This window comes from Metarhizium acridum, assembly GCF_019434415.1.
Source record: "Metarhizium acridum strain ARSEF 324 chromosome Unknown scaffold_13, whole genome shotgun sequence".
In the NCBI taxonomy this organism is placed as follows: Eukaryota; Fungi; Ascomycota; class Sordariomycetes; order Hypocreales; family Clavicipitaceae; genus Metarhizium; species Metarhizium acridum.
The window spans coordinates 573,008-1,108,936 of record NW_027094016.1 but is presented as its reverse complement, the minus strand read 5'-3'; the positions used below and the strand labels follow the sequence as shown (position 1 = coordinate 1,108,936).

At 48.1% G+C, this 535,929-nt stretch overlaps 151 protein-coding genes across 167 annotated transcripts in view; 77 read left to right on the top strand and 74 right to left on the bottom strand.

Moving 5' to 3' along the window:
- The window catches only part of J3458_002931 (uncharacterized protein), a gene marked incomplete at both ends in the record, with an annotated part of 630 nt that extends 495 nt beyond the window's left edge, over positions 1-135 (top strand). Inside the window, one exon of the mRNA XM_007816953.2 lies at positions 1-135. This exon is cut by the window's left edge and continues 495 nt beyond it. Within this exon, the coding sequence (XP_007815144.2) occupies positions 1-135 (135 nt within the window).
- Positions 136-426: 291 nt separating this feature from the next.
- J3458_002930 (uncharacterized protein) lies at positions 427-1,029 on the top strand (the record flags this gene model as incomplete). Its single annotated transcript, XM_066117485.1, has 1 exon — positions 427-1,029. The coding sequence occupies one exon, from the start codon at positions 427-429 to the stop codon at positions 1,027-1,029; it is 603 nt and encodes a 200-aa protein (XP_065977271.1).
- Positions 1,030-1,727: 698 nt separating this feature from the next.
- NdufS2_1 (ndufs2, NADH ubiquinone oxidoreductase 49 kd subunit) lies at positions 1,728-5,293 on the top strand. The gene is made up of 3 exons (XM_007816954.2): positions 1,728-2,531; positions 2,604-3,345; positions 3,411-5,293. The coding sequence occupies exons 1-3, from the start codon at positions 1,878-1,880 to the stop codon at positions 3,425-3,427; spliced, it is 1,413 nt and encodes a 470-aa protein (XP_007815145.1). The 5' UTR covers positions 1,728-1,877; the 3' UTR covers positions 3,428-5,293.
- On the bottom strand, positions 3,177-5,294 carry COQ6_1 (putative ubiquinone biosynthesis monooxygenase). Its single transcript, XM_066117484.1, has 2 exons — positions 5,043-5,294; positions 3,177-4,980 (listed from the first exon to the last, which is right to left on the bottom strand). The coding sequence occupies exons 1-2, from the start codon at positions 5,224-5,226 to the stop codon at positions 3,686-3,688; spliced, it is 1,479 nt and encodes a 492-aa protein (XP_065977270.1). The 5' UTR covers positions 5,227-5,294; the 3' UTR covers positions 3,177-3,685.
- Positions 5,295-5,913: 619 nt separating this feature from the next.
- On the top strand, positions 5,914-8,139 carry SRC1_1 (inner nuclear membrane protein enriched at telomere/subtelomere region; the record flags this gene model as incomplete). Its single annotated transcript, XM_066117483.1, has 3 exons — positions 5,914-6,811; positions 6,903-7,407; positions 7,551-8,139. The coding sequence occupies 3 exons, from the start codon at positions 5,914-5,916 to the stop codon at positions 8,137-8,139; spliced, it is 1,992 nt and encodes a 663-aa protein (XP_065977269.1).
- Positions 8,140-8,576: 437 nt separating this feature from the next.
- ATP4_1 (atp4 subunit B of the stator stalk of mitochondrial F1F0 ATP synthase) lies at positions 8,577-9,770 on the bottom strand. Its single transcript, XM_007816957.2, has 4 exons — positions 9,690-9,770; positions 9,136-9,584; positions 8,795-9,017; positions 8,577-8,723 (listed from the first exon to the last, which is right to left on the bottom strand). The coding sequence occupies exons 1-4, from the start codon at positions 9,718-9,720 to the stop codon at positions 8,698-8,700; spliced, it is 729 nt and encodes a 242-aa protein (XP_007815148.2). The 5' UTR covers positions 9,721-9,770; the 3' UTR covers positions 8,577-8,697.
- A 161-nt stretch (positions 9,771-9,931) lies between these two features.
- On the top strand, positions 9,932-12,228 carry NOC4_1 (Maturation and nuclear export of 40S ribosomal subunits interacting protein). The gene is made up of 3 exons (XM_066117482.1): positions 9,932-10,762; positions 10,822-11,707; positions 11,770-12,228. Exons 1-3 carry the CDS (start codon positions 10,161-10,163, stop codon positions 11,938-11,940), a joined length of 1,659 nt encoding a protein of 552 aa, XP_065977268.1. The 5' UTR covers positions 9,932-10,160; the 3' UTR covers positions 11,941-12,228.
- A 513-nt stretch (positions 12,229-12,741) lies between these two features.
- Positions 12,742-15,503, top strand: J3458_002924 (uncharacterized protein; the record flags this gene model as incomplete). Its single annotated transcript, XM_066117481.1, has 3 exons — positions 12,742-13,198; positions 13,273-15,168; positions 15,227-15,503. Exons 1-3 carry the CDS (start codon positions 12,900-12,902, stop codon positions 15,501-15,503), a joined length of 2,472 nt encoding a protein of 823 aa, XP_065977267.1. The 5' UTR covers positions 12,742-12,899.
- Positions 15,504-16,178: 675 nt separating this feature from the next.
- J3458_002923 (uncharacterized protein) lies at positions 16,179-17,611 on the bottom strand (the record flags this gene model as incomplete). Its single annotated transcript, XM_007816960.2, has 4 exons — positions 17,278-17,611; positions 17,087-17,212; positions 16,886-16,995; positions 16,179-16,820 (listed from the first exon to the last, which is right to left on the bottom strand). Exons 1-4 carry the CDS (start codon positions 17,327-17,329, stop codon positions 16,179-16,181), a joined length of 930 nt encoding a protein of 309 aa, XP_007815151.1. The 5' UTR covers positions 17,330-17,611.
- A 364-nt stretch (positions 17,612-17,975) lies between these two features.
- On the top strand, positions 17,976-20,877 carry ERV46 (ER-derived vesicles protein erv46). Its single transcript, XM_066117480.1, has 3 exons — positions 17,976-18,470; positions 18,576-19,498; positions 19,552-20,877. The coding sequence occupies exons 1-3, from the start codon at positions 18,278-18,280 to the stop codon at positions 19,723-19,725; spliced, it is 1,290 nt and encodes a 429-aa protein (XP_065977266.1). The 5' UTR covers positions 17,976-18,277; the 3' UTR covers positions 19,726-20,877.
- An 856-nt stretch (positions 20,878-21,733) lies between these two features.
- On the top strand, positions 21,734-25,581 carry J3458_002921 (uncharacterized protein). Its single transcript, XM_007816962.2, has 3 exons — positions 21,734-24,531; positions 24,592-24,730; positions 24,798-25,581. The coding sequence occupies exons 1-3, from the start codon at positions 22,563-22,565 to the stop codon at positions 24,904-24,906; spliced, it is 2,217 nt and encodes a 738-aa protein (XP_007815153.2). The 5' UTR covers positions 21,734-22,562; the 3' UTR covers positions 24,907-25,581.
- Positions 25,582-25,613: 32 nt separating this feature from the next.
- On the bottom strand, positions 25,614-26,934 carry PUP1 (proteasome core particle subunit beta 2). Its single transcript, XM_007816963.2, has 2 exons — positions 26,573-26,934; positions 25,614-26,471 (listed from the first exon to the last, which is right to left on the bottom strand). Exons 1-2 carry the CDS (start codon positions 26,696-26,698, stop codon positions 25,782-25,784), a joined length of 816 nt encoding a protein of 271 aa, XP_007815154.2. The 5' UTR covers positions 26,699-26,934; the 3' UTR covers positions 25,614-25,781.
- A 568-nt stretch (positions 26,935-27,502) lies between these two features.
- J3458_002919 (uncharacterized protein) lies at positions 27,503-28,268 on the top strand (the record flags this gene model as incomplete). Its single annotated transcript, XM_066117479.1, has 2 exons — positions 27,503-27,607; positions 27,693-28,268. 2 exons carry the CDS (start codon positions 27,503-27,505, stop codon positions 28,266-28,268), a joined length of 681 nt encoding a protein of 226 aa, XP_065977265.1.
- Positions 28,269-28,284: 16 nt separating this feature from the next.
- J3458_002918 (uncharacterized protein) lies at positions 28,285-32,161 on the top strand (the record flags this gene model as incomplete). The annotated part of the gene is made up of 2 exons (XM_066117478.1): positions 28,285-28,348; positions 28,410-32,161. 2 exons carry the CDS (start codon positions 28,285-28,287, stop codon positions 32,159-32,161), a joined length of 3,816 nt encoding a protein of 1,271 aa, XP_065977264.1.
- A 445-nt stretch (positions 32,162-32,606) lies between these two features.
- J3458_002917 (uncharacterized protein) lies at positions 32,607-33,874 on the top strand (the record flags this gene model as incomplete). The annotated part of the gene is made up of 2 exons (XM_007816964.2): positions 32,607-32,672; positions 32,795-33,874. 2 exons carry the CDS (start codon positions 32,607-32,609, stop codon positions 33,872-33,874), a joined length of 1,146 nt encoding a protein of 381 aa, XP_007815155.2.
- A 194-nt stretch (positions 33,875-34,068) lies between these two features.
- On the bottom strand, positions 34,069-35,919 carry uba3 (NEDD8 activating enzyme). The gene is made up of 4 exons (XM_066117477.1): positions 35,748-35,919; positions 35,583-35,681; positions 35,383-35,523; positions 34,069-35,310 (listed from the first exon to the last, which is right to left on the bottom strand). Exons 3-4 carry the CDS (start codon positions 35,417-35,419, stop codon positions 34,238-34,240), a joined length of 1,110 nt encoding a protein of 369 aa, XP_065977263.1. The 5' UTR covers positions 35,420-35,523; positions 35,583-35,681; positions 35,748-35,919; the 3' UTR covers positions 34,069-34,237.
- Positions 35,920-36,199: 280 nt separating this feature from the next.
- Positions 36,200-39,250, top strand: TEL2 (telomere binding protein; the record flags this gene model as incomplete). The annotated part of the gene is made up of 3 exons (XM_066117476.1): positions 36,200-37,031; positions 37,086-37,514; positions 37,566-39,250. The coding sequence occupies 3 exons, from the start codon at positions 36,200-36,202 to the stop codon at positions 39,248-39,250; spliced, it is 2,946 nt and encodes a 981-aa protein (XP_065977262.1).
- A 288-nt stretch (positions 39,251-39,538) lies between these two features.
- On the bottom strand, positions 39,539-39,865 carry PAK4_2 (Serine/threonine-protein kinase PAK4; the record flags this gene model as incomplete). Its single annotated transcript, XM_066117475.1, has 1 exon — positions 39,539-39,865. One exon carries the CDS (start codon positions 39,863-39,865, stop codon positions 39,539-39,541), a length of 327 nt encoding a protein of 108 aa, XP_065977261.1.
- Positions 39,866-40,064: 199 nt separating this feature from the next.
- Positions 40,065-42,008, bottom strand: PAK4_1 (Serine/threonine-protein kinase PAK4; the record flags this gene model as incomplete). The annotated part of the gene is made up of 1 exon (XM_007816967.2): positions 40,065-42,008. One exon carries the CDS (start codon positions 42,006-42,008, stop codon positions 40,065-40,067), a length of 1,944 nt encoding a protein of 647 aa, XP_007815158.2.
- A 410-nt stretch (positions 42,009-42,418) lies between these two features.
- J3458_002912 (uncharacterized protein) lies at positions 42,419-43,743 on the bottom strand. Its single transcript, XM_066117474.1, has 2 exons — positions 43,383-43,743; positions 42,419-43,278 (listed from the first exon to the last, which is right to left on the bottom strand). The coding sequence occupies exons 1-2, from the start codon at positions 43,387-43,389 to the stop codon at positions 42,764-42,766; spliced, it is 522 nt and encodes a 173-aa protein (XP_065977260.1). The 5' UTR covers positions 43,390-43,743; the 3' UTR covers positions 42,419-42,763.
- Positions 43,744-44,013: 270 nt separating this feature from the next.
- On the top strand, positions 44,014-46,705 carry pso2 (repair protein PSO2 SNM1). The gene is made up of 2 exons (XM_066117473.1): positions 44,014-44,634; positions 44,681-46,705. Exon 2 carries the CDS (start codon positions 44,764-44,766, stop codon positions 46,630-46,632), a length of 1,869 nt encoding a protein of 622 aa, XP_065977259.1. The 5' UTR covers positions 44,014-44,634; positions 44,681-44,763; the 3' UTR covers positions 46,633-46,705.
- On the bottom strand, positions 46,300-47,684 carry LSM2 (U6 snRNA-associated Sm-like protein LSm2). Its single transcript, XM_066117472.1, has 5 exons — positions 47,476-47,684; positions 47,186-47,333; positions 46,959-47,061; positions 46,698-46,898; positions 46,300-46,622 (listed from the first exon to the last, which is right to left on the bottom strand). The coding sequence occupies exons 1-4, from the start codon at positions 47,487-47,489 to the stop codon at positions 46,867-46,869; spliced, it is 297 nt and encodes a 98-aa protein (XP_065977258.1). The 5' UTR covers positions 47,490-47,684; the 3' UTR covers positions 46,300-46,622; positions 46,698-46,866.
- A 135-nt stretch (positions 47,685-47,819) lies between these two features.
- Positions 47,820-50,894, bottom strand: DIP2 (beta transducin). Its single transcript, XM_007816970.2, has 2 exons — positions 50,848-50,894; positions 47,820-50,785 (listed from the first exon to the last, which is right to left on the bottom strand). The coding sequence occupies exons 1-2, from the start codon at positions 50,862-50,864 to the stop codon at positions 47,914-47,916; spliced, it is 2,889 nt and encodes a 962-aa protein (XP_007815161.2). The 5' UTR covers positions 50,865-50,894; the 3' UTR covers positions 47,820-47,913.
- A 242-nt stretch (positions 50,895-51,136) lies between these two features.
- On the top strand, positions 51,137-52,320 carry ARC35 (Arp complex subunit; the record flags this gene model as incomplete). Its single annotated transcript, XM_066117471.1, has 5 exons — positions 51,137-51,198; positions 51,255-51,496; positions 51,563-51,985; positions 52,036-52,185; positions 52,238-52,320. 5 exons carry the CDS (start codon positions 51,137-51,139, stop codon positions 52,318-52,320), a joined length of 960 nt encoding a protein of 319 aa, XP_065977257.1.
- A 475-nt stretch (positions 52,321-52,795) lies between these two features.
- Positions 52,796-53,653, top strand: LCL3 (putative endonuclease lcl3; the record flags this gene model as incomplete). Its single annotated transcript, XM_007816972.1, has 2 exons — positions 52,796-53,182; positions 53,243-53,653. The coding sequence occupies 2 exons, from the start codon at positions 52,796-52,798 to the stop codon at positions 53,651-53,653; spliced, it is 798 nt and encodes a 265-aa protein (XP_007815163.1).
- Positions 53,654-56,270: 2,617 nt separating this feature from the next.
- Positions 56,271-59,984, top strand: J3458_002906 (uncharacterized protein; the record flags this gene model as incomplete). The annotated part of the gene is made up of 2 exons (XM_066117470.1): positions 56,271-58,533; positions 58,588-59,984. The coding sequence occupies 2 exons, from the start codon at positions 56,271-56,273 to the stop codon at positions 59,982-59,984; spliced, it is 3,660 nt and encodes a 1,219-aa protein (XP_065977256.1).
- A 108-nt stretch (positions 59,985-60,092) lies between these two features.
- On the top strand, positions 60,093-60,497 carry J3458_002905 (uncharacterized protein; the record flags this gene model as incomplete). The annotated part of the gene is made up of 1 exon (XM_066117469.1): positions 60,093-60,497. The coding sequence occupies one exon, from the start codon at positions 60,093-60,095 to the stop codon at positions 60,495-60,497; it is 405 nt and encodes a 134-aa protein (XP_065977255.1).
- A 7,271-nt stretch (positions 60,498-67,768) lies between these two features.
- Positions 67,769-70,339, bottom strand: J3458_002904 (uncharacterized protein). 2 transcript variants are annotated; one of them, XM_066117467.1, is made up of 4 exons: positions 69,702-70,339; positions 69,393-69,600; positions 68,861-69,312; positions 67,769-68,789 (listed from the first exon to the last, which is right to left on the bottom strand). In XM_066117467.1, exons 1-4 carry the CDS (start codon positions 69,982-69,984, stop codon positions 68,662-68,664), a joined length of 1,071 nt encoding a protein of 356 aa, XP_065977253.1. In that variant the 5' UTR covers positions 69,985-70,339; the 3' UTR covers positions 67,769-68,661. The 2 variants fall into 2 exon arrangements, with proteins under 2 accessions (XP_065977253.1, XP_065977254.1); XM_066117468.1 differs by having other exon boundaries at positions 69,393-70,339.
- Positions 70,340-80,055: 9,716 nt separating this feature from the next.
- prp10 (U2 snRNP component prp10) lies at positions 80,056-85,536 on the bottom strand. The gene is made up of 2 exons (XM_066117466.1): positions 81,471-85,536; positions 80,056-81,420 (listed from the first exon to the last, which is right to left on the bottom strand). Exon 1 carries the CDS (start codon positions 85,427-85,429, stop codon positions 81,791-81,793), a length of 3,639 nt encoding a protein of 1,212 aa, XP_065977252.1. The 5' UTR covers positions 85,430-85,536; the 3' UTR covers positions 80,056-81,420; positions 81,471-81,790.
- Positions 85,537-85,708: 172 nt separating this feature from the next.
- On the bottom strand, positions 85,709-87,328 carry OGG1 (8-oxoguanine glycosylase ogg1). Its single transcript, XM_066117465.1, has 3 exons — positions 87,057-87,328; positions 86,661-87,003; positions 85,709-86,608 (listed from the first exon to the last, which is right to left on the bottom strand). The coding sequence occupies exons 1-3, from the start codon at positions 87,173-87,175 to the stop codon at positions 85,838-85,840; spliced, it is 1,233 nt and encodes a 410-aa protein (XP_065977251.1). The 5' UTR covers positions 87,176-87,328; the 3' UTR covers positions 85,709-85,837.
- Positions 87,329-87,553: 225 nt separating this feature from the next.
- On the top strand, positions 87,554-90,247 carry J3458_002901 (uncharacterized protein). Its single transcript, XM_066117464.1, has 6 exons — positions 87,554-87,669; positions 87,741-87,769; positions 87,817-88,977; positions 89,034-89,298; positions 89,352-89,563; positions 89,618-90,247. The coding sequence occupies exons 1-6, from the start codon at positions 87,639-87,641 to the stop codon at positions 89,642-89,644; spliced, it is 1,725 nt and encodes a 574-aa protein (XP_065977250.1). The 5' UTR covers positions 87,554-87,638; the 3' UTR covers positions 89,645-90,247.
- RPS13 (ribosomal 40S subunit protein S13) lies at positions 90,226-91,434 on the top strand (the record flags this gene model as incomplete). Its single annotated transcript, XM_066117463.1, has 4 exons — positions 90,226-90,727; positions 90,784-90,816; positions 90,936-90,982; positions 91,063-91,434. The coding sequence occupies 4 exons, from the start codon at positions 90,226-90,228 to the stop codon at positions 91,234-91,236; spliced, it is 756 nt and encodes a 251-aa protein (XP_065977249.1). The 3' UTR covers positions 91,237-91,434.
- SDC1 (COMPASS (complex proteins associated with Set1p) component) lies at positions 91,428-92,268 on the bottom strand. The gene is made up of 3 exons (XM_066117462.1): positions 91,969-92,268; positions 91,681-91,889; positions 91,428-91,615 (listed from the first exon to the last, which is right to left on the bottom strand). The coding sequence occupies exons 1-3, from the start codon at positions 92,146-92,148 to the stop codon at positions 91,540-91,542; spliced, it is 465 nt and encodes a 154-aa protein (XP_065977248.1). The 5' UTR covers positions 92,149-92,268; the 3' UTR covers positions 91,428-91,539.
- Positions 92,269-92,313: 45 nt separating this feature from the next.
- Positions 92,314-96,308, top strand: J3458_002898 (uncharacterized protein). Its single transcript, XM_066117461.1, has 2 exons — positions 92,314-92,905; positions 92,957-96,308. The coding sequence occupies exons 1-2, from the start codon at positions 92,391-92,393 to the stop codon at positions 95,016-95,018; spliced, it is 2,577 nt and encodes an 858-aa protein (XP_065977247.1). The 5' UTR covers positions 92,314-92,390; the 3' UTR covers positions 95,019-96,308.
- Positions 96,309-99,283: 2,975 nt separating this feature from the next.
- On the bottom strand, positions 99,284-99,961 carry J3458_002897 (uncharacterized protein; the record flags this gene model as incomplete). Its single annotated transcript, XM_007816291.1, has 1 exon — positions 99,284-99,961. The coding sequence occupies one exon, from the start codon at positions 99,959-99,961 to the stop codon at positions 99,284-99,286; it is 678 nt and encodes a 225-aa protein (XP_007814482.1).
- Positions 99,962-101,563: 1,602 nt separating this feature from the next.
- Positions 101,564-101,875, bottom strand: J3458_002896 (uncharacterized protein; the record flags this gene model as incomplete). Its single annotated transcript, XM_066117460.1, has 1 exon — positions 101,564-101,875. The coding sequence occupies one exon, from the start codon at positions 101,873-101,875 to the stop codon at positions 101,564-101,566; it is 312 nt and encodes a 103-aa protein (XP_065977246.1).
- An 818-nt stretch (positions 101,876-102,693) lies between these two features.
- Positions 102,694-103,098, bottom strand: J3458_002895 (uncharacterized protein; the record flags this gene model as incomplete). The annotated part of the gene is made up of 1 exon (XM_066117459.1): positions 102,694-103,098. One exon carries the CDS (start codon positions 103,096-103,098, stop codon positions 102,694-102,696), a length of 405 nt encoding a protein of 134 aa, XP_065977245.1.
- Positions 103,099-108,373: 5,275 nt separating this feature from the next.
- Positions 108,374-111,299, bottom strand: J3458_002894 (uncharacterized protein). Its single transcript, XM_066117458.1, has one exon. It carries the CDS (start codon positions 110,284-110,286, stop codon positions 109,774-109,776), a length of 513 nt encoding a protein of 170 aa, XP_065977244.1. The 5' UTR covers positions 110,287-111,299; the 3' UTR covers positions 108,374-109,773.
- On the bottom strand, positions 111,300-113,909 carry J3458_002892 (uncharacterized protein). Its single transcript, XM_066117457.1, has one exon. The coding sequence runs from the start codon at positions 113,802-113,804 to the stop codon at positions 113,478-113,480; it is 327 nt and encodes a 108-aa protein (XP_065977243.1). The 5' UTR covers positions 113,805-113,909; the 3' UTR covers positions 111,300-113,477.
- Positions 111,721-112,482, top strand: HAP2 (Transcriptional activator; the record flags this gene model as incomplete). The annotated part of the gene is made up of 1 exon (XM_007816290.1): positions 111,721-112,482. One exon carries the CDS (start codon positions 111,721-111,723, stop codon positions 112,480-112,482), a length of 762 nt encoding a protein of 253 aa, XP_007814481.1.
- Positions 113,910-114,025: 116 nt separating the features above from the next.
- J3458_002891 (uncharacterized protein) lies at positions 114,026-115,924 on the top strand. Of its 3 annotated transcripts, XM_066117455.1 has the most exons (3): positions 114,026-114,434; positions 114,503-115,119; positions 115,194-115,924. In XM_066117455.1, exons 1-3 carry the CDS (start codon positions 114,336-114,338, stop codon positions 115,576-115,578), a joined length of 1,101 nt encoding a protein of 366 aa, XP_065977241.1. In that variant the 5' UTR covers positions 114,026-114,335; the 3' UTR covers positions 115,579-115,924. The 3 variants fall into 3 exon arrangements, with proteins under 3 accessions (XP_065977241.1, XP_065977242.1, XP_065977240.1); XM_066117456.1 differs by having other exon boundaries at positions 114,503-115,924; XM_066117454.1 differs by having other exon boundaries at positions 114,249-115,119; positions 115,194-115,853.
- Positions 115,925-116,252: 328 nt separating this feature from the next.
- On the top strand, positions 116,253-118,930 carry J3458_002890 (uncharacterized protein). Its single transcript, XM_066117453.1, has 5 exons — positions 116,253-116,679; positions 116,806-117,457; positions 117,525-117,842; positions 117,900-117,963; positions 118,015-118,930. Exons 1-5 carry the CDS (start codon positions 116,370-116,372, stop codon positions 118,846-118,848), a joined length of 2,178 nt encoding a protein of 725 aa, XP_065977239.1. The 5' UTR covers positions 116,253-116,369; the 3' UTR covers positions 118,849-118,930.
- A 530-nt stretch (positions 118,931-119,460) lies between these two features.
- Positions 119,461-120,627, top strand: MTQ2 (S-adenosylmethionine-dependent methyltransferase). Its single transcript, XM_066117452.1, has one exon. The coding sequence runs from the start codon at positions 119,681-119,683 to the stop codon at positions 120,419-120,421; it is 741 nt and encodes a 246-aa protein (XP_065977238.1). The 5' UTR covers positions 119,461-119,680; the 3' UTR covers positions 120,422-120,627.
- A 352-nt stretch (positions 120,628-120,979) lies between these two features.
- On the bottom strand, positions 120,980-121,560 carry smd1 (Sm snRNP core protein Smd1; the record flags this gene model as incomplete). Its single annotated transcript, XM_007816288.1, has 3 exons — positions 120,980-121,281; positions 121,398-121,447; positions 121,547-121,560. 3 exons carry the CDS (start codon positions 121,558-121,560, stop codon positions 120,980-120,982), a joined length of 366 nt encoding a protein of 121 aa, XP_007814479.1.
- A 606-nt stretch (positions 121,561-122,166) lies between these two features.
- On the top strand, positions 122,167-125,055 carry J3458_002887 (uncharacterized protein; the record flags this gene model as incomplete). Its single annotated transcript, XM_066117451.1, has 3 exons — positions 122,167-122,235; positions 122,536-124,808; positions 124,878-125,055. The coding sequence occupies 3 exons, from the start codon at positions 122,167-122,169 to the stop codon at positions 125,053-125,055; spliced, it is 2,520 nt and encodes an 839-aa protein (XP_065977237.1).
- A 672-nt stretch (positions 125,056-125,727) lies between these two features.
- Positions 125,728-126,680, top strand: J3458_002886 (uncharacterized protein; the record flags this gene model as incomplete). The annotated part of the gene is made up of 3 exons (XM_007816286.2): positions 125,728-125,819; positions 125,917-126,128; positions 126,253-126,680. The coding sequence occupies 3 exons, from the start codon at positions 125,728-125,730 to the stop codon at positions 126,678-126,680; spliced, it is 732 nt and encodes a 243-aa protein (XP_007814477.2).
- A 275-nt stretch (positions 126,681-126,955) lies between these two features.
- Positions 126,956-127,955, bottom strand: BNA1 (3-hydroxyanthranilic acid dioxygenase; the record flags this gene model as incomplete). Its single annotated transcript, XM_007816285.2, has 3 exons — positions 127,654-127,955; positions 127,474-127,549; positions 126,956-127,399 (listed from the first exon to the last, which is right to left on the bottom strand). Exons 1-3 carry the CDS (start codon positions 127,683-127,685, stop codon positions 126,956-126,958), a joined length of 552 nt encoding a protein of 183 aa, XP_007814476.1. The 5' UTR covers positions 127,686-127,955.
- Positions 127,956-128,192: 237 nt separating this feature from the next.
- On the top strand, positions 128,193-129,416 carry CTR2 (copper transpport protein). 2 transcript variants are annotated; one of them, XM_066117449.1, is made up of 4 exons: positions 128,193-128,617; positions 128,665-128,848; positions 129,043-129,130; positions 129,200-129,416. In XM_066117449.1, exons 1-4 carry the CDS (start codon positions 128,540-128,542, stop codon positions 129,315-129,317), a joined length of 468 nt encoding a protein of 155 aa, XP_065977235.1. In that variant the 5' UTR covers positions 128,193-128,539; the 3' UTR covers positions 129,318-129,416. The 2 variants fall into 2 exon arrangements, with proteins under 2 accessions (XP_065977235.1, XP_065977236.1); XM_066117450.1 differs by having other exon boundaries at positions 128,665-129,130.
- Positions 129,417-131,091, bottom strand: PCD1_1 (8-oxo-dGTP diphosphatase; the record flags this gene model as incomplete). The annotated part of the gene is made up of 3 exons (XM_066117448.1): positions 129,417-130,220; positions 130,360-130,576; positions 130,627-131,091. 3 exons carry the CDS (start codon positions 131,089-131,091, stop codon positions 129,553-129,555), a joined length of 1,350 nt encoding a protein of 449 aa, XP_065977234.1. The 3' UTR covers positions 129,417-129,552.
- A 151-nt stretch (positions 131,092-131,242) lies between these two features.
- J3458_002882 (uncharacterized protein) lies at positions 131,243-134,423 on the bottom strand. Its single transcript, XM_007816282.2, has one exon. The coding sequence runs from the start codon at positions 133,662-133,664 to the stop codon at positions 132,201-132,203; it is 1,464 nt and encodes a 487-aa protein (XP_007814473.2). The 5' UTR covers positions 133,665-134,423; the 3' UTR covers positions 131,243-132,200.
- Positions 134,424-136,499: 2,076 nt separating this feature from the next.
- On the top strand, positions 136,500-137,103 carry J3458_002881 (uncharacterized protein). Its single transcript, XM_066117447.1, has one exon. The coding sequence runs from the start codon at positions 136,595-136,597 to the stop codon at positions 136,988-136,990; it is 396 nt and encodes a 131-aa protein (XP_065977233.1). The 5' UTR covers positions 136,500-136,594; the 3' UTR covers positions 136,991-137,103.
- Positions 137,104-138,752: 1,649 nt separating this feature from the next.
- Positions 138,753-139,718, bottom strand: ERD1_1 (protein-ER retention protein; the record flags this gene model as incomplete). The annotated part of the gene is made up of 1 exon (XM_066117446.1): positions 138,753-139,718. One exon carries the CDS (start codon positions 139,716-139,718, stop codon positions 138,753-138,755), a length of 966 nt encoding a protein of 321 aa, XP_065977232.1.
- Positions 139,719-141,001: 1,283 nt separating this feature from the next.
- On the top strand, positions 141,002-143,604 carry PEX10_1 (peroxisome biogenesis factor 10). The gene has a single exon (XM_007816280.2). The coding sequence runs from the start codon at positions 141,217-141,219 to the stop codon at positions 142,330-142,332; it is 1,116 nt and encodes a 371-aa protein (XP_007814471.2). The 5' UTR covers positions 141,002-141,216; the 3' UTR covers positions 142,333-143,604.
- Positions 143,605-143,624: 20 nt separating this feature from the next.
- On the bottom strand, positions 143,625-145,557 carry J3458_002878 (uncharacterized protein; the record flags this gene model as incomplete). Its single annotated transcript, XM_066117445.1, has 3 exons — positions 143,625-144,752; positions 144,842-144,964; positions 145,537-145,557. The coding sequence occupies 3 exons, from the start codon at positions 145,555-145,557 to the stop codon at positions 143,625-143,627; spliced, it is 1,272 nt and encodes a 423-aa protein (XP_065977231.1).
- A 15,899-nt stretch (positions 145,558-161,456) lies between these two features.
- On the bottom strand, positions 161,457-167,452 carry J3458_002875 (uncharacterized protein). Its single transcript, XM_007814291.2, has 3 exons — positions 166,641-167,452; positions 164,789-166,581; positions 161,457-164,721 (listed from the first exon to the last, which is right to left on the bottom strand). The coding sequence occupies exons 1-3, from the start codon at positions 167,102-167,104 to the stop codon at positions 163,667-163,669; spliced, it is 3,312 nt and encodes a 1,103-aa protein (XP_007812482.2). The 5' UTR covers positions 167,105-167,452; the 3' UTR covers positions 161,457-163,666.
- On the top strand, positions 161,758-162,814 carry bem46_1 (bem46 protein, variant; the record flags this gene model as incomplete). The annotated part of the gene is made up of 2 exons (XM_007814290.1): positions 161,758-162,374; positions 162,640-162,814. The coding sequence occupies 2 exons, from the start codon at positions 161,758-161,760 to the stop codon at positions 162,812-162,814; spliced, it is 792 nt and encodes a 263-aa protein (XP_007812481.1).
- A 5,319-nt stretch (positions 167,453-172,771) lies between the features above and the next one.
- J3458_002874 (uncharacterized protein) lies at positions 172,772-175,928 on the top strand (the record flags this gene model as incomplete). Its single annotated transcript, XM_066117444.1, has 3 exons — positions 172,772-172,914; positions 173,021-173,162; positions 173,285-175,928. Coding segments are annotated over 3 exons (2,929 nt in total), but the record flags the coding sequence as incomplete, so codon positions are not given.
- A 1,700-nt stretch (positions 175,929-177,628) lies between these two features.
- On the top strand, positions 177,629-178,393 carry MPC1_1 (pyruvate transporter mpc1; the record flags this gene model as incomplete). Its single annotated transcript, XM_066117443.1, has 3 exons — positions 177,629-177,701; positions 177,979-178,051; positions 178,132-178,393. The coding sequence occupies 3 exons, from the start codon at positions 177,629-177,631 to the stop codon at positions 178,391-178,393; spliced, it is 408 nt and encodes a 135-aa protein (XP_065977229.1).
- Positions 178,394-181,058: 2,665 nt separating this feature from the next.
- PYC1_1 (pyruvate carboxylase) lies at positions 181,059-187,162 on the top strand. The gene is made up of 11 exons (XM_066117442.1): positions 181,059-182,599; positions 182,746-182,766; positions 182,848-182,855; positions 182,936-182,947; positions 183,029-183,066; positions 183,146-183,177; positions 183,258-183,377; positions 183,433-183,494; positions 183,591-185,339; positions 185,465-186,760; positions 186,835-187,162. Exons 1-11 carry the CDS (start codon positions 182,467-182,469, stop codon positions 186,940-186,942), a joined length of 3,579 nt encoding a protein of 1,192 aa, XP_065977228.1. The 5' UTR covers positions 181,059-182,466; the 3' UTR covers positions 186,943-187,162.
- Positions 187,163-189,741: 2,579 nt separating this feature from the next.
- J3458_002871 (uncharacterized protein) lies at positions 189,742-190,402 on the top strand (the record flags this gene model as incomplete). Its single annotated transcript, XM_007814295.1, has 3 exons — positions 189,742-189,798; positions 189,857-190,111; positions 190,196-190,402. The coding sequence occupies 3 exons, from the start codon at positions 189,742-189,744 to the stop codon at positions 190,400-190,402; spliced, it is 519 nt and encodes a 172-aa protein (XP_007812486.1).
- Positions 190,403-191,556: 1,154 nt separating this feature from the next.
- J3458_002870 (uncharacterized protein) lies at positions 191,557-195,213 on the top strand. Its single transcript, XM_007814296.2, has 2 exons — positions 191,557-192,252; positions 192,305-195,213. The coding sequence occupies exons 1-2, from the start codon at positions 191,815-191,817 to the stop codon at positions 193,388-193,390; spliced, it is 1,524 nt and encodes a 507-aa protein (XP_007812487.2). The 5' UTR covers positions 191,557-191,814; the 3' UTR covers positions 193,391-195,213.
- Positions 194,808-195,213, bottom strand: J3458_022442 (uncharacterized protein). Its single transcript, XM_066123024.1, has one exon. The coding sequence runs from the start codon at positions 195,181-195,183 to the stop codon at positions 194,878-194,880; it is 306 nt and encodes a 101-aa protein (XP_065977227.1). The 5' UTR covers positions 195,184-195,213; the 3' UTR covers positions 194,808-194,877.
- Positions 195,214-196,375: 1,162 nt separating this feature from the next.
- Positions 196,376-198,731, top strand: J3458_002869 (uncharacterized protein). Its single transcript, XM_007814297.2, has 3 exons — positions 196,376-197,082; positions 197,164-197,715; positions 197,789-198,731. Exons 1-2 carry the CDS (start codon positions 196,898-196,900, stop codon positions 197,678-197,680), a joined length of 702 nt encoding a protein of 233 aa, XP_007812488.2. The 5' UTR covers positions 196,376-196,897; the 3' UTR covers positions 197,681-197,715; positions 197,789-198,731.
- Positions 198,732-199,114: 383 nt separating this feature from the next.
- Positions 199,115-202,813, top strand: J3458_002868 (uncharacterized protein). The gene is made up of 3 exons (XM_066117441.1): positions 199,115-199,163; positions 199,255-199,423; positions 199,477-202,813. The coding sequence occupies exons 2-3, from the start codon at positions 199,392-199,394 to the stop codon at positions 200,177-200,179; spliced, it is 735 nt and encodes a 244-aa protein (XP_065977226.1). The 5' UTR covers positions 199,115-199,163; positions 199,255-199,391; the 3' UTR covers positions 200,180-202,813.
- Positions 202,814-205,327: 2,514 nt separating this feature from the next.
- Positions 205,328-206,698, top strand: J3458_002867 (uncharacterized protein; the record flags this gene model as incomplete). The annotated part of the gene is made up of 2 exons (XM_007814299.2): positions 205,328-205,521; positions 205,600-206,698. The coding sequence occupies 2 exons, from the start codon at positions 205,328-205,330 to the stop codon at positions 206,696-206,698; spliced, it is 1,293 nt and encodes a 430-aa protein (XP_007812490.2).
- Positions 206,699-206,816: 118 nt separating this feature from the next.
- On the top strand, positions 206,817-207,260 carry J3458_002866 (uncharacterized protein; the record flags this gene model as incomplete). Its single annotated transcript, XM_066117440.1, has 1 exon — positions 206,817-207,260. The coding sequence occupies one exon, from the start codon at positions 206,817-206,819 to the stop codon at positions 207,258-207,260; it is 444 nt and encodes a 147-aa protein (XP_065977225.1).
- A 685-nt stretch (positions 207,261-207,945) lies between these two features.
- J3458_002865 (uncharacterized protein) lies at positions 207,946-209,176 on the bottom strand (the record flags this gene model as incomplete). Its single annotated transcript, XM_007814300.2, has 2 exons — positions 207,946-208,587; positions 208,679-209,176. 2 exons carry the CDS (start codon positions 209,174-209,176, stop codon positions 207,946-207,948), a joined length of 1,140 nt encoding a protein of 379 aa, XP_007812491.1.
- Positions 209,177-210,230: 1,054 nt separating this feature from the next.
- On the top strand, positions 210,231-211,945 carry J3458_002864 (mitochondrial 37S ribosomal protein mS42). The gene is made up of 2 exons (XM_007814301.2): positions 210,231-210,719; positions 210,830-211,945. Exons 1-2 carry the CDS (start codon positions 210,506-210,508, stop codon positions 211,459-211,461), a joined length of 846 nt encoding a protein of 281 aa, XP_007812492.2. The 5' UTR covers positions 210,231-210,505; the 3' UTR covers positions 211,462-211,945.
- Positions 210,231-215,949, bottom strand: J3458_002863 (uncharacterized protein). 2 transcript variants are annotated; one of them, XM_066117439.1, is made up of 3 exons: positions 215,098-215,731; positions 214,818-215,027; positions 210,231-214,749 (listed from the first exon to the last, which is right to left on the bottom strand). In XM_066117439.1, exons 1-3 carry the CDS (start codon positions 215,098-215,100, stop codon positions 212,479-212,481), a joined length of 2,484 nt encoding a protein of 827 aa, XP_065977224.1. In that variant the 5' UTR covers positions 215,101-215,731; the 3' UTR covers positions 210,231-212,478. The 2 variants fall into 2 exon arrangements, with proteins under 2 accessions (XP_065977224.1, XP_065977223.1); XM_066117438.1 differs by having other exon boundaries at positions 212,060-215,027; positions 215,098-215,949.
- A 667-nt stretch (positions 215,950-216,616) lies between these two features.
- J3458_002862 (uncharacterized protein) lies at positions 216,617-219,719 on the top strand. The gene is made up of 2 exons (XM_066117437.1): positions 216,617-218,353; positions 218,435-219,719. Exon 1 carries the CDS (start codon positions 217,373-217,375, stop codon positions 217,673-217,675), a length of 303 nt encoding a protein of 100 aa, XP_065977221.1. The 5' UTR covers positions 216,617-217,372; the 3' UTR covers positions 217,676-218,353; positions 218,435-219,719.
- Positions 219,253-219,609, bottom strand: J3458_002861 (uncharacterized protein; the record flags this gene model as incomplete). Its single annotated transcript, XM_066117436.1, has 1 exon — positions 219,253-219,609. The coding sequence occupies one exon, from the start codon at positions 219,607-219,609 to the stop codon at positions 219,253-219,255; it is 357 nt and encodes a 118-aa protein (XP_065977222.1).
- A 3,682-nt stretch (positions 219,720-223,401) lies between the features above and the next one.
- Positions 223,402-227,360, top strand: UME6 (DNA-binding transcriptional regulator ume6). The gene is made up of 2 exons (XM_066117435.1): positions 223,402-224,411; positions 224,633-227,360. Exons 1-2 carry the CDS (start codon positions 224,249-224,251, stop codon positions 226,486-226,488), a joined length of 2,019 nt encoding a protein of 672 aa, XP_065977220.1. The 5' UTR covers positions 223,402-224,248; the 3' UTR covers positions 226,489-227,360.
- A 1,268-nt stretch (positions 227,361-228,628) lies between these two features.
- J3458_002859 (uncharacterized protein) lies at positions 228,629-229,096 on the top strand (the record flags this gene model as incomplete). Its single annotated transcript, XM_066117434.1, has 1 exon — positions 228,629-229,096. One exon carries the CDS (start codon positions 228,629-228,631, stop codon positions 229,094-229,096), a length of 468 nt encoding a protein of 155 aa, XP_065977219.1.
- A 1,248-nt stretch (positions 229,097-230,344) lies between these two features.
- On the top strand, positions 230,345-233,125 carry J3458_002858 (uncharacterized protein). Its single transcript, XM_066117433.1, has 2 exons — positions 230,345-230,565; positions 230,652-233,125. The coding sequence occupies exon 2, from the start codon at positions 231,255-231,257 to the stop codon at positions 232,473-232,475; it is 1,221 nt and encodes a 406-aa protein (XP_065977218.1). The 5' UTR covers positions 230,345-230,565; positions 230,652-231,254; the 3' UTR covers positions 232,476-233,125.
- A 232-nt stretch (positions 233,126-233,357) lies between these two features.
- Positions 233,358-239,405, bottom strand: J3458_002857 (uncharacterized protein). Its single transcript, XM_066117432.1, has 2 exons — positions 237,376-239,405; positions 233,358-237,301 (listed from the first exon to the last, which is right to left on the bottom strand). The coding sequence occupies exons 1-2, from the start codon at positions 237,486-237,488 to the stop codon at positions 233,815-233,817; spliced, it is 3,600 nt and encodes a 1,199-aa protein (XP_065977217.1). The 5' UTR covers positions 237,489-239,405; the 3' UTR covers positions 233,358-233,814.
- Positions 239,406-240,248: 843 nt separating this feature from the next.
- Positions 240,249-241,235, bottom strand: J3458_002856 (uncharacterized protein; the record flags this gene model as incomplete). The annotated part of the gene is made up of 1 exon (XM_007814306.2): positions 240,249-241,235. One exon carries the CDS (start codon positions 241,233-241,235, stop codon positions 240,249-240,251), a length of 987 nt encoding a protein of 328 aa, XP_007812497.2.
- Positions 241,236-243,630: 2,395 nt separating this feature from the next.
- J3458_002855 (uncharacterized protein) lies at positions 243,631-243,939 on the bottom strand (the record flags this gene model as incomplete). The annotated part of the gene is made up of 1 exon (XM_066117431.1): positions 243,631-243,939. The coding sequence occupies one exon, from the start codon at positions 243,937-243,939 to the stop codon at positions 243,631-243,633; it is 309 nt and encodes a 102-aa protein (XP_065977216.1).
- A 390-nt stretch (positions 243,940-244,329) lies between these two features.
- J3458_002854 (uncharacterized protein) lies at positions 244,330-245,475 on the bottom strand (the record flags this gene model as incomplete). The annotated part of the gene is made up of 1 exon (XM_066117430.1): positions 244,330-245,475. Exon 1 carries the CDS (start codon positions 245,008-245,010, stop codon positions 244,330-244,332), a length of 681 nt encoding a protein of 226 aa, XP_065977215.1. The 5' UTR covers positions 245,011-245,475.
- A 24,519-nt stretch (positions 245,476-269,994) lies between these two features.
- Positions 269,995-271,275, top strand: J3458_002853 (uncharacterized protein). Its single transcript, XM_066117429.1, has 2 exons — positions 269,995-270,789; positions 271,015-271,275. Exons 1-2 carry the CDS (start codon positions 270,337-270,339, stop codon positions 271,015-271,017), a joined length of 456 nt encoding a protein of 151 aa, XP_065977214.1. The 5' UTR covers positions 269,995-270,336; the 3' UTR covers positions 271,018-271,275.
- Positions 271,276-271,465: 190 nt separating this feature from the next.
- J3458_002852 (uncharacterized protein) lies at positions 271,466-274,669 on the bottom strand (the record flags this gene model as incomplete). Its single annotated transcript, XM_007814308.2, has 2 exons — positions 271,466-274,098; positions 274,157-274,669. 2 exons carry the CDS (start codon positions 274,667-274,669, stop codon positions 271,870-271,872), a joined length of 2,742 nt encoding a protein of 913 aa, XP_007812499.2. The 3' UTR covers positions 271,466-271,869.
- A 3,233-nt stretch (positions 274,670-277,902) lies between these two features.
- Positions 277,903-278,301, top strand: J3458_002851 (uncharacterized protein; the record flags this gene model as incomplete). The annotated part of the gene is made up of 1 exon (XM_007814309.2): positions 277,903-278,301. The coding sequence occupies one exon, from the start codon at positions 277,903-277,905 to the stop codon at positions 278,299-278,301; it is 399 nt and encodes a 132-aa protein (XP_007812500.2).
- Positions 278,302-278,610: 309 nt separating this feature from the next.
- On the bottom strand, positions 278,611-280,709 carry MON1_1 (Vacuolar fusion protein mon1). Its single transcript, XM_007814310.2, has one exon. The coding sequence runs from the start codon at positions 280,460-280,462 to the stop codon at positions 278,663-278,665; it is 1,800 nt and encodes a 599-aa protein (XP_007812501.2). The 5' UTR covers positions 280,463-280,709; the 3' UTR covers positions 278,611-278,662.
- A 270-nt stretch (positions 280,710-280,979) lies between these two features.
- Positions 280,980-286,998, top strand: J3458_002849 (uncharacterized protein). Its single transcript, XM_066117428.1, has 6 exons — positions 280,980-281,166; positions 281,224-281,351; positions 281,420-283,767; positions 283,826-284,067; positions 284,120-285,585; positions 285,652-286,998. The coding sequence occupies exons 1-6, from the start codon at positions 281,067-281,069 to the stop codon at positions 286,957-286,959; spliced, it is 5,592 nt and encodes a 1,863-aa protein (XP_065977213.1). The 5' UTR covers positions 280,980-281,066; the 3' UTR covers positions 286,960-286,998.
- J3458_002848 (uncharacterized protein) lies at positions 286,993-289,577 on the bottom strand. 2 transcript variants are annotated; one of them, XM_007814312.2, is made up of 2 exons: positions 287,935-289,577; positions 286,993-287,854 (listed from the first exon to the last, which is right to left on the bottom strand). In XM_007814312.2, exons 1-2 carry the CDS (start codon positions 288,753-288,755, stop codon positions 287,383-287,385), a joined length of 1,293 nt encoding a protein of 430 aa, XP_007812503.2. In that variant the 5' UTR covers positions 288,756-289,577; the 3' UTR covers positions 286,993-287,382. The 2 variants fall into 2 exon arrangements, with proteins under 2 accessions (XP_007812503.2, XP_065977212.1); XM_066117427.1 differs by having other exon boundaries at positions 287,008-289,577.
- On the bottom strand, positions 289,578-292,089 carry RRN3_1 (DNA independent RNA polymerase I transcription factor). Its single transcript, XM_007814313.2, has one exon. It carries the CDS (start codon positions 291,834-291,836, stop codon positions 289,980-289,982), a length of 1,857 nt encoding a protein of 618 aa, XP_007812504.2. The 5' UTR covers positions 291,837-292,089; the 3' UTR covers positions 289,578-289,979.
- Positions 292,090-292,283: 194 nt separating this feature from the next.
- HAP3_1 (transcriptional activator hap3) lies at positions 292,284-295,475 on the bottom strand. 3 transcript variants are annotated; one of them, XM_066117426.1, is made up of 4 exons: positions 294,338-295,381; positions 294,033-294,227; positions 293,823-293,950; positions 292,801-293,756 (listed from the first exon to the last, which is right to left on the bottom strand). In XM_066117426.1, exons 1-4 carry the CDS (start codon positions 294,501-294,503, stop codon positions 293,550-293,552), a joined length of 696 nt encoding a protein of 231 aa, XP_065977211.1. In that variant the 5' UTR covers positions 294,504-295,381; the 3' UTR covers positions 292,801-293,549. The 3 variants fall into 3 exon arrangements, with proteins under 3 accessions (XP_007812505.2, XP_065977211.1, XP_065977210.1); XM_066117425.1 differs by having other exon boundaries at positions 293,037-293,950; positions 294,033-294,143; positions 294,338-294,665; positions 295,367-295,475; XM_007814314.2 differs by lacking the exon at positions 294,338-295,381 and having other exon boundaries at positions 292,284-293,756; positions 294,033-294,333.
- Positions 295,476-298,530: 3,055 nt separating this feature from the next.
- GIM4_1 (Cochaperone prefoldin complex subunit) lies at positions 298,531-299,218 on the bottom strand (the record flags this gene model as incomplete). The annotated part of the gene is made up of 4 exons (XM_066117424.1): positions 298,531-298,563; positions 298,632-298,824; positions 299,018-299,108; positions 299,173-299,218. The coding sequence occupies 4 exons, from the start codon at positions 299,216-299,218 to the stop codon at positions 298,531-298,533; spliced, it is 363 nt and encodes a 120-aa protein (XP_065977209.1).
- Positions 299,219-299,519: 301 nt separating this feature from the next.
- On the top strand, positions 299,520-299,819 carry J3458_002844 (uncharacterized protein; the record flags this gene model as incomplete). The annotated part of the gene is made up of 2 exons (XM_066117423.1): positions 299,520-299,553; positions 299,617-299,819. 2 exons carry the CDS (start codon positions 299,520-299,522, stop codon positions 299,817-299,819), a joined length of 237 nt encoding a protein of 78 aa, XP_065977208.1.
- Positions 299,820-300,065: 246 nt separating this feature from the next.
- Positions 300,066-300,386, bottom strand: J3458_002843 (uncharacterized protein; the record flags this gene model as incomplete). Its single annotated transcript, XM_007814316.2, has 2 exons — positions 300,066-300,259; positions 300,323-300,386. The coding sequence occupies 2 exons, from the start codon at positions 300,384-300,386 to the stop codon at positions 300,066-300,068; spliced, it is 258 nt and encodes an 85-aa protein (XP_007812507.2).
- A 258-nt stretch (positions 300,387-300,644) lies between these two features.
- Positions 300,645-301,682, top strand: DAD1_1 (Dolichyl-diphosphooligosaccharide-protein glycosyltransferase subunit dad1). Its single transcript, XM_066117422.1, has 4 exons — positions 300,645-301,143; positions 301,209-301,266; positions 301,325-301,388; positions 301,448-301,682. The coding sequence occupies exons 1-4, from the start codon at positions 300,868-300,870 to the stop codon at positions 301,512-301,514; spliced, it is 465 nt and encodes a 154-aa protein (XP_065977207.1). The 5' UTR covers positions 300,645-300,867; the 3' UTR covers positions 301,515-301,682.
- A 9-nt stretch (positions 301,683-301,691) lies between these two features.
- J3458_002841 (uncharacterized protein) lies at positions 301,692-302,842 on the bottom strand (the record flags this gene model as incomplete). The annotated part of the gene is made up of 3 exons (XM_007814318.2): positions 301,692-302,456; positions 302,523-302,606; positions 302,678-302,842. The coding sequence occupies 3 exons, from the start codon at positions 302,840-302,842 to the stop codon at positions 301,692-301,694; spliced, it is 1,014 nt and encodes a 337-aa protein (XP_007812509.2).
- Positions 302,843-303,229: 387 nt separating this feature from the next.
- tgs1 (RNA methylase protein) lies at positions 303,230-304,134 on the top strand (the record flags this gene model as incomplete). The annotated part of the gene is made up of 2 exons (XM_007814319.2): positions 303,230-303,510; positions 303,579-304,134. 2 exons carry the CDS (start codon positions 303,230-303,232, stop codon positions 304,132-304,134), a joined length of 837 nt encoding a protein of 278 aa, XP_007812510.2.
- A 413-nt stretch (positions 304,135-304,547) lies between these two features.
- On the bottom strand, positions 304,548-306,197 carry J3458_002839 (uncharacterized protein; the record flags this gene model as incomplete). Its single annotated transcript, XM_007814320.2, has 1 exon — positions 304,548-306,197. One exon carries the CDS (start codon positions 306,195-306,197, stop codon positions 304,548-304,550), a length of 1,650 nt encoding a protein of 549 aa, XP_007812511.2.
- A 643-nt stretch (positions 306,198-306,840) lies between these two features.
- On the top strand, positions 306,841-307,140 carry J3458_002838 (uncharacterized protein; the record flags this gene model as incomplete). Its single annotated transcript, XM_066117421.1, has 1 exon — positions 306,841-307,140. One exon carries the CDS (start codon positions 306,841-306,843, stop codon positions 307,138-307,140), a length of 300 nt encoding a protein of 99 aa, XP_065977206.1.
- Positions 307,141-307,902: 762 nt separating this feature from the next.
- KEL3_1 (Kelch repeat-containing protein 3) lies at positions 307,903-310,237 on the top strand (the record flags this gene model as incomplete). The annotated part of the gene is made up of 4 exons (XM_066117420.1): positions 307,903-307,950; positions 308,097-309,602; positions 309,657-309,881; positions 309,962-310,237. 4 exons carry the CDS (start codon positions 307,903-307,905, stop codon positions 310,235-310,237), a joined length of 2,055 nt encoding a protein of 684 aa, XP_065977205.1.
- A 1,190-nt stretch (positions 310,238-311,427) lies between these two features.
- J3458_002836 (uncharacterized protein) lies at positions 311,428-312,891 on the bottom strand. The gene is made up of 3 exons (XM_007814322.2): positions 312,493-312,891; positions 311,958-312,407; positions 311,428-311,867 (listed from the first exon to the last, which is right to left on the bottom strand). The coding sequence occupies exons 1-3, from the start codon at positions 312,547-312,549 to the stop codon at positions 311,637-311,639; spliced, it is 738 nt and encodes a 245-aa protein (XP_007812513.1). The 5' UTR covers positions 312,550-312,891; the 3' UTR covers positions 311,428-311,636.
- Positions 312,892-313,402: 511 nt separating this feature from the next.
- Positions 313,403-314,287, top strand: GPP1_1 (DL-glycerol-3-phosphatase; the record flags this gene model as incomplete). The annotated part of the gene is made up of 3 exons (XM_007814323.2): positions 313,403-313,521; positions 313,618-313,727; positions 313,800-314,287. 3 exons carry the CDS (start codon positions 313,403-313,405, stop codon positions 314,285-314,287), a joined length of 717 nt encoding a protein of 238 aa, XP_007812514.1.
- Positions 314,288-316,170: 1,883 nt separating this feature from the next.
- Positions 316,171-316,548, bottom strand: J3458_002834 (uncharacterized protein; the record flags this gene model as incomplete). Its single annotated transcript, XM_066117419.1, has 1 exon — positions 316,171-316,548. The coding sequence occupies one exon, from the start codon at positions 316,546-316,548 to the stop codon at positions 316,171-316,173; it is 378 nt and encodes a 125-aa protein (XP_065977204.1).
- Positions 316,549-319,699: 3,151 nt separating this feature from the next.
- On the top strand, positions 319,700-320,032 carry J3458_002833 (uncharacterized protein; the record flags this gene model as incomplete). The annotated part of the gene is made up of 1 exon (XM_066117418.1): positions 319,700-320,032. One exon carries the CDS (start codon positions 319,700-319,702, stop codon positions 320,030-320,032), a length of 333 nt encoding a protein of 110 aa, XP_065977203.1.
- A 4,651-nt stretch (positions 320,033-324,683) lies between these two features.
- On the top strand, positions 324,684-327,880 carry J3458_002832 (uncharacterized protein). Its single transcript, XM_066117417.1, has 2 exons — positions 324,684-325,750; positions 325,822-327,880. The coding sequence occupies exons 1-2, from the start codon at positions 325,445-325,447 to the stop codon at positions 327,133-327,135; spliced, it is 1,620 nt and encodes a 539-aa protein (XP_065977202.1). The 5' UTR covers positions 324,684-325,444; the 3' UTR covers positions 327,136-327,880.
- Positions 327,881-330,949: 3,069 nt separating this feature from the next.
- J3458_002831 (uncharacterized protein) lies at positions 330,950-331,273 on the bottom strand (the record flags this gene model as incomplete). The annotated part of the gene is made up of 1 exon (XM_066117416.1): positions 330,950-331,273. One exon carries the CDS (start codon positions 331,271-331,273, stop codon positions 330,950-330,952), a length of 324 nt encoding a protein of 107 aa, XP_065977201.1.
- An 830-nt stretch (positions 331,274-332,103) lies between these two features.
- On the top strand, positions 332,104-332,492 carry J3458_002830 (uncharacterized protein; the record flags this gene model as incomplete). Its single annotated transcript, XM_007814325.2, has 1 exon — positions 332,104-332,492. One exon carries the CDS (start codon positions 332,104-332,106, stop codon positions 332,407-332,409), a length of 306 nt encoding a protein of 101 aa, XP_007812516.2. The 3' UTR covers positions 332,410-332,492.
- A 2,524-nt stretch (positions 332,493-335,016) lies between these two features.
- On the top strand, positions 335,017-335,313 carry J3458_002829 (uncharacterized protein; the record flags this gene model as incomplete). The annotated part of the gene is made up of 1 exon (XM_007814326.2): positions 335,017-335,313. The coding sequence occupies one exon, from the start codon at positions 335,017-335,019 to the stop codon at positions 335,311-335,313; it is 297 nt and encodes a 98-aa protein (XP_007812517.2).
- Positions 335,314-335,628: 315 nt separating this feature from the next.
- Positions 335,629-335,994, top strand: J3458_002828 (uncharacterized protein; the record flags this gene model as incomplete). Its single annotated transcript, XM_066117415.1, has 1 exon — positions 335,629-335,994. One exon carries the CDS (start codon positions 335,629-335,631, stop codon positions 335,992-335,994), a length of 366 nt encoding a protein of 121 aa, XP_065977200.1.
- Positions 335,995-337,406: 1,412 nt separating this feature from the next.
- On the top strand, positions 337,407-340,694 carry J3458_002827 (uncharacterized protein). The gene is made up of 5 exons (XM_007814327.2): positions 337,407-337,699; positions 337,764-338,468; positions 338,520-339,244; positions 339,296-339,834; positions 339,893-340,694. Exons 1-5 carry the CDS (start codon positions 337,523-337,525, stop codon positions 340,462-340,464), a joined length of 2,718 nt encoding a protein of 905 aa, XP_007812518.2. The 5' UTR covers positions 337,407-337,522; the 3' UTR covers positions 340,465-340,694.
- Positions 340,608-342,709, bottom strand: J3458_002826 (uncharacterized protein). 2 transcript variants are annotated; one of them, XM_066117414.1, is made up of 3 exons: positions 342,374-342,709; positions 342,257-342,318; positions 340,608-342,195 (listed from the first exon to the last, which is right to left on the bottom strand). In XM_066117414.1, the coding sequence occupies exons 2-3, from the start codon at positions 342,279-342,281 to the stop codon at positions 340,721-340,723; spliced, it is 1,500 nt and encodes a 499-aa protein (XP_065977199.1). In that variant the 5' UTR covers positions 342,282-342,318; positions 342,374-342,709; the 3' UTR covers positions 340,608-340,720. The 2 variants fall into 2 exon arrangements, with proteins under 2 accessions (XP_065977199.1, XP_007812519.2); XM_007814328.2 differs by having other exon boundaries at positions 340,608-342,318.
- A 144-nt stretch (positions 342,710-342,853) lies between these two features.
- Positions 342,854-345,607, top strand: PRP40_1 (U1 snRNP protein; the record flags this gene model as incomplete). Its single annotated transcript, XM_066117413.1, has 5 exons — positions 342,854-343,107; positions 343,165-344,343; positions 344,407-344,523; positions 344,587-345,411; positions 345,479-345,607. Exons 1-5 carry the CDS (start codon positions 342,973-342,975, stop codon positions 345,605-345,607), a joined length of 2,385 nt encoding a protein of 794 aa, XP_065977198.1. The 5' UTR covers positions 342,854-342,972.
- A 760-nt stretch (positions 345,608-346,367) lies between these two features.
- RLI1_1 (Fe-S cluster-binding ribosome biosynthesis protein) lies at positions 346,368-348,464 on the bottom strand (the record flags this gene model as incomplete). Its single annotated transcript, XM_066117412.1, has 5 exons — positions 346,368-346,403; positions 346,467-347,797; positions 347,849-348,263; positions 348,346-348,370; positions 348,445-348,464. 5 exons carry the CDS (start codon positions 348,462-348,464, stop codon positions 346,368-346,370), a joined length of 1,827 nt encoding a protein of 608 aa, XP_065977197.1.
- Positions 348,465-349,536: 1,072 nt separating this feature from the next.
- Positions 349,537-350,115, bottom strand: J3458_002823 (uncharacterized protein; the record flags this gene model as incomplete). The annotated part of the gene is made up of 1 exon (XM_066117411.1): positions 349,537-350,115. The coding sequence occupies one exon, from the start codon at positions 350,113-350,115 to the stop codon at positions 349,537-349,539; it is 579 nt and encodes a 192-aa protein (XP_065977196.1).
- Positions 350,116-350,563: 448 nt separating this feature from the next.
- J3458_002822 (uncharacterized protein) lies at positions 350,564-350,920 on the bottom strand (the record flags this gene model as incomplete). The annotated part of the gene is made up of 1 exon (XM_066117410.1): positions 350,564-350,920. The coding sequence occupies one exon, from the start codon at positions 350,918-350,920 to the stop codon at positions 350,564-350,566; it is 357 nt and encodes a 118-aa protein (XP_065977195.1).
- A 1,008-nt stretch (positions 350,921-351,928) lies between these two features.
- On the top strand, positions 351,929-352,604 carry J3458_002821 (uncharacterized protein; the record flags this gene model as incomplete). Its single annotated transcript, XM_007814332.2, has 2 exons — positions 351,929-352,321; positions 352,365-352,604. The coding sequence occupies 2 exons, from the start codon at positions 351,929-351,931 to the stop codon at positions 352,602-352,604; spliced, it is 633 nt and encodes a 210-aa protein (XP_007812523.2).
- Positions 352,605-354,189: 1,585 nt separating this feature from the next.
- On the bottom strand, positions 354,190-354,660 carry J3458_002820 (uncharacterized protein; the record flags this gene model as incomplete). The annotated part of the gene is made up of 2 exons (XM_066117409.1): positions 354,190-354,571; positions 354,629-354,660. The coding sequence occupies 2 exons, from the start codon at positions 354,658-354,660 to the stop codon at positions 354,190-354,192; spliced, it is 414 nt and encodes a 137-aa protein (XP_065977194.1).
- A 1,449-nt stretch (positions 354,661-356,109) lies between these two features.
- J3458_002819 (uncharacterized protein) lies at positions 356,110-356,803 on the bottom strand (the record flags this gene model as incomplete). The annotated part of the gene is made up of 2 exons (XM_066117408.1): positions 356,110-356,584; positions 356,667-356,803. 2 exons carry the CDS (start codon positions 356,801-356,803, stop codon positions 356,110-356,112), a joined length of 612 nt encoding a protein of 203 aa, XP_065977193.1.
- A 2,280-nt stretch (positions 356,804-359,083) lies between these two features.
- Positions 359,084-361,239, bottom strand: J3458_002818 (uncharacterized protein; the record flags this gene model as incomplete). Its single annotated transcript, XM_066117407.1, has 6 exons — positions 359,084-359,592; positions 359,656-360,058; positions 360,118-360,362; positions 360,430-360,587; positions 360,639-360,848; positions 360,908-361,239. 6 exons carry the CDS (start codon positions 361,237-361,239, stop codon positions 359,153-359,155), a joined length of 1,788 nt encoding a protein of 595 aa, XP_065977192.1. The 3' UTR covers positions 359,084-359,152.
- Positions 361,240-364,261: 3,022 nt separating this feature from the next.
- Positions 364,262-365,071, bottom strand: J3458_002817 (uncharacterized protein). Its single transcript, XM_007814336.2, has 2 exons — positions 364,549-365,071; positions 364,262-364,484 (listed from the first exon to the last, which is right to left on the bottom strand). The coding sequence occupies exons 1-2, from the start codon at positions 365,038-365,040 to the stop codon at positions 364,407-364,409; spliced, it is 570 nt and encodes a 189-aa protein (XP_007812527.2). The 5' UTR covers positions 365,041-365,071; the 3' UTR covers positions 364,262-364,406.
- A 1,542-nt stretch (positions 365,072-366,613) lies between these two features.
- On the top strand, positions 366,614-367,216 carry J3458_002816 (uncharacterized protein; the record flags this gene model as incomplete). Its single annotated transcript, XM_066117406.1, has 1 exon — positions 366,614-367,216. One exon carries the CDS (start codon positions 366,614-366,616, stop codon positions 367,214-367,216), a length of 603 nt encoding a protein of 200 aa, XP_065977191.1.
- A 2,596-nt stretch (positions 367,217-369,812) lies between these two features.
- On the bottom strand, positions 369,813-370,262 carry J3458_002815 (uncharacterized protein; the record flags this gene model as incomplete). Its single annotated transcript, XM_007814338.1, has 1 exon — positions 369,813-370,262. The coding sequence occupies one exon, from the start codon at positions 370,260-370,262 to the stop codon at positions 369,813-369,815; it is 450 nt and encodes a 149-aa protein (XP_007812529.1).
- A 3,900-nt stretch (positions 370,263-374,162) lies between these two features.
- On the top strand, positions 374,163-377,371 carry NTH1_1 (alpha,alpha-trehalase nth1). Of its 2 annotated transcripts, none has more exons than XM_066117405.1 (4): positions 374,163-374,680; positions 374,739-374,797; positions 374,861-376,730; positions 376,790-377,371. In XM_066117405.1, exons 1-4 carry the CDS (start codon positions 374,586-374,588, stop codon positions 376,935-376,937), a joined length of 2,172 nt encoding a protein of 723 aa, XP_065977190.1. In that variant the 5' UTR covers positions 374,163-374,585; the 3' UTR covers positions 376,938-377,371. The 2 variants fall into 2 exon arrangements, with proteins under 2 accessions (XP_065977190.1, XP_065977189.1); XM_066117404.1 differs by having other exon boundaries at positions 374,734-374,797.
- A 340-nt stretch (positions 377,372-377,711) lies between these two features.
- Positions 377,712-380,783, top strand: ICL1_1 (isocitrate lyase 1). Of its 2 annotated transcripts, XM_066117402.1 has the most exons (4): positions 377,712-378,774; positions 378,836-378,991; positions 379,049-379,391; positions 379,625-380,783. In XM_066117402.1, the coding sequence occupies exons 1-4, from the start codon at positions 378,544-378,546 to the stop codon at positions 380,533-380,535; spliced, it is 1,641 nt and encodes a 546-aa protein (XP_065977187.1). In that variant the 5' UTR covers positions 377,712-378,543; the 3' UTR covers positions 380,536-380,783. The 2 variants fall into 2 exon arrangements, with proteins under 2 accessions (XP_065977187.1, XP_065977188.1); XM_066117403.1 differs by having other exon boundaries at positions 377,898-378,774; positions 378,836-379,391.
- Positions 380,762-383,768, bottom strand: SNF1_1 (Protein kinase). 2 transcript variants are annotated; one of them, XM_007814340.2, is made up of 4 exons: positions 383,125-383,768; positions 382,205-383,040; positions 381,492-382,142; positions 380,762-381,395 (listed from the first exon to the last, which is right to left on the bottom strand). In XM_007814340.2, exons 1-4 carry the CDS (start codon positions 383,541-383,543, stop codon positions 381,103-381,105), a joined length of 2,199 nt encoding a protein of 732 aa, XP_007812531.2. In that variant the 5' UTR covers positions 383,544-383,768; the 3' UTR covers positions 380,762-381,102. The 2 variants fall into 2 exon arrangements, with proteins under 2 accessions (XP_007812531.2, XP_065977186.1); XM_066117401.1 differs by having other exon boundaries at positions 380,762-382,142.
- Positions 383,769-384,615: 847 nt separating this feature from the next.
- Positions 384,616-386,817, bottom strand: J3458_002811 (uncharacterized protein; the record flags this gene model as incomplete). Its single annotated transcript, XM_066117400.1, has 5 exons — positions 384,616-385,191; positions 385,315-385,589; positions 385,672-385,961; positions 386,015-386,275; positions 386,376-386,817. 5 exons carry the CDS (start codon positions 386,815-386,817, stop codon positions 384,786-384,788), a joined length of 1,674 nt encoding a protein of 557 aa, XP_065977185.1. The 3' UTR covers positions 384,616-384,785.
- A 6,354-nt stretch (positions 386,818-393,171) lies between these two features.
- Positions 393,172-394,237, top strand: J3458_002810 (uncharacterized protein). Of its 4 annotated transcripts, XM_066117397.1 has the most exons (4): positions 393,238-393,573; positions 393,633-393,640; positions 393,705-393,951; positions 394,008-394,228. In XM_066117397.1, the coding sequence occupies exons 1-4, from the start codon at positions 393,515-393,517 to the stop codon at positions 394,198-394,200; spliced, it is 507 nt and encodes a 168-aa protein (XP_065977182.1). In that variant the 5' UTR covers positions 393,238-393,514; the 3' UTR covers positions 394,201-394,228. The 4 variants fall into 4 exon arrangements, with proteins under 4 accessions (XP_065977184.1, XP_065977181.1, XP_065977183.1 ...); XM_066117399.1 differs by having other exon boundaries at positions 393,172-393,573; positions 393,633-393,951; positions 394,008-394,237; XM_066117396.1 differs by having other exon boundaries at positions 393,172-393,640; positions 394,008-394,237.
- A 5,968-nt stretch (positions 394,238-400,205) lies between these two features.
- J3458_002809 (uncharacterized protein) lies at positions 400,206-401,564 on the top strand. Its single transcript, XM_066117395.1, has one exon. The coding sequence runs from the start codon at positions 400,216-400,218 to the stop codon at positions 400,996-400,998; it is 783 nt and encodes a 260-aa protein (XP_065977180.1). The 5' UTR covers positions 400,206-400,215; the 3' UTR covers positions 400,999-401,564.
- A 2,951-nt stretch (positions 401,565-404,515) lies between these two features.
- Positions 404,516-406,026, bottom strand: J3458_022441 (uncharacterized protein). The gene has a single exon (XM_066123023.1). It carries the CDS (start codon positions 405,909-405,911, stop codon positions 404,568-404,570), a length of 1,344 nt encoding a protein of 447 aa, XP_065977179.1. The 5' UTR covers positions 405,912-406,026; the 3' UTR covers positions 404,516-404,567.
- A 2,807-nt stretch (positions 406,027-408,833) lies between these two features.
- Positions 408,834-410,125, top strand: J3458_002808 (uncharacterized protein). The gene has a single exon (XM_066117394.1). It carries the CDS (start codon positions 408,963-408,965, stop codon positions 409,950-409,952), a length of 990 nt encoding a protein of 329 aa, XP_065977178.1. The 5' UTR covers positions 408,834-408,962; the 3' UTR covers positions 409,953-410,125.
- Positions 410,126-419,840: 9,715 nt separating this feature from the next.
- J3458_002807 (uncharacterized protein) lies at positions 419,841-420,516 on the bottom strand (the record flags this gene model as incomplete). Its single annotated transcript, XM_066117393.1, has 2 exons — positions 419,841-420,204; positions 420,368-420,516. 2 exons carry the CDS (start codon positions 420,514-420,516, stop codon positions 419,841-419,843), a joined length of 513 nt encoding a protein of 170 aa, XP_065977177.1.
- A 1,338-nt stretch (positions 420,517-421,854) lies between these two features.
- On the bottom strand, positions 421,855-422,400 carry J3458_002806 (uncharacterized protein; the record flags this gene model as incomplete). The annotated part of the gene is made up of 1 exon (XM_007815903.2): positions 421,855-422,400. The coding sequence occupies one exon, from the start codon at positions 422,398-422,400 to the stop codon at positions 421,855-421,857; it is 546 nt and encodes a 181-aa protein (XP_007814094.2).
- Positions 422,401-423,572: 1,172 nt separating this feature from the next.
- On the bottom strand, positions 423,573-423,923 carry J3458_002805 (uncharacterized protein; the record flags this gene model as incomplete). The annotated part of the gene is made up of 1 exon (XM_066117392.1): positions 423,573-423,923. One exon carries the CDS (start codon positions 423,921-423,923, stop codon positions 423,573-423,575), a length of 351 nt encoding a protein of 116 aa, XP_065977176.1.
- Positions 423,924-428,948: 5,025 nt separating this feature from the next.
- Positions 428,949-430,110, bottom strand: J3458_002804 (uncharacterized protein; the record flags this gene model as incomplete). Its single annotated transcript, XM_007815901.2, has 1 exon — positions 428,949-430,110. The coding sequence occupies one exon, from the start codon at positions 430,108-430,110 to the stop codon at positions 429,130-429,132; it is 981 nt and encodes a 326-aa protein (XP_007814092.2). The 3' UTR covers positions 428,949-429,129.
- Positions 430,111-437,604: 7,494 nt separating this feature from the next.
- Positions 437,605-439,968, top strand: J3458_002803 (uncharacterized protein). The gene is made up of 3 exons (XM_007810469.2): positions 437,605-437,685; positions 437,784-439,064; positions 439,124-439,968. The coding sequence occupies exons 2-3, from the start codon at positions 438,310-438,312 to the stop codon at positions 439,623-439,625; spliced, it is 1,257 nt and encodes a 418-aa protein (XP_007808660.2). The 5' UTR covers positions 437,605-437,685; positions 437,784-438,309; the 3' UTR covers positions 439,626-439,968.
- On the bottom strand, positions 439,969-441,103 carry J3458_002802 (uncharacterized protein). Its single transcript, XM_007810468.2, has 2 exons — positions 440,817-441,103; positions 439,969-440,760 (listed from the first exon to the last, which is right to left on the bottom strand). Exons 1-2 carry the CDS (start codon positions 440,898-440,900, stop codon positions 440,221-440,223), a joined length of 624 nt encoding a protein of 207 aa, XP_007808659.1. The 5' UTR covers positions 440,901-441,103; the 3' UTR covers positions 439,969-440,220.
- DPB2_1 (DNA-directed DNA polymerase epsilon, subunit B) lies at positions 440,951-443,650 on the top strand. The gene is made up of 2 exons (XM_066117391.1): positions 440,951-441,958; positions 442,015-443,650. Exons 1-2 carry the CDS (start codon positions 441,258-441,260, stop codon positions 443,624-443,626), a joined length of 2,313 nt encoding a protein of 770 aa, XP_065977175.1. The 5' UTR covers positions 440,951-441,257; the 3' UTR covers positions 443,627-443,650.
- A 15-nt stretch (positions 443,651-443,665) lies between these two features.
- Positions 443,666-447,300, bottom strand: J3458_002800 (uncharacterized protein). Its single transcript, XM_066117390.1, has 3 exons — positions 446,999-447,300; positions 444,344-446,897; positions 443,666-444,283 (listed from the first exon to the last, which is right to left on the bottom strand). Exons 1-3 carry the CDS (start codon positions 447,059-447,061, stop codon positions 443,739-443,741), a joined length of 3,162 nt encoding a protein of 1,053 aa, XP_065977174.1. The 5' UTR covers positions 447,062-447,300; the 3' UTR covers positions 443,666-443,738.
- A 447-nt stretch (positions 447,301-447,747) lies between these two features.
- Positions 447,748-448,853, bottom strand: J3458_002799 (uncharacterized protein; the record flags this gene model as incomplete). The annotated part of the gene is made up of 2 exons (XM_066117389.1): positions 447,748-448,481; positions 448,835-448,853. The coding sequence occupies 2 exons, from the start codon at positions 448,851-448,853 to the stop codon at positions 447,748-447,750; spliced, it is 753 nt and encodes a 250-aa protein (XP_065977173.1).
- Positions 448,854-449,275: 422 nt separating this feature from the next.
- J3458_002798 (uncharacterized protein) lies at positions 449,276-450,107 on the top strand (the record flags this gene model as incomplete). Its single annotated transcript, XM_007810464.2, has 2 exons — positions 449,276-449,382; positions 449,468-450,107. The coding sequence occupies 2 exons, from the start codon at positions 449,276-449,278 to the stop codon at positions 450,105-450,107; spliced, it is 747 nt and encodes a 248-aa protein (XP_007808655.2).
- A 76-nt stretch (positions 450,108-450,183) lies between these two features.
- Positions 450,184-450,504, bottom strand: J3458_002797 (uncharacterized protein; the record flags this gene model as incomplete). The annotated part of the gene is made up of 1 exon (XM_066117388.1): positions 450,184-450,504. One exon carries the CDS (start codon positions 450,502-450,504, stop codon positions 450,184-450,186), a length of 321 nt encoding a protein of 106 aa, XP_065977172.1.
- A 174-nt stretch (positions 450,505-450,678) lies between these two features.
- On the bottom strand, positions 450,679-452,389 carry STE7_1 (MAP kinase kinase (MEK); the record flags this gene model as incomplete). The annotated part of the gene is made up of 4 exons (XM_007810463.1): positions 450,679-451,230; positions 451,291-451,822; positions 451,897-452,054; positions 452,111-452,389. The coding sequence occupies 4 exons, from the start codon at positions 452,387-452,389 to the stop codon at positions 450,679-450,681; spliced, it is 1,521 nt and encodes a 506-aa protein (XP_007808654.1).
- Positions 452,390-453,898: 1,509 nt separating this feature from the next.
- On the bottom strand, positions 453,899-454,222 carry J3458_002795 (uncharacterized protein; the record flags this gene model as incomplete). Its single annotated transcript, XM_066117387.1, has 1 exon — positions 453,899-454,222. The coding sequence occupies one exon, from the start codon at positions 454,220-454,222 to the stop codon at positions 453,899-453,901; it is 324 nt and encodes a 107-aa protein (XP_065977171.1).
- Positions 454,223-454,820: 598 nt separating this feature from the next.
- On the bottom strand, positions 454,821-455,147 carry J3458_002794 (uncharacterized protein; the record flags this gene model as incomplete). Its single annotated transcript, XM_007810462.2, has 1 exon — positions 454,821-455,147. One exon carries the CDS (start codon positions 455,145-455,147, stop codon positions 454,821-454,823), a length of 327 nt encoding a protein of 108 aa, XP_007808653.2.
- Positions 455,148-456,306: 1,159 nt separating this feature from the next.
- Positions 456,307-462,330, top strand: SPT6_1 (Transcription elongation factor spt6). Of its 2 annotated transcripts, XM_066117385.1 has the most exons (4): positions 456,307-456,672; positions 456,729-456,914; positions 456,982-460,603; positions 460,686-462,330. In XM_066117385.1, exons 1-4 carry the CDS (start codon positions 456,499-456,501, stop codon positions 460,937-460,939), a joined length of 4,236 nt encoding a protein of 1,411 aa, XP_065977169.1. In that variant the 5' UTR covers positions 456,307-456,498; the 3' UTR covers positions 460,940-462,330. The 2 variants fall into 2 exon arrangements, with proteins under 2 accessions (XP_065977169.1, XP_065977170.1); XM_066117386.1 differs by having other exon boundaries at positions 456,982-462,330.
- A 2,148-nt stretch (positions 462,331-464,478) lies between these two features.
- On the top strand, positions 464,479-465,721 carry J3458_002792 (uncharacterized protein; the record flags this gene model as incomplete). The annotated part of the gene is made up of 3 exons (XM_007810460.2): positions 464,479-464,590; positions 465,274-465,430; positions 465,499-465,721. 3 exons carry the CDS (start codon positions 464,479-464,481, stop codon positions 465,719-465,721), a joined length of 492 nt encoding a protein of 163 aa, XP_007808651.2.
- A 1,446-nt stretch (positions 465,722-467,167) lies between these two features.
- J3458_002791 (uncharacterized protein) lies at positions 467,168-468,687 on the top strand (the record flags this gene model as incomplete). The annotated part of the gene is made up of 2 exons (XM_066117384.1): positions 467,168-467,201; positions 467,259-468,687. The coding sequence occupies 2 exons, from the start codon at positions 467,168-467,170 to the stop codon at positions 467,825-467,827; spliced, it is 603 nt and encodes a 200-aa protein (XP_065977168.1). The 3' UTR covers positions 467,828-468,687.
- Positions 468,688-469,011: 324 nt separating this feature from the next.
- Positions 469,012-470,231, bottom strand: PKAR1 (protein kinase A regulatory subunit; the record flags this gene model as incomplete). The annotated part of the gene is made up of 2 exons (XM_007810459.1): positions 469,012-469,713; positions 469,767-470,231. 2 exons carry the CDS (start codon positions 470,229-470,231, stop codon positions 469,012-469,014), a joined length of 1,167 nt encoding a protein of 388 aa, XP_007808650.1.
- A 2,431-nt stretch (positions 470,232-472,662) lies between these two features.
- On the bottom strand, positions 472,663-475,296 carry J3458_002789 (uncharacterized protein). Its single transcript, XM_007810458.2, has 4 exons — positions 474,859-475,296; positions 474,510-474,799; positions 474,347-474,452; positions 472,663-474,291 (listed from the first exon to the last, which is right to left on the bottom strand). Exons 1-4 carry the CDS (start codon positions 475,088-475,090, stop codon positions 473,585-473,587), a joined length of 1,335 nt encoding a protein of 444 aa, XP_007808649.2. The 5' UTR covers positions 475,091-475,296; the 3' UTR covers positions 472,663-473,584.
- A 365-nt stretch (positions 475,297-475,661) lies between these two features.
- Positions 475,662-479,061, top strand: SPC98 (Microtubule-nucleating Tub4p (gamma-tubulin) complex component). Its single transcript, XM_007810457.2, has 2 exons — positions 475,662-475,857; positions 475,914-479,061. Exons 1-2 carry the CDS (start codon positions 475,721-475,723, stop codon positions 478,372-478,374), a joined length of 2,598 nt encoding a protein of 865 aa, XP_007808648.2. The 5' UTR covers positions 475,662-475,720; the 3' UTR covers positions 478,375-479,061.
- A 444-nt stretch (positions 479,062-479,505) lies between these two features.
- J3458_002787 (uncharacterized protein) lies at positions 479,506-480,510 on the bottom strand. Its single transcript, XM_066117383.1, has 2 exons — positions 480,399-480,510; positions 479,506-480,320 (listed from the first exon to the last, which is right to left on the bottom strand). Exon 2 carries the CDS (start codon positions 480,156-480,158, stop codon positions 479,691-479,693), a length of 468 nt encoding a protein of 155 aa, XP_065977167.1. The 5' UTR covers positions 480,159-480,320; positions 480,399-480,510; the 3' UTR covers positions 479,506-479,690.
- Positions 480,511-482,558: 2,048 nt separating this feature from the next.
- On the bottom strand, positions 482,559-482,879 carry J3458_002786 (uncharacterized protein; the record flags this gene model as incomplete). The annotated part of the gene is made up of 1 exon (XM_066117382.1): positions 482,559-482,879. One exon carries the CDS (start codon positions 482,877-482,879, stop codon positions 482,559-482,561), a length of 321 nt encoding a protein of 106 aa, XP_065977166.1.
- Positions 482,880-483,318: 439 nt separating this feature from the next.
- J3458_002785 (uncharacterized protein) lies at positions 483,319-483,549 on the top strand (the record flags this gene model as incomplete). The annotated part of the gene is made up of 1 exon (XM_007810456.1): positions 483,319-483,549. One exon carries the CDS (start codon positions 483,319-483,321, stop codon positions 483,547-483,549), a length of 231 nt encoding a protein of 76 aa, XP_007808647.1.
- Positions 483,550-496,935: 13,386 nt separating this feature from the next.
- On the bottom strand, positions 496,936-499,531 carry J3458_002784 (uncharacterized protein). Its single transcript, XM_007810455.2, has 2 exons — positions 497,144-499,531; positions 496,936-497,073 (listed from the first exon to the last, which is right to left on the bottom strand). The coding sequence occupies exon 1, from the start codon at positions 499,280-499,282 to the stop codon at positions 497,567-497,569; it is 1,716 nt and encodes a 571-aa protein (XP_007808646.1). The 5' UTR covers positions 499,283-499,531; the 3' UTR covers positions 496,936-497,073; positions 497,144-497,566.
- Positions 499,532-499,581: 50 nt separating this feature from the next.
- J3458_002783 (uncharacterized protein) lies at positions 499,582-500,421 on the top strand (the record flags this gene model as incomplete). Its single annotated transcript, XM_066117381.1, has 1 exon — positions 499,582-500,421. One exon carries the CDS (start codon positions 499,582-499,584, stop codon positions 500,419-500,421), a length of 840 nt encoding a protein of 279 aa, XP_065977165.1.
- Positions 500,422-503,671: 3,250 nt separating this feature from the next.
- J3458_002782 (uncharacterized protein) lies at positions 503,672-504,435 on the top strand (the record flags this gene model as incomplete). Its single annotated transcript, XM_066117380.1, has 2 exons — positions 503,672-504,247; positions 504,280-504,435. 2 exons carry the CDS (start codon positions 503,672-503,674, stop codon positions 504,433-504,435), a joined length of 732 nt encoding a protein of 243 aa, XP_065977164.1.
- Positions 504,436-535,929: the final 31,494 nt, after the last annotated feature.

Below are 535,929 nucleotides of genomic sequence, written 5' to 3'. Positions count from 1 at the left end.
TTAGTCCTCGGAAGTGTACCGTTTGACTTTGGCGATGGGGCTTTGGAGAAGGCGAATGTTGATCCCGCAAGGACGGAAGGGCGGGATGAGAATCGTGGCTGTTGCAGAACGTCTGAAACTGACGAGATTCAGTAAGCTGTTAGGTTGCTGCAGTTTCGGGGTTGACTTTAGTTTGGACCGGTGTTGGCCTGTTGCGTATACCGACCAAGAAGTACAGTTTGCAATGACTTGACTTCAGAGGCAAAATAGCTATTGCCCGTATTTGTGAGCATTACCCATAGAGTTGAGAGTTGGTGTTGATGGAAATTCCGTGAGCAGAGATTCTCAACACTAGTGAGTTGACTCACCTCATTCAAACCAGTCACTCCACCACGACATATTTAAAACAACGCCTCAACACCCACAACCATTATCATAACTCAAAACATGCTTCAAAAAGCAAGGATAAACATCTCCCGCAAAACTCGACTGAAATGGCACCGCCAAACAGAATCCTCACTGTCAGACGCTCCGGCGCTCGCATCCGTGGGGGACTATGCTGAAGTTGCCGCCACCCTCAGCGACAGATTCCCATCACCCTACACCGTCGAAGCCGCCTCCGAGTTTATAGCAACCGGCGGCGACGGCGCGGATCCGCACTATCCCACACACGGGGCCATCATGCTCAAGCCCAGCACGCCGGATAACCTGACGACTGAGCCGGTCATGATTGGTGGCTTTGAATTTCGCCCGCAACAGGATGTCTCTTGTAGGACGTGGGCAGTGGGTTGTTTCCTGACCCCGTCGGCCTGGGGCAGGGGATATGGTACCGAGGCGATTGCCGCGGCGGTGCGGTGGGTGTTTGAGACGTGGCCTGGTTTGCTAAGGGTTGATGGGCGGGCGTACTCGTCGAATCTGGCGAGTGTGAGGGTTTTGGAAAAGAGCGGGTTTGTGAGGGAGGGCGTTAGGAGGAGGGCAGTTGAGAAGGGCGGCCTTGTTTTGGATATTGTTGCTTTGGGGGCTGTGAGGAGTGATTTAGGGTTAGGGTAGATTGGATGTGGGATTTTTTTCTCGTGTGGATTATTGAGAACCAAGCTTTATGACGAGTGATATAAGATTGTGAGGAATGATGGAAGATTGAGGAAATAATTCTATGCCATCTAGACGAGAAGCGAGAGGACCATCTAGACAGTGTGTCTGCCATGTTTGACTCCTTTATGACATTGGAATTTTCGACGTTACTTACATGCAGGCGGTTGACGTATCTGGATCAAATCATCCAAGCAAGACTGGCTATCCACAATTCACTGCGTTATCATTGTAATTTCTGGATGCATTGCTCTCGGGATGATTACTACCATAACAATGACACTCCTTTCCACCAACGGTCTCCTGAAAATAAAGTGAAGTTTCATCCTAGAGAAAAAGGCAAATGAAAATAATAATAATAATAAGAATAATAAGAATAATAATAAACGGTACGACTCTCGGTCGATAGCCGGATACTCTTGTGTTGAAGACAGGATTGTCTGCAAGGCGGAGGTCTGGTGTCATCTCAGATCTGGAACCTTGAAACTCCAAATTGCATGTGGAGTCGAGCAGTCAAGCTGGCCGTGCTCTTACAGTGGATCGTTGGCAAGCTTCCTCTCTCCCGCAGTGAGAGTAATAGCTGCAACCCAATTGGCCTACTAGCACGCATAAATAAAAAGCCGAGCCCACCCCGGAACCCACCATCGCCAAAGCCGCCCCGAATATTGACGGGCAACATTCGGCACAACGGGCCATAACCACCAAGGCGATTTCTCCTCAGCCCACAGGTCATTGACTGCGAGCAAGAGGCTCTCCAGGAGGATCTACAGTCTATCCTCTTGCTTCCGGCTCCTCTAATCTCGTTACCAATGGCTTCTTCACTACAGAGGCTCGCTGGCCACGGCGCCAAGCGTCTCTGCCTCCGTCCTGCCACACACCTTGCAACTCGGCCCTTCTCGACGACATGTCTTCGAAAATATGCTGCTCCCGAGCCCATGGGCACCAGGCTCATCCCCGTCGATGACGACTTTGCCCATCCCAGCGATCCCTACGGCGCAACGCGGCGTGTCCCCGGCGCCGTCCAAAAGTCGCGCGAGAATTCGGTCGAGGACCGCAAGGTCAGGCACTATACTGTCAACTTCGGCCCACAGCATCCCGCTGCCCACGGTGTGCTTCGACTCATTCTCGAGCTCAATGGCGAAGAAATCATCCGTGCCGACCCTCACGTCGGTCTTCTCCACCGGGGTACCGAGAAGTTGATCGAATACAAGTCTTATCTCCAGGCTCTGCCCTACTTCGACCGACTGGACTACGTTTCTATGATGACCAACGAGCAATGCTTTGCCCTCGCTGTTGAGAAGCTGCTCAACATTGAGATTCCCGACCGTGCCAAGTATATCCGTACCATGTTTGGAGAGATTACCCGAATTCTGAATCATCTCATGTCCGTCCTGTCTCACGCAATGGATGTTGGTGCTTTAACGCCTTTCCTGTGGGGTTTCGAGGAGCGAGAGAAACTCATGGTATGTATATTTGCCTCATGAAACCCACGTCTTCCTTTGGAGACCTTTTATGACGCTAACTTTTGGCCACAGGAGTTCTACGAACGTGTTTCTGGCGCACGTCTTCACGCCGCATATGTTCGCCCTGGCGGTGTCCACCAGGACATCCCCGTTGGTCTGCTGGATGACATCTATCAATGGGCCACCCAGTTTGGTGACCGCATCGACGAGACGGAAGAAATGCTTACTGACAACCGCATCTGGATTGAACGATTGAGAGGTGTTGGTGTCGTTTCCGCCGCCGATGCCCTGAACCTGTCCTTCACCGGTGTCATGCTTCGAGGCTCTGGTGTCCCTTGGGATATCCGAAAGAGCCAACCGTACGACGCCTACGACAAGGTCGAGTTCGACGTTCCCGTTGGCAAGAATGGCGACTGCTACGACCGCTACCTTTGCCGAATGGAGGAGTTCCGCCAGTCCCTGCGCATCATCCACCAGTGCCTGAACCAGATGCCTGCTGGCCCTGTCCGTGTTGAGGATTACAAGATCTCCCCTCCTCCCCGTACTGCCATGAAGGAGAACATGGAGGCTCTCATTCACCACTTCCTTCTGTACACCAAGGGTTACGCCGTCCCCCCTGGCGAGACCTATTCCGTCATCGAGGCCCCCAAGGGTGAAATGGGTGTTTATGTTGTCAGCGACGGTAGCGAGCGTCCCTATAGGTGCCACATTCGTGCTCCTGGGTTTGCTCATCTGGGTGGTTTCGACCACGTCTCCAAGGGTCATTTGTTGGCCGATGCCGTCGCTGTAATTGGTACCATGGATTTGGTGTTTGGTAAGTTTTGATGGACCCCTCCCTTCTTTTCCCCTTTCCTTAACACGTACTAACATTTCACTCAGGCGAGGTCGATCGGTAAATGTTGAGAAGAAGGGAGGAAAATGCCATCAATATTTTTTATTTGTCTGTAGTCATAGCTGGCTGGGAGAACCTGTAAATACTCCATAGAAGTCTTCATTTTTTTTTTTACACCACCCGCGCAGTCTCGCTCAAGTGATGTATATCTTGTATACATATATATGGGACGTTACGAAGATGTGCATGTGTTTTTATCGTTACAATTACTTTCTATACTACTTTACACACTTCACTGACACCGCTAGGTGAGTCCCGTTGTCTATACGACTTTGACGCCTGTACCGGACGCCTGTGCCATGAAGAAATTCTTTAGCGGTGATAGCATGTTGACAGCCTGCAGGCCGATAGATCGCAGACCAACCAGTGGTCCGCTTTCAACCGAGTAAATCTTGTGGAGCTTGTCGCACACGCCCATCAGGACGTGGTTAGCAGCGTAACGCTCGCTATTGTAACTCTCAAGTGACAATTGTGTCCCCAGATCTTGTCCGTGTGAAACGGCATATTCTATGGCCTTGACGAGGCTCTGCACGTCGCCTTGTCCAATGTTGAGGCCCTGTCCAGCCAGCGGGTGAACGGTGTGCGCGGCATCGCCGACGAGTGCAATTCGTTCGCCGATATATGTATCTGCGTGGCGAAGCTTCAGGGGGAATGAAGCAATCGACCCCTCTTGCACGCCAACAGCTGTCTGCGGGATGGCCTCGGCATCCACGGGCGTGTGTTGTATCCTCCAGTCGTACTCGTCTTCTTGGCCCTCGGTTTGTGTGTGCATGTACCCCAGGTCGACGGGACTGAGGCGGAACGCAGCGTTTACCAAGGCAACAAAGTCCTTGGGAGACAGCTTCTTCAAAAGCGCGGCGTTCTCTGGCGTCGTTGACCACACCAAGGTTGAATAGTTCCCCGGCAGAGGGAGCATGGCCACAGGGCCGGTGGGCAAGAACCTCTGGTAGGCAATCTTGCTGAACTGTCCGCCCCAACCGTCTCCTTCCAGCCGCAGCGTAGCGACGAGCCCGTGTCTGCCGTAATCCCACCCACGGCTCTCGATGCCTGCAAAAGACCGTACGGGACTGTTGGCCCCGTCGGCTCCAACGAGAAGCCGTGCAACTAGTGATTGACCGCCTGACAGGTGTACGACGGGCCAGTCGCGGAGGTCCACATCTTCGGTCTCTTCGCCCAGGTCGATTTTCTCTACTCGCGAGTTGTCAAAAATATCGACGCTTCCTAGTTCTTTGAGGCGCTTCAGAAGACCTGAGGTCAGGTTCAGGTTTTCCGTCATGTACGCAATCGTTTTGCTGGGGCCGGAGCTGGCGGGGGGGTCGAATTCGATCCGGGCACCTGTGACGCCATCCCAGACCTGCATCTCGTGGAAGTCTTGGATGCGGTCGCGCTTCATGTGTGTCCATGCTCCAATGGTGTTGAGATACTGGGCCGACGACGGGGTTAATGAGCTGCAGCGATTTGAGAACTGGGTTGGCGGGAGAGAGAAGGCGGCGGTCTTGGCTAGGTCTTGGGCTTCGATGAGGGCAACCCGGAGCCCGGACGTGATGGGGCTTGCGCCTAGGATGCTTGTTAGAGACTAGGATCAATATATCATTCGACGGAGATGGTGAGGTGCGTACGAAGCGCTGTGAGAAGACTCAGGCCAGCCGGGCCACCTCCAACGCAAACTACATCAAATATATCGTCTTTGGTAGTTGAATATGAGCGTCGCCATTGGCTGCGCGCAGGTCGAGAGCAGCTTCTGCAAACAAACTTCGAGGTTTTTACAAGACCCCGCGCCCCCGCCATTGTAGCCTGTGGCATTTTTGCGTGTAGTAAATCACCACACAAAGCCAATTGGTAGTTGAAGGAGGATGAATCTAAGCTCTTGAGGTGGGACGATATCATGCAATGCAAGCTTCGACCCCAATTCAGTACGGAGTAAGTTAGTTATACTTGTATGCGGAGTACGTATGACAGGGCTGAGGGTGGCGCATTTGCGCCACATGTGGCAAGGCCACACCAGCCTCTCACTCTCGACTTGGCGAGCCGAGGATGCGCCGATTATTGTATCATCATAGTTGCCACAGACAACGGGAGCCATGCTTCCGTCAGTGGAGCTCGGCCTCGATCAACAACAATCAAATCATCTTCGCTGACGATTTTGTAAATCTGTCATCCTTGCAATACTGCTTTGCAGGCTATAGTGCGGGCAACACCCTCATCATTTTCGAATTTCGGTTTCAAGGCTGTCCTTTACGGCAACCTAGTGGACGCCTTCCTCTCTCTGCAGGTCCGATAACCTGCGACCTTGGCTGCGACCGCTCCTCCTCGGCGGTCCTCCTCGGCGGTCCTCCTCTGTTGACCTTGTCTCACCACCTCGTGTCGTTGCATTCCTCTGCGAAGCTGAGCCGCGACGGTTCCGTGGGACTTGTCATTGCGCATCCACATCTTGGCTTGCCAGAGATTTGTATCTTCATCAACCGCTGTGCGCTAACGCCGTCCGTCATCATGGCTGAAGTCGATGATTACCTCCAAGAGGGCTTCGATCCGCGCAGCGTCACAGTGCCGCGCTTGCGGTCCATCCTCGTCACGCACAATGTGGATTATCCATCGACAGCGAAGAAGGGACAACTGGTAGACTTGGTCAATGATCACGTTTTATCACAGGCTGCGAAGCTGCGGGCACAGAGGGCTCAGGCGAAACGATCCAGCTTAGGGTTCGTCAATGCAGGCAGTGCAGAAGATTCCAACATTTGGGATGAACACGATACGCGCTCACGCCATTCGTCTATGCGCAGGTCGATGTCGCCACGGAAGAGCTCGAGCAGAATTAAGACCGAGCCCGAGGAACCAGAACCCAATATTCTGCGCAGTCCGCGCAAGCGCAGCTCAAGATCTGCCAGCCGGCAGCTTTCGCATTTTGACGAAGATGACGGCACCGTATCCGTTGCGTCTAAGATGACGCGTCGGAGCAGTAGAAGGACCGTCACTCCTCAAATAAAAGATGAGTCGGAAGAGGAGGAGTATCCCACTCATGCTGATCGCTCGAATGAATATCTTCAGCCGGCAAAGGTAGAAGGGGACGGTGGACATGACGAGTCTGTTTTCACCGACGACAACCCTTTTCAAAGCGGAAGCTCCCCGCCACCGGTAAAAACTCCAAGCAACCGTCGACGCACTTTGGGCGAGGACATCTCTAAGAGCGTGCGATCTGCCAGGAGAAGAACCGATGGTTTTACCGATGGAAGCAAAAAGTCCAGAGTATCAGAAATATCAGCGCCCAGGTTACGGCCAAGAACCCCTGAATTCTCTTTGGAGCCTGGCGAGGAGTTTACTGCTGAAGAGCAGCTCGAATTGGAAGAAGCTCAAAGCACGGGTGAAGTCGCTCCAATTTTGCGCAAGAGCCGTAAACCAGCACGCCAAACAAGCGTACTGACACCCCTTCTTTGTTCTTCTTATGGCTCTTTTTGGCGCTTACGGAGCTTGGTATCGACAAGAGAAACTTGCTGTCGGATACTGCGGCCTTGGTAGACAGGTGAAGCCACTCCTGCCACCAGAGATTGTAGTTCCTGATGCGATACTGCCTTTTGTTGAACCCCAATGCGAACCATGTCCTGCAAATGCCTACTGCTACGAGGGCTTCAATGTGAGATGTATCCAAGGATTCATTCAGAAACCTCACCCGTTGTCATTCGGCGGACTGGTCCCTCTCCCACCAACATGTGAGCCCGATAGCGAGCAGGAACGCCGAGTTCAGGCCGTGGCTGACAAGGCGGTTGAGGAGCTTAGAGAGCGCCGAGCCAAGTACGAATGCGGTGACCTGGTCGACGAAGCGGGTCAACAGGAAGATTCGCCTGCAATCGCAGAGGAAGATTTAAAAGACGTTGTCAGCAAAAAACGAAACAAGAGACTTAGTGACGAGGAATTTGACGACCTGTGGGAGAAGGCTATCGGCAAAGTCACTACGAGAGAAGAAGTTGAGGTTCAGGTTGAGACAACCCAGTGAGTACAAACCAGTTATTTCCTTTTTTCTTTTCTTTTTGCAATGATATACAATCTCAGCTGTGGCTGCGGTGCTATCTCACATCTGGTCAACAAATCTTTCTTCTGACACAGACTAATCAGATCCGTGATTAATCCCACAGACCACCCGGTGCCTCCAATCTTCCAGTCAGAAAGCTATCGTCAACCTCTCTCGCTCGCCTTCCGCTCACCTGCGCCATCAAGCGGTCAATCCGGCTCGGATTGGCAAGATATCGACTCGCAATTGGATTTATAACCTTGTTGATCCTCGGAAGCTTGAACGCACGTTCACGGTACCGTCGCCACGTTGCAACATCTGCACAGGTTCCAGCCCTCGTAGACTTGGTCTTACAGCGACTCGCGGACCAGAGGGAACTTGGAGAAGAGGACCTTGACGATCCCTGGCTCTTCCTGCCAAACCTAAGAGATGATGTCCTGCGGTCTATTCACGCTCTCTCCGAGCGGGAGAGAATATGGCAGAGGGTAAGGGCTGTCGTCGAGCAGAACAGTAATGTCCGCATAAGCCAAAGGGAAGGCCGAAGCGGGGAAGTAGGTCGTGCTTGGGAGTGGATTGGCCCTACCAAGGGTGAGGGGGCGAGGAGACGGCGTAGTGGGAGGGTTTCGTTGGTATCGGAGTTGAAGGAGGAGACGCCTGATTCTAAAGATAGAGTCGAGGCTAGGAAATGGGATGAGCCAAGGCCGATTTATTAGGTGTGGCTTGGATGCTGGCCACACTGCATTGTTATGAATTGTATTCGAGTGTATAATTGCTCGCTGTGCTACCACTCGGTGGATGAATTAATGTTTAGCCAAGGACACCAGTTATTTCCGATTTATGGTGTACTAAATACATCTCTAGGAATTTTAATTTGTTGAAATTTGATGAGTCTCTGTTTTGCTACAGCCGCCCTTGGGGCGAAGTAAGAATGGAGACACTCTTGGGTTACTTGGCATGTCAAGTTTGCCTTAGGCTTTGGTTGGTTGATGTTTCCAGTGTTACAAGTGGGTTGCCCTCGTTCAGCGTCGTGTGATTTCTGTTTGTTAAATGGCCAACAACGCGTCAGGATACGCATTCGCCATGGAATCGCTGAAATATTTAATGTCGACAGAACAGAGTCACGGGAGGTGAAGAAACATAGAATAGAGTTAAAATAGTTAAGACTAGTGTCTCGATTTAATTGGCTATTGCACAGGTGTGGTTATATGCACAGAGTGTTGTAACAAAAGAAACGGCGGTACAGTTTAATCTAAGACTCTAGAAATTGGCGTTTATTGGGCCTTGGAAGAGACAATCTCTGCGTGGTCCGTGTTAGCATATTCATTGGTCATGTCATCTTTTTGCGCAAACTTGCCAAGTTCAACATACTCTCAACGTCAGCGACGCTCTGCTGCAGGATCTGCTGCAGGACTTTGGGGTTCTCCAGCTCCTTCTGGACCTTGGCGATAATGGAAGCAGCGAGTTCCTTCTGCTGGCGCTGCTTGACCTGGCTCTCGTAACGGACCCAGGAGTCAAGGACAGCCTTGGCCTCGGCAGCCAGGGCGGTCTGTTGCTCGAGCTCATAGGCCTTAGCCTCAAGCTTGGCGGTTTCCTGCAAGCCCTGCGTCAGTAATTGGGTACTATCATCTTTCGTATGGAATCCCCCTCCAAAAAAAGAAAGAAAGAAAGAAAGAAAGAAAAAAACGGGAATCCCTTTAGAGTTCTCTCACCTTGGACACCTCGAACATGGCCTTGGTGATGTCCACAACACCAGTCATCTGCTTGACATCCTCAATGCGGCCCTTGACAGCCTCGGTGTGGTCGGCACGCGCGCTGTTGAGTATGTTCTTGATCTTCTCGTTCTGGCTTTCGGCCCACGCCTTGTATCCGGGACCACCGTACTTGATGAGACCACCCCAGACGGCCAGCAAGCAGATGGCCACGATGGTCTCCTCGTTCATGACGTAGTACTCATTGCTGATGGCGTAGATGCTGAGACCAGCAGCGCTGCTGAGGAACGCCGTCTTGCTGAGGAGGCTGCTTCCGGGGAGGGAGTCGATGATGCTCTGGGCCTTCTTCTTGGGATCCTCGGCGGGAACGTTGCTGGCGTGGCGGACAGCAGCGGCGGACACGGCAGGGATGGCTCGGCGGGCGAGGGTAGGTCGGAGAAGGGGAGCGCCTGTTCGTTACAACAGATTTCATTATGCGTCAGCAAACTTTCCGATTCCAATTGAGTCTCCAAATTTCAATTCTCGTCGCGCCGTCCGATAGGGGAGCGACGTACTGACAGCGCTTCGCGCCAAGCGAGAGGCCATTGTGATATAGAGCTGCGATTGGGGGGGTGTCGGGCTTGACGGTGCTCTGGGAGCTGGAAATGAGGTTTGAGGTTTTATCACGCTAGTTCGGCAACATGATAAACTCACGTGACACCGGAAAGCAGAGGAACGGGCTAGCCACCGTGGGCGTTTGTTGAGGAGCAACATGGTTTACCCGACCTTCTCCCTGCCTCGAGGAGTAGATGAAAAGCAACCTTATCGATAAGATGCGACTGATTGGATAATTTTTGGAAACCCAGTACTCGATTATTGAGGCTCTCGATATTTCGAACAATATTTGTCTACCATTTCAACAGACATACAGTGGCACTTCTTTTTCTGACCTTTTTCGGGGGTCATTGTATGTAAATTGGAGAGTTAAAGACTTCAATTTTTTTATTCCCGAATTCCCAACGACATACAGGGCAAACTATTTCATCATGGCGAAAGGCGCTGTAGCTGAAGGCTCGAAGCGCAAGCGTGCCTCTGCTAGTGAGAAGCCAGCCAAAAGGCGGAGGTCTTTAAGCGAAGAGAGCGGGGATCCAAATGCAAAGATTCTCCTTATGGAACAAGGAATTCTGGAATCAGAAAAGAATTACAACGACATCACTGTCCTGTTGAGCACGGCAAGGGAAAATGAAAATGGCGAACCAGAATCGATGTTGGCAGCAGTAGCCCTCTGCAGAGTCTTTGTTCGGTTGCTTGCCCAAGGGTCTCTTACCTCCAAGAAGTCTCTGTCAGAAAAGGATAGTGTGGTCGTTGGGTGGCTCAAGGATCAGTTTTCTCAGTACAAGATATTGCTGATGAGTCTGTTGAGCCAAGAAGAGCTCGCTGTCACTGCCCTCACGTTAAGCATGAGATTGCTGAAAGCTGAAGGAGAGTTCTTGAATGATAATGAGGACTACTCGTTCCCCACGGCGTTTATCGAGAACATCGTCAAAGCTGTGTTGCTCTCAGGCAACGAAGATGTCAGGCAAGCATATATTGAAGATTTTGCGGAACAGTATGACGACATTCGCTATTTCACGTTCAAATCTGTCACGTATGTATTTCGTTTTTTAATCAAATTATGTTGTTGCGCTATGCTAATAGCTTCAAAAGGAACCTTGTGGAAAGCCTGTCGGAGGATGTCGAGCCTAATGAACTGTTTGACAGAGGTTTCTCCCTGATTTCTGCTCTAGACGGTGTGCCAGAGTCAGCAGATGACCTGGATGACTTCTATATCCCCAGGCCCAAGAGGAAAACACATCCTCTTCGATCAGTTAACCAACACAAAAAGCAGGGTCAAGAGGCGTGGCTTGCATTGATGGGCGTCGTCGACACCAAGGACGAGCGTAAGCGTTTGTTGGATATAACTTCAACCATTATTGCCCCTTGGTTCACAAGACCAGAACTGTTGGCAGACTTCCTTACCAATTGCTACAACGCAGGAGGATCGATGTCTTTGCTGGCACTGTCTGGAGTCTTTTACCTGATTCAAGAGCGCAATTTGGACTACCCATCGTTCTATCCCAAGTTGTATTCGCTACTTGACCGAGATATCCTGCACTCAAAACACCGGTCCCGATTCTTCCGACTGTTGGATACTTTCTTGGCGTCAACCCATCTTCCTGCTTCTCTGGTGGCTAGCTTCCTGAAGCGATTATCCCGGCTAGCGTTGAATGCGCCTCCCAGCGCCATTGCTTTTGTGATTCCTTGGATTTACAACTTGCTGAAGCGTCACCCTACATGCACATTCATGTTACACCGGGTCATAAAGAACCCGGAGGAGAAGCAGAATATCAAGGACCGCGGGTTTGAAGATCCCTTCCTAGCGGAGGAGACTGAGCCTACGAAGACGCGCGCAATCGACAGCTGTCTTTGGGAGCTTGTGCAGCTGCAATCGCACTACCACCCCAACATTGCGACTATTGCAAAGGTCATGTCTGAGCAGTTCACCAAGCAATCGTATAACATGGAAGACTTCTTGGATCATTCATACGCAAGCGTAAGTTTTGTTTGACCTCTTTGGGGCATGTACGGCGCGGGATTTACTGACATTGTCTGTAGCTTTTAGATGCCGAGTTGGGAAAGGACGTCAAGAAGGCGCCGGTTATTGAATTCCAGATTCCTAAGAGGATATTTCTCCCCCAGGATGACCCAGCGGCAAACCCGGACAGCCTATTAGTAATGGCTCTGGGATTTTGGGGCAAAGGCCTAGTTGCTGGGATAGGCTGTTGACGGAAATGGCGTGGACATACTTTGTCATATGATACATAGACATAGCGAGCGAACCCCCTGAAATAATATTGGTTTTGTTTCCCGACAATCCTGTCGTGCCAAAGTGGACAGGAGGTTTTGCGGATAATGAGAGCACAGATAGCGAAACGTCTGTCCATCATGAGGGTTTTTCGAGAAAGACAAAAGAATCCGACATAAGTTCTCGGGCCGGCTGTAAGCAGTGAAGCCGCATACAATGTCCGGGCATTGTTGCACAATAGATGTCTGGTTCAAGCTACATGGAGTTTTTAACACCAATGCGGGTTGCTGAAGAGCCTCGTGCGCCAAAGCTCCGGGGCTGGTTGGAAGGATCGACGCTGTTCTAAAAGCGGCTAGCACCACGTAGCTGCATATGGCCCCTGTAGGTACCTAGGTATGTAGAATCAATCAGTGCGAGTGCGCCGTAGTCCAAGTGCTGCTGGCTTCCGGCACTTGGGGGGTGTCCAAGTTGTGTGACTTTGGCTGGTCGGAGCCTTTTGGCTACAGGCTTTGACTACAGCTTTGAACAAGGGGGGACTACAAGAGACTGACCCCCTTGCAAGCCACTGAATCATCCATCATTGATCCATGGATTGCTCTAGTCTACGGAGTACACGCTGATGGTGTAGCTAGCTGAACATGCGCCGGACCAGACACCTTAGCGCGCAATTGGAACTGCGCCATGTGCCCCATCCCAGCAGTAACGCCCCAGCGCCTTTTGAACAAACCTTGGCAACGTGCGAACTCAACCGACAATACTCTGTGACATTTTCTTTTTTTTTTCCGTCTTCCATGGTAACCCTGCTGTCAAAGGTCACCTTGTCTGATACCTCGCCTCTACAACAACCCAGATCATCGAGTGACGGCGATGGTGACATAGATGCGGGCCTGAGCATGACCGAGTGTTGACGCGGCCAACCTGAGAGCTGGTCGACGTCGCTATGGCAAGCAATCGCCTCCAGTCGCTGAGCGCCGTCTCCAACTACAGAACAGAAATTGCCTCGCAGAGCTCCCCGTCACTATCCACAGGGAAAGACACCCCGGACAGCCAGAAGCATCCGCGCAAGAGAAAGGGACATCGAGGCGGCAAAAAGAAGCGATCCCGACGAAAGAGTTTTGCCGCACTTACCGAGGACAGCCATGATGAAGCTGGTCCTTCGGGCCCCGGGTCGCTGTATCAAGTGCCAAAGGCCAACCTAAGTAGTACCAGCATCGACAGCGAGGCTTTGCTTGACCATCGGTAAGTTTGCAGTAGAAGCAGTAATTTATTCAGCATGCCTCCCCGTGTACATGAGCTAATAGTTGCGTCAAAAGAGAGCAGAGGCCTATGCGAATCCGCCGTTCATCCACCATAGCAGCGTCTAGTCCCTTCCATAATCCCTTTGCCTCGACTCCGGGTGGTAGCCGACTGCGATCCATGCACACCCCCAATAGCCCCAATGAGAATGGCGAGCATGATCCGTGGGACGAGACCGCTCCTCTGTTGTCGGCATCCACCAAGAAAGCAACTCCAACGGGTCCCTCGAGCTATGGAGCAAGTGAGTCCAAGACCGGTCGCAACAGAAGCCGAAGATCCAGCAGGTCGTCGAGAACCAAGCTGGCCCCTTCGCAAATGGATGGCTACGATGTGAACCATCCGCCGTCCGTCCCAGGTTCCCCAGCGCTCGGTGCTACGACCCGCCCGGATATGGTGTTTGGAGACGTCATGATTCGAGATGACTTATCTCTCCCGAGCGGTAGCGGTCGGCGCTCAGACAACGAGGAGGCTGTGTCGGACACAGAAAGTCCACTTCATGACCATAGGCCGGAGATAAACCGACGATCAACAGTAGACGCTTCTGGGGATGTATGCTTCCCCGCCCCTGGCATGTCAGAGCTTGGCGAAGAAGATGATGCTCAGTCTCGAGATCCTCAAATCCACCAGCGGCGTGCACGTCGACGACGGGGCCAATGGCCGGACCTGTCAGTGTTGGAGGAATGGAGGCAGTATGAAAAGGAGGATCGAAGCGAAGAACGACGAGTGAAACGAATAACGGAGCCGCAGTTGATCAACGGGCGGCTACGTCCTGTACGAAAGGGGTGGTTTCAAACTGACGAAGAGATTCCATATCGATTCACTTATTTCAACGAAGAATTTCAAAGCACCATCCACAGTCAGACGATATCGGAGCTCGTCCAGCCTGGAAGCGACTTTCGAGAGCTTTTTATCCCAGATCCTCGCATTCTGTCAGACGACGAGAGCAGCGACAACGATGGTGAGACCATTTCGTTAGCGACGAGGCGCCAGCGGTCTTTTAACGGCTTAGATGTCGACTCCAAATTTCCGACACGCCAACCTTCTATTGCGGAGTCACGAAAGGGAGGGGGAGGCACCATGTCGCCAAACTTGAATCCCATGAACCATTCTAGGCGCGTCAGCCCGAGTGGCGCTAAATCACCCGGAGGCAGTGTTCAACCCGCTGCTGCAGACACAGCTGAGAAGCCTGTTAGATATGGCGACAGGCCTGTCTGGTGGCTCGACATTCTCTCCCCTACAGAGGCGGAAATGAAGGTCATTGCGAAGGCATTCGGAATCCATCCCCTCACCGCCGAAGACATCATGCTCCAAGAAGCCCGAGAGAAAGTAGAACTATTCCGTCACTACTATTTTGTCAACTACCGCACATTTGACCAGGACATCAACAGCGCGAACTACCTCGAACCTGTCAACATGTACGTCGTTGTTTTCCGCGAAGGCGTGCTCAGTTTCCACTTTTCCATGACACCGCACCCTGCGAACGTACGCAGACGCATCCGGCAGCTTAGAGACTATCTCATTCTATCATCTGACTGGATATCATACGCCATCATCGATGACATCACCGATGTCTTCCAACCTCTTATCCAAATTATCGAAGACGAAGTTGACGAGATTGACGAGAACATATTACGGATGCATACACCCGAAAGGGACGAGAAAACAGCCCACCTCCGAGACGACAGCTCCTCCTTCTTCGACTCGGGCGACATGCTCAGAAGGGTGGGTGACTGCCGCAAACGAGTCATGAGTCTGTATCGCCTTCTAGGCAACAAAGCAGATGTCATCAAAGGTTTCGCCAAGCGATGCAACGAAAGCTGGGAAGTTGCGCCCAGGTCCGAAATAGGACTTTATCTCGGAGATATCCAAGATCATATTGTGACTATGACATCCAGTTTGGGTCACTATGAAAAGTTGGTCTCACCCCCCGCCACGCTCTCCAGTAGACAAGAATGGCTAACAGAGTTGTAGGATATTGGCCCGCTCCCACGGCAACTATCTCGCCCAAATTAACATCCGCATGAACGAGAGACAAGAGCAAACTGCCGATGTCCTCGGAAAGCTCACCGTCCTGGGCACCATTGTGCTCCCCATGAACATCATCACCGGCTTGTGGGGCATGAATGTCTGGGTTCCCGGGCAGGAGTACGAGGGTGATTTGGCATGGTTCGCGTGGATAACGGCTGGCCTGTTGCTCTTCGGCATAGCGTGTTACATGATTGCGAAGAGGGTGTATAATATTGTCTAGATCATTCTTTTTTTTTTTGGGGGGGGGGGGGAGGAAGCCAGGCGCCATGCAGCAGTTTCGCAAAGCTATTCAAAAGTTTCGGGGGTGTCAGTTTTTAGCATGTTAACCCGGTATACACACGGTGTTGGAGCCACGTTGGAACCACGGTACGACTTATTGGTCATTTTATTTGTTCTTGGGTAGGAGTACAAAGGGATTGGTTTTTCCTGTTTTTGGTCGGAGCATGCATACCTAGGTAGTTTGGCTTGTATCTGGTACTGCATCGGCTAGTTTGTTAAAAGTTATACCGTCATCGCCTTTTAGCATCGAGGGTATGCTCAAGCGTGACGTTTTATCACGAAACGTGTGTTTTTCGAAGTGTCTTATATTATACTGAGACGTAGCATTTTGCGTCAACTATCCTTTTCATTCGTTTTGCGACATTGCCGCCGTCTTTGGGCATACGTACTTTTTTCAACCAACATAAATGTACATAGAAACCGTTATTGCGCCGGCTCAACCTGACTCTATCCAGAATGACCTCTCAATAATACTGCAGCAGCAAATTGGTATTTCAGTACGAAACCCCGGCCGTGAAGATTCCGCTTTCCTACGCACTTCACTGGGCCGGGCCAAAACCCTCGTCATAACCGTATTTGTTTTCGTATATTTGTGGCATGCCGCGCATGTCTCATCTTACCTCCGCTGACCGGCAAATGTGGCTCTCAGGGCCATGATCTGCTGTTTATCAGCTTCCGGAAGCATGTCAATTTGGGCCTGTGTCAGATCCATGACTGCTCTCATCAGAGCGTCGGGGTCCTGGGCTGTCGCAGGTGCTGGTGGTGGTGCCGCGGGGGCGCCATAACTCGGCTGGGCTGTCGTTGTTACTGCTGCTGCTGTAGGGGGCGCATATGGCATACCGGCTACCGGTGGTGTGTTGTTATTCGCAGTTGGGTAGCCGGACACGGCTGCAGAGCCGGGATACGCCGTCGCTGGCTGCTGCGGCGCCGGCAGAGGTGCCGTAGGATCGGCGACAGACTGGATGGCTTCGGGGGATACCAGACCCATGAGAAGGAGTGCCTGGAATACGGCATACGAAAGTTGCGGCGCCTGCTGGAGGAGTTCTGTTGCTCTCTGGGGTTCAGAGGTAGCCAGCGTCTTCATCTGGCCGAGGATATCGAGCAGTTGGGACGGGGGGAGGGTGTTGAGGGTTCGTGAGATGGCGTCGGTGCAGGTCAGTCCTGGGGGAATTTCTTTGCCGGCAGGGAGAGGAGGTAGCGAGATCGCTTGTGCGCCGTATGCGTTGGTAGGCGTGCCATTCGTCGGGTTCGACATGGACTTTGATGCATTTGTTAGCGAATAGAGGTTTGTGACACCCGGGAAAGGTGTGGTTTTGCCCATACTTGGCTATTGTCATCGTCACCACTCTTTTGTTCATTAGAAAAGTCGACGCGGAGCTTGCGACCCATAACCTCAAAGTCGTTCAAATTTCGTACCGCAGACGAAGCACTGTCTGTTGCAGAAAATGATGTCAGTATGGTTTCAAGCGAGGATGGAGGAGATGGCTGTATGCCCAGTGGCGGTGGATGGGTTGCTCGACGAACCGGTGTCTGGATAGTCTGCAAATCCAAAACCCTTTGGACGACCCGTTTCGGAATCATATACTAGTCGGAATCGTTCGACCTTGCCGGCGCGGCTGAAGATTTCCGTAATTTGTTCTTCTGAGAGACCTATGGTCGAGTTAGAAAGATCAAGAACTATTGAGAGTCAAGGGCTTTTTTTTCTCGGACCGTACCGTAAGGGATGTTTCCCACAAATACCACGCGAGAGGGCGGTCTTGTTGACATTGTGAAGTGCTGGGAGGGCAAAACCTATCGTGAGAATCGTCCGTCGTGATGTCGCGAAGGAAACCGTCAGGCTGACAAAAAGAGCGACGGGTCGCCAATTACTGCCACTGAGCGCTTCGTGTCGCCTGTGACCCCAACGGCCTTCAGGGACAGCTGAAGAAGATGGTTCAATGCAGATAGCCTCAGCGTGTTGGAGGCAGGTGGGAGATGGGACCTCGAACACGCATGTGCAACCTACAAATTTAGGCACGACAGCCTTCCCATCATGGCTCCAGTTGCAGCCACAACGCTCTGCGGTTGGGACTGCAGACTGATGGGCGCAAGTGTTAGAGGCGTGGAACAGTCCAAGTACTCCGTATCTATCCGGTGATTTGCCGGGGCGTCCCAGGGCAGTCCTCAAACCACTGAAGCACCCAGCCACAGCCAGTCTTAACGCGTGTGGGGGGGTCAGAAGCACCAGACTCAAGTCTGGTGCCATCAATTGGCAGCGCGGCAGCTCGCGCGCTACACACGTACGAGACAGGCAGGCTGTCCAAATTGGGCTCCCTTGACAATCGAACCCCTGCCACTCGCTGTCCCCACATGCATTCGAAGGTTTATTGCTAAGTTAACTGTGGCTCCTTTCAGCCTCGCCCGAGTTGGACCAGTACTTGCGACTGTGGCCTCAACCACGTCCAAGATTCTTTGATCTTGCGACCTTCAATTGTGTATTACCTACCACTTCCCGGAGCAACTTAGCCACCCAGTTCCCACAAGTCTATCATCTGTTGGTACAACTAACCACTCTGCTTTACCCAGGGTTTCGTTCTTCCCATTTCCGTTCTTGCCCTCTTGTGGTCGTCGAACTTGTCCATCTTCCAAGTCCAGTTGCCTTGAAGGCGACCTCTTGGTGGGGAGCTTGTCACCAGCTGTCTCCATCGAGTACTTTGACGACGAACCACGTCAGCAATGCCGCCCAAGTCAAGATTCACGAGGCTAGATGCCTTCACAAAAACGGTTGATGAGGCCCGAATCCGCACTACGAGCGGTGGTGTCGTGACAATTATATCACTTCTTGTCGTGCTCTTCTTGTCTTGGGGAGAATGGGCTGAGTATCGACGAGTCGTCGTACGTCCAGAATTGGTGGTAGACAAAAGCAGAGGTATGGAGAAACAACCCGGCTTCTGGCTTCTGGCTTTTGGGTGGTCGCTACGCGCTACCCTTCTTGCAACTCGAAAGTTTGCTAATACTAACTGAGCCTGTGCAGGAGAGCGAATGCAGATCCATCTCAACATGACTTTTCCCAGAATGCCTTGCGAGCTGCTCACCCTCGATGTCATGGATGTCTCTGGGGAGCAGCAGCACGGGGTCTCACACGGTGTTAAAAATGTCCGCCTCCGACCTGAATCCCAAGGGGGTGGTGTCATTGATATCAAATCCATGAAAGTCCACGACGATCCTGCTGAGCATCTGGATCCATCCTATTGTGGTGAATGTTACGGTGCTACGGCTCCCCCTAACGCACGAAAGGCTGGGTGCTGCAATACCTGCGATGAAGTCCGAGAGGCATACGCAAGCCAGGGCTGGGCGTTTGGCAGGGGCGAAAACGTCGAGCAGTGTACACGTGAGCACTATGCTGAAAGGTTGGATGAGCAGCGTGAGGAGGGTTGTCGCGTTGAGGGCCATCTCGAAGTCAACAAGGTCGTAGGAAACTTTCATCTCGCCCCTGGTCGCAGCTTCAGCAACGGGAATATGCATGTTCACGACCTCAAGAACTATTGGGAGACCCCCAATGGCAAGCAGCACGACTTCACGCACACGATTCACCAGCTTCGTTTCGGTCCTCAGCTTCCTGCTGCGGTTTCCGACCGATTAGGCAAGGGCTCCATGCCTTGGACGAACCATCATATTAACCCCCTTGATGGAACCAGGCAGGAGACTGGCGACCCGGCCTTCAACTACATGTATTTTGTCAAGATCGTGCCCACTTCGTATCTACCCCTCGGTTGGGAGAAGAGATTCAAGAACGCGGCCGGGTCGACGTATGGCAATGCCGATGGCAGCCTTGAGACACACCAGTACTCGGTCACTAGCCATAAGCGAAGTCTTGAGGGAGGTAACGACGCCGCTGAGGGCCATGCAGAACGTCAGCATTCACAAGGCGGTATTCCCGGCGTCTTCTTCTCATATGTGAGTGTACTCAAATCCTCCCTCAGCCTTGTGGACATACTAATTCATTGCAGGACATTTCTCCCATGAAGGTGATCAACAGAGAGGAGCCTGCTAAGACCTTCACTGGCTTCCTTGCAGGTCTCTGCGCAATTGTCGGCGGTACGCTCACTGTCGCCGCCGCTGTGGACCGTGGCCTGTTCGAGGGTGCTGCGAGACTGAAGAAGATGCGGTCAAAGGACTTGTAAAATTGTACTTTCGTGTGTTTTTATGGCTTTTGTTTTCGGAGCATGGGCTAAGGCGTTGTTCTTTTTCTTTTTTTTGTATGACTACGTTTGAACAGGGGATGGTGACGGTGTTGATGTGGACAGCATCGCATAACTTGGGGACGCGATCAAGAAAATTAGAAGGGGAGCAGTGGGTGTGAAATATTTGCAATTGGTGGCTGTGATTTGATGCGCATGAAATTTACGTTTCACATACATTTTAAAGTTGTACGGGGTTCTATGTGACTCCATACACCCAGCTGGGGTTGCACCCTCCCTTGACGGGCTTGCTCATGTGTCACGGGTTGACGGGGTATCGAGGAATCGATACCTGCTGCGGAAGACTCCGTAGCCCAGATGCATTGGCAAGAGTGGATGTAGGAACGTCCGTCTCTTTGCAGTGGTGATGTGATGTCTTGGGCTTTTTTTTTTGGCCGAGTATCTACGACCAGGGCGAAGCTCTCCGGTTAGTGGCCGACCGGGAAAGCAAAACATCCTGCCACGGGGTAGCGTCCAGTCCGGGTGATGGCATGTTGTCGTCACTCGATAATGTGTGCAATGTCGTTCGAACAATGTGCAGTTGGCCACCAGGGCAACTGTTGAGCATTCCAAGCTCGCATCCTCCTCCAAGATGGATACGGCACCATGCGCGGTCGCCATGGAGTCCTGGGACGCAAAGCATGTATTATAAGGTCGGCAGGAGATATTGGCCAACCACGAAACGCGGAGTTCGACATGCCAAGAGCACGAAAACAAGACGGACAAAAAAAAGGGAGAAAACCCACGACGAAGATCTTCTGTGACAGCTGGCGAAACAGGAATGGCCAAGGAACCAAGCACCAGGGAAGTTGAGTTTGACAAGGTGGCCGGTTGTTACAGGGTAGCAGCACATGGCGGACAATCGTGACGGGAGTGTTGGATCAGGACTTGGTACGCACAGAGTACGCCACCTGGACATCAACATGCAATCGACCATGTCATTGGAGGTGAGCAAGGAGAGAGGCAGAACAGACGAGCTAAAGAATATCCCACTGTTGGTACGATAAGGAAGTTGTGGAAGATGTTGGCCTGCGTTGGACTGGGGAGGACGGTGGATGGCAGAAGATAAAAATAAATACAAAAGAGGATCCCCCGAGTATATTTGGGTTTGGGCCTTGTCGTCACGCGACTGGCTTTATTGCCTGCCTGCTGCGTGGTCAGTACGACGTGACAAGCAATTCAGATCCGCCCCCTGCTGGTGCTGTGGCCAACGCCAGATCCGATGAGGAGTCAGACGCGCCGTATTCCAACATTGATGAGCTTCTATCGCGGAGAACAGCTGAGCTGGAAGTGGGAGACCAGAGACGTGAAATTGAACGACAAGAAGTTTTTGGTACTTTGTAACGCAGCCCCCGGTGCGACCAGTTAACATCTAAGGAGGTGAAGGCAGTGGTTAATAAATGCACCCCAGACCGGAGCTGTCTCCATGTGTCTCCATTGCCAATAATAATATGCTGCAGGTCCCTGACAAACTTGAAGTGAGTGGCTAGCGTGGATGGGGCCTGGGAACTCAAGCCATGCGCTGCCAAAAAAGGGGGGGTGGCGTAGGGGGACGGCTGGTGGGGATGAAAGCAGTTGATATTATCAGGCCCTGGATACCCGGCGGGACAGGGGCCTGAGGAATGAGGTGCGAGCATTCGCGGTACGACATGGAAGCCAAGTATTACGGGTCAACCGTTGGGTGCCTCCTGTCACGGCCTCAGACAGCCAGCACTTGAGAGTTTAGTGGCTGTGGCGCCAGCAGGGCCGTTAGTTCCAGCGACGCATGGCTTGTCGTGCCTCCAGATGTCGTATTGAACTCGCCCCAGTTGACTTTAGGACGTTGAACTGGCTCCCGGCCGCAGGTACCAGACTTGCTATTAGCAGCCAGCAGGGTTCAATGTTCATTTCGTCTCCTATTGTATGCCATCCCAAGCCCTCGTCAGGCGCAACGTCGTGCTTTTGCTCCATGTCGCCTCCTTCTCGCCTCCTCTCCCTTTTGCATCACCCGTATTTTTGCAGCCCGCGAGCCTGGCAGACGGGACGCCAATGCCCGTGAATAAGGGACATCTGGGACTGGCCGGTTAAACAGTAAATCAACGTTTGATGCTCCCCTCACCCTGTGAATCGTTTCCCGCCGACGACCACACCGATCGGGGACCCTTCTGTACCTCTGGACTTCTGAGCCTTGTCGACGCTCGACGCTCGACGCTTCATCTGATTTGATTATACCTTTGCTGCGCCACGATATAACACCTGCGAGACGTCGCCATTCACCGTGTTCCGGCTATCTGTCCTACCTGTTCTTATTCTGTCGACGTTGACAGCGACATTGCCCCTTCTTACGAGTTTCTTGCCTCGCCACCTAGTCCGCCAAGTCAGACATCGTCGACGGTGCTGTTGTTTGTCGCACGGCCGTCGTTACCAAAGCCGCGCCTCGTGCCCCCAATACGCCCACCGACGACGCAATACTAAATATATCTCATTCCTCGAATGCGTGTGCGATCCAATTAGACAGTCACCGATCTGGATCGCGCTTCTCTGTCCATCGTCTGCACTACACATTTTTTTTTTCGAGAACTGGATCCTATCAGAACAGCTCTACGGTGATGAAATAAAGCAAACCGAGTTGGCGACGGACATAGCCCCTATCCAACATCGACCGCAAACCCCGACTTTTCTCGAGTAGACCTCGTTTTCATTCTCTTTTCAACCATCTCCAGTTATCGCAAGCCGATCACCTTATCAACCCCTTGTATGCGAACAAATTGCGCCGTTTGACGGTGCACGACAAGTCCAACATGCCGAAACGCCCGGACTTTCTTGACCTGCGGGCGGATTCGCACTCTTCTGCCATGTCGTCGAGCTCCAGGCCTTTGCGATCCCCGCGCATGCACGTCGCTGGTGAAGCGCCGCCAGAGCTGTCTCCCCTCGATGCATTTGCCCTTCAGAGTCGCCTGCTGGCCAAGCAGCTGCAGGAAAGCAACAGGGATGGAAACAGGATGAGCAGATTACCCCCCCTTACTGTTGAATCGCCTTTGATTGTCCAAGGCCGATCAGAGTACTTCCGTTCAATGTCAGCAGAATCTGTATCGGATCCTGAATCTCCGGAACCCTCCTCTGGCTTTGGCCTCAAAACCGAAATCGAGGATGCATTTGCAAACGAGGAACGGCCCAAGTCGATGCACCCACGCATGAGCCAGATACCGCCTACCCCCGACGTTGACGTACCGGCCTTGCCTGGATCATTTCCATATATTCTACGGGGACGACAAATGTACCCCGTCCAGGAACGTGGACATGTCTTTGGTGCTCGCCAAGAGCGTTCACCATCACCGATCCAGAGTGATAGCCAGTCCCAACATGAAAAGCACTCTGAGCCATCACCCGCTTGCAAGGACAATAGCTCACAATCCACTTCTTCACGGAACGCACCTGTTTCTACAGGGTCTCCAGAGAGAATGAAGCAAGGCCGCTTTGATGAACTGGGTCTTGTGCCACCGCCCTCCCTCTTCCCCAGACGCTCATCAAGCATCCTCTCCTCCCCTGTCCTTGAAGACGACGAGAACTCGAGCAATATGGGCAGTTCGTTCCATTCCTTGCCACGTAAACTCTCCTCCGGCAGTGCTGCTCTGGCGAGTTCTGTGCATTCCCCTGCCTTGAGCTCATCCTTTAAGAGGTCGCCGTCCGCTGCATCTGATTCATCCCCCCTTCCACGGCCGTCTTTCAACTTCTCGCGACCGCTTAGTAGAGCTGGCACACCTGGGTTCGACGCACCGACCCGTCAGGCTTCATCAGACAGCCAGCCATCATTCATTCTGGCTGATGATACTGCGCACACTCCTGTTAGCATGCATAGCGAGGCTTTTATGGATCAGCAGACGGATGACGGTAAAGGTGCTGCTCCATCGTACATTTATTCCAAATTTTCTCTTCCAAGAGGCAAAGCGCTTCAAAGACAAGAGCCAAATGAGATCACTTCGGAACAGCCCATGGAATCATCCAGCAATGCCCAACGTTATCCCAATGGCGCACCTCCATCGCCTCCTACTCGGCCTTCTAGTTCATCCGCTAGAACGGTTCCTGACGATGCGATTAGCACGGTGAGTGGTATAACTAGGCCGTCCATGGATGTTGGTAAAGTAAGCATGGAGAGCTCGAGACTCGCAGCTACTGGTGCATCGTCATTTCCTCCACGGCTATCAGTTGACGCGCTTCGGAAGCCTGAGGATGGTTCAAGAGGACGAGCCCTCACATCAGCGCTGCATGAGCAATCCCGGGGCAGGACACCAGCCTCTACAAACACAAGCGATTCTGCCAGCACAATTCGGCCGCCACCTACGTCTAGATCCTTGGCTCCAACGGCCTCCGAAATGTCGGCAGAAGAACATTTGGCCAAGGGCATTGAGTGTCATGAGAAGGGCTCCTTGAATGAGTCGACATACCATCTCAGACTAGCTGCAAGACAGAATTTGCCAACTGCCATGTTGCTATATGCCCTTGCATGCCGACATGGTTGGGGTATGCGAGCTAATCAACGAGAAGGTGTCGAATGGTTGAGAAAGGCAGCTGAGCATGCCAGCATCGAAATCGCGGATGACGAAGATCAAGTGAAAGAGGGCCGTGCTGCCCCAGCTGCTGTGGCCGAGAGGCGGGCGCGCAAAGCCCAGTTTGCTTTGAGCATTTACGAGCTGGGTGTCTCTCATATGAATGGATGGGGCATCGAACAAGACAAATCTCTTGCCCTGCGATGCTTTGAGATTGCTGGAAGTAAGTTTCTATAATAGCCGATGTTCTTCACCAGAAGTATTAATTAACACAACTTTGTAGCTTGGGGTGATGTCGACGCCCTTGCAGAAGCAGGATTCTGCTATGCTCAAGGCATTGGATGCAAGAAGAACCTGAAGAAGAGCGCCAAGTTTTACCGCATGGCTGAAGCAAAAGGAATGAGCATGGTGGGAAATAGCTGGTAAGTTTGCCCAACTCATGTAAGTCGGCATCGCTCGCGTTCTACTCGATGCTAATACATCTTATAGGATCCACAAAGCCAAATACAACGACGACGACGAGCCGTCACCAAGCAGGAACAGGAATAAGACGCGCAGCAAATCCCGTACACGCACCATGTTTGGCCTCAAGTCTTGATAGGCAATCTGACACATCATCGAACTCTACATCGGCAAAGTCTAGTCGTGCAATCTCTAATGACCATGACGTCTTCCCCACATTCATCATATATCCATCTACTTCGGAGTTCATTTTTCTTCCATATTTATCTATCTTTCCGGGTCGGCAGCTCTGTCTAGCATGACTTACGGGGTATCTCTCCTTGTTTCTACAGTCAGCATTTAAGCAGGCGGATTGTTTTTTTCTTCTTTCTCTCCCCATTTTACTTCTTCTTTGCCTCCTTTCACTTTCTACCCGAGGGGTTCTCATGTTCCTGAATGAACTGCGAAAGTACGTCAGATAATTCAATTTTCCACCTGTGGAAATAATTTCAAGAGTTGCATGATTTCTCACCGTCTTTCCGGGATCCTTTTCGGAACTCACACAAATAAAACTTCCTTTGTCATTGCATCGTCGTTCTGGGAATCGGGTAGTAGGGACCAACGTTTTGTGGAAACATTCCCTTCGTATTTCGTGTACGACAAGCACCGTTGCTGTCGCTTTGGTGATGTTGTTCCTGGGGAACGGATTTTTATCATATTCTGTCTTTTTGACTCGTTCTTGGACCAAGGATCCGGTTGGAGGAGCCAGGCATTTGTTTATATACCCTGTGGCGGAATGCCCAGTATTGAAAGATGAATCGAGAATATTACATATTACTTATTTTCCAAGACTTAGTTGCTGTGTCTCTAGATCCTCCCGATTTTAAAGGCTAGTGGCACCGGGAGTGTAGTCCTCAGGATTTGCTACGATGGGATTTAAGAAGGAAATGAAGGGGTTTATTCGTATTGTTACATGTGTCTACCTCACTTCGCTACCGCTTCTAGTTTCTAGCCCACCATCAAACTCAATCCTCAGGTGTCCACGTCCATCTTCTCCCCCTCAAGCGGCACTTCTGTGACGGTAACGTATCGCCCAATCTCATTCTTCTTGATAATCTTCTCATTGAGCACAGCCGTCGTGCCCTTGGGGTATGCGTAGCTCTGCAACTTGGCACTCTTCTCATTAGGCTTAATGTAGTTCCTCTTGAGTGTCGTCTTGTCCTTGGTGATGATGGCAACATCCACGTTGGAACCGGAGCCCAAGTCGTTAAAGATACCAGCCAAAATGGCCTCGCTCGCTAGCTTGACGGCATCCTCTTGCGTCAAGTGCGGCTTCCACTGTGTCTCGAAAATACTCATGGCGGCCAAGCTACCGCTGCCCATGGTGACGTAGGGCAACTTGTCGGTGCTGCCGTGGGCGTGGACGGTGAACAGGTGGGTGCCCGTCGGGTCGCAGCCCGCGACGACCAGGTACGCACCAATGTAGCCTTGGTAGCGGAAGAGGTGCTGCTTCAGGAGCGTCATGCAGGTGACGACTCGGGGTTTACGGCCCGTAGAGAGCGAGTGCAGCTCCAGCTGCGACGAGATGAGGGCCGTGGTGAATTCGGTGTCGGCGGCGGTGCCGGCTCCTGCGCACCAGATCTGGGGCGAGATATAGTGCAGCTTTTCGCAGTTTTTGTCGGCGACAATGGGACCTGATGTGGCTCGGGTATCGGCAGCGATCTGGGGGAAAAGTGTAACCTGTTAGTATCGGGGGTGATTTTGGGGTTACGGCGTATGAAGCTGGGTCATGAATGATGGGGTGGTTTCGGGTCAATACGTACGACAACACCACCGTCGAATATACAGCCCACGATGGTTGTGCCCGTGCTGGTGGCCTTGGGAAGAGGCACGCCTCTAGCATGTAGTGCCGCATTGCGGTTGTAGTTGGAGAAATCGAAGCCCGGCATTGTGGATGGTTGTCGTCCTGTTCGGTCTGCAGTGTTTCCGCTGCTACACCGATTGACGGATCGTTTCGTATCTCTGAAGCTACTTTCGAGCGGACCGACTTAGGGAATCCGAAATTGGCGGGAATGAAGAAGAATGGGATTGCGGAATCGCTCTTGCTGATTTCGTTTGATGGAGGCTCGGAGTCGTGGGTGTGGTTGGCGTAGAGGAAGGTTGAGAAGGCAGAGACCTGGATGACGAGGCTAAAAGCTGCCTTCGACTCGTAGGCAGGAGAGCTTCCGCCCAGCAGCCTATTAGTGGGCGCGCGCAAGTGCTTGAGCGTGTGGCGTCCAGTCAGCAGCGTGGCTGACTGGTCTCAGCTTCCTACCATGCTTGGAGCGGCTCAGTCACGTGGCTGGTGCCTACCATCCAACTCTCAACTAGGAGCTATCAAAAAAGTTGGCTCTGAAGGTCATCGCGACAGACTGTGCCGCTGGTGCACTGGCTTCTCTTTGCTTTTCATCCGTTGCTTTACTATCGGCCATCTTTGCACGTACGCCAATTATACGATTCGTTTTCTTTTGGTGGCTGTAGACACCAGGTCAACTTTTGATAGCAAGTTGTCGCGTCTACTGTCGGCGCTTTGCATCTGGCCGTGGCACTGCTGTCCTTTTGCAGCCCACTTTGATGCTCTGGAGAACGAATACATTTCCGTTTATGACAGATTCTTCGATACGCATTTGGTATTTCAAGGGTTTTGCCCATGTAAATGCTGGATTGATGAAATTCGAACACTTTTAAACAGGGCTGGTATCTGTGCCGCAAATATGTCTTTTGGCTTTGGAAACACTGCAAACACCCTTGGTGATGGCGGTGCAGCTGGAGCAGGAGAAGCTTCCGTTGGACCTGATTTGGAAACGATACAGACTGAGGTAAGCGTTCATGTTTTATATTATAAGACATGCCGGTTTTTGTGCAATGAACACAAGGATGGCTAATTGCGGCTTGCGACTACAGGGTCTTGGATTCCTGCCCCTTGCTGGCGAGGCAAAGGTTCGCCTTACTTCACCATGGCTTTCTTTACCGGCCCAGACATCAAGTCTACTTAGCATCGCCTCCCGAAGGGCCCTTGTGGCTGCCGCCGGCCCCGATCAAGTGACCATTGCTACGACCGAGTCCGTTCGAAAAGCTTTCAGCTCCCCAAAGGATGGCGAGTCAGAAGTTCGCTCCTTTGAGCCCCAACTCAAAATCCCTATGCCTATGCGCATTTCGCATCTTGCTTTCACTGCAGATGAAAATCATTTAATTTTGTCGGCAGAGTCGGGTGGTGGCCTTGCAGTCTATGAGGTGCAGAGCCTCCTCCAGGGGTCGTCGAATCCTGCTTTTGAGCTATCCACAAATGGTGAATCTTTGCTGTACCTGGCGCCCAATCCTGTGGCGGGGAAATCTGAGCTCTGCGCTGTCGTGACCAGTAATGGAAACTTATACATGGCAAACTTTAAGGAACGGAGCTTGAGTAGCCCTTTGAAAACTCAAGTGAGATTGCCTCAGTTGGAGTGCCAAGGGCAAGCAGCTTTGCGCTGGTATGGCTGATGGGACTATCTCTCAAATGACTCCCGAGGGCGAAAGCAAGGGAAATATCCCCAAGCCTCCGAATTCAGGAGACTGTCATGGTATGGGCATGGCCCTAACTCTCTTCTTTCTATGCCATACGTACTAACATCGAATCCTCAGTGTCTTCACTCATTTGGTTGGAAAACAATTTATTCCTTACCATCCATAGCACCACACACGAGTCACCGCCCAGCTCGGTATATCACATTATCAGCCGGCAATCACCATCATCATTCACCTTCCAAAAATTAACGGATCCCGTCGAGCCTTTTGGGGCAGAGAAACCTCCTCACCACTCCATTTTGCGGTTAAGGGACTTTTTAGACCTGCAAGATCTTCTCATCGTATCCTCCACTGCCTCAACGGATGTTGGTATTTTCACAAGGTCAAAGACGCCGCTGGCTCATGACAAGCCGGCCGACTCCATCACCAATGTGTTCACTACTACTGAATTCTTGGGAGATACGAGACAAGCAACGTTGCCTATGACGGAGAGCATGGATGACTCAGTGACTATTGGCGTAGCTTTGGATCTTTCCAGCAAAGATCGGGTATACAAGCCCATTCCATCAGACGATGAACTAGACCAGTCCCCGGGACCTCTACCCGGATTCTGGGCTCTGACCCATGAGGGCGTTCTTTGCTCATGGTGGTTCGTATACAACGAAGCAGTCAAAAAGGGCCAAAATTATTCTGGTCTAGCCATGATGGATAGTACAGTCCAGTCAGCACCAACCTCAACACCCACAGCAGCAGCAACTTCTGCCTCTCCATTTGCCGCTGCTTCCTCAACTCCCTTTGGCTCCTCTACAACACCAACCGCAGCGCCGGCTTTTGGAAGTTCCTCGCAGCTGGGACAGAAATCTTCGCCATGGGGGGCGTCAACTACAACACCAGCAACTTCCACAGGGGGCGCTACATTTGGCTCCAGCACTTTTGGCAGCTCGCCATCTGGCACAGGCTCAGCATTTGGCAAAACCAGCTCCTTGGGCTTTGGCCAATCCTCGCAGTTGGGTATGAGAACGTCCCCGTGGGCATCGGGCGCTGGTTCGAAGCCTGCGTTTGGGCAGTCAGGTTTCTCTAGCTTTGCTAGTGGAGGCAACAATCAAAGCCCATTTGGTTCTGCCACTGCCACTTCCAACACAAGTAATGCAGCAGCACCTGCAGCACCTGCAGCACCATCAACAGGAAGCGGCTTTTCCGCATTTTCTTCTCAGGGCGGATTTTCAGCATTAGGTGGCAACAATAGTAGTTCAGGCGGATTCGGAAAGGGCAGTACGTTTGGCGCGAGCACTTTTGGCACCCCCGCGAAATCCAATACCTCAGCAGACACTGCTTTCGCTGCTAAACAAGACAAGCCACTTGCAAACCCATTCGCGTCATCAATACCGTTTAAGCTAGAATCGTCCTTCAAGCCGGACCCATTCCAAAAGGATTCGAACGAGAAGGCTTCCGCTACTTTCGGCGGCTCGATGTTTGGAAGCGCATTCGGATCGGCTTTGGGGGATGTCGCCGCCAGCAAACCCAGTGAAGCCACATCTTTGGCCAAGGATGAGGACATGGATACAACTGAAACCACTGAAGAGACTCCTCAGAGCAAGTCACCATCAATTTTCCCACCCCAGCAACCCCAAGAATCCACTACTCCAACAACAACTCCTGGACCCTCAAGGTTTAGCTTCGCAACATCATCAACTCCCGGAACCTCACTTTTTGGACCAGCGACCAAAACAGAAACACCTTCTGGTGGCTTATTTGGCACTCCCAAAGAGACTCCGAAACCTGGCGGATTTTCTCTGTTTGGATCATCCAAAGCTACCGATTCAACTGCCGGGGAACCGAAGGTCAAAGTTGAAGCGCAAGAAACTCCCTTGCCACCTGACACAACGAGCAAAGCTGCTTATCCTGTGGGTGGTTCTTCATCTTCCTCGGCAGCATCTAATGGTAGCCAATTGTTTGGATCAACTACTACGCCTCTGAAGCCTGATTCTACGCTTTCATCATCCGATTCTGCAACCCCAAAACCCTCCTTGACCCAAACCGATGCTTCTCTGCCGTCCGTCAGTCCAAAAACGGTCAAACAAGCGCAACCTAGCTCTAAACCTGACGTCGTCAAGGTTGCCGAACTGGTCGAAAACCCTCTTGTTGTCGAGGATGCTCCGCTGCCACCCGACTTCACCAAGAAGCCCTCTATTCAGACTTCGCTACCTGCTGATTCCACCAAGGCCCCGACCACAGCCAAGGGCAATGATGCGCCAGCGGCGGCAGGCTTTGTTTTGCCAAGGGTCCCTTCAAATGAGCCGTCGAGTATACCCTCCCTCCCAGAAACAACGGAAGACGATGAAAGTGACCTGGGTGAGGATGAAGTCTCAGAAGGAAGCGGAGTGGATGTCGCAAAGGACCTAAGTCCAGTAACGAGTGGCCTGAACGTCACGCCTGGTTTCACTCCTCAAAGTTCGTTCGGCGGCATTGCAGGGGCGACCCCGGCCTCTGTCCGACCCGAAGATAGGGCTCGTCCACTGTTTGGAGAAATCAGCCGCGGAGCACCCACCCTCTTTCCCAAGCCAAGTCAGGCTAGCCCACGTTCGCCTAGTCCTGTACGGGGTGCTGTCCCCCAGAGAGTGATTAGATCCGATGCTACACGGTCGGTTAGTGCTCCAGGTATGGCATCGCAGATTCTTGGACCGAAGCAGTCTCAGATGCACCCCAGCAGCTCCATCATCAGCAGCAGGGAGAAACAGCCGCGAGGCGAGGACCCGTTTATGCTTCAGCATAGACGCATGAGGGAGCGACAAGAGGCGGAAGAGACTCAGCCTCTGGTTGACGAGGAGGATGAAGAAATGCAGAAGGTGCTTTCTTCCGAAGTTGAAGGCACCTTGCAACTTGATGAATTTATTGCGCATTCAAATGTTGCCCCACCTGCGAAAGAAAGCGTTCCTTCTCAAGTGGAAGCTGTGTATCGTGATATTAACTCTATGATTGATACACTGGGACTCAACGCGCGGGCGGTCAAGGCATTCACAAAAGGTCACACTGAGAATGCCGCGGAAGGTGGCCGAAGCAAACAAGATCTTGAGATTCCGGATGATTGGGTTCTATGCGAGATTAATGAATTGGGCGAAGTCCTCGATAACGAGCTGCACGCAGATCTCGAGAACGGCCGCGTGCAGAACTTGGATGACAAGTTGGACGCCTGTCAAGACCTGTCACGAGATATGCAACGACTACGAGCTAAACAAGAAGACCTTAAAAGAGTCATCATGACTCGGATGGACCCAGAACAGGCTGAACAAGCCCGAACGCTACCCCTCAGTGCTGAACAAGCTGCTCAACAAAATGAGTTACGCAGGGGATTTACCAACTTTACAAAGGTTCTGACAGAGGCAGAGGAGGCATTGACTCTTCTCAAGACCAGAATCGCAGCTACATCAAGCTCATCAGGCAGGGGAAGTGCCAATGTACCCACAGTCGAAGCGATCATGCGCACCATTTCGAAGATGACCTCAATGGCTGAAAAGCGAAGCGGAGACATTGACGTGTTGGAGACGCAGTTGCGTAAGATGAAACTCGGGTCAGCAAGCCGTGAGGCATCTCCAATAATGACACCACAAGCGAGAAAGAGCATCATGATGTCTCCAGACGTGACTCCGTCCCGTAACTTCCGCCAAAGCCTGACGATGTCATCTGGTGTAATGTCCCTGGACGCGGCAATGAAGGGCACGCCACCAAGGAAGAAGCTTAGTGGGTTTAGCAAGGATGAGAAAAGTGATTTGATGGAAAAAAGGGCTAGGCGTCAGGCCGTACTGTCAAAGTTAAAGGACAGTGTAGGCAAACGAGGCGTTAATGTATGGAATTTGGAAGATATTGATTAGGCGGCCACCGCGATTGTTGGTGGAGCTATTTCAAGAAGCATGGAACATAACAAATGTATTTTAGGGGTATGAAGATAATGTATTAAATACTAAGACTAGTTGTATTATTTGCATAGACTGTGGAGCTGTCTTGTTAGAGCTTGAGTGAAAAATATTGATACGTTGTAACTACTCCGTATACATCTGTAATAGATTGATGACTACGAAGTTGAAGTTCAAGCTTGTGGGCCCGCGGCGCTAATATGCCAACCAGGCCTAGTTTGGCTTCAGGTGGGTCCAGCAGCTTTGACTGCACTTGGTGCTACCGGCCTTTTTTTTTGTTGGAGATTTGTCCGTCGCCTGCGACCTTGGGCTTGAGTCGGAGGGGCATACAAAAAATTTCCAAGCTCACGGCTCACAACCGAAAAATACTCAACAACTTGCCATTGACACGTTGTATACAGTCATGGCACCAGAAAAGATGGCCAACTGGCGAAGCACGCCTAGCGCAGAAGTGCAAGAGCAACGCAATGTACGTTTCCTCTCCCTCAATGTGTATTTTCTTGGCGGTACCTGGCAGCTTGTTGAAGCGCAGCATGGGGTGTGCTGCGTCGCCTCAAAACTCGAAGCTAACCAAGCCGCTCTTTGCGATAGACTGTGGGTATTAACCTCGAGACTGTCACTGATGTAACGTCTGTCGACTACCCGGGCCACTTCCCCGGCGAGGATCACGCCTATTCTCTCGATCGCTTTCGAGCCGGCTTCTCCGTCAACTTCCACCAGAACGACGCCAACTCTTCCTCCTTCTCCTTGATGGGCCTCGATGCCTCGCTGGCCAATGCCTTTCGCCGCATTCTCATCGCCGAGATCCCCACTCTAGCCATTGAAAACGTGTACATCGAGAACAACACGTCGGTGATCCAGGACGAGGTGCTCGCCCACCGGCTGGGCCTGATCCCCTTCAACGGCGGCCGCGATGGCCTCAAGAACTTTCTGAAGTGGCACAAGAAGCCGGAGGCGGGGGAGGACCCCTACGCCGGCTGTTTCGACTGGAACACCGTGCGCCTGGAACTCAACGTCACCTGTACCGTGAACCCGGACGCCGCGCCAGACGAGCGCGACCCCCTCAAGGCCTTCAATAACGCGCACGTCTACGCCAAGGATATTGTGTTTGTCCCCACGGGCAGGCAGGTCGAGTTCTTCAGCGGCGAGGACGCCATCGCCCCCGTCAACCCGGACATTCTCATCGCCAAGCTGCGGCCCCGACAGACGATCAACTTGTCGATGCACATGCACAAGGGTATCGGCGCTGACCATGCCAAGTTCTCGCCTGTTGCCACCGCTTCATACCGCCTCATGCCGACGATTAAGATCTTGAAGCCTATTCTTGGTGCCGACGCCGAGAAGTTTGCCAGGTGCTTCCCGCAGGGCGTCATTGGCCTGGAAAAGGTTACGCCCGCAGAAGCTAAGAAGGCTGGGAGTGGATACGAGGGCCACGCTGGTGAGAAGAAGGCTGTGGTTAAGGACCCTATGAAGGACACCGTGAGCAGAGAGTGTCTTCGACATGCTGAGTTTGAGGGCAAGGTGAAGCTCGGAAGGAGGAGGGACCACTTCATCTTCTCGATTGAGAGCACGGGTCAGTGGGATAGTGATGAGCTGTTCATGGAGGCGGTAAAGCATATGAAATTGAAGTGTAAGAAGCTGGAGCAGCAGGTTGTCAATATGGCGAGGTAAGCCTCGATTTTGTATTGGGGCAAGGCAAAAAGTGGGCATTATAAATGGAGTTTGTGTATATTACGGCTATTTTCCTTTTCGTGTTTGCGAACTGCGTTGCAGTTTTGGTCCTTTTCTATGGGTAGATAAAACGGTATGATACCATGACGTCATATTTCTCGATAATTTCATCTACACTCATTCGCATCTGAAGCCTTGGTGATGTTTGATGGTAAGTGTATGTATCTACATGGATGAGTTAGTCATTATGTGATCAATGCCTGAAGTTTGCGCAGCTTTGGCATATTCGACGGATATATATCCCAAATTACTCGACCCCGACCCAGGACCAAAGCAATGGGAGTATAAACAATTCGAGCTGTTCTATGCTTCCTTGAATTTGAAGAAAAAGTTAAACTCCAGGGGAAAAGCCGGATCTGTGACAACAACTTGCTGTCCATCTATCAGCCCCAACTCAATAATCGTCTTGTTCAGATTCGGTCGCGTCTGCTCCTCCAGCCCCGGTGGGAACTGCATATACAACGTCCTCCCTTCAGCCCGGATAGAGGGCTTCTTTAGCTGTGCCTCTGGCCTCACAGAAAACGAGTCCACAAGCTCTTGTAGAGTAATTTTGGGGTCAACCTCTAGTGGACGGGCCTTCCTCCCGCAAACAGGACAATCATCCTTCTTCTCGTGCTTGAATGTATATGTGTAGATGCTGTCGTTGCCAGAGTACATCATGTAGTTGTTCTCGAAGCCCAGGCACGGGGCGGAGTTGGTAGCGATTTTGAACGCTTCATTGCAGCAGGATGCCGCGATGATGGCATTTGTCGATGCTATTGCGGGGATGATGTTTTTGATGGTGCCTTGCGTGAGGGAGTATGTCACGCCCGATATGCCGAATTCCTGGGCGCGAGCGAGCGCCTTCTGGTAGAGCCAGGTGACGTGCTCCGGTTCGTCTTTGTCCAGGCTGGGGAATGGCTTCTCCTCCTCCCATGCAATGACGTGCGCCCACTCGATGCAGTGTTCCGGCTGGCGCGGGATGGTGGCGATGGTACAGAGGGGCACGGCTGCCCGGGGCGCGTGCATATCAAGTTGGCATTCGATGCAGGATGTTATGGAAGGTAAAATCACGCGGGATTGACCCTTGAACCCTTCTGTACCGCCGTCGATAAGGGGCTTGATTGAATCTGGGTCGGCTTCGTATTCCTCGGCGATAGAGACAAGCATAGCGTTGATCCATCGGCGTGCTTCGATGGAGTCGAGGCCGCAGATGACGAGCTGGAACTGTTTGTAGAAAGTTTCATCAAAGTCCTGGATCCTCTTGTTGTGTGCGGTGATGGTGACGCCCTTCACGCGGTTTTGGACGAATCTGGCCGCCACTTCGGCTTTGAATTTACCTACGTCTGAGCTGCGAAAGAGGAATTGTCTGTTCAGGTTGGAGATGTCGATAGTGTCTAGAGGAGCAAGGTCAGTGAGAGGGGGATTGAGACTGTTAGAGGGCGAAGGAATGGGGAGCCGTAGAGTACCCATGTCAATTACGTGAATGTTTTTGAACTTGGACATGGCGAGGTTTTTGAGGATTTCGCATCCCAAACCTCCTGCGCCGCTGGGATGGTGTTGGTGAGTGAGATGGCATGTGTTCGTGGGCGAGTGAAACGTACATGACGCTGGCGTGAAATGTTAGCTGTGACTTCAGGCTGTGTCAATGTATCATGACGAAACTCACAGGACTTTAATTTTTTCGAATTGTGCTAAAAATTCTTCAGAAGTGGCTTCTGGATCGGTAAACGGCCCAGGGGTTCGTCGTATATGATCGAGATACTTCCTATTTCAGGTCGTCAGGAACAAGTCGTCCGTTTACTCGGCCACTTAGTGCTTGAGATGTACGCACCATCTTGCCTCCTCATTTATGGTCCCAGCGTCTGGCGTGGACCGAGTAGATATGCTCATTTTATCATCCATTTGCCGTACAGTCCCCTAGAGAGATTTGTTTCTACGGGGGAGGAGAGAGGATGGAGAGATGGAGAGACGGAGACGGAGACAGAGGCAGAAAAGAGGGAGTGTGGGTGGGTGGTGGTTGTATATTGACCAACCTTGGAACGTACCTAGTTAGTAGCTGGTTGTTGGTTGTTGGTGGAGGGTGGGGCACGCAACACTGAACCCAAAAGTACCTACCCTACCTAGGAACCTAGTAGGTAGGTCCTGAGTCTGCACTTACTCTAGGCCACCGAGTGCCCATGAACTCTGAAAGCCACCGTCAACCCGGCCCATGACGATACAATCTTTACAATATCTCATGTTCTCAAGCCTATGACTCTGGACGGCCAGAGTTGGTCAGCCAGCATGGATGAACTACTCACCCCGGTGAGCACGACGTACTTGCGGAAGAGGAAAGATTGGGAGCCGGTGCTGGCTACGAAAACTACGGAGCCTTCAAACCTTGCCGAGGTTCTCTCTGCAGATGATGCATTGTCGGTCCTGAAGAGCCAGCCAGACTATGACTCGCTGATTAGAGCCCTTCGGTTCCTCACTGAGAAAGAGGCGTCTTCCGACTTTAATATTCATGTGCCTAGTCCCAAGAGCGCTGCCATCATTCATGTTCTTGTGTCAGAAATCGTACCGAATTATTGGACTTCACTACAGCAAGAATCTTCGATAAAAGAGCCTGCATCCTTTGCTTCGGTATCTGCTGATGCCGTGGACCTGGTTTCGAATTTGCAGAGTGTCGCTGGCATCAACGCAGTAGTGGGACATATAAAGGCACTTGTTCAGGAATCAAAATTCGCTACGAGGGATGTTAAGAGGCCTGATATTAGCCTACACCTCGGTATTTTCCTGGACCTCTTGTCCGTGCTCTTGGATGGAGATGACTCGATTCGAGGAATTTGGCAATCTTCAACGGCTGGTTTAGCGGATGCGGTTTCGAGAAAAGTCCAGTCTCAAACGCTGATCTCCTTGGTAACTAGCGGCCGCATCATATCCATTTCTGCCGAGGCTTCAGAGATTATTGCCAAGGAAGGAAATCCAACCCCTGGTCGATGGCTTGTGGATGGTGTTGAGTATAGCAAGTGGATAGGACGAAACATCGCAACATGGGCTAAGGTTCAATTGGAGGGTGCTGAGCTTCAGACTTGTTTTGATATCTTTCAACGATCCTTGTCCTTGGGATATTCGGGTAAGAAGCTGTTCAATTACCAAGATAATGATTTCACTAGCTAATGCCGCATAGAGACTTTGCTTACTCTCGTCATTGACCAGCTGCTACTGTCTCGAGGTGCATCTCCTGGATTATTCTCCAAAGTTTGTCTCCACCAACCACAGACATACAAGAAAGTGATATACACACTCCTGGAATACCTATCACAGAAGTTCTTGAATCATCTGGAGCTGGAAGATGAGAAACCCGTCGAGGAGGTCTCTGCCGTTGCTGGCTTAATTGATGGTGTAATACAGAATGACGTGGGCCGCAAAACCCATCTCTTGAATTGGTGCTGCAGTCCGTCTGGGGCTGGGCTAGGTGACGGGATCGGTATTCGACGAGCTGTGGTGACTGTTCTGGCAAAGGACAAAGAGACAATTACGTCGCTTTTGGAGAAGAGCTTGAACCAGTTCGGAGACCAGCTTTATATCAAGCATACTGCAATTCTACAGCAAGAGGGTGGGGATAACCAGAATCATACTCAGTTCAATGCGCTGACCATTTCTGCAGCCCACGCCCAAGTATTGCTGCTCAGTGCGGCATATGTAGCAAAGCTCTCTCCCATAAAACTAACCATGCTTCTTCGCTCTGGAAGCTACTTATCAACAATATCTAATCGGATTGCCTCCACCAATGCCAGAGCCCGCTTCTTAGGCATGTGTGTTGGAGAAGGCCTATCCGCAATGTTCGACAACAACACTAAGAAGCTCGATTTTCACATGGATGAAATGGAAACAGAAGAAGCACAATGGCTTAAAGCTCTGACTAAGGTCTCGGATCCTATTGGGCCGGTTGAGTCGCTTCTTTCCAATCTTCCACCGTCACAGCCAACGAAACCGCCCCCACCTCGGGCTCAAAAACCGCAACCGAAGAGGAAACAGCAACATAAACCCGTTGTTAGCGAGCCAGCCCCAAAAGCCATCATTGAAGAAATTGACTCGTCCGATGACGAAGATGAGCATCTTCCCACTGCAGCAAAGTCTACGGATGACGAAGATTCGGATGACGATCCAACCCTGGTTCAACGAAACAAGCTTAAACCCCCAGTTTATGTTCGCGACCTCATCGCGTTCCTACGAGACTCAGAGTCATACGACAAGCAGAAACTTGGAGTCCAAACAGCTCCCGCACTCATTCGCCGAAAAGCCAATTATGGCACCGAAGTCAGTTCACACGCCGAAGAGCTCGCACGACTCCTGGTCGGCCTCCAGGACAAATTCGAAATTGAAAACTTTGAAGATTTGCGCCTTCAAGGCATGGTCGCCCTGGTAATTTCCCAGCCCAAAGCCATGGCACCATGGTTCGCCCGTACTTTCTTCGAAGGCGACTACTCCCTCTCACAGCGAACGTCAGTTCTCGTCACCCTGGGATTATCAGCCCGCGAACTAGCTGGCCTTGAAATCTCAGAATACCAATCTTCATCGTCATTCCCCTCGAAACGACTCCCCGAAAACATTGAACAGCTCTACCTTGAGTCCAGAACCTCCGCAAGCCAACTCCCCTCATCCAACCTCAAACCCCTGCCTCCCAATGCCATCAACGACATTGCCCAGTCCCTGACATCGACGTTCCTCGGGCCCCTCGCCGCCGAAGCCGCCGACGCAAACACCGGACCCGACGCGCTAAAGCTCCAAACTTTTTCCGCGCGGTACAAGTCCAAGTCCCGAAACAAACCGCGCATGCGTGTGATACCAAATACTACTGCTGCCATTCTAGGCACGTATTTCTTCTCCCCGCTCACGGCACACTTCCAATTTGCACTGCGCTCCTCCAGACCCGTCGTTCTGAACCCCTCCATGCTAGCTCTCTATCTTCAAACACTGGGTGTTGTCGTAAATGCTGCCGGTCAGTCGACGCTCTCCCTGCCACAACTCACTTCTGAGTTATGGGATTTGCTATTACGGGTGAGAGTCTATGTATTAGGGGACTTGGGCGCCCTCAAGGGCTGGCTGGTAGCCATGTCGGTGCTGCTAGAGGTAAATGAAGACAATATGCGACGAATATGCGAAGAGCAAGGCAGGGAGGTCATAGAATCGCGTGAGTGGGTATCAAGTGTATTTGAGCGGACGCGTGGGGATGACGGCGGCGAGGAGAATGATGTCAAGATGTTGGCGGCAGGAGTCTTGATCAAGTTGGGCGAAGCTATTGAGGAGTATCAGGCTTTATTAATGGGGGACCTGCTTGGATCTAATTAGACAAGTCTGAATTTCACACTGCGATGGTATGACAGGCAAATGAGATGGAAAAATTATTTGTATCAAGAAATGTCCCGAGAGCTACAATAGTCACGATGAAAAACGCCTCTCTACACCCGGCTACAATCCTTCCTAAAAAAACATCCGACTCCCGTGCTTATGACCCTAAAAGTCATGCAAATAGCAAGGCGCTTTTCTTTCCCTCAACAATATCATACGTCATAGTACATTGTCCATCTTGTCCCAACATCATATGCCCTTAAAACATGGGAAAGAGAATTACTTTACTTAGCTTCCATCACTGACAGACTCCATTCGAGTCACACTGCCCCGTCCAACAGGCAAGCTGTTCAAATAGGCATTTGCGTGGCTCAAGTGATCCCCCAGGCTCATTGCTAGTCGACGTAGCTCATTCTTGACATCTTCTGCTGATGCCTGTCCCTGCATGACGTGTGGTGACGGAGCAACAGGCAAAGGTGGCAGGACGATATCCTGATATGATTCGCGGGGTTGGCTGAAGACTGGCTGTGGGGGAGGAGGATCTTGATAGGTAGAGGGAAAGGTGGAAACGCTGGGCCCGACTGTTTGCTGAGGGGTGATGTCTTCGGGGTCCATGTCTGCGAACTCGCTTAGAGAATACGGCCTTGAAGGGGGATGCTTTTGCTGCGAGCTTTGATCATCCTGATGGGGCTGCTCGTTGTCAGACGAGGGGTCGGGGTAGTCGGCGACGGCGTTGGAAAACTCCGAGTCGTCTGACACGTAGATGGAGGGTTCTCGAACCGTCGCTGGTAGCACATAGAGTGATGCGTGTTTTTCAAGCTCGAAGGGATTTGCAGCCCCCAATTTCCGAGCCGCTCATGGAAGCTACATCTGAGTGAGACGTTGATGGCCGAGTATAGTCTGTTCCGGAGTCTGCGAAGCTCATGTCGAGGTCGATTAAGCTCCCAACAGAGGCACGGTTGTCCATTGTACTTGAGCTGGAGGGGGCGAGCTCGCTCAACGCCGTGGATGTTTGATACGGCTCTGTGGGGTGATGCACCAACGTCGGTCTTGCCGAGTTAGGGGCCGAAGCATCACTGGTAAGAGGGAATCGAAACATTTCTGGGTTCGCGGACGCAGGCGGCGGCATGGTGGGAAATTTCCAGTCCTGGGTACGTCGGTTGTTGTTCAAGTCGGCAGGGTCACTCAACGGTGGCCTTGGGTAGGGCGTGTCTCCGAGGTCGTAGTCTATTGAGGCATGAGAGTCGCCAGCTCTAATGGTCCCCAGATCGACAAACTGAGATATATCGCCCCCATGCAACGATGCGTCGAGGTCGATCAGGGACTCGCGAACGTCCGCCGGTGCAGAAGATTCATCTCGGAGTGGCAGATCTGAAGCTGAAGCTGAAGCTGAAGTGGGAGCTGGAGCCGGGAACGGACGTCCGTAGTATGCTCTTGAATTGTCTTCGTAGTTTGATATGGTATTTGGGTCAAATACCTTTTCCAGGGGTGCCTTGACAGACGGTAATTGTGGAGGTGGTCGTCGCCTGGACTTGCCCTTCTGAGGTTTTGATGTCTCCTCAAAAGCTTGCTGGCTGAAGTCAACCTCGGTGCCATAGACGTCGTAAACATCCTGGGCATCTCCATTGTCAAACACTTGCTGGTCAAAAGCAGCCGTGGTGCTAAAGTTCCACTCATCATTGCCCACTGCAGTAGAGGCAAGGTCCGACAAGCCTTGTGCACCGCCTATTGAAAACAGAGAGCGTCGATCTCCTCCTTGTGCCTCCCACAACTTGAATGCTCGTACCAGGTGAGCTAGCGATGACGAAGGATAGACATCCTCCGTCTTGAAAATGTATTTGTGGCGCTGGATTTGCTCGATTGTTGGGCGTTTTGCAGGGTCATGTTGCATACAATAGGCGGCGAGATCCTTTAAGCCGGTAGAGTATCTGTCTCCCTCAAGACGCGGCGTGTGCTGCTTCAGATGGGTGCCCAGTCTGGAAAAGTCGATGCCATCTGTTACATTAGGCGGCAGTCCGGAGGCAATCTCATACACCAACGAGCCATATGCCCAGATGTCGACTTCGGTGCCATATGAAGTTGACTGATCAAAGAGTTCAGGGGCCATCCAGTGCGGGGTGCCGATAAAAGTACTTCGCTTGTCAAACTTGGTTTCAATGACGCCAGCAACGCCAAAGTCGCAGAGTTGAACGTCGCCAACCTCGGTGATCAGGACGTTGGCGCACTTGATATCGCGATGGATGATACCCTGGCCGTGAACCCACCACAGAGCCTCTGCAACTTCGCGCAGAATAGGAATGATCCATTTCTCCTGTAGCCCGCCTGGGGCGGTAGGCGTCATTAGAGTCGAGACGCTGCCGCCAGCGCAATACTCGGTAATCATCCACATGGACTGGCCAACGGGCAGTGCCTCGATGACATGATTGATATTTTTCGCGCCGCTGTCGCTTAGCAGCTTCAGGGCATTGATTTCTTTGAGGAGGTCACTGTATGTGTCGGCCAGCTTGGGGTTGACAGTGTCGCTCTCCTCGATGTCGATGATCTTGACGGCAACGAGCTTACCAGTAGTTTGAGAGGTTGCCTTGTAGACGCGGCCAAAGCTTCCCTTGCCAATCAGCTCCGAGAGCTGATATCTTGGGATATCCTTTCCTGACTTTGTGCACGTCTCGACGACGGCTTTCTGCATCTTCTTGGCATCTTCAAAGGCCTTTTGTCTGGTGGCTGACATCTCAGTTAGACGCGGTTGAAGGGACGCCATTTTGGCGAGGCGGACATGGACGGAAGGTGGCTAGATATCAAAGGGCCTGGGCCCAGGCATGCTGCGACTATGGAGAAAGATGAAGTGTGCACTCGGCACCGACAGCCATGGCCGTGAAAGTCGCCAATCTGTCAAGTGCGTTCTGATCCGCCATGTGGTTCGAGAAGTGGCCAGGAGAAGCAGTGGAGACCTGGGGCTCGGAACGAGAAGCATGAGTGTGTCAGGTTGGGTGGCAGCCCGACGCTGGTGTGACTGCAGGGCAACCCCCAACATGAAGTCAAGGTGCAAAGCGCCCGCCCTGTTGCCTCTTGAGGGCACTCGGCAGTCCGTACCTGGGTGCCTTGGTGTTGGTGGCGTTAGGGCGATGCGTACCTGTCGATGTTCGCCTTCTAGTAGGCTCGGATAGCGGGCTGTGCCGGGCACCCTCCACTAAGCAACGTCTGGAATGCCAGCTGAAGTCAATACTCGCCCCGAGTCTCTCAAGCCTCGGGGAGCAACGTCAACATTCATATGACGACTCTTACTCCTATCCATTGCTCGGTCAGAAATGCGCACATCTTGTTGGTCATGGATATGTGATACAATACGATAGGACATGTGCTTCTAACTCTCTATCGCTGCTCGTGTCCAACCCTAATTAGTTACTGTCTAGATACCTTGTATCCTCAATTCGATGCGTTTCAACCACACGGTACAAAGGACTCTCTGCTCTTGTCCCAGACGAAATTCCCCCCCTCCGGTCCAATGCCCGTCATTCATGATTCTTTTCGCATTTCTGCCACCATCTTCTCGTGAATGCTCCGCCAAGTACCCTCGCATGTGTTCCTGATGACGCTGACCAGGAGCCTGGAGCATTTTATCACCACGTCCTCAATCAACTCGTAGCCGCCGCCACCCTCTTTTTCTTGAACAGTCCAGACTGTCTCCAGAATGGTATTCAGTGGGCTTCGTATTCTTATAAATACACCCTTCTCAAGGTTGATAAACTCATACGTGCTTACCACATCAGAGTCCCATAGTCCTGCTGGAAGAGCATGGACCTTGTCTGTGACTTGATAGCACTTGGGCGCCGCGACGCCATGGAGGCCACGATCCGTTGGAAGCTGTGGCTCCGGGTCCGTTGGCTTGTCGATTGCTTCATACTTGATCATATGCGGGTTAAACTGAATGAAGAACACGTGGCCCTGGAGCATTTCTACGCCTTTGGCTGCACTGACGTCCCTCGGAAGAGGCGTTGTATGCTTGAGAGAGTCTGTAGTATTGAACAAGGCTACGCATAAAACATGGTTACTTAAAGCGTCCAGATTGCATTCGTACGAATATGGGTAAAGCATAGCAGGGGAAAAGAGAAAAGGGGGGAGGGCGACATCTTACAAGACATATTGCTAAACACTTTGTATAGGAAATGTGAGAGCAGCCCGGAGAGATAAACAGAAAAACATCAAGAAGCAGAATTTATACAAACGACGGGGTACTCTGCTTGCGTCGCATATGCGCACATGCATGTTTGAGGGCGGAGGAGGGGGTTTGACACGGCTGCTACATACAGTAGCGTCGAGGCTAAATGTTGTTCGTTGTCTGGCCCTGGACCATCAGACAACAAGCGACTCGGGTGGCCGTTGCGGTCGTCCGGGCGAATGGCGACTTCTATGGTTGGAAAATATTGTGTCCATCGATGCTATTATTTCCTTATAATTATTGTATTATTTGACAAAAATTTGAACACGATGCCCTTTGCTTTGCTGGTTGGGAACTCAAATAGTATCGACCTTTTGCGGCGCCAGTGGCAGCTCACACCGCCTCCTATTGGTGATCCATCCGCTTGACGGCATGTGACCTCGCGACTGTCCATGTAACCACTACCGCGCGACTGGCGTGTCGTCGTGATGGGTCGGTCAGTCAAGTCCTCGTACCCACCTCCGCAAAGGACATCGTGAATTTCTAAATTGTTCTCCAATTCACGCCGCCTCCGAGCCGAAATTTCAATCTAGTCACTTCCTGAAGACAACTCTTGAAGCATTGATGGACTACCCCTACTGCGTATAATGCACGTCACCCCGTACTCCGTACTTGGTCACTAGTTGTCACGATGGTCGCCACAGCGAGATCGAGCCGATCCTTTACCCCTAGAAAGACTGCGACGGCGACACTTCCATCAAAGAAACCTGCAAAACAGAATGCAAGCATCCTTAGCTTTTTCCAGAAGACCCAACGACCAGAAGACTCTCTCTTTATTGAGGCCACATCCGATGCTGCTACCCAGGACGAGGACATATACGGTCGTGATGACGAATATCGGTTCAATGAGTCGATATCCAACAAAAAGAGAAGAATGAGCAATGATGCTCCTGCATTTCGAAAAATTGACAATGCTGTCCTCGCAGAGGTCCATGCTGATGAAACCTTGGACAATTGTAAAGCGGACAGCAGTGCCAAATCTCGACTCAATCTTCCGTTCATCGTGGACTCTGATAGTGACGAGGGGCATGAGAGCAGCGATGAGGACGATAGTGGTAATCAAGATGGAGTACCTACTCCTATTTCTCCGCAGCCAGAGACATCGTCTGTGCAAGGTACCCGTAAACATACAAGCCCAGGTCGGCCAAAGTCCAAAGATGGCCCAAATGTACGATGCCAAAGTCCCGAGAAGATGCTGGATTCTAACGAACAAGACCAAAAATACCAACTGTTTGCAGACCCCGAGAACTTTGGCGACATAGATGATTTGAACTTTACAGAGTTTGAAGGCGAGGAAATGCGGGAGATGAGATACATGCGGGAACAAGCTCGACTGGAAGCTCAGGAAGCAGGAACAGCCATACCTGAAGATTTCGGTCAAGATTCTTTTCAAGATGATTCTGCGGCTCAGACATGTCCAATCTGCAATGGGAGTCTTCAAGGCGTCTCAATGGACGAAGCGACCAAACACGTCAACTCATGTCTCGACGGCAATCCGATACCCTTACCGGAACACGAGCCCCCAACAGCTGCATCGCCACCGCCTGAGATTGAAGCTACGGTAATAAGCAAACGATTTGCACGGGCCGCAATCCCACGACCCGGACAGGCAGACCCTTTTGAGTCAGAAAATGACGGAAAGGGGGCAAAGTCTGCTTTTTCAAAGCTCATGTCAAATAAAGCCGAAGATTCCGCCTGGGTGGCGGCAGCGGCAGCCGAGAACGCTTCAAGGGGTCGTCCAGCCTACGAGAGAACATGTCCATTTTATAAAATCATACCCGGGTTTAACATTTGCGTTGATGCTTTCCGATATGGGGCTGTAAAGGGATGTGAGGCGTACTTCCTCAGTCACTTTCATAGCGACCACTATATCGGCCTGACAGCAAACTGGATGCATGGGCCAATATATTGCAGCAAGGTGACCGGAAGCTTAGTGAAGCAGCAACTTGGAACTGCTGCAAAATGGGTAGTAGAATTAGACTTTGAGAAATCCTACGATGTTCCAGGAACAGGCGGCGCCACGGTCACCATGATACCGGCCAACCATTGCCCCGGCAGCTCACTATTTCTCTTTCAGAAGCCTGCCGACAACAACACCAATAGTCGAGGCAAGCGGATTCTTCACTGTGGCGACTTCCGAGCTTGCCCAGCTCACGTAACCCATCCACTTATCAAACCAGACATTCAAGATGCAATCACAGGCAAGCTGAGCCAGCAAACCATTGACATATGCTATTTGGATACCACGTACCTTAACCCGAGATATTCATTCCCACCACAGGCTGACGTCATCAAAGCCTGTGCCGATTTGTGCGCATCACTATCTCCAGATCCTACCTGTAAAGATGACTTTTGGGAGAAGGGTGCCAAGGAAAAAGGGACGCAAGCAGTCAGCAAGTATTTTCAAAGTACCACGAAAAGTAACGACGCCGTCGAGGCCAAGACATCATCCAAGTTGGGCCAACGACTTCTCGTAATCTGCGGCACCTATTCCATTGGAAAGGAGCGAATATGCGTCGCAATTGCCAAGGCATTGAAGAGCAAGATATTCGCCATTCCCCGTAAAAGAAAAATCTGCAAACAGCTCGACGACCCAGAATTAGCCGGACTCCTCACGTCCAATCCTGTGGAAGCCCAAGTTCACATGCAGTCACTCATGGAAATTCGCGCAGAGACTCTGCAAGAATATCTGAATGGCTACAAGGGGCACTTTAGTCGTATCGTGGGGTTTCGCCCCAGTGGCTGGAACTACCGACCTCCAAATAGCAAGCAAATGTCAGCTGATGCCTCGCCAACTAGCATACAAACACAACAGATCCTCCATGGCAAGGGTTGGAGATCGAGGTTTGGTTATAAAGATTTTGTCGCGCAGAGGGGCAGCACCAAGGAAGCCATGTGTTTTGGAGTTCCTTACTCGGAACATAGTAGTTTTCGAGAGCTCGCCATGTTTATAATGAGCTTGAGGATAGAAAAAGTCATCCCTACGGTGAATGTAGGCAGTGAGCAGTCGAGAAAGAGAATGAAGGGATGGCTGGACCGGTGGGCATCTGAGAGACGGCGGGGTGGTCTTCTTCAGCCCTTAATAGAAGGAAAGGATGATCCTGAAGACGAGAAGATGTGCTTGTGGGGAGATAAGTCTGGGAAAGGAGGAGGGGCCTGGTGGTAAATTATTCCATGCATGAGTAGCGATCGCAGGAGAGTATGATGATGGTTGGATACATACACACATACGTTTGAATGGGTAGAATAAGTGTCATTAGTCCATTATCAATTTTAGACTCAACGCCGTTGCCTTGGTTGTCACAAGCCCATTCACATCCCCTGCCCGTGTCCAAGCCGCGAGGCCCAAACAAATACTTGCATCCCCATGCTTTCAAGAACCACTCAAAAGGAACCCAGTTCACCTAGCCTTGGCCTGCTGAGCAGCAGCTTCTGCAGCACGGTCAGCAAAATATGGACCGCTACATCGCAAAAACAAAAGAACAAGCTTACCTCTCCGCGTTGCATCCTCCAACAGCTGCGTATCTACCGACCCAGCCGGCAAATGAACATACCGCACAACCGAGCCTCGAATGAAGACGTTCTTGACCGAGCTCTAACTACCCGTCAGTCCAGTGCCACACAGGTGCCCCCCCCCTTTCCATTAAGCTAGCATTGGCAGACAGGGCAGGGCTGCACACATAAGCCGGGCGCGGGTGCCGCCGGCAGAAAGTACGCACCAGATGAGGGTATTTTAGCTCCTCCACGACAGAAATGTCGTCCAGCTTAATGTTGAGGTACTGGTCTACGCTCTTGAGCGTCCCTTTGAGCTGGATGTCGTTTTTGAGCTCCACCGTGACTTCATGGTCAATGAGGGTTTTGAAGAAACTGCCTTTCAGGTTAGGACCGTCCTTGCGCTCAAATAAGATGTATCCAAGGTCAAAAAATAAAAGAGATCCAATGAAAGTAGAGGTCAACTTGCGGCGTGGCAGAGATACACCCGGGAAGGGGGGCGAAAGGGTGGGATTACCTGAAGAATAGCATGGTTTGGGGTTCACTGGGATGGAGGTGTTGAGAATGGAAGTAAGTCTCGTGTGTTCTGCAGCGTCGAGGAAGCTCTAGGTCCTCGGATTTAATATTTTTGCCGAGATTTGAAGGAGAGTCCTTGGCGCGCCCTGGGTACAACTCTCTGGAACTTGGGCGATATTTGTCGTTCTTTTCTTCTTCTTTCTTTTGGCGAGGTGGTTGATATTCTTGTTCTGGGACTACGGTGTATCGCGCCTTGCGAGCTGCTGAGATCCATCCACATCACGTGATGATTGCCTTTGACTTGCTCTGGATTCTGATTCCACCTTTTGGGGGTTAAAAAATTGATGGTGATCAAATTTATTTATTTATTTTATTGGTAATGGAATAAATTTACCCTATTCAAGCAAATCATACACTACTACCCATATGCCTTTCTGTTTTATGCTACATGTACAAAGGCCCGCTTCTTCGCACTCCTCTCCGGGTTCTCATCCTCCCACTTCTCATCAACATAGTCCTTGATACTCTTATCGCGGAGTTGCATGCCCACAACCTTGAGTGCGGCAATATTAACTCCCATTTCATCCTTTTGTCTCTTCAGCGCTGCTCGCAGGTTTGTGCGTATCCCGTCCATCATAGACTTCATTGTGCGACTTGCTACAATTTGCTTGTGGTGAGTCTTGATCATGAAGAAGAGGATGCGGCACGTCAGGGGGATGTTCATGGACCGCATGGCAAAGATGTTGAGAAATGTGAAAAGTATCGGGACGGTGGCGAATGGCAGAACGAGCAATGCGTCTTGCAAGGCAGATGCCTTGATGCGTTGCAGGACTGACATGACGTGGACTTCGGCGGTGATGTTGCCAAGAGCGAGGAAGACGGGGTTGCGCTGTGGCGGGGGGGCGTGAGGGTTCGTGATTTTTGCTTCCTCGTATTCTTTCATAAGGTTCAGGTCGGCCATGCCCATTTCTAGGGCTTCTTGTATTCTTTCACCAGCCATCAACGTCTCTGTTGTCTGTTTTGTTGCCGCAGCTACTTCGCCATTCTCGTCCTCGGCGTCGGGGTCCTTTTCGAGGGAGGTTGTTAATGTGCTTTCGTAAAGCTCCTCCATTTCCTTCTCTCGCTCCTCTTCGAGAAAGATTTGCTCGTCGGTTTCCTCCCAAACCCGGATGCTCTTGTCGTGACCAGCACTCACGAGGAAGTTTCCGGTGTGGCTGATAGCAATCGTCCAGATTTCACCGTGGTGGCCGTCCAGTCTCTGAATCTGCTCAAACTTGTCTCCGTCCCAGTATCGAATGGTCCTGTCTTTGCTGCTGCTGAAGAAGTGGTGGCCATTGCCGTCGGAATTGTGTGGGACAAAGGCGACTTGCAGGATACTGTCCTGGTGACCAAACAATGCTTTGTGGCAATCACCGAAATCCAGCCCCCATATTCTTATATTCTTATCTGCTGAACTCGTAACAATAAGCTTGCTGTCGTAAGAGATGTCCATGCTCAGGACGGGAAGCTTGTGACCGTAGAGGTTGAGGTATAGCTTTAGCGAGTCTACAAAGAAGACTTTGACCGTGTTGTCTAGCAGGGCCACCGCAAGCAACTTCGCATCGGGAGAAAATTTGAGACTCAGAATGTCATCAGACACTTTGAGAGTGCGTGACTGAACAAGTTTCAGCTTGGGCGTTGTCCTCTTCGTGCCAAGAATCTCCTCTTGGACAATCTTGAACTCCCAAAACTTTGCCGTCTTATCGGCACTGCCAGAAACAACGGATCGTCCATCAGGATGGACGCTAAGGCTCCAAATGGCACCCTCGTGTGCCTGCACAGCATCGAGCAGTGATGCTGATGCAACATCGAATAATTGCAGTTCACCACTCTTCGTGCCGACGACAACCACTTTGTCACCCGGCAAGAACGCGCAGCAAAGAGCGTAGCCACACTCAAATGTACGAATACACGCTTGAGTCTTGATGTTCCAAATCTTCATCGAACCGTTGGCTGCCGAGGCAAGCATTTTATCATCCGAGCTCAGGGACAATGCTCTGATGTCAGCTCGATGTCCCGGCAGTTCTACAGCTAAGCCGCGAGTATAGTCAGGGATGTCATCCTTTTTCTTGCGCTCAATCTTCTCCTTGTGAGGGATACTATAGTACTCCAGTTGGTTGTTTGTTGTGCTCACCAACAATTGCAAGTCCTTCTGATTGCTGGATATTGCCCAATCAACTGAGCGGACCTTGCCCCCGGTTCTGAGAATAACATACTGAACAAAGACATCGCCGACGTCCGCTTTCGAAACATCCTCATTGGCTCCATCGCCATTTTCGGCAATACGGTCTTCGGCCTCGCTGTCCTTCCGCTTTAGTCTGCGTCGCTGTCGCTTTCGTGCTAGACTCTTTCTAATTTCCGCTTCGGATTTGATCCTCCACACATCAACACTTTTCTCGGAGCCATGGACGGCAAAGTAATCTCGCTGTGGGTGAAAAATAATCTCGATTGCTCGATCTTTGCTTTGCCTGTGGAGGATTCCACGGTCATGAAGGTAATGGGCGGCCGCAGAAATATCGACCTGCCGGGTGCTGGCGGCTAAACCTTCAGTATCAAGGGACCAGACTTTCATCTCGCCGTCATTTCCTGCGGTGATGCATCCGCTTACATCGGGAGAAACACCCAAGGCCCAGCATTCGCCATTTGTTTGAGAAATGTGTGTTTCGATGCAGTGTCTTGATGAGAGGTCCCAAAGTTTAAGCAAAGAATCCTTGCCGGTCGTGAGTAGGAAGCCATCCGACGAGTTTTCATTATTCAAGAGCATTGCGGGTGATCCGTCATCATTCTCAACTTGAAACTTGGGCTCGATGAATTGGAGGCCAGTGATCTGATCCTTGTGTCCGCGGAGTTTAAATTGGCCGACTTCAGCGACCAGATCCCAAATGATGACATCGGTATCCTTGGAGCCACTGGCAAGTCGTACGCCAGAATTGTCGAATGCCAGCTTCGTAACAGCGGACTTATGACCGTTGAAATTAACAATAACCGTCGAAATTTTACTGTCCCAGAGTCGAATACTACCATCCTCGTATCCGACGGCGTAGACGTCTTTGTCTGCCTTGCTCTGCGCGATTGCAGTCACAGAAACTGTACACCGTTCGTCCCTCCATCTACTGATAAGCTCTCCCCTTTTTATATCCCAGCAGAGAACTTCTTCGTTCGCGGCGACGACGGCTTGTCCAGCGCCACTACTGGTCCGGTCTTTGGCGGCCCAGAGAATGTTTGAGGTGTTGGTCGTAATCACCCCAAACGACTTGGCGTGCTCGTACTTTCTAATAATAAAGGGTCAAATTTCTATTTTCAGATGGAGTTAGGCGTATAATTAAGCACTTACAGGTACGATTTCACCATTGTCGCAAAATCGCAAGGTCAATTGGTGCTATCACTGTCCAACAATTCTGGGATGCCATCCTCACCGTGACCAGTCCTTTGGAGTGGGATATTTTTTTGCTTATCGATAGCGCTGTGGACCGCCTCTTGCAACTATCTCATCACGTGGCCGCTCACCTCTCGCGGCAGCTTGATGGCCATCCCGCACTTGCTCAGCCCCACCATGTGTCGTCAACAGCTCAGACGCCGGGAGGAGCAGGCAGATCTCGCGAACTGCAAACACATTCGCAACGATGCTTCTCCTTGATTACCAGAACGTATTAATCCAATCGGTTCTTACCGAAAGGTTCTCCGGGTTCGTCAGGACTTGCGCTAGCTAATTTTCCATAAATAACTAACCATATTCACCAGAGCCCCTCCTGCTTCCATCGACCAGACCGTCTCCGACTTCGATGGCGTTACCTTCCATATCTCGACTCCCGAAACAAAGACTAAAATTCTCCTTTCTATTCAAATAAGATGTTTCCAGGATCTAGTTCAATATGGAGCGGAGCAGGTTCTTCAGAGAGAATATGGTCAATATGTCGCACCAGTGGAGCCTGGTTACGACTTCTCCGTGCTCATTGACCTCGAGAATCTACCTGAGGAGAGAGGTGCGAATCGCAACTATTCCCGAAGGAATTTAGCTATTCGATAAAGTTCTAACAATACGCGCTTAGAGGAGCGCGACGCGCTTGCAATGAAATTTGCTCTTCTAAAGCGAAATGCGATGGCAGCTCCTTTTGAGCAAGCTTACCAGGAGCATTATGAGCTGAAAGAACAGGCATCAAAATTCACTTCCGAAGAGGCCCCTCAAGGTGTCCGGGAAGGTGGACAGGTCAAGGCGATCCGCTACCGAGAAGAAGAAGCGATCTACGTGAAGGCTAGCCACGACAGAGTGACCGTCATTTTCAGCACGGTCTTCCGAGAGGAAACAGACAGGGTGTTTGGCAAGGTGTTCATTCAGGAATTTGTCGATGCTCGGAGGAGAGCTATTCAGAATGCTCCGCAAGTCTTGTTCCGAAACGATCCGCCTCTGGAACTGCAGGGAGTTCCTGGTGTACAGAACACTGGCACCGGAGAGATTGGCTATGTCACATTTGGTACGTGGACACTGTCTCCTTTGCTCACAATACGACGCTGACAGGCACAGTACTTTTCCCAAGACACTTGACCCCCCAAAGGATGCCAATTGTTATTTCGCATATCCAGACTTTCCGAGATTATTTCCACTACCACATCAAAGCATCCAAGGCCTATATTCACTCACGTATGAGGAAGCGAACGGCAGACTTCCTTCAAGGTTCGGATTCCCAAATTGCACTAGCTGCAACCAATGCTTACTTTTCTCATAGTGCTGCGCCGTGCACGCCCCGACAACGAGGAAAAAGAGAGGAAGACTGCAAGCGGACGATCATTCAGGGTCCAAGGAAGCTAAGGAGAGAGGCTTGTGGAAGCAAGCATATTACGCGTATCGATGGCTGGCGCAGTAGAGACAGCATCTGTCAAGTGTAGAGAACAGCAGCTGTAAACGAAGTTCAATAAAAACGAGCCACCCAAAGATTGCCTCTTCGTACTTGGTAATAAATAGCATGCGAGTATCATCTAGTTACCTACCTACTGGGTAGGTATTTACTTGCTGTTGTTACTGGGTGGCAAACTCCTGTTATAAGCCAGCTTGTAACCCTGAGTATCTTGGCGTCTGGTGCCAGTGCACCGAATACAGTTACGAGGTCACTAATGCTGTAGTGGGTGGAGTGGGGTGATCGTCCCTGTAACATAGCCTCAGGCAGCCGGACAGCTAGCTGCCACTCATACACCGTTGACGGCTCTGATCCACGTCTGGACGCTTTCTACCTGCTAAGAACCGTGGACAAGCACATGGCCAGTCGGCCTCCGGGTCGAAATTCAGGATGGTGTGGCCGTTTGGATCGCGAATATCGACATCAGAAGACCCCAAGGACGAAGTTGAATCGACAAAACGCCCAGTGCCATGGTCTGAATCTCTAGGACGAGCCGAGGCCGATCCCTTGGATGCGGCCAAAGAATGGGCGCCAGTAGTAGGGTTCTCTCTTGTCGGACTAGGCGCCCTGCAACTCTACGCAAATTACCTTCGTCGGATTCCAGGTGCAGCCTTTATTCGCCCATCATTTTTCCGCACCCGAAGCCTCTTTGGCAGGGTCACGGGAGTTGGTGATGGTGATGGTTTCCATCTCTTTCATACACCAGGTGGTAAAGCCGTGGGCTGGGGGTGGCTGAGAAAGGTTCCTGAAACCAGGAAGGAACTCAAGGACCGAACAGTAGGTCTCTTTGTGGAATAGAGGCAATCATCCCAAAGGTCTGAACTAACTTGCGTGCAGATATCGGTCCGTATTGCTGGCGTCGATGCCCCGGAAGGAGCACATTTTGGACGGCCAGCGCAGCCATTTGCCGCCGAAGCACAGAAGTGGTTATCTGACTATATTCTACACCGGAATGTGCGGGCATATATCTACAGGCGTGACCAGTACAATCGTATTGTTGCGACGGTCTACGTTCGTCGGTTTCTTATACGCAGAAATGTTGGCTTAGAATTGGTTAAACGTGGTCTAGCTACAACTTACGAGGCAAAATCGGGTGCGGAATACGGCGGGCTGAAGGCTGTATATGAAAGGGCCGAAGCCAAGGCGAAGAGGAAGCGGAAGGGCATGTGGTCTGGAAAAGCGGGCGAGTTTGAAAGCCCTAGGGAGTACAAGTCTCGGTATCAGGAGCAGCAAAACCCGAATGAGTGAATCGACAGCGGACTACAACACTCAAACGCCTAGTTAAATGCGTGGTTTTTTTGAAAGCAATCAAGAAGTGATGCTACTACAGAAGCGACTCTAGAGGAAAGGGTACCGCGCCGCCACACTTGGGTTCTACTACTTGGCCATTTATATAAGACGATCGCTGCATATCCTGGAGAATGGGTTGCCTTGATGGTTATTAAAACGGCAATTCTTCTGTCTGATGTTTGAGCCAACGTCGCAGATTCCGGCGGTGTGACACCACCTTGCGAGCCCGTTCTCTGGACGTACGTCCTCAGATCGCCCCTGAAATACGGCCATCGAACAGTCCTGGTATGTAGGGGGTAGACAAGGAACAAAGTCTGGGGTGTTGTGGCGTCTGGTATGGACCAAGCAAGGCGTGGCTGTCACGAAGTCGTTCGGAAAGCTAGTTCGAGGCTGTCACGATACAGAACTCATTTTAGTATGTCAAACGTGGCACGATAATGTTGTGCAGTCATATGGACAAATGTACAGCACTAGAGATGGTATGATGTTTGCAAGTGGACGAGGATCAGAGACAAGTTGTATGACCGCCAAGGTATATGGCCGTGTATACTTGCTTGGGGTAAAAGTAGTCACAAACTCACCCACGCACAAGTTGCAAAGGCACTTGTAGTTACGGAGTCCTTCCTCCTCAAGTAATACATACTACCTAGCAGGTACCTGCAAAGTAAGAAGTACGTTGACGTGGCGTGAGGGGCGCAAGGATGCCAAAACAAAAACGGTCACTATTCATAGGACCCCTTTCCATCCGCAAGTTTGTATCTGGCCAGCGGTCATTGTATGTACACGTTAGAAGATTCGTCGTCACTTTGACACCTCTGACCTCATAAGACCGTTTTAGGCGGCTCTACAGAGGTAGAATGTGGGAGGGTGCACGCCTCCGCTCTCCACGGTGAGCGTCAGAAGAACGCACTTTCGCGCAGCTCGAGCGAATGGATTCACGACCACATGTCTCGGGGTCCAATGCAGCAGTATTTACTCCGTACTCGGTAGTTCGTTACGAGTTTACAGGTCAATTTCCTCTCACTCAACTGGCGAAAGGGTACAGAGCCCTCCGCATGTTGTAGCAGTCCTCGGCGTGATGGTCAGGCACGAGGTTCCAAGGCTGTTGAACGTTGGTTGCCCCTGGCCCCACATGGCAATTGCTCCCGTGTTTCCGCAAGGAATTGACAAAAAGGTACTCGTGCAGCTAAAAGATTTATACTTCACTCTGTGTGAATATTTTTGTCTGGCAGTGTAGTGGGTCACATCTGCGACACTCCCCTGATAGGTCCAACTAGTGCGAGTTTGCGAGGTACCACGAATACTCAGGCACTACAACTTAGCCAGAACTCAACACCGACTTGCACAGACAGGAGCATCCAGCCTGCACGCATGCGTCAGCTGTTCTATTGCATGTTGACGAGCCACGAGAGAGCGCGAAATGGATAAGAAGCAACGACTGCGACCCGAGGAGAACGCAGGGTCTATTTAGACCATGAGCGTTGGAGCAGCTTCTCTCCCTCCTCATAGACTCGTCAATGCGCTGCTTACTAAGTACCAAGGTACTCTTTGTCGCCGCAAGTTGTACGGCGCACAGAGTAACTACAAGGCGCTGAACCTTGAAGATGGCTGGCAAAGCCAAGCAAGCATCTTCAGCCACCAGTTTTCAACTCAAAGTGCTCCAGCGGTTGTCACAGAATATCCTTTGGGCCATTGGGCGGCCGTGCTGTACTACACTCCATTTTCTACCCCTAGTCGTTTGTGCTGTGCACTATGGTAGTAGTTATATGTACATCTGGAAGCCTCTGTCACGGACCCTGCTCGTCGGCTTCTAATTGATATCACATCGGCGGAGGTAGAGCACCATGCAACACTTTTGGTATGTACATTTCTCCGTCAACTGTCCATCCAGCGACGTGTTCCACACAGACCACAGAACCTGACTCTGTGCTCGGTGGTGCATTGAAGCCTTGACATCTGGACCTTGTTGTGCGACCCTGTCGTTCTGCACTGCCCTGACCCATTGCTGACGTTCTGTTCTGGACTAGTGACCCCTGCAATTCTGGCGGTCACAACAACCTCTGCAATTTCCCACATTCTTTGTGCCCACCTTGGCAGTCAACCCAGCCGCATCAGCCCAGCCATCCTTTGTTCCATCGAGCACAATTCCAACTCCCAAACTCATCCAAGGCGAGGGGGAAACCACCAGCGACAGGCGACAGATTGCTTCTGCCGCTGCCGTCTTGCGCTACCGACCTCATTTCCTTCGCTATTCTCACCGATACTCTCGTTAATTTTCGTTATCTCGATTCTCTTCGTCCCTCTTGTTTGTGTCGCGCTTGGTGTGATTGACTTCTTCTGGCACCCAAGTCGCGTTCCGACCACTGCGTTGAACGTTTTCCAAATTTAGGAGTTACCTCGAGAAAATTGCCATGCCCGATTCTGCATCACAACCATCGACTCAACCATCCTGTCCCTCACGACTCTAACTTTTTCTCGCACTCATTTTGTCCCCGAATCTCGACCCCGAACGACTTTCCATTCCTTCTCGTCGACACCATCCCGTTCCCGACCGCGCAGGCGGGTCATCATCGCCATGCGGTTGCCCTTCCGCCAGCACCGCCCAAGGCGTCCGCCTGCCTCCACGATCTACTCAATCTTTCTCACTCTGGCGGCGTTTGGTCCAATCTTTTCAGAAGCCATTCATTTTAATCCGGCGCCACCCGCGAATCTCGACTTTTCTAATCTGGGCAGAATAGCAATTGCTGGCGACTTCAATGGCATCTCCCTATACGAGTACGAGGGCCAAATTTCAAAACCCCTCCCCACAAATGGCAGCGAAGCCCTCCTCGCCCGACTTCCAAATGGCGCCTTGGCACCCATTGTGTCTACTGATGCGTCTATTCGAGCAATGTGCCTATTGAATAACGACAACGGCAAGTTGAAGGGAGTGGTTATCGGCGGCAACTTCACGAGTATTGACGGGACGCGATCAACAGCAATCGCTCTCTTTAACCCCAATACAACCGAGATTACGCCTCTGAAGGGTCTGGAGGGTGAAGTTAATGCTTTATATTGCGACGACAGTCGGAAAACTGTCTATGTTGGTGGCAATTTCAAGGCTTCAAACTCCACCAATGCAATCGCCTGGACGGACGCAGACGGCTGGTCAAATCTGCCATTTGCAGGCTTCAACGGTCAGGTCAATGCTATTTCCAAGACCTCGAATGGTCACATTGTCTTTGGGGGTAGCTTTACCGGTCTAGGAAACACTTCCACCCCGAAACAACCTGATAGCCAAATTATCAATCTATCTGGCGGCAAGGTTACCGCCACGAATGGTGCGACCACCAATGGATTCAGCGATCCCACAAACATTGTATGCTCGGCAGGCACGGACGGACCTGGCAGCACTTGGCTCGCAGCTGACAATCTTCCCGCCACCTGGGAGGCCGATTTCGGATTCACATTCCAACCTACCAAGCTGCGGCTGTACAACACTCACCAGGAAGGTCGCGGCACCAAGACGTTTAGATTTCTTGCATTTCCATTGAACGGCATAATGAACTTCACCTACGTCGACCCGTCAACGGGGAACAATGCTTCCTGCACAAGCGAATGCCCTCTCAGTCATGATCCTAATGTTAAATTCCAGGATTTTCGCTTTGTCAACCGGGTCGGCATGCATAGCTTCCAGGTCGCCATATCAGACTGGTACGGATCTGGTGCAGGGCTCTCTGGCATTGAACTTTTCCAGGATGACATGTTCGCATACGCCATCAACAATTTCAACGAACCCAATTGCAAGGGCATCCGTTTCCCATCGACTGCGACAGCTACCGGACCCTGGACAGAGAGTCCATCAGTCCAGAGCAGTTCAGATTACCTCGTGGCAAATTTCAGCGGCGGCAACGTCAACGACAAGTCTGCTTCGGTCGTATTTACCCCCAACATCGTAGAATCTGGTAACTACTCCGTCAACATGTACACTCCAGGGTGCATGCCGGATGGAAGTTGCTCCGCACGAGGCCAGGTTAATGTCACGGGCGTCATGTCGACCGGCACGATCAATGCCGGTTTCAGCACGACGCTCTATCAAACAAACTATTACGACAAGTTCGATCAAATATACTTCGGTTACATTGAGAAGAGCTCTGATAGTTTCAAACCTACCGTCACCCTTACACCTCTGGCTGGTCAAAACCTTCAGTCCCTCACAGTCGTCGCTCAAAGAGTAGGATTCACTCTCACCAAGTCAACTGGAGGCCTCAACAGTCTGTTCGATTTCGACCCAGAGCAAAAGGCTGTAGATGTATCCAGCCTGGAAAAGTCGCCAATCAACAAACTGGGCTCTGCATTCGGCCGAAGTTCAGCTGTCAAATCTCTGGTCACGTCCGGTGACACACTATTTATTGGCGGAAACTTCACTTCCAAGGATTTTGTTAATGCTGTCGCCATTAGCGGCGACAAGGAGGACACGACCAGCCCACTTGATGGTGGCCTCAATGGTCAAGTTCTCGATATGCACCTTGAAGGAACACAACTGTATGCCGGTGGCAGTTTTAACAGCACCCTCAACCGCGATAAAGAACTGAGCCATGCCGCCGTGTATGATATCAAGTCGAATTCGTGGAGTGCTCTGGGCGGCGGTGTCGATGGCGCTGTGGAACACGTCGTCCCCATGCGAATCAATATTACATTCGACAACACGGAAACCGTCATCGGCTTGAGCGGGACGTTCTCACAGTGCAATGCTTTCAAGAATAATAGTGTTTCTCCTGCAGACGGCTTCGCCATTTGGGTTCCGTCTTTGCAAAACTGGCTGCAAAATATCGACCGGCCTTTGCCCACATACAATGGTGTGCTTACTGCTAGCCTCGAGAATGTTTCGGATGTTGGTGACCTCTTAGCAGGTTCGTTGACATCAGCACAGCTTCGTGCAAATGGAGCTGCCACTCTCAGTACACAAGGCCTTGGGCCTTTCCCGTTCAAGGTCGAAGCTGCGACCAAGTCCGCGTCAGAACTGCACCGCCGTGAGAGTATTTCCAACGATACTCTTCGAGGTGTCATCACCGGTGCTTTTTACAGCACTGACAGCTCTAACATTACCGTGCTCGCCGGACACTTTACAGCTAAATCAGCTAATGGGACGACCGTCAACAACTTGATGATTCTTGATGGCAAGGACAACGAGTCCATCACCGGACTGGGCTCAGGCATATCCGCAGATTCTACATTCATCACTGTTGCTCTTCAAGGAGGCGTCTTGTATGCCGGAGGAATGGTCTCTGGTACGATCGCAGGCAATCAGATCCACGGCCTTTTGGCATATGATCTTTCGTCAAAGTCATTCAGCAGCCAACCTGCGCCAATCTCAGGGAGGAATAGTACCGTTGCTGCCATCGCTGTTCGCCCCGATACCTCTGAGGTGTATGTTGGTGGCTCGTTCGACAAAGCTGGTGCTCTGGGCTGCGAGGGCCTCTGTATTTACAATTCTAACTCGGGGCAGTGGTTTCAGCCCGGTAATGGCCTGTCAGGTGAAGTCCTGGGACTCATGTGGTCTAGCAAGTCAACCCTCGTTGTAGCAGGCGACCTCAAAGCCAATAGTACGGAGAAGCGATACTTGGCTACCTATGACGCGAAGCAGCAGACATGGTCAGCCTTCCCGGGAGCTGAGAGTATACCCGGACCAGTCCAGGTCATGACGGCTGGATCAAGAGACGGAAACCAGGTGTGGGTTGCGGGCAAGTCAGCCAAGGACGGATCGGTCTTCCTCATGAAGTACGATGGTAGTCAGTGGCTGACTGTTAATGGAACACTCCCCGCAAGTACGATTCTTCGAAGCTTGCAAGTTTTCTCGCTCACCAAGAACCACGCCAGCACACAATTATTGGGCGAAAACCAGGCACTGATGATGACTGGCTCGATCGTTATACCAAACGTTGGCATCGCCTCGGCAGCAATTTTCAACGGCACTCATTACCTGCCCTATGCTCTGACAACGAACTCTGGCAACGTGCCTGGAACCATTGCCAGAATCTTTACTCAAAAGGACGATTTCTTTTCAACGGGAGGTGGCAGCATGCCCCTAGGTTTTGTTGTCCTCATTGGGCTTGCCATTGCACTTGGCCTAATCCTTCTCATGGTCTTGGCTGGCATGATTTTGGACCGGCTTAGGAAGAAGCGAGAGGGTTATACGCCGGCTCCAACCTCGATGTATGACAGAGGCAGTGGCATCCAAAGAATCCCCCCTCACGAACTACTAGAATCACTGGGCAGAAGTCGACCCGGAGCAGCACCTCATGTTTGAAATTCGACCTAGTTGTTTTTTTTCGCAGCCTTCCTTTTCCACGGCTTACCTTGTTTTTGCCTGGCGTTGATTTGACGTGTGGAGTCGATCTTTTTTTCTTTCTAAACCATGACTGAAGATGGTCGAGCGTTTAAAAGGAGGCCCATCTCAATCCTCACTCTAAACGAGCAGAGGACGGTAATCCTAACACTGCAAATATTTTCCATTGTGCATATCAGAGGCAGCAAACCAGCTTCTTGTCTCTTCTCTACACTTTCTCTGCATTTGCCCGTCATTTCACGAGACTACGACTACTGGCTAATGTATTGCCATTTTTCTCACCAATCACACAGTGAATTTTGTTGGTTGGGTGTTGTCTTTGACCTTGATATGTCTCCTTGTTTTCGTTTCTTCTTTTCACACTATCGTATCCACGTCCTATTTCTTGGCCTTCTTTCTCCTTTTCCCAAGTTTTTTTTTTCTTATCTGCCGTTCACCAGTGTATATTACCTTCAGCGCAGTCTCCGCCACTAAGACTGCCGACATATTTATTTACTTATTGTCCCTGTATAGGCGTGAGGGACGGGGAGGTGATGAGATGGGGGCACGGAATGGTCAGGCACTTTAAGAACAGGAAGGAATTATGCCATTCTAGCGTTGACGACGGCGGCAAAGGATATTGGTTGATTCCCAAGTGTAGAACCATGGCAAATTAATCTGAATGCGGAATTTCAAAACGAATACTCCTCAAACATGGGTGACGCTGACGAGACTTTAAAGTGAGGCAAACAGGTTGATGCACATAGTTGCCAGGCAAACCGTTGTAATCCACGACACGATTTGTCCCATTATCCACGGTTCCATATGCATGTCCATCCCAATCAGCAGCCACATGCAGTGTTGAATCTCACAGAACACCAACGTGGAATTCATTAGTCTCATACTGAAGGCCACGGATATAGCCATCAGGGTCTTTTCCCAGTCAGGAGACACGTGGCCCTGTGTGTTCACCCCTATGATTGATGGGATCTAAAAACTCCTTATCATTATCAATGAAGGCATTGCAAGATGGTCTGGTCTGATGACTAGGACATGGCCTCACCAGCGAGCAGGGAGTAACTTGACTAACACCACACCCTAAGCGCTCGCCGCTGAGTAGTTTGCCATAGGTTATTCGATTTTTCATCCTTCGGAACGGCCCTTGATGCTATTTAAGGGACACGCACTAGTATATGCGAAACATGCGGCTTTTGCCACAGTCCTTGACAGGTTGCAACCCTCAAAAACCCAGACCAGCGCGGCCTTCTTACCAGCAAGCCTCGCTTTAACCAATCCTCATGGTAGTCACGCCACGTCGCATATCGGATTTCCTTGGCCCTCCCACACACGAAAAATAGCGATTGCGCGGCTTTTATAGCATGGATTTGGGGAAAGGGCCCCCTCCCCTAGCCCATTCGGCATAAACGCCACAACGAGCGTAAAACACGCCCTAGTAGATGCTGAAACGGCGGTCCTATGAGGAAGGTAGATGTTGTTCTGATTTGTACAATCCCATCGGCCAGAATGAGCTGATTCTCTGTTCTTTATAAGCGTGTTGGTTATATTTGTAATGTGAGATACTTTTAAACACAGCCATGGGAAATATTTCCTCCATGGGTGTTCCTGGATGTGTCGACCCCTTTCCCCGCCTCCCCTTGGTGTCCTCTATATCAGAGAGAAGTCAGAGAAAAGAAAGTTTGGTGCCCGAGAATAGCCCTTGTCAGGGATGAAAAAAACAAGGCCGGCACTGTGGTCGCAGTCTCGGGCATGAGGACAGTTGTGTCGGATATCAACGCCAAGATCATAATCCGGCCTGCCTGTATTGGAAGCTGCGGCGTAGATGTTTGTCTTTTGCTTCGGCATGACTGTAGACGCAAAGAGGTTTTCCTATATTGGCTCGTGTTATTACCACGCGGGCAGGGTTCCCCAGTGTGCCCCGGCGCGGGACGATTTATCGACGAAGGGGAGTTCTACTGCCTGCCTTTTTTTGTTTCCGCATGAGAGTTGGTTACTTTCGCTACATTGCTATCGAGCTGCCGTTGACGAAGATGACGTTGGCACTTGCGAGATGCGATGTCATGTGTTGTGTCTTTGACGGCGCGAGTCGCCGAATATGGAAACACGGATCCTTGATCTCGGCCCCATTTTGATCGGGAAGTTGTATGCAGATTTTGATGATCGTCCGATCTGATCGACGTGGAAGACGGCTTCTCTGCAGCTGTCGTCGTCGTAGGTAGGCTGTCTCTGGCTGGTTTAACCAGCCCTTCTGCGATTGATAGACCCAGTGCGCCGGACATTATCAGCAGTGTGTCTTCTGGTACGAATTAATCCATGTGTCACGAGGTGGGATCAGATCACGACTGTACTGGGAAGGTCAGGGGTTTGGAGTTTTCTCCCGCAGATCAGCAAGGCTAATCAGTGGGATGGTGGACGTGGATATATCATGAAGTTTTTGTGGGAACCAGACAGCGAATACATGTTCGAGTGAGGAAAACGGGATATTGAAGGAGTCAAGATAGAGTAGGTCATGGGATGCCCGTGCGCAATCAGCGAAGGAGTTGAGGCCGTCGCTCGATGTCAGAGGGGTGTCCTTGCAGTTTATCACATGGCAACATGTTTCTGCCATTCAGTTACAGCTCACTTGATACCAGGCTTTTACTGACTCAACATTGAATTGAAGCGAATCCTCTCAACTATTCAAAAGCTAATGATGCTAGGCTATACCCGAGGATCTCCTCTGTCTCACGAATATACAAGCGTTGGTACTCAGGATCACGTGTTGTGCCTGTCGACATCAGAGGCAGGTGTTATTTCCCACCTTGCTAGCAGCTTCGTCCTGCATCACACCTTGTCGCTGGCTCTTTGCAATGCTGGTGCTTGTTTATTGTATTCGATCTCTTTTGTGACTGTTGGATCGCCCTTATTTGCTCTGCCGCAATCTATTACAAGGAGTCCTCGTGGGTAATAGCTCCATCTTCGTATGCACCAAAAAGTTACCATGTATACTTCATCAAAGCTCCGTCCTCCTGGACATTCGATCTTCAGTACAGATCCAACAAATCTAGTTAAGTTACATTTCAAGTCTGCACATTAACAGAGGTGAGGAGGTCAAACTTCTCGCTAGGGAATGGCATAATGATTTGTCTTTCTACCGCGTATCCTCCGCTACTTCTTTACCGTTGACGATATGCTCAACCGAGTCTGCTGTATCGATTTCCGCACGTATAAGATTACCACTGACTCAATGTAAGCTAGGTTTGTACCCCAAACGCCATTACAAGTCCACGTCTTGTGATTGAAACAATTCCAGTTTCAGCCATCCTAGGCTGCGTTCACAGTCGACACAACCGACCCCCGGCATTGAACAATCGTCCCATATACACACAACCAAGGAGCAAAACATGTATATCCATATTTGTGCTGTCTTCGGAAATATACAGCTCCAGGCACGCATAGTAACGAGATCCCGGAACTGCCTTGGTCCTTGTTATCTGGGGACTCTGCATAAACCTCCTCCGCCACTGAGTGTATGCAACTTGGTTGATCAACAAGGCTGAAGAACAAAAATAGCACAGGAGCAATCTATTTTACAGTCACCTCCCGAGGTTCGCAATGTCGGAGAGGAAAATCAAAAACAACCCCCCAGGAATTCCTACAGGAAAACAAAATCAACGCTGCCTCCCCATACAGGATGTATCGAAGGGCATTCCGAATTTCACTACCAACCATGCTGGTGGTGAAACGACAACGGTTGATTTTCTACCATGCCAGTATGCCAGGCCATGGCCCGCCTGTAGCGTAAGCTCAAGGCTTTCCCATCGTACGTACACATGGCAAACCCACCCGGCTGGAAGATGCTTGCCACAACAGGGACAATCTAACATCTTTACCACCACCCCCCTCCCTCCCCTTTTTCTCAATTTCTGCCCCCTCCACCAGCTTCTAGTCTCCACCCCCCTGGACGAGCTGCGTAAGACCAACCAAGATGCCGCAAAATGACGTTACGGAGACCGAAAAACGGGACTTAGCGGAGCCGCTGACGTCAAAGCTAGCGACTAATTCAACGACGACTGGAGCTACTTTGCTGTTGTGACAAAGGAGTGTGTGTAGAAACCATCATTGGATAACGACAGAAATGCCACCAACATCAGCACACCAATTAGGCTGAACAGCGGTTTTGCATGACTTTATTCTGCCACCTTCTTCTCGTGCAAGGCGGAATTGTGGTCAGGAGTCTGACATCATAGGACTTAGTTTTCTCGTGCTCGTCTGGGCTTACAGCTTGCAGGTCGACCCCGGACACCGACCCTGAATATCAAGAACGTACTCCGTACGGAGCACCAATTCGACATCTGATTCTTTGCCACGACGTCCCGACGTCATACCTACCAGGCGGAGGTGGCCTGGCAACCCGGTATCATGGTCAGCACCTTCGTTCTTCGCAATCCAGGCGAATCATTACGGTGATCCTTCCGCAACAGGAATACTCAAAAGTGCACTCATGTCCTATTCTCATGCAACTCTGGGAGAGGGTTTTCAGATAGTATTTTGACACAACCTCGTCATGCTTACACGCACACCCCTTTTTGAAAGTAGGCTTTCGCTTTTTTTTTTTTTTTTTTTTTTTTTTTTTTTTGCATTCTGCTACATCCCCACTAAAGTCACCCAGTCGCTCGGTTCCTGGTCTTACTTTCCGGCTGTCCAGCGCGTAAAAGCGGCGCAACGCATTGCAAGCTTACGAATACTTGGACAGAACCTTTTCTTCAAGTGGAGTTAGCGGGCGACAAAATAAGAAGAGGTTTACGAGCGGAGCGCCGATATCAAAACTTTGTGATACATCGTCCCATGTGCTGCCGAGCTAAGACGATCCATACCTCGGCGAGCACGTTGCACAATACGCAACGGCCGGGGGAAAAGCTTAGCTTTGTCTCCTTCTTTTGTGTGAGGGTGTAACTAATAAGCCGTGGCTGGGAAATTTTGTAGTGAGTGCCAGCAGACCAGCAAACGCCCAAGTCAAGCTTTTTAAGACCGCCACGACCCCTACCGGGAACAAGATGGGCTCGTCTTGTCGCTTGAATCTAATCTGAGTGATCGGCCACGGCCCCGAACACCACACCTGCCAAATACATCTGTGGATAGTCAGAAAGGGGACTGAATTCGGATAGAGGCTTAAACCTCTGCACAGTCTATGTTTGTCCCCCGAGAAGTATACACTAACATACTGTAGCATGCGAGGTATCTCATCCGGTTAAATACTTTTTGGCCCCTCCCTCCCCTTCCCCACTGTATGTTTTCTACCGCAACGCTGGATCTTGTGGTCTTTAGCGGGGCTGCCGCCTTCGGGGAAGATGGGCAAGTCTAGTAGTTGTCGGAGCCGACCCCTTCTGAAGTATTGTACATACACCACCAAGCTCTCCCTCTCTCTCCCCCCCCTCTCTATTATTGGCTACACGGTGTGGACGATACAATGGCACATGAGTCTCCGCACCATTGCAACAGACCGGAAAACTACATGTACGAAGCCGTCATTATATGAGTGTTGCGAATCGTCTCTGATCAGCGCCTCTGAGAGGGATCCTGGGCCAGGGCCGGGCACCTGGGAGCGAGGTTATTGTGGCTGCGCGGCATATCGTCCGCAATGCCTGATACCACGGCGACAGCTCCGGAGCCAACCAGGCATGGACCCTGGCCCTGGGTCCTGGTAGCCAGGACCAGCCGATTAGGGCAAGCCGGCAAAACTCAGACATCTGGGTATGGCACAAGAAGAAATCACAGACCATGGATGGGGACGGGAGTGGCCCTGAACAGGTAAGCTACCCGAGGCGAACATGGCACCGCAAAACAACGAACAACGAAGAACAAAGCTGAAAAAGCACGTGCTGAGGATATCTGGCGTCATCTGTGATGCCCATGGATGGTTGAGCTCTCCACACGGCCATGCACCGAAGCATTTCAATCAATGTTCAGCCACGGTGGTTATAGAGCCAAAAGTCAAAGTCGCAAAGTACACTGTGTCGCAGATTCGAAGCCTCACTGTACGGATACCAAACACCCCCCACCCTTTGCGCTGACCCATGTCCACAGTGCGGCCGTCTGCTGCCCACACCGACCCCACACACGACGTCTCAACTCCCTCGACCACATTTCCGGTTGTTTTCTTTTCCCCCCTGTCGCTCTCCCCGACCCCACAAAAGCTTGTCCAGTCTTGACAACACCGCCATCTGGGTCACTTGTGCTCCTTTGAGTATTGATGTTCGTCTCTGAAACGCCCGTGCCATACCCGCTCCAGTATGTGTCTACCAGGGTTGCTCAAGTTACTACTCCATGTCTTTCTCCCCCTTCACCCCTTCAGCCTTCTAACCTCCAAGCGTTGTCTTTGTTGTACATGCAACGCATAATTTCAAGACATGCAGCCATTCTCCTTGTTTTCATCTGGAAGATGGGCCATGTTCCAGTCAGAAAGTGACATACGCAATACAATGTTCACCAGGGAAAACAGAAAGACACGCGTGTACTCCGTATCTCTCCGGCAAGGCACAAACCTGCTGCCAGTGGAAGGAACAGCTTGCGCGGCTTGATGACACAAGTCAAGCCGAGGAGGAATGTCGCTCCCGCATCTTGAAGCTTTTGACATTCAACGGGTCCACGAATCTGCTAGTTCTATCGTCAAAGTTATTTGGGCAAAAAAAACTCAGCCTCCCCGTTTCCCAATCACCAGCCCCTGCGCCGGCAATCTGCTGCCACCCCGTCTCGTCCCATCTTTTTACTTCGTCCTTCACCCTCCCGCAATCATGACTCTTCGTCTTCTCTTTGGCAAAGCCGTGTGGTTCACCCGGCGCCACCTCATCGCAAAAAAGGGGACGCAGCAAGCCCCCTAGGTAATATCGCGGAAGAGGCGCTGGAGCGGGCGGCCACGTCCCACCCCCCCTTGAAGAGTCAGTCAGTCAGTCGCCTGCCTCTGGGCAACTTTGCCTGACATTGGAGGCTAAATATGGCCAAGGGACGACAGTACCGAGTACGGAGGGAGCATCGTCTCATGACAGGTCGCCGAATGCCCCGTTGCAATCAATTCCTGGTGCCAGACAATGTGCATCTTTGTGCGATAATGCATGCCAAGAGCCATTCATTCGGTATAAGCCACCATGAGCCTTGGCCTATCGGCCCATATGAAGTCTTAACATCTCATGCCCATGAACCGCAGCAAAAAATAAAAAAAATAAAAAAAATTAAATAAAAGGAGTCGGCCTCAGTGGTAACACAGGCCCACCACGCAATGCACGATAGCCGTTTCACTCGGCAACGTCATTCCATTCTTACCGAGTTACAGACTAGCAAATCTCCCAAGGCAAACTTGAGAGATCAGGAAGGTCGCCTGTATGCTTCTTCGAAACGCCGGCTGGCCTTCTATATTGAGTAACACTCGTTTGAAAATTGTGGAGAAGGCAGTGCAATGCAGCAGCGTCACAAGGAGGAGGAATAAATAGAAACAGGTGGTTTCGCCACCATTACTGGGTCGTGACCTGGCAACTGTGTGTGGCCTTGCCCTACAGCCTGGGGCCACGGCTGCTGCTGTCCATTCGGACCTGCGGCATGAGACGGAGCAGTCGGCGCAGCGCGAATGGGTGAGTGACAATGGATCAGTTTGAACATTGCAGATTTGGAAGGCCATAGACTCCAAGGCCTGACGAGGAACAAGCATCCGATCTGCGAGCCGTGACAGCGATGTGGGTAATACGCGCATGATACTTTGTGTAGCACTAACTCATGGAAGATATCGAACTTCTCTCAACTTCGTGTGTATCTGCGAATCGGGTATATATCACTGTTCACATAGAAACTATTCGTACAATTGATCGTCTGACCAGTGTCAGCCTGACCAAGAGAGGTAGGTCTACCACCCATCTTAGTGGCCTTTCGTCAGCTTCCTTTCCAAAACCCCGTTCCCTTTCGTCCCGTGTTTCGTCGATCGTTCTTGATAGCCCCATCTGAATTGATGCCGGGGCCCTCGTCTTTTGCCCGCCTTGAACATTCGGAAAAGATGTGTTGCGCACGACATGAACGCTGCCATATGAACAAAAAACGTAGCAATCCATGGCCTTTTCCCCGTGGCAATCTAGCTCGACGGAGCAACTTGGGGAAGCAAAAAAAAAAGAAAAGAGAAAAATATATATCCAAAACGCCAAAAACGCCAGGTGCAGGTCCCACCTCATAGAAAGCGAGTCAAAACCGCGATTCGACTGCTCTCGTGACCCTTCAAGTATCCAATGTCGCCTTGTCGCAGAAAATGTATATCATGTACAGTGAAAGGATGTGGCAGACCGCCTCTTCAAAAGAAGATGCTGAAAGTCCTGACACAGACGCAAATGCACCGACCCCCGCTTGAAATCAAGGAATTCAAAGCAACCCTATTATCGTGTACATGGTCGCATCCATGTGCAATTTCTGTCCGCCTGGATGTCGGGAGCCAAAGAAACCTATTAATTTTGGCCGCCTGCTCTATTTTCTCATCATCACAGTTGTGTATCTCCGGTGGGTATGAAACATGACGGGAATATTCGTTAATGTTCGATTGTCGTCGCAATCCAAGCCTTACAGAGCCTCTATGCCCTGGTTCGTCGTGGCGCTAGGAACCGACACTCATGGTGCGGAATAGTCAAATCTAGTCCGATTGATGGTCTTCCGACCCAGCTTCCGAGCGAGCATCCCCTCGATGGACTTTTCGATGTCGGCGTAGATTGGAAACGACAGAAAAATGTCGCCCACACCCTTCAACCTCGCAAGCGAAAGCTGATTTCCGGGGTTAGTATTACGATGATATTTTCTACGTTGAGTAGGAGATCAAAAAAAGGGGGACATACGCTTCTCGCCGGTATGACTGTACATATGTGTCTGCAGTGAGCTTGGTCGAGTGAACCTCTTGTCGCAAACCTTGCACTTGTGCTTCTTCTGTGTGCTTGAAGAGACTTTTGAGCTGAACTGGCCCATCATTGACTGAGGCGCAGGGGGGATTTGCGAGCCAATGAGGCCTTGGGGACGAGGCAGCGTTCGCGAGTTGGCGGATTCAATATCGGAGCCAGCAGCTGAGGAGTAATCTGATACCGAGTCACCGTAGTATGAGCTGAAGTTGCCACTGGAGGAAATTGAGGAGCTTGTAGAATGCGTAGAAGGAAACCCATAAGAGTCCACAGAAGTGCGGTCATTTCGGGCACCGTAGATATTACGGGGAGTTTCTTGGCTCATGGCAAGCATGCCATGGCTTGCGTCCAGAGCATCAGCAAAGCTCCTTCGCTCATCGGCTTGAGAAGGCATCCTGAATAGCAAGATCAGTTAGTACATTGGCATGTCGAGTCAAAAGCCCCTCACGGATATTGAGGCTTAGTAGGAACTAACGGCTGAGGAAATGCTCTTCTCGCTGAGTCGGCCTCATGGTTGATACCAAAAGCAGATTGTCGTATAGGAGCCGGAGCATAGCCAATAGCATCATAAGGAGCAGTAGACCCAGGCACAAAGTGGCCGTTAACAGGAGAAGCAGAAGTCGCATAGGTAGTATCACCATAGGCAGCAGATGTAGTCTGCATACGGTTCAAAGTCAACAGGTCTAGACATTGCGTTAGAAATCCCAAACGATGAAACTAATCCCCCTTGTATATATGTATGTATACATATATACATGTGTACGCGCATAAGTGGTAGCCATACCTGCTCCCGTGGTGGCGACGGGTAATGACGCATACGATGCCATTGACGATGCACTGCTGGTGCTGGCTCTCCCTGCGGGCCCCTTGCCGGCAATCATATTCATTCCGGGTTGATGCTGGCTGCCAACAAACAAAGGATTCCCAGGGGCTGGTGCTGACTGTGAAGGAGATGTTGATGATGACCACGGATTCGAAAATGTTGGTGGTGGCCCATGGTGAGGGTAGTCGAAGTTCAACGGAGGCGCAAAGCGCTGCTGTTGAGAGGCGTCTAGGGTCATGGTCATGTTGATACCCAAGGCTAATACAATTGCCAATGACGCTATGGTATTGCTCTTGGTGTCGATGCTATGTAGAAGAAGAAACGAAGTGTTATAGCAGTTCCCCAGAGATTTATGACGGTGTATATATATGACGGCGGTGCGAGACCCAACGCTCAATAGAAAGCAGCACTTGCGAACAACAACAGATGGTGACTGTAGACAGAAAGAAGGTTTGTTGATCAAATGCGGGATTCTGACTAGAAAGAAAGCCAAGTCTGTAACACAGATCAGAGACAAGAAGATCCCGCCTGGAGATGGAGCGTGTTGGTCGGAAGCCAAGGTGGGATCAGCGAAGTCTTAAGTGCCCACGGCTCTTAAGTTGACGTGCGTCGGTTCAGGCCTCAGAGCAATGGCCAGTGGGAGGGCCAGTAGACTACTTCGTGTGCTTAGCAGCAGCAGGGTGTGCGACAACTCTGGTCTAATTGATCAGCAGCACCATGTCCCTTTCCAAATGGCCGAGGCGACAGGGTTGGGACGATGAGGTAGGGTAGCAGCCAGAACCGACCAGGGGGGAGGGGGGTGTGCCCTTTGGACGTTGGCGCCAGGCTAAGCGTGGGTTGGGGGGGCAAAGGGGGGGAAGACAGTGTGAAGGCGGATTGCTGGACGCTGGACGTTGGACGGCACTGGATCATGATGGAGTTCGAGGAGAGGCCAGTCCCACCGAACCAGGATTGGCCCTCACGGCACTGTGTGTACTCGCCCAATCCTGGGCCAACGGTGAAAAGATCAGCAAGTTGTGCGTGCGTGGTGCCAAGATGCGTGCCGTGCTGTCAACCAGGGCGATAGGTTCGCTGGAGCTACTAGTGTGGCAAGCGATGCTGTGATGGCATGGGATGCATATGGAGTGCGTTAGACTAGTCGAAAAAAGTTGACTTGTCCGTCCTTATTCGGCGTGAATTGTAGTAGTTAGTGTCCCAAGTATGGATTAGACAGTCTGACAGGTCAAGAGCGTAACAACAAGAGTGCTGTGCGGAGTCATGTCTCAACCATGACCACGAGCAGGTGCAGACTTGAAGCTTGTCTTGTCTCCTCACTTCGCACAGCATCGAGGCATGCATAACGACTGGCAAATGGTCGACGCGTGGTGCACTGGATCGTCAAGCCTACTACGAAAGCTCAAGTAGACAACAATGAGCCACGGTTAGCCTTATCGGGCGGCAAAATGATGCAAATGGCAACACATGTGCACAACATGTGGCAAGAAGAAGAGCCAGAAACAATGCCGAGAGAAGAAGAAAAGAAAAAGAAAAGAAGCACCCTCTGGCCAGACAAAACCCCGGCGTGCGAATCCAGTGGGTGTTGAAGATTACCGATATGGCGTCAAAAGGCGGAATAGGACCAACATCCGGCTTGGACATGGCTGGTATTGTACGAATGAAAAGCAACAAATAATACCAAAGAAGGGACTTGAAAGTTGAACCCGGCAGAGGGGCAAGGTCGATGCGAGTGGATACCGACGCACAGGATGGGTCAAGTTTGTGCCAATTGAAGGTGGGGGGATGTCGTCGGAGCCGGAGCTGCAGCCTGTTAGCGCAGCACAGTATGTCCAGGCGAGTACGGACTCAACGGAGTCAGTAGCTCTTGGGCCTTTGCACGGAAGTGGTCCGAGTGCAAATGAGGCCACAAGCAGTAGCCCGTCTTCAGCAAAATCCAAATGGCTGCCAGGCATGAAGCCAGCCTTGTCGAGTGGTAAATGGCCGTGTTTCTCATCAAAGACGAAGTCCACGGCACTTTTGGGCGGCTTACCCCGGCCAGTTAGCCAGTTGGCCAGTTAGCCCTCTCAGCCCAGGGGCATGGACCAACATGGGAAGGCTTGAGAGAACGGAGACTGGAGAAAGGACCACGAGACACCATCAAGCCGATGTGGAGGGAATGAACGCCAAGTGGTCCCTCCAAACATGTGGCCCTTGAGGAAGGCACTCTAGAGGCCCGTGACTTGAGCTAGGGATGGGATACCTGTGAATAATACCCAAGTTCAGTCAAGTAATCCAAGGGCGCGGTAACAAGTCGGTCCATCCTCAAGTCGACCACCTGTTGTCAGTGGGTCTGCTTCAATACTGGGAGACACATGTGTTCTTGCGCACGCCTGCAGGTGAGGCTGCAAGAAGCGCATGATTAGAGGAGCTCACCTTTTGCCAAACACTCGAAAAGAACTCTTTGAGGCGATGGAGTTGGAGACGGACACGGTCGTGTGAGTGGGCGATGGTGGTGCTGGTGGTGCTGGTGCTGCTGCTGAGCGGGATCATGCAGGGTCTAGGAATTACCGTCGGAAACGTCGCGGGCACAACAACCCAAAGCAAGCAGTCAAGCAGCCAACTTGCCAATTGATCCATCTTGGATATCGACAGGGCCGTTTGGTCAATTGATTGCCATCGCCCATCATCTAGGCTTTGATGGGGATGACGGCGGTGACAGGGGTGACGGGGGCGACGGGGTGACAGCATACAGAGACTGGCACGACGAGAGCGGAACTGAGAAAAGTGGGTCTTGGCACCTTGTCAAACCCGGCAGAAAATGCGAGTGCAAGTGTGTGTGCATGTGTGGCATGCTAGCCCTCGCCTTTGATTGCTTGCCTGCCTGATGATTCTTGGATGCCAGGCATACTGATGATGGTGCGGTGTTTCGTTCCTTCCTTGCCCTGAACAGCCTTCGATTCTGCCGTTGCTTCCCGCCTTCCCGCCTTCCAGCCTGCCAGAGTACTGCCCGTTCTTGGCTTCCCTTTGTCAATGCTTGTCTACAGCAGACGAGGGTAGCTGCTGCTTGTGAAATCCGAAACGAAACCGGTTCTCATTCCAGACTTATCTTGTATTGACACCGCAGATTCGCAGCATAGGAGCAGACTCAGAAATTCAAGGGCCGCCTTCCAATGCAACACAAACAATAGGTACCTAGCGCTTGCCAGACAGCTGGTTTTGCAACGGCTCTATGAAATACCCTGTTAACTCAACCACACACCTGCAGCCATTGGAACAACGTCCTTGTGAAGGCGACTAAAGGGACCAGTCGACCATATGCAGAGATTAACCAAACGCCACAAAGAGCCAAGAGAGCTATGTAGCTAATGGATATAGCGGCGACGCAACAGACTTTACCGAAGACCTGGCAGTGGGATAGCCCATGCATACCTAGTACTTCACACCGGTTCGCCAGGTGCAGCAAACGAGACCGAGTACAAGTGAGGTCTGCTCACGGGTTGGTCTTCCAGGACACTTTGGGTTTGCAAATGGCCGTTGCTTTTTGCTTGTACTCCGCACCCGTCTGGCTCTCTGGTCCATTTTGCTAATGGCCTGGCGTAATAGATTTTGTCGAAGTCCTAATCAAGTATCCACGGATTTCCACATGCAGCATCCACCAGCGTGTCTTAGGGGCGTGCCGGGCGGTGATGCAAGGCTAAGAAAGCCAAATGCTCCATATGGCACCTTAGGTAATAACTCCAGCATAAACTGTAGAAGCACAGCGCTCTCACACCATAAGCATGCGGCGAGTTTTTGAGCCGCGGTCCAACGGGGCGTTGTCGTAGGCTCGTAGCGGACCGTTGAGCTGGGGACGAGGGGAACGAGGTCCACGGAATGGGACGGCCAGAGACAAGCACCACTGTGGGCTGGCAGGCATTGTTGATGTAGCAGCAGACGCAGAACTCAGCCAAACATTCAAAAGCAAAAAGGCAGGCTTCATGCCATGGAAAACATGACCGTCGTGCGCGGTTGATTGGTACGGGGGCGGGGGTGGCGACCGAGTGTTACCCGTGGGTGCTGACCTGGATGGCGATATCGACCTTGTTGCTTCAACTAATATTACTCCGTATTTCACTCCGTATTTCACTCCGCAATTGGGACAGATGCGACCTCAAACCCCAGAGGGTTTTCAATCTGGGCAGAGAGGAAACCAAGGAGCCGGTACGGGCGGAGTAGGAGGAGAGTTTACGGGTGCGGGTGCCCGTTCAAGTTTACTGGTCGACAAGTTGTTCGTCCAGATAAAACGCCCACAACCTTGAGCCTTGGTGGCATCAAACCTGACATCACCGAGGGGCGCCAATTCCCATGGTACCACCGGTACGTCTCTGGGTTGCACCTACGTCACACCACACTGCCCCTTATAGTGGCAGGCGAAGCGTGTGCCCAGTTATCACCCTCTGTCCTCCGTATATACTGCGGTATATTAGTGTATACTTGTTGGTGGGCAAATACACTCTGCCACAGACTGTTTGTCCTGTATTGTAGCGGAATCTCTCCACATCCAAAAAGTAGGCCTATCAAACACGACCACAGCAGTCTAGCCTCTTTTTTTTTGTTTGAGGGCCGATAAGAATCTCCCGTTTCGATATGGATGCCACGCAAAGTACCTAGGTTCAACAACATATTAAGCGGTCACCTACTCCATGCTCCAACTGAGACAGTCGTCGGGTCAAATGTCGTGAGGATTCGCGATGAATCCATCCGGGGCCGCACGTACTGGCCATGACACCAGAGTCAAACTCAAAAGTCGAACTCGGAACCTACAACGGTGGTGGTGATTTGTGCAACTCGGATGTGGAACTCCTATGCATCTCATAATTGGGAGGCCGCCTCACCATCCGCGTCAACGGTTCTCCGGTACGGAGTATTTATAACAATCACGGGTAATGCGCTACAAGTCGAATTTCACCAGTGGTACTGATATACATTGCAAGGACCTGATGATGCCAGTCCTCGGACATTTAGCATGCCATTTAGCATAGCACCTTTGACCTTGCCAATAACTTTGATATTGAACTGCTGCAGGTGACAAGAAACAAAGGCCTAGAGGGTTGGAATAGATTCGTTCGCAGCCAGACTGTCTGTCTGTCTGTCTGTCATACCGGCACGGAAGCTCGGCTGACTGTGAGGTGAAGTCAAGAGAGGTTAACATGGAAAGGGCAACTGCCGCGGACAATGCCGAAGCGGTGTTCTCACGGCGGGCGAAAATACCCACCACACAGACATATATAGATCACCTGGGCACAGACGTAGTTTTGGTAACGATTGGGCATGCGTATTTACCATGCTAAACATTGCTGCTTAAACGTCAACTGGTTCGATGCTCGCCGACCTCCATAACGAAGCCAAGCACGCTAGCTCCACAGCGCGCCAACCGTAGCGCAATGCTTGGCTCTACTTTATCACAACTGTTGGCCACTAAACATCCTTGATCCAGACGGCCGCCTTGTTCGTTTTGCTGGTCTGGCAGCCAAGTGCCGCCTTGGCTGCGAGGGAACGCTGCAACGAGTGAGGCAAATTCGTCATCTCGCCACAGCCAGCTGCGCAGTCGGCTAGGAGATACGGTCAAGTGCCTTGCATCCAGCCTTGTGTCTTGGACACCAAATTCGACAAATTTCAGCTCGTCGAAGGTGTCAACATTTAAACTTTCGGGGTTCAGAAGCGTCAGACTCACATGGAAATCAACCGGCTGCAAAGGTACCAAGCAATCAAACCGCTGCCGACTTGGCCACAGATGAGGGTGGGTGTTTGAGTCGGGACATCAAGGGAGTTTGTGGCCCTGGTGGCCGGTATCAAACTAACACTTTCAGAGCTAGGCACCTAAGCTAAGTACCTAAAACAGGCTCCCAGGCACTCCGCAGTTATGTAACCAGACCCCACAGGTCCACAGTGCAAGTCATTCAGTCTCCATCAATCCCTTATTGTGCTCCGTACTCCGTAACGCGCATCCCATTTACTCTGTACCCTTATCCAGCTTTTCATGGGTTTTAGCCGAATTAACGCCTGCTCAAATTGCGTCCTCATTCAATTCCCCGGCGGCTTCAAAATTCCACTGTTAAAGTGTTATTTGGTTCGAGAGCAAACTCGTGATAGAGCGGCAACATGCTCGCGGATGGCATGCGCCCAAAGACCTTGGTACGCCAAACTGTTCCGTGGCTCAGATTCAATTCATCCCAGCGTACTCCGCAGCTCGGTTACAAAAGACGTGAGGGCATAATCCATCATCTTGGTCCCTCTGTCTGCATTGACAATACTATCTCCGAATATACTCTACCGATAGTGGCATGCCAATAAACATATATAAAAATATATCCTCCGTGGTCCGTATATGCGTTTTATATTATTATCCAACCTCCACTGCCCAGGTGGGCTCCTCGGAGACCCGTCTTTACCGAAAAGGCAAGCAAGAAATACCGTTGGTTCCTGAAACGCATGCATCATGCCGAACATGACTCTCCTTTCGGCCAGACACACAATCTTGGGTCGTCTTGCTCTGACAAGTCTCGGAGAAATCAAAAGCCTGTTGATTAAACTGAGAAATGACGACTTTCTATGTACACATCTCAGTCTCAATCGAGCCAGGACGCTAAACCGAAGTTGACATCATGGTGCGGCTCTAGTCCTGGTTGGGACTTCTGAAACGCACTAATCCGGGGTTTCGTGGTCCCATTTCGCTACATGGGATCGATCGACACACTCCTTGGCACACTAAATACACATCCCGAGCATGCGGTGCCGAAGCCGGTAGTAGCATTAGCGCGTGGGTGTACATACCTACTATGGTAGGACACCTAGGAAGGCGACACCAAGAGCATGTAACCGTCAAACCCGCTGTCCTGCGAAACCCAATGCATGTTGGGTGGGAAAGTGCGAGAGGCCACGCCTTCTTAACCTACAATGCACAATGCGGCATGCGCTCTTTCCCGGCCGCTGTCAAGTGGATACATAGAATATTGAGCATTGTCAGATCTTGCTAGATCTTTGGCACTGTTCGTGATGCAGACCTATGGTATGGCCCGACAAAATGCATCACCACCAGGGCCATTGCTCAAATCTGACAGACGACACTACAACCAGCGCGGTCTTTTGCTTGATACCATCGCCGTCGCACCGTTTTCCATTGCACTTGATCAAAATTCGGGCCAGAAGTCGGTCTTAGAAGTCGGCCGAAGCCAAAATCCTTGGTCAGCCACGACTCCACGTCCGCGATCATACGTACATATCGGAGTATGTGTTGCACAGGCAATTATATGACCAAACGAGGCTTGCTTGGTTCCAATTACCCGTTAGATGCGGTATGGCATTTTGTCCAACCCGGAAATGGTATCGCTAATAACTCATGTCTGTCAAGTCCGCCATCTTTTGATCACGTTTCCCCGTCTCGGGGAAAAGTGTCAGTCAACAGGCGGCAACACACGGCAGTTGGTGGAAATAACCCTGTCGCAGGTGGGAATTATGGCACCAATCATGATTCACTCCCAGTCCTCGGGTCTTCATTTCTTCTGTTTCTCGTCTTTGTAGGTTCTCGCGTGGCTTTTGACTAGCTGGGTTTGTTCAATCAGCTTGTGGCTTCTCATCACAAATCGGTATGCACTTATATACACGCCGAACATGCGCGTTAAATTACGACGAGAAAATGCCGTTCGGCATGGGTCACCTTGATGCAGAGAGCAACACCTTGCTTAGGCAACTTGGTGTGGTGAACGTCTCACTGCGCACGGCCCTGCCAGCCGCCTCATGCTCTTCTACGATATTTATCAAGTGTGACGGGTATTGTTGTCTCCGGACAAGCCACCATCGGCTTGCTGGTACGTATCATCAAAAGGTCGCCGTACTGCATGCCAGACAACCCACAGACCCGCTACCCTCGGACGCAATGTTGACAAAGAGCAGGTGTGGCTATGCGGCTGCAGGCCATGGCCGCTGCCGTCAAGTGGATTCTCGAAGCCGAATGGTAGCTTATGCAATCGCCTCGACTTGGTTCGATGCCGTGCTGTGCTCAATCAATTGCACACGAGGCATTGTGCGCAACTGAGTTGCCACGCCAATAGTTTGAGTAGGCATTTCTTGAGACTACGGATACACGGATACTACGGTGGCTCGCTACACGGCCTGAATATATGTACTGTTGCCGAGTGCCTACTCCGTAAACCCCCATAGGCCATAGGGGGAATCCGATGTCGCGTTTGTGAAAAGGGCCAATCTTGATACGCCCTGCCCAACGGGGCGAAACCTGACAGAATCATTTGTTACTACAACTGACTTCGCCAAATAGTAAATAACACAAAGCTGCCTTTGAGTCATTTTTCTATGAATTCTCATGCAATCGACAGACGACATATCAAGCCCAACTACGTGCATTTCGGAAAGGAGTCGCTGTGCCGGCGATGTTGAATGCACGTGTCAATGGAGATCAACAAGATCTTCGGGATCTCTGGCTCTTCGAAGTTTCTTGAGGAAACTAGCGATCGAAGCTTGAATGTGGTATCTTTCTGTGACAGGAAATGCAGCAGAGTATTTCCATCGACACTATATGCAACTTGTCATGGCAGTCGCCGAGGACGGACTGGAAATCACTCCCACACATATAGTACAGGGTAGCAGAGACCGCAAGGGAGGCGGCGAAACGACCAGCTTATCGACGGACGTCGCGAGAAGCTCACATCTTGCAGCTGGATACGGAAACTGCGTTAACTGCGTAAAGAAGCGGCTGCTGCTAACTTGTCTCCTGGCGCCTTAGCCGAGCTGTTTCTCACGTCGGCCCGTAAGGGGAGAAGCCTACTGTCTTATTATGGTCATGCTTGCCATTTCATTGCCTGAGCTTGGTGGCCGGGCCTAAAACAACTGGATCTCCCGGCCGGGGGGCGAAAGCCAAGTTTTGTTGCTTCTTTCACTGGGTGGACCCCTCGTGTCTCACAGAAATTTTACGTTACCAATTTCACAGCTCCTTCTCATTCCCATTCACTGCTGTACTCTGTACTTCGCACCCAATATGACTTGCCCGTTGAAGGGTTACTAGTGACATACCATTGTCGCTATCACCCAGCACTGCCCAATATCGTGTTGCTCAGTGTCACCCGCGGTTTGGTCCTCTCTGCTGTGTGTTTCTCACAGTGCTCTGCCTAGTGGCAACAACAACCGGCGAGTTCAAGATATATGAACAAACACCGACAATGACTCCTATTTTCCTCGAAGATGGCCAGGGGCCAGGCAAAAAGTGGTCTATTGCAGTCCGCATCGGAAGCATGAATCGTGCACGCTGTCTAGTGTACGTATGAACACTCTTCACATATTATGCGTACATGCTTGGACACTGCGTCCATTCTTCCTCACTCTGTTGCGTCGTCAACTAAGTCCAACATGTACAATGCCCTACGAATTACCGCGTACGAAGGACGAGCAAGCCCTTTCTTTTGTTGCCTGACTCTGAAAATGAAAGACGTGGGTGACTCTACCGTAGAATGGCCGAGACATGGCGGCGGCGCGACTCACGCGGAAGAATATGTATGTACTGTTTGTCGGCGATGCCCTAATTAGTACGCCCTGGTGTTGCCTTGAGCGTAAGTTTTTTCACAGCGATTGCTCATTTGCTATGACAAAAATTCCCTCTCTTGCCTCTCATGCGAGCTGTGCGCCGTGTAATGAGACCATCGGATATGGATGGAGGAGGACATTTTCCATGTTGCCTGGGCTATCACTTATCATCTGCCATACGGAGTAGCTTTTGCAATTCAATATATGAAACCCCGCAAGACCTGATTCCGATACACCAACGTCCAAGACTTGTCTCTCGCCCAGGTTGAGCTGGTATTGACAGGCAAGCCACGTTGAGCTGACACATATCTGATCTTGACAGAACTGAATAGCAAGAGTAAGACAACATCAAGGCGATTCCTAAAATGCTTTCCCCCCCTGACGCACATTACAACTGGCTAGACGCGCGACAAGGAGGCTGCCGACTTTTGATGGCTGCAATGGGCAACGGTTGAACCATTGTCGTGTACCAATGTACGCTTCACTGCGTCCATGTAGCCTGCTTGAGACAAAAGACACGATCTTGCTTACATGCCCTGCATTTGAGTCTTCAGAAACGCCTCACACACTCACACAATCTGAATAAACTACGCGTTTGGTACGAAGTAGAATGTCTGTGTACGGCCAGCAACAAATACTACTCACAATCGCCGGGGCAACAGGCCTGGTTATTGTCTGGCATTGCCACAAGGACAGCATGCCTGCTGGAAGGTCCGTTTAAGCTTCCATCTAAATTCTTGTCGACGCTATAGCATCTAACACGCGGCCAAGGCTTCCTTTGCTGATGAAGTATTAACACCCAGTGCCTGTTCAGCTTCAACACGGAGTAATAGGCAGGGAAAAGGTGTAGCAGCATCACTTACGGAATAAATTCAAGGCATCAGGTTTATATCGCATTCTCCATTCTTGAAACCGCGTACCAGTCAGTCATTTCAGTCTCTACATGTATGCAACTCGGTCGTAAAACAGAATAGGCCACTAGCCCGAGTCACATCTCAGCAATCCGGCGTATGCTCCGGGTATCTTCTATTGCATCGTCTATTCTCCGATCCAGCCGGGTCTACCGACACGCGTCTGACCCTGCGTGACCGTCCTAGAATTGCCAAGCTCCGACTGTTCCGTGTGAAACGTGGTTCCTCGCCCGTTTGTTACCTTGTCATGAGCCAGGAACGAGATGCACGGGCACGTCTTTCCAGTGCGTAGGTAGCCTGCAAAAGCGCGGACGAGTCCGAGCCGAGTCCCTTCATCAGGCAGGTTACCAATTCTTTTCTAAAAGACCACGGCCATGTACATGTGAGCGAATAAAAGAGAGGGGGCGTGTGAGACACCGTCCCAGCAGAAAACGAGAAACCCAGGATTTACCTCACTATGCCAGTTGACTTGCCTGATGACGGTAAGACAGAATGTGGATGGGAAAACTAATTGAACCACTGCCGGCATGACCACGAGTATGGGCTCGCTTGTATGACCAGGGTGCCCGAAAGGAATCAAAGAGTGAAAGAGAAAAGCCATTCATCCGGTGGACGTGGCGCTTGCGGCTTTGTTGACTCGTGGCAAGGACCATTCCATGTCTTGTGTAATTTGGAAGTGTAGAGGCACGCTAGGATGCGTTATTTTGGGTGAACAACTGGCGTATACCAGAAGGAAAGGCAGTGGATTGTGATTTTTTAGGTGTGGTGGCCATACGTAGTTGACGTTCGGGGACTCCGTGACGTGATGAAGATTATATTCTTGGTCAATGTACGTTTGATTGGCCCGCCGAGAACAAGTCAAATTGCAAGGCTGGGCAAAAAGATGCCTGGAGTAAGTATATCTCTTTCGCAACGCCGAGTCTTGGCAGATGCAACTCACGCGTGTGTACGCCCTCCTTCTCATACCGAAAATCGCGAGGCGTCGACGACCAAACCCAGAGGCCAACTGATTGGGACTACTTTTCCTGTTTCCTTCATCCAGGCCGGAGCAGAATGATGCCTTGATGAGCCTCATGTTGCATGGACACATGCCTGACGCTGAGCAACCGACACCGCCGTAGAAAACACAAATTGTTGATTCGCCCGTCTCTCTCATCTCTGGGGGCCATGGCCGAGTTGAGTTCCCGCCTACAAGAGACAACAGATAGAGGTACCCGAAGCTGACGATCTCGTTAGCAGAAGCTACCCATGGGTTAAGAATGCAACATACTCTCTGCCCTTCCCAAGACGTGCCACATTACACGGCCGGCAACACAGATGGACACGGGCAGAATTCGAAAATAATACAGTTCTGGCTATATAGCAAAAAGAGGAAGAAAAACGCCTGTTGTGCATTAAAATGCTTCCGCAATCCGTTTTTCTCCACGATTACAAAAATGCCCCAGCGTAGTTACCCCAGACCAAAAAACAAAAACACTTTGCAAAGGACCAATTATACACTCCAGCCGTCTTTTTTTCAATTCGTCCAGCCCAACGCGCTGGCTGTTGATAGAAACATACATTCAACCAAGGATATCCCCTCCTCTCCCCTCACAATACAATCGCCAATTCAGGCCGGTCAATCTTCTCCTCATCTAGGTTTGGATAGTACGGGACCATGGCATCAGCACACTGGACATAGGCATCATTGTAGAGGCGCCAGTATGGGGTGCGGACTTTGCGGGCCGGGTGGAAAAGACCTGCCCAGACGTAGTTAAGCACGATACCCGGCCCGACCGCCATCCTGATAGCTTCGATGGCTTCGACAATGCGGTCGATGACGTGAGGGCTGGTCTCAAACAAGTTGGGGAAGAGGAGGTTCAGCAGATGTACCATGGCGTCTTCGCAGCCGAGCCCAATGACGCCGAGGGCGATGTGCTTGACGACAGATGCGGCTGTTTGGCGGTGGACCTGGTCCCGGTCAATGAGAGCGTCTTCTAGGAGGGGCGTTACGGCGTAGACGTAGTCCTTGGCCATTTCGCCAATGTATTCGAATAAGAAGGAGAGGGATTTGAGCACGCCGTTTTGCACATTGAGCTCGGGGACCCTGTACTCGTTCATCAGGGCTGGGAGGACGGTGAAGGGTGCGCATGTTTCTGCGACGATGCCAATGGCGACGGCGGTGTTGACTCGGGACTGACGCTCCTGGACACGGAGGTTGTTCAAGAGCGTGGCGAGGACGTCCTGCGGACCGATGGCCTTGGCGATGAAACCAAACGTATTGTTGGCGGCTCGTCGGATACCTTTCTTGTGAGCCTTGAGCATGTCCAGCAGCTCGAAGCAGATGCGCATCCATTCACGGGCGTTGACGCTCTCGGGCCCACGGTCCGCAATACGTCCCACAAGATCGATGGTGTTTTCCTGGACCTTCTCGTGACGATTGCGAAGGATGGGCGTTAGGCGAGGAAGCAAGTCCTTGATAGGAGGCTGCATCTGGCTGATACCTACGACCGTGACAATGGATCGCAGGGCGCCCAGGATGGATCCAAGAACTTCGGGGTACTCTTCGCCGAGGTACTCGTACAAGATGATGCCAAGCTCGCCCATGAGGGCGTCTTCGCCGCACTGCTGCATGACCATGGCGATTCGCGAAATGAGATCGGCGGCCTGCTGTCGTACGGTGGCAGACTTGTTGTTCAGCCTCCAGCGAATCGTGCCGACAATCTGGGGCAGATACGGCTTGCATCGTGTGCCCAGGGCGTTGACTACAGAGCCGAAGCCGTTGAGCATAACGACGTCTTCGACGCTCTGTTCCTGGAACGCATGCAGAATGCCGTCCACCAGTCTCTCCTCCAAGCGCTCGCCGATATCTGCAGCTCCAAGACTAGCCACGAGCTTCTCAGTGGTTTCCACCGTCATTTTGCGGTACGCCTCGCTCTCATCTTTTAGGTTGCTGACGATTCTCTCCAGGATCTCGCTGACACCCACCTTTTGTCCAATATCAAACGTCGTCTCCACAACTTGCTTATAGTTCCGCTTGTCAAGGGCCATTCTCCTCACCCAGAAACTCTTGAAAAACTCATCGAGCACGTGTTCCTTGAGATAGCCCGCCGTAACACCTTCCGTGCCTGCGCACTGGGAGACAACCTTGAGCACAACCTTCTTCATCTCCTCATCCGGGGAAGAAAATTCTCGCAAGAGAATCTCCATGATTTGACTGGTGTAGTAATTGGCATACTCTTCGTCCATGAGAGGAATGATGTATCCAACAGCCTTGAGAAAGCCAGCAAGCCCCTTGCCACGCTGTTTTCGCGCACCGGTCCACAGAGGGTTCAAAATATCGTCGAAGCTCTCAATACCGTATGGGTTGGATGCCTCTGCCAAAGCTGCAATGGCCAAACTGGTCACGGTCCTAACCTTTGTCTGCTCATCGTTCAAGTTGGGAGCAATGCACTCAACAAGACCTTTGAGATGGGGCAGGACAGCACAGCCCATCAGAATGGCAATCTGCTGAACAATCTTCACACCGGTATGTCTGGCGTGCCATGATTTCTTGCTTCGGCAGACGGCTCGCAAAAAGGGCAGCAACGCTGGGATGGTGAGAGCAGATGCAACAACCGCGAAAGCTCTGGCGGTTGTGTTACGCACGTATTCGTCAGGATGGTCGATATCTGGCCGCATTACGCTAATCATAGTCGCCAGACCAGCCGCTTTTGCCACGTTGGAGATAATCTCACGACCTTCGACTCGGGCATAGTAGTCTTGGTCAATGAGCAACGGCTCAATAACGACAAGGATTCTGTGAACATAGGGCCGCACCAAATCATCCAGTTTGTATAGAATTCGATCAATGACCTTGACCAAAAGATGGCGTTCTTGGTCCTCCAGAGACTTCTCCATGAGAAGGGGTAGGATTTGAGCAAATAGTGGTCCGGCCCCGAAGTTCCTCGCATTGTCTGTAATTTGCCGAAGGGCCGTCTTTCGCATAGGTGGGGTTCCATTCTTGATTTTAAGCAGGAGCCGCATGATTTTGCGCTCCTTCAGCTCCTCCACAGACAGGGCGTTCTCGTCTGCTCCGTCGTTGAGCTTGCCAAAGTACGCCATATCCTCTGGCTTGAGAAACTGCAAATCACCTACGCCAGAGAGCTCAGCCGGCATCGGTCTGCCCCCTAGTCTCACTTGATCCGGATCCTGCATCATGAAGCCTGTCGCTGGAGCCGGCGTTGCCATTAGCTTATGCGCGGGGGCGCGAACAGGTTCATACCCAGGAGGTGGCTCCAAAATCTTATATCCTTCATTTTCACCCGGCAGTAGCATATCTAGCTCTTCATCGCTGAGGGGCAGATTGCGGGCAGAGATATCGTTTCCAAAGGCCGGCGGTAAGGCACCGGGAGCTTGCGTCGGGTGCATCGGGGTAGCGAGTCCTTGGTTACCCATGGGTGTCGCTGAAGGAGCTTGGTCCCATCGGGAACGCTTTTTGGTAGTCTCTCCGACGCCGATGGATGGTGCTTGGTCCCATCTTGAACGCTTTGGTTTCACCTCTTCGGCCTTATCCTGAGGCTGTTCCTCAGCTGGTGTAGATGATACATCCCATCTCTTCTTTCGTTTCCGTCCTGCCGTAACAGCCTCAGTCGATCCGGCCTCGGCGTTCTCCTTGTCCACGTCTCGCAACGTCGGCTGAGCGTCGGCTTCGTTGCCTTCGCCATTGAGCTTGTCCTGAATAGCCTTTCGAACACGTTCCTCCTCTTTATCCAGTTCACGGGCTTCCATGATTTCTCTGTAGGTTGCCCCATTCTCAGCGGCTCCGGCCTGTCGGTTCTCCGCAAAAGGATCGACTCTAGTAGGCGTCAAAACTCGATTAAAGCGACGTTTCTGGTAGTCGGTTTCGCGGTCGGTAATGCGGCCGCTCTTCTCGCCTTTTCCCGCAAGAATATCATCTTCTTCAACTCCATTCCCTCTGGCAAACTCGTCGATCATGTCTCGCGATGCAGTATATTGGCCCACGAGCCGCCGGGTATTGTCTTCATCCATATCATCATCCTCATCCCCCATCGGCAGCGACGTGTGGTATCCTGCAAATTTGTCACCACCTCCATCACGCTCATATAGTTCATTATCAGCGCTATCCGTGAGCTTCTGCCTCCTGTCGTCGTTGCGCTGAGTTGACGCATCCAGCGCGCGCGAACTTTTCTTCGCAGCGTTTCGCTCGCGCTGGAGCTTCGCGATCGTGTCGAAATCTGCGTCGGACATCTTGACTCAGAAAATTCTTCTTCTTTTATTCACCTCATCCCGGTTCCAGATCGCAAGACGAAGTTCCAGTGTTCCCGTTGCACATGGATAAGCAGCCTCGATGGGGGTTGGGGGTTGAACGTAAACGAGACTTTCCAAGCTAGCCTAAGCTGAGGCGGCGAAAAGTCTCAAGAGAGCTGTAGTGGCAAGCCCCTGCCGATGTTTATCCGACCGCCCAGAACACTTGGCACATGTGCACCCATGGAAGCCGTACAATCTTGTCCACGTCAGAAATGGTATACTTGGGCTCTTGGTGTCTTGGAAATAATTCAAATAACCATTCAAAATGATTGGCCATTTTCACGTGTCGATCTTGTGATATCAGAGCTACCCGTATTTGCCTGGACGTACAGTTTTCCTCCCCGTCTTCTAGGAGCTCCCCCGAGTCTTTCTGCGCTTCTGTGAGGAGATCGCCTCGATAATTTTGCGCTCTCCTACATTTTCTACCACTGCATTGCTTCTCGTTATATCATCAACAGCTGATTGCCTCTTTCTTGGTCCACTCAGTACTACTTCTTCCTGGATCTCGGATTTCATCTGGACCGGTTCGACTCCTTCGACCCCTTCCACCATTTGAGTCTTGCCTGTGCGATTTGAAAACTCTCTGAGATCAGCCGTAAACAATACCGAATGCGCCCATCCTGCATAGTCACCCCAAATGGTCCGAAAATGGTCCCCGACTGCATCATACATTGCTTTGTTGAACGTCTTTGCTTTTGACTTGCCAAATTTGTAATCTCTCTGGGCTATCTGCCACACATGTGTATCGACTGGAACGGATTCACCCCAACCGAGACCCATAAGACATACGCAGTCAGCGACCTTTGGTCCGACACCAGTTAATGACAGCAGTGCTTCGTGGGCTCCCTTGTATGTTGGATTGCTACTGCCCGCACTTGACGACAGTCTAGGCCCAGAGTGTCGAGGATTACGGAGCGATTCAAGCCATGAGGCTGGTTTCTGAAGGGCAACTACGCGAGCCGTATCCGCAATATATTTCGCACGATAGCCGAAACCTAGCTCTCGCAGATGGGATTCGACATTTTTGCCAGTAAGAGATTCGGGAGTGGGAAAGTCGTGCATGGGTTCCCCATCAATGTAGCCGATAAGGGGGCCGTAATAATTGCATAGTTTATGGACCTGTAGAGGTTAGGAAACGCAAACATACTCGGGTTAACTTGACACTAATTACCATTTGAGAAATTCGACTGATGTTATTGTTACTGCTGCATATGAAGCATATCAGCGCTTCCCAGGCATCCTGGCTAAGAATCCGCACACCCTTAAACTCAGGGGCTTTCTTCTGAAAATTTGGGTCCGATTTTGACCACTGGTCGTATAGTGAACCAAGATCAAGGTTCAAGCTAAAGTATCGACGAACAAGCTCCTCCGTATCGTCTTGATTGAGTCCATCTGTGACTCTACGAGATGGCGGCGTCGGGAGAGCATCCTGATACTCCGGCCAGGTAACCCTGTAATGGAGATGGGAAGCGTCCTGCTTCAGAGACAGTATCCGGCCTTGGAGAGTACATGTCCTTTGACCAACAGTCAGCATCCACGCTGTTTGAATGGTCACTGTGATACTAACCACTCATCACTCAGTTTCCGCCATCTAAATGACTGACCACACCTCAGTGTGGTGTCGATGCAGAGCTCGGATAGGCTCATAGGCAACTTCCGCCACTCCGTTGCTCGCTTTATAGACATTACTGCGTAAACATAGAAATCGCAATCACGTAACTGCCTGAGGAGCGACAAAGAAAAGAAGGGACAGACTGAATGGATAAAATGGCAACTCACCACCCAGTCCTGAGGTTCGATTTACCTGCAATGCCTGAAGATCATTGAATAGATTTACCCTGCAGTCTGAAGATACATTAGGTACGTACTACCGTACGGAGTAACTAACTACTAGCACCCTGGCATTGCACCCGTGGATCAACCGCTGCATGGGCTCTGCCGGCACCACAATCACACATCGAGCAGCTGAGCTAGGCCCAAAATAGGCTAGCGCCTCGCAGCGAAAAAGCTCCAGCCTCGCCCGCGTCGAACAGTTGACACTGGAACACCAAGCCATAACGAGATCTTCGACGCTGCCCACTACATACCCAAATCATCAAATTCGTGCGGCCTATTGATCGCCCGAGGTTGGGACTTGTTGTCGTGAAAAATGAACGGGGACAGTTACTCGTCACGCGGCGGTTCGTACACCGAAAATCATTTGATCAACTTTAATACTTGGGAGCGTTGCTAACCTCGTGCCATGTCAAAGCAGAGGGCCGAAGCGGTCGGGACTATCCTGTAAGTTTCTCAAGCCACCGCAGTAACTTCATTTAACAATCGTACAGACTTCTAGGGGAGATCGAGAAGACCGCCGCGACCGCCATAGAGACCGGGATCGTGACCGCGACCGTGAGAGAGACCGCGATCGGGGGGACCGTCACCGTGATCGCAGACGATCAAGGTCACCAGACCATCGTGGTGGGCATCGTCGTGGAGATGGTGGTGATGTAGATGCCTATTCCTCCAGCCGCAATCATCGCGACAGAGAACGAGAGGACAGATATTCTGGACGCGATCGAAGGGGAGAGCGCGATTGGGATCGAGATCGAGGTTCCTCGCGCAGAGATGCCCGGCGTGATGAAGACGATAGACCCAACAGGCGAGACAGAGAAGGCTTCGATGACCGTCGCCGTGGTGGTCGGGGCGGAGATCGACGAGATGATGGTGGTTTTGCGCGACAAGAAAGTCGCAGAAGCCCATCTCCTGCAAAGCCACGAGAACCTACCCCGGACTTGACAGACATTATTCCGGTTCTGGAAAGGAAGAGGAGGATGACTCAATGGGATATCAAACCACCGGGGTACGAATTGGTAACGGCGGAACAGGCAAAGCTGTCGGGCATGTTCCCATTGCCCGGAGCCCCACGACAGCAGCCGATGGACCCTACAAAGCTCCAAGCTTTTATGAAAGAGCCAAATGGTGGCGTCTCGAGTGCTGGTCTGAAAGCGAGCAACTCTCGTCAAGCAAAACGTCTCATTGTATCCAATATTCCCCAAGGAAACAGCGAGGAGAGCCTTATATCCTTCTTCAACCTCCAGCTCAATGGCCTGAATGTTATTGAGAGCTCAGATCCATGCAACCTCTGCCAGTTCTCGACCGATCGGTCTTTTGCAGTCTTGGAATTTAGGAATGCCGGTGATGCTACGGTGGCTCTTGCCTTGGACGGCATAAATATGGAGGCAGACGATACCATGAATGGAGACGGTGGTGAGAAACAGGGTTTATCAATTCGACGCCCCAAGGACTACGTTATGCCAGCTATTCCCGAGGAAATGGCTTACGACCCCAGTGTCGTATCAAATGTCGTACCTGACACGGTGCACAAGTTGTCTATCACGAACATTCCGACGTTCCTTACCGAGGATCAGATAATTGAACTCCTCGCTGCATTTGGAAAGCCGAAGGCCTTTGTTCTCGTGAAAGACCGCAGTACTGAAGAATCGAGGGTAGTGTTTTCTTAAGTGACATCCAAGCATCAACACTGTATACTGACATGTGATAGGGTATTGCTTTTGCGGAATATCTCGAGCCCGGTTCTGCCAATGAGCCCGCGCTGAACGCCTTAAATGGCATGGACGTCGGGGGAAAGAAGCTGAAAGTCGCAAAGGCTAGCATTGGTCCTACTCAGGTTGCCAATTTCGATGTTGGCATCACAGCCATCAGCGGTCTCGCCTCTCAGACTTCTACCGATGCCGAGAAGGGACGGGTGCTTCAACTCCTCAATATGGTGACCCCAGAAGAGCTAATGGACACAGAAGAATACGAAGGTACGTTTTTGTTTTCTACAATGTTGCTTTGGTCATACTGATTATGTTACTAGAAATCTGCGAGGATGTCCGCGAGGAATGCTCCAAGTTTGGAAATATCCTGGAACTTAAGATTCCCCGCCCAGTGGGTGGCAGCCGACAGTCTGCCGGAGTCGGCAAGATATTCGTGAAGTTTGACACGCCAGACTCTTGCCATAAGGCATTGACAGCATTGGCAGGCAGAAAGTTTGCCGACCGAACAGTCGTTACCACGTACTTCCCTGAAGTAAGCCTTCTCCGCCTCGTTACACAGTGTATGCGTAGCTAATGTCATACATAGGAAAATTTCGACGTGGGTGCCTGGTGAGAGTATCTAGGTACTCATGGCTCATGGTGCATCGAGCAACCTAGGGCAGACACATAAGTTGGCTAGCTAGATGTGGGAAATGAGAATCTTTTAAAAAAAAAATCTGTATTCTTTTATTTTTGTAAAACAGTAAGGCTTGTAGGGTGATGAGGATGATGCCTGACTAAAAATGCGACGTGTAACAGATCTGGGCGGAACTGGAGTCGTGGGAGTATGAAATGGGGTTAAAAACAACAGCACAACTACGGCAAAAATCGACACGCGTTTTCTAGACTAATAGCGGCTAATAAGCTCTGCAGAATCTTCGTCCTTGTTAGTCAATGCTATTCTGACGTGGAAATTGATGAAACAAGTAAGAAGTATAGTGTTGGCGAGAGATCAGAAGTCCAGTTCATTCATTGAGTCCGAAGACTCTAACATAAGAGGTACCAGAAATAATGAAACAAATGTGTTCTTATCATCATGTAGGTACGCGTTGGGATACGTGTAGGCACAATAAAAATGCGTCGACTTACAATTTAGCATTAAGCGCTGATAGACAGCTGATTGACAATTGATTTGGTATGCAATACGGCGCAGCCATGCAGACGAAGAGGAAACAGGAAGAAAAGAAGTGCCATGCAGCCAAAATTATGGGAGTTAGTCTGCCGTCCAGCTCCCCACATGACGATACAAGGATACCTGGACCGGTCCCACGTGATAATGCATGTGACTGCATGACTCCTGCTGCCCTGCTGTGGCTGTCCCTGCGACTGCCCACACATTCTGCCCTAACTAAGCGAAAATTTGCTGCTCCACACAAGACATCGAGACTCGCGACCTTACCAACTGAACTCCCCGACCACTCCTTCATTGTCGACCAGCAAGACAACACAGACAAGATGGGTAGACTTCACAGCAAGGGAAAGGGCATTTCTGCCTCCGCGATCCCATACTCTCGCGCCGCGCCTGCATGGTTGAAGACCACCCCCGAGCAGGTCGTTGAGCAGATCTGCAAGCTTGCCAGAAAGGGTGCTACCCCTTCGCAGATTGGTGTCATTCTCCGTGACTCCCACGGTGTTGCCCAGGTCAAGATCGTCACCGGTACGTCTTGAAAAGCGAACGAGGAATGTCTCTCGTTACTAACTGAGTATCGCTAGGTAACCGAATTCTGCGAATCCTGAAGTCGAACGGTATGGTACCCTCGGGGCTTTTTATTCGGATGTGGTGAAGGAAATATACATCTGCCAAGAGAAACATATCTCTATTTTTGCCTCTGTGCGGTCAAGACTGACAGAGAGAACTTTGACAGGCCTTGCCCCCGAGCTTCCTGAGGACCTGTACATGCTGATCAAGAAGGTATGTCGAGCATGTGCTCCTATTCTGGTTTCGTCAGGTCCCTGGTCCTATTTGAAATGCGCTAACATGCTACCCTCTAGGCTGTTTCCGTCCGCAAGCACCTCGAGCGCAACCGCAAGGACAAGGACTCCAAGTTCCGTCTTATTCTCATCGAGTCCCGAATCCACCGTCTGGCTCGTTACTACAAGACCGTCGGCGTTCTGCCTCCTACCTGGAAGTACGAGTCTGCTACTGCCTCCACCATTGTCGCATAGAGCGGGGAAGTAGGATGATATAGTTGCAGCGCGTGGAAAGCGGATTCCCTTAATCCCGGAGTTAGGGAGGAAAATTATGGAACAACCTGCATTTAGAAGCCCTGATGCTTGGTCCTTGGTCTGGATGACCGTGACGAATGGTCAATTAAGCTTAAAAAATGAAAGCAATTTGACTGCCTAAATTTTGAATCGTTCGATTGGAAACTGGTATCGTTTTGATTGTGTCCTAAACAATTGCTCCCTAAACGCCTACTTATGCGTGGTTTTGTCCAATAATGGCCCCCCCCCCCGAGTCCGCACTACTCAGCTATTATTACCCTCTAATTCCTTTGACCTCTGAATAAGGTATTCGCCCAGAAATCGCAGAGGGTCCGTTGGCCTAACTGAGTCAGTAAAAAAAAACGGGCGTGTCTTGCTCTCTTTTTTTTTTTTGAAGTTGCTTACTGGTTCTTGGCCAACTGCTTCATACCCTCGAGTAGTACACCAGTTACCTTCGTATTCAAGTATCTTCTTGTGGAATCACCATGTGCAGGTGCTTCTGAAGGCATGGTAAAGCCAGGGTCGGGGTGTACAGATGGCGCTCGAGAACCTAGAGCTGGAGTGCCTGTTCGTGCTGGAGCTGGACTAGGAGCTAGGTTGGCAGGAGCCGGTGACTACGTGTCGTCGTGTTAGCGGAATACGACGTTCCAGCTGCGATAGCTCAACAGAGCGCTTTGCACTCCAATAACGCACCGCTGCCTGGTCGGTTGGAGCATCGGACATGACAACATCTTTTTGAGGCGTATCGATCGAAGGCGGCTGGTGCCCCGCCGTCGCGGTGACCGCGATGTTGCTGGTCGGAGCCTTGTCAACCGTAGGGGATGCGCGAGAAGCCTCTGGCGTCGCTTCTGACCTGGGTATGTCGTCTGCCATGCTGCCAGTGATTTCTCACATAGAAATATTCCGGTAAGGCTCGAGCTACTGGGTTTGTGGATGGTTGACCGCGATCGCGCCCGTTGATTGCCCGTGGTGGCTGAGGTGGCTCAGGCAAAGCGTCTTTCGGTACGCGGTCAGCTGACTTCGTGTTCGCACTTCACACTTTTGTCGCGTCTCCCAGATCGACAGCGGTCCATGTCGCAGGAAACGCTGTCGCGTCCCGCATTGTGCTGATACCGATGGATGCGTTTGTGACACATTTCCGCAGGACTGACACAAGCGATGAAAGCCGCCGGTCTGCGTCTCACTATGATAGTGCCGGTGAGCGGGCGCCAAAGCGCGTGAAGCAAGATGAAATCAAGAATCCAGGCCCAGACTCCCCAGACTCTTCAGAGTCTGACCGTGGATATGAGTCGCAAAAGAAGACTAAGCGGGGGCCATACCACAGTGAAGATGCGGATACTTCATACCTGCATGAAGCCACTGCATTTGAGAACGTCCTGCCACCAACACAGACAGATGCCGATGCAATTGAGGAGTATGAACAGACGAGGTCTTCCCAAAAAGAGACCGACGATGATGGGGCTACCGCAAATACCAAGTCTTTGTGGATTAGAGGACGCAGCTCAATATATGTGGATGCCTTTAATCTCGCCCTCGATACAGTGTTGGAAGAAGAATCGGAGTTGTTTGATGAGAAAGAGATGGAAGTTTTCAGGAGGTGGAAAGAATTGTCATACGAAGCACAGTATCTGTAAGTTCTATTGCTATGCACCACTGTGCATGGAGTCTAACTTTGTGGGAGATATGTCCGCCTTTTTCTCAGAAAAACCGCAGCATGGCATCGGTCCAGCCGCTTAGGATACTATTCCGATATTTCAGAGCCAGAAGAGGCCATTGCAGCCTTGCAAGCCATCCAGAAACTGCCAACGAAAAACAGCCAAGACACCGAGGAGCTGGTTCCGGGATTTGACCTTGAGAGGTTCAACTTGGGAGCAAGCTTCACATTTGCTGATGCCTCCAAAGACTACATTAACAGTGTTGAAGAAGCAGCATCGCTTTTGCTCTTGGATGAACTCAAAGCATTGGCCAAGGATGCTAAGATCCAGGGAAAGAATAAGGCAGAACTCGTGAAAGGTCTATGTCGAACGAGTCAACAACAGGTTGGGCTGATGGCGCTTGGATTGAGCCGGCAGAACAGTCGCGATTCTGATGCTTCTATCTCTGACCAGGAGTCTGCTGGATCTTGCAAGAATGGACACCTGAAGCGGCAAAATTCAAATCGAAACGAGCAATTTTTGAGCAAGGTGTTGGCCATTTTGGGACCATGTATTCGCTTGTCTCCGCTTACCTACAAGCTTTTTGAACGCGTACACTTGGTGTTTTATCGATCTACTGAGTGGACGGAGAAATCACTTACGACAATAATCCTGGCCAAGATTGCGAGACGGAATTTCCCAGAGTACATTGTATGCAGGACCTCTACCATATTTGCCTCACGTTTACATCTTTTGGAATTTGAAGCGGGTATTCGCTTGGAGGCAGATGTGGATAACATACTTGAGTCTAACGGAGTTCCTAGCGAAGAGGACTTGCAACGAATTATGGATATCTTTGCAATGGTTTACCCTCGATGGAAGCAATATGTCAATGAGGAGGGAGAGAAGGAGCGGATGGTGTACGAAATGGGTGAGGGTGCCTACCTTAGGAGATTTAATCCTGCGCATTCGTATACTAGGATTATCGTAAAGGCCATGTGGGTAATGGGGAGACGGAAAGAATATGCTCGTGAGTATGAACTCCTTGAGGAATTGTTAGACCAGAACCTGTTTCACTTGTCTCGACGAGGCTCATGGTATCAACGCAAGGCATTGCTGGAGGAGCACTACATGCCCACTGTGCGTGATGATGGGGGGTCTGGGGATCTGGAGCAGCGAAAGAAGCAGTGGAAAAGAATAGCTGTTGCAACCTGTGAATCGGCGCTACAAGACCCGGATTGCCATCTGATTCATCATTATGATCTTCAAAAACGACTCATCAAGCTCGAAAGGAAGTTGCGAATTCCACGTCGATTACAGCATGACTTTGGACACGTCCGGCTGGCAGAACCCCTCGAAATCAATGTCGAAGGAATACAGTTGAAAAGGCCCCCGAGTTCCAAACCTGGCGCCCAACAGGCTTCAACCAAGACCGTTTGGCTGGACGAACTGGATACTGGAGGCGAGTGCAGCGTGGAAGAGATGTGCCTGAGCCACTTCCGTTCCCAAGGCTGGAAGGGATATCACGCAGAAGGGGGAGCTATCCGCACCATCTTTGCATATCTTTTCTACGATATACTATTTCTCTACATACCCAACGTGTTCCAGACGGAATACCAGACCTGCCCTTTGGACCTGCACACAGATGCTTTCTTCGCCGCCAGAGCATCGGAAATCAACCACCGCCTCGTCGAAATAGCCAACGGACAGGGCGAATGGCTCCTCCGACAAGTCTGGGACAGAGAACACGAGCGCAGGACCAGTGTCGTCGGTTTAAACTGGGACTTTGACGTGGACGACATGGCGGAGCTGATACGGTGCTTCAAAGGCAGTGCGCTAGCAGCCATATGCAAAGTCATGGCCCAGGAATACAAGCACCGGGGGGGAGGGGTGCCAGATTTAATCCTCTGGCGGGCAAATGACCAGTCAGCTGAAGGAGCCCCAAGCAGACCGGAAGCACCGAGAGGCGAAGTCATGTTTGCAGAAGTCAAGAGCGCAAACGACCGGCTGAGCGATACGCAGCGGTTGTGGATCCATGTCCTTACTGGCGCTGGTGTTACGGTGGCTTTGTGTAATGCCATTGCCAGGGAGGTGAGAGAAGTGGATTGATTACGGAGTAACTATACACGACGGCAATGAGCACAAACCTTGTGAAGCTGACTGACAATGTCTTGTACGACCTATACTTGCTTGTGCTTGATGTATAGCGCATGCATAATGACGACTCGAGAGTACATTCTGCTTTGCCAGATTCTCCATCGGAGGCTATGCACAAACTGTAATTGTACAGTCGAGCCAGACACATTGGCACAGTTCCATGATGGAAGTGGAGATAATTGCCGCCAATCCGCTGAGAGACGGAATGGTAGCCAAGAACAAGCCTTGCAGAGACCAACCGTTCTTTTGTATCAGACGCTCTGACCTATTGTGTGGGTTAAGCAATTCGCAAACCTTGTTTCTTCTTTCTCTTAAGCACCCTAGCAACATTAACAATACCCAGACAGATACTCGTGAGATGGAAGCGGAGTTGCAGACGCAGCAAACCCATGTTATGAAAAAAACCGTCGCCTTGAACCAATGACAACCAGGGCCAGCAAAACTCCACAGCGAACCATACCACCAGAACCTGTTTCATCACCATGTTCGCTTCATTTCGTTCATGAGCATGCAATGCATAATACTGGCACCAAAAAAAAAAAGCAAAACTATCTGACGTCCCTAAATTTCGAGGAACGCATGTCAAAATATTCCATGATGTTTCTAGCTGTTACATGTACCATTTTTAGAACATTTGTCTAGATGGCCGTTTCAGAGGCCTGCTCTGGGGATTCTCCTTAGCCGCCTGGGTTTTAGGATACTGGACGAATCTAGGACTTGAGGCAAGGAACCCCTGCCACATCACCCCGCTAAGGAATCAGCCCGGGGGTGACCTCGTCCTTCGACTTAGCGTGGGATAAGGAACCCGGAGTTGATGTACATAAGGACCAGACAATATATGTTGGTGAGCTGGCGGAGAAGAGGGTTGGCCCCGCGGGGACGGGGTATTGGAAGATTTGCCGGCATCGTTGGCGTGTTGACGTGGTGCGTTGTGATGTGAAATTAATTTGGGTGAGTGGGTTAAGTTGTGCGTTACTTGTTTGATACAGACGGGGAACTTGGCCACGGCATAGACTGGGACATGCATCGAGATAGGCATGGCGGTTGCTTAGAGACATTCTTGTGAAGACATGATGGGTCTGCATCACGGAAGAGAATGGACGACTGGATATCGTGAATCTCATACGTATAGTGTGAGGAAAAGGAAGGAAACTGCTATATTCAAAAATGTTAAACAGCTGGCCAAATACTAATCGCCACGAGATGTGGAAAAGCGCACAGACTACCAATATCAGAATCACGACGCCAAGTGCAAACTCCTCGCCATGCCTCTGACACACATGACAGGACGGAACCATTCCCTCGGATCGCGGGGCGTTTTCTACCCCGCTCAAGGTCTCATTGCCTCACAAAGCCACCGACTTGCTACACTCGAGCCGAGGGAAAAAAAATTCATTCATAACCTTTACTCCGTACAGAGCGACAAGTTAGCCCGTCGCAACCCCCTCCAACGATCGTCCTCGCATGAACACGGCATTTCACAGAGAGCAGCCCCCCCCCCGCGGCCCAAAAAAAAAAAAGGCCTCAATCACACCTCTCGTCTCTTTTCGGCACTTGAAGAAAAGGCCACGGAGTACACTAGCTAATGTCGTCCCCAGATCGAAGCAACCTCAACGTCTCCATCTTGATAGACGAAAGGAGAGGGAAAAGCATCGTGCTACAATTTTTGCCCCAAATAAAACCTCATCCCATCAAGAAATATCCACACCTCACAACAGAGCATATTTCATATAATTATGCATCTTCCTATCAAAGCCATATATGCATGAACCCCCTTCCCCAAACTTCATCGGCCAACTTCTCCCAGCACAAAAAAAAACACCTAATCCCAGGCTTTTTAACCCATTTCCATTCTCGCGGCATGCATGGGTGCAGTGCTCCCACCCACATCACGGCGCTTAGACCCCGGCCAATCACAGCGCCCGACACCATCGGGTGGGTGACAGGCACCAGGGCGACAGCCAATCAACGGACCAGTCCATTCTCTCTCCGGGCGCTTAGAATGCTGAGGCCCCACATGTCTTCATGGCCTTTCCTTTTTCTTTGTTTCTCAATTCTCCTTCACACACGTATTTATTTCCAGCCCAGCGGAAACCACTTGACGCTTGGGTCTAGTTTTAAGCAGCCGCAGAGCCGGACTGAGGGAAACCCGGACCCTCCCCAATCACAGAGAGTCCCCCTCAACTTTCTCCGGGGGGTGTGCTGGCGCTCGACTGCCCCAGCCTTCCAACCTGGTGACAAGAGGTGCTCGAAAACTCCAAAAGGCAACTACGACCGGGAGGGGCAGAAGGCAGAGAGCAAACCGGAAGAAGGAAGGGGGGGTGAGTCGAGAACTGCAGTGGTGTGGGAGCAGTGATGCTGGCGTCATGTCCACGATAGAAACCTACTTGCACTTGCACTTACTCGATGGGAAGGGGGGGGGAAAAAAGACTTTGGAGAAGGCAGAAAAACGGAGTGAAGCGCCAGCGGGAGAGAAAACACGAGGGGGAGTCGCGGGCCATTATCAGAAAGTCTTTTTCGCCGTCAACGCGCACAACTGAACCCCGTTGTAATGCAAAGGACAACCGCAGCCTAATGCAGAGGCGGCCATCTGATACGTCGCCGCTAAAGGTCAGGAAAAAAACACAACCGGCCAAAAAGCCCATACTTGTTGTCCCTTCTTTTTCCCCCCTCTGATTCCAAGGTCATCCCATCGGTCAGCCGGGACGGACTGAACCGCCGCAGGCAGCGAGCTCGCATGGCTGCTGCCGCTGTCCACTATGGCGACCCAATATGCGACCCTTTGACGACGCAGGTAGGCCGACTACCACTGGCGCCATTGTCGACCCAGTTCGACCGTCGAGACAGAACCGGGAGGGGGGGAAAAAAGAGCGCGAATCGCCGCATTATTCAAAATAATAAGATAACCCAGCAAAGTCCGTATAATGAAACCTGCATGGGTGTTTTGCAAGGCCTCGACATGAACCCCCCCCCTTCTTTTAACCCGCAGAGCGGCAAGAAAACAGCACCGTGGCCGGTACGTACTTCTCCGTGTACGTTTGGAGTTCCCTGTTGCTCTTTTTATCCTCGACCGGGATGGGACATCTGGGCAGAAACAGGACCATCATTGAACTGCAAAATAGGCTGCACGACTATCGGTGCTGGGCAAGTAGGTAAAGCAATGTCAACCGCCACGTCGTTTCTATTAGTCGTGTCTTAGTCCCTACACCCGGCTCGGCCTCGACTATGCGGCCTTCCCGCAATGACCCAGGTTACACAGACCTGTTTTGGCGGCCTAGTACTCCGTACATACACAGACTACGTAAAACGTGTAATAAATAAACAATGTCCATGGCCGGTTCTGATATTCCCTCGGCTGCATGTCGTGAATGCTGGTTACCGCTACCATCTCCACCCCTGGTGGGAAAGGAACTGCTTCGTCCATGACCCGACATGCAGGTGACGCCTTGTTATCTTCACTTATCACAGCTCATGGTTTGAGCGTGACTATGCACATTGACTGCGAAGGGACATTACAATCATTTTAGCGGTATATTGCCCTATATCATCTTTGCGCCACTCTATGCGCCTGCTTGCCTTGCCCCCTCCCCATTGCCCTTCGTCTGGCCCACTTACTACCATCCTTTCCACGCTGTGGTATCGAACGTATTCCGATGTTACCTGTGCAAGGTCAACAAAGATCCTAAGCCAACACTCAACTTTGTAGAAACGCCACAAACTCCTCCCAATCAAAAGCAAGCCTCCCGCATATGCCAAAATATCCCAGAAACGTCCTTTATTGGCCCTCCTCCCGTCCAGCATAAAAAAAGTGAAAAATAAAATAAAATAAATAATAGTCAGAATTGGTGAGAGCCCCTTTGCAATCTGAGCCCATGTGCTGCCCAGGGTATGAATAAGAATAGTAATCCTTCAGCCGTGGATTCAGCTTGCTTAGAGTATTAGTGTCGTACCTACGCGCACAGACATCCAAGATTGTTTTCTTTTTCGCGTAAGTGTCAAATAAGGCAGCCGTTTCCTTGGTCCATGGAAAATAATATAGAAGGAATGGCGACTAGAAAAGGGGGTTCATCATGCGTCCCAAGGGGCCGCCAGCGCCCGATTCGATTGCGTCGTCATTTGATTCCCGGAACCATATGCCAGGTTGTCGTCATAGTTGTCGTCGTAAATCGGATTTCCCGTTGTTATCGTAGTAATTGCCTTGGCTATCTGCAGGCTTTTCATTCCACCTTCCGTCTCTTGCCTCTAGGGGCAGGATCCATGCGTGGTGTGTAAGTGACAGTTCTAGTAACAACTTCCCGTATATGTCGAACGCTTGTGCGTGAAGACGTTTGCTTCTTGTCCGAGAACCGAGCCTTCAATGCAGCATCCCAGTCGAAGACGGAATGAACAGACCTCGCGCTGAAAGGTGAACGGAGGGTGCTTGCGCTCAATGGTGAGTCGATATTGGATATGGCGGGGCTTGGCGGCAGTTTCAAGCTTGGAAATGAAGCTGGACCAGTCGGCGGAGCAGACATTGGGGCTGAGGTTGTGAATGGACTGGGAGGCACGACGGGTGCTGTTGTGGGAGGAGACGGTTTGCTGCTAACAGTAGAGGTAGGTGAGGATCGTTCGGTTTTCGAACGATTTGCTCTTTCTGTCTCTGGATTGCTCTTTGTAGAGTCGGGGCTAGAGTCTCCGGGCGTGAGGGACGGTGAGTTCAAAGCCATTGCTTTCGACAAGAAGTCTGTGTAAGCGGATGGTGGACTAATGGGCGTCTTAATAAAATCCGGCTCTGGCTTAGACATAAAGTTCAAAGCAGAAAGAGGAGTAGCCGTGGTTGCAGATGTAATTTCTGAGGGAAATGTCGCCGTTACAGGCGTGGAGAGCTTCTCCAGCTTGGGCTTTGTGGTAGGCATAGTGAAGGAGAATAAGTATACACGTCGTCGGGTGACACCTCCAGGCTGAATAAAACCCCAGGTTTGGTAGGCTTGCCACGAAGTCGGCGACGAGAAAAAGAGGCCAACGAGAGCAGCCTAAGAGGCGAAGAGATGTTGATGACCTGGGAGAGTCTTGAGGTGGGCGGTAGTCCCGAGGAGCGTTTGATTATAAGGTGAGAGAACTGTAGTCAACAGCGTGAGGCAGTGAGAGGACGACAAGACTGGGAGCGGGAGGGGTGTGAAATGGATCGGAGCAGGCGTGCGTCTTGGTGTTCGGGCCTGTTGGCGGCAAAGACAGCGCCGTGTTTTGGATATTATGCGCCGACGGACTGGCTATTGGTGTCAGATGGGCCCTCCTCCTAGCTTGGACGAGGGTCGCGAGAAGACGACAAGGGCGTCGCGGGCAAGGACACAATTTACGGAGGAGATGTTGTGGGGATCAAACACGACCAGTAGCGCAAGTGTCCTTCTTAACCAAGCGCCGTGTTGCGGCTTTGATTTCCAGGGCTTGGAACTGAGGTGATGAGTGATGAGCGCACCAAGGGAGAGAGTACTGGGGGGCAGCACACAATGTACACTTTCGATGGTCGACAGGGGTGAGGAGGGGGTGTACCGTGACGGGAAGGGGTGGAGATGGAAGGGGTGGTGGTGGGATCTGCCAGACGTATCCTTGTATGGGCTTCTGTAAGCTTCAGACACCGCTTGCTCGGGTGCTTGAGCAGGTGATGGGAGATGCAAGTCTTTGGTTCTCTTCGTCACGCTGACCTGACAGGCGCAAGGACCGCCAAAAAGCCTCGTGGTGCCGGGGCGGCTTTGCTTGCAGCTGGTCGCTGGTCGCTGGTACTGGTCGCTGGAACCGTGCTGCTGCCGAGAGATCTACTGCGTAGCGCTCTTCCGGCCCCTCGAGTCGCACGCGACAAGTGTGATTCGACAAGGAGGCGTGATGGTTGTGAAAGTCCTTAACCTGACCTTGACGTCTTATTGGATATCGATACTTGGGCTAGCACAAGATTCTTCACAAGCTAGTAAGCCGGCAAGGAAGCGTCGATGGTATTTGCCGATGACGATGCTCACAGGAAACAAGCGAGGCCCCAAACTCTGGTTGGCTGGACCGGTTTCCCAATAGGTTGAGACAGATAGCTTTATTCGCTGAGTATTAAGCTTTCTCTTGAACCATTCGTAAGCCCCTGGCGGATAGAATACGAGGAGCCGAGAGCCGATTGGATTGTACCGAGGAGTATAGATGGTCTGATGGAGATGGAAAAGATGGGTAGTCTCCGATGTAAATCTGACAGAGTAACCTTGGCGAGATATCGTCTTCGAAGTTTATTGGAGAGATGTTGTTGACGGGTTATAAACTAGAGGCGGAGCGGATGTTGTTGATTGTTCCAGAGTATGTATAGAAGAGAGGTTGATGAAGCGATGCGGGCGAGACGGGACAATATTTTGGTGATAGGAGCTCGAGTGCTGAAGAGGAGACTCTATTTACTCGTAGTGGCGTAGGCCTGCTGTTCGATAGTTTCTTAGTTGGGAAAGAGAAACAAAAGAATGAAAGGATGGGCCATTATGATAAGTTCTTGGTTATACAGCAGAAACTTGGACGACATCAGAGTTGTTGATGCGGGAGCTCTTGGCTTTTTTATCCTTCTCCATCCTGCGTGTCGGCGTCCTAAGTGCACTGTAGCCGATGGGCTTCTTTCCCTTTCTAAAAGTCAAGTCGTCAAGAACAACCGTGGCACCTTCCAAGGTAACAACAGCCAGCCAGACGTTGCCCGCTCGTCTTGCACCAGTTGACGCCTTTCGTGTCCCCCGTCGTTCCCCTGCAGCCAGTCGATACAGATGAACCTTGGCATTTCTCGACTTGGAATCTAACCTCTGCTCTCCGCCAAACATGTGCAATCAACCATGCGGTTCTCATGGACGGTGCCGCTGGCCTTTCTGATGACCGCATCCACTACGGTAAGCCTTCGAAATAATGACCGTCGTTTTCTTTCGTATGCTTTACATTTTGCATGCGGGCGTGGCTGACCGGACCCTAGGTTTCAATGCATCCGTTCGTTGACATTGGCCAATCTTTAAGGCGGTTAAGGCTGGTCCGCATGGCCATTGTTGTGGCTCACGATTACCCACGATCTGACCAAGGCCCCGTTCAGCGAGCCCGCCACCATCACCGAGCGGTTCGTGAAGCGTCATCTTGGTCCAAATTACCCCAAGTCTCTGATTCTCAAACCAAGGACTGCATGTCACACTCCTAGCTAACGAGCGCGCGGTAGTGTGAGACCATCGATTTGGCCCGTCCATTGCCTCTTTTCGTCCAGAATTCGGCCGTCCCGTTTCACACCTCTCGCAGGATATTTTCAATGTACCTTATCTGTGTCCCGTACAAAGCGCATTTGCACAAACGCAGTACATGACAATGGTGTTCGTTCTGGTCTTCCTGGTGGAAGGTGCCTTTGCAGGACAAATGGCCTCGACCTACCCTTCCAATCCCTGTCTAAGTGCCGCATATATTCTACTAATTGAAACTCTTGACGCCTGTGAACTAACAAGTGATTGAAGGTCATCAGCACCGCTGAGACCGAGAATGTCATCATCACAGGGTCGTGACCCAAATCCCGAATACAAATTCATATTACACCCATGAAAGGTGCTCGCCGAGCAGCAGCGTGCAACCGACGGCTCCTTTACTTATGTTGGGGGCGAGTGTCCCATTAGATGGTTGTTGTTGTTGCATGGGCGTCCGAGAGCCATCGAAGGAGCTCGCCACTGGACAGACAAGTCATGGACAGTCGTGGATGCAAACCAAGCCGACAGACCAACCAACACTGAGCAAAGAAAGACTTGTGCCTTAGTGGTCCATGGTTTGCTACTCTACGTGTTGTGAGGGACAAAGAAGCAAGAAATCGAGCCGCATATCGAGCGGTAAACTTGCCTTCCCATCTCGGAGCGAATAGTGGTGGATAATACTGAGGCTCTCGGGAATCATCTTTTTGTGTCGATGTGGACGGGCTTGGGTTGTCCATCTGCATCGAAGCACTTACAAACAAATATTGGGAAGCGTCTTCACGCCCATTTGCACTCGGTTGATGCCCAAGACACCACCATCCAGTCCCCATACGTCCAGACCCTCCCCCTCATTGCTGTCATCCTGTCATGACAAGCCACGATTCCTGAGGGATCCCCATTGCGGTAGGTTTCCCACGTCTAGTCGTTCGCGGGATTACCTGGTGCATTGACATCGCTCTCCATGGATCAAACATCGCGCGTCAATGGCAGATCAGATCTATTTTCCATCATCGTGCTCTACGGGCATAACGTCAATCTGACTACGTCGCATGTTGGTGGTGGCTGTAAGTCATATCAACTGGGCTCCCCTGACTAAGCCCACAACAAGTCTGATAGTTCGATATCAGGCAGGGTAGGACTGAGATGAAATAATAGGTAGCAGAAGATAAGCAAAGCAGCATCCGACAAAGTTTGCGTTTTCATTTCCGTTGATGAAGATCATGATCATCGTGTTGTGGTAGTTGCCGTGGCTGCCGCGGCTGCCGCGGCGGCGGCGGCGGCGAATGCTTCTTGGAGAATTGCAATCCGACTGACAAGGCTGATGTATTGTCATCTATTTGGGAGGAGCTAATTATTTGTCAGTTGCCTTTACTTTGGCCCACAAGTTCCTGCTGAAGGAGTGACGTATACTCCAACACGCCCGACAGACGAGGCCCACGGCTGGATGTGTTGCGCATGTGGGATATATTTCGTGAGAAACTCAGTATTATCAGCTTTACCACCCACTTTGTTCCGATAAGAGGTATTTCTATCCGCGAACGATTTGAATGTTGACATGTAGGAGGACTATTGATATTTTGCATAGGTAGGAGTCCAAGATACATCTCGAGATAACCTACGCAACCTGAGCGAAGGTCCTGATTGGCAGGGTTCGGATTCTTCGCGTACTTCAAGTTACAAGACTTCTAGATGAGAAAGGTCACAATGAACAACCGTCGATGATTTTGCATCACTGCACCTAAGTTTTGGACTCAAGTTTCCATTTGTGTTAGCGTTGGCTGGTGAGAGGAAGCCTAGTGGAACTCGGTGAGGATAAAATATCGGATTATCACACTAACTTATAGGCACAAAGCCTTTTTTGCCTTGCATGTGAGTTCTCACTTTGGATTGGCGATACTGATACTCGGCAGCGTCCTTGTCTTCGAAAAGGGATGGATTCACGGCGCCATTATGCCGTGAGCCTCGGCCAGACCGAAGTTGTGTTTGCCTTCGGCTGAAATATCGGTATAAAACTCATTAACCAAGACTTATTAGAAGCATGAAAAAACAAGACTTCTGATGTTCAAGGTAGCGGTCGCATCGAGAAGACTGCTTGCGTCGAGTTGGCGATACCCTCGGCGCATTCCTTCGAAAACCGATTTTATGTTCGATATGCACCAAGTTTTAATAAGTAACAAAGCCGTGCCAAAACGTACTTAACAGAGGGGCATATATATCCGAAGGCAAGCAATCTGACAATTTAATTTCGAAATATGTGTCATCAGAGAAATACCTCACTTAGCCCGTGTTAACAGATATAATGTCAAAGCGGGCCTGTTCCCATGATACAACTGGTAAGTCAATAATGAAGCACTCTAAACAACTCTGAGATCTGTTTCAAACAATCTGGGCTAATTATGCTTAAATAAACATCAAACAGATCATGATTTGGATTGAATCAAGGCGGCTGGTAAAGAACCTTGACATCTAGCTGTTTTTGGCGGCGAATCAGACTACACAAACTACCGCCCATGTCAAACGGCCCGTGGCGGCAACACCCGTCATTGAGGGTCAAATGAGAAGCCAGGATTCGATACGTCGCGCGCCAACATGCTCGCTCAAACATGTTTGGCTCAGGCTACAGGCTAGAGGTTGTGTGTGATTAAGATGCATACTCGCCGAGAGCAATAGGGGGGCTGCAACATTGGGAGTGAGCTAACGAACAACAGGCGGTGCGTGCCTCGAATCTCGCACACAGCGATGTATTTTCAAAATATGGACGCGCGGGGCTGAAGAACAGAACGTTCAAGTTGATGAGCATGCAATAATTTCTCGCAGAATGCACGTTATACGTCGGGTCGACGATAATTTTGGATTTGGAGTCTGCACAAGTCAGGGAGACATCAACAGGCAAGACGTTGGACGTCGCAGGAGATGTTCATCATGAATCTGATATGGTAAAAGACGATACTATTATTACTTGCGGCTAGACAGACGCAGTCAATCTTGATATGACAAAGATCTTGCGCTACCCTGCATGGCCACTCTCAGTCACGCCGCAAAGAGCTGGATGCAAGCGCTGAGTTCTGCTGTGTCAACTCATAGTTGCCTACGGAGCAACACTACTACTTTATGGCAACGAGCCAATACACAGCCGGCAATTAATTGACACTTTGCAGCTGCGCAAAAGCAATTCTCGGTAATATGAAATAGCGTTCCTGCCCCTGTTAACTCATACTGAATTTGCGCCTCCCAGATGCCCGGCAGCTGGGTGTCGTGAGAACACGAGAAATCCCGTTTCCGGCCCCAGCCAGTAAGAGTGACCAGAATCCTAGAGATGTTCTGGCCAGTTACGTGGACAAGATGACCGTCTGAGTGACGGGATTTGCGGTTGATGCCTTGGAACTTGGCCCACGAGCCAAGGTATGGCCAGTAGTAAGCGGCGACCATGCAACTCAGCTGCCCGACGGCGCACTCCATAACTGGTGGCAATCATGTCTCATGAAAAGACATGCGTTAGCACGGGACGAGAGAAACCGCATCCTGGTCGCTTTGCATGATGCTGTTGCGCTCGGTTCTGTCGTGGACATATCGAGGAGACCGACCGAAACATGTTGGAAAGGCACGAGGCTGGTCCATCATGCCCCCGCTTGTCGAAACCGTAAAGATATTCTGTCAACGGTGAGGCATACGGAGTAGTTACTAAGGCGGCTTCTCCAGCTTCACCGACTTTTTGTGGCATCCTTAGCTTTCACGCAAAAGACACATGCCGTTTCTCAGGTACCGGGTTCTTACCACGACCTTTGAACGATAAACGGAATTAGCAAACAGACTGATGAAAACATACACTCAACACTTCTGTTGTTTTCGCACGCTGCCGAGATTGTATGTATTGTAGAGCGGCTACAGGTGGCCAAGTTCCGCGCATGATTCCATCACCACGACCTGGTATCATGTCCCCCATCACATTGCAGTAATAAGGGTTGATCCAAAAACATAGCACTGTGATGACAGATTGTCTTTACTGTGTCTATACAGTGCCTAAATGCAATCATGCACTCAACCTGCCAACACACACAGGCGAAACGGGAAAGCTCTCGGACTAATTTTAGCCTGGAGCTTTTGGCAGGGGTAGAGCTGGTCAGTCAGAGGACAAAGTTCTCCGTACTCATGTGTGCTCGTTACGGAGTGGTCAGTAGACCAAAACTTTAGTGAGTGATAGCCCTGCGAATTTTCTGACCAACGGGCCAAACTCAGCCTGTGTGCGCCTGTCTTGGTCTAATGTCGTATTATGCTGATGCCAGCTCAGCGACACATCAAGAGTCAGCCACAATAGAAACAACCTATTCATTGTTCTTGCAGGGTGACTGCGGTGAACGGGGAAAATTGCAAACGAACATGTTTCCACGACCCTCTTTGCAAGCCAAAGAAGTGGGGGTGCAAATACCTGAAGCATACCGAGTACTCCGACTAACGGAGTAGTACAAGACCTCAGTGTGTCCAAAAGTTGGGGGCTGGATCAAAGGATCATGGTGAGGAGGTGGGTGGATGACGGACAAAAGCTTGCGAGTACTGCGTACTCAGTACAATACTGCATCCATCTCTATCCCCAGACATTGACCGTGGCCCGTACACTGATTGATTACCTACTAGGTGCGGTAGACGTCACGAATACAACGTCTCAAAATACGCCGCATAATCAATTAAAAGTCGCTCGTACGGAGTACAACGAACGAGAGAGCCAGCAGAAGAAATGTACTTTTGTCACGGGCGGCGAAGTGCGGGATGTGAACGAAGAGAGCGTGCGGCTGTGAGAGACAAAAAGGTTTGAGACAGAGGCGGGCCTTGTGTATGGTGGGGCCAATGAGCTGCCCGACAGCGCAATACCTTCGGAGTTCTAGGGCCGTCAATTCCCTCTGGTATTATTGAGGACCATGTCGAGTAACCACGGCAATTAGGATGGATGGAGTACTTGTGGCCTACGCCGGATTTGTAGAGGGCTGGTGGATGGCCCCGTGGCTGTGGTGGTTGATGAGTCACGATTGCTGGCTGCTACTGACGGGATGATGAGGGCTCCTTGGACGGCAAACTCGAACGATGCAGAGCAGAGCATATCGAAGACACGACTGATCCTCCCTGTCGCTTGTGTGAAAAAAAAAAAAAAAACAATGAAAATAAGAAATAAAAATAAATAAATAAATAAAAAATAAAATAAGACAAAGAACCAAAAAGAGTGCGAGCAATTTGATTGCGCTGGAAAGTGCCCTCTGCATCCTCTTGCCTCCCGAGACCTTACCTACCTACTTAAGTACCTAGGTAGGTACATACATACCTTAGGGTGCCCCGTAGGTACGCAAAGCACCTTGAACAGGGGGTGACCCATCTCATACCTCAGTTCTCATGGTCTCGTACCACCTATCCTCGTGGAGCGGGTCCATATTGTGCGAAGAGCGGAGCATGGCGAGAACATGGTACGCATGGGAGCTACGGAAGTGCTACTGTGCTGCGTTTGAGCAACCTTGTCACCTCGTTGCTTGTCCAAAGTGCGGGAGTGGGAGCCAAGAAGCGTGGGTGGGAAGCCCGGCCCATCAAAGTATCTTAGCCACCGCTCGCAGACATGTGGGGCAGCTCGTCGTTCGAAGAACTTGGATGGTAATGGCAGCTGTGACATGGGAGTCTTCAGCACAGTCTGGACCAATGGACCATGCGCCAGGGTGGCCCGGGACACGCAACACTATTGAACGTGAGGAGGGACGAAGGGTGATGGACCATCAAACAGCCTTTTTAATGCTTTGAGTCGGGCAGTGAGAAAAAAAAAGACGAGCAGCAAGCTGGCCATGTCCCGCAGTGGGAACCGTGACTACGAAGTACTCCGTACTAGACTGAGACCCAAAACCTTACGCTCCTCGCATAATACTATGGCAAAAAGCTCTCGGTCATGTTCGCGAGGAAAGTGGTCCGTGCATCACGTCATCTCTTAGCAAATCAACAGTAAAGTCGCGCAGCCAGCTACTGGTCAAGTGGGTCTTGCGTACGGGGCCCACTGACCCGCTGAATCAGCCAGTAACAAGTGTTAAAAGAGGTCAGGGCCCCCGCCTCTGCAATCAAATCAAATCACATTCTCGCATTTTCCCTATCGTCCTCTCTTTGACAGCCAGCCATTCAATTCCCTCTCACACAACAGCCAATCAATCCCACCCAACGGCTCTTTCATCGTCCACTCAACGGCCACCGCTGTTGAGGTCGCACCAAAGGACAAAAGACCAGTTGACACACCAGACAAGCAAGACCTTGACATCCTAACGCGTCTGGCCCCCCCTTCCCTTTCTCTGTGGCACAACCAGACTCACCATCGCCGACCGGAGCACCAGAGAGTGTGGACTTTGTCCTGGACGCTCCAGCCATTCACAGCAACTCGACTATCTGTCGAGGTGTTCGGTACCCCGTAATACTTGGTACCTCTATTCTATCAAGGCCCACGATCCGCATGCCCGCTCGCCGCCCGTCTCTTGCGCGCGCCCCAACGTCCAGTCAGAGCGAGTCTGCGCGAGACAAAAGGGAAATAGAGAGTAAAGCTCGAGCCAGTTTGCGCCAACTAAACCGTTCGTCGGCGGCCATTTAGCCTGTCATTGCAACCGGCTCAGACCAACCCGGCGCCTGTGTGAGAGCCATCGACGACTAACCGCCTCGCGCCTCTCTTCATCGCTAGCGCCGTGCTGGGAATAAGCGGTAGCAGGTTCGCGCAGCATCGAGCCCTGGCACCAGAACACTTGCGCCTCTTCAGCCCAGTCGAGCCGCAGGTTTGGGAGGTGCAGCGCCGGCACCAGGTCCAGGTTCTGAGCCTCAACAGTCAGACTTACGAGGCACCTGCCTACTTTAAGGTAGGTGGTTTCTGGCTTACTGGCACAAGCAGACACCGGCTTTGACGTACAGAGTACTTGACAGCGCTGGCTACACGCACTGCGCACTCGCATTCACTCTGCGGCAAGTACAATTTTCAAATTTCCTCTTCTCAGGACTGCGCCGCGTCGCCGCCCGCCCCATTTGCATCCCGCACCGGTTGTGCACCTCAACCCCTTATTATTATTTTATTTTATATTACTCCATTCTATTCTATTCTCTACTTGGTGGTGTGCCTTGACCGGGCTGTTTGTCTGCATCGGCCATCTCCACCAGGGCGGCGTGGTGTGTGTATGTACGTACATACTAGTTATTGCTCCCCGCCTCCTCGGACATCGGCAGCCTTGTTACCGGAAACCGGGCGGCACCTCTCCAATAGACTCTCGAACTAAGAACTGGAAACGTTGGGACCTGGGAAATTGGGAACCCGGCTCCTCTTCTTCCAGCTCTCCACCACTCGACGTCGTCGAGCTCTGTCCCAAAAACCGCCCACTCCCTTCTCCTCAGCAAATCAGCTCCCGATTTTTGCGCGTCGCCCATTCGACCTCATCGCAGCTTCGTGATCGCAAAAGGCCTATCATCGTCGCCATCATCCTTTTCGCCCTCTTCATTGGCCGCTTTTGCCATCAGGTGACTGCGCATCGCTGCGCGTTTTGACTGTCTTTATTTGAGTCGCTATCAATCAGAGCGCAAAGAGCTTCGTCGCGTCTCAATCGAGCTCCGTCATTGAGCTCCGTCGCGCCATTGCAATAGGACACGGCTTGTGTCACACGGGAAACAAGGTATGCGCAGTTGCGAAGCTTCCTCATTATCATTTCAACAGAACCACCTATCAACCGTTGGCGCCATTCTATTAGCGTCAATCCTTGCGTTGTTCTTGGTCTTGATATCCTGCCCGCCCGTTCGTTTGCCCATGTCGCCGTATACCTGACTGCGCGCTTCTTTGCCCATGTGCTTTTCCTGCTTTTTCCTTTTCCTTTCCTTTTGCCGCTTTTACTTGATTTCTGTCTACACATATTTCGCCCCTCACTCGCGCAATACCTCGCATTTTGTGCGCTCGCATACATCATATTGCCGTCTTCGAATCCGAGGCTGCGAGAGCCTTGTCGACTGGTACACTCGCCATGCGCCTGTACCATCGCTTGTTGCCCGCGTTGTTACGGACGCGTCCAGCCTCACTAGCATTTGCCGTAGCAGCGATTGCATCCCACGAGCAGTAAAGTTGAGACGAGCAAGCGCTCAACTCACACATCACCTTGGGTCTTCTTCCTGCCATGCTACCTCGGAGGCAGCTCTTGTGCAAGGTACCTACAGGTCTTTACAAACTAAAACAAGAAGCATTGCCTGCGTTCACACCACCACCCAGAAAGAAACCCCCTCCCAAACACTGTCAAGATGGGATGAGTCAAGTTACAGCTCGGCCAACAATATGAAGACTACCAGCAAGATAGCGCGTGGCGTGTTTCTCGCATCAGCCTGATGGTTTTTGCGCCGAGGGCATCGCATCTTATCTTCACGGCCACTGATGGTGAGCTGCTGTGGTGCCGCACGAGCAATCCAGCCCTCGGGGTATTGAAGGGAGTCTTGCTCGTGACATGCCCATCTATGCGACCACAACCCTCGGCCCTCGTCATGGCTTCTGATCCTTTTGTGGCAATCAGTTGCTCGCCTGGCATCCCGGAGGTCCTGCGATGACCGCTATGACTGCATTGCAGTCTGGTTGTCGGCGCAGTTGGGCTCGGTGTACCTGGGTAGTGCAGTCTGTCCCTGGCTTGCATGAGGGGGCTGCCAACGCATCACAAGTGTGGCCACCCAAGCTTGGCTAACAACACTCTGTCTGCTCTCCCCCAGCTCTTGTTCATACCGAAAATTCACTTACAACATCCTTGGGGCGTCTTTTTGTTCTTGTACTTGCTTTTCGTTTTGCCTGTATACAGCGTAGCTAACGGCGGTGGTTGGACAGATTCTCGTCTTCTTCTGGGCTCCTGCGGCTCATCCTCAAGCAGACGGGTTTGCTCATCTATCTTGCAGCAGCCCGCGCCTCTCCCGCCTTTGAGGGCAACAATTTTAAAAGTCGAACTGTGGCTTTATTTCAGGCCGCTTTCCCTTGACTACGACGTCAATCTGCAGGCGCCTCTGGCTGACCCTTGGAGGCCACCATCGCCCTGAATTTAATTTTCGGTTTGGCACTACGTCGTCTTGCCAGCTCACACACCCTCTACCGGAGCCTTGGGTGCCTGTACAGCCAGCGGTTTTGCTTGCGACTGACTGCCTGCCTTATCCAAGTGACGAAGGTCCTTGCCGGGGAGTAACCGTGCCCAATTCAGACCCAAGCAAGGCTGTGCATTTTAAGCAGCTATACTCGCCACAGCGTCGACCCGTCGCGACTATTCGTTATCTGCTCTCGAACCCTCTTTGCTTGGCTGTCCTGTCCTTAAGTGCTGCTTGAGGGCCCTCCTTTTCTAATTCGTTCCCCCACACACACGCTCGCGTCATTCTCATCAAACGTCCTCTGGTGGGCTCCGTTACCCAGTTGACGCCTGTTCAACCGTTGAGCACTTAAAACACCAAACATGTATCAACCACAGTACGGCGTGCCGCAGCAAGGCATGCAACAAGTTCCATATGGCATGCCCGGTATTCAGGCCGCCGCAATGGCTGCCACAGCCGCCGCCTCCGGCTCAAATTACCCCTACATGCACTCGGATCCCAGTATGCCTCAAACCTCACCAAGAATGGCGGATGGCTCCAAGAAGGACAGCCGCCAATCACCAAGAATGAATAACATGTCGCAAATGCCTCGAAGGATGAGCCAAGTTACAAGTCCAGGTATGCCCAATGCCCAGGGCATGATGAACCACGCCGCAGGAAGACCAGTTGCGCCGCCCCAAATACCGCCTGGGCAAGCGATGCCACACCCTCAATCGCCTGAAATGCCTGCTGGCGGTGCTGAAGAGTCTCCTCTCTACGTCAACGCGAAACAGTTCCACCGTATTTTGAAGCGCAGAGTTGCCCGCCAGCGACTAGAGGAGCAACTACGACTCACATCCAAGGGCCGCAAGCCGTACCTTCATGAATCACGTCACAACCATGCTATGCGACGGCCTCGTGGCCCCGGCGGCCGCTTCTTGACTGCTGAAGAGGTTGCTGCCATGGAGAGAGAAGCGAAAGGAGAAGACGGAGGCAAGGTCGAAGGTAGCGACAATGCCGGCGACAAGCCGACAGAGTCTGTGGGAAGCAAGCGCAAGTCTGAAGCCGAGGCCCGATCGCCCAACAAGAAATCCAAGACAGACACGCAAAATTTAGAAGAAGACGCAGCAGAGGATGATAGCTGAGATACCGGATGTGTTTTGGCAACGCGGGAGGAGGACCGGCAATTGTTTAGCAGCCTATATATTTCACGACGTCATGATGGCAGAAGTATCTGTTGCACCGTCCTCTTTTTCTTCTACTATAATTTCGGGTATTTTGAGCAGCTCTTTATTTTCTTAGTTTGCTTGCCCCGTCCCCCCTTTTTCTGTGTGGGAACTGGGTGTTTGGCAGGGCCGCAGATAGCAATGCCCGTGGAAAGGATATCTGATTTGGGATATCCTGTTTGTGACCTCTGTGTAACTTAAGAGTTGGCGGGACACCAAGACTTGGAACAACTGGTGGCGAAAGGCTGGATTTGCTTTAATTACACACATGGACTGGCAACAGCATACCGATGCTCATCGTGGAAGGGATGGGCGGAAACTTGGGATTACGGGATGGTCAGAATGCATGGATGAATCGAAACGATGGATACCCTTGTTCCCCGTGTCTCTCATTCTTTATTGTCTCTCATTGTCTCTCTGGCTCTCCTTTTCTGTCCTTCTCTCTATCTACCTCAACTTTTTCTCTATCTTCACTATATTGTTAACCATTTCTTGTTCTTTACACTGAGAAGTGTTCTCTTTCTGTTTTTATTTTTTTTTTCCAAGGATGCCCACCTTTTTTTTTTGCCGCTGGATTGGCAAAGCGTCTACGAGGAGCATGGCTGGTGTGCATTACGGCTGGCTAATGGCCAGCAAGCACTGGTAACTTGGAATGGGCAACCAGGATTGGAATTCTACGAGGGAGGAAGAGGAAAAAGATGTAAAAAGCGTTCCCCCCTCCCTCCCCTCCAAAAGGTACAAAATATGGTTTCCAAAACAACACAAAAACAAGAGACATGCCGAGCAAGCTGGAAAGAGAAAATGATGTCAGGACACGTTCCCGGAAGAAGAAAAAAAGGGGGGGGGGGGGGGAACCCCTTTTTTTGGGCGATGTGATGGATATAGATTCAACTAGGGTAGTCCGTCACCGGATATTACCGTGATATCAGTTGCTGTAAATTGATTTCTTGGTATTTTTTTATATTACGAGGTGGCTTGTGACGACGCTTGCTGCGTATGATTAAACAATTCAACGAATCGTGTCTGTGTGTATGCAGGCATTCGGCGGTAGATGGATGCATGTTGCATTGAGCGACATGTAGTGCCACGAGTATAATTTGGGGAGCGACGAGAACAATTGGCCAACCAAAATGAGGTGTGAGAATTCGACCAAAGGGGTGTTTGGGTGTCGACACCCGGTGGCAGCAAATAGAATCAAGGCGGATAGGATGGGATGGATGGCCCTCCGTCATGGCCCCCATCCTGGCCCGGTCAGCCCGTCAACCCGTCAAACAAGGGGATGGAGGCGGAGAGACAAAGCCATCGACTGGTCGATGCCTTCACTCGGCGACCTGGGTTCGAGGTTGCTGGATCCGATTTGGCGGGCAGCCGCGGGAAGAGATCGGTTGGTGTCACTTTTTGGTCTTTCGGCTGGTGGATACCGAGGCCTTCAAGGTATTTACCCCAGGAACCTCGGCATCTTGTTCGAGACTGCGAGTACTTACAAGATCGCCCTCCTTCCAAATTCCAACGTCAGGCGAGTTGTTATTTCGCAACTGCTTCGGCTTTTAGATTGTTTGGGGACATTCATTTTGTTTATTCAATTACTTTAGGGACTTTTTTTTTTTCGTGGCGCCGTCTGCGAATTGATTTGCTGGTAACCTCGAGTACACATACATCCCCTTCCGGTGACGCAATTGGTGCTGGTGGTGCCGGAGGGTAGCTCGAGTTACGTCTAAAAGCCTTGAATATTCAGCTTGGGTCACGCACGCCGTGGACCGTGACGATTCGCAATGGCGGGCAGGGTTCGTCAGCCCATCGATGAGGTTGCCTTCAGCAAGTTTCTGGGCGAAAATGTGCCCGAGATTAAGCTGCCGATTGACCTGAAGCAGGTATCTACGACACTCTACAACGTCCTCCCCTCCCGCTTCTTCCTCACCTGCTAACGCGAAATCAACAGTTCGGCTTTGGTCAATCCAACCCAACGTACCAAATCACGGCCGCCGACGGGCGCAAGTTTGTCATGCGCAAAAAGCCCCCCGGCAAACTCGTCTCCAAGACCGCCCACAAAGTCGAGCGCGAGTACCGCATCATGCATGCCCTGGAAAGCACCGACGTCGCCGTCCCCAAGACCTACTGCCTCTGCGAGGACGACTCCATCATCGGCACGCCCTTCTACATCATGGAGTTTCTGGACGGCCGCATCATCCAGGATTTTACGCTGCCCGACGTGAGCCCGCAGGAGAGGACCGACATGTGGAGGAACGCGATTGAGACGCTGGCGCGCTTCCACGCCGTCGACTACCACAAGGTTGGGCTGGGCCAGTTCGGGAAGCCGAGCGGCTTTTACAACCGCCAGATCCAGACGTGGAGCACGATTTGCATGGCGCAGGAGGCAATTGAGGATGTGGAAACGGGCGAGAAGGTCGGCCGGCTGCCGTGGTTCGAGGAGACGGTTGGCTTCTTCATGGACGAGCAGCGGCAGCCGGCTGATCGGACGACGCTGGTGCATGGGGATTATAAGATTGATAACTTGATCTTTCACAAGACGGAGCCGAGGGTGATTGGAATCTTGGAGTACGTCTTTTCTTCTCTTTGGGGGGGGAGGTATCCCTTCTCATACTCACGTCTGTACTAATAGGCTGAAATAGCTGGGAAATGTCCACCGTCGGCCACCCGCTCTCCGACGTGTGCAACCTGCTCATGCAGTTCTACACGGCTCGCCACGCGGGGGCCGCGCCAGAGTCAGCACAGGGCTTTTTGCCCGGCCGCACGCCGGGTCTGCCGACCGAGGCGCAGCTGCTGCGGTGGTATACCGCCATCACGGGGTACAACCCGCAGCCTGACATGAGCTGGGGCATGGCGTTTAATATCTTCAAGCTGGCCGGTGTGTGCCAGGGCATCGCGGCCAGGTACGCGAGGAGGCAGGCGAGCAGTGAGAAGGCGAAGCAGCATGCCGTTACGAGGGTGCCGCTGGCTGAGTTTGCGTGGGAGCTGATCCAGGAGGCCGACGGCAAGGCTGGGTCGAAGCTGTAGAGCCCGGAGAGTTGTATATGAGATGATGTGGCACGGAGTTTTACGAGTTGGAAGCACCTGTTTATTGACCCGTGGTTTTGGGTACATGTGAAATGATGCCGAAAGTCAGATTACTGGAACGTGACGTGATGAAGAGGTTGGATGACTCCGGCAGGCTTTGGCTGTACTAAGCTGTGTGTGCGCTGAGCTTATCGGACCTTTTGGTTTCCTCGGTGATGTTGCCTTACGGGATGTGAATGTGACGGACTTGTTAATCTAGCTTCAGTGGACCCGGGTCTCTTGTCTGACTCGAGGGTTGCTCAGTCCGGTGCACTTACTACACATCTCTTTATGCAGCACTGTAACGACATTTTTGCACAATCACGGACAACAATTGGGGCACGAGAGGCCGGTCGTTGGCACTTTGGTGTTGTAGCATAGCTGAGACACGCGATGCATAATGGTCTGGTGGCACCGGGTGGCGAAGCATTCTATTGGTGTTCCCCGCATGGCCCCAAGCAGGCAAGCACAGGGTTGCATAATAGCATTGACCGCTGGAAGCAGCCTGGTTGTTGCATCGCTGCAGCCCAACGGCGCGATGACGCACTGACCGACTTGCCATGGGCCGGCCACATGCAGGCTTCAATTGAGCTGCTTCAATGCTGCTTTGTCTCCTTTAGTCCACACGTGCCTGCCCGCGCCGCCTCCATGCTTCCATGCCCACCAACCCTCCGCCCTCGTAGGTAACATCAAATACCATAATCTCGCCGTTACACATTGCATCTGCAACACCTGTGCGTGCTCGTCTTTTCATGGCCCCGGACCGCAAGCGGCACATTACCCTGCCGCCGCTGCCTGTTGAAGAGCGCCGCCCTTTGCTGGGCAGCCTGGATTCCGACTACCATGGCGCGAATGATGACGCGGGGGAACAGATGTACAGCTGTATGACGAGTCCACATAGCCATTTACCTGTGTATACCAATATTCATCGAATTCGGAGAGACATTCTCAGCGTTGTCGAGGATTACCTGAGTCTGGAGCAGTTGAGGGATGTGAGGATAAACGTCACCGTCATCAGGCCCCTGGTGGACAAGTTTTACGAGTTGGATGATATTTCCATCAGTAAGTTTGCATTCTTCAAATCTTCCCTCTTTCTTCTCCAAAAAAAAAAAAAAAAAAGATTGGGTCCAGGGAAACAGCACAGGGTGGTGAGTGAAAACGTGTCCCCAGGACTAATCCTCTCTTCAGTTTATTGCTTGTTGGTCAATCGGGCTCAATTCCTCCTGGAGGAGTCTTACTCCAGCACACGACACAATGTGAATTGGACGCGCGCCACCCTTTGCGAGCTCATTGCTACACGGATTCTCCGGCGGTTGGGTGAAGACCACGAGGGTCCCGAAGGTCTTCTACTGCTTGCCAACGTTCTTGTCGCTGGGTTTGAGCCGTTTCAGAACGCCCCCGACCATATTCGAGAAGAGGCCGAGATCAAGACGGCGTGGACCTATCACCGCACACTGCCGTCTCTTGAGGTTGCCATCTTGACCGAGAGCAAGCACTTCCTCAGCTCAAGCTCCTGCCACCGCATCATAAACGCCATTTACGAAGGTCGCATCATCTACACTCCGTCGACCTTTTGGGACATCATACCGGATCACTACAAGTTGAAGCCGATATCCTTGTATGACCCGCGGGACTCGCCATTGTTGAATCAGTATCGTCTAATTGTGCCGCGGAACCGAAATATCCTTGAATCGATACAATTTGCCATTCTCCTCGCCTTGTACCTTGGCGTTATGCTTGAAAGAGAGAGGACCAAGCTTACCGTGCTGGAGGCCGCCTTTGATATCTATGCGTTTGGCTGGGGTTTGGACCAGTTTGCTACCATTTTGGCGCACGGATGGTGTGTGTAATCTTTGTTTGGGATAGCAATTTCATCTATACGGCTCGCTGACAAGTCTATACTATAGGGGCGTCTATACCCAAAATCTGTGGTCTTTCTTGGACGTTGGGTTCATTTGCATTTACTCAGTCTATGTGATGCTTCGACTACATGGCTGGCGCGTAGGCCGGTTGGGACCGGGAGAACAAGCCTTTGATGTACTCGCGCTTGCGGCTCCCATGTTGGTACCGCGATTAGCCTTCACCCTACTTTCTGAGAACCTTCTCCTACTGTGTTTAAGATCGATGATGGCAGACTTTTTCTTCCTCACTGCATTATCGGCCTGGTGCTTTTTTGGGTTTCTTCTCAGTCTCTTGTGGCTGGGCGAAGGAGCGCATCCTATTGTGTAAGTTTTTGTGCGTATCGCATCACGTTTCATTGCTAACTTTCAATGTGTATGTAGAACGATATCAAAGTGGATGATTTATATTTGCTTTGGACTGGACGGTACCGGCATTCAGCGATCAGTGAGTCTCCAATCACCACAACTTTCAAAATCGAATGACTAACTCGGCAAGACTGAGTTCCACTGGCTCCTTGGCCCGAGTCTAATGGTGGCGTTCGCATTTCTCGGCAACACACTCTTTCTCACGATTCTCGTGTCTATGCTCTCAAACACCTTCGGTAATATTTCGGCCAACGCAACATCAGAAATTCAGTTCCGCCGAGCTGTCTTAACCCTTGAAGGAGTCAAAGCCGATGCTGTCTTCGCATACCAGCCTCCTTTCAACCTCCTGGCGGTTTTCTTCCTTCTACCACTCAAGTTTGTCGTCAGCCCCCGGTGGTTTCACAAGATACACGTCGCCACTGTTCGCCTTGTCAACCTTCCTCTACTCCTCATTATTGCTGTAGCTGAGCGCCGAATCACATGGACATCTAAAGCCGTAAACCGCACCATATACCCGCGGGCGAAGAAATGGTTCTGGCAAAAATGGCAGCTCTCTGCCCATCGCTATCTTCGCGCTGTGTTCCAGGTTCCACCCCCGGAAGATGCCCATCCAGAAATTGCGGTGGACGACCATTTAACACAACACCTTATCCGACGCCAATTTACGAGACAAGCGACGGTGGAGGGAGTAGTGCCTCAGGTTCGGAAACCATCGCGTAGGGACTCCATGTTTCCGGATAAAATGAGGGGCTCGTTCAACGGAGATACTATGAACGTGGAGGCTAGGTTGGAGTCTATGGAGAAGTCGATGCAGAAAATGGAGCTGCTGCTTTCAAAATTGGTTTCGGTAGACGATGAGGTCATCACTGATACTTCAGAAGATGAAGAATTAGGAGAGGGAAGTACTTTGAGAGAGCCGACCGAGGGATTTACCACGGAGTCATCGTTTGCTGGGCAACAATAGGCACGTCCCTCCATCCATGTTAGCGAGGCGTTTTGGGTGATTCACTACCATAGCATTTGCCAGCTGTCAATGAAATTGTGGGCATGTAACCGCAGTTTCCCTTGTTTCTTTTTTCTCCTCTTCTCCCTTTCTTCTTTTTACACCTTTTTGCACTTGTGTTCTCCTTCCTCCAAACCGTAAAACTTAGACTACACCAATCCCCTAAATCATCTTGTCTAGAGGACCGAAAATGTGCACAGTAACCTACTTCCATAACAAAACCTGCCTCCACACATGGGCCGTCATCACGAATGGCTGCGCCCCCTTCATGGGATTCTCAACTTGTCCTTCGTTTGCGTGCGGTGCTGGAGCTACCAAGGGGAGGCCGAGATTTTACAACACGGTCACGAGGGCGTGTCCGCGCTGTAATGAGACGATGGGCATCCCGTATGATCGGAACTTGGTACGGGTCGTGGAAAGTATGGGATGGGGTTTGAAGATTGGCGCGGGGCCGGACGAGGATGATTGGGGAGTCGATTTGAAGGTCACAGGGTGCAGGTGTGTTGTTCTGTGAAAGGTGCCAGATGCTGGTGGGTTGGCTTTTTGTATGTTGGGATGTGGGGGTTGGGGGAGGGGGGAGTTGGTGATGGCCCTCCAAGTTTTCAACATGCAGCGTTGTTTCGTCGTGCACTGAAGAAGCCAACTTTTAAAAACACGTCTGGCTCTACGAGCAGGATATCATACCCAATCAAGTTACAGCTCATTGAATCTCATTCTCTCTTTTTCCACAACGCGATTGACCCCTTCCCTCCCCCCATCTACCAACACTCACCAACTGCACCAACCGCCCAGGATGCTTCCAACCCCAGATACATCCCACGTGCCCTATTCGCGCGTCTACGAACCGGCCGAGGACTCCTTCCTCCTCCTGGACACGCTCTCTTCCCCCTCGGAAACGGCCTTTCTGCAGACGGCCTTCCCCTCCTCGTCCCCCGCGCCCTTGGTCGTCGAGATTGGCACCGGCTCGGGCATCGTCGTCGCCTTCCTCAACGCCCATGCGCGCACGCTCTTCGGCCACCGCCACCTGCTCACCTGCGGCGCCGACATGAATGCCTTTGCCTGCCGGGCCACCGTGCAGACCGTCCTCACGGCGGCCGCCGCCAACGCCGGCTCGCACGGCATGTACCTGGGCTCGTGGACGGGGGACCTCGCGGGCGCGCTGAGGCCGCGCGAGGTGGACGTGCTGGTGTTCAACCCGCCGTACGTGCCGACGCCGGAGATGCCCGTCCGGCCGGAGGCGTTTGCGGACGACGGCGGCGAGCCGAGCTGGGACGACGAGGGCTACCTGCTGAGCCTGTCGTACGCGGGGGGCAGAGACGGCATGGAGACGACGGAGAGGCTGGTTGGGATGCTGCCGGGGGTTTTGTCGGCGAGGGGGTGCGCCTACCTGTTGCTGTGCAGGCAGAACCGGCCCGAGGAGGTGGCGACGAGGATTGGCGAGCTGGAGGGGTCCTGGAGGGTTGAGGTTGTTGGGAGCAGTGGCAAGACGGCGGGGTGGGAGAAGCTGTGTGTTTTGAGGATATGGAGAGGTTGACTGCGGCTGGAGTGGCTGGGGCTCGGGGGGAGCGTGATGATGGGTTGCTAATGGGACTGAGGCGAGGTCCTTGATATATCATGATGGACGGGCGAGAGAGAGCGACATGTACACGCTTGCTGGTCTACTTTTTGTCCCACCCAAAAAAAAGGGCTGGCTGGTGGGCGCACGTCTGTCATAGCTAGAGCGTAGAGGCAAACATGACGCGGGGGGCAATGCAAAATAAAGGCATGTCTGAACTGTTTTCATGTAGTAGTGACCAAACATCCCAAACGCCAATACCATCGAGTGTGCGACCATGATCGTGATGAAATGACTTCCCCCATGCCACTGCGCTATTCCACCCCCGTCATTCATTTTTTTTTTGCCCACCTAGCCATTTCTATACATCAGCGATCCGTTGGTCGTTGCTGCCTTCAAGCCGAATTTCTCGCCCCGCACGGATTTGGAAACAATCCCCCGCCACTCATCAGTACCGTCGGTGGATTCGCTGGCATCAGGAAACGCTTGCACAGTCGTCTTTGTCCGAATTTCAATCTCCCCCTGGTCCGGAAGCATCTAACCCCTTCCACGGCCGCGTCCGCGTCCTCGTCCTCTAGGGCCTCCTCTGCCTCCACGGCCGCCGCGTCCACCCCGCTCGGCCTCCTTGCGGGCCTTGTTCTTGGGCTTGGGTGCGTCGTCGATTAATAGGGTATCGAGGGGCAAGGAGTCGGGGAGAATGAAGTATCGGATTGTGGAGCCTCGAATGTTCATTGTGTCGAGGGAGATGGGATCTTGGCCTCTGGGCGTCATCTTGACGGTGCGCAGGGCGGTGTTCATCTGCGGTGAGACGGAAGAGATGGTGCCGTGGACGATGGTGCCTGAGAGGGGTGAGGAGGGAGGTCAGCTATGCGCTCTTTGCTCATTGTTCGACCTAGACAGAAAGCTTTCGTTTCGCGAGGCCAAGCATATTGGCGGTGAGGTGGGTGTATCGTACCATTTTTCAACTCAATCGTCACCGTCTCGTTGGCGCACTTCATCAAGAACCTAGGTCGCGAAACATTCAGCATCCACGTGCGGCCGATTGGGAGCAAAACAAACGACATAAATTCTCTCAGTTTCGATGCCTGATTCAAGTGCACTTACCGAACGAGCTTCATGTTGGGCGGTGATGAGGTGCGGGAGGCAATGTCAAATCAATGTTGTCGTCGTCGGTCTCCCGCTTGATGCAGTTGCCGCACGCCTCACACAATCTCTCTCTCAGCCTGGTCGAAGCTTTGGCTTGGCAAGGCGAAAAAAAGGTAGGCCGGAAAAACACAATCGCCAGGGCCACGTGACTTCGAGATTGGCTCGCCTCGTTTGTTGGCACGGATCGCGTAGTGAACGCCTCGGGTCACGGGTGGGTAAGTCCTTATCGATAAGGCCCGGGGTTAAGCCACCGGGGCGTTTGTCCCTCCAGTGTCGACGATGAGGACCAAACGATTTCCTGTATTCTTCTTTTTATATCGTGGCGCTCACGTTCATTTCCTGCATCCTTTGTCGCATGTAATATCGCCTCTCGGCCCTTGTACCGCGGTGAAAGGGCTGTATTTACAGCCGGACAAGCTTTCTTTCCGCATTCGACTGCTCTCTCCGGTACATGCCGCCCTGAGCTCCTCATCTGGCTTCACTCACCCCACCAAACCGTTGCGTACTTCACGGCCGTTTCGATTTGCACCCTAGGTCGGCAGAAGTTGAGGCAGGGTCCGGAAAGAGTATATGTCATCATGATATCTGGGCGAGGTGGTGCGGGAGCGCGGGCTGGCCGCATCCGCCCTCCTCGTCGCATTGTTCGTGTAAGTTACCATCTGGTTTGCCTCGTCACAACGCCAATGAACTGTCCAACATTATAATGTTTGTGTTTTCAAACCCGAAAATCTTTCCATTTTTAAAAGCTTCTCTTATCCCAGAGTGGTATTTGCAAAAGCTTCTCCTTCACCATTGTCAAGATGGCCTGAAGCAGTTGAGAGAGACTTCTTCTGCTGTTGAAGTCCCCGAAGAAGAAGCACGCATGCACCAGGCAGATGGACCACTTTGATGACTCTACAATAATGCTGAAAAAAGATATATCATGGCTAACAAAATACTCCTCACAGCCGAATGCCGCAGGCGAAGATGGAGATTTTGAAAACTGTTGGAACATGCTCAAAGAAGCTCTGCGAGATATTCACAACAAAAGCTGCGGCCGACTCTCATTCGAGGAGCTTTATCGGGCCGCCTACAAGATTGTCTTGAAAAAAAAGGGTGGGGTTCTCTATGAGCGAGTCAAGCAGTTTGAGGAGCAATGGTTCGCCGAACATGTCATCCCCAAGATTGAGGTATTGGTTACCAAAAGCTTGATCAATATTGGCATCGATAGGAACTTGGCGAGCTCGGTGAATGAACGTCGCCAGACGGGCGAAAAGTTTCTCAAGGGACTGCGGGATACCTGGGAGGATCACAACATGTCTATGAACATGACGGCGGATATTCTCATGTACCTGGACAGAGGGTACACGCAACAAGAGCCAAATCGAGTACCGATATTCGCTACTACTATAGCTCTTTTCCGAGACCACATCCTGCGATCCTGCCTCAACACCAATTCGACTAATTGTGTCATTGATATTCTTGTTTCTGTTATGCTGGATCAGATTGACATGGAAAGGGAAGGCGACGTCATTGACAGGACTCTAATACGTAGCTGCAGTCGGATGCTCAGTTGTCTCTACGAGGCCGAGGATGAGAATGAAAGTAACAAGCTCTATCTCACGGTGTTTGAGCCTCGATTCTTGAGCAACAGTGAATCATTCTATGCTGCCGAGTGCCAGCGCCTTCTTCGAGAATCCGACGCTAGTACGTGGCTGCGGCATACCCAGAGGCGTTTCCATGAGGAGGTGGACAGGTGTGGCACGACAATCGAGCTGGAGACATTAGCCAAGGTTTCGGCAGTCATCGAGGAACAACTGATTGTCAAGCATTTGTCAGAATTCCTCGCCCTCGAAGGCAGCGGGCTGAAGTGGATGATTGATAATGACAAGATCAGTGACCTGTCGATATTGTACAGATTAATCTCCAGGGTGGATGACAAAAAGACGGCTCTTCGAGAGATTTTACAAAAGCGTGTTGTCGAACTAGGGCTCGAGATCGAAACCGCCCTACGAAATACCGATTTTTCAACGGCCCAGGCTGATGGAGACGAGCCCGCAGAGGGGGAGAAGACCAAAGCGCTTAACCCTGCTGCGCAGCAAACTGCCGCTGCCATCAAGTGGGTTGACGATGTGCTGCGCCTCAAGGATAAGTTTGATAACCTGTTGGTGCAATGCTTCCAGGACGATCTTACTATCCAGACTTGCCTCACCAAAAGTTTCTCCGACTTTATCAATATGTTCGTCCGAAGTTCCGAGTACGTGTCACTCTTTATTGACGACAATCTGAAGCGAGGTATCAGAGGCAAGACTGAGGCTGAAGTGGACGTTGTCCTGGACAAGGCCATCGTCCTCATTCGATACCTTCTCGACAGGGACATGTTTCAGACATACTACCAGAGACATCTGGCTCGCAGACTACTTCATGGCAAGTCTGAAAGTCACGATGTGGAGAAGCAAATCATATCTCGCATGAAGCAGGAATTAGGACAGCAGTTTACCAGCAAATTTGAAGGCATGTTCCGGGATCTTGTGACGTCCTCGGAGCTTACAACAACATATCGGGACCACATCCGCAACGTCAGCGATGGCGAGAAGGTCGTCGACTTGAATGTCAGCGTGCTCACCACCAACTACTGGCCACAGGAAGTCATGGGTCGGCAGGCTTTCATCGGCGACAGCTCCCGCATCACCTGCAACTACCCTCACGAAGTTCAGAGGATACAGGCCAGCTTCGAGCAGTTCTACCTTAGCAGCAGGAACGGGAGGAAACTCACGTGGATCGGTACAACTGGCAGTGCTGATATCAAGTGCATATTTCCGGCAATCCCTGGAAAGTCTGGTGCGCTGGCTAGGGAGAGACGGTATGAAATCAATGTACCCACGTTTGCCATGGTTGTGTTGATGCTCTTCAACGACCTCCAAGATGGCGAGAGCCTCTCTTTTGAAGAGATCCAGGCCAAGACCAGTATACCAACACCAGACCTTATGAGGACATTGACAGCCATTGCAGTGGCGCCAAAGTCTCGTGTATTGGCCAAGGATCCCCTCACCAAATCCATCAAACCCGGCGACAAATTTGCCTTCAACTCTAGTTTCCAAAGCAAGACGGTACGCATCAAGGCACCAATAATCAACGCAGTGTCCAAGGTCGAGGACACGCAGGAAAGGAAGACTACCGAAGAGAAGAATAACCAGACGAGGGCCCATATTGTGGATGCTGCAATCGTGAGAATCATGAAGTATGTTCCGGACTCGCCCCCCGTCTTGTGTAGTATCCAGAGCGCTGCTGACCTTTTTTTTTTTCCAAGATCTCGAAAAGAACTCAGCCACTCGCAACTAGTTAGTGAGGTTCTCTCACAGCTTGTCGGCCGGTTCAAGCCCGAGGTGTCTCTCATCAAGAAGCGGATCGAAGATTTGATTGTGCGGGAATACCTGGAGCGACCTGACGAAGACGGTGCGCCGTCAATGTACCGCTACATGGCATGAGTGGTTCCATGGGTGGTTGTCTCTCACGAATTCAGGAACATTTGTAACGGCGTAGAAGGGATTTGGGGTTTCCATAGCGCATTTGGAGATTCTTGCATCGCGCGGGATGTTTTGGGTTGCATGGCAAGGCGATGACGGCTTTGAGAAGGATCACATCTCTGTTATTAGCGGCTAGTGCTGGGTTACAAAGTTAGATATCATGCTACTAGATACATACTATTGCTATTATCGTGCAGAAATATTTGTTTGCTGTGTCGCTGCCAGGCGTACAACTACGGGCACTTACCTTGTGCCCCTGGTATGTAGCATACCGCTCGCCGGCGTGCATGCAACTTGGTTACTCGCCGTGTGACCGTTGGCACTCGCAGTATTCTCACCTAGTCATGTGTACGCCAAGAATTCAAACCTAGAAACAAGAGAGTCCTTGAAATTCTGGCATTCCATGGCCCCAGTGCCAATGCATATCTCGGGCATGCCTCACATCTCCTCCCCACCGGCCTTCAGGAACCCGGAACCCCAGCCGAGGAACCACCAAGGTTGAGCTCCGACTCTCGGCCACCAAAAAAAAGAAAAGCGTCACAAAACTCACTTCCACGCCCTTGCCTCCCTAATCAACATCGTACATTTCTCCCATAAAACGAGCATCCACTCCTCATCGTCCCTATACTCGCCATGTTCGCCCTCAGAAGGACAATGGCCACCATGGCCGCGCAGTCGCCCCTCAAACAGGCCGGCAAAGTAGTCTGCATCGGCCGCAACTACGCGTACGAACCCTCCCACGCCCGACTCTCATCTAGTTCACTTACCCATCCGTGCATCCATAACCCCCTAGCCACAAACGTGCAGCTAACCCGTGCGCAGAGACCACATAGCCGAGCTGAAGAACATGAAGCCCAAACAGCCATTCTTCTTCCTCAAGCCGCCGTCGTCCATCGTCCTGCCCGGCGAGGGACCCTGCCTGCAACCAAGGGGCGTCAAGATGCACTTCGAGGTCGAGCTAGCCCTCGTAATAGGCAAGATGGTGCGGGATCTAAAGGCGGACGACGGACAGGGCGCTCTGGACGCCATCAAGGGTATGTATGGTGCTCTCACTCTCAACAGGGGCCAACGCAATTCCTCTTTTTTCTCCCGTCTGGCTTTCTGAGCTCTCTCCTCGTCGTGCACGAAAAGTGGACGTGGCTAAGTGAACGTGAATAGCATACGCTGTCGCCATCGACATGACGGCCCGCAACGTCCAGGACGAGGCCAAGAAGAAGGGACTGCCGTGGGACATTGCCAAGGGCTTCGACACGTTTCTCCCCATGAGCAACGTCATCCCCAAGACGGCCATCGGCGACCCGCAGGACGTGGAGCTGTTCTTGGAGGTGAATGGCGAGACGAGGCAGAAGGGCTCTACGGGGTTGATGATTTACCAGATTCCCCGGATTATGAGCGACATCTCCAAGGTCATGACGCTGCAGCCCGGCGATATCGTGCTGACGGGGACGCCGGCGGGCGTCGGGCCTGTGGTGCCGGGGGATGTCATGAGGGCCGGCGTGAGGGTCGGCGGGAGGGAGGTGGAGGAAGGCAGGATGGAGGTCAGGGTTGAGCAGTCGCCCTCTTCGTATGTGTTTGCTGAGACATGAGTTGAGACTTTGGGCCAGGGCTGCGTGGACGGTGTTGTATTATGTGTGTTGCGGTGAGGGGGGCTTGTACGTTGACGGAATTGGCAGGGAGACGGGATGACATAGATTTATTATCATCTTTTGTATTTTAGAGTAAAGACTGCCTTCATTCTTCCCAAGTATGATAATCTACCGCCTACTCCGTATTCAACAACGCCAATTCCTCATGCTCATATTTCGTCACTCGTATTTGTACACCTACTCACTCATCATCATGACGACCCTCGTCCCGCTCTTCATACGGCAAGATTAGGATCCGGTATGGAGCCCGGTTTTGGAGCCCAGTCCGCCAACTGTCCACACGTACCACACCGTCTCTTTGTCTCATCATTCTTAAAGTCCTCAACTGCCTGCTTGATCTGCGTCCCCAGGTCGGTACAGTGAAAGGCAGCTTCATGGACAACAACGGCGCCGTCGCAAGATGCGCAGTACCATCGCATGCGGTCGATGGACTCCAAGGGACGGCGCTGCTCGAGAACAACGCCTACGGTGTTGGCAAAGCGCACCGGGTTGTGAGGGGTGTTGGGTGGCAGCAGAAACATATCACCCTCGCGGATAATGATGTCTCGGAAGGTGCCGTCGTCGACAACTTTGAGCGTCATTGCGCCGCGGTACTGGTAAAACCACTCTGGGGTCTGGTTGATGTGGTAATCAGTGCGGGCGTTGGGGCCACCAACAATCTGTGAAGCGTGAGTATGCAAAGCAAGCAAGCAAGCACGATACGAAGAGGGAGGGAGAAAAAAAGCTAACTCACCATAACAGTGAAATCATCGTTGTAGACGCAGTAGTTGTTGATTGGTGGCTGGAGCATATGCGAGTTTTCCTCTAGCCTGGAAATTTAAAACCCGTTGTTAGCATCTTGTAACGCGCAACGGCTGGCTGTTGGGGTAACACGACGTCATGAGCCGATTGAGACATGAGTAAATTGACTCACCACTTGGGCAGGTTCACGGGAGGGCCCAGCATGTTGACGGCCTAGATGAATAATAGCTCGATGCAGTCGCGGGATTGCGATTAAAAAGAGCTACCAGAGGTTGTTGCTATTGTTGGGTTGCTCTGCTTTGAGAGAAAAGCTGCTCCGGTGGTTGAGACGTTGCGGAGTTTGTAAGCCAAAAAGGAGTCTGGAATCGTGTATCAAGGGTCGTTGATTGACTGGACTGGCCATATTGCTGATCTGGACAGCGCAAACCCCGACACATCCGACTTGACGGCACGCAGCCACAGAGTCGGGAAGGTTCATCGTGGAAACGAAACCGGGGGATATAAAGCAATGCGCTCCTATTGTTGGCCAATAATAGAAGTAAATGCAGAGCAGACTGAAAGAAGATTCCAAGCAATTCCCGTTGCAACATGTGCATAACTTGGGCCCGTTGACGCCATTAGCGCGTCGCACCTGCCTTTTGCTGGGACTGCCCCTCGCCAGCGGGCAGGCAGGAGCTACCCGCCGCACCGTGAGCACCGTGAGTGGGCCACCTTGTCCCGGGTGATCAATCTCCAACGCAGTACAGCCAACAAGCCATGCAGATAACGTGCTCAATATAGCTCCCTTTCTCTCCAACAAGTCGAATAAACTTGCGCCACGGTGCTCCTTTGCTCTCCAAACCATTCTCCGCTCTTCCTCCAGTCCTTTCAACTCCAGCTCCTTTTCATAGGTTTTGGGTCGGGAAACCCCACGAAGCTCAAGTCCTGTGTACATGTGCTCCTCCGAACAACCCTTTCAACTTTGAAACACGAGATTGCGACATCCTTTGCCCCTCGTCTTCTTTCGCCAACATCGCCAGCATCGCACTACCCGCCGTTAGACTCCAACATTCGCCATCATGAACCACGCAGGCATGGATCACGGCGATATGGGCCACGGCGACCACGGCGGCATGGAAGATATGTGCAGCATGAGCGTATGCAGCCACTCGTCCTCACCATGTGCTTGCCTAACTGTTCATAGATGCTCTTCACATGGGACACCACCAACCTGTGCATCGTCTTCCGCCAGTGGCACATTCGCTCAACGCCTGGCCTCATCTTCTCCCTAGTCGCTGTCGTCCTTCTCGCCATGGGCTATGAAGCGCTGCGTGCCCTGTCGCGGCGGTTCGAAGCAAGTGTCGACAGACGCATGTCCGCCCTGCCTCGTAAGTCTCACATCTTTGCTCTCTCCCCCCCTCTTTCCCCTCATTTCTCCCAATGCGGATACATATCCCGGAGCTCTTTCACTCTCATTGCGTCATATTTCCCCCATGCCATGGGATCTGTGCCAATGCTAAGACTTTTGTGATTTGTTGAGGCGATGAACAAGATGCTGAGATCACACCCTTACTCGCGCCAGGATCCAGCCATCCGAATATTGGCAAGCAAGGGCACCTCATCAAGGCTGTCTTCTACGGTGTCCAGACTTTCTACGCATTCATGCTCATGTAAGTTTGACGTCTCGCCCTATCATCTTGGCACGCAAATAAAATGCGCTGACGAGGACTTGTGCACAGGCTCATTTTCATGACATACAATGGCTGGGTAATGCTTGCTGTGTCGCTGGGTGCCTTTCTGGGCTATCTGTTCTTTGGTCACTGTACATCTGCCACCAAGGACAACGCATGCCACTAGGAGGCAACGTCAAGCCTCTACATCTTCTCTCTCTCCGTGTACGCCATTCGGATGAATAGTTCCAACGGCCCCAATATTCCTCATATACCAACAGTTCAGCGAATCAGTTAGTCGTATTTACGCACGCTAATAAACAAAATCTCTCTAAATATACGCTACGTTTATCCCGCCCGGCACGTCTCTTTATGTACGGGTCCCCCGCGCCCCATCTCATCTATACCTTGATGATCCTCGGTCACATCTTGGCCGGCTCGTTGGTGCCCTTGTTCGCCTCTCCCACCTCCTTGAAAACGCCCTCCTCTTCCGCCCTCAGAATAATGTCATGGTCGCCGAACGTATCATTGTGCTCCATCTCGGGATCCTCCCCGTACGCAATCCTAGCCGCGTCAACCAGCAGCCTCCCCGTCATGCCCCATACCTTGAACCTCCCCTCCTGTTCCTGCTGCACCTCCAGCGCCTCGCCCATGTTGCCGTGCGCGCTCGCCCTCCTCGGCTTCGCAACCCGCTGGTTGTTCACGGGCACGTAGAAGTTGTGTATCCGCCAGGGCAGGTCCTTCCACGACGTCCACGCGCCGTCGTACCACGTCCCGGGGGGCAGCTCCTGCCCCGGCCGGGGCGGCAGATCACGCGCCTTGAGGAAGTTGTAGAACGGGGCGCTGAAGACGGCGGCGACCTCGCGCGCATCCAGCCTCGGTATCAGGGACTCCTCGACCAGCGGGCCGGGCGAGCAGGGGTGCGTCCTGTCGGCGTGGAGAAAGGCCACGCACGGCGTGACGACGAGATGCGTCCTCGCCAGCGAGGGGGGGAGGTTGCACAGCGGCTCTATGCGGAACGGCCTGGGGAGACGGAGGTCATCCATCGGCAGGCCAATCTCCTCAAAGGCCTCCCGCCGGGCGATTTGATCTACCAACCCGTTGTCAACTTGTTGCCGCCCCTCCCGACACAAAAGAAGGGGGTGCCCGTGTCGACCGCCCAGGACACAAAGGAAAATGAAACGCATTGTCCATGGGTGGGAAGGGGGAAGAAGGAAGGCAAAACTTACACGGCGTCTCCTCCAGGCTGTCAGCCTTGCCGCCCGGGAGCGCCGCATGGCCCGAGAAGCTCCTCAGGCTCGCGGCCCGCATGGTGATGACGACGCGCAAATCGCCCCAGCGGTCCGCGTACAACAGGACCAGGACGGCCGCGCGCTTCCGGGCAGGCAGCGTGTCCCATAGCGGGAAGGGAGGCGGCTTGTACGCCCGGAGGCGGTTGAGAGCAGCCTGGCCGAGGGGGTGAGCGGGGGCTACGACACGGGGATACAGAAGCATACCAAGGAGAAGGAGTTCAAGCCGGCCATTGTGGACGCATCATAGTACAGTGACTCCTCAAACGCGCCGACAAGGTCTGCCAGCAGGTGTCGCTGGTCGTTGTTGAGACGAGTGGTGTCGAGGGCGGCAGCATCGGCGTCGTGGTGGCGGTTGGGAGCGAGCCCCGCAGCCGAGGCCCGTGCAAGCTGGTCCCGGAGATGGGCGACGTCACGGTCCGTCAGGGACGGTCCTGGCTCGTCTTGGTCGTCTCGGTCGGGCAGGTGATGGAAGGAGTCGGTGCTGAGCGGTGGTGTTGCTCCTGTGCAGGTTGGTGGTGGTGGTGGTGGTGGTGGTGACGAAGGATTCTGGGCGGCGGCCGTTACCGGCATGCTTGGTGGTGGCCGACTGGACTGCAAGCGCTTGGGAGGATGAAAGGTGCAAGTGAATGGCTGCCGGGACGAGGTTGGTTGGTGATTGGTCGTGGCCATGGTTGGTCGGGGTTGGAGTTGGGGCGCCCAACGTTCATCCGGTCCGGCTGAGCGGCCGGCTCTTTCAAGGAAGACTCGCCGAGGGATGGAAACGGCCTAGCTACCAGTGTGTCCCATCGGCTCCGTCTTCACGGGGAAAAAAAAGACTAGTTGGCGTCTCGGCAATGCCCACGCGTTGCCGGCAGACATCTTTTATTGTCTCACTCTCCACGCGCCAACAACCTAGTGGCATACATTGACTCATCATCATCTCTCGCATGCAAGCACGTAGCCGAGCAAACCATCCCAGTTAAAGGAGAATAGGCATCTTTATGCCCTTTGATAACCCAAACAAAGCTCTACCAGACACATTTAACCGCCGTGCCGTGCACACTGGCCAGCAGCGCAACTCTCGGCGCCCATCTGCACCCTCCATCTTCACACCGCATTTTCATCTCCTCCAAGAAATCATCTCACCATCCCCATTTGGCAATTGCCAATTCAGACACCCCAACTAGATGCGTGCCACCAGCGCCCGACTAAGAAACAAGTCAATACATTTGCACCCACACGTCCCAAAACAAACGTAGCATCTGAGTGCTCCCACCCCCACGTAACCGATACCCCCCCCTCTTGGTGACGGAAGCTTGTGGCAATGCGGGGAGATCAAGCTTCCCGCCAACAGCCAAGCCAGAAAAAGACCGGCTCTCTGCGGCGGCGGCGGGGCTTCCGATTCTTTCCCCAAAGTCATGCACATGTGACCATGGAACGACACTCATGGCCTCAAGGGATTTCACCACGGTAATTTGCCTCGCACCACACATGTCTTTCAACTCCATCTATTTTCAGACACCAAAAATCATCATAGCTGGTCTAGGAAATGGTAGCCATTGGAAAACTTCCTACCTCCAAGTGACATGAGTGAGAAAGGAGAAAAGCCAATTAAACACCCAATGTATGCCATGCACTCAAACTCCCGAAATCTAGACCGTCTCTAAATCGATTTCGCCTGAATCCTTGCCGTGGCGGGATAAAATAGATAAAAGGCTGAAAATGAAAACAAGCATGCTCTGTCCTGTACCATTCGCCAGCACCGTGTATCCGTTCCATCATGCGTCTAATGGTAACTTTTAGTAATGGGTATTGCGCAACATAATCGACCCCGGAACGACCTTCATTTGCAGCTTCATCTGTTCTCGTCGCTTCGCCGCCTTCTCCATCAGGATCTGTTTGTGTCTGTCAGACGGGCGGATGATTGATTCGCGCATCTGATCCTGCTTGAGGCCTGTAAATTGACCATCTGACCCGATACGAGAGGTACTTGACGTGCGTCTATGAAGCTTGCCATCCTCCGAGGTTCGGTTGGCAAGCCAGTCTTTAAGGTTGGACATGACGTGGCCGTCATCACCATCATCATCAGAGTCGCTATCCCATGCGCTCATCAGAGGCGGGGCGGGACTCGGTCTGGGAGGTGGTGCTGTGGCCAAGGCAAGTATTGGTGTAGAGGGTGCTGAGCGTGGGAGCGAAGGCGCACTGATCCTGCATGTGTCATGGGCATTCGGTGATGGGGATTGCGACACAGATTCCTCCGGTTGCTTTGGCTGCCGAGATCCCTTGAACAAGCTCTTTTGTTTGGGTTTTGCCGCGACAATGTCAATAGGCTGAGGAGTTTCTCGGCGGCGGAATCGTGAAGCAGCCGCCAATGCTAGGCTCAATGATGATCTCTTCTTCTTGTTTGGTGTAGGGAGCTGCAAAGAACTGTCGCTGAGCTGGCAAGAGTCTCTGCTTGCAAGCTGAGCCGCAAACTCGTGATACTCTCCTGCAGCTGCATAGTCGCTGAATTGACCATAGGCTGGGTCCCACGGGCGGATTGGCCCCTCATCCAAGTGCATCTGGGCAAACGAACCGCTCAAACTTCCAAACTGCTTCTCACTTCCGTCACGCATTGGTTGTTTGTGAATGCTCAGCGGTGGCGGCACAATAGACAGGTCAGGAGACATGGGACCCCATGAGCTTCCCCTGCTAGAGGACTCATCTACATCAGTCTCCAACACTGGCACCAAATGATAATCTGGAGTCTCGTAGGTCACTGGCTCGTCTAATCTCACCCCCGATCCTGTAGAAGACGAGTCTGAGTCCGCGCCTCCCGAACGGAAGGATTGCTCATCCATTACATCCACGTCCATACCAGTGAGTTGGTAAATCTTCTGCTGCGAAGAGCGGCGAGACCACGTTGATCCCGAATAGCTGTTCCTATGAAAGTGACCAGACTTGGGTGAAGATGAGACCGTCACCGAGGGGAGTCGCCGCGGGGCAGAGCTAGACATTTCTGTCCGAGTATTGTTTCTCCGATCAATGGGAAACGATGCTTGAAAGGCAAAGGCTGGCAACGACGCCGGCGCGGTCGCGGAGCCCTTTCCACGAGGCTGAGGAGTCATGGCTCTTGGGGCAGAGGATGTTGATGTAGGAGGAAGAGGTGGCAGCGGTCTGTTTGCGTAGGCCTGCATGTCAGCGGGTGTCGAAGCGCTGTACTTGTGACCACGACGGAATTGGCGGTTCTGAGGTGACTGTTCTGACGGAGTAGGTTGGTTCATGATGTGGTTGAGAGAGGTCGGTCTCTGCCCTCTGTATTTGAAACGGCAGCAAGCACAAACGTCAATGGGCTATTGTCAATCAGGCTTCGAGTTGATTGACACGCGGGCGACAATGGGAAGAAAAAGACCGGCGGGTGCGGCAGACGCTACGCCTGCTGATAGAGTGGGAGCGGCTGATGATATGCCGCTCAAACAATAGCTTGAAATGCTGAAAGAAGAATGAGCAGGAGCGGATCCCCTCGATCCACGTCCCGACCATATGACAGCGCAAAACACCGTGGTCGGCCAAGATAATCAGTCTCGGCCTTCTTTGTTGTGTTGCTCGAAAGGCCCGGTCAGACGTTGTCCAAATGCGTCAACTGCCGAGTTATCGCGTGTGATGACGGGGTGTTGGTGGCAGCCAATGCCCAAGTCTTGTCATGTACCCGGTCAAGAGTGAATCTTTGGAGAAGGGCGACAAGATACGGCGACGGAGGTCAAGGGGCCAGTGACAAAAAAAAGAAGAGAAAAGAAAACCCAACCAAGCAAGATCCGTGGGGGAAAATAAGAGGCGGCGCTTTTAATGAAGTAAATAAGGCTTGTCGGTTTTTGTTCCGGGGTGTGTGTCCCCTCTGGTCTTTTGGTCCTCCCTCCTCTTGGGTCCTTTTGCACAATTGCTCGATGGTCGACATGGTCCGGGCAATCCATGTTTGCCCCATCTTCCCATCTTTGCCATGTTGCCATGGGATCTGCCCTCCCATGTCTCCCGGTTGCGGGTGCATGCGACTGTAACAGAGCACGGAGTACCGAGAGTGCATACCCCGTACTCCGTACAGAAGACGACGATGGAAGCGCAGCCACTCGCCTGGTGGTGTGGGCAGCCGGCCTGCTAATGGCCGACTTTGTTGCAGTGCCGTCCGCCTGCACTGTCTTTATTATTCAAAAGCACGGACCACTCTGTGGCGTTTGTGGCGTTTGTGGCTTGTACCGTGTTTCTACTGTCCGAGCCATGTACCGCCTCATCTCTATTGTTTGCGTCGTATTATGGCTTCTACGCTACTGCCAGCCACCGAACTGAGGAGCGCTTTTGTGAATCAAGCACATCAAAGGTGGTGATTGCTGCGCACATAAAGATGGCACGGCGGCTAACGCCCCGCGAGCATGATGCAGTCATGGCTCGATTTTTTAGAGGAACTCCAAATAAGGTTATAGCTAATGACTTTGCGGTTACCGACAGAACTATTCGTAGGCGGCAGTTCACGTCGGCGAATTCAACCGGGATAAAAAGACTCGGATCCTACCTGCATACACCCAGGATGGAATTTTACACGCAAAGATCTGTCGAGGATCTACTGATAGTGCTGTCTTTGAGGAATTTATCGAGGAGCTACTACCGCTCCTCGGCAAGTTCCCTGCTCCAAAATCTGTCGTCGTGATGGATAATGCGTCCTTCCATCATTCTAAAAGGATCCGGGGAATGTGTGCAGCGGCTGGAGTAAGAGTATTGTTCTTACCACCATGTTCCCCCGATTTCAATCCCATCGAGGAGTATTTTGCTGAACCGAAGCGATTCATCAAAAAGCACTGGTTCAGGGAGCATGATCATACTCGGCCGTTTGATACCTTTTTACGCTGGTGCGTTTACCAGGCTGGAGAGCGACGTGAGAGTGCAGAAGGTCACGTTCGCCACTCTGGGATCACTATTAGATATGCACAATGGGTAGAATACGCACAAGACAGCAAATATTCAAGATTTTAGTCCATCTTCATCAAAAAAAATAGACTACAAATGCCATGGCCTCCATCACTTTACTGTTTTCAATCCTAGATACAAGCATTAACTCACAATGTATTTGTCTGATAATGCCTCTGTAGACTGAAGTCGCAGAGCTCAATGTAATGGCTGGATGTCATAGCGTCGGCTATCATGACTAAACTTAGCCGAAAGTTCAATTCGGACGAAACGAAGTTTTTTGGTATCAAGCAACGGGCTGCAGACAGAGTCTACAGCACAACAACGAACAAATAACAATTTGCAAAACAAGCTGATTAACAGTGCATCTCATAACCTGACAGTATTGGGCTGTGGTCTCGTTTATTAGTGGCTAGTTTAGTAATACCACCAGAACGAGATCCTTCTGGTTGGTCTCCGAACGCAGCTAGGATGCGTGACTGAAAATTGAAACAAGGCTCGAAGGGAATGCTAACGCATTGAATGGTCGGCCAAATCGTAGGAGTCCTCGCCAAGTCCGGCCTTTCAAAGATTTCGAGGTGTTCCGACATAACGGAGAGTCCAAAAAGATATGTGAATCTGCAGTCGGACTCGTTCGTCACCAGAAGACAAGCCTTGTTGAATGAGTAAATCGGAATAACAAAGTTATTGCACAGATGGCATACCCTACACGGTGATTCTAGATGCTGCTGGTGCCAGAGTAAGATGCAGAATAGACAGGGGTCTTGAGACCATTTCACCGGCGTTATGCGCGGTAATCTGTCCCAAAATTTATGGTCTGGAGCGCCGTAAGATCTATTTTGACGCCGATTATATTTGCGGCGCTGCCTCTTGAAATCTAACTTCAAATCTGACTTATGCTCTCTAGTCAGCTTTTTGGCCATGGGGAGGCGCTGGGGTAGTGGTTAAATGGCTGTTTAATTTTTAACGCCTAAGCGCCAACAATACGAGGTACATGCCATGGCCGTGTCTCGCACTGTGTAAAGCCACAATTTGCATTGTTGTTAGAGATTGGGGGCGACACCATAAGCCATTTCTGATGATGGATCCTTGACATGCCCCACCTGCCATCTAGACCTTCCCATTGTGTCATCCACCCACCCAGGCGTGGAAAGCGCCCCTCCCCCCAACCCATGTCATATTCATATTCCTTCATGCCCTTGGTATCCTGCCCTGCTGACAATCAATATCAGCAGGAATACTCCGTATTACGGAGTACATGGCACTCCTTACTGCGTACTGGAACTCCGTTCGCCCTTGCCAAGCTAAATTGAACGCCAACCCCATGTCCTGGATCACGGTCTCCACCGCATACAGGGCTGCTGCCACTTCCCTACAATATTTCATCCTCAGTTGGTTGCTCCTGCCTCTTCCTGGCCCTTTTAGAACATCCGGGGCATCCTCTTGCACAGCCAGCCAAGGCCAGCCACACACCCAATCCCCCGACACTCCAACTTCCAAGCCAAAACTCCCACCAGTCAGCAATCCTTCCACACCGGCTTCTACCAGCCTCGACGTAACCGTCCGATGTAAGATGCATAATGCCAACTATGCGCATCGTCATCTGCGAATACAACCGGCTCAGCAGCATAGCAAATGTGGACACCTTAGCTGAGACCTTTTCCTACTCCGTCATTGTACAAGATGCTGACCGCTCACTGTGTGGTCGTGAGACATCATAACCACTTGCCCCAGAAGATGTCAGGTTGCTTCTAGAACCACTCACCAGCGAGCCTCTATTACTTAAGTAGTAATGTGGCGTTGGCCGTTGAATGGCTCAATGGCTAAATGGCGGACGGATTTGCCGTGCATTTGGAGATGTGAGCACCATCACATAAACAAGGCTAACCACCTTCGCCGCAATTCCAACCTAAATCTAACAAGGCCCGCTCCGCCTGAATCGTGCAAATGAGGCAACCTCGGCTCACAACTCAGTACAATTTTTGCAATGCATCAATCATCGGGCAAGACTGCTCGCTTGGCGGTGCGGATGGGCGGGTGCAGTGGACGCCTTGCTCCAACTTTCAATGTCAATGGTGGGCTTATTGAGAGTTGTGAGTCTTACTCACAACCTAACTGCTCTGTACGGCGCACCCGAATGAGTCTGTGACTAAGACATTCAAGTCGTCACTGGTCGTCTGACGACCTCTGTGGGAGTACGGAATACACGTCTCGCAGGCCTACTAGTAGCTAGGGCGCATGATGCTGATTTAAAAAGGGCAAACGGATAACGCGCTACTGCACAGCTTCATGTGCTACGCGTGGCCGCGGCCGCGGATGAACAACTAAAGATGCCTCCCGCTTAACAAACGTCTTGGCCGACTTATTCTCCCGGTCTCTTTTGGTCCACGTGAAGATCAGAGGGTTGAGGACTGGATAAGACGAACACGCCATGGAGGCAGTCGCGGTACGTCGTATCTATACAAGCAGAACAACGATAAATACTGTCATCTCTGGAATTAACCAGTGTACCGAGCATATTGCTGCCAGAATAAGCCACCGCCCGGACTTGAGCGGAAGACGGGAGGGAGCAGGTGGCGTCGTGGTGTTGGGGGCGAGGAGATGACCCAACTGCTCCGGGAAAGGGCCACGCACGCTCTGGCACCAAGAACAAGCTTCAGCCCAGTTCGCCAACACAAACATTGTCATGCGAATGCAACGCTAAGCCGAAAGATGAATGAAGCGGTCAGCGAAATAAGACCAACTGTATATCTTTTTTTGGGCGGCTGTTATTTCCGAGACGGGCAAAACACTTCCATGCTTGAAAAGCAAACTTGCTCAAGCATCAGCTTCCGCCGGCAATTCTAGGCATCTCGTCATTGATGAGCCTTACGGAGTCTTGATGTGGTCCATCCATCTGTGTTCCGAATCCACATGCCTTCTCGCTTACCTGCCACATGCTTGATAGTAAATCGGCTGCTGGGGTCAATCCCCCCACTTTCCAAGAAGTGCTTGCTTGAAAGATGACGCATATTGACGCTGCCGCATTCAGGGTTCCGCGCTCTCCGTACGGAGTACAAGCAGCATGCGTCGTCGCCTGTCGGCCCCCAAACGGCGCTTGCTATCTTGGATGCCGATCCTAGTCTCCGAGTAGTACGGTACACCAAATTCTATTAATATCGTAGATTATATTCGTAAAGAGCAAAGAAAAGAAAGAAGGAAACGCCAGGCTGTTCCTTGTGTTTTTTTATTTTACAATGATAATAATAACAATCCTAACAGAAACGTGTGTCCGCACCGTAGCATAAGCATGTGTGCAGATGCAGATACAGTTCCTCGCCCGCAGGAACATGGACCTTGTCACGAGTCGTGGATTCCAACGCCATGCCTGTCCCCTCTTTGGCATGGTATTCCTCCTCGTACATTGGAGAAATCTGTTATTCGTCGTCGTCATCCTTGCCCTGGTAGTCGCCTAACAAAATATCATCAATACCCAACCCGGTAGACGAATTCCTAATCCACTCGGTTTCCACCCGGAAGAATATCCACACCCATCGCCGAAACACCTCGAGAAGCTCTATTAGAAAGATGCCGCTCTCAAAATCACTAAACCTGTCCAAATGAGGACTGAGCTTCAAGGACCAAGTACACCTCAGCATCAGGTCCAGCACAATGACAGCGTAGTACATGAAGACCGGGCGGAAGATGAGCCTGTCGCGAAGCCCCCAGGGGTGGTGGGACGAGTTGCGCTCCCGCCTAGACGCGAAGAGCGTCATGTCCCAATCCTTGGCGACGTCCCAGTAAAACGAATACAGCGAGTTGACAAGCACGGCTGCCAGCCAGGCCCTGTTGTACGCCGCCTTGGCCGCCGCGTCGTCCGTGTTCCGCTGCAGGGCGCTCGCGACGAGGACGGGGAACGCGGTAGAGTACTTGAGGGCGTTGGCCAGATGCTGGCCTCCCCAGCCCGCCGACTCCTTGTACGGCGCCCGCCGGACGCGGAGGTACTCGACGATGCACTGCCGGAACCGTATGGCGCTGGGCACGCCCATCAACAAGGGCACCATGACGGTCCCGCCGCAGCTCCGATCCGGCCGCCTCGTGGACGATCCGCCCGCCGTGAAGAACATGCACAGCGTCACAAACACGTCGCCGCACACCTTGGCGTACGACGTCAGCACGTCGGCGAGCAGAATGTCGCCAAACTTGCCGTCCTGCGCCTCCGCGATGCCCCCTACGCTGACGCGCTTCAGCGTCGCGAGGAACCGCCGCCTCCCGCCGCTGGGCAGGTTCTTCAGCGGGACCAGGAAGACGGCGACGATGCCGGCGAGGTACGTCATGGGTATCCAGTCGTAGTCGATTACGCGCGACGCCGCCCCCCGCGTGCACAGCCAGAAGAGCACCATGGACACGGCGAAGAGGCCCGAGAGGACGGTCGCGAGGCGGTACGTCGAGAAGTGGTGCGGTATGTGGTGCGGCGAGGAGCGGCCCGGGTAGCGTATCAACGCCGGGACGTCGACTTTGGCCAGGTACAAGTAGTGCAGGTTGAGGCCCCATCCCCAGACGGCTGGGCGTTTTGGTTTGGTTTAGCTCCTTGTACGATTCGGAAGCTCGTTCGGGGCGGGAGACAAGGAACTGACCTAGTGTTGCGATGAAGCCGACGCGATAGGGAAGAGGGAATACGAGGCTGAAGGCGTCGAGTTCGGGTTCGACTGCTGGATCACCGTCCATGGTGGCGGCGCGTCATGGACGCAGGTGGTAAGTGGTGTAAACGAGTGGTGAGAAGTAGATGGGTGCCCGGCAGTAAAAGAGCGGTGCGCGGGTCGTAGAGCACAAGGGCAATCGTTGTCCCGTGAGATGAAGTTGTAGATTGCAATGTCTACTTTTTTTTTCCTCAGGGGGCCACGAGACACGACACGTTGGGCTTCGTTGGAGCTACGTCACGCCCCGCCGTGGCTGGCTTGAGATCCACTTTTCTCTAGGCTCAACATTCATTAGGGTGCATTGCTTCTTTTGTTTGGCACTATGGCTTGGTCTTACTACCCTCCTCGTCTTAGCACGGGTTTGCTTATTTATACATCGATCTTTTTTTTTTTTTATGAAGTACTGAGCCAACTACAGTAAGATAAGCCACTAACACATTGCCTATCCATCGCCTGGGACTGCAGGCATCGGGCGGATTTGGACAAGAGCTTCTTTTTACGGGACTCGTATAGCTAGACAATTGAGGATTGCTCTGGGATAAGGGGCTTCGTGGGTTAATAAAAAAAAGGGTAAGCATGGGCTTATAAAATGTGTACAATGTCACCCCCGTTGGTTGCCCCATGCGTATACGGTGTGCTCGAGTAAACGATACTCGGGGCATCTCGCCCGGTCAAGCTACCAACGCACAGGATCATTGGAGGCCAGGCCGAGTAGACTTGGGTCATCTCGTGTGCCTGACCTTGTGTTGTTCGCATAGTCCACCTACAACTTGATTTGAACCCGATATTTAGAGGGCAATTGCAGACCACACCTCAACGAAACGCCGATGGCACCAATACCCGAAATTACAACACGACATGTCATGTAATAACACATTTCTATTCCCTAGTACTCACAGGGTTACTGCAATCACAAATGGCAAGACATCGAATTTGAACCACCCCATCTCCACCGCCTGCCGTTTCTGGCCCGGCATTCCCCCACACTCCATTGGACCTCGGGACAGGAAATCAGAATCCGGGGGAAGCCAAGCAGCCGACCTCCGACCTCATCCTTTCGACTTGACCACCACATCTACCATATCACGAACAAAACAACAGCAAGCCAGCATCGACAACTCCCTATTTTCTCCTTTTTTTTAAAAAAAAAAGAAAGAAAGAAAAAGAAAAAGAAAAAGCCCCAATTACCTCCGGGGCCGCCATGGCCTCGAAACCACCGCCCTCCTCGCCAACGGCATCGCCAATAGCGTCGCCCTACCCCTTCGCCGCAGCACCAGACATTGTGCGCGCGCACCAAAAAGACGCCTACTTTACAGGCCACCTAGCCAACACCATCAGCGACCTCTACCGCCGGCTCTTTGGCGCCCGCGCAACACACTCGCTCGCGCCCGAGCTGCGCTCCCTCGCAGCCCTGCTCTACTTCGCGCTCACCACGCTCCCGGGCAACCGGACCCTCGGCGAAGAATACTGCGACCTGGTGCAGGTGGAATCGCCCACCGGCCGGCTCCCAGACGTCAGGAAGCGCGCAGCCTACATCGCGGGCACCATCCTCCTGCCGTACCTCGCCGGCCGCGCGCTCCCCGGCCTGCGCGGCCGCCTGCGCAGGCTCATCGACGGCCGGCTCGACGCGCTCCGCCGCAAGGGCAGCCAGGCGGGCAGGGAGGCCCGCGCGTGGGAATACGTGTCCAGCCACCTGCCCTCGCTGACATCGGCGGCGCCCGTGCAGGCCGTGACGCTGGCCCTCTTCTACTTCAGCGGGACCTACTACGAGCTCACGAAGCGCCTCCTGTCCCTGCGCTACGTCTTCACCCGCGCCGTGCCCGACTCCCCCGACCGCGGGGGGTACGAGGTCCTCGGCGTGCTGCTCGTCGCCCAGCTCGCCGTCCAGGGCTACCTCCACGTCCGGTCGGCCGGCCGCCGCGAGCGCGAGCGCGAGCGCAACCCCCCCCCGGCCGCCGCCGACGTCTCCCTCGACCACGCAAACTCCTACTCGGCAAACAGCGACCTGCTCCTCGCGGAGCTGGGCGCCCGCGGGCCCCAGGAGAGCAGGGTCGATCTCGCCCTCACCACCCACACGCCCGTCTCTCCGTCGCCGCGCTTCGACCTGGCCCACGCCCGGGCAATGGGCTACATCAGGGGTTCCCAGCAGCGCAAGTGCACCCTCTGCCTCGAGGAGATGAAGGACCCGTCGGCAACCCAGTGCGGACACGTCTTTTGCTGGGAGTGCATAGGGGACTGGGTGAGGGAGAAGCCCGAGTGTCCGCTGTGCAGGAGGGAGGCCATGGTGCAGCACATTCTGCCCCTGAGGGTCATGTAAAGCCCTGCGGCAGTAGACAGACGGGGAAAAAAAAGAAAAAGAATAAAAACCATACTAATTCGGAATTTATTTCGAATTCCACATCTTGCCATCTGGCTTTCTTTTTTTCCTTGGGAACCTCTTCCGTGCAATCTAGCATACATGTCCATCTAGACGCAGATATTGCCAACAGCATCATCAAATCACAACACACCATCACTCCCCGTCACCGCGTCTTGCTCACCACACAGAGCGCAATCTCAAAAAAAGAAAAAAAATAGCCACACGCTGCCATCAACAACAGTTGCCAGAATTCCCCACAACACCAAAATCACATCGTCCGGAATAGAGACGGTTGGCATGCTGAATGATGCTCATCCCCACACACTTTGATACATGTAGGAAGCCAAATGCGCTCACCGTCTCAAACAGCTCCCATATAGTCAACGGTAACAAGGCCCACTACTTGTCCCCCGTTGCGTCGAGTCATTGAAAGCCAGTGTGATTGCGGGAGTCATCGACATAGACAGCACGTACAGGGACACACACCAAGTGCACTGTTTTCAAAAAGTCAAAAATTACAATTGGGAGACAACCCAGATCAATCTACACCAATAATAATATACACGCAGATTCCATGTCTCCAATGGAGGGAATGCTCTCGTACACTAATAATGCTAGTTATACAGCAATGAAAAGAAAAGTGAAACCAAAACCCAAACAAAGTTGTGAAACGTGTGATATTGAAAGAAAGTATCAACTACATCTCCCTCACATGTCCCATTTGCTGAATAGTGTCTTCATACAACACTCAGTCTTCGACAAAATCTCCTTCCATGGTATCATTACTCTCCCGAATCATCATCATTTTCGCCCAGTACACCCCTCGCGCATACCGTCCTTTGAAGTTACGATAGTCTGACAGTCATGTCAACCGACCTCGCTTGCTTCTAGACTGACACCAAGCCAGATAATGGTGTCCTTTTGGAGCTTCGTTATTCAAGCCCTAGAAGTTTTGGTGTTTTTTTTTTTTTTTTGGTTTGATCTTTTGGTACTTCAAGTCGACCCACCGACTCGAATCCTTTTCCATCCTGCGACGTTGAAAAGAAAGGCCAAAGAAATAGTCTAATGCCATCTCGTCACCTCACGACAAAAAGAAATGCTCGTTCAAACAACATAGGAATGCGCAATGCAGTTGCGGATGATGTGCTCCATGCAGGTATCTTGAAATGTCAGGTGTAGCCCGACAATGTAAACTCCAAAAACTCCAGAATTGTCGCTGCAGACTTTTTTTGGCGGACACGCTAGTTTCATTACTCGATAGTGAAGACCACAATTTCGCCGCGATCGTTCCGGCGCAGGCGCAAGTTTCGCCAAAGTTCCTTTTCTTCGGTGGACTTGGGCAAGTTGGAACCGGAGGCTTGGCGCGCGCGGTGGAATCGCTTCAAGGCCTTGTTCATGCTGCATCCCTTTTCGCTCTCAGGTCCCTTATTCACCAAAGAGAGGAAGGCATCAGCACGTGGCTTGTATACAACCATTTGACGGCCTCGATTCTCACCAGCCTTGCCGTCCTTGGATTGCGGTCGGTATTCAATTAGCTTGGTATCCTTGTGTTCCCCGTGGCGGTGAGAATGCTTCGACTTCTTCTTGGACGACTTGTTCATGACACCGAACAGGCTGTCAATGCGCCCGCCCTTGGAATGTTTTGAGTGTTTGGTCTTCTTCAGAGGGCTTGCAGGAGAATTCCCGCCGACGTCGCCGCCAGAATAGTCGGGGGTCGGAGGGTATGCAGGCCGCATTAACCCTTTCAAGCCACCAGTGAGCCCAGAGTGCAGAACGGGCGGCGCGTCCGTCATGATCCGATCGCCGGGAACATCAACATGGAGACGCTTGCGCTTCTTGTCCTTCTTGAGCTCTCTCTCTCGGCTTCGTCGTCGCTCGGTCTTGGAACCTGGAGTCACAAATGCCGGTTCCGTATGCACGGGGCCGGAACCGTACTGAACTAGGGGTTCACCATCCTCCACAAGATACTTCGAGGCATCGCACTCGTATCGCACCAACGATTTGCTGTCACTGGTTTCCGGTCCCTCCTGGTCCATGGGGAGGTGCATGTTGGAGGCATTTGGAGTCTGGCCGGTGGCGATAAGGTAATCAAACACATTGACATGATCCTCGGTAGCGGCGGCAGGAGGTGTAGGGGCTTCAGGGAGCCCTTCGGCCGGGGATGGTTCATCTTCGGTCTGTCCAACAGAGTCGTTCCATGGCTCGTAAGCTCGGTCCTCCCCAATGTCTTCAACATAAGGCTGCAGGGCCATGTTCTTGGGTCGATCGTCTTGATGCTGGTACCGGGAGTCGTCGGGTTTGTGGTGGTTGATCTTGGGTTTTTTGTTCTTCTCTTTGTACAATGCACCTTGGTATTTTTGATCTTCGGTTATGCAGGACTAACGGGATGTTAGATGTCATGTGATCCAAAAGTCGACGTCGCGGCAAACACTTTGTGGTGAAAGCTGGTTCATGAAGTGACACATACAGTGTGAGAGCGGTATTGTAAACCTTCAAAATGGACCATACAATCGAGACAGGAAAAGGAAGCCCCGTGACAACGATTGCGGTGAGGATCGAGTTTCTTTTTTGTTAAGACGTCTCCACACGCCTGTTGATATGAGAAGTTTAGTTGAGTTGAAAAAAAAAAAACATTCACAGTGGCAAGTATGAGACGCGCGGGAGGAGGGTATTATATCATAAGCCAGATCACTGTACTAGGGGGCGTGTGCTTTTGAAAGGGGAGGGATGTTCAGAGACAAGCAAAACGGAGGGTGGGCCAGGGGATCAGCGGAACACAGAAGGGATCATCCGAACAGGGCAGGGCATATGATATTGCTTGGTCAAAGAGACAAAAGGACTCCTCCTTACAAACACACACTTCTCTCTCCGTAGTGCTAGCGCCATCAGCCATCAGCCAGCATATGGCGATTGCTTCTCGGCGTCGCGGGAGTGATGTCAGGGCTGGATGGCATTTGGCATGATGGAGGGGGGTGTGGTGCAGTGTGTGGTGGGAGGTGTGATGCGCCTTGGAAACATGAGAGCGTGGCATGATGGTGCCAGGCACTCCAAGGTATTCATTGTAGTGGTCAAACGAGGCAGGCCTGGTTGGGGTGGGAGGACAGGACGCCAGGAATGGGACAAGAATGGAAGAGGAAACGGACTGGGATTAGCCTCACTCACCTCACACTGAAAGGAGACCATTCTTTTGGTCGTAATACCGGGCTTGCTGGTGATTGGGTCAGGACGTCGCTTGGGTTGGGCAGAGGCAGAGTGTGAGTGGACGCGGTGCTCGAGTGTGTGATGAGGCGGCCCAAGGGCTGTTGAACAGGCAGGCGGGAGTAGCGGGCGGAGGCTTATTGTTCGCAAAGAAGCCAAACGCTGGTGTATGAGTGGAGGATGCGAGGAGGCGAAGATGGGGTGTGAAGCCGCCCACGAGAGGCCAAGGACGGCACAAGAACCTTGAGCCTCGAACAGAACGAGGGGCCTTCCTTGTTGGATTGGGATGGTGTTGGGGAGCACAGGCGCAATAAAGCGGCAGAACTCGAAGCGCCTGAGCAGTCTCAGGGCCTTGCTCTGCAGGGGACTCGAGGAATCGAAGCTATCGATACCAGGTGCCGTCCAGTTGGTGGGGGGTTCCCCAATGGTCAATGTCGGACTGAGAAGTGACGGGAATATTGTGAAAGCCCGCTCAAGCGAGTGACCTGGCCGGCAGTGAATATCGGCGAGACTGGCGGAGGTGCTGCTACCAAGCTGTTTGGGAAGAGTACTCCGTACCGAGGGGGTGGCCAGACAAGAGGAATGCGTTTCAGGTCCAGCCGGAGGCACACAGTTGACGTCGAAAAGGACAAGCCCCTGGTTACTAAATGAAGGAATTGGAATGGCAAAGATGGAGGGGGGGACAGGCGGGCTGCTTAGACACAGACAAGGCGGAGACCTGAGATGAGTGTGTGTGTGTGTGTGGTGTATGTCAGGCGAGTCTGGCGGAATGAGAATTGAAATTGCGTTCAATGAGCCAAAGAAGCTAGGAAAGCGAGATGGTAGATGGTCGGCGGTGGGCTGTACGCCGCAGGGGCTCGCGAGGCAGGACAATGAGTTCCCAAGGTCGGAGGATAATGAGCAATGCTCCAGTGCGCGACAGAAAATGCGAAATTTTAAACAGTTGCAGCGGACAACGGGATGTCGTGCCTTTATCGATATTATTATGGGCCCCGAAGCACGTCAAGCCGGTAATTGCGTTGCTCGGCGGACGATGTGCCAGTGTTTGACAAGCGGATTAATGTGGTGCGAGGGAAAAGTCTGCGGGAATGGGGGAGGAGGAATTGATTTGCCAGTGCATGGCATTCAGAGACGAAAATTTTGCGCTCTCGAGCAGTCTAGTGCCCTGTCGCTGTGCCTGTGTTGTGCCTGCGGTGCTGCCTTCCTTGCGGCCGTGACGTGCGTCTCTGCCCAGTGGTTGACAGGTGACTGGTCCCGGGTGCCGTGTCTGGGCAGTCAAGGTCGCCTGGTGAATGTTGTGTGCGGGTTGCTGGAGCAAGCGCAGGCGCAGGCGCAGGCTCAAGCAGATGAGATTATTGCCTTGTCGCCGTGGCGCAAACTTCCACACGCTTCATGGGCCATGGCGCCATTTCACAGATGCTTCTGCTCTGTTTAGTTCTCGTGCCCCTATCTGTATTCTTGTGTTTTTCTTTTATCATGTTACCACCCAGTCGCCCTAGCTACAACACCGTCCACATACGTACGTGCTCCTAGAACATTTGAGTGCTCAGCCCACGCCCCACTGTGTCCATCTGCCACCCCTCCAAAACACGCCCAGGGTCCAGATGGCTCCTTCCACCAGCTCTCAAACTCGCCTGAAGCAGTGCCCTGATTGGTCTGTTGTGGCGAGGGTTCGCGTCGACCAAGGACAGCCGGCATGTCATGTGGACACCAGGGTCGTCGTTAACTCCCGAGGGAACATGGGATAATACTCCCTACTCCGTCCTGTTTGTAGTTAACTTATTTATGTACGATACAATGCAACAGGGAGCAACCTCCGAACTGCTGCACTTCAACAGACACCGAGGTTGAACGGCGGCCAATCTCTTCACGACCTGCAGTGCTGCCGTCACGAGCACAGCCCACGCAACATTAGAAGCAGGTTTTCCACGGTTGCCGCCTTTATCACTCCATACATACATCACACACTCGCATAGACACAAAATGTATATAGGCACACTCCAACACCGAGACTGTGGCTGCGCCGTTGCCGTAAGCTGAGTGTCTGGCCTGCTTGGCCAACTGGGATTGCCGTTGTCTGGGAAAAGAGATAAAGGAGTGCTCTCACACTGGTTATGCAGGCCAAAGGCTCTCTCCGCTGCTGAATATAGAACTGCGCGGCCAATCGCAAGTCGATGGTCATGCCGTTTTATTCCAGTCTAGAATTACGCTGTCAACACGCGCAGCGACGACCAATGTTAATCGATGCGATCCCCTCCCATGTCACAGACGCGGCCAATTACTTGGAGGGCCGTCACAAGCACACCTTCACCTCATGATAACTACTAGTAATGAGCACTTTCGGCTTTCTTTGTGCGCCATACCCACGCACACCAACTTGCCAGCTTCGCCCCCATCTAATGCCGAGTGCTCCATAGTGACAACCTCAAGCATGGGCCACTGAGGAGACAGCATGATCATGCGCACTGCAGTCTGAGTGGCTGACGCTGCTGACCCGGGCGATGGGAAGAGATGGGGACAACTGAGACACTTCGTATCTCAAGCCAACAAGCGAGGGTGAAGAGACGAGCCATCACTCAACTCCAAGTGAAAAGGCAAAAGAAAAAAGCACAAGACAAGAAAAGAAAAAAAATCCGTGCTTGTACGGTATTGGCAGCATAAAGAAGTCTCACAGAGTACACCAGAGTCATATCTTGTCTTGCCGCGGTGCCTCATGACGGGCACCTTGGCCGGCGACAAGGTTCCTTAAAGCATCAAGCAACCCATGGAACCATCCGCGTCCCTTGCTTTTCAACGTTTTCATTATTTCCCAGCCACTAGTTGCCCTCTTCTCAGCGCCTTGCGAGATTTGGGCATGGGCTGGTGCATCTGCACTTGGGAGTCTTCCCCCAGACGGCGGCCTGCGCTGCTGCAGGGGCAGCACATGAGCACACACACGGCGGCGCTGATGCGCGTTTACATCGTGCATCAGATGTGCTCGCGATACTTCAACTTGAACATTATTGGAACGGCGCCCATCTTGTACCAATACCCTGTAGTTGCGTAGGCGCTACTGTGCCGTCCTGTTGCTCGTGCTTCAGACGTGAAGCCCGGAACGATCCATCGTATCGAGCTTTGAGGCTTTAAGGGTACACCATGGACGGTCCAACGCATCCATCACACTCGTTGTATGCCATAATATCCGAGTAAATGTCATAATAGCATCAGATAAAGAGAACATACATACGGGCCCCCGCACAAATCCCCGCGCTGTAAGATGGGCCACTATGGTGCAGTTGCATCGTGACTACGCTATCAAGTCTGCTCGGTACGCCAAACAACCAAAGTTCACTCATATCAACCTTGGGACGGCAAGGGCTTGCAGAGAGCCCGGGGGTAACCGTCCGTCTGGGTATTCGCAACCTGGTCCATGTTCCCCAGGCTTGTGCGCCGAGACGGTTTCGTACAGCATCCAGGGTCATTCATGGGGGAATCGTGCAGCCATGTTTCAGCAGCGCCATCTCTGTTCAAATATCACCAAGGAAGACGGACGAATACACGTAAAGTGGCCCAATGCACATGTCACATAAGCTTCGTTTGGGGATCCTATTGTACAGGAATGGGCATTCGGCTCTGTTAGAACAAGTGTCAAGGACGAGCTGCGAGGTTCGCCTGAGACACGTCTGTGTTAGTGCTTTAATGGCGACCAAATTCGGCGTTTCGACCTGCCTCTTCGAGTCTGGGTCTGTCTTGCTTGCGAGTCAAGCCTCGAGTAATTCATGCTTGCCTCTGGAAGTCCCCATTAGCCAGGTGTGTGCGAACTAGGTTCATGGTGTTCAACAAGAAGCTATGCTGTATGCATAGTAGTACTCTGTGTAGATGTAAAATCCGGTGGTTCGGCATATACTAATAGTACTAATACTAGTAGTAGCGCGTTGGTTCCGTATGTCGGCAAATCATGGCTCTGTTGAAAAAGTGTTGGAACATTGAAGGGGAAAAAGCAAACATAGCCGCGCCCCCATTCCTTGGGGGATATGATGTCGTGCCGGGGCGCCAAGGGGCAATTTGCCCGTCAACCCTTTTTGCATAATCTAATCGTGAGCCATGCAACTACCACGTAATTCAGAAACGGAACATTTCGCCACTTGGAGGAGCAACACTGATTTGTGATGGCCGATGTGAAAGGAGAAGGTCGTCCATTTGGCATCGTACTTGGACACACTCGGAGTGCTTATTGCGAATGTACAGCGCGACGCCACTCGCCGTGTAACTTCATCATACATGCTGGCCAGGATGGGTGTGTAACAAGATTCCGCGCCGAGTACGCAGCACACTGATAACAGATTCAACGTGATGATGATTTATGCACATAGTACTGGTGAGAGTTGGGAGCTCATTTTAAATACCCACATGAGCTACTCCGTACAGAGTACAGCTTCCGCCTTGATTCAAGTCACACACACCGACCTAGGCTGACAATTGTGACGGATGCCTTGGCGGCTCAAATCAAACATTGAATCTGTTCCCCAAGAGAAGGCCTTGCGAATACGGAGTAGATGGATTCCATCAAGCTTTGGAGCTTGGATGCATCCATCGTCAGTCATCCACCTCGCCTACGTCTGATGCATGTCTGCATCGCAATCCATCACACGATAAAGCACCAACCACCATTGCACATTGTGCATTTCATGATACTACCCGTTGGCAACTAAGTGGGCTAGCCACTTAGTTGGCCACAAAATTCCGGGACAGCCACAAAACACCGGGACAGTCCCCACCCAGACCTTTACATGTAAATTGCCTGTACGGGCATGAAAGCATGATTTTTTTCATGTTACACGGCTTTATAAAGGTAAATATATTTAATTCTAGCTATTAAGAGGCCTTTAAGTGTATATACATTTAATGAAAATGTAAAAAATAACGGATTTAAGCTCTTTTAAGCTATAAAGAGATTAATTAGGTTAAGCTTAGCTATAAAAGCTACTTATAAGCGCCTATAATATTTAATAAGCTTCCATAAAAATAATTAAAGATTTTATTTATTTATAGCTGCTTTATTAGCTTAATACTCTTTAATATACTATTAAATTTAATTATAAGGTCTCACATAAGCTTCTTTAATTAATGCGTGCTATTAAGGGTATAATTAGAGCATTGGAAGTAGTGTAGTTTTGTAGTTTTGTAGTTTTTGTAGTTTCGAATATAAAAAATTATATTAAATCTAATAAAATACTTATAAGATTATAAATTTTACGGATAAATAGTATAAATCTTATACTATAAGCTAACATAAAAAAGTGGGTCATTATAAGCTCTTATAATCCTAGAACTGTAAAAACTACATTTTGTAGTTTTTATAGTATAGTGTAGTGTTATGAACGACACTACACAAGACACGGGACGGGACCGCACCGGCTAGGACAGGCACGACCCGTGGGTATAAGAAGAAGGTAGGGGCACGTGACTAGCCACGTAACCTAAGAGGCGATTAAAGAGGTTAATGTTTAAATATATTAACTAGGGAGAATTAAATTAACTAAACCTTAAGCTAATTAATTAAGGTTTAAAGGGATTAATAGTTAAGCTAATTAATTTAGGATTATAATAAAGAGATAAACGAATACTTAAGGAGAAAGTATTCCTATAATTAAATAGTCTAGTTCTCTATTAATTAATCTAAGTAATAGTTTTACTATTAAGAGTTATACTCTTAATAGCCTTATTATAATACTACTTAAAAAGCTACTTTATAGCATTTAACCTAACTTACTTTCTAAGAAATAGACCTATTATGCCTTAAAACTTAAGCTACCATTACATTTTAATTAATCCTATTTAGTAAGTTACCTTAAAACTTTAAGTAGTAATAACTTCCAAGATATTTACTTTAAGCGGAAAGACTATTAACCCTAAGGAGATAATAAAGTACCTTTATAATAAGATTACTAAGCTTAAGAAGTAGAATTAATAGCTTCTTAACTAATAGAATAATCTCTACGAGAAACTTAAGGCACGAGAAGAGAAACTTATAGTAGTTTAAAATCTTACACCTATATCCTTTATTAATAATAATAATATATTAAAATTCCTTAAGCTTAAATTATATAATAGTTATAAGAGTAATATAAGAAACTTTCTTATATAAGCTTAAGCTTACCTATAAGTTAACGAAAAAATTTATACGATACCTAAATTATAGATTCTTTATATTAATAACCTCTTAACTAGGAAAGTAATAGAATAGTAAAAGCTAACTCTTCGCGTATATTTTAAGTATAGCGCTAAAGCTAGAGTAAAAGTTATTTATATCTTCTTTAATTATAAAACCTTTAAAGAATAACTTCTTATTACATTTAAAAACTCTAATAAGTATAAAGAAGCTATACGATAGCTTACTTAACTTAAGTAAACCGGATCTATAGCTTATTACGCTAGAGAGTTTAAACGTATTATAGCAAAACTTAACTAAAATACTAAACCTAAAATAAAAGTCTTTTATTAAGAACTTAAAGAAGAAGTAAAGGATAACATTTATTAAGAAGATTATCTTAAGTTATTTAATAACTTCATTGAAATAGTTATTAAGGTAAACAATCGTTTATACGAGTAACGTTACGAAAAAAGTTATAAAAAATTTAAATTATATACTAGGTTTAATAAACCTAATAGTAATAAGCTACGCTAAATATTAATAGTATACGGGTATTACGCTAAACCTATAGAACTTAACGCTATAAATAAGGAAAAGAGGAAGACTTATTATAATTATAGTAAGATTAAATACTTTACAAATAAATGTAAAGCCTTAAAGAAGCTATAAAAGCTAATTTTTAAAGGTAAAAAGCTTTATACCATAAACTAAGAAAACTTACCCACGCGAAATCTTAGTATAATAAGTAATAAAGGAAGCCTTATATTAGTAAATAATATTAGTTTAAATAAAGATTAGGAATTTAAAACCTAACTAATACCTAATAACTTTTAGGAATATTAAATACCCTTACTAAAAAGTAAACCTTTACTAGAACGAATTTAAGAAGAAAAGAATTATTTAACTAAGAAAGACGAACCTAAAATTAAACATAAACTCCTTGATTAAACCTTCTATTATAATAATAATTGCTATACGCACCTTAATAGCAAGTAAGGTAGTAAATAGTTTTTACGAGAATAAAAGGGAAGGAGAATAACCCTTATAATATAACTAAAATTACAATAAACCAATTTAAAGATATTAAACGAAAAGTTATACTATACTAAGAATAACGTATATACTACCTAAGCTATAACCTTATAATATAAGAAGAAAGGGAATTATATAATTATAAGTAACTCGCTTAGCCTAAGTTCAATTAATATAAATAGTAGATTAAGCGATTACTAAGAAAGCTCTAATAATGCGTTAGAAGATAACTACTAATAATAGCGCCTAGAATAACGCGCTAGAGAACGATATAAGAATAGGATTAATAAATTAAGAAATAATAGCTATTATTATAATTAAAACCGATTTCTTAACGGAGATTTAACAGGTCTTTATATACTATAAATATTAGTAGTATAATACACCTTATAATTAATATAACTATAATAGGATAAAGGATTTAGGTAATAATTAATAACAGAGTATAAGAAAATTTTATCTTACTAAATCTCGTTAATAGATTATAATTACCTTAAACACCTAAAGATAAGCTCTATTAACTTATAACTATAAAAGAAACTACGGTAAAGTATAGCTAAGAAGTAGTTAACATAAAAGTTACGTAGCTTTTAGTTAATATATAAGGCACGAAACACTAAGTTATACTAGATATTATAGTAATCTTAAAACACGATATTATATTAGGGATACCCTAATTACAAGCAAGTAATCTATAAGTTAATTAGAGAACCGGCTAACTTTAATAGGATTTACTAGAATACGGTTATAAAGCTAAGAGTAGCCTACGAAAGGCACCTTATTTAAACTATAATAGGCCTCTAGAAATATATGTGATTACTAAAGAGCTAAAAGCTAAAATAACGGAGATTTTTAAGGAATACTTAAAGTATAGTAAGCTATTTAACGGAGAGCTAGAAATAGAACTACTAGAGTATTTACGCTAAGACTATAAAATTAGACTCTAGCCTAGTACTAAATTAACGTTTAATAAGATTTATTCTTAGAATTCTAAGCAAGATAAGGCGCTTAAGGAGTATTTAAAGGACATGTTATAAAAGGGATATATAAAATTATTAGAGTCCCTAGTAGAATACCTAATCCTATAAGTATTAAAGAAGAACGGGAAACTATAATTATATATTAATTACTAATACTTAAATAAGATTATAATTAAGAATTAATACCTATTACCGCTTATAATGGAAATTAGAGATAAAGTTAGAAAAGCTAAATAGTTTACTACACTTAACTTAAAAGGAGCCTATAACCTTATATAAATAAAAGAAAGCTACGAGTAAATAATAGCATTTTAAACTAGTAGAGGACACTATAAATATTTAGTAATGCCTTTTAGGCTTATTAACGCATTAGTAACCTTTTAAAGAATAATTAATATAATCTTACGAAAACAACTAGAAGTATTTATAGTTATATACCTTAATAATATTCTTATTTATTTAAATACCCTTAAGGAATATAAACGATATATATATAAGGTACTATAAACTCTATAGAATAATAAACTCTTAGTTAAAGCCTTAAAATACTAGTTTTACTAGAATATTATACACTTTCTAGGGTACGTGCTTATATACGGAGAAATATAAATAAGCTTAAATAAGATTAAAACTATTAAGAAATAGCTTATACTAAAGAATCTAAAAGAAGTTAAAGGATTTATAGTATTCGTAAACTTTTACCGTAAGTTCTTAAGCGAATATAAAGATATTTTATAATCTCTTATAAACTTAATAAAGAAAGAAGTTAACTTTTAATAGAACGAACTAGAAGCTACGGTATTCTAGAAGATAAAAGATTTAATTACGTTAGAACTTATATTAAAAGCACTTAATTAGAATAAACCTTATAAGCTTAAAACGAACACCTTAAACTTTACACTAAGCGGATAGCTTAGATAATAAGATAATTAAGGAAGATTACACCTAATTACATTCTTCTTAAAGAAACTCTATAAACCTAAACTTAATTATAGGATTTACGATAAAGAACTTATAGCTATTATTAAGTGCTTTAAAGAATAAAGACACTATCTTATAAGAGTAAAGCATTAAATTAAGGTTTATATTAACTATAAGAATCTTATATTATTCTTAATTATAAAGGATTTAAATAAATAATAGATTAAATAGTATGAAACCCTTACGAATTATAACTTTAAAATTATATACTATAAAGAATCCGAAAATAAAAGAGTAAACGCGCTTAGCTAAAGAGAGAACTTAAAATCGAATAAGCAAGTAAGTAATATACCCTTACTACGCGCTATTAAGAATAAAAACCTTATACTAGGCACCTAAGAAATTAATATAACCTAGTAAGTTAAGCTAAATAAAACATAAATGTATTAGATTGTATTATATATTAATAATAATAGTTATCTAAATAATTAGAAAACGAAAACGCATTTATCTAAGAAAGGTAAGACCTTCTTATATAATAAACGGTAGTATATTCCTAGTACACTTTAAGAATAACTTATTAAGGAAATATACGAGCACCTACTATACGAATATTAGAGTGTAAGGAAAACGATTAGTAGGCTAAGAAGATTATACGACTTTCTAGAAAGCAGAAAAATAATATAAGAAGTTATTAAGAAATATAACACGTGTAATAAAGTAAAATTAGCGCGACACGCACTATACGAAGAATTATAACTAATATTATTACCTAAAAGAGTATAGTAAACTATTATAATAGACTTTATTATTAAACTATTAAAGTTAAAAGAACCTATAATAGGAGTAGCTTATAATAGTATTTTAGTTATTATAGATAAACTTATAAAATACGCCTACTATATTCTATATAAGGAATTAAGTAATACTAAGAACTTAGCGTATATATTCTTTAAAACAGTTATTATATAATATAAATTACTAATAAAGCTTATATTAGATCGCGATAAATTATTTACCTTAAACTTTTAGAAATACCTTATAGAAACTATAAAGATTAAATAAAGCTTATTAATAGCATTCCACCTATAATTAAATAAATAAATAGAAATCTTAAACTAAATACTCGAATAATATCTACGAAGCTATATTAACTACCAATAAAATAATTAGGTAAAATAGCTACTACTAGTATAATAGGCTTATAATAGCTTTAAGATTAACAATATAAAGATATTACTATTTAGGGTAAATTACGGATTTAACCCTATTATCAAAACATATATAACATAAAATGTAAACGCGCTAATAGCTATAACGCATATAGTAACTATAATAGAAATACAAAAACACTTGTAATAGGAATAGATATTTTTATAGAATCGAATGAAATATTACGCGAATAAAAAGAGATTACTAGCGCTAATTCTAGAGAAGGGATATAAAGTATACCTTATTCGTAAAAACATTAAAACTAAGCGACCTAGCGATAAACTTAACTAGAAGAAGATTAGATTATTTCTTATTAAACGAAAAATCTCAAATATTAACTATAAATTATTATTATTAAATGGAATAAGAATCCATTCTATATTTCATATATTACTACTAGAGAAAGCACTAGATAAATTTATAATCGCTATAAATATTATAATAGAAAATACTAACGAATACGAAGTTAAACGAATACTTAAAGCATAAGGAGACATAAAGAATCGTTATTATCTCGTTAAATAAAAAGGATATTTAAACTCTAAAAACACCTGGGAACTAGCTAAAAATCTTACGAATTACTTAACGTTACTTAAATAGTTTTATTCCTAAGAAATATATTCTAATTAATCTTCTAAGTATTATCTAATAACTTAATATTAAATTTAATATCTAAGAAACGAACTAAAATAAAATCTAGATTCTTAGAAGAAGTAAAAAGAACCCTTATAGTCTTTTAAAGCTATTTCGCTTTCTCACGTTCTACACGTTCTAACTCTTTAACGTTATTAATATTACGTGTAACCGCACGTATTATTTTCTTAAACTATAATTTCTTTTATTTTTATAAACGTAAAACCTTTTAATTCTCGGCTAAGGCACGCTTCTTAGCTTCTTTAAGCTCCCTCTTAAGCTTATAATATTAATTCGTAATACTACGAAGCTATTAAAAGGTTACCTCTATAATATTATAATTCCCTTACTTATCCACTACACACTTTATATAATAACTCAAATCGAAAACAAAGGCTTTATATTAGGGAAGTCCTATACGAGCATAGCAAGTGTAAGCCTTTATAAAGGATAAAGACGAATTATTAATTATCGTAGAAAGAAGGTTATTCTAGTAAAGGGAAGAAGTAAACGAAGCTTTAAACCGCTATTTTAAGATACGATTAATTAATATAATAGCATATAATAATAGAAGAAAGAAAACGCATAACACTTAAGCTAGCTTGCTTTAATAGCCTTAAGAATAAGACTAATAAAAAAGAGATATAATATTACGAATAACACTATACAAGACACGGGACGGGACCGCACCGGCTAGGATAGGCACGACTCGTAGGTATAAGAAGAAGGTAAGGGCACGTGACTAGCCACGTGACCTAAGAGGCGATTAAAGAGGTTAATGTTTAAACATATTAACTAGGGAGAATTAAACCAACCGAATCTTAAGCTAGTTAATTAAGGTTTAAAGGGATTAATAGTTAAGTTAATTAATCTAGGATTATAATAGAGAGAGAAATAAATACTTAAGGAGAAAGTATTTTTATAATTAAATAGTCTAGTTCTCTATTAATTAATTTAAGTAATAGTCTTACTATTAAGAGTTATACTCTTAACGGCCTTATTATAATACTACTTAAAAAGCTACTCTATAGCATTTAACCTAACTTACTTCCTAAGAAATAGACCTACTATGCCTTAGAACCTAAGCCACCATTACATGTAGTGTAGTGTGTTTTTAGAAAATTACATAATCTAGTTTTTAAGCTTATAATAAGCTAAAAGGACCCACTTTTTTATGTGAGCTAATTGGCTATAATATTAGCTAATTTATGTATTTATTATTATAATTCAAGTATTTTATTAGATTTATTATTAATTATTTAAGCTTTTTTGAAAATTGAAAATGTAGTTTTCTTGTTAATGCTCTGGGTATAATAAGCCTAATAGTAATAATCGTAGTAGTTAATTGGGCTTAATAAGGGTATTTTTAGTGTATTAAGTAGCTTCTTAAGTGATTTAAGTGTTAAATTTATTATAAATATTATTATTATTATTATTATTAAAGGCTTTAAGGTTAAATTAAATGGTATTATTACTATTAAGATACTTTAAAAAGATTTAGTTTATTATTAATAAAATTAAGTGATCTCGTTATTATTAAGCTTTTTAAATAGCTTCTTAGACCTTAAAAAGGTATTATATATTAATTATAAAGTTATTTTTCTTATAATTTAATAGTTTAAGAAAGGTTTTATTTTAAGCTTTTAAAGATAGGTATTTAAGCTAATAGTTAGTATATTAAAGCTATTACTTAAAGGTTAAGGTCTTCTTATACCTATTAATAGTATATTTTTTATTAAGCTACTATTTATTTTTAACCTTTTTTATCTCTTATCTTAATATTAATTAAGTAAGCTATAATTAACGCTAGCTTTTCTTCTTTATTTTTATTATAATAGTTTTAGCTTATTATTCTTAAATATCTTTAAGGTTAATACTTATAATCAGAGCATTGACAAGAAAACTACATTTTCATTTTTTCAAAAAGCTTAAATAATTAATAATAAATCTAATAAAATACTTAGATTATGATAATAAATACATAAAATAGCTAATATTATAACCAATCAGCTTATTTAAAAAAGTGGGTCCTTCCAGCTTATTATAAGCTTAAAAACTAGATTATGTAATTTTTTAAAAACACACTATACTACACTACACTACAAAAACTACATTTTGTAGTTTTTAAAGTTTTAAGCTTATAATAGTATATAAGGACCCACTTTTTTGATATTAGCTTATAATATAGAATTTATACTAGTTATTCGTAAAATTTATAATCTTATAAGTATTTTATTAGATTTAATATAATTTTTTATATTCGAAACTACAAAAACTACACTACTTCTAATGCTCTGCTTATAATAAATTAACCTAAAGGTTTAACCTATTTTTTATAATAGTAATAATTTATGAGGCGTTTAATACGTTTATTTTTATTATAAATAAAGCTTTTCACTTATAATTCTAATATATAAGCTTTAATTATAACTTAGCTAGCTTATTAAAGCCTCTTATAAGTTAAGGATAATAAAATATTAATATAATAGTTTTAAATTAATCGTATAATATTAATAGTTATTTAAAATTATTATTCGTTTAATAGTAGGCTTAATAAAGTAAAATTTATTAAGTCTTAAAGTTTCTATTACTTTTAAAGAATTTCAATAATAATAAGCTTAAGGTTTAAAGGAAAAATATTACTTTTTATAAAGCCTAATATAATATTATACTTTAAGAAGCCTTTTATAAATATTTTATTAAAAGCTATAATAAATACCTAGTAAGAAAAGACTAGATTTCCTTATAATAATAATAATTAAATTACTTTTTAATAGGCATCTTTTATAGGCTAAAAAACGCTTACATTTAATAGTTAAATAATATGTGTTAAATGTAGTGGGAATATAATAAGAATAATATTAAATAAGATATAATATTTAATAAAATTAAGCTAAGTATACCTTATAAAGCTATTAATAACTAATAATTAATATATTCTTTATTTATAAGCTTAAGAAGGCTCTTCATAATAAATCTAAGGCCTTATAGGGTTATAAAGCTACTTATTATAATTAAACTATTATAATAAAGTTATTTCGCTTTATTAGGCCTTTATTAAATACTTTTATAAGCTTCTATTAAATTCGTGTATTTAATTATATATAATATTACTATTATTAAAGCTTAATTTAGATTTCGCGAAGCAAATATTATTATCCCCTTTAATTTTAATTTAAAACTTAATTAAAAAGGTCTTAAATACTAGCTAAGAAGAAATTTAATTACTAATAGCATTAATAGAGCTTATAAGGGTAGCTAACTCTTTATTTACTAGATTTAAAACTTTCTTATAATGTCTTTTAATTATAATAGTTATAATAATATAAATCTACTTATAAAGGTAATTAATTTAAAGGCTACTTTTATTCTTATTTTAAATCTCTAATAAACTAATATTATATTTATTTATTATATTATAAAGGTAATAAAAAAAGCTATTAATAATTTTAATATTAGCTATTTTAAATAACCTTTTAGCCTTATTAATAGCTTTAATTAAGGTCTTTAAAAGCTTTAAATAGGTTATAATTTATTTAAAATATTATATTTTAAATAATAAAAGGCTTAAAGAGTCTCGCTATTTTTATAAAGCATTTATAGTATTTTTAATTTATTATTTTATAGCTAAAAAACTACCTCTTTATATTTAAATAATATATATAATAAGAGCTTTATTTTTATTATTATTAATAGCTTATAAATAACTAAAAACCGCTTAAAAAGGTATAAAAAGAGTATTAATAGCTTATTAAATAAATAATTTATTAACTTTAAAGCGTTTAATAGCTTCTTATATAAATATTTAAGGTTATTATTATAGTATTATTATTATATAATAAGATTACTTAAGCGCTCTTAATTATATTATTAAATTAATAGCCTTTATTATTAGAGGCGAAAAGCCGCTCTTAAATAGATTAAGCATAATAAAAAAGAGCGATTTTAAATGGTTATACACTAGTTAATAATCGTGTTTAGCAGGTAAATTAATGGTGAAAAGAATAAAAGTGGGTGACAGCTGTCCCGGTATTTTGTGGCTGTCCCATATTTTTGTGGCTGACTAAGTGGATCGTCCACTTAGTCGCTAATGGGTACGTAGGAATTACACTACAATTGAGAGGGCAGCGGAGGGCAGCGGAGGGCCCGAGTGCCTCCATGTTCCTTCTTGCCGCTTCGTCCGTCTAGTCCTAACCCGTCTTAACCGTTTTGACCGTCCCTGGTTGAAAGCCCCACACGTCTCTCCCCACCTCAATTGTCCCGCACATGGGCGTAGAGGCAACTCCATGGTTGCTTTTTACCGCCATGCGCAAACACAAAACTGTTGTCCCGTTGTGCGTGCATCTTGCACCGTCTTTTCATTTCTGTCCACATCCCCAACGGTCCCGAGGGCCTCGCCTACACGCGTCCTTCCAATACAAATCAGGGCCTTCCTCCCGGCATCACGCTCAGATATGCCCCAATGATTGGCACCTTCGTGTCCTGAACCAAGCCAGCAGGCACGATTAGGCATTCACGACACCAATAGCACCCGCGCGCGCTCACCGAAAATTCTGCAATCTGCAATCTGCTTCTCTGCAGACAGCCTCGCCACGCAACGACGTCGCCTCGTACATTGCCTCCGTTGGGCATTTGTGGTGTTTTCCGTGACAGGGCTGCATCCTCGCCGAGGCAACCTGCCTTGACATCATACCGCCTTGTTCTGCTTCCCTCGACGTCTATTGTATCATTGGCTCACCCGTCGCTGCCGCCGTGGCCAGAAACAAGGCGCAGCCTTGGGGACCTGAGGCGGCCACAATCCAGCCCAATCCCCAGCCTGCCCGTCACCAAAGGGGAGGCTCTCGATGCCTGATCGCGCCGAAATGTCGAGCCCCAACTCTGCTCCCGCCTCGACCCTCGGCGGCTACTTGGAGCAGACGGCCTCTGCACTCAGCTCAGTAGCTTCCTATATGCGTCTTCCTGCATTGGCATCCACGGTATGTGAGGGTGTCAGATTTGGATCTTGCAGCTGTTGCTGGTCATGTTGTACAGAACCTGACGGCTGACGTATGTCTCCAGGGCATTGCTGCCGCGCTGACGTCGCTCCTTTATTTCAAACAAAAGTATGGTGATGTTGTTTTATTTTGCTTTTCCCTCGGGGCTGCCTTGGTAACCGGTACATGGAAGTGTGACGGATCCGTGGTGTTGGTTGTGTGCCCAGACCATTGGATGGAGGAGGTTGGGCCGGTCGGCTAACATTGTACTCTCACCAGGGCTTTGATATACCCGTCCCACATGCCCCCAAACTCCCGGACAGATGTACCGAGACCTTCCCAATTCGGTATCAGGGACTTTGAAGAGCTTGTTATTCCTACTGATGATGGTGAGAAGCTCTCCGCCTTTTACATTCGAGGTCCTCGTGAGGGCCGCAACTCCAACGTGACCGTCATTATGTTTCATGGAAACGCTGGAAACATTGGTCATCGACTCCCTATAGCAAGACTGCTCATCAATTACACGGGCTGCAACGTCTTTATGCTCGAGTACAGGGGATATGGCACGTCCACTGGTGAGCCCGACGAGGCAGGACTGAACATGGATGCGCAAACCGGCTTGAAGTACCTGCGTGAAAGAGCCGAGACACGCAACCACCGCCTCGTCATCTATGGTCAAAGCTTAGGCGGCGCGGTTAGCATCCGGCTGGTGGCTAAGAACCAAGACGCCGGCGACATTATCGGCTTGGTGCTGGAGAACACTTTCCTGTCCATGAGGAAGCTGATCCCATCTGTCATCCCACCTGCCAAGTACCTGACTCTGCTTTGCCATCAGGTGTGGCCCAGCGAAGCAACTCTACCAAACATTACAAAGGTTCCTGTCCTGTTTCTCAGCGGTCTGCAGGACGAAATTGTGCCGTAAGTCTTGTCCCGTCCCCTTCCCTCTTTTACACAAGCTTCTATAGAAGGCAAAGAAGAAGGGAAAAAATGAAAACTGTCATGGATCATATGATGATCAAATACCACACCCACAAAATATGAACCGCCGTTTGCGGCGCTGATTTGAAACTACCCATCTCTCGAGTCTGACTGGATCCCTTTGATGCCACACCTTTAACCCTAATGAAGTACCACATCAAGAAATCTGCCAAACTGACCAAGTTGCGCTTTTCCCATGAGATAGGCCCAGTCACATGCGCCAGCTATACGACCTTTGCAACGCACCCGACAAGCGCTGGAAGCCACTACCAGGTGGCGACCACAACTCTAGCGTCCTCGAGGAAGGCTACTTTGAAGCCATTGCCGATTTTGTTGCCGAAATCACGAGCGAGCAATCCCTGGAGAAGACGCGGTTATAGAAATGGTAGGTAATGAGGTACATGTATTATCCTGCCGGAGCGGTGCCAACCCTATTATATGTTTTCTGGCTAGACAAACTCGTCTTTTTTTTCCTGCTGGGAAAGAATATGTAGTCGACTCATCATATAGATACCCACTTTCTCTTGCCAAGATTGTCCAGCATATATACGCAAAATTAGTTCATACAGACTGTCTACACTCTCTGATAATGAGGGGAGTGGAAACATGGTGTCTTTGCCATAAGCAGCGGTTGATTTTCTTTTTTTCTTTGTTCCTTTTCTACAAGAAACTTATCGGTGGAGCGGGGGTAAACAGGCCAATCGTGCATGTATTTACGCCGCGAGGGACATAATGTACCGGCCCTGGTTCGGTGTTGCGTCATTTTTTCTCTTGCGTGTCCATGTGCATGTCACGAAAGTCGGCGGGGTGCCAGAGATCAGAGTTTGACGTGGGTTGTCCATGTGACTGACGCTTGGAGGGGTTGGTGATTGGGCCGCGTGATGCGCGGTGGTATTGGAAAGGCGGTGTTGTGCGTGGGGTGTTTGTAGAAGGCAGAGGGATGGATGGGAAGTTGACTCTGTGTAGGTTAGGTTGCGGTTCTGGCTTTTTTTTTTCTTTTTCAGCTGGGGAGTTGGCGCTGTTTGCTATAGGTTTGGTGACTCATCGCGTTGAGACGAAATCCAAGTGTTTCTGAGAGTGAACCACGACCGGCACTTTGAACGAACTAACCAGAAGCCATGCTCATAATAGGACTTCAACGGTAGGAAAAGCCACGGTGATACAAGTGTATAATACTAATGCTGCGAAATAAACATGTATACAGAGGCTGATAGAACACTGGTGGAGAACATCTAACACTCGACATCCCCATCTAGCTCCTGTGTCCACGACCGCTCCCTGTCAATCTTCCTCTTTCTAAGCCCCAGTAAGCGTCTTCCGGTTGTCCGGGGAGCTTCTTCGACGGTGGTATCCGGCTTTGCAGCGGCCCTTCCGGCAACGGCACTCCATCCGGAAGCATCCGTCTTGCTCACGTCGTCTCTCCTTGCTACGTGGCCTGCGGAATCGACGTGGCACAGGAACACCTTGCCTGCTACATCTGTGCCCTGGATAGTCTCGGCAAGACGTGGCTTCAGAGAAATGAGAAGCTGCTCGAGGGCCGGGGGCGACAGGAAGGACGAGTAGGATGTCGTTGCGCGGAGGAGGACCTCGTCTGAGGGGAGAAAGGTGATCTCAAAATGGACAGACGGCTGGGTGGACAGATCGGCGTCGAGGGCGGATTTGACGTCGTCGATGGTGAGACCGAAGCGGGGACTTGTGAGGAGGAACCCGTTGAAGGGGTCCTGCGCGGTCATTGGCGGTGAGGGTGCGCGCGATGCGGCGGCGCTGGCTGCGTCTGCCGCTTGTGCGGCCCGGATCTTGATACACTGGGAGAGTGTCTTGCTGGGAGCAGAGACGAACCGAGTGCCCTTGAAGACGACGACGTAGCGGTAGGGCTCAATGTCTTCGCTGCGGCTTTCGAGCCCGTAGTCTTCGGCCAGGACGTGCAGGAATTGGCGGTACGTGGTGCTCATGGGCTTGTAACGGAGACGCACCTCGTTGGGGCTCTTGGCGAAGACGCGGAATTCACGTTCTTGCGCTTCGGCCCACGACGTATTCTCTTTGAAGAGGCGGAGGGTGGTGTCTGAGTAGGGGATGTGGTCGTTCTGATGGGAGGTAGGGTCAATGTTGAGAGCTGCGGCGAGTCGACGATTGCGCTCGAGTCGCAGACATTCGTCGTCGCATTTGGTTTCGATACGGCTTGGTGTGGGATTGGAGCTGCTGGCAAGACATTTGACTTCTTGGGTGCGAATGCCGCAGGGGCAGGAGATGACAGCTTTGGCGGTGCAGGCGGATGATTCGTTGCAGGCTGTCATTGTTAGTGTACTTTGTCTCCAGGCGGTTGAAGTATTGCTTTGAGACGTCTCTTGACTTACGAGTTTGTCCGTGGCACGTGTTTTGGCATGGATGTTCACAGAACAACTTGGTCTTGCCGCAAGCCTGCTCACAATACTTGCCTGATAGATTGGCATCCTCACACTCCCCGGGTCGATGGCACAGTTTTTTGCAGCTGTGTAGTCCGCACTTTAGCTTCTTCCCGCAAACCCTCCCACAGTGTGCCTCCTGGAGGTGGCACGGCTGGCTGTGAAGCTTTTTCTTGCCACAGGCGCACCATTTCTCGACCAGGAACGGGCACTTGGGGCAGGATACGTCTCCAGCGTGGCAGTTGTGCTCGACGGACGGATGTCCACAGCTGGGCTGTCGTAGACAGTTGAAACGGCAGTCTGGAGGCCGGGTGCCGCACGGCTGAGGAGGATGAAGGACTGTCCGGCCGCAGTCGCAACTGATCTCGGTGAAGATGGCTTCTGGGCAGTTGGCACATGGGCCACGGTGGCAGATTTGCTGGCACTCGTGACTGCCGCACTTCAACTGTCTACCGCATGTCTTGATGCAAATGTGCTCTGCTTCGATTGACGTTACTTCACTGGGAAGCTTGTGCTTTCGTCGAGCCGCTTGTCTCTCAGCAGCCTTCTTCTCGCCTGGACAGCAGTGCTCTCCGCACTTGTGACGACCGCAGCTCAAGTTGGCTTGGCAAATTCTCATACACATGGGGTTTTGAACATCGCCCTGGTGGCAGACGCTCCAGGTGCGTGTCCGGCCACATCTGCAAGCAATCTCTATAGTCTCGTTGCAGAACCCACAATCTCCCGTATGGCACTTGGAGGCGCACAAGTGCCCACACGGTAGTTTCTTATGGCAAGGCTTCTCGCAATGTGGAATGGGGTCTTCGCACGAAGCTCGGGCAATTTCGAGCAGCTCGCCGAGGGGTGTTTTGCCACACGGGCAGTGGGTGACAGAATCTGGCGAGTAAGGGCAGTGTGCTGGCTGCTCTTCCTGCGGGTGACATGGCTCTGAGCATTTATGAATGCCGCAGTCGAAACTGCGCTCACAGAGCCGATTGCATGTAAAAGTTCCATCGAACCAACTCTGGTCCGCAATGTGGTATGACATCTGCGGCTCTTCTCGTTCGAAACACGACATTTGCTTTTCAACTCGGCCGCAGTAACACTTGGCGTCAACAGTCATGTCGCAATCTCCACAGAGGCCAGAATGGCACGGCTTGGAGCAAAAGTGCTCCCCGCAAGGAAGCAAATCTCCGCAGGTTTCCTGACAGCTCCATCCGTTCTCGTAGTTGGTCTCTCTGCACAGCTTACGAGACTCGTTCTTTCCGCAGAAGCAGGATTGAATTGGTCCCATTAGGCCACAGGGTGGACAGGGCCCGGCATGGCACTGAAGAGGGCAAGGGTGTGGACATGTCGGGCGCGGTTTCGAGCACGTTTGACCACAAGAATGTGGAGGCAGAGATGAAGGTGCTGGATGGGGGCTGATATCCTTTCCACACCAACAGTGATAGGACCCGGGGTCGTCAGATAACTTCGAGTTGCATCCTGGACATCTCCAAGTAAACACTTGCTGGGGCTCAGAGGACTGTACATCTCGCTGCTTTTTCTGGTTATCGTGCCATTTCCTGACGCATTTCAAATGAACAACAGTCCAGCAGAGGGTACATGACCAAACGTGAGAAGTCCGCACAACATCATCCGTGCAAATGGCACATTCGTAGTTGAAGTTGCTTATGTCTTCATGAATCCTAGTTCCCAGGTTATCTGCCGCGGATTTTGGAAGCCTCACTTGTGGCTTTGCAGAAGCTTTGGACTTAGTAGATTTACTGTACAAGGTCAGGTCTCACTGCATCATATCTGTACAATCGAGAGGAGAACTGCATACCTCCGAGTTACTAAAGGCTTACCAGGGACGAACTCTGGTGCATCTGCGCTCAGCGAGGGAGCAGCAGAGACGGGACTATCACCAGCTTCGCCAGTTGCGCCGGTGAGGTGGCCACCAAATGATCTGTGAGCAAACGATCTCGGAGCATCATGTCTTGCTGAGCCGCGGCCAGCTTGTCGTGGGCCTCTCCCTTTTCGGCCTCTCCCTCTCTGATTTGAGTTGGAACCATCTGGGATCGATCTGGCTGGAGGTTGAAAAGATCCCCGAATCTGCGTTTGTGTGGCTGTAGAGCCAGCCTGTGATTGAAAAGTCTCGCTTTGAGAGGGGGCAGATGCAGCCCCAGAGCGAGAACCCTCTGCCAGTTGACGGCTTTTACCACCGCGGCCTCTGCGGTGGCCATGGTTTCTTCCCCGATTAGGACGCTGCGACGGGGTTTGAGCTTGAGAGCCCTCTGCCTCGGGCATAATCTGTGGTTGGGGAGAGGCGTTCTGAGGCAAAGCAGTTGAGGTGGCCAATGTGGAACCCGGAAGTGAAGTTTGTTGAACCTTTGGCTGTCGGAGAATGAGTTATGATGGGAACGACTTTGGACAATGCAAGGTGAACGTGCAAACGTAAATGTGCAAGTCGCTGGGAGGGCAAAGAACCAGAGTGAAGAATGAGAAAGAAAGAGGGAAGCGAGACAGGAGATGAGCAAGTGGCGTTGACTTTTGATATTTCGCCCGTCGTCACAAAATGCTGAAGCTTGAGTGGAGCCTCGAAGTCGATTCTGGAGTCCTGGACGTTGTTTCCATGGATCTGAATGGCTGAGGAATTGTCCAGGAGAACTGGTCAGTGGCAAAGTCGCCTGTGGAGGCTGACAAAGGCTCTGGCGACGTGCCAGAAGCACTAGAAAATGAGTCACCAACCAACAAGAGGGGCACAGCTGCCGCCCCAATCTCAAATTGACCAATCCCAGCACGTTATAAACCGTGATGTCGCCTGTGCACTTGAAAAAGAGTCATGGTGACAAAGGAATCTTCCCAGTTCTGCATTCTGACGTGCGTCAAATTGAGTTTTGACTCGAAATTTGATCGTCAATCTTCCCCAGAAAATCCCCGGGAAAATGTCTCGCGAGTCAGCCGGATTCGAAATTGAACTGCAGGCAGAGAGTTATCCTTGTTGAAAATCGTGCTTCACAAACCTATTGAATGCGTTATGCCTACCCTACGCTACCACAAGATGACATGTCCAACATGTTCACTCCTTGCCAGGGAATGTATGAGGGTCTGGATCTGAGACGATATCGCCTTTCATATATTGTTATCCATATTCCACGGGGCAAAGGCGAGAAACTCATTCCGTGGTATCCCGAAGCTAATAAACTTGGACGTTGTGATATTCGCCCATGACATCAACACCTTTTGTATGTGCAGCTTGCACATTTTTCTTAAATCCCAGCACTACTATCTCTAGCCCGAAAAACTGGGTTACTTTCTCATCACAAAATTTTTACGAATATATCTCAGTTTCATATTGTGCGGCCGGTGCGCCGCCACGCCCACGCCCATTTACTTTGGTATTTTAGATCCTCATGGTCTCCGATCGCAAATGTTTACATTGTTCGGAATAGTTACGGCATGAAAGCATACTTGAGAGTATGATTGCAATGGATACTTGCCGTACACCCTCTTGCTCCCACCTTGCATGTGAATTATCAATATACCATCCCCAACCAGGAATAAAGCCAGCATGCTCTACGAAGACAGCCAGTCTGTGGTGTCACGGAGCTTTGTTATAATATTTGTCCAAGGTATCTTGTGATATGTCGTGTAGCCTTCGACTCGTGCTTTAGATTGAATCATGTTCTTGGCCCCAGGGTTTCACTGGGAAAGCCTGTCGGCCGGGAATGGGGTGCGGAGAAGCCACCACGGGAGGTTATTACCAGTCGAATCCTAGTTCTCAAGTTCTGGGTTTGTTAGACATCGATGGCGAGTCTGCGCCACTGTGATGATTATGGATCATGCCACTCCCACTGCTTCATCCGGCTTATATGCAGCGGTAGTCCACAATGGTCGAGTGTGTTCCATGTACGAAATATGCAGAGAGCAATAATCTGTCTGGGTCACCAAGCAACTTATCAATATTCAGTCAGCCGGTGTAGGGATACAGAACAAAATCACCAGTTTTCAACGGTCGTCTCCGCACATCAGGGGTCATTATGGCACTATGGGCAACTGTCATCGAGGACAAGTCGGGAATAAAATAAGGGAACAGAGCACGGGCCGTTTTTTTGTAAACTTTGAAATGCAAAGCACATCGACAAGGTAACTTTTCCCCTTCAGCTGTATGAGCTTCGGACAGCACGAGTGCACGAAGAAAACTCACCCATCAATACATCTGTACACTCGGTGCGGAATACCCAGGCCCATGCTACGACGGCTGGGTGTCTCTACCCCATGTCGTGGTAAAATTTTTCCAGTGAGAAATACCACACGTTGCCCGACAATAACGCACTTGAAAACAAATTACTCCAGCACACAAAGAGGTGAGACTGTTACTACTCCGTATGAACTGATGTGATTCGACACAACCTGCCGGGGGCCATTGGATACGAGATGCAGGTCTGGGGCGCCATGCAGGCTATAGACGCTGCACTAAAGCCAGCGGCTCGCGACCTCGCTTTTAAAGAATTTTGTACAGAACCGGGATTTTCCAATCTTGGATAGGGACGTACATAAGGAGGCAGAGAGGCAGAGACTTGACTGCATCTATCTTCAAATTCCGCACCCCCTTTTCCATCCGTTCAGTGGTTAACGGGAAGGATGCTTGGACGCACCTGCTGTCCGGGTATTTTAGCGGTACATACAGTGGGTGTACGTACTATGTCGGGCCAATTGAACCAGACCGCTCAGGCACCCGGACTCCAGACAGGGTGTGAGGTGCGCCAACGCCCGCCTTGAGTGGCCAACATTGAGCCGACCCGACCATTACTTGACATGCTGGTGTGCAAGTAGAGGGGCTGAGTCTGATACCGGCTGAGAGGTAGAAGTAGCGCTGACTTTCTTTTGTCTTCTCTCGCTCTTCTTCTGCACGATGATATGGCAATGCAACTTTGCATGCAACCCAGCCCAGCCTTTGCCGAGATGATGGCACTTATGCCACGTTCCCGTTTATTGCTCATATTTCGCTAACCGGGAACGCGATGGACATTGCCTTTACGGAGTACTCCGCACCCAGATCCTCATCCTGGGGGACATGAGTCTCGAGCCACTTGCAGCGAACGGGCTGAAACCGGGTGCCTGGCGGACTAGAACGCACGTTTGCCTTCCAAAGCTCGTCGAGAGCCGTCCCATGCCGAAAAGCCCATTCTCGCCAAAATTTGAGTTGGTCAGGCTTGACGCCACTCTTCGGTAGAAAACCGACTGGTCTCTTCCCGACGAAGCCTATCTAAAATTCTTTCTTAGCCGCTTTATAACAAGCCTGAAAACAGCACCAAGCCACGGTTCTACAATAATCGAATGCATGGGGCAGGAGTACTATCGCAACCACGGAAGTGGAGAGGTGTACTGGGTACCCCTGACTGACACTATCAAATATAGAAACACTCCACACATTATTCCGTATTTACGACTGGGTTGTTTCTCGAGCTAAAGCCGCTGGAAACGTTACACAAACCCGCATAGAGATTGGCTGCTGCGAGTAAACACTATACACATGGAGTACATACATACACCGAACAGCGACAACGACACTGTTTTGAGATAAGGACCCCGGAAATATTGAACATTGATATTACATCGTGGCCCGAGACACCCACTTTTCTCGGCCTCGCCCGTCTTCGCCCTTTGCTGAGAGAACTGGGCGTAGGGGCAGGGTTACCCTCAGCTTGTTAAGTTTCCCCACCCCTTGACAGAATTGTCCGATAGCTGAGGCATTATAGCAGACAAAGAAATTGCCCTGGCCTTTCGGACCATCGGGCGAGACGAGCATGACTGTTGCCTATCTTCCACGAACTACCATCTAAAGACTGGCTTAGGTGGCAACAATGATGTTGGGCTTTGGCGTTGCTTCGTCAATGCTTACTTTTGGGCTTGTGCCAAAAAAAACCGAGTCAAATCAACATCAGCAGGGTCCAATGATACCTGGGTTGAGGTGCCATCGTCAGGCCCAGTCTTGTCTTCTGGGCAAACAACTCGACATTTGTGTGACCCCCGTCCAATTTGCCGTGGAAGCCAGGCGTCCATCCTAGTTGCGAGGAAATTCAAACGGCCACAGCCGCGGTAAAACAGCGCGTACGGAATACAATCACTGAATTTATATGCAATTGCGCCTAGTATTGGTTTTTCCAATAGCGCCTACACACAAGTCGTAGGGCCGGAAAGTCCAGTGTCTGGCGTAAACGATTACCCCAGCGGGGAACATCTGTCAGCAACATCTCGGCCTCCATCGCCTCTGGCACCACAAAATTATTGATGATTAAACAGTAGTTTCCACCTTGGCAACCATGGTTACATTACACATCCCCGCAGCGGCTAGGCTTCTGGATCTCAGCATCGCAGGCGTCGACTGTCTGTAGATCTCCAAGGAGGAGGATGGGTTTAATAGGATCACTAATGCCAAGCGACAACATAACCCGACATAATCTAAATATCGAGGCTACCGCCGTGTCTGATGGGCAGAGGCGAATCACCATGTCACAGGCGGCTTCCCAATCATCAACAAACCTGAAAAGGTTGCCCACCAAAACATCAGGCGACTAATTGAGAGCTTCAAATGACGTTCGTATTCCTGGGTTTAGCAATTAGAGCGACTCTGGATAGCGCTTTTCAACCCCACCATGGCCTGCCCAAGTTGTTCTCGATGAGATACCCGGCCCCGGCTCGACAGTGAACCCATAATGCATTAGGATGTGTCACCTACCTAAGTTATGTTATCGACGGAATCTATGTTTCCCTCTAGAAAGGTGTCAGCGATCTCAGCCTTGCCGCCTCCTCCCACAGGCGCATGGGCCTTCTCTGTTTGCACAGCACAACTCTGGGTTGCCTAAATGAGCTTGAAAATTGGTTCCTGGTGCATCCGACTCAAATGGATTGGTCAGGCTTTTAAGTCGGATGTCACTATCGCATCATACCACCCATCCACACCCATTTGATCCGTGTGCGTTTGTACATTCTCACCATGCACGTATCCAGACTATCCAGGCGCATGCCCAGCCCCGGCTCCCCACCTCTTTGTGGTGTTCGGCCGTTGACCCGCCAAGAGAGTCCGTCCGACATGGAGCTCCATCACAGCAATCGCGTGGTTCAGGTGAACATTGAAGGGGCCCAGGCCGCCGACGTAGCCGGCCCCTGCACCAAATATATGGGAGGTGCGGTTGGGTACGCGGTGTACTTTATATTCTTAATGAGGTCACTTCGTCTCATTTTGTCGAGTTGAGGCCCTTCCTTGTACACTCGTTAATCGTGGTTTATTGTCGATTTTTTTCGTTGTTGGCTCTTGTGGTGTATAGTGTCTTGACTTCGCCGCTGAGCGAAAAGAGCCGCCATCATGAGGGCTTCACCACTTACTCCTTTTTGGTCCATTGCTTTTCTGTCTTCGCTGGCGCCGAGCCATGCATCAACTCTTGAGAGACGCGACCTCGTGCCACCAACCGACGCCGATCTTGGTAATGGCTGGGTGTACCAAGGTTGCTATGTGTAAGGAACTTTGAAGTGTATTCCCCTTTCAGATATCTTGTGGACTGGGGCATGAAGCTGATAGTCAAGTCAGGGATGTTGGTCGGACAATCAATTCGGCCGATACAACTGATGCGAAAATGACAAACGAGATGTGCACGCAATTTTGCTTTGGAAAAGGATTTCCATATGCTGGAACTGAGTATACGTCGGAGTGTTACTGCGGTAGCTCTCTAGCAACTGGCGGCGTGCAAGCGTCGGCCGCTGACTGCGGGATGGCCTGCGGCGGCAACGCGACTCAACCATGCGGAAGCCCAGGTAGATTGACGCTTTGGAAGACGAGCCAAGTCACTGGGCCATCTGTCAATCCCGGAGTCAACGGCTGGGTATCAAACGGGTGTTACTCGTAAGTCTAGGAGGCTGATGCCTGTTTGCAACCGCGACTGTGACCGGACTGTAAGTTGACTTGATGAACAGTGAGGGTACCACGGGACGCGCTTTGCTGCAAGGCGCTGGCTCGGTTCCGGGAGACCAAATGACGGTGGCTAAATGCACAGCAGCTTGCGCAGCAGCAGATGCAACGAATACTCTTGCAGGCGTTGAATATGGCGGCGAATGCTGTAAGTGACGCTGGACCCGGACCGTGGACTTGTGGCTGGACCCGCAGACTTGAAGACTTGAAACAAGACTAAACTAACGCTCGTATTTTTTTAATTTTCATTTTAGACTGCGGCAAGAGGATTTCCAATGGCGCGCAGCCCGCGTCGGCCAGTAAGTGCAGCATGGTCTGCAATGGCAACAGCACCGAGTATTGCGGCGGCCCGGGTGCTATGAACATTTACAACCTGGGCGGCACATTGCCCACGAGGTGAGTTGAGATGGATGTCCGCCCTGCTTGATTCAGACGTGAGAGAGCTCGGACGATTCAGGCACGGACGGACGTTTATTAGAGCCACGAACAAAGAGGCTGATCAGACATGGCCCCAACAGCACGTCGGGAGGTGCCGATCCAACCACAACACCCACAGGAACGCCATCGGCGTGTCCAGCCCAGCCGACCACCGTCGACGTATGGTTCTCTTTTGGCTGCTATACCGAGGCCACAGACGGGCGAGCCCTCAGCGACAAGACTTATGCCGACGACGCCATGACCCTGGCCACTTGCGCCAAATTCTGCGCAGGTTACACGTATTTCGGCGTCGAGTATTCGCGCGAATGCTACTGCGGGAACAAGTTGAATACGGGTTCCAAAAAGGCGGCTGCGGCTGACTGCAGCATGGTCTGCTCGGGCTCCAGCTGCGACCTTTGTGGGGGCGGTGACCGTCTCTCCGTCTACACCCTCGGGGGCGGTGGTGTCGATCCCGGCGCCTCATCCTCATTTTCTGATGCTTCCGCAACCTCGACAGGGGCACCTGCTGCCACGGGCCTGCCAACCGGCTGGTCTGCCTATGGCTGCTGGGTTGACGGCGTGAACGGCCGTATTCTTAACAAGCAGCTCCCCGATGACCCCAACTTGACTCTCGAGTCTTGTGCAAAGGCATGCAGCGACCAAGGTTTTACCATTGCCGGTGCCGAGTATTCACGACAGTGCTTCTGCGGCAACTCCATCGTCAACGGCGGCGTGAAAGCCAAGTCTGATGCCGAGTGCAATACTGCTTGCGGCGGCAATTCCAACGAATTTTGCGGTGGCGGCGGCAGAATGAGCATCATGTCCATGGGCGAGCCCCAAGTCGTTGCACCTCCGGGCGTTATTCCTACCGTTGGCCAGTGGGAGTATCAAGGATGCTACCAGGACAATGTCAACCAGCAGAGGACCTTCTTCTGGCAAAACTTTATGAACACCGACATGACTCCCAAGAAGTGTCTTGACCTCTGCGGCTCCTTTGGCTACATGGCTGCCGGCCTTGAGTACGGTAAAGAATGCTATTGCGGTGACCCAGCCAATATTGCCGTTCAAGGTTCCCAAAAGGTTGATGACAAGCAGTGCAATATCCCATGTGCTGGAAACGCGTCTGCGTACTGCGGTGGTGGCAGTCTGTTGACCACGTACTTCTGGAAGGGAGACCCATTCTACTCGTGGAACTTCCCTGCTGCCGGTTCGCCTGATGCTGGTTCTTACGAATTTCTCATTGGCGGCGTTTGTGTCCCTCTCATCACTTCCCAGGCCATCACGGGCAAAGTCACCTTCCTTGAGAAATGGGGAACTGGACCGCCAAACTCAACTGGTGCTTACGAACTGGATCTTTCCCAAATTGACAATTTCAAGGCTGCCTGGAGAGAAATGCATGTCAAGACTGACATTTTCTGCGCTGGTGGCTTGACGCTTCCTGACAAGGCTGGCCGACAGCTTAACGTTGGCGGCTGGTCTGGAGATTCAACGTATGGCGTTCGCCTGTACACTCCCGACGGCTCTCCTGGTGTGCCCGGCAAGAATGACTGGGAGGAAAATGCCGCCGTGCTCAAGCTGCAACAAGGCCGTTGGTATCCTACTGCTATGATCATGGCCAACGGCTCTATTCTTGTCATTGGTGGTGAAGTTGGCTCCAACAGTGCTCCTGTGCCAACACTGGAGATTCTCCCATACACCGGCACCAAGCCTCTCTACATGGAATGGCTTGAGAGAACGGATCCCAATAACTTGTATCCCTACGCCTGCGTTCTACCGTCGGGAGGTATTTTTGTCGCCTACTACAATGAAGCCAGAATTCTGGACGAGAACAACTTCAACACCATCAAGACGCTTCCCAACATTCCTGGCGCCGTCAACGACCCCATGGGCGGCCGTACCTATCCTCTTGAAGGCACTGCGGTTCTTCTCCCTCAACATGCCCCTTATACCGATCCTCTCGGGATCCTCATCTGCGGCGGTTCTACCAATGGCGCTGCCAATGCTTTGGACAACTGTGTGAGCACCTACCCTGACTCTGCCAACCCCAAGTGGGAACTCGAGCGCATGCCCTCTCAGCGTGTCATGACGTGCATGGCCCCTCTCCCCGACGGCACATATATGATTATGAACGGCGCCCACCACGGTGTTGCTGGCTTCGGTTTGGCCAAGGATCCCAACCTGAACGCTCTGCTCTACGACCCCACCAAGCCCCTTGGCTCTCGTATTACCGTCATGGCTAATACCACTGTGGCCCGTCTCTATCACTCCGAGGCCATCACTTTGCTCGATGGCCGCGTCCTTGTCTCTGGTTCAGATCCTCAGGACGGCGTCAACCCGGAGGAGTATCGTGTTGAGACCTTTAGCCCCCCTTATTTGAAGAGAGGCAAGCCTCGTCCGACCTTTACTCTTAACAACAAGGACTGGTCCTATGGTCAGCAGGTCACCTTCTCGCTGGGCTCTGCAGCTCAAAACGGCGATATTAAAGTGTCTCTGTTGGGGTCCGTATCCAGCACTCACGGCAACTCTATGGGTGCTCGTACCCTCTTCCCTGCCGTCTCCTGCAGCGGAACCTCTTGCACGGTTACTTCTCCTCCCAGCAAGTACATTGCCCCTCCAGGCTGGTACCAGTTCTTCGTCTTGGACGGTGGTATTCCCGCTGTTGGTGTCTATGTCCGCATTGGTGGTGACCCCGCTGGTCTAGGCAACTGGCCCAAAGGCACTGGATTTAACCCTCCCGGCGTTTAGAAACGTTTCTTCTGTCGCCAAGCCAAACAACTATTACGACTTGCATGACCTAAGGGGGGCGGGCAATTGAGAGTTATTGAACAAAGAAGATTATGCGAAAAGAACAAACTTATACATAGATCCGGGGCCTTTTTAAGCATTGGGACCTTTATTACATAGCTTTTGAAGAAGGAAGACAAGATTGTCGATGGTGCAGGGAAAGTTTCTGCTTTCCCCTGCTCACCACCCTGGCGGGACGAAATCTGTTTCTTATACATAATACATGATTTTCCTTTTCCTCTTTCGTCTTGTATGATATTATCCGCGTCTAGATTCGGTCTCTATCCAACATGTCGAGATGTTTCAACATCTGGCAGAGTTCTGCGTGATACGCCGCCGAATTATTGAGTGAGAAACCTGCCATCCCCGCCATGCATGTTCGCAGCCACATTCGAAGGAGCAAGCAACTTTGTTTCCTACACCTCAATCGACAAGGAGGCAACTGGACGGGTTGAGCAAACGCTGGGACAACCACGGTCGAAGGGTGCGATTGCTACTACCGATGGTTGATATTCTCCTTGTTCTGTTGCTGCAATGCAGCACCTGAAACAACAAAAGTACTACTCCGTCTATTTCAAAAGAATCCACAGCCTCGGAAGCCATTACCGAGCTGGAGCACATGGTTATCTCCCCTGGACCCCTGATATAATTGTGGCACTGGCGCTTTGAACGGGGGCTAGTTCTGCGCTCGGCCCGGGGTGACTGCTTTGACAGGTGATTGACTCGTCGTCGATGGGGGCCGCGAGCTTCACCGTGAAGCCGAGAAACCGGAGGTGTGAGCACGCGCTCAACGGGACTAGTTGGTAGTAATTATAGTTTCCAGGGTCTATTTATTATTGTTTCAGAGTTGTAAGTTTAATGCGCTTCATGTTGCTGGCAAGATGCTGCCAGGCGATGACCATCTGCTTGTCTAGCAAGCAAGCTCGTACTCTAGCACGGCGTGACGCAGGAAACAAGGTTCTTGGGTGCCGTGGGGGCCTGTCCTCGATTGGGTGAGTTTTGTGCATCCAAATAGCACGCATTGTTTATTAAAACAGTGCCTGCCTATTGGGAGACGTAATCGCTGCACCATCTCACTCGTGGACGGATGTGCAAGCTGCCATTCATATCCGACGCGTTCCGCACATGGAGCTGTCCTCTGGGATTGGGGAAGAAAGCGCCATACGTGTGCTTTTCAAAGCCAAGATATCGGAGCAAGTTACCATGAAAAAAGGAGTGGAAAAGCATCCTTGATGGACCACCTGCCATCGTCGCGAGGCACGACCCGCTCCCCACGTTGTCAAAGTTTCGTGCAAGTCGCCGCCATGCACGCCGATGACGTCTCTCCCTTCCAATATGCGAAAAAGTAATAACCGATGGATAGTCATTTGAAACCACAGAGCCCATAGAAGAAGCACCTTGCTCAACGACTCAATTTCAATCAGGCACTGCCGAAAAAAAAAAGGCCTTCCCAGCAAGGCGCCACCTCCCCGGCTACCGCCAAGTCCGATAAAGGAGCCAACGTTGAGGCCACGTGACCCCCCTTCCCGCGCCGCCAAAATTCAGGCCCATCCATCCCGTCGATTCCTCAACACCACAGCGGACATTGCGAACCTCGACGAGATAATCCGCCCTCCCCGTCTCCCAATTCCCGCAGTTGAAGCCCGGCACACCTCGCCACAATGGCAGCTCTCATCAAGGCGGCCAACGCAAAGATCAGGTCCAACCCCGTGTTGGACTACGTCTGCTCAACACGTACGTTGTTTCCCTGCACAACCCCCCCCTCGGCCTCTGTCACCTACGCGCCCGTGGAACACTGTACAAGGTCAATGCGTGCATCTACGAATCGAGCGTGATACAGATCCCCCGAGCTTCCTACAACGACCGGGTGGTGTTTTCCCTCGGCCCTCACTGGGAAGCAAACAGCAAAAGAACTATCTCGAAGCCTTTGCCTTTGCCACCCGCGAACATTGCAGCCCCGGAGAACACAACTTCACTCTAAACACAACTAACAAGAAACGAAAATGCACAGACTTCTGGGGTCCCGTGTCAAACTTTGGCATTCCCGTCGCCGCAGTGCTCGACACGCAAAAGAGTCCCGACCTGTATGTTGAACCAGCTGACTGTCTCTCTCTCTTCCACCCGCGGCAACAAGGAGTGAAGGAAAGAAAGCTGACTCTCGCAGAATCTCGGGCCAAATGACCGGCGCGCTGTGCATCTACTCGGCCACGTTCATGCGGTACTCGCTCGCCGTTACGCCCAAGAACTACCTCCTCTTCGCGTGCCACTTCGTCAACGAGTGCGCCCAGCTGACCCAGGGCTACCGATACCTGTCATACCACCACTGGGGTGGGAAGGAGAAGACGGAGCTGGAAAAGGGCATTGAATCGGCTAAGAACAAGGTCGAGAGCGTGGAGGACAAGGTGAAGAGTGCAGTCAGCAAATAAACACCTGTACTCATATGCAACACTTTTTTTTTTCGGTTTTCTTCCTTTTTTTCTCTGCAGAATAGACTTGGAAGGGGAGCGAGCACTTGCCACAGGGGGATTTTGGGTTGTTGAATGGGCAGACGGAGGACCAGTGGTTCAAGAGACAGAATGCGTGGTTCGTCGGGGCTGAATTTCTCGGAGACCGGATCGATATCCGGTGGTAAAATGGCATCGTGTCTGCAGCCATGTGTACATTTGTACAAAGGTCACACAAACCGCCCCCTTTTGAAACAAGTCAGCAAGTCTAGACCTAATTCTGGACGGGGAGAAGTCTATCTAGTTCGGGCTGTGTCATGGTAATAGAAAATCCCGCCCGGAAACAAGGGGTATGAGTAGTAGAACGAATGCGCGCGGGTTCATCACGTGACGTTGAACGCGTTCTACTCGGGTGCTGAAATGGAAATAGACGCCCCCCCAGGTTTTGGTTCGTAATAGCAACAAGGAGTGATGGTGCCGTGTGGTGTACGCCATTTTACCCAATTGATTCGTTGATCGACGGCGTACAACATGGGCTCTGCTTGCCCGGTACTTGAGAGACTAACTCGTACGTAAGTTAAAAACCGGCTGCATCTTACACTTTGTCCTTCGCGGCATTGTGTCCCCGTGGCTATCCTCGGGTAGCCGTGGTTGACTCTGTGTCCAGGCGCACTTCTTGACCAATGAACGCGCGGTCAAAGAAAGCGAGTTGGGGGCAAGACTGTGTCAGGATTGCATCATTATGGATTCTTGCCATCCTTGAAACTACAAGGGCGGGTAGGGCGGAAATAAACTAGTGGGTGAAGACGGGAAAAATTGGAAGAGAGACAACTGCAAGTTTCCGAGGTAGGAGGTTGGATGGGACGAGACGAGATAAAGAGATACAGATAGAGATGAGGGGGCACGGTCTCTGGGCCTTGAATCTGGGGTAACACAGCCGAGGTCAGAAAGCTCCAGCTCAAAACTACCAGTTTCGACAGCAAAAAAGAGAACCGGAACTGAATTAAACTATTCTTTGCGCTGGCTTGCCGTTGAACGTCAGTGTGCTCAAGAGCGCTGATTACCATCGTTCAAACCAGAGTTTGCCCCTGAATAATGATCACGGGAACACTTGACGAGCCAATTGAAAGATCATCGGGGCACGTCAAAATACGCCATCGGAAGAATCTTCACATCACCAGGCACGACAAGATCTCGTTCAACTAGCCAAGGTTGATGCGTCTGAGGCTTGCTTGTTAATGGAGACACCCCCCTCTAGTCTGGCCCAGAAGACGGCTCTTCCCCAAAACTCCGCCCACGGGAACAAGCATCCAGAAAGCGATGAGCCGGCTTCAAGACTGGTTTTTGTACAACACTGGCGAGGTGCCTGTGCATCGGGTAGGGCGTATCCCAACTTCTTGAGCTAAGCTTGTGAGATCGAAAAAGTTCTGAGAAAGGGTGCGTCTCAGGTAAACTCCATGGCACATGGCCATACACATGTTGAGTGCAAGGGACGGGTCCGGTTTGGGCTTGATCCCTGAGTGGCACGCAGGCAGCTACATGTTCACAGGGAACGGGATGGATAAGTGTTCCTGATCAATTGCTGCGGTCTCGATAGGATCCATCCGCAAGAGCTAGCCAGAGTCAAGAATGAAACGGCATACGGAGAAAAAAGGACGGTTTCCCCCGCAGAACTAATTCGGGCGCACGTGTAGGTAGCGAAAATAGACAGGGACGAAACGAGAACTGTGGCAAAGACTTGTCGCATCACAGAGTCGAGAGACCCGAAAACAAGTTGGATTCAAGTGCCAGACACGTCCAAAAGCGGCACTTGACTGCGACTTGGGCGGTTGTCGTCGCGCATCTCGGCCGTAGCCTGTCACCTGGTCCTCGGCAAACGCAAATTTAGCCAGAGACGTCGGCCACGACCGGCGGGGATGCCCATAGAGAAGTCTAGCTACCTAGGTAGCTTTTGGTTCACAAGGCAGCTGCATTCCTGAAGGGAGGAAGCCGCGGGTATTCGGCATGATGCTGGAAGTGTGACAAAAACACACGCAAGAAGAAAGGTCGAGGATGAAAGATATGGGTTCGAGGGAATTCGTTAGTTTACGAGTGGAAGTGCAAAATGCCATGTAGGAAATAGGAAAGTGCGAATCATGCAAAACCCCCGAGAACAGCACCGGACAATTTTGGCAGGCGCACCCGCTTTCCCCTCGCCCGAAGCTCCAAGAGAGCCAGGGAACCTTGGCAGCGGTAACCAAGACCATGTTGACATGGACATACTCTGGTGCCAAAGCACAGTACGCTTTATCCATCCTACTTGCGAGACAAAGCACCTTGGCGCAAGCCTGCAAGCGCCGCATAAAAGAATTGACAAACTAGTATTTCAATACTTCGCTGCTATCTTGGGGTTCGGAGTTGACTGGCTCACCGATCTCGGTCTGAGCGCAAGACTCAAGGTAAAGCAGGCAACGTTTTGCCATTAGACAGTCGCAAACCGTAACAGAAGCTTGTTATCCCGCGGCTGTGATTGGCCAATGCCTCTTGTCACAAAAGAAAAAATGGGCCCCTCCTTCTCGCAAGCCAATACCGTGACGAGACCGAACGGCGATACCACGGGGCCAAGACTTTTGATCTGTTTCTCACCACCAGCTTGCTGCTGTAGGATCGCCTTTAAAGGTTATTTTTACATTGCACAGTTTGTCTCAACCCGGTGAGACGTGACATGGCTTCTTCTGTGGGGACAAGGGCTGTGGGCAGTGTTGGCGTTTTGTTCGATACCACTGCACGAGACTTGGAGAGCTAGACAGACATGAAGCAAGATGCGGCGCGGCTAAAAAGCAGGACACTGATGAGACTGGACAGGAGCGGTGACTCCCCGCAAGTCAACGGACTCTGCCAACGCCAAACATCAACTGCCTCTGAATATTATTACTACCGCGTTCCTCTGATGCTGGCAATTTGCCCTCAACACTACACCATGGTGGCTTGACAGTTAGCGTCAAGCGCGGTTTTCTTCCAGCATGCCCAGCGTCCACGCCTCGCGGAGAGTGCCATCCTTGTCAGTGTCACTGGTCACCGCGGTCCACTGGAACAAGGAATCATGGTACTCGATGATAGCATGTTTGTTGGCATCGGAGCAGTGTGGTAGGAATACCTGCATACGTAGTCGGTAGTCCGGACATGAGTAAGTGCAATTGAAATAAAACAATATACATACATGTATGTGTCATGGCACGGCCCCGTCCAATCCTGGATACTCTCGGCGGCGAGGTGGGTGCGTAGAATGCTGGGATGTGGATGTTGTGGATGTCGTTGTGGATGTGGATGGATTGACAGTCAACATTGTCCACGGCGGACGAACTTGGACAGGATGGTTGAGTAGCCGCCATAATCTAGTGATTATCAGGCGTCGCCTGAGGGAGAGCAGAAATCCCCTCAATGGGCCATGGGCAATGGCAATGAGCAATGTGGTTATCTGCCCCAAGATCCCGCCATCAGAAGCTCGTGAGTTTCGGTCTTTCTCCGCCTCTTTTTTTTTTGCTCCCTCTGCCAACTCCAACCACCATCGAGACCTAGGACGCCTCTTGCTTGTCCTTGTGCACACAGTGTAGAGAGACCCAACGCCAAGCTGGACCGACAATCAGGAAACGAGCGCAAGAACGAGCAACCCCGAGCTTCGCTAGCGAGCAGCGTTGTTGCTCGTGCTCAGACACGTACCACGGCCGACAAATTGATTCACAAGTAAAAAAGACGTCAATCCATCACCTTGGCCTTTTCGGCCTTGCTGACCCCACCCCCCACCAAGACAGGCAGAGGCAGAGACAAAGAGCTTGCAAGACCCCTCCTCACCCCTCCTCGCCCCGGCTTGCTCAGGTCCATTCCACTCCAGCCAGTCGACGAAGCACGATACTAGAGCCGATCAGACGCCAGACCGGCCTCCCGGTTCAGTAACTTTAAAAACCACCCGCAGCTCCCTCGACCCAGGCTCTGCGTTCCAGCCTCATCTAGCCTTTGCTTCTGCCTCCAACTCTTTTTTTTGTGCTGCCTTCTTGCTGCATAACTCCTTGCCCATCATGGCAGCTCCGCAGCAGCCTCTCACCTTCAACGATGTCTTCGAGGATGAGGATGTTGACGAGCCCAAGGCCGCCAACTCGGTTCACCACATCCGAGCCAACTCGAGCATCATGCAGCTGAAGAAGATTCTGGGTATGTCCCGAGCTTGTGAGCGTCCGTCGAGCTGGACCCTCGGTCGCAGACTGGGGAGACAAGGGCAGACGGCACGAGTAGCTCAGTTGCGCGGATTGGAACAATCTAGGAGCTCAAGCTGACCATTTGTTACTTCTGATCAACAGTTGCCAACCGTGGTGAAATCCGTAAGTGATCCGTCTCCGTCTCCATGCATCTTGTTGCGCCAAATCGCTCCTACGTCTTCAGCCAGTACTAACATGTGCCAGCCATCCGGGTATGGCCCGACCCCACCAGTTCAATCCAAGCCGAGAGACAATGACGATGGACTAACCAACTTGTTGTGCCGCATTGCAGATTTTTAGAACCGTAAGTTTCGCAGTCCTTGCGACACGTATACCACTCCAATTGATCGCATCCTGACGCTGAGATTTTTTCTTTGGTTCACAGGCCCACGAGCTTTCACTGCACACCATCGCCGTCTTCAGGTAACAACTCCAACGCAGACCTCTCGCCCGCTTTGAGCGGTCCGCTTGGAAGCTTCGACTGACGTTTCAACTCCGACAGTTATGAGGACCGTCTTTCCATGCACAGGCAGAGTAGGGACCTCACTTCTCCGACCAGCATTTTTAGTCTGGCGACTATTTCCCCCCTTCTTCTTTACTGACAGCGACTGCAGAGGCCGACGAGGCCTACGTCATCGGAAAGCGTGGCCAATATACCCCTGTCGGGGCCTATCTGGCTGGAGATGAGATTATCAAGATCGCTGTTGAGCACGGTGCTCAACTGATCCACCCTGGTCAGTTTCAACTCTGCAGCCGCCGCATAAACTCATCCCTTCTAATCCGATCTAGGGTACGGTTTCTTGTCAGAAAATGCTGAATTTGCCCGAAACGTCGAGAAGGCTGGCCTGATTGTAAGACCCATAACCTCCTTGCCCCGGTGTTACACTGCGTCTTGCTCCCCCGGTCCCTTCGGAGCTGATTGGTATCCCTCTTTGCAACGATAATAGTTTGTCGGCCCCCAACCCGATGTCATTGATGCTCTTGGCGACAAGGTCTCGGCCCGCAAGCTCGCCATCGCCGCTGATGTCCCTGTTGTTCCTGGCACCGAAGGTGCTGTTGCCAAGTATGAGGAGGTCAAGGCCTTCACTGACACCTATGGCTTCCCCATCATCATCAAGGCTGCCTATGGCGGTGGCGGTCGGGGTATGCGAGTCGTCCGCGACGCCGAATCCCTGAAAGAGAGCTTCGAACGTGCCACTTCCGAGGCCAAGTCCGCCTTTGGAAACGGAACCGTCTTTGTCGAGCGATTCCTCGACAAGCCCAAGCACATTGAGGTCCAGCTGCTTGGTGATAACCATGGCAACATTGTTCACTTGTACGAGCGTGACTGCTCTGTCCAGCGAAGACACCAAAAGGTTGTCGAGATTGCCCCTGCCAAGGATCTTCCCGCTGAGACTCGTGATGCCATCCTGGCCGATGCTGTCAAGCTGGCCAAGTCTGTCAACTACCGCAATGCAGGCACTGCGGAGTTCTTGGTCGACCAGCAGAACCGATACTACTTTATTGAGATTAACCCCCGTATCCAGGTCGAGCACACCATCACTGAAGAAATCACTGGCATCGATATCGTCGCCGCCCAGATCCAGATTGCCGCTGGTGCTACCCTTGCCCAGCTCGGACTGACCCAAGACCGCATCTCTACCCGTGGCTTTGCTATTCAGTGCCGTATCACCACTGAAGACCCCGCTGAACAGTTCCGCCCGGATACTGGCAAGATTGAGGTCTACCGATCTGCCGGTGGCAACGGTGTCCGTCTTGACGGTGGCAACGGATTTGCAGGTGCCGTCATTACTCCTTACTACGACTCCATGTTGGTCAAGTGCACATGCCACGGCTCAACTTACGAAATCGCCCGCAGAAAGGTCCTCCGTGCCTTGATAGAGTTCCGTGTCCGCGGTGTCAAGACCAACATCCCCTTCCTGGTCTCCCTACTTACCCATCCCATCTTCATTGACGGCAACTGCTGGACTACCTTTATTGATGATACCCCTGAGTTATTTGATCTCGTTGGAAGCCAGAACCGTGCCCAGAAGCTGTTGGCCTATCTTGGCGACGTGGCCGTCAACGGCAGTTCCATCAAGGGACAGATTGGCGAGCCTAAGCTCAAGACCGAGATCATTATCCCTGAGCTCATCGGGTCCGATGGCCAGAAGATTGATGTCAGCCAGCCCTGCCAGAAGGGATGGAGGAACATTCTTGTTGAGCAGGGCCCCAAGGCCTTTGCCAAGGCTGTTCGTGAATACAAGGGCTGCCTGCTCATGGACACCACCTGGAGAGATGCCCACCAGTCTCTGCTTGCCACTCGTGTCCGAACCGTGGACCTGTTGAACATTGCCAAAGAGACCAGTCATGCCATGTCTAACCTCTACAGTCTGGAATGCTGGGGTGGTGCTACCTTTGATGTTGCCATGCGATTCCTCTACGAGGACCCCTGGGACCGTCTCCGCAAGATGCGAAAGCTTGTTCCTAATATCCCGTTCCAGATGCTTCTGCGTGGTGCCAACGGTGTTGCCTACTCGTCTCTGCCAGACAATGCTATTGACCATTTTGTCGAGCAGGCCAAGAAGAACGGTGTTGATATTTTCCGTGTCTTTGATGCTCTCAACGATATTGACCAGCTCGAAGTTGGTATCAAAGCCGTACAAAAGGCCGGTGGTGTTGCCGAAGGAACAGTGTGTATCTCCGGCGATATGCTGGTAAGTCCCTTGTATTTTTCGGTTCCCAACTTTCTATTCACCACTTCGACCCTTCTCCTGCATTCTTTTCATTAAAAAGCACTGCTGCAGCACACGACATATATTGACACATACTCTCCTATTAGAACCCCAAGAAGAAGTATAACCTGGAGTACTACCTGGATTTGGTTGACAAGCTGGTCAAGCTTGACATTGATGTTCTGGGCATCAAGGATATGGCTGGTGTTCTCAAGCCTCACGCCGCCACTCTTCTGATCGGATCTATCCGCAGGAAGTACCCTGACCTCCCCATCCACGTCCACACCCACGACTCCGCTGGTACTGGTGTCGCTTCCATGGTTGCTTGCGCCAAGGCCGGCGCCGATGCCGTCGATGCCGCCACTGACAGCTTGTCTGGCATGACTTCTCAGCCCAGCATCAACGCTATCCTGGCTTCTCTCGAAGGCACTGGCTTGGAGCCTGGTCTGGACGCCCGCCAGGTTCGCGCCCTCGACATATACTGGTCGCAGCTTCGTCTACTCTACTCTCCCTTCGAGGCCCACCTTGCAGGTCCCGATCCCGAGGTCTACGAGCACGAGATTCCTGGTGGTCAGCTCACCAACATGATGTTCCAGGCCTCCCAGCTTGGTCTGGGTTCCCAGTGGCTCGAGACCAAGAAGGCCTACGAACACGCTAACGACCTTCTCGGTGATATTGTCAAGGTCACCCCCACCTCCAAGGTTGTGGGTGATCTTGCCCAGTTCATGGTTTCGAACAAGCTCTCTCCTGAGGACGTCAAGGCCCGAGCCTCGGAACTCGACTTCCCTGGCTCCGTTTTGGAGTTCCTGGAGGGCCTGATGGGCCAGCCATACGGAGGGTTCCCGGAGCCCCTTCGCTCTGACGCTCTGCGTGGCCGCCGGAAGCTCGACAAGCGTCCTGGTTTGTTCCTCGAACCCGTCGACTTCGCCAAGGTCAAGAAGGATCTCACCAAGAAGTATGGTGCTCCCGTCACTGAGTGTGATATCGCATCCTACGTCATGTACCCCAAGGTCTTTGAGGATTACAAAAAGTTCCAACTGCAGTATGGCGACTTGTCCGTCCTGCCAACCCGCTACTTCCTCAGCAGGCCCGAGATTGGCGAAGAGTTCAACGTCGAGCTCGAGAAGGGCAAGGTCCTCATCCTGAAGCTTCTCGCTGTTGGCCCTCTCAGCGAGAATACCGGCCAGCGTGAGGTCTTCTTCGAGATGAATGGCGAGGTTCGACAGGTCGCAGTCATTGACAACAAGGCTGCCGTGGAGAACATTAGCCGACCCAAGGCCGATGCAAGCGACTCCAGCCAAGTCGGTGCCCCCATGTCTGGCGTTCTTGTGGAGCTCCGCGTACACGAGGGCTCCGATGTCAAGAAGGGCGACCCGTTGGCTGTTCTGTCAGCCATGAAGATGGTGAGTCAATACCCCCCTTGTCATATGCGTAAAAAAAAAGTAAAGTATTTTGACTTTTGCTAACTCGCCGCTAGGAAATGGTCATCTCAGCTCCCCACAGCGGCAAGGTCGCAAGCCTCCAGGTCAAGGAGGGCGACTCAGTCGACGGTTCGGACCTAGTGTGCAGAATCACAAAAGCCTAGACTCGTCCCGTGTTTGAGGCCAGAAGAATAAAGAAGGTTGGAAAATTTTTGGATTGTACCGTTGGATAGTTTTGGCATGTCTAAGATTGCGCGTTCGGGAACGAACGAGCACGTCAAATGAACGGAAAACGAAAAACACTGCACGACATGAACAGTGCGAGGTTGTCGGAGTTATCCCCCCCCCTACTTGTCCCCCTTGTTCTAGGTTACCTTGTATGGCTATGAATATGAATACGATTATGGATAGAGCTCAGTTGCAATGTGACAGACGGTCAAGAACGCCCATTCACCATGTATATGAACGCGGCTGGTATATTGCGGTATCAGGGGAGCTGTAACGCAACGATGCGCCAACTTTGTCTCGACAACCGATTTGCTATTTGTTCTGCACGGAGCATCTTCAAGTGCCGAACTGTGATTGATGTGCATACTGGACCATGACTACTGCCGTCGCCTATTATCGATGCTAACATGGCGTGGAAGCTCGATCAGCCGCACCCCAGGCTTGGTGTTGGACCCGTATCAATCGCCGTGGCTAGCCAAGTGAAGAACAGCAAAAGTCTCAAAAATAAATGCCACAGGCGCCATCTTTCCCATCCCCCGAGCCACAAGGAGTCGCTTGCTCTACTCGGTATGTATGTCACGAACCAATAGGGGAAACGACCCCATGTTGCTTCCATGATCCGCCCTCGGCTGTGTATCCGGCGGGCCCAGCCCCAGAATCCGGGGGAAGGCCAGGAACGTGGAGATTGAGGAGGGGGCGGCGCATGAAACGACCTGCCCGGGGTCCATGCTCTGGTGAGCGAGGGGGGTAATTTGAGGCCAGACAATTGACTCGGTGGTGGCCGAGCATTGCAGATTCTAGATTATACAAGAAGCAAAACGCAGCTAGACGTGGTGTGACGGTCGTGATGATTGTTGGACAAAGGGGCTTCTGATGCCGGGTATCGCGTGGCGCGTAGGTTCCCGACCAAGCGGCTTGAACATGTACACAGCCGGAGTCGAGCAAACAGTTGGATGGACTGCGAGGTCTGAGCCAAGTGGTTTACTTGACAACTGGGCACTCCGGCTCAGCCGAAAAGGTGAGACAGCGTCAAGGCAGCCGTATGTCTAATCTGATGGCCATCTCCAATGCCACATTTGTATATCCAAACACTCATGGCTGCATGCCTCGATCAATCGGAGGACAGTCAGACAGTCGACGCGATTCGAGAAGAGGACCGCCGTCACGTCACATCACGTCAGCATCGTCACACGCACACTTGGCAGCCAGTGACGGGGGCTTGGGGGAAGGGGACAAAGGGACCTGTCTGCCTGCCCGCCACTTAACTTGTACAGAGTAATTTATTAGTCCATGCATGCATGCATTTGGCATCTCAAGGAGGGGTCGCTGGATGGGGGCCGTCGTCTCGTGTGGCGGGGGAGACGGAATCGGTTGGCGCTTTTCCCATAGGACTGAGAGGAGGAAACACGCATCTTGTACGGAGTATCAGCGTTGACTCGTTGATTACCTGTAAATCTGTATTATTGCCTCAGTTGCCTTTTCTTACCTGCCAAGCGTATGGCTCGTCAACTCTCGCTTTGCTTGAGTAAACGTGGCACCGTGGAGACTCCAAGCACCGCTTCGCATATCGTATCTGCAAATATCTGCCATGTATGATAATTTATATAATCCTCGTTCTCGTTGACCATCCAAATTCAGACACGACTGGAAAAGAGAAGGCGGAAACCGTCTCTCTTCGCCTGGTCTATTAGCCTCTGCCGTCTCGCTATCAGGGTATCCATAGCCTAGTGTTGTGCAAGAGATTTGCCGATACCGTGTCGTGTTGTTCCAGAAGCAGGCCAAAGCTGAACCCTGAAGCGCACATGATCCACTCCAGTGAGATTCCCGGCTACGAAAAGAAGAGTGTGGGGGGGGAAGCGACAAGTGGGAATAAGATGGATTGATTGATGCCTGGCGACCTGGGTGCTCCGAAAAGGCTGGGGCTGCCGTGACATTTCCCAGCATCCAGATCTGGCCCTGCTAGTGACGCGAGTGCCCTGCAGTGCAGTACGCAGTCATGCTGGCATAATATAGCGTCACTGGCTGCGTCGACGGTCGCAAATACCAGACTTGATCTGGCACATTGGTCGTGCTAGGGCATATGGGTACTACATGCGTACTGGCTTGAAATGTCAATCAACATCGACACACTCGCACCTGCCCCTGCTCATGTGCCCCCAGTGGGCCGGTGTCCCGCAAGCTCAAAATTGCAAGCTGCACCCGGCCCTCCCCCGCTTCCGGCCCTAGTGTGCACCAGTACCTACATCGCTCATAAGCCTTCTCGCCTCCTCCTCAAGTCCAGATGTCCCCTTACCATCAAAGCGCCCTAAGCCGAGTACATCTGGACTGGACCAGACTCTGCAAAAAGAGACGGCCTGCAGCCACCAAACTCCAAACAGGACTCACCACATGACACCACACAACACACAGAACCACCGTGTACGGTCGCTGCTCGCAAATTTTCGTCTCTTTATTTTTTTTAGCAGGAGCTTTGTCCAGACTTCTATCGTCACACTCACCGCCAATCCATCGAGAAAAGACTTGCCATCGTGTGCACAATCAGCATTTCCACCAAAGGGCACACGACCACCATCCCCCCCTTCCACTGCTCCGTTCTGTCCTGTCCTGTCGGCCTCTGCCACGACGAGCCTTGTCGAGATCTCTGACCTGCGCGTGGCCTTGACGCCTAGTCCCGGCATCGAGCCTCCCCTTGATACTCTACACCTCTGGGGATTCTTCGTCATCGCACCATTGCCATGGAGAGTCTCCAGCTGTCTCAGGTGCTTGCTGACTTGAGCAATCTTGGAGCTGCGGTAGGTGTTTGCCACCTGAATGCATTCAACGCACCTTGTCTAAATGTTGTCGCGGTAGGAACCCGAGGCTGCCGCCGCCATCGTCAACGCCAATGTCCCCATTGTCAAGGCAGAACAATTAGCTGAACCAAAGACCTCTGCACCGAGCCCTCAACCGCCGCGCCCGACCAACATGAAGCGATCGTGGTCATCTGAAGCCGGTGTTCCCCCAAAGTTTGACAAGCTAGGTCGACGAATCCTGATCAATTCAGGGTCCCGGTCTGGCTCTGCCGCAAACTCATCTCCCGGAACGCCTCGACTGAGCGACTCTAATGTATGAATGCCTATGCGCTCCCCACCCTGCCCCTATTCTAAGCAGTCATGCGAAGGAGTTTCAGTTCTGATGACAAACGTCCAGGTTGATGATGACTTGGAAAGAGCATCTACCCTTATGGCTCTTTACGATATCCGCGCCAAGATAAAGCAGCAAGACAATAGTAGCCTCATGAGAGCCCGCGAGAAGATCAACGCCCTGGCCGCCAAGCAACAGGCTGCTGACCGTAGTATAAAGGCCTCCGACGAGCTCCGGCGCCATCGATATTCCTTTCCCAAGCCCGGTCTGTGAATCGTGGACCCACTGTTTTGAATTTTTGGATTGATTTCGCATAGATGAACTTGGGGATTATCTTGCAAGGCGTTTCAGGGGACTTGTACTCGGACAATTAATTTCATCAAGTCCAATGTCGTCTTTGGTTTTTCATTGACTAAACATGGCCTCTGCTGCTTTTTCATGACATGCATCTTTTTCTTTAAACAAAAGTTCTATTTACACATGATTCTTTTGGCAACGACCTACGACCTAAGCAAAGTTATGACGATACCATTGTGGCGGCGGGCGAGACAGACAGGCACATGGTGCTGGATGAGACGGGAGTGCAGTGGCGGCGGAGGCTCATATTTGTATTGTACCCCGATATTGAGAATATCGAGTTCGGGCTAGTTCTTTTGCGTTATGGGGCATTGGGAGCTGGACTTGTTCTGCTGGAGCAGAAGCCGATTTGTCCTTTCCTTTGGATGGGTTTTACGCCTCCTGACTGTGCGACTACTCTGTCTTCCTCGGCAACGAGTTGGAAACGGCATGGATAGTGGGAAGAGGAAAAGGGACGGGGTGAGTTAATGCATCTTCTCGAGCCTGAGATAGTCCTACGAGGCAGGCTCTAGGGCAGTCGTTTCCGACTGTTGACTTCAGGACGCCAGCGTCGCATTCTCAGCGGTTTGCTTTTTGCGGGAGGGCATTTCTGTACGATGATATACCCACGCCTACCTACCTATGTAGTAATGTTTGATTCCAGAATACACTTCTGCAGTCGGACCACGGGCAATTAATTGTCAGGGAGTCCAGGAGAATGCCTTTTTGTGGCCTATGCACTGCCTCTGTTTGCCGAGACTTCATAGACATGAGCCCTTGGGGCATGACAAGTGCATTGAGGGAATTTTACCTTGGACAGGCTCGGGTCATTGAAGCTTTCTTTGCCTCTGTGATGGATACATGCATGATAGTCTCCTGCACGATGTTAATGAGAAGCCGCTCATGGTGGCTAATATTGAAACGACATTTTGGGGTCGGAAGACTGCAGCCAACTCCCATATTGAATATGTATTTTGGATTGGTGGCCTGTGGTCTCAAGTCCTACTCAAACGGAAGGCGCCGACACTGGCTCATGACGGCACCGGGGCCACTTGTGGTTCCATATCGGCGCCCCTGAATGCTTCTCAGCCAACTAATCTCCAGCCTCCAACGTTCAACCCAACAACGCTTTGAAAGCGACCAACAGTCTGCTGTTACTCCGTGGGGCCTCCAATCCCTTTCCCAGGCCAACTACACAAGACAAATGTAAATGCCTGGTCAGCGGTGCAATAGTTCCTCAGGCGAGGACTAGTCGACTTGTACAGAGTCTGGTCACACCTCTCTCTCCTGTCAGCTGTTGCCGTCATCCTCACCCAAGTACACCTGTCCCTGGACACTGAGTAGCAGCCATGGTATCGACAATACCGCTGCTGGATCATGAATCCGTCACGTTTGAGGAAGCGAAAAATCTGGATTTCGATGTAGTCCATCGCCACAACCAAGTCGCCCTGGCGACGAAGCTGTATCACGATTTATGGAGCCACCGGGAATCTATTGCGACCATAACGAAGAAACAGCTCGGGCTGGACGCTGGAGCAGAATGCTCCGTTGCTCTTCCTCAGGGTTGGATACGAGGAAAGTTCAATGTCTGTATTCCTATCGAGGTAAAATCGCGCCGACTCGGAAGAACTGTGTTGATGCGTTGCCCCATGCCTTTCGCACTCCGTGACTCTGCGTCTCTGGACGAAAAGCTGCGAGGCGAGGTTGGCGCGTACCTCTGGATGCAAGAACACTGTACCGATATTCGCATCCCACAGCTATACGGGTTTAGTACTTCCAATGGCCATGTATGTATTCTGAGCATAACTTACAGATGGACATGTTATTAATCGAGAGCAGTTTACTCATGAAGCCCGATTTCCATGGTACATGCGCTTGCGTCGTATGGTTTTGCGACTCTTTCGATCGGTATTCCAACATTCGGCTCTTTCACCATACGCCCCCATGGCCGCACATACAACATTGCCAACTCAATACATGTTGTTAGAATACATCGGACAAGATGTTGGGCAAATGCTGTCAAGTACCTGGAACATCCACCGACATGACCCGTCCCACCGGAATCGACTGTTCCATGGTTTAGCCCGCATTATGATCTCGCTGGCTCGGATACCACAGCCCAGAATAGGCTCATTTCGATTTCACGACGACTGCACTGTAACATTGACAAATCGACCTAGTTTTGCAGCCACTGCCCTACTGGAAAACTGGGGGGGCGAGCCGTCAATAGATCATGGGGAAACTTACTGTTCCACCGAGTCTTATGTTGCCGACATGATCACATTACATGACAACTATTTCTATAGCAATGAGAGTGCGACAGATGACGAGAATGACTGCCGCGCCCAGATGGCAATTCGTACGATGCTTCGCACCCTCTCCCACAACTACATTAAAAGGGAATATAGAAATGGACCGTTCCTACTTCAGCTCACCGATCTTCATCAAAGCAATGTCTTCGTGGATGATGACTGGAATATCACTTGCCTTCTTGACCTAGAATGGCTATGTGCTCTACCTCCAGAGGCCTTGTCGGCCCCATACTGGTTCACAGGGCGGAGCATTGACGGAATTGTGGACAACAACGAAGGCCAGAACTTAACTGAATACGACTGCATCCGGCAAGAATTTATGCGCGCCTTCTCAGAAGAGGAATCTAGATTCAAGCTAGTCTGGCCACTCTCAAGAATCATGGAAGATATGTGGCAGTCAAAGGGTACTTGGTTTTGGCATTGTCTAGAGTCTGTTAATGGGGCCTACTACCTGGTGTATGATCACCTTCTCCCACAATTTTCAGAAACCATATCTGGATTGGATAAGTCCTTTGCACTACTCTGGAGACGGAAGTCGCAGCAGATTGTCGAGAAAAAGATTTCTGATTTCAATGGCTATACTCAGAAACTGGGTCGACTATATACTGAATGAACAGTAGTCGCACTACTTTGAAGACTTAGCTCCCTGAGCTTCTGCGGCCTCTCGTGCCTCTCTTTCCTGCTTCCTTTTGAGTCGATCCTGTTGCGTGCTTTTGCCAGACGACACGGCCAGTGCCGCATCAGAAGGTTTAATAACCACCCCGAAGTTTGCCTCTTGAGCCACTCCGGTGTAGCTGGCCGAGGAATGAGCATCGCGCTTGTCTGCCATCTTGATCCTTAAGCATGCTGCTGTTAGCGACTTGTAATGCTCTTGAAGAAGGCAACTTCTTATTTGTTTGAATAGATTCAGATTCAGATTTCGATTTAGATTTCGATTTCGATATGGTTTGAATATTGTGGTATGATTCTGGTGTTTGAGATGTTGAGATTCTATGGACATTATGCGCCGACATTGCCTCTACTTATAGTTCGGTCAGGCGTCGAACCCCTCAGTTGATTTTTGGAGGTCGCGCCTGCTGCCTAGAGTCGAGGCCTGTTTTTGTGACCTACTGCATGACAACATATTGGTTGATTGGCTGTCGAGTTGTATTCCGCCTTGTGGTGTTGGTCGTTGGTAGTTGGTGGTTGGTAGTCTTTTGTGGCACGAGATGCACAATGCCTTTCATTGGGGTTCAAGCTCTTGACATGAGCGCGCAATGAGCAAACATTTCAGGCAGAGATAAGTATTTTCGAACAAATCCTTTTTTTTTTGTTGGGTTTGAATTGTCTCGTTAGCCCACTGACGAGGCTCGTATGGAAGTCTCCGCAGCCAAAGGTTGCATCAAGTGCGTCGGTCTCCGCCTCACGTTTTTGGCACCGTTAGTACGTCTGTCAGTGCTGTCCACATCCGTGGGTGCTGTCTATTTTTGAGGAGAGGATATGAGTGAGATTCACTAGGATCAGAGTATTCGTTTATTGTTGTCGGATAGAACGGCTAGCCTCGTATTTCTCTATTGGGAACAGATGTGCATGAGGGCGTCACCAGGCTTGGTTCACGGACGCATTCACCTCCCCTCTGCGTTGGCAAGTAGATGAAACAAATTTACGTAAATGGTAAACTATAGGCTGAAAGACGCCTAATCACATGGGTTGATAGGAGGCTCTCTGCACGTCTCGAGGGCCTGACTGGTTGATGGTTCTGTACGGACCTGTTATGCAGTTGGCTGAAGCTCTGTTTGAAGGTGCGGCACTAATGTGTCTGCCCAGGTGAGGCTGAATCGATATCCAGAGTTACGAAGGAGCGGGAAAGTTGGAAATGTACCAAGGGCGGTCGTCAATCCTGGGTAAACGTGCAGCTTGCGTCACTTGCATTTCTTGCTGTTCATCTCCCGTACCGCGTGACTTTGGCAGACCATATGCACTCTTCTCGTGTGTTTCTGGAGGCCTGTGCTTGGCTCACGATGACTCGACTTGCAGACGGATGGCCTTTGGTTGTGGTGTTCTTGCGGCGTGAAAATGGTATGAAAGCTCTGGGCTGGTCCTGCTTTTGCATCTGGCTGATCAACGGTTTACCATGCCTTGAACGACTGCCTTGAATTCATCAACTCGAAATGGTCTCACAATTTCAAAAAGAATGTTATCCGCTGCCGGAAACTTAATCGTTGGCAACGATAGAGTTGATGGGTTCATGGCCGGTTGTGACAACTCCCCGTTACTTCGTTCTGGTATCCCCTCAATATTGCTGCTGCGTTTCAATGCATAAAATGAAAAGTGCTTTAGACTTGCGGCAACTACAGATGCCAGCGTACACATAGGTATCCGGCCTTTGATGTGGTTACAAAGAACGAGTTTCACTGACAAGTTCATAACCAGCTATAGAAGTTAGAACCTTGAACGTTGAGAGTTGAAGTCGAGCTCCGCACCGAGGAGCATAAGCGTGGGTTCACAGCCAATGAAACCGGTTTCCACGGCAGGTCTGCAGTCCGGTCTGGGCACCCCGACAGACGACAGACGTCACGGCAAAGCACGACAAAGCTAACACATGTACGTCATTCTCGTGGGCCGGAGCTACATGTGCGTCAAAGGTGTTTGGTGTACGGACCACTTGACTTGTATCAGATGCTTTCAAGCAAGCCCTGCACATGCTCTGAACGGTCAAGGACAACAAAACCATGCGAGGAGGGATCTTGTCGTACTGCCTACAATGCCTTAAACAAGGAATGTTCCGTGGTCCTCGCTACCGATGCTCTTGCGAACAGGGAACTAGTAGCTGTATTACCAGACAAAGTTCTTCCAGAAGAACAACACATGACCGGGCATGGAAGCGGAGAAGGGCAAATGGGGCTGCATCGTTGAGCCTCTCCCCTCTTCTGGAATCACTGGGCTCGAGTGCAATGTTTCTTTTGTCTCTGATGCTAGCAGAGGCGGAGTAAGCACAAAGTGCGGCTGATGAAGTGGCGGCCAAGGGGGTCTGTGGGGATGACGTTGGGCGTCGTCACGGCAGTCGACTCTCGATTTTACCCAATCCATCACCTGTTTTACCTGTCCATGTTAGTCTGATTGATTCCAAAAAGGCCTGGCCAACTGGTGTGGCGTTGCTCATAGGGGTCCCACCAATGATGCTGAGGATGAGGAAATTCGCAAGCTGGCCTTGGCGGATTGATTGCTCAGCCTTCGGAGGGAATGCGAGCGGTCACTTTTCTCCCGTGGACCGGCGGCCCAAAAATATATATATATCTCTTCATTCAAACGTCGTCCTGCACCGTGATTATTTTGTGATATTTGTTTGCGTGGGATCTGGACATGGTGCGTCGCGTGTTCTGTCTCTGTTTTTCTCGGGGAAATGGAGAGCAAGTTGTGGTGCTTGCCCACGGACGGGCTGAAGGGTCCCACTGGCATCGGCCATGGCTCGATGTGATTTGCTGGCTTGGGCAGCCCAAAAAAGGTCGAAAGGGTGTCCCCACTCCATGCATAGCCCCCGAGATGAGGCGGGCGCATGCGGGCTAACTTTAATTGTGCGAGGCAAACTGGCGAACCCGGCACAGACACTCTTTCACTTCTCCGTTCACAAGCTCTGGGCCAAGGATTCACCAGTGCCAAGACTCACCCCGGCCAGCTGGGCCAGCTAGCCCAGCTAGTCGGTCGCCGTGGCTCAGCCCAACATTTGAACCGCCCAGACAGCCGATCGCCTTGACGTACAAAAGCGCCCTCGCCCCGGACGCAGGTCTTGCTCATCGATTCGTTTCGCAATTCCGGGCCAGAAATCAAACGTTTCATCTCCATCGTCATTCCCCGCGACTGCTCGGCACGCCACCTCTGTCGCGTGCGAACCGACGGAGCTCACATAAGCACATTCGCATCTCGCATTCCGTATTCCGTCTGGTACATCCCGCCGAACCCCATTGGTTGCACTTGGGGCCTGGGCAACACGTCATCCATCGCTGCGCCGACACACGATCAGTCCATCCATCATCATCAGGCGTTTGCCTCAAAAGTCGCCTTCACATTTCTTCTTCAGTCCCCTCTTCCACGCCTTCCATCACTCTCGACACATACCAAAAAAAAATTAAAAAACTCCACCATGGCCCCTACGTCTACCTCGGACGCCTCAACGGGAGCTTCCGTCATGGGCCTCATCAAGAGATACTACTACTGCGACAGCTACGGCTACACGTACAGATGCAACAGCGGATGGTACAACTGGGGCCGCTGGGTTGTTCTCGCGGGCGTCATTGTCATCGTCCTGCTCATCATGATGACGTGCGCGTAAGTTTTCCAACCCTGCCTTCCAACCCTGCGTCTTCTCGCAGAACACAGACAACTAACCAAAAACCTTGGCCGGTATAGCTGCACCGCCCGTCGCCGACGTCGTCGCGGTGTCCAGCCCATGTACGGAACGGGCTGGATGGCCCCCGCCAGCAAGTACGACCCCAACCATCAGCACCAGATGAACAACTACAACCAGGGGTACCAGCCCGACTATAACCAGGGCTACGGCCAGCCTCAGGGGTACTACAACACGCCTCCTCCGTACGGCGGCCAGCCGCAGGCTCCCCAGAATACGGGCACCACGTTCAGCCCTAATGATGGCTACTTACGGACACCAGCAGTACGGTGTTCAGCAGCCGTCGAATACGTACCACCCCGATGGCGGGTATGCCCCTCCTGCTGGACCTCCTCCTGGGAAGTAAGGGGTGTCTTGGGGCTTGTTTGTTTGTCAAGGGTCGAAGATGGTATGCAAAATTCTTTTTGTGAGGGTTGTCGGATTTCGGTGGCAGGGGGGTTAATGATGAGGAGGAGTGGCGTTGAGAGCACATGTTGGCCATTTTGGGATGTAGCTGAACTGACGATGCCTGAAGAATAATGAAGGTTTGGTTTTTATGAATGTTTGAATGCTAGGTATGTATGTGTTGTGCTGGATCAGCCAGGAAACTATAAATGTAGCGATGTTTACCTAATCTGTGGACTTCAGTCTAGCGGAATTTTTTATTCATTAAGAAGCAGCGAACGCGATTATACTGTCTGGTAGTATACTATAGTATAGGCCGTGATAGCTAGGCACTTAATCTGGGTAGAATACTTTTTGCCTCAACTGTAGAATGGACATGCAAGTCTCATTCGACGAGCACGCTTTTTTCGCCACCGCGTGCCTATACCAGCTCATTACCTAGTACAGTGTCACGCTAATTCAGACGCCGATTCCCAGTCCGACTTATCCAAGGCCATATTTGGCGACGAAATTCGGCTTGGGTCGCCAATCTTGCACACTGGACGCTTTGTATCTGTCGGAGTCGGCGCTGCTTTCGTTGTGTCCGACACCTGCACCTTATCGAAGCTGGTATTTCCTGCGCTTGGAGACCTGATGGACGCGTGGCTCGAGTTGATTAGATTCGGTATGTCAAGCGACAGCAACGTTGCCGTGGCCGCTAACACAGCTGCATGTTTCGATTCGGATTCAGGAGTGTGACGAGAAGAAGACAACACCATACTACATGGCAGACTGAAGCTTATGCAAACGGCGGAGCGGCATACCGCGAAACAAACTAGATATCCTACTAGGCGCCTACGGATGTGGTGTCTGGCAGACATGTACCAAAGCGACTAGGATGTATTGCGAGATAACAAGCAGCCTCGAGGGAATAAGAAATAAAATTCAACGAACAATTCCCGCTATATGCCTACGCTGTGAACAGCGACGACCGACCTGGCAGTTTGATTGTACGCTATTAGTTCCGCGTAACTGTAACGATCATTCCGTACATTTACAAGTTGGATGAAAAGATGACGCTCATGTTTTCCACATGCTCTCAATAGCAGCACATCCAACTCTCGTCACTTGGTTCGCGTAACGCAGCCTGGCCCATGATTCGCAGATGACGATCCGTGTCTCACAAACGGCGCCACATCATAGAGAGCACAGTGAGGTACTCCGCATTGTTACATTTGATACCGCAACGATTCTTCAAAGAATCGCGTGTTGATTACTCCGTAAAAGGCATCAGACCAGTCCTCGTTACGGTCAAGGTTGCCTGTGGCTATTCTTCGTCGGGTGTCAGGCCGTTGGATGTGGCTGGCTGGCTCAGTTTCTGACCGAGACCAACCCGGCAAATGAGGTCCAGACAACTCAGACTGGCATCGACTCCGATTGGCCGTCTAGAAGAAGAGGCTGGGCGGCCCGCGTTGTCCCCAAGTGGACTGGTGCAAGCCGCTTCTCAACCCAACACTGCGAAAGGGATAATAAATAAGGCTCCAGCCCCTGGACAATGCGCTTCGTCGCTGTACCGTAGGAATGTGGCCGTCACAATCTGCACAACGCTGTCTCTTGCGTTTTGTCTCATCAGTACTCCGTACGTTCCTCTTTTTTGTTCACTCTCAGGCGTTGGCATCAAGCGAAAAATATTTGGCACAACCCGCGCGTCACTGCTGACGAGGAGGAAGAATGGGAGCCATCCTCCTCGAAGGGCATCTTGTTGTCGAGGATATCGAGCAATGGTGCTTGCGGAAGGGCCGCCGAGGCGGCATCGACGCGGTATTGGCAGTCGTATTCTTCAACACGGACCCTGCTGCCGAGGAATATGTCCGAATCAAAGCGCACGTTGCTGAAAAGGTACTTCGGTGTTTCCGCAACCGCCAAATCGCTTCACTGACTCACTGACCGAGTGCCCACGTTTTCCAGGCGGGTGTCGGGTATTGGGTTTGCGAAATATCTCCCGAGGCCTCCTCGGTCGAAGTCCAGAAGCAGATTCAACAACTGAACGAGAACGAGCAGGTCCACGGTATACTCGTTCAGCGCCCGTTACCGGAACATCTCAACGAGCCCAAGATCATGGCGTCCATCAGCCCGGACAAGCACGTCGAGGAATATTGCGAGGGGCAGCCCAGCAACATTGCGGCCGACGCCCTCGGTCGCCTCCTCTCCGAGCATGGGAGGAGCCGTGTGTTGTGTCAGTCCGTCGTGCATGTCGTGGGGTTTGGCAATATCATCACCGATAGTTTTACGTCACACATGAGGCGCCACTACCCCCGGGTCAGCGTTTCTCCAAGTCTTCCCAAAGTCACCTCGGAGCAGGTTGACCGACCGGCCGTGCTCATCACGGAACTTCATCGCGGGCCTGGCTTCATCAAGCCATGTATGATTCGTCCCGAGGTGAGGGTTATTATCGACCTTGGCTTTTATTCCACGGAAGAGGGCATCGTGGTTGGGGACGTTGACCACGCAGTGTTTGAGAAGAATGGGCTTGCCGTCGCTCCGACACCCGGTGGTGTGCTGCCTGTCCTGCCGTGGTTGATGATGGAGAGGACTATTCGAGCAAAACGGCTCTTGACCCGGAAGGAGTCGCGATTCTGCTGCACATGTCAGTAGCTGGTGTTTGGGGAGCCCAAAACGACACGTGGAATAGCAGTGTCGGGAATAAGTATTTAATCGGATCAAGTACTACCCGGCTATCAGCTCTTATACTATAACATATTAGTGTACATGTGTATACTTCCTGATAGGCGAAGACACCCTAGCATAGGCCTGTATTCCCATGTGCTTGCGCAAGAACGGAGCTGGCCACATGTTGCAAACCAATCTCGACATCCTAAATGTTGGACATGTATCATGCGCAGCATACGCCGTATCAAAATGCATCGCACTGGTGCCTCTCCATTCTTCCTCCTACATCACACCTCCTTGGCTTGCTCTATCTTACCATCTTATTCCATGCCCACAAGCTCTTTTGCGGCTGTCATGCAAATCCTGCTTAACCTGCCGTGGTCCCTCACCTGTAACGGCCTGCAGCTACAAGGAGTGCATAAAACATCAATGTCATCTTTCGAACCTCCATGAGGCCTCGGGCTTCAATTGGGAAGGGCCTAGTATGAGCCACGGCCACCTACACGCCTCCTTCCCACGGCTGTTTATACAGCTCTGCCGTGAGTGCATCACTTACATGTCAAAACGGTATATAAACATTTCTGTTTTTGTAACAATAATCGTTCCCATGGTGTTTGCGCGTCCCACGCATGCAATATTCCCCATGATTGAATACCATAAATCGCCAATAATCATTCGCACGCAAGGCCAAATAACAACAATGTTGGCATATACATTCTACCGCAAACATCACCAGTCCTAATAGCCTCCAATTAGCCAAGTATATACAGGCAACAGACCAACTGCCCGACACAACTTGGGCTCTGCGCCTGAGTCACACACCAACTTGGGGCTGCAGAGGTTCAAGACACCGAGCGCGTGTCTTCTCTTGACGTATAACTTTGTATTTAGCCAGTCTGCGGCTGTGCTCCCCGCTCGCTCCCTCTCTCATGCAAGACTTGCACGATATTGTATGGCCGAGACGGCCAGTCATCCTACCGGCATCAGGCGCAGCTTCAGCCTTGGGGTGACACAGCGGCATAAGCATCCATACGTCCATATAGAATGCAGAAGCAGTCGCCCAAGTCGATATACTCAGAGGACAATCGAGAAAAGCGACGGCGCATCTAGCAACACCGCAATCAGGCTCAGTCCGTAGGCTACATATATACAAATACCAAGGTACGACATTAGCTCTTGGATTTTGTAGAATCGACGGTCCAAGGCTGCCGCGGCTGCGCGGAAACCAAATACAAGATGGCCGAAATGTGCCAATAGGCCGCGGTTGGTGACTCGCTTTTGAGCTCATTGACTTCAACTCTTCGTCTCGGGTGTAAAGGACCTGTGCTGACCCAGGATTTTGCGGCTGAATAAAAGAGGAAAACTCGACGGGCGACTTGATGTATCAGACCTCAGCAGAGGAACAGCAACCATTCATCGGCAACGCAACACACACTGAATATGACGACGCTCTACAGAATCTAGGTCCGAAAGACTCAGCCCATGGCTGTGATTGTGCACTTGGTATCTCTACGGTGGGCTCTGTTCCGCAAAGGACGACTGGAGTATAATACCAGCATCCGCCTTCTTGCAAGTGCGAAGAAGAGCGGGCCGAACAAATGGCACACAAACGCAGTGTTACTCGCCTGTCTGCTTTTATCCTACGCGGCTTCTTGCCTCGTTTTCTGTAGACATTAATCATCAGGCCTGAAGGTACTCAAAGATGTCGGCCCCTGCTGGAAGCCGGGGTTCTATTGGGACAAACGGCGTGGCAATTGCGCTCTACGGCCCAGCATACCCCCTATCGTACTCAATCATGTTTGGCGTGCTGTTTGTCTTATTCATCCAAGCTTGCCAAACAATGGCGCTACTCTGCGTCGAGTTGTTGGCCAACGTATGACCAAGACGAGCCGGCATCGGGGAAACAAGTCGCGGAGCCAAGAGGTCAAATAACCCATTTCAAGCAGCTGTGTTGAGATGCGAGAGCCTGGCTCTTGTGGCTTCAAAGACCGTCTTGAATTGGATTCTTGCGCAGGCCATGCACCCCTTCATCACCCCAGAGCCTCCCTCTGACGAACGGCGCCATGATGTTGGTCTCGTCATGACTTACTCCCGGCTGTTCGTATACACGGCAAGGCAGTGACGGTGCTCCTGGCCTTGAGACGACCGAAGGGGTATCGGCCCGCTGCTCTGGGCCATTTGCAGACACTGGTGCACTGGTCGACCTTGTGGATGACTGGCGGACGGATGGGGAGACAAGACGGGTTTCATGACGCGCGGCGCGAGCGAGTTCAGGCACGCTGGAATGAATTGGCATAAGGAGTCCCTTTCCGGATGATCCCGAGGCAAGGTATGCCGGTTGAGATGAAAGACAATTGCGTGCATGACTTTGGCACATCCGAATGCGAGGGTTTTGACGGCAGATTTCAGTTGATCGCGGTATGTTGCGACATTGCGATTACGGGTATTTTTTTCGGGTTAATTAATTTGCGGGGTACAGACCGTCCGGCGTCTACCACTTATTTTGGGTTAATTTAAACTTGTTCAATTTAGCCTATTATCAATACGCGTAACTACTATCCAGTATCGCCAGCAGTACGCCTTCGGCTCGCCTTTGAAAAGGCTTCGAAAACACTGGGCTGAGTTTACTCAATCTAGTTTGCTTGATTTCTGTAACTGCTCTTGGACTCACTAGGACACGTTTGATTGGGCCACTCTTGTCGGCGACACTCTTGTATGGGTTCGTATTTGAACCGTTTTGGGGAAGTTGGGCAAGTTTAGCCGCGAGCAATTATCTCCTTTTGTCGTTGCGAGGCAAAGAGGTCACTAGAGCAGCCCGGGGCTGACTTCTGGAAACCGTCAAGCATCTCTCGTTATCCTTGTCCGTGCTACCTTGTATCCCTTTGAATGTGCGGAGGCACGTTGGATGGATGTACTGGACCCACTTGTCTGCGATACCTAACGGGTACCTTTTTAGCACCCCAGTCACCAGCTTGAAAGCGCTATGAAAAGCAGCATGACCTACGGCTGTGATAATTGTGAAGTGGCTCTTTATAACTTAAGAAATAACCAGGGCTTTTATTATCATACTATTTCTTAATGGAGCGATGTACCTTTTAATACTAGATTTTTGATTGGCCAGAACTTAAATTCGGTACCTCCAACGTGCCTTCGCACATTCGAAGGGATTCAACGGTGTGGCTCAACGTCGACAAGTCAAGTATGTGGATATGTGTACTACCAAGGACGGAGTAGTACTACCTGCAGATGTCTTAAGGAGAGTTGACAGCGGATAGCGAATTGATGACAAACTGAAGGGGGCCAGTGCCAAATATAACAACGACTAACTTTCTACTGTCCGTGCCTGTTTGTCAAGTTTGGGGGAGCATGGGATTCAACCGACACACTGACACAAAACACGGGTAGAAACGCAGACACGACTACCCGGGTACCCAGGTACGCCGTTGTTGATTTGCTCCATTCTGGCGACACTACACCAGTGGAGGCTCCGGAGATGAAGATGGCGCAGATAAGAAATGACTCTCTGAGGCCTGACGTCGACAACTAGGCCACCCGGTTCACATTATCCGTCTCGGCCCGTCCAGCTCGTTGTTGCAGATAAAAATGCGAACGGGGTCAACGTCGCGACTTGAAGCGTTGTCACGTCTCGCCAAAACGCAAGCATGGGCAAGTGGCAAAACGGCCCCCCCCCCCCCCCCCCCCCCCAACAAACGGCAAAAGAGCAAAGGCTTTTGTGGTGGCCCTAGAAAGGAGGCACTACCACGAGAAGCTCGCAGGGGGGGGGGGGGGTCGAACGGGGTTGGAACCGGTTGTTGACTGGCCCCAGTTTTCCAGGGGCACACTGGGGCATTCCTGGTCAGCTGCTGGGGCCCATTGCCCAAAAGAGAAGCGCTCTTTCCCATCGTGACAATCCCAGGTGCCATCTTACCGCGGCTCCGGTGCCAGAAGGCAGGTACCCTCGGTGCGTAAAGTTACCTGTCGTATCGCGGTGACTTGCAGGGCCCTGGCATGTCGACCTGGCCGAACTGCCCAGCTGCTCCAACTGGTCCCTCCGCCCGCCGCACATCAATTGATCCAGGTCCCGCACCGCCAGAGGAAATTCAATCACCATGGCCAATTTGTCCATCCTCCCTTCCTAGCCCTTCTCTCGCATCTTTTCCCTCCTGTCGACGATCCTCATCTGCCGTAGACGGCACATGCTCGCGCACAGCGACGGTCCCTTTCCACCACGCAGCGACGGGCACTTCTTTTGTTCCCCTTTCGCACCGCTGCTCGTCACTCCTTTTTGTCTTGCTCGAAAAACTTGTCCTTCTTCCGCGACGAGTGCGCTCCTTTATACCTCATCTTCAACCTCGTCTTTGCCCTGAGCACCCTCATCTGCTATCCCGCGGACCAACGGCTGCGCCTGAGATCCTAACCGTTTGAGTCGGCCCGTTTGATTGTACATGTAGCGACGCCCGTTGGCGCCAAGGTGGCCAAAAACTCGGCATAGCCCACCCGACTTCGTTTCACCCTTGAACCCGAACCTCCTCGTTCTCTCATCAGGTTTGAGCTTTTCAATTTCGTTTCGATCCGGATTTTCACATTGCTGCTCTCGAGTCGACACCCGCCTGGTGCTAGGAAAAACTTGACTCTGAACAAACTGATTCCTTGCTTCGTCGCGACAATCACGATCCGCATAACCTGGGGGTCTCCTCTTTGTCACTTTTCGTGGCTGCAATCTGGCTGAGTGGCAACGTTTTGGCGCCGTCTAAGCCCCAAATTCGATCTTTTTGCGACCCTCGAATAACAAAGTATCGCGCCTGATTTATTTTTGGTATCAAGCAGATTGTTGGCTCTGCTGTCACTGCCGGAATTCTAGTTCAAGCTTATTCTGACGACCCTTGGCGTCTCTCGTTGACAAGATTACTTCGCTCTATTGCCGCCTTCCGCATATCTCTACTTTGACTCGAGCCTTCATGCCATATTTTGGACCTGCCCCTTCGTCGCATGGCGCAAGCACTCGGGATTTAAAGGCAGTCCTACCCGACTACCACGTCGCCCAAACTTGCGAACCTACCCTTTGGGCGCCCCCGTCCTCTTACCTACATCGCGGTTAGCCACATTGGACGACGGCCACACGAGCAGCTCAGCATGCCATCGGTGGACGTCGCAATGGCAAGGTCCTTGCGACCTGCAGCCTGGCAATTGATTAGGGATGCCGTCGCTCGATCAGTTGCTGCAAGTTTGACAAAGAGAAACATCGTGACGGATGCCCAAAACCAAATTACCGATGCCAAGACTGCTTTTTCAAGTTGGGATAATTGTATGAAGGCTTCGTTCTGCAAGTACGATTCACGTATACCATATCCTTTGCCGCGTTCAGCACGTTGGCTGTTCTCCTCCTCTTGCTAACGAATCGTTAGGTGGCCTGTTATTGGCGTCATCATTGTTGGTAGCCTCATCATCCTGTCTATTGTTTGGTGCATCGTTCGATGCTGCTGTTGCGGCATGTCATGTTGCTGCAGTTGCTTCCAGTGCTTGAAATGCTGCGGCAACTGTTGCGGCTGCTGCGATCCGCCTGGCGATCGCAAGAACAAGTATCTCGACAACCCGTACATCCCCCCTCATCATGATCAGAGCCAAGGCTACCGAAACCAAGCTCCAATGCAGGGACCCTTTCACCCACCACCCCAATCAAAATTCGAACCACAACAGTATGCCGAATTCGACGTCTCCAAAAAGGGCGACGGGGACGCCCTGCCTGCCATGCCCAGCTGGGAACGCTCAGGGTCTAAAAAGGTCTTGGTGGAAGAAGAAGAAGAAGTGGAAATGTCCAATCTCAAAAAAAAACCAGCCCCGCCCTTGAGCCATAACCGCATGAATCTACCGCCTCCTGCTCCCGTCAGTCCCGTGAGCATAAACTATGATCGCCAATACGGCCATCTCCCGGGCAGCTCCAGCGGTCACATGTCTAATCACAGTCAACAAGAACTGTTGATCAGCCCAGAATCTCCCGGCTACGGCCAACCTAACCAAGCACCGTACGGAGTTCGAGATCACGGGTATAATAGTAATTATTCCAATACGAATCGTCAATCTGCGGGTTTTGGCCTAGATGACCCGTACGATGGCCATGCCCCTATGTCCGGCGCCAATGGCTATGCACATGCTGGTCAGCACTCTCAACCCTACGAAGCTCCTGGACACCAGCCATATGGCAATGCCCCCTATGGTGCTGTTGCTGCTGGTGTCGCCGGTGCCGCTGGCATTTCTGGGGCAATGGCGATGCGCAATCGCAACCAGTCTACCGGACCGTACAACCAACCATATGATGCGCCACCGGTTGTTGGTGCGACTACGGGATCTGGAGGCCGTCAGTCACCAGCCCCTGCCCAGAGTCGTTCTCCCTATGGGCTGGATCAAATCCACGAGCAGTTTGCAGAAATGCCGGCCATACCGGTCGACCATAACAGTATCCATGACTCAGCTCTCGCTCAGCAGAACCGATCACAAATCCCTTGATCAGGCCGCACCTCGAGAGTTGGCCGGGAGCACGCCTCCTGAGAGTTATGGCATGAGACAACCTGGCACAGCAGACAACAATGCCTCTTCACCGGTAGGTGGAAGACTACCTTACGGCATGGACCCTCGCATGAGAAATTCCCCTGGACCTAGCCAAACGCCAGGGTCGCTAGGCGAGAATCCTTACGCCTATCCCCCACGGGGATCGCCAACCCCTCGCAACGATCAGGGATATGGCCGTGGACCTCCGTCACCTCTCAACAACGTAAATGGAAGCTACCCGCCGGCCTCTCCCCGCCAGTTCTCACCAGGTCCCGAACGCCAATACTCACCCGGCCCCGATCGTCAGCGGGCCCCCGGACCACAGCCTCTTACAAACCCTGTCCCACCACCCAGCAACACCTTGAACCAGTCGTCGCCTCGCTCCCCGTTTACCAACAATAGCGGATTCGACTTTGAATCAGGATACTCACGACCACAAGAGGATCGACATCAGTCTCCTCCAGCTCAGGCACCCACAACAGCAGCATATCCCGGGCAACAGACGTACCAGCCCCGATAAGCCAACTGTATGACCTTATGCAAATGAAGTGAATATTCAGTTTGGGTGCGGCGTTTTTCTGTTCAATGGGCTTGATTTGCAAGGCGTTTTTCAAAATAAAAATGGGAAAAATTTCGTTCCAGAGCCACCTACTTTTCAAAACTCGGGCTTTTTTTTTTTGTCTTCTTTTTTTCTTCAAACTTTCCGTATTCCAGGCACAACGCCTGTCTTCCTTTCATCATGTATCATAGATGTCATAGACGCGACATTTGGGATTCGTCAGCGGAACCTTTTGGAGACGATTCAAGCTATTTTGTATATCCAAGGACAGAGGGCCTTGTTACGATGTAGTATTTTGATTTTCCTTTCATTTGAATACAGCATCAATATGGTGCCTCGGTAAAATGACGATAAAGGTGATTGTACACTCATGTGAGGCCGGAATGACATGCAATGAGTTTTATACAGACTAGTGTGGGACACTGGAGAAATCAATAGCCAGGAAAAGCCGAAAATACCGCAGATTGACGCAACATTGGAAAGGTACTACAGTACAGGATCCCAAACAACAACGCCAGCATTACAGGAACGCGCTATATATAGTGTATTTGTATAGTTGCTCGCTGAAATCAACAAAGTACATGGCAATGTCCAGATCGCCTAATCCACGACAAATGGGAAAATAAATTAACAGAAGGCACACAAGTTATTCCTTGGGGTACAACTCCATGGGTACTTTGGCCCGATCCAACCTCCCCCGGCTGGAACTACTTCCGATGACGGTGGGCGCGTCCCCATCCACGTCGGGGTCATATTCCTCCTGTACATTGCTCTGAATGCCGTTCTTGGGGCGGAGCGGGCGGCTGCGGCCATCGAACTCACTGTCGTTGTCGTCTGCGTCGCTGCCTTCGGCTTGGTTGCGTAACCGCGTGCCCCGGTATCTTGGGATGTCGTGGTCTGGCTCGTCGGACGGGAGGCGTTCGTGCTCTGGCTCCTTCTTCTTGATGAACGAGTCGATGATGTAGTACTGCAGGGCATTCATGATGAGCGGGAAGATCATCATGACGAATGCTATTTGGAGTCTTTCGTTGCCCTCGGTCCAGGAGAGGGCCCAGTCGCCGACTTTGGAGATCCAGGGCATGAGGATGAAGATGATGAGGACGCAGATTTTCATGCCGAACAGGCCGCAGAAGTAAATGACGGACTGCTTGAGCCACCACCACGAGCTGGGAGGGTTGCCATAGTTGCCCGATTGGATGGACTCGAAAGGCTTGCCGAGCGGGGTCAAGGCCACGAGGCCGGTGATGATTTTAAGGAGAACAATAAGAATAGGGATACCGAGTGTTGTCTGGAATTATTCATACGTTAGCGTTTTGTGATTTGCTTTTTTTCCCCTTGTCCGACAGTTTGGGCAGAGGGCGGTCGTCGGTTTTACTCACGTCAATACCCAGGTTGAGGAGATAGAATGAGCAAGGGTTGGGTACGTAGGGATCGTCGCTGCGTGCCTGTACCGCGCCCGGCTCCAGCTTTATTGAGAACCGGCCGCTTGTAAGCATGGACATGAAGATGTTGGCAATGTGCACCAGGACAGAGCCAAACACTTGCTTGGACACGTCGAAGAACCAAATCTTGAGTGGTCGTTGCGGACGCTCTCTGTACCGCTTATACACCAGCGACAGCAATGCCAAGGCTCCCAATGCAGCTTGGACTACCAGGGCAAAGGAGCCGAGGAGCTGGCATTCGCCTTCTGGGCTATCGTGTGGTGAGTCGGTAGCGGTCGTGGGTGCGGCCGTAGTGCTGGAAGCCGTCATGGCGGCAACAGTTGAAGAAACGGCCGAGAAGATGGTCATGACAGGCTCAACATCACCAGTATGAGTAGGCGGGTCGATGCCTACGCTGGCAGGATTTCTAGCATATTGTGCAGCGCGGAAGTCCATAGGGGCGGTTCAGAAGTAGAATATCGACAAAGAAATTGGGAAGTGAGAAACGGGAAATGGAAATCGATGGTGGCGGGCAGCCAGCAGTGGTACCGCGAACAGACGACGAGCCAGGTGTCCCTGCTGGCTAAGTGTAGGCGAGATGAAAGTTGACGAGAGCCTTATTCAGGTGTCGTCGCGTCGATGAAGTGTAGAGAATGATGGATGGATGCAGATGTTGTCCAAGATGCCACGCGAGGCAAAGGCACACCCGTGCGTCTCTCCTCGACTAGCAGATGAAACAGCGTCTCAGCACACAGGGTGCTGGGGGGGGTTAAAGAAGGGCGGAGCGCTTGTTGAGAAGCAGTTGAAGCACGACCGCTGCGAAGAAAGGCAAGGGCAAAAACAAAGCGAAGTGGTAGCGGTCGGAGAGCGGTCTTGAGCCAGACCAGGCGGTGCAAACGACGAGAAGACTTGTGGTCGTGAGATGGGTGAGAGTCTTGGACGTCACCAGGTGACCAATGTCACACAGACTTTGGGTAGTTGGATACATGTGCCCAGCAGGCGTAGTCCGTACTGGACAGAGTACCGTACAAACACAAGCCACCAGGCATGAGCCACGGGGTAAATTTAAGTTGGAGGCTGTCTGCAAAATGCGGGCCTGAGCGTCACTGGCCTGCCCAGTCGCCCAGTCCCATCGGGGTTGTCTGTCAGCATTTCAGTCCTGTTGCTCCGTAAGCGACTAAAAGTGCCAACGGGTCAAGTACCATTTGCCTTCCAAACCGCTTCAGGGTTGGGCTGCACGACCAACTTCATCTCTTATCCATCAGGCAGTCGAATCCAGCCCATGGGCGAATGAAGCCAGAAATCCAGCCAAGGGTCTGTCCTCTGCTAAATCCAAGAGCATCATGTCACACATGAGGCCGCCTTCATCAGCCTAGTGTTGCACCTGCAGGCATTGTACGCCGCAATTTACCCATATGAACATGGATTAAAGAGGCAGCGATAGTTTAAGGAGTTTATATCTTTTGTATTTTATTGATAATAAAAGATCCTTTTCTTTCGAATATTATATGTCTGCATGCCTCCCCTATCCCTCCCTCAAGCGAGCTAGCACCGCCACTCCCGCTGGCCCAGCCACATCTAGCTGAGCCTCACGTGGAAGGCTGCCCATCTCATCCAACCTTTCCAAGGCCGCTTAAAAAAGTGCAGAGCTCTGATGTACAAAAACTCGTGATAGTCAAGGGGACCAGGTCAACCGCCTCAAAACGCCCCATAACACGGATCCCCCTTGCGCGCGCGCACCCTCACCTTCCGCCATCGGCCGTTCGATCTGCCACCACACCCACAATGTTTCGATCACGGCTGTTACCGCGCGCAGGGAAAAGCCTAGGCCTCGGCCTCCGCACCACCGTCAATGCCAGAAGAAGCCTGCATCAAGTCCCGACGCTGCCTCACGACTACTCCCAGGGCGTCCCTAACCTCATGAGCCCTGGGGGCTTCGCAATCGCATGGTCAGACTACATGACCTTGATGGTAGAGAAGCTCAATGCCTTGACGGTCGGTACGTGCTTGCTCCCGCCTCCCCAAGGGACATGACCAACCATCCCACCCCCAATGACCGACCCAAACTTCACCACCAATGGCTCACTAACGTCGTCACCCTCTCGCCAGGCACCGAACTCGAAGACAAGGACACCAAGACCATCAGCCTCCTGACGGCCCGCGAGCCCAGCCAGGCCCCCGTCTTCAACTACGCCTCCATGGCGCACAACAACCACTTCTTCTTCCAGGGCATATCGCCGACGGGCACGCCCATGCCCGACTCGCTCCGCGCCGAGCTCGAGGCGTGCTTCTCCTCCGTCGAGACGCTGCGCCGCGAGTTCGTCATCACCGCCTCGGCCATGTTCGGCCCGGGCTTCGTCTGGCTCGTCAAGGCCGGCGCCAACGACTACCGCCTGCTGCCCACCTACCTCGCCGGCTCGCCCTACCCCGGCGCCCACTGGCGCGCCCAGCCCACCGACATGAACACCGTGGGCGGCGACGGCTCCGCCCGCGCCTACTTCAAGAACCAGGTCTACGGCAGCAGGAAGCGGTCCGGCGACCTGCCCCCCGGCGGCATCGAGCTCGAGCCCCTGCTGTGCCTAAACACCTGGGAGCACGCGTGGCTGCTGGACTGGGGCGTCGGCGTCGGCGGCAACGGCGGCAAGACTGCCTACGCCGAGGCCTGGTGGAATCTGATTGACTGGGAAAAGGTTGCCCACAAGGCTAGATCTATTCGGCCGGCATTCAAGGGCGCCGCGTAGTGGAAAAGTGAGGAAAGTAGGCGGAACATGGACGGAGATGTAGAGGGGGGCGCAAAAGAAGAGAAAGAACCAAAAAAAAGGGGGCTTGGAGCATAAACCCCGAGGAGAGGGGTCGTACGCCGTAGGGAGCAGTAGCATAGGAGGGCGTACAAAATACTGTAAGATTAAGTGTACTTTGTCTGAATATAACCTGGCGGGACTCAATGCACGGCGATTGGGAGAGAATTGGGACAGAAATGAATAGCTGTAAATTTTGCATATGGACCTACTACCCTGGAGCTGTTTGCAAACCAGCTTTGTTTAAGCCTGTCCCCGGCATTTTCTGATCGTTTGCTATTCCAGAAATACACTGGCTTTGAACAAGTGTCCCAAGTCACAGGCCATAAGTTGTGCGTGACAGGACAAGTATTGGTGCCATTTTAAAGCTCAACTCAACACGTGGCTAGCAATACCAGTTAGCAAGTAAAAATAAAACATCACGACCCATGTGCCGCCCTTTCGTTAACCACCGCTACGATTGTATGATGCCAAGATTTCACAGTCACCGACACACTAGGCAATACGCTTGGACGCAAGTTTAATATCAAAGCTTTTTGGTCAAAATACCAACTATTCCCGCTAAAAAAAACCACAGTCAAAAGGACTGACGCGAACTAAAATCCACTAAAATCCAAAATGGTATCCTGCTCATCCAATTCGTGAAAAAAGGAGAGTCATGTGTACTCAACAAGAAATGTAAAGATACGAAACGGCGTGACGCAAAAATCGACAAACGTGATAACAATTAGAGGCACGTTCAGACCGTTCTCATGCTTTCAAAAAAAATGGCAACTTCGTCAATGGAGGTTACAAAAAGTGGACAGTGTGTGTGGTGGTGTAAAGGAGTGGTTTGGGGGTATTTGATTCGTAACGTCATTCATTAACTATGCAGCCTTTGTGCTACATGTCTTGATCAAAGATAAAACGGGTGCGGGAATGATGAACTGAGATCAGTAGATGGAAATGAACATGGTGAACCTAGATCATGTTTCCGTTGACGCTAATCTCGAAACCCTCACCCTTTTGCTTCATAGCTTTTGCTAGCATCAGCTCACGCATCCAGTCGATGCGATCATCACGGCTCTTGACCGCAAAGTGGTGCGTTTTTCCTGTTCCATTGACGCCCTCGGACGAGGTGGCACTGCCGTTGACACCGCTCATGGAACTGTCTCGTTTGCGCAGACGGGTTCCAGCACTCTTGTCTTGGGGAATAAGCTGAAAGCTGAAAGCCCCGACTGGGTCGCTCTTCTCACGGTTGTGAGAAATACGAACTGCTTTGAAGGCGGCATTGAGCTTGGACGTAGATGCAAGGCTAGAGCAGGCAATTGCATAGTCGTCAATGTCGATGTATTCAAGAGTTCGGTCCAACTCTTGAGCATCCTTGTGCATGTTGAGTCTGCTTCCCTTCAGGGTAAAGTATCCATCTTGCCACTCATTGCGGAGCAGCCGTGTCTTCCGCTTCTTCATCGGACCCTGGTGTGTAATACCACTGGCAATTGCTGGTGCGTCATGGCCACCGCCAGGGTGGAGGGTTGACGCAGGAGGGATAGCGTTCTCGAATTTGCCACGCTCAGCTGGAGACCAGGGGTAGTTGAAGCGAGGAGGAGCTCGAAGTGGCTGTCTCTGTAGCTGCTGCTGCTGCTGCACGCGGTAGATTGGCGAGGTGCTTTTCGGGGACGGTGTTTTAGATCTCTGGAGTACCACGCCATTCTCATCCACGGAGGGTAGAATTGGGAAGGAAGGACGCCGGTTGGACGCCCTTGATTGGGATCGAGCAGCGGGGGGCGCTCGATAGTTCATATCCGGGGGCACGGACTGTGATGTGTCGCGAGCTACTGGTCCAACGGGTACTGCCGTGATGGGGACATCCAACTCGGAGAATGGGGTCCCAAACCTGTATGGGTTTCGGGGAGTCTCCAAATCCGGGGACAAAGCATCAGCTTTGTTCATGCGATACGGAACGAACTCCGATGGTTGTGTCGCTTGCCGTTGCACTTGCTGCACCGGCTGGCCTGCAGCTTGCTCTTGTCGCTGAGGCTCGGGTGGCTGAGGGGCTGTAGATGTCCTCAAAGGAGTAGTCTGAAGTGGTTTTCCAGGGATGGAGAGCTTTGGTAGTTGGCGCAAGCCTTGGTGAGGCATCTTGGCCGACGGAAGAATCTCAAATGGCGGTGTCGGTGGCACCTGGTCCGAGCTGTTCTTTTGTTGAAATTTCAAGAACTGGCGGACATTATCCTGGGGGCCTCGAGCCTGAATGCCTTGCAATGTCGCTTCCTGGAGATATTGCAAAGGAGGCAAGCCACCAGGACCCATGACATCGGAGGAGGCAACCAGAGAAGGAACTGCGTCTGATACTGGCCGGAAAGTTTCATTCGGGTCAATGGCCCTGGCCGTTTCAGGGTTGCCTGCATCTCCGAAGATCATGACACTACTTCCAGCGTAGACGTCAACAGTTGGGTTGGCTTTCTTAAGGTCATTTAAAAGCCTTTGCTGTTTCCTCCATGTAGAACACTTCTCTCCTTTTGAACAATGATGAGGTTTTGGGATGGCTTGTTCAATACCGATGATAGAGATTGATTCCATTGGATGGACGATATCCTCTTCGGCGGAGAGCTTGCGACGGGCCCGGCGTTTGTTGCTCTGGCTTCTATGCACTCCAGCTCCAGTCTCAGCCTTGTCTCTAGTCTCTCTGCGAGCTTCTCTGCTGGGCGCGTCCTCAATTGGCGTGGCTGGTCGGGGAGAAGAGGGTCTACTATCTCTAAGCGTCTGGATCTGATGCCATACTTTGGTGCGAATTCCGAAAGACTGAATATCAAGTTCGCGCAAGTCCTCGAATTTCAGCGTTATCAAAATGGCGCCATTGATGTCATTCTCAATGAAGCGATCGGCCACGGACAGCTCAATGCCAGCATTGAGCATCGACTGTGCGACCATCTCCGGTGTCCACGACGCAAGGGGAAGACAATCAAGCTCTGCAGATGTGTATTGGAAAGGACTGCTCCTTCGTGGCATCGGAGGCCTATCCAGAAGATCGCCGATGCCTCTCTGAGCCTTCGGGGTGATGGGCGAGAGCGTTAAAATGAAGTCATCGTCTACCAGGGACGAGTCTGTTGAGTTTCGAAATAGATGAGGGCCGCTTGGTCCTTCCACTGGCTTGAATATGTGCTCAGGATATGCCTCCCGTCCCCTGCTCGACCGTGGAGTCGGTGCTTCATCATATGATGATACAGTTGTAAAACTCGGCTGGCCAGACTACCATGACGAGGCGCATCAGAAAGGAGGTTTCTGTCAAAAGCATGCAAACTGATATATGCGCTTACCGATTGCAGACTGACGCGCGGGGAGTTATCTTCGGCTTCACTCATGATTTCCTCGTCCCAGTCTGTGTCAACGAACTCTGTAGCTACAGATGCAGGCCGTTGCATCTGCAACTCGTTTCTTAAGCGGAAGAATGCATCCCTGGTAGACTTTTGGCGCATCTCTTGGTACGCCTGGCTGTCACTAGGACGATAGTAGGCGTATTCGTATTCCTGTGGGAACATTGTGTTAATGGCGGTCGTGTAAGACTTTGGGCGAAGCGAGGGAAGGCAAGAAACAAACCATATTGGATACGCCGGTCTGAAGCCACGTGGGTGGAAACAGACGAAAGATTTTGGCTCTGTTTTGGTTTCTTCTGTGTTGTAGAAACTGCGCTGGTAGAAGTCTATAGCGGTGTTCACGAAGATTGGACCAGACGTTATACGGAGCAACGGAGAGGCTGGGCCGTTACCGGCTGTGAGCGTTTTCTACCTTGATGCCCACTAGAGTTTCACAAAATGTCCAGAGTGCCGTGAGACATGGAAATGTAAATCATGACAAAAAGGAAAACAACGATAAAGTCGTAACGACAGCTAGATGAGACAAAAATGGCGAGACTCGTGGCGGGTGGTTAGTGATCGTTATGTAGTAGGGGGTGGTTGCAATGCCCAGCGGCGTGAAGCAAGGCCTTGGGTTCAATGCTGTGAGCCATCGAATGTGACGAGCAGCACAGCACCTAAACCGGTTGAAGCGGTTGCGGGGGGAGGACAGGATAGCCATCAACGTCCTTGGTCTGCAAGACAGGACGGCCAGGGACTTCTCAACAAGAGACGCAAGATGCATAACGCGGCTCCCGTCACAAGCCCATCACAGCGCAGACCATGTACTCGGCACTATGCGTCTTGCAAGGCCACTGGCGAGGGCCAGTTCTCTCCAAACCCTGGCTAGATAAGATCTGTCGCTTGGCCATAGTATCAGACATGGCGGCGTGGGCGCGAAGAGGACGAGAACAATTGGACGGTTTACATGCAAGCTGCCAGAGGCGTTGATGCATCGTGTCGGAGGGACTTTATGATAGGCTGATGGTGGAGGGGTGGTGGCCCTCATCCAGGCGTGACAGGGGGGCAGAAGGAGAGACAGACATGGTTGTTGAGAGCGTTGTCGAGTTGAGTTGTCGTCGAGGGTTATTGATGGTCGGTTGTTGATGGTCGTAACAACCCTGCCATGAACTAGGACGAGTTGGTCCGGTTGGGATGCCAGCTGTTGGCGTGCGCGAATGGCTAATATCGCATAATGTCCGGCTGCCGAGCCCATGCCAAATATAGCTGGTGTCTCTCCAGATGTCATGTCTAAGCGCCCAGCCATCATGTCTGGTCTGTGCAGCATGCGCTTGGCACTCCCAGCACTGGCTTCAGCGTGCACATGTGTGGTGGAGGGCTGCAGAGCACTCGAGGTCAACGGGTTGGACATGAACGGCGGCCATGTGCGCCCAGCAAACAACCGGGCCAGTGCCGGCTTTTTGCCAGTCTGATGCTGGATGCTTCACATTTGAAGTACTTGCCCCATCTGTTCCGCCTTTGGCATCGCCTTCCATCTTATCTCGTCAAGGTTCGTTTCTGCATGTGGGTCCCATTGATTGGTCTGTACGGAGTACTCTGTACGCCGCATCTTCATAGCCCGACCTTCACCTCTCTCGCGCACATGTCGTCTTTGATTTCCACTCAACCCTGTACGTACCACGGGGTCTTGCTATCCTTGTTGGCATCAATGCAAGTGCAGGGTTGCAGGGGTTCGCAAGCACATGTCCTGCAGTCCCGCTGCTCTTTGTTTGACCAGACCTTCTTCATCGCCTGATAGTTTTTGTCCCACCAGGCTCAACTATGGTGGTTTTGTTTTCTGCGCCTTACTACTCCGTACCACAGACGATTTGGAAAATTCTGGCCCGCTGGTCGCTCTGGTGGTTTCGTTTCCCGATTCCCCGGCTGCAGCAGGCTCACGAGTTGTTAGTAAACATGGCATTCCCGTGTTCCCATGACAGGAGATACACCGTGGTGAATCAGCCTTATATTCCGGATACATAAAGCTCTCAGACGCTGGGTGGCGACTGCCGTGTTTCTCTGTTCTTTCTGCAATCTTATTTTTCGTCTTGAATACTGCGACCGCGACTGCGACTACAATGTCAATCTTTCCATCGCCTTGGTTGTCTATCAAAGTGTCACCAACTCAAAGTGGGGAGGGTTTTGGCATTAAACCCGATGCACTATACACTATATCCACTACCCGTGACTCACGGCATTGGTTCACCGACAAAGGAGTACTTGCCATTCTGAGTACTCGTATGGAAGGATGACCACGGTGTGATGTGATGCGCTCTATATTCACCTCTGGGGTCTCGGTTATCAGTAATAGTTGCTGACTTGACCAGAGCAAAAAGTACTCTCAAAGTGTTTCTGTCGGCCGGCCATGGTCAGCATTCCCAGAAACGTAGTCGGTTGCTGGCATTGCTATGGCTTGGGGTTGTTGAAACGCTACATTTTCATCGCAATCCTATCAACCATCGGCTGCTCCCGCAGCAATAATGTTCTGCGTCTTCGCTCTTGTTTCCGCTCTTGACCAGTACGGACAACACGGTATGGAAGACACCAGCCCCCGAATTCAGCGGTTCTACTTGCTTTTTTCGGGACCAACATGTGTTGGTCGAACGGGGAGCATCGTGGATATACTGCCGGTACGGTGTACCCCTCATTACTCGGCCAATTGTTTAACAGGAGACGAGATCCCCCAGTCGGTATCTTTCCAACTGCAAAAACCTGGCCCGTCGACAAAAGAACTCGGCGGCCATGCCCTTGTTAACAGTTTACTCAATGGCGTGATAGTTTAATCGCTGCGGAATCTGAGACGCGGAGATTGGAACGAGCAATGCCGGCTCATGTGGAGTTTTCGGGATGCCACCGCCTCTTTGGACACTCGGCCAGCTAAGACGCAGGTCTCGGCCGATGGCATCTTGCCAGAAGACCTTTTGTGACAACAAGTGGTTCAGGTGCACCAAGATCAAGGAATTGCTGCTGTGCATCTTGTCGGTCTCTGGTCAGTGTGTCGGCAAGAAGGCGGTCAATGTCAGCAATACCATGAACAAAGGATGACGGGCGAATAAGAAGAAAATCGGGCTCGAAAGCGACACCTGCCAAGCTGCGATGGCAAGTCGGGCACGGGTGAGAAAGCCAGCTTCTCAGCCACGTATTTTGAGATGGCTCTAGCAGCACGTTCGGGCTACCGATACACTCGTAAGGGCCGGGCCACACACTCCGTCAAGAGCGTGATCGATTTGTGGAATTTTCGACGAAGCCGTAATAACAGGGATGCCACGTACAACCCACTGGCAAGTCTTCTTTCTTTCTCTTCCGTGGGCAGAGATCTCACCGCTGGTATTCGTGGAAATACGATCTTTCAGCAAAGTGGTTTGAGGACCATGAGATTGGGGAAGCAATATACCCTAGCATATTGCACAAGTTGCCAAGTGCGGGCTAACTGGGGGTGAAGGGGTGTACAGACGATCGATGTGAGTTTTCTGGACCCTGCTTTGATGCACAGTGTGCGATGGTGCAACGTTGACACTACTGATCCTGGCCGGTTGGAGTAGATAGTGGCAGAATACGCTGCACAGAAGATGTCTCATCCCCGGACCACTGCTGATGAGCCGGGTGATCAGACCAATTAGTGGAACTAAAGCGGAAATTCCAGCGCAGGTCGCGGCTTCTGGCTTCGGCCGTTACGAAAACACCGGCCGGCCAATCCGCATAATATAACTTACTTGCGATTGATGCGGAACATTGAAACTCCAGGTGGAACCTGGAAACTGTAACAGGGAGGAGTATATCATGGTTCTTGAGAACAACAATCCACTGTCGTTTTCAACGACTTTCAAAGCAAAGCTCAATTGGACGGACTTTGTATGGATATAGATGGATGGGCAATGAATGCGGGGTCGAAGTGGTCGAAGTTACCACGTCCAACTGCATAACTGGGGCCTGTCAACGGCAACGCAGTTCACCGAGCTCCTCATCGCGGTTCGCGAACTAGTATTATTAGACTTGGTCCTTCAACGTCGAAAATTGAAGGGTGGCCAGTTGCTTCAGGCTAATGCTTCTTTCCGCGTCCGAGCCCTGCCCCTCCGTTGATGACATGCATAGCTCATGACGTTGGGGCAGGGTTTCGGTCGACGCCATCTTTAATTAATACGCCGTCAAAGACTGTGCGATATTATAATACCGCTGACCTACGCCACACAGAAACGAAATCGGCACCGTTTCTACAAGGCAACACAGGTTTTAGACCTTAAAACAAGAGCCGGCTTTAGGAGCGGCCGAGACTGAACCAGTAGTGCAGTGTCACAAACATGGCGCATCGCTACCATCGCTTTCCCACATCGTCGTTGCGGCAGCTTACACCTAAGCCAGGTTACTCAGAACGTATTAAAGCCTGACCGATGGCTGGAACTGCATTTTGCGCCAATGGAGGAACCCATGACTGTAGCCCACCATCTCGTGGCTTGAAGACGTAAAAAAAAAAAAAAGAAAGAGAGAAAAAATCATGAATATATTTATCGGTAGCTGGAATCAAGTCTGTCCAATGCTTAAAAGAGGAGGAAGGGGAGGGGGCAGACACAGAACTCTCCTGAGCCCTTCGATTTAGGGTAGGAATTTGGAGCAGTTGAGTGTTTGCATGATGTGCTTGTGGTGACACTGTACCGGGGCTTTGATGGTCCGGTATTTGACATGGAGTAAGGAAGGACCAGGCTAGCAGATTTTTTTCCATCTCACATGGCTTAACTACTCGGCACTCTATATTTGTGTAGGTCGTTGGCCCATGTTCAAGCTTGCACAAGCGGTTCGACTTCCCGACGCTCCACCATGGCAAAGCTTTACTTCGTCATGGGTGGAGATGTGGGCGCTGCACGATTGGTTTTGCCTAATAAAACCGTTCCCAAGGCTGGCTTTGCATGAACCTCAACATGTACGACAGTTGTTGTGGCGGTGTGTCTCGACGCGGACGGCAAATGGGTCCACGGCCAACTGCATTGGTTAGTAACTGCAAGATGGCATCACGAACAGTGGGAGTCTTGTACCGCGGAACATGTCATCTTAGAACAAGACGATGCAAAAGGAGTTGGAAAGCAATAGCCCGACGAGCATTGTATCCTGCTAGGCCCACGGAGTTTTTGCAATATGTATTATGTGAGAAATGGCGCACTTAACGATTACGGCATCCGTCCATTGCCGTCTCCTGTCTATATTGTTTCGCTCTCTCCGCTCTGCGCGAGTTAAGCCAATCTAGGCATCGTCAATGTACCGTACGTCTGGAAGGTTGCGACTGATCGACATTGATTGGGCGAAGAAGGATTTGATAATTCGTGGAATGGTCCCAGCTTTCCACAAGCAAATCGTTCCCAACACATCTAACCGTCAAGACATGATGCTAAAGGAAAAGCTGACGCATTGCGAGCAAATTTGGACTTGATGCATGTAATGTCTTCGCGTGGGCGGCAGATTGGGAGCACTAGCCATTTATCTCGCTTACCTCCACTTCCAGTTGCCCCCCCCAGCTTTGTTAATGCACAGTCACCAGTGGCCGGCCCGTTTCAGGCTATGGTTTTCGCAGCGGCCTAGATGGGAAGATGACCCAAGTTGTGTACAGGACATGTGGTTAATCTGGGCTAAATTGAAAATAGATTAAGAATTGTTAGCGTCGTCGTCGAGATAACGTAGAGCCACCAACATCGCGAACATGGCGTAAGCGCTGGCATCGGGACAACTGACCGCGACCGCGACAAGGATCCAAAATTAGCCCAAATATCAGCCTAGAAGAGGGATCAGTTGGAGCGGAATATCTGAGTCAACATGGGTGCAGATTGTGCACGGAAACACTCAAGATGGTTCCCAATCGGCTGTTTTGGCAGCTGTCGCGTCTCGATAAGCGCCCAGGCGTTAAAGTCGTGCTTACCGTAGCACGAAGCTAGAAAAGAATGACGACAAGAATTTGGCTGTAGGCAGAGCTTGACGGCGTATCCAAGGCGCCCGAAGAGGACAATGAATAATGGCAGAAGACGGCTGGTGTTTGGGGGATCGCCGTCTCGGGGAGGCACGTGGTCCCACCTCCAGACTTGCTGCTTCCTTCCTTCCTTCCCGACCTGCTGGTGGTTTTTTTGTCTTTTCCTTCCCTTTCCTCCGCTCTGTCGTTTGTCCTCATGAAGCATTTTTCTTCTTTCTTTTTCTCTCCTGTTTTCTCTCCCCTTCGTCAAGCCTTTTCCTAACCCAGTCCATCATGGCCGCTATGGCCACGATAATTGCCGGTTACTAGAAACGCACGACACGATACGGAGACAAGATTCCGAGAACCGCCATCGGGGACCTTGGATGACATTGCCGACTCCGCACCTACAGACATACATACATACATACATACATACATACGACGGAGTAGATGGCACGGATGTTTGACTGGCTTCGGCGGTCGAAGTCTTCTTGAGACTTGGGGGTGGATCTCTAGCACGCCATCACACCAACGCCATTGGACACATGGGGTCTTGAATCCCCTGTCTCCATGTCTAGTGTCCTGCAGAGAAGAGCCAATCTTGATCGTCAAGTGCCTCTTCGCCTAAGCCCAGACCCTTGCTGGATGGCAGCGCTATTGTCGGTTGGTCCCGCGGCCCCTGCCGCTTCTGCACGAGCCCAGCTTTTCGTCACATGCATTGTCGAATCAACGTTCAAACATGGCATCTCACCGAATGCCACCAATGCGCACTATGCCCAAGGGACAAAACTATGCCGCCACGGATGCGACTCTGTTTGGTTCGTCAGTTTCCCACAGGATAGAGAGCTGACGAGGTGAGCAATACCTTCCTCAGGGGTCAGTGGCTAGTGTCTAGTGTCTAGTGGCACGTTATGTGTGTACTCCGTACATGCAGACGGGGCATGTACCTGTGTGCTCTGTGTCGCACAGCGTGCTGTGACTTGCCAAGCTACTTCAATGGTCAAATGCATTTATTTATCGAGCTTCTGCATCTAGGACAAGGTACCGATAAAGGCCATGCTCCATTTTTGGCATGTCCACCAAGCTCTTCGTGTTCCGTGTTCCATCCCATGCATAACACAAAGAGTTGACGAGGCCTTCATTGAGCAGGGAAAAAAGGCCTGCCTTTCCTTTTGTCGTACACATATTGGCGTCTTTGCTCGACGACTGCCCGAGACATGGCTCGCCGCTCTCGGATAGCTGCTCGGATCGAATACCCACTGGCCCATCTCACACCGCCGACAATCTTCTCTAGCGTCTCTACTTTGTCCATTCTTTCAAGCGCGACTGTGAGTGGTTCGGATTTTACATTATTTCATTTCACGGAGTGATGTACAGTTAGATCTCCGGCGTGAGCGGTTTCACACGGAGTCATGATGGCAGGCATCAGCCCACAGGCATCCCGGGAACATGGTTTGGTGCTGAGAGATTTTCTAATATACCCTGAAGGCTCGTATATTGAGCCACAGGATTCCTGGAATAAAAAAATGTCGCCCACATGGCCTGGCATTCAAGCGTGCCGCGGGGCAAAGGGAAAAAGGAGGGGGAGGGGAGGACCATGTCGGATGGCCCTGGTCTGGAGTCCGAGACATCACATCTTTTTACTGCTTTAGCATGCATGGCCCTGCTTGGTGTATCGTTAATTTTGGGCAGAGATCGACCAACATGCTACCTCGAAATTCCGAATAGGTGAAGATGCATCTATGCACTTAACCGACCAAAGTGATACTCCAGAGATGAGAGAGCTCTGCGTGGGCCGACATGGAACTTTGCAGATGTCCATTTTGATGACGGTTGACTATTACAACCGAAGCCTTGCAACTGCAGCTCGGCCTGTCCACCAAAACAGCCACGAGAAACGCCGCTCATTTGTGTTTTAATGTGTTTGCGACATGGCCAACCACGAGATACATGGCTGGTGGAAGTTCAAGTTATATGCAATGGACTTTCAAGTTTTGCAACATACCTGCTCCGTGTATCTCTCTCTGACTTGTGTCACTGATTCCATTCGACCGTCCGTGCTGAAGAGGCATTGGCCATGATGGTCTTTTCGAGTACATACATAAGAGGTGAAATGAAAATGCATCACAGCTTGCATGCGATTAATTAGGCAAAGACCACGGCCAAGAGGCCTGACCTCGGGCGGATAGACCAGCCGATGGCTCCTCACTCATGGTCCAGTCGGCTCCGACATTGAACGATTCCAAAGAAGAATGACACTCGCACCCACAGACATTGGCTTTTAGGCTTTGCCAGCCATCTACATGCGGTTTACGGCTGGCCAGCGGAACTAGAAGGCTCACGCATGTACGTGCAAAAGCAGGGTGGGTGGCATTTTCCAAGCAAGCAAGCTGCGTGACTTTCCTTTCTCGACGTGATACCCTGGTCTGCAGAGCATAAGGGCTGGCGAATGTGCCAATCCTGGGCGGGCCTCGAAAACAGGGACTCCTCATTGGTTTCTCTAAGCGCAGACTCTCTCACTTTCTTTTTTAAACCGTGTAATGACGGTCCAATTAGTGTGTGGTTCAAAAATAGAAACAAAAATATGTTTGTGCCCACTGGCTGTCAACTTGGCCAAGATGCCGCCGTCCTTGGCTGTGAGAATGGCGACCATGATATAAGCCTTTGGCCTTCCTTCGACTGTCCATTAATTTGCCCTTTTTCTCTCCCTTTCTTGGTGTAGACGACGAGAAGTTCCAAGTGTTGCCAAAAAGGCCTTTTCTTTCATTTAACCCTCTTTTCTCTTTTGCCCCTGGTCGGGTCCTCTCTCCCCTCACTCAATACATACATAATAAGGACGAGACTCTAATATTATTTTCTCCTGCCCTCAAACGCCATCTCCCGTCAAGAGCAAGCCGGACTTGCTCGACACCAGTCATTCATTATACGGACAGGGAGAAAACAGAAAAGCACCGCAAGCGTGTGTGCATACGACAAGTCGACCGCAACGTGTTGACCAGTCAGGAGCTGATAACAGCCTCCAGCAACGCGACACATAATTAGCTAATTTCGAGACCAGTCTTGGTCAGCCACCCAGGAGCAGGGAAATCAGGCGCAAAGCTCGCTCCACGGTCGACTATCGGATCGACGCTGGGGACCTTTGGACTTGGAGGGGAAAACCCTGGACTACGAACGGAACGGACTGGTTGTCTATCCAGCCTCTGGATTCGCAGTTCGCTTTTCGCTCCCCAAAGTCACGGTGCAGCAACCCAGTCCGCACCGTGCCAAAGCACCCCTCCCGCAGGGTAGCTCTCTCCGCACACACTCACGGCACCCCCACCTTCGAACACACGCCCCACACCCTTGCAAGCTTCTCTTGCTGCTCTTTGGTTGCCCTGTTCGGCAGCTCTCGCACATAGCATCGAGCACGTCCAGTACCATACAAATGCCTTCGTCGCCCCCCGACTATCGCAACTGCTCCAAGGGAGCATCCGCAGTTGCAAAAATGGCAGTTGCGCAGAGTGCAAAAGTCAAATCGGCGTCAAAAGCTAGCAATGGAAACCCAAAATCAAAGTCAAAGACGCAGATGCACCGCAGGTCAAGAACAGGTAATGCCGAGTCCGACTTACACGCACCTTCTTCACTTTACCCACTTCTTCACTTACACGAGACCGACAACCAAAGAGGGAGTCGCAACCGCCGCTTCTTGCCCTTTTTTCTCTCCATCTTTCTTTTGCCAGTGATTTCTCTACACACCTTGCAGCCTCGTTTCGTGCTCAATTGAACGCTTTGAAGCTAACAGAGTCTTTTTTCTTTTCTTCCCCAACAGGCTGCTACACCTGCAGATTAAGACGAAAGAAGTGTGATGAAGGCACACCGATGTGCACTGCCTGCAAGCACCTTGGGCTACAATGCGAATACAAGCGACCCATCTGGTGGAGCAACAATGATGCTCGAAGAAAGCAAAAGGAAGACATCAAGGGCATCATCAAGCGCAAGAAGTTGGCAGAAAAGACCTCCAGCTCAGTTCACACCTCTGTCAGCCCGCCTCCAGGACTGTCGCATTCGGTGCCTACGTCGGCAACATTCTCGGACCCCATGGATCGCACAAGGTCTGCTTCCATCGACTCCCATTACTCCGGTGGCTTCAACTTCAACAGCCCGCCCAATGGAACCGAGTTTACTGCGTACAACGCCCAATTACACCCCGACTACGTCTTCAATGGCTACTCACCTTATGAAGTTGATGTCAAGACGGAGCGACAAATGTTCGTCAACGATGTTCCCACGCTCAGGGAATCCCATGTGGCCACATTCAGCACTTACCAGACCCCCCCTCCTCCTGGAACCATTCTGCCGTCTGGCCAATTCGAGAACGGATGGACTGAGCACATTCGACAAGAGCGGCGGGAGTCTATGGCTGAGGAGGCACTCAATGTCAACTTCTTTGACTTTGCGCACGGCTCACATAATGGATCAAAGCAGTTCAGAATTGAGCTGGAGGAAAGCCATCAGCTTCTGTTGGACCACTTCATCCAATACGTTTTGCCCATCATCTTCCCTATCCTGGAGTCGAACCAACACGGGTCTGTCGGGTCCGACTTGATTCTTCCTGCCCTGCAGTCCAACGGTGTCTTTCTTAACTGCTGTCTTAGTATTGCCGCTCAGCACCTCAAGACCCACGCCAACCTGCCTGCCAAGGACATTGATGAGGATATCATGAAGCACCGTTATGCTACCATCTTTTCGCTTTGCGAGTCGCTCAAGCGTGACGAGAACCACCAACAGATCCTGGAAGCTACTCTGGGCCTCATCTTTTTCCAGTGCATCGTCGGCCGCTTCGATGATGGCCTTTTGGATATCGCCTGGCACCAACACTTCCAGGCTGCCATCAGCCTCGTCCAGAAGCTCGACCTTCCCCGGCTCGTGTCCGACCCTGCTGGCCAGGTTGGACCGACTCCCTTCAATATGACACTGACGGGCTGGATTGACATTCTCGGCGCCACCATGCAGGGCACCTCGCCTACCTTTGCTCACACATACCGGGAGAAGCACTTGTCTCCTGTCAACTCCCAGCTCGGGCTCCGCGAGCTCATGGGCTGCGAGGACCGGGTCATGTACCTCATCTCTGAGATTGCCTGCCTCGACTCCCTCAAAAAGGACGGCATGGACGACTACACTCTCTGCCAACACGTGTCCGCTTTGGGAGAGCAGCTCACTCTCACCGAGGTCGGCGATACCGGCCCCAAGATGCCCTTCAATGCCAGTGGCATCTTGTCACCCAAGCAGCTCTGCAAGAACATTACTTCGGCCTTCCGAATTGCTGCTCGAATCTACCTCTGCAGCTTGATTCCTGGCTTCAGCCCAAGCCAACCTTCTCCTCGAGCTTTAATTGAGAAATTGACGACCACACTTCAATTCATCCCCTCTGGACCACATGGCTACGATCGCAGCCTTGTCTGGGTCTACCTCATTGCTGGGTCCGTAAGCTTGCCTGGAAGCAACTTCCGATCTTTCTTCGAAGAGCGCGTTGCTCTGCTTGGTCATGACGCCATGTGCGGCGCTTTTGGCCGGATGGTGACGGTCGTTCGAGAAGTATGGATCCGAGCTGAGAGCTTGACCCAGGTTGCGACTCCTGGATCATGCTCGTCTGAGATTATGCAGCCGTTCGTCAACTTGGCGTGATGTCATGCAAGACAGGGGTTGGGACTTCTTGTTGATTTAAGAATGTCTTTAAATATCCGCAACTGTATTGCATGGCATGAGTTTAGCCTTCTTTCAAAGTTGCAGGTCTTCTTTGAGAAGGATTGTCAAAATGCTTCGTGTTCAGACGAGACTGGAAGCGGGATTTGACTTCTGTCAACTAGCCTTTTGCCACCTTCTCATCCCCCCCCTTTCTTTTTTGGCGCCTGCTTTGTAGTCTGTGTTGACCAAAAGGCGGGATACCTTTGCTGAAACTTGATTCTTCACTTGCATATCTGCTGGCTACTGCATCAATTGCCACAGACATCTTTTTTCTCTTCCCCAGTCATGACTATTTTTTTTCTGTTGATTTTCGTTGATCATTCTTGGCTTCGCAGCCACCTTGATTTTTACAATATACCCTACTGGCATGGGACTTCACATAGAGGACGCCGCGAGGCTTACCGGGGTCACACCATTTTTCTTTTTTAACAGAGAGAAGCAACAGAGAAGCCTTCTTCAACATTTTCAACACTTGGAACAACTCGTGGATGACTGGGTGAGGGGTAGAGACGGGAGTTGATGAATTGACGATTGGTTATGAGCTGGGATCATGGAGTCACGGATGATGCTTTTGTTTGTTTCCCGTTTGCAGGTTTTTTTTTTTTTTTGTTTCTAGCCGTTATTGGGTTTTGAGGACATTTAAATTCTTGGATCCAGAGGGCGTCACTCGTTAGTCCCCCGCCTACAGGGCTGGCTTGGAGTTTGGGGGTTATGGTTGGGACAGGGCAAGGCAACACATACAGCCCGTTGAAGGCTGCTGAAAGAGTAGGAAGACAACACTGACCCCGTACATAGCAAATAAATACAAATACCTACACTAATAACCTAAGCAATCACGTCCTTATTGAAACAGTGAAGGAGATGATGGCCTTTGCACAGACGGAACCGACAATCGTCTTGGTCTGACCGACGCACCCCATCCACTGTTACATGAGCATCCTGACTGTCCATTACTGCGATGTTGTGTGGTCCTGGCTTTCCATTGACGGGCAAATCGCACAACGGCAAAGGGCCCGATAAGCCCAAGCGGGAAGTCTATTTAGCGGGTGGCGATGCGCGTGGCTTGACGTTATACAGGCAAGGGGGATAAGGGGCTATCTTTAGATTTCTCCGAATTCAACGTGGATGATGTGAGATGGAGAAGCGGTGCATCCGACGCCTTGCTATTTATTTTCATTCATATCGCCTGCTCATCGCATCGGGTCGCGGATCGCGTGGGACAGGCAGCTACAGTGTTGCAGCAGGAACTAGGTTCCTTTGCCAAACCACACAAGAGGCAAGACACTTGTGCTGTGAAGAGATGAAACCTTTGGATGTGCCAACAATGGTACCTTCGTATCCGAGGAGCAAACACACGGGGCCAACACCGCATGGGGGCTTTTCCAACATGGAATCGAGAAGTTCTTTGTACAACGGAATCAAAGCCTTGTCTTTTACAAAACGGCTATTCCCGCTGGGCAGCACGTTCAACCACTATGTACTTGACAAAGCGCAACGGCGGTTTGTGCATCGGACTCCTTGTCATCTGTCTCTTCACTCGCACAGAAAGAGATGCAAGAAGAAAGCACAGGTGTTTTCGTCAAGAGGCCCAGGCGACGAACTTGTGGCGGTAGGCGGAATTCACGGCCGGACGGCTTAGTTGGCTTTGGACCATGAACGCGGCTGTCGGGGGAGTGCTACTGTGTTTTGTACGCCGAACGGCTTTGCTGCAACGCAGCCTGCGCAGCTTTTGCCTGGCCCGGGCGTCGGGGGAAATGGTGGTGCTGGGAAACATGCAGTCCCAACACAAAAGGCGATGCGTCGCGTTCTACGGCACCCTGGGGAGCCAATTGCTGGAAAGGCTTGCAAGACAGTGTCGACGAACTGTGGCAGCTGGCCTGCGGAGGGTGTGAGCGTAGACACGTCACCTCGTAGACAACGGCCCCTGGTTCAAGCAGAATCCAGTACAAATGCTCCTAGCTGAGGCCGAGCAGGGCTAGGGGACGCAATTGCTGGGGAAGAAGGGGGGAGAAGGGGGAAGGCCTCATAGCGGGCGGTGCGGCGCGGCGCGGCGCGACCAACGACTGATGGGCTGCTTGTGATGCATGGAGGTTTGAACATTGATGGGACAATGCCGCGGGGACGGGACCTGGGGGTGGCGGGTGACGCGGTGCGTGGTGGTATTTCTGCAGACCCAAATCAAGGCGATGCGGGTTGGCGTCGAGGCCATCTCGTGAGTGGCTTCGTGATGCTGCACGTCTGGCAAGCTCAGGCTGGTTGGTTGGTGGTGTCTGATCTCATGATGGCTGGCTTTTGTCAGGAGACGTGCAAAAGCAGCACTCGAGGACAGCGTGCTGGCTTGCTACCAAACTTGGCAATACTAGGCAATCCGAGGCGCAGCACGGACCATTGCATGCATGGGCTACTCTGGAGGCGCAATTCTTACGTTGTAAAGTTGCACATGGTAATAGTGGCAGCCCTGGCTGATTCTATACAGGGCAGCCTTCATTCCGTCATGCAGATGACATGTTACTGGGTTTTGTATCAAGTGGTACTCTGCCCGTCATAACATGGCGTTCCATTCATGAGGACGAGCTGTGCAGCCGCACTCAATGCCCACTCAATAGCAAGGCAAGGATGCAAAGTACACAACGGTGCAATCGAGTCGAGAAGCAGACAGACTCATCTGGGTCGGTGATGCTGTCCCAACACTTGTCGTTTTTGAAATGCACCGCTACTCGCGTCGCTGGCGTGGGGGCCGGACAAGGATGATGCACCATTGACATGTGTTTGCCGGCTGCTGTATGTTGGGATGCATCGTTGGGGCGGCATCTTGGGCATTGTCTGCTATTTCCGAGCATCAGGTTCGGCATGCAATGGAAGGCTGGGCCTCGAATGACTTGGCAAATATTCGTGGCCGGGGAAGGCATGGGGTCTGCGGCGTGTTGAGGCGAGGTGATATGGATGTAACTGTACCGTGCTTGCACCACCTACTAAGCAGGTACACACATAAATAATGTCTAGTATACGGAGTACCTGGGTAATAATTGGACAGCGTTATTGTCGCCTTGGGGTGAAGAACTTCGTGCCCAAGTCATTAAGATATCTGCATACTTGACAGCTCGGCCATGTTTGAAAGCGGGGGGGGGGGGGGGGGGGGGGGCAAAACGTCGAGCAGACCAGGTATCTTGCTATCGCGCGCTATAGCATAATGTACTATTGTTTGTGAGTATGTATTTATTGGAAGGCCAATATACTCTGTTGTGGACTATAACGTACTTGACTTGACTCTTGAGTATTTCTAGTTCATCCATGCAAAACAAGAGTTGCAAGCTGACAGGAGCACACAGGTGGATGACCGCGGCTCGCATGAGGATGGATGGTGCCATGAAGTTTCCTTCTTGGCCGTCGTATTGTAGAGTCCCAAATATATCCCTAACCCGTCAAGGCTATCGTTTTGCAGAGGCCATGGCCGGCATGTGCCGCAACGCGGATTGAATGAGGCAGCACAGCATGGGCAGCGGGTAAACTTGGCAGGTCAGCATTAATAAATTGAGGGCGGAGCAGATCTAGCAGACTCATATGCATGGAGGTGTCAAGTCTGTTGGGCGTGACTGCCGACAGCAGCCAGCGGCCAGCAGGTACCAAGGCAACAAGGCAACAAGGCAAGCAGAAATGGCAGGAACACTGACCCCGCAGCTGCTGTGTCTGTGGTGTCGGCAAGCGCCAGCGAATGATGCCCCGCCCTCCCGCCATCGCCCATAACCGCCTGCACCAACATTCATTCATCTCTGGCCAATCAATTCACACGCTTGGCAGCGACTCGGTTGTCCTGACGCACCATCGTGTCGCAAGCGAAATCTGCAGACGCTCAGTGTCCAGTCGATATTCTCGACCATGTCGATTTTTTTGGTTTTTTTTTTGCCTTTTCCCAAGCGCCCCGTCAGACTATCCGCAACCTTTTCTTCCCAACCTGTAATTTGGCCCTTGGTCACTCTTCATGCCGTGTCTCCCTGTTCGACGTCTCTTCAGTGACACATTTGCCGCGCAATCGGTGGCCGAGTGGTTTCGACGCCTGCGAGACTGAACACTAGCCAAGGATCAAAAGGAGGCCACGAGGCCACGACGGAACTGGCGGAAACAAAAATGCGCAGCTATGAACGATTCGATTGCAGTGGTGAGCCCATGGCGGCCGGGTGTGAGCAAGATTCAAGAGCTGCGACGTGGTATTGACGGCGGCGGCGGCAAAAACAAGGAATGAACAGTAGCAGCAGCTGGAGTGAATGCATGACTTCTTGGACCTTTCTTCTTGGACTCACGATTTTTGAACTCTTGCCTTCTTCGTTCGCCATGCATGTGTCTTGCAGTGGTCCCGCTGTCCTTTGACCGACCAGTTTCTAGTGAATGGCCTTTCGTCTGCCCATCCATCTTGTCTGTACTACTTCTGAACAAGCAGGACTCTTAATTCATTTGTTCATGGAACTGAACATCAGTCGGATATCGTAGCATCATTTCTATCGGCCCTTTCCTCCTGTCTTTTTACATTTCAACTTTTGTACTATACAACAACGCTTTTTTTTTTTCCCTCTCTGCGAAATCATTATCAGCACCGAACATATCAGCAACTTTCACCTCGTCACCAAACCAACATATTCACCCGCCATCTACAAGCAAAAATCGGCTTTTCCACTATATATCAGAACGAAACATCGCTTCTCAAATACACGATGACCAGATTGCCTCCGCATCTTCGGCTGCTGCTCCTCGCAGGCGTCGTGTCTTCAAACCCAACCCCGGCGCTCTTCGCTCGCGATACTTGCGCAACAAGCGGGAAAACATCTTGTGCGTCGCAGGGCCTCTCCGACGGGCTGTGTTGCCCTACAAGCAGTGATTGTGTCCCTCTGGCAGGGAATACCACCGTCATTTGCTGCCCGAGTGATAGCTCGTGTACCAAGATCCAACCCATCACCTGTGACGTGTCCGAACAAGACCCGACATTACATCCAGACGCTCCTATAAAAACCACTGCGCGGGGCGCTCAATTACCGGCATGCGGTAGCAATTTCTGCTGCCCCTTCGGGTATACCTGCTCGGCGGATAGCTCGTCGTGCACCAAGGACTCGGATCAGTCCAAACCGCCCCCGGGCATGACTTCAACATTGACGCCTACGGCCAAGGCAAAAGCTACATCACCTTCAACTTCGACATCGACAGCGCAAGCAGCCGCGGCCACTTCAACAGGGGCGAGCCAAGAGAACAATTCGTCTTCTCTCGGGGCCGAGAAGATATCCATCATTGGAGGGGCGGTTGGCGGTGTTCTCGCGCTTTGTCTCCTGATAGGGATAATATTCCTCTGCGTACGAAGCCGTTCGAAAAAATCTCCCAAGCCCGGGCCATATAGGGAGATTTCTCCGCCCATCTTGAATAACCAGGCCGGCCGTGTAGACTTTATTCGAAAGGTGGAAGAAAACACTCCTCCGCCACCAAAGGGACGTTCCTTCATGGACCGCTGCTCTCGGTTTTTAGGACTACCGGAGCGGCAGATGCAAAACACACACTCGGCCATACCTAATCGATTTAACTCGCCTAACCCATCTCTCCAGTCATCGCGCCTGTCACGATCATCCCTGACATCCGAGGACGATCGCAACGCACGCACGGGACATGTCGGCGCGCGTCTGCCACCCATTCGGCAAATGAGAGGCACACACACACAGTCGCGCAGAATCTCGACGCTAGAGGCCTATGATGAGCCCAGCCGGGAGAGCATCAATGTGTTTGCCGACCCCGACATGATGAGCCACCGCAGCGACGGCCGCCATAATTACCGTGGCACAACGTTCAGCGACTTGATGGACCAAGCGGACATGAGCGGTGTTCATCGCAACGGGGGGTACGTGCCTGGAAGCCAGAGGCTACGAGTTCCCGGAACGACACCAAAGTTATGATGAAGACGCCTCCGACGTTGAAAGGTTGTGAGTTTGTGCCATCTTCACAACAATATGAAGACGACAGCACGCAAGTGGGGAGTGACGCCGAGTTTGACATTTGACCAACGGGCTGTGCGATAAAGGGAATACATGACTGTACATGAAGAGGTAAAAAAAGGTAACGAGCCATTTTGCATCGAAATTTCGTTTGTCTCTGGACTGGAGTTGGAGATCCCCGTGTTGGGCGGTCAGGCTTTTGCTTTTTTTTTTCTTCTTCTTGTTTTCTAATTCTTTGGTACTCCCGATAGCAATAGAGGTTGTTGGTTGCACACGTGTGATTCTTTGTCGGGCACTCCATCATTGGGTGATGAAAGGTGCCGACTTGTTTTGGGGCAGGCCTGGCTAGGCGAGTTTGCCTGCAGTGGTTTTCCATCAAAGGCCATTGTGTGAACGTCGCCGACAAGGGCATGCGGACTTGCACATTGCCCCTTTTGATTGTGACCTTGGCTCAAGTGAAGCCGTCCAAGACAATGCTTGCTTTGCAGAACCGAGTATTGACGAAACCCACCATGACCGTGTGCCCACTTCAAAAGCGCAACAGGTGGCACGCAGTCGACTTCAGAGCTTGTTCGAAAAAACGCCAAAACCGCATCCACCATACTGCAGCCCCAGGTGCCCAGGTCCTCGAGCGTCGAGCCGCATAATGCTCGGGGCACCTGTGTGATTTTGCCAAGCACCGACTCGGTCGGATCCAACGGCCACCGATGGTCCGCCGGCTGGGTCAACAGCACCGGGCAGACAGACGTCAAGGCCGGGATCTTCCAGCCGGCAATACGAGGCGAGGAGGCGCATCGAGTGCCGGCCGTGCGTGACCAAAAAAACCTCCCTCGTCGGGCTACCCTCCGTGAAGTGCAAGTCGCGCGGAGAGGAAGGAAGGCCTGCATATCCCTCCAGACTCGGGTTGGGGCATTGATGACAAAAGCAGGGTTGGCTACGTTTTTTTTTTTCTGCCCAGGCACTCAACACCAAACACCAGCATCTTACATGACCCATGCAGAGAAATACCCGAGGGCGCAGAATATTAATGCTTTCTAGCATTGATTGTGAAACGACAGGCCATGATACTACAATAACGTAGACGCTATGCAATGGATATTCGAAAACTGCTTCCTGCACTTCCATCCCCTAGCCTTGTACAACGAGAGGTGCCACACCACACGAGCTTTGCTCCAAAATCAAAACCCCCATTGAAAACATGTTCGCAAACGCCCCCAAGCCCAGGTACTCATACAAATGGAATATTAGTCTGACACGACAAGGAAAAACAATCAAAACTCGCTCTTTGCAATGCATATCGTCACATAAGGACACATTTGTTCTCCTTCGGCTTTGATGGTGTGGTTATGTCAACCCATCCGGCACTGTCTGGGACAGACTCCTTCTTCTTCTTCTTGGGCATCCACCCTTTCTTCTTGGCGTCCTTCACATTCTTTGCTGCGCTTCTTTCCGCACGGCTGCGACGTCTGTTGACGCTGTTAGGCGTTCTACGCGACGAGTTTGACGGGGTTCTCATCCACATGGGCAAGGCGTTAGCAGTTGAACGCATGTGAGGAGGCAATGAGGCCGGAGCAGGCTGGTTGTTGTAAATATTCTCCAGTTGCTGCGCAGTCCCCCCCGTCCTCGGGAAGTTGGCAGGTCGCGGCCGTCGTGGAATTGGAGCAAGTATAGGCGTTTCTGCGTGTGCAGAAGACCCTCGCCGTTCAGGCGGATCATGCGATCCAGAAACCCCGGTTGGTGTACTGATGATAAGAGGTCGATCAAAGTCTGCAACATGAAACCTTTCCCTTTCCTCATCCGCAGGAATGGCCGGGGGCTGGCTCTGCGACGGTGAGCCAAGGGGCTCATTCATACTGCGGCCATTGCCCATCCAGAGCTGCGGATTCAAAATATTGCCGGACAGTCGGCGAGGATTGCCCTGACTTATTCTCTTGCTCAGGCTCGCAATCTGAGTGGAACTCGGCGCGGGCGGAAGAGAACCCGCTGCAAAATCGTTTGCAGTGGCGTGCAAAGGCGGAGCAGTGTAGGGATGCCCAGAAAACCGCTGTGATGGGCCCAGGTTTGACTGTGTTCCTGGCTGCTCAACTTGCTTCGGCCACGTTCGGGCGTTGGACAGGCGCCTGACAACTGGCTCTGCTTCTGGCTCAGGAATAATATTCAACGTAGATGTAGGGATACGCAGTTCCAATATTGGCGCTCCGGGCCGAGCTCCGGGCCCAGTGCTGGAACCAGGACTCAAGGGAGCAGCCGCTGATATCGCTGGGGAAAACTCAGTCCATTGCTGGGATGGGGCGGTATCAAAAGAGGCTGCAGCTGACGTATTTCCGCGAGATGCAGGTGACGGCATTTGATCCTGAGGCGCCGCAGGCTCACTAGGGTGCGCAGACGATAGGCGTGGAGAAGCTGGCGGCGACACGTCGTAGATGTCGTCTCCTTGAACTGATAGCATAGAAGGCGAGGATGTCGGGCGAGGTACATCTGAGACCTGCAGTCTGTCAATGTCCGTAGCCTCACTTGTGGTATGCTGATGATGAGCCCGCGTGTATTGGGTCCCATCCCTGGTTGCATTGGCCGACTGCTCCAGGGCTAACGTTGAAGAGTTATTGAGAGTCTCGCCGGTGGAACCACCCGCCGAAGGTGGGAATTTATTCGCATCTGCAGAGTCGTCCGTAGCCGATATTGGCGCCACCGGAGGTCCACGCATAAAGACAGGCATATCACCAGGGTCTTCTTTTTGATAAGGGGGCGGAGGAGGCACCCAGTTGTCGGCATCGCTCTCGTGAGGATGTTCAGTACGGCCGTCGGCCCGACGATACTCGATAGGACGACCATCCGCCGTGCGAGGATTTAGTCGCCGATTCACAGCCGCGGCCGTAGCTGCCCGACGAAGAGTTGTACCGGACCGAGGGCTAGCATGCGCGTAGGGCGCATCAAGAGCCTCCTGCTCCTCCATGGATGCAAATTCTTCCTCAGACTGCGAAGTGGGTGCTGCAGTTCGGCGGTTGATGGGGTGTTGTCCAACCGTCCTTGGGGCCAACGGGTCGTCGTCGTCATTGTCGTTTGCCTTGTTGCCGGGCTGCATTAGACTAGGAAGGGGCTCTCGTCCGGCGGCTGTGGTTGCTGCTCGGAGAAGAGCAGCACTGCCTCCTCGCTTCTGGGCAACGGTTCTTCGTCGGACTATGGCCACCTCTGTTTCTAAATCACGTCGTTCCTCGGCCAGTGGCTCGGCACTGTCCGTTCCCACTTCAATCGTTATTTCTACAGCCTCCCCATTCACAAGGCCGTAATCAAAGTCCAGCAAGACAATACGCCCACCATCAACAAAGTCGATGTCCTCCTCATCTGTCACCAATCTTGGACCCATGACTCCTGTGGCGGTAGCCACAAGCCGTTCGTGGGAGGAATGCTCTCCAAAGTGTCCAACCCACTTGACACTGCCAACGCCACTTAACTCGGCAACCTTGAATCCAGCAACTAGATTGTTCCGCAGCTTGTCGCAGAGGACCTGCCACTGAGGCACCGGTTCGGCTTCAGCACCGTCGTGACCCCGTATCGAAGTGCGACGGGACAAGCTGCTTTGGGTACTATTATGCCTGCCTAGTCCTGACGAGTTCGAATTCGACGTAGAATCCTGACTTGCTGGTGGTGCTTCCGGTATCGCGTCCAAATCTTGGGGGATGCCGTAAATCCAAACCTCGTTGCCCTGAAAACCTGCCGAAACCAGCTCTCCCTGGGAGGTGGTGGCGGGCAGAGTACAGGGCAAGAGCTTCGTCTGCAACTTGGCATTTGGAATCGGGCCAGTGAAGTAAGTCGTCCCATTTCGGAGATCATCGAGGCGCACGGCACGAAAGGTTTCGAAGCTGCGGTCATAGGTGAATGTCCACTCGGGCTCTCCGTGTTCGTCATCGGGCAACCATATGGCATGACTGCAGTCACGACTCGTATTCGGAAATAGGATCGAGGTAGTCCACATGGCACCCAAATTTTCCTCCAACAGCTGGCTACCAGGATCATAGTACGGTGCTGTGAGAACAACAGTGCATGGCGGAGATGAGTTTACCGTGGTGCCCAAAAGCTGGGTCCCGTCGAGTGAAAAGGCCAAGGCGTCAACCGCGTCACACTTGACAGCTCTCTTTTCTGTCGCCAGAGCGGACGATTTCAAGGAAGACACTTCGATGCCTCCATCATATGCAGCAGCAAGGACGGCACCGCAAGCGGATATTGCAATTGTCTGTGGCTTGTTGTCCAAAATCAGGGAGTGCTCTCGATGTGGTGGCGACTGGGTCAAATCATAAATATCGACCTGCATCTCACTCGACAGCACAGCAAGAGTATGAGCATCATCAGTAATGCAGGCCGAAGCTGGTCGTCGTTGAATCTTAAACTCCCGTTTGACGTTGACTGTTGGGCTGCAGACATCGATGACGTAAATCCTCGACGAGTTGTATGCCAGAAGGTGCTGGCCTCTGGGTGAAGAGGCAAACTGCATCCCCTCCCCACCAGGACATGATGAAGAGCTGATTGAATTGGACACCAACTTTATCAAAGTTCGTTTGGGGCGCAAATAAGCTTCGAATAGGTTTCGTTTGACCTCGCGTGCAAAAAGGCGGCGAAGTGCGAGCAGATTCTCATCTACGGCGGTGGGAACCGGGGAATGTGAGGTTGCAAAGGACGGGCATTGCGCCAATTGATGTGTGTAAAGGTGAGGGCGTTGAGATGTTGCTCTCCACTTGCTATTGAGGAGAACCAGAGATGCGAAATCGCTTGGTTCGGCGGCGAGGAGTATTCTTGTGGCACGTTAGTATCTTCAGGAACGACAGCAGACGAGGCGGCGGCCCCATAGGGGGAAGGCATAGCTTACTGCTCGATAATCTCGTCGGGAAGTCGATGGAAGGCATCGGAGTCGGCTGCGACCTGGACGGGTGCCTTTTCGATGCTAGATCGCCGCTTTTCTGTCACGACGGGGTCGTCCATGGCGAGGTTGAATGCTTCCTCAGGGCCAGCGGTAGGCGGATGCTCGCGGCAACCATGCGGGCACAGAAGGAATTATGAGGTTGCGAAACTGTACAAGGTTGACATGGCGTTCTAAAAGGTTTTTGACAAGACGGTGCGCCGAGAGGTACTTGTTGGAGAAGGAGACTGGAAACTAATGAGACAATGGTCTGAAGCGAAGGGGCGTTGCCGTGTGCGGAGGTCAAAAGTAGCGTCAGTGCGGAACAAGGTGGCTCAAACGGGTGGCAGAAGATTGAAGGCAGCAAATTCCTGGAGTGACAAAGGCCAGACACGAGCCCCAGCGGCCCGTACTCTGTAGAAACTAGCACTGCAACGAACAACAGGTGCCCAGGCGGTGGCGCCGCCGCACATGTGTACAGGGAGCACTTGAGGGCAGCTGGCCTAATTAGGCTACTGGGGCTGCTAACGGCACTCGCCAGCCCGCTACGGCAGGGAGGGGACAGCGTGCCAGTCCATCAATGTGTCGGCGGATGCTTGGAACTTGGCAGAGCACTTGATGCACCTCATTGGACCGATACAATGTTGATCTTGCCAAAACATCAACAACTTGTTCCTCATGGACTGTGCGAGCAATGCCATCCCTTGGGCACCTTGGACGCCGTCGTTTCATCGGCCTGAACAAACGCCATGGACTGCATTGAACACTCGCAACATACGTCGTCAGTCGCCCTTGTGTCACCCCCCGTCGCAGCCAGTCCTGCCGCTGCATTCGTCCATCTGCCATGTGAGCGTCTGTCATAGGATAGAGCATTGCCGCATGCTGGCATGTGTCACAACATTTCCAAGTGCTCACTCACGGTCAATCAATGGTGGCGTGTTTCGCGGACGGCACATCATCAGTGGCCATTTCCAACGTCACTCCGTGTCAAGTCATAGCCCAGGCAGGTGGATGGTTGGGCGAATCAACTGATGCTCCAAACAGGCAAAACAGGAGATTGAACAGCTCACAGCTCACCGTTCACCGTTCATTCAATATCCCTTCCCCCTCACGCTACCGTCCTTCGTCTGTCGGCTTGGCGGTGGCAAATCGCGATTGCAGTTAGTATTGCGGTCGCACCGTCGATCCCATGGCAAGTGTCTTTATTTAGAAGCCGACATTTTCCAGAAGCCAAGATTGAATTTGATGGAGCTGATCCCGTCAACCCCGCCTGGCCAAACTCAATGTCCGGCTGGTTTAAATGGCGTCGTTGGAGGGTGGGATATATTTGGCACACCATGTTGAACACGGCGAACATGCAACCACACAACCCAACCACATATGTACGTAAAAGCGTGGGGACACCGATCAAACTGATCTCAGGCATTGTACATGTCAGCTGCCTGCTTAAGTTATTGGTCCGTCTGCTTTGACAGTGAGAAACACTGATTGTCGCCAACGAATTGACAACGGGCGTCACTTGCATGTGGTGTGATTGGATGCCCCCCGAACACTTTTGCTTCCCGATGGGGCCAGCTTCGTCGCCAGCATAGACTTGCAGCGCATTCCATCATTGGGCATGGCGTTGCAGAGATGCTCCCGCCTGTCATCTTGCATTGACTCCGATCATAGGGAGCACACATCTCGCGCCATGCTTTCGGTGTCGGTGGAACACGGCCATTGTTCCGTAGGCGACTGCCTCGTCAGTAGTGCGCATCGCCTCCAAAGAGAATATTACACCTGTGCCCTGCGACACAAACTACACACGTGCACCGCATGAAGGAGGCGCTGAGCTTGGCCGGAGCTAGAAAAAGAGCTTCCATCTCCAATTGCTGCGCCGCCTTGGGTTACCGTGCAGCTCTATGTACACTGAGTATTTGGTAAAGTGCCTCATGCGGCTGAACGAACTTGTATGCGTGAGCAGGCACACGTCCTTGGCGGCGGCGTAGAATAAAAATCATGCCATGCCACGGGAGAGGGATCTTGGACGATGCTATAAAAGTCCAAGCTTACCGTAGCCCCACTCCAAGTTCTCGGCAAGCAAGTCCTTGTGAATAATGTTGAGGCAGCCTCTCGAGTCACAACACACCGGTGTTACTCGGTCGACATGGAGGTCTGTAGTCCCAACCAGGTCGACTCCAAACAACATCCTTCAACCGCTTCAAGTATCCAGCGCGCAAGATAACAAACACCCTCAACACGTAATCACCGGCCCCTAGGTGCAATATCGAATAGCTGCGCCTCGACGAAATACACCCCGTCCGTGTAGCTTCCACAACCCTAAACTTCGACAGCAGCTCGCGGCAATTCCCGTTTCGTAAATACCGGGTAACTACTAGTTATGCCAAGATGTCATCAAGACAAGGAAGACAACAAGCTCTCTCCGCACGACCGGTTCGATGGCATGCTAGGTTCACGACTTGTACGGAGATGCGCATAATCCGATACTAATTCCATTATATATTTATAGGCCATCTCAGCCAAAGGGGTCATACCAGTCCACGCAGGCCGCGTCCTACCTATTCTGCCTTCTGCCAAAACGCAAACCTCGAAATTGAATGTCTCCTTTCCACGCTGCACAGACCCATCCATCCTCGCATGTGAAGAATCCACCTTTTGCACCAAGTTGCTTCTTTGAAAAAAAAAAGGCAACATGTTCAATATCTGCCGTAACCTCGGGCTCACCGCCGCCCATGTCTGTCCGTGACACAAAACGGGTATTTGGTATAAGTGCTTGGTAAACAGGTACAAGGAGGGCACAAAAACAAATAGTAATCAATGCTTGCTCAGGCGCAATGCAAATTTCAAGATAAGCGTAAGCGCCGGATAATTATCCGCCTCCTGACGTACAAGGCCAGCGCAACGCCTACCCCGAAGAAGATGGGCATCAGGTGGGCGTGGCCCAACATGGTGATGAGTTGCGCATCATACGAGTGCCACGACGAGCTGCCCAGGTGCTCGAAGAGAGGGGTCACGACTCGGCCGTTGAGGCTGTGAAGAGGGCCGGGGAGAATCTTGTAGTCTTTTCGATTTGGCTGCAGCGTGTGCAGCACGGATGCGAAATGGCCGCCTGTGCTGAACATGACGGCGGCGTAGGGCAGCCCGAACCACCGCTTGTTGAAGGCTGGCAGGTTGTCGAGGATGGTGCCCACCATCGGATTATGCCTGCTCGCCATGAGGAAACTGATCGAAAAGCCCGTTGGGTGCGCCTCTGGCGCGACAAAGCCGAAGCGCCTGAGCGGTCCGAGGGCCCGTCTACATCGCACGTCCAAGTCGAGAATCGCGCCGCCCATTTCGTACAGGATCATGTATCGCAGGGCGTCAATCCGCTCAATCGCGTACGGGTAACTGTCCCACATGTCCTTCAACTCTGGGAACTTCTGCTCAATAAAGGGGACGGCATCGTCGTCTGTCCACAGCCGCGTTTCCCAGTCGGGGTGTAAATCGACACAGCTCTGCAGCGCCTCCTCCCATTGAGGTCGCCAGTCCTCCCTTCTGGTGCCGAGGGCGATGTGGTGCAGCACGGGGGGGACAACATCCTGGTACGGCTCGCCCGCAGTAAGTTGGCTGCGTGTGTAATTCGCAAAAGTAACGTCAAAGTTGTCGTGCTCAGCGGAAAGTATAAAGTCGGCAGCGTTGGCGCGCCAGTGCATGTTCAGCGATATGAGCGCCCATGTCTGGTAGATGACATCCTGAAAGAGTAATACGGCAATGAACAGGATTACGGGTATTAGCCAGAAAACCGGCCGAGGTCTGGATGTGGTTGATCGAAGGGGGCCGTGTAGGGGCATTGCAGCGCCGTCGACGTCCCGCGTCTAATCTGACGTCGGGATGCAGCGACGTCTGTGTATGCAAGCTGACAAGTTTTGAGACCAGAGGAACTTTGCCAGTCGTATGGGCCACAGGGCAATCAATGCGATATGTTGAATTGAGCAAGAAACGAAGAGAATACAAAGAAACAAAAAAAGAGACACACAAATACGTATGTATGTATGACTGAGAACCAGGGGGGGGGGGGGGGGGGGGGGAGAAGTTCAGGAGGTGCCTGCCAGATGAAAAAGGAGGAAAGGCTCTGGTCAATTTGTGCATAAAAGGGATCCTTGGCTTGGTCAGACGACGCTTGGCACGTTATTCTTAAGGAAGCAACAAAGTGAATCCAATATCCGCCGTTGCAGCACGCAGATGATGGTGCAGCTGGCAGCACTCGACACAATCGACACAACAGCCAGCCCAGGATGTTGGCAAACTGGCAGGAATTGGCAAAGAGTCTGGTCTGGTCCCCTTTCCAATGCTGAGCCTAGGCAGGTGCTAGGTACTGGGTAAAGTAGTCATCAGCAGCTCTCGGCATGTCATACAGTCCAGTTGACCTTTTATGGATGAACTACTGGGACATCCTTTCTCGTCGTCATCAAATCCCTGGGCTCCCTCCCCACGCGAAACCCATTCTGCCACGCGGCGGCCATGGCTCCTAAGCCTGTCCCGTCGCAGAACCACCTAGGTACCTAGGTAGTTAGTAACCTTGTGAGTATATCGGAGCAGCCAACTCCATACGAAGTACTACTAGATAACTACAGACCACGCGCATATCTTGGCATCCGCTGAGGTCCCCCAAGTACTCCGTACAAGGCCGCCTCGTTCTCTGCTCTGCTTTAATTAGGTCAGGAGTCGGGGATCTGCGCCTGAAAACCCCATCGTCTCTTCTCCAGCTCCGTATCTGTATGTGTATGTAACGCACATACACGCTTCGCCTGCCTTCTTGGCCTGTCCGGAGCGAGCCACGTAATCATGGTTCTCTAGCCACCCTTGGCAAACAACATGACACCCGTCTGTTCACTGCGTGACAATGCTGGATGCCAAGATGTTGGCGCGTGTGGGAGAGACGTTCAATTTGCTAAAAGTGTGGAATCAATGTGGGATACGTTTGAGAAGTCCAGGAACAAAGCAACAGAACAGCAGCGAAAGCGGGTCGCCCTCCCACCCATCAGTCATCACAACTCCATGCCCATAAGAGGGGGCCTGGAGGCCAGACAAAGCAGACGACCTCGGTTCGGCTAAGACTAACCTCAACTAGCCACAACCTTAATGTCGGACGTGGGTCAAGCGTCGAGCTCTCCCTGACAGTCATCATAGTGTCAGGCTCTGCGGCCTATTGGGTAGCGTCACCCAATCTCAACTTTGTCTCAATCTCAACATGTTTGGCTCCAATGTTTTTTTGCTATGGTTATAGCACGGAGTAGTTGCGCGGCTCCAAGTGGCTTTTCTCGCTTCTCCAACACAGACTACCGAGTAGTCCCAGGACGATCACCAGTCCCACGTCGCACACAGAACGATCCCGCAGTGCAGGCGCCACTTTATGAGTCGGCTCGTCATTGGTGGTGGCTTTTGCTGAATCCATCCCTTTGAATGCTTTAAGGTGCCACCTTCGTACCGAACAAGGATGTCAACCAATAAAAAGCCTTAATATGAAAGATACATAACCCCACTAAGAAATAGTATGATGGTATAAGTACCAGTAATCTCCCTGCTTACAAAGAGCTACATCGCACTTATCGCAGCCCGAAGGTTTAGTGGCTGACCTTGTTGCCAAAAAGGTACCCGCTAGGTATCGCAGAAAAGTGGGGCCGTTACAAAGGTGGCACCTTAAAGCATTCAAAGGGATACCAGTGTTGTTGTGGTGGCTGGGCATGTTGACGGCGCCGATTCTGCTCCGTTGCCCGATCCCTGTACTCCGTAGTTACTCCGTAGTACTCCGTGGACGTAAGAACAATCGCCAGATAACGTTTCGTCCGTGTCCCTGATCAAACAAATGCTAAGAGCAACATGACCAACTGATCTGCATAAGGGGGAGTAAGTGCATCCGAGATGGGATTCAAAACAAAGGGGCCGCGGTTGTTTGAGATTTTTTTCAAAAAAAAAAAAAAAGCCCTCCAGCCGGCGAAATCATCTTCATATCCCTTTTTTTTTTTGCCCCTTCTTCCAAAACCGCCCCATTTGTGGATTCAACCTTTTGCCGAAATACGCGGATTGGGACCAACATGTGGCGCCCAGGTTTATAAACTTCTCCACATGCATGTTCGCCAGGCTCAAGCTGATAGGTGCCAAGACTTGTAGCAATATGATCCAAACCACCTCGTTCGCTTCCTTGGAACGGGATTTTAACAGAGAGGCGCTTGTATAATCCCGTTCTCATTGCCGCGAATCGATCGTCCCTGGTGGGTTGTTAAAGTCAAATGGGTCGAAATTAAATGCACTGCCGTCCTGGACCGGAAGCTGAGCACTCAGAAACCCATCGGTGATCAATGTGCCCAGTTCGTCGTCAAAACTGGTCAATAGCCCCGTCGTGGCGTCGGCACCGCCAAGCTCATGCCTATTAATCAAGTCCGGCGCATTGAGAAGTACGTCAGGAGGCCAAGTTGTTTCGCGACATTGCCTTGCCACAGTTACGCAATCGCGAATCTCCTTCACACATTGCAGGCTGTTTTGTATCTCGTCCATGGCTTCCGTCAGCAGAGACAAGGAGCGTTCGATCTCGGGTCATCCCACGATGATTTTGGGAAGAACCGCTTCATCATGAGGACCTCTGTGGCCGTGGAAAGCGTTTGTGCAAAATCCAGTGAGAGAGATCTGTACCGATAATAGCGAGAGTAACTTCGCATGAGGCGCAAGATGGCCTGCAGTGACTCGTAACAGATTTCAACATCTTCGCTTTCTGAAATTCCAGGCTTTTCAAGCATATTTGATGGTGGGCGATAGAGAATGATCATGACGATGTGAAATAACATGCTGTCAAGTCGTCAGGCTGCTTGTTAAGAATTCTCTACGCCGAGGGGGACGGTTTTAGACTTACTGCAGGTGAAGTACAGGCGATGACACCTGCCCTAGTGTCTACTGATTCCAGTGCAGCGTTCCTGGCAGGCTCGCAAGCCATTTTGTCGGCGAAACGTGAATCTTGTGCGACTTGGCCGCTGCAATGGCTGGATCAACATCGCCTCGCCGGTTTTCAAAGAGATCCGCAATCATGACGTGAATGATCTTGCAAACTTCCCAGTTACTTGGGTCGAGGTAAAAGCCCATCTCGTGAGCCACTCGAAAAGCCATGCCGCAAAAGAGCCCTCCTTTAGATGTCTGCCCTGCAGCGATTTCTCGATGCCCCGGAAGAATCAGGGCCTGGAGTGTAGTGAGGTCGGACTTGTCCAGTGTTGCAAATAGCAGTGCTTGCGCCTGTCCGGAAAATACGTCGGATAGTTTGAAGAAGTCGTCGTACAGGAGGGCTGAGAGAGAACACATTGAGTAGAGCAGCAAGACGGAATAATATCTCCCAGAGCCAACGTCGTAGTCTCTCAAGAAGTATTCCCGGTAAACCACCATGTGATACTGGTACTGCTCCGTGAAGAAGGCAGCCATCAAGGTTTGAGAAGTTTGGTCATGAGGCGCATATGGAAAGCAGCCACTGCTACTGGAACTTGACTCCTCAGGTGCAAGGTCGGTTGTTTCCAGTGTCGAATTGATTTGGCCATCAGCCTGCACCATTGTGCCATCGCTGTTGGCCAACGTACGAGGGGTCATCTGAGTCTCGTCTCTGGAGAAGTGAATTTGAAACGAACTGATTCCGCCAAAGAACTGTGCCGCGTTACCATCTCGCGGTCGTCTCAATTGTCCAGCGCGCAGCCGAGCGACCGCAACTCCATGGTCTCGAGTCGGGCTTGGCTGAGGCTTCTTGTCAAGCGATGCGCCGTTCTCGGGCGCCGAGCTCAGAGACAACGCTGAAAGGATCTCATCTCTCTGCGTGCTATCTGCAACGGCCAGCTTCCGAATCACTTGCTCCAGTGCACTGATTTGCCCCTATAGAGCCTGAACGTAGCTTTTAGAGACTGGTCTTAATCACGGCAAGCACAGTGCACGAAAGGGCGGTAACTCGTGAAAATATCTCGCCTCTGCTTCTCGCCAGTTCCTTGCAAGACACATTTTAATACATGTTAAACAAGGGCGCTTGCGGTCACATTTGATCTGCACACTTTGGTTAGCTTTCGGATCATTGTGTGGGTGCCCGTTCTGCCCACCTTGCGACGGCGATATCGCTCACATACGGTCGCACATTAGCTAAGGTCCGCAGTTGCTGCCACAACCCCACATCTAGCATTTTAAGCGATTTTAGCGGTTTAGGTGGTTTAAGCGATTTTTAGCATTTTAAGCAGATTACCTATGTACGAGTAATGCTACCACTATAAAGAGACCTAAAATACGTATAAGAGAAGGTTTATGCTCTTTTAAATAAAAAACTCACCTATTAATAGATTTTTAATTACCTTAATAATTAATTTTTCATATAAGAGTAATAAACTATTAATATTTATACCTTTTAGCGTTAGCTTTCTTCTTAAGGTTTTTTATATATATTAGCTATAATATCTCTCTTTAATCTTTATAAAGAGATATTTAAGCTTTTTATATAAGGTTATATAATATAAAGTATTCTTTATTAGAGCTCTTACAAATATAGTAAATACGAGTGTATTGTGTATTGTATTTTATATTATATTGTATTTTCATGTATTGTATTTAAATACATTATATTACATAACTAAAATACCTATAAATGTATTATAAGTAAAAAAACCCCTGTTTTTTAAACCTAAGATTATAAGGCTAATTATAAGGATTATAAGGGAAAATTTTATATCATTTAAAAGAGCTAAATAAGCTCTTTAAAATGCCCCACTTTTTACTACTATAAGTTATTATCTTAAAAAGTTATAAGCAATTGAAAATTCGCCCCGCTTTACTTACTTTTTATTTTAAGACATAACTTTAAAGCTTAATATCTCGCTTAATATCCACATTTTAAGGTTAATTTTGAAAAATTTAAAATCACGTGATTTTTAGCTTTATTTTAATATATAATATGCTTATGTAAGCATTTATTTCTATTATTAGATATTTTATAACCTTATAATACATTTATAGGTATTCTTATCTTGTAATGTATTGTAATATATTATAATATAATATAATACAATACAGTATAGTAAAAACTACAAAAAATACAATACATTTAGAGGTCTGTTCTTTATATAATAAATAAGCTTCTTTAATAATAAGGTAACCTAATAATTAATTTATAAACTCTTAAGTTATAGCTTTAAAGTTAAGGGTTTTTATAATAATATTATATGTAAATTATAAATAAATTAATTAAACGCGTATAATTTTACTTCTTTTTATATAATTACTTTAATAAGTTAATTCTTTAAGACCTTTAAGTTTAAGACTAACTATTATATACGCTTTATATTATTTATTAAATTTATTAATAGTATAATATAAAGTAGCGTTTTTATATAAGTTAAGAGTAAGAAGCTACTCTTTAAAATGTAATTTAATTTCTTAAAGTTAACCTTTAATAAATATTAGTTATATAAGGCTTTAATTATAGTTATTTATATTATTATATATAATAATAGGGTTAAGTTTTAGTCTTATAAAATTAGCTTTATAGCTTTTATTAATTAATTTTTTTAAAAGAGATTTAATAATATTAAGAGAGAAATTTTAAATATTATATAAACTTTTATATACTAGAACTAAACTTTCTTTAATACCTTAATAATTATAAGAAGTTAAAGAGATTTAATATTTAAGTATACGTATATATTAATATATACTTACGTTATATTATTTAGTTTTATTATAATTACTTTATAATAATTATATTAAGTATATTAAAGTAGTATCTTTATATAATATAATACCTTTAAATACAGCTATTTTTTATAAGATTTAATTATAATATTAAAACCCTATTATAAGTAATAATATAAGTAATATTAGCTTAAGTAAGTTTAGCTAATATATTATATAAAGATATAAATAAAAACTAATATTCTTATACTTAAGGGAATTAAATTAGCTTTTATTATATATATAGCTTTAATATAAGAAATATACGTATTAAAAGCTAATAATAGTAATTATAATTAAGCGCTTTAAAGTAATAAATATTATTCTTCAATAAATTAGTGTAACGCGCATACGGAGTTACCTATAAAGAGAGACCGAATCGGGCACTACGTATAGGGAGTTACCTGTAAAGAGAGACTAAATTAGGTTTACTTATATACTAAAATAGGGTATAAATCCCTATTAATTCTCGTTTAAATCCTATAAGTATTATTACGTAAGAAGCGGGTATAAATTAAAGCTAAAACCCTTAATAGATAAGTATAAAAGAATTAATTTAAATATTAAATAACTTAAATAAGTTTTAATCTTATATTATTAAAAGACTTAAAAATAAAGTTCTTTTTTAATTTCTTATTTAATTATTTTATACTTTAGGTTTATTTTAATAATTCCTAAAACTTCTTTATATAATTACCTTTAAAAAGATAATAAGAACTTAAAAATAAAGCTATACGTTATATAATAATATATTAAAAGAAAAGATACTTATTATATCTCTTACACGTAAATAATTTACTCTTTTAACTCTTATTAAGTACTTTATTATAATTATATAAGAGATATAATTAAAGAAGTACTTATATAAACTTAAGTGAATTTAAAAACTTAAAGTTTAAGAGTAAGAGTTACTTTAAAACTTATTCTTAAATAATAAGAAAAGGTTCTTAAAATAATAAGACTTTTTCTTCTTAAAAGAAAATTAAGGTTTAAAGATTTAAATTAAAAATCTCTTTAAGTTATCCCTTAATATAAATTAAAGAAAAAGAGATAATTAATTAAATAACCTTTAATATACTTTTAAGGGTACTTTAAAAAAGTTTAAGAAGAATTACTTTTAAATCTTATATATAATTACGTAAATAAAAAATAAATATTATTTTTAATAAAACTAATATATTAAGAAAGTAAAGGTATATAATTTAAACGTAAATATTAATTAAAAAAAATTTAAAGTATAAACCTTAAATCTTATTTAAGATTTTATTAATTAAAATATAATTATAGTATAATAATTAAAAGGTATATATTAAAGAAAAGACTAATCTTCTTAAAACTTTTACGTATACTTAAACTTATTAAAAAAGCACTTCTCTTATATCTTAAAGATATAATAAGTACTTAGCTTTTTTATAAAACTTTACTCTTACCTTTAAAATTATATTAAAATATATATATTAAGTATATTAAAAACTTAAAAGAAAATTATAGCTCTTATTACTTATTTTTAGAATAATATAAAAGGTAAGTAAAATAATAAGTAGCCTTAAAATAAGAACCTAAATAAGAGGCTCTTTAAGGCGCTTTAAAAAAACCTTAAAGACTTTTCTTTTAAAAGAGAAAGTAATTAAAAAAGGTTTTTAAAACCTAATTAAAGGTATTTTTTACGCTAAAACTTATTTTAAAATAAAGATAAAAAGAAGGCTAATAGTAAAGAGAAAAAGAATTTTACCTATTAAGAGTATAATAGTATTAAATATCTTTAAAATAAATGCTTTAAAAGAGAAAAGATTAATAATATAAAAACTTAAGATAAAAAAAGGAAAAATAAGAAGAATATTATAAAAAAAAAGAATTAATCGTAAATAATACTTAATTTATAACTAATAAAAATTATATTTAAGTAAAAGCTAGCCTTATAATATAAGCTATAATTTAAGAATAAAAATTAATACTTATTAAAGTAACCTTAAATACTAGAGTTAAAGTAAACTTAATTAATATTACTTTAATATAACGTGTAAAATTATATTACTTAAATAAGATTCTATTAAGCTTTAAGGTATCTAATAATATTTATTTATAAAAGCTAAGAGTATAAAAGATACCCTTAGCTCTTATAAATTTAAAAGAGAAATAAAGAAAGTTCACTTAAATTTATTATATAATATTAAATATAAGTAAGAATCTTCTTTTACTTAAAATACTAGCTCTTAAAAATAAGAGTATTACTATAAACGTAAGATTATAGTAATAATAGTATAATATAAAGAAAAGTAAATATAAGGTAATTCTAATATATAAGTTTAAAAGAAAAGCGTAAAATCGCGTATATATTTTTATTATATTTAAAGTAAAAGAGGTAATACTATTATAAGAAAATAATACTAAACCCTTTTTAAAATTAATATCTTTATTATTAATATTACGGGAATATAATAACGTTTTTAAAGATAAGAAGATAAGAGAATTACTATTATATTACTTAATTAATTATATAATTAACCTAATAAAAGAAGAATTACCTTTATATAAACTTATATACTTACTTTTATTAAAGAAGCTAGTAATATTATAAGACTATTTAAATAAAAACCTAAAGGTAGGTTAAATTTAATACTTTAAAAGCTTAATAGAGATATTAATTTTATTTATATTAAAAAAGAATAAAACGCTTTACCTTTACGTAAATTATTAGGGATTAAATAAAGTTAATATTAAGAACTAATATTTACTTCCCTTAATTATTAAAATATTAAATTAAATATAAGAAACTAAGGTATTCTTAAAATTAAATATTAAGAAAGCTTATTATTAAATTAAAATTAAGAAAGAAAATAAATAAAAAACCGCTTTTTAAATATAATATAAGTATTTTAAATACTTAATAATATCTTTTAAGTTAATTAATATACCTATTACATTTTAAAGTTATATAAATTAAGCGCTATAAGGCTTAAATAATATTATTTATATTATATATTTTAATAATATCTTAGTATTCTTTAAGATAAAGAAGAAATATAAAAAACACTTAATATAAGTATTAAAATAAATAAGAAACGTAAGGTTATACATTAAATTATTTAAGTATAAATTCTTTTAACCTTAAGTAAAATTCCTAGGGTTTATCTTATTAATAAAAGAGATCTTTATAAATTTTACTTAAATTAAAACTATTATATTTTAATTAAAACCTAAAAGTTATTATAATATATAAGTATTCTTAAGGTTTTATAACTTTTATTAATACTTTATTAAAGTATACTTTTATATAATAACTTTATTAATAGCTTTATTAAAAGAGAGTAAAAATAAGCGAAAACTAAAGAGTATAAAACTTAATTAAAAGAAAATAAAGGTATTTTATACCTTAAAGAATACCTTTATAAAAGTGTAACGGTGGCTTAGGTTCTAAGGCATAGTAGGTCTGTTTCTTAGGAAGTAAGTTAGGTTAAATGCTATAAAGTAGCTTTTAAGTAGTATTATAATAAAGCTATTAAGAGTATAACTCTTAATAGTAAAACTATTACTTAGATTAATTAATAGAGAATTAAATTACTTAACTATAGGAATACCCTCTCCTTAAGTACTCGTTTATCTCTTTATTATAGTCCTAGATTATTTAAATCGCCTAATAATTCTAATAATCTCGTCTTATTAGATTATCTATATAATCTAATAAGCTATTACGTGACTTAATATTCTTATTAGTTAACAGCTATACTTACCCTTATTAGTATGGTTTAGCTTCCCGCGTCTTATATAATAACATTTATAATATAATACCCCTTTTTTATTAGTCTTATTCTTAAGGCTATTAAAGTAGGCTAGCTAAGGGTTTTTAGGTAATTTTCCCTTCTTTATTCTCCTTATATATTATTATATTAATTAATTGTATCTTAAGACCTTCTATTTAATCTCGTAAACTTTCTCGTAAAATAAACGAGCAAAACGCTTTTCTTAAGTTAATAATTAGGAACCTAATTAATATACTTACTTATTTCTTTTACTAAGATTAAGGCCTCTAGAATTATAAGGCGTTTAACGTGAACTCGTTCCGTTATTATAAGTGTATTCGTTTAAATAGGTCTTACTATAACATAAATTCTCTTACTCTATAGTAATTACGTTATATTAGTACCTAATACTAGAAAGCTAAGTTTAAATTAAAAGCTACTAAGAAAGAACTTAAAAAGGCGAGCGCTAAGGTGTATTACTTATAAAAATAAAAGAAATTATAGCTTAAGAAAATAATATATACGGTTACGCGTAATATTAATAACGTTAAAGAGTTAAAACATGTAAAACGTAAAGAAGCGAAATAGCTTTAAAAGACTATAAGGGTTCTTTTTACTTCTTTTAAGAATCTAGATTTTACTTTAATTCGTTTCTTAAATACTAAGTTTAATATTAAGTTATTAGGTAATGCTTAGAAGATTAATTGGAATGTATTTCTTAGGAATAAAACTATTTAAGTAATATTAAGTAATTTATAAGATATTTAGCTGGTTCCTAGATATTTTTAGAGTTTAAATATCCCTTTTATTTAATAAAATAATAATGATTTTTTATGTCTTCTTATACTTTAAGTATTCGTTTAACTTTATATTTATTAGTATCTTTTATTATAATATTTATAGTAATTATAAATTTATCTAGTGCTTTCTCTAGTAATAATATATAAAATATAGGATAAATTCTTATTTTATTTAATAATAATAGTTTATAATTAGTATTTAAGATTTTCCGTTTAATAAGAAATAGTTTAATCTTCTTTTAGTTAAGTTTATTACTAGGTTACTTAGTTTTAATGTTTTTACGAATAAGATATACTTTATATCCCTTCTCTAGGATTAGCGCTAGTAATCTCTTTTTATTCGCGTAGTATTTTATTTAGTTTTATAAAAATATTTATTCCTATTATAAGTGTTTTTATATTATTATTATTATTATTATATACGCTATAACTACTAGCACGTTTACATTTTATATCGTATATATTTTAATAATAAGGTTAAATCTATAATTTACCCTAAATAGTAATATCTTTATATTATTAATCTTAAAGCTATTATAAGCCTATTATACTAATAATAGCTATTCTACCTAATTATTCTATTAGTAGTTAATATAGCTTTATAAATATTATTCGAGTATTTAGTTTAAGATTTCTATTTATTTATTTAATTATAAGTGAAATGCTATTAATAAGCTTTATTTAATCTTTATAGTTTCTATAAGGCATTTCTAAAAGTTTAAGGTAAATAATTTATTATAATCTAATATAAGCTTTATTAGTAATTCGTATTATATAATAACTATTTTAAAGAATATATACGCTAAGTTCTTAGTATTACTTGATTTCTTATATAGAATATAATAAGCGTATTTTATAAGTTTATTTATAATAACTAAAATACTATTATAAGCTACTTTTATTATAGGTTCTTTTAACTTTAATAGTTTAATAATAAAGTCTATTATAATAGTTTATTATACTCTTTTAGGTAGTAATATTAGTTGTAATTCTTTATATAATACGTGTTACGCTAATTTTACTTTATTATACGTGTTATATTTCTTAATAACTTCTTATATTATTTTTTTACTTTCTAAGAAGTTATATAATCTTCTTAGCCTACTAATTGTTTTCCTTACACCCTAATATTCGTGTAATAGGTACTTATATATTTTCTTAATAAGCTATTCTTAAAGTGTACTAGAAATATACTACTATTTATTATATAAGAAGGTTTTACCTTTCTTAAATAAATACGTTTTCGTTTTTTAATTATTTAAATAGCTGTTATTATTAATATATAATATAATCTAATATATTTATATTTTATCTAGCTTAACTTACTATATTATATTAATTTCTCAGGTATTTAATATAAGGTTCCTATCCTTAATAGCGCGTAATAAGGGTGTATTACTTACTTACTTATTTAATTTTAAATTCTCTTTTTAGCTAAGCGTATTAGCTCTTTCGTTTTTAAATCCTTTATAATATATAATCTTAAAGTTATAATTTATAAGGGTTTTATACTATTTAATCTATTATTTATTTAAATTCTTTATAGTTAAGAACGATATAAGATTCTTATAATTAGTATAAACCTTAATTTAATACTTTACTTTTATAAGATAATATCTTTATTCTTTAAAGCACTTAATAATAGCTATAAGTTCTTTATTATAAATTCTATAATTAAGTTTAAGTTTATAGAGTTTCTTTAAGAAGAATATAATTAGGTGTAATCTTTCTTAATTATCTTATTATTTAAGCTATTCGCTTAGTATAAAGTTTAAGGTGTTTATTTTAAGCTTATAAGGTTTATTTTAATTAAGTGCTTTTAATATAGGTTTTAACGTAATTAAATCTTTTATCTTTTAAAATACTATAACTTTTAGTTTATTCTATTAAAAGCTAACTTCTTTCTTTATTAGGTTTATAAGAGATTATAAAATATCTTTATATTTACTTAAGAACTTATAGTAAAAGTTTATAAATACTATAAATTCTTTAACTTCTTTTAGATTCTTTAATATAAGCTATTTCTTAATAATTTTAATCTTATTTAAGCTTATTTATATTTCTTTATATATAAGCACGTACCTTAAAAAGTGTATAATATTCTAGTAGAACTAGTATTTTAAGGCTTTAATTAAGAGTTTATTATTCTATAAAGTTTATAGTACTTTATATATATATTATTTATATTTCTTAAGAGTATTTAAATAAATAAGAATATTATTAAGGTATATAACTATAAATACTTTTAATTGTTTTTATAAGATTATATTAATTATTCTTTAAAAGGTTACTAGTATATTAGTAAGCCTAAAAGGTATTACTAGATATTTATAGTATCCTTTACTAGTTTAAAATGCTATTATTTACTTATAGCCTTCTTTTATTTATATAAGGTTATAAGCTTCTTTTAGGTTAAGTGTAATAAACCATTTAACTTTTCTAACCTTATCTTTAATTTCCATTATAAGCGGTAATAGGTATTAATTCTTAATTATAATCTTATTTAAGTGTTAGTAATTAATATATAGTTATAGTTTCCCATTCTTCTTTAATACCTATAGAATTAAGTATTTTACTAGAGACTTTAATAGTCTTATATATCCCTTTTATAATATATTCTTTAAATACTTTTTAAGCGTTTTATTTTACTTAAGGTTCTAAGAATAAATCTTATTAAACGTTAATTTAATACTAGGTTAAAGTTTAATCTTATAGTCTTAGCGTAAATACTCTAGTAGTTCTATTTTTAGCTCTCTACTAAATAGCTTATTATACTTTAAGTATTTCTTAGAAATCTTTATTATCTTAGCTTTTAGCTCTCTAATAATTACATATATTTTTAAAGGCTTATTATAGTTTAAATAAGGTACCCTTTATAAGCTGCTCTTAGCTTTATAACTATATTCTAGTAAATCCTATTAAAGTTAACTAGTTCTTTAATTAACTTATAAATTACTCGCTTATAATTAAGGTATTCTTAATATAATATTATGTTTCAAGATTATTATAATATTTAATATAACCTAGTATTTCGTGCCTTATATATTAACTAAAAGTTACGTAACTTTTATATTAACTACTTCTTAGCTATACTTTATTATAGTTCCGTTTATAGTTATAAGTTAATAGGGCTTATCTTTAAGTATTTAAGGTAATTATAATTTATTAATAAGATTTAGTAAGATAAAATTTCCTTATACTTTACTATTAATTATTACCTAAATCTTTCGTCCTATTATAATTATATTAATTATAAGGTGTGTTATACTACTAATATTTATAGTATATAAAGACCTATTAGATCTCCGTTAAGGAATTAGTTTTAATTATAATAATAGTTATTATTTCCTAATTTATTAATCCTATTCTTATATTATTCTTTAGCGCGTTATTTTAGGTACTATTATTAATAGTTATCTTTTAATATATTATTAAAGCTTTCTTAGTAATTACTTAACCTACTATTTATATTAATTAAACTTAAGTTAAGTAAGTTACTTATAGTTATATAATTCCCTTTCTTCTTATATTATGAGGTTATAGCTTAAGTAGTGTATACGTTATTCTTAGTATAATATAACTTCCCGTTTAATATTTTTAAATTGGTTTATTATAATTTTAATTATATTATAAGGGTTATTTTCCTTCCCTTTTATTCTCGTAGAAACTATTTATTACTTTACTTACTACTAAGATACGTATAATAATTATTATTATAATAAAAGGTTTAATTAAGGAGTTTATATTTAATTTTAAGTTTATCTTTCTTAGTTAAATAATTCTCTTCTTCTTAGATTTATTCTAGTAAAAATTTACTTTTTAATAAGGGTATTTAATATTTTTAAAAGTTATTAGGTATTAGTTAGGTTTTAAATTCCTAATCTTTATTTAAACTAATATTATTTATTAACGTAAGGCTTTTTTTATTACTTATTACATTAAGATTTCGTGTAAGTAAGTTTTCTTAGTTTATAGTATAAAGCTTTTTACCTTTAAGAATTAGCTTTTATAGCTTCTTTAAGGCTTTATATTTATTTATAAAGTATTTAATTTTACTATAATTATAATAAGTCTTCCCTCTTTTCTTATTTATAGCGTTAAGTTCTATAGGTTTAGTGTAATACTTATATACTATTAATATTTAACGTAGCTTACTATTATTAGGTTTATTAAACCTAGTATATAATTTAAATTTTTTATAACTTTTTTTATAATATTACTTATATAAACGATTATTTACCTTAATAATTATTTTAATAAAGTTATTAAATAACTTAAAATAATCTTCTTAATAAATGTTATCCTTTACTTCTTCTTTAAGTTCTTAATAAAAGACTTTTATTTTAGGTTTAGTATTTTAATTAAGTTTTACTATAATACGCTTAAATTTCTTAGTGTAATAAGCTATAGATTTAATTTACTTAAGTTAAGTAAGCTATTATATAGCTTCTTTATACTTATTAGGGTTTTTAAATGTAATAAGAAGTTATTCTTTAAAGGTTTTATAATTAAAGAAGATATAAATAACTTTTACTTTAGCTTTAATACTATACTTAAAATATACGCGAAGGGTTAGCTTTTATTATTTTATTATCTTTTTAATTAAGAGATTATTAATATAAAGAATTTATAACTTAAGTATTATATAGATTTTCTTATTAACTTAAAGGTAAGCTTAAGCTTATATAAGAAAGTTTCTTATATTACCCTTATAACTATTATATAGTTTTAGTTTAGGAAATTTTAATATATTATAAGTATTTATAAGGGTTATAAGTGTAATTCTATAAATTACTATAAGTTTCTCTTTTTACTTATTAATCTTTTTATAAAGGTTATTTTATCGTACAAGAAGCTATTAACTTTACTTCTTTATTTTAATAATCTTATTATAAAGGTACTTTATTATCTTCTTAAGATTAATAGTCTTTTCGCTTAAAGTAAATATCTTAGAAGTTATTACTACTTAAAGTTTTAAGGTAACTTATTAAATAGAATTAATTAAAATGTAATAATAGCTTAGGTTTTAAGGTATAATAGGTTTATTTCTTAAAAAGTAAGTTATATTAAATACTATAAAGTAGCTTTTAAGTAATATTATAATAAGGTTATTAAGAGTATAACTCTTAGTAATAAGACTATTACTTAAATTAATTAATAGAGAATTAAATTATTTAACTATAGGAATACTTTCTCCTTAAGTATTCGTTTATCTCTTTATTATAGTCTTAGATTAATTAGCTTAACTATTAATCCCTTTAAACCTTAATTAATTAACTTAAGGTTTAATTAATTTAATTCTCTTTAATTAATATGTTTAAATATTAACCTCTTTAATCGCCTTTTAGGTTACGTGGCTAGTCACGTGCCCTTACCTTCTTCTTATGCTTACGAGTCGTGCTTATCCTAGCCGGTGCGGTCCCGTCCCGTGTCTTATGCAGTGTCGTTCGTAACAGTTAGCTTAAAAAAGCATAAGAAATAAATGTTAATTAAACTAATTAAATAATATAAGTAAAAAGTATAATATTAAAGCTTATTTCCCTTTAAAATAAGCTAAATATTTTAGGTTATATTAGACCTAAGATAAAGAAATTAAGTATTAAATAATTAAGCTTTAATATTAAAATTAACACTTTTATAAGCCTTCTTCTTTTTAAAACCCTTAATAATATTATTTTATTTTAGCTTAATTAGAAACGTTTTTATAATCTATTAAGCTTTCTTAATACCTTTAAATCCCTTTAAGTATAAAAATAAGCTATTATAAAAATCTATTAGAGTAGTATATTAAAGGTAATAATAAATATTCTTAGAAAAAAGATAAGAAATACGCTTAAAAGTATATTTAAAATAATGCTTAATACTTTAAAATAAGAAAGGTTAATAAGAAAATCCTAAAGAAATTAAATTTAAATCTTATACATATAATATTAGCTAAAAGTAAAAACTACTTTTTAATTTAAACCTAATTTTATTAGCTTTCTTTATATAAATAAAAAGACCTTATAATTTAAGTTAAAAATAATTCTAAGAAAGTGTAAACCTAAGAATTACCTATAATATTATATAACTTATTATTTAAAGATAAGTTATAATTACTTTGATAAGCCTTTTAAGTTAATAAGAACTTAAATATAAGTTAAAGTAAAAGGGTAAAGATCTTCGTATAAATATTATAATTATAATTAAAATTACTTATAAGCTATTTCTTTAAGAAGGTAACTTAAATAAACTTTAAGACTTAAATTAAGTTAAATAAATCTTTAATTATAAGGCTACGTAATATTTATCTTTAATTAATAATAGAATTAAAAAGAAATTAAATCTAATACTTACGCGAATATAAAGACCTTTTTAAAAGGTATAATAATTATAATTATTCTTAATTCTCTTAATAAAGTAAATATAACGTAACTTAATCTTAATTAAAGAAGTAAAATTAAAATTAAAATTAATTTTAAGTAAATACTTACTTAAGTATTAGGTTATATAATAATAATACTATTAATTATTACCACGTATATTAGAATCTTTTTATTAAGCTTTAATATAAGCTTAAATCTTTAACGTTATACTATTACTCTTATAAGATAAGTTAAACTTACCTTTTATTATTTAAACTACTTAAGCTTAAGTAATAATATTAATAAGTGTAAAGTTAAGTTAATATAAAGTCTTTTAAGCGAAAACCTATTTTAATTTAATATTAAATACTTTAATAATATCTCTCTTTAAGGCCTTATATTTAATTAAAGTTTTAAAGAGATTATAAGTTAAAGTTTAACCTAATAAAACTATAAGTATAATAATTAATAGCTTTAAGAATAGTATAATATTTATAATAATTATAACGTTCTTTAGAAAATCACGTTAAAATTAAAACCTAAGAGAATAATAATAAATTACTTACTTTATTTAATAGAATTATTTAAAAAGATAATTTAATATTAAATTAAATTCGCTTTATTAAGAAATATATACCTATAAAATAAGTAAAGAATATTAATACGTATTACTATTAAATTAAACGCGCTTTTTTAAGTATAAGAGTATAAAAACGTAACTTATACTTAAATTAATTATAATTTAAAATAAAAGTTTAATGTAAAAGTACGTATTAAGAAAAGTAAAGAAGAGTGTAAAGAAAGCTAAGTTAAGATATTATAAGAAAGCTCTTAATAATATACTATATTATACGAATTAAAATAGCTGTATTTAAATATAATAATTAAAAGAGTAAAATAAAACGTAATTAAAAGTAATAAGAGTTAATATAAAAAACCTAATAATAATATTAATAATAAGATTTAAGTTAAAAATAGGTTAAAATTAATAAATATATACCTATAATTTACGCTAAAGTTTTACTAATTATAATAAAATATATTTTAATTTAACGTACTTAAATAAACTATTATTCATTTAATAATAAAATAATTAATTAATTATAACGTTAATATAACTTTAAGTTAAAAATATAACTTATAATATTAATACTTTATTATATTAAGAGAAAATATAAATAAAGTATTATATTAAGTATATATTTAAAATTTAGGCCTAATAAGTATTATTATAATTTATAAGCTAAGAAATATATATAAATTATAAGCGTAAATATTAGGTAACAATTAAGTATAATAAAAATATAAAATATATAAGAGCTAAAAAAAGAATTTATACTTAAATAATAAGAAATAAAGCTATTAAAAAGAGAAAAAAAAGAGAGATAAAGCTAAAATAAAAAAGAAAAAAATAAGGGATAAAACTAAAAATTTATATTATAATAAACTTATAATTACTCTTACCTTAAATTTATAAGTTAGCCTTTAAGGTAATTATACTTATTAAAATAAAGAAAAGAACCTATAAAGCTCTTTCTTAAAAAATACTAGACTTTAATTAAAAGCTTTATTAAGAATAAAAATAAGTAAGAGTAACACGTATTAATAGAGTAAACGTTACGGTTAAGTAATTAAAAGTAATAATTATAACCTAATAAAATAAAGATATAAGACTTTAAAATAACGCCTTAAAATATAAGAATAAAAATAAAACTATAAGAACTTAAAGAAAATAATATTATTACTCTTTTTTTTACTAGATTTTAATAAGAATAATATACCTTTAAAGCTTACTTATATTAATAATAATTAAGAATAATTATATTAAAAGAGAGAGATAATTATAACGCGTATATAAAGTTACCTATAAAGAGAGATTAAATTAGGTTTACTTATATACTAAAATAGGGTATAAATCCCTATTAATTCTAGTCTAAATCTTATAAGTATTATCACGTAAAAAGCAGGTATAAATTAAAGCTAAAACCCTTAATAAATAAGTATAAAAGAATTAATTTAAATATTAGATAATTTAAATAAGTTTTAGTCTTATATTATTAGGAGACCTAAGAATAGAGTTCTTTTCTAATTCCTTACCTAATCGTCCTATATTCTAGGTTTATCCTAACAATTAGCTAAGTATATATTATTTATTAAAGATAACTATTACGAACGACACTACACAAGACACGGGACGGGACCGCACCAGCTAGGACAGGCATAACCTGTAGGTATAAGAAGAAGGTAAGGGCACGTGACTAGCCACGTGACCTAAGAGGCGATTAAAGAGGTTAATATTTAAACACATTAACTAGGGAAGATTAAACCAACTAAACCTTAAGCTAGTTAATTAAGGTTTAAAGAGATTAATAGTTAAGCTAATTAATTTAAGACTATAATAAAGAGATAAACGAGTACTTAAGGAGAAGGTATTCCTATAGTTAAATAATTTAAATCTCTATTAATTAATTTAAGTAATAGTCTTACTATTAAGAGTTATACTCTTAATGGCCTTATTATAATACTACTTAAAAAGCTACTTTATAGCATTTAACCTAACTTACTTTCTAAGAAATAAACCTACTATACCTTAAAACCTAAGCTACTATTACATTTTAATTAATTCTATTTAGTAAGTTACCTTAAAACTTTAAGTAGTAACGACTTCTAAGATATTTACTTTAAGCGGAAAGACTATTAACCTTAAGGAGATAATAAAGTACCTTTATAATAAGATTATTAAGCTTAAAAAGTAGAATTAATAGCTTCTTAACTAATAGAATAATCTCTACGAGAAACTTAAGGCACGAGAAGAGAAACTTATAATAGTTTAAAATCTTACACCTATATTCTCTATTAATAATAATAATATACTAAAATTCCCTAAGCCTAAATTATACGATAATTATAAGAGTAATATAAGAAACTTTCTTATATAAGCTTAAGCTTACCTACAAGTTAACGAAAAAATTTACACGATACTTAAGTTATAGATTCTTTATATTAATAACCTCTTAACTAGAAAAGTAATAAAAAAGTAGGAGCTAACCCTTTATATATATCTTAAGCATAGCGCTAAAGCTAGAGTAAAAGTTATTTATATCTTCTTTAATTACGAAACCTTTAAAGAATAACTTCTCGTTATATTTAAAAACCTTAATAAGTATAAAGAAGCTATACGATAGCTTACTTAACTTAAGTAGACCGGATTTACAGCTTATTACGCTAGGGAGTTTAAACGCATTATAATAAAACTTAACTAGAATACTAAACCTAAAATAAAAGTCTTTTATTAAGGACTTAAAGAAGAAGTAAAGAATAACATTTATTAAGAAGATTATCTTAAGTTATTTAATAACTTTATTAAAATAGTTATTAAGGTAAATAACCGTTTATACGAGTAACGTTACGAAAAAAGTCATAGAAAATTTAGATTATATACTAGGTTTAATAAACCTAATAGTAGCAAGCTACGCTAAATATTAATAGTATATGAGTATTACGCTAAACCTATAGAACTTAACGCTATAAATAAGGAAAAGAGAAAGACTTATTATAATTATAGTAAAACTAGACACTTTACAAATAAATGTAAAGCTTTAAAGAAGCTATAGAAGCTAATTCTTAAAGGCAAAAAGCTTTATACTATAAACTAAGAAAACTTACTTACACGAAATCTTAGTATAGCAAGTAATAAAGGAAGCCCTACGTTAGTAAATAATATTAGTTTAAATAAAGATTAGGAATTTAAAACCTAACTAATACCTAATAACTTTTAGGAATACTAGATACCCTCACTAAAAAGTGAACCTTTACTAGAATAAATCTAAGAAAAAGAGAATTATTTAACTAAGAAAGACGAACCTAAAATTAAATATAAACTCCTTAATTAAACCTTCTATTATAATAATAATTACTACACGTACCTTAATAGTAAGTAAGGTAACGAATAGTTTCCACGAGAATAAAAGGGAAAAAGAATAACCCTTATAATACAACTAAAATTATAATAAACCGATTTAAAGATATTAAACGAAAAGTTATATTATACTAAGAATAACGCATATATTACCTAAGCTATAACCCTATAATATAAGAAGGAAGGGAACTATATAACTATAAGTAACTCGCTTAGCTTAAGTTTAATTAACACAAATAGTAGATTAAGTGATTACTAAGAAAGCTCTAATAATGCGTTGGAAAATAACCGCTAATAATAGCGCCTAAAATAACACGCTAAAGAACGATATAAGAATAGGATTAATAAATTAGAAAACGATAGCTATTATCGCAATTAAGACTAATTCCTTAACGGAGATTTAACAGGTCTCTATATACTATAAATATTAGCAGTATAGTACACCTTATAATTAATATAACTATAATAGAATAAAGGATTCAGGTAATAATTAATAGTAAAGTATAAGGAAATTTTATCTCGCTAAATCTCGTTAATAAATTATAATTATCTTAAACACCTAAAGATAAGCCCTACTAACTTATAATTATAGAAGGAACTACGGTAAAGTATAGCTAAGGAGTAATTAACATGAAAGTTACGTAGCTTCTAGTTAATATATAAGGCATAAAACACTAAGTTACACTAAATATTATAATAATCTTAAAATATGATATTATATTAAGAATACTCTAGTTACAAGCGAGTAATCTATAAGTTAATTAAAGAACCGGCTAACTTTAATAGAATTTACTAAAATATAGTTATAAAGCTAAGAGCAGCCTATAAAGGGCACCTTATTTAGACTATAATAGGCCTCTAGGAATATATATAATTACTAGAGAGCTAAAAGCTAAGATAACGGAGATTCCTAAGGAATACTTAAAGTATAGTAAGCTATTTAGTAAAGAGCTAAAAATAGGACTATTAGAGCATTCACGCTAGAACTATAAGATTAAACTCTAGCTTAATACTAAACTAACGTTTAATAAGATTTATTCTTAGAACCTTAAGTAAGATAAGGCGCTTAAGGAGTATTTAAAGGATATATTATAAAAGGGATATATAAGACTATTAAAGTTCTTAATAGGATACCTAATCTTATAGGTATTAAAGAAGAATAGGAAACTATAACTATACATTAATTATTAACACTTAAATAAGATTACAATTAAGAATTAATACCCGTTACCGCTTATAACGGAAATTAAAGATAAAGTTAGAAAAGCTAAATAGTTTATTACACTTAACTTAAAAGAAGCCTATAACCTTATACGAATAAAAGAAGGCTACGAGTAAATAATAGCATTTTAAACTAGTAGAGAATACTATAAATATTTAGTAATACCTTTTAGGCTTACTAACGTACTAGTAACCTTTTAAAGAATAATCGATATAATCTTACGAAAATAACTAGGAGTATTTATAGTTATATACCTTAATAATATTCTTATTTATTTAAATACCCTTAAGAAACACAAATAATATATATATAAGGTATTATAAACTCTATAAGATAATAAACTCTTAATTAAAGCCTTAAAATACTAGTTCCACTAGAATACTATACACTTTCTAAGGTACGTGCTTATATACGAAGAAATATAAATAAGCTTAAATAAGATTAAAACTATTAAGAAATAGCCTATATTAAAGAATCTAAAAGAAGTTAAAGGATTTATAGTATTTATAAACTTTTACCGTAAGTTCTTAAGCGAATATAAAGATATTTTATAACCTCTTATAAACCTAATAAAGAAAGAAGTTAGCTTTTAATAGAATAAACTAAAAGCTATAGTATTCTAGAAGATAAAAGATTTAATTACGTTAAAACCTATATTAAAAGCACTTAATTAAGATAAACCTTATAAGCTTAAAACGAACGCCTTAAACTTTATATTAGGCGAATAGCTTAAATAATAAGATAATTAAGAAAGATTACACCTAGTTATATTCTTCTTAAAGAAACTCTACGAACCTAAACTTAATTATAGGATCTATAATAAAGAACTTATAGCTATTATTAAGTGCTTTAAAGAATAAAGATACTATTTTATAGGAGTAAAGCATTAAATTAAAGTCTATATTAACTATAAGAATCTTATATTATTCTTAACTATAAAGGATTTAAATAAACGATAGATTAAATGGTATAAAACCCTTACGAATTATAACTTTAAAATTATATACTATAAAGGATTTAAAAACGGAAGAGTAAACGCGCTTAGTTAAAGAGAGAACTTAAAATTAAATAAATAAGTAAGTAATACACCCTTACTACGCGCTATTAAGGATAAGAACCTTATACTAGGCACCTAAGAAATTAATATAACCTAGTAAGTTAAGCTAAATAAAATATAAATGCATTAGATTATATTATACATTAATAATAACAGTTATTTAAATAATTAAGAAACGAAAACGCATTTATCTAAGAAAGGCAAGACCTTCTTATATAATAAATAGTAGTATATTCCTAGTATACTTTAAGAACAGCTTATTAAGGAAATATATAAGCACCTACTACACGAATATTAAGGTGTAAGGAAAACGATTAATAGGCTAAGAAGATTATATAACTTCCTAGAAAGCAGAAAAATAATATAAGAAGTTATTAAGAAATGCAATACGTATAATAAAGTAAAATTAACGCGACACGCACTATACGAAGAATTATAACTAATATTACCACCTAAAAGAGCATAGTAAACTATTATAATAGACTTTATTATTAAACTACTAAAGTTAAAAGAACCTATAATAGGAGTAGCTTATAATAGCATTCTAATTATTATAAATAAACTTATAAAATACGCCTACTACATTCTATATAAGGAATTAAGTAATACTAAGAACTTAGCGTATATATTCTTTAAAATAGTTATTATATAACATAGATTACTAATAAAGCTTATATTAGATCGCAATAAATTATTTACCTTAAACTTTTAGAAATACCTTATAAAAACTATAAAGATTAAATAAAGCTTATTAACGGTATTCCACCTACAATTAAATAAATAAACAGAAATCTTAAACTAAATACTTAAATAATATTTGCGAAGCTATATTAACTACTAATAGAATAATTAAGTAGAATAGCTACTATTAGTATAATAGGCTTATAATAGCTCTAAGATTAATAATATAAAGATATTACTATTTAGGGTAAATTACGAATTTAACCCTATTATTAAAACATATACAATATAGAATGTAAACGCACTAGTAGCTATAACGTATATAGCAACTATAATAGAAATATAAAAACACTTATAATAGGAATAGATATTTTTATAGAACTAAATAAAATATTACGCGAATAAAAAGAGATTACTAGCGTTAATCCTAAAGAAGGGATATAAAGTATACCTTATTCGTAAAAACATTAAAACTAAGTAACCTAGTAATAAACTTAACTAAAAGAAGATTAAACTATTCCTTATTAAACGAAAAATCTTAAATACTAACTATAAACTATTATTACTAAATAAAATAAGAATCTATCCTATATTTTATATATTACTATTAGAGAAAGCACTAGATAAATCTATAATCGCTATAAATATTATAATAAAAGATACTAATAAATATAAAGTTAAACGAATACTTAAAGCATAAGAAGATATAAAGAATTATTATTATCTCGTTAAATAAAAAGAATATCTAAACTCTAAAAACACCTAGAAACTAGCTAAAAATCTTATAAATTACTTAATATTACTTAAATAATTTCATTTCTAAGAAACGCATTTTAATTAATCTTCTAAGTATTATTTAATAACTTAATATTAAATTTAGTATTTAAGAAATAAACTAAAATAGAATCTAGATTCTTAGAAGGAGTAAAAAGGACCCCTATAGTCTTTTAAAGCTATTTCACTTTCTTACGTTTCACATGTTTTAACTCTTTAACGTTATTAATACCACGCGTAACCACACGTATTATTTTCTTAAACTATAATTTCTTTTATTTTCGTAAACGTAAGACCTTTTAATTCTCGGCTAAGGCACGCTTCTTAGCTTCTTTAAGCTCCCTCTTAAGCTTATAATATTAATTCGTAATGCTATAAAGCTATTAAGGGGTTACCCCTATAATATTATAATTCCCTTACTTATCTATTATATACTTTATATAATAACTTAAATTAGAAATAAAGGCTTTACATTAGGAAAATCCTATATAAGCGTAGTAAGCGTAAGCTTTTATAAAGAATAAAGACGAATTATTAATTATTATAGAAAGAAGGTTATCCTAGTAAAAAGAAGAAGTAAATAAAGCTTTAAACCGCTATTTTAAGATATAATTAGTTAATATAATAGCACATAATAATAGAAGAAAGAAAACGTATAACACTTAAGCCAGCCTATTTTAATAGCCTTAAGGATAAGACTAATAAAGGAGAGGTATAATATTATAAACGACACTATATAAGATATAGGACGGGACCGTACTAGCTAGGATAGGTATAACCCGTAGGCACAAGAAGAAGGTAAGGGCACGTGACTAGCCACGTGACCTAAGAGGCGATTAAAGAGGTTAATGTTTAAATATATTAACCAAGGAAGATTAAATCGACTAAACCTTAAGCTAGTTAATTAAGGTTTAAAGAGATTAATAGTTAAGCTAATTAATCTAGAACTATAATAAAGAGATAAACGAGTACTTAAGGAGAAGGTATTCCTATAATTAAATAGTTTAAATCTCTATTAATTAATTTAAGTAATAGTCTTATTATTAAGAGTTATACTCTTAATAGCCTTATTGTAATACTACTTAAAAAGCTACTTTATAGCATTTAACCTAACTTACTTCCTAAGAAACAGACCTACTATGCCTTAGAACCTAAGCTACCGTTATAATAACCTTATAAATTAAATTATATTATACGTAATTTATATACCTATAATTTAAGATGAATTTATAGACTTTATTTAGCTTTAAAATAGGTATAAAATTCGTATGTAAAAGAATAAAGATTATATTATTTTAAGTATTTCTATGAATCTTTACTATATATAAAGTATTTAAAATTAAGGTATATTATTAAATACTAATAAAGATACTAATAATTAAAAGGTTTTACGTATAATACTTAATTCTCTTTATAATATTAATATTAACTTCTTTTTAATATAAAAAATATAAGAATAATATATAAGGGAGTTATAAAACCTTAATATTAGTAATAATAATTAAGATTATTTACGTTTATTTCTATTAGCTTATCTTACTTTATAATAATAAATTTAAGCTTATTAAGTAAGTAATTAAAAATTAATCTTATAACTTAACTTTATTTCTTATAAAAAAGCTTAATAATTTATACGTATAAAACTAAAAAAAAGGGATTTCTTATACGTTAATTTAAACTAATATAAGCTTCTTTAATAGAACTTTAAGCTTACTATTAACCTAACTCTTTAAGAAAACCTAATATCTTAAGACCTTTAAGCTTAATTATAAGACTTTTAAAATAAAGAGATTAAAAATATTTAATCTTTTTATATAAGTTATTATTTTTATACGTATTATATACGAGAAGTAAGTCTATTATATTTTATATTATTTACTTTCTTTATTAATTTTATATAAGAAGCTTAACTTAAGCTTATAAATTTATTACGTTTAATTAGAATAATTAAAAGAGAGCTTTAAGGGATATTAAAAGATAAGCTTATTATACGTGTAAAAGAGAATTTTATATATAATATATTAATTATAGTATTATTATTAACAATCTCTTTCTTAATTAGCTTTTAATTCTTTAAGACTTAAAAATTTATTTATATAATAACTTAATTATCTTAAATATTTAAATTATATGAATTATTTTATTTAAAAAGATTAAATAATATACGTTCTTTTATATATTTTTAGTTACTTAATTAATAAAAGGTAGCTTACTTTATTTAAGTTCTTTTAAGCTATTAAGGGGTTTAATTATAAAAATATATTTTAAAGCTAAATTATATAAAGTCTTAAATTTAATTATTCTTTAATATTAAATTATATTTATAAAGTTTCTTATATTATTTAAAAAGTAAAAGCTTAATAGAATTTATTTTATATTAATATATACTTAAAATTCTAGTTTCTTATATAAATTAAACTTTATATACGTTTTTAAAATAAAGAAGTTACTTATTATAATCCTAAATAATAATAAAGAGATTACTTAAATAAGTAGCCTAGCTAAATTTTCTTATAGGTTCTTATATAAGAATTAATAAGTTACTTATATAGCTTTTTAAGTTTAAGCTTAAAAGAATTTTAAGAAGTTTATTATATAATTACGCTTTAAATTTAATAATAATATAATTTATAAAGTTATTAATTAAAAAACCTACGTTAATATTTAAGATTTTATACGCGATAAAAAGCTTTTATTATTAGAATTAATTAGAATTAATATAAGCTAAAATTTATTATAATAATAATAATAGAGTGAGTTAAGGTATATATTTTAAATCTCTTTATATATACGTAATAACGCTTTTAGGCATTATTTTTTTTAATTATTTAAACCTATTATACGTACGTAAAAAAGAGAGATAAAAAGAGAAGAAAAATTTAATAAAGAGAGAGTATAAAAAAAGGTATTATTATACCTTAATATATTATAGCTTTAATATTATATAATATAATAGGGCTTATATTAATTATATAAGGTATAATATATACGTATCTTTCTTTTATTAATAACTATAAATATCTCTTATTAGCTATAAATAATTAAATATTAGCTAATATAAGAAAAAAAGAAAAAAGGTTATATACCTAAGGCCTTAAAAGGCTCTATTAGCTACTATTAAATTATATGATTTTTTTCTCTTCTTTTTCCTTTAAAATAATAATAATAATAATAATAGTATTATACGTATAATACTCTCTTTTTTTTATTATTATATAATTAATATTTATAGAATAAAAAAACATGTTTTTATACGTATTTATTAATATTTATTATATTTATAAAGCTAAGAATAAGTAATATAATTAATAATAATAAGGCTATTATTATTATAGCTTTAATATAATAAGAAACTTTATACGTATAAATAACTTAATAAGGCTATTATTATAATAATTAATAATTCTATTAAAGTCTTATATATATTATTTTTAATATACCTTAATTACTTTTAGCTTATATAAGTAAAAATAGTCTTAAATTATATGCTTTTTTATAAGAATAATAGGTTATTCTTAAGCTTTTTAAGTGAAACGTATAATTTCTTAAAAATTATATTAAACTTAAGTAAATTAAGAGTAAAAAACTCTTATATATTAATACCTTTTTAATTTACTTAAAAGGTATTATATATAAAGATTCTTATAATTATTATTATAAGTAAATAGCCTAAAATATAAATAAATTCGCCTCTTTATTTTCTATTTACATATAATTACTAGGCTATTTTAGTAATATATATAATAATTATAAATAGCTTAATTATACGTCTTTTTACTCTAATAAAAACTAAGGTAAATTACTTATAATAAATATACGTATAAAATTAAGTATTAGCTTTTAAGAATAGCTAATTAATTTAATTAAAAGGCTAAGAACTTAAGATAAGTTAATTAAGTTAAATAAGAATAAAATTAAGTAAAATCCTATAATATTATAAGCTTATATATATATATTTTATTTATTATTTACTTAATTATATATATATTACTTATTATATTATATCCCTTATTATTTTATTATATAATTAAAGAGGCTTTAAGTTAAGTAACTTTAAGTAAAGGTATTAAATAGTAATTTTATTTAATTTAAAATAATAGCTAATACCTTCTTATAGTATTTTAGGTTAATAATTAATTTCTTTATATAAAAGAATTAATAAAGCGAAGATTAGCTTTATATATATAGCCTAAACTACCTAAACCGCCTAAACCGCTGAAATCGCTTAAAATGCTAGATGTGGGGTTGTGGCAGCAACTGCGGACCTTAGCTAATGTGCCACCGTACTCACACCTAACGCGGGTGGCTAATTTGTGAGCAGACAAGGGCCATGGTGGAACGCTTCGCTTACGATAATTTGATTGATTCCCCTATCGGTGTTGTTTCCATCACGTCCAATCTTCAACCTCGACCAACTGACAATGTCGTTGCTTGCGCAAGATGCGTCATCCGAGATACGATTGACGGAAGGAGCGAGCCACCCTACAGTCGTGGCTCGAATCCACCATCCAGGCTGATGGAAAGTCACGCGTATACTCCATCCAGTCACGACAGTCTGCAGCCCATCAGATTAGAACCGCGGACGCATAATCAAGTATTTTGCGCTGCATGAAGTTGCTGTGTTGATGTGAGTCGGCGGCAGCTCCTCTGGGGAAACTCAGACCGACACCACAACTCATGAACCGACACCGGCATGGCTGGGCCTCACTCCGCATTTCATGCGACAGACTCTCACCCCAAGCAGATGATATCGCCACGAGCACGAGAACCAACAGCGTCCTAAGCGATATGAGGATAGCATTTCAAGTCGACGACAGAAGTAGACTCGCAACAAATCTGCAAGACCCTACATTTTCAATACCATCCGCTCCCCAAGCGCAAATCACCACGTCACCGCAAGCAACCTCACAAAACACCGACAATATCCTCGTCCCCTCAAATCCAAAACCAACATATGCCTCCCGCCTTCACAACCGCTTCCAGCGGCGAGACTCCACAGCCTCAAGTCACCGGAATCTCCTTCTCGCCATCACCGTCTCCCAAAACCGGCGCATCCCCCCATTCCGGCTCCCCGATATTTCTGATGCCCAACCTCACAACCGCATCCCACCCCCAATCAAGCGGCTCCCCGTGCGTGATCCCAAACCTCCCCGTCAGCTCCCTCACCCTCCCTACATCCTTCATCTTATACATCCTCATCGAAACAACGTACGTCCCCCCACAAACACACCCGCCGGACACAACGGCACCGTAGTCCTATTCCCGCCACATTTCTGCCTAGCAGCATATGCTGTGGCGGCAGTCCGGCCTTGATCAGCTCGCTCTCGAAACTGTACGAATAGCTAATGAGGAAAGTAACGTGGTCGACTGTCTAGTAGTCCTTGACATCTGTGACATGGGACGCGACGAGTTTGGAGTTCTTGTAGACTATGTAGCGTGGGATGTCTGTTCTAAGATCGCACCCTGCCGAGATCATGTCTTTGTCCTCAAGGCTCTTGATGCATGATTTGATGGAGGAGAGGGAGTCTATGGTCGTGGACTCTGCGATCAGAGGGCAAGGGAGTGGGTTTCGTCGACATAGCGCGCGAAAATCATTTCCGTAGCGAGATGGCAGAACAATCACTTTTGTTTGAATGTGTCCCCGCGATATTCCCGATGTTGGACCTGTGTGCTGGCTTTCCCGTGCCGCTAGACGAGCATCTAAACCGGTGAATGACTCTGAGGCTTGGACCTTGAGAATGGCCTTGTTTGCAACTCAAGCTGAACACAGGGAAACTATTTATTCCAAACAAGTATTGTTCCGATGCCACTTTCTAATTCTATTTATAATTCGCAAAACCCAGCTTGTGCTTTGGCCATGTTCAATCATCAACAACCGAGTGGCTGATGCTGCATCATCGCGAACTTCCGCTTCCGCCCCTACCGCACACGAGGTCGGCGCTTCACTAGTCTCCCGGGCACTCGTAAAAGGGATGTATATAAAAGCCGTCTGGAAAGCTAAGGCAGTAATAAAAATTGGGTCTTGGTATCGACCTTGAGGAGCTAGTCATACAACGCCCAGCCAGATGCTTTTGACAATACCCCTACTTCCCAACAAGCCAACAAGCGTTGTCCCATAGACTGAATAATACTGGAAACCTAACCCAAGTACAAGGCTCATTCATTCAAGACCCCCCAAAACGAACTTCTATTAGTAATCAAACGTCATTATTAATCACTCCATCGCGATGATCGATCCAAAGTGCGTCTCACATAAGATCGCAATGCTCGTCTGGCATCTGTGGCCCAGCGCTTGAAACGGTCCGTCACCCAATCGGACCTGATATTGCTATTGGGTCGTTGTTTGCGATTATCAATATTATTGAGATTGGTCTCGGAGCCTTTCAGTGTTATATTGACTGAAATGTGACTATCACTCTGCTCCAACTCCGGAATCTTCTTGCATTTTTTAGGAGGTTTAGCTGTTAAAGACTCAGCAATGCGTAATCGAAACATGGACATCTTTTTGCGCAAGCCATTCTCCTGCACAGGACTCCTGCCCGAACTGCAGCTTGGTCTCTGAACGAGGGTGTCTTTGTTTGAAGAAGATAGAGACCGTTTCTTGTCTGTATTGTCCTCTGGTGAGGGCGGGTAGGGTATACTGAAGGGATCAGATGGCTGGGGTGACCTGTGTCCTGTGTTGCCTTGACTATGTTGAGTCTCGAGCGTAGAATGAACACATCCCTCAGACTGAGAATTACCTCTGGCATTGTCTTCATTTGCAAAGCGCTGCCCTGCTTTCGTTCCGATGTTCGAGTACAAGGCCAAATCCGCCAACGAATTGCACTGCTTTAACCGGTTGGCCCTGGTGCAAGGTTCACCTGTGGCTTGCCGGCCCTGGCCAAGTTGGCTTCGTGAAAGCTTGAGTTTTAGTTTTGGCTTTGCTTGTGCAGTTGATTGTTGTGGCACTCCCTGCATATCTCTTTTGATATCGGCACGAATGACGTTGCCGATGCCAGTAACCGGTGAGTATGATGGCTTGATTCGAACTTTGAATTTTGAGGGACTGCTATGCTTGCCTGATTGTGGTTGTTGTTTCAAGCCAGTTGGTAGTGGCTCGGCTAAGTCAACTTCATCGTCCTCTCGAACCATGTCATGCGACCTGGAACAGTCACATGGGTGTTGCTCATCTAGCTGGTCATCCCATTTCAGTAAAGTGTGCTGATTCTGACTTCTCTCGCCTGGCATTCCTGGGGGCAACGGTGGAAGAGCTTTCATTAGCTGCGGGATACTGTTTTTTACCTTGAGTCCACGAGCAGGAGATATTGGCTCTGGCGATAGGATGTCCAATTCTTGCTCATGCACAGACCCGTCTTTGATATGCCCAGATCTATCATTTAAGTCGGCAGTACTGATTCTCAGAGCTGCTACATTGCGACGATGTCTTTGGTTGCCGATTTTGTGGTTTGAAGACGCAACACTGTCAGCATCACTCTCACCTGGAAGTTTCTGGGCAGAAATGTCGGCCGTTTTGAAGCACGGAGATTTGCCCAGTAAGTCAAATGAAGAGAATATAGACGCAAAATCAGGCAAGGTTGGATCAAGGGCACATCGTGCAACGCGTGATCCCTGTTGAGCATCCAGTGTCTTTGGATGGCAATCAGACTTTGGCTTGGCTTCCACCGCCCTCAAAGATTGGCCTGATTTGGAAAGCCTTGCCATATTGACACTCATGTCGTGCTCATGGCTTGGAAGCGGGCTTTCAGCACTCCTTGACGCTTCAGGGTTTGCAGGAGCAGACTGAGATAACCGTCTAGCAGCGACGAGATTGCTGAGGTCGGTGTCGTCGGCGTCACTGGATCTTGTTGATTCCTCCTCCAGTTTTGGGCCTGGTTTCAGCTCTTCCTCATTCCCTGTACCGTATTCAAGACTTGGGCGGGAATGGGGAGGAAGGGCGTCGACGGCCGCATCTTGGGGATCAGGTCCGTCAGGCTTTGGTTTCACTGCAAACTCACCATAGTTTTGACTCCCGTCATCCTGAATGGGGGGAGATTCCATCGAAATCTGGCTCTTGAGGTCGTGGTGAGATGCAGTCGGTCTGTCGAAGTCCTCGCTGTAATCATAGTAGAACGAACCGGCCACCTGTGGTGGCTGTCTTGAGCCTTTTGCAGTGCTAGGTCTCCGATACATGTCAACAATAGATGTTAGACTAGGAGATCTTCCACAACAATCAACAGGCATTCTCGCTTGTCTCTCAAATCGTCCATATCTGCTTGCGCCAGATTGCGAGGAGCCTGGGGTTCGAGCCCTGTGAGACATGGGCCCTGAGTGGTACGGCCCAGGGGATGCTCTTGAGGGCAACGATGCGGTAGATCGATTGAAGTCCGGCCGAAGAGACAGAGGAGGTGGCCTTCGTGCCCAGTTGTTATATGTTGACTTGTAAGACCCGTGAACAGTTCTCTATAGGCATCATTAGTTTCCATCCCCAAGGTCTCGTGCCAAGGTAGGTCAGTGGTACCTGTGAAACACGATCAAGTTCAATCATTCGACTGTAATCAATGCACCCATTTTCTGCTAACGCAGGAGACGCAGGTCGCACCCCTGGCCTCTTGAGCCGTGTTGGATATGGAAATGGTGAACGTGGCCGTTGCAGTCCACTTCGGCTGGATTGACTCTGCAAAGTCCCCGAAGACTTCTGGGATGGAAGCTGACGAGAGCTATTCGTTGTGATAGAGTAAGATCGGTGACTGATGTCATCAAACATTGGAGAAGCCGGCGTCATGTAAAATGCTTGATTGTCATACCCATAGAGCGAAATGATCTCAGATGTGGTGTCTCTGTAAGAGCGAAAATGTCTGTGGTCATCGGTGTAGTAGAAGTTCTCACCCTTTCTGGGTGTATACTTGGGAGGAGTTGTCCCCTCAAACATGTCTGGCCTTGCCCTGGGATACTGATGATAAGCTGCAGGGGTCACCGATGGATGAATAGAGAAGACGCTAATATCTCCTGTTTCGGTGGTTGTCTTGAGCATGCTTGTGAGCGGCCCCGGGGACGGGGGCAATATCGAATTCAGACTGGCATTCCGTAGTGCACGTCTTTGATGAGGTATTTGTCCCCTTGGAACGCTTGCCGATGGGGGAAAATGGGAACCGCAGGAAGTGTAAGTGCTATGAAGTGAGCCGTTGCTGGCGGTCTTAAAACGAGACTTGGAAACATCCATGGTAATTTCATATAAGGCCGCAGCCTACTAATACATAGAACTGGGCGAAGATATAACGATAGACTGAAATGAATACGGCGATGAGACAAATTTGAACAAAAAGGAGACGGTTGGGCCCACGGCAAAACGTGAGTTAGTTGGCAGTTTCGAAGACCAAATACTGGCTTGCAGCAAGACGTCACAGTTGGATGTTGGTAGACATGGTCGTCCAAAAAGCGTGGTAATGAGAGAATGAAAGACAAATGGAGACGAAGTTGCTACGAGCTGGATGTAGAGGCAGCTCGAATCCTAGCTCGTTAAATCGAGCAGCTGTGACAAGAAATAGGCGAAGCGAGAAGTCGCTACACGCCGTCGAACTCGCGTGATATCATCGAGTCGGCAACAGCGCGGTGGCGGGCGTTGGCGGTGCTAGGTGGCCATGCATTCACGGGACCGATGCCCTTCCTGCTTTGACGAGGTTGCCATACCGACAGCATGATGAAGAGGTAGATGACAGAAATCTCGATCAAGCGTCCAGGACATGGTTTCTCGGGAGATGTGAATTTAGTCTTTTTTCTGCAGAAAATCACGCCTCACTTGCAGGAGCATTCAGGGCGAAGTCTGTACGAAGCGGGCTTGAGGTTGGCCAAGGAAGGAGCTCCGGGCATGAAGTTGAGGAAGGAGGTCTATATGTGCACGCATATCTACCACCTGCTTCATCTGCGGGCGGGGTTGGCAGGAGCGACATCGAACCCTGACAGCTACGTCTCGACAATGTCTGCATCTGCTCGTGAACATTGAACAGTCTAGGCTCAAAATGTTTTATCATCAGTCCACCTCTGGCGGTCGTAAGTGCACCCATTCGCGCGTCCATGGACGGTATGGAAATGTATGTGCTAACATCTCAAGGCGCAGAAAGCTAGACGGCGCGATGAGTCGAGACCTTGATGGTGAAATACCCAGCTACTCCGTACTCCGTACTGAGGTGAATGCTCTGTGCTCGTTGCTGGTTGAGCCGCAATCAAGCGGACCGACATTCGAACGAATCCTAGAGTCGTCGCACCGAGCTCTATTTCTGTGCCCGATCAAATGCGGGGCTTGCCTTGGTGTCTGTCGCGGACGCAATCAATGAATTGCTCACCGGTCTTCTATGCATCGTGGATGACAAAGCGAGCGCCGTAACTGATTCATATTACGAGTTAGGCCCTTGCCGAGGTCATCTGACTCAACACAGGGAGGTGGTCGAGACAACCTGCAATTTTCCATGTCCCCAGCGTGACAGCAAAACCCCCAGTGATCTTGGTTTCTTGCGCAGGGCTGGAGTGCAGCATTCCTTTTGATCCTTGGGCGATTACGGAGTAATATGGCAGCTTCTGCTGTGCCGTATGTACAGTGGGTAGTGTACCCCATTGTCTGCTACCCAGAGTGTAAGGCCTAGATCTCTCACTAGGGCGACCAGCACCCACAACACTCCGCACGTAATACAGAGAGGATGAGTCAAAGGCACACTAACACTAGTACTGACTAATAACAGAACCTACCCGTCATGCCAGGCATCCGCAAGTGAGTGGGCGAAACGAACTCCAACTTACCGAACACTGGTCTGTGCTTCGCCTCTCACAAACCGGACCCAAAGGATATGTCAACGGGCATCTAGGCTTTGGAGCTTCAACACATGGATTTGAGCATCCTGATTAGCTCACACGCTGTTCTGCTCAAAGCAGAAAAAATTACCCAAAACAAACGGATAGAAATTGACATGTCTCATGCTGCTGTCTGTCGTCTTGAGGCAAAAGAAAAGAAAACAAAAAAACATGTTCGCTTAGTTTAATTACACCCGGAGTTTTGCCCTGCGGTTTCCGGCCGCATCAGCTTCAAAGCGACAACTCGCCCTAGCCTAGTCTATAGTAAGTAATATTACCTATCTTATGCCATTAGTCTGTACGGATTACTGTTGAATACTCGGTACAATCATGAAGAAACTAACCTTGGCCCACACGACGGGACGGAGACTGGCGAAACATGTCTCCTACTATTGTTCCGATGCATCCCTGTCCATGGCTAGAGTGATCGTCGGCCAGCCAGTCGGGCGAGTTCATGTACTCGGTGCCCATAATGTGCCTCTCTTTAAAGCTCCTGGATGCCAGCCAGTTCGCTTCATGTCTAGTTTGTGTGCACTTTGTTACTGGGCCTGTCCTTTCCTTTGCGAAGCCCAGAATGTGGCCGGCTTCTGGGGGGATGGGCGTACCTCTCAATAGGCACAGCTAGTTCCTCATTTGTGCATTTTTTTTGTGTCTTATGATTGTCCCCTGTTATGGAGACGGAGTGGAACTCAAGCGCCTCATAGGGAGACCCAATAACTTACAACCGGGCTTGCGTTTGGCTGCTCGGAGGGTTGCAGATCCACCTCGTCCTAGCCGCCCACATGTTGGAAGAAGCTTGGTGCCTTTCCAGTCTTCTAGTCAGGGGAATGTCGTGGGTACTCGGTACAATGGAGGTAAGCATTTCGGCTTGTCCTCATATTGAAGGGACCAGACTGGACACAACAGGGTCCAGATGTCCTGTTGCTTGTCACCCTGTCACCCCATGACCCCTCTCATGGCCCCCGTGGCCCCCATGACCCCCCGTCGCCCCGTCGCCCTGTCACCCTGTCAATCCCTTTGACAATCCGTCACCGAAATTCAATGTTTGGTCACTTCACTTTCGCCTGCTCCATTGAACACCGAGTCGACCAGTGACATGACATGTGCCAGCAAGCCGCTCTTGGTTTGGTGTGCACCTTCTCTATTTCCCCTGCTTCTCAACGGCTTTTCCCCGCTGTTCTTTGACTCAAGCCCTCGATTGTGGTAACCGATAGCCCATTGTAATATTCCAACCGTCTTCCTCCTTTCCTCCATCCATCTCCCCTCTTGTTCAAACCTCTAGCCTTATTCTACACTTCTTTCACTCGGGTAATACGGAGTATCCTGGCCAGTTAGTACGCATTGCGCATTACTTGCAAAGCTCAAATCTTTCTACCCGAAGAAAATCATCTCCACTTCAAGCACCGATTGCGAATAAGACAAATGGCATCCAAACCCGCGCTGCACCTCACCACAACCATGCCGGCAGCCAACCCCGATCTCGAGGCCAAGCGATCCCGAAGCACACTGCGCAGCCCTCGCTTCCGCGAAGATTTTGATGCGCCCTTCTCAGAGGCCCTCCTAAACGCATCAACAATGACACTCGCCACCGAGAGCGACAAGTCGCCGCTCTCTCAGCACCCCAGCGACCTCTCAATCACTAAGCCGGCTCACTCGCCCCGCCCCACGCAATCACGCGAAGATAGCTGGTCATCCGCGAACTCTAGTCGAAGCGCGAGCAGCTTGAGCTCCGGCGTGAACGACAGACTAAAAGAATGGGCTCGGAAGTCGTTCTTGGCGCTTAGGCGCTCGGACGACGGCGAATCCTCGCGGCCATCATGACCTGTTACAAATACACGTATAAAAAAAAAAACACCGAAAAGCAGACGACACCGCGGCCATGCTCTTGTCCCGAAAAAAATTCACGACGTATTATGAGCGCTATACCCACGACTATTCATGTCTTTAGAATTTGTGACCTCCCTTGAGGCAGTTCGCAACTGAAGAGAGAGAAAAAAGGAAGGGAGGACATCTATGAGGGACACAGCCATGTTCCCCTTTTCACTAAAAGGCGTTTGATGGACGATTTACCATGTATATAATCTTAAATACCTATCTACTACGGCGACTCAGCCGCTTATTTAATGATGCACAGTATTTGTTCCATGTCGGGCTAATAAAAAAAGATAAACTGCACTCTTGGCTAGAATACACCTCCGCCAATGATGAATATCCTCTGTTCTTCCCTCTTGGCCCACTGAATAATCTTATTCGCGCCCTGAGTCATGGCCGCGCGAGACAAGTTTGGTCCCCCGACGCAATAAAATTCAAAGACGGGCGTGATCCACGCTAGACAAGTCGCCTCCTGGCTCGAGCAGTGCAAAACCTTGAGATGCGCGTGTTTAGCGTGCACAGAGGCATGTAGCTCGTGGTAAAGCGACAGTAGCCTTCGTCTCTCGACGACACGGGCGAACAAAGGGTGTAGAGATGACATGCAAAACTGCACGTTTGCCCGAGATTTGTACAAGAAGTGGCTGACTTGGCTTCCGGGCGCAACTTGCGACACGGCAGGTCGCCCGGCACGCACTGCCCTGCGAATGGTGGCTAGGCCGCCGCTTTTCGCCAAGGCCTGCGCAACGTCATCGCGCATTTGCTTGAGGCTGTAGAAACTCTCCTTGTCTGCGCTTATGAGGATCATGGCTATCTCTTCGCTGGACGTCTGCGCATTTGTTGGACTGCCTGGCGGTTGGACTTCTGGCGAGTCTTCGAAGAAGCTGACGTACATGTACAAATAGCCCTTGTTGTTGAATGCAGGTAGACAGATGGGGATCCAGTTCTCGCCGCCGGCCCCTTTGATGCCGTCTGATTCGAAGAGCATGTTGAAGATGAGCCGCAGGTCGCTGGGGTGGAGAGAATGCCGCCGCGGCCGGACGACGCTCACGAGCTTCCCGCCAGCGACAATGAGCCCGTAGAGCAGCTTATCGGTTCGCAGCTTCAAAAAGGTATTGTTGATGGCGTGGCGCTCAGACTTGCGCAGCTTCAAACACTCTAATGAGCCTAGGAGGGTCGATGCAGAGCCAAGGGTGAATGAGTCTGCCAAGGAAGATAGTAAGGACTCCGTGCCCTGGAGAGGCTTGCGCAAGTCGGACGATGGTCGGTTGACGAATATATTCTGTAGCGTGGGTAGTGTCAGCGTGGACAGAATCTGCATGTACAACGCCTCGAGCTGGGACCGGAGTTGCGCATCACTCTCGCCGAGCTTGCTTATAGCCACGAGATGAAGAGGGCCTTGGGTTAATACCACGAATCTGGTGCTGCCCGCTGTGAAGCCTTGCAAAGGGTTCTTGGCTCCTTCGTAGAATGATATGATTGTCTGAATTACTCCGATGGACGAGTTGATGAGGTCGAGGTCTCCGTGACGGCTCCAAATAGGTTTTCCGGCAGATGACAGTATCATGTAATGCTTGAGTTTTGACTTCCACATTGAAATTCGCTCCTCATCGTTGACACTCTCGTCCTCTTGGGATGGAATAGGCTGGAATTCATCCTCGAAACCGGCAAGTCCATCCCGAGCCCCTGAACGATGTCGTTGGAATGGCTGGACTGTGGCAGACTGGGCTTGGAGCAAATTCCACGCTGGACTGCGCTTATGGAAGTCGGAAACCATCAAGCTTGCGATGTCTCCAGCTGGTCGCATGGTCGGGGCAAAGCTCATCATGCTTGCAGCGTCATCAGGCCCTTCCCCACCAGATAGGCTGACTTTGTATCCTGGGGAATCATAACCACTGCTCACGGGGGTCGACACTGATCTGTTGCCGGGTGTTGAAAATGTTCCCCGGGATCCGTCTGGAAAGGAAAGCGTCTGGATGTCCACAGATGTCAACGCTGTGGTAGGCTGAGCCTGCAAGCATCTCGATTCCGCAGTGGTAGCTACAGATTTGCGAGGGGGCAACGGGGGAGGCTGTTCCTCCTCTTCGGTGGGAGGTTTAGTCTCTCTGCCCATGATACTGCTGCGGATGGTGGTTGTCGCATCTCAAAATGGAGGTCAGGGGCGGGTTGGGTGATGTCGACGCGGTTTGCATTACAACGGGTAACTAAAGCGCCCGACAAATGTTGGTAAACTGTCAAATGGGCCAGGACATGGTTTTGGGGCTTTGCAAGCCGACGACAGTGAGGATGAGGACGGGGTCGAGGTCGAAGGTGTGGATGAACTCGACATAAATGCACATGTGAGGTCACGTCTGTTTGGAGGGGCAGTGACGTCTTGACTTGACATGTCTTGTAGCAGCAGCTGGCTCGTGGCTCGAGGTGGTGGCCTCGCGCCAAAGGTCAACCGTGTGGCTTCGACCAAAGGCGCGCCGGTTAGCAAGAAAACCAATCAGAGACGTTTCAGCCTCACAACCCCTGCGCTTCAACCACTCTTTTGGAAAGTGGTGGCTTGTGAAACGTAGCCTCATGTCAGTCAACTGATGCGTGTTCGACTCGAAAGATGGATGGTCGCGAATCCACCCCACGTCACCCTCCCTTGACGGCTGTACGATCCTTCGGACGAGACGTTCGACAAGCGATGCCCTCAGGATACCATATGATCCGACTGCTTCACGACCATGGCGCTTGATCCGGGATCCGGCGCCATTGCGGGCTCGCCTGAGAGTTCCGGCCGGGATTCTCCCATACCGCGTCAATGGAGAAATCAACTTGGAGGAGGTTCGCCACTAGGCAGCACTGTTGTAATGCCGAATTAATGCTAATGCGTGGGAGTAGAGGAGACCCCGAGCAGGGACAAAGCTTATCGCAGATATGCCGCTGGTGTCGAGAAGACACTTTCGCTATTTGAAACCGCCCTTGAGGAGTGGGCAGACTACATTTCCTTTTTGAACAAGCTGCTCAAGGTATGCTTTGCGCCATCTCGTCTAAGAGCTCCAAATAGCATCATATTTTCTAACGTGGCTGTGACTAGTCGCTTCAAGCTCGGCCACCATCGATTCACTCTATTCCAACCAAGGCGCTCGTTGCCAAACGTCTTTCGCAATGCCTCAATCCCGCTCTGCCATCGGGCGTACACCAAAAAGCCCTTGAGCTGTACAGCTATATATTCACCACGATAGGGACGGATGGCCTGTCTCGGGACCTGCCCCTATATTTCCCGGGCCTTGCGCCTACACTGTCATTCGCCTCGCTGTCTGTCCGATCGCCGTACCTAGACCTCTTGGAAACCCACTTCCTTGACCTCGACCCCAGATCGCTCCGGCCAGCCATGAAATCTATTATACTTGCCTTGCTTCCTGGACTGGAGGAGGAAACAAGTGAGGACTTTGATAGAACATTGCATCTGGTGGCACGGTTCAAGGAAGCCATACGGCCTCTGGAGAGTGTGAAGCTGGGAGCGCACCATGCCTCTGGGGATGATTTCTTCTGGCAGTGTTTCTTCCTAGCGGCCATAACTAGCCATAGCCGCAGATTTGGGGCTTTAGCTTATCTTGTGCGCTATTTACCTAAGCTTGGCCCGACTGCCTCCGCTGGAGCTGGGCAGGAAGAAATCACGAAGAGCCTGCACGCTATCGTAACGTCACCCGAGCCGGGCTTACTAGTACGATGCTTCGCAAGCGGCTTAGGTGACGAGCAGCTGTTAATTCAACGCGGCTTTCTCGATCTTCTCGTATCGCATTTGCCTCTCAATTCGGACGTCCTCCAGTCTCGGGTAAAGCCGGCGGATCTAGAGCTGCTTGTGAAAGCAGCAGTTGGTGTAGTCATCAGACGAGATATGAGCTTAAATCGTCGCCTTTGGGCATGGCTTTTAGGGCCTGAGCCGACCGGTCAAGATGGCGACCACAATGAGCAAAACCAAGCCTACCTGTCCTCGCGAACGACCTACTTCGAGGACTTTGGCCTGCAGCCTCTCACCAGAGCGCTTCTCCAAATGATTAAAGGTGCATCTCGTGGTAACAGCGCTGAGCGAGCCCGTCCATACAGGATTTGTCTCTCTCTCATGGACAGATGGGAGATTGGCGGCCTCGTAGTACCTGAAATCTTTATGCCGGTTGTTGATAGTGTCCGGAAGTTCCAGGCCCAGGCCGCTAGCAAATCCGAGTTCGACGAAGTTCTCCGTAGCGCCAGCGTTTTCTTCGATGGTATCGAAAGTGGTTTGATTTACAGCGAGATTGTCGGCTTATTGGCCCAGGCAATTGGACCAGGGAGTCTCAATGCCAGTGATCGCATGGATAAGCTCGCGTTGGTCAACTTTATCGCGTCCAGCTTTAATGTTCGTGAAGAGGAGATGATAACGATTCACGCGCCGCTGACATGTTTGGCGGCGTTGTTGATGCTGGAAGACTCAAAGAACCGCAAGACCAAGACGGCTTTGACAGATATTGAGTTCGAGAAGTTGTGCGACCAAGTTCTCGGCGCCGTCGTTTCGCTATTGGAACTTGTTCCTGAACGAGCATTCCCTCAGAGACTCAAGGAAAATGGAGATCAAAAAGACAGAACAGCTTTGTTGTCGACGTCCAATGTCGAGCTCCTGAAAAAGATAAAGACGTTTTATGTACATGAACAGGGCAATTTGGAGTCATCACAACCCCCATTTACTGCTGTAGAATCAGGAGAGTTACTGTTGGAGAAGGCCGTCATCTACATTTGCGATGACTCCAAGGACTCACCTGTGAACGACATTGCAACTCGCGTGCGAATCTTGACTCAGATTCTTTCCAAGACACCTGGAAATTACCACTTCGACGCCAAACAGCTTGTGTCATATCTGCACTGCAAGCTAAGCAAGTCACAACCCTTATTGTTCTCTCATTTCTCGGCCATGGTTATGTTGTCAACACAGCTGTATTCCGCACGAAGGATTCAAGACAAGGAGTTTTCTGACCTAGTAGGGCCATTAGTTCGTCATGCCTGGTCCTACTTATCTGCTTCCGAACCCAAATACCACGTCGAAACTGTGCGTTGCTTGTGGCAATTGCAGACGGCGCTTACCCTGTCTGGTCGTGACATTGAGGCCGCCATTGCTGAAATTCTGACCAAGCCAATGGCAGGTCCTGAGAAGACGTTTCGTTCGGCTGAAAATGGACGAACTTTTGGTGTATTGTGGTCACATAGTCTTCAAGATGTGTCTTCTGAGCGTAGAGGCTCCAAAGGCCAGACACTGGATCAGCGACAAATACCACGTCTGTCTGGCACCGACCACTACCAGGTCATGCTCACACAGCCCATGTTTTTGGTCTTGGATGCTCTTTTGGATGATAGGACACAAACGTACATGGTTGTTAAATCATGGCTGAATAGTATGATTGGAATCGACAGGTGAACATCTATACACGTCTAGTCTCGTCTTGTGGTACATACATGCTGATTGTTACAGGTTGTTTCTGATATTTGCGATGAAGATGGCACAGCTGCCATTTCTCAACCATGTTATCACCCATCGTGCAAGCGAGAAAGTCAACTCCCAGCCAACCACCTTCACAGAAGATGATGATTTGGATTTGTGTCTCTACTACTTACGAACGCTCCACAATGTCCTCAAAATTTCTGGTGATATGTCCAGAGCGGTATTGGCATCTAAATACGTCTCTTTTATTGACGGCTCGGCTCACATCAGGGGTATGCCATTATTATCTTGCCCAACTTTGGTTTCTTTGCTGACCATGCGCAGCTGGAGCAGAAGAAGACGAAATGACACTTCAAGATTTCTTCGTTCGTGTGTGTATGATATGCGTTGTAGGCGGGCGGCCATCGTCTGCCAGTCCCGAGCTGGGTGAACGGGTATGCCAACTGCATCGATTTGCACTAACAGTTCTCCATCAATTTTTATTGAGCCGATATGCCGCTCCCCTGTCCAGCCTTGAACTGGATCCTATCCTTGTTGACAAACTCTCCAAATCCATCAACACCCCCGACCCCTACGTCCAAGTATTATTGCTGGACGTTGTATATGATGCCGTTAAACTCAGAAACATGGCGTCACATGACAGACAGTCGGCAGAAGTCTCGGAGAAAAGACCTACCAGTGCGGACAATTCCAGAATAGGGCACTCATCATTTCCATCAAGCGAAATCCAACCAACGGGTCCACCAATGCCCCCGGCTTTGCTCAAATGCTTGCAGGCCGGACTAAGCTCGCCAAATAGCCAATCGGTCCTCGATAGCTGGATATCATTCCTGGGCCAAATTATCGCCCTCTATTCGCATAGCATTTTTCAAACAGTTATTCCCCTGGTCGAGACATTGTGCAAGCATATAGGATCCACGTTTGCTGGCCTCCGCGACACTTTCCTAAGCGAACCATGCGAAACCGTCATGATAGGGAACACACCCGAGTCGACATTGATCTACCTACTCAACGGGCTGGAACAAGTCCTAGCTCTGGCCCATGATCAGCTCCTGGCTGAAGAAGCCCGGACCCAGTTGATAAAGGGGCCTGAGCAACCATCATCGCTATTTGGAAGCATGGTATCTGGTGTTTTCCAGTCAGAAGGTCCCCAATCGCGAAGTGCCACGGCCAATGATCGCCTTACTGTTCATCTCGCCTTTCAAGATGCGATGCGCATCTGTTACGCGATATGGTCTTGGGGTCAAGGCGATGACTCCAGGAAACAGGATCCTGGCTCCTCGGCGTCTTTTGGCTACACGTCCTTGCGTATGAGGAACCGTGCTCGCAGATTAATGGAACACCTCTTTACCGCGGAGATTTTGGAATGTCTAGAGACCATCATTGACATCTGGCGAGCTTCTGGCAGCGACATGGAGCGAACACAAATCTTTAACTTTCTCTCATCTCTTGATGCATGCCGACCGAGGCACTCCATCCCCGCGCTGTTTAATGCAATTTATAGCCGGACGAACCCTAACGCCTTGGATCCAGCCCGGAAATCCACACTAACAATTTCCCTGCAAGATTCCGATCTTGTGGTGTTTCTTGTCGAATATAGCAGGTCTTTGGAAGATGACGCCATGGACGAGATTTGGCAAGACTGCATGACATTTCTCAAGGACCTTCTCGGCAACCCATTCCCGCATCGCCAAACGCTGCCCAGTCTTCTTGAATTCGCAGCTATCCTCGGTGAAAAGGTGGACAATACCAACTTTGGAGAGCAGAGACGGATGCGGCGAGAGTTGGGAGTGAGTTACAGGCATCAAGCCAGCCCCCCTTTGCGGAAGGATGACAATCTACTAACACCATTATAGGATATCTTCCTGCGACTGCTAGCTGCTTTGTTCACAACTCGACCTTTAACGTTTACAGAGTCTGGTAGCCTCACCAACATTACTGAAAAGTCCAAGGCAGACGGCTCACGAAGACAGGGGACGACAGGGGACGGGCCTGACGACGTCGTCTCAGTATTGGCATCTGTCGTACCAAACCTATCCAAGATCCTTCTTGAACCTGACCGGGTTCTTTCTGCTGCTGGCACCATCTCGACCAATGTTGTTGGGCCGACCTTGCGTTCCAAGTCATTCCCAGATACCGTAACGTCCAACACTTTGAGACTGTTTCACGAGCTGTCGAGACTGCAAAACAACCAAAAGACCTGGAAGAAGGATGTTGGGGACTCATTCAACGACAATCGCTTCTTTGGGATGAACCTGGACCTGGTCAAGGATGGATGGCTACCCTTGCTGAAGCAGTGGGTTCTTACGGACAAGGAGCGGATGCCGGAAATCGTAGCTCGCATCAGTGCCCCAACTACGGCAGGCATAGTATTTGGGGTTGGCGCAACTTCAGCGAGACTAGAGGCGGACAGAAAGACACAGCTCAACCTGCGAAGAATTGCAACGCTGGTTCTGGCCGCTGCGGACGATGGCTTCGTTGCGGAACTGCCCACCATCTTCGACAAACTGGTTGAATTACTATCAGCCACATCAACCTCCTCTCCATCATCAACAACCCGAGCCGATGTATACATGGTCATCCGGGCGCTGGTCCTCAAAACCAGCCCGATGCACCTCGCCATGTCGTGGCCCGTCGTCAACGGCGAGATCCACGCTGCCATCTCATCCGTCGTCGCGCCAGACCACAGCGCCGCATCAGACATGTATCTCAACACGGGCATTTTACAAGCGTGCAAGCTTCTCGACTTGCTCATCTGCGTCGCCCCAGACGACTTTCAACTTCACGAGTGGCTCTTCATCACCGACACCATAGAAGCAGTCTACCGCTCGTCCACATACCAGCCCATAGCGCTTGTGGACGAGCTCTCTGAAGAATTGGGTAGTTTCAGCACCCACGGTGCATTACAACCAGATACGGAGGCGCACGTGGCGGCGAGCGGCCCTCATAGACGGCCGCTACTTGGGCCAGGCGGTATCAACGATGATGTTAGCTTGGAGAGAAAGGATGAACTAGTGGCCAAGATTTTACGCCCCTTCTTTGGGCAACTGAGCATCTATGCGTTTGAGTCTACGTATGCCATGGGAGCGCTGGATAGAGAGGCTTGTATCGAGGCGTTGTTGAAGGATCTTTTTGACGAGAGGACCATGGTGAGGGCGCTGTGAGTGTGGGATAATACGAGCATAATATTGAACTGGGGCCCATGAGTTTTTGATGCGACAGTGTGATTGATACCAGATTTTTATTGCTGCCAGCCTGTCATGACGGTCGCTACAAGTCATCTACGCGATTTGACCCAAATCATACCCAGTCTTGTCACGCCATCTCAAAGCAACCCTACAAGACTTCACGAACCACTTAACAACCGAGTACATTCCAATGCGAGAGCTCAATCATTCTCTGTTTTGTCACGGCTCTCATGTCCACTCGGCCAACTTTTTTCATCTCTATCGCCCCTTTCTCGTGGCCGCCACACTTCCCCGTCGCCAACATTTGAAATGACGCCAACTCTAAGTTTTTAAACGCCCAGAAACACACACACAAAAAAAGAGAAAGAAAAAAAGGCCCAAACAAGATGGAAGAAGATATCAAGCCCACAGCGAGCCCTCGGACGGGCCCAGCACCCTCGCAATAATGCTCTCAAAGGCAATCCTCTCAATGACGGCGCCGTACATGACGCAGCGCACGACGCCGTTGAACTCCCTCTGCAGCGTGTCCAGCACTGTCCCGCCGAGCAAGACCTCGACGGGGTACCGGCTCGCCAGCTCGAACCACGCCTGCACGGGCGTGACCTCGAGGTCGCCGGGGTTGAGCGAGGCGGCGAGCCCGTGCAGCGACTCGAGCGTGATGCCCGACGCGCCCCATTGGAAGCTGGGCCTCGCCGCCTTGCCGGGCCTGGCCTCGAGGGCGGCGCGGCCCGTGTAGACGCTCTCGGGCGCCGAGGCCATGCAGTACGCGCTGGCCATGAGCGCGTGGCCCCTTTCCGTCTCGGAGCAGAGGGCCGGGTCGTGCAGGTGGAAGTCGCCCAGGGAGAAGTGGTCCCAGCAGCAGTGCTCGAGGCTAAGGGGGGGCGTCCGTCGTCAGGCAAACCATGTACAATGCGCAAGTAGACCAAGAAAAGAGGGGAGGAAAGCACATACCCGAGGATAAAGTTGACGGCTCGCTGCTCCTGCTCCCACGTCAGGGCGACGCCGGCTATGGTCCGCCTCGGCGTCTCGGCGGCGACGCTGGCGCCGGACGAGTTGGAGCTGATGTGGAAGCACGGCGCGCCGAGCGCGGCGTCCATGCTCAGCGTCACCGTCAGGTCGTCGATGTCAATGTCCCCGAACAGCTCGGGCGATTCCTCCACGGCGGCGGGGGAGCCGACGGGGCCAGCGTCGAGACGCACCTGCTGCATCGCCGCCGCCGCCGCCTCGGGAGACTGCTGCGTCGCCGTGACGAGCGGCAGGCCGGCATTCTCAAGGGCCTCCCGGATGAGGGAGTTTTCCTTGAACAGCGCGGCCGTCTCCTTTTCCGTGAGGGAGACGAGGTCGCGCAGCTCCGAGACGTCAATCTCGAGCTGCTTGGTGTAGTTTGCCTTGCGCTGGCGGTGCTGGATCTGCGCGCGGCGCACCTGAGCGCGGCGCAGCTGCGCCTTCTCCTGGTCCGACTTGGGCTTCTCGGCGGCGTCTGCGGGTGCTTTGGCCGGCTTGTCAGCATACCTGGCGATTCTGGTGAGGGACGGCATTGGATGCGAGGACTGTTGTGTTGTGTATGTGCGTGAGGTGTCGGACACGACGAGGCGCAACTTTGCACCAAACGTAATTTTTGTTTCCTGAGAGAAAATGTCCCTGAAGATTGGGAGAAGCGAATAAAAGAAGAGCTCCATGTCCTTCATATAAAACAAAAGAACGAATAGAGCAATCGGAGAAATTAGCAAAATGGTCATGTTGGAATCATGCGGATTCCTCAACGCCATCATGACAAATCACACCAGCCCACCAACGCATATGCGCACACGCATGAGATGCCGCCCGCGGGGGACAGGGACCTCACGGGCCTTCAGGGACTTTGATAGAGAGACGTCAAATGCTAGGACGGGCACGTACATGTATCTGCAGCCGCGGCGGCTCCCTCGGGCGTAGCTGCAGCCGAGGCCTTCCCGCGAAGCTTCTGCTTGCCCTTCTTCCAGAAGGACGTGAAGGAGGGTCTGCTGGCGTCTTCGCTCATGGCGTCGGTAATCGCTTGCCTCTCCGGGCGCAATGTACTTGACAAATCTATGGTTCCCACCCCCCCCGAGTTTGGTTAGGCAAGGTGAAAATTCGCCGGTGCCTGTGTTATGTTGCGCAATCGGCCCGGCAGCCGCGCGACGATGGTCCGCCAAAGGACTGTATGAAGAATTAATCGTCTGGTCCCAGGTCCGACTCCCCAGTTATGCTCAGATCAACGAGACGGCTTGGATGTTCATGTGCCGTGGCGGGAACTGGTTGGCGTGAAACTTGACAGTTGGCTGCGGAGTACCGGTCGGTGGGCGATCCGTCTTCACCACGTCTCGCTTTCTCTCTTTTTTTTTTCTTCCCACCCCGATTCCACGCTCACCACCATTTCAAGTCTCTGCAGATCGGATCTTGCCCGTCGACTGGTGGATCCCCATTTGGGAGCTCCCGTGCACAGGACAGATGTCGGCAGATGCAACCCACAAAATACGCAACTCTGATGCACGCTTGATTTGACGCCTGGCTTTCACTGCACATGTAACCAAGCATTCTGTTCCAGGATTTTGCTCATCGCAAGCCACCGTCAACTAAAACTCAACACTTTTATTTTGCGCTACAAGATCCACGCTCTGTGGGCTTACATTCGAACGACATGTTCCCAACTCCTCGCTGATGCTAAATAGTGCCATCCTTAAAGCAAGGGATATCATGTACCCAAGGATGGGAAAAAAAAAAAAAACTACAGAGCAAAAATACTCGCACGCCACCATTTTCGCTACTCAAAAGTTATCACCGTCAGTGTCCGTTGCTGTCTCCTCCACCAACTCCTCGTTGTCATCCTCCTCCTCCATGCCATCGCTGTCGTTATCGGCGTCGTTATCTTGGTTCAGGCCAGGGACCGACTTCCAGTGCACATAGTCGTCCGCAAGCCATCGCTTGCTAATCGGCAGCTGGTATGGATCAAACGGAAAGTACGGGTCGAGTTGGTGCTAGCTCTCCTCTTGCCCTTCGTATCCAGCATCCCGCAGTGCGCCACCTGTAGAGTACGTCGCCGAAAGGAATTGAGTCAATCGGACGCGCTTGTTGCTCTCCACCAATGGATAAATGTATACGAAATTTAGGCGATGTGCTAGCTTGGCAAACTCATCCACGATTACGGGCGCACACACCTTGAGCGGGTTGAGCTTGCCAAAGATTTGCACTGACAGATCTTTTCTAGAAGTTCCAATCCATTCCAAATCCTGCCCAATGTACGATGCCGGATCCTCCGGGTCCACCACCTCGGGGGCAGACACTACCAAGTCTTGCCATCTAAAGCAGAAAATGTATAATGTAGCTTGGACAAGCGAATAGTATGGGTGAAATCTCTTCAAGTCTGGTCCGCGACACAACGGCTCGTACTTTCTTCTGTACTGCTCAAGATGATGAAGGAGCAGTGTGAACATGGTTCGCACCAAACTAGGTGGAACATGCGCTCCGCGAGCCACGAAACTCGCCAGATAGGCTGCGGCGGCTTGCTTCAAAACGTTTGGTGTGTTTGATTGAAATGCAGTGGCCATAAGCTGGCCACAGAACGCATCGATGAGACGTTCGTGTCGTTGCGCGAAATGGAATATCAGAAACTGCGTGTGTCTTGATTTGTACGTAGGTAACACCATGTGGTGAAACTCGCGAAGAATCGTGGTAAACATGTCGAATGCGTTGTCCGACCCAGGATTGACAAAGTGTGGGCTGTAGACGCTAAAGAGCGTATCCAGGACAGCATCCATCTTCTCTACACTGTCCTTGACAGCCTTGATCCGCGCCGCTTCTTGGTCGTAATCAAGATCTTCGCTGTCGATTGACTCGTTGTCGCTGTCATCAGAATCATCATCCTCCCAGGCCGACGGCTGCCGCTGATTCTCCCGCAGCGCGTACATAACGGCTGCAGTAACGTCATCGTCCAGGTCTTCTAGGTCCACCTGCATCTGGGAATCGATCTTGACGACTCGGTTCAAAATGAGGTCCAGGATCTCATCTTGCAAACCAGGCACGTATTTCTTGACTTGAAGCAGGTTGTGGATATAGGCCATGTGGACCCGGACCGACTCGTCGGGGAAGGGGAACTTGGAGCTGAGCAAATTCTCCAGCACTGCTACCGCGGATGGGAACATCTGCAGGATGTATTCGATGCTAGAGTGTAGCCGATCACGCATTATGACCCTGCTCACCTCGGGGAAATCGGGTACGGACCAGGCCGAGGGTCGACTGTCGCGGAATTTTTCCACCATCATTGACAGGACGGGTACGAGATATGACCCTTGCGCACTGACAAGGGCAGCCAAGAAGTGCGTAAAAACCTTTGCGAAGGCGGCATCTCGTCCCAGCCAAGAGCACTGCAATATTGTCCTCACCAAACCGCTGCATTCTTTCCCTTTCAAAATCGGTATGCAGCTCGTCAAGGCCATAACGTAAACTTGGAGTTCGTAGGGTTTCAAAGTATCATCATCTTCTCCTACCACTGGAGGCAGATACCTTTGTCTGTCGTTGGCGAACAACTCCTTCAGCATGTCATACTGGCCGCCATTGCCACGGAGATGATCCTCCAGGGCAGCCCGTACTTCCAACTTGACGTCGTCCATTGTTCTGCGGCCAACTTCGTATGTTACATTTCGAACGTCGTCAAAAAAAACTTTGCGTCGCTTTGTTGGGCTTTCGGGCGCCGCTACAGGTGAAGAGTCGGTCTCGTCGTGCAACCCCTTTCTTCGCCCGAGTACGGAAGCGGGTTTCAGAATAGACTTGACAGGCGTTGCGGTTCGTGGTGTATGGCCAGGTAAGGCCCTGGTGTTTGGGGTGAATGGTCGCATCAAGATGGTGATGACTCGATGCGACACATGCACTAGAGAATCCTGGGCAGAAAGGGCCGAGTTTCTATGGCAACTCTAGCGATGCGCAATCAAGGTATGTTCATAGCACAAGAAGCACGAACTGTGACGACAAATTAAGATACGGGATGCCTATCGTCTGGGGATATCATGGAACGCAATCACTGGCCAGCATCAAGAGATGACCCGACCGTGGTAAACGAAATAATGATGCGGAGATGATGAAAGGCGGCGGCAATGATGTAGGGGATGTGGGACAGTTTTTTTTTTCTGCAGAGGAGAGCGGTGGGAAGATTTTCACCGTGAAAAGTGGGTCCCGCACGTGCCCTTTCGATTACCATCTTGATCACCCCTCAAAGGTCAAAGGTCGAAACGAAACTGCCATATTTGACATGGTGAAAAAATCTGATGCTGGCTATGTATATATAAGCATGTCATCTTTATTTCGACTTTTCCACGTCGGTCCTGCATTTTTTTTCTTAGTCGAGTTTGCCTTTAGCCGCATCCTTCTCTGTGCCCTCGATCATGTATCCCTCTGAACGTGTTAAGGTGCCAGCGAGGTCCCTTACCGGGATAATATCCAATGAGAATTAAGTGTCAGGTAAGTACATGTATGCTCACGTTTTTATCATGATAATAAAAGTACTCTTAATCGTCCCTGGTACATACCTCTTGGCAGTATTATTAGGCTTATTAGGCCTAGTACAGGTAGAAATACTCGACAAGGGTATTCTGGAGTAGATACAAAGGCGGCACCTTAACACATTCAAAGGGATACGGAGTACGGAGTACGGAGTCCCGAGTTACATGGCTCGTGCGCGCCGTCAAATGTTGACCCACACGAGTTCGTTAAGTGGCTTGCCAACGTTTGAACTTGCCTTGCGTACTCCGCACTGACAGTTGATAGATAATACTGTCGCAAGGGATATAAGAGGGTATAACACATAAAATACCGTGGCGTGGCCACGCCCGTTTTTTGGTATTTTTTCGTGAGACAAATACCAGACTCTGCAACGTGTGGATACAGACAAAGCTTCAATAATAAATGAAAAGCCCAGTTTGGCCCGGCAATCAACCTGTCCGGCAAGGACTTAGCTTACCAAGTCATTCCTCGAATAACAGTCGGGAAGATTTCACCCTATTCTTTAAGCTTTGTCGCAGGAAACGCATCAAGTTATCCACAAGAAGAAGTAGTCTAGAACCCTCTCTATACCCAAACTGTCAAATATGCGCTAGGCTCTGTCAAGTCTGTCGACTATGTGCACTTAATAATTGTGCTTATTGAAGCTGGCTGAGACTCTATTATCAGACGTCCCTTCCCCCTTCCCATCAGCGAAGGAATCGAGGCCAGTTTGAAGCAAAACATGTTATCCAGCCCACGTTTGGTTACACAGTAAAAAAACCCTGCGCTGTTAAGCCCTGATTGATTCCCAAATAAAATTTGACGTACACCATAGGCGCCGCCTATACTTTTACAATTGCCCATCGCCACTCAAGAAGAAGAAGAAAAGGAACAACACTAGGAAACGGCAAAACAAAATATTCCCTAGGACGAGCTTAGGGTTGCTGTACGAGTATTTTCGTGTCTTGGGAGTTGGCGGCATTCGGCCTAAGAAGGCCCGGGGGTCCTGGTTCTCATAGCGTTCGTTACAGCATTGCCAATCTCACTTGAAGAAATTGCGCGATGAGGGCTTTCTAGTAGCCCTCTCCGGCTGCAGCTCCGTTGTGGCCGGCATGTTGGCCGTACATATAGTTGGGGTCGGCGCCAGCTTCGGCGTTGTTCGAGGCATCGCCACCGGTAAACTCTTGCCCCGGCGCAGTCCCGTCGCCCTTTTCACCTGGCATCATGGAACCAGCCCAAGTGTTTTCCATGACACGCTCCCGGTTGGACTGATTTTGTTGCTGCAGGCTTGTCAGTACACCAGACTGTTTAAAGACCTATACTTAGACAACAGCAGATGGCAGTACCTCTCGGTATTTGGAAAGATAAACTTTTAAAGCCTCCGCATAGTTTTCAAACCCCAGTGAAGTCATAGCAAACAGAATATCTTCACCATTCACCGTCTTTCTTTTCTCTTGCTGGCATTTTTCGGAAGCTAGTTGACAAAAGTTTCAGTATTCTCGCGTTTTTTAACCAAATTGTAGCTAGGCAAACAAATTGGGTTGACTTGGACTCACCTTCGCTGGTGATAAAAGAGATGAATTCGCTGACACATTCCTGCATACACTCCTTAGCCTCCTTGGCTATCTTCGCGTTGTCAGGAAGAGCATTCTTCATAATTCGGGCGACTGGAGCAAAGTTACGAATGTTAGCATCGAGCTCATCATGATATTCTTGCTTAGCAGAACGACTTGGTCCCGGTGAAGTAGGAGCTGGTTCGTGAGACATGAGTGGCCAAGTTGTCAGAGACACGCCAGACCCTAGGTACACTAGCCAAAGACAACAAATCAAGATGGAGATTGGAAGGAGAACGACGACGTACCATTGGCTATAGGCAACCATCTGTCTTGCTCTTTAACTTCAAACTCATAACCAGCGGCGCCGCCAGCCGAGTGTGGGTCTTGATTGTCATTCATTTGTCCTTCGTCGTCGGGTGACTGTGCACCTTGCTCGACATCCTTTGTAGGAGATTGGGGGGAGTCCGACATATTTGGCTACCTGCAGCGGCTGCTAGCGTCCGTGTAAAAGGTGTTCGGGCTGGTACAGATGGGGTCTCGAAAGGAATGATGTGTCCCCCTGGCCACGTTGACGGAGGGCAGAAAGCAGTCTAGGAGGTCTGGGCTGTCTGGGGCTGATGGATGTTTGGTTAGCTGCACGAGATGCGTCAGTGGTGACGTTCAACGGACAATTGCGGTTGCATATGGCTTCCACCACGCCTCGCCTAGGGTACAAGGCAACGTAATGGGGCTATGACGAGATGCTTGGGCGTGTACGATATAATTCTTGTAGGTTGGGAGACGATGGCGCACCAAAAGGGAGGCCAAGGCCAAGGAAGGGGGGTGTGGGCATGCAGGTAAAAAAGAGAGCAGAGGCAGAGCTTCCAAGAACACGGGTGTCGGCAAAGCGAGGCAACACGACACGAAGACGTGGGAGACAGAGCGCCGCGAATCTTCCCGTGCGATCAGCTTGACGACGGGGGCGTACGTGTACGAAGCGGCCGGAAAAGAACGAGGTCTCCCAGGATGACGGGCTGAGGGAAAGAGGACCAGCTGTCTTTTTTTTTTTTCCCTTTTCTCTTTTCTTTTCGTTCCCGACGCCGGAATGGTCGGCGAATGGGTAGGACCAGGGCGCGACGGGCAGGAAGCAGAGAAAGAGCACGGGATCGCGGGCGAGGCGGTTTGGGGTTTGGATGCGCTTCGCGCTCGACGACATCGACGCAAAGGTTGCGACGGCGATGCGAGGTTGCACACAGCGCAACCGCAACAGCCACGGCAGGCCGTGCGTCCCAAGAGGCGCAAAGGACGAGACAGAAACAGCAGCAGAAGCAACGCAATTGAAAGGGCTGGCATACCGGCTGGGGTCGCGGGACAGGAGCCCAAGCAAAATGGGCTTTCTTCAGACGAGGGAATCGGCGTTGTTCCGTGAAGGTGGCAGCAATTGCATTGGTGGAGCGCAGAGAGGCGTGGGGTTGATTGAAGAGAAAGAAGGCTGACGAGGTTGCGAGGCTAGAAAACACATCCAGTCCGGCTGCTGTCTGGTTGACCCAACATTGAGCTCTGAGTGGGCTGGGCTGGGCTCAATGAGCTTGTCTTCGCCGGCTTGAGTGCTGTAGCCTGTTGATGCCTGGTCTCATAGAGCTCGAGTGCTAGTGATGGCAGCTGGAGACCTGCCACTAGAACGGGTACTAGTGGGCTAAGGGGACCTACTTGGGGGGCCTGAGACTTCAATGTTGACTGCAGCTCATTGCTACCAAGTAGAGGTCCAAAGGTCGCCGGTCTGTGCCCCGCCCCAGCTCCAGACGTGCGACCAGACTTCAATGTGAACTCTTTGCTTTCTATTCCGTACTCCATGCTCCGTTACTCCATGCTCCGTTACTCCATGCTCCGTTACTCCATGCTCCCATACTCTCCAGAGTCCTCCACAGGTTCAATGCCGTCTTGCCACTGCTGCCTCCGTCTGGCCCCGGCTCACCTGCAACAAGAGACCCGCCGTTCGCTCGTCTTTGCACAGTCGACCGCTTTGTCAATAGTATCGATAAGTCGCAGCACTCTGACCTGGGCACCTTAGCTCTAAGCTGTTTCCGGCATAGTCCCGAGGTACTAGGTCCTAGGTAGGTAGTTTCCGTACCTGGATTCACGTCCACACATCAGTACTTCTCCTGCCGCCCCATCACCATATCCAAGTCGAGTACACTCAACAAGTATTATCACCAAGGTTCCAACCTAGGATGGTGCATGTATCTGCTCGTGAGTACCCAGGTAACTACAGGCTCGAGCTGCCAGACATACTTCACTTCCAACGTCAATCAGCGCCAACATCTGCGCCGTGATCAAACAGCTCCATAATTCCATTCCTCTTCGCCAGCCTGCATCGAGCACAGGGGTCAACGAACTTGCTCCCACTTATGGCGGTGTGCTTCAGGCCATGCGCATGATACCCGAACCTACAAGGGTTGGTTATTACATCACTCCATGGCAAGTGAAGTTGGCGGGAAGACCGGTCAAGAAGAGAAAACATCTCTTGGATCCCCCCTGGCTCGATCCATCAAAAGTCTGACACCATGCCGCATCCAACACAGCATCTAGTTACAATAAATGCACATTTTCGCACCGCTGCTGACTTCATGCATAGTTAGACCAAAGTCAAACTTCATGGGGGAACAGATCTTCCTGTCAGACTATCAGGCTGACCTGCGTTTGCCCCAACCACTACTCCTGCCAATCAGTCGATGCCCAGAGCGTCGGAGTCGTTCAGGAACCGTAGCCTGAATGCAGACCCAAAGGCCCATTCTGCGGCCAAATCGCCAATACACCCAATGGTTGGGCAGCACATCCAGCCATACCTTCCGACTGGGCCAAAGGCGTAAGGCTATATCATGTACAATCTAGGCTTTCTGCCTCGAGCCCCCAAGGCAGAAAGACTGTGCATACAAGCCATCTCCGACGGGACGATCATACTGTTTGAATCTCGTCGAAATTTTTACGCCCTTGGCTGCAAATTTTCAGGTTTGGCCAGTCAAATTTTTTTTCCACGCTAGCCAAAATATGATGATGGACTGTACCTGACACGGACGGAAGACATTCATATCGGAACCGTTCCCCTCACACCCATCATGTAAATGCCGACACTCGCATACGGATAACGACACCTCCGACATCTGATCAAAACAATTCCCTCTACCAAGGCTGTATTGCATATGCGGACAGTCGAGCTGCATTGAACCCAAACAGCCTTCATCGGTTCCGTGGTCATGGGCACGGGGTTCTCGACTTGGAACAGCCCCAACATCGCCACCCATTGCCTGGAAACCAACCTTGACGGTGACGTGATGATGCGGCTGTCTGATCGAGCTTTTCAAGACATCACCAAGCATTAGCGGCGCTATTCTCTGCCGCTCAAATCGCCTCGGCGTTCTCTACAAGTGCCTTATTTCAAGAGTGGCCACTCACCAAGCTTACGGAACCAACTGCCGCTTCGAGAAGCAGAGAGGGTGGCTGGCAAGGATACGGGCGCCATGGCAGACATGGCCATGCCAAGTTCAAGGAAACCATCTTCAAGGTAGCCATGGGTTGCAAGGCTTACTGCATCTTTATCGTGGGCAGCTGCAATCGTGTTCTGAAATGTGTCATACACAGAATGGAAGGATATGTCATGTTTAGGCATGCAGTATGCATCTTTCTTTTTCTTCTGAAATACGAAGCTATTATTCCGCGTCTACCATCATCCTCCTTTTACTGGATTGGACATTAGTAAAGGAATCGCATCACAGAAGATAACATATCTGGTTATTCTTGCATTTGTTTTCTCGACGTGAGAATATTTTCCGAATGACGTGGCATTGCCAACAGTACAATCCGGAAATGGTGGGTGGGCTGTCTCCATGGATGCCGTGTATTCACATCTTCGGTCACGGGTTTTGACTCTCAGGATCAAATTACAAGTCGTCGGCAACACAACGAAGGGCATGCACACTGGCCTTTGATGGTTGGCAGGGATCAAGTTGGAAAAAACTTTGCAAAAGTTTTTCCGAAGTTGCTTGCTACCAGTGTTGGTTGGATTATGCGCCACAAAAGATCTTTAACATGAGCTGAGAAAAAAAAAAAATTCAGAGACCGGTTGGGCAGCGAAAGGTCAGTGCCGCGCAGGCCAAAGTCACGCAACGATCGTAATTCTAACCAGCGGCATCACACCATCACGGGTATGTTTCCTGCAGCTTCCGGTCACGTTTTGAACATGATATGCAGCTAGAATGTGTTCGTTCCAGCAACGCAAGGTTGAGTGTTGGCTCACCCATGATGCGCCGATGGGAAAAAAAAAAAGCTACGGGTAAAGAAAGCAATACTAGCCTGAAAGTGACATGTTCCAGCAGATTGCTTGCTTGGTTTCATGGAGAAATGACCAATGGCTAAAGTCAAGACGTGACAAACTTGCCCTAATTCCCCGTATATCGTTCAGGTTCTTGCTGTTGAGAAAGACCATCTATTTCCTATGAAGCATGGATCTTTCTTCGCGATCTCATTGCTGGACTACTTGCACGTTATTCTTCTTCTGTAACATCTCGTCAGTAAACTGCCTGTACTAGCATAGAGAGGACAGGTGTTGGTTGTGGCATATACCTTCCACTTATCCAGCTCATCCTGTTTCGTTTTATATTGCTTCACCAAGTCATCCAAGACCTTCTTTAGTCCTTCTTGATTGGTTTTTAAAGCAGGGACTACATCCTTGACGGTTCTCTCTACAAGAACGCCATTAATGAGTCGGAAGCACTTGCGATCTTCCGATAAAGGCTCCAATGTTTCCAAAACCAGTCTATTTATTTGCAAGCCACAAATTGTAAGCGGTGTGATATACGGAGTAAATGGAGGCGGTGAGATTTAAACTGAGGGAAAATATTGGTGCTTCGTTTAAGCGTGTATGAAGACCAGGGGGGCCAGTTGTTCGCGTGAGCGCGACGACGACAGCGACGAAACGTAGGGACCAGGTATCACTGAAGGGGACTTACTTATGCTCCTCTGCTTCTTGCTCAATATCTCCAATCTTTTGCGCTATTTGCTGCAGAGTGTTCTTGTAGTTTGAGTATGTCGTTTGAAGATCTGCTTCAGAATTAGCTGCGACGAGGCCAACAGAAGGAGGGGCAGAAATACGCTTTCGACATACCTTGTTGCCTCTTTCCCTCTGGCGCCGCGGCCGTTGACGCAGACATGGTGCTATTCGCTGGATTATGATCCCACTGTGGCCGTTCCCCTCAAATCTTTGCCCCCTCGGGGTCCTGTCCGTGTTTATCACGTTGATGTGTGAGGCACAAGATGGGATGTTGTGGTTTGATGCTGGCAGCTCGACTTTCATCCCACCAGGTGGATGACCTTTGCAAGCCCACCTAAATTCTAAGTCTCTGGTTGGCCCGACGGCACTGGCGACCTCGAACGGTCTCCCAATCTAATCTCGTCTCGGGAAGCGATTCTAATCAATTCACTTCCACTTCAGTGTCCTATTCACAGGCTAAAATGCATCCGCATCTTCATACCAAGAACGCATTAGGTACACCCCTCTAGCAAACGCTTTTCCTGAATAGATACACAAGCTGACAGGTGGCCGACCAAGCGTGCGAAGAAATCATCGCAGCCCTCGAAGAATGCCACAACAGAGGCTTCATGCACAAAGCCACCGGCGGGTGCAACGACGTCAAGGACAAGGTGAACCAGTGTCTACGACTCGAGCGGGGAAAGCTACAAGCGGAGAACAGGGCGGCCGCAAGGGCGAAACGTGACAGGATCAAGGAGGAGCAGAAGGCCTTGGGCCTCTAGATGTCCATGGTTGATGTGGCGTGGGCGAGCGAACGGGGAAGTTTACCACACGATCGACAATCTACCTTGTGTATTCATACTGGCGTTAAAGGAAATACGACGAAGACAGAGGTCCATTGAGTGAGGGGGGCATTTGTACACTACAAAAGATAAACGCGACACGACACTACTCAAATTTCTTGATTGTTTTCGAGCTGAGAATATTCCTATACCATTCTACATACACGTCGGCCTACGCTGTTTCATTTACAACTTTTGTTGGTACGCCCGGCCAAAGGTAAAGAGACCAAAGACTGACAGAACACTAAGCAGCACCGGGACGGGCTTTCGGAGGCGAATTGCGCGGGGAATAGCGGATCCTCCGAGAACAACTGAGGCCAAGAGACTCAACTCGACGCCGTAGGGCTGGTGGTTCTGGATGCGGTAGCCACCAAGTCCGTCTACATGCCATGGTCAGCTTGCGTGAACTAATTTCTACGAGGCGGGAGCGGGAGACAGCGTACAGAGGACACCGACGGCGGTTCCTGCTATGATTGAGGGCATGGATCTTGTGCGGACGTAGCCCATTATACCGCCGCCAGCAGTGAGCGCGGCCAGGGCGTAGGATGAGGTTTCGAGTTGAGGCTGCGGAACGTGAGTTGCTGAGCTCAGCTACCATGGTTGATTGTTGGTCTGGAAAAGGAAAAATACATACCATCTTTATTAGAAAACGGAATAGGCGAACGGTATCTCCAGCTTATGCGCGCCCTGAACAAATTACGTCTTGCTAAAGGCACGAATATGTTCAATGAACAGAACCAAGTTCAATCCGAACCACTTCGGTGCCTCGGAGGAGTTGACGACATCAGCGGGTCGCACCACCCCCAGATCTAGCCCAGCTCCTCCAGCCAATCAGCGCCCCGCTCTCCTTGAAGCTTACCTGTCCAGAGTCTCCAACTCCGAAACTGCCACCACGAAAGCAAAGCCATCTCTCCAAAAACTTTCCTCCACGAACTTCTTTCTCCGCCATTGAAACTCCCTTTCCCCCTCCCGAAAACCACAGTCCAGAATGGCCCCCAAAAAGAATGTCCGCGACCGTGTTGCCACGCCCTCCCCGGCCGCCGTCCCCGTCCAGGAGGCTTCCGCCGCGCCAGCAGTTTCCTCCCTCCCAGCCAAAACGACTCCCAAAGGCGGCCGCGCCAACTGGGACGAAGTCCTGCTCAACATCTACCAGTACTACATGAAGGAGACGCCACAGCGGACGAAGCTGATTGATGTGTTCTTGCTCTTTTTGATCGCCGTTGGCGGGCTGCAGTTTGTGTACTGCGTCCTCGCGGGCAACTATGTGCGTTTCTTTATACCCTCGGATAGAGACCGATATGGGACGTGTGTGCTGACATTTGAGGGTAGCCGTTTAATGCTTTTCTCTCAGGCTTCTGTGCTTCGGTTGGTCAGTTTGTTTTGACCGGTATGTTTTCTTTCCTCGTACCACCCGTGATGGTTGAGGAATGCTGACGATGAGGCAGTTTCACTGCGGATACAGACGACTGCGGCGAATAAGAGTGATTTCCCATCTGTTTCTCCCGAGAGGTATGTGTGGTTTGCGAGCAACATGTGACGTGACTGATTGGTTGCTGACGGGTTTACAGGGCATTTGCAGACTTTGTTGTTTGCAGCCTCATCCTGCACTTTTTCTGCGTCAACTTTATCAACTGAGGGCGTTAAAACGAGAATAGAGCACAGCAGTTGCGCAGTCTCAGTGTATGATATACAGAGTCCTTTTTTTTTTTTTTTCATACGGTAGCAAGATTCAGGGCGGGAATAGAGAACAAGTGAACCAAAAAAAGCCAAAGTCGATCAGGGATTCAATTATCACATATCCTTCGTGACTATCTATTCGGCTGCTTCTTGTACAGGAGTTGCAGCTTTTGGAGGACCACCCGCCTTGGGTGGCGGTGGTGCCGGTGACCCTTTGCCAGAAGGAGCATTGTCCAACTCTCGGCTCTTCTTTTCTTGCTCCTTGAAGTAATCATCCATGAAGTTGTTGTTGGCGGGATGATGCCTGTCCTTTTTCTTGGCCGCCGAACGCGGTGGTGCACTCATGGGATCAGACGCAACCATTTGGGCGGGCACCAGATATTCACCACCAGTTGAAGCTGCGGCAGCAAGTGGTGGCACAGAGCCTGCGCCTGCAGAAACGAACCCAGTCTCGCCGCTCTTCTCATTGACGGCTCCGTCAAACATGGTCTCCCCCGGCGCACTCACAGGCTCGCTCAACGGCGCAGGCAGACGGTGCAACGCGCCGTAGCCCAGCACACAACCTAGGGCACCCTCGCCGCCCCAGCCTCGACTAGGATGTATTGTGACCTCTCTCGTAACGTTATACTCGTTATTGTACACGAAAAGTCGCAGCGGCCGGCCAATATGATCCTCCACAAGCTCGCCCAAGGCGCTCTCGCCATGTAACGGTCCTTCAGGGCTGCCCAGTATGTAGTCGCTGTACGGGAGGAGGCCGCCCTGGTCGGCGGGGGACCTGGTCGCAACGTCTAGTACGTGCCAGATGTTGGCGGCTAAAGCAATTGGTGAATATTGGAGGGTAAGGCCGAGGGATGCAGTATCGGGGGGCACATGGATGTGCATTTCTCGCGTCCGTTGGCCCTATGGTCTCCCGGTTAGTTTTGACGGGCGCCATCCTGCAAGTGATGTGATGATAGACTCGTGTACCTTTGCGTTCCATAGACCGAGGGAGACTGTGCCGCCGGCGCAGTTTCGGATTTCTTGTGCGAAGAGCGCTGGGTTCGGATCCTCCTACAATATCAGCAGGGAAGGCGTTAGCTATGCGGATTGATGTTCACGTTTCGGAACGGTTTTTATCGCACAATTGGCCGCCCATTGATCCCGACGATAAAGTCAAACCACGGCTCGATCGCCAGCTGTAGGTTTGTGTTCCTCAGGACCTGGAAACCAAAGGATCCCTGCTCATTGCGTCGCTGGGGCACGTCGCCGTCCAGACGGGACATGAACCGATTCAGGGCGTTGAACATTATTGCTGGGTTGTAACCAGCCTTTGTGTATTCCTGGTACGGTTTGTTGGCTGGCGAGTTCGAATTTGAGGTATTTGGGAGGCAGGGCGTGATCTCGGGACGAGTGACTTTGGTCGGAGATCTAGGACTCTAGGCGTCGTCTGAAGCTATCGCAAGCTGTCCCGTTGCAGCCTTGCAGGCGGCAGGTCAGCGCCACAGTTGCTAGCGCGGGGCGCTGGGGATGCCACTGGGCGGTCCACTTTTTTTTTCTTTCGTCGCCGGTCTCTTTTACTTTGACACGCACCCTCAGTGCTATATTTTCAACATCTTGAGAAGAAGAAAAGACACAACAAAAATTGACCCCTCTATAGTCTGTGCGCAGACGGGCTTTCACGCAAGGAAATTGATATGGCCTCCGCCAAGGTCCCTGAAATTGCAACAAGCTATGTCTTGGAGCCAGCAGACAAGTTTCCCCTTACTGACGAATGCAAACACTACGAGGGCAGACATCAAGTGCCATGGGATATTCAAAAGTGCGAGGCGCCCACCACAACCAGCAACGACGTTGACATACTAAAAGCTTGCAACAGATACTTTTCACAAAGATATTCCATATTTTCCTGGTACGATGAAGGCGTATATCTCACAGACGACGCCTGGTTTGGCGTCACTCCAGAACCAGTAGCAAAGTATGTACCCATATCACGACTTCTTGCCTTGATAGTTGCATCCTAATGGCCGCAAGTCGAATTGCTAGTGAATTGTCGGCTACAGACGCCTCAAAAGACACCCTCATAGATGCCTTTGCTGGCGCTGGTGGCAATACTATCGCCTTCGCGCTCACCCACCGCTGGAAGCGAATCATCGCTGTTGAACGTGACGCCTCAACCTTGGCATGCGCCCAGAACAACGCAGAGCTCTACGAGGTAGACCCTTCAATAATCACCTGGGTCCATGCAGATAGTTTTGAGTACCTGGACCTTTTACACAATCGGCCTGAAGAACTTCACCCAGACCTGAGGGTCGATGTGAGCAAGACGGTGCTGTTTTCAAGCCCGCCGTGGGGAGGCCCAGGGTACAGGACTGACGAGGTATTTGACCTGGGCAACATGCAACCGTACAACTTGGATAAGTTGCATTCGTCATATAGGAGTATGGATCACGTGCTGTATCTGCCGCGGACGAGTGACATTCGGCAGATTGCAAAGCTGGCACCAGAGGGCAGTAAGGTGGATGTTGTGCAGTATTGCATGGAAGGCGCCAGCAAGGCTTTGGTGGCATACATTCCTCGACGTGAGGCCCAAGGATCATAATATATGGTATGGTGTGGGAGCGTCACAGGAGGATTGCAAGAAAGGCCACCGGCATGCTCCTGGTCAAGACGCGAGTCGCAGTCACTCCAGGAACGCTTTCTCGCAAGTCTGCACCTTAGCTGCATCACATGAATATGTCATCCACTATTATTCTTCACAAATATAGACTGCGAGGAACTCTCTATTAGCCCTGCAGAGCATGACTGGTGAGTACACACAGGGGGGGCCTACTGTTCCAAGCGGCTCAAACTTCAGTTGTAAACATCATTAACATGTCAGGGGATAGTGTTAACATTCGATGATTGTTCATTCAGGTATAGTGACAAATACGTGGAGGGCCCGTATTTTCCTGCCAAGTGCACTCGCTCTGGAAAGTAACATATACACCAATCCCCTTATTTAGTGCGCCAGGATTAACCCCTTTTCCCAACCAGATCGCGCAGTTCAGTCTTTGGTTTCACAAGAGGCTGAACAGTGCCCCGAGCCTTGGTCTTTTGCTCAAACGCATACGCAATCTCAATCAACTTCTCCTCACTGAACAGATCTCCAGCAAAGGCTAGACCAAATGGCAAATTTGGCCCAACGGCATTGAGATTTCCAAATTCATTTTTGCCCTCAGGCCACCAGTCTGGCTGTCTCCCTAGTGGCACGGTAATGACGGGACTGCCGACAACGGCTGGGAGGGAGCTCATCATGTCACTGGGAACAACAAGGGCATCCAGTGAATTGTTCTTTAGAGCACCGAGGATTCCTTGTGGTCCAGCAAAGTTCAACTGCTCCGTGTACATACTCCAGAACCGGGGGGATGTGTTATCGAATCCTCTGTCAATGGCGTCTTGCCAGAGTTGCGTATCTCTGGCGGGCCATTCTTCCTTGGGAAACTTTTGTGTGAACTCTTGCAGCTGCTTCAAAGTGGTGATATTACGAGGATTGGTCTTAAGATGGTTGAAGTAGTGTGAAGCAACATCTGTGAGCATGTCAGCGCCCAGAATAGGGTCAGTGAATTCTCCGATTCTTTCATGGCCAGGAGTTTCGATGTCGTCAACAACGGTGGCACCTTCGGACCGAAGGACTTCCAGCGCATTTTCAAATGCCTGCAAGAGAGGAGAGGTAAATTGTCGCGGCGGCAACCAACTGCGAGGTACGCCAATCCTCTTGCCTCTCAAGCCGTCATCCTTACAAGCTGCAACATAATCAGGCAGCCTTTCTTTGAAGGGGATAGACGATGTGTAGTTGTCATTTTTGTCTGCGCCAGCAATGGCAGAAAGGAGGTACGCGGCGTCCTTGACTGTCCTGGCCATGGGCCCAACAGTGTCTTGATGCTCGGAGATGGGAACAACCAGGTACCTAGAGGTAAGGCCGACAGAGGGCTTAATGCCCACAACGTTATTAACATTGGAAGGCGAAATAATGGAACCATCTGTCTCCGTTCCTAGCGCCGCCCAGGCCAACCCAATGGACGATGAAACACCACTTCCAGACGAAGACCCCGAGGGATCCTGGTCGCGAAAATAAGCACCCTTTGTCTGGCCTCCATACGCAGACCACCCATTGCTTGTTCTTGCACTTCGATAGTTGGCCCACTGCGACAAGTTTGCTTTGCCGAGAATAATCACTCCCGCCTTCCGGAGCTTGGCGGCTATCGTGCTATCTTCCTTTGGCCGCGCGCCAACAAGAGCAAACGACCCGGCCGTGTTGTTCATCTTATCCAGGGTAGCGATGTTGTCCTTGATAAGAACGGGGATGCCGTAAAGAGGTCCACGGCTGCAAGCCGTCTTGTTCTTGCGCGCCGCGTCCATGCGGGCGGCGATGGACAATGCATCAGGGTTAATCTCGTTGACGGCGTGCAATTCACCAGCGACTTCATTGATTCTGGCTATGTAGGCCTTTGTAAGGTCAACACTGGTGAAGAGGCCCGCGTCCAAACCATGGCGAAGCTCATCTAGAGTTGCGTCGAGGAGTGACGGGAAGTCATCCCGTCTGACGGTAGCCGAGACAACCCCAAGGGAAGGAAGCAATGAGCACGCGCCCAAGCTTAGCTTGAAAACGGTCGAGAAGATCATTTTCTGAGGAGCTGCAGCGCCCGACTGTTGCGCACTTCAACATCCAACGGCATCTGAGGCGGGACGCTGCTCGACTTATATGCTTTGGGAAGGTGTCTACAAAGTGCATCCAGGTTCAACTCATACTAACAGAAGTTCCCAATGATAACGGACGGCGCCACAAGTTCTGTTGCGAGCCGTGCTGGACAGGCGAACCTTGCAAGTTCAATGGGCTGCATAATAGCCCGAGCGCAGCATCTCCAAACCAAAAAAAAAGGTCCCGCATCTTAGCTCAAGGGTGCATGTACATGGCCCATGTCATCTGTCGACTCATGGCGATGCATATTACATGGCTCAATTTTGGCTCGACACCTTAGCAGCGTGACTTCGCTGTTCATCCCTCACTCGTCCGGCTTCATAATCGGCTCAGCTAAGGCGGTGCGTTCATCATATAGGTGCAAAATTTGGCTCAAGCGTCTGTCCTCCGGGGCGTATCTCAGCTCATTCTGCAAGGCCTCGGGCTTTCTCATAGCTACGTTGCCCCCAGATTGTCGTCATCCAGCGCCTCAGGGCTATGCGGTCAGAGAATCGGTATCCCACGTAGCCAGAGCAGACAGTTTTTACCGGTGCGTACCAACGGTATGCGGCCTGCGGGTTGACGATCATGTTCTTGCCGACCATTTTATGGTTGCAGCTCCCACGGCCGTCACGTCTCCTTCCAGAAGCCGCCTCGATGCACGCACTGTCCTGGTGTTGGCACGGTGTATCTAGTATCAGCCAAGGACGATCTATGTCCATAGTATGTACATGTGTGTTTCGGTTTGCGTCACAGAGAGACATGGGTATAGCATCTATTCTGTGGCAGGCACCAGAGAGGAAGCGCCATTCTGCGTCCTTGGCCACCGAGTCTGGAGACAACATGGATGCCGGTTCTCGCTGGAAAAAGCATGTCAAAGGATTGTAGGCTGTCTGTGATGGCTGGGGTGAGGTGTTTCTAGAAGGGAATGTGGAAGCCCAAACTTGGGGTATTCCATCTGGTGGTGATGACGGCCATGACAGCGAAGACTATGTATTTCAGAATAGCCGATCAAAGAGGTCTTCTTAGAACGGCCATGATTCAATTTCTTCACTTTCTCAACGATGCTACCTACTTTTCTCTTACACTCGTCTTCTGTCTCGAAGGATTAGGTCTGCTTATTTTCCGAAGGAGAGGACGGTTCAAGGTATTGCGCCGCCAAGACCGGCGATGGGCGGCCCCTCACCTCGTTAGGTGGGACCTGGAGAGATGATGCAATGCAACTAACTGCCAGGTACTTAGGTAGTAGGAAGCCGACTGGGCGAGGTGAGGTAATTCAAAAGGGCAAATCGTGCCGAAATTACGATAAGAATATCCAAACAATCCTTGGTATAGTATACACTTGGGATGCCGAAAATGATGAATTAATAAAACGATGTCTTGGTAGGGCTGTGGTGTGAGTACCTCTGGGTACCACCACAACATTGAAGTACTACAGAGGGGTAGCTACTACCAGAGGTACCTGACTTACTGACCCGTACCGAAGGCGTAGGTGCGCCGTGCGAAAAGATGCAGTTGAGCCAGGAACCACAATCCACATCAACGTCGACCCATGCCATGCAATGCAGCGGGTTCAAAAGTTGAATGCTGCTCACCACCATCCAGTGATACCCGAGGCGACGCCTTTGAAGCGCTGCGTAATCCTTCCTCATGGCGAAGGATAAAAAAAAGAATTCAGACGCCAAAAAAGCCAAAAAGGTACCATGCCCCGCGTCTTTGCCCGTCCTTGCCCGTCCTTGCCCTCTCCCCTCCATGCCCCTCATGAAGGGTCGTGAAATGCACAAAAAAAAGTTTTTTTTTTTTTTTTTCATGCCATTTTACTAACCACCTACATACATGCGTAGGCTGAAAAGGCAGCCAAACAAGCCAGCAAAGGAGAGAAAAAGGCCAAGACCAAAGCTGCCAAGATTGAGGGCAGTGACGCCGAAGATGTCGATCTTGACGCTGTCCTGGAAGAGTACCGTCGCCAGCAGGAGCAATTCCTCAAGATCACAGAAACTGTGTGTGATGGCCCGCCTCGACCAAGGGCCGCTTCCACACTGATGGCATCGCCCACGGATGCCAACAACCTGCTCTTGTTTGGGGGTGAATACTTCAACGGGTCTCTGGCACAGTTCTACAATGACCTGCACATCTACAACATCCATCGGGATGAGTGGCGCTGCGTCACCTCACCGAATGCCCCGTTGCCTCGCTCGGGACATGCATGGACTCGCGCCTCGAATCCCAACCACGTCTACCTCTTTGGCGGCGAGTTCTCGTCGCCTAAGCAGGGCACTTTCCACCATTACTCCGACTTTTGGAGGCTGGAGCCCGCCACGAGGGAGTGGACCAAGATCGAGGTCAAAGGCAAGGATAAGAGTCCGCCCGCGCGGAGCGGTCACCGGATGACGTACTGGAAGCAGTACATCATTTTGTTTGGCGGCTTTCAGGACACGTCCAACCAGACCAAGTATTTGGCAGACTTGTGGATTTTCGACACGGTCAACTTTGTGTGGCACTGTCCCACACTGCCGCAGGCACAACTCAAGCCGGATGCTCGATCTTCATTTTCTTTGCTGCCGTGCGATTCCGGCGCCGTGCTCTACGGTGGTTACTCGCGTGTAAAGGCGACGGTGAATCTGAAGAAGAAGGCGGGGAAATCTCAAAGCCAGGGACAAAAGAATGTCTTGATCCCCAAAGTCCACGACGACTGCTTCTTCTTGAGAATGGCGCTGCCTCCCGCTGATGCCAACTCCAACACGCCTCCAACTGTGCGGTGGGAACGAAGAAAGAAGCCGGCCAACCCTCCCAACCCGTCTCGCGCGGGAGCCACCATGACTTTCCACAAGGGACGAGGCATCCTATTCGGCGGGGTGCACGACGTTGAAGCTAGTGAAGAGGGCATGGATAGCGAGTTCTTCAACCAGCTTTTTGCCTGGAACATTGAACGGAACAGGTTCATGCCTCTGGGCCTCCGCAAACCCCGTCAGCAAAAGAGAGCTGCTCCCGAACAGCCACGTGTAGGCCGTCGTGGCCGCGCACAGGCCAATGAAGAGGAGCTGCTGAAGCGGCTGGCTGCCCTCGAGACGGGTGCTTCACTAGATGACGTTGACGGAATCGAGATTGACAAGAAGGAAGAGGAGCCAGACGAGGACGAGAAGCCAGCCAGAGAGATGCCGGTTACAATGGAGCCGCCCCATGTTAGGTTCAATGCGCAGATGGCTGTGCAGGATGACGTTCTCTATATATACGGCGGGACATTCGAAAAGGGCGATCGCGAATTCACGTTTGATGATTTATATGCCATTGATTTGAGCAAACTGGATGGATGCAAAGAGATTTTCAGCCGCCCGGTAGCGGATTGGATTGTGAGTTGTCACCGTGCGGTATTGTCAGTTGATGTATTTGCTGACCCTGGGCAGGAATCTGAGGATGAGGACGACGACGGTGATGAGGAAGACGAAGAAGAAGAAGAGGACGAGGATGAGGACGAGGATGACGAGCCTGAACAGCTGTATACTCCCAGCAGGCGCAAAAAGCAAGATGTCGTGTCGGATACCGCCTCCGAAACAACATCTATTCCGTTCGAAGAAGACGATACGGAAACAACCGCAACATCCGTGGACGATGGTCTACCTCACCCTAGAGTAAGCTCCACATGCATTTCATTATTGTTCCCCTGCGCCGATCCCGATCTAGACACAGTATTACTGACCAGGCATGGCAGCCATTTGAGTCTCGTCGCGACTTCTTTGTACGCACAACCGCCGAGTGGCAGGAAATCCTCATGACCAGTCTCCGCTGGAAGAATATTCAGCCCGAGACGCTAACCATAAAGGAGATCAAGGCCAAGGCGTTTGAGCTCAGCGAGGAGAAGTGGTGGGATTGCAGGGAGGAAATTACCGCCCTGGAGGAGGAGCAGGAGGCTGCGGGCATCCAGGAGGTTGTCAGCTTGGCGGAGAGGGGGGATACCGGCGGCGCTGGTGGTGCCAGGAGGAGATGACATGGACCATGTGGTTATGATTCAAGCAACTCTACCGGTAGAGCTTGCGTTTCATTTGGAACCGCCGCAGTGTCCAATACCATATACTTATCCGTCAATGAGAATATGCGCATCCAGGTTGTGAATGCGTCCTTGATTACGTGTTTTCCAGAGCAGGTTGTTACAAGTCTGGCACAGAATCAGGGTGGTTGTCTATCCAACCGCCGTGTAACCAAAGTTTCGCACGTATCCCATGCCAAGCATTCACCTTGATGCACCGATGACGACAGTTGCATTATACAAGGATATTCCATTCTCCCTCATACACGACACTAGGCCGCTTCATTCTCCCAGCATCTGTCGGCGCGCACAAGCCGACTCCCAAAACCACGACCAACCAACCAACATCCACAAGTCCATCAAGCGTCACCAAGGCCATGCTCCCGATCTTACAAAACACCAGCCCCCGGCACTCCCCCCAAAAGAAAGCTCCTCAACCACCCGCAACAACACCCCTCAACTCCCTCGCCGACCACGAAATCAGCCCAAATCCTCCTCCACAACCCCCTCCGCCGACCACGCCGGCCTCTTCCCCCTCGTCCACAACCAGGCCGCCGCCATCCCCCTCACCAGTCACGAAGCCCGCCTCGCCATCGGCGGGTACTCCTTGCCGTCCCTCTCAACCGTAGGCTCACACGTACACCTCTCCCCGGCGGGGACGCCGTCCATCACCGCGGGCACGTGGTTCCCGCACCCCCACCAGGTGGTCTTTTCTAAAGAGGACCTCCCGTCAGCACAGTGGAAAGAAGCCCCGTCAGCAACGACGACACTTACTGCATGTATCGCAGGTAGCTTTTCGGCACATGGTGTATATTGAATGTCCAGTGGCGGGAAGTTGTTTTGAGCTTTGCACGTGGTAGGGATGGTGGGGACAGAAATGGAGAGGTTGGGGTTGGTTATTTTATGCGCGGGCGGCCGTCGGGAGGGCCGGCTCGGGTTGGGTTTTTTTTTTTTTTCTCTTCTTCGCCGATGTGGCTTCCACGGGCCGGGGGGTCGCCGATTAGTGGGCCCCACTCTTCGCCGTTTGACGGCATTGGGCAGGAGGAGAGCCGGCGGCCGTACATGGCTCCGAGGGAGGTTGCCGCAGTTGCACGGTTGCAAACAAGGCACAGTGGAGATTCGGGGATTAAAGACGCATCGCGTTGAAGCACGCAGCGTGTTGAAAGCAGAAGCAATATTCAAACTAAAAGAGGTCTGTGCTAAAGAAATCCTTCCCACCATTCCGCCATGCTTAATACCAGCGCCCTGAAACACACACAAAAAAAAAAAAGGCAGCAAGCCGCGCAACTTGTCAATGTTCCCCCCCCGAATGGACCAATACTCGGGGCTTATCCCACCGCACCGGTTTCCGCTGCGGCTCTCAGAGCGGTTTCTCCTTGGCGGCCGTCTCGCTCTCCACCAGCGCCCTGATGAGGTTGACCGCCAGCTCGCGGCCCTGCGTGACGAACGCGCCCGACGCGTCGGACGGGACGTGCAGGAACACAACCTTGCGCGGGCGCCTCTCCTTGTACAGGTGCGCCAGGGAGGAGTAGTAGATGAAGTCGCAGAGGTAGCGGCCGGGGTCCTCCGAGATGCGCAGGTCCATGTCCTTCTGCAAGCTTGTTAGCCCCCCCTCCCAAACATGCAAAGAAACAAAACACTCCCCCCCCCCCCCCCAAAAAAAAGGACCGCGTAAACGCACCGGGCTATGTGCCTGCCACCGCTTGTAGACATCATCCACGTCAATGTCGGTCAGGATCTCGTCCGGCAGGCCGTGCCAGATCCAATCCTCGTCGTCGGGCCTTCCCTCGGGCCCGTCCGCCGGCAGCTCACCGTCCACGTCGAGCGACCTGTACCCCCTCCTGTGAGCCCGGCGCTCGATCTGGTAGAAGGGCCGGGGCCCGGCCATGCCAACGTGGATTGCCACGTCGACGCCGTGGCCCTGGTACGCGGTGTCCCAGAAGGAGGGCACCAGATCCCGCACCACCTTGTAGTTGACCCGAATCGGCTCGGGGTGGACGATGATGCGGACGGGCGGTGTTTCGGGGGCGTCTCGGGAGCCGGCGTCCTTGGCTCGAAGCGGCGCGAGGTGCGACGGGAGGCCTTTGGCGATTTCCCACGACGGGTTGAGGGGGTATTGCTCCCGGAAGGGCTGCCACGCGCGCGTTAGCTCCCGTCCGCCAACCAAGATGCTGTGTAGAGGCCTGTTTTGGGATGGCAAAGGGGTTGTTACGTACGCCGAATCCGGTGACGAGCACCGTCAGTTCCTTCTGGTCTTTGCTTTGTGAACCCATCGTCGCCAGGTCGGATCAAACGGTGGCTTTCTGGCGTTGGGGGGGGGGGGGGGGGGGCGTATATATGCCCGGGGCGAGGAGGCAGGTCGAAACAACCGTTTGCTCGCCCCCCGGTGTGAAGCTGCTGGGTGGTAATGGCGCTGTTTGAATTCTTCGCCCGGGCCAGCCCCAACTTCCAGGATCTGATGGGTCTGGGTTGAAGCTATCTTGGACAGCAGGTCAAGTTGGCGCATCAACGTGGGGTAGCGTTGGGCTCGACTTGGGAGGTTTGCTGAGGGGTCAATGGTTCGTCGCCGTGACCGAGGGCCATCTCCGAGGAGCGCGTGGGGTTGGTTGTACACGGGGCCCCAAATGTACGACTTCGAGACGCAATTCTTCTCTCACGCCCACCACCAGGAGATTAATCATGGATCGATCTAATCTCTGAGCCCAGAAGAAAACGGCCAGCTCTCGTATATCATCATTAGCGCAGCGAATAAAAAATAATCCCACATTTCGTGTTTCCCAAGTACCTATATTAACGCCCACGTCTAATACAGGGTAGCTCAGAAGCAGGCCGAGTCTAACCCCGAGCGGAAGTCCCGCGCACCACCCAACCTCACCTGCGGACCTTCCGAGTGGAGACTCCGGCCGTGGCGGACCTTTCCCCACACAATGGTCCGATACGGTGAAGTCGAGCCTCGGCGACTCGCTCTGACCTCCGACGTGATATTTAAAGGAAAGCGTTGGACCGTCAGATGCAAAAAGATTGGTCTTATATACAGTCATAGCACACTCACTACGAGCGTCATCCGCATCTCGCTAGACGGGACATTCAGTCTCGATTGCCGCCACGGCACCATCGGCATCAGCAATGGGCTCGCAACACAACTACACCCAACCGCCTCAGCAGGCTTCATTCGACGGGTTCCTCTTCGACATGGATGGCACCCTGATCGACTCAACGGATGCAATTGTAAAGCATTGGCACAAGTAAGCTCCTCTTCCTAATTGACGTCCCCCTATTCACTCGCCCGTACTCGGAGAGACGGGGGCAGGTCGGGAGCGGTGAGACTAAACCTTGCGTAGAACCGGCACGGAACTCGGGCTTAATCCAGAAGAGATTCTCAAGACGTCCCATGGCCGGAGGAGCATTGACATATTCAAGATTATCGCCCCGCATAAAGCCACCTGGGATTGTATGCAGCTCCCCCCTTTTCACTTCTCATCATGGCCTCGCGGCGCATCAAGCAAAAACTGACACCCCGCAGACGTGAGGGAGGTAGAAGCACAACTGCCCCTTCTATACGGTGACCTCGCGTCCGAAATCCCGGGCGCAAGAAGCCTCCTGGACGCACTCATCGCCCAGTCTGCGCCATGGGCTGTCGTCACCTCTGGCACGGAACCCCTCGTATCGGGCTGGCTGAAGCGTCTAAACCTTGCCATTCCAGAGCATCTCGTCACTGCCGAGTCTGTCCAGAACGGCAAGCCAGACCCTGCGTGCTACCGTATGGGCCTGGAGAAGCTGGGCCTTCAGGACCGGCCTGGGCAAGTCCTCGTCTTGGAGGATGCTCCGGCGGGCATCAAGGCTGGCAAGGCGGCCGGATGCAAAGTCATTGGGTTAGTGACGAGCCATACTGTCGAGCAGGTGGTTGCCGCGGAGCCGGACTGGGTGGTTCAGGACCTCGAGTCGGTCCGGGTTGTTGGACGGCAAGGAGGGAAAGTGACGATTGAGATTTCGAATGCGTTGGTGCAATGAAAAGAGTAAAGACCGGATAGAGATTGAACTCACTAGCTATTAGGAGCGTGTGTACATGGGGGGGGGGGGGGGGGCCTATAGAAATGGGCCTTTGATGAAGGCATCCACCTCGAGGGAGGCGAGGGAGTGGTCATTTTTGACTGGGGATACTAGGAGGATTAAACTTCAACTAGCCAGGAACGCGGCATTCCGTAGCATTTGCATAGAACAATTCCTTTGTCGCGGCACCAGGTTTACCTTGAGTCCGCGCCGTAACAAACAACGCGTCGGACCAGTCAGAGAGCTTCCAAAATGGATCAAAGTCCACAAAAGGTCTCACTCAGAACCGCGAACCGTTCGCCGAAAATCCACCCGGCACAAGCCATCTATCTCCCTTGCCTCTGAATCAGATCGGTTCGCTTCGGATGCAGATAACCGCGGTGCAGTCTCACAATGCTGTCATACAATCGTCCAAGCCCAGCCGCTACCAACGAGGCGTCATCTTAGATATCCATCCCTTCCTTGACTCTCACGTCACGTCGCGTAAGCCTCCCAGGTGAATCTCCTTTCGCCCTCGCCTCGCGTTAATCTCCAGGGTTAAAAGAAAAAAAAAGCTTCTTGGTGGTGACTGGAATTTGTGTCACGCATGGTATTGTGTCTGAGCCTTATTCGACGTTGTCGATGCGGATTTGCTTTTTTCCCGCCATTTCTGTCACGCGCCGTCGAAATCTCGCTTCGCTTCTGAATCAGTTTTCGACAGGAAGAGCTGGCGATCGGGTTGACTCAACGCGCCCTCAACTTGATTGCATAATGGCAGTGGTCGTGTGCTCTACAACACTTGCCCTGTTGCCAAATCCCCTTGGCCTACGTCTGATATCAGACTTGGTCTGTTGTTCCGCCCCCTTGGTTGCCGAGCCAGTAGTTCTTAGACTGCCCTTCGACTGCCCTTCGACTGCCCTTCGACTGCCCTCGACTGCGGTCCCATATACGCGCTCGGCGCGCCTCCTCCTGGTGCCCAGCCCATGCAGGCGACAAGAGACAAGTGCTACCAGGGATCCTTGGAGCGTAATCACCTGGTCCTATTGCATGTACAACTTCGCCGGTTGCGCTCCCTGTGCTTCGAACGAGGGGAGAGGTCTGATGATCTCGCCAGTGGCCAACTATATCATGACCTTTGGGCTCATCGTGTCAGTGTGCCTGCCAGCCGAATTCGGAGTACTTTGCAGTAAGCCAAGAGGTACTGTATGACCCCATTTTCTATCAGAAACATGATGGATTCTGGCCTTGGGACTTCACCGGAGCCGCTCGGCCCTCACAGAAAAGACGCCACAGCTCGCGGAGCTTCGTGCTGGCCTGCGAAAGCAGCCCGACTGGCAGCCAACGTAGCTCACCGGCAGAAGCAGAATGTCTGCATTGCATTGTGCTGTGTGCTGTAGGACGTTGCTCCATGGCTGCGCACCTGCAGGAACGCCTGTTTGCGAAAAAAAAAAAAAAACGAAAACCTATGCTGGTCACACAGCACAGTTTCCTGTATTACAACTGTACAGTCAGAAGGGAGTTGTCTTGACAGCTGTGGCCAAAAGCCGAGCCGACCCTAAGGAACTTGGCGACATGACCTATCCAGTACTCGGTGATAATGTGTGTGGATGGACATGTAGTGACTCCAAATCCGATCCCGCGACTTTATTCCCAATGGCATCTCGATGCGCGGAGGAGCTGCCACAGTTCATAAGAGTCCAAGTGTATGTAGCAGACAGCATGGCCACCTCATGAGAATCCTTGAGCCCCCAAATTTGCGACTTACATACTCCGTACATGACCTGAAAACGCACAACGATGGGGAGAATAGCAGAAGGAAGATGATACGGCTTATGCTCAGGTCTCCACTGGCCGCCACAATGACGCTACTTCAATGCCGAGAGCCTTGATGCTGGGGATACAACCACGCCCAACCTTCTGAAGGTTTCCTCTGCGATGACCTGCTGAACCTGCACGTCGCCATTTTCGGACAAAACATGTCCTTTGGCAATGGGTGCAACAGCGTTCAAAGCTCCCCAAGTGTGCGAAATCCAACCCGCCTCTTGGTCCGTGGTATCCATCCTCACCATATATTTTTTTGTCCCTTCCCCCTCCGTACCCCCTTTTGTTCCTTTTTTGGTCTTTGAACAACTAGTCGACTCCGCGCGATTGTGTTCGACTGCCGCGTACAATCGTACATCGTCATGACGCAGGTGCGTGCTTGAATGATGGCGAGATGAATCATCTTGCTTGCATCCACGCATTCACTTCAGCTCTGAGTCTTGCCACCTACATCTCGAGCTGACACAATGATGCTTGCTGCGGATCGTGAACGAAGGACAAGCTGGAAGCTGTGTTGTAACTGCCCAATGTAGCCGATTTTTGTCGGGTGTGTCCTCGTGTAGCTCGTGTAGCTCCACCGCACACAACTCGTTCCCCTGTCTTCGGCTCCCCTCGTTCGGCGGCTGGTACAAGCATACAGACATGTCATACTCCGTACACGCTTGCAACTTCCTGCCAGTTTCCACCTGAGAAACATGATAAGTGACAAGCTTGGAGAGTCTCCAGGTGTTGGTTGGCCGTCTAAGCCAAGCTTCCAAGGTCCAAGTCCCGAGCCCGCAACGCTTCATTGGCCCCAGCGGCGCAGCCGCTTCCAAGGGGGAGTCCCAGGCACCTGCTATGTTGAGCATCGCGTCATCATCATTACTTATGATACTTTTAATGACCATGTCTTAAATTTAATTATATCCTCTTCATGGATTATTCGCCAGAACAAGCGAGAGACCAGAGCTTGACAAATGCCGTGCTGCAGGCAATTCAGCCTCATCTCAGCCTTCGGGGCTGGCAGATGACCGGGGGGTATACAACGCTGTCCTATTGTTGCGGAAGGATGTGTCGGTATAAGTGGGCTGATGCTGGCATCATCGACGTTTGTCAAAGACGCCAATTTCCAAAGACAGGTCGTGTGAGCTTCTGGTAGACAGCTTGGCATGATCATCGAGACATCCCCGGAGACATATGGAGCTCTCCACAAGCAACTGTTAGCAGTTCCATCCCACACGTGGCCGCCGGGGCCTGCCAACCCCCCGAGATGCCCGTCCCTGGTCCTCTTTGCCAAGGCTGAGTTAATGTGTGCAACTGTGCAGGTGCGTGCTCTGAATCCATGAGAAGGAGTGCGGGTGGGATTGTGCTACAGCAGTGGGAACGTACATACATATGCCCTGGTCTGCTGAGGCGTCCGTCGGCAAGCCGGGGAGTCGTTCTGGGCATGTCGCCTTTTGACATTTGCCTTCCCCTTTGATGGGTATTGCTCGATGCCCATCTCTGTGGCTCCCCATCATTCGAGTTCGAGGCCCAAGCCGAAGGCGGAGGCTTGCTCTCCGTTGTGGCTGCAGCAAGGTCGAGTCCGCGCGGATCGCGCGTCGCGGGATGGGCAACTCTGCTCGCTGTTCAATGGAGAGACCCCTTCCCTCTGTCTGGCTCATGACCAACTGCTAACCTCAATTGATCCCCACAGTGATCATGGCTCGTGGTCGCCATCCACACCTCGTACTTCGTCTCGACTTGATGAGTGGCATCAGGGTTGGGAGGGCTCGCAAAGCGATGGGACCAACCCCTCCGAGACCCAGCCGCTAATCTGCCAACTTACCCGGCGCCTGCTTTTGCTTGATTTGGACAAGCCTTTGCGGACGCCCGCAAATCGGCACCTGTCCTTGACATGTCCGCCTTGGAGCGTCTATTGTGTACCGAACCTGAGAGGCCCAAGCCCTGCCCGCCTTGTCTGGTTGTAGTAAATCATTGTCGGTGTCAGATTACTCAACATTGTGTGCATCTTCCGGCTACTGCTTTTGCCCACGAATCGTGCTATGCGAATATAGGAACTCTTGCAAGAGTCATGCAATTGTGCTGGGGTTCCTGCATTTGGTGCCTCCATGCTGGCCAACTTTGCCGCAACCTGTGGATGCCTACCCAACAATTAACGGCAAATCAGGCACGCCAGGGATTGCAGGAACCCTGTAGCCAACAAACACCTTAGGGTTTCCGGCATTCTTGTGAAAGCGGCATAATGTCCTGGCTCATCCGTCAACCCTGATACCAGCGTTAGCGGTTGAACGCCGGTGATACGTAGTACTACTACTCCGTACCAACATCGAAATTACGTACCGCTTAATCCATCTCATTTCCCTACTCCCCGATTATCATCTCGAGCCTATCTTCCCAGTATATTTCATTCCTATTTCTTAATGTTGGAAATCCCATCGCACTGCGATCTGACCTGCTAGGACACCGAAAAGTCTCAATGGCGCATGCGTGGTGAATTGGTGTCGCCGTTGGCCCCTTTGCTCCAGCTGCCCAAGCTTTGTGTGACTGTGGAGAGGCGTGTTCCCAAGCTCAGGACGTGGTAAATAATAGGTGCGTCGTCAAGCTATCACAGCGAAACCACCGTCACGATATATGGGGTGTACTGTACTCCGTAGTAAAGGCAAAAGGAATAAAAAGCAAAACGAAATGGGCCTTGGCTTCTACAGCGCTGCCAAGATATGTGCCTCTGCATATCTTTATTCCTTCATTGCCCTCTTCCCAATTGAGAGTTGATCTCGCTTCTGATGGATCGTTTATGGCTAGTAGACCAGAGGAATGGAGAATATGCCCTGTAGAGCAAAGCAGGAGCCTTTGTTGACACAATGTGCTGATACGTATACGTAACCTCCGAGCGACTTGGTCCTTTGTTTGAACGCGCCAAAGCGTACCCGGTCCAGTCCACGATGGTGATGAGCCACGTACCAAGAAACCGGGACAGACAGTCAGTCTAGCCCTGATTGCCCCAAACTGATTTCTAACAAAAACCGGCGCGTGCTAATTAATCAATCCCTTTTGCGAAGCCTACATCCCCCACTTTCCGCCTTCAGCCACAACATGCAACCTGGTCTGGATCACTGGGCTTGTCGGTTGGCTGTCTGGTGGGCTGTCTGGCCCGCTCGCAGGCTCTCGCAGGCTCTCGCAATGGTCTAGGCTTTCAACAGTCCTGTGAGGCTCAAGCTAACCCGATATATCTTTCAAGGCTGTCCTGAAGTCGAGATCTGGTGGGGATTGCCAGCCCTGTGCGACAAGTTCTGGTGTGGCTGACGATGCGACCTGTTTTTTTACCGACCTTATTTTGTTTGCTTCTTGTTCCCTTCTTGTTCGAACATCTTTGGGGCCCGTACCGAGATGTCAGAATTGAGAGGACTTTTCTTTCCAGTTCCAATAATGTCGGCGACTCCACGTTGTTGACTCAATACCATGCAGTCCGGGATGCTTGAATATTGTCATGATACACCCTAGATTTGTTCTCTAGCGGAAATTTGGGCTCCTGAAGCCACGGCATAAGCAGCCTATTGGTCACCCACATAGTCTCATCCGGTCTGTTGGTTAATGCTCGATGCTGGATACAGGCACGTGGCAAGCGTTGACTGCGATTGCGTCGTACAAACTGTCGGCAACATCCGCGGAGACGAATCTGAGACCAAGGACAGGCCAGGTTGCAGACGGCGAGCCCAGCTTGCCAGCCCAGCCCAACCCAACCCAACGGGGAACCAGACAGCTGGGTTGATCGGCGCCGGTATAGCCTCAATAGGCTTAACAAGAACTCGCTGCCAAGAGGGGGTTGACATGTCTACTTTCTTTAAGCTCTATGCCATGCTACCGGGGGAGATATCTCCTGCTAAAGTCGCACGCGCCATAAAGTCCCGTATTGCGGACTCATAATCCCTCCTTGTATCTTGGCATATTTGCACAATTTCGACTATGCTTACTCCGTATTGCGTCTGGAATACGGGACTGAAACATGGGCGATGAAATTAACGCTCCTCATATTCGCGGTCGCCAACTTCTCATCATAGTTCGTTTGAAAACTCAACACAATGACAGCTGGCTAGGTGTCAACCTCAATGTCGAGCTGATTCAGCGCGGCACACGACTCCGCTCAAGTGAACAATGTATGTAGTTCGGGGGAACATAGCCTGGCTCTCCTGCCTTTTAGACATGAAGCACTTACGCCAATGGCTTTCCCAGGGCTTCAAATGGATACGATATGTACCGAATTCGGAAGAGTGAGTGACAGGGCAGTTGAAAGGGCTCAGCCTGATTCGAATAATAGCATCGGAACCTGTTCTTGTGTTATCGTGATGGTGGCTTCAGCTGTGAAGCCATACTGGCCTAGATTGCCGGCGACAGTTCAGACCAGACGCTCTCAGGGACACTTCTCTGCGTTTCTTCTATCCGGGTTAATTTGGCCGCGAGCTGCACCGGGTTGGAAACAAGGCGCCAGTCATGCTAACTCGAACGCCATGGGGCTTGGGTGCTAGACAGTGTTCCGACTTCAGTGCGATGGAGGGAGGCAGATGGGCGGCGAGGCAAAGAGTGTGAGATTCTGATGACTACGGACAAGGGGTTCTGAGGTTTGGTTAGTGGTTACGTGGGCCGTGGGCTGCGTGGACTTGGGCGTGGTCCCTGCGTCCTCGGTACTTTGTATCTCCTAGAGGCAGCGCAGGCTCCAACGATGTATCTTTCGAGAATTAGGGCCAATAAGTAGTCTCGACTAATCGGTACTTTTATTATTACTTTAGTCCTACCAAATAAAAGTATCGATAATTTGATTACAGGGTTCTGCCGGGGGGGTTCCAGGGCCTTGTGGAGAGAGATACCTCACTGGAGCCTTCGCTGCCTCGAGGGGATACCTACTAGTACACCTGACTTGGGGCTGACTGTGGGAGCAGGAATGATGTTGGCGAATCAGAGGCAGCCGTAAGCGAAGCTGGGCTTCATTTGGCTGTGGCACGGGCGAATTGCACCCGCCCATCCAAAATCTTCTCGAGGATGCACTCGCCATCGCTTTCCTGTGTCTGGTAACCAGTGTCTTGGATGTCTTGGATCTTGTCAACCCAGCCAGCGGTCATCCAGACTGCCAGATCCCCAGTCACCCTACCACCACCGCTGGACACCAGATGTTGTTGCTGGAGGCGCCTTGTGGCTGCAAAGGGCAACCTGGCAACTTTGAAATTTCTTGTCTAGACAAAGGCTGTTGAGGCGGCGCGCGTGCTTCGGAAAGCGACATGGGGAGTTTTGCCAGTGTTTGTCCTGGTTTTCTAATCAAAGCGTTCAACTGTCTGTGCCAACGCCAACTGCCAGAGATAATCGTTTGTTGTCCGGGTGCCAGTGTTGCACACCGAGGGTCCGCCAACGACAACATCATACCACAATGTGGGATTATACAAATCAGAGCCTGTCAACATCCAGACCAGGCCGGTACTCTGTGGACATCTAGCCATCACCCATCAGTTTTCCCTATGCAGGATCTGATAACTAGGCCAAGGGTAGCTCGCCGACCTTTCGGTCACGATACATCATGATTAGCCTTTCGCGAGGCATGACGATTTTGGTGGCACAGCCTAGGTATGCTAACTGAGAAGCCATTTGGATATGGAAAAGCGACAGCACATGGCCAAGCCTTCCTGCTGGTGTAGTTCTGGCCTTGCAACTACTATCTTGCCAATTATCTATCTCGGCGCTGCCTCACCTTGATAACCCAGGTAAACGAGCTAGTTGGACCCCCGCAGCCCTTCCATGACTTCTCTCCCAAGGGCTCTCTCATGGAGCTCTTATCCGCCAGGGCTGTTGTGACGTCTTTCCAAACCGTCCAAAAAAGACGTGCAAAACTTTGTAACTATGCAGTGGGTGTAAAGCGTCTCTTTTCGCATGGCGCCTACTACGGCGTTTCATTACTGCCAATCACTCCAGATGATTAAGTACATAGTTACGATGCCAATGTTAGCGAGCCGCGCTCTCCCCGGAAACATGTCACGCTGTGGTCAGACCACCCAAGCACCATTCTTCTTAGCAAGTAGCAGGGCTGTCGGGCAATGGGTTCGGTCGGAATCTGCCATACGGTGGGTTGCATTTGATCCCGGAACGGCCTAGCCGATCCTACTCCCTGTACGCACATGGCAGAAAAACAAAAAAGCAAAAACTAGAGGCATAGCTAGGGCCTGAAGCGATCAACGAGCCGGAGAAAAGCAAGACATACTCGAAATAGCTGTAGAGAAACCAATGCTGCGGGCAATACGGAGCATAAATCTGGAAAAAGAAAGTAGTGATTGACATCAGCCAGAACACCCAGAGAAGTCTCGAAGTCTCTTGGACGACCACCACCCTGGCCCGCCACGGAGGATCGTTAATTGTCGCGGAGGATTGCCAAAAACAGAGGACGCCCGTTTTAAATAAATGGGGGAATTCCACCACAAACTCAATCTATTTAAGTAGAGGGAGGAACCCTACGCGCCTAAACGACTACGACCGCGACGGTTAAACTGGAGAGAGACCTCTCCGCAAGGTCCCGGAGGCTACGAACGGTGGTTGTGGTGAGTGAACTAGGCCCCCCCCCTTGCGAGGCGAGCCAGCAGGGAAACAGCAACTCGTGTGGTATAACGGCCCTAAAACCAACGACGCCATATGGGGCCATGATCTGTTTAATCTACGCAGCCACCCCGGCTGTGACGTGCAGCCAAGCGTGTGAGCGGACGGGATAGGAGCCAATGGAAGGCCATTCTCGTTGCGCAGCACCCGCCGAAAGCGGAATTTGCCCAGCCCTGGGGGTTTGAGCCAGACTAGCCTGCCGGGACCTTTTCGTCTTGTGTACGGAGTACATATACATATACGTACGGAGGGTGGGAGCTACGGTACGGAGAAGAGCAGTGTATTATGTATTGCACCGTGGGAACTGCATCCTGCAGAGGGAGTACCACGCGAGCTGCAGGGAATCGGGCTTCTTTCTCGCTGGGTGCCTGTGCTCCTTCTCTTGCGTCGGCCTGGAGCTCTCGTGGAGCCCGTGGTCCGTGTCTATGATGGAGCCAAGTTCAAGCCTGTGAGGTAGGTAATGAGGGTAAGGTGTGGTAGACACGAAAGGCAACGGGAGCTGCATAAAGCGACCAAGCTGGAAAGAGAGAAATGGGTCCCGTTCTCTAGACGTACCACATTTGAATGTGTGTACGGAGTACGTACATACATACGATTATATCTTATGGAGATGAGCCAGACCCCAGAGGGCCAGGCCACTTGTACAGACTGAAAGAGACGGGAAGAGCCGTGACTGACAAAGGGGACAGACAAACTTGTATCGCAGGCGCAAGCGTTTGCGGATTTGCATGCTCAGATTCGGCCATCAGTTCGCCGCCGCCCCGAGTAAAATGGATGAGCGCCCCGAGCAATTGACGCGCCTGGCCCTTCATTGATGGATGCACAAGTGTAGCAACGGAGCAGCCGGCTCGTCGCATCCACATGCTTACCCGTCAGCTCAAAAGGTTGAAAGATGGAACAGCAGGAGGCACAGGTCATATCTGCCAAAGCTGCTGTAGCAGTCATCTTGAACTGGGTTGCAGGATACCTGCCCTTGATGGTTGGAAACTGTGAGGACTCCCCCAACGGATGAAATGAACGAGTCTGTCTACAGCAAGGCTTCTCACCCGCGGCTTGTGGAGGTTCATTGGCCTCCACCTCCCTTACCATCAACGGTGCAGCACTGAAGCTCGTACATACGCTCTGTCCCAGGTCCTGTCTATGAGCGCGAACATGGTGCCGCCATAACTATAGATATGTCGCAAGACCAGGAGAATCGGACGACGACGACGGCAACGGACCATGGTGTTGGACAAAACTGCAGAGACGGTACCGCTGCTCGTACTGACGCAATACGACCATCATTTGAGTGTCTCATCGCGTCCGCGCTCTACCATGGCCATGCGATCCCTACAGACACGCTAAACGCACGAAGGCGAGGGCAAGGGGGGCGCTCTGGGCCTAGCGGTATCGCAGCAAGTGTGCAAAGGAGCTCGCCATGGGCTACAACAGACCATCAACCCCCCTTCAACGTCTCCCCAGGCGCGCGCGGTTCCACCGTTGCAAGGAGCGGCGAGAGGAGCGAGAGGAACGGCCCCCAGTTCTCGTCGTCCTTGGTGAAGAGGGAGCTTGCCAGGGATGCCCTCTGACTGGACGGGCCATGCGCCGCCACTGCGGCAGCCTTGGTCCGCCGCGGTGCCATGGCTCTATGGCTCGACCCAGCCCACAACGCCTCGAACCTACACACCCTACCCCCGGCTAGTGGGAGTCGCCGGCTGACTTGAAGATTTGTGCGAGATGCCGTCCTGTGTGTCCATCGCGGATGGCAAGGAAGCAAGGAAGCAAGGACGGCAAACAAAAGAAGGGCGTGTCCAAAGTGGTCCAGAGCCTGGCCCCCCTTCCACACCACCCCTGGCCGTGCAAGCCGCTCCTGGCTGCGTCGCCATACAGCCCACCTACACCCAGTCTCTCCACGTCCACGACCCAAAGGAGCTGACGTCCCTGCCAAAGCTGGCCGTGGCCAAACCGTCCTCGAGGCCATCCTGGAGGGCACAATGTGCTCCGGAGGTGCCGCCACGTCCTCTTTTCTTTGCTCTGGGCTCTGCCCATGTCCTGGAGTCTCAGCGCTGCTCGATGATGCCCGTCCACGGCAGGGGTCGTCTTCGCTCTGCCTTCCGTCCCCCCGGCCGCAGCTGCGCACCAAACACACGCCATCTCACAGCCCACGATGTCCAGGGCCTAGGCCAATGCAATGCCGGAAACCATACAGAGAGAGTGTGTGTACACACCAGACTCGTCTTTCCCTTCCTTCATTTACCCTCTGTGCCCCTCGCCCAACTTCTCAATCCCTCGTGAACACCTTCTCCTCATCCAAGATTTTCGTGCCCCCTTGAACAACACCTCACGAACAGGGCAAGAAGAGTAGACACATTTGATTGGGTTGTGTCTCACTCTTGCGCACCCTTTTCGACAATCTCTCCATCGGGCCATATAGGTCTTTGTTCCCTAGGCTGTTATATTCGACCCTTGATAAAGAGACGACGCCAGCTTTCTGTCCCGCTTTCGGCCTCGCATTGAAAATCCAACAGAGATTGCCGTCCTTTCCTTGCCGTTAAAGTTCTGGAAGTCTTTACAAAAAAAACTGACGTCCCTTCGTTAATCAACCTCCTCTCTCTTGATCGGCTCCCCCGTTGCGTTCCATTACACGACTTGACCTTTCGCAATATCTCTCATACATTGTGCAACAGCCATCGCCTCAATCTTCTCAACAGCACCAAGAGCCACATAATGGGACCTTTCTCCCAACAGCTATGGCCGTCATGGGCTTACTCCAACGTGGCAGATCCATTTTCGACATACACGCACTTTTCCAACTTTAACGCTTACCTCCACGATTCTCTGGACGCCTATCAACCACATCACAGCCGCCTGGTTCAACACCACCAGATGTCTAGGGCCACTGAATCGAAACCTCGCCTGTCCAAGGAAGAAGTCGAACTTTTGGAAGCCGAGTTCCAGAAGAACCACAAACCTAGTAGTACGACCAAGAAGGCCCTTGCTGAGTCCATGAGAGTGGACAATGCTCGCATCAATGTCAGTGAATGCCTCGTCATGAAATGGCGTTCCACATTGCACCAGCGTGTTGTGCTAACCATTGGAGATAGAACTGGTTTCAAAACAGACGGGCTCGTGAGAAGAAGGAGAACAATATCAGGGAGTACGAGGCCAAACAGCGACTGGAGAAGGAAAGATCCGAGGCCTCGGAGGGATCTCAGTCTGAGAGTAGTCGTCAACGTGACTTGGTTGCTTCGAGTGCCCCGTTCCCCCAACCAGGCATGAACACGAAGCCAGAGTCTGAAGCCGCCCTGTCACCCTCGGAGAAATGTCTTTCTGACCCATCTGGCGAGACTAATGAGCCTAGCCAGAGCGATGAATCTGACCTCCTCTCCCCGCTCTCGCTTCCCATAAAGCAGGAAATCGGCGTGGCTCGTCCTTCCAAATTCAGCGGACTCTTGCTCAAAACTGAGCAGGAGGAGGATGAGAATTGTGGCCTGTCTGATCGGGTGGATGATTACTTGGCCATGCAGGATGGGTCCATGCTGGCTGTCACCTCAAAGGCGGCCGAGCAACAGCTCTTCGCCGGATTTGGTTGCCAGCACGACACCGACAGGCATGAGCAAGATGCCGACTCATCACCATTCACTGATGATTCCGAACCAAGGTCCCCTGAAGAAGACATTGCCTCCCGCCGAAACCGACGCCCAGCTCCACTCTCTATTACCGGTGGCCGGAGCCACTCGTACTCGTCTAGAGTTTGCGACTTTTCAAGAACGGGCGACCATGCGGTTTCCATGCGAAGGATTTCTTCCAGTGCGGGATCCGGTCGTGTGAAGAAGTCTGTTGCCACCCCTCGAAGCCCGTTCTTTGATAGAAACGCAGATATCCTTTTTCAACGAAGACATTCGCCCAATGCAATTGGCCGTCAAGGTTCTGCGGCGCCTCCCACCCCCGATACTCCTGTTGCTCTTCAACAACATGGATCAGTGGATGCTGCCATGTCCTCACTGTACTCTCTTGAGGGCAAGTATACGCCACCTGATGTTGTTATATCTGATCCCACCTTGCGCACACCACCCACCACCCCAGGCTTTGGCGACTCGCTTTTCCACCTTGGTGCTGGGTACGAGATGGGTATTTCTGAAGAGACCATAATCGCTCCTGGCATTGATGGAGCCAATCGTGGGGTGGAAATGGCTGGCAACCCTGCCGCTTTTGCCAGCTACATGCTCAACAACGCACAATGCTCAGCTCAGCAAATGGCCCCCATGTTTCCAGCACAAATGGCGCACCCTTATTTTGGTTTCATGAGCACCAGCAGCAACTCTGAGTACAATTGGTCCGACTTGTCACCTTCGACAGCGTCCACGTCCTCGAGCTCTCAACAGAGATACATGGCTCTCGGTCACACCCAAAACTAGCTTCATCTCCGTACACGATCTATCACGACGCGACAACCGCCTGTACTCCTAGCCGCTTGCAATTTTGGGAACGCGAGGATCACTTGTATAAAAACCTTTTTTTTTTCCCTAATATTCTCAGCACGAATCCACGAAAAGCCGCACCCAAAGCCACAGTCTGGATTACTGTGTTCCATTTCGTCTACTTTTATTGCAGATCAGATACACAGCTCTTGCATGTGGGGGGATGCAAATTTAGCTCCTTCCCCCCTGTTGTTCTCTCCTTTTTCCACGTGCGTCTCTGCGTATGTAATGAATATCATACTGTTTATGGGAGGACTGGATCATCATTTTTTTTTTCAAATTTTGTGTAAATTCTTGGCGCTCCGGTATAGCGATGGAAGGAGGGCAAATACCCAAGGAAAAGGGCATATCATTTACAGAGGCTTATTACAGCCTTGAGAGAGTTAAATCATTGGCATAGGCGACTGAAAAGGTGGCCCATTAGCCAGCATCTACCCAATACAGAATTCTGAATACAGTCGACAAGATGTACTCGAGCATTACGCACTGGACAATTTCAAACAAGGTGATGTGGTCTGCACTCGTGATCTGCAAGTGAGCCTGATATTGAGGCCAGTCTGGAAATACAACAGCCAAGCCAGCAACCAGCACACTGCCATATCCCTTTCCGGAACGTATTAACCACAAGTTACAATGCAGCACGGCAGTGGGGGTGAACATGTCAAAGCTGCAGAATACCCAACGATTATACCAAGGGGTGGTGCACCCCAGAGGGGGCGGAGGCGGGACAAATTAACCTTTTTGTGCAACAAGGACGCACCTGAAGCAGGATAACCAAGCCAAGTCGGCCCGACACTGACGCTGACACTGAGAGCGTGGCGAAATGCATGTTTGACGATGGAGGGAAGCCTCGTGCCCCAGAAGCCAACAGCGAGGCCAAGGGAAAAAGGGACAAAGAGCAGCGTTGAACAATGCGAGCAACATGGACAGCTAATTCTACCGGCCACGTCGTGACTATGGCCGGATTTCGTAACATTTAGGGCGTCGTGACACGCACTGTTTTTTTCTCTTTTCTTTTTATTTACTATTATTTCTTTTCATCAACGATCAAGCTTGTTCGCGTGAACGCATCTGCTTGTCGCGGGTATTTCTTGGATGGCGGGAAACTCCAGGGCGTGAACCAAGGCCGGGTTGGGAAGGGGGGGTGGTGTATACATACATGGGTGGATGCACGGTGTTTTTTATTTTCTAGAAATAGGTTTGTCTTTGTGTCTCTTGTCGGTTTGGTCGTCGGATGGTGTCGTGTTACCGTGGGGTCCTGTCGCGCCTCTGCTGATTGGCCGGGGTTGGCGCACGGCAAGGACGACAAAGACGACGGACGACGACAAAGCACGACAAGCATGACTGGCATGGCAAGAGCGACATGGTTCCTTTGGGCCTGGATTTGGGGATGCGTGCACATGCTGGGTTTCCGAGACGGTTTGGGAAACACGCGCATCTCGGCCGCGTCGGGGTGCGAAAGGTGGCATCTGGATCGCGATCTGCGGAGCGGCAAAGTATCAAGGCCGGGGGTGGGAAAGGGGCCTTGTTTTTTTTTTCCCTTGTCCTTGCCATTGTTTGCAGCACGGCTAGTTGGTCACCCCGGAGGCCCTATTCTCACATGGTGAACAAAAATGTCCGTCGGACACCCCAAAACGAATTTCTTGCATGAGGGGGCGGCGAGGGAGTATCCGGGCCTCGGGGACGTGGGCACGCCGATTGATTTGATGGTTTATTTACTATTTCTGCCCGCATGCCAGGGGTCCCGGGGGAGGGGGGGCGGATGTCACGGCCGATCCCCAAGCGGAGGAGATTGGACGTACAAAGTCTAACCCCAAACTTTGCCAAGATTTTCTTTTTCTCTCTCTCTCTCATTTTTTTTTTTTGCCGGTGACAAGGGCATTTGGTCGTTTTGATCTTCTCAAATCCGGCGGGCTGCATTCTTTTTTATTTTCCCCCCGACGCACAAAGAAGGCGGGGGGTTTCCGCTTCCAGAATTCCCCTACTAACAGCTACTACGCTGCGCCGACGAAACGGAAAATTGCCAGATTTCCAAAGACTTACTCCGTACGTGGTTCGAGGAAAGTAAGAACTGTTGGGGAGGGTCGGAATACCGCCAATTTACTGTACTTAGCACCCTCGATGGCCTTTTTTTTTCCCTGTATTTTCTGCCCATCGAGGTGGTAGGGTTTTTTTCGTTGGTATCAGGTGACGCGCACCGCTTTGCCCTTTTCACCATGCGACACAAAGAGAATTGTAAAATGCCAACATGCTAAAACCCCGGTATCCTTGTCCGATCAATTGCGTCTAAGCGAGACGCCGGGGCCCCCCTCTGAGATAGAGTTTAGCCCGTGAGCAGAGGAGAGTGCCGGATCGGCCCTTGGATTCAAAAGAAAAATAATAGACAGACGCTGATCTGGTTTCTTTTTTTTTCTCGCTCCCCCTCTTTTTTGCAGATGGGGAAGGGGGGCCGACGAACCCGATGTAACGGCGATGAATGTTTGGCTCTGCAGGGGGCGTGCGGATCGCGAAAGAATTAGGTTTCTCGTGTCGCTTTGATCCTCTTGGTCATGAGTCCTGTCCCGGCCCTTGTTTGAACTGCCGCTTCGGCTAGATTGGCCCGTTTGGTACCCCGTAGGCACCATCGCCGGGTTTTCCAGCCTCGGAACGGCGCTTGACTGCGGAAACCACGGCCGAGGTTCTCTCTTTCCTTTCCTCTATTTGATTCCCTTCTTTATGCAGGAAATCACTACAAAGACGTCTTTTCATCTTGTCCATTTCCCCAGAGCAGCCTGCCTCTTGCACACCCCGGGAAACGCAGCCAAGTCCACAGAACAAGGTTTTTTTGCACGCCAAAGCACGTACGGCCGTTTCGGTCCTCGTACGGGGACGGGCCTTGTTTGTCCAAGGACGGGCACAGCCAAGCAAGACAATGGGGTTTGTGCCGGTAGTGGTTACGTCCGGCCCGCCGCCCACCAGGAGCCCGCTTTTGGTGTATATCGACGGTAGTAGTATACGATTTTAATGAATACAGGGCCAAGACGGGGCTTGGCTGGTTTCCGGGGACCCAGTTGTGGGGACGGAAACGCGTATTTGGAGCCGTAGAGAGTCTGTGATGTTGTCTGGTGGTTTTTCGACCCCCCTTTAGCTGCAGGTAACAGGTGAGGCCTCACACGTTGAATGCCCACGGGACAAGAGTCTGAAACTTGGCATTCACACGCCTGCCCAGGGCCCCGTCGGACAAAAAAGGGGTGCCCTCCAAGGACCATCTTGGCGTGGGATAGAGTCTTTTTGATGCTTTTCGGTGAACCCTGCTCTTTTGGACGTCGCTCCCGAGGTTCTTGATGCAAGAGCGGTTTTTGATACTTGGCGCCCGGGGCGAAAATGCTGCGGAAACGGGGTGCTTCAGTACCTGTGGGAATTGGACTGTCGTCTTGCTGCATCCGGGACGCTGTATGCCGGATAAACGACTTGTCGCGGGCATTGGTCTTGGCTCATCAGTTAGGAACATACTTGTGCGTTTGGTCCTTTTGCATTTTTACACGGATTCCGTGCACGACGAGGGTGACATGGCAAAAGGATGGCGTGAATTTGAAAACCTATGGTACAAGTGCCCCTGCAACACACAACTTTGAGCTCTACATGCCCTCCTCTGTTATGGTCCGCAAGGCTTCTCTTTGCATCTTGTGGCCCGCAATCCGCCGTGGCTAGTTCTACAAGCACGCCGGCGTCGTTTCTTGGCTGCTGCCAGCAGAGCCCGTCTCACCTGTTGCTACTGACGCTCCTTGAGCTTCCGCGATGCTGTCCCATGCGCCACGTAGGCTGTGGTACACGGACATGCGGACGTCTCGGCGCTGTCCAACGCTGGCTGGTGGGACTGCTCGGGGGAACTGTTGGTGTTGATGCCCAGCGGGGATGGACTCTGGGCAACCAAACTGCTGCCGGATGCGTGTTCAAAGGCCTGGCCCGAGGCCGGACCTGTTCGGCATGGCGGCGACTGGCCATCATGGCCTCGCCCAGGGGCGCTCAGCAGCTCGGTTTCCTGCTCCGCCCGCCACCCCGTCCCTTGCATCTTCCTCCACCCAGCCCTTTTCATGGCGCGCCCGATGTTCAGAAGCTGTGTAGGGCAAAGCCTAGGCCGGCCCGGTACCGCGAAGAGGCGAACGAGGAAGTTGGCATGGCTGGGCTGGCTTATTACAGAGAGCTAAACAGGACGGAAAAGTCGGACGTGGTTCCGCGCTCTCTGAGCCTTTTGAACTCAACGGACCCGTCCCATTCCCCCAGAGTCATGCGTGTGAAATTTTGGTCACGCAGCACTATTGGTATTTGTAGGACGCCTCGTAGGGGACCTAAATTCGCGCTCACTGCGCGGCCCACGTCGTGGCGGCTCGTGACGTTCCGCGGACAAAGCTGACGCTGCAGCCCATGCTTCCGAGCGCTCGCGGCCGGCATTACGAGAGAAGGTGAGATCTCGGGCGCCAGTTGAGCCATCTACACGGAGACGAAACGGGCCTAAATCGCCAGGCTGCCTACCAGTGGAATTTGAGGTCGAGCTGTCGAGCTGGAGCTGCTGATGGGTGCTCGAAGCTGCCCCATCTTCAAGGCTCCCGACTCGTCTCGGAGATTGATTATCATCTTTCCAATGTGATTACCTTGCTGCGTGTATCTGGATGCGTCTTGGAATTGATCCGCCGTGTCTACTTGTGCAAGTCGGACGGGCTGTACATGACCGGCGCGGTAGTATTCCACCATTGAACCTCAGGAGCCTATTGTCAAATAGTCATGTTGGCATCGTTTTGGGCTTGGGCTGAATTTTTCTGCTCACGGGGTGAACGCAAACCCACGCCGCCATCGTTTTCTGGCTTCTAGGCTGGCATCTGGTTGATATCCACGCTGTAGTAGTTTCGATTCTCTAGAAACACGTCCATGCCCAGCTTTCCGGTCCCCAGGAGGGTCCACGTTTTTCCGATATCGACCAAGGGTGCCCCATTTAGCAGCGCAGTTCCATACCGCATGCAAGAGGTCGCCGGATCAAAGATGCGGCTTTCTTGGAATTTCAAAATTGTCGATGAGCTACTTGGCCTTATCTTCGCCGCTGGCCGTGGTGTAGATGTCGGCTCCAATCATCCGCGCAATTTGGATGGTGGCAAGACCAACACCCGCTGGCGCCATATTGAATCAACACCATCCCCTTTGAAGGCGGCCCCTGTTAGTCAGGGAATGGACGCCTAAATTGTTAGAGATTTTATCGCAAAATTGCTCGGTATCGGTGACGAGGGTGGCAAACGTCTTGATGCCCATTAGACATAACGTGGTCACCGACGCTGGCTTCTTCTGCGAGGGGTCCTGCTCGACGGACGATTCCGACGGCTTCGTAACTCGGGACGGATTCTGGGAGTTCCAAGATGCCCGGTGGAATCATCCTGTTTAGGGGTGGTCAGTCGAACCCATGTGTTGGTGTGAGGAGAAATACATCAAGTGAGGTGTCTACTCTAAAATTCAATCCCACGCAATGCATTTCCCACCCCTTCTTGGCCATCATTCGTGGCTCAAATGATTTTTCAGACTAGTGGAATAAATCAAGGCGTCCCGGACGATCGATTTGGAGAATCGCTTCGTGGTTTGCCTCATTCGCCTCCACCTCTACAGGCCCGCTGTTTATCGAGGAAAGGAAGAAACGATTGACGTAAACGGCGGCGTCACGGATGGAATACTCGTAGTCCGGTCCCGTAGAGCTCTCATGGTATCTGGTATGGGAACTTGGCAAGGACATCAGCTGCCATGCTGGCAGAATCGCCGCAGTTTTCCGTTTCGCAGGTGGCCAAGTGTATTGCTAGCTCGGAGCGAAGAGTCCGTGATAATTCGTTGTTAGTGCGTATGCTGGATCTTGACAGTACATCTGTGAAGTTTGGGTAACCCAGAAGACGCCATATTCGTCCAGGTCGGCGACAAATTCCTCAAAGTGTCGCAAACTTGACTCTCTCCATGCTCTCGAAGGAGTGATCATCACTGCCAAGGAGTGAAATTACGTCCTGTCCCTTTGGAGTCTTACCTATGACGCAGTGAGATGGCTCATACCCCCAAGTCTGTAATTCTTGCTCTAGTCTGCTCAGGTCTATGGCCGTTCCCGCGCATAACACCGTGATGCTATTGTTGAGCTCTCGATAGCTTAAGACGGGCCTAGCAGCCATCACGATAGTTTATCCGGATGTAAATGCGAGGCATCTGAGGAGACTTAGTCCAAGTAGAGGATTTGACCTTGGCACAACCAAGGCCATTCAAGACGCCATCGGTAATGGAACCAAACCTGGCGCCCAGTTCAAGAGGTTTGGCGTTCCGAACCCTAAACATTCTAATGCCGGGGCATCAAGCTTCTGCATAATCGTGGAAACTCTGTCGAGCGCGCCGCCCTCACTGAGAATGCCGAAAGGATCCTATACCCCTCAGAAATGGGGGAAGCATCTGCACACATGCAGCGACACACTGGACCGGGGTGTTGGTGAGAGCTCAGTGAGTACATCAGGCCGTCTTTGAAGCGCTTCGATGTCATCAGAGTTTTCTAATTTAACGTCCTGTCTGTTGAACCATGCCTTATACCTTTGTACGGGGGTGCTGCTATCATGGGTTCCGGCATCTGCGGCCGCTTTCTGTGATATGATGCAATACAGCTGTGCATCTCGTTGAGACTACCGCTGTATGAGCCAAAGGGCGCTTTGTATGGATAGACACGTGAAAATCGACGCGTGGCACCCATTCGCACCTCGCCTTAATACTTGTGCTGTCATCACCGTCCACGCTTGGATCGATAGGGGGTGTCACATTAACCCCCGAGATGTGTAGGATAGTCTTAGAATCCGCAACCACGACATGACGAGGGCATGTGGTGGAAGTCGACCATCCCCCCTGGCAAGTGAAATGCGCCCGTAGTCCAGTCCCTTCCTCCGCATGACCTTATACCACCTGTGGGCGCTGACGTCTTGTGGAAGCTGACTGTTTTCTGGTCGAGCCTCTGCCACGACGGGAGCGGTATCCGTTTCCGTTCCGGCTCGAACCTGGCCGGAGCAGTACTCCATCCATGTGTGGTCGTGATGCGAGGTCATGGAAATCTCCCACTAGTGCCTGTCGCGCTCGTTCGTACCCTGGCTTTCTCGAATACCGAAGACTCAGGAAAGAAAGAATCTTGATCCTGCAAAGTGCAGTAATGAAATTTTTTTGAGGCAGTGAACAGTGTTGATAATCAAGACACAGCGTTGAAGACTGCCTAGCGACACAAATCTTGACATGTCAAGCCAAGATGCCAAACGGAGCGAGCAGCAACTTCCCTATGCCATATACACGAGATGGAAAGAATCATCTACAATAAGTGTCCAAAATGCTCCAGAATCGAGATTACGGACTGTCCACAGCCTCAACACACCCAAGAATTGGCGTGCCGGTGCTGACTATAGCCCCGGTTCGTAAGAGAGCTGAAGGTTTCCCAGAGGCGGCGGGGGAGCATTCTAGAACAGGAGTGATCAAGTCGGCTCGAGTTCTGGTTCTGGTGGTTGGGCAGCTCTGGCGGCGCTCTGCATGCAACACTGACCAGTGACCACCACACGCCGAAGGCAATATAAGCAGCACTCTGCCTGCTCGGTAGTTTCTGAGATGCAACTCAGCTCTTCAATTCTACCATCTGCCGCATCACCCCAGTCACGCTGTTCATGAGGCCACTTCCTTGTTCGGTCTGGCCCTCTGTGGTCCCTCTGTTGCGCGTGTCTCCATTAGGAGCATGTACTTTGCTCACCGTCCTTTCTTTAGATCTCAAGGCTCAGGCAGCTCGCCTCGGCGCTCTCGGTCAGCATGACTGCCACGAACACCGGCCCCGTCGCCGGCGTCCGGGCGGTCTCAAAGTCCTCGTCGTCCGTGTGCCCTTCTCCCACTGTAGTGGGCAATGGCTCCAACTACTGGCTGTTTACTAACAACGGCGGCTTCGCCATGACACACCCAGAAACACCTTCATCGCCACCTGAGTGCCCGCCCGTGACCCTGAAGACCATCAACAGCCCTGTCACCATCTTCCCGGCCAAGACGGCCCTCGTCATCATCGACATGCAAAACTTCTTCCTATCAGCCGCAATGGGCCGCAGCCGCGGCTAGGGCCACCATGCAGAGGACACGCTGTTGGAACTGGGACTCCCGGCGGCTCGCAAGGCCGATATCCGAGTCATCTGGCTAGCCTGGGGAATCAGCGAGGCCGGACTCGAAACATTGCCGCCCACCGTGTGGCGCATCTTTGGCTGGGAGATTGCCGATGATGGTGATGATGACTTTGAGGCCAACGACGACGACTAGGACGCCGAGCCGGGACAGGTGATAGTGAGATGCGAGCGGAAGAGCGACGGCAGCATCGGGTCGCCGCTCGGCAAGGTCACACTGGAGGACGGTACTCAAGTTGATGCGGGACGGGTGTTGATGTGTGACGAATGGAACACGCACTTGCACGGGCCGATGGAGGAGGCATACCGGGCAGGCTTAGATGCCACCGTCCCCGACGTCCGCTTCTACAGGGAGCGGCTGTCAGGGCTGTGGGATCCGTCATCCGAGATGGAAGTGTTCCTACGAAAGCAAGGAATCACGACGCTGCTGTTCACTGGGGTCAACACCGACAAGTGCGTCCTGGCCACCATACAGGACGCGTCAACGAAAGGGTTCGACACTGCTTCTCAGGGACGGCTGTGGCACCACCAGCCCCGAGTATGCCAAGAAGACGGTAGACTTCAACGGCCAGAAGTCATGGGGCTTTGTCTCGAGCTGCGCTGCGCTGGCCCACGGCGTTGACAATATAGTTAAAGACGGTGGGGAGCAAAAGCAAAACAGCGCCGACATGTAAAGGTTTCGATGCCAACAAGACCATGATTTAAATATCCCGTCTTAACTATAGCATAGGTGCATAGGGAGCCGTCACCCCAAACCACTTTCTGTGAAGTTGCCTCGATTAGGTTATTTGTTGTATTTGAGGACGCCATGGATTCGAGATTCTAGTGCTATTGCAGCTGCACCAACGCGGCCGTTGATACCGCTTCCGTCGGTATACACACATGTTGTCCCTGGATCTGTAGCGTCGTGTTCTTTGGTTGCTTCTTTGGCGAATACTTTAATATATATGAATTGAGGGGTCTACTAAGGCGAGACGACATGTAGGTTACGTTTCTCTAGTCGGTGGATATCGTACCTGTGCCCCAAGATGCCCGATGTTCCGTCCAAGGGGCTTCTCTCGTCGCAGTCTTGGCGTGTCCATCGCGCCGAGGTCGTGTTACTTGGGCATGTGTCTGTTTGCCGCGGGCGGCCGACTCGCTATACCCGTGGTCGTCTTGGAGAACCACCTTGCCCCTTGTGGTAGGCTTTTCATTATATTCGGATTGATGTGTTACGAATCTAGGACGTCTGTGCCCATGTTTCCATACCGTCGACTTTATAACAGGACTGCAGTCGTGTGTCTGATCGGAAGCACTCTCCATGGAGCAGTCATGTATACAGCTCTCATGTATTTTCCACTCTTCTTTCAGTCTATTGTGCTTGAGGAGCTACTGAAGTCAGCCGTTTCGATTCTCCCTCTATGATGTTTCACGGCGGTATTTAGTGCCATCTCACTCATATCTTTCGACTTACCGTATCGGGCCCTGTCTGGGTTGGATCTTCACGAATCTGTCTCTCGGACTTCTGCTGGACGATCTAACTCAAGCGATTGGCTTCATTCCACGGGCGCGGACTTTACAAATTTCAAACGAAGTGATGGATAGTTTGATAGAGGCCTACAGGATATCATTCCGAGCCATTTGGATCATCCTCACATGCGTCTCGGGCTGTGCTGCTTTGTGGTAGCCGTATTTCTCGGACACCTCGATCTAGACAGAGTAGCGTGGCAGGCAAGGTTTGTTGCTAATGCTAGCTGTATTTAACAAACAAGTTCCACGGAATAGAGTACAATACAAACTTGTACGTAAATCTTAAAGTCAAAAATATCGTCCAGTCAATTGTGGTACAGCATGTGGTGACAAGGTGCCTCGCTTTGCCTCACATTTTGGTGAAGAGGCAGGGAGGCAACATTTGAGCGACCCCCACTTTGACCCCCACTTTGACTGGGCCAGCCCGACGTCACCGTTTGTACTTTGTACCTCGACGCGTCTATCATTGAATTGGTTCACCTTCAATCAAATATATGTACAAACGACACACCGCCATACCACATAGAAATTATTTGTACATGCATTGGTGCTCTGAGCGTATTTATTTGTCGTCTCATTTCATAGAAAAGACTTGTTTCTCTTTACCATGCCCTTTGACGAATGAGTATACCTAGTCATTTATGTCCTCGCCTGCTGTGCCTGACGCAGACGCGTCACGTCCACCGTCCGGAATATTGACACCCAGCTCTGACAGGAGCTTGAACCGCCAGCACCTCAGTTCGCCAGATGGACGTACCAACAGACGAGCAGATGCGGCGGCAATGGACCCCCTCCTCAAGCCGTCCATTACAGTCAAGGTTGGAGAGCTTCGCGACATCTAAACTCCGTCATTGACTGGACCTTGCTAACGAACGTACATAGCCGCATCCGCCAAATTTGCATACCCAACCCCGGGTCTTGTTACCTTTGATGTTACTTCCCCGGGAACATTTGCCTCTGGCTAGTCTCGATTTTTCTGCCCCCGATAATGAATTACCACAGACCCGTTTCGTCGAGTCTCATGTCAAGATTCTGGATCTTGAAAGTCGCCTAGGGTCTTCACCGAGCATTGTAATTGCAAGAAACGAGCCAAAACGCACAATATATGCCCTCGAGAGACAACAAAATGGTCTGTACGTCATGTGCAAACTGGGTTCTTGGGTCGACCTTGGAGAATTGGCAAGGCGGGCCACGGCACTATGCCACGAACGTCTGGCTCCTGCCACGCAGCACCGACACGAGAGGGAAGATAGCGCGGCATTGACGACACCCCATTTGTACAAGGAGCATAAGAAGAAGAGAGCTGCCATTGAGGCTATTCAAAGCCTCGTCAGGAAGAAATCAAAGCCTCAGGCGGTGCAGCAAGAACATGGAAGCATCGAAAAAAACGACGAAGTGGATGTAGACACACGGGTATCGCGACTGCCACCCCCAGAGATCAAATCCGACGAACAACATTTGGTGAACGTACAGGATGCGTCAACGACTTCCGTTGACGACGCGACGCCAGCTTCGTCGCAACAAACCGCAGAGGAAATATTTGACAATATTCGCACGCAATATTTTGAAGCATTGTACAGATCTATGGTATATCTACTCCCTGGACTCCGCCGTGGTTCAGCTGCTGACTTCTTTTAGGGTTCGTTGGCGTATTTTGCCAAAGGTCCCCTTTCACGAGCGCGATCCGCATTCCACCTGGATCTCGAGTCCAATTTGAACATGTCAGACTTGATCGAATTTTTGAAGAGTCTGATCCTTACGACGATGCAAATAGACAAAAAATATCGTGAAACCATTCCAGAAATCATTGCCAAAATGAAGACTTTGATCGAGACTTCAGACGAAGGTCGTAAGAAGAAGCGCAAGCTTAGAAAAATGAAGCTTGGAAAGGATTCATTATATCCCATGGAAGACGAAAGCATCCGCAGGTGGTGGAATGCGAACAAGCCGGAAACTAACGAGGAAGAAGCATCAATCTCGACAACACAACTCAAGTCGCATGTTTTGATGCTTCGAACCAGGGAGACTCAACTTCAAATGATTCTGATTCTGGAAATTCTTGCCTTGGAGCCGTTGAAAGCTGCGGATGAAGCCGCGGTTTCGAACCTGCCCACCTTGCCAGGAGCAGACTCCCAACAAGAGCAGAATATGGCAACCCCGCCTAAGAAGCGGAACAAGCATAACTTACCCGTCTTGTTAGATGTACACGCAGACCGACTTACCATTTGGCAGTCCACTGCCTTTGATGAACATCTCTTGTTGGCAGACTCTCAAGCTACACATACTTTGGCCGAGGGCCAGACCCAGCAGAAAGCCTCGTCGGAGCCATTGAGGGACTTTTGTGTGGATGTAATTGTACCCTTGTAAGTAGTCTTTGGTTCTCATCGTGGAGGTGGATGCTAAGCCTTTCGCAGCTTTTCCGCCCGATTGCCAGAGCGATGCGATGCGATCAGTCGCAAACTCGGCGGTCCGGTTATTGTGTCTCCTGTCACATCCAAGGCACTGAAGCGATCCTCTAGCAAAAAGGAGCAAAAGCCAGGCACTGCTACAAAGCGACCAGCTCCGCTTAATTCCAGGAGAACACTGCAACGGGCTCTATCAACGGAGCAGCTACATCGGCGCAGCGTTTCCAGAGGCCCCAGCAACACAATCGCACTATTAAGATCTGCAACGTCAACGTCTGTGCCAGGAATAAAGCGCGAGGGAAGTGAGCCCTTGTCCTTGAAAGATCTACATAGAGTAGACTCTCTAATGGGCAGATCAAGACAACCTTTACTATCACGGAGTAACAGCGCAAGCAATCTTGAAGAAACCAAAGCAAGTAGGAAGGCACTGGTGGAAGCAGAGCTGAAGGATGCAATTTCTGCCCTGAGGAAACCGAATCGTGAGGTTGTTGGCAAGGCTATGGCAGAAGCAGACCAACGCCGCGCCATAGCTAGTTTGTCTGCAAAGAGTTAGTTCCCGATCCTACCCTTTCCTGTCTAATTCCATGGAAACTGACCCCCAAATAGAACCAAAGAGGATGCCTAGGAGCACGTTGGCTTCTTCAATTCATGTTAAGGCCACGCCAGCAAACAATCGCTTCCGAGACGTCCTCGCGATGAAACAAGAGTCGCTCGTAGACGTCCCTCTGGAAAGCATGGAGGAAGTCATACCTCCCTCGAGCATTGACCATTTGATTCCGTCCACAGGACACAGACATAGTCACAGAGACGCTTTGGCGGATAGCGTCTCGCCCGCTATGGATCTTGTTTGTGGTACACCAGCCCGGCCCTCGCTGCAGGCCAGTTTTATTAGACGTATGGCCAGCGACGGGCTTGCGATTCCACAATCATCTCCACTGATTAGCAGAAACATAGGCATGGTAGATGAGTCCGCTGGGCCTCAAAGCCCAGTCGGAGACCCCACAGGATTTCGATCTTTGACCAAACTGTCTGACGAGGTCATGGCAACACCAGTCAGGAAGAATGTATCAAGACTGGATTTGATCCAAAGTCCAGTGCCTGTCAAGGAATCTGACCAGCAGAGGACGGTGTCGATTTATGAGAAACTCGGTTGGGACGATGACTTTGATGACATTTGACGAGGGTTTATAACAAGCACTTTAAGGCGTTACATAGGGGGGATCACAAGCGGGTACGCATTTGGGCATGATGGGTGAAATGAGAATAGGAAGGGCCAGGCATTAAAACATTGCATCGCTGGAGTTATTGTGAAGAAAAAAAGGGTTATTATTACATGGCTATTGGGCATTTTAACTGCACTGTACATAGCATATATGAAGTTAGCAGAAAAGGACGTATACAAATCATGAGTGCTGTAGTATTTGACTTTCCTATTCATGCAGCGGCGGGTTCCACTATCGTGGTAGGCAAATCCCGTATATCAACATGCTCCTGAGATCCCAAGTCTATTACCCTCACTGCCTCGACACCCACAATGCCCTCACGGAGGGCCAAGAACTGCAACTCGACGACATGGCACGCCCCAGGGGCCAAGGGTCCCACGCGCGTATCGGCACTGAGACAAATCACGTCGGTTGCATCCATGACAGAATTCTTCTGCAGAGCATGAAGAATGTTGACGTCCACCACGGCATCGGCGATTTCCTTTTCGCCACTTCGCCGAGTCGCAGTCGACGGCGGACGAGCAGGTCGGGTGTCGTTGCGACGACGCTTAGGCACCGCAACGAGAGCGAGTTTCCGCGGCGGACGGCTCGTCTTGTCAGACGACCGGTTTACAACGTACACTGTCCACGAGAATACGTCCCCGGGGTGGACTGGCTCCGAAGGGCCGGTGAAGGACACGGTGATGCCGAGATCGGGGACTGCAGCTTCCGGGCGGGTGGAAGCTTCAAGGCCGGGCAGGGCGTCGGGGCGAGTAATGGATGGGGACTTTAGGGGCGTAACGGTTGCGTTGCTGCCGATGGAGAGCTGCGAGGGCTTGTGAGCTCTTTGGATGCCGGATGAGTCGGCCATGTTGTTGAAGCTGGGGTTCACGGGAATGGTGAAGTCGAGGGCTGCGGTCCAGCGCATGGACAGCTGGGGGGTGCAGACGTCGGGGACGATTTGGGCGGTGGCGGTGATGGAAATATCAAGCGATCCTGTAAAGTTTCTCGGCGTCTTGTCCACCTGGTGTGGTTTGATGTGGTATAGGAACGTAATGTGGTCGTGAGACACGCAGCTCATGGGAAGCTTCATTTGCTCGTCGTCGTTGAGGCTCTGCACCGTGCCGTCATTGGTGACGAGGTTGATGTCGTCGAGGAGGACCTCGCATTCCACGTGGGGCGTGAAATCGACCTCGAGCATGGCAATGAGCGCAGAAGTCGACTGCGCCGTGTTTGGGCGGGAGAATCGTACCCGGCTGTGGATCGCGGGGTATACTGGTATTCGGAGGTGTGGCTGCGCGCGCAGGTGCGCAACCTGGTCTTGCTGTCTGCTGACGGGGGCGACTCTGGATACGCGGAGGGCGGACAAGTGTGGTTTGATGCCGTTGAGGGCCGGGTCGGAGGAGAAGGATTCGAGAAGGTTGAAGCTAGATGGCATGCCGCTTTGGAGATATCCCGCGCCGCGGGTGCTGGCCTCGCCTCTGGTGTCGGGCTTGACGCTCGCGGATGCGGTGAAGACGACTGTTGGGTGTTGTAGCCGTATTCTAGGCCGGCTTAAGAACACGGGAAGTTTCCACATGGCGTAGATGTTCTGAGAAACGCCATCTTGGGCATCCACCTTTTCTTCGTCTACGACGGTGAAGGGGTCTGTGACATCTTGAACCCGTCCTTTGAAGATGGGTTCAGACACCGGTTGTGAGCTCCGGTCTGCTGGGACGTTGTTAACAATCTGGCCTTCAAGCGAGATGACGAGCCGTTTTATTTGTGCCTCGAGTTCCTTCTCTTCCGCCCATGGCATCTTGAGAATGAGAAGCACTTCAACGGTTTCATCTAGTCGCGACGTTAGTGAGCGAACTTGACATGAAGCGAAGTGAGCTTTCGATACCGAAAAAGAGCGATTCCCGTTGTTCTATTGATTCGAGAATTGGCTTTCCGCCGCCGACATCTTCGAATGCGCTATCTAGATTGATGTTTGTCCGCGAAGGCACCACGTACGTGAGATACGACTGCTCAAGGAAGTCCCCAACGGCAGTGGGAGCGTCGTTGGCAATGGTGGCCTTGTCGGGGCTCTCGCCAGCGCCAGCCATACTGTCAGAATAAGAATAGATTCCCAATCGGCCAAGCATTCATGTTGCGTCGACTTTATATCGCAAGTGCCATTTCTTGACTGTTCAGCAAAACCCATCTCCTTAGACCGGGCTGGGATCTCATTTGATGTTGGTCGTGACGTTTGGCGCGTTAAAGGTGGCCCCGCTTAGTTGCATAACAGCCTTTCCCATTGGCTCGTGCGTCAGAAACTGCAATCACCATCAACCTCTTCGCTCTTGTCCCACCATCAACCTCGACGACAAAGTTGTCCCTCGTCGGAGGCTCTGTCAACAATATCCGTCGCCGCTGTGCTCGCTTTCGCAGACGAATATTGATTGTGTTCTCACCGGTTATATATACTTTCTGGATGATCAGTATTGTGGCGACAGCGGCGCGATGAACGGGTACGGCGCTCAAGCTGCCTCGGCTTGGCAGGAGCATCACACTCCTGACGGCCGGGCCTATTACTACAATAGTTCAACCAAGGTGACTCAGTGGACTAAGCCTGAGGATCTTATGACGCCTGCAGAGGTATGTTATATCATCGCGCTGTCTTGCATATTAATGCTAACCACAGTTGGCGTGCAGCGTGCTCTTTCAAGTCAACCATGGAAGGAATACACAGCAGAAGGCGGCCGAAAATATTGGTACAATACCGAGACGAAGCAAAGCTCGTGGGAGATGCCTGATGTCTATAGGAATGCGCTTGGGCAGAGTGGTGGTCAGCCAAGCTATGGTCAGAACGGAGGCCACTCCCACGGCGGCTACGAACATCCCCGCGAAAGTCGAGATCATCGTGAATACTCCGGTCCTGATTCGCGCCAGGGAGGCTACGGTAATGATTCCAAGGCTCCGGCCTTCATTCCTGCCGCCAGTGACGAACCCGAGTTCGCGTCCCCGGAAGAGGCAGAGGCTGCATTCATGAAATTGCTGAAGCGCAGCGGCGTACAACCGGACTGGACCTGGAGCGATGCTATACGAGCCATCATTAAAGATCCGCAGTACCGATCAATCCGGGACCCGAAAGGCCGACGAGATGCATTCGACAAATACTGCCAGGATATGATCGTTCAGGATAAGGAGCGCGCAGAGGAGCGCATGGCCAAACTTCGCGCCGACTTCGAGACCATGCTTAGGCGACATCCCGAGATCGTTCACTACACTCGCTGGAAGACAGCTCGGCCCATGATTGAGGGTGAGACGATCTTCCGCTCGACAAATAATGAAGAGGAACGCAGACAACTGTTCGAGGAATATGTTGTGGGGCTGAAGAAGGCTCACAAGGAGAAAGAGACAAAAGACCACCAGAATGCTCTTGAGGCGCTCAAAGATCTCCTTCCAAAGCTCAACATCAAGGCCTACACCCGGTGGAGTGAGGCTCAAGATGTCATCTCTGCGGCGTTCCAAAACGACGAAAAATACCAGGCTCTCACCAAATATGATACATTAATCACCTTCCAGGACCACATCAAATCTCTTGAGCGTGCTTTAAACGAGAAAAAGCAGCACGAGAAGAAGATGAAGTACCGAAGAGAGCGCAAAGCTCGGGATGCATTCAAGTCACTTCTCTCCGAGCTTCGACAAGACGGTATAATCAAGCCCGGTGTCAAATGGAGCAACATTCATCCGAAACTGGAGCGAGACGAGCGATACACGAATATGTTGGGTCATGATGGTTCTACACCGCAGGAGCTTTTCTGGGATGTTGTCGAGGAAGAAGAGCGGTCCCTTCGGGGACCGAGAAATGATGTTCTAGATGTTCTTGAAGTAAGTGTTGCCACATGGGCCGGGACGCGTCATTGCACAGGTACAAACTAACGACCTCTGCAGGACAAACGGTTTGAGCTCACCCCAACGAGCGATCTCCAAGAGTTTCTGTCTATTATGAAGGATGATCGACGTACTGCTAACATTGATAATGACATCTTGCAACTGATTTTTGAACGGGTCAGTCTTCCATTGAACATTTCCGCCCGCTGCTGCCCAACTATAAGCTAACATGGGTTGTAGCTCCGCGAAAAACGCGCTGCCAAGCGGGACGATGACAAACAATCTGATCGGCAACAACGACGCGCCGTTGAAGATTTACGAGCACTCTTGAAACGTCTTGATCCACCCATTGTGTCGGGTGACACATTTGAAAAGGTACGACCTCGACTACTGAAAACAGAAGAGTTCCAGGCCGTCATTTCCGAAGACCTCCGAAGAGGCGCTTTTGATAAGCACATGAGGCGACTTCGAGAAAGGGAAGAGGATGACGCCGATCGTGGCCATAGGCGAGGAAGCCGTGTCTCTACTGAGCGCGAGGCTTTCCGTCGTGAAAGGGACCGGTCTAGAGGTGAGAGATCTCAACGTGGTACCCGTCCTGTAAGGCGCAGTCGTAGCCCAGAGCAGGACCCGTATGAAGCCGATCGGCGCAAAGCCATCGCAGAAAGAGAACGAAACCATCGCAAGTCAACCATGGCAGAAAATCTTTTGGCCAGCGACCGCGGGGGCCGATTGTCTCCGCCACCGCGACGAGAACGGGAACGGGAGCGTGACAGAGATCGTCATGCTGATCGTGATCGCGATCGCGACCGTGACTCTGGCCGCGACCGGGAAAGGGAACGAGACCGAGACCTTGACCGGCCGCCTCGTTCACGACGTGATGACGACGGCCACTATGATCGTGAGCGAAGGGACAGAGAGGATGAACGGGAGCGGCTGTACCGCCGCCGTATTGATCGAGGTTCGTATGATGAACTCCCCTATGGAGATGAGCGACCGTCAGGTTCACGACGTCGGCGACAAGATGACGATGACGACAAGTCGCGAAGAGACTCAAGAGACTCAAAGGTATGCACGGTTTCCTACAGTCACGCCGCAGATCTTTTCCATGGTATACGGCTAACATGCCTTGCAGAGACTCAAGAGAGACCGATCACGCGAACGATCCCCAGCCCGTGAAGCGCGCACACGTCCAAAGACTCCACCGGCTCCTGCCAAGGAGGTTGTCAGAAGCGGTAGTGAGGAGGGTGAAATTGAAGAATAAGCCCGCGGTTTCTTCATGTCCCCTTCATCTATATTGATCTCCTTACTTACTAGCACTTCTAGCCCAGATGGATATCAACTTCACTCCTTGCCCAATTTCCTTGAGTCTCCTCTATGTATGGGCTGTCTTGCAAGATTTATAGGCTTGCTGGGAGAAAGCGCCGGCTTTCCTTGTCATGGCCGTAGTTGAGAAGTGATAGTTTAAAAGGCATATTTATCAATGGAACCAAGTGCTGTGTAGCAATACACATTGTCACCTGCGAAACGAGCCATTTGTTGAAGACAGATTTTTGGTTTTTTTATTCAAATTGAAATCAGAAAGTATTGGATCCAGATGTGCTTCCCGCGAGGCTAGGAAGTCGGACGACAGTCATCCTGCTTGCTCCATTGTCCCTCAATCTGCGAACATCACCATGGCCTGTTTCGTCCCATCCTCCACCTCCCACTCGTGCGCGATCTCTACATCAGAGGAACGGTTGCGCTCCGTCGGGGACATTTCAAGGACAAGACAAGCAAATAACAAATCCACTCTCAAATAAAAAAGATGTACAGGCCATTCAATCCGCAGGACCAGACAACAGGGGATAGACTGCCGTCGCCGTGGTTACTCGTCTGGTTCGTCGTCCTCGCTGGCGCTGCTCTCTAGCGGCGTCATATCTAGACCGTGCCCACCGCTGCGCTCCACAGAGGAAGCTGTCTTTTGAACGCCTTCAACGCCGGGGAATGCTTCGTGGAAAAACTGGTTGTTCTTGTTGCCCTTTTCAGGAGCTCTTGTCGGGGGTTTCCTCCAAGAAGAACTACAGAACGTTAGTACATTATTCTGCAAGCATGAACAAGGGGGATATATGGAAAGTACGTACGAAATTGCCGCTTAGTTTCTGTTCCTGATCCAACTGCGACCCGAGCTTGTTGATACGAGGGCGGTAGTTGGTGGGGTCGCGACGGAAAGTCACGTCCAGGTTTTTCAGGAAGCTGTTGCAGCCGGTGAGTAGGGACTCGGGACGGTTGGCGTGGGCGTCGATTCCGGGCTTGCCGTCAAAGACGATGACGCGATCAGCAAGGTAAGTAGCCATGATGAAATCGTGCTCGACGATGAAGGCAGTCTTCTTGGAGTGCATGATGAAGCGCTTGATGACGCGAGAAGCAATGATGCGCTGCTCGGAGTCGAGGTAGGCGGAGGGCTCGTCGATGAGGTAGATGTCTGCGGGCATGCCGAGCGACAGGACGATGGCGACACGCTGCAATTCACCACCAGACAGGTTCTTGACTTCCTGGTCAATGAAGTCATCGAGCTTGAGGGGCTTGACGACATCGGTCTGGAACTGAGGGTTCAGGAAGGCCTGCTTGATCTTCTTGAAGAAGAGCTGGCGGACGGTGCCGTCGAACTTTGGAGTGATGGTCTGGGGCTTCATGCTGATGCGCATATCGGGGACAGAGGCCTTGCTGTCGGGCTTGAGCGCACCGGCCAGGAGGCGGCAGAAGGTGGTCTTGCCGGTACCGTTCTCACCCATCATGACGATAATCTCCGAATCAGTGAACTCGCCAGCGTCAATGTTGAGTTTGAAGTTGCCAAGCTGCTTCTCCATCTTGGGGTAGTTGAACGCACGGGACTTGTCAATGACGTAGTCGTCAGCGCTCTCGGCAAGACGGAAGGTGAGGGACTCATCACGGAAACGCAAGTTTTCGGTGGGAATGTGGCCGTCCAAAAAGATGTTGATGCCTTCTCGGACGGAGTGAGGTAGGGTAACGACACCGTAGACTGCGGGCTGGCCGTAGAGTACGCAAATGTAATCGGACAAGTAATCGAGAACGGACAAATCGTGTTCGACGACAATGACATAGTCATCGTCCCGGAGCAGAGATCGAATGATCTGGGCGGCACTCAGACGCTGCTTGACATCGAGATACGAGGAGGGCTCGTCAAACATGTATACGTCGGCCTTTTGCACACAGACAGTGCCAATGGCGAATCGTTGAAGCTCACCACCAGACAGGAGGGTGATGTCACGATCCATGATGTGGTTGAGTTCAAGGATTTCGGCAACTTCTTCCATGTTGCCGAGGGAGGAGCGGCTTGAAATGAGAGCCTTGACGCTCTTCTCTGGACCGCGAACAGCCTTGGGGATCTGGTCCACATACTGAGGCTTGACAACGGCCTTGAGGTCATCTTCCAACAGCTTGGTAAAGTAGTCTGGGGTTTTGTTAGATCACAGTAGCCATCATTGACCCATGTTGAGCTTACTCTGCAGTTCAGAACCACGAAAGTGCTTGATAACATCCTCCCAGTCAGGGGGGTTATCGAACCGGCCCAGATTTGGCTTCAGCTTGCCGCTGAGAATCTTCAACGCAGTACTCTTGCCAATACCGTTGGTTCCCACGAGACCAAGAACCTGGCCAGGGCGCGGCATAGGAAGCCGGTGGAGTTTGAAGCTGTTGGGGCCATATCGGTGGGTGACCTGGTTCTCGAGGTTCGTGGGCAGGTTGATGATGGTAATGGCATCGAAGGGGCACTTTTTCGGGCAGATACCGCAACCGATACAAAGACTCTCGGAGATGAATGCGAGGCGAGACTCGGGAGTGACTTCGATACAAAGCTTACCACTGCGAACAACAGGGCAAGACTTTTTACACTCTTGACGACACTTGCGAGGGCGACACTGAGGGGCGGTCAGTCGGTACGGCGGGGCACGAAGAGGCGGGGGGGAGACTGCAGAAAATCTTTGACGGGCTCGAACTAACCTTGTCGCTGTTGACAATGGCGATACTATCAGGGAACTGGTTAGCCTCAGCTCTAGACTGAACTTTGCAAAAAGTATACGAGTTGGGGTATTTGCGTACCGTGTCAGCTTGTCAGACATGGCGACAGCGGCGTGAGGGTCACGGCTTTGACGGACTTGACGGTGGGAAAAGTCTAGGGTAGGTGAAAAGTTTGGAGGGGCACAGAAAACAGTGGCCAGAAAATTGGTGGAGCCAGAGCAGGCGAATGAAGCTTGATTCGAAATGAAAAAAGGCCTCTCGCGTGCAGAGTAACCAGGCACGCGGTGCTCTTGGACCAATATGTTGTGAGAGAAAGAAATGGGAGGACTAAAAATGGACTGGAGATAAAATGGAGTCAAAAATATTCAGGTGGCGTAGTTTCTGGGTAGTGCACGCACACAATGCCAGCTTGTTTGAGAGTGTGTGGTCATCTATTTTTCTCGCCTTGTGAATCGTCGAGTTTTGGCGGGGCAGGGCATCAGCGGCAAAGAAATACTTTGGTACATGGCGGGGGTCAAGTGGCATATGTTGGGGAGTCATGATTGGACATGATGGAAGTTAGTAGTGCATGGTTCCTTTGCAGGGCAACTTGGTGCGAGAATACTCGAGGCAAACCGAGCACCATCAAGTCCAGTGCTCCTCATCTTACACCTCCCTACTTAAGTACCAGTTAAGAACTCCATTATCGATTTAAGCGCCTCCATGCTATGCTTATCCCATTCTATCGTTGCGAGATCCCAATTACTATGCGCGGCAGAGAAATGCCCCCGCCTTGTGATTGGCGGCGGCCCTGGAACGCGCGAGAGCCTGCTCGAATAGGGGGCCGAGGACTGGCGGCATATGCACAAACTTTTTGACCGGCGACATCTTTTTGAAGCAATGGCGCATGTTCAGCTTCTCGAAGTGGACGAAGGGCATCGGCTCGCCCGTGAGTAGAAGCACCGATCGCGATACAGTCTCGAAATCGCGAGGAAAATACGCGTCTGTGGTGGTGGAGCCATGATCGGATGTCGAACAGAATACGAGGATTCCAAGTCTGGCAGCTTCTTGAACCGCCTTCTTAAGTTCAAGTGTCTCTGCCTTGGCCTCGGGCGAAGGCAAGGGCTGCATCACTTAACCCATGGAGATAATGTGAACTCCACAGCTTGTCGCCCAGCGAATGGCCTATACCTGTTAGGTATCATAGTTTGACTTGGGCTTGAGTCCTATGAGAGCTGAATTCTTATTTGTGCAGCTGATGTGGCAGTGATCCGTCGCTCCCCGCTCCTCGCCCACTTTGGCGATGTATAAGCTCACCTCGGGGCAGATCTTACAAATAAGCATGGCCATGTATATCCCATGGTTGCTTGACGAGGTATAATATGGATTCACCAAGTCCGTCATTGATTTGGCGAACATTTCCCCGGAGGCGATCTTCCCATCGAAGCCGTCCCACATGGCGTCTATGCCGTCGTCTATGATCGCGATCTTGACACGGCCTGTCATCTGCGGGCTTGGGGTCTTTCTCAGCAGACTGGAGAAGTTGGCCATGCAGTCATACCAAGGGATTTCACTGCCGCCGAGTAAGTGCGTTGGCCAAAGACAGGCATCGACAGCGGAACGGATAGATGCTACTAACGCTTGCACATCACCCTCGATGCTCTTCATTTCGAATGGATATCTGATGTCCAGTTTGTCTACACCGTAGTACACTTTGACTTGGTTGTTGGTTTGCTCCTCAATCGCTTTCTTGAAGAACTCGAGGTATGCCATTAATAGGTCATGGTCTTCTAGACCCTGGGAATTATTAGCTTGGATCAGTTCCCTTGCTGGGAACTCGCCGGTTCCTCCTACCTCTTCAACGAAAAGCTTCACACGTTCAAGCTGCTGGGCGGCCTAGATCAGTAACAAAAGCGTCGTGGGAATATGGGACAATGACAGTCAACTTAGCTCGGGAAACTTTTGTCGATCTGACAAGCTGTGTGGACTCGCCCAACCCATCAGGACGGCATTGTTACCCGTCGAGTAGAGGGATATCTGCTTCACGCATCTAGTTGCATTGCAAATTACTTCTGTACTTATACCATTCGCTTCCAGTCCCAGATCTCTACATCGAAACCTTGCAACGCCTCCTCAATGCTGGCATCAGAGTGGGACGGAAATGACCTTGATGATCCTTCTGACCCCTTGTCTCCGTAGCCAGCTGAATACGACTGCAAGGTCAGAGCGACCACGTGAAAAGGCTGTTTGTCACCAGGATGTACATAGGGTGTGAAAGCGCTGGGTGGTTGACTCCTGCATTCAGACGTATAAGTAGATACCTACTGCTTCTTTCCTGTCCGGGATCTGCTGAAGACTCTACGGTGATCTGAGGTAGAACCACTTGTTTAAGTACACTTTCAAACCGCAAGTGCCGCGATAATCGGTCGAGATATGCTTCTTTAATAGCAGGGTGCTCAAGCCCGCTTAGGTTAAAATTGATATGCCGTTCTGAAAAGTCGGTGAGATCTAGGTCGTATTCAGGGGTTAGCTGCGGAACCTGAGACGCACCTCGACCTAGCTCATAAAGGCATGCCATAATTCTATCACGAGACAAGTTTCTCACACAGTACTGCTTGATATAATATCCTCGGGTTGGCGACGTCTATCCACACCCTGGTTCGCTTCTTATGCCTTGCTTCCCTTGACGCAAGGTACTCTTGCCGGCTACAATAGTGGAAACGACACGGCGGAAGAGCCTCTCCGTTCAACGTCTCCAAAGCTTGGGGATATTTGTCGACCAGCAACTTGACCAAGTCAAGCTGGTCCGCTGTTGAACAGGTGAACATCTCGAATATTCGACGGCTTCATGCAGTGGAGTATTGCCGTACATGTCCTGCTCGCGGAGAGTTGCCTCGTCGGCTTTGTTTGCGAGGTAAAGCGCAATCCTTGCATCTTGTCGAATGGCGTAGTGGACATAATTGCCCCGTCTAAGACCAAGGCATCTGATGGCAGCCTGAGCCTTGTGTAAATCCACTGATTCACAGAGTAGTTTAGTGGTCTCTAGGAGTCGCCTGCCGATGCTGAAGTCCAGTGGCGTTTCTCCTATGTCGTTGGTTTCCGCGAGGTCCCTGGTCATGACAAGACTGAGTAGTGGTTCAAAAATGTCGAGTTTGTCGTCCTCAACTTGTTCCAGCAAATGACGAATCACTTTGTTCCCATGTGAAAGCGGTCCGTCTAACGCCGGGAGCAAGCGGTCGGAAAGTTCCTTTCGCACTGGATTTTCTGGATCTCATCCTCCCACTTCTTCCTTAAGACGCTCTACGAGCTCGTCTTGGCAGCGATCGTCGTCGCCACGCCAATCACTTTCAGTTGCGTAATCGCTGGTATCCTGACCATCACGAGAACCCGAAGTCCGACCTGAGCGAGGGCTGCCTCAGGCCTTCAGGGCTCATTGACTTCTTGTATTCTTAGAGACCTCTGTACCTCGAAGGTCCCCTTGGAAAACCAAGGGCCTTTGATACCTCAAAGTTTGTCTATTAGATTGAATTGAACCTCTGTCCCAAGCCCACTCATACTGCCCTTGTCACATGATTTTATTGTTTACATGTTCCGCAGCGGTGCAACCACTCAAGTCACCAACCGTCCGCCGTCGTCCAACAACCGCATGAAGCTGACGAAAGACACCGGCCATATGACAGGAGGACCCATGTCTGACATGGCCAGCTTGTATTATGTAGATGGCCCTGTAGACAACCTGGAACGTCTTGCAGAATATCTGAACAAGGAGGATCTGGCTGAGGCAGCGTATATCGCACCAGCTGCATCTGTGCCGCTCACCGTTCAACCACTCGTTGCGCCGCAAACCATGGACGTGCCCACCGTAACGCCTAGGTTCACGTCGCGCCAGATTTATGTTGGACCAGAGCCTGCAGGGATAGACGCCAGCTATGCCAACTCACTCCCCGGAGGTCCCGGAGGGAAAGGCGAGGAAATAAGAGTTATCGACTGCGAATGGGGGTGGCGGTTTACGCATGAAGAAGGGGACAAATCCCACAGACGTCGGCTTCGTAAACCACGGCACTGCCGTCTCTGGCGTCATCAACGGGGACGTCGACATTTTTGGGGTTCTTGGTATTGCGCCGGAGGCCATCTTCCATGGCTCTTTCTCTCTCGGGCACCCCGTCGCCACTGCTATCAAAGCGGCGGCCGACAAGTTGCGGCCAGGTGATGTTATACGCCTCGAGATCCAATCCACCCAGGATCTTGCTTCTCAGACCTGAATTCTAGTTTTATATAACGAGACCGGGACAGTAGGCTCAGCTCATCGCGCCGATATTCGAACCTAGACCCGAACTCTGGCACGGTCTCCTTCCAGTTCTTCGCGGCTGGTATGTAGTTTATGAAACCGACCGACTTCTTCATTGATCTTTAATCCGAAATTTGTTGCTCATCTCTTACGCTAGGTAGCAAGTTCTGATGACACCATTACCATAACATCAGGCATGACAGCATTTAGTATGTTTAAGCCCAATTTTTCGTCTTGCTATGCCGTCAGATACTGTATCTCAGGCCCGAGTGCCGACCATATCGCTGAGTTCGATTAGATGTCCTCCAAAGGAAAGAATAAATGGCCGTGTTCTCGCTTTGGTTGACGACAAGTTCAAAGAGACGCTGCGCTGCGAGCACACTGATTGTCTAGAGCTTCTAAGAATTCTGGAAATTCCGCGACCTCTATAGTCAAGCTCTGGCCGATGCTTATACTTGATCTGTCATATCTGGTAACAAATTCGTTTACCAGGAATCAAGTTATCCTTGTGGCGGGCAATCATGGAGATGCATATAGTAAAATTAGACGTAGAGTCTCATCACAGCTACGCTACGCCGGAATTCGCGGACTTCACAGAATGCGTCGTCACCGATATCTCGCGTGTTCTGCCCATTGAAGCTAGACGAACCAGCTGTCCCGGCCGCATTTGTACTCGCCGTGAAGGACACCGCCGAAGTTGATGGCGAAAATACGGCCCATCTTGCATTGGACATCGACGTCAACTTTGGTGGTCTCGTTCGAGTGGATAGCGATGGAACTGTGCATATACGTGACATTTACATTTTGCTTCAACAAACCATTGGAGGCAATCAACGGCCACTCTAGTGGGACAGCAACCGAATCATTGCACGAAAGGTCCTAGCATATATCTCATTACTGGCATAGCAAGGGCCTGTACACCTACTTACAACAGGAGACGGCCATTCCGATCTTTTTATATGCTTAGTTTTGACATTGGCTAAATATTACAAGGAGGGTAGAAGTCGACAGGACTCTGATGCCAACACCGGACAAAGCGAATTACAGGAACTCCGGCGTTTACTGAAAAACAATACCCTCATGGATGTAGGGCGCAGCTGTATTTGGGTTCTGGAACACTCCTAAGCTGAGAAGCGAATGGAGCTATCCATTATGCGTTTGCAGTCGAGGTTGGGTGCCAAGATATATTTACGACGGCTCTTGAGGTGGCTATCAAGCGTGACGACGGAGACCTCATCCATGCAATTGTGGATTCTGGGACTGCCAACACTCATGCATTAAACATCTTAGCCTCTTGTACTATTTCACAAGCCGGAGAATCTGGAACCAGAGAAAGTCCAGGTTTTCACCAAGTTTACGCTGCAACTGCGCGAGCGGCCATCTTCTAGGGGCTAAGAAACTCGTCAGCCTTGAACTTTGCTTCGAGCTCCGCGATCATCTTCACTCACACCCACTCAGCCGCTTTCCATACATGAGACCATAGTTCCCGCTAGAAAGCTTCAGTTGATGCAGGTACACGTAGGATGGGTTGAGCTGAGCCCTCTCCTCATTGCTGCGTCTCAGGGTTCCTCGACATTGGGCAAGTTTGCGATACAACTCGATGCTCTTGCCACAGCATACTCCAGCTCTCTCACAAAGTCATCCTTCTTTGGTTTTTGTGATGTCTGACGCTTCCTCTTCCGGTTCTCGTTAGGCATTGGGGCTAAAGGCTGGCGGCCGTGGAACTCCGCGCGTTCGAAATCCACAACCATTAACCCACGGCTTGTTGTATCGTATAAAATGTTACGAGGCTCTGCGTCATGATGGAGAACACGCAGATTGTGTATTGCCTTGAACGCCACGGAAACGGTACTGCCAATGCCCGCTTTCATGGCCCGGTCAACACAGTCAAAGATCGGCTGTCCAGCCCAGCTGAGGAACATGAAGTGCGTATAAGCCCCGCTGTCATAATAGTATGGTTGGACCAGGCTAATAGTGCCGAGGCATACCGGGACATACTTCCCTTGGATGGGCTGGAGTCGGTTATACATATCGTTCTCGTGTTGCAGGCAGGCAAGGTCTAGGCCCTTCACGCTCTTAGCTATTAGTGTATAGCCGTGCGATGTTAGTCGCACCTTAAAGAGTGACCCACGAGAACCAGATCTATGGAGCGGCACGCAATTCGCATCCCGTCCGCGGTTTATAGTAAGCTGGTGTTGGACGAGCCGTAGAAACTCTAGTCGACTAATGCGCTTTTACCCTTGCCCGTGATAGCCTGCGTTAGGGCAGTTTTTGTCTATAGGTCTTTTATATGCTAGCCCTAGGAGACAACGTTAAGTACAAAATGGGCGGCTTTGTATCTTCGGCTTCTTCCCTAAACCTGACTCTTTCTGTTAGCCTCTGCGTTGTCCTTGATTCCTTTTACCGGAGCTCGTGTCCGCCGAAGAGAACGCTTTCCCAGTCGTGTGAGGTGGATTCGGCGTAGGAGAAGGAGAATCTTCGTTATCGTTCTCTAGTCGTCTAGCGCTTCTATTCGGTTACTAGTAGTTGGAGCGAGTGCGAATTAGCGATCTCTGAAATCCCTTCTAACGCTATAGCTTATAAGGGGAGGCACGTGGTTCCTTACGTTTACACTTTAACGGCGGGATATCTCTTAGAATATCTTTAAACTTAACATCCTAGATACCAAGCGTCTTAGCCTTATTATACTACGTCTTAGGCGGTGGTTTAGCGCGGAGAGACTGGAGAATGAAGGCGAAAACCTACGCGATAGCTGTGCGATGGAGCCTTGTCTTATTATCGTCTATTACGTTAAAATTTAGCACGCACACTAAAAAGTAGACTTTGGTAGGATCGTCTGGAATGTGAAGGAAGATGAATGCCTGTCCAGTGTATACATAGCCGTACTGAATGCCTTTACCGATTATATAAGAGAAAAGCTGAGTAACGATGGCAGTAGCGAGGCGTTTAGCTGTGAAAGTAAAGCTCTAGCCACTTTTGTTAATCACATCACGTTCCGGCTGAATTTCCGCCTTAAGCCTAGTGGTAATCTCATTAAGACTAAGCTTATGCGGTGCCTTGTATTCGATAGCAATAGCTGGGGCACTTTGGCTGTTCGAAGTCCTATATATACAGAACTAGTCCGCCCGATTTCCCTTTCCTCTTGCTTTGCGACGAGCCTTAGGAGCTGGCGGCAGTTGCACCTGCGTTATAGCATCGGCGCTATCTCTGCTCAACGACATGTGCTCCATAGACGCAGATATGGGGTCGTGCCACGGTTAGGAAAGCCGTAATCGAGGCGAAGGCCGATTTAAGTTAAACGTGTGAGAAGCGTCCTCCAGGGGTGACTATCTCTTTGCCGTAACGTCAAGTAGTAATTGGTGGAGGTAAAGGAAACAGAGGGGATTCATCTTAGCGCACTCCATGTCTCATTCCCTCACAGTAATATTAGTAACTATAAGTTTCATATAATGTTGAATTTCAAGACAGGTCGTTGCTTATTATATGAACTTTGTGCATGGCAGTACTCCTGGTATGCGGCCGTGATTTATTGAAACCACCATCTCAGTTTCAGAATCATCCGGCGCCTCCTTTTGGTTGACTGGAAGGGACTCGAGAGCCAGGGAGATCAGGTGCCCGGCGATGTGATCCTTCAAGCTAACCCTACCCTCAGCCTCGTCTTTGCCACCCAATGGACACGAGTGAAACAGCTTTGCCGTCTTGCGAGTGTTACTCGCTACCACGTCGCGGATTTCGCTGTCGCTGAATTTCATGTCGTGGCCATCCCGCAGGTGTTGGATATACTCTTCAGGAGCTGAAAATTCATGTTCCTCCCCGAGACATGAACAGAGCCATATCGGACGGTGCTCGTATAAATGCCTGAGACAGTCATTTCCCGTGTTACAGATCTCATCCGGCCGGCCGCGGTCCTCAAAGAGGCAGACGTAAGGGTGCAGGTCATTCTTGACGTGGACTCTGGAAGGTCAGTCAGTAGTGTCACTTCATGTCAAGAGCTCTTGCATATTTGGTGACTTTTGGTTGAGGGTTTGGTAATTACTCTTGGCCATTTCTCCTTGTCGAATATCTCTTCGACTGGGAGAGTGTCGAAGCAGTAAGGACAAGTGAACTCTCTATATCTCCAAAATCTGAGTGCAAACCGCTCTCGAGTTTTGCCCTTGAAGACGATATGTCCATCTCGGTTTTATGAGCAGTATTCCAGCCAAGAAGAATATTCGGAATAATGTCCTTGTAGGCAAGTAACTCGAAATCTGTGAGCCTTTCCAGGTAAAAGGTTGGAGCGCTTTTTGGTCTGGGGCGTGGCAATATGAGTATCATCCTGTCGCAAGCGATGAAGCAGATAGGCTACTGGACGCTTTGGAAAGTACCTTGTGCGATGAGACGGTTGCGTTCTCTTCAAGTTGTTTCCTGTATAGAATTAATCTCCGCCGAAAGAGCATTGTGCGGGCCAGTCTCTGTCGGAGAGTGTCGCTTATGCTAGGGAACCGATCGCGAAGGTAATGTTCAAAATGGCTGAGCAAGGCTGGTTCCAAGTCTTTGCCGTCGCCATTTCTGATCCGAAACCCACTCGTTTGAGATTGTTGACATTATTACCAGCTTCAAGAATAATGCCTGACCTCTAACTAACTGAGGAGATCGATCTCGCCCGCAATATCTCTCAAAACCCGGTCCAACGCATCATCCCCCGGGGGGGTTTACAGCATTCGCTGCAGGCGACCTAGGAAGACCATGAAGGATAGCCGAACCTGTATAGGCGTCAGATTGACGAAGATGTCGGTTTTGGGCTCCAGGAGCCGGCGCGAACGAAAACCATGAATTGCAACGAAAGTGAGACCTACAAGTTCGAATGCGATAGTTCAGCGACTCCAGTAGATCCGTAACGACGGTCTGCACTTCTGGAACATGTTGGAGACGATAGTTCAAAAATGTTCGGTCAGTAGCAAACATTCTTATGTCTGTGGTCCAAAGGGACAACCTTGAAAGTAGGCCCTCTACCATCGATAGCTTCTGGGGATAGACAGACGACGCCTTGGAGAGGTATTGCTGCAACGATAGTAGGCACTGTTTGGCGGATGCAGCGACGGTCAGCCGCTTTGCCTCCAAAGTAGCGTTGGCGTCCGCCATAGAGACAAGGTTGCCGAAGTTTGGTGGATAAGTGGGCGTTCGAATATGCGTTATTACAGATTGGAGATTGGGTTGGGGGACTGCAATCGGTGTCGAGTAGGCCAGAGAGCGAGTGTTGGAGTCTGGTAGTTACTTGAGCAGCCGAATAGATGTAGTCACGTGTAGTCAAATGTACAAGACTCAAGGCACAAAGGTACTGAACAGGCACTCAACAGTAGCTGTTGGGGGGAAGCCTCATACAAGTGTGTGAATATATACTACACATGTCAAAAGTGAGGTAATACGCCAACTTTGAGCTTCTATGATTGGTCAGCTACACACGCTGCAACAAGGTGTTTGAAGAGGTCGTCAGCCATGACAAATGTTATGCCTAGTTGGATAATCTCCTCTGGTCGATAGCCCCTTTCCCGTTTTATAACTCCTTTGATGGCAAGTGAAAACGTCACGGACGAGGAACTCGATTTAGCAAGTCATGTCACATGTGTCTATCTGAAGTCCGCTATATTAACAGTTCGCAGCTCTTCGACGTCAACGTTGAAGCATGTAACATATCTACTCAAGTGTTTAGGCGCAAGCTCTCATCACTAGAGCGACCTGGGAAAATCATCAATGTTGCTTCCATCACTTCCCATCAAGCTGGATTCAATACTGGTGTTTACTCTAGTACAAATGGAGCCGTCATGCAAATGACCAAAGCTTTGGTAATGAATGGGCATCCAGGTTAATGGTACTGCCCCGTGCTTCATGAAAACAACAGTGACTAGTCAATACGAATATTATCAGAGGATGACGGACTAGCTCGTGGCAAGAGTTCCTGCATCTCGGTGAGGTGAGCCTGAAGACTTGGAATCCGCCATCCTATTTCTCGCTGCCCCTGCAAGCAAATTCGTTTCTGGTCATATACTAGCCGTTGATGGTGGATTTCTAGGCAAGTAGTGTGCAATTGTACAATCGATCCCAAGGAGATTACTTGGCTTTAACTTCTCGACTCTTATGTATATATACAATCCCCACAGTCGACGTGCGGAGTATGCGGGCAATGTGCCAAGCTGCGTGACGAGAACTTGATTAGGTGGAAGACGTCTCGCCCTTATAGTATAGCTCATGAGTCTCCGATCGGATAAAACGCATCTATGGACACGCCTGTAGACCAGCCAGTTCTTCACCATTGAGAACTTCTGTGCAGCCGAGCTTATCGTGTACGGGTTTCAATTTTGCATCTCGCACCACTAACGTAGGCGCCAGGACTCTACACTCATAAGTAGAGAGAGAGGAATAAAATCCATAATCAGTCAATTTCAAATAAAAAGAGGCATGGCACAAATAAATATGTACCATGTCTTGAGCTGCTCAATTATACCCCGGTGTAACTGACGCTACCTCGTTAAAATAGCATACCATTTAATACGTAATGTTCCTGTAGCCTTCGAGTGGACTGTCAAAATAATATGTAGTATCGCTCCCAGGATTCTCTTTAGTCGAGAAACCGTTACCGAGATAGGCAAAGCGATTTCTACCAAAGGTCTGCCAGTTAAAGTCCTCGAAGCGCGGCTTCTCAAGCATATGAAACCAGTGTAATCTGCTACCCGGGTGCAAGGCAACGATTGGCCCATCAACTTTCCCGTTCTTGAACCACGATCGACAGTGCGTACTCCAGGCAGTGCGCTTCATGAAGATGTCGATATGCTCAGCGAAATCCGCTACAGCTTCCTGCTTAGGAGCAATCGATTTAATGCCTTCTGTCTGGCATTTATAAAGTATCTGAATAATATACTTGGCAGCGTGCTCTACGATGGGTAGTACAGATCCGTGTCCTATGGGGGCGTTTGGTCCAAAGAACACTAGGCGCAAACCGAGGTTAGTAAGGCCACGGTGGCAAACAAAGGAATTGTGGAAACACGTACTAAAGTGGTTTGGGAAGTTTGGGACAGCTAGAGACAAATAAGCCTCGGGTTTGTCTTTCCACTGGTCCCCAAGTGAAATGCCGTGCTCTCCTATCACTGGATATCTGGGGCAAAATGATATATCGAACCCCGTGGCACATATGAACATGTCAACTTTCAAGATCTCTCCAGTCGAGGTCTTTATGCCCTCTGGGACAATTTGCGAGATGGCGTCTGTCACCACACGAACATTTTCTTTGGTAAGCGCCTCCAGGTATCCATTCCCTGGCGTGGGACGTCGGCAACCAACGGCAAAGGTCGGTAGCATATGCCTTAGTAGGGGGGAGTCTTTTCCCAGTTTTTCCTCCATCTCATTGCTGGAGAACCTCACTGCTTCCTCCTGTTCAGGGCTATCCTTGATAATCTACGGTGGCGGTTAGTTTCTGAAAACGAGCTTCTTGAAAGCAGACAGCGAACACGTACAAGTTTAAATCGAGAGTTCAGCTCAGATTCGATGTCTTTACGGTAGTCCATGTAGGCTTTCGGGTCCGTTCTAAAGGTCTGCTTTTGCTCCTCGGAGACTGTACCTAGGTTTAGCGAATGAATGCTAATAGTTTGCTGGGGCACTATACAGGAAAAGTTTGATCCACCTGGGCCTGCTTTGCTCTGGGCAAAGCCGGCGGTAATCCAGGTTGGTGTTCGGATGAAAGTTATCAGCTTCTTAACACCTAATGATCGGTAAGCGACCGACCCTATGGTGTAGTGCCAAAGAATTTTAGAAATAATTCGCAATACCGGGTTGTATTGTGGGAACAATTTGGACCCCGGACGATCCAGAGCCAAGAACGGCCACAGACTTTCCTCGCCAGTCTGCCGATGGATCCCACGCCGCGCTGTGAAGAAGTTGGCCGTTAAAGGAGTGGAGTCCAGGGATGTCCGGCCACTTCCAGTTGCTATCATGGGTCAGATGAAATCACCTACATCAGTCGCAGACGATGACTGACTTTAGAATTCCGGAGCCACTGATGAGGAAATGACACCAATCGTTGATGACAGACCCGTCGCTTACATTCTCAATCTTCACATTCCAAGTACCCCCCTCTCCATCCCACGTGGCGTTGATGACCTTGTGGCTGAGCTTTATGAATCGGTATAGCTCGTACTTTGCTGCCAGCCTTTTAAAATACTCCAAGATCTCGGGTGCAGAAGAGTAACTGGCAAATTGTGAGTTTACGGCTCAGAAAAATAGCACTAAGCGGCGGAGAATGCCTACAAACTGGTCCATTCTGGATTGGGCTCCCACGTGAATTGATAATTGTGAGACGGGATATCACAAGCACATCCAGGATACCTGTTCTCGTACCACGTGCCTCCCACTTCAGGGTTCTTCTCGTAAACAATGTGCGTGACTTGCTGCATGTGCTTGTTGATCTGGTAGGCGAGATTTAAACCTGAAGCACCTGCACCTACAGTGATAATTCGCAAATCACGCGGCTCTCCCAGTGCCTTTTCGACAACCTGGTAACCGTCCGTTGATCCTTTGGCCGAGCCGCCACTAGCACCGCGCTCCTCCGCCACGGGAGTTTGATTAAGAATGTTGCCCATAGTGCGCAAAACTGTCAGGTTAATGGGTCAAGATTTCGTATAAGGAAAGTGGTCGTCGTGTCTAGTTCCTATTCAATGTATCGTGCTCATACTGAGCTCCGAAATCAGAAACTAACTTATATCGAAGGCCAGAGCGCCACCAGCGGGAAGAAGCGAACTAACCCCAACCGAGCCAACTGGGTGACAACTTTACCCTCAGTGCACGCGGGTTGCACAAAAGGGCGGCAACCCGCGTGCCGTGATTACAGGCCACACCCCCCACACCCACCAAGCTAGAAAGTGGAGCTATCTCCACATCACCCGCCCAAGAAGCCTTATCTGATTGGCTTGAAGTCCTCTGACCCCACTACTTCCCGCATGTACATGTGATTTCCCCGCACCTGCCCCATAACATCCGCTCCATATCTGGAACAAACCAATCGTATTGTATCCCCTAGACTGCGATAAGGCTCCAATCGAGTATCTGCAGGGATATATATCCAATAAGAAGCTAAATTTAAAAAGGTACATTTACTTACTATAAAATTAAGTGATAATAAGTGTAGCCTATAAGATAGTATTTTACAAACCACTACATTTAACTTAATACAGTCCTAGCGCGATTAACGGGTCGCCCTAAGGTCACCCGCTATCAGCTTTTGGAGCCTTACCGCAGTCTAGGGGATGATATTCGCCGTTACATAGACTGCCACCAGTTGTACCATCCTTTCAAGGCCCAGAATGGTTCCTAAATCTGCCCCGTCGCGCAAAGCTTGCATGCAAGGCGTGCAATGTTCGCACTGTCGCAATCGAGACGCCGCTTGCCAAATTGGTGAGAATCTGCATGGCAACTATGTACTAAAATCTTTCAGGGTGGATATTGTATCTCTCTACTCATCTCATGACCAAGCTGACGAGCAGAGACGGGCGCTCGATGCAAGCTCAGGTCTCGATCGAGAATCATACATTGTCGGGCCAGGTCCTTCCGGCTCGGCAGGACACAATGCTCCCGCCTTTCGTGGACGGTTCACAATTCGGTACGATGGCTTCGCTGAATATAATGTTACGTGCGCCACGGCAACACCGACAGACCAATAAACGTCTCCCCTCTCTAATTACGAATTCTTATTGCAATATTAAATTGAATACTTGCCAGCATTTGACTTCGTGGGCATCCAACGAGGCCTTGGGCTTTGAAAGATCCGCATTATACGAAACTTTGTCACGGTAGAAGACGCACACGCCCTCCGTAAAGGCTCGAGGAATAATTAGGGCTAGTTTGACCAATTTTTATATGAAAGCTTGTCATATTCCCTAAATGTTTGTCTATTAATCTTTGGGATGCTCTACATTGCAACCAAAGCGCAACGCTACAAATTGGGCAACGTCTTTTAGAAGCGTCCGGGTGTTCTCGTGCTACACGGGGGTTGAATAAAATAAACCCGTGCGGACAGCCAGAATAGAGTCTAAGAACCGCTTGGTCTCCAGCCATTCATTATCCACCTACAGGCCACGAAGATTAAGTCCTCTAATAAGCAATCTTCGGTCCCGCAGGTTACCAAAGCTGGTGGGAGCCGTAAACCCCGTAGGTCGGCATGAAATGGAGATACTTCCGGTCGTATTCTCTGTTCTGGCCTAAAATTAGGCAAATATACGCTGCGGAAGTGCGTAAGAGACTCTTTGTCTAACACTAATATCGGAGATTTGTTCAATTACCTGTACCGGGATGCCAGTGCATTGAAAATATGCTGTAATGGATAAGTAATCCTTTTAGTTAACACTTGGAATATTTATTAACCGAGGAACGCAAGAGCGTGAGAACCGTTACTACAGCTAAATTTGCACCGCCGCGCTCCCCTCCAATACAAGCGAATTTGGTATCATGCACCTTAGCAATATTGTCGATTACCCAATGTGCTACATCTAGGCAATCATTTGGAGTGGCTAAAAAGGGTGCTCTGGTGCAAGTCGAAATCCCACGGAAACAGATAATTGAGTAGAATCTATTGTGCTCTGTAAATATACAGTAGAGGACTCTTCATCGTTTAATACCCAACAACCACCATGGATGCGCATAAATATGCCTTTAGGCTTCAGGACGGTACCGATTGGTTTCAATATTCGGCAAGGAATATTGCGACATTCATCTTGCGACGGATGAGAAGGTTTTTAAAAATAGCAGGGTTACAGAACCGGGAAGGGTCGTCAACCCTTTCTTGCGCATTGATCGATACTAACCAGGGCCGACCTATTGACACAGAAAAATAAAAACCTGCCGGAGGGAAAATGAAGACTGTCTGGGAGTTCCACATAATCCCGGAGAGTTACTCTTTAATATAGAAAGCCACAAGTCTGTTTCATCTGTCCGTATGTATTATTATAAAGAACACGAGGAGTTGATGAATATATAGCTGCTGTATAAGTTCAGTGTCGATTTGCAGATAAGGCAGAAAGGAGAGAAATCTAGAGACGAGACTCGAGCTCGCGACACAGGATTGCTGCGTAGAAACCGGGGGAGAGATCAACTTAATCCTCTCACAACATCGAATTGGTCTACAGCCATGGGCATGGTTAGTAACAACTATTTTCTATAAAACCCTATGACATATGACAAGAGGAATTGGGGCCTTCATTGGTATAGTCCGGAATCATTGAAATCGTCTACCGTCCTATGTTTGGCTTAAGATCAGAGTGAATAGCTACGACGTTAAGTTACTTAGCTATGGACTGACCTAATCGCGTTCATGTCTGTGCCTTAGTACGTGCATTGTGAAAGCAACGAATGGTTCTGCGACTCAAAGAACACAGTCTGATTATCGTAGCTTCCGAAGAGCACGGATTTCTGCTTCAGGGTGAGCGTTTGAGCGCAGCCGAGCTTAACTATGGCCATCTAGTAGTCTATCGGGGGGTGAATTTCCTAGCACAAACACTATAAAGCCGCGGGATCACTTTTAATAGCTGTCACATGCTTGTAACACTAAACTAAAACATTAAAATTAGACAGAAACTAGGAAATTCTCCGACACTCAAGTAATATATCTAAGCCGAGTACATGATTGAAATTACCGGGAAGCTCGCTGGGTGAATACTAGTAAAAGTGCAGCGCGGTTCGCATTAGAACTACAAGAAGTCAGTTGGCGGATTTATCCTAGTACAGATATAAATTTAAATTATAGTAGTTGCACTCTTTATCCAATCAATGACCTCAGCGCCCGGCACTGGTTACCGCACTTCTGGCCAAGGGGAGGAAACCTATTCATGTTGCACTAGAGCCTTGGTGTTAGCTTTTATAAACGTCATGCCCTAGATGGCGATGTGGTTTAGACTTGCCCTGCACTTTCCGAACACGATTATTGGGTCCTTCTTCACTTTCTTCTTCGCCCTCGCTGCTTCTTTATCCTCAATCTTTTTAAGCTCAGCCGCTAGCTTGCCGCAGCTCTTCTTAAGCTGGGCCGCAAGGGCATCGTCTTCCGGTCGCTCCGTGTTTAGCTTTTCACACGTCTCCGAGAGCTCTTCAAGGCCCCTGATTCTCTCCTTCTCTTCTTCCTCAGCCCTTTGGCGGGCCTTTTCCTTGGCGGCTGCCTCCATGTTGAGGCGCTCGTGCATTTCATAAGTGGTTTCCCACGGTTGCAAAGCGCCCCCTATGCCCTTGACGATTTTATACTTGAGCTCATTGCCGTAAATGTCATCGCGTTGGGGGCCGCCAATGGCCTCTTGTAGGCTGGCCATAGCATCGTCAAACCACCTCACGGCGTGCCCAACAGGGTTATCCCACTGCTTGAGCCTATCGAGCAAGTCGTGAGCATAGGGCGCCACGACCATGAATGCGGTAGCTCTGCCAACGGACTTGGGCACGCGGAAGCGGCTGAACTTTGCGACCTTTGTTCCCTTTGAGCGGCTCGAGCCCGGCAGGCATGGCCCATCGCGCTTCAGGCATGGTGAGCCCTTCGGATACGTGGTGCCTGGCTTCTTTCTCGGTCCCTTAAGTGTATCGTCCCTCCAGTCTGAACTGCCCGGCTTGGGCCTGCGAAGCTCCGGCAAGCCCCCTGGCATGTTCTTGATTGGGGCTTTGGGGCCGCCTTCGGGGGGCTTTAGCGACCCAGCTGGTCCCCAATCCTTGATGCCGTTCTTTATTGCTTCAGTAATTTGTTTGCCCGGCGGCGTCTCTTTGTACGGACCCTGGGGCGCTCTGTCAACAAGAGTCAGGTGTGCGCAGCCAAGCCCGAGAAGGGCAAAGCAGGTGACGGAGACCTTCATGCCTTGTGCAATGGTAGAAACGAAGGCCTTTTGTGGACGGTGAGAAGTAATTCAAGACTAGTTGAGGGTCGAAATTGTAATAGAGGCAGGTGGCAGGCTTTGTATTATGTTGTCTGGGCTATTATGACGTTTTGACGGTTCCTCGGGCGAGGCGCAGACCTCGCAGCAGCAACTTCACGGCGCAACGTGACGTCGGCGTGACTCGCTCGAGTTGAAGCTTTGACATTAGATATGCTTACTAATTTCGCCTAGCGTATACTGTAAGCGAGGTAACTAGAGGTATCTCTACTCGTCAAAACGAGCAATATTAAACAGAGCGCCTGCATGAAATTCTGAAATTAGCATGCTGGTAAATAATCGGGCGTTATAAGACCTGTTTTGGCCCGCATGACCAACGCTTGGAACGGCGAGTGCCGAGTTCCACTTGAACTAGCCCGCTTCTAGAAGCAACATCCTGACTCGCTTGCCGTAACCTTTCAGCCTGACAAATTTGCGTGGACGATCCACATCCGGTATACAGTTTAGACCCTGAATGTTTAGCCAGGTGTGACATAGCAAGGGGGGTTAAAGCCAATGAGATATCACTATTACAGAGAGCATGTGAGGGTTTTAAGTACCTGATAACGCGATAAAATCTCTTATTAATAAAGGTCACTCTTATAAGAGCCACTACTCCCCTGTCATATAACCTATATCATGGTTAACAGCCACTAATATAAATAAAAAGAGCTCCTGTTAGCAGAAAAGTCCCTGTAAATAACTAACCCCCACTAACTTCCTTGTCAGGTCACTCATGGCTAAACTTACAGGGGTTGGATTGTACACAAATAAGATTGTTATGGGGCGCCATTGGAACTACCGGTCTTGGCTATGCATTTGACCCATGACCTCGGGAGTCTGGAGGCCCCAGTCCGCCATCAATAGATATGCCCGGATCTTGACATGCCAACACGGACGACTCAGCAGCAGTTATGCCAACTTGCCATTTCTACCATTCTCTTTACATGTAAATTCGACATGTACTTTATTCTTCGGCCAATACCCTTCTAGCCTTTCTTATTTCCCCGTTCAACACGGCATATATACTAAATAACCATCTCGCTACGGTTAGCCTACCGATACGCAATAAACCTCCGTCATGAAATACTTTACCATTCTCGCTGTACTCTCTGTCCTGGCAGCAGCCAACCCCCTCTTCTCCCGCCAAGAGGCGGATAACGCGCACCAACTCGTTACTTTCCGCGTTAACTTCTGCGTCGACGCCAGCGAGCTAGAGTGCCAGGAGGCCAAGACAAAGTGCCAGGACGAGTCAAAAATTATCCGAGACTGCATCCGGGACGAGCGCCCCGCTTGCATTGAGGACGAAGCGTCACCTTGCTCAGTGGCCGTTTCGCAGTGCCTGCGCGACTTTGGCGAGACAGAGAACGCCGACCAGGCCTTCGAGGACTGCATCGCCCACAAGGTGATTCCCAGCTCGGCCGCAAATGGCGACGACGAGGCCGGCACCGAGCAAGCAGCGGCCCCCGGCAGCCGGGCGAGCCCCGAACAAGTTGCCGCATGCGCAAAGGCCGGCGCCGAATATGAAGTGGCCTTGTTTAAAAATAACTGCGACGAAATAAATAGCGATGTGGGCGACGCGGCCCCAGAAGGCGAGTCGCCGGCTTGTAAGTCGGCAGGGGCCGCTTTTGAGCAGGCCTGGACGGCAAATAACTGCGAGGCAGCATTCGGTGTAAAGGAGTGAAGTAAAAGAAATCGAGTCAGTTGGCTCTTCAATAGATTTGGTACACGACACCTCGAGTTACCCACTCTCTTCTCTTTACACTGCCATGTGTCCGGATTCTATAACTCGTATAGATATTGCAAAGACCAGAGTCATTAAAGTACCCGACGCTGATCCTATTTCGTGGGAACTTTTGTATCATGCGAAGTTATATTACAAGGTCGTCAAAGAAGTCTTCCACCTTTATAACTTGTGTTCCCACAATACGCGTCGTAACTGACCCGATCTAATCTGCCGTTTTGTCCGAATATACCCCGCGAAATATTATACGACTTGCGATGTTGAAAGTCGGAATAACAACAATTCAAAGGATTGGGAATCAGTAAAATAGTCTATCCACGGCCAAATACGGAGTATCGTGACCAGAACTTGGATTTAACGACTTTATCAATGAGCAACTGGCATTGCGGAATTTGAAGCTTGTCCAGGCACGAGAGTAGGAGGTTATCGCATATATTCCATTGGAAGCTGAGAACGAAGACTCTGACGATATTGACATTTCAATGCACGTCTGTGTCGGAAGCCTTGAAAGGGCAGCAAATTAACCTTGACCCTTTTATACCCGGTCAGCCCCCCTGGAAACCCCTGTATGATGACCCTCGATTCGAGCTAGCTGGCCTTAACTTAGGCCGTAGAAAACGCAACTATCATAACCAACAGCCTCTGCACGTCACCCTCTCGACCCAACAGAACCATCCCATAACCCCCTGGAACGACTAGTACTTTTGTTAGGACAGTTTCTGGCAGCAATCCGGCTAGATCCGTGGAATTCACTCAAGTGGCTTAGCTATGGGACGACTCCCGGACGAGGCACCTGGTGAACTCTGGGATAGAGAATAACTCATCAACAGGTTCAAGACGTCTGATCTCAACTAGTCTAGGTTAGTGAATTAAAACGAAGACTGCACATGTGAGCTTCACCAAGTTGGGTCTAGTGACTCGGACCAGCCGTGGCCCGTGCCGGGTCTCTAGCTCCATGTCTGCATATCCCTTGGAGTGTGCTAAGGTTAAAGTGAGGTAGCAGACCCCACTTTTCTGCGATTCCTAGGAGCTACCTCTTTAATAGCAGGGTCGGCTGCGATAATAAGATGTAGCTCTTTGTAAATCTGGAAATTTCTGGTACCTTTATTATCACATTAGTTATTACTTAGCGGAATCATGTACCTTTAAATGCAATGATCTCTATTGGCCCAAATCCTGGTCGGTTACAAAAAATGGACCTTAGCACACTCAAAGGGATGGTCTAGTCTGGTCTGGTGGGCTCAAGAGTGCCCATGCGGCTACTAGCAGGCTGCCAGACGTTAGCCAGGCGATGCTCCGTGCACGTGCCAGTGACGGCCCAGCGAGGCTTGAAGCCTCCATGTGTCACACGAAAAAATACCAAAAAACGGGTGTGGCCACGCCACGGTATTTTATGTGTTATACCCCCTTATATCCCTTGCGACACCATGCTCCCCCGTACGCCACCAACTCCGCAACTTGATCTCTCACCTTGACTCATCTTGGACTTACCAACTGTGCTTCGCTTTGTTACTGTGGTCTGATATCGCTGGTCGTGTCGGCATCCTTGGGCGACGAACACCCATCGACATCTGGCCTCTTGATCAAACGACTTTATATCGTCCATGATGCCTTCCGCACAAGACATTGCCTCGAAATTGGCCTACATTACTGGACAACTCACTGCGGGAGGGACGAATGCACAGATGAAGGCGTGGTATGACGAATACAAGAAGCTCAACGTGGAACTGAAGGAGGCCAAGGCCATGCAGAAGAAAAACCCAAAAGATCCGAATGATCTGCAAGACCCAAAAGATCTAAATGATCCCAAAGATCCAAAGGCTACTTGAAGTATCCTGCTACGCAGCCCGACGAACTCACAGTAAGTCCATCTCAAAGAATTTGGGTCTATGTAGTTTTGCCAACAGAAGCAAAGTAAAGTAGATATCTTTTTTAATTTGGTAGACGACCATGGTAGTTTACAAGTTCAAATAAATGGTGGTTTCGAAGGCTCATCATCGCGATTTCCAAGATTGACTGAATCCACTGCGTCCACTGCGTATCCTGATGATACTTTGAGATCATGCGTCAACGCTGTTGGACCAAGTGACAACTCGGACTTCCCAAACAGACAGGTCTAATTTGGAGACTCTTTCACAGCGAGAACAATGTACGGCCGAAGGGCAGGATGGTCAGCATAGGGCTCGATGGGCGGAGAGAGACAAGATTCTTCCAGATTGAGTGGGATGCTGCTGCTTTTGGAGTATTCTGGAACTCCGTGTTCACCAGCAACTCGTACACACTCTGACCAACTGTATCTGTACTTGACTCGTTCTTGACAGAGCGGCAAGCTGCCATTCACTTGAACATGCAAGTCATCTATGAAGCATGGCGAGCTGACCTTGAGGGAATCGGTGTACCTCCACTGCGTCACGACGTGTACTCGAAACCTGCTGGATGCAAGTTTAGGGTTAGGATCAAGGGTCTCCCAGATAGAGCGCCTTGATTTATATTTTTTGCTTCGCTATTAGCGGTTTTTAAACAGTATTGTCCTTCACTAGCGATAATGAATATTCAGTTGGAAGCCCAGTTCCAGTTTAACCCGCGTCGTCATGACCATTCCTATCGCCCTCGGGTAACCGTGCGAGAAAACAACATCCTGATAAACTTGGTCATCTGGGTCGTCTGGGTCATACGCACAAGCCTCCTTGAAACAACACTGCGAAAAGTCGTGGATGAAGGGCTTGTGAGTGTCCCGTTCGACAATGACATTTTGTGGTCGGCAGTCATTCATGACGACGCCGTGATCGTTGATGGCATTCGCTATATCAACTGCCGATTGGACGATGCCTTCCAGCTCTTTTGCTTTGGGTACGTTTGAGGGGTCGGCCAACTGCCAAAGACTACAGCCGTCGATAAGCTGAATTAAGATACCGGGTATACGGAAGTAGACTTCCGTTTGAGCCAGGTTGGGCAGGGGTTGTGATACGTAGACGTGGGCGAGCATCGTTGGGATGCACGTTCCCTGAAGGTCGGCCAATCTCTCGTATGTCGCCGTCTCTGTGTCAAAGTACTCGAGAACTCGACGTTGCAGCCCCCCTTGGTACTGTGCGCGGCCTTCCCAAGAGTCCTCTTAGTAGTCGTCTGGAGACCAAAGAAACAGAGATGCAGCCTGCCCTTGCTCTATTCGGTTGAAAAATTCAGGGGCCCTGCCTTGATGTGCGTACTCTTGCCAGGTTGCTTCGTCTTCGGAGGTATGAGGTGAGTATTTACCGTTTATCGTGCGGAAATCTGGACCGAAACGTCGGTCATAGAGCTTCAGAATAGCCTTTCTAGGTCCTGTTTGGGTATCGAAAGTGACTACCATGACTGGCGACTGTGTGACCCTGAAAGTCTTCTCGATGGTCACGGAAAGCTGCTCGCTGACGCAGTCTTGAATGTCCGGGTGACGATGAGACTAGCGATCGACCCGCCACGTAAGGCGTTGAGGTAGGTCTAGGCATTTCTTGACAGATTCGATCTCGCGGGAAACGATGCAGAACCCTTTCAGCCAAGCCTCCTACAAACTTTCAGGGTATTCATGAATGACATGACCAACCCCGCGGAACTGCTTCGCCTACTGAGTCGGTGTATGAGGACTATGTCGACAATGAAGCGACCATAGTCGTCAAGACGAGCTGGCAACTGATGAAGAAGTACCCAAGACAGAATTCTCAAAAGGCGTTCAATTAAGCATGCGTAGGCTTTCCGAAAGATTTCGGATTTAGCAATGGCCTGTCTGCTCCGCGCCCTGACCTTGTTGAGGGGCTTGAGATGGGAGAGTATCTGGCGTTTCCGGTCCACAGACACGTCAAAAAGGATAGGGCTCGTTCCTCGAGGTCATCGTATACTGCTGGGGAATAGATTTGTATGGAAGAAGTGAGGCTGCAGAGCGCCGCCAATGACGGAGCTGCCCGCCTACGCCCGCAAGTGGGAACCAAGCTCTTTCCTATCTTGGGACATGCCGAGGTCACGACATTCACTACAGACGGCACTAATCCTAACTTGTTCAAACATCAAGGTGACAGCACTTTCTCGGAGACACGCAGACAAAGATTATGTGCTGGCCCGACTACTATCCTGGCTTTGACTAGGGTATAGTGGGAGATTACATAAGATACTACGTCTTCACTTAACCTTTTCCTGTAAGGTCTGCCTATCTCGACCATTTTACAGACGCATCAATACCTGGATAATGTCTGGTGGTGCAAGAGCCTAGGTATGCCTCAAGTGCTGGCACGTGCGCGATGAGCACACATCATAAACTCTTTGATCGCTTTTTTGTATTAATAGCATCCCGTGCATACTCAAAGAGCTATTAATAACTTTGCCTTTGATGCGAGTGCCCGCGCTAACCCAAAGTACGTACTTGGGAGCTTCCTGTAGTGGTTAGAGGAGTCTCCGTAGCTAAGAGTCCAATGAGTACATGAACCTGTAAACAGTTGGGTGGCTTCGCGATGGTGGACCAAGGCTGAACTGTTGTTTTGGCGCACTTATCCACTCGTAGGTGCCATATGGAGCACTCGGGTATACATAGATCGTATAACGGTACAAGCAGAGCAATGAAGGCACGGACGGGATGAAAATAATATGCTGTATTGTTAGAGCTACGGCAGCTAACTGTGTGTGAAGATCATAATAGTGCTCAGATACATGCGGGGATCCCTGTAGGACTAGGTCGCGTGGTGGCGTCACAACAGATCAAGTGCTTGCAAGTAGTATAAACCGGCATGTAGCCTCCATCTTGGCTGTTTTTTATTTTATTCATGTTTTTCATTTATTCATTCTTCTCTGCCCAGGTGCCGGCCTATTACATTGGTGCCTTCTCAGCACTTGGTCTCCTGGACCCAAACACGTAGAGTGTGCCTCCCGGTCGACAAACTGTAACGCCATGCATATAGCTTATACATATTTCTAAAGGCAACTAGCCACTCGTTTATGTACACAAATCGAGCCTCAGTTGGCAAATAACGACCCAATTTACCATGGCTGGCAGCAATTCAATTGCATCTCTTCTTTTATTGCTATTCCTAGTCTATGTGCGTTTACATTCCCCCCTGTAGATTGGCTCTGTTGCTAATAAGCCTGAATAGCACACGGCACTTGCCCTTAAAGGAACTAGAATCGAGAGCAACCTAGATACGATCCACTACCCTAGAGAAGCTCCTCCCCCCTTTAAGGTGAATTGCGGCCCTGGACCTCAACACGAGCGTTACGCCAACTATGGCGACGCTATCCAGGCAGTCAACGAAAACTACCTATATATGATGACGCGTCCCGGACTCGATATTGCAGAGCGCTTTGCCCACGGCTGCTGGGGCTTGCTTAAGAAGGGCACAGCTCATATATGGATGTGTAATAATGTAAGTTTGAAATTAGAGAACGAGATGAACCAGCGTCTATAAAGCATCTTGGGCTGTTTACTTAGTAACTTGTAACTCGGTAGAATGATCATACTATCTATGTAAGACACACAGCTATACTGCCGATGGCTATGCAGATTATAAATCAATGTCGAAAAGGAGATACAACCCTCGGTGAGGCATTCACCAGTAATAACTGGTATTTGTTTGTTTCGGCCTGATACCCTCTGTATTACTTCCTAGTCTTCAATGCTGCATTTTAGTTTGCATTTAATGCTTACTAAAGAAGCAGTGCTTTTGCAAAATACCTTGTAGGAAATATACTTGATACATATAATGTGAAATGTAATGGTTTGCTAGTCAGGATCAACTAGAATAATCAGAGACATTCACACAATGCTTTACAAGTATCTATACTCTGTGACTTTACGAGATTTCGCCTATGATATGCCTACTCCTACATTTATTATGTCAGTCCCTGCAGACAAGGCTTGGATGAGCCGGGTTGTGTTGTGGGCGGCTCTGTGATGCTTGTATTGTCGCCCTGAACGTGCTGTTACTTGATATCTGGTCCATGTCTAAATATATCTATATGTATTTGCAAAGGCACCTAGGTGCCTTGGTGCGCCGACAGTGAAGCGAATCTCAGCAGTGGTGGTGATCAGGGTGAGTTCTAGGACGTCTGAAGGCGAGGGCCGGGTTTGCACGAGAACGAGCCGAGAAAAGGAAGCAAAATGTCTCAGAAAAATATGCTATTGGAACCTGAGAAAACCTGAGTTTTGCTAGCGGCTGTGACAGTATGTATTATCCCCGCGTGAAAGATCAATTCATGAATGCATGCCACATTATTGCATCGTTCTATGGCCACTAGACGAGCCAGAACACACACGCTTGTAAGCTGCATCTTGGGAATACTCCGGCCGTGGGTCACTATTGGTAGATGGTTTTGCTCCATGACACCATGGTCTAACCCAACACTACAACACTACAACAACGTGATGACAATGTGAAACCACATGCAACCTGCAGAAGCGGTGGTGAGAGAGCCGCCGATGTCGGCAGCTGTGCGAGGGCAACACATTACGGAGTACAGAGTGGTGATGCGAGTCGATCAGAATTGGAGAGCCTAGTATTCGGTACGAAATGAGTTGTCCTAGCGTTCAATGAATGCATTCATTGAAATTGTAGCCGGATGCCCCGTATGGCACACTGAAATGCCATTGATCGAATTTGCTCTTTGACGACCCCAAGGCGCCGAATGCGGTTTGGAGCCGAGACCATTTTGTCCTCCCATCTCTTCCATCCTGGTCCCCGGTCAACGGTAGGCCCACTTCAATGTTCCGTTGTGACCACTCACACACCAGATCAACGTGACATTTGAATTGGTGGGTCGGGCCAGCCTATGCACGGTATCGTCACCGCCTTCCTCTTCACTGGAACCACTTGTGAGTCTTCCGATAAGAACAAAGCCCTCCGCGTGCCTCGTGCCTCTCCAAACTATCCATCTGACATCTCTTGTCATCAATTGAAACTCTCCCGGGAACATACCCCACAACTTGGGATTGAGTACTCCGTAGTACGAATCTGACACTAGACATGAGTCAGCTACCCGCAAGCCCCCTCTAACATCTCCACTCTTAACTAGACCACTTCGGTGTCGGCGACACTTTTTTTTTTTTTATGACGACGGAGCTCAATCTTAGCTCATCTCGCTATCGTCCCCGTGACGCAGACGCCATTCCTTCCAGCCTGCCATAGTTTATCTTTGGATTTTGTTGCATTGGTTACCCATCACCCATCTGCCACTGTCGCTACAAGCCTCCTTTCATAACTGCACGGCAGTCTTCTGTGGCCACCTCCACGTTCGTCAGTCTGCGCCCTCGTCATAACCATGGCGGGAACGACAAACCACCAAGCGCGTGGCTCGGATGACTACAATGTGTTTGACGACGCAAAGACATACTATGCTTCTGAAGAGCGACATCAGAACCGATTTGGCTCCCGGACACGTACATACTCTCAGGTATTGTTCCACTTGTTTGCGACGTCGTGGATACAAATTTTGACTGTACATAGAACAGCTTGATGAAGCAGTTTGAACGAAACGGCCTGCGTGAACCACACAGAAGAGGCAGCCACGGTGAGACTACACTTTTCCTTTCTTTCCATCGAGCGCAATCAACATATCTAATTCTGAAAATAGACGAGAGTTCTCTGCCCCAAGGCCGCCGATTCCTCATCCAAGTCGACCCTACTCTCGAAAGCTTGCAAGCACAAGAAGATACCGATGGCAATATGCAAATTACCATCGAGGACGAAGGCCCCAAAGTGCTCTCCTTACGAACCGCAGCTTCTGCTGGCCACAATCGTTTCGAAGTCCGAGGCACATATATGCTCTCCAATCTACTGCAGGAATTGACCTTGGCAAAAGAATACGGGCGGAAACAAATCGTTCTCGATGAGGGTCGGCTAAATGAGAACCCAGTGGATCGTCTGTCCCGCCTGATCCGTGACCACTTCTGGGATGGCCTGACTAGACGTATCGATGCATCCAGTATCGAAATAGCCGCGCGAGACCCCAAGGATTGGACAGATGATCCTCGACCACGAATCTACGTCCCTGCTGGAGTGCCGGAGCAGTATGAATACTACAAGCAAGTTGCCGAGGAGCGGCCTGAGATTCGTCTAGATGTCCAGCAGCTCCCTGAAAAGATCACACCCGAGCTGATCCGGGACATGAACGAGAAGCCCGGCCTACTGGCGGTCGAAACCGAACAGGTTGTGGACCCTGAAACGGGTCGAAAGACGCTACGGGGCCTCCCGTTCGTAGTACCTGGAGGAAGATTCAACGAATTATACGGCTGGGACAGCTACATGGAGTCACTTGGCCTGTTGGTCAACGACAGGGTTGACTTGGCAAAGTCAATGGTGCTGAACTTTTGCTTCTGCATTGAACACTACGGAAAGATACTCAATGCTACCCGCTCGTACTATCTTGGCCGATCACAGCCTCCATTCTTAACCGACATGGCATTGCGTGTGTACGAGAAAATCAAGCATGAACCAGACGCCAAGGAGTTCCTCAGACGGTCGATACTAGCCGCCATAAAGGAGTACCACAGTGTCTGGACATGTGAGCCCCGGCTTGACCCGGTCACTGGTTTGTCGAGATATCGGCCAGAGGGTCTTGGTGTGCCTCCGGAAACTGAGGCTGGCCATTTTGTGCACATTCTTGAGCCGTATGTCAAGAAGCACAATATGGAGTTCAAGGAGTTTGTTCGCGCGTACAATTATGGCGAGATCAAAGAGCCTGAACTGGATGACTATTTTATGCACGATCGAGCAGTGCGAGAGTCTGGGCATGACACTACATATCGATTCGAAGGCATTTGTGCCGACCTTGCCACAATTGATCTCAACTCACTTTTGTTCAAATACGAAACAGACATTGCGCGCACAATCCGCAATGTTTTTGACGACAAGCTTGTGATCCCGGGCGAGTTCTGCGATAGGACGCCATATCAGCCGGGAGAAGTGCTGGCTTCTGCAGCTTGGGATCGACGCGCGAAGCGACGCAAGCTCACTGTCGACAAGCTGATGTGGGACGAAGAACAGGGTGTCTTTTTTGATTACGACACTGCAAAGCGGGAGCGATGCAACTACGAAAGCTCAACCACGTTTTGGGCTCTGTGGGCGGGCATTGCTACGCCGAAGCAGGCAGCCGACATGGTTAAGAAGGGCTTGCCGCGATTTGAAGCGTACGGCGGTCTGTTGGCTGGCACTGAGAAGTCTCGAGGGGATATCGGACTCGAGCGTCCCAACCGACAATGGGACTACCCATACGGCTGGGCTCCTCAGCAGATGCTTGCTTGGACTGGTCTGCTCCGGTATAGCTTCACAGAAGAGGCCGAGCGTCTGGCCTACAAGTGGCTGTTTATGATTACCAAGGCGTTTGTTGATTTCAACGGTGTCGTTGTGGAAAAGTATGACGTGACGCGACCAGCCGATCCTCATCGTGTGGATGCCGAGTATGGTAACCAAGGGCTGGACTTTAAAGGTGTTGCCAAAGAAGGGTACGTTTTATCTCGTGATGATTGCTTTGCCGCGACGGTCGACGCTGACAAGAGTCTAGGTTTGGCTGGGTTAATGCCAGTTATGTGTATGGTCTGCAGATTGTAAATGCCCATATGCGTCGCGCCTTGGGTACTCTGACACCGTACCCGACGTTTATCAAGGCAATTGAACTGAGTTTGGAGAAGGAATTGGCTGATTTGCCGTGAATAGCGGCATGAAGCGGCTCAAGGTGGCGGGTAAAGAGAGCGTGAAATGGCATTGCTACAGCGTGTGTGTCTGTGGGTTCCAAGGTAGTTACCGATTAATTGCCCTCTCAATGAAACGTGTAGCGTATCTTCCAGATTGGTCTCAACACGAAGTCGAAGGAATGGGGTGAAGAACAGGAGTCAGCACATGACAAAGGTCCCTGGACGTCTGCGGCAGGATGGTCAAGCAAGGAGCATCATGTGACAGCCGTCATTCAATATTGGACTCCGGACATGTCAGCCAAGACACTGTTCCTTGTCAAAGATGGGAGGCGTCGATCAGGGGCCCCGTCCGGCCGTTGTTCTGTCCTCTGTCCTCCGTGGTCCGTAGTCCGTGGTCCCCGTTTCAGCTAGAGGGAAAACAAGCCCTTTACAATATTTTGTCCAGACTTGCCAAAAGTGAAATGGTTATAAGTACAGGTTGCAAAGGACAGTCATGCGAGGGCTTTGTGCCAAGAAGCGTCGGGTCTGCACGGTGAGGTGCAACGTGAGTGCAGTGGATAAAACGGATATCACGGGCAACTTCAGTCGAGTTGCATCGCTGTCTCGATCCAGCAGATGAATGGCACACACATGGCGGAGGTGACGATGACTGGCCGCGCCGGTGCCGATTCATTCACATGCCAGGACTTCCGCTGCGCCGGAATGGAGGGCTGGATCAATTGGTGTCCGGGGGGCGTCGTGGCGTACAATGGAGGGCCGTCCAATGAGTGCCTGAGGTTGTCGTAGTGTGGGGGAGGAGGGAAAGCAGATGCACAGTGTGGGGCGCTCTCGTGCCGAGATGCAAGACGAAGCAGGTTATTCTTCCAGGCTGGCTTGAGAGGCAAAGTGTGCAATTGCTTCACGAGGCAAGCAATTGGTATTGAGAGACTAAGCTGCGTGTGTTTTCTCGATGGCAGTATTCTTTTTTTTTTTTTTTTTCCAACCTTTTTTGACCCCATGGCACAAGTAATGGACGCTTGGACAAGGACACACGGGGACCCTTCGGAGCCACCAAGAACCACATCGCTCCGTGTCCAACCTCGGTCAATGGCGGCACGGGGGTGTTATTGCCACGGCTCTGATTGGCCAGGCCGCCGTGCATTCAGCAGAGCACTCGAGCCTTTGAGCCGAGCGCCAAAGAGCAGAGGGCGTCAGAGATTCAAACGAAGCGTATACGCCACAAGCGCATGGCCGCATGTTTCTCGATCTTCGTGCGGAATCCGACAGACACTGTCCGGACTATCCCGAGCCACGGACGCAACCACACTGTCCTGCCAGCACTGGCCGGCAAGCTCGTGGGGCGGCCAAGTTCCGAGGTGTAAGTCGTATGTAGACCTTGGGGACATGCCGAGCGGTGACTCTTAACTTTGCCTCTCGTGCCTCCAGAACTGCTTGTTTTCCTATTTCTTGTTTTTGCTCCTTGTTTCCCCCTCCCTCACCCCAGATCTCTGTATCCTTGACCCATCTAGGCGAATCTACTTTTGCTGGATCCCTAGATTCGCATCTTTGCCCGCCCCTGACAAAACAGCCCTTGATCCAACGGCCAAATAACAAGAAGAAACGTGAACAGCAGACAGCCGCAATCATGGCCGCCAACAACATGGTCAACCCCGCCGTCAACCCAGACGTGGAAGACGAGCTCTTCGCCAAGGAGGTCGCGCAGGTCAAGAGCTGGTGGGCCGACTCGCGCTGGAGGTACACCAAGCGGCCGTTTACCGCGGAGCAGATTGTCTCCAAGAGAGGCCACCTGAAGATTGAGTATCCCAGCAACGCGCAGGCCAAGAAGCTGTGGAAGATTCTCGAGGGCCGGTTCAAGGTCAGACATGACACCCGGCAAAGGCACTTGACACAGCAAGCTGACAGACGAGCAACGGCAGAACAAGGATGCCTCGTACACCTACGGCTGCTTGGAGCCCACCATGGTCACCCAGATGGCCAAGTACCTCGACACCGTCTACGTCTCGGGCTGGCAGTCGTCCTCGACGGCGTCGGCGTCGGACGAGCCCGGCCCCGATCTGGCCGACTACCCATACGTATGGCTGGCCGAGCACAAGACCACAAGACCACGGTGATGCTGACTGTGTGCGTAGACGACGGTGCCCAACAAGGTAGGCCACCTGTTCATGGCGCAGCTCTTCCACGACCGCAAGCAGCGCCAGGAGCGGCTCAGCACGCCCAAGGCCCAGCGCGGCCAGGTCGCCAACGTCGACTACCTGCGCCCCATCATTGCCGATGCCGACACGGGCCACGGCGGCCTGACGGCCGTCATGAAGCTCACCAAGCTGTTTGTCGAGAAGGGCGCCGCCGGCATCCACATCGAGGACCAGGCGCCCGGCACCAAGAAGTGCGGCCACATGGCGGGCAAGGTGCTGGTGCCCATTAGCGAGCACATTAGCCGACTGGTGGCTATTCGTGCGCAGGCCGACATTATGGGTGAGCTGCGCTTTTTTTCCTTTCTCTCATAAGCGTGTAATTGTGCCTTGACTGTCGCGATGCTCGTGACAGCTTACGGAGCTGGCATGTGAATGTTGCCCCTTTCCCCCACCTTGCTTCACGAAGAGTCATGCCCAAGACGACGACCGACCAAAATAGCAAAAAAATCCCAAGAGAAAAAGAAAATCATCTCTTGTTTCGCCAGAATGGGTAGCTGACAGTCCCTCCCCAAGGCACGGACCTGATTGCCGTGGCGCGCACCGACGCCGAAGCCGCGACGCTCATCACCACCACCATCGACCCCCGCGACCACGCCTTCATCCTCGGCTCGACCAACCCGTCGCTCCAGCCGCTCAACGACCTCATGACGGCGGCCGAAAAGGCGGGCAAGACGGGCGAGGCCCTGCAGCGAATCGAGGACGAGTGGCTCGCGTCCGCCAGGCTGATGCGCTTCGACGAGGCCGTGCTCGCGGCCATCGCCGCCTCGTCGTCGCCCGACAAGGACGCCCTCAGGCGGCAGTACCTCGCCCAGGCAAAGGGCAGGTCCAACGGCGAGGCGCGCGCCGTGGCCCGCGGCATCCTCGGCGCCGACGTCTTCTTCGACTGGGACGCGCCGCGCACGCGCGAGGGCTACCACCGCCTCAAGGGCGGGTGCGACTGCGCCGTCAACCGCGCCGTCGCCTACGGGCCCTACTGCGACGCCGTCTGGATGGAGAGCAAGCTGCCCGACTTCGCGCAGGCCAAGGAGTTTGCCGACGGCGTGCACGCCGTCTGGCCCGAGCAGAAGCTCGCGTACAACCTCAGCCCGTCCTTCAACTGGAAGGCCGCCATGCCGCGCGACCAGCAGGAGACGTACATCCGGCGCCTGGCCGCCCTCGGCTACTGCTGGCAGTTCATCACCCTCGCCGGCCTGCACACCACGGCCCTCATCAGCGACCAGTTCGCCCGCGCCTACGCCGCCCACGGCATGCGCGCCTACGGCGAGCTCGTCCAGGAGCCCGAGATGGACGGCGGCGTCGACGTCGTCAAGCACCAGAAGTGGAGCGGCGCCTCGTACGTCGACGAGCTGCAGAAGATGGTCACCGGCGGCGTGAGCTCCACCGCCGCCATGGGCAAGGGCGTCACCGAGGACCAGTTCCACTGAGAATGAACCGTGTTTGCCGAACAAGTTGCTTTTTTTTTTTTTAAATCTGGGGAACAAAATTGAAGAGAAAAATGTGCCTCGCACGTGGTTGCTTGTAGAGATATTGTTTCGTGGGAGAGGGGCATCGTTTTTCATCCTGGCCAGTGGCCCGTGTCGATTTGCCCGACGTCATTGATCTTTTTGTACATGAATCAAAAATCCCCACCTAGTAGGTGGCAGCATGGTAGAGATATTCAGTTACATTTACACACATAAAGTGTTTTCTATGTGCACCGCTGCTCGACACTCTGCTCAGCTTTTGTAGCTTCGCCACAGCACCACACCAATGCGGGTATAATCACCGTCCCATTCTAAGTACCCGTTCACTGACCTGCCTAAAACCCACCAACGCTGGAGGCAAGCTGTCTGTACAGACTCCGTACTCCGAAGAATTTGAAAAAAAAAAAGAGAAGAAGGAAAAAAAAGGAATACCAAGGCCCGCACTCTGCGACAGCGGCGTAAAATTCATTAGTCATGACATTTCAGGCTCCTCTAACCACCACCAAAATCCACCTTCTACCTCCCCCATTAGTCCGCCTCGGCCAACTGCATTATCAACCTTGCTGCCATGTCGAGGAACGGGAACGGACTCGTCACTTCCTTCTCTTCAAGTAGCTTGCCCTCGGGCGTCTCGTAGCCTGAAGACTTGAAATCTACCAAGTACACCCCTTGCTCCATCTCATATATTTGAATGTCCAGGTGTAGGGCTACAAACTCCTTCTTGTTCGGATTTTCCTGTGCTAGAATGTGGTAACTGTCTGGCGTGCCACCCTGCACCTTGTCCACGCCTTCGGGCGGCGTCTGAACATGCTTTTTGAGTGCTGCAAAGACACATGAGTTAGCCTTTATTCATCTTCAAAAATGAGGGGGAAAAGGAAGAAGAAGAAGAAGAAGAAGAAGAAGAAGAATCAGCCTACTGGAAGACTCCCACCGCACTTTAATGTGCCATGGATCGGCTGGAAGCTGGTACCGCTTGGCCGGGTCCAAACTCGAGCTTGATTCCCGTTGCAGTGGTGTGCCGTCGTACTCGTCCGCAAAGCTGCCGTCTCCGCTTGGTGCCTCGCTATCCTTGCTATGCACCTGAGAATATTCCTCGTCTGGAATGTACTTGGCGCCCAACTTGTGCAGTGCCTTGTGGATGCAGAGCAAAGCCTCCCACGGAGCATTCCTAGACCGAATACCAAACTGCCACCGAACCGGCTTCGATTTCTTGGGTGGATTGATTGGTGTCATGCCTTGCGGGCGCTTGCTGCCTTCCTCGAGCCGCATCTGAACCCGTGCATGTGGCTTGAGTCGTCTGGCCGCTTCCTCCTTCTCCGCGTCTGTTCTCGCCGTGGGTGGTTCATCATGAACTGCAGAAACTTGAGGCGGCTGGGAATTAAGCCCCGCCTTGAGCCTCTCGATGAAGTCTTTGTGGTATGTCGGCAAGCTTGTCGGCAGAATACCAACCTTGCTGACATATGGTCGAGGTGAGATTCCACCCGACGCGCCAGATCTAGCAGAGGACATGCTCAGCATCGGGCTTGATGATGATTCCTCAACTTCCGGCGTCAACGGTTCTTGGCCTTCTGGAATCATAGTCAGCACTCTCACGGCATGGACATGCGGTGGCTTTAGGAAACAGACTTACGGTTGACTTGCATAAGCTTGTTTTCCCGCACAATCATGTAAGCATCCTTGATAGCCGAAGGCTCCTCGGACTGCAAGGCTTCTTCAACATCCAGCTTGCCGTAACCCATAGTTTTACTAATCTTCTCCGTGACTTCGTTGTGCAACCTCTCTTGCACCTGAACATGGGCATTCGGAGCTATATCCCTAGTTTGAATGGCCTTGTTGGGGTCGACCCCAGTGTTGAAAAACTCCTCCACAGGCATCTGGAGGTAAGCTGGCAGGTCCGTCAGGAACCATGGATCCTGCCTGATTTCCTCAATAGTAGCTCTCTGCACGGGGTTGACAACAAGCATCCTTTTAATCAAATTGGCCGCCCCCGACGGCATCCACTGGGGGATGCTGTAAGTGCCTCGGGCAATCTTGGCAAACAGGCTGGGAATATGCTCGTCGTCAAACGGCAATCGTCCAACCAGAAGGACGTACAAAATCACGCCGCAGCTCCATACATCGACCTCGGGACCAGCGTACAACTTTCCGCCAATAACTTCAGGCGCAGCGTAGTTGGGGCTTCCGCAGCTCGTCTTGAGGAAATTGCCGTCCGTCATAATATTGCTCAGGCCGAAATCGGCAATCTTGACATTCAGATTATCGTCCAACAGCAGGTTCTCCGGTTTCAGGTCGCGATGGACAATTTTGTGACGGTGGCAGTACTCGACAGCACACAGCATTTGCTGAAAGAAGCGCCGTGCCTCGGCTTCCTTCATACGGCCATTTTGCACGATGTAATCGAAAAGTTCTCCGCCTGCATACTCAAGCACCATGATGATTTCGTTGTGGGTTTTGATAACGGTATATCTGTATAATGTCGGTCAACCACCCTGTCATTTTTTGTCCATGCATGGCGGAAATGTAAAGAGGAGGCATCAAAGCATCACGTACAGCTTGATAATGTGGGGGTGCCGCAGTAGCTGCAAGTATTCAATCTCCCGTTCGACGCGGCCGGCCATGTCCCGACTGATGAGTTTTTTACGGGCGATAATCTTGAGAGCAACTTGCTGTCCGGTGAGTTGGTGAATGGCCAGCCTCACTTTACCAAAAGATCCCTCGCCCAAGGTTCGCACAATCTTGTAGGCGCCGATGCGCTGTTCGGTTTTGGTCTTGTCCCGCAACGACTCCATGGCATTTTGACGGCCGCCGCTTAGCTTGGGGGACCTGGTGGCATCGTCCCGTCCTTGGTGCCGGTGGTGATGCTGTGTCGGTTGTTGCTGTTGTTGCTGCTGCTGCTGCTGGCGCCGGACGTGGGATGAGGAGAGGGAGATGGTGAGCTCTTCGTCCTCAAAGCCTCCTCGAGGGGCCATGGCGGGGGAGGGACTAGTTGGAGGATGGCAGGATCGCTGGCAATGGGCGGTTGGCGCCGCGACGCAGATACGGCTTGATGATGATGCGCAGGTGCAGACAGACGAGTCAGACCGGCTGGCGGGAGGGTAATGATGAAGATGGTGCAGTACTGAAGGCTGCAAAGACGGAGGAGGTCAGGACCATGGAAGGTGGGGGGATGAGTTAATTGTCGTGTGGTGTGGTTGATACGGCCTGGGTCAAATTGCCAATGGCTTTCGGGTGGTTACCGCAGTGGAGGGGTACAGCAAAGAGGTCTGGTACATCGGGGCTGACTGGTCTGCCAAGTGTCTCACGTGACACTACGAAAGCTGGCGACTCTCCGTCTTGCCGCCCGTATTGTGAATTTGTGACGACAAAGCTGCACGTACAATATCACAACATGTATTAATCGCTCGACATTACGCTACGATCGCCCCAATGACTCCTGCAAGCCTGCAGGAGACGATTGTTTCACATGGTTCCTCTCGGCTAGGCTTGATGGCTGCCCTCATAACAAGCAATCTTTCAGATGTAACTGGTTGCGCAGCAAATAGTCTTCCACAACGCCCTCATTATTCGGAGACCTCCCAGCCTCACACAGAGCCATCATCGCCCACAATCTCATCATCAAAGTGATATAGCGGACCCTCTTCCTCGACTAGCACAGCATCCCCTCTTGCAGTCCCACTTGGCCCAGACTCCGTCTTCTCAGCCGCATCTTCCTCCTCATCCCAGTCGTCCCCGGCGTCCCTAAAGTCATGAGCAAGGTGCACGATGGAGTTGTATTTATAGCAATTGAAGCATAGCGTGTAGTCATCACAGCTTGTGCAATTAAGTAGACCCCCCACAGTTCTAATTCGCAACAATCACAGAACCATCCTTGATTCCGCCTTCCCCTCCTTTTCCGTCTCGAAGTTGGCCTTTGGGACGAGACATTCGCCTCCGCAAGGCCAGGAATGCTAATCATAGGGGACGCACGCGTCAACAAACGACCATGGGAAAAATGGCATGAGGCCTGGCTACGAGTCTTGGAACAACGAACCTCTCATAATCATGATACTGGGCAACTTCCAACGCAGTCTAGTCGCCTAAAAGTCCTCAACTAGAAATATGCGGGTCTGCACCACTGTCAAGCAGGAAAGTGACTGTTCCATCGTGGTATGCCGCTCGCCTATCTTGCCATATCAAGATGTTCGCAGCACGCGCCCCCAGAGAAGAGGCGTTCAACCGTCCTTATCCCCGACGTTGACATCAACACCGACTCGCACAGAGCGCACCAACACCTCTTTCACAAGGTCGACTTGTCTGCTGAGAACGGCATAATGGAGGGGCACCCGGCCAATGGCGTCTTTGACGGCGAAATCCGAGTCTGGGACCTGGAGCAGATTTAGAACCTCGAGGGAGTTGCAGCAAGCGACGTGCGCTGGTTTCTTGCCACAGGCATCCTGCACATCGATGGATATCTTGTGATCCAGGAGGCTTTGTATGATACCGCTCTTGCAGTCTAGGCTGGCGGTGATGATGGGATAACTTGAAAAGCGCCCACGGAGGGTAGGGTCGGCGCCCCTTTCGAGGAGAAGCTTGAATATCTCCTCTTTGTCTGCATCGTCTTCGCGCTCATCTCGGAGGCTGGTTGCTATCAAGGGCGTGCCATGGCACTCGGGCAATCAAGCTTGATGTCTGAGCCACTTTCGAGCAGCAACCTGACCGTTTGTGAAGTATCACATACGCAGGCAACATGCAAAGGTGTACCCAATACCTCCATGGTAAGAAAGTGTAGCCGTGACGGCATTCTTTGTAAGGAGATATTTGACAACCTCATCATTTCCTCGCACAATTGCGACCATGAGGGGTGTAAATTTGGACTTGTTGATTCCGTCCACCTTGCACCCGGCAGCGACAACAAGGCTGATGAGGGTTCGGTCGTGCTCATTTACGGTATTCACATCCACTCCGGCTTCCAGCATCAATGAAGCCGTATCCTTGAAACCGTCGATGACAGCACCTACCACTGCGTCTTGGATCGACTGGCGTATTAGGTCAGGCTAGTCCTTGGCCTCGTTGAGAAGCACCTTGCAGGTTTCGACTCGACCAAGCAGGATAGCATACCACAGCGGCGTTCCTTTTTTCCCTGTTTGTATCCGCACCAAGGCCAACAAGTGCCCTGATGGTGGCCCGGTGCTGATAGGCAGCCTGCAGCGGCAGCCATTCCTCGTCGCCACACACATCGTTGACATCTCCGTTGGCCTCGGCGAGAACTCGCACAGTCTCGGTGTGGCTGCCAAGCGCAGCGATCCAGAGGGGGGGTTGACCATGCCCATCACGCGTGTTGACGTCTGCCATTTTTGAGATGAGGTACCGGGTGGCCTCGAGGTAATCGTCGCTTGCTGCCACGAAAACTAGGACAAGTCAGTATTGTAGCGCTTCGTAGAAACATTTGGTGTTGACGTACGTGGTGGGCATTTCCACTGGTCGTCAGCCTCGGGTGGTAGACATTCCTGCATTTTCCTGTGCTTGAGAATAGGGTCGGCTGCTAGGAAATGCCCGCTTTCGCATGCAGATTGCAAGGGCGTCAAACCAGAGTTATCCTTACCATCAACAGCAGCTCCATTATCCAAGAGCATTTTTACTACATCCTGTGCGCCGAATGCGGCGGCAATATCTAGTGATGTCTCGCCGAGCTTTGTCTTGGCGGCCAAACTTGGACCTCCATCTACTAATAGTTTAGCAACGCCGGCATGGCGGCTTCGACGAGCAAGATGGAGCGGTGCCATATGGTTGAATAGTAGTGCATTTGGAGGTTGGGATCCGACCCAAGGCCAAGAGTTTGGCAACAATATCTTCCATGCCCAGCGAGGAAGCACGGCACAGTGGGAATGCCAACCGAAGCAACGGGTCATTGCGCTCTAAGAAGATTGACGCCTCTTGATTCTTCAGCTCTTCGTCCTCGAGGACATTGTTCGCATAATCCTTACTGCTACTAGATTGTTCTGCTTGCTGTGTCGTTGTGTGTTCCTCTCTGGGCTTTCTCCTGGGAGTGTCATGAGGTGGTTTGGAAATGTGATGCACCAACTCTCGGAACAAATCTAGGTTTCCACTGGATGCCGCAACTTTGAAGGCACTATGCAAGTAACCATGGTCAAAATCCAGATCCGACGGATATGAACCGAGGATAAGACGAAGAGTAGAGAGCTTGCCTTTCCTCGCGGCCTCGACCAAGGCCAGGCCGCGCGATTGAACACCATTCTTGTGCATTTCTAAAAGACACGTGACGAGGTTATCAAGTCCAAAGTGTGCTGCAACAAGAAAGGCGTTCGACTACCCACGGGAATCTTTTAGAAAGCCGGCAACGCAGAATATGCGTCGATCCATCGTTTCAAGTTCGGAAGATGATTGAAGACTGTTTCCAAGACATCATCAAGTGGACCAGCCTGTGTCAAATGTCTGTTCCAAAACTCAACTGCATATGGTAGTTGTAAAGCACCTGAACCTGTTTAGCCACTGTCATCGTGCAAGTGCACCAAACAAATCTACAGAATGTCCAAATGACGGTCGCGTTCCTTCGCAAATACCATCTATTGGAACCCGGCTGTTGCTGTTCGAACTCACTGGACCCAAGCCACGGATGAATGACTGAAAGACAGAACTGAATCTCATCTTGGACTACGACAAGGAACCCGCCGAACAATTGCAGCATGTGCGCAATGGTGTCGTGAGCAGTCGCGTTGCTTGGGTCCGTGTCATCAGTCTTTTTGACCGGGCAGAGGCACAGATCTGAGACGACGCAGAACTCAACCGTCCTTAATGGCCTGACAGCCGACAGCATCCACGAAATCAGCTTCTGAGCCCAAGGTTGGCGGTCACTCGGGATTTCCGACAGGACAGTCTCTAACAGGAGCTCCGGTCTGCGTGTCTCTAATTTTCCCGGAAGCCTGGGGACGGACTCGAACGGGTTCGGTGTTGATCTGAGCCGCTCCATCAAGAGCCGGCACAGCGACTCATCATTCGAGAAGCTGGAAATTATTGACTTGGTAGGACTCTGGAGATTCTCAAAGGCGTATCACCAGGGGGCTCCTCGAGCTCTCCTTTTTGTTCTTTTCCTCTTGACCCTTGGATACTCGTAGTGGTCGTCTAGCTACTTGTCAATACATTCAGCTTAAACCGTTACACAGTCTATCAATGCGTGACATTTCCCAACTAAGACATGTGAGTAACAATAAAAGTCGCTCATTCAAGACAACAGCAATCGTTATACTGCCGCCTGCAGGAAACAACAACAGGCATTTAGTGTTCGTATGATTTTACTCTTCATCCCCCAATGCCACCCGATAATTGACACAGCTGAACAGAAGACTCTTGAGGGTCTGAGACCGGTGTTCCTGTTCCAAGGGGACACAGTTATGAAGGAATAAGACAACAGATTCCATTAACCAGATATTATCATTTCACATATCCGTACCATGATGTCGTTATTCTCGTTATATCATTTTAGGCGCCAAGACGCGGTCGCGTGTATAAATTCTATAGTGTAATCGAACGAACCTCAACATGCATAAACACAAATGTTGTACATACTGCAGTACTGAAACGGGGTATCGATAAGTCAATTCAAGTCTATCTCTCTTATTTAAGGTAGGAAAAAGGGTAACGTTGGTAGTCACGGTATCTATACATGGTGTCTCACCCTGTTGCGGGTCTACACATGATGTTACACGTGATATTAAGTTGTAAATATTGCAACAGTCTGAGTATTTAAACTGTTCTTCCTCCCCGCATAATCTAAGCTTTAGGTGGTTACCATGTTGAGTTGGCCTGTACCCTTGTCCAAGTTGGCTATACATTTACTTTGCTCTGATATATATCATTGCCTCTAGATGACTGAGCCGATTTGCATCACGTCCCAATGCGGACTATGTCAACTCGATGTTGCCTATGGTGAGGAAGTAGCGGTCTGTACGCTTTATCATTCCTGCTCTCGCCGAGAATCTCGCGTGTTGACTTCCCTTCTAGACAGTTTCAGAAATTGGAAGCGAATGATTGCTGAAAGCTTGTGTGATGGACTTGTTTGCGATCATGCTGACGGACTTGGAATCAGCTGCCATCCAGAGTGCCTTCGCATTGCTGAACTTGAGTGTTCGGAGCGACTGATGAAGGCGACCAGACATACCTTTCAAAGCACCGTGGGAGAGAAACATCGGCGCCGAAACTGGATGCTGGATTGCTTGAGCTCCAAGCTCCAGGCTGGCATTGCCGTCCCAGACCGCAAAACCCATGTTGTGCGACTTCCGCCAGAGCTTTGTCGTCTAGTAGCCGAACAACTACTATAATATTGTGCTACGACACTTGCTCGCAGTTTGTGGAAACCCCCTGAGCAATGTCGTATAACGCTTGACTGCACGATATGGTGCAATCTTATTCACTTTGAGGGGGGGGAGTACATCTCATCCCTGTCGAATTTCAAAAGCCAACACCACCTAGAACTTCTATTCCGTCTATCAACGAATATGCCTGACCGTTTATATACACGAGAGAACCACCTTGGTCTTACAAAAGCACTTTTCTCTAATCCGGACTATTTGCCCGTATTCAGATGTATTCCCAATACGTGGTGGCGAACCTTCGACCTCTCAGAGAGGAATCTTACAATTCTTGGTGAATCGGATGTGAGGTTAACCTTTGCAAGTTGCTTAGGCTCCACTAATAGCTTTTTAAGGGCATCAAACTCCGTGGCCTTACCGTTGTTGGCCAGAATCCGGTAGCATGGAGCGTGCCCCCAATAGAGGGAGTTCGATTTGCATATATCAACCTAAGATACAGAGGTGACGCCAGTCGCATGGTAGCATTCTCTTGTAACGATCCGCTGATAACTGGCTACTCCGCTCTATGGAACTATCAAATAGCTATGATTCATGCCCATAAAGATGGAGAGGACCTGTCTTTTTATCAATTGATGCCAAATGCACGTTGGCTATATATGCCAGTGGACCAAGGAGAGCTTATCACGGAAATTTACACGGGCTCTGGCTGGATAGGACGAGATAGCGCCATAGGAGTTAGTTTGACCACCTACAAATCCCAATCTACAAGGAACTGACAATTGTTTAGATCAGAACTAACAAGGACCGCTGTTTTTTGGCGGGAATCTACTCAACAAGATCCTCAAGGCAATGGGCTCTTGTAGACCGGCCAGTTCAGACACGTAGCCGCATTTTCTACGGGACTATTGACGGCCACATCAATATACTAGCTTTCGAAAAATCAATTTCAGACGAAATTTGGCCAATGTTTCCAGCAACCCACTTCTTCACCTCATTCTATAATCACGAATTAAGAAGATTACTTCTACAATTCATTAGACCTTACAGGCTTGGTAATAATTGCCCCTTGTAGAACGAAAGGCGACAAGGCCATAAGTGGCCTGTTATTGCATTTCGCAGATGGACATCGGGATAGTGTTGGTGAGGTTCGCCTGGACTCATTAGGCCAAACGCTGAAGATCAGTGAGAAGGAGACTGTAGTTTTAGGTTTCAGGAGGCATGATGGCAGATATCCTTATGTTTCTGATATTGCAACATCGTCGTCAAAGTTTACGTCGGCTTCATCAGCGTAATTCGTCTATTTGCCGCCGGCAGGTTGGAGTGGTTTTGGTCTCACCGGCAGTGTTGCGTGATATATGAGGGAGAAAGGAGTCTAGAAACTGCATGACCCACACTTCTTAACTTTTTAAACTTTCTCTTTTACCGCATTAATATGAATATCTACTGAGGTTAGATGCCAATCATCCGCGTAAATCTGTACCCGCCAAGTACTGGAAGTAGTCGTCGTGCACGTTTCTACTTAGTCTCTTAAGTGGATTTACACTAAATAGTGAACGCAAGACGTATCCACCCATTCCTATGTAGCTGTCAAGAACGTCTGTTTCATCTTTTGCGCAATATTTGGCGGGCACTTGCTGTGCGGGTTCTGAGGAAGCAGCAGCCTATACTTACTACATCACCTACGACACATTACATTTATGTGTAAAAACTTGCCACTTATAAGTACAGTATTAATACTATGGTGACATAATTGCCCATCCGCCTCAAATGATATGACTAAATCAGAACAGGCATTGTCAAGTTCCCTGGGGAGAGGATTAAAGTATAACATGACCACAATGCGTTACGTCGAGGCAAATACCGCTATTCCTGGCCCAAGATATACCATTAGGGAACTGCGGCGGAGAATCCCGCTAGCCTTGGCCCCTTTTGTTGTCATGGATCATATCGAGCATGACAGGACAATGTCTGATGCGTGGAAATACAAGTGCATATAATGAACTAAATGAGTGGATGCTAGATGCTTTCTAATAGGTCAAAGCCATACGAAATGAGATGTCGCGATCCAACAGTTAGTACCCTTATCCTGACGAGCCCGGGCAACGCAATGCTCCTTATATATTGTCCGTCCGGCCTAGAAGATTCTCTGTATCTATTTTAACCCCTTACCCAACCAGACCCATCCGCACGCTCCGAGTCAGTGACGCTCGATGCTGCCCTTACAGAATGGGTGTCCTCTATCTATTAGGTTTTGTTCTCCGGCACATTTCCTCTCGAGTCGTCCTCGGCGGCGGCACTGCTAACCCAGAATGGGCTCTCCTTGCTGGCATTTTCCATCCCAGGAAAATCTTCTTTGCTTATTGGCGGAAGATTAGTGGTTACATCGCTTACAGCCTCCTTCCACCAGTCTTGAAGATATCCCTCCAACATATTATGTAACTTTGTTCTCTCCGTTGTCTCCAAGGTTTACACATCCGGTTAGATTAGTATCGGTGAACCGGCACAGGTCATGTTCCGGCGTGCGAATGCAGATGCTGCAAGTTGTATTCAAATCGGCTGTAATGGATGTGCTGCATGAATGCATTGCTGGGACCATTCTTCGGCCTTTGGGTATGCATTGAGACGACCTTGAACAGCATTTTTGACCTAGCAGCCAACAAACACTTCGCTGACATGCCAATCACTACATGAGTGTGATAGATTAAGCCCAAATATTCATGCACAATACATGCAAGCTCCGTCTCATCCGGCAAACGAGAGCCAGTAATAGACTGCTTTTGCCCGAAAAAGCAAGCTTCGATCAATACGCTGTGCAAATTGTATGGCCCGTACGCAGTTGGTGCTGGTTTAGGGATTACAAATTGTAACCCCCGTGGTTGACTAGGAATGCATGTAGTGACCTCAACTATAGGAGGGCATTGCACGTCGTAACCCTGACCGGGGGTTGCGGCTTGTGATCCCTGACAATAGGCAGGGCAGCAAAATTGTGACCCCCGCAAGATGTAGACCTACAAAAGGGAGCTAGCTATATTGGTCCCGCCAGACCAAATTTCATGGCGGACTCCACCAGACATTTCCCCGAGGGTGGAGGTAATTAAATCTCGGCGTAATGACAGTCTCGCCATGGAATATTGTGGGGTCTGTTTTCTTCAGGCGAGGAGGCAATACGCAAGATAAGGGATCAACGAATATTTTTCAGGCACCTAAAGAGTCTATACGAATCTTTCATAGCCTCGACCACATTTTCTTTGGAGGTTACAGAAAAGGCCCTCGAAGAGAATGGCTTCTTTAATCTAGAAGATCCGGCTATGGGAGAATATGTAGAGCAGATGGAGCGTAGAAGCTTTCCCTTTCGTCTTAGAATATGGTTTAGACTTTTATAAGGAACGAGTCCCAACGATAAGGTAAGTACGCCGAGACTTTTATCATGGCAGCTATTTGACCCTTTCTAGCGTATTACCATCATTATCGAAACCGTCCTCGGGAGATGCGCGCTGGCGCACTGGCTGAGATACAAAGCATACCCCGGGCACATCGTTTGCTTTAGGGCAGGTGGTCCAAAAGCTGGTCGACGCTCGCTGCTGGTTCAACTATGGGCCAAAGGGTCACACGTGGAATACTACAGGGGCTCACACCTACACGATATGCCCTAAGAGGAGGGAGCTCGGTTGCTATGGGAGATCGAGCCGTCTACACTCGCTGAAGCAGGCTGTGTTGCCTTGTCAAAGGAGTTCCCAAACGGGGGCGTGTAAGTTGGCTCTTAGCCCAAATGAGGTCGGCATTGACATATATGTAGAGTCATTCTCGATGCCCGGGTTAACTACGAGATGAAGGAAGGGTACGCAATTACGTTCGAATTTGCGAAAGATGATATTATTACGAACTGGCCTAAACTGAGGATCCCGGCTAAGTTGGCGCAGAAGGTGGTCAAAATGCAGAGTAAAACCATTAGGGTGAATTATGAACTTGCTATATAATCGCGTGGATCATTACTTTTACATCTCTAAGCCTCAGTTTATTGAATCCATGACAACCAGTTAATCTCGTTGTGAATCGGGGCATTGTACGCGGTCAAGTTCGGTATTGGCTTAAAGGCGGCTAGGTCCTCTGCTGATTCTGTTAGTTGTGTTATGGGATGGCAAACTTTCAACGACGAACCCACTGATGTGATGTGCCGGCTCGCACAACGGGCTCCAACTGTCGTGTAGGGCCTATTCAAAACATCTGAAGACATTTCCTCTCCCGGAAGCTATGCATCGTTATCACGTGGCCTTTAGCGGCACGTGATAAAGCCGTGCCTTCGTGTAACCTTCTACGAGACGAACAATATGCAGGCTGCTTCTCCGCACGTTCACAACCCAGGTGCCGCCAGAAAAGAGATGAGGAGGAAAGAAAAAACCAAGTTTACTGTTCCTCGAATGACATGGACTCTTCAGAGACATCACCGCTCCTCTCTCCTGTCAAGAGTCACCAGGGCGAATCAACACGGATCGAGCGCAAAAAGGCAAGTCCGGCCGTCATCGTCCTTCTTCTCTTGCTCTACACCATATTTCTAGACCTCAGTTTCTTCCTCATGGAGCCAGCACAAACCCGCATATTGGAGCGCATCTACTGCCGTGAATACTATCAAGAGCATGATCCAAGCCTCATTGGGAGCGATGGCCGAGATGGCGTTGATGAGGAGTGGTGCAAAGTGAGCTGGGTCCAGGGCGAGGTAGCCATGCTGAAGGGTTGGCAACTGACATTTGACAGCTTGGGAAGTGGGTTCTTCTTCTCCTTTGACATGCCACTTCCGCCTGTCGGAGCTAAATATCCCCGTCATAGTGTTGATCTTCTCCATTCCATGGGGCTACGCAGCAGACATGTACGGTCGAAAGCCAGTGATTATGCTTGTGAGTGTGGCAATCCTGGTGAAACACAGCTATGTGCAGTTGGTCAGCTATCTCGGCGGAGCCATACCACTGCAATGGATCTGGTTGTCGGCACTGCACGCTGTTTTCGGCGGCGGCGTGCCCGTTTGCACCGCTCTTACGCACACCATTGTCTCTGATGTGGTTGCGGAGCGAGACAGGTGTGTTGACCACCTGCAACACTAAGTGCTACAAAAAGTCTGACTGAGGCACGTAGGGCGACGATTTTCTTCCAGCTGATGGCTGTGAGTATCACGGCGGAATTTCTCGGCTCCCTTGGTGCCGCCGCACTCATGGTCTGGAACCCCTGGATACCCATGATTCTCGCCATTCTCATCAAAGTGACTGGCATTGTGATACTGGTTCAGCCGAAGGCTGACTCTACATTAATCCATAAGTTTTCCGAATAATGAGGGTTTGGTGCAGGCTTGACAAATAAGTTTCTATTGGTCCAAATTTTGTATGGGAAATCGCGAAAGAAGGCTGGATTGGTTGGTGGCTCTAGAAAAGTGGGTAAAGGACAGCCACCGTCTGTCGGTGCTTCTTTGTTTACTTCTCTGTTTACAATCGTTTACAATCGTTTACAATCGTTTACAATCGCTAAATTTGCCCAGCGATCTGTTCGTTTGCTTGGCCAGCAGCCTTTCTTCCATTATTGAAACAGATGTACCGCATGGTTGGGTATGGATTATGATTCTAGGGGTAATATTAGTCCTAGATCTGAATTGGCAGTCCATTGCCCGTCTTGCGACCGAACAAAATCACCAAGTAATTTCGTTAGCAGGAGGAAATCTGCCAATCCAACTACAACCTGTCTGGAATGCCGGGACCACCGCAATTCCGAGGTAACTGACACCATTGATATACTATATATGCCTCCCTAACCTGATCAAGCGTGCCAGGTCCAAAGGTGCCGTCCTTGCATTGAGAAAGCTGGCTGTCCGTCCTACCTCAGCTGAGAGATCTGCCCCGAAAAGAACCGACAGAGACGCTGGCCTATCGCCTCCTAACCAGAGATCTGGAACCCAACCTACATCGCCAGAGAAGCTACGGCAACAACATACAGCTAGGAGTTTGTTCGGAGAGCCAGGCAGCCAGCCGCAGATAGTGCTGGGGACGCCGATCCCACCAACCCAAGCGAGCTCGCGGCTCTTCCGGGCTCTAGCTCCCTCACCGCCTGTGCCGCCCTCGACCGATCCTGTCGCCTCACATTCTGATCCATCTACTGTCCGAAGCAGCACGACTGGTGTGGACTACTCTTACCTGGCTGTTAGGTTCCACAAGGGCGGGAAGGACTCGCAAGATGATGCCTCCAAGGCCGGCGCCAGGGCCAAGCAGGCCACTATTCGGCGCGACCATCGTTCACGACGCCGTGCAGGGGAGGCTGTGTCACTAACTCCCACAATCTCTCAACTCGGCGTCTTTGAAGGTTCTGATGGTCCTGGAGAAGGTATCCTTGTGCTGTGGTCCCGGCAGTTTGTTCAAGCTAACCACGGAACGTAGCTGGGAGTCAAGATCGACTACAGGCAAATGAGCTCCCAGATGGGGATGGAATGACCAAGGAAGCGGATGACAGGGGACAGTTCTCTGAATCTGATGTTGACGTCGAGGACTATTTCAACTTGCTGCTTTCACCTGCTCGACCACGGAAGTACCTCGAACACCTAGGGGTAGAGTCTGATTCCGATCTAGGGGACGAAGACGGGAACGATAATAGCAATGCCTTGGACGAAAGCCCTCTTCGCTATTGCTCGCGGCAGCCTTCCAGAAAGTCAGGGCCTCGTCGCCGTGCTCGCCGTGGTCCTGCCCCTGGTACAGGAGGGCGGCCAAAAAAATCTCAAAGGCAAACTCGATCGTCGGGGCCGCCACGACGGTACCGGAGTCCAGTGATGATTCCACCTGAAGAATCGGCCGTATTTCACGCACAAGATCCGGTGTGGAATGGGGACCTGGACGCTTGCGCCTTGACCTGTCGTGATAAAGCAATCCTCCGTGAGTTCTGGACAAAGCTGGACAATGACCAAATGCAATTTTGTGGTCGATGTCAAGAGCGTTGGTTCCAGATGAAGATCGATTCTGATGGCATTTGTGCGCGTTGCTGTCGAAAGGATGATAAACGCGGCCCTGAAGAGCCGTACTTCTTCTCTGTGGACAACCAGTTGGATTTTGGCTCCGTACCGACTCAATTGCCTCAGCTTACACCTACTGAAGAGTCTTTAATAGGCCGTGTTCACGTCCACGTGAATATTATGCTTGTGCGGGGCCAGCAGTACAAATATCGGGGACATGTTGTTCACTTTCTCCGCGAGGTTGGCTTGGTGTACAACCAACTCCCGCTTTTGCCGCGGGAGTTGAACACTGTATTACTCCGTCCTTCCAATACGTCGTCCCATGCAAACCTTAGCCGGCAATTCACCCGCCAGTTCCGTGTACGCCGCCAGCCAGTTGCCATATGGCTTAACTACCTCCGGCGCCATCATCCTGGCTATCGATGCATCGTCATCGACGAAGAGCGGCTGAGTCAATTGCCTCAAGATGGCAATGTCCTGGACGACATCCCCCAGAGCCAGGTGGAGGCTGCCGAAGTTGGACCCGAGGAAGATGAGGAGGCAGAACCGGACCTGGAGGACGAGGCTGCGGTGCCGGACCTTTTGGCCAAGGACACGGAGCTCGATGCTCTGCGGTCTATTCTTGCCGGAGAACCAGAAGCTGAACCAAGGCTTTCCACAAGCTTCCAGGAGCAGGTGCAGCACGAGCTGCAGCTTCCGAATATACGGCGCACACCCATTAATGAGTTCAATCGCTCTCATGCCCTACTCTCCTTAGCTTTTCCCTGCCTCTTTCCTGACGGGAGAGCCGACTTTGTTGAGCCTCGGCTACGGTCAATCGACTACAAGGACTACATCGAGCACGCGATGCGCTGGCATGACGGGCGTTTTGCACGCCACCCGACCTTCCGCTTCGTCGCCTTCAATACTCTGATGCGGTCACAGGCCCGTGCACGGTCCAAATTCTTCGTGAAGCAACACGATGGTAGTCATGAACCGCTCACACGGGAGCAGCTTGTTCAGGCACTGGAGCACAGCGAGGACCCTGAGGCGCAGGTGCTAATCAACTCAATCACAAGACATGCGGTACCTATTCGCGGCACGCGCCCCTTCTGGAACAGGAAGAGGCAGGACCTCGAGGCCTATGCCTACAACCTTGGATGTCCTGGTGCATTCATCACATTCAGCCCGGCAGATTTACACTGGCGGAGTCTCTACCAGCACATGCCCCGATATGATGAATGGCTGGCTGCGTCCGAGTCCGAGAGGATGGGTCTCTCGCGCCAACTTTTGCGTCAGAATCCTCACATTGCTGCTTTCCATTTCTACCGCCGATACTGTTTCTTTCGAGATATCGTGTTAAGCAAGAAGTTCAACATTACGGATTACTGGGATCGGTATGAATGGCAAGGGCGTGGCAGTCCGCACAACCATGGCCTGTACTGGATGGAGAATTGCCCAAGAGTCGACATGGTGGATGAAGCCGCTCGTGATGTTTTTGCACGCACGTGGGGATTCCACATCACTGCCATTAATCCTGAGCCGACTAGGACTATGCCCCAGGGTGAGGGTAACCCCCTGAGCGTAGATCCACTGAGTACAGAACTGACATTCCTGCGTCTCTCACAAATCGTCAACCGCTGCCAGCGCCACAGATGCAATACCACATACTGCTTACGCGTAAGGAAGAGAACCGTTGATCTGGCGAGGGATATGGAAGGCGCTGCTGCAGATATCGAGGCGGCCAATGCGGCCAATCCAGAGCGGGAGTGTCGTTTTGACTTTCCTCGTGCCTTGCGGGAGCTGGCCGCAGTGATCAGGAAGGAAGGCAAGTCGTACTATGTCTTCGAGGCGGCGCGGAATGACAACCTCATGAATCACTTCAATCCCGCCATTATACTAGGCTGGCTAGCCAATATCGACATATCTCCTTGCACCAGCCTACAGGCGGTTATTACGTACGCTGCCAAGTATTGCAGCAAATCTGAGAAGAAGACTGAGCCTTACTGTAAGCTTGCAGACCAGGTTTTGCCGCACACGGCACACCTTCAGCCGCTATTATCCTTCTCCTCTCGCCTGATGAATAAGCTGATTGCCGAGAGAGATTACTCGGCGCAGGAGATTTCCCATCTTCTCCTTAACATTCCTCTGCAGGAAGGCACGCGGATGGTGGTCTCTGTCGACTGCCGTCCTTTGGAGCAACATGCACGTTCGTATCGCGTGGATGAAGATGTCAACGAGACCGTCGGCAGCTACAGGAGGTATCTCGAGAGAAATGACCAGCACGAGGATGCAACTTACCTCGAGTACCTGCAATCGTATAATCTCAAGACGTGGAGGAGACTCGCTGCCAACGCGAAGAAGAGAGTCCTGTCTTACTTTCCTCGATACAGGTCCGTGGAGGCATCTCCCCAGTTTGGTGACTTCTGCCGTGTTAAATTGATGATGGCTCATCCGCATCGCTCTCCAGAGGAGTTGCTCACCGTGGGCGGGCAGCGGTTCGATTCCTTCGCGGCTGCGTACAGGTTTTGCAGAGAGCAGCACCGTGACACCCATGCGGACGATCATTATGGGGAGCCAGATACAAATGAATTGAGGGCTGAGGACGACGAATTTGAGCTTGAGGTCCATGAAGAGCCCATTGTGGATGAAGACTGGCATGAACTCGCCCGCATGCTTCCCGACCGCCCGCTGGAGGAAGAGGATATCGACATGCTCGGCCGCCGAGACATCGACATCAATTATGATTGGACCCCTCACGTTGGACGGTATACTGATGACGGTATTCTCAAGGGCGACTACTGGAAGCAACGCAAGGCGGCAAACCGCCTTGACCTTGATGTGGATCATCAGCCCTTGGAAGCTCGAGATTCCCTAAACCGGGATCAGCGCTTAGTATACGATACCGTGATGGACCACTTCCTGAATCAGGAACCCTCTCAGTTGCTGCTCCATGTGGATGGTGGAGGTGGTACCGGGAAGTCATACCTCATTAATTTGCTCTCCGCGCACCTCCAAGCCGCTGCTGCCGGGAGAGGGACACCTGTTTGGCGTGCCGCGCCCACTGGCGTCGCGGGAAATCAGATATCGGGCACTACTTTGCACTCCCTGTTACACCTTCCAATCAACAAGGACTTCAAGCCCCTCTCGCCCACTGACATGGCCCAGCTCCAGAAGAAGCTGAAGGACATCAACTACCTGATCATCGATGAGAAGAGCATGCTGGGACTGCGACAGCTTTCTTGGATCGATGACCGCCTGCGCGAGGCGTTCCCGAGTAGGAATGAGGAGTTCTTTGGTAGTCTTAACATCCTTCTGGTTGGCGACTTCTTCCAGCTTCCACCCGTGCTACAGAAGCCGCTCTATTACGATAAAGAGGTGCAGGGAGTGGAGATCAAAGGCAGGAACGCATATAGACGCTTCGATAAATCAGTCTTCTTGAAGGTTGTCCAACGGCAACGGGGCGACGATCAGAAGGCGTTTCGCACAGCTCTCGAGGAATTGCGGCTCCTCCAACTGTCAGTCGAGTCCTGGAAACTCCTTTCCGGTCGAGTACAGGCGAAGCTAGATGATCTGGAGGTCGCCAGGTTCGCCAACGCCTTGCGAGTATACGCCACGAAAGATAGGGTGAACGAATATAACCACTACCACCTCGACCGCCTCGGCCGGCCAGTCATTCAGGTCAAGGCTAAGAATGTCGGCCTTGGCGCGGCTGCGGCGCCTGATGACAAGGCGGGCAACCTTGCGAAGCAGATCCCTATATGCATTGGCGCCCGTCTGATGCTGACATCTAACCTTTGGCAGCCAGTTGGTCTCTGCAACGGCGCTCGCGGTACCGTTTACGATATCGGCTGGGCACCGGGGGCTGACCCAGTCCAAGACCCTCCCTGTGTTATCATGATGGAGTTTGACAAGTACAGTGGACCTGTGTTCCTGACCACCGCTGATGGCAGAAAGATTGTCCCGATTCTCCCAGTAGACAGGGACTTCCTCATCGGAAGCACTCTCTGCACTCGCACGCAGTTTCCCCTGATCGTATGCTACGCCATTACGGTTCACAAGTCGCAGAGCATCACTGAAGATGTCATCGTGACAGATCTCTCCTGTCGGGACTTTCAGACTGGTTTAAGCTACGTAGCTGTCTCTCGCGTAAAAACGCTCCAGGGCTTGATGCTGGATGCGCCCTTTGATCGTGGTCACCTGTTTTACGAGTCTCCACCAGAGGGTATGAAGATGAAGATGAGGGATGAGCGGCATAGAAGACGACAGGTCCTTACACGGAATCCATATAGGTCAGACCACGGCTCTGCATAACTAGATAGCTAGCTAAATGTAATGGCTTAATAGTTGCTTGGCCCAAGGACTCCCAGCCTTCGGATGATCGTACCCCTTGCACCCACAGCTCTAACGTGCAAGGGGTGGCGTAGTATTTTATTCATTTCAGAAACACTGAACTACAACACAGCAGAGCCTGGTGTTAAACCCACCGAGGAATCAACTGCGCTTCACCAGCCTTTGGAGTGGTGGAGGTGTTGCCAGCGTGCACTCGGCCATGTTCTGAGCTCGGTATCCTTCCTGGCATCTAATAAGAAGCTCTTGTTGATAATTTCCCCCTTTATAGTTCATCTGCTTTTCCAAAACCAGGAAATTCTGCGGCTGTACATTTCGACTCATTACAAGCAGACGCTCGCGTACGCTACAATGATTATATCCGCTCGCTCAGGCTGCATCTTATTCCTCAACGTCTTTGTCCTACCAGTCTTAAACAGGTACTTCCAGGAACGATGGACACTCGGACGATCCGACTTGGTCCTCGCACGCGCCAGCGCAGCAATCATGTCTCTGAGCTTTCTGGGGGTCGGCGTGGCGCCCAATCAACCGCTCTTGGTGTCGGCTCTGCTTGTCAATTCCCTTGGATGGGGAATGCTCCCTCTCCTCAGAAGCTTGGCGACCAGCCTAGTGGAGAAGCGCAACGTTGCGCGGCTGAATAGTCTTATCGGTGTGTTTGACATAGTTGGCCGAATAGCCGGGAGTCCTCTCATGGCTCTGTTGTTTGCAAAGGGGGTCAAGATTGGGGGCGTGTGGGCTGGCTTGCCCTTTATATTCTGCTCCGGAATTGTCTTTGTTCTTTTGGTGGGATTGATGCACGTCTCTGTATAAATTGCACAATCTCCTGACAAATGATGCTTTTCCATTGCATGGCCCAGGATTCATTACCATAGGTGTCACAATCGTTGACAAATTCTCGCCACGAGAGCAGTACCACCACCCACTACCAGCCACTCTTTCAAGAGATCAACTTTAATCAAAGCTAGCTAGCAAGTTGACCAACTCTGCGCTCTTCCGCAGAGCTGATTATGTTACACGTACACGAGGCGATTAATAGACCTAGGTAAGGCATTACCATCATTACCAAGCTGTAAATGAAGAGTAATCAATACAGGCCTCCCGTAACGAGCATATCAAATAGAATGAGATCCCGTCAAGTTCTGACCTCCATTCACATATTTCTATTCATAAGCCCGCGCCACAGCGATGGCAAGCTGGGCGGCAGGAGCTCGGGCAGCCGGGGGTGGGAAGAGACCAGAATTGGATGCCTCTTTGATATCAGCAAGCCTGCATCTTGCTGGATATGTGTGAAGCAAAAATGCGTCCCATTAGGACCACTGACGCCAAAACGGTCAAGAACCACCGGCGGCAACGGTTTGGCGCGGCCTTGATATTCAAGAGCAGTATTAGTGATGCGAGACGAGGCATAAATCTCATGGTGGTCCGAGTTATATATGCCCTCAGCTCAACAGGTGCTCGGTGGACCTCTAGTCCGGGTCCCCTGGGCAGATTTTCATACAGTAAACTGGACGAGGTGCATCATTCTCTTAAGACTGCCTTGCTGCATCGTTGCATAGGATGACTCCATGCTAATGGAATTTAATTCATCTGTTGATATCTAAGCCCGGACCCTTCAAGTGAGCGAGCATAACTAGCTGTGCAACAAGGCCCATTTTCTGTCGTGGTGAATCCTGTGGACTGCGGTAAGCCTCCCGAAATCATATAATTAGATGGGTGCTAGACCAAGTGCCTGACAGCATGTTTTGGCTCATCCGGTAAACTGTCATCGACAGCACTCGCATCAATTTCGTCGACAAGACGGCCCTATACACTCAAGACCGGGGCAAAAGTTTAGACCATATCTGCATATGGCCATGCGAACTCGATATAGTCATGCACACCAGAGCATGTTTGGTCGCGTAGGTCGCGAGTAGTATTGTTTTCTTCGAAAATGGGTAATTTACGGTAGATACTGCATCCCAAATTATATTTGCCGGGGATATACCAAATCGTATTACAGGCATACACTAGTTTTATACCGCGCACTCTAACTTGGTATGGCGAGAAATTTTCAGGATACTGCTAGTTGACTAGAGTGGCCCACTTGGCGCGGAGATAGTACGGTGCATGCTCACTTGTTAAGTGGGGTCGAATGCAGGGTAAAAGAGGGGCGGAATGTGTGCCTGTGAGAAGAAACCAAGTCCGTCGTATTCAAAGCGCGGCCAACATGGTAACGTGCAATAAATACGAACTTGGCCCGTATCAATAGCATAGGTCGGGCAGATTACAACAGAAACAATCAAGATAAATCTCTGTTTCCATCATCATGTTGCGCCTGCTAAAATGTTTTCTGCCTGCTTAGCCCCGCAATGGGACAGAGCCGGGGGGTTGAAGTGAGAAAATTAGCTTGAATCAAAGCATCATGAGTATTCCGGCCGGGGAAACGGAAACAAGCACAGACTCGAGACGATCCATTTTATTGCGGGTACTCGGTAGGCTGGCCGCAGACACGCCCCGTCACGTGCTTGCTCCGTGTATCAGACTTCATGTCAACTTGGATTTGCGGCTAGTGTCTGGTGTTTCAGCCTACCTGACAGATCACAGGCAAAGAATAATTAGCGGAACTTGTTGCCGATTTCCAGGTCCATACCTGGGCATGAAACGCAGCCTTCACATGGACGCTTGTTCGTGTTAAAGTATGGAATTGCTTCATGGCGCTAGTTATCTCAGTCACCAGCCGAATTTTGAGCCCGGGGAAATAAATCGCACAATGCGCTAAGCGCCCTGACGTCATGCGTAGCCGTGGAGATTCACAAATGCACTAGTTATTGGGCGCAAAAAAAAAACTGTACAAGCAACTTCCAGGGCAAGAAACGGCCGAATGTACAATCCTCCTTGACTCCTAACTACTCTCTGCCTGGACTTGCGAACAGTCGCCCCTGGCATCCTGCATACAGTCGGGTATAATAATCTTGTCCAGAGACAAGGAACCGGCATTGCCGCGAGTCATGCACGGCGATTCGAGGCCCACATCCCAAGTTGCTCAGCATGCGTTTTCTTATAATGCCAGGCTAACGCAGGGATTATCGGGAATACGGCAGGTTGTGTCAAGTTTGACCCTATTCTTCTATTTTTATTGACCGTTCTAATTAACATGAGACTTTTTCGGAAAATAAAAAAGTTTATATCAAGGCAGATGAAACTTTGGCCAGGCTCGTGGTAATTGAAACTTGTCAATATAATTTAATATAACTTAATTTCCTGGAAAAGAGACCGCCACCATGTCGGTGGATATTGGGGGGTGTGGGCAGCTAAAATTAGCCGGAGCTCCCGGACTGCCGGTTTTTGCTCTGCTCCATGGCAATGTTGAATAACTTCAAATGCATGTTGCCACGTCCATCCTGGGGGTACCCCTTGGCTCCCCCCCCGAGCACCCATGGTCTGTGGGCAGACTCCAAAACCACCAATGTTGAGACCGGAGAATGGGGACTCGGATCCCATAAAGTCAGGGACTTGCAGCGGATCCCTAATGCTCGCTGTCGTTTGGTTTAGTGGGTCCGACTTTCGGTGCCTCTGAATGGAAGCTCGGCCGGTTTATTTCTTGCCGTCTCCCGCGCCCGGAGTCGGGGCGGATACATGCAAACAGGAGACGGATCGAATATCATGATGATAGTTTCCCATTGTCAATGAGTTTCTTTTCTTACTTCTAGAGTTGTTGATACCTATCATGAAAACCATACGAGTACGAGGGCAGGACTTGTACCAATTATAGAGTGGGAGGGAGGTGACAATAGTGACACAAGACCCAGAATAATACGTACGCAAGAATTTAGGACGCTAGTTCTGACACGCCCACGGCGGTGCCTCAGCGTAGACAAGGCGGCCGGAACTAGGGATATCGGGAATACATGTAGACAACCATCTACACTGCGTAAACGAGTCCCATCTTGCACTGAATATACTCCGAGGTAAAGGGCTGAAGTACCTTCAGTGTCTTGCTTACTATGCTTTAGCCACGCTAGGTTAGCGGACAATGCTGCAGGACGCCCTGGCCATAATGCGCGTTGTCACAATCAATGCCGAAGCGCCACACTTCTACCCTCATACTCACACGGCTACATCCGCGGCCTTGGACCTAATGCCGTTCAGCCCTTTCTAACATGGGAGAGAATCAAGAACAAACCAGTCATGTTTCCTTTCATATTTGTACAGACTAGCAAAACCCCTCGGTGTTGTACGACATGGGGAACTTACAGGCGACTGATACATGGGCACCCGGGTGCCCAAATAGACTAGCGCACCCAGGTGCCCAAATTATGTCAGCACTCCTCTAGCGCTGGGACAGACCCGCAAGACCCGGCTGGAAGATCATTTCAACTAGTTACTCTCTCCAGTTTAATCTACAACTTGACAACAATGCAATCCTCCGTCGCGCTATTCGCTGAGTGCAAAGCTTGTTGCTCATTACTGTCTACCTCTATTCTCTTCCATATTTCTTTCATTCCTCTTCTCTTGTTAGCCAAAGGATGATCACCCATCTCCCGAGCGACCTGGGCTTCAATCCGCTCATCTTCCTGGTTGCTCCAGTCTAGATACGCCATCATTTCCTCTTTCGTCCATTCTCTGGACCCTGTCGCAGTGACGCGATGCTTCGACATTTGTTTGTAGTCCAAGCACCACTCGTAACTCCGCTTGTCGTATCTTTGTGGGAGCCCCATCGCTTTGCGATATTGCTGGTTGGTCTTGATGCTGCCAGCAGGTTGCGCAGCGTACCACGCATTTCTAGCAGCTACATATCTCTCATAAATGGCACCCGGGGAATCGTACCGCGGCTCTTCCAAGGTGACACCAGACAAAGACTGGACTTGCTCAACCGTTGGCCCTTCAACGGTCAACATTGGCGGACTGCCGGGCGCGTTGTTTGATGTGGCAAGCGACCCCAAGTCAGTCGACGTATTAAATCTCATGAGAGGAGATGAACGGATGGGTGGCATGCGTGCTGCAAAGGAAGAGGGTTGATCAATCTCTGCCAAGGCATCCGCCACTGCATTTGAACATTGCGACTGCTGGGTCGTTGGCACGATTTCCGGGGGGGCCTTAGAGACACCCGCAGGAGCCATTTCCGCCGTGGCACCTGAAAATGTGACTGAACTTCGAGCTTCCGGCAGAGGTACTACCGGCGACCCCTTGAACTTCAGCGGACAGGACCTCGAGGTCATAATGTGGCCTACCACGTGGCATGCGCTGCAAGTGGGAGCCTTTCTGTTACCCTGGATTCTCTCGAAACCGGATGGTTCGCGTCTTGTGCTCGTTAAGGGTTGAGTCCTATTTAGTTGGTTTGCAGCCCGGCGAGGTTCCAGAACAGGTTTTGGCAGTGCCACCCCTCGCTTTAAGTGCCAATGTGGGTGAAAATGCTCTAACAGAAGACCCTGAGCTTCTTCTTCCAGCTTCTCGAGGGTGTGGGAGCACGGCAACCCATGTGACGAAGTGAAAGTCTGACTACATAGAATCTGACGTGGCTCTTGTAGACATAACTGCCGTTGCCCCTGGACTTTGCGCAAAGCATCATGCGAAACCCTACCTCGTACTGCTTCGAACATGAGCCCGGATACATCTAGAGGTGTGCGTAACTGTTGCGAAGCTCGAATATGTTTAAGTTCCTTGAGTTGGTTTGCGATGGCATGCTTCATGGCTTGCCAAACGTCGAAAAGGTCCAAATTCGATTTCTTAATGTGTGCTTTCATCAGTGAATGGATACCCTCGGCCCTGGGAACGTTCCATTAGCGTCTTGTCAATTGCATATAGTATAAGCCACCTGCCTCGAGGTGGCCACATTGCCGAAATGCAAGTGCATATCCACCCATGCTTTAATGATCATCTCTTTGTACGGCTCGAGCCAATACATCTTGATATACCCTACACACTCTGGATATTTTTCGCCATACTTCAGTTCAAACTTGGCCAGGCGCTCGTCAAATATCTTTTCACTTGGTGAAGCAACAATCGAGTGCCAGGAGGTGTAGAATTCTTCCCATGTGTCATTTTCTGCCCGCTCTGAGGTTTCGTTTTCTTTCTGCACAAAAAAGGGCCGGCAGCGCTGGAGGACCGCTTTGTTGACATGCCAGAGGCAGAGGAGCGCTTTGGTCGTTGGAAACCAATGTGCAGCAGCGTTCATTGCAGCTAGGCATCGATCAGTCAAGACAACTGACGGAAGTTCACGCTGGTAAAGTGACCTGAGATGTTGTAACGCCCAAGAGTAATCCTCTTCCGATTCACCGGATAGAAATGCAAATGCGATACAGAACGACCGCTGGCTAGAATCTACTCCGACCATGTCGAGTAGCGGCATACCGTGTTTATTCGTCTTGTAGGTACAATCCAGCAATAATACGTCCGGGTTGCATTGTAAATACGCCACAGAGTCAGGATGGGCAAAGAAGATAGCCGTCAGTCGATTGTCTACATCCAAGCGGACGCGACACCAAAAGCCCTCGTTATCTAATTGGTCGACTAGGGCTTGAATGCTGCTCTGGCCTTCGCGAAGATCTCTCCTGGTTGCCGCAATCCGGTTGTATATATCCCGCTGAGTTGCAAGTGTTTCTGAGTGGTTATGGAGGTAGGTCCTTATTTCTCGAGGGGCAGTTCCAGACTTCACGAGTTTGGAGACGATCGCCGCATCTTTTCCCACAAGCTTGCGGTGGGCAGGGTGTGCAGAAGGATCATCGCTGGGCGCGTGATTATGTTTAGCACATTCGATGTCTGGTCGATGGCTCAAGACCCATGTACTACCATCTAGCGATTGCTTGGCTAGAACTGAAAACTTGCAGCCAGTTCTTCGGCTCGAAGTGCGTCGCACTCGATCAGTAGAAGGGCTTGGAGGAGGTTTATTCCTATCACAAGCGAATATTACTCTGACTCTGCCATTTGGTGTCTTGAGGGATTTCCCTGTTGTAAATGCGTACCCTCGAGGTTTCGCCCAAGAATTGATAGCATCAAGTAAGGACTCGCGTGATTCATATGTGCCTTCGGGTGGAAGAACGTCGTCAGGGAATGCTGCCTGATCCATGTTTCATCAATCTGATTGGCGCTGCAATGTGCAGTGGCTGCAGGAACATGCTGGGGCACAGGTTCTGTCCCAGCGCTAGAGGAGTGCTGACATAATTTGGGCACCTGGGTGCGCTAGTCTATTTGGGCACCCGGGTGCCCATGTATCAGTCGCCGGTATTAGATGCCCCGCTTTTCTACTTGATCCGACACATGCGATTGCCTGGCTGCAAGCACGTCCCACATTAATTTATCACGAGGCACGTCCCTTCCCGTTCTATTTAATTTGTTTTGCGATGCGACCCCTTGAATGATCTTTCGTGAGTAACCCAAGACGACAGTTAGAGGCTGATGGAAAGAATGTCTGAATAAGGGCATGTAGGTTATTCAAGCTCCTTCACTCTTTATTGAGCCAGCAAAAAATGATAGGAGCTAGCAGTGGAACCAGTTACGCCGGCCAATCATAGTCAACGACTCAACGAGGACCAAAACTCGAGAAACCAATTCGCGCTTGATCGCGTTTGTGGCAATTTTCATGCTCGGGCCAACTACGCCGGGTCTACGGTCTACGGGACGGGGGCGGGAACTCTCAATATATCGATCGAGAGCTCATTTGGTCGCGCCGTCTCATTGGCCGATACGAGAATGCATACCACCCGACCATTGCTCGCCTACCTGACCTGACCCGACCATTGTAATTGACCTGACCTGACCACTGGTCTTACCTAATTCAATGGTCGGGTCAGGTCAGGTAGGCGAGCAACGGTCGGGTCATCTACACTCTCGGCCGATACAGTTGCCCCTGTCGTCCGCGTTCCTCGACATCCATGGTCACTTGGTCGGATAAACTGGAGCCACCCGGGCGATACGAAGGGTTTTCCCCTCGGATATGGAAGGCGACTTGGCGTCATTGACGAGCAGGCAGGATGAATGGACTGAATTTCAGGGCCACAATGAAGAGCTTAATCGAGCCTGGGCCCAGCAAATGCTTTGACTTCCATGCGTCATCGTCTGATGGTGAAAAACGCTGGAGGGGACAATTCGGATGCTTTGCCTCGTATTCTTAATTGAAGGATTTCCCGCAAATACGCCCTTGGGAAGAGCGGGTGCGGGAAACGTGCTCTAGGGAAGGGTATCATGGGATGAGACATCATCACAATGACAACAACAACAACAACACCACCACAACAACCGGCTGCCATATCCACAACTGGGTTCGCTTTCAACTAGCTCTGGAATTTGAAATGCACTCTTGGCCTAGTGTCTTTGCAAAATGGAGTGCGCTAGCCTTTGTTTCTGTCTCTCCATGTCGCCGTATTGTTGACCAAAGACACCAGACCGGTCTGGGACAGAAGCGCATCATACCCACAATTTGGCCAAAACCATGATACGACGAGACTGGGTTTAATTGGCCGTGCGGTCTCGTATATGTTGTTTTCGGAACACGACCCGTCATCCTCATGACTATGTGACATCAGAACCCACCGTTCCTACCGTATGGTCATGGTCGTTTAGCACCATGATGGACAAATACGGCCACTCCGGCTGTCCAGGGCCGGCATGCGGCAAAACGTGGGGGACGGGCAGTCGACCGGGTCGTCGGTCCAGATGGAAGGGCAGCTATGTATATATATCGAGGCCCTGCCACGGCATGCCATCCAGTCCAGGCTTCCCGATCAACAACTCACTGTCGCTTCCGAAAAAGACTTGTCCACTCGTTTCCAGACAAAGCTCATCCATCATAATTCAAAATGAAGGCCTCGTTCATCGCATCTCTTGTCGGCGCCACCGTCGTGGCCGCTGAGTGCCCCCCCGTCGGTTCAACTGACGACCAGGGCCGTTATAGCTGCAACCCGGCTCATCAGTATCCCAACGGCCAGGTTTGCGCCGTCATTGACGGCTGCTTCTACTTGAGCAAGCCCGTGGACAACAGCCCTGCCGAGCCTAGTGAGACTGCTGCCGCCTGCCCTGCTTCTGGCTCGACCGACGACCAGGGCCGATATAGCTGCAACCCTGCCCACCAGTATCCCAACGGCCAGACCTGCGTTGCCATCAACGGCTGCTACTTCCTCTGCGGTGCTGATGGCAAGCCTGTCGATAACAAGCCCTCTGGTTCTGCCCAGCCTCCTCAGCCTACCGCTGCTTGCCCTGCTCCCGGCTCGACTGACAGCCAGGGCCGATATAGCTGCAACCCTGCCCACCAGTATCCCAACGGCCAGACCTGCGTTGCCATCGACGGCTGCTACTTCCTCTGCGGTGCTGATGGCAAGCCTGTCGATAACAAGCCCTCTGGTTCTGCCCAGCCTCCTCAGCCTACCGCTGCTTGCCCTGCTCCCGGCTCGACTGACAGCCAGGGCCGATATAGCTGCAACCCTGCCCACCAGTATCCCAACGGCCAGACCTGCGTTGCCATCGACGGCTGCTACTTCCTCTGCGGTGCTGATGGCAAGCCTGTCGATAACAAGCCCTCTGGTTCTGCCCAGCCTCCTCAGCCTACTGCTGCCTGCCCTGCTTCTGGCTCGACCGACAGCCAGGGTCGGTACAGCTGCAACCCTGCTCACCAGTATCCCAACGGTCAGACTTGCACCGTCATTGACGGCTGCTACTACTTGACCTCTGGTGGCAAGCCCGTCAACAACAACAACGGCACCACTACTACCCAGCCTCCCGTTGTCGCCGGTGCCTCTTCTCTGCAGGCCGCTGGTGCTCTGGTCCTGGCTGCCTTTGTTCTCCTCCTGTAAAGGAGTGTATTTCTTCCAAATGACTGCACATGTGGGGTAATATCATGCTTTGAATGCATTATATGGGGTTGAAGGGAAAATCGAAATGCTTAAACTGTATGTGCAAAAGCGATCAGGATCAATAATAGTCATACATGGATATTTGCCTTTTCAAGACTTGCCTAGTGAATTTGAAGTTGTAACGCTGGTATTGTGACTGTAGAGTCGTCCGAGTACTCGCTGTGACTGTATACTTCCGTCGGAAGGCGGAGATTTGCTTTCCATTTCGGCTAGCAATTTTGCAACTAGACCTTATTAGTGGTTACTGCTATGAAAATCTAAAGGCAGGCTACCCCGGCTTGAGACTTGAGAGTAGGCATGGCTGTAAGCGGATGTAACGCTTGCAGCGGCAGCCGTAGCGAGATCAAGGGGGCTGGATGCTTGCAGGGATACCTGGAAAGGGATTTTTCGCAGTCTCTTCGGCTGAATACAACAAGACGGCGTGTGGATCACAGAAAGCTCTCGTACAGTGGGAGTCTGTAGTGATCCCAGACGAATTAAAGTTGCGTTGACCAAGGGAGGTAGTATAATGTTAGGGTGCCAGCGAGGTCCCTTACCGGGATAGTATCCAATGAGAATTAAGTGTTAGGTAAGTACATATATGCTCACGTTTTTATCATGATAATAAAAGTACTCTTAATCGTCCCTGGTACATACCTCTTAGCAGTATTATCAGGCTTATTAGGCCTAGTACAGGTAGAAATACTCGACAAGGGTATTCTGGAGTAGATACAAAGGCGGCACCTTGACACATTCAAAGGGATACAACCCCTGAATTATGGTCAAAAGAGTACCTAGCAGGGGTAACCGAGGCCAATTAATGAAAACTCTTTAGTTCAGTAAGAATATTATATTACTTATAGGTATATATGAATATAAGTACATTCCACATAAAATAAAATTCTTAGTAACGCCTCATACCCTGCTATATCCATCGTATGCCGCCTATCAGCTTTAAAAGAGTAAAGGCGCTGGTAGCTGTTGGAGCGGTTCGTACTGCGGGAAGAAGCGGAGCTAAGTATCGATATCCTTTTGACAATAATTCAGGGGTTGCATTGTAGTTACGTCTGGCACACTGATGGACCTGCAGCATGGAAAACGAAGCATGGATGGAGCGGGCCAGCATCCTTGGTCAAGATGTGACATTAAAGTTTTTGGCAATGTCCCGTATTTTTTGTCCTCATGAGTGTTTAAGCAGGGAGTTGTTGGGTAATGGCATCATCACGGAGATTACTCCCTAGGTGTCGGAAATGAGATTACCTCAACTGTAAAGTACCATGGCATGCTCTGCTTGATTTCAGTCAAGTACTTTATGGAGGAATTTGGCCATCTTCCCAGGGAGCATCGAAGCTTGAAGCAAATATTGTCGCAATGCGGGAGACGAATCCGGCATGTCAGGGCGCGGGAACGTGCCGTCCTAGACGCACATGCTACTGCACTTTATTCGGTTATCTTATGGACAGGGCCATGTTAAATAAACATGGAGTCATGCGCGTGACAAAATAGTCTATAATGGACTAGTAACAGGATACGAATATACGAGCGTTGAACATCGTGCAGTAGTGTCTGATACATTCGTCGAGTACACCATCATACCAGATAGTGACGAATTGTTGTCTTGGCACCGAGATAACGCGACCTTCAGAAGGCCGCATTCTTCAAATATGAAGTCATAACAACTATTCAAAGAGATCAATGATATTATTCAGCTAACTTGCTCAGAGTTAGGCTTTAATTATCACGCCAACAAACTGGGCATGGAATTTAGTTTCTCAAGCTCTTGGCTGGGATGTATTAAATCGACGAAGCTACCACGTATCACAAAGGAAGCCATGGGATTGGGGGATCTTTGGAAACATTACGATGCTCAATCAAGTCATAAAGTTGGGGTCGCTTGAGCCCCTTGGCTCTTGTTCTTGTGACTGTCTGGCTACCACAAGGGGAACTTGTCCGACACCATGATGTGACGTCAAATTTTCTTTAACCATCATGCGCGGTGAGTATTGCTTCTAGATCTGGTCAACTGCCGACCATTTTTCCGGGAAAACTAATCGAGTCCGCGAAGAAAGTTTTCCATTTCGACTGTATGAGTGTAGTAGCACGGTCAAGACCAAAACTTGTGGCACGTTCCATTATTTTTTTCACAGATTGAGTCAGGGCTCAATTCACTACCAACTTTGGAAGGCTTTCGCGGATGAAATTGTTATACAGGCTTGCCATGCAGCAGCCTGGCGTCTGGAACACCGTACACTCGGAGAATGCTCGTGGCCGGAAAGCAAATGTCAGCAGAGGAGCTTATCCCTGCTGCCCAAAGTGTCTTTGTTGTTTTCTCGAAAAATAGGGTATGAGTTTCTGGATGGTAGTGAGTTTTCCGAGTCTAAAGAGGGCGACTTTGAGTTCCCGTGGAGCTATTCTAGATAAACATATCATCGTACACAGCGAGAGACGCGTGCTAAACCTCTCCACCAAACCAATATGCCACGAAAGGGCGTTACCAATTGCCACGTGGGACTCGCCGGTGATGAATAATGAATTGAGGCAGAACCCAAGAAGGAATGGGACTGGGAAGTGCAGATGGGAACAAGTGGCGCAGGGAAGGAAATCTTGGGCTTCGTGTACCTATATGGCGGAGAAGATATAGATCCAGAGACAGTCTACGTACCGGGACCAAAGGTTGCAAAAGCCAGAACCCAGTACACTGGAGTGCGCTCTCACCAATCGAGTAATGTATTCATAGTGAAGAGAGGTATAGTGGGAGGCAAGAAGTATTTGCGAACCTTTAGCTTATTCTGCCCAACCAGGTGGGCATACCTATTGCCTCTGCCTCTAGACCAACGTAGCGTTTCTCGGGAAGTCTAATAGAAGAATGGCTTATTCTGCAAGACTGGAAGTTTGATCAAAATGTCAACCCACAGACTATTGCCTGCCTTGCAACAACCCAGAAGTAGCGGCGACGCAGAGCTTGACTAATGGCAGGGTTCTACGTGTTTATGTGCAGATGCCACGTCAGCAAACGGTTAAAGATGTTACACGGACAGAGCTGTCTGCCATACGCCAACATGAGGAAGCGTCTCCGGCATGTCGGATGAAGGGGAATAGATGTGATGATTTATCATACCAGATAAGCAAGCATGCACTACTAGGAGAGATCTCTACTTTTGGTAGTGCAGCTGGCAGACCTATGACAATAGAAGGAGCGCGAAACATTTACAAGTTGAGGTTGTCGTGTCAATGGAAGAAGTTGTTTAACTGATCCTAATTGGGCTGTGATCTTCCACCATGGTAAGCGACTGGTCCAGTGAAGCTGGATTTCCCGGCACTGACGGCACTTTGGCAGAATGGTCATCTTTCAGGTCAGCCAAATGCCTCACTCGTCTTAGGACCATGCTGTCTATTATCTCCGTTGCTGTCTGCTGCAAAACAAGGGAAGCCTCCCGTACTAGTATCGGTTATAATGCCAAAGCTCCATCTAAATCGCTTTTATGCAAAGCCAGACGGCAACATACTTGCTAACAAAAATACATGGTTGGTGCCATTTCTGCCTTGACATCCAGAATCGCTGAATGTACGCCGCGCGTCTCGCAACCGTGACGTTGGTGTGTGAGTATTTCACACAAAAAGAAGCCGTGAAATTATATTATGGCCCACGGAGAACAAGTCGACATAGAAATTTGTCATGGCCGAGGTAATAGCCGGCCCTACAGATTACCGTCGTAGGGTATGCTGTATGTCTGTCATGTGCCTACATACCAAGTACTCAATTACTCTCTGTTATACTCAAGACATGCATATGTACGAGCTGGAAATGGCTGGCTTCTAGAAAGAATTTTTTTTTGAAACTGCTGTAGATGCGCGTCAATGAGTCATAGACTAAGTCATACAGCAGCATCAGACAAGAGCTATCCGTTGACGCCGTCTTTGTACACAGGTCATCTTCGCCATTACAAAGCTTTACCCATAGAACTAAGGCTAAATATTTGCTTTAAAAGCTCCCCGTTCCACTATAATGAAGTCAGTGTCTTTCCTGGTCGTGGCAGTGGCATCTGTCGCCATTGCGCTGCCACATAGCCAGCCTGCCATGTCCTGGTCTGAGCTATTGCGGACGTGGGTAATTGGATGTATTAGTATGTCTCCCATATACTTATGGACAAGCCGTAGCAATGGAGCGGACGCACTGTGACCTCGATATTATCTTGGCTCTCAAAAAAACTGGTGCTTGCACAACGAAGGCTTACAGGGGACAGTCTTTATTTGACCATGTGGGCAACTCTGCATATATCTATTTCAAATGTGCCCTGGCTACTGCATTGAGATACCGGCTGGTGTTTCGTATTCTTGCAACTCGTATCCGTCTAGTTGTGGGTACATGGTATTTTTCTTCATAGTTACGGATAGCTTATAATCCCGAAAGTGGTTTCCCTCTCCTTTACAGATTCTCTCTGTACGTATCTTTTCCACAGAGACAATTTGTCAATCCAACTCTACACCTTTTAAAGTTTTATTTTTAGCTAGAACCTATTAGACAGAACTTCGATAGGGTTGAGCGTGCAAACGAACCATGAACGATGACATCAGGTGTTTGCGCAGACATTATTAGACGTTGTATCTGATTAATTCAGAGATACACGGATATGGAACAAGGTAAAGTATATTGGAGCGTGTAGTCTGTCTTCTAACAGCCTACTCCCTTACAACTCCCGACTTCCCCAGGTTGGCACACGTCGCAGCGATCTGGTGGGAATGCAATGGGATAACCACCGAGTACATCCCTCAATAGCGCCATTTCTCTGCGCTGTGCTAGGATTAAGGTGTGAGTAGAGATGAAATAGTGACAGTATCTTTTCAATAAGCCTAGCATTAGCCAGCAGAATGGCGCAGAACTTGATTTGCACAACTCCGGGGTTGATGTGTGGATAAGTGCATGCAGAGGCGAGTTTTACGCGACATGCCTAACTGCGGAAAGGGGAGAAGGAATACACAGAATGAAATGAGGAACAGAAAAAAACGTGTATACTCAGACATGACCTAGGCATATATTAATAACATTGCACATCTTCACTAGGTTTATTGGTACCCTTGCCCTTGTCCCTGAAGCAAATCTCGAAAGTTGTCGTTCAGCCAGGTTACTCCAGGCCCTGAGTACATAAACTTAAATTGGTTACTGTCACATAACAGTGGAGAGGTATGCAAAGTTGGTCACACCTTTGAAGCATTATCAAGCGACGGCCTGCGGTCATAACTGTCTTGGTTACACATGAAATGGTTCGGGCCGGCTGTCAACCGGTGTCACACGGTTACCCGAGGGCTACGATCACGGGACCTAGGGCAAAACACTCACCGATTTCTTGTGTTTATAGAGCTCTTTAGTCCATCCAGGCCTTGAGAAAACCAAGGACCTTTCATACCAAAGAATGCTATCAGCTGAATTGAGCTGTTGCTCTAAGCCCTCACTGAGCCCTTGCCACATTTATCCAGAGGATTTATATGTAGAACCTTTGGAGCTCATGTGTTCCGCTTTGTTGAGTGTATGGTGAAGCATGCAAGAAGCGTCATCACATCTCGTCAGTTACGGACCCAGTCAGCTGGCCTCGCCCATATCGGGTGCAAGCTTACCTCGACACCGATCTCGGGGAGAAGAAGTGACAGGATCTATGCTTTCCTACACATATTCCAGGTTTCTATGGAATCTAGTATTGGACCCATATTCCGTAAACGGCGCCTTGCATATCAAGGCAGATGTTGTGTTGCTACATTTTATTTCGCGGCCACATATTATATCAAACTACTCCACTGGTCTGGACTCGCTATTTTACCTATTTTACTGTCCTATCTCCACCGCATTCCTGTACGCCCATGCTCGGTAAGTCTTGGCCCAAGAGGACAACTCTGGGGTGCATATCGTACGCTCTGAGCCGTGGGCAAGCTGCCGCCTTCTTATCCGGAGACATGCACAGGTCTAGTGGACTGTATCCTGCAACAGTAAACGTCTCATCTTACCAGCCTTGCCTACGTAACAAACCGTGTGCAACGTGCTAGTGACCATGTCCTCCGTCGTTCGGTTTCTCCGCTGCCGCCCCGGCTGTCGCTTCTCCGCCAAGCTTATTTGGACAACCATTCCCGCCTTGTCCCCCTTATCGCTGAGATAATGTCCGCTGGCTTCCGATCTTCTTGAGTCGGTTCCGGCTTTGGTGTCGCGAAATACCCCTGGCGCACCTACCCTGCTCATACCAAAAAGATGATCCGGCGGTATTTTAGTTGGTTTAGACACATAGGACCGCGTTTGAGCAGAAGAAACAGCAGTAGCTTGAGTGAGAGGTCATAATTCTTAAGCTGGTTGTCGTTTTTTGATCAAGGTCAGCATTAAGAAGAGATATATTAATGGAAGATCTTGCATTTGATGGCTAAATGACGACGGTCTCAAGAGGATATTCGACGGATCAGTACAGAGTTGGGGGCTAGACTCAAGTCTATTCTGTAAGCCTTTCATGGAATGTACCAGATAGAAGAAAGCCAGCCGCATGGCCGCCACAGCAATCTCTTTCTTTCTTTCATCTCTGGCAACTCCTATACCTAATTGGAATCAGACGGCTTGTAGAAAATGTGAATGTACAGAGACGGATACAGGTTTGTGCCGGATATCGTGGGACCCATAGGCGGCTGGTTGAAAGGAGTTGCTGAATCCTGGAGCGGGTCAGCAGGCCCTTTGTACTCCGATGGTATTTCCGAATTCATCGCTGGATCCCATGATAGCCATTCCATCATGTTCCAGCTATTCATTCAGCGCACTTATGAGAAGGCAGCGTCTGTTGTACGTCAACATACCTGTGACAAGGGCAGGATAACTGGGCTTGGAACATAGATAAGTCCAAGTTGACCTATAATGCTCGAATTTAAGGTATTAAATGGCCTTGGTTTTCTGAGAGGCTTCAAGATAGATGCCTGAGGCAGCTCTCGCTTCAGGTCCGATCTCGGGTCTCGTGATACCCCCTTTGTTGTTGTGTAACCGTTGTTGGCCCGACGCCTTTGTTGTGGCCCAACCATGTGACAACACCCCCCTTTATCTTATGCGAATGTCTGGCGCAGATATGGTCAGAAGGTTCCCGGCTTCATGAGATATTGTGGTTACTGAACCTCGGCAAGGCGGAATTTTTCCTTTGAAAGAGACGAAAAGGGGACCCAAAGATAGCGCTACACCAACAGATGTAGAATTGACAATAGTTCCATGCTATTTTCCAGTACAGTAATGATTTGGTCACCCCACCATGGCAGGAGCGGTTTGGTACTATTTTGAAAACCACTATGCAAGTAGTTCTTGGCTGTGACATCCTGTATAAAAACCAGTTTTCCACCCCTTTTCTGTATCTTTCCACATTTTTTTGCCTGCCAACCCATCCTTGGACATGTCATCCAAAGGTTTGTTATCAATTTACACAAACGACTATGAAAATCAACCTTGCTTACTTACTTAGCTGTTCTGGCTACTGTAGCGTTTGCGAGACCAGGAGCAAATCATTGTATACCGCATGTAGGTTCCGCGACTTTCAAAACAGCCATCGTTGATATCACGTTCTAATGGAACTTAGGGCAGTTAATGTGAAGGCTTGTGGGATGCTAACTGTTGTTGGCCATACGATTGTCTCAACTCCTTTTGTAATGTAAGCTAGCCAAGAGTCCAACTTCTAACAAAAGACTAAAACGATGTGTTTTTAGCCGAGGTAGAACTTGAAAGCGGCATTGTGCGATGGCTCGAGCTCGTAGATGAGAAATCTTCCGTCGGTATAGGTGGTTGTATGCTATAGTTGAAGCCCGGTAGACCGTCACTAGGGCCATACAAAATGTAGTATCACGGTACCTCTGTCTGCCACGCAAGAAGATGACGAGCGCAGGGAAATGCCAGATTCTACGTCATTATTTTGCTCGAATGGTCGCGAGTTCTTTTCAGCACTTTTGATCCCACGAACTTGGCCTCATGGACGAGTTAATATAAGAGCTGCTACTATAGCTACTAGCGCGGTCTTCAAAGCTGCTATAAAAGAATTCTTTGGCTGTTGGGTTGGAAACTCGTAGTTGGGCTTTGGGTGAACTAAGCCGTGTTATTTGAAGCTATTAGCCGAGGCAATGGAAGTCCCATTGCTAAGATCTAACTACTATTTCCGTCGAAAGATTCGCAGTAGCTGTTAAAGCTGTCGGGAGGTCCGCGGCGGAGGAATCTGTTGGATTTGGTAGTCTAGTTATAAAACAAAATCTAAGATAAATTATATATATAATGGCTAATAGTATCACGACTTGGAAAGGGCTTTTCGTCTAATGTATGACTTTGCATACTACTAGCTAATACTACACTAGAAGCTCTATAAAGGGGTCAAATCCAGCTTGCTAGCTGCGAGCAGTTTCTACATACAGTCCAATTACCCGATTCCGGGACATGATACTTTTAATATCAATGACGTATCTGCATCATGCGTGACTTTCCTCTGAATTTCTATCCACCCCGCCGAGTGAGACAAGTTAATCTGACGCAGACTGTAGGCAGCTAGGACATTCTAAGGCTCAAAAATACCCACTTATCTCACACTTGGTGTATAGACGAAGATTCCTTCCTGTTTCATAGCTTGAAGCGGGAAATTTTGTATTTATCGAATCGAGTCATAATAATAAAGTATATCCCTCTTGTATTTGCAGCCTGTGCAGGTTCACTTCTAGCAGCGCTACAGACTGAGGCAGAAGTAGTCCGGACTCCCTTGGTACGCAGATCCTGTTAACCATGAACAAATATGCGAGAATTTAGCAGAGGGATTATGCGTGCATTGTAGTCACGAGGACGGATTTGGAGATATCTGAGGAACGTCATATCTACTGCGATAAAATAGAAGTCACTTATTACATGCGCTCAGCTAGGAGTTACCATGGCTAATGCGATGATTAAAGGGCCACATGGTGTTCTGTCAAGTTCCGTTCAAGAAGGTAAGTGCTCTCAGACCGTCTGCACCAATCCTTGGGCGATGCGCTCGTCTGACGATGCTTGCAGCCAGGAAATCCATCCGTATGTGATTCGTGATATTTACCCTAACCCTAACTCGTACGCCAGCCACCACCGACCTGGAAGTCATTTGGATGCCTCAAGCCCACGCTTTCTCTTACATCGGGTGGCCCTTCTTCGCTACTTTTTGTTCTTCGCCGGGCCTCAAGCTTCTTAAAGTCCAATTCACGAAGTGTTCAACGTATCCTCAGAAGCTGAAGCATTGTCTGCCAGTATTGAGTCTGTTTATTGATGGTATGATTTCAGCTACAGTTCTCTAGTATTGATAACCAGCTTGCAAATAAAATACTGCGCACAATCCGCTAACCGGGCAAACGAGGAGCAGTATGCATGGACAGGAGGCGCATCACTCCGCCAGGACGGTCTCTACAAACATTGAACATCAGCATCTCACCATGCTACATCTCAGGTCTCTTATTAGGCCTGCATACCACTTTAGGCTTAAAAGGGCGAGGACGTCTCCACAAGCTCGCGAGCCTCTCATGAGATGCTTGACAACAAGCATGTCTTAGTTGCCAAAAGGAAATCTCACAACGTTACACGAAGCGGGGCAGCGAAAAAGGGGGCGACGATTTTGTTTCCAACTTTTCAGCGGATGTAGTTTTCTCCAATGAGTTTTGCACCATCACTCCCGTCACACACGCCATCATGGCTACGACTCGGCTGCTAAGCAGCCGTCAGAGCCAAGATAATGGTGCGATTCCTGACGTATGCTATGATTCATGCAGTAAGCTCATAGTCTTATACTCACCCGGTTTGCATTCAGTGAGCTCGTCTGGCTAATCTTTTTGTTGCTCTGAAGACTCGGCCTATCTCATAGCGGCATCCACGGGGAAGAGCCCCAAGCTCTGCGAACCCAACTCGGCCTTTCGCATAGCATACGACAACTGCTCTTCTTGTATTAAAGAAAATACAAACAGGGCTGGTGGCAAAGGCATACCGGGGCTAGAACGCTTTCTAGCCTTCTGCAACATCGAGTCTTCCGCCACCATACTCACAATCACTCCAACCGCCAGATCGACATTGACAATTGTTTCCACGGTTCCAACGGGGAGCACAACATCACACACGGCAACATCCTCGTTCACTCCGTCACCTGCTCCAAGCTCTGGTCCAGTGGAAACGGCTGTCGGAGCCTCTTCAGGCAAGTGAGATGTGTACCAGCTCTCCGCCCTAGAATATTGAAGCTAATGAAACGCTTGCGATAGCAAGCAAAGCCTGGATAGCCGGGGCCGTCATAGGTTCTATTGTAGCATTAGCCCTCATCATAGGTACCATCATCTTCCTGCGCAGACGTTCGGCAGACAGGACGGCAAAAAGTCAAGATCAGACTTACGAAAAAAGCCCAGCTACATGCTGATAGCCTGCCAGGACCAGGGCGCAAGGCTGCCGACCCAGACTCCGGAATAGTTCATGAGATGCCGGGGACTCCTTCTCGCGCTGCTGAGAAGCCCGCAAATGAGCCAGCGGCACATGAGTTGGCATCTTGATACGAAGAAATATCGTACTAGATCCAATAAAGTTTATACCCCGTGGCAAAACTGTGCTACACATGTACCTAGATGCTTTTGCTGCTTCGGATATCGCGCGCTTGTCGACTTGAATGCCTTCTTGTCCCGGACCTAAATATAAGGGAACCTGATTGCTTCGCAATTAGACCATGTTCTTTTGTGATAGGTATCCATGCATCTAGACGGGAATAGCAAAACTTGATTCCAAGCCTTAGTACCGCCCGGTTCGTAGCATGCTCTCCGTGTGCAATACAAGGGTAGTAGAGAAGGCTTAAATCAGATTATATACAAGAGCTTATTTTCCCCTATTAAAAGGATTTGCCTCAAGAGTAGCTATCTAATATAATGAAAGCTGTCCATACAACCACACCATTTAGAGGAGCGGCGGAACCAAATATTCAAAGTGCTATGGCTACAAGTCGTATGAGTGATGTGATCAACTCGTTTCCGCTCTCCCTTATTCGGACTCGGTGAGTGACCGGCCCAATCGCAGCTTATGCTCACAACATTCAAAATGAAAAAAAAAAAAGAAAGGTAGCGACTAGGAAGACGGCGCTGGAGTATGAAAAAAAGATTCAGCATCCGACAGCAGGAGGCTTGGGAAGATTTCTCGTTGAGATGGAATCCGATGCTGCGAATAGATACAAAGCTGAATACGACAAGTATGCGAGCGCCTTCTCTTGGCTTCACTGCCGGTGATTCAGTTTGCTCCAACTGTTCAAGGCTCTGTTAAGTCTCCCTTTTGCGGATGACTGATACCCATCCGACGCGACAACTAGTTATCATACACTTTCGTAGAGTTAGTTCCAGAACCCACGATCCATGATAGTAAATGCCGCAGAATAGAAAAAACGCTTCCGAAGCGTCCAAGCGTAACGAGATGTGATGCCACTCAAGTAAGACATCTCATCGATCCCTGACAATGGTCCATGGCCCATGGGACCCGACTGATTCATCGATTGAGATGCGTTTGATTCCAGACTCAAACTTTAGCATATCCTAGCAAATATAATAGATACCCGTGACTCCCACTCATACTACACTTATGTGACACTCTTTAAACTTGACGGCAATTTTGGGCCAACGGGGCCCGGCACTAGACCGGTGCTCTGTCAGGCTCAGCCAGTAGATAGCAGCCATAAGTATACCCGTATTACTTCAGCCCACCTCTGGAAACTGTAAAGCCAAGGCTAATTATGGCTGAGACGTTAAAAATTCGGGATAGCCTGGTTACGACTCGGGGAAGCGATCAGCACTGCTTCGTTACGAACGGAACTGCGCCACCGACGAAAAGGGTGTCGGGAAACGGAGGTCAAGGCGTTGCTACGAAGGTATGCAGCAGCCTGACAATGGCCTGGTGTTCCCCCATATAGGCCCACGATAGTGGCGTTCTCCCGTTCTCATCATTAGCCTCAAGGTCGGCACCCTTCTCAAGCAGCAGCTTGGCCACGATCTCGTTCCCACCAGCAGCTGCCTGGATTAAAGGCGTCCATCCATTAATATACTTTCCGTTGATGTCGACGCCGCATGCGAGCAGCACCTGCAGAACCGCCTCGTGCCCTTGTTGCACGGCCAGAAACACTGTCTGGTTAGTGTTGGGCTTCGAGCCCACGTTCCCAGACAGCTTCATCGCTACCACGTTAAGCACTTTGCGTCCGACGCCATCTTCCATGTTGATGTCCCCGCCAAGCTCAATAAGCGCTCGGACTGTCTGGTCCTGCAAGTTATCCGCAGCTATGAACAGCGGCGTCCATCTATGTTTATCTTGCATATTGACATCAGCGCCTCGTCCAACTAGCACACGAACAATGGTCTCATGCCCGTTTCGCGCTGCCATAAAAAGCGCTGTCCGTCTCATATTGTCCCTTTGATCGGCATCTGCCCCTTTGTCGATGAGTGCTTGTACCGCTCTTCCATGTCCGTTTTCTGCCGCAAAGTGCAGAGCCGTTCGCCCTCTATTATCTCGAGCTTTCAAGTTGCCTTGCATTTGGGTCAATAGCAATATTATGTCTGAATAGCCTCTTTTTGCCGCGTAATGGAGGCCTGTTCGACGATTATTATCCTTCTTATTGGGGTCACATACTTCAAGTAGCCGCCTTATAATCTCAATATTACCGGTTCTTGACGCTAAATGTAGAGCCGGAAGATTATTATACTGATAGAATGGCATGTTAAATATGTCATTCCTGGACTTATAACCCTGCAACCCAAATAAGAGATCCAGTAGAGGGACATGATGATGTACTGTGGCCCACCCCAACAAGCCAAAGTAGTGAGAGTCAAGGGATTCCCCTAGAGGCGGCCAAGGATGTAACCGCCATGACAAATTTGGCTCGAGGGCGAGCGCGCGGAAATTGTCCTAGTGCAGAGAAGCTTTGGTGATTCTTCGAGCGAGTGGCGCCCAGTGGGCTTTTGCATATTGGAAGAAAGACAGTAGCTCCCTGTCAGAAGGAGTGTTTGAAAACTTTTCTAGGTAGGACCATCATCGCAGATCTGGGCCTCGATAGAAAGCGGTGAGTCCAGGATGGTAAGGGGCCTTCAATCAGTGTCTTCTTTATTGGTTTATCCATTGTAACGCGCGAGCATTCGCCCACATTATAATGCTGCAACTTGAGACCGTAGTCAGCAGACGTGAGATGGTTCACGCAAAGCGCACCAAGTTCTGATTGTGCAGTGTGTAACTTGTACGATGCCCAAGTGAACCGGCCGCTAGGAAGCCGTGTTTCTAAGAATTGCCGTACGGAGTTATGTGCGAGGAGGATTTGGCCGTTGTTTGAAGTAATGAGGTTACAACAGCACTTTACAATCTCTTGGCGTGGCGGGATACTGTTTCTGTCGAGGCACCCTGTGCTGGGATTGATCGCAAGTGCCTCTCTTAACTGATCGACTTGAAACGGCGTGATTGTTGCTGCCACCCAGCATAAGATGGTCCGGGCAAAGCGACTTTGCCTCCTATCTATTCGTTGTAGGCAGCGGGCGTAAGTCTCATCTAGACTGCTGGGGAGATTTTCCAGGGCCGTTTGAATATCGTCATCCGTAGAACACTCGTCCCAGAGAGCGTCTATTTGCATGCTCACCCATAATACCCTTCTTGAATATTAGTATGTGGATCAACACGACGGTTGTCATGGGTGCAATCACTGACATGAGATGAGCTCTTTCATTCAGTTTCCTCTTGATGTCCTGGAGGACATACTCATTTTCTGTGAGTTGTCGTTCCCGCAATTTCGCCTCAATTTTCCACTCAACAAACTCGCGAATGTCTTCTTCATTGTCCTTGTTTGATATGCACAAGGTTGTAGAGTCTCCTATAAAGTTTGTGACGTGGAGGTCTTCGCTTCCGGAGATGAAAACTCTTTGCGAATCGCGCTGTTGCATCATGTTTCGAAAGGTATTAAGTACCAGTCGCCTCTCGACTGACTCACACTCGTCGAGACCGTCCACAATGTATGTTGCGCTTGGAGTGACCTGTAGCAAGAATTCGCCCAGTGGTATGAATATTATCTCTATAATCTCAGCAAGGCTGGGGCGGCATCTCTTTGGGCCGTTAAATCTTTTCACAGCACCCACTAACTGCTGAGGACATACATGTCCCATCCTCTCAAGGAAACCGAGCATCTGTTTAATGTAGCTTTCAAATAGATGAATAGCTTTTAGCCGGAACTTGCTTGAGGGATTGTAGAAAAAATGGGCCACAAAATCACCACTCTTTTAAGATGCTTCTATCAAATGCTCAACCACGGTGGTCCTAGGTCACATTAATACTATGATTAACTAGGGGCAAACGGATCATCAAGAACGAACATACGTCACGAAAGTCTTCCCGGAGCCAACTAGAGCGCGATAGTCAGTGTGTCGCCTTTTGGCTTGCGGATTTATGGATGCATACTTTTACCGGACAGCCATAGACATGAAGTCTTCTTTCTCCACGCCAGGAATTCCTCATTACCTAGTAACCACATTGCAGTCCCTGGGCACTTGTCACGCAAGTAATTGCGGTAGGTGTAGTTGCGTTCGTAATTAGAGATATGCTCAAAATTATTACAAGGTAAAGTCCCTGAGAGCTATGCGTTAGCCGAACAGCAACTCCTTAAAGCATTAGTGTCTGGAGCTACCTTCTTGGGTCAACTGCTATTCTGGCCTTTTTGAGAGATTCAAAAATTGTAACGGATTGTCAAGTCCGAAGTCCGCTTCTTTAGCCGCGGCGAGTTAAGTTACGGGTAGAATTAAAAGGATCTCCTTCGCTATCATTGCTGCCGTTGCTGCCGCTTAAGCCTGCCACTTCTTGTTCTTGTGCGAGTCTGCGTAGTCGCAGATGCCTCGAATGACAAGGCCTGGAAATATGCTCATAAATCCAGCCGCTTCCATTTCAAAGCAAAGAACACCTCCAAGATCCGAGCTGAGCATATCTCTAGTGGACCCATCTCATGTAACTTGGTTACCAGAGGCTATAGTACCGTAATGGACTACAATATCTTCACTGCTTCGCGGCGTCCCATGTATCAACAGATCTTGATCGCAGTGGTCGCAGCTAGCCCCTCCAACATGCTCGTAGGTTGACTCGAACAGGATATCGGGTCCGGCGCTATCACGCAAACGACTGAGGGTGGAAAAGTTTCTTGAAATGTTGCCTTGGTGCTCCACGATATTTGCTCGTAGCTTATTAACAGCATTCAAAAGAATAGCAACAGGCAGCGTGCGTGATTTCCTTTTGGTCATCGATTGATGTTCTCTTGGCTCTTTCCTGCTCTCCAATTTCCAACGTTGTCTCCCGTCCTACCCATATTGCCGTGCCATGGTCCTAGATTAACAGGGCTTTTGCTTTTTTGATCTGTGACTCTACCAACCTTGTTCATCTTCACCAGACGTCCGAGTCCCGGCTGTTCTCGGCGGCATTTCAGTGCTGCCTGTCAAGCAGTGACCAAGGCCATCTATCTCAGCATCGAAACTATAGCCAACAGCCAACTACACACGGCGTGGATCAGTCGGACGGATCGACGATTCTGATCCATTTCTCGAAGAACCGCTTCTGAAATCGTGCACCGTCTACTCCCTTCTACTCCAGGTTCACGAAGGCTCTAGGATGAGAAGACTTCGCCCTGAAACTATACTGTGGGATGGCTTTGCGCTCTCCCGACCGAGCTTAACGCAGCGACGAAAATGTTGGATGAGCGACATTTAGACATTGTCCAAAAGCCCGATGACCCAAGTTTGTACACGCTCGGTCGAATTCACAACCACAATGTTGTCATCGTATGTCTGCCTGCTGGTCAGACGGGTGCGAGTTCAGCCGCGGTAGTTACGGGCCAGATGAGGTACCAGTTTCCGTCAATACAGCACACGTTTTTGGTCGGCGTTGCAGGCGGTGTTCCGGGAGATAACGCGGCTGTCAGGCTTGGGGATGTGGTCATCAGCCAGTCGCATATGGGACATGGCGGTGTAGTTCAGTATGATTTCGGGAAGAGCACGCTGAGCGGGTTTAAACGCACTGGGTTCGTTAATGCCCCGCCAACTCCTCCTACACAACCATTGGTGAAGGAGAAACAAGGCTCAGCTGAAGCTGATGGTTTCTTGCGGGGAATCTTGTGCGACCTGCAGGCCTCGCCAGCGTCTCCAGCTGTCTGATGGACAGTTATTTCTACACATAATCGGTGATACAGGTATCTCTCCCGTAGTCACTGGAAAGGCCACTCTCTTATTGCGAAGAAGAGTCTGGCGGGGCTGTGTGCAGTTGGAGGCTGTAGTTGCAAAACCGAGGCCGAAGATCAACAGGCGCGTGAGCCTCAAGATCCTGGCTCTACTGAGGAATCGTGGCCATGGCTCACATTGTTACTGACCTACTGGTCCCTTAAACCCTTCTTCGAGGGCAATTATCCTAATAGTGGCCACAATCACCGCAGAATAGAGAGCGTCCAGACAAAATCTTGCCTTCTTACCTTTGAGCCTCGTCTGCTCCGATGCGAAGCAATCTTCATACCAATGGCCTGGCAAATCGCATGCAAAGCACACATACCCGGCATCGACCCACGCGCCTCATCGTAGTAATTGCCTTATGGTACAAGGCCTGAGAGTTGATCCTCGCCTTTGGCCATCGGGGCGGTTTGGCCTTGCCAGTCTCTATCCGCCCATTAGCAATGCATGTATGCGGCTCCTATTTTAAAGTCAAACTCACTCCCGCATCTCCCCCTTGGGCATCTAAAAGAATAGCTGCCTCGTATAGGCGGCCGCCTCCCCAGCGGCATAGCCTTGCCACCGGTTGTCCTCTGTTTGAATCGCAGTGATCTGAAATACCCCGAATGACTGGGAAAGAGAACTGGAAAAGCGCGCCAGCTACTGAAGCTCCAAGTTCCTCGGCCAAGACATCTCGCAGTACAGCATTCTTGATGACCTTTTCTCCGGACGCTATTATGCCGTAGTGCACCACAACAAGGCTTTCTTCACGTTCATCAGCATGTCTCGGGATTCGCTTCTCTGGATTGCATCCGCAATCATCGCAGGATTTCCCTGGCTGCCGATGAGTATAGTCTGGATGGTGAAGATAGTCATTCTCAATGCGCGGAAACTTGAATCGTTGAGAATTTCGGCAGCTCCTCCGGGGCCTCTGCGCGCCCTTCCACACAGGATCGTTTGCCCATGTTTCTCGTTGCCATGCTAGCTCTCTTACAGAGTTTTGAAGCACCTGTGACGGTGGTGAAATGGGTGAAATGGTACCAGTCCGTGAGAAGCGGTCTTGCTCTGCTCTTCCGCGATCATACTGCACGACACCATGATATTAATATATGGGCTTGCTCGCCACCACATCACCTAGACGAAGCTTCCCGCTGTCTGTCTCTGAGGGCACACCGCCTCCAATGCCAGCCAACAAACCATACTGAAAGTTAGGAAACGTTATCATCATCTGTGTAACAACCATGGCTGCTGAACAGTTTCCAGGATGAGGGAGGCCTACAATGACAATATTATGGCCGTTAATGATTCCGAGATTGCTGGACAAATCCAGCCTATTCTGTTAGCCGCATAATTTCAGCGCCTCGGCGACATTTCCGATACAAGTTTCAACGTTGTCAGAGATATCTGAAAGTATCCCAGAGCAAACGGATTTCCAAAGACGATTCTCAACGATGGGATGCAAGGAGAGGTAGTGCCTGAGCGGGAGCCTTTCGTGGCTGTATGCATAGCGATACCCAACTCATCTGGCATCGGTACATGGCACGACATGCTGAGGTGCCGGATTATTCAATATTTGAAGTTGCGCAGAATTGGGTCACCGTGCTTGGCACCTGGCACCTGCACTATTAACACAGACACTAGTTACGTTGAAAGATAGCCTAATGTTACTTGGAAGCCGGTCTCGCTCCGCAAACTACAGTCTTGCAAGGGGCCATCCCCTGAGGAACCGAGACCGTGGCCATGTAAGTAGAATTTCCGCCGTCAAGGTGCAAACCGCACCAGCATTAAAATATACCACCGTGTATCCCAAGTGACATATGCGACTCGATTGGCAACACGCGAAACTTGATAATCGAGCGTTACGAGATTATCCTCATGTAGGCATTATGAGTTTAGCCGAACAGCTCAGACTAGACACCTTGTGTCGCCACAAAGATCAGAGTGAGGAAGGCAAGTATAAATCTTCCTGGACGACATGAAACATGTGAAACTGGCACTTCCGTTTTTTGAAAAAATTAAAGTGCTACGGACAGCCTACCTCTCGTGGAGCGTCATACTTTCTGCTCCCAGAAATAGCGCCTCTGCAAGTTTTATCCTCTAATCAAACGCCTCTTCGCGTGGAGGCACAGATCGGACATTAGGCGCGATCCTTTGTTTCACGTATCTGCCCTTGCAGTCCACTACATGATTCCGAGGGTTTATCCCGAATCAGCCCTATGGTCCCTTGCGATCCTGATTACACCTGTTTATTGAAACCTTTAAAGCCATAATCGCCTCCTCCCCTTGGCGCCGTGGTTGGCTCATAGCGCCAGACCATGCTGTAGTGTTCTCCTTTGACTTGGCCACACAAAGTCCTCGCCAAGGAACTCGAAATGGAGCCTCGAGCCGATAACATATGCCCAGGGCGGGGCGGACGGTTTTCTTGTTTCGGCATGAAACCGCCATCCCGACTGGGTTACTCGGCCCCGCTTTGCCACCTCGATATTCCCAAAAACGGATATTCCTCACTCATTTACGCATTTCTATTCGCCTTCTTGGCCAAAGTAAAGCGCCCCCAAACCTTGGTCCATCCATCTAGTCCTTAAAACATGCCGGCCACCACGTCCCGCGACACTGCAGAATCTATCATAGATCTGCGCGTTTTAGAAGCACTACATGTAACAATTCGCGATCCAGCCATAGGCCACTCATTAGATTCATCACAATTTGCACGTTTTAAACATTCTGAGCTGAGCAACTGCATATTCATATTTAAAAAAAAGGCTAAAAGCGCTATGAAAACCTAACATTCTAGCCAGCTAGGACCCCACGGGCGGCCTTGATCTGCAAAAGACGAGGGCACACCGCGACGCCCTGAACAACGCCCGAGTCTCGGCAGACAGGCCGGGTCCATGAAGTTCAAGAGCAGTAAGCACGCTCAAGCCCTTGGCACAAGCGGCCTGTCGGCACCCCCGGGGTTCACGCTCTGCCCGGGCTGGCAGTAGCTGATGGGAGGAGCCAGCTTGTCCGCGGCCTCGAGCTCCTCTCTTGTCGGGCATTTGCCCTCAATGTTCAGGTCCTTTGTGATTTCCTTGCAAGCGGGGGTCAGGGCGTTGCGGAAGTCCTCGTGGTCGAGCATGTAGAGGCTCTCGCGGAGCGGCTGGCCGATCCAGCTGCTGAGCAGCATGCCAATCTGGTCGTCCTTCTCCTTGCACCAGAACGAGCGCAGGGGGTCGTAGCGGAAGCCGCTCTTGATGATCTTGCCCGGGCCCCCGTCGTTGTAGCCCGAGCAGAGGACCGCGTCGGCGCAGAAGCTCTGCGCCCTCTTGTGGTCCACGTAGCCGTCCCGGTTGGTCACCAGCTCGTCGGTGCACCCGTTGAGCCTCCCGAGCAGAGAGATGGTCAGGTGCGGCTTGCAGTTTTGGCAGAGGTCCTTGTACGTGCGGACGTCGTTGCTGGCAAAGCACTTGGCCTCGGCCTCTCGCTTGGCCGCGAGCTCGGGGAACCGGGCCTGCTCGAGGCCGACGGCAATGGTCTTGATCATGCCCAGGAAGCCGGGCAGGTTGCCGAGGGTGCCGACTTTGGGGAGGAACGAGAGCGCCACGCCGCCGAGGTCCTTCACCCACTTCTTGCCGTTCTCGGCGCTGACGCTGTAGTCGGACGTCGCGAGGAGGGAGAGGATGGTGGCTCCCTGCCCGATCTTGCCCGGCAGGTTGCCGGCTCCCTGCCATCCGAGCTTCTCGGCCATGTCCTGGATGGTGCCGGGGATGCTCTTCTTGTTGTCCTCCTCTAGCTGCTTCAGGTTCTTCTGAAATTCCTCTGCTAGCTCCTTGGACAGGCCCTCGGTGGACGGGTCATTCTGAGGCGCGGCCGCGGCCAGACCGAGGAGGGCAGTGACGAGGGCCAAAGAAAGCTTCATTTTGTTCAAAGAGAGTCTTGAAGTAAGCTTTGATTGTTAAAGAGTGTGTTGAAGTCGTCGAGATGTGTTTAGAGAGTGTAGAATGTTGATGAGATGAATTGGAAGATTTTCTGTAGTTACTTTGGCTTCGTCGTGGCTGTTTTATACACGTTGGATCATCTCGTAAAGCTTGGGTGTAAATGAAGGCATGAATGGCCTTGAATCGTAAAGTCTCTCGTGACTAGCCCAGAACGGAAGTTATTCAAGAAAGTTCAAAGGTACTGCCGTGACGCTGTAGTTTCCAAAAGCCGTGCGGCTAGGATGTGTGACATGGGCATGGTGGAGGCTCAACGAGCTGAATGTCTCAGCTGCCGGCTCAACAGGGCAGACGGACGCATGATGGTATGATGCTATACGGCGACTTGGTGCTAGCTTGCATGAATAGAGAGAGCCCGGACGGGGCATTGTCAGACTCGAGCCAAGATGCTGTTGCAAGGCCGAATCCAACATGTTGACGGATGGACGGGCGTGGCATGATGGCTCGGCACATGGGATAAGCGTCCGGCATTGTAATCGACAGAGGCTGGGTCGGCTCCCGTCACTGCTTGGCTTCTAGAATCACGCCAACGATTCCATCGGGGTGCTTCGTGCCAAGAATAAGGTTCAACAGGCTTCTGAATCAGACCATCGGCTATCCACGTATTGTAGGCTACGGCTATTCGTACCATCAACTCATTCCGCAACTTGGTTGCTTTACGTCACCTGTACCGAAAAGACGTCTTCACTAGAGGCCAAGTGAATATTATGTCTGCAACAAAGTGTCAAACACTGTGTATACGAAAGTGGTATATGAGAGAAGTAGTAATCTGCACCAGATGCTCTTCTTGCTCTGTCAGAATCGCAAGCAGTGTCAAGAGTCGAGGATAAAATTTTAACCCTGACAAAACCCTGAGGTTGTAGCATTTCCAAACTGCCTCTTTGCAAGATTTTTTCACAAATGTGCCTGCGCGGCTATGTGGGTTCGGCCATGTCCGGCTCTCGGGTATTGCTTACCACGGCGCCCGAGAGTTTGACTCCGGCCCAACAGGGCATCTGGGTGAATACCCTGCAAGTCGGCGGCCGATTGAGCTGTTTCGTCGGGACTATCCAGGAATTAGTAGAACCAGTCTGGCGGGTCTGAGGGTCCGAGAGTCCCCATGCGCTTGGGACTCGAGGCATTGTTGAATGACTTGGTCCAGTCGCCGGCATATGAACTAGAGTTTAGACGCAACGCACTTGTGTATGCTTCGCCCGGCGTGTGAAACAGACGACGTGACCATGGATGACCTTGCATGAAGTCTAGGGTTCGGCTCGCTCAACATGCATCGTACAGCCCCAATGGCCAGGACAGCGCCCAGGTTTCAAACGTGGCTTCAGCCGCCGATTGGCCCAAATTCCATGACAGCATCAGGCAGTGGAGGTGGAATTTCCTCGAGGTGGCAAGCTGTGAATTTCTCCGAAATAAGGAGGAACTAGTCGGCCAAGGCCGTCTTGTGTGGCACATGCTTCATTGGATTGCATCACTTGGCCGTTGTCTATTTTTAAAGCGAGTCGCCTCCAACGGTTCTTGTCGACACGGCCACATAGAACGAAATCACCAGTCATCATGGACGCGATGGCAATCATCGATTCATCGTGGCAAGCGTGTGGGTCCGGGGCTCAGTTCGCTTAATTCCCGAGGCCCCCTTTCCAGCATCATGTGCCAGTCGCTCCATGATGCTGGAATGAAATGTTCCAATCCCGCGCCAGTCGCAGGCCGTACCGTCATCTGGGGCTTAGTTAAGAATCGCGTGAGGACCTCTGCAGTACTATCCGATGCCAAGATATGAGTCTAAGAGTTTGGTTGAATCAGCGCACTGAAAGGCTAAGCATTGGTAAGCAGCTCTGTAAGTTCGGCGACTGATACATGGGCACCCGGGTGCCCAAATAGACTAGCGCACCCAGGTGCCCAAATTATGTCAGCACTCCTCTAGCGCTGGGACAGAACCTGTGCCCCAGCATGTTCCTGCAGCCACTGCACATTGCAGCGCCAATCAGATTGATGAAACATGGATCAGGCAGCATTCCCTGACGACGTTCTTCCACCCGAAGGCACATATGAATCACGCGAGTCCTTACTTGATGCTATCAATTCTTGGGCGAAACCTCGAGGGTACGCATTTACAACAGGGAAATCCCTCAAGACACCAAATGGCAGAGTCAGAGTAATATTCGCTTGTGATAGGAATAAACCTCCTCCAAGCCCTTCTACTGATCGAGTGCGACGCACTTCGAGCCGAAGAACTGGCTGCAAGTTTTCAGTTCTAGCCAAGCAATCGCTAGATGGTAGTACATGGGTCTTGAGCCATCGACCAGACATCGAATGTGCTAAACATAATCACGCGCCCAGCGATGATCCTTCTGCACACCCTGCCCACCGCAAGCTTGTGGGAAAAGATGCGGCGATCGTCTCCAAACTCGTGAAGTCTGGAACTGCCCCTCGAGAAATAAGGACCTACCTCCATAACCACTCAGAAACACTTGCAACTCAGCGGGATATATACAACCGGATTGCGGCAACCAGGAGAGATCTTCGCGAAGGCCAGAGCAGCATTCAAGCCCTAGTCGACCAATTAGATAACGAGGGCTTTTGGTGTCGCGTCCGCTTGGATGTAGACAATCGACTGACGGCTATCTTCTTTGCCCATCCTGACTCTGTGGCGTATTTACAATGCAACCCGGACGTATTATTGCTGGATTGTACCTACAAGACGAATAAACACGGTATGCCGCTACTCGACATGGTCGGAGTAGATTCTAGCCAGCGGTCGTTCTGTATCGCATTTGCATTTCTATCCGGTGAATCGGAAGAGGATTACTCTTGGGCGTTACAACATCTCAGGTCACTTTACCAGCGTGAACTTCCGTCAGTTGTCTTGACTGATCGATGCCTAGCTGCAATGAACGCTGCTGCACATTGGTTTCCAACGACCAAAGCGCTCCTCTGCCTCTGGCATGTCAACAAAGCGGTCCTCCAGCGCTGCCGGCCCTTTTTTGTGCAGAAAGAAAACGAAACCTCAGAGCGGGCAGAAAATGACACATGGGAAGAATTCTACACCTCCTGGCACTCGATTGTTGCTTCACCAAGTGAAAAGATATTTGACGAGCGCCTGGCCAAGTTTGAACTGAAGTATGGCGAAAAATATCCAGAGTGTGTAGGGTATATCAAGATGTATTGGCTCGAGCCGTACAAAGAGATGATCATTAAAGCATGGGTGGATATGCACTTGCATTTCGGCAATGTGGCCACCTCGAGGCAGGTGGCTTATACTATATGCAATTGACAAGACGCTAATGGAACGTTCCCAGGGCCGAGGGTATCCATTCACTGATGAAAGCACACATTAAGAAATCGAATTTGGACCTTTTCGACGTTTGGCAAGCCATGAAGCATGCCATCGCAAACCAACTCAAGGAACTTAAACATATTCGAGCTTCGCAACAGTTACGCACACCTCTAGATGTATCCGGGCTCATGTTCGAAGCAGTACGAGGTAGGGTTTCGCATGATGCTTTGCGCAAAGTCCAGGGGCAACGGCAGTTATGTCTACAAGAGCCACGTCAGATTCTATGTAGTCAGACTTTCACTTCGTCACATGGGTTGCCGTGCTCCCACACCCTCGAGAAGCTGGAAGAAGAAGCTCAGGGTCTTCTGTTAGAGCATTTTCACCCACATTGGCACTTAAAGCGAGGGGTGGCACTGCCAAAACCTGTTCTGGAACCTCGCCGGGCTGCAAACCAACTAAATAGGACTCAACCCTTAACGAGCACAAGACGCGAACCATCCGGTTTCGAGAGAATCCAGGGTAACAGAAAGGCTCCCACTTGCAGCGCATGCCACGTGGTAGGCCACATTATGACCTCGAGGTCCTGTCCGCTGAAGTTCAAGGGGTCGCCGGTAGTACCTCTGCCGGAAGCTCGAAGTTCAGTCACATTTTCAGGTGCCACGGCGGAAATGGCTCCTGCGGGTGTCTCTAAGGCCCCCCCGGAAATCGTGCCAACGACCCAGCAGTCGCAATGTTCAAATGCAGTGGCGGATGCCTTGGCAGAGATTGATCAACCCTCTTCCTTTGCAGCACGCATGCCACCCATCCGTTCATCTCCTCTCATGAGATTTAATACGTCGACTGACTTGGGGTCGCTTGCCACATCAAACAACGCGCCCGGCAGTCCGCCAATGTTGACCGTTGAAGGGCCAACGGTTGAGCAAGTCCAGTCTTTGTCTGGTGTCACCTTGGAAGAGCCGCGGTACGATTCCCCGGGTGCCATTTATGAGAGATATGTAGCTGCTAGAAATGCGTGGTACGCTGCGCAACCTGCTGGCAGCATCAAGACCAACCAGCAATATCGCAAAGCGATGGGGCTCCCACAAAGATACGACAAGCGGAGTTACGAGTGGTGCTTGGACTACAAACAAATGTCGAAGCATCGCGTCACTGCGACAGGGTCCAGAGAATGGACGAAAGAGGAAATGATGGCGTATCTAGACTGGAGCAACCAGGAAGATGAGCGGATTGAAGCCCAGGTCGCTCGGGAGATGGGTGATCATCCTTTGGCTAACAAGAGAAGAGGAATGAAAGAAATATGGAAGAGAATAGAGGTAGACAGTAATGAGCAACAAGCTTTGCACTCAGCGAATAGCGCGACGGAGGATTGCATTGTTGTCAAGTTGTAGATTAAACTGGAGAGAGTAACTAGTTGAAATGATCTTCCAGCCGGGTCTTGCGGGTCTGTCCCAGCGCTAGAGGAGTGCTGACATAATTTGGGCACCTGGGTGCGCTAGTCTATTTGGGCACCCGGGTGCCCATGTATCAGTCGCCGTATTAGATATCTAATACCCGTATGCTGAGTAAACCCTATAACCTCATGATTCCAGCCATTCCTTGAGGCAATTCCTCAACTAACTAATCAGTGTTCCTGCATTCTTGGACACTCACATGACGAGGCTCCTGGGGGACGCGGTCTGCTCATGAGCTGAATTTCAGCAGCCGGATACTTTGAGACAATGATATGAGGGCCATGCAAACATCAAAGCGATGGATGAACGACTACTTTACAGGTTAGGACCTACACGCTCGTATGTACCAACATCCCATGACCCATTTCGTTGTTTTCCAGCACGAACTCGCGCGTTTTGCCATGAGACAGCAACAGTGCGGCGCTTGGAAAACGCTATGATGCTAATCTTTGGCTAGTCTAATTTAAGTGTGGTGCTTCGTATCCAGCGGTGCTATGATGCTAGCAGTCCAGCAAGGCTAACTCGTATAGTATCAACGCGTTGAGCTATTTGAGGCCCTCAACTCATTAAAGCATGGTTGCAATAAAGTACTGTATGTATATACGAGGGTTTTTCAGCCTTGAAATGTATGGAACGTTACATGTGTAAACTTGACCTGACGTCCCGTCTCCCCCTGGGCTTCATATCTTTCTACAACATAGAGCTGAGGAGCTTTGCGTATTGACGCGTCTTTCCTTTTCGACGACGCCCTATCTCCCCCCCCGGCGAGATGGTCTCCGAGCTCTTCAAGAATGTTTCCCGGTCATCGACAGTGCATTGTGTCTATTCTATTCTTAAATTTATTTCTTTAATTTTCATTTAACCCGTTGCAATCCTTTTTCTACGAGAAAAAACATCGCAGCTTGCTTCATCTGGGACACTAGTATCGTGGTAGCTATATCCGGAAACGGAATTATACTCACCGGTGAAACCAAGTAAGCAATGCCTCTGTCAAGGAGGCCAAAACGCCCCCAAATCGGTGCCAATTACTACAGTTTTCTTTTCGTCACACTATCAATAACCAGGCAGGCTCCGTTGTTGAGAAACTTCTTTGCGTTCAACAAGTCATTAATAGTAAACTTCCAAAAGCTTTAGCCGCCTCACTGAATCAAGCTAGTTAACCGTGAAAAGGGCCCGGTAGAGGGCTCGGAGCAACAGCTCAAATTGGCTAACAACAGTCCGGTATCAAAGGTCGCTGGGACCAAATGGTCTTATTTACACAAAGCGGCAGTGAGTCCCGGGGCCCTAAGGTGTCGTGATTATTGCCCTCGTGTAACATCCGTGTGATATGAACAACCCGAAATCTGGTCTTGTCGATTGGCTAGCCTATCAACCAGCTATAAAATAGGCCTTGAGTTCTAAATCGAGATAGACTCAATCGGAGAACACGCCACTAATAACTAATAGCTAACCATAACATGATACTTACTGTTGCCTCGTGGCCGTTCATCGCAGCGGGTCGTAGTGGCATCAAACCCTTTCTATCCCAAGACTTCTACTTTGTGCTCTTCAGCAGACTCATCACCAACATGGGGCATTTCAAATTGTATGTCATACCAACCTCCAGCCAACAGTGATTCGAGTCTCTGTTCAGGCACCTCAACTAAAGCAACAGCGTTCTACTGCCTGGCCTCGTGCCCATGTCATCGCCCTCCACAATGGCATTCGATAACACCTGTCCCCGGTCTTCAGGGTAATGGGTCCAGAGAACACCAGATGTCGCTTGAGATTGTCGTTGTAGCCGCTGGGTGTGACTTGGTGCCCAAGGTGCTGCAACAAGTTGACACATTGCACTTGGCCGTGATACAAGCCGCAAGTGATGGGCCTGGTCAGCGAATAGCGACAACCGATATTGGCCAATATCGTTGACATTTATGCTAAATGGGAGAAGCGCGAGAAACACAACTGGGCACCTACCGTGACACAGCGTGGTCGTACGTGTCAAATAAATGAGCAGCTGAGAGGAGTCTTGCCATCGCCGCTGAAGCCGCGGAAAAGGTTAATATGAATGATCCAATGACCTTGAAAGAAGAAATTCATTTCTGATTATCGTGCATGGTGGTTTAACCACAGAGTCCTTCGAAGTGATGAATGGGTTCTGGGCGCCTACCCGTTGGCGTTAGCAAGACAGGTGGGCATCATCAAAACTTTGCCCAATATTGCCGAAGACGACCTTTGCGACTGAAACAAAGGCGATCTATTCGTCAAAATCTATGCTGTTGCTCAAATACTATGGTTCACGATACAGCTTGGGGCCCGACTAGCTTGGAAATTGCCCACCTCACAGCTGGAGATCATGAGCTTTGCATTCATCATCTGTACAGTTGTTGTATATCATCTTCTTCTCGACAAACCTAAAGACGCGCAATACTCTATCCACATTCCCGCTGCTAGATATGCCAATCCGAACGAGATAGCCCGGCTGGCTCTCTTTAGTGAAATATGCATAGCGCCACACAGATATCTAATCATACTATAAAGACAATGACGGTTTGGCAGAAAAGTTTCGAGTTCTTGCAATATTGTTTGTTTGCATACCAAGGATCGGTGCCGGTGGGACCCTAACCCTAAACCGCCCGTAGCCGCAGACCCCCCGCCCCTTCTCAGGCGGCCCGAAAAGCTACTCCCGTCGGCATGGACCGACATCGCTAGACAATTCACATCAATATGACTATGGTTGGACAGCAACACCAGCACCATTAGCTACAGAGTCAACTGTTTATCGATACTTACGATCGCGAGTAAGTTCCACCACGAGGTCATCCTCTCACGAAGGCGCTGCGGCCGAATCTTGGAAGGCTATCCCTCATTGCACCTCCTGACAATTCTCCCACGAAAGTTGGTCTTGGTTCTCCTCCTATCAACGGCTTTCCTAGATCCCGTCGCCTAAATATTCACCCTAGCTCTATCGATGCCGTCTAGTGGCATGGCTCGTGAACTGTCGTCGCTCAGAGATGCCTCGTACCGCCAGCTACCAAGCGCTTCCAGGCAGGCGACCACGAGAGGCAGAAGACGCTCACCTCATAGACGAGTCCAGCGCACAACCCAATTCCGTAAGAAATGCAAACACTCGCCATGGGACACAAATGGGCCCTGAGGGCGCTATGAACTGCAAGGCACACGACACAGCTGGCTTCGGGCTTCAATGTCCGCATCTAGAACCCGCAGCAAAACGATTCCCTCCACCAGCGGAACGATGCAATCGAGTCCAGGGTCGACTGCCAGCGTAAATATAGGAAGATTCCAGCTAAATAAGAACAGCATTATATCGTTGGCCACTATTCCAGAGTCGAATTCTGGAGGCGGGAGACCTGGGCCCGAATGAGAGTAGCCATGCAGACGGAAGCCAACCACAATGCACCGCCATGACCATACTCATGACGGTGGCTCCGCTGCCTGTGTTCTCCTCCTCACCGCCGCGAGAGGGGAGCGAAGTTGAAAGTTTCAAGAGGAAGCACGGAAAGGCGTGTCTGTCCAAGGCGCGCCCACAGACTCCTAAAGTCAGACCCAACAGCCCAACATCTGGGCGTTGGCCGCAATTTCTTGGCGAAAACCCGCATCTGCCTCTTTTCTCCGCTACACAATTTCTTTCTTATTACCGTATCACGTTTTATCTGTTGGTCTTAACACGGGCTGCGGGACACGGGGCCGAGGCGTCTGTAGACTCTTGCGATTTCAGGCTGTGTCCCAAATATCACCCCGGAACTCCGCCTCTAGCAGGAGCAACTCCCAGACCACGACTGAAACTACATTTCTCAATGGCTGGACTACAATTGTTCATTCTCGGCCTTGTCTCCTGCCTTGGACATGCCCTCACACTATCCCAGCCGTGGGTTACAAACACAACCACAAACACCACGGCGACCCTCAAGCCCAGGTTGGCGCCCCCTTCGCGCACGTCAATCTGTGGATATTCAACCGGAGACCCATCCAAGGCCTGGTCAGCGCCGGATGGATACGACTGCCGTGTAGACACCTCTCACGGCCTCTGGGGGTTCTGTCCCACGACGGTCATTGCCGCCCCAGACTGTAGTTTGGGTGGCTATTGCTTCGATGACAGCTCCTGTCTGGCCGGATGCGGCCGACTTCGCAACAACACGAGGATAGCAACGTGGACATGGTAGAAGCCCCCTGATCCGTCTCGTCAAACAGCACAAGGCTAACGGAATACGTGACCAGCACACCAGAGGACCCTTCCTCGAGATACTGTTCCTTCGCCTACCTCACCTTCGGGGTTGATCAGACGTATAGCTACTATCACTGTGGCCCCGATCCCGGCACCGCCCACTACATGGCGCAGCCGACAGCCGATATTCCCGCCAAAACCACGGATTCATCCTCCCCGTCAACGCTTTCAGGGCGCTCTTTCTCGTCCGTAGCGGCTGCAAACTCGAGCTCTACAGTCTCCGTGGCTACATCCGAGCCAACGGCAACGTCTAATCCCACAACGGCAGCGGATAACACAAACGCCATCATTGGCGGCACCATTGGTGGTATAGCACTGGTCTGTGGGTGCGTTGTTGCGGTGGTTTATCTGAGAAACGTCAGAGCCAAGAAAACACCCGCGTTACCGCCGGGTTACACGAGGGGAGCGTCTCGAGAAGCAGGGACTGCATCGCTGCCTGTGAAGACGGGTGGCTGGGGACCGAGGGAGCTACCAGGCCTCGAGGCGAGCACTTGAGAGATACTGCTGAGCGTCTTGCCTGGCATACATGGGGATTTCAAACCTCTCGCTCCTTCGGGCTGCTAAATCACACTTTCATCTATATACATCTCTGCGTTTTTAATAGAGTAATAAGAATGGGCGTGTAGAATCATAATTTCTAGTAGCTAGACACTCAAATACTACTCCTTGAGGAATTTGATACCAAAATCCGTGAGAGTGCCTACTGCAAACAAGTCTATTGTCGTTATCTATGACTTTGCAGTTTGTTGCGTGGGCCAAATGGGCAAGGCATCAGCACTTGAAGAGTCTTACTTTTTAAGCCAAGTCGTGCCCATTCTATTCAAGCTAGGAGATGAGCCGTTTAATAAATGCTCTATAGTACACGTCATAATACATCAGTACCGACCAGCGCGAGTAAGCCTGCCATCGCGCGACGTTATTGAAGACACCCGCGTTGTAGAAGCACGCTATCACCTCAGTGCCTGCTCCAGGACGTTGCTTCCTCCCTCTTCAGCCGTTCAATCAACTTGCCTTCCAGGAACGGACTCAATCCCAGACTAGTATGCATATGGTGATTAGCAATATTCAGCCCATCAGTACAGTGCAAGACTTACATTCCCTCCCGCGTCAACACTCGATATGTTCCGCTCGGCTGCACCCTGCCAACGACCTCGCCATGCCCGTCCACCTCGACGCTGCCCAGGATGTCCTCGGGCCACGCGATCCTTCCAAAGTCCGGGGGGTTTCTGCGATCGCTCAGATGCACCCAGCCGCCCTTGCCGGCACCACCGGCACCACCCTGGGCACTTGCGCCTCCAGCTCCGGAGCCGCCGGCACCGCCCCCAGCCCCCTGCTTGCGCGATGATGCCTTTCTGGACCGCTGCGCACCGAAAAAGGCGCCGCCAGAGCCCAGGTTCGACCCGCCTGGGCTGGCAAAAGCCCTGGCTTGGCTGGCTACATCTTCGTCCAGGTGGCCATACTCTGCCACCACCTCGTTGAGTATATCGAGGAATCGGCGATTTTCCGAAAAGGACTGCGGCGTCGGGGGGATCACGGCGGACGTTCCAATGGCGAGTTTCGGCGATGGCGGATTCGTGTCGAGGTATGTGAGGATAAATGTCGCCGGTGATGACGGGTTGTCAAAGACTTTCTGGGCTGCGCGTTAGAGCTTCAATACGGAGCTAGACCCAGGCAAGGCGAACGCACAATGCGTGAATTGTTGGGGAGTGTTGACACGGCCCGTCGCCAGATGCCAAAGCCCCGGGGAGCAAAGCGAGTCGCTGCCAGCATGGCGGGCGAATTCCTTGTCAATTGACTAGAGTTGAATCAACAATCGGACATGTCAAGCTCTGAAATTGTCCAGACATGGATGGGAGCTTCGAAGTGGAGCCATTATGCCGTCACTGCATTGACCAGACAGCTCCAGTGTGACGCGAAGACCCTGCGACCCCAAAAATATGCATCTAACAGAAATCAATTAAACCATTGACGCGTCTGGTCGACGCGGTCCACGCCAACGTCCAAGAGTATCTGGGCAGACCACAATTCGGCCAGTGGCTCGTGACGCAAGCATTACCGCGTTTTCGGATATTGGACACTGACCTCGTTTGCACGAGAGTCGAGGCCAATGGGTTGATACCGGCAACAATGGACAAACCTCCAGCACCCATCTTCCGACGACAAAATGCCGTACCATCCTCATCCGCGATACCATCGTCGTCGCCGGCGTTCGGCACTCCCATCCACCCTCCAAGGCCATTCAATGTGCAGGCCCCCAAGGCCGCGATTCTACCCATCATCCTTCCGCCGGCCACCCTGCGCCCCCTCGCGTTTCGCACATTTACCAAGAAGCACTCGTTAACACTCACATCGTCTGCCCTGCAAGAGCTGGCCTCCTTTATCGGGAGACACTGCGGCTCGGGATGGCGCGAGGAGGGTCTCGCCGAACGTGTATTGGAGGAGGTAGCTCGGGGTTGGAAGAACAGGAATGGCGGCGTCATAGTCGATGGCACAAGCAAGGAGCTGCATGATATCCTAAAGACGCTCGAAGGCAACATGAGCGGGGGCAAGATTGTCGGGCAGGGAAGAGGTCTGCCGAGAGGCGACAGCATGCTGGAAGTGCGAGAGGGCGACGCCATCAACACGAGGCTCGGCATCAGGCCGACTGCGCTCACGAGGGAGGACAGCAACGCTAGTTTCGGCATGTCGGGACTGGGAGTGCACGAGGATGCGAATGACGACGACGACGACGACGACGACACAAACGATCCTCGGGCTTGGCTGAATGTTGTCAATGCGTTTGAGCAACCGCGGCTGGTGTACAATGTCGGCAAAAAACACTTTGAAAGGCGAGCTTCCATGTCTACACGTCCTCCTTACACAACAGTTTATTAACAACATGCAGGGAAACGACAAAGCCTTCGTTGCTCCCACCCGCCTCTCACAAAACCACCGTGTTCCGAAATCGATATCAAGTCATTCACCAGCGTCTACTCCGCAGCGAAGCATTCCAGACCTCGTCAGTGTCGTCATCCCGCAAACGCGCCCTCCAACGCTCCCTCTCAAATCAACAATCACTAAAAATCACCCCCATCGCAAACATGCTCGGCCGTCATGGAAGTAACCACATGCTCCTCGGCCAACTGATCATCCTACCCACAGGCGATCTTGCCATAAGCGATCTCACCGGCACAATCGCCCTTGATCTCAGCCACGCCGTCGCCATCCCCGAAGACTCGGCGTGGTTCTGCCCCGGCATGGTCGTCCTGGTAGACGGCGTGTACGAAGAGGAGGAAGAGTCGGTCGGCACAGGCCTCAGCGGCAGCAGCGGAGTGGGAGGAACTCTGGGCGGCCGATTCCAGGGCTTCTTCATCGGCCAGCCGCCCTGTGAAAAGCGCCAGGCAACACTGGGCATCAGCGGCCCGGAAGGCGGCCAGGACCACACCATCGGCGGCGGCTTCGGCTGGATCGACTTCCTCGGGGTCGGAAGCGAGCGAGCAGTCGGGGCCAAAATGCGCCGAATCGAGCGCCGCCTCATGCACCACCAGCAGTCGCAAGACGCCCCCGGTCGAGGCCGCGCCGTCATCGTCGGCGAACTCAACCTCGACCAGCCGCGCGCCCTCCAGGCCCTGCGCAAGGTCCTGTCCCTCTACGCTGCCGAGCCGCAAGGCTCCGCCCCCGTGACGTTTGTCCTGGCGGGCAACTTCACGCAACACGCCGTCATGGCCCGTGGCGGCAGTGGCGGCAGCATCGAGTACAAGGAGTATTTTGATGCCCTGGCATCCGCGCTGTCAGACTTCCCCACACTCCTGCAGGCGTCGACCTTTGTCTTCGTGCCCGGCGACAACGACGGCTGGGCCTCGTCCTTTGCCGCCGGCGCCTCCGTGCCGCTGCCCCGCAAACCCGTCCCGGACATGTTCACCTCCCGCATCCGCCGGGCCTTTGCGACCGCCAACTCGGAAGCCGGCAGCCACGGCGTCCACGGCTCCGCGGTATGGACCTCCAACCCCAGCCGCGTGACGCTCTTCGGCCCCAACCACGAGCTCGTCCTCTTCCGCGACGACCTGTCCGCCCGCCTCCGCCGCGCATCCGTCGCCACGAAGAAGCGCGGCGCCGACGACCCCGAGCCCGGACCCGAAGGCACACCGCCAGACGAGCAGGCCCCGGACGCCATGGAGCTCGACGCCCGCGAAGCACCTGCGAAGCCCGCCCCCGTCGCAGACGACGTGCGCACCGCCCAGAAACTGGTCAAGACCCTCCTCGACCAGGGCTACCTCGCGCCCTTTAGACAGTCCATCCGCCCCGTGCACTGGGACTACTCCTCCTCGCTGCATTTATACCCGCTCCCCACGGCCATGGCTCTCATCGACACAACCGCGCCGCCGTTCTGCATCACTTACGAGGGCTGCCACGTCATGAACCCCAGCAGCGTGCTGGTCCCGGGGCGCAAGGGCGTCGCCCGATGGATCGAATACGAGATGGGCCGGCAGGGCAAATTGCGCGAATGCACATTATAGCAGATATCTTAATACAAGTATTTCAAAAAAAAAAAAGAAGAAGAAGAAAGCCCCCAAGTGTATTGCTATCCAACAGTGTATCTTTTTTAATCTATCCAAACTCCAACTACATCTATTCCAATAGCAGCTCGTCCTCGCCCAAAACACCAAACAGACTCTCAATCTCCCCCCTCACCTTCTTCAACTCGGCCGCCACCTGCGCGGTAACAAGCGTGTACGCATAAAGCAGCGCGTAGTCCTTCTCCTCAACCGCCCCCATTCTCTTCCTGGAGCCATCGTCCCCCGCGGCATCCCCTTTACTCCGCATGTGTTCCTTGCGGAACTGATAAATCTTGCCTAGCAGCTGGTCCTTTGTGGAGTCGATTGTCGGAATGGCGTCTGTGAGCGGGTACTCGAGCATGATGCACGACGCGAGCACCTGCAGCACGTGGCAGATGCGCTGGCACAGCCGGACGCGTTCCTCCGTGGTGAAGACGAGCAGCGCGCGCTCGCCCGCGGACACCGTCTCGTGGCGCTGCGTCAGGAGGCGCATCGCGTAGAAGCCGTCGAGGATGTGTTTGGTGGAGTGCATGATGCGGGCGTAGGCCGCGTCGGGGAAGGGGCCGCGCAGCTCGAATTCGGACTTGGCCGAGCTGCGGAGAGTTTCCAGCTTGAATGCTACACGGCGGTATAAGTTGAACCGCATCAATGGCAAAAAAAAGAAAAGAGGGCGCTTACCGTATCGCTGGAGGGCTCCTTGCTCCCCCTCCTTCATGTAATCCAGTGTGCTGTTGCTCTGGAGGAGGATGCTCAGCGGTCCTCGCTTCCAAATCAGCCCCAGCTGGAGGTAGAGCACCGCCAGGCCCTCCTTGAACTTCTTGCGGCCGGATATCGGCCAGAGCAGCCGGCAGATAATCATGCCCCAGATGATGCCCAGCACCACGGCCACGACTCGGTGGTAGGCAATGTTGAAAATGAGCGGGTTCTTGCCGCCCTCGTCGTCGTCGTCGTCGTCCACGTCTAGCGATATGCTGTATGCGTAGAGGACAATGACATTGTACGCTAGGAGGGCGATGCGACCCAGCGGGCCGTTCTTGACGACGAGAATCATGTAGAAATTCCAGAGCGCCATCAGCCACCCGCACAGAGCGAGGACATACGCGTTGCCTTGACTCGCTAGCCATGACACGCAGGCGCATGCCGCGCCGATGAGGGTGCCGATGAGACGAGATGTAGATGTCGTGTTTGACGCGCCAGTCGTCATGCCCACGACAATCATGTACGACAAGAGACCCCATTCTCCTCGCCATTGCTGGTACAGGGGTCTCGTGGCGGGTATGAAGGCGAATTGTGCCCACAGCACGGCCCCAATGCCAACCTTGATACCGAACAGGATGTCTTCACGGGCTAGGAATCGCATTACTGCGAGAACCTTCTGGGATAGTACGCGCTGTAAGGAGCTTGCACTCGGCGCCGCATCCCAGTGGTAAGAGTCTCGCCGTTTTCTCATAGAATCCGGGATGCCCTTGGGGACTGCTGATTTCTTCAAACCGCGAACGGTGGTCTTTCTCCTTTGAAGGAGAGATTCACACTCTGGGTCGTTGGAGAGGGTTGGCTGCGGTGATCGATTCCAGAATTTGAGCCACTCCCAGCTGCGGGTGTGCGATTCAGTGACGTGTTGCAGCTCTTCGAGTACATCTAGATAAGAGTCCATTTCGTCTGCTACAGCTTGGAGACTGAAGGAAAAGTGGCCACAAGCTGCGGCGACTTCTTCAATGTCAGCCTGGATCGCTGCGGACCGCGAGCGCTCGAGCTCAATTGTCTTGTAAAGCTCCTGCAAGGCATTGCTTTTCGCGCGGGTGAACAGATTTATGGCATCCCGCAGACTCTCCCGAAGCTGGTCATTGACTTTGACCTGGGTCACTGGGTCCTCTCCAAAGGGCGACTCCCGAAGCGTTTCAGAGAGCGTGTATGCTAAAGACTTGAGAGAAGGTCCAAGCATAGTTATGAATAGCGAAAATATGTCAGATGGTGTTCGGAACAGGGATGAGCTGAAAAACGTGGGCTCACTTTGCGCAAGCAATGTCAGCCTTTGGTCCTCGTCATCTTCTTCAATGACAGACAAGGATTCGCCGGTACTGTCAAGGAGGAGCGAGGCGGCTCGCCGAAACTTTGGTGACGCAAGGGATGCTCCGGGAGATAATACACCAGGTTCCTGCGAGAGCACTGGTGCTTCGCTCAAAAGTGCGATTTGAGTTGATAGCGAGCTTCGCAAGCCACCAATGGCCTGATACACGGACTCGACAGCTTTGAAGAGACGCTTATCCAGCTTGTATGTCTTTTCTCGGCCCATCAGATAATGCTCCAGTTTGGCCTCGCGCAGACTCTTGGACATTTCCGTATAGGCCGAAGTGAATTTGCTTCGTACGTGGGCGTAGACTGGCGAATTAACTTCGTCTTCGGTTCCATTCAAGAAGCCCCTTGTGATGAAGGACAGTCTGTCGCTCATGCATACCGACGCTGTGGCAACCGCCTCGCGCAAAACTCGCCGGGCAGATAGGCGCCATACCAACAAATTGACAGCCACGGAGAATACGATGCCCACACACAGCATCTTGATGACCTGGACAATCTTATCTCCAGAGAAGAAGCCGTCCTGCACCGACTGCTCCTTGGTAATGACGGTAATAATGGCCATGGACGCAAGTGTTGTAGCTACGTTGACAAGAGGTTGGTTCAGTCTCTGTTTAACCCATCCAACGAAACCTAGCCCTCCCCCGACAAAGATGATTAATACGACGGCGTGTGCAGGGACGACGGACCCGGTGCTCGTTCGCGAAGCAATTCCCGCAACCATGGACAAGACGCAAACCATCTCAGCATACGCCACGGCAATGAGGGCTATGAATACGGCTTCTAGCATGGATCCAACGGTACGCGCTGGGTGGAAGTAAACCGTCAGCGTAGCAACGATGTGTTTGCCGTCTCGGTGGCCAAGGAAGTCGGACAGAGGAGGCCAGAAGGTAGCAGTGCTGCCGAGAAGGTACGCCAGCGTACACTTGAGCACTTGATGGCCGTCGCGTGAGTTTAGCCATCGCCAAACGGACTTGGCCCTCATCTTTGCGACGCGTGCTGACCAGCGAATGCTGTCGGTAGCCTGTCCCATAGACGATCGTCGTTCCGGCCTCCTGGCGCTGCTTCCCGATGCTATGCTGCTTGATGTGCGGAGGGTAAATTGGCGTCTGGAGCGTTCGCCGGTGCTAGGGATGACAAATGTGCCGTTGCGCAGTTTCTATGCAGCATTGCGATTAGCCCTGAGGACATTCCGGGGGGTTGTCTTTGGAGGAGCCACAGATGCTGGTGGGAAAACAAGACTGCTGCACAAATACATACACCCCTCTTGGACGGCCGGGCAGGCGGCCATGGGCCTGCTGAAGAGCCGTCGCTCGAGCTCATGGCGCTCGAAAATCACGTCGGGACGTAGCGTTGGGGTGGTTGGTCGCGTCGTCGGATGCACGAAGAGGCGTCGTCATTGTTTTTCCAGCTCGAGCGAGTATGACCAAGCTCTTTGTTCGGCTGGACCGCTCAGAGTCTTACAGAGACCTGCCGCGCATAGAGATTTGCCTCGCCATGCAAGTCGGCATGCCAAGTCGGTGAGGATGCGGCACGACCAAGCGTCGACAGACAGAATTGTTGGACAACTGGAGCATTTAAGCTCAAGTAACGAGTGAATCAGGCACAGGGGTAGCTCTCCACCATGCAGCCTCCAATATGCACCCAGACCACATGCAGACATTGAATCCCCACTCCCGCTCTGACGTCGTCAACATTGAAGTTCCAACCGTCCCGACCAGTCCAGTATGCCTCGCGCAGAGCTCTACACGTGTGCGTTCCTGGGGATCGACACGGCTGCCACGGCCCGCGTCTGTAATTTCCTGCAAGTCATTCACGATGTATCCTTTCCCGTCACGGAATATGAGCTGACAATGGCAAGGTCTAAAGATGCTCGTGCCACATGCAGAATTACCTACCTTTCGCGCAGCATCCATCGTCCATGACCGAGGAGACAACATGACCAACAGGAATGGCTTTACTTTCTCATTCTGGGATGGACCGCACACATCACGGCCGAAACAACCAACCTAAATCTTGGACTGTGCGGCCTGAACTGCCGCCTGAGCACCCAAGATAATGGCCCCAACATTGAACCTATCCGGATACCGCTTCGTCATGGCACCAACCACATCCCTCGCCGACTTTGGAATCCCCTTCAAAACCTCTTCAAATTCCCCAATATTTTCCTTTGTGTTGTCCAAATGCCACTGCCCCAGAATCTCGCCCTCCTGGCAGTGCCCCGGAATGACATGCAGCGGATCCAGCGCTTCCACCTTCTCGACGGCTCTGATCCATTCCGCCCTCTTGGCAGGCGTGTCCGTCTCCATCAACATCTGGTGTACCTGGTCGTACACCACATCCCCGCAGACAGCGAGCCGCAATGCAGGCACCCAGAGAACCGTGGAGTCGTACGCGTCAGAGTGTCCCACCTCCACGGCCTGCAGCTCCCACTGATTGAGCGTGAGCTTGTTGTCCGGCGGCAACGGCTCAGCCAGGACAAACGGCTGCTGAATCTCGCCGGGGAACCGAGAGTCCCATTGGGAGCGAAAGACTTTTTCTACTACCTGCTGCTTCATGTGCTGTACGGTCCCGGCCGTGGCTACCAGCTTGGCCCGTGGGAATTCCAGCACCAGGAGAGGAATGCCAAAGAAGTGGTCGCCGTGGCCGTGAATGATGTATATGTATGAGAGTGCTCGATTAGGCGCTATGCGGCGGATCCAGGCGATGATCTCCTTGGTCTGGGCGACGGTGACGGGCGTGTCTACGAGGACGGCGTGGGTTGCCGAGTAGATGAGTTGCAAGAGATGGGGGACCAGAGTCCGCCGCCGCTTGCTTTGCCAGGGTTCTTGAACGGGACGGGTGATGCGATATATACTGCTGCGCGGAGAGACATGATGGTGATGGGGCTATTTAGACGGATGATGCGATGATTGACTACGCGGACGAAAGAGCTGGAGAGCAAGTGAAATTACAGTTGCTCAGCCAGTCGTATGGTCGTGGCAGCACGACCAAGGTGAGTTCAATAGCAAGATAACTTGGTGTGTGTGTCTCTCTCTCTTTTGTGTCATGTCTGCCCATGTAAATGAGTGAACGACATACGTCGCTCTTAATCACCCGCTTCACCCCCAAGCATCACGAGCCGGAAGCCAAAAGGGACGGAATTCGCACCAACTAGCAAGGCTGGCTCGTATACGACGCACTGGGCAGTCGATCAATATCAAGCATCACATATGCACATCCAACAGGATCATTGTCCAGACCTGATTCCAGATTTTTGCGTCTTGTCCACTGGCAAGGCAGCCAGCCATTGATATCGCACACGTCAGCCACCCTCCTCGCCTTCTCACCTCCAAGCGCGCCCGCTATCTGCCCAACCACAATCATCAATATCAATCACGGCAATCTCTCGGAACAGCCCGCGTCGCCAAGTGGGACCCCCATCACCTCCAACCCAAGCAGCCAAACCATGCCACGCCCATGCCAGTCCCGAGCCTCACTCAACCATCATCATACAGTCCCGCAGCAGCGTCCATGCGCCGCCTCCTACACGTAGCAATGGCCTCGGCAGCGCGCCCCAGATTCGCGCCCCTCAAGAAGGGAGCGCCGCACACCGCGGCGCCCAAACTCCAAGGCATAGTCTTCGACATGGACGGAACACTATGGTGAGAGGAAACCAAAAAAAAAAACACCACCTCGTTCTCCCAATGGCAAAACCAAGAAGGCCTTACCAAAAAAACGTGACAAAAGCTTGCCCCAAACCCACATGTTCGCAGACATGCGCCGGGCGCTCGACATACCCAAGACGACCGACATCCTGCAGCACATCGAGTCGCTCCCTCCGCACCGGCAGGCCACGGCCAGCGAGGCCATCCGCTCCATCGAGCGGCGGGCCATGGCCTCGCAGGCGCCGCAGCCCGGGCTCGCCGCCCTCATGGCCTACCTCGACGACCGGGCCGTGCCCAAGGCCATCTGCACGCGCAACTTTGACGTGCCCGTGCGGCACCTGCTCGACACCTTCCTCCCGGGCTCGCCCTTCGACCCCGTCGTCACGAGGGAGTTCAAGCCGCCCAAGCCCGACCCGGCGGGCATCCTGCACATTGCCCGCCGCTGGGGGCTGGACGGCGCGGGGGGGCTCATCATGGTCGGCGACTCGATTGACGACATGGCCGCCGGCAGGAGGGCCGGCGCCGCGACCGTCCTGCTGGTGAATGGCGTCAACAAGAGGCTGGCCGCCCACGAGTACACCGACCTCGTCATTGAGCGCTTGGATGACCTGGTGGGCATCTTGGAGCATGGCTTCGAGGGAAGAGACGCCAGGCAGCGTGACGAGGCCATGGACAACAAGGACAGCCGCTTGGCCGATGAGCCCACAAGTGCTGCTTTATAAACGGGGAAGAAGAAAAAAAAGTGACGGCCGGCACCTTTACTTGATCATCATTTAGACTTCCCTTCGCCGTATAGATTTACGTATACATTTCAGAACAGATAAAGTATGGTTCCATTTTGGGCTTGCTTCTTGCTATCCCGACGCCAGAGCTGCTCAAACTAAAATCACAAAGCCTTACATATTCCGTGCGTATTATCCTGTCCTTGATGACAACTGTTCCCAACACCAGTCCCGCCGGAAACTTGAGCACAAAACACACCATGAAAGGACTACAAGCAACGGCCAACATTCTCTCTCTCTCTTCTTCTCCTTCTTCCTCTTCTTCCCCAAGCATGACGGATAATACACGGGTTTGTTTGAATCGCCTCGCTTCCGCTAGCCACCAGAGAGCAAGCATGTGTCAATAATGGTGTCATAAAATCAATGCGCCGAGTGATGCTACGCTGACTCGCAGAGTTTTGCAGCGTTCAAATTGTTGTCATGGTGGGGAAAAAATTTCACATAATAGTTTTGCCATATGGCTTGCTCTATGTTTTCCCTCTCTCGTCCAGAGAAGACCATGGTCCTCCCATTATAATCCGTAGCTAGGGCTTGGATTAGGGGGCAATCCAAACGTGGCTTGGCGGCGAGTCTCCCTGCGGAAATCATCAGGTGTCTGTCGTCGTGCCAGTGGAGGTGGCATTGGGTTTCCTGGGGGCCCCGGGCGGACTGGAAGGCTGAATGTTGCCGAGCTCGCACTCGCAGGGCCCGACAGTTCCGCATAGTGTGATGTTTGGGGCACTGAATTCGTTGTTGCCACTCGCATTCCCATCCCGGGGTGTGGTACTGAGCCAGGCGTCCTGCTGTTGCCGTTCCTACTGGGTGAACGACTAGGTTGATCGCGGGGTGAAATGATTCCAGCCCCGCCAATGGGGATATCACCAGAGGTAGGTGTGGGTGTCGTGCGGTCTTCGTTTTGTGTAAAGTAGGTTGGAGAGTCGCTAGACCGAAGAAGATCTTGAGTGGCGGGAGATAGTTGAGGTGCGAGGTGTGATTTGCGGTTGTCTCTCTCCATGAGTCCAAATGCCCACTCTCGAAGATCAACAGGAGTTCTTTTTGCAGCCTGTACAAATGGGTCGTGGTCCTGTACACATGTTAAACCAAAAGAGAATTTTTCATGTGTGAGTAGATTTTGTCAACTTACATAAAGCTCCTGTGGTGTTGGCCGCTGATCAGGCTGCTTGTAGAGGCACTTTTGAATCATGTCTTCCAGAATGCTAGGGAATGCGTCACTCTTGGGCAATCGTGGTGCCGGCTCGTGCACAATTTGTTGCAGCAGATCCAGAATACCAGCTGGAGCGCAATCCTCGTCGGAAAACTGTTCGCTCGATGCAAATGGGAACTTGCCAATGGCAAGCTCCATGACAGTCAAGCCGAAACTCCAAACATCCGATTTGACCGTGTACCTTTCGCCCTGAATTCGCTCTGGGGCCATGTAAGTTGAAGTGCCCACAAACGTGTCGGCAATCGAATTAATCAGTTCGCCAGAAACGCCAAAATCACACAACTTGATAGACCCTCGAGAGTTGACAAGAATGTTGGACGGTTTGATATCTCTGTGCATAATGTGGTGCTTTGAGTAGAGGTACGTCAAGCCTCCAAGGGTGGCTTCGGCAATTTTCCCAAGGACGTCGACCCGGACAGGCCCAAAGACCCTCGAAACTCGATCTAGTGAGCTGTGAAGGGTATGTTTGTCAGTACAATATTCAACTTTTGCTAGGAAACCGGATTGTGCGATTCCGCCGCTCACCCCACGTCCATGTACTCCATACACATGATGACATCGTTATTGCTGTTGAGGAATGCGCCGTAAAAATTGACAATGTAGTCGGAGTGGCATCCATGCATAATCTGAAGTTCTCGGACGATTCGCTTGCGCATTTCCTTCTTTGCCTCGACATGGATAACCTGCGCCATTGTTAGCATCGTGTCGTGGTTGGAGTGGGTTCGGGAATAGAACTGACCTTGCGAGCCATTACCGTGCCGGTGGTAAGGTGCTTGACTTTGCTAACAGTGCCTCCATTTCCGGATCCGAGCTCCTTCATTATCTCCAGATCTTGAGGTCTCAGATCCAGCTTGTACTCGATACCAATCTCAAGCTGCTCGTCTTTGTTATCATCTCTGCCGCCGTCAGCGCCGGACCAGCTTTCCGCAGTTGGCGGGGGTCGCGGGGCTGCAGGTGTCAAGGCAAGACCCTTGACATTCTTGCGCTTCATGGAGCGCGGCGCGAAGGGATCAGCCATGGTGTTGAATTGCCCTCGTCAAAGGAGCTCTTGAGCTGATGAGCTGGTGCTGCCGTTCCGGACACTGTCGCTCTCGTGGAGCGGCGGGGAAATAATAGGGGACTGGCCGTGGGTTTTGGCCAGTGGGATAGTTTCGAGAGTCTCAGGCAAGATGTGTGCTCGCTGGCATTCCCCTATTTGCCTCTGCGGAAGAAAACAAAGGCGGGGCGTCAATGGTAGCGGGATATCGTTGCAACGTCTCGGACTGTTCGGCCAGCAGACGCAAATATGGCGAGAGAAGAGACAAGATTGCTGCCCACGACGGATTAGATCAAGGTTGGTATGTGAAGTTGTAGTCGGGCTGAGGCGAGCCTTGTTCAAGGCCGTAACAGGTGGCGGCTGGCTTGCCGCTGGGGAAGGACACTGAGGGGTGGCCACCACTTTTGAAGTTTGGATCGCGCACACACCACACGTAGCCGCAGCCTCAAATGCCAAGTCGAGGGGTCTGAGTCGGCTGCCAATGTTCAAATACGTGGAGGAGTGCCTGGAGTGTTTGCAGTACTCGCCGCTCGGGTTGCTCGATTGGTGGGGTTCCTCCGGGTCTTGGACTCGTGGCGTCTCTTTGGGTGCTTGGGTCCCCTGGGTCACCGGGGGCTATTGGGCGGTTGGGAGATGCAGTGATTTTGTGGGAAATGAATGACTCGACCGACCGACGTGCCTACCTGCTAGGTACTTGGTAGTCCGTAGTCCCTAGGCCGCGTGTACATATGTGTTGCGGGCAGCCCAGCTTGACAGACTAGGCCGACATCTGATGGCCATGAACTCTTGCGGCACGGAGTGATTTTGGCTGGGCGGTGGGACTGTGATGCCATCCTGATTGATGTCTGGTAGTGGTTTGGTTCTGATGCGCTCGGGGCTCCTTTGCTCCTTTGCTCCTCCTGCAAGTCCAGCGCAAGTCCAGCGCAAGTGCTGCGCAAGTGCAATCCAACGGACCAGATCAGACGGCAAGCACAAGGCGAGGTGGGGTTCCCCGTGGTTTCCCATTTGTGATTTGTGAGCTGGAGGGCCCCGAAGGGCAGGTGCGACGGTGACGGCGAGCATGAGCATGAGCATGAGCATGCCGTGTGTGAGAGAGTGAGAGAGTCGGGGTAATTTCTACGAGGCACTGCCGAAGTTACTCCATACTACCGATGACAATACACGACGGACACACCAGCACACGAAAATAGCGCTCGATTGTCGAGCTCAAAAGGCGGCACAAGGACCCAACTGAAGCCCTCGCGAAAGAAGACCGTCGATTCAAGGTTCGGAATCCAGAATGGTGCCCAAAGTGGCATCGTCTTTACCGTCTTTCATCCTTTCATCCTTTCATCCACCACGACATTGAACCGGCTGCCAGTTGGTCTGGTTGGTACCCGACCCCCATCATGGTCGCATTGTATCAAGTAGTTGCATGATAATCTATCACGCATGCCGTGCTTGTTAGCCAGGCACCACCACCACCGGCCCGGCCGCATTTGTCTCTGCGTTTCAGACGTGGTCCAATCCGGCCTGTTCAGCACCAAAAACAACGTCACGCATCAAAGGACCGAAACGAATATCCGCCGAACCGGACTGAACGGGACCAAAGGAACGGCGACAATCTTTGATGCCTGTGTCCCAAGATCGCCCGTCACCCGACACGTGCGACATCATCAAGTCTTTATCCCCTTGCAGCCTTGGATCCCAGCGTTTCGTTTGAGCAACATCAAGCAGCCATGCCCCCAAGGCTTGTTGGCAAATGCGACTGTCTTGCATGCGTCTGTCCGCGCGCTTATCAAAAAAGTCAATCGCGGGCTGCAGAAGCGGTCGCATCTTCGGACGAGATTGGGGGCCAACAGCCTCGCCGACCAGCCCCTGCCTGTCATTGACTTGATGTGGCCGCGTGGCGTTGGTGCCCGGCGTTTAAGCCACTCGGCATGGTCGTTTGGCAATTGGATCTTCAATGTCTGCGGACAGGCGTTGTGTGCTACACCTGCTTGGTCGGGCTATTGAATGGCCTGACAGGTCAGCGGGTAATTTGCCGTGCCCATTAGCTGTGTTGCTGTCGTATTTGGGAGATGGACGAGCAATAAATGAGGAAGATGAGTCCTTGGCTGCTCCTGGTTGGTCCTGGTATGTGCCGTCCCCTTGCTAAGACAACCCCGCTACGTCATCGTATCTGATAAGTTCGTGATGCGCAAAATACTTTGTTACTCGCATCTTGAGCCTATCATATGGTCATGCTCTATCAAGATATAATGGGGGCATATCACCAGAGAACGACCAAAGAACAAGGCACATGGTAGTGGTGGGCATTGCCGCATTACAACGCAAGGGGCATCGACAAGAAAGAACGCCAAGACAGCGCCTTACGCAATCTCAACTTCTCGCGCAAAGTCGCAACGCCATAGAGTTCCATCTTGCCCTTATGCTACTCGCCCCTCTCAATATTCTCTTCCGTTGCCCATCCCCAGTCACAGTGCTCTTTGAGATCCATCCTGATGGCCTCATCAATGGCTTTGCGCATCTGCGGACCATCTAAGCTATACCCTTCTTCCACATCCACTCCAAACGTCAGCTTGCGCCATATATATCTGCCCTTTATTGTCCCCGCTATATCTTGGAACTCTTGATGGTCTACTAGTCGCCGAACCCTGCGCACGTGCAGACCAGTTTCTTCCCAGACTTCCCCTTCCACCGAGTGCAAGATGGTCTTGTCCTTGTTGCTTTCGCATGCACCACCTGGAACTTCCCACATGAGCCCTGCAAAGTCATGTTCGGCACGTGAGAAGCACCTGGTTGCCGCTGCGTATCACTGCTCCCACGCACACATTCTGGATGGTTGGGTTATTTTGCAGGTAGTCTGCGATTGTGACATTGTAGGTTGCCGCCTCGGCGTGGACATGAAACGTTCCGCGCGGTTCTGTCATTTCAAGACAACGATTGGCCGGTGTTTTTCATATTTTAAAGACGGGGCTCTGTGATCATGTGAGAGATGGTCAAATTTATATATCTATAAAGAAGATCATGTTGCTCTTTTTGACTGCTGAGCAGTACCCTCTCAAGATTGACTGGATTGGCTAACCCACTCATCATGTCGCCAGCTTCGGCTCAACCTTCACATTGCATTCAAACTGCTGCATGTAGTCATTTAGTTGCTTAGGTCGCAGCTGATTGAAGTCGAATCAGAGTCACTCTGGTGTCTGAACCTAGGTGACCGAGTCATCTCTTATCGTACGGGTCACGACGTGTGATGGAGAATGGATAAGCTACCCTAGAGAGGCACACGTCAACTAAAAAGAAGTAGTATCACGGGTTCGAGTCCAAGTAAATAGGACGAGAATAAATTTCGGCTTTGCGCCTGGAGAAAACACTGCAGAATTGTCCATGCTCATTTCTTTTTGCCATGGTTGAATTTTCGTCCAATGCCAACAATTGCTTTCGGATTCTGGTTACTTGAGCCATAGGATCAAGGATTGTTAATCCAGCTCAATGATTCAATGTGCTTGGTGTAGAAGGAGTTCATTCAGATTGCACCTATATTTTGCAGCGCAAGACGAGAGAATTTCATCCCCGCTGATTTATCCCCTTTAGATGCGACGAACATGCTTTGTCTTCTGAATGCTACGGACTAGCGCCAGTAAAGGAACAAAAACAGGAGGCTACTTTACGAACAGGAGGCCTGCGTTGCTCGGGTTTCCGAAATTTAAATTACTATAATATAATGACAGGAGAAAAGCTGCACTTCTCTGTTGTTGTCGAGGTTGAAGGACCGCAGACAGACACGAGCAAACGAGGACGGGGAACCGTATTACATAAGCACGCGAGGCTTCGGAACATGTGTAATTCCATGCATCCCTGCCACCACGCGCTGAGGTCCATCGCTTTGATGCGACTCCAAAAAATCCCCGGCCCAAGAAAACGCAGCGCAGCCATTCCCGCTTCTTCGACAAGCTCCCGGGCGGCCGAGCCATTATATTCATCCTCGGGTTTGCGGCTGGCTGTCTCAGTCTTGGTGGCTCCCTTGGCTCATATTATCCGTAGCCTTCGATCGCCGGCACTGGACGGGACGACGAGTTGCCCCGTGAGACGACAACTCAATAGCTACAATGAGCAACAGCATGCGCGACTTGATTTCGGGGGAGGCCGAGTTGGATGATGAGGAAGATGACGGATCCTACGATGAAGAGACTGGGGAGGAACGTGTCAGGCGAAATGGCGCTCATGTTGATGACTCCAGTGAAGAAGAGGACGATGATGACGACGAGGAGGAAGCTCGGAAGGCGAGTATTTCTGGCGCGGTGTGTATCACTGTATGCTAACGAGAACATCTGCACAGATTCGAGAGGGCTTCATTGTCGATGAAGAAGAGGAGGAAGAGGAAGAGGTCGACTCAGATGCAGAACCACGCCCCGTGAAGAGAAAGCGCGAACATCGAGATCGTGAAGAGGAAGAACGCCTTGATGAAGACGATTTAGAGCTGATTGGTGAGCAATTTGGGGAACGCCCCAAACCAGAAAGCAAGGTATGGCCTGAACGTGCACGGGGAGATCGTGCAGCACGACCCAAGACAGATGCTGACGTGCATTTAGTCCAAATTCAAACGACTCAAACGAGGCCATCGCGACGAAGACGATGTTCCCAACGAGCGCCGTGGCCTGGACGAAATCTTCTCCGATGAAGACGAAGATGCGACAGAACAAAGGCCATATGGGCGGTCAAATCTGCGTGCCCAGGCCGATGAGTTCGACGACTTCATCGAGGAAGATTTCCCCGAAGATGAAGACGAGCGAACGCGCCGACTTGAAGATTTAGAAGTTGCGCGACCTCGGGACCGCGGCGTAGGGGCTGTTGTTGATACTACAGGGCTTGACAAGGATGCCTTGGATGACATGGAAGCCATATTTGGCAACGGCGAAGACTACGACTGGGCACTGCAACTAGAAGATGACGAAGAGGACCGGGAGAAGCAAGAGCAGGGTATTGAGCTTAAAGATGTTTTCGAACCATCACAACTCAAGGAGAAGCTCCTTACCGACGAAGACAATGAAATTCGATTCACCGACGAGCCCGAGCGATTTCAACTGGAGCGCAAGGCATTCAAGAACCTTCAGCTCACCGCGGAACAATTTAAAGAGGAAGCTAAATGGATCACGAACCAGCTGTGGCCGAAGAAGGGTCTGACCCAGGAGCTCCAGACGCCCTTTGCTAAAGCTGTCGGTAAAGTCCTTGAATTCTTCATCGTTGACGAAGTCGAAGTTCCCTATGTCTTTCAGCATAGAAAAGACTATCTTCTGCATTCCAAAAAGATTCGAAAGTCAACCCGTGATGATCTGGATGGTCCGGATTACACTATTCAATCCGATAAGCTCCTTAACCAGGACGATCTCTGGAGAATTCTGGAATTGGACATCAAGTTTAGATCATTTGTTGACAAGAGGAACTCCCTGGAAAAGACATATGGGAACCTGAAATCCCTTGACGTCGAGGATCTGATGGTTGAGGAAATGATTCCAGAGGCTATAACTATGGAGGAACTCCAAGACCTCCAAGATTATCTCCAATTTCAATATGGTGCCAAGCTCAGAGATCTTGCAGTCATGGCCGGTAACCACTCTCAATCGAAGCGGCCTGGTTCAAAGTCATCTCTACTTGACCGAGTTCGGAACGGCAAGGCGTACTATTTCGTGAAAGCTTACGGTGTCTCTGCCGATCAACTGGCCAAGAATGCGCTGCGGCAAGGGAAAAAGATCACACCCGATGATGACTCGCAGTACCCCATGGATCTTGCTGATAGCTTAATTGACGACAACTTCAGCACAGGCGACCAGGTTATTTCTGCAGCGCGTCAAATGTACTCGGAGGAGCTCTTCGCCAGCCCTCGCATGCGCAAGTACTTCAGGAGCTCTTACTATCAGGCTGCCGAGCTCAGCTGTCGACGTACGGATAAGGGCCTTCGGAAGATTGATGAATCGCACCCATATTATGAGATAAAATACCTCCAGAACCAGGCAATTGCTGACCTGGTGCACCGACCGGAGCTCTTCCTCAAGATGATGCGAGCAGAAGAAGAGGGCCTAGTTGATATCAAAGTCGACATGCCACCACGATACGACTTCCGGCGACAACTGTATCAAGAATTCGAGTCTGAGAACTTCAGTGACCGTGCCGAGCAATGGCGAGAGGAGCGAAAAAAAGTTCTCGACATGGCTTACCCCAAGTTGGAGAAGGTCATAGTAAAGAATGTCAAAGAAGTTATTCGTACTTTCTGCCAGGATGAGGTGCTCAAGATGTGTCGTCAGGAGTTTTACCGAAAGCTGGATCAGGCTCCATATAAGCCAAAGGGAATGATTCTCGGAACCACACCTCGAGTCCTTGCTTTGTCCAATGGGATGGGTGACCCAGCCCGTGAGCCAACATGCTGGACATGGGTGGAAGAAGACGGCCGAGTTCTCGAGCAGGGCAAGTTTGGTAACCTGGCGCGAGACGAGGCTCAGCGGGAGGAGTTTGCCGCGCTGGTTCGGCGGCGCCGTCCAGATGTTATTGCCGTCAGTGGTTGGAGTGCTGAAACAAGCAAACTGGTTCGAGATGTAGAAGCTCTTGTGAGCGACAAGGACCTCCGAGGAGCCGAGTTCGATGACCCCGAGACCAATGACTATAGAACAGAGCCTCTCGAGGTGGTCGTCGTGGACGACGAGGTGGCCCGACTGTACAAGGACAGCCCGCGTGCCGTGGCTGAGCATCCGTCTCTGAACCCAGTGACGAGATACTGCGTTGGCTTGGCGCGATACATGCAGAATCCGATGAAAGAGTATGCCGCTCTTGGCAAGGATGTATCATCGCTTTCATTCCACCCTTGCCAGCATCTCCTACCGCAGGATAAGCTAGCAAAATACCTTGACTCCGCCATGGTTGATACGGTCAACATGGTCGGTGTCAACATTAACGATGCGATGACCGACCCATACACGGCAAATCTACTGCCTTATATTGCAGGCTTGGGTCCCCGAAAGGCTACTAGCGTCATCAAGGCGATTAATGCCAATGGAGGTTTTGTAAACACACGAGATGAGCTGGTTGGTGACCCCGACAGCGGCAAGTTGCCCGTTGTTGGACCTCGTGTCTGGAACAACTGTGCCAGCTTCCTATATATCGAATTCGATTCAACCAACGAGATAACTGATCCCCTGGACAACACGCGAGTTCATCCTGAGGATTATGAACTTGGTCGCAAGATGGCTGCAGACGCCTTGGAGTTGGATGAGGAAGATGTCAAGGCCGAAACGGACGAAAATGGACCCGGCGCAATTGTTCGGAAACTGTTCAAACAAGATGAGCAAGAACGAGTCAACGAGCTTGTCCTGGATGAGTACGCTGATCAGCTGCTGACCAACTTCAACCAACGAAAGCGGGCGACGCTCGAGGCCATTAGCGCAGAACTTCAGGCCCCGTATGAAGAACTGCGACGCAGCTTTGCCCCTCTGAGCCAGTCCGAGATTTTCACCATGTTTACCGGCGAGACAAAGTCATCGCTGTGCGAGGGAATGATTGTGCCTGTCAATGTCCGCATGGTGAGGGACGACTTTGCCATTGTCAAGCTCGACTGCGGCATTGAGGGCCGGGTTGAAGCACATGAAGTGACGAGTCGCGCTTCGGTCAAGGAGGTCCTGAGCACGGGCCAGACTGCTCAAGCCAAGATCCTCGAGCTGAACTACAAAGACTTCATGGCGAAGCTGTCCATGCGAGAAGATGCGTTGCGCGTGCCGTTCAAGCGGCCCATCAATTATGGCCGTGACGGCTGGGACTACAACCTGGAAGCATCGGACAAGGAGGAGCTTCGCGAAAAGGATCAGTCCACTGGAAGGACACAGCGCGTGGTCAAGCACCCCAACTTCAAGCCCTTCAACTCAATACAAGCAGAGGAATACCTTGGCTCACAGCCTCCCGGCGAGGTGATTATTCGTCCCTCGTCCAAGGGCAACGACCACTTGGCTATTACCTGGAAGGTGGCGGACAACGTCTACCAGCACATTGACGTGCTGGAGATGCAAAAGGACACCGAGTTCTCCGTCGGCAAGCTCCTCCGCATCGGAGGCAAGTACACGTACAGCGATCTGGACGAGTTGATTGTCGACCACGTCAAAGCCATGGCTCGAAAGGTAGAGGAGCTCATGCGCCACGACAAGTACCAGAGCAGGTCGCGATCGGAGACGGGTAAGTACATTTCGAATCAAATACCGACCACCACCAAGTTGAAAAAAAAAAAAGAGGCAAATTGACTGACCAACGCCAACAGAGAAATGGCTGACTACATATATCGACGCCAACCCCAACCGGTCCGCGTACGCCTTCTGCATTGACCAGAAGCATCCGGGATACTTTTGGCTGTGCTTCAAGGCCAGTCGCACAGCGAGGGTCATTGGCCTTCCTGTTCGCGCGATTCCACAGGGGTACGAATTGAAAGGGTACCAGTACCCGGATATGCGTGCGCTGTGCAACGGCTTCAAACTACGATACCAAAATGAGTTTTCAACCATGGGAAACAGGTGATGCGTCGGACGTCTTTTTCAGGTCGTGGCTGACGGGTGTAGGGCTCCTCTGCGAGGCCCCGGGACATGGGATGGGGATGAGGAATCTCGCTTGTAATACTGTATAACTTGGTGCCATGTTTCATCGTAGCCGCCATACCGTGGTTTGTCTGGGCGGAGCGGAATAGCGAAGGAATAGATCCTGACATGAGAGAAGATGAGGCCTTGTCCGTGCGTGAGAGTAGCATGTTTGTATTTGGCTTGTGGGATTGCTGTACTGCCATTACGTGTGCGTCATGACTGCGGGCTTTTGGAGCACGATTGAGAGTCTACTTGGTATGTTGCAACATATTGTCGTGGGAGATTTAGGTTTGGGGACTAGATGTTTGCATGGACGGCTGGCATTTCATCTAGATGCCAAGTATGGCTGACTGGCATCGGGTGCACCCGCCCATGTTCCATGGTTGTTATACGCGGCATGAGTGCCCTTGTTACGCGACTTTGATGGCGTTACGCCGCCGTATAAAGGTGGCAAGCATTACTGATGGCCAAGCTCAGTCTACTGGTTGCACATCTCTGCGCAGCGAATTCCTGTACGACACGTTCCTATCTATCTGCGCTTGATCATGGGTGAAGATGCTCTTGTAAGCTCGTGAATATGAATAGGAGCACTGCCGCCTGATGGATTTGGACCCAATTTTCACGGGACTTTGGCGGTTTCGCAGCTTCCCTGGGGCAAAGTGGCTGTACCACGAGGTGTGTCGGTGCACTAGGTGGGATATAAAGGGACGCTATTGACACCGCTGCCTATTTCATCGTGAGGTTTTACGCGGGATGCGCATGCTTTTTTGCGTACAGAGAAGCATTGGCTACTAGTCCGGGGTGGGATGAAGGATGTCTGGCATGTATGAATGGGGTGACTTGCTGTAAAAGTTGGCCGCAAACGGGTATTGGATGTATTTGGATGGTGTTCGGGCTAGTCTTTCAGTAATATTCGCTCTGGTTTATACTTTCTTGCGTGACCGGCAATCTGCGAATCTGGAAATGACGTGCGTGGTTAGTAGGGAAATATATTGCTGTTAAACCACGCGGGTTAATGTCGGGGGGGAAGAGCCAAGGACCAGCTTTTTTTGTTGCGAACAATTGCATCTTGCGGCGAGATCCGGTTGCATTGCGATATTGGAATGGCGGATCGACGGTGACGGACGGATGATCGGTTTTACGTGTGAGGTTACTGACCCGGTGGAGATGCAAACAGGGGCACCGTTAGATACCGCGGTCTTGGATGACGTTTCGGAAAGACACGATGGCCATTTGAAGGGACATGTTGGGTGACAGCTGGAGTCGAAATGAAAAGAATACGTGTCAAAAACATCATGCGGGCCGGTTTGTTCATCATCACGGGCTCTCGCACCGGCCTCGTTTTGCACGGGTTGCTAGATGCTTCTGCGGCGCCGATGATTCGGCGGAGCTCTGACGTCGTTTGGCTCGCGGGTCCTGGCCCGAGCGAAGTGATCATGTGGTCCGCCTCGGATGTCCCAACCTGACAGAAGCTGGCAAGCTGGGTTGCAGGGACCCCAGGCTGTGGGTCTCGGACAAGCTTGGGTGGATCCAAGGGCAGCTCCAGGCACTGTCATGTCATCCAGGGGTCCAAAAGCTCGCCATGGGTCGACGATATTGTGCCAGAGACGGCCAGGCCCAGGAACATCGGTGAGTCACCGCTCGCTGAAGACCCTTTGTCCTCCTCCAGCACTGCGATAATTGACTCGGGATGCAGTCAGCTATGGAGTGCGGCAAGTCACGAGGCTCTGTTGCGGATCAACGACAAGAACTCGAGGCTCCAGGCCACGAATGGGCCTCTTCCCGAGTCGAGATGCATCGACGCTGGCGACATCGGACACAGGGGGTTTCTAGACGGATATGGCTTCGTTGACGCACAACTCAATTCATTAGGGGTTCGAAAGGTCCGATGTCGTGGAGAATGCTCCGTTGTTTGCACCGAGTTTTGCACATGTTGCCAGGCTGTCTCCCCGGTAGACGGAGGGTGTCTTGAACGTGTTCCAGTCCGCCGGGCTGCTTGGCGTGTCAAGGTGTCCCGGCTCCGCCGCTCCACGCCATGATGGCGATACGATGGCGAATGGCTTGGAGGGCAAGCCCGACAGTGGTGGTAGGTTGCTGCGACTCGCAGCCCGCACTCTGGCGAATTGCCCCCTTCTAAATCGGACGCGAACAAGACGATGGACGTAGCACCTCGGATACCTTGACTGGGGACACCACCACGAAAAGAGGGCAAATGCACAACATGCGCTGGAATGCTTATCCGAACTCCGGCTTAGCGCCAAGTTGAGCGCCACCAAAGGCACTTGGGCGCTTTGAGTGGCTAGACGAACTATCTAGGTACCAAGCCAGATAACACATGGTACCTACCTAGGTGGTTGCCTGGGAAATTTGGCAGCCAACTTGGGCAAGATGAGCGCGGATGAACAACTAACTGGGAGGGACCAGACACCAGAGTACATGGCGTGAGGCGCGATGGGAGGCAGTAATTCACATAGCTCGAGCCCTGTAGAGAGGCCGCAGTGACCAAGAGGCAAGGCGACGCGGTCGATGTCGATCAGTCCGTCGGTCGACGCTTGCGTACCCCATACTTTTTATTACCCCGCAATCAAGCATGCGCCAGGTGGATATGCCGAGTACCGGCTACACGAAGCGTCGGAAATAGTTTGGATGTTTTGTGTGGCCCCAGAGCTCCAGGGTCGTGTCAACCGTTCAATTGTCACCCCGGAGGACCCGGCGGACCCGACAGCGTACGGAGCAGTGGGTGTTTCTTGTCGTTTCGCTTGCCTTCTGTACCGTGTACGTGTTCGTACAAGACGATTTGGTGCAAGCAGAGGAGGTCCGAAGTGAGATGCCGCCGTGATGGCGTGCGTTTGCATGCAGGGGGAGGCTTGATTGAGGTGCTGCCGCAAACAGAGCTGCATGTCCCGTCGACGCAACGTGACCCAATTGATGGTGATACCCTGTGAGTAGGCAATTGGACAATTGAGCAGTTGAGCACTGAGCATTGAGGCAATGGCAAGCTTCCCCTGGTGACGTGCCACTGAGCCCGTCAGCAACGGATGGGACAGGGACGAGGGACCAGTTCTGAGTTGACCATGTCGAACCCGGGAGCTCCAGCTGGCCCAGCTGGCACCCAGCTGGCGTCTGGTCACGCGATGGCCTGCTCCGTTGCAGCTTAGTGGACATGCTGAAGTGCCCCGCTTCTCTCTCCTTTGTCTCTTGGCTCCTAACCCCGGACAGCCGACCACGGCAGAGAGAGTTGTCTTCTTGTCCGTCACCGTTCACATTGACCTTGGCTGGGTCCTCACCGTGGAAGGCAGGCACGAATGCGCTTCCTCGTCGCAAAAAGGAGAAGGCTACTCCGTACTCCGTACATGCAAACATTGGAGCACAAGGCCCCGCGTGCGACTTGGCCCGTGACCGTTGTCGGTTCAGTTACAATAGCTTTACCGTGCCAGTGCCAGCGCCAGCGTCTCTGTTGTAGGTACATACTTTGGCGCAATGGACATGGACCGAACTGGACAATGGCATCATGGCAGGAATAACCGCACCACCATCCCTGGCAACTGCATCGCCCCAACCAAAATGGGCCTTGCATCCACCCTCCAGGTGTGTAAGGAGTATCGATTGACCCCCGTACTGACGTGGGAATGTACACTCTCCATACACTCTCTGCACACTCGTACTTGGCTGTTGACGTTGACTGGCACAACTGCTCTTCTGCCGCCGTCTCTTTCATGACTCCCCATGAACACTGATTGGTCCCCACCTGCACTCGCGTGACTTTGTGATATAATAGTACAGCTTCCCTCGCCTCTCCCATTCCCAGGAGCTCCTTCACCTCTTTAATCTATCTACTTTGTACCATTCCCATCATCCCATATCAATTTTCATCAAAGCGAACCCACTTTGAACGTCTCTACGCTTGCGACACTCCATCACTCGAACAACTCTTGACGGCTACTTAAATCCGTTTGACATCCCTCTCCTCTCCTTGCCTCTCAGCACCTTTCATCAGATCATCACATCTTTGTCAACGATTCCCTCTCTCATCAGGACCTCCTCTTGATCTATTTCACTAAGCAGATATCCACTGCTTGACCTTACCACACGTCGACACTGTTGACTTTAACACCAATCACCAAGAGTGAGTACCTCTCATCACGCGAATCTATAGCGCAAACACGGTCCTGGTATCACCTACATCATCTGCATATGTTGAGCACCTCGACCATAGCCCATATACGACGAAAAGGCCCCTGAAGTTAAGACAAAGCACTAACGAATTCACGGCAGTGACTCGCTCCCACAAGGCCAACGACCGTGACCACAAGGGCCTTGCGGAAGGCACCGCAGTTATCCTAGACAATTTGCCACGCTACACCGGCAAGGCTAGCTTCTCCGATGCTGACCCCAAGAAGGTCAAGAAGAACGGCGGCGGCAGAGGCAACTGGTACGTTCACTCATGTCTTTATCTGGTCATGTCTTGGGCAACCTGGCTAACATACAACTCAACTACAGGGGCAATTTTGCTGACGATGTAGTGGATCAAGACTTCTCCTTTAACAACGCTCGTCGTCGCTCCAACAGCAGCTCCGCCTCTCACCACCTCAACGACTTCAAGACCAAATTTGAAGTGATTGACACGGAGCCCGTCTTCGAAGAGTCTGTCCACGGACCCGTCAGTGAAGAGGACGATGTGTCAAAGACTGACTCATCTGAGAGCGGCCGGTCCGCCTCTTAAATGAGTACGTCTCATGCCGGCCAGCCAGGCCCAAGGTAGTCATCACGTGCTATTTAACGAATTGGGGTGCCCGAAACACTTTTTGCAAAGTCGCTTTTTCAACGCCACGAAATGAAATGGAACCATAGTATTATACGAAACATTTGCTTTTTACATAGGAAACCGGAAACTGGAGTTTGGAGGATGGAGGATGTAACAGGAACGGAGTTTGACAAAGGGAGACCCCTCTTCTTGTGGCTATTTGGGACCTTGACGAGCAGCCAGACTGCTGCTCTTGACATCTGCCCGGTGGGCGAAGGATGCATTGTATTATCTATCATATGACGTCTAATGACGCTGGCCAGAATTCTGAGAATGACTACAGATTTCGCCCTGTATATTATTAATACTGTGTTGAAGTGAAGTTGTTCCAATGCCGTGATCTTTTATGAAATGTGACACCACAGCTGCCAGATGCTCGCAGACCTCACTCTTTGTCATGCTGTCCATGGATGAGGCAATCACACGTGTACACCATCAAGTTAAGGCAGCACCGACTTTCATCATCGCCAGTTCAGCGTCCCATCATCCCCAGACCCGGATCTACCTCAAGCCAAGGGAAACAACAACGGACGCAAGGCCACGCGTAACAAGACTGCACTCACCACGGTCAAAACGACGGCTCTTGCGATTGGCGAGTACCCCGCTCTGTGCCACGGTTCGCACACTCCCAGGAAGTCAGTTCAGTCACTCAAGTCCGTTGGATGCCCGCCATACTGCCGATCTGGCCTGGTATGACAGCAGGGGCTTGAACTTGGTCGGTGTGCATCAGTTCAGCGAGGCTTACAGTGGGAGGCAGAAAGTGCCGTTGACCAGTCAAACCAGGTCTTTGACGAATAGGGAGTATAGCGAAAATCGGGTGATTTTAACAATTCACGCTTATTCAAGGGTTTTGCCTAATAAATTATCAATAATATGGTTTCTTTAATATTATAAAAAATTCTTTATATACTTTTAAGAGCTGTATTAGGTATTAGGCCACATACTACCGATCTGGCCTGGTATAATAGCAGGGGCTTAAACTTGGTCGGTGTGTATTAGTTTAGCGGGGCTTATAGTGGGAGGTAGAAAGTGCTATTAACCAGTTAAACCAGGTCTTTAACGAATAGGGAGTATAACGGTAATTAGGTGATTTTAATAATTCACGCTTATTTAAGGGTTTTACCTAATAAATTATTAATAATATAGTTTCTTTAATATTATGAAAAATTCTTTATATACTTTTAAGAGCTGTATTAGGCATTAGGCCACATAGTACGGGGCACGCACGGAAATTAGATGATGCGCCCAGCGAGGCTAAGTAGGTGCCCCGCTTACGTGCGATGGCATTGCCGGCACAAGGCTGCAAGGCTCAAAAGTTTCCATCTCCTCGACACCCTTTGCCTCCCTACCAAGAAAGAAGACACCATGGCGGCACCCGCGTTCCACGAATCCCTCCCGTGTACGCCTCCCCCCCAAAGAGCCACGAGACGAAAGCTGACTGATTTGCAAAACACAGACATCGACACGCCGTCGGAGCCGTCGCTGGCCGCGGCCCGCGCGCTCGTCGCGCAAGAAGCGCAAGCCGCGCCGCCGGGGGCGACCAAGGCAGCGCCGGAGGAGCCGGCATTCTCGCCCGCGATGCGGACGGAGCTCGCGCGCGTCGCGTCGTCGACGGCCCCGGCGCCGCTCGACACGAGCCGCTACGAGGCGCAGGACCTGCCGCTGCGGGGGGACGCGGCGCCGCTCCTCGGCCGCGCCTACACGTCGGCGACGTACCTGCGCGGGCGGCTGCAGAACCTCGAGCTGCTCGAGAGGCACGGCGCGCCCGCGTGGCTCCTGTCAAACTACCACCTCGAGGCGGCGCTGCGGCGCGCCGAGGCCGAGCTCGCCCGGACGAGGCGCGAGGTGGACGAGGTGAATGCCGCGCGGCGGCGGCGCCAGGCCGACGTCGCCGCCGAGATGGCCGGGCTGGAGGAGGCGTGGAGGGCCGGCGTGGGCAGGGTGCTGGAGACGGAGCTGGCCGTCGGGGAGCTCAAGGCCTCGATACGGGAGGAGCTGAGGAAGAAGGGGGGGCCGCGGGGCTGACGCCGTGCTCATTTGTCTCTTTTGTCTTTTTCCTCTTGGTTGCTGAGAAAGGAGGGCGTCTTGCCAGGGGAAAATAATCTGCGGGACCAAGGGACCGGAACCGTTTTGCGGAATAGGGGCTGCCCGGATGGGTGAATGTGCTGACGGATCGGACGCTGGAACGAGTTGGCTCGAGGTTCAAACGGCTTTGGGCTCTTGATCGACACCACACCGCCCATGAACGGGGGGCCGGTTGATGTTGTGTGGCTGGAATTTCTGGCACGCACTTTGATCAGGGCATTACAACAACCAGTTTTTGCTCATTGGACAGAGCTGGAGGCAGAGTCGAAAAACCGACTCCCGCAAATGACTATGAACAGCGCTGCGGGCTGCATACTCGGGGGGCAGACAGGAAACCCAATCCGTCGCACAATTAGGTAAAAAGAGAAGAAGAAAAAAAATGGCCGAGATGGGCATTCTTTTTTTGGGAAAACATGCTGCAACGGGGAGCACGTACATGATAGTCGGCTCTCTCCGGCTCACCCCCGTCACTAGTGGAGACTTGCGCAAGGACCCTGACGCTTCGGAACGGAAAAGGGGGGGCGGGAAACCCTCGGACGTGGTATAGGCGAAGCCAAGCTCCAGACAGGGAAATTTGTTTGTTACTTGCACATTACGGAATACGCATCGATGGAGCATGCTGGCGTTTGTATTTCCGAATCAACAGATTTGCATTCCCTCTCACTCTATCCCTTTCCGTAGCATGTTACCGGTGATCTAATAAACAAGCATTGGTAGATATATACCTTCATGTTTGCAGAAATATGGCAGCATACAACTTGTAGACCATCATCAAACGTCTCACAGCATGGCAGTACGACTCTCGAATCGGCTCGGTAGTCATAATTCACTATCAAACAAGGTATCTATCTGTTCATGTAGCCATGGCTCTTTCTTCCTTTAGGAAAATGAGGTTGAAGGCGTGTAATTCCTCTCCAAAACAGCAAAACGCCGACTCGAAACCCGTTTCTTCCACCGTTCCGCCAATTCATGCAGTATTGTACCAGGGCACCGCCGTCTCCCCCACGCCCACTTAGCCAAACTTTGGCAGAGCCTATTTTAGCTGTCTTGAAGTCATGGCCGCATTTTTGGTCATCCACCGCATCAAAGCCCACACGGCATCATTTCAAACTTGGAGCAGTACCCTAGTCGCGGTGCAGAGGGTCCATTTCCTCGACTCCAGTGGCGACACCTTCGTATCTGGTACGGCGCAGAATACCTTCTACAGGACCCAGGAGTCTCTGGAAAGCATTCTTGCCGAGCGTTGCCACCTTGACCTCGGTCGAAGCCATAATGCTGGCAGCTCGAGGCTGATCATTGAGTAGGGCCAGTTCACCAAAAAAGTCTCCCTTCTTATAATGCAGCACCTTGTTGCTTGGCTCACCCTTGAAGGCGTCTGCCTCGCCGCTCTCTAGCAAGAAGAATGAGTGACCTGGGTCCCCCTCCTTAATGATGATCTCGCCTGGGGCATACTTCTTGGTTTCGAGGGCATCAGCAATCTTGGACCGCTCATACGGCGTTAACGATGACAGGAGTGGGACCTCCTCCAAGAAGGTCTCGTACATTCGCCTCCTGGCAAAGGTCGACTCCATTAGTATGCGGCGGAATGTGATGCGATCCAAAGCCCATAGCGTGCAGTTGGGTTCAACGGAAATGACTGTGGCGGCACGTGGGGCGTTGTACATGAGGGCGAGTTCACCAAATGATCCTCCGGCCTGGATATTCCCAACCTTCTCGCCCAAGCCGTCTGGTCCAGGCTGAATGGTTCCACTGGGGTTGACATGGACATCAAATGACCCCTTCTCCACGACGTAGAAGAAGTCGCCAGCATCACCTTGGCTGATGACCTACTAGACGTTAGCGTCTCATCCCACTCATTGCCTCTGACATTATAGCTCACCTTGATGCCCTTGGCAGGAATTGGCTTTTCAACCAATGCGCCGAGGATCTGGGCAGTTTGCTCTTCGTCGAGATGACTGAACAAGAAGTTGCCCTCGATGGCCCTTTTGAGACGCTCCAACTGGTCGGCGGTCTTTTCATGAAAAGGGGGCGACCAGTTGTCATAGCTGTCTGCACTAGGCTTTAGCGACTCAGCCGACACCGACGTGCGGCGAGCAAAGTTGTATTGGGCAGGATAGCTGTCTGGGTGTGGAGGCCCCCGGACAGTTGGAGGTGTATCTGTGCTGGCATCGCCACCAAAGGTTCCGGGAAAGGTGATGCCAGCACCTGAGCCGATCCCTGTGTTTTGGTTTCTGCCATTGTCATTCTCATCTTCCTCAGCCAGGCTATGCATAACATTCTGTGACCGATCGTTGCCAAAGGGGTTTGCGTTGGCCCCGAACGGGCTCGAAAAAGGAACAGACATTATGGCTAGTATGTATACTGTAGGTACAGGATCGAGTGTGATTCTTCGTTTGTAGGCTTGGTAGAAGATATTGGAAAGCGAAGCTCGGAGCGAGTTTTATTTGCCGGCTGGCAATGTCGATAGCCTGTCGAGATTCTGGTCAATTCGGAACATAAACTTGACGAATCATCTGGCTGCGTGTCGAGGAGCTGCGGCAGCAAGTACATTTCTCATTGATAACACAATGGGACAAGCATGAAAGAGGGGACTGCAGACCGACCAACCTTTAATATCTAGGAGGAGCTGGATAAAATAAACTAGTCTCTGCCCGGTGTGAGGGTAAAGACCTGCATCATGGGGATGCGTTAGCAGAATGGTATGACTTTCTGATCATGTATCAGCGATGGGGGCAGTTGGGGGCCATGTGACGAGTACGAGCTAGGCAACGCCATGGAAGCTTTGGGAGCTTGCACAAAGTCAAATCGTGCTGGCAGAGTCATGGTTTTGGGCTTCTGGTGTTGGGAGTAGCCACAAGAGATGAATCCGACTGTCCTCTTGGCTCTGAATCAACTGAGCGGCGCAATGAAACGTCATTGTGGTTACTGGCCCCATGAAGCTGGCACGCCAATGCCATGACAGGGAGCTGTAGGGCAGAGGGAATGGCCATCAACTCACCTTGGGGAGGAAATGATCCAGTTAGCGACAGTCAAGACCGAGGGCGGAAATATTCCAAGCCAAGCCAAGGTCTTGGGGAGATGGGGAGCTGAGGAAAATGGAGCAGAGAAGCAGAGATGGGAGATGGAAGAGGAGGAGGGGTCGTTGCAGTTGCCACTGGGGCCTCGGGGAGAACCCTGCGGTGGCCGGTGTTGCTGTGCAGGACGATGCGACCACTCAGCCAGCCGACACCAGCCCGGATGAGATGGGATGGGGATGGGGATGAGATGGAGGGAAGAGGGAAGAGGGATGGGAGGGGCTTGAGCTCCGGGTTGAGAGGGAGACACGGGAGCCAGACTCGGAGCAAAGACGCAACGCAACGGTGATGGATGAGCCTCTTGCCTCAACGCAGTTGTTGACGGCGACGGAGCGATGCCAACGTTGGAAAGTCGGCTTGAAGCAGTGAGGGGCAAGTCGCGGGTGCACGGGTTGATGGATGAGCGACTCGACGCGATGGTTTCCAAGCGGGTCGAGGAGGAAGAAGAAGAAGCAGAAGGAAAGGAAGAAAAGACAAGGTCTCAGGTGCTCCGAGTGGATACGGCCAAGGAAGCTGGGAAGCTGTGTCAATCTGTCGATGTAAATGTTCCGGAAAAGGCGCGCCACCAGCACTTTGGACATTGAAAGGTAGGCAGGCAGGCAGACAGGCAGGCAGGCAGACAGGCAGGCAGGCAATCAATGGAGGGGTCTCTCGGCCTGGAGGAGGGGAACATGACGGGCAAGAGGCTCGCAGCGAAGCTTTCTAGAAGAGCGCACGGACCACACGTCCCGCGCCTCCGCTGCATCGAGGGCAGGAGGGGGGGCGTGGCGGACTTGTCAACCAGCAGCAAGCTTCCCCCGGCCAAGCTCGCGTCCTGGAGCTCCAGAACAGATCTGGAAGCTGACTGACATGGAGAGCTCCTGCCTTCCGTGCGTGCGTGCGTGCAGGTGTCATGCCGCCCTGCATTTGACGCTACAACTGACTCTTCAACGCTTGCTTTGCGTTGCACAACCGACTGACACAAAGTCACACAAGTGATGCAGAGGGATGCACATTGTCGCCGGCAGCGTCGGCAATTGCTCATTTTTTTTTGTTGTTGTTTCCTTTTTCTCTTTTTCACTTCCTTCGCCCGGCTGTATGGATGCATTTGGCTCTCGTGAAACGGACTGCCTGGCCCACTGTCACGCCCGCCCAGTCGTCAACTGAGGCTGGCAAGCTGACAAGGCACAAATGTGCCGTCGCTAACTTTGCTGCTTTGGATGCCTCGAAAACTCGTCGCCACGCGGGCAGCCGAAAAGGTGTAGGGGACCAGTCGAAGATGCAACAGAGTCGATTGTAGTTGCGGGCCTAACGGTGGTGAATAAAGAAATGCTTGCATGTGCCCTCCTCTTCCCATCATATGGTGCCTGAATCGCCAATGAAGAACCCGCACAAGGACGCCGTATCCTCACTGACCCCAGTTCACGTTCTAGTCAACCTGACTTGATGTAGACGATGCGTAAAGGGGCGATACTGTTACCACCGCGACTCTTGTCATCAGACGTGCATTTGCCCCGTGTTGAACGAGCAAAGTGAAGCCCAATACACAGCCATATAACGGCGAAGAAACAGGATATACACAAATGATCCCATGCATAGCCATCGCAAAGGCCAACAGAAAGCGCATGGTAGCACGAATTCAACCCCCGCGGCAACGTAGTCGTCAGAGCAAGCAGCTGGAATAGACGAGTAGCAACATCTCATACGTTGAAGACAGCTGTGCCGGCCAACATCATCGTGACTGCCAAAATCCCCAGTCCACTCCGGCGAACCCCAGTGCGAATGATGCCGTGTCATGAAGCATGTCCATATCGCAGAACGGACAAAAGCGTACTCGGGCGTCAAAGTCTTCCCAGAATCACGCCTTTCTTCCCCGACAAACTCCATGAAAGCCCAAGAGGCATGCACTCAAATATCCAAATCGACACACCGGCCCAGACCAACTACGGTCCAAGTATACAGAGCATGGGTATGAGCACAGTCCAAGACGGGCAGTGTCGCGACAACAGGGCAAAGTCTATTCTGATACAGCTCCTAAGTAGCTTGTCTGGGCATCGGGCCCTGATGGCGACTCGCCAGCTTCGAGACATGACTTTTGTTGTACGCAGTTCCCTCTGCGCTTATACACCAGCTGGGCCCCATGGAGCCTCATGGGTATCGTCCCATACAAATACAAGCATTCAAGCACCGCATCCTCTTCTACCAGCCGGATGAGCCCTCTCAACGGCACCATTTTGCTCCGCGACGCCAGAATCCCTTCTTATCTGTTACAACTGGAAGACAACGAAGCCAAGCCAAGCCAACCAAGACACATCCAAAAAAAAAAAAAAAAAAAAAAAAAAAAAAAAACAAGCCTAGAAACAAAAACAAAAACAAAAACAAAAAGCTTAAACCAAAAAAAAAGCACCGGGTATGACGTCCGTCCGCAATGCGCCAAAAGTCAATGATGCTGATGCCAAGCTCATTCTACACCGGCCCCCTTTCTTTCCCAATATACTGCGACGTTAGCTCAATGTTACAAAACGCTACAACACTTTTAGTCCGACTCGAACTTGTATTCTGGTGAGGACTCTTCCTTCTTCACTTCCGACATGGACGACTCCGTTTTGTCGCACTCGTGCGCCGTCTTTGCCGTGGCACCAACCTATGATCCCACGGCAAGACAAGAGTCCAGCATCCCATCCAGCATATCCATATCACTGGTCTCTGCTCCGTCCCACCATGTTTCCTGGTCCAAGTCCATGGCGTCTCCGTATCCGTTGATGGCGGGTTTGGCGTCACAGCCATCTACAAATTCCTCAACCGGGGGAGGCTCGTGATAATACCACGTATAGTCGTCCCACTGTTCAAGCTCGCCCTCGCGATACCCATAAATGGCTTGCGCCATCAGAACAGGGAATTGGGCCATGCCGGTATCCGCCATTTCGAGGGCCAGTCTCAAGTCAGCCATGCCAAGCGGGCCGCGTTCACTGGCAGCTTTTGCCTCAACAGGAAGCAATCCGCCTTTATCACGCGTGATTTCTCCACGAAGAGCCGCCTCTTCTTCTCGATGAAGCTGTTTCTTGTACTTGTGCGTTTGGATCCATGTCGTGCCGACGCCGTAGCCCGCTGTGCCCGAGTCACCGGCACCATTACTGCGCGTGCGGCTGAATATTTGGGTCAATACTTCCTTGATAAACGTCTCTGTAGCCACTGTTACTAGTTGTGGCGCGTCTGTTGCGTGACCACTGGGAAGCCCTGCCTCGTAGCAGAATGGTAACATGCGCCCGGTTATTACGCCAACATCTGGGAACTCCCCAGACTCAATAGCCAAAGGCTGCGCAAATCGCTTTCTAATTTCCAAGTCAAAGTCTAACAACAATCAGAATTTTTGTGTCGAAGCCTTTGAATGGGTACAAGTACTCACTCATGTTGTTTATACCAGTTGCAGTGGTCGGAACGGCCTCGACGGATGTGGATGATTTGCGGTGCGTGTCTGCAAAGAGGTTTGACAAGCTCTCGTGGGGATCATACTAAAGAGGCGCGTCAGTGTAATGAAAATCAAATGAGTGGCGCAAGTCGGTAGTTACATCGTTGTGGGCAAGGTCTTTTATGCGCCTACGATCTCGAGGTGGTAATTGCATCACCTCCCCTTTCAACCTTCTTTCAGCAGCATCACCTGTGACAGGCTTGCTGCCAGCGCCAGGAATGGGCTTGTCGTTTGCGCTGACCCAAGGTGCCAGGCCCTGATCGGGCATCTCTCGTGTGACATTGCCGAGTATGGCGGCAATGAGCTGATTGTGAAGATGGTCCTTCTCGCCATTGCTGTCGGCCAGGATGGGATCGATTCGTTCCGAGTATTCGGCTTGGCTGAGACGGCCTTGTACAGTGTAAGCAATACCCCGCGCATCACGGTATCGAGACGTGACGATGCCCTACCGGTCAAGAATTCGGTTGTCGACTCCTTATACACCAACCATTTCTCTCCGCCGATGGCGCCCTTGAGCGCGGAATACACCGGTTCAAGATCAATGCGGGCAGGAATGATTTGGCTAGTTTTCACAGGCTTTCCGGAGCCAGGCGCAGTGATGGACAGAGTTTTGTTCGATAGAGTCGGGGTCGTCAGGCTGGCGGCCGGACGGCTCAGGGCCGCCGGGTCGATGTCGGGCATAGTGGAGGACGGGGTTGTGGAGGCAGGATCACGGTCGACGTCCTCAACGTCGCGTGCGGCGAGACTGCAACGCGCGACGTGGAGAACGGGTCATGAGTTGCATCAATCGAATGCGAAGAGTTATGCGATCGTGGCACCAGAGTCAGCTTGATGACCAGAGCATGGTGAGGTTGCGAAGTTGATGGCGGAAGATGGGCAGCGTCGACGTTAGGGAGAGAGCAGCAGATGGATGGGAGTCGAAATTTTGCCGAGAAGCAGACACTGAGCAGTCGCGGACGGGCCGGCGACGACAACGTGTTGCGGGTACTTGGGAGCGGCGGGGAAGCTCTTTCGTCTGCCGGTACCCCATACATGACGGGCTGGCCTCGTCCCGTCGCCCACTTGGCCACAGGGCTGCCTGGCGCTAAACGCAGCACTTGCAGCGGTGCCCCGTGCCGACATTTGAAACATTGAAGCCCTGGAGCCTTTGACGCCGTGCCCAGTTACTGGAGCCAGCGGCACTGAGGCCATGGGGCCCTCGTCGCGTCTACCGCGTCACAATCTCTGCATCTAAGATCCAAGCCCTCAATCCGTTACGAACCACCGCCATCATCCCCAACACCAGCTCATCCCTCGTGCGGCCATGCAGCAATGGCGTCGGAACGCATCATAGGGGCACTCGAGCATCTAATAGCCCACATTGTCCCGCATGATCCCGACGAAGATGCAGATAGCGCCCAGGACCGTCACGATGCCATTTTGAAGAATGCGCTGTCCATTATCGACAGGTACGCTGTTACCTCCTCTTCCATCGCCCCGTGAGCCCTTGCTGACGACCTGGCAGTCCTCAAGGTCCATCCATTTCCGCCGACGTAAACCATGCCTCAGACCTCATCAAGCGGAGGCTGATTCAGACAAATCCCAGTCTGGCATTGACATTTTCAAATCTATACTCGCGATTACTCGCACTGCCTGTGCTCGACAACAAATGGGCCATCCTGTATCTCCTCTACCAACTGGCCGATTCACCAGACCCAAATGAACCGCTGCCTCTCAGCCCGATCAAGCCCTCCGCACCAAATTACCGAGAGGCAATCCATAGAGATGCCGCTAAAAGACAAGGTCGAGACCGGACCAAGGCCACAACTCCGGTCCCCAAGGGGGAGGAAGAGCAGTTCCGGGATGCCTTACAACCAGAGGGGTTGAAGCATGTCCCCGCGCCAAAACCAAGCTACGCTGGGAAAGAACACCCAAAGAGGGCCGTTTCCTTACAATCAACTTTACTTGCTAATAACTACACCGAGGTTGACCCTCCCGAGACCGATATCCTGCGAGATCTGCCCTTTACCCTCCAAGGACTATCGTCAACGACACTTCCATTCTCCAAACCGGAAACCCTCAGGCTGCCCCCCACTGTCCCACTGCCTCTCGTGTCCATTCTCCATACCCTCGCCGAGCCATCCCTCCTATACCGAGGTCTTGACGAGTACTGCAACACACCAGCTACAGGTCTACTGGGACAAAGTTTGCGGTCCGCTATCGGGAGCGAACTTCGGTCTTACCTCAGCCTTGTAGCAGCCCTAGAAAGCCAGGTCCGAAGCGCTCTCTCGTCACTTGATGAAAGCGAACCTCGTGGGGGAGTTGGAAAAGCTGGTGTCACATTGAAAAGATGTGTTGTGTGGACGCGAGAAGCAACAATGGGCCTACGGCTAATGAGCGTCATGGCCAAGGAGTCGGAGAATAAAACTGGTGGGCAACTCATCTCTCTCATTCACAGTTTCTCGTCGTCACACGGTGATCCAGTGGTTGCTGCCTTTGCCGAGAGGCTACTAGGCAGCTTCACAAGGCCGTTTTATGATATATTGCGTCACTGGATATACGATGGAGAGTTGTCAGACCCGTACCAGGAGTTCTTCGTCCAAGAGCAGAACAAACCTGCCGACGTTGCCCACTTGAAAGGAGCTGGCAATGTCTGGACAGACAAGTATGAGATCCATCAAAGCATGGTACCCAGCATCATTACCCAGGACTTCTCCCAAAAGGTGTTCCTAATTGGCAAGTCTCTCAACTTTATCCGACACAGCTGCGGAGACTCGGTATGGGTCGAGGAATACTCCAAGGCGGCGTCAAAGGAACTTCGGTACGGGGACACGGCAACACTGGAAGCTTGGATCGACGAGGCATACAAGACCACCATGCAGCGCCTCATGGATCTAATGTCCAGCAAGTTCCATCTCTTCGAGCACCTGCAAGCTCTCAAAAACTACATCCTCCTCGGCCAAGGGGATTTCATAGCTCTCCTCATGGAGTCCCTCGCCGCAAATCTAGACCTGCCCGTCAGCGCCCAATACCGACACACGCTCACAGCCCAACTTGAACACGCAATCCGCGGGTCCAACGCGCAATACGACTCCCCCGAGGTTCTCCGCCGTCTCGATGCAAGAGTGCTTCAACTCTCCGAAAACGACTTGGGCTGGGACTGCTTTACACTGGATTACAAAATCGACGCTCCCGTTGATGTCGTCGTGACGCAGTGGGGCAACCGCCAATACCTCAAGGTATTCAATTACCTGTGGCGCATCAAGCGTGTCGAATTCGCCCTTCTCACCACCTGGCGCAGGTGCATGACCGGCTCGCGCGGTGTTCTACAAAACTCTGACCCCGTCGTCTCGCAGACATGGAAATCTACCCGCGGCACCCTTGCCGAAATGACCCATTTTGTCGGCCAACTCCAGTACTATATCCTCTTCGAAGTGATTGAATCATCGTGGGATGAGCTCCAGAAGCGGATCCATAAGGAAGGCTGCACCTTGGATGACCTCATCAACGCCCACCAACGGTACCTCACCGATATTACGCACAAGGGTCTGCTTGGTGCAAAACGTCGAAATCAAGGCTCAGAAGACGACGACGACGAGTCTTCATACCGCGGACAACTCAGCTTCCTGCTGGAGTTGATGCTAGGCTACCGAAAGTCTGTAGATGGGCTATACAGCTGGAGTGTGTCTGACTTTACGCGCCGCCAGGAAGCAGATGTACGCTCTTCGATGCGATCTGATCTCGATGACAATATTGGCGGTCAAAAGGATGTACCATCTGAGTTTCCTGAGCTGAGAAAAAGATTGCAGCAGTTGGGGGCTTCGTTTAGAAGTAGATTGCAGATGCTACTTGGTGACTTGGCCTACCAGCCGGATGTGGATATGAGATTTTTGGGCGTAGCTATGAACTTTAATGATGTGTATCAGCCGACGAGGAGGAAGACGAGGACTAAGGCTGCTGCTTCGGCAAATACGTCCAAGGCGTGAGGGGCCTTTATCCTTTATTCCTACAATATGTGCATTGATGCCCATGTGCAGAAAAGATGCTGGTGTATATATGGCCCATAGTAAGGACGAAGTAACGATGTAATGAACCAGTCGAAGATTAACCATGAGATCGCATCGTTTTTGCCCGCTGTGTTCGCGACGTATGATATGGAGTATTAAGTCGAACAAAATGGGTGACTTGAACATGATGTCTTACTCTCCATGTCTTGCGAAGGCGATCTGCGGCTCACCTTCGGCATGCGTTGCCATTATTGATCCCAGTGGCTTCTTACTAGTATGCGTTTTCTCTCGCAATTCCATTTTGTTTGGTCCATGTTTCACTACACATGTTCCTGCTCAGCTAAACTTGAATCTTGGGCATGACGCTAGTGGAAGCCCATTCTTTGCAGGCATTGCGGTAGCTCCTTTGGAGTACCATCTGAGCCAACTTCGTGAAAGGATGACTACTACCTGGTGGCTGTGAGAAATGGCACCTTCCACGAGATACAGTACTTAAAGTTCCTCCAAAGCGATGCGTGGGTTATTAGTTACGCGTTAGCGGCCCACGTTTCACCAAGTTTGCGATGGCGGCCTGCGCGAGAGAATAGGATTTTGTACTTTCCATGAGATTTAGGTACGGTTGCAGGAGGCCTGGGAAGCGTTCGCCATGAAGACGAAATCATATGCTCAACATTGTCTTTTTGTAGGGCTCCCGTATTGCAACGCTGATGTCTCTGATGGGCATGTTATACTAGGTGAGCCGTAGGGGAGGCTACTCATGCTTTGTATGTCTTCTTACAAGTACTGAAAATGCTTGTACGTTTAGATCATACTTGCTTGGGCGTTGGCGGTTCTGTCGCGGTCAACCGTCGAAAAAGGAAATGGTCATTAGGCTCTCTAGGGGCAAATCATCCCGCCCCTATGTCGAAGGCTGGTCCAAGTGGATGTGACGCCCTGACAACAGAGCATTTTTATGCAGGGTCAGGGGTCGAGGAAAATTCGTTCTGCCCGACTTGGAAGCTTTCCTAATACGAGACAGTGACAGGGTCTCAAAGACAAGAGATGAAAATCCAGGAACCTGGCTCGGGTTTCACTTGTTGGTGTCAGTCGCATTGAGGTTTTATCGTCCCTGTTTAGATGATGGAGCTTCGCGTCGTAAAGCTGCCTTCATTCGCTTGTTGACATGGCTGCGTAAAGTCCCCACAAGCCGGGGAAACAGACGAGAAATTCCGTTGAGCTGTTGCCAGTCATGGATGTTACGGAACGCTTTAGTATTCCGAAGCGGCCGCCGGCAGGATTCCGCAAAGAATTTTTTTTTATTTTTGACGACTCATCTGCCTTGACAATTCCCGTTGCATCGCTCTCCTGGCAGCACCAATAGTATCGAGTGTGCCGTGATGTGGTTTCCAGAGCATGAAAACCTGATCAATCCAGCGTCGAACGCCCACAAGTTTCGAATTGATATTGTACATGATTTCATTCTTCTTGAACAAATATTGATCAACTACCCGTGAAGAAAGTACCGCGTGGCTCTGTCGATCGGAACAACACGGTAGGGCTCGCGTCATTGACTGTACAAGATGGAGATGGAACCTGCTCGAATCAGTGCGTAGACATATTATTATGATAGCCGTATTAGAAACAAACTTCCACCTCCCAATGTTGCCATAACCCACATACAAGCCCATTCTCACGTGTTGACAGCGCCCATCCATGAAGCCGCCTCGGAACGGGCCAAACAGCTGCCACAAGCTCCGTATCCGCCCGCCCTCGGCGGATGTCATCAGATCACTACTCGGTGCAAACTGTTGTTGTCAAACGGGATAATTGATTATCAGCCCCCCAGTTGACCTACTATTCAAGTTCCGAACGAGTTGTTTATTGATATGTTGATGTCATTGAAAACAGCGGCGTTGCAGGGTCCGACACCCGGCGAAGCACGACCTCTTTCATCCTTTAGACATGCAGTGGGCTCGTGGTTTTTCGAGTCTGTGTTCTCGCCAGAAAGACACGGGGCAACTTACCGACGATGAAAAAAGTCCGGGGTAAAGAGATAGTAAATGGTTGGGTGCCCACCCCCTCAAAAAAAATCGACGGGTTTTGTGTTACTTAAGCGGATGTGCCGATTCTTTGAAGGGGACGGGCGCTAAAACCTTTCCATGGCCTAGATGGTCTTCCTGCTCGTTTGGTGCACCTCGTTCAAAGAAAGCATTGCTGCCCGGCGCCGTCCGGCTTGTTTTTCCTGTAGGGACAAATGTAAAGACAACCAACCCGCGGCAGGCTCTATGGTGCAAGGATACCTAGTCGCACGAGGCCACCGAGCCCCAGACAGCAAAGCGCATTGCTAGAAATAGCAGGGCACTGGCCCCTTTCTGTTACGTTGCCGTCCGTCGCTGCCACACCCACAAATCTCAAGTGCTAGCACCCTGGTTGCTGGCCATGTCCCCAATGCAAGCGTGCTTTCTTTCCCCAGACTTTTTTTATTTTGGAAGATTCTGGATTCTGGAATGTTTGCTTGGCCCATTTCATCGTCAAGCGTCGGGCCTAGGGTAATAAATTAGCCACGGCCGTTTTTTATTGCGTTTCTTTTTTCTTCTTTTCAGATAGCGAGCGGCGGCACTCTATTCACCGGCGAGCAACTAGTATTGCGAAGACAGAGACGAAATAAAAATTAACGTACGTCTACTGCAACATTGCGGCTCGCCCATGTGAAGGTCTGTGGCCCTGTGTTGGTGGAAGTCTGATTAAACAGGCTGGCCCGGGCGAATGTTGCTCCAACACATTTCCGCAGTCGTCGGGGCAGGTCCTTGGGGGCGAGAGTGATAAGAAAGGATGGTTCTAGGGCCAGTTGGCTTCTGATGTGGGCGACTCTGTCTGGTCTTTGAATCATGATTCCTGCATGCGCCCCCAGCTGAGCCTTCGCTGCGATGAGTCAAGCGTGCGCGAGGTACCTCCCCCAGGCAGATGTGCGTTTGGATGCGTGTCAATGGCGGCGGGAGCAAATCTCTGCATTCGCGTTCCTTCGCAACTAGCTCCCAACAACTTCTTGCCTTGTTACTCCGCATATCCTGCGCTCCGTACTCCGTTGACGGGTCAGAGCTGTTGGGTCCAAATCATGGCGGCTGGGTGTCGTCGTGGACGCAGTAAGGCAGCCAGGAAAAAGGGATGCGTACCTGCAGGCTGCGTGCTAGCATGCCTGACTGTTTGGCAGGTTCCAACGTCCGGTTTGGCGCAAACACCTTGTAACTCATCTTTCATCTGCTGAGGGCAACGTGTCGTGTGCCTGCAACCCCAGATTGCAGGTGCTTGTGCCAAACGAAGAGACCGACCTCCTTAGGCCCCGACTGGCTCAACCAGCTGCTTTTTTAGGGATCGGTTGAAGGGGCCTTTGGGGTCTCGTCCCCCCCCCCCCCGCGGGTAGTGAGTGGCTGATGAAATATTTATCCTTTTCTTGGGGGTCCGAGGTTTGAGATGGGATGATTTTTTGAGAGTTGGGGGCTGATGTTCCTGCTGGTGCTCCTGCTGGTGCTGATGCTGATGACGCTGGTGTGTTTGACGGACTTTATTGTCCTGACCAACATTGAAATCAAAGGCAGAAAGCTCCCATTGAAGCATGGTTGCACCTGCCTTCTCAAGACCCCAAGCTCGCACACAGGCCGTGTACCATGTACCAATCCCGCCGTGATGGCTTCATGCACAAGCGTTGCTCCTTGGTCACTTATGTTCTCTCATCTGCACTGGGGAGACTGAAGACGCAGGAATGCAATGGACGATGCTGAACACGGTGCTTTCAGGCACAGCAAGGAGCGCCCCGGCTTCAGAATGCACTGCAGCCATTGTCTCGCAGCAGGCACACGCACCTGGGTATGTATATGTACGCAGGTACCTACTCGGTAGGCATGTATGTACATTAGGTACGCACAAGGGCCGTACCCCGTATTGTGCTCCAAGTAAGTACGCGGCACAACTCATCCGGGCACTGACAAGTCGGGGCAGGCCGGCCGGCTGGTTACATGTGAGGCATGCTGTGCCGGCTTCAAACGTTGGCATGTCAAGCTCAACATTGGACTTTTGAAGCTCTTTGAGGCAACGCAGCCCTGACTCCTGCCTGGCACCAACCAAGCCACTAGGCACACACCCTTGGTTGGCCCCGTTTGTCCGCTTTTCAGCCCCGTTCTTGTCGCTTAGCTCCTTCCACGCCCCTTCAACGCTCCTTCCCATTGACCCCATTCACCATCTCGCTTCAACCTGGAGCATGAACTTCCCCACCCCCAACCTGACTGAGTCTTCACTCCCCGTCCGTCCACGTCGACCACTTGAACCTCTCGGCTCGAGGCTCCCAAATTCCTTTTCCCTTTCCTCGGGCCATGGCTCGTTTGTTGCCCCCGTTCTGGCCCTGCATGCCATTGTCTGGCAGACAAGCATCTCTTTTCATTGTCTTTCTCTTTTGACATAAATTCACCACTCCCCGGGCCCGGCTTGCCTACTTTTTTTGCTGCCTCCATTCACGACATTCACCACCACTTGTACCAACACGCTCTCTTCTTCTCTGCTTCCAAGTTGCACTTCTGCTTGCATTGCACCAACACTAGTCCTGATAAACATCCCGCTCCATATTTCCACCTCGTCGGCGTCGATCAAAGTTGGTGGCCCACAGAATATACCCGTCACGCAACTATCCTGCTCTATCCTTAGAGCTGCTTGGGTTCCACAGCCTCGGTTCCCAGTTTTCTGCCAACTCTACCCACAGATTTACGCAAGCTCGTCGTGTTCAACTCTATCGACGTGGAGCGCAACAAGCTGAAACTTACTGTATGCGTTCCGCCTTCCGCCTCTAAAAAAAGCATATTCAATTTTGCTTCCGATGACTAACTCGTTGCTGTCAAAAGTGAAAAAGAAAAAAAAAAAGACTGTCCAGTCCATCACTGCCCCTCTGCAAACAACATGCCTCACATCGCCTCACCCGTCGCCATGCCCTCTCAGCGAAATAACCTGCGGCTGTTCACGTCGCAAGACTTGTACAGCAGCCTCAACGCCAACTTGTCCTACAAGGACAACCGACCATCAACACCAGTACGACGCATCCAGGAGAACGACTACACTGTTCCCGCGCCCCCTCCACCAAGCCCCGTCAGCTTCAGGGCCGACAAATGGAGCATGCCCAGCCGCAAGTAAATGGGCATTGAGCGCCTTGCAGCGATTTGTCACGCTACATCGGCCCCGACTTGCATTCGTTCTTAGGGTATGGGCCAATTTTCCATGGGCCTATATTCTACACAGGCATCTGTGTTTTATTTCTTTTCCATTACATTCCAGCGGCACAGGGAGTTTCGGGCATATCACTGGACTGATTTTTATGTATCACAAGACGTATTAATGTGGAACAATGGGGAGGGAGGGAAGGAAGGAGAAAGAAGAAGATGGGGCATCAGCCAAGAGAAACGAAAAAAGGACGGCAAGGGAGTAATGCAGGTATAGATTTGTTATATGGCGTGACGTTCCAGTAGCCAGATTTCGCGGGACGGAAAACGGTGGTGAAGGAATTCATATTTTTTTCCCACATGTTGACATGTCTGTTCCAAGCCGATGCTCCAGCGTGACGTGCTGATGCATATTTTCATGCTGTCGTGTCCCCAGGTACATGGCATGAAGATATGCGACAACTGTGATGGGCGGTTTCGTTGGACGAGATTGAAATGAGCACTCTGTCCATTCAGCAGCCGCCGTTGCACACGGGAACGTGGTGTCGGGTAGACTTGCAGAAGATTTCCAGAGAAGCACATGGCGTCCGGCCCAGGCAAATCCCGGTACCTGCATGCCGATCTGGGGCCAAGAGGCTTGAAACCCGGTGCGAAGGGGTTTAAGAAAGAAGAAGGAAAAAGAAAGAAGGGGAAACCCATGAAACGGTCACAAGCCTGTTGGCCATGTCCAAGTGGACGGCACCTCTGCTGCCTTTGATGAATGTGCGACGGCGGTACAACTTTGCATGACGTGTAATCTGGCGGTATGTACTCATAGGTGAGTATCTGTCGAATTGGAAGCGTGGTGCTTATCGAACGGGGCGCCTTTTATTTTTCCCTCACCGGCTGTGAGTGACGGCTGATGACGACGGGGATCTGGCCGATGAGGAATGTGGCTCCCATGTAGCTGTGCCATACCGACACCCGATGAGTTGCTTGTCGGGTGGGAAGTGCAGACGTGTTTTTTTCCCTTTCTTTTTGGTTTGAAGGGTGTGCTTGGGTCGAGGTGCGTCGAATGTCTTGGTTTGACCGTGGTGGTTGGTGATGATGGGCTGCTGGTGGTGGGATGGACGGGCAACACGGCGTGGGAGGTGTTATTGGCCGTGGGGGAGGATCGGATGCATCCATGGAACCCCGAGGCTAATTATGTTTCTTGTCATTGTTGATTTTGTCTTCTTTTCCAGTTGCGCTGCCTCGTTTGGTATTTGGTCCATGGTGGCGACGGGGTTGCGTTGGGCGGGTAGAGAGTTGTATGGGTGCATGTCCTCCTCTCCTTTACGTTCTTCCCTTTTCTTTCCTTTTTTTTGCGGTTGCTGCGTCTGAATCGTTGGATGATTCTCAAATACGGATTTGTGAAGAATGCCACATCCTTGGCCACCATGGTTTGCGACCTTGCGACAAAGGCGGTGTGTCTGGATGAGATGCGGCGTGCTGCATGCTGGTGCTTGGTAAGCTTGACCGCGGCTTTGGCTTGCTTTTGCGCCATGGACGGACAAAAGGCGCCGGCTCTGTCGAATCTAGTCACCGCTGCTGCTTCTTTGCATGTTTCCCGACTGCCGCTGCTTTGAGCAAGTGGCACGGCGTGGTTGCGTGATGCCCGTCCGCCTTCGGCCCACGATTCGGTTGGGAGACTATCTGAGACCTGTGGCAACGATGCAGAGTTGACGTCTTGGCAGGGTGCAGAGGGCCCTTGGCGCGGCTTACTTGGCGAGAGATCCCTGGCTCGAATGAGCGTTGAATCGACTGTATCGGGACCGTCTTACCGCGTGGCGTTTTCTTATGGCGTGGTTGTTGGAGGGGGGGTATTTTTCTTCTTTTCAACTTGAACACGGATTCGTCTCCTTTTGTGCTGTGGTGTCTCTCCTTTGAGACATGGCAGATACTTTTTCACGATTCGACTTGGAAACGCCGCCATGATGTACATACTGTCAGGTCGAACTGGGGAAATAATCTTCCGCTTATACGCATCAATTCTATCCTCCAAAACGTCAGATCGCTCATCACAGCAGCTGTGTCATCTAGTTTACACGCAGCCACCGAATGATATCCATCTCAAAGCGACCAATGTGGAAAGACGCCGTACTATTCTCAGAATAAATCATCAAATCACGAAATATGACTGCTCGGCCTACCAAACACCTCAACTATTAGTTTGTATCATGACTCCAAAAGTGGCTGGGGTTGAAAGGGGCGGCTTTTGTCTCAAGCCCTCGGCAATCGCTCATCGGCCACCGCGGCCATTTCTGCATCAAACCTTATAAATAGAGATTTGCGTGGTTAGTTGCAGTTCCCTGGCCTAGGTACGGCCAAAATACAGTGTTACTAGATGTCCTGCATCTAGCCCCTTTTTTAAATCAACTCGATACAAATAGAGTTTGATGGGATTGCCAAAGCCGAGAATGGAAACCAGACATCTTTTCACCTATTCACTCTGGCCTCATCCCGCAGTCGCCGCTCTCACTCCGGCTTTGGGTCACTATTCCTGTCTGATGGGTGTTGAGTGTTTCTTAAGCTCCTCAACTGGCTTGCTTAAAAGACGTTATAAAATCTTTGGTGGGAATGAGTCGGTTAGCGGCGCTTGAATCAAAGTCATGAGCGGTCTACGCGAACACCGGCAGTCGGCCATGCTGAAGCGCCAACCATCGTCAAAAATGCCACTTTCCGCGAAGCAGTCATTTGGCACGACCACCGAGCTGCCGCGATTTGTTATTGAAGAGTTCTCGTATGCGCCCAAAGGAGTGCGTGCTGCGAGAAAATCCACAGCTCTGCAAGAACGTAATAATTGCTATTACTTTAAATAAGCAATTCTATCTTGGCACTACTGCTCTCAACGAAAAGCCCTCGCATTTGCGTGACGAGCGAGGGAAATCCAGCGGGGAAAAAGGAGAAAACCTCTAAAATACACTATTCCCAGTGGTTTCGTCCATGCTATCCAAAGCACTTGAATGAACTAATCTTGTCGTTCCACCCGGGAGGGGCGTCCTCCAGGTCAGAAGTCCAAGAACTAAAGGAGCCGCCTTTACAAGAAGAATCCCTAAGCTCATTAATATCTGCTCTTTCGCGTCCGCTAACCAAACTTACTGATAGTAGGTGCAGATCCCACAATGCGCATCTGGCCTTAGAGAGGATACTTGGTCATTCCAACCCGTCGGCATATCGACTTGGCACAATTAGCAGATAATCACTATTGCCCAAGGCTCACAGAGACGACAGAGATTACAGTCGCACCATGTTTTCAAAACGCGAGGGGAGAGACGGGCATACGGCATTTATCAGCAGGGCAGGACATGTAAAGGCATGGCTTGGCTTGCCCAATGTCCCTGCAGAAGAGGACGCCAGGACGCGGGTTTTCGGCTACCATGGCACTGATGCTAGTGACCAACAGGCAGATGAGTGATGTAGTAGGCTTTAGAGTCTGCATTTTGTAAACGGGACAGCTGACGATGCTATAACGGAGTATAGTGTATAAAGACCTCGTGCGAGGGACCTCGCTCAATATATGCTGCTTGTCACACGGTTACACGAGGGCTACGATCACGGGACCTAGGGCAAAGACCCTCACCGACTTCATGTATTTATAGAGATCTTTGGTCCCTCGAGGCCTTGAGGAGAGCCAAGGACCTTTGATACCAAAGACGGTTATTAGATGAATTGAGCTATTGCTCCAAGCCCTTGTAGAGCCCTTGTCACAATCATGTACTCCGTAGTGCCACGTTGATCCAGGTATATTCAGCCAATCAAGGTCAAGCCCACAAGTGACAAGCTGTCTATTGCCACTGAAAATTTGAATTGACCATTAGTTATCTAGGAGGCATAGTACACGGGTTGTGGCGAAGCTTGTCGGAAATGTGCAGACCATGTCAGGAACCCAGCCTATGGAGCGAGAACGGTGTCAAGACCAGGCCTACCTTTTCACTAAACGGCCTTGTCGGGAACCATTAGTGTCTAAAACACTTTTAGTGTTGTGGTCGAGTATACGTCTGCCGATGCAAAAGCATCAACGCAAGGGAATTGCTAGAGGAGCCTGACGCCTCGTCTTCGTGGGCCTGATTTCCATCAAAAGTAATTGGTCGTTATTTTTCATGTCAACTTGCATATTTCAGATGGTCACCTTGTAGTATCGCTTGAATCAGGTTTACTATGGCATTAAATTGATGCGCTGCATGCTATAGGCAAAGAAGGTACGGGCTAATCGGAAGGGACATAAGAGCTATGCCGGCGTAACTTTCACGAGTCAGACTCGCGTAGCCGACGTCCCCGGAGTTGAGGACCTTGTAACATTTATCGAATGAAAAGTGGACGCTGACTCGGTATGCATCGCACCATGCCTGCCGTAAATAAGGTCAAAGCCATTGGTAACGCGGTAGCATATAGAATGGCAACTCTGACATACAAGCATACACACACGCATATATATACGTGTATAAAGTTTTGGCAGGCAAGGAGAAGTAAATTTTGTAAACTATCAAGAAAAAAAAGATAACAATATCCAAGCACGAGACTTGCCTGTTTCGACCTTGATTGCACCTTAACCCCATGCATCTCTCAACACAGCGCCTGAGTGTTCTGCTCGGCCTCGTCGCAGCAACCTCTGCAAAAATCGCCTCACAGGATTTTATCCCTATTATTGACACCTATACTCGCTATGCGGCCTTTGGATACTGTGATAACTTGACAGACGGCAAGGACGTCAATTCCGGAACTAAAGTTTGTCCTAGCGATGACGGTATTCCCAACGGCTGCGGCGATCTCGCATATTCCGTTGTGGTCTTGGAGTTCCCCAGCGCTGAAGGCGTCTGGCTACGTCGTTGTGAACGAAAAGAAGAAACAAATCATCGTGTCCTTTCACGGAACGGGTAGCGTAAAGGACGCGATAAAAGACTTGAAAACTTGCAAAAAAAGGTCTGGAAGGGCATTCTGGGACTCTGTCGGGGGCGTGGCGGACAAGGTTGGCGACGGAATAGATAAATTTACCAGGAACACCACTCCCAAACGTCGCAGCGGCCTGTTGACTGGTTGGGGAGTAAGTGAAAAACATTTACCAACCCACAGTATATATTGGAAGTCTACTAACGATGTACGTGCAGATATAATAGTGATACTCTGCTCCCAATCTGCCGAGACTGCCGCATTCATACAGGCTTCTTTGAAGGCTTCAAGGGCATAAAGAACAAGATGTTGACAACTGTCCAGCAATAAAAGACATTACACTCCAACTTCCAAGTGGTCATGACTGGCTATTCTCTTGGAGTGGCCGTGGCTATATTATCGGCGGCTCATCTTCGAATTTGATTTGGACTTGTATATATTTGGTTCTCCCCGCGTGGGAGATACCAAGTCTGCGCAATTCGTACCCAATCAGGCCGGGGAAAGAATTTCCCTATTACCAACGCAGACGACCCCGTGACGAATGTCTCTTGGGCTGATCTGGACTTTGCCCACGTTTGACTGGAGTATTGGTTCCCTAAGGGCATTGCGGTTAGGGAAATGGAAGTTTTTAATGGTGAACAATCTCGGGTGTAGTGGGTAGTTTGATTTTGAGTTTAAAGATGTCACGCTTGGTAAAGAGAGAATAATGCCCTAGTTGTAGCAGAAGTACGCGGTTGGGTTTACTTCCATGGGGGCTACGTCCTGCCCGGGCTGTGCTGGACGAGAATGAGAACTTAGAGATACTCCGTTTACACTAAAGGAAATTGCCGAGATGAAGAGACTTGCGGATGACAGTAGGCAAAAAGACGGGGTCTGCTCTATAACGGACAAGACTTGTATTAATATAGGCTTAAATGTAGAGAGTTTTGAGAATATATATTAGATGATTGGTATTCTGGCATTATTTCATTTGACATAGACTAGCCTTTGGGAAAGTCGTACGTGTACTAGAATTAGTACAATTTGATTGCTTAAAATTGAATTTTACATAAATACCCTATAGAGTATATTATACATAAAAAGCTATGTAAAGTATAAAAGGAAAGAGAAATAATAAAAAGCATTTTAAAAACGAAGTATATTTAAGTGATAGCTTAGTCCCCTTGAGCTCTCCATTTCTTTTTCTGTCTTCTCTTTCCTCCCTAGCATTTAGGTATTCGTGCAAGTGGCCTAGCCGGGTTGCCAACACACTTGCTTGGACCGTTGCATATAGGACGATGCGGACGTCATTTTCCGTTTCCCTGCTATACTGACCGATCTATTTGTTCCATTCGATGGTGCCAGCGAAAATTATATATAGGCCCCCTAGTCTGATCGACCAATAACTTGTCTATGCCGTGATGGTAAAGGGGCATAAATAGGGTAACTGCGACGTTGATGAAATGTTTTACAGGGAGTAAAAGAAATAAAGGTAAACTCTACTAAAGCCATTTGCAAAGTAACATTGCCACATGATAGGTTTGGAATGGTTTTAAGAGAAAGAGAGACTCTTGACTTTTTGTATAAAGAATTGGTAATACAATCACCAAAGTATTATTATATCACTGCTATCTGGACAATGATTGTTGCCCTGAATGAACGACTCAATCTTTGTTAAAAGAACATGCTGGGATTGCGAAGTAGCAAGACCGCCTTATATGCCGTTGACGATATGGAGAAAGGACGATATGGAGAAAGATCTAAATGACCACAATTAATAACTATATGATGCCTGACGTGCAACCGCTGCGTATCTTTGAGGAAAGAAAAGTACCAAGGTATAGCAACGCTGATTTTTCCGGTCCATGGACGGTAGATGTTCCTTATTGCTAGCAATGCTATTCTTTTCACGTACCGACAGAATGGCGTAGTAAAATTTCAGTACTCCGTACCAGTGTACCTGATGATACCTGAGATGGCGGGTGTGAGCCGCACCCCAGACGCATAAGCTGACTGACGGGGAGAGTTTCCAAGAGCTTTCATCAATGTTTAAGATGCCTTCAATGCTTGCCGCATCTCTTGGTTCGAGATGTAGCTTTGCGTTGGCGGGCCCAGTCACAAGGTTTGGCGCAACACCACATCCTGATATCGGGTTGGTATCAACATGCTCTGCCACGCAAACTGAGAATGTGCACATCATTTGCATCAGCACAGTGTACACTTCGCGAAGTGCAAATCACAATGCCGCACACATCCGATACCCTAACCCGAAGCTGAAAATCGGGAGGTCGGGATTCTGAAGCCACCGCTCCGGGCGAAAGACTTCTATATCACGATGAACCAGGGAACCTGCACGCAGTATCGGCCCTTCGCCATATTTCCCGACTTCAAGGCTGCAAAGCATACCCATATTATAACCCCACGCGTTATGAATGATCATGACGTGGGGTGGGACGAGTTCTCCCTGATATGCAAATTCCTGAATGCTAGCCCGGGGGAGGGAGACGCGGGCAGGATAATACAGACTGCAGAAGTACTACGTTATTAACGGTGCTCGTTCTCCTAGAGTATACGGATATCCATACCGAAGTGCCTCTTCGACAAGCGCGGCGAGGTAGGGAACTTCTTCTTCATCCTTCATTATAGCATCAAAGGCCTTCACTGTCCGTTTCGTAAACTCGGTGGATTGCGTTGTAAGCCGTTTCTTGTAGCTCTGGTCGAGCCGTAAGCAGTATCTTACACCATCGTATCCATGGCTCTCGCAGGCCGGATGACAAGGTGACCAAAATCAACGACACTCCATTCGAACTGAGCGGGTTTTTGCTGAAATGATTCTCTGTATAGGGACAAGGGCTGTACGTGCCGTTTTCGGTTTTATTTCTCACCTCCTTGGATCTAAGAACGCATGTGTCTCGCCGATCTCTCAACCGCGCTGCCTTTCGAGCCAATGACGTAAAGGACAATAGGGGCAGTAAAGGCAAATAGTCGAGGTAATTTCCCGATGGACTTTGCAGGCCTAGGAAATGGTCTTCCACATTTATAATTTCCGTCGTCAGAGGGTCCTCGAGGTATATTCACCGACCATAGCACATCGTCATCATGAGACCAAGGCCCAGCCGTGAAACGGGCATGTACATGTCCACTGGGGTTTGGCCGTCGTCACAGCGATTCATCAGATGCCGCATCAGGTGGCGGGTCTCTCGGTCGATATCAGCTAGATGGGTTCTGACGGCTGGCTTGGTTCCTTCCGAAGCCATCTCTTTGCGAGTACGCCTCAGACTCGTGTTGAATTCCGAGGCCCCAATGGTTGTCCAGAGATTTTTAGACACAATCTTGCGAGGGATTAGGTATCTATCCACAAAATTTCACGTGTATCTGGGATGACAAACAGTGTGGAACGTGTAGAAGGACGGCCGCAATGCCGCGGCTTGGGAGTTGCGACCTAGAATCTGTTTTGCGGACTCGGCGGAGTGGATAACCAGTGCTGGCGTGTAGCCCCGATGTATGCTAATACGTCCCATTATTATGCCGCCTACTGCAAGTAATACCTTTCGGTGCGTTGGCGATATTATTGGCAAGATGTTGCCAATGACGGGCCAGCCTGGAGGCCCTGGGAAGTGCTTCAGGGGGGACATGCGAGTTGGAGATGCAAGAACCAAGGTGAGAGGCAGTAAGACGACGGAGCTCAACGGGATGAAGCATATGGCTGGTCCAAAGAGGATAAACGCAGATATTTGGGTCTGGAACTGGGATAGAATAGCAGAGACTAGAGGTATATTGTCTCGGAGGGGATTTTGGACAGCTTATTTCAGATAAGGCGATATACGTAAGGTATGGCTAGAAGGACACGCGGCAGCACTTGTATTGCTGAATCGGGGTCACTGAGCCTGCTTTCTGAAGTATTCAGCTTTGTCTGAAGTATTCAGCTTTGTTTCGCTTTGTCCTATGTCTTCTGGACGTTGATAGAGACCCCCGGTCACTTCATATTGATATTGCTCGATGCGGAATCTCTTGTCGTTCGGAGCAAAACGGAACGAGTGACGGCCGCCCATCTCTATTTAGATTGCATTCATGAAAGAGAGCTTTGCAGGAATGTAGCCATCTTTCTTCCACAAAAACACAAGATACCTTCGTTGTAAGTGGACGACAGTAATCAGTGTCGTGGGCGAATAAGTGTGGCGTGTTCCAGTCAGTCTTTACCCGACCATCGCTAATACACCAACGGGCGGCTGCATCTATAACGCGAGGAAAGCTTGTTCAATGTCATACAAAGCGCTCGTCCTCTCTCGTCGAGTTGCAGAGTGCTGTGCCACCCGCCACTCGCCGCAACTTTGCGCTGTCTCTGGGATGGCATCGTCGGAATGAAACGCGGTCAGGGTATTAGCCAGCCCGCGGAAGTTGTCCATGCATATGTGAGAAAGAGCATGACTTTCCAAATGGAACCTTTGCCACACACAGGCACCGACGACAAGCCCGGTTGCATCCGTGAGATGTCCGTATGTCGTGCACAGCAAAGACCAAGACGTTTGCGGACAGAATCCGCGCACCTTGATCTCAACTACTACCAATATTTTCGTAATCGTCGCGCTTTGCAGACCCAAGACTTTGAAGTTGGCCGGTTTACGGAGTCAACACCACCGTGTCGCTATATTCTCCTGGAGGATGCCTCCCAGACATTCGAATAGGATTCATGGTGCACTTCAGAGTGTCCAACTTTCAAGAGAGCTCTTTCGTATGCCGATGACATCCGGAAGGTCGGTAGTGCCAGGGTGATCTTCACTATTGTAGATGGTCTCTCGTATAAACGTGTCAAACATCATCCTCGTAAATCTGGTAGAACTGGCCGCAAAATCGCGGATAATTCCGAGAAAGGCAGTATTGCATGCTTTCCCACTCGACTTGTCGTATACTATGCGCTCTCCCAAGTACATGAAGAACCGTCTGTCACATATGACATCTTATTGTCGCATTCCGGAGAAAGCTTTCATGTAGAAGCACTCTAGTAGTTAAAAGATTACAATATTCGGGGGTTTTAGAATATGTGCTAACTTGATAGACATATTAACTTATTTGATTTCTTCTGGCATCTTCCTATGTGGCGCAAGCTATGCCGTGTGCGCTGCTCTAACATGCAGCTTGCCAGCGGCTACACACCTCTCTTAATCCAGACGTATGCCACGTCGGCCTTTGGACTCCATCAGACTAGAAGGCTTAGCTGATATGTGGGGTTTCTGCTGTGCGTAGTATCCTTCTCATGTTTTTTTCCCTTACATGACGCAGGGTCCGAGGCTGACTCTACGCCCGGCGCAGCCTTTCAAGCCCTCAACAGATGAGACATTAGTTTTTTTGCTAGCTGAACCAGTGTAAGTTGGAACTGTGGCTGGCACACATAGCTGCGCGGTACCCTTGCAAGTCGTAAAGTTTGGTTCCGGAGGCTTTACTTTTTTCTTGGTTGACTTTCTGTTCTTACGATGGAATCTAGTCAAGGAAGGGAGTGCATTCAAGACCTTTAATTAGATGTACGCAGGCTTATCTATGCTTGTTATAAGCACGCCACTACACTGCGCTTAGACGCAGCACTATACTCCGTTCCCTACAACTGGACCATAATTTTTGGCGTAATCAAATGGGGGACTCTTCTGGTTGTACCAAGGATCGACTCTTAAAAGATCGAAACCAAATGTTTGAGGGGTTTTGGTCTTTGGCCAACGAAATAGTTCTCTTTATTTTTACCAGGAATTGTTAACCATGTGTATTCGCAAGGAGATAGCAAGTCTTGTAGTAGCAACTTGTCTGAGGAAGAGATTCTATTCGAGATTTAGGCACTTCAATACCCCTTCCCCCTTTTCCAAATACCTGCTCCAAGCCACCTGCTTTATCACTCATGGGTCAACATTCAGGGATTGTATTGTACAGTCACACTTTAAAACATCTAGGGTCATGCCGAATTGTATTGGCCAGGCCATATTTGAAGGGCAAGTGGGATAATATATCCAACGGCACCTGAACAGTTTTGGCCAAAATCTACTAACAGCCGATGGCTCCGCAGGCTTGCAGCACATGAGCCTTCAATTTTTCGTCAGACACATCAGAAGCCCCCAAGTCCCTTCAATGTTCCTGGAAGCGAATGGCAACTTGTTGGAGCTCCTGCTTTCTCCTTCGACACTGTCACGTCCTCAGTGCCAACTGTTTGCAAGCAACTGGCAAATAATATCGAGTATCTTATAACTCTGCCGTTCAGGGAGAGGATTCAGTACAAAATAGTAAACCCGTCAGAGACGCGTGCCCAACCATGAATCTCGTGACGCGCGCTTCTAACTTGTTTAATCCTTTTGCTCTACTGCAAGTACTTGCATTATTGAAAAATAGCTCCTTCCCTCTATCCAGCGGCATATATCAACCACGCTCCTTCGCCAGTTAGCGATACGTCCACGATTTCAATGCGAAAACCTATGTACATCTTGGTGGACCTGGTTTTCAAACTCGGCAATGCTAGCTCTGTTTGCCGTCGAGGCATTCCTAGCACTCCTCACAGATTTTAACCTTGCCGTCGGTAAAGTCTTATGCCTGTATTAGCTAGTGTCGCGCGGGTTACACGAGGGCTACGATCACGGGACCCAAGGGTTAATAATTAAAGTTAAGGTTAAAAGTTGGGAATTAAGGTTGATTATAGGATGGTTAAAATTAGGGTTAATAATTAGCTTTTTATTATATCAAGGATGAAAAAGTGGAGCTAGTATCAGGTTACCTGCCCAACCTTCTGTCAGATAACGTGAGGCCTCACATTAAACTGGAGGTATTGTTGACCGAAGTGGCACACCAACCATCATTTTGTGCATCCTATTTGCTGGGTTTCATTGTAGAACTTGACAAGGGCCTCTACCTAGCTTCCGGATGCAAATAGGCCGATAGGACAAGTGCGGTCCGGTCGTAAGCGGATCGTTTCCGTGGTCCACCATGACAGTGAAGCCTGCATTGCTTTTGCAAAATTGCATGACCGTGGATAATGTACGGTTCCGAAAGGGAAAAAAGCCGAGAGTGGACCCAGTCTGATGCAACATCCTTGTCTTGTTTCTCTCCCTATTGTACGAGGACATGACGTTAATTTGGTGTCTAGACAAGCTAGTTGGCACCTTTATTTCAGTGCCAGGAATATACAAGAGACTAGTTTGCCGGCTCTCAGAAGCAGAACATGATACATGGAAAAACTACTATTACCTGACTGGATACATGGGTCTTTTATAAAATTCATTGTTTGGATTCTTTGTGGAGCTAGAGTTTTGCCCAGCCATAAGAACCAACCGACACGGAGCGTTCTGCCCGCTCCTAGCCAATAAAAAGACCAGCCAGCCTTTTTAGATAGTTGGCATTAGTTAATATACCCGCTTGGTTGGATTGAGCACGAACAAGTATTGACGTGGAACCTTTCCCTTTGCTCCTTTTAAAATTTGAGCTGCTGTCTGCTTCCGGCTCTTGATTTTTCAAGGAATTCGTCGCCATATCAACTTCCTCTGTTGGGCTGCTCGACAATAGAAGATTCCTCTTCCTACAAATCCAGCAGAGTGAGGCATCTTCATGGTCGAGGGCACATAGCTCTGGACTGGCTACACTCCCCACGGATTGTCCCAAGACCTGGAACATTGTAAAGACGAGGGTTCTCGCTGGTGAACTGGGCTTAAACAATACCCTTGCGTGGGCTAAATGGTACGCCGAATGAGATTCCAAAGAGCCAAACAATACAGCTCCCGCCTCCACCGCTGACACGACCACTCAACCTACTAAAACCACAATACTACCCGAGTCCACTGGTGGGAGTTGCCTCTTGATTCCAAAGATTGGATATATTGGCTTACCCATCATGGCGGCTACGGTAGTCTTCGCCGTTGATCATTTGACTTGGATAATAATGAAGCAACTAGAGTGTAAAGTTTCAGTTGTCAGGCAATATAAACAACACAAATGCCTCGGAAATGAGGTGGGATTGCGTTTGTTGACGTGAATAAGTAATATTTCCTCATCTAGTCGTTTTTTAACCCGAGGTCATTGTCATAAAAACGTCAAAAAAACATTGACAGGGAGAGTAGAAACCGGGGGTGTAAGCCTTAATCTCAATATTTCATCTTTGGTAAAGCCACTACTATGCCTGAATTTATCATCGCTACCAAGGGACAGTCGGAAAATCCACCTCAAGACAATAGCTTATAGCCTTCGCTAACACTTCATAGGATCTTTTCTTCCCTTTGTAAGTTAATTCTTAAAATTATGAATAAGAGAAGCTTTCTAATCACGTCGAATGGTATAAATTAACCGCAGGTAATGGAGACTAGTGCTGCGTCTCCGCGGGGAGTCGGAAGCGGTAGGCTGAGGTGTGTGGTCGATGATGTCTTGTTGAGAAAACGACGGAAGATATCAGATACTGTTATCCGATACTACGACTCCCAACGCTCTTTTCGGTGCTTAGCTAGCAGATGGTGTGGTTATGACACAAGTGCAAGTCATAGCGAGACACATATGTCAACGTCGCTGAAGGCCACAGTCGGAGAAGGATGCTGTTGGGGGGGAGGTTTCTGTGGCGACCAAATTGGCTGCGAGGCAAGATGCCTTCATCACGCTGCTTTGATGTTGGTCTGAGCCTACATCCAAGAGCAAAGTGACTTGGCAACACGGTATTCAATACGTACCTCGGGGAGGTGTCGCGCCGAATCGTCAAACCGGAGCAATCACCCAAATCCACGTTTGCAGTACCATGACACGAATTGCCGAAAACCGAATTCTAGGAGCATGGCATAAACACAAAGTCTGTATGCGAGTAAAAGATAAGTACATTTATCTTCATCAAATTAGGTCGTGATAGATGTCGGGTGAACATCTCCAGGAGCGGTCTCAGCAGTAATGGCAGCAATACACCGTGATAGATTTTCCAGATTGTCCTAATGTTACACCAAGAAACAAATAATTAAATGTCCAGATTCTGCCGCTATAGTTGGTTGACTTGCTAGCAGTCAGCACCCCAATCCACGCAACGCAAATTGCTATCCTCACCATTACGGCCCTGCCGCCATGTTGGTGATTATTCTTAGCACTTCGATCCTCTGGCGAGGAACTCAACCGGCTCTCCTTGATTTACGAGACTTCAAAGTCTCTCGGGATTTCACGCTCCTAGCCTCCCTTTCCCCTTTCGACTTTTTGCCACCACGGAGACTTGAGCGGCTTGTTGGACGTGTGTTGGAGGGCTTTCGCAAAGAATATGGTATTTCACCTTCGTCTAGCATGCCGTATTCAGGTGCCTTACCTGCCTGCCTTCGGCTTGAGCGCTCCTTCTTATAGGTCTTAGGCTGCCTCTTGTGGATCTGGGATGCCGTCCTCGTGCTATTTCCGAGCTCACCTACCGCTTCAGGATTAGGACGACGACGCCTTGGGTCTGATGGCGAGGCCTTTGCGTGTGTCGGTGCCTCCTTGGTAATTCGGCCGCTGCGCGTCCCATGTAGAGCTTTTGCCGTCTGTCGAGGGGATGGGTTCGGCGCCTTTTCTGTAGCTTGAGCATCGCCTTTGGTGCTTGCCAGGGCCTCTTGTTGTCGTCGGCTACACAAGCGAGCATGGGTGTTCTGGCGCCAGATTTCCTCTTCCTCCTTCTCCTCGTAGCTCAGTGTTGTTGTGACGCCGACTAAGAAGTCATATATTGAGAAGCCAAAAGAATCCCACCCTTTGCGTGGACACGCGCCGTAGTACTCAATAGTTGCATCTCGAATCTTATCCCACCAGCTACTTCTTGCAGCTTGTTGTTCAGGAGTGGGTTTTCCAAGATTTTCGGCAAGGTATAAACGCATTTTACTTCGTGCAGAGTTCCTCTTGATCCATTCATGCATTGAAACTGTAGCATTATATAAAGCTTCGATCTGCTCCGTTGTCCATCCCTTCTTTCGGAGATCAATATGAGCCTGAAAGCGGTCCTGTTCAATGCGGAATCGAAGAGGGTCCTTGTTGCGAAAGCTTTCCATTAGTTGCCGCTTCTCACGGGCTGGCTTGTCACCTGGCTCGTTTTCATGTCGGCACCTAGTCATATCTATAAGGTTCTCCTTGAGAAAGATCTTTTCAAATTCATACTCCTCCTCGTTCCAAGAGAAACGTTTCCGATCATACTCTAACCTTTCCCACGGATCTTCGGGAAAGGGACTGGGTGTACGATATTCAGGGGTAGGATCATAGGTGCTGTACCCGCTAAGGTCGGTATCGCTATCATCGCTGTTTTTCTGAGGTGTTGGGGAACGAACAATTTCAATGCCCCATTCCTTTGAAAGCCGAGCCCAGAGTCGTTTCCAGTCCGCACCAAATATACGACTGCGAGGTTCAAACGGCCGGCGTTCGATCTTATGCGCTATTATCCTAAGGGTTCTTTGGCGTTCATGATAGACCGGATCGTACTCAAGGAAAATGTTCCTTTCCTCGATCATGGTCTGCCGCAGTTTATACCACTCTTCACCAAAATGTTTCCGACCCCAGGCCGTATAGGTTTCGGGACTATATGGTTCTGGTTCGGGCGTCCATGGCATTCGCCTATCGGGATAGTACGTGTCGGGATCGTAGGTTTGCGGTACGTTCATCTCCACGCCCCTCACGTATACGAGCACCTGAGGCGCTTCGGTTTCCGTTTCCGCTTTTGGGTGGCGATCGGCCTCATGGCTGGTACTCTTGGGCTCGGGGTTTCCGTTGAGGTTGTCGCCGCTAGATGCAGTACTCACATGATTGTAGGCGGCCTCAACAGATGGATGAAGCGTGGATGCATTGGTGCGCCTGCGGCTTGCACGTGTTTGCGGAACCATGGAGACGCGAATGACGGGGAAGTTGCTGGAAGGCCTATTGCCGGCGAGATTGGCGATGCTGAAAAAGGGGACGAGGGCGAGGGCGAGGGCAGGGCGAAGCTGAGGCTGAAGAAGAAATGCGTTCGCAGCTGCCTGTCCAGTCTGTTTGCCTGATGCAATGTTCCCCGCGCCGCGTCCCGGCCAATCATGTCAAAGGATGCACAAAGCAACAAGGAGCACAAAATGAGTCTGGTGAATCGCGCAAGCCCCGATGGTGACCTCGCTCCAACTTCTTCCACCATCAAACATGCTTCGCTGAAATGGACCCTCCCGACCCTTCTGGTACCGTCTTCTACCTCGAGTCTGCAAACGAGCATGCTGCGGCCGTCATTGAGGATCCCGCTAACGAAGCCCGCCGATGCTACGCACCCCACATCGACCCTGACAAGCCAGTCTTGAGAATTGGGCTGGACCAGCAGCCCAAGAACCCGCCGTATCTGGTAACGTTTGGCCGGCGCGAGGACAACGATGTGGTCCTCAACCAGCGCTTCTCGAGAAACGACCAGTGTTACTTTGACTTCAACAGGGACACCGGAGAGTTGCTCCTACACGATATATCCAGGAAGCATGACACACACCTCTGTGATGTTATCACTGTCGGCGGCTCAGGCGACAAAGTAGAGAAGCATGTAGGCCGTTCCCAAATATGGAAGAGCCCTCGGAAGTGCGTCGTGGTACTCAGCCCCGACTTGTATGGCAACCCCAACACTGGTGCTGTCCAACGCCAATGGTTTTTCATCATGAGTTCCGCCCGCTTTTTGATCAGAACACCAGCATGGCAAGACCACGAAGAAGCCGTTATTACCCAAAAGAAGCTTGCATTCGCTGGCCAGGTCGACCCTAACCAAACGTTGGAGTCAACTTTGCAACGCATCTTCGCTGCGGGCTTGCAGGCTCTAAACGCTCAAGGACTGGCAACTACGTACAAGTCCGAATCAACCATCCAGAACCTTAATACCCACAATACTCGATTTAGAACCCCACTTGAGCCTGCCGACCTCGATAGGATCCGATTCTTGGAAAAGGGGGGCAAGGGGAAGTCCACAAGGTCGTCGACATGTATACCGGCGCGCACCATGCTTGCAAAATCGTCGCGGTAAAGGCCCACATGCCTGAATTGAAAATCTACTCTGAGAAAGATTTCAGGAAGAAGATAGAAATGGAAGTGAAGATGGTTCAGGCGCTGCAACACGTAAGCTCCCGATTCTACATCTGCTCGTCCCACGCTCACCATTTCTCAGCGGCATATCGTGCCGTATAAGCATGCCCAGGGATTCATGACGGAGCGGAACATCGAAATCTTCATGCCTATTTATGAAGGTAATCTCAACGACTTTGTGAACCTGGTAAAGGGCGAAGCGCCACACACATTGCAAGTCCAGATCCACAGGATGCTACTGGCGACTGATACATGGGCACCCGGGTGCCCAAATAGACTAGCGCACCCAGGTGCCCAAATTATGTCAGCACTCCTCTAGCGCTGGGACAGAACCTGTGCCCCAGCATGTTCCTGCAGCCACTGCACATTGCAGCGCCAATCAGATTGATGAAACATGGATCAGGCAGCATTCCCTGACGACGTTCTTCCACCCGAAGGCACATATGAATCACGCGAGTCCTTACTTGATGCTATCAATTCTTGGGCGAAACCTCGAGGGTACGCATTTACAACAGGGAAATCCCTCAAGACACCAAATGGCAGAGTCAGAGTAATATTCGCTTGTGATAGGAATAAACCTCCTCCAAGCCCTTCTACTGATCGAGTGCGACGCACTTCGAGCCGAAGAACTGGCTGCAAGTTTTCAGTTCTAGCCAAGCAATCGCTAGATGGTAGTACATGGGTCTTGAGCCATCGACCAGACATCGAATGTGCTAAACATAATCACGCGCCCAGCGATGATCCTTCTGCACACCCTGCCCACCGCAAGCTTGTGGGAAAAGATGCGGCGATCGTCTCCAAACTCGTGAAGTCTGGAACTGCCCCTCGAGAAATAAGGACCTACCTCCATAACCACTCAGAAACACTTGCAACTCAGCGGGATATATACAACCGGATTGCGGCAACCAGGAGAGATCTTCGCGAAGGCCAGAGCAGCATTCAAGCCCTAGTCGACCAATTAGATAACGAGGGCTTTTGGTGTCGCGTCCGCTTGGATGTAGACAATCGACTGACGGCTATCTTCTTTGCCCATCCTGACTCTGTGGCGTATTTACAATGCAACCCGGACGTATTATTGCTGGATTGTACCTACAAGACGAATAAACACGGTATGCCGCTACTCGACATGGTCGGAGTAGATTCTAGCCAGCGGTCGTTCTGTATCGCATTTGCATTTCTATCCGGTGAATCGGAAGAGGATTACTCTTGGGCGTTACAACATCTCAGGTCACTTTACCAGCGTGAACTTCCGTCAGTTGTCTTGACTGATCGATGCCTAGCTGCAATGAACGCTGCTGCACATTGGTTTCCAACGACCAAAGCGCTCCTCTGCCTCTGGCATGTCAACAAAGCGGTCCTCCAGCGCTGCCGGCCCTTTTTTGTGCAGAAAGAAAACGAAACCTCAGAGCGGGCAGAAAATGACACATGGGAAGAATTCTACACCTCCTGGCACTCGATTGTTGCTTCACCAAGTGAAAAGATATTTGACGAGCGCCTGGCCAAGTTTGAACTGAAGTATGGCGAAAAATATCCAGAGTGTGTAGGGTATATCAAGATGTATTGGCTCGAGCCGTACAAAGAGATGATCATTAAAGCATGGGTGGATATGCACTTGCATTTCGGCAATGTGGCCACCTCGAGGCAGGTGGCTTATACTATATGCAATTGACAAGACGCTAATGGAACGTTCCCAGGGCCGAGGGTATCCATTCACTGATGAAAGCACACATTAAGAAATCGAATTTGGACCTTTTCGACGTTTGGCAAGCCATGAAGCATGCCATCGCAAACCAACTCAAGGAACTTAAACATATTCGAGCTTCGCAACAGTTACGCACACCTCTAGATGTATCCGGGCTCATGTTCGAAGCAGTACGAGGTAGGGTTTCGCATGATGCTTTGCGCAAAGTCCAGGGGCAACGGCAGTTATGTCTACAAGAGCCACGTCAGATTCTATGTAGTCAGACTTTCACTTCGTCACATGGGTTGCCGTGCTCCCACACCCTCGAGAAGCTGGAAGAAGAAGCTCAGGGTCTTCTGTTAGAGCATTTTCACCCACATTGGCACTTAAAGCGAGGGGTGGCACTGCCAAAACCTGTTCTGGAACCTCGCCGGGCTGCAAACCAACTAAATAGGACTCAACCCTTAACGAGCACAAGACGCGAACCATCCGGTTTCGAGAGAATCCAGGGTAACAGAAAGGCTCCCACTTGCAGCGCATGCCACGTGGTAGGCCACATTATGACCTCGAGGTCCTGTCCGCTGAAGTTCAAGGGGTCGCCGGTAGTACCTCTGCCGGAAGCTCGAAGTTCAGTCACATTTTCAGGTGCCACGGCGGAAATGGCTCCTGCGGGTGTCTCTAAGGCCCCCCCGGAAATCGTGCCAACGACCCAGCAGTCGCAATGTTCAAATGCAGTGGCGGATGCCTTGGCAGAGATTGATCAACCCTCTTCCTTTGCAGCACGCATGCCACCCATCCGTTCATCTCCTCTCATGAGATTTAATACGTCGACTGACTTGGGGTCGCTTGCCACATCAAACAACGCGCCCGGCAGTCCGCCAATGTTGACCGTTGAAGGGCCAACGGTTGAGCAAGTCCAGTCTTTGTCTGGTGTCACCTTGGAAGAGCCGCGGTACGATTCCCCGGGTGCCATTTATGAGAGATATGTAGCTGCTAGAAATGCGTGGTACGCTGCGCAACCTGCTGGCAGCATCAAGACCAACCAGCAATATCGCAAAGCGATGGGGCTCCCACAAAGATACGACAAGCGGAGTTACGAGTGGTGCTTGGACTACAAACAAATGTCGAAGCATCGCGTCACTGCGACAGGGTCCAGAGAATGGACGAAAGAGGAAATGATGGCGTATCTAGACTGGAGCAACCAGGAAGATGAGCGGATTGAAGCCCAGGTCGCTCGGGAGATGGGTGATCATCCTTTGGCTAACAAGAGAAGAGGAATGAAAGAAATATGGAAGAGAATAGAGGTAGACAGTAATGAGCAACAAGCTTTGCACTCAGCGAATAGCGCGACGGAGGATTGCATTGTTGTCAAGTTGTAGATTAAACTGGAGAGAGTAACTAGTTGAAATGATCTTCCAGCCGGGTCTTGCGGGTCTGTCCCAGCGCTAGAGGAGTGCTGACATAATTTGGGCACCTGGGTGCGCTAGTCTATTTGGGCACCCGGGTGCCCATGTATCAGTCGCCGATGCTACTCCAGGTCTTAAACGCACTGGATTTCGTTCACAGTCGCAATCCGCCAGTCATCCATCGAGACGCGAAGCCCCCGAACATCCTCTACCAAGGTGACAGGTTTCTTCTGACAGACTTTGGCATCGCCAAAACCGTCGATACATCAGACACTTTGGTTGGAACAGAGCGGTACATGGCCCCGGAGGTTGGGTCGGGCGGCGGGCAGACGACCAAAGTCGACATATGGGGGCTCGGTGTGACTGTCACTGAGTGTTTGGCTGGACTCCCGTCGAATGGGGAAGAGCAAGTAGCAGCCAGGTCGGGGCAGCGGTGGTTGCCATTCCAGCTACGCCTAGAACGGCACGCACCTCACCTTCAATCCGCCCTCAATGTCGACGCCAATGAACGTCCGACGGCTCGCGAGCTACTCGGAGCTGTCGAGCGGTTCATCATAAACACCTCAGTGCAAACCCCATTACCTGGTGTCAACTTATCCAACTCGGACGCACCGTCATCGGTTGCCAGCACAATTCTCACTCCCATGGATTGGATACCAACGCCACCAGAGCCCTTGCAAGTAAGTTCCCTACCCACGCAACCCAATGAGAGCACGCGGCAGCCAAGCCCATTCGCAACGCTGTCGCCAAGCCTGCTTCGCAGTCGACGAGCGCAGCCAGGAGCCAGCCGTGGGGGGTTCACAGAGCAAAGTCGGTCGGGTTACCAGCGGAACAGATCATCACAGAGCCGGCCACGGGCACCGTCTGAACCTGCAGAGTCGCCAAGGCGAACCTCGACCAGAATTCGGCGGCCCAGCTCAAAAGCCATGGATAACATGCATCAGGAATTGTAGCCCAACACTAGCACTGCCCAGCGGGGTAGGTTTTGCCTAGTCTTTGAAATCATCAGGGTCCCGTTCCAGACAGCCATGGATGATACTTTAGACGAGACTGTTACACATTCAATTCTTTCTATAGTTGCTTCATCGAGGCCTGCAGTTGTACGCCGTCGCACCCGCGAGTGCCTGGCCAAGTGCACAAGTGATGCGTCCTTCCCGGGATGAAAATCCCTCTTTATGCAGCACCAGTCCGTGTTTGTGTCAAGGCTAGTCGGCCACATATTGACATACACCTGCATGGTCGCTCTTGAATCTATTCCGCGGCCGTGGTGGAAGCTGGATAATCCCATCAGTTTCCGGCGACACTGAAATCTGCTGCTTGCTCTGCAACTTATCTACCTGGTGTTGGAGTTTGTGTGTGATTTATTGCGTCTTCCAAACCGCAGCTGGGCGCGTGTCGTAAGTCTCCTCTGTTATTGCGTGGCGGCTTTTGCAATGAACCGCAGGGGTGTCGGGCGGCTACCGGCAAACCCCTGCTTAGCCAGGCACCAGGGTGGGGTGTGGCAGCTTTGGTGGAGCCAAACTGGGTCTACTGCCGTACTAGGCCAAGTGTTCCCGTTCCCTCCCGTACTAGCAGGGGATCAAGACCATGTAAGGCAAGTTGTAGTTGAAGCCTGAGGATTGAAATTACAGATCACAGGCCAGCGACAAGCGCGAACAGGTTTCTGGCGTTATGGTACTTGACTTCTTGTCTATAGTGGCATCACCGGGAATACCAAAGCCTAGCACCTTATAAATGGCGATTTTCCCACGCAACCACGAAAAGATTCGCTGCTGCCAGGATTTGCCGGTTTTGACCCCATTGTAAACTTGCCTTAGAACTAGGGTGTAAAAGGTCCACGGGTACCCGTGTGGGTTGCTTACTCGTGGGCTTTAGGTAGGTATAGGTAGGAAAAAAAGACTTAAATAGATTTATAGAGGAAAATAAGGTACTTATAATTATTTATTAGAAATATTAGGTGTTTTTAGGTACTTAAATAGAATTTATATAGCTTACTTTCTTTATATTAAATTATAATAACTATTATTATTAATTAAGTGTTAAAGTATTATATTTTACTTTATATAATACTTATATAAGTGTAACTTAAAACCTTTATTATTATTAATTAATACTTTATAAGAGTCTATTAAGTTATATCTTATCTCTTTATTTAAATATATTAATTCTTATATTATTTACGCTAAGTGTATTATTATTTAATATAAGAATATTTAACTTACTTATTACTTTAACCTTTTAAGATAAATGTAATTAATTTAAGAGTATATTTAAGTATATTTATTAAGTTTTACCTTAATTTCTTATTTTAAGATATTAATCTTTACGTTATTTATATTAAGCGTATTATTATTTAATTTCAGAATACTTAAATTACTTATTACCTTTAAGGTAAATATAATTACTTTAAGAGTATATTTATTAAGTTATATAATAATTAATTATAATAATTATTTTATTATATTTCTCTTTATTATAATAACTCTCTTTTAATTAATTAAATATTTCTCTTAACTTATATACGTAATATAATAAATACTAAATACTTTATATATTATCTCTTTTATACGTAAGTATCTTAAGTTAATATTAAATTAATTAAATAAGGTCTTTTTAACGCGAAACTTATTAAAATTAAACTTAAACTTAATAATTAAGCTTTAATTTAATCTCTTAAGTATATAATAATAATTAATATATTAAGTGTATTAAGAGAAGTATTATTGTTATCTTATACTTTAAGGTTTATACTTTAATTAATTTCTTAATACTTAACTTTAATTATTAAGTTAAAGGGCTTTAAGGTATCTTTAAGGGGTAATAATATCTTATTATATATAATTAATAAAAAAGAGAAGCTATATAATATTTAACTTAAAATATTAAAGCTCTTTATTTATTATATATATAGCTTATTCTCTTTAAGTTAATTTACGCGTTAAGTAAGTAATTTCTTATTTATATTATAATTAGCTTAATTTAAGTAATAAATATAAAATAAATACTTATATTAATATTATACTTATTTAATAAAAGATAGCTTATATTATTAAGCTTATTTAATATATTTAAGTATTTAAGCGCCTTTTATAGCTTATATAAGCGTTATTATTATATTATTACTAAAATATTAGTATTTAAGAAGTAATCTTTTAATAATAATAGCTATTAATTACTCTTATAATTATAAATTAATATAAAAAACGATCTATTAATACCTTAATTAATAAATAATATTAATCATAATAATTAATATTATAATAAACACTTTAAAAGCGCTTTAATAGTATAATACTTAGCTAAATAATAAGGTAATTTTAAGCTATTCTTAAGATATCTTAATATAAAAGTTACTTTAAGATTTATTATTAAAAGCTATAAATATCTTTTAACATATTTTAACGTTTATAAAAAAAAGCCTAATAAATAATATAAGAATACTTAAAGTTTATTACTCTTATTTATAAAATATAATATTATTAGTAAAAATAATTACTAAAAATAATTTATAAAATAGCTATATCTTTTAAGAGTTAAAGTTAAAGACCTTAATAAATAACTTACTTATAATATATAATTATTAATAAGTTTTATTATAACTTTAATAATATATTTTTATATACTCTTATATAAATACCTTTTAATAATATAACTTAATTATATTACTTAATTATTTAAGAAATAATAGGCTTAAATACGCTTAATAATATTAATTTATATACTTAATATTAATTAAAGTAAGTAAAGCTATAATAGTATATATATCTTTATCTTTATATAAAAGAGTATTATACTTATTAGCCATCTCCTTTATATTATTAACTATTTATTATAAAATTATATATAAGGCTTTAAATAAGCTAGAATTCTATATATTAGCTTAACTTTATATAGCCTTTTAAGTAATATTAAGATATTAATATATAAATTATATTATATTCTAAGAGTTTAAAAGTATTAGGCTATTATTATAACTTATAAAATTTATAAGCTATAAAAACATCACGCTAATATTAATAAGATAATTAAATTATTTTTAGTTCTTATTATTAGATTTACTCTCTTAAAAAGTTATATTAGTATTAAGAAAAGCGTTAATTGATTAATAAAGCTTATAAGCTTATAATAATATTAAAGTAATTAAATTCTATTAAGTAATAACGTTATATATTAGCTATAATCAGAGCATTAGAAGTAGTGTAGTTTTGTAGTTTTGTAGTTTTTGTAGTTTCGAATATAAAAAATTATATTAAATCTAATGAAATACTTATAGAATTATAAGTTTTATAAATAACTAGTATAAATCTAAAATTATAAGCTTATAATAAAAAAGTGGGTCCTTATATACTATTATAAGCATAAAACTTTAAAAACTACATTTTGTAGTTTTTATAGTATAGTGTAGTGTAGTGTGTTTTTAGAAAATTACATAATCTAGTTTTCCAGCTTATAATGAGCTAGTAGGACCCACTTTTTATATAAGCTAACTGGTTATAATATTAGCTATTTTATGTATTTATTATTATAATTCAAGTATTTTATTAGATTTATTATTAATTATATAACCTTTTTTAAAAATTGAAAATGTAGTTTTCTTGCTAATGCTCTGGCTATAATAAAGCGCGCTTTAAGTGTAAGTTACCTTATATATTTATAAAGGCTACTTATACCTTATTACTTTAAAAAAGATATAAGGTAAGATTTTAAATTTATAAAAGTATTAATAAAAATAATTAATAAAAATACTAGATTTATAATAATAAGATATATAAGAGTGTAAATAAATATCTTATACCTTAAGAATAGTAATTAAAATTAAGTTTATATGTGTTTTACTCGCGCTTTTAGTAATATCTTAAAGATAACTCTTAAGGTTATTATTAAGCTTAATAATTCCCTTTATTTTAAGCTTATAAGTATTATTTTAATAATTTATACTCTTTTTAATTACTATTATCTTAATAGTATAAATAATCTTCTTAATAATAAGATTTAAAATATACGTAATATAATAAATAAAGTAAATCTTAGATTATTATTATTTAAAAGAAATATATTATAAAATAGCTTTATAAAGGTACTTTAACTTAAGGTAAAAGCTATTATTACTAATAATAAATCTAACTTTCTTTAATAGGTAATATAATTATAGATTATTCTATTAAAGATAGTAAATAATCTCTTAGTTTTACCTTTCTTTAAATATATTCTTAAATATATTAATTAAACTAAGAGTAATTATTTAAAGATTCCACTTTATATTCATAAAGTAGTATAATATATTAAGTATTATTTAAGTTTAAATATTTTTAGTTTAATTATTAATTATTAATAATATTTATAATTCTTTTATAATATATTATAAAAGGGATTATTATATTAATATAATATAATTATAAATGTATTTTATTATTAATAAAGCACTAAAAATTATAATACTTAGGTAAAGAAATTTAAGAATATTATTAAAAGTAAAGTTTATAATAATATTTATAGCTAAGTACGTTTAAGTAATAAAAACTAATAACTTTTTTTATATTTACTAGCGTTATTTTAATGTTTTAACCTATAAATTAATTAGTAAAATTAATATATATAAATAATATATTACTTACCTTAAATTCTTATCTTATATCTTTAAAAGAGTCTAATAAGCGATTAGTTTTATAAAACCTAGCTCTAGTAAAATATTTTAATATAATAAATATACTATTATTAGTTTAAGAAGTAAATAAATAGGTAAGTATAGTATAATAATAATTATATATAACTTTTAGTATATTATTTAACTACTATACGCCTTATATAAAGAACTTTTATATATAAGATTAATAAGAGAATTAAAATATTCTTCTTATAGTTAAGCTTAATAATAAACTTATTAAATAAGTAATTATTTATTATTAATAGAATTTAATTATTAATTATTAAGTTATAAAGTTTAACTATTAGGTAAGGTCTTTTATATTATATAAAAGATAATTAGTATTTATAATTCTCTTTAAATTAATATCTAATAGGCGAATTATTAGTAATAAAGGAGAGGAGAATAGATACTCTTAAAGATTATTATTAAAATTAAAATTTATAATACAAAGAAATAATAGAAAAGGTTTAACCTTAAAGCTTTAATAAAGAGATAATAAGTAAAAATAATACATAAAATTCCTATTAAATAAGAATAAGCGCGTAACTTATAATAGGGTAATTAATAGATAGTTTTATGTAAAATTTTCTTATTATAAAATTACGCGTTTTTATTTTTTATCTCTTTTTACTTTTAAGCTCTTATTTATTAAATATAAAATAATAATCTTACTTATATAGGTATTAGCTAGCTTAAGTAATATATAAGTAAGTATTATATATTATATTTCTTATTCTTTTAATTATTTAAGATAAATTTAACTATAAAGTAAAAGATTAAAATATATTATTATATAATAAAATTTAAGTTAATACTAAACTATAAAATCTACTAATAGCACTTAAAAGATAAGTAAAATATTATATATAAGTTTACCTTATATATTTATTTAATAAATAAATATTAATATTTCTCTTTTTAATAAAACCTATAATAAATCTCCTTAAAAAGGTATATTAAAAGACTAATATTACAGTTAAGTTTATTTTAATATATTATTAGAAGAATTATATACTTAATTAATTCTATAATAAAGTTTCTTATAATAATAATATATATAATTTATAATATACTAGAATTATATAATATAATAATTATTACTTATATAGTTAAGTTAAATCTTTAATAATAGGTAGCTTAAAAAGGGAAAAGGGTTATTTATATTACGTATAATATTTTATATTACCTATAAGCTATAACCTTATAAGATAATATAAGCTAAGAGTTATTAGGTTTATATTATTAAAAAGCTAAGCTAATAATTAATTACTAAAATTAATTAATAAAAATATACTTATAATTTATTTATTATCCTTAATATTTTTATTCTATAATATTACTAAGAATTTTTTAAACCTTTAACTTTAAATTAATATTTAAAATAACTTTCTTATTTTATTTCTTAAGTATTTAATACTTTATATTCTTTAATTCTTTTAAGAGTTACTTAAGGCTTTTAATTACTCTAATAATTTAATTATTAAATATAATAGATTAAAAATAAGCTAAATTAAATAGGTTCTTTTACTTTAAGAACGTAAAGAGTTAAGTTACGTTAAGGTTATATATATAATCTTAGCTATAAATATTATAAATTATATTAATTTTACTTAGCTATTAATATAAATAATATAAGTAATTAACTTATACGTATTATTTAATTAAAAACTTTTAATAAATTCTATAATATTACCTGAAAATAATTAATAAAAATAATTATAATAATTAATTGCTAAAAGTAAGTATCTTACTACACTTAATACTATTAACTTAGCTTACATAGTATTTTTTTATAATATAAGCGGGTAATAGAGTATTAAATTAATAACTCTATTAAATTAAATACCTTTAAAGTATTAAGTTATAAGAGACGCGTAAAACTAATAATATTAAATATTTATTATAGTATTTAATATAAAGAAAAACTCACGTAATATTAAATTATTTATACTTTAAAATAATAATCTCTCTCTTATAATTAAGCGGGTATATATAAAATTACTAAATTTTAAACTAGATTATCTCTAGTATTTTAATAGTTATATTACGTATAAGCTTAAATATAATATAATTATTATTTTAAATCCATATTAGTAATATAAATAAAATAATATAAATAAAACTTACCTTAATTTTTTTAATTTAAATATCTTAAAAGCTTATTTTTATCTCTTAAATATTTACTTTTAAAATGCTTTTATTAGAATTTCTTATTATATTTATACGATTTATAATATTATTATTAATATTCTTTTAATTTAAATTCTTATTATCTTTATTTTACGTTAATTTAATAAGTATTATATTATAGCTTTAATTTAAATATAATTACTTCTTTATATTAAATTAATTAGTATAAATAATTATTATAATTAAATAATACCTATTATTTTACTTAAATACGTTACTTAACTTTTTCTTTAAGAGTATTACGCGTTACTTTTAATACTTTCTTATACTTTATAATATCACGTAATTTTTTTAACTTATAGTATTACTTAATAAGTATAGTATTTCGCTTATTTTCTTATTTATACTTAATAAAGGTTAATTATAATTAACGTTCTCTTACTCGCTTTATATATACGTTTTATAAAAGCTTAAACTTAACTTTACGCTTTTTATTATCTAAACTAAAAGGTTAATTTAATAAGTAAAAATAATTAATATAATTACATGTATATTATTATAAAAAACACTAGAATTAATTATAGTTATAGCGTTAAACTAGTATAATATTACGTTAAAATAAAACCCTAAAAAAAAGAATTTATATAATTATAAGTATAGCTATTAAAAATAATTAATAAAATCCACGTTTTATAATAAAAATAGTATAAAAAGATATATTAAAAGTAGTAAGATAATATATAAAAAGTTAAAATATATAAAATCTAATAGTAAGGTAAATATAAAAGTAAGGTAAATTATATATTTAAAGACTTTACTTTTAATATAGCTTTTATTAGCTATTAAAATTATATACCTATAGGCTTTATTTTTAGTATAGCTTTTATTAGCTATTAAAATTTCCCTATTACCCTTATTTTTTTACTCTATTACTCTCTACCATTAATTTTTCCTACTTATAGCTGCTTTAATAAGTGTTTTTACTAGTTATTTTTATTAGTTATTTTTAATAATAATATTATAAAGTATTTTAAGTAAAAATATAGTAGCTATACGTAATTAGTTTAAAAAGATAATAGGTAAGTGTTACGAACGACACTACACAAGACACGGGACAGGACTGTACTAGCTAGCACAAGTATAACCTATAAGTATAAGAAGAAGGTAAGGGCACGTGACTAGCCACGTGACTTAAGAGGCGATTAAAGAGGTTAATATTTAAATATATTAATTAAGGAGAATTAAACTAACTAAACCTTAAGCTAGTTAATTAAGGTTTAAAGAGATTAATAATTAAGCTAATTAATCTAGAACTATAATAAAGAGATAAACGAATACTTAAGAAGAAAGTATTCCTATAATTAAATAATTTAGTTCTCTATTAATTAATTTAAGTAATAGTTTTATTATTAAGAGTTATACTCTTAATAGCCTTATTATAATACTACTTAAAAGCTACTTTATAGTATTTAACTTAACTTACTTCTTAAGAAATAAACCTACTATACCTTAAAACCTAAGCTATTATTATATTTTAATTAATTCTATTTAATAAGTTACCTTAAAACTTTAAGTAGTAATAACTTTTAAGATATTTACTTTAAGCGAAAAGACTATTAACTCTAAGAAGATAATAAAGTACCTTTATAATAAGATTATTAAGCTTAAGAAGTAGAATTAATAGCTTCTTAATTAATAGAATAATCTTTACAAAAAACTTAAGGTATAAGAAGAGAAACTTATAGTAGTTTAAAATCTTACACTTATATTCTCTATTAATAATAATAATATACTAAAATTCCCTAAGCCTAAATTATATGATAATTATAAGAGTAATATAAGAAACTTTCTTATATAAGCCTAAGCTTATTTATAAGTTAATAAAAAAATCTATATAACACTTAAGTTATAAATTCTTTATATTAATAACCTCTTAACTAAGAAAGTAATAGAATAATAAAAGCTAACCCTTTACGTATATCTTAAGTATAACGTTAAAGCTAAAGTAAAAGTTATTTATATCTTCTTTAATTATAAAACCTTTAAGAAATAACTTCTTATTACATTTAAAAATCCTAATAAGTATAAGAAAGCTATACGATAACTTACTTAACTTAAGTAAACTAGATTTATAGCTTATTACGTTAGGGAATTTAAACGTATTATAATAAAACTTAATTAAAATACTAAACCTAAAATAAAAGTCTTTTATTAAGAACTTAAAGAAGAAGTAAAGGATAATATTTATTAAGAAGATCGTTTTAAGTTATTTAATAACTTTATTAAAATGGTTATTAAGGTAAATAACCGTTTATATAAGTAATATTACGAAAAAAGTTATAAGAAATTTAAATTATATACTAGGTTTAATAAACCTAATAATAGTAAGTTACGCTAAATATTAATAGTATATAAGTATTATACTAAACCTATAAAACTTAACGTTATAAATAAGAAAAAGGGGAAGACTTATTATAATTATAGTAAGACTAGACACTTTATAAATAAATATAAAGCCTTAAAAAAGCTATAAAAGCTAATTCTTAAAGGTAAGAAGCTTTATACCGTAAATTAAGAAAACTTACTTACGCGAAATCTTAGTATAATAAGTAATAAAGAAAACTATACGTTAATAAATAATACTAGTTTAAATAAAGATTAGAAATTTAAAACCTAATTAATATCTAATAACTTTTAAGAATATTAAATACTCTTACTAAAAAGTAAACCTTTATTAGAATTAATCTAGGAAAAAGAAAGTTATTTAATTAAGAAAGATAAACTTAAAGTTAAATATAAACTTTTTAATTAAACCTTCTATTATAATAATAATTACTACATGTACCTTAATAGTAAGTAAGGTAGTAGATAGTGTTACGAACGACACTGCACAAGACACGGGACGGGACCGCACCGGCTAGGACAGGCACGACCCGTAGGCATAAGAAGAAGGCAGGGGCACGTGACCAGCCACGTGACCTAAGAGGCGATTAAAGAGGTTAATGTTTAAACATATTAACTAGGGAGAATTAAACTAACCGAACCTTAAGCTAATTAATTAAGGTTTAAAGGGATTAATAGTTAAGCTAATTAATCTAGGACTATAATAGAGAGATAAACGAATACTTAAGGAGAAAGTATTCCTATAGTTAAATAGTTTAATTCTTTATAGATTAATTTAAGTAATAGTTTTACTATTAAGAGTTATACTCTTAATAGCCTTATTATAATACTACTTAAAAAGCTACTTTATAGTATTTAACCTAACTTACTTCCTAAGAAATAAACCTATTATGCCTTAAAACCTAAGCTATTATTACATTTTAATTTATTCTATTTAATAAGTTACCTTAAAACTTTAAGTAGTAATAACTTCTAAGATATCTACTTTAAGCGGAAAGACTATTAACTCTAGGAAGATAATAAAGTACCTTTATAATAAGATTATTAACCTTAAGAAGTAGAATTAATAGCTTTTTAACCGATAGAATAATCTCTACGAAAAACTTAAGGTACGAGAAGAGGAACTTATAATAGTTTAAAATCTTACACTTATATCCTCTATTAATAATAATAACATGCTAAAATTCCCTAAGCTTAAATTATATAATAGTTATAAGGGTAATATAAGGAACTTTCTTATATAAGCCTAAGCTTACCTACGAGTTAACGAAAAAATTTATATGATACCTAAGTTATAGATTCTTTATATTAGTAACCTCTTCACTAGGAAAGTAATGGAATAATAGGAGCTAACCCTTCGCGCATATCTTAAGTATAACGCTAAAGCTAGAGTAGAAGTTATTTATATTTTCTTTAATTATAAAACCTTTAAAAAATAACTTCTTATTACATTTAAAAATTCTAATAAGTATAAAGAAGCTATACGATAGCTTACTTAACTTAAGTAGACTAGATTTATAGCTTATTATGCTAGGGAATTTAAACGTATTATAGTAAAACTTAACTAAAATACTAAACCTAAAATGAAAGTCTTCTATTAAGAACTTAAAGAAGAAGTAAAGGATAATATTTATTAAGAAGATCGTCCTAAGTTATTTAATAACTTTATTAAAATAGTTATTAAGGCAGATAATCGTTTATACGAGTAATATTACGAAAAAAGTTATAGGAAATTCAAATTATATACTAGGTTTAATAAACCTAATAATAGTAAGCCACGCTAAATATTAATAGTATATAGGTACTACGCTAGACCTATAAAACTTAACGCTATGAATAAGGAAAAGGGGAAGACTTATTATAATTATAGTAAGACTAAATACTTTATAAATAAATGTAAAGCCCTAAAAAAGCTATGAAAGCTAATTCCTAAAGGCAGAAAGCTTTATACTATAAACTAAAAAGACTTACCTACGTGAAATCTTAGTGTAGTAAGTAATAAAGAAAGCTTTACGTTAGTAAATAATATTAGTTTAAATAAAGATTAGGAATTTAAAACCTAACTAATACCTAATAACTTTTAAAAATACTAGATACCCTTACTAAAAAGTAAACCTTTACTAGAACGAATCTAAGAAAAAGAGAATTATTTAATTAAGAAAAATAAACTTAAAATTAAATATAAACTCCTTAATTAAACCTTCTATTATAATAATAATTACTACACGTATCTTAATAGTAAGTAAGGTAACGAATAGTTTTTACGAGAATAAAAGGGAAGGAGAATAACCCTTATAATACAATTAAAATTACAATAAACCAATTTAAAGATATTAAACGAGAAGTTATACTATACTAAGAATAACGTATATACTATCTAAGCTATAACCTTATAATGTAAGGAGAAAGGGAATTATATAACTATAAGTAACTCGCTTAACCTAAGTTTAATTAATATAAATAGTAAATTAAGCGATTACTAAGAAAGCTTTAATAATGCGTTAGAGAATAATCGCTAACGATAACGCCTAGAATAACGCGCTAAAGAATGATATAAGAATAGGATTAATAAATTAAAAAACGATAGCTATTATTATAATTAAAACTAATTCCTTAACGGAGATCTAATAGGTCTTTATATACTATAAATATTAGTAGTATAGTATACCTTATAATTAATATAACTATAATAGAATAAAAGAATTAGGTAATAATTAATAATAGAGTATAAGAAAATTTTATCTCGCTAAATCTTATTAATAAATTACAATTACCTTAAACACCTAAAGATAAGCTCTACTAACTTATAACTATAAAAGAAACTATAATAAAGTATAACTAAGAAGTAGTTAATACAAAAGTTACGTAGCTTTTAGTTAATATATAAGGCACGAAACACCGAGTTACACTAAATATTATAGTAATCTTAAAATATAATATTATATTAGGGATACCCTAGTTATAAGCGAGTAATCTACGAGTTAATTAAAGAACCGGCTAACTTTAATAGAATTTACTAAAATACGGTTATAAAGCTAAGAGTAGCCTATAAAGGGCACCTTATTTAAACTATAATAGGCCTCTAAGAATATATGTAATTACTAGAGAGCTAAAAGCTAAGATAACGGAGATTCCTAAGAAATACTTAAAGTATAGTAAGCTATTTAGCGAAGAGCTAGAAATAGGACTACTAGAGTATTTATACTAGGACTATAAGATTAGACTTTAGCCTGGTACTAAACTAACGTTTAATAAGATTTATCCTTAAAACTTTAAGTAAGATAAGGCGCTTAAAGAGTATTTAAAGGACATGTTATAAAAGGGATATATACAACTATTAAAGTCCCTAATAGAATACCTAATTCTATAGGTATTAAAGAAGAACGGGAAACTATAATTATATATTAATTATTAACACTTAAATAAGATTACAATTAAGAATTAATACCCGTTACCGCTTATAACGGAAATTAGAGATAAAGTTAGAAAAGCTAAATAGTTTACTACACTTAACTTAAAAGAAGCCTATAACCTTATACAAATAAAAGAAGGCTACGAGTAAATAATAGCATTTTAAACTAGTAAAGAATACTACAAATATCTAGTAATACCTTTTAGGCTTATTAACGTACTAGTAACCTTTTAAAGAATAATTAATATAATCTTACGAAAACAACTAGAAGTGTTTATAGTTATATACCTTAATAATATTCTTATTTATTTAAATACTCTTAAGAAATATAAACGATATATATATAAGGTACTATAAACTTTATAGGATAATAAACTCTTAGTTAAAGCCTTAAAATACTAGTTCTACTAGAATACTATACACTTTTTAGGGTACGTACTTACATATAAAGAAATATAAATAAGCTTAAATAAGATTAAAACCATTAAGAAATAGCTTACATTAAAGAATCTAAAAGAAGTTAAAGAATTTATAGTATTCGTAAACTTTTACCGTAAGTTCTTAAGCGAATATAAAGACATTTTATAACCTCTTATAAACCTAATAAAGAAAGAAGTTAGCTTTTAATAGAATAAGCTAAAAGCTATAGTATTCTAGAAGATAAAAGATTTAGTTACGTTAAAACCTATATTAAAAGCACTTAATTAAAATAAACCTTATAAGCTTAAAACGAATGCCTTAGACTTTATACTAGGCGAATAGCTTAAATAACGAGATAATTAAGGAAGATTACACCTAGTTATATTCTTCTTAAAGAAACTCTATGAACCCGAACTTAATTATAGGATTTATAATAAAGAACTTATAGCTATTATTAAGTGCTTTAAAGAATAAAGATACTATCTTATAAGAGTAAAGCATTAAATTAAGGTTTATATTAACTATAAGAATCTTATATCGTTCTTAACCATAAAGAATTTAAATAAACGATAGATTAAATAGTATAAAACCCTTACGAATTATAACTTTAAAATTATATACTATAAAGAATCTAAAAACGAAAGAGTAAACGCGCTTAATTAAAGAGAGAACTTAAAATTAGATAAGTAAGTGAATAATACACCTTTATTACGCGCTACTAAGAATAAGAACCTTATACTAGGTACCTAAGAAATTAATATAATATAGTAAGTTAAGCTAAATAAAATATAAATGTATTAGATTATATTATGTATTAATAATAACAGCTATTTAAACAATTAGGAAACGAAAACGCATTTATTTAAGGAAGGTAAGACCTTCTTGTATAATAAATAGTAGTATATTCCTAGTACACTTTAAGAATAGCTTATTAAGGAAATATACGAGCACCTATTACACGAATATTAGGGTGTAGGAAAAATAATTAGTAGGCTAAGAAGATTATATAACTTCCTAAAAAGTAGAAAAATAATATAAGAAGTTATTAAGAAATGCGACACGTGTAATAAAGTAAAATTAGCGCGACACGTACTATACGAAGAATTATAATTAATATTACTACCTAAAAGAGTATAGTAAACTATTATAATAGACTTTATTATTAAACTATTAAAGTTAAAAGAACCTATAATAGGAGTAGCTTATAATAGCATTCTAGTTATTATAGATAAACTTATAAAATACGCCTACTACATTTTATATAAGGAATTAAGTAACACTAAGGACTTAACGTATATATTCTTTAAAATAATTATTATATAATATAAATTACTAATCAAGCTTATATTAGATCGCGATAAATTATTTACCTTAAACTTTTAGAAATGCCTTATAGAGACTATAAAGATTAAATAAAGCTTATTAACGGTATTCCACCTATAATTAAATAAATAAATAGAAATCTTAAACTAAATACTCGAATAATATCTACGAAGCTATATTAACTACTAATAAAATAATTAAGTAGAATAGCTACTATTAGCATAATAGGCTTATAATAGCTCTAAGATTAATAATATAAAGATGTTACTATTTAGGGTAAATTACGGATTTAACCCTATTATTAAAACACATGTAATATAGAATGTAAACGCGCTAGTAGCTATAACGCATGTAGTAACTATAATAAAAATATAAAAACACTTATAATAAGAATAGATATTTTTGTAGAACTAAATAAAATACTACGCAAATAAAAAGAGATTACTAGCGCTAATCCTAGAGGAGGGATATAAAGTATACCTTATTCGTAAAAACATTAAAATAAAATAACCTAATAATAAACTTAACTAAAAAAAAATCGGATTATTTCTTATTAAACGAAAAATCTCAAATACTAATTATAAACTATTATTACTAAATGAAATAAGAATCCATTCTATATTTTATATATTACTATTAGAGAAAGCACTAGATAAATCTATAATTACTATAAACATTATAATAAAAGATACTAACGAATATAAAGTTAAACGGATACTTAAAGCATAGGGAGACACAAAGAATCGTTATTATCTCGTTAAATAAAAGGGATATTTAAACTCTAAAAACACCTAGGAACTAGCTAAAAATCTTACGAATTACTTAACGTTACTTAAATAGTTTTATTTCTAAGGAACGTATCCTAATTAATCTCCTAAGCATTGTTTAATAACTTAATATTAAATTTAGTATCTAAGAAACGAACTAAAATAGAATCTAGATCCTTAAAAGGAGTAAAAAGAACCCCTATAGTCTTTTAAAGCTATTTAGCCTTCTTACGCTTTACACGTTCTAACTCTTTAACGTTATTAATACCACGCGTAACCGCACGTATTATTTTCTTAAACTATAATTTCTTTTATTTCTAAAGATAGAGAACCTTCTCTTCCGCCTCTTTTAGCTTACGCTTTAACTTAATATATTAAGACGTAATATTTCGTAATTAAGCTAAAGACACTCCTTAAACGTTATACTGTAATAAGTTTAAACGAATACACTCCGTATATTAAGAGGAGTTAGAAGGAGAAACTTAACATTTAAGAATACTACGGCCCTTATAAGCGAAATAGAACGGTATAGTTAAAAGAAAAGGACTCGCAAGAATAGCTGCTAGAAGATCATTGTAATAAAGGACTAATGTCTTAGAAGCCTTTAACTTTTACTTAATGACACGATTAGCGGGTATAATAGCATATAATAATAGAAGAAGAAAGTTACCCTAGGACCTTAGACGGCCTACTTTAATGGCCTTAAGGACAAGACTAATAGGGGAGAGGCATAATGTTATAAACGACACTACACAAGACACGGGACGGGACCGCACCGGCTAGGATAGGCACGACCTGTGGGTATAAGAAGAAGGTAAGGGCACGTGACCAGCCACGTGACCTAAGAGGCGATTAAAGAGGTTAATGTTTAAACACATTAACTAGGGAAAATTAAACCAACCGAACCTTAAGCTAGTTAATTAAGGTTTAAAGGGATTAATAGTTAAGCCAATTAATCTAGGACTATAATAGAGAGATAAACGAATACTTAAGGAGGAAGTATTCCTATAGTTAGATAATCTAGTTCTCTATAGATTAATCTAAGTAATAGTTTTACTATTAAGAGTTATACTCTTAACGGCCTTATTGTAATACTACTTAAAAAGCTACTTTATAGCATTTAACCTAACTTACTTCCTAAGAAACAGACCTACTATGCCTTAGAACCTAAGCTACCGTTACAGATAGTTTCTATAAGAATAAAAGAGAAGAAGAATAACCCTTATAATATAACTAAAATTATAATAAACTAATTCTAAGATATTAAATAAAAAATTATATTATACTAAGAATAACGTATATATTACCTAAGCTATAATCTTATAATATAAGAAGAGAGGGAATTATATAACTATAAGTAACTCGCTTAGCTTAAGTTTAATTAACATAAATAATAGATTAAGCAATTACTAAGAAAGCTTTAATAATACGTTAAAAGATAACCGTTAATAATAGCGCCTAGAATAACGCGCTAAAGAATAATATAAGAATAGGATTAATAAATCAAGAAATAATAGCTATTATTATAATTAAAACCAATTCCTTAATAAAGATCTAATAGGTCTTTATATACTATAAATATTAATAGTATAATACACCTTATAATTAATATAACTATAATAGAATAAAAGATTTAGGTAATAATTAATAGTAAAGTATAAGAAAATTTTATCTTATTAAATCTCGTTAATAGATTATAATTACCTTAAATACCTAAAGATAAGCTCTATTAACTTATAATTATAAAAGAAACTATAATAAAGTATAGCTAAAAAGTAGTTAATATAAAAGTTACGTAGCTTTTAGTTAATATATAAGGTATAAAATACTAAGTTACACTAAATATTATAGTAATCTTAAAATATAATATTATATTAAGAATACCCTAGTTATAAGTAAGTAATTTATAAGTTAATTAAAGAACCGGTTAACTTTAATAGAATTTACTAGAATATAATTATAAAGCTAAGAGTAGCTTATAAAGAGCACCTTATTTAAACTATAATAGGCCTTTAAGAATATATATAATTATTAGAGAGCTAAAAGCTAAAATAACGAAGATTCCTAAGAAATACTTAAAGTATAATAAGCTATTTAATAGAGAGCTAAAAATAGAACTATTAGAGTATTTACACTAAAACTATAAGATTAAACTCTAGCTTAATATTAAACTAATATTTAATAAAATTTATTCTTAGAACTTTAAGTAAAATAAGGCGCTTAAGAAGTATTTAAAGGATATATTATAAAAGGGATATATATAACTATTAGAGTCTCTAGTAGAATACCTAATCCTATAAATATTAAAGAAGAATAGGAAACTATAATTATATATTAATTACTAATACTTAAATAAGATTATAATTAAAAATTAATACCTATTATTACTTATAACGGAAATTAAAGATAAAGTTAAAAAAGCTAAATAGTTTACTACACTTAACTTAAAAGAAACCTATAACCTTATATAAATAAAAGAAAGCTACGAGTAAATAATAGCATTTTAAACTAGTAAAGAATACTATAAATATTTAATAATACCTTTTAAGCTTATTAATACACTAATAACCTTTTAAAGAATAATTAATATAATCTTATAAAAACAACTAGAAGTATTTATAGTTATATAGCTTAATAATATTCTTATTTATTTAAATACCCTTAAGAAATATAAATAATATATATATAAGATACTATAAACTTTATAGAATAATAAACTCTTAGTTAAAGCCTTAAAATACTAGTTCTATTAGAATATTATATACTTTTTAGGGTACGTGCTTATATATAAAGAAATATAAATAAGCTTAAATAAGATTAAAACTATTAAGGAATAGCTTATATTAAAGAATTTAAAAGAAGTTAAAGAATTTATAGTATTTATAAACTTTTATTATAAGTTCTTAAGTAAATATAAAGATATTTTATAACCTCTTATAAACCTAATAAAAAAAGAAGTTAGCTTTTAATAGAATAAACTAAAAGCTATAGTATTCTAAAAGATAGAAGATTTAGTTACGTTAAAACCTATATTAAAAGCACCTAATTAAAATAAACCTTATAAGCTTAAAATAAACGCCTTAAACTTTATACTAGGTAAATAGCTTAAATAATAAGATAATTAAGGAAGATTACACCTAATTATATTCTTCTTAAAGAAACTCTATAAACCTAAACTTAATTATAGGATTTATAATAAAGAACTTATAGCTATTATTAAGTACTTTAAAGAATAAAAATACTATCTTATAAGAGTAAAGTATTAAATTAAGGTTTATATTAACTATAAGAATCTTATATTATTCTTAACTATAAAGAATTTAAATAAATAATAGATTAAATAGTATAAAACCCTTATAAATTATAACTTTAAAATTATATACTATAAAGAATTTAAAAATAAAAGAGTAAACGCGCTTAATTAAAAAGAGAACTTAAAATTAAATAAGTAAGTAAGTAATACACTTTTATTACGCGCTATTAAGAATAAAAACCTTATACTAGGTACCTAAGAAATTAATATAACCTAATAAGTTAAGCTAAATAAAATATAAATATATTAGATTATATTATATATTAATAATAATAGCTATTTAAATAATTAAGAAATGAAAACGCATTTATTTAAGAAAGGTAAAACCTTCTTATATAATAAACGGTAGTATATTTTTAGTATACTTTAAGAATAGCTTATTAAGGAAATATACGAGCACTTATTACACGAATATTAGAGTATAGAGAAAACAATTAATAGGCTAAAAAGATTATATAACTTCTTAGAAAGTAAAAAAATAATATAAGAAGTTATTAAGAAATGTAATACGTATAATAAAGTAAAATTAGCGTAACACGTACTATATAAAGAATTATAACTAATATTACCACTTAAAAGAGTATAGTAAACTATTATAATAGACTTTATTATTAAACTATTAAAGTTAAAAGAACCTATAATAGGAGTAACTTATAATAGTATTTTAATTATTATAAATAAACTTATAAAATACGCCTACTATATTTTATATAAGAAATTAAGTAATACTAAGAACTTAACGTATATATTCTTTAAAATAGTTATTATATAATATAAATTACTAATAAAGCTTATATTAAATCGTAATAAATTATTTACCTTAAACTTTTAGAAATACCTTATAGAAACTATAAAGATTAAATAAAGCTTATTAATAGTATTCCACTTATAATTAAATAAATAAATAAAAATCTTAAATTAAATACTTAAATAATATTTATAAAGCTATATTAACTACTAATAGAATAATTAGGTAAAATAGCTACTACTAGTATAATAGGCTTATAATAGCTCTAAGATTAATAATATAAAGATATTATTATTTAAGGTAAATTACGAATTTAACCCTATTATTAAAATATATATAACATAGAATATAAACGCGCTAGTAGCTATAACGCATATAATAACTATAATAGAAATATAAAAACACTTATAATAAAAATAAATATTTTTATAGAACTAAATAAAATACTACGCGAATAAAAAGAGATTATTAGCGCTAATCCTAAAGGAGAGATATAAAGTATACCTTATTTATAAAAATATTAAAACTAAGCGACCTAATAATAAACTTAATTAAAAGAAGATTAAACTATTTCTTATTAAACGAAAAATCTTAAATATTAATTATAAATTATTATTATTAAATAAAATAAGAATCTATCCTATATTTTATATATTACTACTAGAGAAAGCATTAAATAAATCTATAATTACTATAAATATTATAATAAAAGATACTAATAAATATAAAGTTAAACGAATACTTAAAGTATAAGAAGATATAAAGAATTATTATTATCTTATTAAATAAAAGAGATATTTAAACTCTAAAAACACCTAAAAACTAGCTAAAAATCTTATAAATTACTTAACGTTACTTAAATAGTTTTATTTTTAAGAAACGCATTTTAATTAATCTTTTAAGTATTATTTAATAACTTAATATTAAATTTAGTATTTACGAAATAAACTAAAATAGAATTTAAATTCTTAAAAGAAGTAAAAAGAACTCTTATAGTCTTTTAAAGCTATTTTACTTTCTTACGTTTTACACGTTTTAACTCTTTAACGTTATTAATATTACGCGTAATTGCACGTATTATTTTCTTAAATTATAATTTCTTTTATTTTTATAAATATAAGACCTTTTAATTTTTAATTAAAGCACGCTTCTTAGCTTCTTTAAGCTCCCTCTTAAGCTTATAATATTAATTTATAATACTATAAAGCTATTAAAAGATTACTCTTATAATATTATAATTCCCTTACTTATTTACTATACACTTTATATAATAACTTAAATTAAAAATAAAGGCTTTATATTAAGAAAGTTCTATATAAGCGTAATAAGCGTAAGCCTTTATAAAGAATAAAGACGAATTATTAATTATTATAGAAAGAAGATTATTCTAGTAAAGAGAAGAAGTAAATAAAGCTTTAAACTACTATTTTAAGACACGGTTAATTAATATAATAGTATATAATAATAGAAGAAAGAAAACGTATAACACTTAAGCTAGCCTATTTTAATAGTCTTAAGAATAAGACTAATAAAGGAGAGGTATAATATTACGAATAATACTATATAAGATATAAGACGGGATTATACTAGCTAGAATAAGTATAACCTATAAGTATAAGAAAAAGGTAAAAGCACGTAATTAACCACGTAACCTAAGAGGCGATTAAAGAGATTAATATTTAAATATATTAATTAAGAAGAATTAAACTAATTAAACCTTAAGCTAGTTAATTAAGGTTTAAAGGGATTAATAGTTAAGCTAATTAATTTAAAACTATAATAAAGAGATAAATAAATACTTAAGGAGAAAGTATTCCTATAATTAAATAATTTAATTCTCTATTAATTAATCTAAGTAATAGTTTTACTATTAAGAGTTATACTCTTAATAGCCTTATTATAATACTACTTAAAAGCTACTCTATAGCATTTAACCTAACTTACTTCCTAAGAAATAGACCTACTATGCCTTAGAACCTAAGCTACCATTATAGTAAGAGGCTCTTTAATTAAGTAGTTTTAATTAAAAAACTATACCGCTTTAAACCTAGTAATAAGTATATATAATTAGTATAAATAATTATTATAACTTTAACTTTAAATTAGCTATAATACTCTAAGAAATTTAACGCTATTAAAGAGATACCTTACTTATTATTCTAAGAGTATTATTTTAGCGCCTAGTAAGAGAGATTATTAATATTATAGGTACCTTTATTTCTCGTTAAAATCTTAACGTAATTTAAGCCCTATAAAAGTTAATTAAAATAATATTAGTTTAAATATTAACTAGTATATAAATTATTAATATATTTAATTACTTATTTACTTACTATACTTAGCTATAAATATCTTAAGTTAATATATAAAGCGTATTATAATTATACTTAAGAACTTTTACACTTTATATAATATATTAAATATCTTTTAAAAGTAAAATATTACCTTTTTATAGGGTTATATAAAAGGTTTATATAATTATATTTATTGTATAGTAGCATTTGCGCTTATAAGTTAAAGGAAGTTAAATAGTGTATTTAATTATAGCTACGTTATTAGTATAAGAGGATAGGTATACGTATAAGTCTTTAATTTAATAAGTTTCGCCTTTATAATTAAGTTTATAAGATCTTTTACTAATATTTTATTAAGTTATTTAACTAGCCTTATATAAGCTTATACTATATAATTAAATTATTTAAGTTATTTAATTACTTATTTACACTTATAATAGGCTATAACTTATAATCAGACCTCTAAATGTATTGTATTTTTTGTATTTTTTACTATACTATATTGTATTGTATTGTAATGTAATATATTACAATACATTACAAGATTAGAATACCTATAAATGTATTATAAGGCTATAAAATATTTAATATTATAAATAAATGCTTATATAAGCATATTATATCTTAAAATAAAGCTAAAAATCACGTGATTTTAAATCTTTAAAAATTAACCTTAAAATGTGGATATTAAGCGAGATATTAAGCTTTAAAGTTATGTCTTAAAATAAAAAGTAAGTAAAGCGGGGCGAATTTTCAATTGCTTATAACTTTTTAATGTAGTAACTTATAATAGTAAAAGGTGGGGCATTTCAAAGAGCTGATTTAGCTCTTTTAAATGATATAAAATTTTTCCTTATAACCCTTATAATTAGCCTTATAATTTTAAGTTAAAAAAACAAGGGTCTTTTTTCCTTAAAATACATTTATAGGTATTTTACTAATGTAATGTAATGTATTTAAATACAATACACGAAAATACAATACAATACAAAATACAATACACAATACACTTGTATTTACTATATTTGTAAGAGCTCTGCTTATAATACGTGTAATTAAAACTATAAGTATTTTAAAAGCATTTAATTACTTTATTTAAAGTAATTTATTACTTATTTAAGAACCTTACTAGCCTTAAGAAGTAAGTTATAAGAATTAAAAAGTAATTAAATTATAGTATCACGTATAAAGTTATTAGTATATATATGTATTACATTTAAGCTAATAAAAATAGTGGTTTTACTTAAGCGATATTTCTATTAAAAAAGAATTATTTAATCTCTTATAAAAGATACTTTTTAACTATTATAAGAATAAATTTGAATAAGTATAAAGGCCTAATAATATTTACGTTTAAAAGAATATAAAAGGATTATAACTATAATAAAATAAACTAAAACTAAGAAAGAAATAATAAGTAAATTATAAAGATAATTTAAACTATTTAATTAAGTAAAGAGAAATTATAATAAGATAAAAATTATTATAATTAAGCTAAAAAGAAAGAGTTATCTTAAAGGTCTTTAATTAAAATAAAGATATACTTACCCTTTAAATATTAGTAAACCTATAATTAAAAAGAAAACTCCTATTAAAATAGCTTAAATTAATTAAAAAAGAACTAAAAAGGGAAAGAATTAATTAATTAATTAAAAGAACATAATATTTCTTATAGTATCTCTAGTAATTATAATCTTATAGCTAATTATAAGAAATAGCGCTATAACATTTACTATCTTAGCTTATAGAATTATCTTTATAATAAAACTATCTTTAAAAGAGATATAAAAGGTTATTCTTAAGTTAAGTAAACTAATATAAATATTTCTTAAATATAATTAATTAAATAATTAAAAAGAATTTAAAAGAAAAGATTTTATTAATTTATTTATTATTAATTAATAAGAAGTTATTAAAAAGAACTTATATTTTTATTAATAATACTCTCTTTAAAAGTTTAACTTAAAGAAAGAAAAGCTTATAATTAAAAAGCTAAACGTTTTAAGATTAATTAATTCTATTATAACTTATAATAGAAACTTATTTAAAGTTATAAGCTAATAAAACTTTACCTTATTTACTAATATAAGCTTTAACTTTAAGGGATTTATTAAAATTCTTAAAGAAGTCTTAGGTAAATAAGAAATTTTAATTATATTTTAAAAGCCTTTAAAGTTAAACCCTTTAATAAGAAAAATATCTTTAACTTCTTAAAGGAATTTAAGAAGAAGATAATTACCTTAATTATTTTAAAGGAAAAGTAAATAAAGATATTAAAACGCGATATTACTTCTTTTAAAAGAACGCGCGTTAAAACCCTTATAATTACTAATAATTAAAATAAAGCTAAGAAGAAACTTCTCTTATAATATAATATAATTAATTAAAATTAAATAAAGACTATAATAAATAAGCTAAAAAGTCTTAATACCTAGTATTTAAAAGAGATTTCTAAGACTCTTTACTAGCTATACCTTTATTAAAGCTTATAAAGTAAAGCTAAACCTTTTACGTAAATAAAATCTATCTCTTAATTAAATACCTTATATAAAGCTTTACTTAATTATTTAATTATAAGCTTTATAAATAAGAAAGAGTATTTATAAAGTAAAATTATCTTAAAGAAGTATATTATACTTTAAAGTAAGTTAAAGAAGTATATATAAGCTAGGCTTAAGCTTATAAATTATAACTTAATTATATTAAAACTAAGATACTTACTTTAAGACTAAGAGTATATCTTAAAGATTATTTATAAACTAATAAGAGGTATTCTTAAGAGTAACTTAAATAATTATAAGAAGTAAAGCTTATATTAAAATAAATTTATATTTAAAGAAGTAAATAAGAATTAAAGAGAGAGTAAAAAACTTAACTTTATTATTAGTTCTTCTTTTAATTAAATAAATAAGATTATAAAGTAACTTAAAGAGATAAAAATCGCGTTAATTAAGTAAGTTAAAAGGTAAATTAACCTAAGAGAATAACTTAAGTAATAATAAAAGAACTTATCTTAAGAAAGTAATAAGCTTAATTAAAGTAATTAAAAATTAATTTAATTTAATTATATTTAATTTAAGAATAAAGAGTTAAATAATAATAGCGCTAATAATTACTTTAAAATTAATTATATTTATATAAAAGGATAATAAAAGATTTAATACTATCATTATAATAATATAAGGTATTTTCCTAATAAATACTCTTACTTAAAGTATAATTAAGTGCTTAGCTTTACCTAATATAACGTAAACACGCGTGTTCTTATAATTAATATTAAAGTATAAGAATATATTATACTATTATAACTTTTATTCTAGTTTCTTACTATTAAAAGCTATATAAAAAGGCTTATTATACTTTAAGTTAAATTATTTTTAAATGTATACGTTTATATATACTTAAATTAAGTAAAATACTTTAAAGATACTCTATTAAAGAAATAAAATACGCTATAAGAAAAGACTAAAATATTATAAAAGAAGTTAAAGTAAATAAATATATTTAAATAAGCGCTAAAAAAGAGTAATTCTTATAATTTACCTTTAATTAAACTCTTATTTATTATAGTAATTATAATATTTAAAATATATATAATAAAAAGCGCTTAAGCTTATAATTTTAAATTTAAAGTTAACCTTTTAATAAACGTAAATACGTATAAGTAAGTAAAGCTTAAAAATAATTAAAATAATACTAAGAATAAAAATAAAAAGAGTAAGGTTATAGCTTAAAATAATAAAGCTAAGCTAAAAACAATTAAACTTATTAAAGATAAAGCTAATAGGTAAGCGTAAATAACGTAATTAAAGAGAAATTATTTAATTAAGAGAATTATAATATAATTATATAAAGAAACGCTCTTTAAAAAGATTAACGTTTTATTAAGAGACTTATATTAGTTACTTTTAAGCCTTATAACTTTAATAAGAAATAAAATTAATAATCGTGTTAATAATATTAATAACGTTAAATAATATAATAAAAAATTAATAACTCTTTTAAAGAAACCTATTAAATTTATAAATAAAAATACTTTAAAATTAAATTAAGTAATTTTAATATTTAATATAATATTAATTATAAAGAATTACATTAAAAATAGTTAAAACGTAATAAGAATCTTAAATAAAGAAAATAATATACCTTTAATAAGCGTAAACGTAAAACTTTAAGCGTTACTTATAAAAAGGCTTTAAGATATACCTAAATTAATTAATTATTAAATTAACTTTTAAGTAAACTTAATTTTATAGCTTAAAGAGATTTTTAGGTATACGTAAGAGTTATTATACTTATAAGTGTAACTTAATTATAAAAGAGTACCTCTTATACGTGCCTTAATAAATAATAGCTTATAGGGAAATATTATTAGTATAAAGTTTACTCTTTAAGTAAGTTTAAAGATATATACGCTTATAAAGAATATATTTATAACCTTATTCTCTAGTAAGATTATATATATATATAAGAAGGTAAGAACTTACCTTTACCTTAAAAATATATAGACTTTAATTCGTTTATATATTATATTAAATACTATTTATATTTTATTAATTTTAGGTATATTATTTATAAGACTTACCTAGGTATTATTTAATTATAAAAAAAGAAGTAAAAAGTTACTTATTTAATGTAAATTTAATACTATACGTATTATATTTTAAGTAATAGAATTAATTATATAAGAAGTATTAAATATAGCTAATAAAATATAATTAAAAACTTACTCGCTTATAATAAAAACACTAAAATTTTTTAAACTATTTAATTCTAATAATTAAAAGACGTTAAAAAGGCAAGAGAATACGTAGGTAAAAAACTGCTATTTACTTAATATTAGAGTGTTAAATAAGGTTAAACGTAGCTAAATATTATATATACCACGTTAAATATAGGAAATATATAATAAGACGCTAGCTTTATTTAATTTAAGTAAGCTAAACACGTTAAAATAAGTATTAAATAATAACTAAATAGCTATAATATAAGCTAAGATAAATCTAATAGTAGCTAAATACATTAAAGATAAGTTAACTTATAAGGCTTTTAATAGCTAAGATAAACCTAAAACACACGAAAGAGGGTTTATATTAATTAATTTATAAGCGGTTAATACTATTATATAAACTATAAATAATAAGGTAAACTTATTCTCAAATTTAAGACTTTATAAAAGTAAGGTTAAACTATTAAATGTATTTTATAGTTTTATACACGTAAATATATAAGTTAATTATTATAATTATAAACCTAATATTATTAAAATCTTAATTAATAATTTAACTAAAAAGATTAAAGAAATAGAAATTTATAGTAAAAGAAATAATATAATAATACTAAGAGAGATATTAAAGAAAAGAGAAAAGAGAGTTATTTACGTGTCTTTAACCTTTAATAAAGAATTTAATACTTATAATAAGTTTTATAAGCTATTAAGAGAAGAACTTAAAGAAGAGTTTATTCCTTTATTTATTAAGAAAAAGAAGAAAATACTAGCCTTAATAATTAAAAAAGTATATTAAAAATAAAGTAAGTAAATAAAGGTAATAATAAAAAAGCTTTAAAAGATATAAGTAATTAATCTTTAAGTAAATACTATATATAAGAGAAAAGCTAATAAAGTATAATTAAAAGATAATATTCTATTAAATAAGTTAACTTTAAAAGGTAATTATAATTAAAAAACTAAGAAATAAAAATAAGTTAAAAATTAAATTAAAAAAGATAATAAGTACTTAAAATATATTATAAGAAGATTCTTTAAATAGCTAAGAGAATTTAAAGTAAGCTAAAAGATATTTAATTAAGTGCTTAAAGAGGTTAAGAACTTCTTATAGCTAAAGAAAGCACGTATTTTTAAGATTATTCTTAAAAACTATAAACTAGCTCTTATATAAAACTTATTTTATTATAATAAAGTAAATTCTATTATTATACTCTCTTAAGTTATTAAGGTAATTAAGTATAAAGTATAAAGGGTAAAATTAATTTTTATATTATTAAAACTTTAAGTTAAATTAATTAAATTATTAAAGAAAAAGATAAAGTATAAGTATTTAAAAGAAAGCTATAAGTTATATTAAAACCCTTACTTTTTAATAAGAAAAAAGAATAAAGAAGTGCGTTTTATTCTCTTAATAATTAACTATAATAAGGTTATAATATAAGATACTTATATCTTATTAAAAGCGAATAAATTTAATAAAAGATTTAATATATATAAGATTCTCTTTATTATAAACTTACTTTTAAGCTATAATTAAGTAGCTCTTATAAAAGTAAGTAAAGATATAACTATAATCTTTACGTTAATAGGTTTATTATAATTATATATACTATTATAAGAAGCTATAAACTTAATAGCTTAATTTTTAAGAATTATAAGAAGAATTTTATATAACCTTATATTAGATATATACGCTCCCTTTATAAATAATATAGCTATAAGAGAACCTACTATTACCTATAATAATAAAAAGATACTATTAAAAGTAAGAAAATTTATACTAAAACATTTAATTAACATTAATAAAGTGCTTATAAGCTTTAAGCTAATAGATTATATTATATTAGCATTAAAATTAAAGTTCTATTATTAAATAGCTCTTATAATAGAATTTATTTATAAGATATATAAATAAAAGCCTATTAAAGTAAGAATACTTAAGATTTTAAAATAAAAAACGTGTAAAGATTAAAAGAATATAAGGTTCTTTTAGAAGCTAGTAAACTACTATAAGGTATAAATTAAGGGATACGCTTAAATAGTAAGCTTAATTATTAAACTATTAAGAAAGAATATAAAATAAAAATAAAGTAAAGCTTAATAAATAATAATAAAAACCTTAAAAGATATAATAATAAAAGCCTTTATTCTTATAACACTTAATCTTTTAAAGAACTATAAAGAGATTATATTAATAATTAATATTAATAATATAAAATAAAGATACGCTTTATTATAAATTATTAAAGGGAAACGCTATTTAATAAGATATAAAAGTAAAACGTAAATAAAACCTAAAAAGAAGTATAATACTATAAAATAAAAGTATAAGGCTATTATTTATACTTTAAGAAGGCTTAAAATATATTTATATAATATTTACTTTATTTTAAAGATTAACTTTTAAGTTTTAGTTTATTAAATTAATAAAGTAATTAATAATATATTAAGCTTATTAGTTATTAAATAGATTAGCTATATTCTATTATTTAATTTTATAGCTAAATATATTCTTAAAGCTATTAATAGAATCGCGAATAAACTTTTAAGAAAAGAGCCTAACCTATTAAATTAAATAAATTAAAAAGTTAAAGGGGATATAAAGGATTTTATTAACCTTTATTTAAACGTGTTAATATTTAAGTTAAAGGAGTATAAAGATTACTTATTAAAGTACCTTTAAATTATAAAATTTCTTTTAACCTTAAAAAGATTAATTAATCTTAAGAATAATAAATATAAAAAGCTAAGAATAAAAGCTAAGTAATTCTTTATAGAAAATAGCTAGCTTTAAAAGAGATTAATTAAAATAATAAAAGAACTAATATTAATAGTTAATAAAGTAAACTATTAATAATTAATAATTAAAAAGATCTACGAAACTATAAGCTATAAGAGTACTAAGATAGTTTATTAAGTAGCTAAGTAATAGTATTAATAGTAAATAATATAAAATATAATTAAAGAAATAATAGCGTATTATAAAACTTACTAGTAATTTATACTATAATAGCTATAAGAGATATTAATACTAGTAGCCTTTAGAAACCCTATAAGTAAGATATATATTAACACTTAATACCTATTATTTAATTATAGCTTTAATTATCTACTTAAAGCTAAGTATAACCTTATTAATTAAGTTAAAGTAAAATTAATTTATAAAGTAAACGTATTAATAGTAAGGAAGTTTTTAAATAAAATACTTATTAGATTTAAAGTTTATAGGTATATTATTTATAATAATAGCTTAAAAATATAAAATAATTTAAGGGAAGCTCTTAAGAATATTAAAGCTTATAAAATCTAAGTATTTAAATATAACCTAAAAGCTAATATAATTATAAAAGCTAGGTATTAATTTTTAGCCTTAGCTATATTTAAGATAAAAGAATTAGCTAGGAAATAATACTAGTATTTAATAAGAGTATTACTAATAAATAGAATAGCTATTTAAGATTTTTACGGGAAATTAACGTTTTATTTTATTTATAAATAAAAGCTTATATTACCTTTAAAAGTTAAGTTTTTTACTTAAAAGCTAATTAAATAAAATAAAATAAAATTAAAATAAGATCTCTTTAAAGTAAGAGTACGCTTATTATAATAAAAAGCGAAAGATATTATAAAAGCTAGGAAAAAGATATATAAGTTTAGGAGAAAATTAATTAAATAAACTAACTGCTTATAAGTTAAGTTAATTAAAAGAAACGAAAATTAATTAAATTTAAATAATCTTATTCTCGTTTATAACGTTTAAAGAAGTATTAATATATTTATAACTAAAAAACTTACTATAAAATAAAACAGCCTATTTAAAATTATTAATCGCGCTATTATTTTAAGGGCTTATTAAATTAAAACGCTAAATAAGGTTATATTAAGTAAAATAATCTTAAATAATTATTTAAAGAAGTTTACACTTAATAAGAACGGTTAATAGTTCTTTATAGTAAACGATTAATTATTAGGGGAATAAAAAGAGATAAACTTAAATGCTATAAAGAGTAATAAGAAGATTAAGAGGCTTTACTTAAGCTAATTTACCTATAATATAAGTAATTAAATAATTAAGATTAAAGATAAAGCTAACTTAAATAAGAATTAAGTAAAGAAACTTAAAGATAAGAAGATAAAGGTTATACTTTTACTTAAATAATACTTATAGTAATACCTTAAGATTAAATTACCCTTTATTATAGCTAAGAAAAGAGATAAGTTTATCTTAATAAATATATTAAGTAATTAAAGCTAAGAATACCTATTTTAAAGATAAAACTATTATTCTTAACTATTTTTTCTTAAAGAGAAGGCTATAATTAAAGTAAAAGATAAAAGCTAAAAGAAGAAAAATTAATAAATATATTAATAATATTTAAGTACCCTTAAAAAGTAAGAAAACGTTAATTAAAGAAGAAACAAACGCTTAAAATAAGAGATAAAAGATAATACTTATACTAAACGTAAGTAAGCTAATAAAAGAACTATTAAAACAGCTTAAAAACCTAAGAACCCGCCTTCGTTTTAACTTATATAAATTAATATTAAAAATTAAGGAATATATAATTTTACTTTAAAAACTATATAACCGTTATATAAAACCTATATAAGTATAACCTTAATATAAGCGGTTTTAATTCTTTATAATTAAATAAGGCCTAAGAGTATTAAGTTTTAGCTTAAAGATAAAAGCTATTTTATTATTATTTATAACTAATAATATTAACTATTAATAGACCTAATCGTCTAATAATTAACCCTAATTATAAGTATTTAAAGCTAAGATAATTAAAGGTATAAAGAGATTAAATAGTCTAGTATATTATAAGAATAATTATAAGTTAAAAAAGTAACTATTAAACTAATTCGATATATTAACTATAAAAACAGAAGCGAATAAGCCTTATTACCCTAAAATAAAACTTCTTATTAAAAAGCCTAATATTACTTAAACCTTCTATAAATTACAATTAATAAGAGGTACTATAAAGTAAATTAAGTAAGCTAAAAGGAGTAAAAGGTATTAATATTAAGAAAAGATAATATAAGCACTTAAAAGAGAGATAAAAGTTAATAAAATAAGATACGAATTAATTAATTATATAAAGTAAAGCTAAAGTACTAGTAAAATATAGCTTATTTCGCTTATACCTTAAATTTAACGTTCTTCTTTATC

Coding starts and splice junctions, on each gene's coding strand:
- NdufS2_1 (XM_007816954.2), top strand. CDS start 1,878: ATGGCTTCTTCACTACAGAGGCTCGCTGGCCACGGCGCCAAGCGTCTC. Junction 2,532..2,603: donor AGGAGCGAGAGAAACTCATG/GTATGTATATTT, acceptor TTTTGGCCACAG/GAGTTCTACGAACGTGTTTC.
- COQ6_1 (XM_066117484.1), bottom strand. CDS start 5,226: ATGCCACAGGCTACAATGGCGGGGGCGCGGGGTCTTGTAAAAACCTCG. Junction 4,981..5,042: donor GAGTCTTCTCACAGCGCTTC/GTACGCACCTCA, acceptor CAAGCATCCTAG/GCGCAAGCCCCATCACGTCC.
- ATP4_1 (XM_007816957.2), bottom strand. CDS start 9,720: ATGGCCTCTCGCTTGGCGCGAAGCGCTGTCA. Junction 9,018..9,135: donor CCATGTTCGAGGTGTCCAAG/GTGAGAGAACTC, acceptor CAGGGCTTGCAG/GAAACCGCCAAGCTTGAGGC. Junction 8,724..8,794: donor GAGCGTCGCTGACGTTGAGA/GTATGTTGAACT, acceptor CGGACCACGCAG/AGATTGTCTCTTCCAAGGCC.
- NOC4_1 (XM_066117482.1), top strand. CDS start 10,161: ATGGCGAAAGGCGCTGTAGCTGAAGGCTCGAAGCGCAAGCGTGCCTCT. Junction 10,763..10,821: donor TTCACGTTCAAATCTGTCAC/GTATGTATTTCG, acceptor TAGCTTCAAAAG/GAACCTTGTGGAAAGCCTGT. Junction 11,708..11,769: donor TGGATCATTCATACGCAAGC/GTAAGTTTTGTT, acceptor CATTGTCTGTAG/CTTTTAGATGCCGAGTTGGG.
- ERV46 (XM_066117480.1), top strand. CDS start 18,278: ATGCCGCCCAAGTCAAGATTCACGAGGCTAGATGCCTTCACAAAAACG. Junction 18,471..18,575: donor GGTGGTAGACAAAAGCAGAG/GTATGGAGAAAC, acceptor GAGCCTGTGCAG/GAGAGCGAATGCAGATCCAT. Junction 19,499..19,551: donor CCGGCGTCTTCTTCTCATAT/GTGAGTGTACTC, acceptor AATTCATTGCAG/GACATTTCTCCCATGAAGGT.
- J3458_002921 (XM_007816962.2), top strand. CDS start 22,563: ATGCCGAAACGCCCGGACTTTCTTGACCTGCGGGCGGATTCGCACTCT. Junction 24,532..24,591: donor ATGCTTTGAGATTGCTGGAA/GTAAGTTTCTAT, acceptor ACAACTTTGTAG/CTTGGGGTGATGTCGACGCC. Junction 24,731..24,797: donor AGCATGGTGGGAAATAGCTG/GTAAGTTTGCCC, acceptor TACATCTTATAG/GATCCACAAAGCCAAATACA.
- PUP1 (XM_007816963.2), bottom strand. CDS start 26,698: ATGCCGGGCTTCGATTTCTCCAACTACAACCGCAATGCGGCACTACAT. Junction 26,472..26,572: donor TATTCGACGGTGGTGTTGTC/GTACGTATTGAC, acceptor CTTTTCCCCCAG/ATCGCTGCCGATACCCGAGC.
- uba3 (XM_066117477.1), bottom strand. CDS start 35,419: ATGTCCAAGTTCAAAAACATTCACGTAATTGACATGG. Junction 35,311..35,382: donor CATTCACGTAATTGACATGG/GTACTCTACGGC, acceptor TTGCTCCTCTAG/ACACTATCGACATCTCCAAC.
- pso2 (XM_066117473.1), top strand. CDS start 44,764: ATGCGGGAGATGAGATACATGCGGGAACAAGCTCGACTGGAAGCTCAG.
- LSM2 (XM_066117472.1), bottom strand. Junction 47,062..47,185: donor AGCTAAAATACCCTCATCTG/GTGCGTACTTTC, acceptor ACGGGTAGTTAG/AGCTCGGTCAAGAACGTCTT. Junction 46,899..46,958: donor GGAGGATGCAACGCGGAGAG/GTAAGCTTGTTC, acceptor ACCGTGCTGCAG/AAGCTGCTGCTCAGCAGGCC.
- J3458_002904 (XM_066117467.1), bottom strand. CDS start 69,984: ATGACCATGACCCTAGACGCCTCTCAACAGCAGCGCTTTGCGCCTCCG. Junction 69,601..69,701: donor CGTCGCCACCACGGGAGCAG/GTATGGCTACCA, acceptor CGCAATGTCTAG/ACCTGTTGACTTTGAACCGT. Junction 68,790..68,860: donor CAGTCATACCGGCGAGAAGC/GTATGTCCCCCT, acceptor CCCGGAAATCAG/CTTTCGCTTGCGAGGTTGAA.
- prp10 (XM_066117466.1), bottom strand. CDS start 85,429: ATGTCCGACGCAGATTTCGACACGATCGCGAAGCTCCAGCGCGAGCGA.
- OGG1 (XM_066117465.1), bottom strand. CDS start 87,175: ATGTCTATAAAGCGAGCAACGGAGTGGCGGAAGTTGCCTATGAGCCTA. Junction 87,004..87,056: donor CGGAAACTGAGTGATGAGTG/GTTAGTATCACA, acceptor TGTTGGTCAAAG/GACATGTACTCTCCAAGGCC. Junction 86,609..86,660: donor TCAGTCGAATTTCTCAAATG/GTAATTAGTGTC, acceptor TAACCTCTACAG/GTCCATAAACTATGCAATTA.
- J3458_002901 (XM_066117464.1), top strand. CDS start 87,639: ATGAACGGGGACAGTTACTCGTCACGCGGCG. Junction 87,770..87,816: donor GAAGCGGTCGGGACTATCCT/GTAAGTTTCTCA, acceptor ACAATCGTACAG/ACTTCTAGGGGAGATCGAGA. Junction 89,564..89,617: donor TTACCACGTACTTCCCTGAA/GTAAGCCTTCTC, acceptor TGTCATACATAG/GAAAATTTCGACGTGGGTGC.
- SDC1 (XM_066117462.1), bottom strand. CDS start 92,148: ATGGCAGACGACATACCCAGGTCAGAAGCGACGCCAGAGGCTTCTCGC. Junction 91,890..91,968: donor CTCCAACCGACCAGGCAGCG/GTGCGTTATTGG, acceptor GACGACACGTAG/TCACCGGCTCCTGCCAACCT. Junction 91,616..91,680: donor AAGCAGTTGGCCAAGAACCA/GTAAGCAACTTC, acceptor TGACTCAGTTAG/GCCAACGGACCCTCTGCGAT.
- J3458_002898 (XM_066117461.1), top strand. CDS start 92,391: ATGGATGCGTTTGTGACACATTTCCGCAGGACTGACACAAGCGATGAA. Junction 92,906..92,956: donor TCATACGAAGCACAGTATCT/GTAAGTTCTATT, acceptor ACTTTGTGGGAG/ATATGTCCGCCTTTTTCTCA.
- J3458_002894 (XM_066117458.1), bottom strand. CDS start 110,286: ATGGTACAGGCGCATGGCGAGTGTACCAGTCGACAAGGCTCTCGCAGC.
- J3458_002892 (XM_066117457.1), bottom strand. CDS start 113,804: ATGGGGGCCATGACGGAGGGCCATCCATCCCATCCTATCCGCCTTGAT.
- J3458_002891 (XM_066117455.1), top strand. CDS start 114,336: ATGGCGGGCAGGGTTCGTCAGCCCATCGATGAGGTTGCCTTCAGCAAG. Junction 114,435..114,502: donor TGCCGATTGACCTGAAGCAG/GTATCTACGACA, acceptor CGAAATCAACAG/TTCGGCTTTGGTCAATCCAA. Junction 115,120..115,193: donor AGGGTGATTGGAATCTTGGA/GTACGTCTTTTC, acceptor AGGCTGAAATAG/CTGGGAAATGTCCACCGTCG.
- J3458_002890 (XM_066117453.1), top strand. CDS start 116,370: ATGGCCCCGGACCGCAAGCGGCACATTACCCTGCCGCCGCTGCCTGTT. Junction 117,843..117,899: donor GAAGGAGCGCATCCTATTGT/GTAAGTTTTTGT, acceptor ATGTGTATGTAG/AACGATATCAAAGTGGATGA. Junction 117,964..118,014: donor GTACCGGCATTCAGCGATCA/GTGAGTCTCCAA, acceptor TAACTCGGCAAG/ACTGAGTTCCACTGGCTCCT.
- MTQ2 (XM_066117452.1), top strand. CDS start 119,681: ATGCTTCCAACCCCAGATACATCCCACGTGCCCTATTCGCGCGTCTAC.
- CTR2 (XM_066117449.1), top strand. CDS start 128,540: ATGAACCACGCAGGCATGGATCACGGCGATATGGGCCACGGCGACCAC. Junction 128,618..128,664: donor AAGATATGTGCAGCATGAGC/GTATGCAGCCAC, acceptor AACTGTTCATAG/ATGCTCTTCACATGGGACAC. Junction 129,131..129,199: donor TTCTACGCATTCATGCTCAT/GTAAGTTTGACG, acceptor ACTTGTGCACAG/GCTCATTTTCATGACATACA.
- J3458_002882 (XM_007816282.2), bottom strand. CDS start 133,664: ATGAACCAACCTACTCCGTCAGAACAGTCACCTCAGAACCGCCAATTC.
- J3458_002881 (XM_066117447.1), top strand. CDS start 136,595: ATGGCACTCCTTACTGCGTACTGGAACTCCGTTCGCCCTTGCCAAGCT.
- PEX10_1 (XM_007816280.2), top strand. CDS start 141,217: ATGGCCTCGAAACCACCGCCCTCCTCGCCAACGGCATCGCCAATAGCG.
- J3458_002875 (XM_007814291.2), bottom strand. CDS start 167,104: ATGCCCGAGGCAGAGGGCTCTCAAGCTCAAACCCCGTCGCAGCGTCCT. Junction 166,582..166,640: donor AAGCCTTTAGTAACTCGGAG/GTATGCAGTTCT, acceptor GACCTTGTACAG/TAAATCTACTAAGTCCAAAG. Junction 164,722..164,788: donor CACGTGCCACGGACAAACTC/GTAAGTCAAGAG, acceptor TAACAATGACAG/CCTGCAACGAATCATCCGCC.
- PYC1_1 (XM_066117442.1), top strand. CDS start 182,467: ATGGCAGCTCCGCAGCAGCCTCTCACCTTCAACGATGTCTTCGAGGAT. Junction 182,600..182,745: donor GCAGCTGAAGAAGATTCTGG/GTATGTCCCGAG, acceptor TCTGATCAACAG/TTGCCAACCGTGGTGAAATC. Junction 186,761..186,834: donor TTCTGTCAGCCATGAAGATG/GTGAGTCAATAC, acceptor ACTCGCCGCTAG/GAAATGGTCATCTCAGCTCC.
- J3458_002870 (XM_007814296.2), top strand. CDS start 191,815: ATGGTATCGACAATACCGCTGCTGGATCATGAATCCGTCACGTTTGAG. Junction 192,253..192,304: donor TTAGTACTTCCAATGGCCAT/GTATGTATTCTG, acceptor AATCGAGAGCAG/TTTACTCATGAAGCCCGATT.
- J3458_022442 (XM_066123024.1), bottom strand. CDS start 195,183: ATGAACTTGTCAGTGAAACTCGTTCTTTGTAACCACATCAAAGGCCGG.
- J3458_002869 (XM_007814297.2), top strand. CDS start 196,898: ATGGCCCCTACGTCTACCTCGGACGCCTCAACGGGAGCTTCCGTCATG. Junction 197,083..197,163: donor CTCATCATGATGACGTGCGC/GTAAGTTTTCCA, acceptor TGGCCGGTATAG/CTGCACCGCCCGTCGCCGAC.
- J3458_002868 (XM_066117441.1), top strand. CDS start 199,392: ATGTCCGAATCAAAGCGCACGTTGCTGAAAAG. Junction 199,424..199,476: donor AAGCGCACGTTGCTGAAAAG/GTACTTCGGTGT, acceptor TCACTGACCGAG/TGCCCACGTTTTCCAGGCGG.
- J3458_002864 (XM_007814301.2), top strand. CDS start 210,506: ATGTTTCGATCACGGCTGTTACCGCGCGCAGGGAAAAGCCTAGGCCTC. Junction 210,720..210,829: donor GCTCAATGCCTTGACGGTCG/GTACGTGCTTGC, acceptor CCCTCTCGCCAG/GCACCGAACTCGAAGACAAG.
- J3458_002863 (XM_066117439.1), bottom strand. Junction 214,750..214,817: donor CGCGCGTCAGTCTGCAATCG/GTAAGCGCATAT, acceptor TCGTCATGGTAG/TCTGGCCAGCCGAGTTTTAC.
- J3458_002862 (XM_066117437.1), top strand. CDS start 217,373: ATGTTCTGCGTCTTCGCTCTTGTTTCCGCTCTTGACCAGTACGGACAA.
- UME6 (XM_066117435.1), top strand. CDS start 224,249: ATGCCTTCGTCGCCCCCCGACTATCGCAACTGCTCCAAGGGAGCATCC. Junction 224,412..224,632: donor GCACCGCAGGTCAAGAACAG/GTAATGCCGAGT, acceptor CTTCCCCAACAG/GCTGCTACACCTGCAGATTA.
- J3458_002858 (XM_066117433.1), top strand. CDS start 231,255: ATGACCAGATTGCCTCCGCATCTTCGGCTGCTGCTCCTCGCAGGCGTC.
- J3458_002857 (XM_066117432.1), bottom strand. CDS start 237,488: ATGGACGACCCCGTCGTGACAGAAAAGCGGCGATCTAGCATCGAAAAG. Junction 237,302..237,375: donor CCCGACGAGATTATCGAGCA/GTAAGCTATGCC, acceptor ACGTGCCACAAG/AATACTCCTCGCCGCCGAAC.
- J3458_002853 (XM_066117429.1), top strand. CDS start 270,337: ATGAACCGACACCGGCATGGCTGGGCCTCACTCCGCATTTCATGCGAC.
- MON1_1 (XM_007814310.2), bottom strand. CDS start 280,462: ATGGGCAGAGAGACTAAACCTCCCACCGAAGAGGAGGAACAGCCTCCC.
- J3458_002849 (XM_066117428.1), top strand. CDS start 281,067: ATGGCGCTTGATCCGGGATCCGGCGCCATTGCGGGCTCGCCTGAGAGT. Junction 281,167..281,223: donor GAGAAATCAACTTGGAGGAG/GTTCGCCACTAG, acceptor GCGTGGGAGTAG/AGGAGACCCCGAGCAGGGAC. Junction 283,768..283,825: donor AGTATGATTGGAATCGACAG/GTGAACATCTAT, acceptor TGATTGTTACAG/GTTGTTTCTGATATTTGCGA.
- J3458_002848 (XM_066117427.1), bottom strand. CDS start 288,755: ATGATGGCGTTGAGGAATCCGCATGATTCCAACATGACCATTTTGCTA.
- RRN3_1 (XM_007814313.2), bottom strand. CDS start 291,836: ATGCGACCATTCACCCCAAACACCAGGGCCTTACCTGGCCATACACCA.
- HAP3_1 (XM_066117426.1), bottom strand. CDS start 294,503: ATGTCGGACTCCCCCCAATCTCCTACAAAGGATGTCGAGCAAGGTGCA. Junction 293,951..294,032: donor CTCTTTTATCACCAGCGAAG/GTGAGTCCAAGT, acceptor TTTGTCAACTAG/CTTCCGAAAAATGCCAGCAA. Junction 293,757..293,822: donor ATCTTTCCAAATACCGAGAG/GTACTGCCATCT, acceptor ACAAGCCTGCAG/CAACAAAATCAGTCCAACCG.
- DAD1_1 (XM_066117422.1), top strand. CDS start 300,868: ATGGCCCCCAAAAAGAATGTCCGCGACCGTGTTGCCACGCCCTCCCCG. Junction 301,267..301,324: donor TGGTCAGTTTGTTTTGACCG/GTATGTTTTCTT, acceptor ACGATGAGGCAG/TTTCACTGCGGATACAGACG. Junction 301,389..301,447: donor CCATCTGTTTCTCCCGAGAG/GTATGTGTGGTT, acceptor ACGGGTTTACAG/GGCATTTGCAGACTTTGTTG.
- J3458_002836 (XM_007814322.2), bottom strand. CDS start 312,549: ATGGGTTCACAAAGCAAAGACCAGAAGGAACTGACGGTGCTCGTCACC. Junction 312,408..312,492: donor TGCTCGTCACCGGATTCGGC/GTACGTAACAAC, acceptor CGCGCGTGGCAG/CCCTTCCGGGAGCAATACCC. Junction 311,868..311,957: donor GGTGGCAGGCACATAGCCCG/GTGCGTTTACGC, acceptor ACAAGCTTGCAG/AAGGACATGGACCTGCGCAT.
- J3458_002832 (XM_066117417.1), top strand. CDS start 325,445: ATGGGACCTTTCTCCCAACAGCTATGGCCGTCATGGGCTTACTCCAAC. Junction 325,751..325,821: donor TGGACAATGCTCGCATCAAT/GTCAGTGAATGC, acceptor CATTGGAGATAG/AACTGGTTTCAAAACAGACG.
- J3458_002827 (XM_007814327.2), top strand. CDS start 337,523: ATGTCCTCGCCTGCTGTGCCTGACGCAGACGCGTCACGTCCACCGTCC. Junction 338,469..338,519: donor AAGCATTGTACAGATCTATG/GTATATCTACTC, acceptor GACTTCTTTTAG/GGTTCGTTGGCGTATTTTGC. Junction 339,245..339,295: donor GTGGATGTAATTGTACCCTT/GTAAGTAGTCTT, acceptor AGCCTTTCGCAG/CTTTTCCGCCCGATTGCCAG.
- J3458_002826 (XM_007814328.2), bottom strand. CDS start 342,614: ATGCTTGGCCGATTGGGAATCTATTCTTATTCTGACAGTATGGCTGGC. Junction 342,319..342,373: donor ACGGGAATCGCTCTTTTTCG/GTATCGAAAGCT, acceptor CGTCGCGACTAG/ATGAAACCGTTGAAGTGCTT.
- J3458_002817 (XM_007814336.2), bottom strand. CDS start 365,040: ATGGTCGTGGCGCCCTATGCTCACGACTTGCTCGATAGGCTCAAGCAG. Junction 364,485..364,548: donor TCGTGTTCGGAAAGTGCAGG/GCAAGTCTAAAC, acceptor CCAAGGCTCTAG/TGCAACATGAATAGGTTTCC.
- NTH1_1 (XM_066117404.1), top strand. CDS start 374,549: ATGGCGGGAACGACAAACCACCAAGCGCGTGGCTCGGATGACTACAAT. Junction 374,681..374,733: donor GGACACGTACATACTCTCAG/GTATTGTTCCAC, acceptor GACTGTACATAG/AACAGCTTGATGAAGCAGTT. Junction 374,798..374,860: donor ACACAGAAGAGGCAGCCACG/GTGAGACTACAC, acceptor TTCTGAAAATAG/ACGAGAGTTCTCTGCCCCAA.
- ICL1_1 (XM_066117402.1), top strand. CDS start 378,544: ATGGCCGCCAACAACATGGTCAACCCCGCCGTCAACCCAGACGTGGAA. Junction 378,775..378,835: donor TTCTCGAGGGCCGGTTCAAG/GTCAGACATGAC, acceptor GAGCAACGGCAG/AACAAGGATGCCTCGTACAC. Junction 378,992..379,048: donor ATCTGGCCGACTACCCATAC/GTATGGCTGGCC, acceptor CTGTGTGCGTAG/ACGACGGTGCCCAACAAGGT.
- SNF1_1 (XM_007814340.2), bottom strand. CDS start 383,543: ATGGCCCCTCGAGGAGGCTTTGAGGACGAAGAGCTCACCATCTCCCTC. Junction 383,041..383,124: donor CACCCCCACATTATCAAGCT/GTACGTGATGCT, acceptor GACATTATACAG/ATATACCGTTATCAAAACCC. Junction 381,396..381,491: donor AGTGCGGTGGGAGTCTTCCA/GTAGGCTGATTC, acceptor GTGTCTTTGCAG/CACTCAAAAAGCATGTTCAG.
- J3458_002810 (XM_066117396.1), top strand. CDS start 393,304: ATGGACTCTTCAGAGACATCACCGCTCCTCTCTCCTGTCAAGAGTCAC. Junction 393,641..393,704: donor GACATTTGACAGCTTGGGAA/GTGGGTTCTTCT, acceptor TCCCCGTCATAG/TGTTGATCTTCTCCATTCCA. Junction 393,952..394,007: donor GTGGTTGCGGAGCGAGACAG/GTGTGTTGACCA, acceptor TGAGGCACGTAG/GGCGACGATTTTCTTCCAGC.
- J3458_002809 (XM_066117395.1), top strand. CDS start 400,216: ATGATCGTACCCCTTGCACCCACAGCTCTAACGTGCAAGGGGTGGCGT.
- J3458_022441 (XM_066123023.1), bottom strand. CDS start 405,911: ATGAAAGCACACATTAAGAAATCGAATTTGGACCTTTTCGACGTTTGG.
- J3458_002808 (XM_066117394.1), top strand. CDS start 408,963: ATGAAGGCCTCGTTCATCGCATCTCTTGTCGGCGCCACCGTCGTGGCC.
- J3458_002803 (XM_007810469.2), top strand. CDS start 438,310: ATGACCATACTCATGACGGTGGCTCCGCTGCCTGTGTTCTCCTCCTCA. Junction 439,065..439,123: donor AGGATAGCAACGTGGACATG/GTAGAAGCCCCC, acceptor ATACGTGACCAG/CACACCAGAGGACCCTTCCT.
- J3458_002802 (XM_007810468.2), bottom strand. CDS start 440,900: ATGCTGGCAGCGACTCGCTTTGCTCCCCGGGGCTTTGGCATCTGGCGA. Junction 440,761..440,816: donor TCCCCAACAATTCACGCATT/GTGCGTTCGCCT, acceptor CGCGCAGCCCAG/AAAGTCTTTGACAACCCGTC.
- DPB2_1 (XM_066117391.1), top strand. CDS start 441,258: ATGGACAAACCTCCAGCACCCATCTTCCGACGACAAAATGCCGTACCA. Junction 441,959..442,014: donor GGCAAAAAACACTTTGAAAG/GCGAGCTTCCAT, acceptor AACAACATGCAG/GGAAACGACAAAGCCTTCGT.
- J3458_002800 (XM_066117390.1), bottom strand. CDS start 447,061: ATGAGCTCGAGCGACGGCTCTTCAGCAGGCCCATGGCCGCCTGCCCGG. Junction 446,898..446,998: donor CCCGGCCGTCCAAGAGGGGT/GTATGTATTTGT, acceptor AATGCTGCATAG/AAACTGCGCAACGGCACATT. Junction 444,284..444,343: donor AGGAGCCCTCCAGCGATACG/GTAAGCGCCCTC, acceptor ACCGCCGTGTAG/CATTCAAGCTGGAAACTCTC.
- SPT6_1 (XM_066117385.1), top strand. CDS start 456,499: ATGAGCAACAGCATGCGCGACTTGATTTCGGGGGAGGCCGAGTTGGAT. Junction 456,673..456,728: donor ACGAGGAGGAAGCTCGGAAG/GCGAGTATTTCT, acceptor ACATCTGCACAG/ATTCGAGAGGGCTTCATTGT. Junction 456,915..456,981: donor GCCCCAAACCAGAAAGCAAG/GTATGGCCTGAA, acceptor ACGTGCATTTAG/TCCAAATTCAAACGACTCAA.
- J3458_002789 (XM_007810458.2), bottom strand. CDS start 475,090: ATGCCCGACATCGACCCGGCGGCCCTGAGCCGTCCGGCCGCCAGCCTG. Junction 474,800..474,858: donor GACAACCGAATTCTTGACCG/GTAGGGCATCGT, acceptor ACACTGTACAAG/GCCGTCTCAGCCAAGCCGAA. Junction 474,453..474,509: donor AAGACCTTGCCCACAACGAT/GTAACTACCGAC, acceptor GCGCCTCTTTAG/TATGATCCCCACGAGAGCTT.
- SPC98 (XM_007810457.2), top strand. CDS start 475,721: ATGGCGTCGGAACGCATCATAGGGGCACTCGAGCATCTAATAGCCCAC. Junction 475,858..475,913: donor GCGCTGTCCATTATCGACAG/GTACGCTGTTAC, acceptor ACGACCTGGCAG/TCCTCAAGGTCCATCCATTT.
- J3458_002787 (XM_066117383.1), bottom strand. CDS start 480,158: ATGACATCCGCCGAGGGCGGGCGGATACGGAGCTTGTGGCAGCTGTTT.
- J3458_002784 (XM_007810455.2), bottom strand. CDS start 499,282: ATGGTTCCGCAAACACGTGCAAGCCGCAGGCGCACCAATGCATCCACG.